We start from the raw sequence: 447,906 nt of genomic DNA on the forward strand, positions 1-447,906 counted from the left end.
GATGACATATCTGCAGCTTAAGTGTCCCTATCATTTCAGATATTTTCAGAGCCCTAAGATCTGGTTTCTCACAGGCATCTCTCTGCCAAGGCAAACAACTCCCTGCACTCTGCTTCCTGCCTTTAATTTCCTATTTCTTCCCTACTCGTGCCATCCAGCTGGAGTATTGCTGGCAGAGTTTGCAAGGAAAAGATCATTGCAGTGCCTATTAGCAGCTCAGATCATTAACCCAGTCCAGTGTGGAGTTTATACACCCTGTCATCTATTCCCATTCTGCACTGCAATAGCACACAAATATTAAGATTGAGGCCAAATCTTAACAAAACCTGCACCTATTTACTTACCTAAAAGTATGTTGTCTGCTGGAAGAGTTAGGCTTGAAATATTTGTATAATAGACTCACATAATATATAGTATATTTCTAGCATTAAAAGCACAGACAGAATACATTAAGCACTTGTGTATTTGCTGGAATCTTTGCACACCCACTCTTATCCCTAATATTACTCTTTAAATGTGTGGTTTTCATTCTACTTCACTGAATTTGTAGACCAAAGTGTTTTTATATACTGGACAGTATTAGGGTTCAGTTTCTTCTCACCAAAGTGTTTAAATTTGACTTGACAGTAGCAATTGCTTTTTAATCTAAGCAAACTGATCTGTCAAAGGTAATCAGTAAAGTGAAGTTATCCCCTGAGAATCCTAATAATCCAACAGCTGAACTCCTGGCATAGAATGTCACAAGCACTTAATGCAGTAAGTGTGTACAGCTGCACACTGTTCCTGCACACAAATTGCAGGTTCAGTTGTGTACCACTTTGTAGTTTCTGAACTCCTGATGAAAGAAGATCCCTATTTTTGGCTTCTATTTCTAATTATATTAGCATGAGATGATTCCTTACATTCTCAGGCACAAATAAGAACACACATTCAATGCTATGAAAATATTTATGATATAACTAAGCATCTAACCCTGTCCAGAAGGGGGAGCCAGCAGGGGCCAGCTCCAGCCTCCAGTCACCTCCCATTTCCTGCAGCTTGTCGGGGGGATAGTAAGATGCTGAGGGCTGGCCCTGGCTGCCAGCAGCCCCCACCACCCATATCTTACAGGATCTCTGTGTGGCCGGAAGGGGAAGGCAGACTCTGGAGGCTGCTCATGACCTGCAAGCTGTCTACAGACAGTACAGGCTCTGGGGGCTAGTCCCAGCCTCCAGTGTGTCGTCCCCCCCCCCCCATTGCCTGCAGACTCTCTGCATGGAGAGGGGCAGATTCTGGGGGCTGCACCAGCCTTCAAAGGCTCCGGTTCTAGCAGTCCGTCCAGGGGAAGAGGTTCTGAGGGCTAGCCACAGACTCCAATTCCTCCCTCCCTCCTGGGGCCTGTTGGGGGAGAGGGGACAAGCCATAGCCTCCAGCACCCTCCCCCACATTCCCTACAACCTGGCTAGATGAGACCTCCAGCATCCTACCCATGGCCTTCAGGCTGTGCGCAGGCAGGATAGGCAGTCCAGGCTTCCTATGGCCCCATATAATCAGTAAAGTGAAGTTATCCCTTGAGAATCCTAATAATCCAACATCTGAACTCTGGGGGCCAGTCCAGGCTTCATATGGCCCCATGTCCTGCAGTCTATCCAGGAGGAGGGCAGAAGAGGGACAACTGAAGCCAAGGGCCTGGAGGAGGAGCAAGTGTTTGGGGGCGGGGGCAGGGGAAGCTATTTCTGGTGTGCTGGCAGGCAAGATGGCAGAGTCCCAATCCCACTGGGCCACTCCCTTGGTGGTATGACTTGTGGTCTCACTGCCCTCAGTGGCCACTCTCATATTGCATCCCTCGAACCAGCTCCTCCCTTTGCATGTTATGGAAAACTGTCCTTTCCCCAAAGCTTCCTGTTCTTCTGGGAGAACCAAACCTGACCTTGCTTGACGTTAGGACAAAAGGAAGCTGCATACCAAATTGGGTGGCCCTACCTCTAACTGTTTAGGAGTTTCTGAACAAATGGACTCGTAGTCATAGACAGACAGACACACTCGAGGTAGGCTTACCTGATCTATATAATCTAATCTATTTTGGATCATAAATAGATGTGTTGAACTGAAGAAAATATTTATATTCCTACAGTCTCAGAACTGTTGAGAGAACAGAATTAATTTGGTTTGAAACTTTGGCTTCTAAAATAAATGCCGTTGAAAGTGGCTAATTTTGTTTTAATTGGACAAGTAACTCTGCAGGTTGGCACACTCAGAAGTTGGGAGGAGGAACCTGTAATTCAAAAACAAATTAAAAAAACGGTTCCTCCCAACCTAGAAGAAACTATCAAATTTAAAATGCTTTGCATTCTCTTTAATGTGTTTGTTTCATTTTGTAAACATAATTAAGACAACAGAAGAAGTTTGCTTGAAAAACCACAAAACAGACTTTTCCCTTGTGAAACTGTCTCCCCCATTTCCCCATTCCCCATAGTCTGTGCCATGTCCCAAGGGCCTCAGATTAATTTAAAACACGTAAGAAATGTGCTAGAGGCCACACACCTGTATAGCTTGGCACTGAGGCAACATTCCTTCTCACTCAGTTCTTAGTAGCTTGACTACTAACTTACCCCTCAAATACACAGCTGACTTTTTCAAACATTCTTCTGACACCTGAAGAAAGTTCTTTTTTAGACTATGTCATCTTCTCAGGAACAAGAAAGGGAAAATTCAGTACCGTATATTCCGGCGTACAAGACGACCTCTGATGTTAAAAAACATCCCCCAAAAATCGGGGGTCGTCTTGTACGCCGGGTATACATCCCAGGCGCGCCTGGGATGCCCCGCCACCGGAGCCCCTCCGCGGCTTTGAAAGCCTCGGGGGAAGCCGGCGGGGGGGCAGCCCAGGCGCGCCTGGGATGCCCCGCCGCCGGCTTCCCCCGAGGCTTTCAAAACTGCTGCGGCTTTGCTCCCGGTGCCTCTGGTCTGCTGGGGACCATCTCCAGCAGACCAGGGACACCGGGAGCAAAGGAGGCGGAGGGGCGCTGGGGTATAAGATGAAACCCTATCTTTTAATTAAAAAAATAGGGGGTCGTCTTATACGCCCAGTCGGCCTATACGCCGGAAAATACGGTACCTAATCACAGGAACAAAAGATTCCAAAACCAACAGCCAGTTGCAAAAGGACACATTAGGGCTGCAGATGCTTGGCCTTGGTAAATATAAAGAGCCTGCCAACAGAAAAGTTTGCTGGAGTAAAGGTTCCTATTGGAGAACAGTTCTGCAATATGTATTCATCTGAGAGCAGCCAGTGCCACATCCGTCAGAGGGAATTACCAGAACAGGGAAGTTGTCAAGTACCAGCTTCTCATGGTCAGTTGTTTAGGAACACCCAGACTATGGGTTGGACCTATTCTCCATGAACTTGTCTAATTATTTTACGAACCCAGTTATAGTCCTGACCTTTACAACATTGCCAGGCAATGACTTCCACAGGTTGACTGAGTGTTGTATGAAGAAACACTTTCCTTTATTTTTAAACTAAAGCCTATTAGTTTCATTGAAGTGACCCCTAATTCTTGTGTTTGTGTTAAGGTAAACAGCACTTCCTTATTCACTATCTCCACATCATTCATTATTTTAGAGACCTCTACTTTGTATTTTTTTAAACCGACATTGTTAGGTAAGTTCACCCCTATGTTCTTCCCATATAAACTTCTCTAAAGCTTTCAGCTGCTATAATACAGGTAGTCCCTGAGTTACGAATGCATCGATTTACAACCGTTTGTCCTTATGACCAACCTCCCATTAAGTGCGTGTCCCCCAGTTACGAACACACTATCCAAGCTTATGAACAGCGCGGTCACATGTAAATGAATGGGTCCGACTTACGAATGAGTTATGTTCCGAGCACTTGGTTGTAACTTGATCTGTTTGTAAGTCGGGGACTGTCTGTACATGGTCATAAAATGAATGTAGCATTAAATTACCAAAATAATTGAAGCTGGGGTGATTGTATTGTGTTATTTTGACAAATATACAACATTTTCCGTATTTTAAAATATTGTATGCAGAATTTTAATTTTTTATGCAAAATCACTGTAGGAGTAAAAGTTATTGTACTTAAATTGTCCTTCTATCTCAAGTATAATAAAACTTTGCAAATAAATAGCAGATTATTATAGACATTTAGCATTTCTAGACAAATATATTAGAACCAGCTCAAAACTCTAGTTAAACATGTGGATAGGTTTTAGTTCATATTCAAAAATAAATTAGATTAATTTTTCCTGTTATGAATAAGGCATATTTAACAGTTTCACTCAACTTAAAATTCAAAAACCCAAGAGAAATCTTGATTGTTTAGAGCGCTCGGGATCTCACTCTCAGGGTGCATCTAGACAGCGGCGCTATTTTGGGATACTTCCGGTATCCCGAAATAGCTATTCTGTGTCTTTTAAACGAGCCTGTTATTTCAAAATAACTTTCAAAATAACAGGCTCACTATTCCGATGTCCCTATAAACCTCATTCCATGAGGATAAAGGGACATTTTGGAATAGCACTGTATTTCGAAATTTCAAAATACACTCAAAATAAGCTATGTAGTTTGCATAGCTTATTTTGAGCTACTGGTGCAGAGTAGATTCACCCTCAGAGTGCAGAGTCAGCTGTGTGGTTTGAAGAGGCCCGTGGGTGCAAAGGAGGCAGGAAAAGAGCAGTTGCAGCCCAAGGGATTGGCTAAATGGACAGCAATCAAAGGTTATAGTTGCATAGTCACCAGAAGTACAAAAGGTCACCTATTGCTAAGAATAGGAAAATGCGAAACAGCAAAGATGCACAAGATTGAAATTTATGCTACTGCTAGAGGTTAAGGAATCTCTGAACTCTCAAATCCTCCAACTGATCCGTGTCACCCAACAGAACAAATGTATTCCAACTTTAATACTCAGGGTCACTCTTTCAAGTATTGTTTTTGCATAATGCACGTAGTGGGAATGGGATGGGGCAATGAACAGCAATTCACATTCTAATTTCGATTACATGTGAAGGGGAGTACAGGCAGTCCCCGGGTTACGTACAAGATAGGGACTGTAGGTTTGTTCTTAAGTTGAATTTGTATGTAAGTCGGAACTGGTACATATTGTAGGGGAAACTCTAGCCAAACATATTTTTTTAGTTTTGGATAGCATAGGGAAAGGTTAACTCCCCTCTAATGTTTGTTTTGCTGTCTGTTCCCCTGTTTAGAAGATTTCACATCTATTTCTGTCCCTGTGACAAACTCAGGACTAAAGGAGTAACTCATCAAATACCAAACAGCTCTGCACCATGCTTTGAGCTAATAGCTTTATTTCCACACACCACCCAGGGTTCTAGGAGGAGGGTCCTTTTTTTGCTAACACAATGAGGCCAGCACTTACTTTGTTTTGGTGGAGTCTTTGTTTGCCCAGGGAGCCCAGCATGTATAGGGGGAGGAGGGGCGGAGAGGCTGCTTTTGTCTGCTGTTCGGCAGCCTGTTGCTCAGGGGAGGGGGCAGCCTGTTGCTGGCAGGGGGGGAGGGGGGAGGCGTGCAGGATGCGAGGCTGCGGGGGGGGGGGGCAGCGGGGGTGGGGAGGCACTTTTCCTCTGCCCTGCAGCTCTGCGGGATCCCTGTCCCTGTGGCCAGCTGCTGCAGGCAGAGGCCAGTTGGAGCCGGCCGAAGAGGAGGAGGAGGAGGTGGATTCTAGGACCCAGGTGAGCGAGCCCCGGGGACGCTGCTGCGCTCCAGGAGCCCGGGGCATGTATAGAGGGGAGGAGGGGCAGAGAGGCTGCTTTTGTCTGTTCGGCAGCCTGTTGCTCAGGGGAGGGGGCAGCCTGTTGCTGGCAGGGGGGGGCAGCGGGCGTGGGGAGGCACTTTTCCTCTGCCCGGCAGCTCTGCGGGACCCCAGTCGGAGCCGGCCTGAGGAGGAGGAGGATCCTAGGACCCAGGTGAGCGAGCCCCGGGAATGCTGCTGCGCATGTGCGGGAGTTGCCTCACCCCGTTCGTATCTAGGGATCCGACGTAAGTCAGATCCACGTAAGTCGGGGACTGCCTGTATACCTATTTCATTCCATACTGAAAACACCACAGTTTAGAATAAATGAGCAGTTATTTTTGCCCATAAAGGTAGCAGAAGTAGAATGACAGGGTTATTACAAGCAAGGATTGAGCTTCAAGAGTTATACCAACCTATTAGATTTTGAAAATTGCCCAGTGTAAATACAGCCACACACAATTTTTTTAAACATGAATTGCCAGATTTCTGTTGGCATTAATCTTTTTAATACTATAATCTTGGAATCCTCAGAAGTTAGCCTACTGAAAATTTGGCTCAAAAGTTATTCCCTCCTTCTTCTACTTTTAGCCTATTTACTGTATATTCCATGTGAATTACAACCATCATAATCATTAGGTTACTTCTCACAGTTATGGTTTTAATGGTTTTTGCAACATTAGATGCATAACATTTTCAAGCATCAAAAACCAGGCTTTGCTATCTAACATTTTTTATAAAGATAGTAAAATTTAATGAGTGCTCATGATCTATGATGAGACAGGACATCTGTTCTTTTCTTTCTGAGCTAAAATACCCACCGTGTCTTGTTCTGGCACAGTGGGAGAGAACAAATAGGATCCAATTAATCATTCTAAACTATAAGCTATATTAAGTTATAGTTTCTCAATAGGTTTGTCACACTCCATTAACAGGGTGCAGGTGTTCTAAAATAGCCTTGGTAATATGTTTTCATCACATGAAAAGCTCCCACTAGTAATCCTGTTTATATATATTAAATACAAAAAATTATTAATGCACATTTAAGGCAGAGCTTCAAAACCTGCAGAAGCAAGGACAGGAGTAGTAGGTATCAAGGTAACAAAAGCTCTACTTCCTAACATACGTGTATTTTGATTATGGATGTAAAATCCCCGTTAATTAGTTAACTGGTTAAACATTAAGTTTAATCAGTTAACTAATTAAACAGGTACGGATGGAGGATGCCACTCCAGCCAGCTGGGCTGGAGCAACACTCCCCCCCACACACACTCTCCCGCCCCACCACTACTGGCAGGGGCTACCCCAGCCTGGCTGCTTCTGGCCCTGTGCAGGAGCCCAGAAGGGTTGGAGCAGTCCTCTGGCCATGCCTGGGTGGGGCTCTCCCAGGGTTCTGGTTAACCAGTTACCTGTTAACATCCCTAATTTTGATAGGTAATGAAAAACATTTCTCAGGGGAAAAAAACTTGGTGCCAACATACTAACAGGTAAATAGGCTACAAGTATGTGTGCAACAGTAGGCCCCTGTTGTCACCCCCTCCACACATTGCAATGATACCTGGTAAGGTATCATTTGAAAGCTCAATTTGCTGGAATCATCCTGATAAAATATGTATAGCAACTTACGATTTTACGTACAAAGCTTTCCCTGTATGATGGTGACATTCTCAACCCCACAACTTTGACTAAACAGAGGTTGATAAACCGGTCTGTCCTAAACAAAGGAAAATGTCTTCCGCTTAATTTGCATTTAAGCAGTAAACAGTCATTAAGCAGGAAAGGAAAACAACAAGCAAGCAAGAAAAAAGCAACAGGGAACATCCTTCCACATAGATATTTTGTTTCCCGGTTCCCTAGCTGGAAAAGCTTTTCAAGAGAGAAACAAACTATAAAAAGGGACAAACATTCCAAAACACCCCATTCTCCCTGCCCATTGTTGCTTCAGGAACACTGAATGCAATGGAAACAGCTATTAGATTTTAGGGGAGGAGTCCAAACCTATAATGTTTGATAAGCTGGCTGTGAAAGCATGAGAAATTTTGCTTTAATCTGATAGTCAGTTAAATTATATATTATTGAAAGTCTTCTTTTTTCTTAGTGATAGAAATGTAGCCGTGTTAGTCTGGTGTAGCTGAAACAAAATACAGGACTATGTAGCACTTTAAAGACTAACAAGATGGTTTATTAGATGATGAGCTTTCGTGGGCCAGACCCACTTCCTAAGATCAAATAGTGGAAAAAGATAGTCACAACCATATATACCAAAGGATACAATTAAAAAAATGAACACACATGAAAAGGACAAATCACATTTCACAACAGAAGGGGGATGTGGGGGGGGGGGGGGGGGGAGAGGAGAGGAAGGTAAATGTCTGTGAGTTAATGATATTAGAGGTGGGGAAAGGTAGATGTCTGTGAGCTAATGGTATTAGCTGGAAATGCCCTAGGACCCAACAGTCCGACATGATCTTTAACCACCCCTGGTAAAATAGGGTAAGACGGTCCCCAAAGGGCGGACAGATAGGCGCTACTGATACTCTGCTCTCTGGCGTACCTTCAAAATGAGGGCTTAGCTTGGTGACCGGGGGACGGCCCTGAGCTTCTCTCGGAGTCTGACCGAGGCCCCCTACGCCTGCCCCTGAAAAGGTGAGGGCGGCTATTGTTGCGGCCTCTCCTGCGACCCCTGTCGTTGTTCTGCCCCCTTCTAGGGTAGGGTCTAGCCTGGAAAGAGCGCCTCTGAGGCGCCGGGGTATGTATCCCTAGCGACTTCAGGGTTGCCCTTGAGTCTTTCAGGCTATGCAGCTTGGAATCAGTCTGCTCTGAAAATAAGGCCGGCCCCTCAAAGGGCAGGTCCTGGATAGTGGTCTGCACCTCGGGTGGGATGCCAGACACCTGCAGCCAGGCACTACGCCTCATCACCACCCCTGTGGCCATGGTGCGGGCTGCCGAATCGGCTGCGTCCAAGGCCGCCTGGAGAGAGGTACGTGCCACTGCCTGTCCCTCTTCCGTCAAGGCCCCGAACTCCTGGCGGGATTCGGGAGGAAGCTGGCTGGCAAATTTTTGCATAGACGCCCATGTATTAAAAGCATAACACCCCAGCATCAGTTGCTGGTTAGCTATACGTAGCTGGAGGCCCCCTGTGGCATAGGCCTTCCGGCCAAGCAGGTCCAATCTCCTAGGCTCCTTTGCCTTCGGAGTGGGGCCTGGAGGCCCTTGGCGCTCCTTCTGCCCAGCGGCCTGAACCACTATGGATCCCGGAGCCGGGTGGGTAAACGGATACTCATGCCCCTCCTGGGGTACAGAGTATCTTCTCTCGACCCCCTTCTGGGTCGGCACAATAGAGGCCGGCGTCTGCCACAGGGTTTTAGACAGCTTGTCCACCGTTTTATTCAGTGGGAGCGCCACCCGACCAGGGCCCACTGCCGCTATGATGTCCACCATCGGATCTAAGTCCTCGTGAACCTCCTCGTGCTGGACTGCAAGGTTGACCGCCAGCCTCCGGAGCAGCTCCTGGTGCGCCCTGGAGTCCATAGACAGGGGCTGAGGTGCGGGGTCGGCCAGGGCCTCGTCTGGCGAGGACGACGAGAAGTCCCTTGAGGGGATTTCCGCCTCGGTCAACTGTGCCCCCGGTTCCTCCTGACCAATAACCGGGGGTCTCGGCCCCGACGCCATAGGCGAGCCACTTCCAGGCGGGGGGCTGTCAAGGGGGTGGCAGATGGGGTGCTACTTCTTCGAGATGACTCCGCTGCCGGCCCCATAGGGGGAGGCCCCTGGGCCTGATGGTATGCCCAGGGCATCCAGAAAGCCCACCGGGGTTGCCCCTGTGGCTGCTGCTGGACCATCGGATCCCGGTGAGATGATCTGACCGACAAGCGGGACCTATGGCGGGGCCGCGACCTATATGAGGGCCCGGTCGAAGCCACTGACTCAGCCTCCAACTCCAAAGAGTACTCTGATGCTGACCAGGGAGGGGCCGATGAAGCCTGCACCCTACGTTGGTCTGCCATGGCCAATGGCTTGCCCCTGTGCACCACACGCGGTGCCGGTGGTGGCATGAGTGGAGGCCTTTGCTGCGGCGGTACCGCGCCCGGGTGCATCTGATAGACCGGTGCGTACCCCTTCGGTGCCGTCACGTGCATTGGTGCCGCGCTCTGCTGCTGTGCTCCCAAGGAGTAAGCAGAGATCGGTGCCGGGAGTGGCAACAGTGTCGGTGCCGTGCGGGGCGCCTGTTGCGGCACCGCAGGTGGCGCGTAATACGGTGCGGGGCCCTGCTGTTACCCACCACCTCTGTGATTCTTGGGGAACCAGAACATGGTCGCCTGTCAGCCTTGTGCTCTTGGGGAGTCAGGGAGTGACATTCATGGAAAACCATCCCCCCCCCCCCCCCCCTCAGGCCTCTGCTAGAATCAAAGACAAAGCAAAGAAAAGGCCGGGGAAGACACACCTAAACTGCTTCAGACAAGGGTGATACAATTAAGGAAACACCCCAGCCTCATTTACATTAAAGATGGAACAGAGGGACATCTCATTAGCATACAGAATGGAGAGCAGCTCTTCCAAGGCAGGAACCGCAGTGAACTATGGGACACCGAAAGCAGAGAAGCACTGCCTGATGGGAAATCCCTGCTCCAGATGCTAATGAACCTAGTCCTGCTCACACCCAAATTAGTCATTATCAGACCAATTCTAGTAACGATCCTATTGACATCTAAAATACTGAAACTGCCAAGTTGCATTGTGAGCTCGTTCAAGGAACATCACCCATAACCAGGGGTGATCAGTCTCTATTGTCTCTCCTCTTTCTCTTTGAACTATCTCTATAAAACTCCTATCCTTGCCCCAAGAAAACTGTTCTGATACCTGGACTTAAACTGCATCAGTTCCATTGAGACTTCTTCATCTCCTGTCTGATCGTACTGGGGGCTCTGTCCTGCTTTTCTCCTGCCCTCTGGACCCCCGGCTACCATCATCATCTGGGAACCCCGATCAGTGCAAGCTCCGTGGAGTGGTGAGGTCTCTCTCTCTCTCTCTTTCTCTCTCTCTCTCTCTCAACTATCTCTCTAAGCATAGCCTCCTGACCCTGCCCTGTGTAAACTGTTATATGGTTACCTAACATTTGTAAGCAGCTTCAATTTAGATTTAATATTGTAATTGTTAGATTTAATATTGTAACTGTTTGATATCTATTCACTACTCAGAAATAAATCACTTTCATTGTTAAGCTGGTTGCTTCTCTCTCTTTCTTTCTCTTTTGCTCACTCTTCCTTAAGGGGTGTGGTTTTGGCTTCCCCATTCGCTCTGCAACAACGCTTCTTGTACCCAAGCAAAAGATCCCTGTAGTGCCCAAAATCCTGTGGGGTTTGCTCATCGTGTGGTTTACCAGTGAATGACTGTGGTGTGAAAGTGGGGATAGGGGGTGCTGAACCTGGGGGCTTATGAGGATGGCAGCTTAAAGTGCTGTTTAATCCAGCCCACGGAGTCCAAAGGCACATGAGGGTTCAGTGTGGCATTGCTGTGAAACCCAGCCAGCTGAGTCCAGGGACATATGAGGGGGTCAGCTTGTGAGTGCTGAGTACCCAGTCCTCTCAGACGTGCTCTGACTAGTGTGTGTGAGTGTCTGTGTGTGTTGCTAAGGTGGGAAGAACCCCATCCTGAGGAACCTAGTTCCTGCAGGAGAGCTCCAGTGGGAGGGGGAATTGGCAGCAGGGAGAATTCAGCTCCATATGAGAGCCCAAGTAAGCACCAACAGCACACTGACAGAACTGTTAACCTTCCCCCAGTCCCATAAGGGTAACCCTGATAAATGAGCATACCCCAGAGTATTGGGCAAATCTGGTAACACTGCACCACCCAGGGAGCCGTCTGCGGCACCGGACCCTGCACCGGTGCAGTCGGCGTAGCGAGCCCACATGCTCCCGGAGTCGCTGCCGGTGCCGTCGGGAGCAGGACCAGGGTCGGTGCCGGTGTTCGTCCCGGCTCCGGTGCCGGTGTTCTCCCCGGCACCGGGGGAAACTGCTGCTGCTGGGCCGAGGCCTGCCCGTCGCCCAGAGGGTCCCACGGCCCAGCCCTGTCCTGCTGGGGGGCACTTGAGGCCTGTGCCGGCGCGGTCTGCTCCTGCGGTACCGGGCCCTCCCCTTCATCCACCGCCATGTGGATGAGGTCCCGGGCCGCCTCAAAAGTCTCTGGGGTGGAAGGCTGACGGACCTCTCCTAGCCCCACTGTCTGCCCAGGGCTCTTGCCTTTGTCCGGGCTGTGCCTCTTCCTAGAGGACTTAGAAGAAAGGTGCCCCTCCTTAGGGCGCACCTTCTGGGCACTCCTCTCTGCCGAGCGACCCCTCAAGCTCTTGGAGGCCCTCGGCACCGGTGACGGCGACCTGCGTCTTGGTGCCCTGCTGTCTGACGGTGCCGCCATCGGTGCGCTGCGGGCGGAGTGAGGCCGCTCCTCGCCCTGAGGCTGCAGTGCCGACTCCATTAGCAGGAGTTTCAGTCGGAAGTCCCTCTCCTTCTTAGTCCTGGGCTTAAAGCTCTTGCAGATAGAGCAGCTTTCAGCTCGATGAGCCTCGCCCAGACACTTAAGGCAGTCAGAATGAGGATCTCCGCAGGGCATAGGCTTGGAGCAGGAGGCACAGGGTTTGAAGCCCTGGGGTCCTGGCATGCCCTCCCCTTGCGGGAGGGTTCCACTGCTCCCTTATCTAAATAACTATTTACAATACTTAACTACTTAACTAGATAAGAAACTTCAACTGCGAACTATAATACAACGGATAAGAGATAAGCTGCTAAGAGATAGGCAATAGCCTGAAGCACGCTCCAGCTACTGTCACGGGCGGGCGGTAAGAAGGAACTGAGGGGTGGGAAGGCCAGCAGGGGTATATATGCACCGGTATACCGGCGCCACTCCAGGGGGCTCCCTGCTGGCCCTATGGATACTGCTAAGGGAAAAAAGCTCCGGAATCCGTGCACGCGGCGCTCGTACACCTAATCAGAATGGACATGAGCAAGCACTCGAAGAAGCAGCTCATCATCTAATAAACCATCTTGTTAGTCTTTAAAGTGCTACATAGTCCTGTATTTTGTTTCTTTTTTCTTGTAATCATGTGTCTTTCACCTCATTACTTGTACTCACTTTTAAATTTTAGTTCATAAACTTGTTTTACTAATTCAGTGTGCTTAAATGGAAGTGTCTGAATAACTATTTGACAATCTACTAGACTATTGCTCCCTAAATATTTAATTGTCCAGGAGAGGGATTGGCAATATAGGACATAAATTTGGGCAGGGGAACCTGAGACTGGGAGTGCATTGGGGTCACCCTGCACTACAACTTAGGCCTCACCTGATTCATGGCCACATGAAAAACACATCAGGGACTGTAAAATCTGGTTCCTGCCCCCACTAATTTGGTAATCTGTGTGCTTTTACTGTACACTGTATAGATTTTCACAGGGGAAAAAAAAAAATCAGTGTTTGTGAAATTGGGGGTCCTGACCCAAAATAGAGTTGCAGGTAGCTCACAGTACTGCCACTCTTATTTCCACTCTGCTTTCAGAGCTGAGCAGCTGAACAGTAGGGATTGCCAGCCAGGAGCCCAGCTGTGAAAGCAGCAGCTTGCCAGCAGCAGCACAGAAAAAGAGTGGCAATAGCATAACATACCATATCATTCTGACCTTTTGCATCTGCTGCAAGAGGCCACTCTGTCTTCCAAACTGGGCTCCCAGCTAGCAACTACTTCCTAGCTCTGAATGCAATGTCACTGCAAGCAGCAGTGCAGAAGTAAGGGTAGCAGCACCACGACCCAATATTCCCCTTTAATTTTTTTCAATCCAAGAGGAATGAATTCTCATGTGTACCAACATGGAGGTGATGTGTGACAACAAAATTCATGTGATGGAAGTGGAACCAAAGGATTCTGAGCATGCAAAGGTACTCAGGACTGGAGTGATAGGGCTCTGGCAGAGTGTGCAGCCTCTAGAGTAGGGTTAGGGTTAAGGGGCAAGGGCTCTGGCTGGGAGTGAAGGTGGAAGACTCCAGGTTTGTGGAAGGGCTCTGGGGTTGGTGTGTAGGAGGGGGTACAGGCTGTGGGCTGGGAGTGTGGGCTTTGGGGTGGGGCCCTGGATGAGGGCTTTGGGGTGCAGGAGGGTGCTCGGGGGGGAGGACTCAAGTTGGGGTAGGGCCGCAGGTATACCTAGGTGGCTAAGTGGTGTGCTGGCAAGGAAGGGCCCTTGCCCTTGGCAGCTCAGTGCTGAGGCATCCTGCTGCTGCCATTCCCAGCATCTTGAGGAGAGTTTTCTCTCCTGAGCCCCTGGATGGGGCTTAATGGGAAATTTCATGGCTGCACAGCTTAGTGGAAACTGAACCGCACCAGACTCCTTTTTGGGTCAGGATCACTACAATTACAAAACTGAAGTTTCAGATTTAAATAGCTGAAATATAGCATTTCAAAAATGCTATAACCCTGAAATTGACCAAAATGGACAGTGAATTTAGTAAGTACCTAAGTATAACCAAGGCTGATGAGAGCCAGAGTGTAACCCAAATGTATATGGAAGGCTGCAGTTATACACAGATATTCAGGGTGTGGCTCGCATGGTGGAAGTCTGTTTGGGATCAGTTGAGATAAAATGCCTTGCTGAAGTAGCTCCTAAGGCACGCAGGTTGCAGGGCACTTGTCATTATACCAGATATAATTAACCTGCTGTGACAGCCTGGATTAAGTGGAAGTATTGACTGCTGCCAGGAGACATGAAGTGTGAATAGTGAAATATTCTCTCACCATTTATCTGTTTCAGAAATGGTGTGATTGGGGACAGACTGTAGAGCACAACAGAAACTATAGTTTCCATATGCAGTTTATCATACATGAATGCCACCCTCCTAATATTTTCAGAGTATGTTTCTGAGAACAGCATTTATTCAACTAGCATTTACACTGTATATTTACCATGTATTTGTATGTAAACATCTGTGGCCTTTTATAATGGAAGGAGTCAGGGATGCCATCTGTGGAATTAGAATATAATAATCCAGCTCCAGTCTTTTTAAAGTGAGATATTTAAAAGAGAGTATCTTTCAACATAGGAGAAATATGGTAAAATATTCAAGTCCTTCTCTTTCTGTAGAATAAAACTGCAAAGTTTGCTTAGACACCTATAATTATATACAAATCTATGTACAAATCAGTTATTTTAAAATAGACTATGTTTACTATTTGTTATAATGCCAGTTGGCAGAATGCCTTTAAAACATTTGCCCTATGGTTTTTTTTTTTTTTTTGGTACAGGATGGTTAGTCCAATGAACCATAGTAGTTGATTTGATAAGAAATTGACCTTTTCAAATAGTCAATTACTTGTGTGAGTTTTGTCCCCCTTTTTCCCCACTTCAATTACTGTCCTTTTAACTTACTACTTGCTGTCCAAGATCATTAAGAATATGTAGGGATTTAAAAGACTCATTTGAAGATTTTTCAGATCTCCCTCCTTATACATGGTAATAATGCTGCATCAATGGACTATTGCAAATCCATTAATAGAGAAGTAAAAAGAAAATATAAATACAAGTTTGAAAATTGTGCATTCAGTCTTAAGACATCTGATGTTTAGTGTTTTAGATATTTCTTTTTAGGAGGCAGGATTTTATGCTCTTTACAAAAAACAGCTGTATACTACAATGAAACAGAAGATGTGAATGTTTGAGAGAAATTGCTTAATCATTACAAAACAAAAGCACTTGCAAGTTAAAACCCGACATAAGCAAAAAAAATCCCAGTAACTAAAAAAGCAAAAAGTATAATTTCCAATAGAGTAATGCTTACTTTACAGAAGGAAAAGTAGGCAGTAACACTATCAAAAAGCCTTGTGGTGTAAGACTTCATGTACAATCAGCAAAAAAACTTTTGCTATGATGAATGAACTGAGCCTATGTGTAGGTGGTTTGCCCTCTATACATGCATCTTTAGAAAAAATGTCAAGAATTTCTCCAAAAATTGCAAGGTTTTTTTTTTCCAATGTAATGTAAAATATTATTCAGGAGTGGTGTGTTTTTGTTTTTTGGCTAATTCACTATGAGATGTGGCATAGGATTCCTAATTATTGCAGTCTCCTTAACTAGCCTCTCAACACACTCAAGCTTTTTCTCTTACGCAATTTGAAAGTCTACTTAAAGTAACAGCCTTTGTCAACAAAACAAATGGTACATACTCGTGCAAATGATAACAACAATATGATTGTTTCAGATCATTAATATATTAATTTAGTCCAGAGAAAATAAACACTGGCCAGTCCCAGGTTCTGTTAAAGTATTAAAATTTAATTATGCCTTTTCCACATAGGACTATAACAAGGCATGAGAAAAGATATTTTTAAAATAAACAAATATACATTTAAAACAATATATAAGTTCTAAACTGCAAATTGACAATGAAGTCACAAATACTTAAATATTTAGTACAATATAGAGTAAATTTTCATATAGAATATAAATATCTTAATTCCATCAGATGTCACAGCGACACTGGTCTAAACTTTACATTATATACATTAAAATACTAAAAAGTTAAAAACCTTTTAATAGTTCCAATTCAACAAGTGGGAAAATACATTAGATTAAACTTTCTATACAGTGTTCTCTGCAAAAAATAAATGGCACTTTTACATGCAACAAGACACACAAGTGTGTTTTAATAGCATATCATGTCAGTGGGAGGGAAACTAAAAGTAATACTCATTCACCCACACAGTTGAGGATCAGAAATAAAATTGGAGAAAAATATTTTGACACACAGTCTTCATGTTACATTAATCCTAATGAAAGTAGACTGCTTTCAATTCTAATTTTATATTAGTAAACAAAGAGAATATACTATGAAATTTAAGTCATGTAACAGTATCACAGACATCCTTTATCTCTTTTTTTTTTTTTTTTTTTTTTAAAGTCAGCCCTGTCTGTAGGTCTCAGAATCTAGCCTGCTTTTGTGTTGACAGTTTTCAAAATTACTTCTGCCACTCTGAATTGCACATCACTAGTCAGATGAGTTTTCCAGACTTCATTATGCCATTGTGTAACCATAGCTTCCACAGTGTAATGCCACAAGAAGCCTGTTCTTAAGAATTTCTTTGCTTGGATATTCAGGTAACTTGAGCATGTTGATACTAAAAGAAAAACATCAACGTTAAATATGAAAGTAGAATTAAAAAAATTTGATTGTGTTGTACTAAGTAATTAACATGGAACTGTCCTGTCAAATATATATTTAAAATCCGAGAACCCTGAAGTTGTCATTTATAAAAACAAAAAACCACACTGCTGCATTGCAGTATCCTCAGTATTCAAATGCTCTGCAGGAAAATAAGGTTCTTGTCATTTAAAGTAAAAAGCAATACAGTAATTTAACTTGAAGTGTTCCTTAGTGAAATTGTACGGCCTTCCACTTACTACATGGGAGTAGTTAAGTTTTTTCCCTCAACAATGAGGAAGGAAAAATAACTCTCTCTAGCATAACAATCAACTTTATGTTGGATATGCTCCGAACTAACCAAAGGTTTTCCTTTTTCATTAGATTGTATAAGAGGGTTATACCTGAAGTGTTTAAAAAAAAAAAAAAACACAATGAAAGGATTTTGCTCAGTTTCTTAATGCATTTAAATGGAGCTATTTAACATACCATGTACTTGATGTTGGTAGCAAATTTGGAGTGTATGGCACAGCTGCAATTGTGAAATTCTGCAATCCACTGCCACCCATTATATGGGCAAAGCCACCATGAGGGACCCTGGAACTGAAAGTATCCACCAATTATTAAAACAAAAGGGTAATCAGGACTGATTCGATGGAATAATAAAGGATACATTTCCTAGTCAAGAATGTTCTCATGAGAAGGGTGCCTGAAGAGGGATAGGGAAGGAGGGTCAGTGGGAAAGGTACATGAATCAAATGTTAAGGAGTCCTGTGGCACCTTATAGACTAACAGAGGTATTGGAGCATAAGCTTTCGTGTGCAAAGACCCACTTCGTCAGATGCATGTAGTGGAAATTTCCAGGAGCAGGTATAAATATGCAGGCCAGAATAAGGCTAGAGATAATCAGATTAATTCAGTCAGGGAGAGTGAGGCCCACTTCTAGCAGCTGATGTGGAGGTGCTAGAAGTGGTCCTAACCCTCCCTGACTGAATTAACCTGGTTATCTCTAGCTTTATTCTGGCCTGCATATTTATACCTGCCTCTGGAAATTTCCACTGCATGCATCTGACGAAGTGGGTCTTTGCACACGACTACCCCTCTGAATCTATGACTCAAATGTTATAACTCTGCAAAATAATCCCCAGGACCCATCTATCAGAGGTGATACAAATGCTGTGAAACGGGGCCAAGCGACTTCTGAAGGGGCATGACAGGTATGTATATAGCAGTGGACATTGCAAGATAACACTAACTGTTTGGACCCTCAACCGCCCCTTAGAAAGTGCTTAGAACAGGTGGCTTGAGAGGTAGCAGACTGGAGTGCAGGCTGCTTCCCCTTTTAAGCCTTGTCCTCTCACTCTATGGCTCATAACAGTGCTGGGAAAGTGGGTATTGTGTGGGTGAGAGGTAAATCTTTTCTGCCCTATAGTGTAGATACCTAGGGATTGTAATGTGGTCCACTGGAAGTCTTCTGTAACAACCTGGCCAACCCAAAAATATGTTTAGTTGGTTTGATTTAGATTTTTTTAATTTTGTTGCTGTGGTCAACTTTGGTAGGATCTAGAATCACCTCATTAATTGATAGGCAGACCATGAGCAAGGGAGAGCACATGCACAGGCTCAACTGACACTGCTACCAAAAATCTCTGATTAGAGGCACACATACATCTACAGTGGAGAGCCCATAGGATCACTACTCAAAGAAGAATTAGCTATTGCAACATTGTGGAACACTCAAGAAAAAATTAACCAAAGAAACACTGTGAACTTGACTATAAATCCAATCGCACCTCGAATAACCTGACTCACATAGTGTGACTCTTTTAAATAGTAACTATACCATTGCAAAAGCTTCAGAGGGGTAGCTGAGTTAGTTTGTAGAGGATAAACTTAAACAGCAAATAGCCTGGTAGCACTTTAAAGATTAACAAAACATGTAGATGGTATCATGAGCTTTCGTAGGCACAGCCCACTTCTTCAGATGACCACATGATTCCACCTACATGTTTTGTTAGTCTTTAAAGTGCTACCAGACTATTTGTTGTTTAAGTTTATACCATTACAGGCCATCTTTAAAAGTTTGATACAAAAAGCCTGTTCAATGGTTTGTAGGCAGAAGTGTTTTATGTATAGTATGGTGTTCTCTCAGGAGATCTGATCCTCTCCGTGTTATTGAAAAAACCACACGCAACAACTAGATAGAGACATAATTCTAAAGGATCCCTCACACAAATTCTCAGTAATGAAAAGTCACAACTGTATAGTAGACAGCCCTGAGCAATACAGTAAGCTTCCGATAATCCGGCACATTTAGGACCCAAGGGGTACCGGATTACAAATATGCCAGAATATTGGAAGGGGGGGGCTATGAGGGCTCTGGGGTGGGGTGGGGGAGATGCCACCCCAGACCCCTCATAGCCCCCCCCTTCCGATAGTCCAGCTCTGCCCCAGGCATCCCTGATTCAGTCGCTGCTGGTCAGTTTCAGCAGAGGCTGAATCGGGGACGCCTGCAGCAGAGCAGCTGGAGTGCTGCCTGGTTGGTCCGGTAGCGCCGACCCTTGGCGCAGTGAGACCAACCCGGCAGCATCCCAGCTGCTCTTGGGGACGCCTGGGGCAGAGCAGCTGGGGAGCTGCCAGGTTGGTCCCCGCAGTGCTGAGGTGCGGCGCTGCGGGGGCCAACCCCGTAGCCCCCCAGCTGCTCTGCCCCAGGCATCCCCAAGTCAGCCGCTTCTGATACTGACCAGCGGCTGACTCCAGGAAGCCTGAGGCAGAGCTACTCTGCCCCGGGCTTCCTGGAGTCAGCCGCTGGTCAGTATCAGAAGCGGCTGACTTGGGGATGCCTGGGGCAGAGCAGCTGGGGGGCTACGGGGTTGGCCCCCGCAGCGCCGCACCTCAGCACTGCGGGGACTAACCCGGCAGCAACCCAGCTGCTCTGTCCCAGGTGTACCCAAGTCAGCTGCTGCTGAAACTGATCAGGGGCTGATTCCAGGAAGCCGGGGCAGAGGTGCTCTGCCTCAGGCTTCCTGGAGTCAGCCGCTTGTCAGTTTCAACAGCGGCTGAATCGGGGACAGCTGGGTTGCTGCCGGGTTGGTCCCGCAGCCCCGAGGGGCAGCTCTAAGGGACCTACCCAGCAGCACTCCAGCTGCTCTGCTTCCAGCTTCCCCGATTCAGCCGCTGGTCAGTTTTAGCAGCGGCCGAATCGGGCAGCTGGGGGCAGAGCAGCTCCAATGGTCTGGCTGCCCGGAGCACTTCCGGGTTCCTGATGGTGCCGGACCATCAGATGCCGAACCATCGGAGTTTTACTGTAGTTCTCAGTCCATGAACTGCTCCCATTAATTTTAATGGAATCCAAACTTAATGTTGGTATTCCTGTTACAATTAAACTTTAACTATTTACCTCCTAATGGTTAAGAAGAAATAATCAGCTACCAAACATATCCACAAACAATGAATGACCCTGGATCATACAGAGAAATTGTTGAGCTAAAATTCCTTTAAAACTTCTTCTCACCAAAAAATCACAAGGCTGAACACACAAATGGAAAGAAAAGGGAAGATGCATATCATCCTCAGCACTAAAAGATTAACTGACTCCTGATGCAAAACTGTTCTCTCCCATGACTTCCTCCTCAGATTACCTCTCACCTACAGCACTGCATTTCTGTTAGCATCACTCTAGACACAATAGAAAACTTAATATAAAAGCCACCAGTAAGTAACTCTGCTGTGATTCCATTGCTCCTTTTCATATTTAATTCAATTAATACTTCAGATTTGGGATTCACTTTAAAGCGGTCTCAGAAATTTCTAATTTGCATAACAAAAGCTTTAAAAAAAAAACAAAGGGCTTTCCCACAGAGTTTAGACCAAAACTACCCAAAATCAAAGGGTTACATATACAAAGGCTCACCTAATCACCTTTGGTTTAGTAAATGTCACCTGGAAATCTTTGCATAAACCATGATACTTAAGTGTACAGAATACATGAAGAATGGAGTATTATACTGGCAAAGTCTTTTATCTAAATTTATACTTTTTTTTACATCAAAAGCTGGTGTTCCATTACTTGTACGTGAAGGCAAAACTGCATGAGAAAAAAGATATTTAAAATATGCTTAAAGACTTTAATGAAAAAAAAATTAGGATAGTTACTAGAGCCACTGAATATATTTTATGGGCTCTGATTGAAAAAAAGAATATCTGATTTTTCACTTACATAGCACTAAACTTGTAATCAGACTGGAACGAAAGGCATGAAAAGATAATGCAAATTCATAAAGCAAAGTGCCAACCAGCTAATGCAGACTCTTAAAACAAGTTTCACATTCAGGAAATGCAAGATACTCAGATGAAAAAATGTAAGCTGTTTGCAAAGAGTTTGTTGATAGGTATACTTTACAAATACAAAATCAGAGCTCAGTACACTTGTTTTTATCATGCATATTATGGCTAGAATTTTGGCCAATGGACAACTCAAACTAACTTCCATTTATTCATCCCCAGAGACCCATACTTTCAGATATATCATCAGATTTGTGTGTGTGTCAGCAATGTGCAAATGTAAAAGTTTTTTAAAGCGTCCTCTAATGGAATACTGTCATCAGTTACTGCCTAGCCAAAACCTCTCACCATAAGCAGATACATCATAGCAGAAAAGTAATAGTAAACTAATTCATTTCTACCAAATTCCAGTCCTAAGCTTTAAAAGATACTGACAGCATGGTAAATGTTAAAAAAAAAAAAACAAGCTACAATGTCACAACAGCATATGACCTGTAAACAAAACAAACGGTGTTCCTACAAGCCTGGTATTAGTCCATGTCAGGGAATATGGGATGCAGAAACTCCATACAGGTAGTCCTCGGGTTACGTACAAGATAGGGACTGTAGGTTTGTTCTTAAGTTGAATTTGTAAGTAAGTCGGAATTGGTACATATTGTAGGGGAAACTCTAGCCAAACATTTCTCCAGAGCTCAGTTTTATTCTCTCACCTCACTTCCCTCAGTCCTTTATTCTCAAGCTGAGGTGTCTGCTGAGAAAAGCCGCTCCGCATCTCCCTGGTCTGCTGCGGGGGGGGGGGGGGGGGGGGGGGGGGGCGCTAGCTTCGCGTCTCCCTGGTCTGCTGGGGGGAAGCAGCTAGTGTGGGGTTGCCTCACCCCGTTTGTAAGTAGGGATCCGATGTAAGTCGGATCCATGTAACCTGGGGACTGCCTATAGTTTATTAACAAGGCTTTAGAACACAATGGATTCCACTTACAGCACGTGCCCCAAATGAGTGCTTTTCAAAATACCATTATGGATTTAGGAATAGCAAAACTGGACTAATGTACAAAAAAATCCCACGCCCCCACCCGAACAGATCTCTTTAATTAAAAAGGCCAGAAAATAGTGCAAGTGTGAATTGCAAGAATCAGTTCTGCGGGAAATGGAAGAACAGGTGAAGACTCTTATCCCCCTAAGCCAAGGGTTTTCAAAGATGGGTTGTGGGCCTGCCCAAATAAGCTGCCAGTGGGCTTCAAGACGCTTAGCATCCATTGACACGCAGCGTCACATCTCCCATTGGCTATGGATCACCATTTCCCGCCAAGGGGAGCTGCAGGAAACTGCGTGGGTCAGCTCCAAGAACTAGCTACTTTGAGCAGCGTGCAGGGGATCGGCAGGCAAGGAACTTACCCAGCGTAAGCACCTCCCAGGAGAAGCCTGCACCTGGCATCCCACATCTCCACCTCCCTGCCTCAGGTTACAAGCAAACCCTCTGCACCCCTGTGACCTTATCAGATTAAAATTTTAGGTTTCTGATTAAAACAGGGCACAAAATAAATTAACCAGCTCATAGGATGACAACCTAGAGTTGACCTTTAAAGACTTATTGGGAAGATACTAGATGGTAAGTGGACTGTTACATTAGGTAAGAATAGAACTCTGAAATGCAAACTTGCATTGTTATAGCAGTAGAATGGTGGGTGTTTGCTCAGGTCTTGTAATGTATACAAATAATCCTTGTCTGTTCTGATTCCTTCAGATCTTGAATCAAAGGTAATGTTAATATTTGTGATAAAACTTGTTCGAAGGAGTGTTATTGTTTATGTGTGTCTCTCAAATTTACCACAAACTATATATGAACTGTTTAATGGATAAATTTCTTTGTGTTAATTGCTTGTTAGGAAGAGAGAAGATTATGCCTACTATGGTCTCCCAGGCCAAGTACCCTTTGGACAGGATGCTTTTTATCTCATATCTGCTTGGATACTCATGGGGAAAGCTGCAAGCCATAAGAAAGGAGCCTAAGAAAGCTGGTGCCTCTTTAATGGACACTGACTTAGGGTCTTGGGTCTGCCTGAGGTTTCATATGGGGTAGGGGTGGGAAACCTAAGGCCTGGTGGCTGGATGTGGACTCCAGCTTGCCTGGATCTGGCCCTGAAGCTCAGGGCTCCCCTTCCAGTATTGGGGAGCCAGCACTGGTGCTACAACCCTCCTCCTATCACACACAAAATCTGCTAACCTGGGTCTCTTTTGGCTCTTACGCAAGTGAAACACGGGAAATGTCTCCTTCTCAGTCACTGAGGATGTTTTTGTGCTTTTTCTTTTTCTGTGCGTCAGTGGTCCCTGACCCAAAAAGGTTCCCCGATATAGGGGAAACCAAAACCATAAGAATTGTGACCCGAGTAATAGGCTGAAATCACCCTGGACATGGATTTTGGAATACAACCATGGACTAAACCTAAAAACTTTTGTGACTACAAGATCACCATCTGTTATGTAACCGAGCCTCGAGAACTAAAATCATGTCTGTATGCATATTGATCTTTTAACCAATACTTATTTTGATTTCTTTAGTAAACCATAGTTTAATTATTAAGAATTGTCTATAAGTGTGTATTTGGGATAAGGTCTGAAATATTAATTGACCTAGGTAGAATTTTATTTGGCTGGGGTGTCTGGATAGTTGCCTAAAGCTGACTTCTTTAAAGGGAACTGGGTGGTTTGGACTTCTGATTGACCTGTAAGGTAATACACAATCTGTTTTGTGCTGGGTTGGTGAATATAAATATTGCAACCACCACCAGCTTTGTGGATTGGCTGTCCCATTTCCTGCCATGAACCCTAACTGAGTGATCTTGGCTGACTACCCTAGACCTTACAGATCACAAACCCCTCCTTTACCCCTGCCACAGATTACAGCTCAAATCCTCTGACCTGTCCTCCCACCCCTGAAATCAAAATCCACTCCAGAACATTCTCCAAAGCCTGCATCCCCTCCTTCGCTCAAATTCCCTCCCATACCCCAACACCCCCTCCTATACTGTAGTCCCCTATCCTGAACTCCTTTATGCACCACGTCCATCCCAGGCCTTGCACCCCATCCATAGATAAGTGTGGCCTTTGACCATTTATCAAAATCTTGGGAGTGGCCATCCCCATCAAAAATTATTGCTCACCTCTGGGCTATGAGAGGTTCCAGTCTTCCACCATTGATGGTAATAAGAAACTGAGGGAGTAGAGGGTTGGCAAGGCTCTGTCAAATTCCATTGAGTCATAGCTCCAGGAAGTGCTCAGAGCCACATGACCGATACTATGGGAAAAATCTTCCAGCTATCATACACGTGCGCATGCACACACCTGATTGGAATAGACATGAACAAGCACCTGAAGAAGAACAGTGTGCTTCTAGCCACATCAACTGTAAGTGTGCTAAGTAACTGGAGCTAAAGACGGCAAGTTAACAATACAAGAGATAATGCCTAGGAATAAGAAACAACTGTAAGTAAAATAAATGTTGACAAATACTAATTTGTGCTTTTGTTGGTAACAAACAGTAAAACTGGTTCTTGGTTATGAAATGTGTCTTTCCATTTGTGGCCCAATTGACTCAAAGGTATAGTAATACTTTCAGACCAACAGAAATATTTCTCACCTGCCAGTCACAAACTGTAACAACAACACTCGCTCTTCCTGAGTTAGTTCTTCTACAACATCCCAGAACCACTAAACAAAAAAGAAGTTTAGTTTTCATTTCCCATTAAACACTTAAATTGAAAAAGGATGTGAACAAATAAGGACATGTTTACAAACTTTATGGTTTAAATTATGGAAATTAGCTGAGAGTCAGATTCATACCTCATTTTATTATGCTACATTCCCATCTTAAGAGATATACAAACACTTCTGGTTAATGTAAATTTTCATCCAAAAGTGGCAAAAACTTTGAAGGATTAAAATGCAATATTCTGCATTCATTCAGATAGGACTTTACCTGAATAACAGGGTCTTCTCTTTCATAGCCACTTGTGTATTCTGTATTTTTTATCCAATCACTCACATCAATTTCTGGCATACCAGACAGCAACAGCTCCTTCAGGGGGAAAAACAAATCTTGATTAGTCTTCTCGACAAACAATTAATTTTGAAAAATAGCGTTGACTTAATTAAAGAATCCTGAATGAAATCCAAGCCCCTTTTCTGTTGTGTTTCAGTTTGCTTTCTATACTGTATTCCTAATATTAAAAAAAAAAAAAAAAAAAAAAAAAAAAAAAAGCAAATCTTATAATACAAGATCCTTGAGATTCCTACACTAAGGGTGTGTCTAAACTACATGGCTCCATAGATGGAGCCATGTAGATTAGGCTGATCGGCAAAGGGAAATGAAGCCGCGATTTAAATACTTGCGGCTTCATTTAAATTTACGTGGCTGCTGCGCTGAGCCGACAAACAGCTAATCAGCTGTTTATCGGCTCAGCGCGCTAATCTGTACGCTCCCGCGCCGACCTGAAAGCCCTTTATTGACCTCCCCGTTATGCCTCGTAGTATGAAGTTTACCGGGGAGGTCGATAAAGGGCTTTCATGTCGGCAGTGGAGCGTCCAGACTTGCGCACTGAGCTGACAAACAGCTGATAAGCTGTTTGTTGGCTCAGCGCGGCAGCCATATAAATTTAAATGAAGCCGCAATTATTTAAATCGTGGCTTCATTTCCCTTTGCCGAACAAACAAATCTACATGGCTCCGTCGACGGAGCCATGTAGTTTAGACGTACCCTTAGTGTAGGAATCTCAAGGATCTTGTATTATAAAATTATAAAAGGACAGGCAAACCTTTGTGTATTATTTAATTCAAACTGTAAGTCGTAATAAAATTTCTAATTTTAATAAGCAAGTATAGTGAAAATAAGAAAGCTAGTACATTAAATGGTACCACAATTCCAACAGAGCCAAGCTATCCTCAGCATTAGTTCCTGCTACCACATCCACAGGCCAGGCGGATCTTTGCAGATCACCAGGCCTCCAATGCACAGAAATGGACTGGCAAAAAAAAATAAATAAATAAATAAAAAAAAAAAAAACACACAACACCACACCACAACCCACACAAACACACCTCTCCCCTTGACTGGGAAAGTCTAGTGCCACAGCTGGCCTTTTCTCCTGGCAAGAGGGAAGCATACTTTCATCCCTTTTGGCTGAGATAATCCAAAATCATATCTGATCTAATCTACTGTGAGACAGAAGAAAAACTGGCATCTTCCTAAACAGGTTGTTCTCAGTATAGGGATGCCAAAAATCCATTGAGTCAGAGGATCAACTTATGCTGAGACAATGAGAAAGGGTACCCTATCAACTCATTAGTTCCAAACTATGACAATTCAATATTTTAGATATGAAGGTACAAGTCAAAATATAGTGTCAAAGTAGATAAAAGCATTGTTGTATAGCCACCAGATTATCTTTTAATAAAATAGATTCTAAGTAAGGATGTTAAATATCGGACATGATTAACTGATTACGGGCCCCTGCTGCTCTGCAGTTTAAATGTAGTAGGAGTCGGCATGCAAGCATCTTGACCCCTACTACACTTGAATTGCAGAGCTGCATCGGGAGGTGGTCTGGGACGCTGCACATGCCGGGACTGTTTCCATTTCAGCTTGTGCCAGGTCATGTGCTGCACCTCTACCTCTCCTGCCCATCCTCTCCCCTGCCTCACTCCCCTTTTAAGCCAGAACCCCCCGCACCCGCTCAGCCTGATAGAAGCAGCAAGGATGGGAGAATGCTAGTAGTCAACTCGACTACCCAATAAACCTAGGGTTATTGGGCAGTCAACTATTGGGCTACTCTTTTACATCCCTAATTCTAAGGGGAATAATTTAATGCATGAGAGCTGCCAAGGAAGTCTACACTGAACTACACCACCAGAACTCAACCTTAATATAAAATGCAATATCTATCAGGAAAATGTTCACCCTAAAGCAGGAGTGGGCAATCATTTTTTTTTGGGGGGGGGGGGGGCGCACCACTCTAAGATTTAGGTAAGTGGTCAAGGGCCACACTTTTCTGTGGAGTGGGTGCAGGGTCTAGTATGGAGGCTGGGTACAGAAGGGTGCACAGGGTAAGGGACTGGGATGTAGGAGATGGTGTGGGGTCAGAGGGTATTGTGACCTGGGGCAAGGGGATGCAGAGGGCTTGGATGGGCGAGAGAGTTGGAGCATGGGAGGAGTAGAGGCAGGGGAGCCAGAGGCAGGCTCTGGCCAGGAGACACTTACCTAAGCTTCTTCCGGCCTGCAGCACCCCAAGACAAGCTGGACTCCCTGCCTCCTGCAACCCCAGACCGCTTGAAAATACAGTCTGTTCCCTCCATGTCGCTATCAGCTCCAGGTTGGGAAGAGGCGTGCCCTACCCCCATCTCCTGGCCAATCTCTGAGCTCTGATTGGCTGGCTGTTTCCAGCCAATAGGAACTGAGAAACTGGCTGAGATCAGTTCTTATTGGCCAGTTTCTGGCCAATAGGAGCTGAGCATTGGGCTGGGGGAGGGGGAGATTATCACACAAAGTTCCCCCCTTCCTGCAGAGCAGAGTAGCATAGGGACTGCACTTTAATCTGCAACAGCTGCATGCCTGAGGATCCTTGCAGGGTGCCCCATGGGCTGGATCTGGCACCCAGGCCATATTTTTCCCAGCCCTGCCCTGAAGTAATTAGAGTGAATGAGAACAGAAGATTCAGAGCAGATCTATAGACGTGAAAACCAAAAGCATGGATATCAATCCTCTTAAAAAAAAACCCACAACAACAGCTTTACTTCTACCTCTGCTGGAATGAAGTGCTGACTGCTGTCAGTTACAAATGTCGGCACTGCTGCTTACCAGTTCATATTCATCAAAAAGCTGTATAAGAGAAGGTGGTATGAACATATGAAATCCTTGCAAAAAAGCATTGATCTGAGGCTGAATGGCTCTTGTCATTCGAAGTTCAGTAACAAGTTGGACATACTCAGCCTGCAATGAAAGATATTCAGAACATTAAAAATGAGATCTTTTATGACAAAAATACTTAAACATACATATGCACAAATGTAGTCCTGCCTACATTAAAATCATAATTCAAAGTAAGTACTAGCTAACACTTTCAATGCATTCCTCACTCACCCAGCTTGCTAGAAACTGCAGCACACATGGCCACATTTTCAAAGGACCTCTAAAAAGACATCTACAAATTTGAACAAGCGCTCATTTCTTTTTTGCCCATACAAATATATAAACACCACCATATTTTATGGGGCATGTTTTTGGAGACTAGAGCTTGGATCCAGGCCAAAACTATTAATGAAATTGTACATTGCTTAACAAATACCACCTCGATATTCTTTGTATCAGTTTGGATGGAATTTCCTTTTCTTGTTTTTTTAACTAACAAGAGAAAAACAGAATGAGCCACAATATAAAAATCTTTACTTGGACACCACTGAAATGCTGTATTCCACCTGTTATGAGCAATCTGCAAATGGGATCCTCTCACTCTCCACCTTCCAAGATGCATACTAAATTGAAACAAAGCCTTGGCTCACTCCCTTTCTCTCATTCAAAACTGCTAGGCTACGTATAGACTGGCATGATTTTCCGCAAATGCTTTTAATGGAAAAGTTTTCCGTTAAAAGCATTTGCGGAAAAGAGCACCTAAATTGGCACAGACGCTTTTCCGCAAAAGCACTTTTTGCGGAAAAGCGTCCGTGCCGATGTAGACGTGCTTTTCCGCAAAAAAGCCCCGATCGCCATTTTCGCGATCGGGGCTTTTTTGCAGAAAACAAATCTGAGCTGTCTACACTGGCCCTTTTGCGCAAAAGGACTTTTGCCCGAATGGGAGCAGCACAGTATTTCCACAAGAACACTCACAATCTTACATGAGATCATCAGTGCTTTTGAGGAAATTCAAGCGGCCAGTGTGGACAGCTGGCAAGTTTTTCCGGAAAAGCGGCTGATGTTCTGGAAAAACTGGCCAGTCTAGACACAGCCCTACTAATATGGAAAGGGTCTTTCAAATAGGAGTAGAAAGACAGCCTCTTCCAGCTTTAAATTGCCTGGACCATGAACACAGCATCACGTGCTTGTGCAAAGCTTGCCAGTCCATTCCAGCTTATCTTGATGCATATCAGGTAAGTCTTTTAACACCTTCTCTTTACTGACTGAAGTCATTTTTCTACTTCAGAATTGAAACTTAAGCCACGATTTCTCAAAACAAAGTTAATCATCTTTGACTCCCAGTGATGTATGATTTCTAATTACTTTAAAAAATGCATTTCTAAGACCACATACCATGCAGATTAACTGAATTACTGTCTTTGAGGATTTAGGTAATCTATGTACATTTATAAATAAAAAGAGGTCATAAAAATTTCATCAGGGAATACTTCTGTGTGGATGTGGAATCCATCATGTGCTAACAGATTATAACACACATCCTTACCAGACCAGGGTAAATGGAGAGTCATTATTCATTACATGTGCCATCATCACAGAATCTAAATATTGGGTTCTTGAAGAATCAACTAACCTCTCTGCTTCCAGATCCCCATTTATACTAAGGAGATACAGTAGAAACTCAAAGTTATGAGCAACAGAGTTATAAACTGGTCAACTAAACACCTCATCTGGAACGGGAAATAAGCAATCAAGAAGCAGAAGACATGCAAAAAAATCAAATATATTTAATACAATAATGTACTGTAAGCTATTACAAATAAAGAGAAAGTTTTAAAAAGTTTGACAAGGTAAGGAAACTATTTTTGTGCTTGTTTCACTTCAGTTAAGATGGTTAACAGCACGGATGTTAAATTTTGATTAATCAGCTAATTGAGTAGTTGATGGGGAGGGCGCACTTGCTATCCTCACTGTGCCTCTACGTTTTAAATGTAATAAAAGCCAGCAGGGCTCTTGCTGCATTTAAAAGGCATAGGTGCAGCAGTCAGGACCGGTGCATGCGGGGACTGTTTCCCTGCTGTGCCTCTGCCTCCCCCTGCCCTGCCTCCCCGCAGAGTCAATGCTGGGGGAAACTGCCTCAGAGATAGCAAGGGGGAAGCAAGGGAAATGACTAGTCAAGTAGTGACTCAACTACACGATAAGCCTAGGCTTATTGGGTGGTCGACTAGTCACCTACATCCCTAGTTAAAAGCAGAATTTTTCTAAACTGAATTAACACAATGGTCCTTTGTGGTTCTTTCAAAAGTTCACAACAACATTTGTTCAGAGTTATAAACACCCATTCCCGAGTTGCTCAAAACTCTGGAGGTTCTACTATAAGTAGATATCAAAAGTGACATTTTTAAAATCTCTATTTTGAAAGTCTGCCTAATTTAAGAGAAATCCCTTATACTTTTTTCTGCAAGAACAGGTAGTCGCTTCAAAATTGAAAGAAATTCTCTTTTTAAACTAAAAGCGGTAGTAACATAAGAATGAGATGAGTAATTAGTTAAATATATCTTTAACCACGACTCCTCTCATCCTAGGGCACCACTGTCTGGTGGACTAAACCAAGTTGAGGAAACCCCTCTCTCTTGATGGGAATCGAGACACCTTTTGTAAGAAAAAAGTCTTATCTTCAACATGCCCGGGTCTGGAATGGTTTAAGAATACTTGTCTAGATGCCCAAAAGCCACAACCCCAAAGAAGAAAGCCATAATAGTTTTTTTTAAAAACAAACAAACCTGATTTAAGTAGTAAGTGAAGACAGCTATTTAAAAAAAAACATTTTGTGTTTCAAGAGGATGTTAAACAACAGCTAATAAAATTAGACATTTTAAAATCAGCAATTCCATACAACCTACATCCAAAGGTTTTAAAAGCTGGTGGAAGAGTTCTCTGGATTTGGTAATGATGATTTTCAGTAAGTTAACATACCAAGGAAGTTCTAGTAGGCTGAAAGACAGCTCATTATGTTTCAATATTTAAAAAGAAGCAAGATGATCTAGTAATAATAGGCCTATGTTCCGATGGAAGGGGTTAGCAAAAATGCCATAATATTGTCTAACTTCATTCTGTACAGATTACCACATCTGGTGGATCATCCATAAATGTTGTCATTCTGCAAGTAAAACAAAGGCTCCATTGTGGAGATATCGAACATGCACACTAATGGATAAATGGTAACTCATCAAGACTTGAGAGGCATATAGTATAAATTTCAAGGGAACTTACAAGAGGCAGCATTAATATAGTGACATCGGCAAAACAAAACTTGCAAAAGGCGGCTCCAGAAAGGATTCGAACAGAGGTCCCCATGTGTAAGCACCCTCCCCCCATAGAAGGGCAGAGAAACTTTGGGGAGGGGGGGCACTCACTCCTCCCTGCCTCCATTTCTGCTCCAGTCCCACTTCTATCACCTAACACTACACTTTGGCCCTGTTGTGAGCTTCTATGTGGCTTCACTCCTGGCCCCGTGCCAATCCCCAGCATTAACCACTAGACATGACTGCATTCCCTGGCCACAGGTATGATTGCTGATCCCCACTGCAGCCTATTTGCAGCTCTGCTCCCACCCCCAGCCTTAGCACTAATCTGGGGCCCAGACCAGCTCCCAGCCTCAACCCCCTTACCTCTGCCTGTGTTTCTCTCTCCCCCGCAAGACACATCCCTGCTCTCTTCTCCGGGGAAATGGGGGAGCATAACCATTGAAAGTCTGGGTAATCACTAAACTAGGAGGAGGTTAACCTTCTTTCAAAAACAGCAGAGGAAGAAAGGATGTAAGGCATTTATTTTGCCATTAGAAACAGCTTTCTGAAGTCACTGAAAGATTTACCTGTGGGAGACTAATATCAGAGCCGGAAGAAAGATAGTGAGGGTTGGAACAGTATAATAAAGACCAATGGAGTTGGAAAATGAACAGCGATGGTCTTCTACTTCAGCAAGTGTGCTGAGCTTGAGCTCTATTACCAACACAGTATTTAAGCAAACAGACAAATATGAAACCTCTTGGATGCATCTGAAATCAAAGCATTGGCACCTGAATGACTATCATTATATGACAAAGGGACACTAATATCACCGCAGCAATGGAAGAGGCAAACAGCTGGACTCACCACACAATGATCAGAGACATTTTTAAATTACACGCTGCTACCCCTTGGCTGAAGGCATTAAGTCTAAAATTGAATGTAGTAAAGCTGAGACATCCATTTCTTCATGAAAAACTAAAGGAAGACTTAGAGGAAAAGTTTGATAGCATTACAGCATCACGTAAAAGTGTATTCTAAAAGTGGAATATATTCAAATTGGCCATTCTTCAAGTCTCAGAAGAAACTCCAGTCCTAAATCAAAGACTACTGCAGGATCGGTTCAAAAAAGATTATCAAGCAAAAGAATGATGTGTTTGTGTCTTAGCAAAATGACAAAAAATCAACATCAAAGAAAGATAAATTCAAGTACCTGCAAGCCAAGGGTTAAAGACTGCATCGTTCTTACAGGAGAACTGGTGGGAAAAGAAAGCAGAAGAAACACCGTATTATGTCAATACTAAAACAACATTATTTTATGATTCCCTGAAAGCTATTTATGGCCCATCAAAATCTGAACCAGCTCCACTGAAGAATTCAGGTGGATCTACCTTAATGACAAATGAAGGATCTCTGAAAGGACGAGTACAGCACTCCAATAAGCCATTCAACCTCCTTTTACTGTCAACTAACAGGTGTTAAAGGAACTGAGCAAACGAAGTCAGGTAAATCACTTAGCAAAGACAACATACCAGATGACATCTTTAAAACTCGCAGGCCTAAATACTGTCAACTATCTACATCAGCGAGAGGCAATCTACGCTAGCAAGTGAGCTGCATGAGTGGCCTTCAATCTCGGGGACGCAAGATTGTTGTAACCAAGATGGTCTCCTGTGATAGGATAGGTTTGCTAACTGTGCTGGCGTACCTAGAATATGAAGGGTGTGCCAACTGAACCACAGTAGTGATTTGATTGGCTTCAGAGGGAACGCATGGCTCTCACAAGGTTATGTACAATCACTTCATATGCCCTTGCTTTATGAAGTGCATATCACTTTAGCAATAAAGGTAGAGTGAAAATTACATAAACACCAGCAGAATCTGGCAACTCTGTGCATGGGCAATGGTAAACAAAACATCTCATGGGCCACACAACACAATGAACTGTGCGCAGTCTTTAGGGGGTCTAAACAGAGCATTCAAAACTATGAGCAGAAATTGCCTCTGGAAAATTCTAGAAAAAGTATGCCTGCCGCACCAAATCTGCCAACATAATATATCAATTTCACGAAGACATGATTGACCTAGTTCTCTCAGCTAGTGACCTTTTAAACAAATTTCCATATATAATGGGGAAAAGCAAGACTGTGCTGGCACTGCCCTATTTTGGTTTCTTCTTTCCACCTGTTTTGAATTATGCAATGACCTCACAAAGGGCATCTAAGTAAGGTAGGGAACTGCTAGAAAACTTCAATTTCTAAAGTCTTATTGCAAAGATTAAAATTCTCTAGGAACTCTCCTGTGAAGCCTTTTTTTGGATGGTTGTGCACTACTTAGCCATAGTGAAAGTCATCTACAGCTTATGCTTTCAGGTAGGTTCTCCAATGCAACTAAATAGTTTTAACTCATTAGCAGTTTGGAAAAACAAGTCCTCTTCTAACCAACCAAATGTCATCACTAATTATTTAAACTAAGACTGTCAATATCTTTACATACCTGAGTAATACTATCTTAACTAGCTGGTTAAGAACATAAGTACAGCCAGACTGAGTCAGAACAAAGATCCATCTAGTCTGGTATCCTGTCTGACAGTGGCCAATGCCAGGTGCCCCAGAAGGAATTAACAGAACAGGTTATCATCAAGCAATCCATCCCATCACCCATTTCCAGCCCTAACAGAGGGTAGGGACACCATCCCTGCCCATCCCAGGCAAAAGTCACTGCTGGAGTTATCCTCCACAAAAGCTCAGGATACTATATATATATTTGTTAGTCTCTAAAGTGCCACAAGACTTCTTGTTTTTGAAGTTAAAGACTAACATGGCTACCCCTCTGAGACTATCCTCCATGAATATATCTACAGTTTTTGGTTTAGGGTTTGCTTTTTTCTTAACCCCTGTTAGTCTTGGCCTTCCCTGGATTAAGAAAGATCAGACAGAAAACTAAAGGGAACCCAGGCTTTCAGAAGACTTTGCAATATTGTCAATCAGCACACCATCCAACACTTAGCAAAACTGATACTATTACCTAACCCCCCCCGGTCCCTGCATAGCAGCAAAATTTTTTTTTTTTTTTGCGCTCAACAAAAGAAACTGACTGGTCTGAAAAACAAAAGTAACAGCAAAGCTTAGAGGTGGGGTATTGACGGGGGGAGGGGCGCCTGGGGTCACCTCACCTCCCCCCTGGAATTTCTTCACACCCCTCCAGGGGGGCATGCCGCCAGTTTGGGAACGCACAGGCTACAGAGTACTTAACTTTTAAATTATTCTAGACTGTAGACCAAAAAATCATTGCCCTCTAACTCAAAAAAAGTGGTTGCCCACCAGCGTTGGTACCTGGTGGGCTGCTGCTGCTATGTTTACTTGCACCTCTGCAGGTATCAGGCAATCATAGCTCTCATCTGCCACAAATCGCTGTTCAAGGGCAATGGGAATGATGGGGAGTAGCAGGAAGCAGCAGACAGGGACATCACTCCTGCTGTTCCCAGTCGCCACATATGGCGATCCCGAGACCAACCCTGGCGGACCGAATCCAGTCCGTGGGCCATTATTTGCCAACACCCACTCTAGGTTATAAACCAAATATACATAAAACTATTAGACTAAAATGTGTGTCATTTTTATAGGTTAAGTCAAACCAACTACTTTAAATCAAAAAAGGCTCCCCACCCCGATGTAAAGGCCAAGTTAGAAGCAAAACAAACCAAAACAAACCCCATCATTGATGTAGCCCCCCATCTGAGAAGCAGAGGGGAAAAAAGACATTCTCCTCACTCACACAACGTGGGACTACCCCCTAGGGCTGGATTAACTCTTCTGGGGCCTAGGGTGAGACAATTTTGCAGGGTCTCCCTAGGCTCTGGGGTGGGGCCAAAAATGAGAGGATCAGTGTGGAGAGCAGTCTACCGGGGAGCCAGGTAGCAGTATAGGGTCTGGAGAGGAGGTAAGTGCAGGAGCAGGCTGGAGATGGGGGAGGGGAAGCTGGGAGGGAGGCTGAATGCAGGAGGGAGCAGGGGACTGGGGCACTTACCTAGCAGGAGGTGGTGCCTGCAAGCACAGGGCAGTGTGGAGCCATAGACAGCTCTGCGCTGTCCAGTGCTTGCAGGGACCACTCCCTGCCATTCCCCTTGACCACTATTCCCAATCAATGGGAGTGATAGGATGGAGCCTGAAGGCAAGCTCAGGGACAGAGCTATCCTGCACTAGTTTCTCTGTGCTGCCATTCCTTCAGCCAGGCAGGAGAGGGAATGACAACCCACAGAGCCACCAGCTCTCCACACTTCAGCCACACAGGGGGCAAAGGGAGAGATGACCAATGCTTGGAAAACTCACTATAGTCCTCAGCTTGTCCTGATCTGGCCCAAATCCAGCACACAAATCATAGGTTCCTTGTCCCTGATTTAAATAGTATTAGATTAGGGATAGCATTATGTTAGCAAATTTCTAACTTCATTCAAATTGAAAAAAAGAGCATAGTAGACTGATCCACCTTATAATGGCAACACTAAAATGAAAGGATATATTACCCTAATTTAAAACAGGCTAGAAACATGCAACAGTGTAGTTGTTCCACTGACCCCATCTTTTACGTATAATATTGATAAAAGGGCAAAATCTCTACTAACTTGCAGTCTGTAGTCATTTACTCCCGTGCAAAGGGATGAAAAACCAATTCTGCACTGTACAAGACAATAGACAATCTGACTCATAATATGCATGTTAGCTGGCTCAATGTTATTTCTGCCCTAATCGAAAGGAAGATTATGCAAGGAAAGTTTTAAAATAAATGATGACACCATGTGGTCATCTGCTAATATAACAGCCTATCTTGTAACACAAAGCTGGATGAATGATACACTAGGGGGTGTGCTCCCCTGCTCACTTTGCTTGCCAACCCCCTTCTCTAGGGTTAGGCAGCCCCAGCTCTCCCTCTGGCCTTCAGGGAGGGCCAGGCCAAGGTGCGGCAGCCCTGGACTGCCTCCTCCCCCTCCCCCCCCCGCTCTCTCCCTCAGGCTGCCAGAGGGTTGGGCCGGGACTAGGCCACAGCTGGCCCAGCTCTCCCCCCCCCCCCCCAGCCACAAAGGGGGGAGGGCACTTGTCTCCTCCCTCCTCCCCCCCCCAAATGAAAGGGGCCTCATGGATCTACCACCACCCCCTGCCAGAGGAGAGGGCACATGGCTCTGGGCCCCACGCCCCCACCAGAGTACCTGGGAGGAGACAGAGACAAGGCGGCCGAGGCCAGAAGGAATAGCTGCAAAGTGACATGATTACCTCACTGTTATCCCACAGGAAAAGTTGAGAGATAGAGACAGGGAGAGGGAGAAATGCACAACTTTCTGAAGTCACAACCAGTGCAATGGTGATAGGATTGAAAGTTTTATCCTTTTTATATTTGTATTTTTAGGTTTAATAATGTAGCAATGTAAGGTAATATATTATTACATTTAAATGAAGCCCTTTAGAAAGATATATATTTTAAAGTTTAGTAAGTAAAGAGATAGAATCTCATATTGTGTCTATGTTAATGAGATTAGACATATTGAAGGCCCGGGCCTTCGATGTAATTGTTTTGATTTTGCCTTTGCTTAATATAAAAGAGTACTGTTTACTTTTGAAGGATTTTGTGAAAGACTGTTTGTGTGAATGAGATAATGTGTGAAGGTCATCATTAGAGCCAGATGGTCAAGAGAGAAGGGGGGCAATGCGGGTGAAGACAAACTGTAAGAGACAGTCTGCGAAAAAACATATTGGCGTCAGAAGAACTATCAGTGCATATCCACGGTCAAGAATTGATCCGATTGGCAGACTGACCGTTCTAAACATGAAGGCATCCCTAAAAACAACTGATTAACAATCCAGAACAGGATGAGCCTCTTGGAGATGTTTTGGGAATGATTAACATCAACAAGGTAACAGTAACTTGTCTCAGACTGCCACAGTGAAATCCACAGACTTCAACAGAGAATAGGATTATAAAAGCAGGGTGCCTTGCTATGAAACTTTGGGTTCATCTTGCCACCTACTCCAGAGGAGCATCGGATTGATCAACTGACAGAGCCCGGCTCCCCCTCTGTGATCAATCTGGGTGGCCACTAGATTGATACAGACTCTGGACTGGTAACTATAACATTATCTGGCGGGACAGCATGTGAGTGAAAATCATATGCAACTGTTGTATTTTCAATAAATGCAGCGTACTTCCTTTTCCCCTATAAAAGATCTCATGTACTTCATTTAAGCATAACAAAAGCAGTACAGAATTTACTGGAACAATTCCTGCTTCACTCTTCTAGTAACTGTTAAACACCAGCTGTATTGACATTTTTGTAAAATGCTGAAAAGTATTGTCTCTACTATGCTAGTCCCCAGATTGTCAAAGTCACAAATAAAACGGATATTCAAACTATTTTTATTTGTGTGTGTGTGTGTGTGTGTGTGTGTGTGTGTGTGTGTGTGTGTATATATACACACACACACACACACACTAAATTTATAGCTAGAAATGCTTCTCATGGGACCACTACATTGAATAAACTGAGTACATTTTTCCTTTAAAAATCTATTCATACACAGTCTGCCTACTAGTAAGCAGCAAGTGTGAACAGAACTACCACCACACAACCATTTAATACATATGAAAAGATTAATGAACACAAAGTTTCTGAAGCATCAGTGACATGAAGGCATATTACTAAATACTGATGAAAGATTTATGAAAAAAGATTAGCTATTGAATGATGGACAAAAGGTATGTTAGGGTACAGGCAGTCCCCAAGTTACGCGGATCCGACTTACGTCAGATCCGCAGTTACGAACGGAGCTTTTCTCGCCCTGGAGGACAGGAGCGGCAGGACGCCCAGATGAGCCGCGGTCCCGCCGCCCACGTTCTCCAGGGCTAGAAAAGCTGCTCCTCATCTCCCTGGTCTGCTGGTCAGACCAGGGAGACAGGGAGCAAAGCCTCGGAGGCCGCCCGCAGCTCCGCGTCTCCCTGGTCTGCTGGGGGGGGGGGGGAGAGGGGAAGGCACAGCTAGTGCCCCCTCCCCCCAGCAGACCAGGCTTTTCTGCCCACGATGCCTGGGGTAGAGCAGCTGGGGCGTTGCTGGGTTGGTCCCGCAGCACCGCTCCTCGGCGCTACTGGACCAACCCGGCAGCACCCCAGCTGCTCTGCCCCAGGCGTCCTGATTCAGCCGCTGCTGAAACTGACCAGCAGCGGCTGACTACAGGAAGCCCGAGGCAGAGTTAGAATCATAGAATCATAGAATAATAGGACTGGAAGGGACCTCGAGAGGTCATCGAGTCCAGCCCCCCGCCCTCAAGGCAGGATCAAGCTCCGTCTACACCATCCCTGACAGATGTCTATCTAACCTGTTCTTAAATATCTCCAGAGAGGGAGATTCCACCACCTCCCTTGGCAATTTATTCCAATATTTGACCACCCTGACAGTTAGGAATTTTTTCCTAATGTCCAATCTAAACCTCCCCTGCTGCACTTTGCTCTGCCCCCGGCTTCCTGGAATCAGCCGCTGATCAGTTTCAGCAGCAGCTGACTTGGGGGTTCTTAAGTTGAATCTGTATGTAAGTCAGAACTGGCATCCAGATTCAGCCGATGTTGAAACTGATCAGTTTCAGCAGCGGCTGAATCTGGACGCCAGTTCCGACTTACATACAGATTCAACTTAAGAACAAACCTACAGTCCCTATCTTGTACGTAACCCGGGGACTGCCTGTATATTTTACTCTTGTTATGGTAATTACAGACCACAGACTAATGATCCTCACTTTCTTCATGGAGACAGTACATGAAACAAATCACAACTAAAATTCAGAAATTTACATGTAAAAGCTGTGTTATCCAGCCCTGTAACAACTAGAAAGCTCTATAAATTTTCATTTTTAATCTTCATAGAAAGTCCAGTTGACCTAAGCCAACAAGCTCCCTGCCTGGCTCTACGTGGCTTCCTGAAAGCAGCAAGATATCCTTGCTGTTTCTAGGTGGAGGAATGGCCAAGACAGTTAGAGTGTAAAAGCTAGGTGGTGTGGGATGCAGGCTCTGGAAGGGAGTTTGGGTGTGTGTATGGGGTGGGAAGTGCACAGAGGGTTGGGGAATGCAAACAGTTTTGGGGTACTGGATCTGGAAGGCACTCAACTTGGGTGGCTCCCTGAAAGTGGCCACCTGTTCCTGCAAGGAATGTTAAAATGTGTTTACTTTGGTAAATGTGGGCCCACTGAAATTTTCAGTAGTACACGTTTACAAGCAGTGGGGATAGGGAGACAGGAGGTGGCTCCTAACTGTGTCCCTCTGCCACATGCTGCTGGCCTCTGATACAGAAGCAGTAGTGCAGGGGGCGGGGGACTGCGTGCAACTGTGAAGGTTAACCAACGAGCCTGGCCTCATCAGTTAATCCTTTATACTAGTCACATCCCTAGTTTCTGCTGATCCTAAGTAGAGGTGCAGCAGAGGCTTCCACTCACAGGTGCTGCCCCCATGGTTTCTACTGGATATGGTTACTTTTCCTTTCTATTTAGGGAATGAATTCACACCACATTTTGTTCAACACCACAGAGCACAATTCCTACTAACTTTTCAAATGGAATTTTGGGCGCTTTGCACTCCTCTGGTCCAACACATTTTAAAATACTTCACCAATTAGCCACCTGACCATCTTTAACAGTGAATTTTGCAACACTTAAGCAAGTGCTAGAATTGTATTTTTTGAAACATTCCACAAGTGCCCTTTGTTGATATTTCCCCTCTTACCTTCTTCCCACCTCATGAGCCTGACCATGAGCAATATAGGTATAATGTCACTTCTAAGTCATCTTTCATTTGAATTCTACATTGAAGTTTTTATAAACAAAAACATTCAAGAAAAACAAATTTCCAAGAGCTGTTTAAAGAACTTTCTGCAGAACAGTGGTCCAATTTACTGACATATACAAATGGGGACTATTTTGCCAGCTAAATGTAATTATACCCATCATATTAAAAGTAAGTACATAATTTATGCTTCTACTCGCTCTTAATTCAGTTCAATTATTCTCATCTAACTTCTGGATAAACCTGACCACTCACTTTGTTGTCTTGTGTAACAAGAATACTCGCACCCCCTGGTTTCAAAGGCACTTCTTCCATTGCTCCAAACACATCAGTCTCGACAGAGAAAGTCAGTTCTAGACCAAGATCACTGATATCATTATCTAAAATCCACTGCAAGTTCTTTGCATATTCTGGATCAATAGATGCCACGTCCTGATAATTTACAGGAATACCTGAGAAAACAAAATCAAAATCCACATATTCAGTTAGAACTATTTGCTAGCTTGCTTAATCTGTGGTAGAAGATTGCCCTCTAGAGAGAGATTAGAATAATGCATGAATTAAAAACAGATTTATAGTCTTGATACATAGCAGAATTTAAAACTTGCCATATCTTTTGTATTTTAGACACAGACCTAGAGAGTAACACATGTCCTTTGATATAGACTCTCCTGGTGAGCCAAAGTCTTGCATGAGAAGGCAGATCAACAGTTCCAAGCTCAAGTCTGGCCACTCCTTGTCTATCACACAGCCAAAGCAAGACCAAAGAAATTTCTTCCACATTTAGCTCCAGTTTTCCTCTCCTCCTGCATTGGAAAGAGGTTACTTACCACTAACTGCACAAGAGTGACCTCTGTGCAATTCATTGCAATGTGACTCACTTGTGTCAAGCTACTTTACAAAACTATGTCCATTGGCATGTGCACAAGGGTTAGGGATGTTAAATTTTGATTATTCAACTAATTGAGTAATTGGTAGAATTTACATCGACTACTCGATGTGTTGATAAGGGGAGTGCTTGCTATCCCACTGCGCCCACAGCTGCTCTTATACATTTCAAAGGAAGAGGTGCACTGATGGGGATGCCTCTGCCTCCCCTATCCCCCTCGGACTTGGTGCTGAGGGAGGAGTGGGGAACTGGCTTTTAAGCCAGTTCCCCCCCAGCACCGGCTTCTGATCTCTCCCCCTCCTCCTGCTTGCTGCCTCACTGATAGAGGTAGTGGGGGGGTGAGGAGGAGGGGAGGGAAATGACTAGTCAAGTGACTACTCAACTATCCAATAAGCTTCTGCTTTTCAGGTAGTTGACTCATCGCTTACATCACTACACAAAGTGTGTATGAGTGACATCACCCCTACTCTACATAAGGAACTGCCCCACTTCCTTCTTCTAAACTGCTGAATTCTGATGTTACACAGAACTCCAAGGAAAAAAGGAAAGAGGAACATTATCATGAATATAGAGCTATATTTACCACTAGTTACCAGCCTAAAAGCTTCTGATAGTGGGAGTTTAGAAAGCCTGGCTGAACCTCGTATATAATGGGTGGGGGGGTTCTTAAATAAATATGGAGCGCTGTCATACGGCAGTGAGGTGCAGGTCATGTAATAGCTTTTCAAATCAGGACTGTTTTCCTAGCTAAGATATTACTATGTTCCATACATCATATAATTCTGTGAGCACGTCTGGTAGTAGATTCTCCCTGGCATATTTTCCCCATACTACAAAAATTATTTGATTATTTAAAGGGCTTTCCCCCCCCCCCCCCCCTTCAGGTAAAGCAGAACATGCTCTTTATATCTGGTGCACGGAGACCTGCTTCCCCTGAGTGATGAGGTGGTAGATTTCCACATATCTATTTATTTTCTAAGACTACCTTAGGTATGCAGTTGGGATGTGGTCCTTTAGAAGTGCATGTTGGATGGAGTGGATATCCAAGCACTAAGCTCACTTGCTCATCTTCATACCAATAAACCTCTGCTATCAGGAAGACCATTCTGATTGAACATTTAATAATGCTCTTTAGGAACCTTGAAAGTGAAAGATGGGTTTGTCCTTAAGAAAACTTTTTGATAAGCAGGTATTGTTTCTATATGGACCTTCAGGAAGCGGCTAAAACTGCTAAGTATGAAACTAAGTATAGAAGATACTCAATGATTGCAGGAACTTTGGCTTGAGATACAGTGAGTCTTCCTCCAGCAGCCGAGACAAACAGTTGCCATTTTTATTTATAACATTTCAAAGTGAAGCCTTTGAGAGCAGGGACTATGCAAATTAGTCTTAGGTTATCTATCATCTAAGCTACTAAGAGGCGTGTGTCTGTGCCAAGATGAAAAATCTTTCCTTGCTGTAGACACAAGAATTCTGGGGACAAAGGTAGTTGATGAAGCATCTCCCTGGTTAGCAGCAGGATATCTGAATGCAAGTGCTAACAAGACCATGGTGCAGCTATTATGTTTGCTTTGTCCAACCTGATCTTCCTTCTGTGACCCTGAGAACCAGGAAAATGGAAAACATTGTTGAGGTCTGTGAGGTTCAGGAGGAACCTCAGACATCCACACTCCTTGGCAATCAGCAAACAGTGGGATTAAAATCCTTTTCTTCAGCATTCCTATAGAATCACCTTTATGGTTCCCTTCTTGAGGAGGGAATCTGTCTCTTCCAATAGGATTCTCATGAGATGGGAGAGATGGTGAAGAGGGCAATGAAGTCACCCTCATGCAAGACTTTGTGCACTGCCTAATGGGAATGCCTTGTCATGGCTATCCCGTAGCTTGATGCCAGTAACAACATATTCTGTAAGTGCACTGCCCAGAGATCCTTAAAGAAGAACAAATATGTTCTCTTTCCCCAGGGAAGAGTCAAAGATATCAGCAGTTCTTAATGGCCCCATTTCTAAAGGAGGAAGAGCACAATTACAGCATCTTTGTGGAGACTTGAACAGTGCCTGTTGCAAAGAATCAAAATCATAGAATTGAAAGGGACCTCAAGAGATCATTAAGTCCAGTCCTCTGTGCTCACAGCAGGATCAAGCCCCATCTAGATCAGAGGTTTGCAACCTATGGCTCTAGAGCCAAATATGGCTCTTTTGTCATTCCCAAAATACATACTACTGTTTAAAATGTAAAGTAAAAAGTTAATTCAAAATTTTAAAAATGCATAGTTACACATGGGAAGATGGTCTTTTTTAAATCTATTTCACCTTTAACTGTTCAATTTAACAATCATCAATCCTCTCCATACATTGGAGGTCCTGCATATTCTCTTTATTTAATTGGCTAAGAAATCTTTCCATCATCATAAGTAATAATGAACTCTGTGGCACCCTAATAGCAAAAATGCAAAGAGAAAGAAAGATGATGAGTACTGAAATTTTCAAAAGGAGCAGACAGACTTGAATGTATTTGTAGATAGGTCTGGATCTCCACACTATCTCATTTACAGTGTGAGACTGTCCTTTTAAAAAAATAATAATAATCAAATTTAGAGCAGCATTTCATGACAAAACATGCAGCACTTGCTACAATATACCCAGAGAGTAATGTGCAAAAAAAGCCTGCAAGGAGCTTCAGCAAAAAATGAACGTTCAGCAAAATAGCCTGCTGGCATGGTCAAAAAAGGGTGGGAACAAACTCCTCAAGTTTTGCAGGCTCATACAATATTATTCCAGTGAGGAAGCCTTTTATTGATAAATTTCACAACACAGACAAAAATCTTACAGAAAATTCAAGATAATGGCCTATCAGCAAAAATAGTTCATGACAGAGCTGTGAAAATGGCCCATCAAATCGACAAGGAACAAATGCAAAATTTGAGTACAGCTACTTATTTTTGTTTGCTTTGGACGAGACAACCGACATATGTAATGTTAATCTGTTATGTATACTGGGATGTTACATTTGTGGAAATGCTGTGCAAAGAAATGACAGATTATCAAAAAAGGGGTGAAGGCATTCTTAAAATTGTGATGAACTTTGTAAACAAGCAAGAAATACAGTTGGATAATCTTGTGTCTATTTGTACAGACAGTGCACCTAGCATGGTCAGCAAATACAGGAGTTTCCTTACTCTTCTGTCAGAATAGCTGAACTGCCCAATTTTGAACTTTATTGCATTGTACATCAAGAAGCACTTTGTGCACAATCTTGTGGAACTGAACTCAAAAATATAACAGGACTGGCTGTTCACATTGTCAATTGGATTCTTGCTCAAGCCCTTAATGACCATCAATTTTAGTCACTCCTTGAGGAAGGAGATTCCAAATACCCCCATCTAATAATGCACAGCAATGGTCACTGGTTATCTCATGGCAAAGTTGTGTCTCGCTTTGCCACCTGCATTAATGAGATTAATTTCTGGATATGAAGGGTGTCAAATACCCCAACCTTTCTGACTGACTGGCTGCTGAAGTTTTACTATCTCGTCAGCATTACCGGTCATTTGAATAAGTTGAACCTTAAAGCTACAAGAGCAAGGAAATACAGTCCTGACTCTGCAGCAGGTAGTGTATGAATTTCAGTCAAAACTGACCGTCTTCGTCAAAGATACCGAGATGGGCAGACTGCTACATTTTGAAAAATTATGAATGTTTTGTGATTCGTGTCAGAGACAGAATGCAAGTAACAGCCTTGATTTGCAGCAGCTTGCTGTGTTTATTTCTGAGCTCCTGATGGCATTAAAGTCTTGTTTTGTTGACTTTTGCAAACACAGAGCTCTGCTGTTAAGTTTATCCACATAAAGCATCTGTTGAAGAACTAGATTTGACAGTCATTCCAGTCAGCGATCTGGAAACAGAAATAGAAGATTTCAAGGAGTCCGATATCTGGGTGGAATAAATTTGTCAAGCTGAATTCTGATTTAGAATGCCTTGCTCGACAATGTGCAGAATTGGCAAAACTGCACAAATGGGCTGACGAAGAAATTGGAGCACGATGACAACGTGATTCTGCAATCTTGGAAAGAACTTCCTATCACATACAACACCATGCAGAATATCAGCTTGGCCTTACTTTCAATGTTTGGCTCCACCTGTGTGTGGGAGAGCAGGCTCTCTCATTTGAATCACATCAAAGGTAATTTGCACTCAAGACTGTCAGAAGAGAGCCTGAATGCATGCATGAAGCTGAATTTGACCAGTGATGATGTGAAAAGATGCAACAGAAGTCCCATTAAATAAAGTCGTTGAGTACAATGTTTCATTTATGCTATTAATCATTATGTCAATTATAAAGAAAGTTGTATATTTTCAGTCATGCAAATGGGCATTCTTATACTGGCTCACGTGTTGTGAATTTTGATGTAGTTTGGCTCTTCAGTTTGAAAAGGTTGCCAATGACCCCTGATCGAGATCATCCCTGACAGATCTAATCTGCTCTTAAATATCTCCAGTGATAGAGAGAGATTTTACAAAACTCTCTAGGCAACTTATTCCAGTGCTTAACCATCCTGACAGTTAGGAAGTTTTCCCTGATGTCCAACCTAAACCTTCCATGCTGCAATTTAAGCCCATTGCTTCTTGTTCTATCAGAGAATAATTTTTCCCCTCCTCCTTGTAACACCCTTTTAGGTTCAGGCAGTCCCCGAGTTACGCGGATCCGACTTACGTCAGATCCGCAGTTACGAACGGGGCTTTTCTCACCCCGGAGGACAGGAGCGGCGGGACGCCCAGATGAGCCGCGGTCCCGCCGCCCGCGTTCTCCGGGGCGAGAAAAGCTGCTCCCCGTCTCCCTGGTCCGCTGGTCAGACCAGGGAGACGCAGAGCAAAGCCGCGGAGGATGCCCGCAGCGGGACAGCCCAGGCGCGCCGCGGCTGTCCCACTGCGGGCGTCCTCCGAGGCTTTGCTCCGCGTCTCCCTGGTCTGCTGTGGGGGAGAGGGGTGGGTGCAGCTAGTGCCCCCTCCCACACCAGCAGACCAGGCTTTTCTGCCCACAGCGCCTGGGGTAGAGCAGCTGGGGCGCTGCTGGGTTGCTCCAGTAGCGCCGAGGAGCAGCACTACTGGAGCAACCCAGCAGCACCCCAGCTGCTCTGCCCCAGGCATCCCCAAGTCAGCCGCTGCTGAAACTGACCAGTGGCTGACTACAGGAAGCCCGAGGCAGAGCTGCTCTGCCCCCGGCTTCCTGGAATCAGCCGCTGATCAGTTTCAGCAGCAGCTGACTTGGGGACGCCCGGGGTTCTTAAGTTGAATCTGTATGTAAGTCAGAACTGGCATCCAGATTCAGCCGCTGCTGAAACTGATCAGTTCCAACAGCGGCTGAATCTGGACGCCAGTTCCGACTTACATACAGATTCAACTTAAGAACAAACCTACAGTCCCTATCTTGTACGTAACCCGGGGACTGCCTGTACTTGAAAGCTGTTATCATGTGGAGCAACTTTAAGACACTAGGTTTCTCCTACTGAAGAAAGACATGAGTTATTGCTGGATGTGGTGTGCTGAGGCATCTAAGGCAGCCATTAATCTCTTATGAAAAAATTCCCATCAGATTTATGGTGTATATGAAACTAAAAGGGTATACCAGAAATTGGAAAGAAATCCTTTGGAAACTTGAGCAAGAATAATTTCCTCTCTATTGGTGCTTTTAAACTATCTTCTTAAAATCTATGGAAAGGATACAACTAATCATCTAAATAATGATTCAAAGATAGTTCCAGTGGAAAGGACAAAAGGTAAAAAGGCTTCTGTAGCTGCACTAATAAACCACTACTGAGAAGTTGTGTGTCAGGGAAAGGAAAAGTTAATTTTGGTAATACAGGTTGAACCTCTCTAGCTGGACACCTTCAGGACCTGACTGGCACTGAACCAGAGAATTTGCTGAATCACAGGAGTTCGATATTGTCTAGCAACATTACCAACACCTCCACTGCTCACTGGGCTCTTTGAAGATATTAGGGGTAAATTAGAGCTAAACAACACAGAACTCTAAGAGCCAGCTATAAACTTTATGGGACTATGAGACACTTAGTCATACACATGGTAAGTGGACATCTGGTTAACTAGAATAATAAAATACTGGGACTGGAAGGGACCTCGAGAGGTCATCGAGTCCAGTCCCCTGCCCCCATGGCAGGACCAAATACTATCTAGACCATCCCTGATAGACATTTATCTAACCTACTCTTAAATATCTCCACAGATGGAGATTCCACAACCTCCCTGGGCAATTTACTCCAGTGTTTGACTACCCTGACAGTTAGGAACTTTTTCCTAATGTCCAACCTAAACCTCCCTTGCTGCAGTTTAAGCCCATTGCTTCTTGTTCTATCCTCAAAGGCCAAGATGAACAAGTTTTTTCCCTCCTCCTTATGACACCCTTTTAGATACCTGAAAACGGCTATCATGTCTCCCCCCTCCCCCAATCTTCTCTTTTCTAAACGAAACAAACCCAATTCCTTCAGCCTTCCTTCATAGGTCATGTTCTCTAGACCTTTAATCATTCTCATTGCTCTTCTCTGGACCCTCTCCAATTTCTCCACATCTTTCTTGAAATGCGGTGCCCAGAACTGGACACAATACTCCAACTGAAGCCTAACCAACGCAGAGTAGAGCGGAAGAATGACTTCTCGTGTCTTGCTCACAACACACCTGTTAATACATCCTAGAATCATGTTTGCTTTTTTTGCAACAGCACCACACTGTTGACTCATTTACATCTGACATCATGCCAGATCACAGATGTTGCCAGACCAGAGTGTGCTGTACTAGAAAGATTCAACCTGTAGTTAAAAAACCCCACAGCTTTAGTCTTATGCAATGTGATGAGAACCTGAGGGGGGGGGGGGGGGGGAGCGGAAGAGAGAGAGAACGACACCATTTATGAGTAGTAGTAGATTTTTCCTAGATGTAGCAAGTTTCCTTGATAAATTTGCAAAGCTGACTTAAGTAGATGGGAAGGAACTATTTTTGTTTACTGGAAAACTGTAGTCAAACTTCTCTAAAAATTATCAAACTAAACACCCTTTATTGAGGACCAAGGGACAGACTTAAGTCTAAACTCTAAGGCTACGGCTACACTTTGAACTTTTTCCGGACGAGGAAATTCAAATGGAGTCCTCATATGCATATCTCACTCATTTACATATTCTCTTCCAATCCTTTTTGCGGAAGAGGTTTTTGCGCAAACAAGTGCTGTGTAGACGGCACCTTTTGAGCAAAAACCCTGAGGAATATGGGTTCTTGCGCAAAAGGGAGTTTTGCGCAAAAAGGTACCATCTACACAGTGCTTTTTTGTCAAGAGGGTGCCATTACACGATAAAACCAATGAACTCGCTGGCTGTAATGCCATTGAAACAAAAAATAAAATTAACTAGACTACTTCTTGTCTCCGAAATAAGAATGATTCTTTAAAAAGATAATCACCCCTAAAATATGTATTTACACTTTAAAGATGTTATAGCAGTGTCACCATAATCTTTTAAGAAAAACCACAAGTGTTTTTAATATATTGGTTAATAAGAATGAACAACTAGCCACTTTCTCCACTTGGTGTATTGCAAAAGTTGCTAAGTTGCTCTCTACTAAAATACCTCCCTCAATTTAGCTAGCGTACTTCCATTTTCAACAACTTTATTTTCAAATCTAAGCCTTTCTTCAGAGAAGGCCAGTCATGCCACATTGTGCTATAATCCTGATGTACATAAAAATAAACGAAATAAAAAAAACTTACTTTAACATCCACCATTTTTCACTTTTGAACATGTCACCAAAGATGAAAGGCTAAAGCCCAAACAACCGTACCACCAAGCCACATCATTTATCTCATTTACTGAAATGAATTAGATCCCTAAAACAGGATGTTTAAATAGAACCATACCAAGAATATGCTTGTAGAATGACCTTGTGAAGTAGATGTTGACCAGCTGCCTGTGATTCAGAGCTAAACCCAGGATCTGTCCAGCAAATCGAAAGTAGTTCAAGTGATCGGGATTTACAGAAGAGTTGCTGTTTGGCTGGAAAGTTGTTCCTATAAAACAAAAGGTTCTATTATACTTATAGTTTTGACCGGTATCTTGCAACTCCTGCTTATATATATTTTTACTGTAATTTGAATCGGAAATATACTCAGCAGTTGAAATTTGTTTGTAGGATAAAAACAAAAATAAACGCCCACTCTATAACCTAATAGATTTTCTTGGTGTAGACAATAAGGCAGAGTATATATATAAAAAAAGAAAAAACAGGATACAACTTGTAATTACTTTTTGGCAACTTGTCAGTGTTTTAGTTTTAATATTTCACACAGCTTCATAACATTTCAAACAAAAAAGTTACACATTTTCCGAGACCACTCAATCTATTAAATTGGAGAAAAGTTTGAATTCCCTTCTTCAGAAATATTTACACTATTGATTGTTTGGAGTTAAAGTATAATTAAAGGCCATCCAGACAAATAATAAAACATGCTTAGCAAAAACATGGACAACTTACAATAGTAAAAATGAGACACTGTGAAAAAGTAGAAGGAAATATTTCTTCGTATAACTGAGATTTAAGCATGTAGTTTCAAGTTCTCAATATTTGTCTATGCAACAAAAAAATTGAAGCAAATTCTCCAGATTTTTACAATTAGCATACATTGTTCAACAGACTATAATTAGAGCCAAACAACTACTTTAAGTGTAATTATACCAGGGTGGCCAATACTTTTTAACGGGGGAGGGGGGGTAACTTCACACATTTTTTAAGTGGCCCCAGGCTGCCTCAGAAGGGGGGTGGGTCTCAGGTGGAAGGGGCGGAACCAAGACACTTGCGTGCTCCCCCACCCACACACCCTGATTGCCCCCAGTGCCTAGAGAGAGCTGCCAGCTGTTCTGAACAGCTGGCAGTTTCCCCTTAAGCATCATGCGCCCCTCACAGCGTGGGAGGAGACTTTGTACACTCCCCCAGCCCAATGCCAATCAGGGCCTTGGGGAGAGTGCGAAGTCCCTCAACCCCTACCCCAGCCCCTGTTCTGAACAACTGGAAGCTAACTTTAGGCACTATACGCTCTTGGAGAGAGGAGGAAACTTTGCACGCTCCCCTGTCCCTAAGGTTTTGATTGGCCTGGGAGTGCGGGAGCAGCAGGGCATCCATAGGCTGGATCAACCTACTTGGCAGGCCGGATCTGGTCTGCAGAGACTCTCTTGCCCACCCCTGAGCTATTTTCACCTGTAGTATACTTCAAAGCTATTTTTAGTCCTACACCCATGTAGTTAATCTATTTGTTTTGATTATATGAAACACTGAAGGGTATACATGATCGATAAATAAAAAAAAATTGTTATTGTTTTTTAAACACAATCTAATTCAGATTATAATTTCCATACTATTGTTCTGCTGAATGAAGTGATTTTGAAAAGAAAAATGGGTTGAATGGAATTTTAAAAAGACAATCGCAGGGACTTTTAAATATGCCTTCATTATAAAGTAATCATAGAATCATAGAATAATAGGACTGGAAGGGACCTCGAGAGGTCATCGAGTCCAGCCCCCCGCCCTCAAGGCAGGATCAAGCTCCGTCTACACCATCCCTGACAGATGTCTATCTAACCTGTTCTTAAATATCTCCAGAGAGGGAGATTCCACCACCTCCCTTGGCAATTTATTCCAATATTTTACCACCCTGACAGTTAGGAATTTTTTCCTAATGTCCAATCTAAACCTCCCCTGCTGCACTTTAAGCCCATTACTCCTTGTCCTGTCCTCAGAAACCAAGAGGAACAAATTTTCGCCTTCCTCCTTGTGACACCCTTTTAGATATTTGAAAACCGCTATCATGTCCCCCCTTAATCTTCTTTTTTCCAAACTAAACAAGCCCAGTTCATGAAGCCTGGCTTCATAGGTCATGTTCTCTAAACCTTTAATGAATAGGTCCCACCCCCTACAGTACTTATGTACGGGCATAACTTTACTTACATATGCAATTTCATGGCTATTCACATGGCTAAAACAGTAAACATACTTTAAGTGTTTGCAGGAGTAGAGTTTAACCATTTTTTTCCTCTATTTGAAGCATGGTGACAGGAAAGTTCAATCCCTTCCACACACCTTCCTAAAAAATGTTTTGCAGCTTTCAGGATTCAACATTAGCTGGCTGGGTTCTCTTTGCAGTTTCCTAGGAAGCTGATAGGAGTAAGTGAGGCAGGCCCCCTAGAAATGTTAAATTAAGATTAACTAATTGCATGGTTGGTTAGTTAACCTTTCTAGGAGGAGAAGACCCTATTTGGACAGACTGGCTAACCTAGGACTTTAAACCAGATTTGACAGGGACAGGTAAGCAAAGCCCACAGGTAAGTGGAGAACATGGAGACCTAGGAGATGGTTTGGAAATGAGAGGGAGCATGGGTTATAATGGCAGAGAGAAAGGAGGGTCAGGGTAAAACTGGGAGGCAAGGTCAAATCAGTATCTTAGATGCCTATATACAAATGCAAGAATTATGGGTAATAAGCAGGAAGAACTAGAAGTGTTAATAAATAAGTACAATTATGACATTGTTGGCATCACAGAAATTTGGTGGGATAATACACGATTGGAATGTTTGTATGGAAGGGTACAGCTTGCTCAGGAAGGATAGACAGGGAAAAAAGGGAAGAGGTGCTGCCTTATATATTAAAAATGAACACATTTGGAGTGAGGTGGAGATGGACATAGGAGACGGAAATGTTGAGAGTCTCTGGGTTAGGCTAAAAGGGGTTTAAAACAAGGGTGATGTCATGCTAGGAGTCTACTTCAGGCCACCTACCCAGCTGGAAGAAGTGGATGAGACTTTTTTTTTTTTTTAAACAACTAACAATATCATCCAAACCCCAAGATTTGGTGGTGATGGGGGATTTCAACTATCCAGATATATGCTGGGAAAATAACACAGCGGGGCACAGACTATCCAATAAATTCTTGGACTGCATCAGAGACAACTTTTTATTTCGGGAGTTTGAAAAAGCTACCGGAGGAGAGGGGGGGGACGGTTCTAGATTTGATCCTAACAAATAGGGAGGAATTGGTTGAGAATTTGAAAGTGGAAGGCATCTTGGGTGAAAGTGAACATGAAATCATAGAACACACAATTCTAAGGGAGGGTAGAAGGGAGAACAGCAAAATAAAGACAATGCATTTCGGGAAGGCGGATTTTGGTAAGCTCAGAAAGCTGATAGGTAAGGTCCAATGGGGATCAAGACTGAGGGGAAAAACAATTGAGGAGAGTTGGCACTTTTTCAAAGGGACATTGTTAAGGACCCAAAAGCAAGCTATTCTGCTGCATCGGAAAGATAGAAAATATGGCAAAAGACCGCCTTGGCTTAACTACAAGATCTTGAATGATCTAAAAATAAAAAAAGGAGTCCTATAAAAAATTGAAAGTAGGACAAATCAAAAAGGATGAATATAGGAAAACAACACAGGAATGCAGGGGTAAGTTTAGAAAGGCAAAGGTAAAAAATGAGCTCAAACTAGCTACAGGACTAGAAGGAAACAAGACAACTTTTTATAAATACATTAGAAGCAAGAGGAAGACCAAGGACAGGGTAGGCCCACTAGTCAGTGAGGAGGAAGAAACAGTAACAGGAAACTTGGAAATGGCAAAGATGCTTAATGACTTCTTTGTTCAGTCTTCACCGAGAAGTCTGAAGGAATGCCTAACATAATGAATGCTAGTGGGAAGAGGGTAGTTTTAGAAGGTAAAATAAAAAAAGAACAAGTTAAAAATCACCTAGAACAGTTAGATGCCTGCAAGTCACCAGGGCCTGGTGAAATGCATCCTAGAATACTCTATCAGCTCCGTGAGGAGGTATCTTTGGAAAAATCATGGGAGACAGGAGAGATTCCAGAGGACTGGAAAAGGGCTAATATAGTGCCCATCTATAAAAAGGGAAATAAGAACAACCCAGGAAACTACAGACCAGTTGGTTTAACTTCTGTGCCAGGGAAGATAATGGAGCAAGTAATTAAGGAAATCATCTGTAAACACTTGGAAGGTGGCAAGGTGATAGGGAACAGCCAGCATGGATTCGTAAAGAATACATCATGTCAAACCAATCTGATAGCTTTCTTTGATAGGATAACGAGTCTTGTGGATAAGGGAGAAGCGGTGGATGTGGTATATCTAGACTTTAGTAAGGCGTTTGATATGGTCTCGCATGATATTCTTAACAATAAACTAGACAAATACAACTTAGATGGGGCTACGATAAGGTGGGTGCATAACTGGCTGGAAAACTGTACTCAGAGAGTAGTTATTAATAGTTCACAATCCTGCTGGAAAGGTATAACAAGAGGGGTGCTGCAGGGGTCTGTTTTGGGACCGGCTCTCTTCAATATCTTCATCAACGATTTAGATATTGGCATAGAAAGTACGCTTATTAAGTTTGCAGATGATACCAAGCTGGGAGGGGTTGCCACTGTTCTGGAAGATAGAGTCGTAATTCAAAATGACCTGGACAAAAATGGAGAAATGGTCTGAGGTAAACAGGATGAAGTTTAATAAAGACAAATGCAAAGTGCTCCACTTAGGAAGGAACAATCAGTTTCACACATACAGAATGGGAAGCAACTGTCTAGGAAGGAATATAGTGAACATGATCTATGAAGGAAGGCTGAAGGAATTGGGTTTGTTTAGTTTAGAAAAGAAAAGACTGAGGGGGGACATGATAGCCATTTTCAGATATCTAAAAGGGTGTCATAAGGAGCAGGGAGAAAACTTCTTCATCTTGGCCTTTGAGGATAGAACAAGAAGCAATGGGCTTAAACTGCAGCAAGGGAGGTTTAGGTTGGACATTAGGAAAACTTTCCTAACTGTCAGGGTAGTCAAACACTGGAATAAATTGTCCAGGGAGGTTGTGGAATCTCCATCTGTGGAGATATTTAAGAGTAGGTTAGATAAATGTCTATCAGGGATGGTCTAGACAGTATTTGGTCCTGCCATGAGGGCAGGGGACTGGACTCTCGGGGTCCCTTCCAGTCCTAAGTATTCTATGATTGATGGGATATCCATCAACTATTTGATTTAGTCTATAAGGGCACCTCTGCCTTTGATCTGTAGCAAGAGCCCCACAGGGAACATGGGCCAGAGGGGGACTCTCCCACTGGCCCCAAACTCCCTGCGGCACCTCAGCCTTTAAAATGTACAAGAGCCTCAATGGGGTTCTTGTACACTTCAAAAGGGAATGCAGGACCAGCGGGGGACTGGCCCCACATTCCCTGTGGTGTTTGAGACTTTGAAATTTACAGGAGCCCCACTGGGACTCTGTACGTTTTAAAAGCAGAATTGCAGGAGCGGCGCAAGCAGAGACTACTTCAGTCCCCGCTCATACTGTTTCCGCTATGCCTTCATCTCTTCCTCCCCTCCGCCCCCGGAGAGACAGTGCTGGGGGAATAGGCTTTTAAGCCACCTCCCCCCAGCACCGGCTCCTGCTCCCCATCCCTTGCTGCCTCTGGGTATGTCTAGACTACATGGCTCCATCGACAGAACCATGTGAACTAGTTTACCCAGCATAGGCAAAGAAGCAGGGATTTCAATAATCCCCGCTTCATTAAACATGGCCTCCACACTGTGCTGACAATCAGCTGATCTGGCACAGTGCGGTAGTCTAGACACGGATCGGTCGGCTGGGGAAGCCTTTGACGACCGATTGATTCCTTATGCCTCATGAAACAAGGCTTGCAGAATTGGTCGGCAAAGGCTTCCCCATGTAGATTCTTTGCCTATGCCGGGTAAACTAGTTTACATGGCTCTGTCGACAGAGCCATATAGTCTAGACATACCCTCTGATGGGACCGCAAGAGGAGAGGAAGTGATTAGTCACATCACTAGTCAACTATCCAATAAACTTACGTATCTCGTATAGTGGAGTAGTCACTTACATCTCTATTCCCCACTGCTGAAGACAGTTTTGCAGCTAGATCTTTTGCAGAGGAGACAAGAATCCAGGCACAAGAGAGCAGTTCTGGGGAGACGAACTGCTATTTTTACTGTAGAAATCAGCTGTGCGACTGAGGTCAAGAAGTGATAAAAATCTCCCCAGGTCCTACCTGTACCAGCCCAGACATACAAGTAACTGTAAGGGGAAATACAGCACTCTCCTGCTTCTGCTGTGTGAGGTATGTCTTGCGATCAGGAGAAATAAAGGAAGATTAAACTGGGAACTCAAGAAGAGCCAAGATAAAATGTCTCTACCCATGCCAAAGAGCGAGCAATATTGGCGAGTCAGTCAGAAACACTTCAACCTACAAAAATTGCTTAGTTCTCAATTATAGTTAATGGATAGTGCACATTATTTCTTTATTAGGAAAAAATTTTCCATCCATTAAATCTTAACTGATAATGAACGAACATTATCAATCTCTTATCTGACCTTTTCTTTGGATTATTAAATTTTGCTTCAGCAAACATTCAGGTTAGAAGAACAAGATATACCAACATACCATCAGCTGACTGGGTGAACAATGCATAATCTGGATTAACTATCTCATTGGATAAGATATCAAACCATTCACGAACCACTCCTTGACCCTACATGTCAAAAGAATAAAGAGAGCATAAAAGAAATTTAATTTTACAAATGGTTTAACAAAATGAGTAACCAAAATGGAGTATTATTAACATTTCATGTAGATTCCAATTTTAGTTAGAATTAGTACAAATATTTTTATGTATATAAAGAAAAAATGCATATACCCACCATGCCTTCTTCACCATGGAAACGCACAGCAATCCCCTGCTTTAGTTTTGCACAATTTGCTTTAGACACAACTTCACAACTACTCCTAAAAATAGAATCTAAATACAAAACACTAATTAATTTTGTATCTTAAAAGAAAGAACCACAAAATATTATGCATTTTATATATGCACTCTTCTCCTTGCAAGATAATACCTCTATGTACCAACAGGATGTCATTTTCATTGACGGGTCTGTGCACCATATCAGAATCTGGTTGTCCAGAATGCAAATGTTCATAGAACCACTCACAGCGATCTTTGAAGGGCTACAAAACAAGTGAAACATGCCCAACATATTAGTCGATCATTTTCAAAACTGGTGGTCAAAGCATTGATAAAATCACTTTTAATATTAACTGCCACTGAAGGACTTCATTACAGAACAACAGACATTTCAACAAGATTTCACAAAGAGAATAAAAGTAAAATCAAGCACTAATCCTACTAAAAGAATACACATTTTTATAGCTTATTTCTGCATTTGGGAAAGACAACAATTAACAATTCATACGCTTATGTCCCTGGCACTCTGAACATTAAATTTGTAATTGAATACATTTGCAACCAATTAGTTCACTTTCAAATTCAATAATGAATTCTCATGAACTAGGTTTTTTTTGAAACTGTCCTTCACATTGTCTAGTTAGCATATACATATGCTTCCATCTTTATTCCTCATTTATCCTCCACGCTAATGAGGCTATAATCAATACTACCTGGCAATAATAAGTCTTCACTGAATAGGATGATGGAAGAGATCCTCTGTAAATAAGTAAACTAAGTATACTTATCTAAACCATCTACATGATTTGTTAGTCTTTAAAGTGCTACTAAACTATTTGTTGTTTTTAAAGTTTTTCCTGTTACAGACTAACTCGACTACCTCTGAACCTTTTAAACTAAGTATGTTTTTTAAGTGATTTACTATGAGATAAATTCAGTATGTCTGGTTTGGTTTTGACCCAAGTTAGGCCCTCATCATACAAGCACAACCATGTTTTTGAAACCAGTTCATCAAACATGAGACCCACTTCTGTGTTTGTCTCAGTACATCCTTTCCATTTCACAGCTACAGTTAAAATACAAAGTGTGCATGTGAACTTACTATGCTATCTGCATCAGTGTATTCTGGCAAATATGAACAGCTATCCCACACATCTCAGCAGGCACCAGAAAGCATAGAGAAAATGCCAGAAGCAGCATTGGAAGTTATATGCACAGGGAAGTAGGACTGGCCTCACCAATTACACCAGCAGGCTTAGACATCCTTTCCACACACAGCAGAAAAAGAATAAATGCAGAATGGATTACAGGAAGACAATCATATGGCAAACTAGGTTTCTGGAAGAATACCACACTGTTGGTTATCGAACGTGGCAGCTGAGTATGAACAAAGTTGTGGAGACAAATCATGTTTATGGCTAAGTGGTTACAAACTTATTCAAATGCAATAGCAAAGACAAGGCCTTAATCTGAAACTGCTCTAGTTTTCTGTTTCCTATAGCCAACCATTTAATAAGGGAAAAGTATCATGGACCCACCTCCACTCACAACACACAAACCCTGCATTGCTAGATTCTCAATGTTTTATTGTAGGGTCCATTAATCACTGATTTAGAAATTCAATATTTAAAACCTTATTCATCTGGTGTTTTATCTACCATTGCAGGTTTATCTTGGAACTAAAAAGCAGAAGCTATTGTAAGATAGAAACAAAAAACTAGTATAGCCCCCTTGATAAAAAAGTCATTGAGGTCAACAAAATGACAATAAAAGATATGATTTACAGTAATTAAAGTACTTTTGAGACCTCCAATTAAACAACAAAGACAACCTAAGGAAACAGAAACAGACAGGATTCCCTAGAAACCCATATAAAAGGACATCTTTTTCAGCAGATCTCACCAGGAATGTAGTTCCATCTTGTTTGACTTATGACATTAAAACAACTCTGAGCAATTGTTAGGGGATTCCGCTGAGACCGAGGTCTGAAAAAAGGATGTGCTCTCTCCTCTCTAATTATTTCTTAGCAGAAGTTTTAGTGGCTAGGATATGGGGGTTGGCTGAACAGAATATGGAATACAATTGAAAATCATCCAGGAACTCTCAATAGCATACCCCTCAAAACCTCTTCTGAAAAGTTAGTCATATTGTGATAGAAGTGGGTTGATAAAAATCTTTAATTTCTTAAAATAAACCTCTTGCTTTGTGAACTATGGAGGAGAGGGAAATCCTCTCCACACTAGGGATGTAAAGGCCTAGTCGACTATTCGATAAGCAAATGCTCTATCAGATAGAGACAGGAAGTGTGGGCACTTCAAAGAGGCAACACTGCTTATAGCCTGGGACCACACCTGGGGCTCCACATGGCACTGCTGCTTTAAAACGCCATGTGCACCCCAGACCCAGCTTGAGGTGTCCCCAGGCTGCACGTGGCATTTCAAAGCAGCAGCCCTATGTGGAGCCTGGGATCAGTTGAAGACTCCCCAGCTATCCTGGGCTCCATGAGGCACTGCCGCTTTGAAACACCATGGGGAGCCCAGCAACAGCAGCACACCCACTTTCTTGTCTTCCCTTCCTTCCCCATGCTCTGGGGAGGCTGTGTGTGTGGGTGCGGGTCCAGTGCTACCCAGAGATCCTCAACCCTGTCCTCTAGAGACACCAGCCAGCACCCTGCTCCTATACCCTATTTTCCACCCAGATTCTGCAACCCCATCCCTTTTCCCACTCACTGGCAACCCTGTTCCAAACACTGGATCCCTCATTTTTGGCCGCACCTCAGAGGATACAGGAGCCTACAAATTCCACTAACCCTGGAACTCAGAAGAGTTAATCTAACCTGAGGACTTGAACCTCAGTCCTACCTACCCCATCCCCTCTCCATGGGGCTGAAGTGCCAGGGGAGTGAAGTGCCTCAGTTGGGGCTACATCAGTGAGGCTTGGGGAGTTTTGAAGGGGTTGTGTTTTTGCATCTCACTTGGGTGGTCCCCGACTGATTTTTCTGAGGGTTAGTGGCCCGACACAAAACAGGTTCCCCGTCCCTCCCATAAATTAAGACAACACTGAAATGTTTTGTTACATAATAATTGTATTTTAAAAATGAAGCCTGGCCAACAAGCCTCCAACTGGAGTCAAGCCTCCATCTGGCTGCAGCACTCATAACACTCCTGCGCCCCCTCCACAGGCTCCAACCCTGAGCCTATCATACACCCCAAACCTCCTGCCCTGAGCCACTCACATCCCCAAACTCCTGTACCCCCCACATCCCCAGTCTTCTGCCACAACACTCTTCCACCATCCACACACTGCAAATCTGTGTCCTGAGACTATCATATTCCCAACACCCCCTGCCCTGAGCCCCTCATACACCTCAACCCAAACTTCTGCACCCTCACATCCATAAGCCTGGGACTTGCTCAGCACCCAAACCCTCCACCTGACCCCAACACTCTTCAGCCTGGAGCCTCCTCCCTGAACCAGCATCCCCTTCTCCACCTCCGCCTGCACCCAAATTCCCTCCCAGAGCTTGCACCTCTCACCCCTTCCCACACGCAAACCTCTCATTCCCACCCCAGAACCCGCACTTCCTGTCTCAACCCAGTAAGAGTGAGTAAGGGCAGGGGACAGCAAATGATGGAGAGGAGGGGAATGGAGTGGGTGAGGCTTCAATGAAGGGGTGGGGTCTTGGGGAAGGGATGGGGTAGATCTTGGCTTGCCCTGACATTTAAAAAGTGATCATGGGTGTAAAAGGTTGAAGACTATCTGCTAAAGAGAGCAAGGGAGTGTCCTGGCAACATATCTTACTGAAGTGTACAGCCTTAGTAGAGTTATAAGTTGAAGAGATAGATTAATTATTATACAGGTATGGGCCCCACAGCTGGTCAAAGTTGTCTCAAATGTAATTCAGTTATTTTTAAGTTAAAAAAAGTTCACCCTACCAAATATTACAACCTATTTGCTTAAGCTCAAATACCCAAGGCAGTTAACCTTCACTCTTTAGAGCCATACAGTATCTCATAAGTGTTCAAATGAAAGTGTTATAGTAAAGATGAAAATAAACTATGCTTAACATTTACCTGTGCTTTTATGATGTGCATGAATCTGGACATCAGTTCAGGGCACTCAAGAAGAAAATGAAAGTGGTCAAAAATTATTTTGGGGTTTCTGAAAGAAATATGTTTTAGATTGGAAGTTTACTATTTGCAAATGCACAGATTTAATCAAAGTCTTACAACAGAACTGACCATACCTAAAAAAGAATTTATAAGAGCTAACAAAAAATATGTATTGCAGCATATTTTCAAGAAACACTGCCACTGCATAAAGTGAATTTTTTGGATTCACTTTGTGAGAGGCTTGCATTACCTCATCCCTTGCCAATGTAGGTAAAAGAGACTGTCTAGAGAGGACATGGTGGTTGACTGCACAATCCTCAGAGGAACCTTGGGTGCAGCCAAGCATAAAGAGAAGACAAACTAGGTTGCAAGTTTCATTCAGCATTCCTTTTGGAGGGGTAAGTTTTGACCTGTCAGGTGTACTGTGTTTAGAATAGGGTAGGAAATAGCACCTACTCACAAACCAATAGTTCTAGTTACTTCCTAACAAGTTTTGGGATATGAAATAGAGAATGATTGTTTACATACTCATTTATTTAAGTCTCATTTCTGAAATTGTATGTGTACATATTACACCAATGCACAGGAGTACTTCCACAGAGTCCAGCAGGCCTACTCATGTGCATAAAGTTAGAGGTATCTGGAATACATGCTGAATCAGGACCGTACACACAGCAACATACACCTCTGAACCACAATTAAATATGAAAGTGTAACATTTTAATCAAATAAAAATATTAAAATTCTGAAGGCTTACCGGTTAACAAAGCACTTAAGAACATTGTCATGTTTGCAGACAAATTCTATAAAACGAGGTGATGTCATCCTGTAAAAACACACAAAATGTACTCCATTGTAAATTATGCATTCAAAAATCTAAAACTGTACAACAAACCTTAAAATTACAAGTAAAAAAAGGTCTATGTAATCCCTCTATCATATTGCAGCACAGGATTTTTCAGGTATACAATTAACTAGATACAAGATTAAAAAACACTACTGAAAATGCAATGTAAAGCAATCAAGGCAGCAAGTAGTATCAAAACCTGGCCATGCAGCCTGTCTGGTAACTGCTTTCCTGGATGTATGGTTTATGGTGCAGCCCAACTGCATGATCACATTTCTTCCTGCAGGACTTTTGCTTCTTTCACTAAGCAGATGGGAATGTATGCACTACATAATACTAGGAATATATTAGTGTAGTCGATTAACCAATTAACTGGTAAGCAAAAGCTTATAGCATTAACCTATGACTACATACATTTCCTCCCCTCCCCACTAGTAAATTTTTAGCAGGCTGGCCAGCAGCCTGACTCAGTGCTGGCTTGCAAGAGGTACAGGACCTAGCCCTCCGTGGCTCTGCATTTAAAGTGTAGCAGGAGCCAGGTGGACAGGCAGCCTGTCTCAGTTCCGGCTCATACTGGATCCGGGAACTCAGACTGCCCCTAAACGGGCTGCTGCCACCTCGCGTTGCTGCCCCCTTATCAGAGACAGAAGCATTGGGTGACAGGTAGCCAGTCCACAAAGGGTAACTGGCTTTTAAACAGGCTCCCCTCGTGGACCAGCTCCCATCTGGCACCCCTCGCTGCCACCTCAGAAACAGAGACAGAAGCAGGAAGTTGGGGCCCAAGTGCATTGGCTGTCGCCCCTGAGGACTGTAAAATAGTCGACTAACTGGTAAGAATTCATTAGATTGCTTGACTATTATATTAATCGATATTTAACATCCCTATATAATACAATTTATCATGTACCTTTCTATACATGTTGAACCACCACGGGACACACTGGTCCAGCAACATCTGTGGACCTGCCAGACTATGGATGTTGCTGGATTATAGATCCCCAATGGCAGAGGTTGCCAAGACTAGTGGGGTAAATAGGGCCACTGGAGCTCCAAGAGCAGCAAAGCTAGCAGGACCATGGGAGCTTGCAAGGTGATGGAGCCCAACAGGGCTACCGCCACCATGTGGCTGAGAAGAAGAGCCCATTGGGAAGGCTGGCAACCTCCACAGGCTTCCCCTGGTCTGAGACAGGTCAGGTCATGAGGGTACAATAGTACTGTAATATTAAGTACCACCTAATATCTTGATTTTAATATTTAAATATACAGATGATGTTAACATTGTGCTATGTTTTCTGGGAAGCTTTTAACTCTTTTACCTAGATCTCAAAAGGTATTAACATCTGAAGGTAAATAAAACATTTAATACAAAAACGAGTATCAAGAGTTTGTCAATACATACATCACTGCAGCTGCACCACTGCTCTGCATCACCAAGAGGCGATAGCTATGCTGATGGGAGAAGCCCTCCCGATAATATAGCATTCTCTACCTTGCATGTTAGTTCAGCATAACCGCATCATTCAAATACATGAATTTTTCAATTAAGGAGCAATGTAATTATGATGAAAGTCTGTAGTATAGACTGACCAAAGACATTAATATGATCATAATTTATTTTCCAAAACATACTCAATCTTTAGAAAGAGTGGGAGACTATAAAAGTTTGATTCTTTATTCAACAAACAAAGGATTTGTTGCCCAACATGTCAGAAAATCTGATCAGCCATCAATTAATTTTGCTCTGCTGGGGATATTCTCTGGATTAAAATCTAATCTTTTATAGTTAGACTAGAAGTTTTTTTATTACTCCTACTGGTGAAGTATATTTAGGAAAGCAACATAATTTTATTTGAAATTTGAGTTTGTGAAATAAGCATTGCCTGGAATATACAATCAAATTATCTAGCCTTAGAAAAACAGAGAGCAGCAGTAGAAGCTCTTACTAAGGAGCAACCTCTGCCTGTGGAGCACCCAAGGTCTGCTGCAGATAGCTGTGCTCTCCCCTCCATGTTACCAGTGAACCAGATATCCAGTTAATGTTTCACATCCCTAACTCTTACACTATCCCTCCAAAACAGTGTTCTGCTTCTAGGGCAAGAAGCATATTCTCAAGCCAAGTTCAATCCTTTATGCCCAATTAACAAGAAGAGTTCAATTATGATGGAGACACTTTTCTACTAACTAGGTGTTGAACTGAGACAACCAATCAATTCATATGGGCCATTAGAACAGATGTTTTATGGTAATAAATTTTTGGGGTCTGCTAACCTGGGACTGAATTCATAATGGGTGAGAGGAATTCTGCTCTGGTGCTTATTTTTGAATAAAATGACAATTTTTGCATGGGGGGAGGTTAACATGAAAATGATGTGAAACCCAATTTTCACATGTGGAATATAAAGGGGAAGTAATCAATTGCAGGAGATCATGTCTATCCACAAATATCATATGTAATAAGAACAAAAGAAGGCAAAAACTACTCAAGATACTCAAGGTGAGCAGAGTTGGATTGAGGGTTTTTATGAGGCAGCAGCATTAAGGAAGATATGCTGCGTTTTTTAGAAGTGTGGGGAAAATATTTTATTATTTGAACAAATAAAAGAAGCATTCAGCAATCTCTGATTGCTGATAACTAACACCATTCATATTTACACAAGAAAGCACAGAGTAATTTTAAAAAGTAAATTTTAGATAGCGAGCACAATCCTCCTTACCCCTGAGGCATCTGACAGGAGCAGCACATATAAAACGCTTGAATGACAGCACTCAGCCTGTTTGCTGTCACTGAGATAACATCCTGGCAATCCGCACAAGCTTCCTGCTTCTTGGCAACATCATATGCTTTAGAATCTCCTGTGTCAGTAGGCAGCTTTTCTCTCCTCTCAGTTCCTGCAGCATTAAAGGCAGGCTTAAGAGTAGCATCCTGCTGGTTTGGCCCTTTCTGCTTTAGTAAAATAGAAGTAATGTTGGCAGAGTCCTTTTTGTTTTTCATCAATTCTGTAGCTATTAGAACTAGCCATTCATCTAATGAGTGCCAGAGTAATTCCAGGGGCTGCAATGCACAAGGAAATGACAAAAATGTATTTGGACATATTTTTTAATATTAAAAATAAAATCATGGCATAGATAACGACAAATATAGCATGAGTTCCATGCAAATGAAGAAGCTACTAAATTAAATTCTAATAAAGCTCATCTCATAAATGGAGTCAAGTATTTTGTCCATGCAAAATCTTTTTATGTATCCATTCGAAAATCTAAAAAGATCATAAACAATTGACAAAAAAGAAGAGAAAAATCAAGTACCTATAATGAAGCAATATACAGTGAAAGCTTTGTTATTGGGCACTCAACCAGAAAACTGTGTTAACCGGCATTGCCCCCAGCCACAATACTGTCACATCTTCAGGTGCACAAGCCTGGTTTACCATGATTGGCTTAACAATTTTTTATTTAAGACATACTAATCATCTTTAACTCAAAATAGAAATGTGAGACCAACTGCCTCACACTACAAAACTACCAATATTAAAAATTTGAGTTTTACTCTGGCTGTCCATTGGTTCTTCCTAAGTTGATGATACCCTCAGAAAACTGGAATTTTTAGATAATCAAATGCCCTAATCCACGAGCATGACAGATATCCCAGGTTTTACTGTACAGCCAACTTGTGTTTTATGTCAGCTTAAACTTATAGCTCTCTCACACATGTTGGTCTAGCAGTTGCTATGTACAACACTACTGACCAGAGATATCATTATCCTAACTACTAGGCTCAGGCAATGAGACAGAGATGAAATTTAAGTACTAACAGTCCAGAGTGTACTATTCAAAATACTCAAAGTTTAAACAAGTGTGTTCTTTTTTTAATACCTAGATCAAGCAAGCTGCTCCAATCAGGTGGATCCCTGTACAATTACAGAGCCCCATTTAAGTCAATAGGGGTCTATGGAAACACTCTGGGTGCAACCCAGTTTGCCAGAGCAGGAACAAAAATAAATATTTTTATAGGTAGTTCTGCTAGTATCATGAATGTCTCAGAGTTCAAATTGTCAATATTAATGTTATTGACTAGAAAAAGTTTGTAAAAATTATGCAAGTTTCTCCACTGCCCTTTAAAAAAAATCTCAGTCACTATTCTGCAAAAACATCCTGAGAGCAGGGATTTTCTTCCAGGACAAGATATTTAGAATCTATTTAATTTCAAACTACAGTTCATTAGAGGTAATAACTGAAGAGTACGGATTAAAAAATGCAGCTATTATACACACACACACACACACACACACACACACACTCACTCACTCACTCACACCCACCATCTGTTCCTTCCTCATCTTAAGATTATTATTACTACAGAGGTAGAGTCGAACCCCATTCATCTGGTCTAACTGGAAGTAGGCCAGATCAGATAATCAAAATTCTGGAGAAACCAGATACTGTAATGGGAAAATGCAATGCTGCACCTCCACCTAGTGGCCACTGGAGAGATTGTCCACTTCTGACCCTAGAGTCCTAGGTGTCTGGTAGATGCAGAGAGCTTGTTAAGGGAGGGTCAAATAAACATGAGAAGTGGGATCTGAATTTTTCTCCTTATATCTTCAGTGCTCTGTTCCTGCCACTTACTGATGTCTGTTTTCTTTGCACTCATGCTGACCAAAAGGTAACTAGAAGACACTCCTTGGGAGTCATTTCAAACTGAGTTAATCAACAAAAGTGTCATCATTACTTCATTTACGTCTCATGAGATCAGAAGGTTGTCTTCCACTGAGGCTGTATGACTGACTTTGCCATAAACAATGTAAGACTTAAATATTCACATTAAAAAAAGATTTCCTTAAAAAAAAATCAGATTAAAAGTATTTGTATGTGTAACATACTCAGGAAGACAGAACTAGTTAGGCGGCATTTCCTGGATTAGCCATGCATACATGCTTATCCTGTCAGACACCCTACCTGACTACTAAGAACACCTGTTTTTAATTCTCAGCTCCATTATGCCTCTTACATTTATTTACATTAGGCGTTCTACACTAGGTGCCCTTCAAGTATTTCCTGGAGGCTTAACCCCAAATTCATTCAGGTTGTATTCAGAGTTGTCTAGAGAGTTTAACTTCCAGATTTCCTGTTTCAACACTGACTTACCCACCATCCCTTTCCCCATCCCCAAACTCTTTCAAAGCAGACCCCTACATTTTATGACAGCATTAAAATGACCATGCCTAAGCAGGTTGACTTGGTTGAAGTTGTCACCAAGAAACCAATTAATTTGCTTTTAAAAAATATAGCTCTTAATTTTATAATGGTAAGAATGAAATCAATCCTACTCTATGTCCAACATGAATCAGGAAAGACGTTAGGATACAGGAGGGGGATCTAGGCTTGGGCAGGAGATTGGGTGCAGGGTGGGGGCTTATGGGCTCCCACTACAGACACAGGCTCTGGAGTGGGGATAAAGTGTTTGGGGCAAAAAGGGGCTCCAGCCTGGAGCCAAGGGGTTTGTAGTACAGAAGGAGGTGCAAACTCGGGGAGGGAGTTTGGGTACAGGAGGGGACTCGGGGCTGGGGGTTAGGGCATAGGAAGGACTTTGAGGTGCTTGATCCAGGCAGCACTCACCTTGGGCTGCTCCCTGCAAGCAGCAACAACATATCCCTGCTGTTCCTATGCAGAAGCATGGCCAGGCAGTTTTGTGCACTGCCTTTCCCTACCAGTGCATCCCTACAGCTCCCATTGGCCATGGTTCCCAGCCAAGGGGAGCTGAAGATCCAGCAGAGCAAACTGAGCCCCCATGGCCATTCCTTCTACTTCCAGGGAACACACAAAACCAGATAGGAAGCCTGCCAGCCCCTACTGAACTATTAACTGACTTTCAATGAAGATCAGAAATGGCAGTTTATAGAGCTTTCCAGCTGATACAGGGTCAAATAACACAGCTGTCACTGTACTGATTTATATTTAGACTTGTGGCAGTAACTTTTGCTACCCACTGTAGCTACTTCAAAAGCTTGTATTTGACATGTATCAATCAATTTGGGCTCCACTGAAGTTAACAGTTTTGTCAGACTTCTGTAGGTCCAGAATGTCACTCAAAGTTTATAGATATTTTAAAATGTATTTAATCTGTATATAGTTGTGACGTAGTAGGGGTACCTGCTGGGCTGTGGTGACCTCTGCTGTCTGGAGCAAGACCCAGCAGGGAAAACCTTATTATGCAAAGGTGACTCCATACTGGTTAAACCAGCCAACCCCCGATGGGGAGAAACAAAGGGAGGTGGAATGCTGCCTGGATGGGGGCAGGGCTTGGAGAAGGGGAGTTAGTTCCTGGCTGGAAAGCAGGGGAGAAGGAACTGGGGAGGGGGCTGGGATTCCCCTATCTCAAGGGGGGCACGGAGGCCTCTTAGCCCCCAGTTCCTGTAACTAGATTACATCTGTGCTGTATCGTGGAGAAGCAATAAACCACCTGTATTCTACTGGCTGGTGAAGTCTGTTCGTGCCATTCCGGGGCTGCAGGAGACTGGGGAACCCCAAGGCACCGTCACAATAGTGTAATACAATTCATAGGACTGATTAATTTAAATTGATTTAAGACCCAAAATACCCAGACAAAAAAATTAGAAGCCAAGGAAGGATCCTTTCTTCAAATGTTAAAGTTTCTGAACACAGACAAATTTCACTAAAAAGCAAACAACACAAACTGAGACCCATCATGCAATTCTCACCATGTTAGTATAGTACAGATTGGACCTCTCTGGTCTGGCACCCAACACGTGACCAGTCCCAGATAAGGGATTTTGCCAGACCAAGAGCGGTCACATGTAGCTCAAACAATTGGCCTCCCAGCTGCTCTGCTGGTCTTCCCCTATTCTCCACTAAGCCAGGCAGCCCTGCATCAGCCCCATGCCCGGCAAGCCCAGTTGTGGTGAGACTGACCACCAGCCCTCCACCAGGACTCTGTGGTCCTAGAATATCTGTAATCCTTCCAGACCATGGATGTTGCTGGACCAGAGCATTCTGGTTTACTGAGGTTCAACCTGTATATAATTAAAATATACTAAGTTCATGTATTTGGAAACATACATTTGCTTTACAACATAAAAAAGCTATTCACAGCATATTTTGAGAAAGCAATATGATCATAGTAATAACAAACCTTCCTCAGAACGCACCACCATTAAATCTTTGCTGACATAAAGGGGGGGGGGGGGAGCACAGTCTGAGTAAAGTTTAGAGATGTTCAGCTACACATCAAGTTATTTAACTGTAATATTTCAGTTTTAGGAAAAAGCTTGAGTTAAATGAGCAATATTTCTTTGACAATTGATTTCACATTTCCCAGCAGAGTCCACTGAGAAAAAGGACTAATTCTTCATGGTAAAATAGTCTGAAACAGCGATTTTATAATTATACATTTTGTCCCCTCCTTCCAGTAGGTGACACTGTTCAACAAAATGAAAAATTACAACATTCAAATTCAAATACTCTATTGTGTATTGAGAGATGAATATATCGGTGGAATCAGACATGGCTCAGTGCTAACACAGGTTTCATATATGAAGAAAATGTACCAATTCATGTGTAATTACAGTGTTTTGAAAAGAAGGAATTTAGTGGAATTTAAACAGAGTGCTTTACAAAATAGCAAGTTACTACTTTAGGAAATTATGTATACACACATGACAAAAAAAACTCCCATACATTCAGAGATGAAATGTCTCATTAACTAGGGATGTTAAAATATGCTTATTTTGGTAAATGTGTACATGTGGGGAAACAGGCAGGAACCAGTGCTCATAAGGAGCCGGATTTTAAGCCAGGTCCTCCGTGCTGCTTCCTCTGATACAGAGGCAACAGCGCAGGGAGAGTTAAGGGGGAGTATAGGCAGCTCAGTTGGAGCCAGTACGTGCTGCATCAGAAGCAGTAGCGCAAGGGGGAAGGTTGCTCTGCAACAGCTGGGCTCACAGGAAGCAACAGCTGGGCTCACAGGGAGCACCATCTCCTTCCTGCTCCCCCAGCTCCAGAATACTGCCCCTGTCTCCGGGGGAGGGAGACCACGCATATAACCTCATGGTTACACACAAGGGTTAACGAATGAGCTCAGGCCCATCGGTTAACCATGTACACAGGTATACATTCACATCCTATCATTGGTCAGAGCTTTGTGCAGATGTTTCTAGATAGTAGAAACCTAATCAGCTTTAATAGTATTCAATAATAAAGTTATTGATTTAAAGTTCTTAAACAAGATTACCTCAGAAAGACTTGGTGATGAAAGCAAAAAAAATAGAGAGATTGTAAACTAAACTAATTTAACCCATTTTGAAAAGTCAGATAAAAGGAAAAGTGGCAAAAACTAATTATTATATTTTGGATTTACATTAATTCAATTTCATATTTCTTAATGTTATAATATTGAGATTACAAGCTACACTAGAAAATCTAAAAACTTACGGAAAACTAAGCTGAACCAAAATAAACACAGATTGATAATTAAAACATACATTTATATAGGACATGAGATTAAAAGTAGGAGAAATTAAATCAAAGAAAACGAAAAGGTAAGATTTAGGTCAGTTAAAAAAATATGTAAAAAATTGATTAACCAAAAAGTAAAGAGGTAGGCCTAACTTAAACACAGATATGGGTATCATCCAAACTTACTTCCTGTTCATGTGATGTCTGATTAATGAATGCATGCTTTGTGAAATTCATCTCTTTAACGTCTATCTTCCTAACAACGTCATATACTTTTCTGACCTTGAACACCTGACTTCTTGGGGTTTTATTTCCATTGTAGCCCATGTCATTTCCATTACTGGGAGAGGATGGGCCAATGCGAAAGACATGACAAAATATCCTCACGATCCTTAAGAGACTCTTCATTTGAGCTTCATAGTTACTTGACAAGCTGGGGGGAAAAAATTGATGTTTAAGTATTTTTCTGAAATTAAATGATTCAGTATATAAAGGAGTACACAGTCGAATGTTTGGGGATTTAAAGTTCTTCAACGCAGATGGCTAACAAATGATGGATCTTTTCCCAGACCAAATGGTCAAAGAACGTATGCTGTAATTTTTAGTGATTTGTAACCTTATTTATATTTCAACTATTTTGCAATAATAGCTAAAGAAAAATAGCAAATACAAACTTTTAGACTATGTTTTTAGCTTTTGTATATACCTACACCACTTCAGAATCATGGGTAAGAGATGCCATCTCTATTACAGTAAGGTCTTAGCACAACACTAATCATAAACCAAGATGACACAGAAGAAAATGTTCTCTCAATATGAAATTATCTTTCAGACCACCGTTAGAACTGTGCCAAAGAGGCACTGTGCTACAGTCCATTATTACCCAAGTATTATGCTGAATGTTTTAAATTAGACCCATCTGCCTTTATCAGCAAATGAACCAGGATGACAGAAATCACACTGCTTCCATTAAAACAAGCTAAGTGATGCACAACATGCTAGCTAGTACCTTGCCCAATTTAATATTGTAACAATGTAAACACCACATAATCATGCTTTCTGTTCATAAGCTTCCAGAATTTTTCAACCCTGCTAAAAAGGATGCTTGTCCTCTGATCTGAGAACACCCTAACATAGTATTAAACTTACCGGAATTCAACTCAGTATCTAACCAATATTAAAATACAGTATCAGAATGCCAACTCTGACTTATAAATACAATAAATCAGTGGTTCTCAACCAGGATTTTGGGATTCTCTAGGGGCTGCAAGCAGGTTCCAGAGACTGCTAACCAGGGCTAGGGCAGAAAGCCACATGGAGCTGAAACCCAGGGTCCCAAGCCCACCACTCAAGATGAAGCCAAAGCCTGAGCAACTTAACTTCGTAGGCTTCCCAAGCAATTTCCCTGCTTGCTGCCACCTAACACTGGCCCTGGCTTTTATGTACAGAAAAACAGTTGTGGCAGAACAGGTGGGCCATGGAATTTTTTTAGCATATTCAGAGGAACATCTCAGAAAGAGAAAGGTTGAGAATCCATGCAATAAATTATATTCTCTGATTTATGAGATGTGTAGTGACACGGCTAGAAGCAGCTCAACTAAGCCAGACGAAAGTACATGTAAAACAGGTTTAAGTCACAACTTGAAGGGAGGTGGGGGGGGGGGGGGGGTCGCAGTAACAAAGGTTGCTTAAACGCAGGGATTCTCAAAATCAGGCCAACAGGATAGGGAGCACTGTACTAGACAAAGAAACAGCATCTGTTCTGATTCGGTTAGAGGTCTGAATCAGTTCATTCTTTAAGAAAGAAGATGAAGCAGGCGAAACTTTCATTTTTTAAAGAATTACTATTAAATAAAAGGTATGACTAAATTATTTAAGGAGATTAACATTAACAGCTTTTTAGGAAAAGTGAAAGAGTTCACACCTTTCCTGCTGTTATTTGATCAGGTAGTTTTTAAAAAGCCAGGATTAAATTAAAAAAATAGCATTTATATTATAAAGGAAAAGGCTGCATTTACCCCAGTTAAAATTAAAAAATAAATAAATAAATTTACAGATTCAAAATTGTGGTCACCTAAGATCTTGGTCATAATTGTGCAAGTATCACTTGGGAGATTCTTATCTAGCCATCATTCTGAACATCATACATTTTCATTTAAATTATCTGAGACAAACTTCACCCATCCATGTAGATGAACCCAATGGTCTAGTGCCGTGGTCCCCAACACGGTGCCCGCAGGAGCCATGGCGCCCGTGGGGGCATTTGTCTGCGCCTGCCAAGTGCACGTGGCGCATGTGCGGTGGCGGAGCCGGCCCCGGGCACGTGGTGCACGGTGAGCGCCGGACCCAGGGGCGCCGCGGATTGACCCCCCGCGGCGCATGGGGGGGGGGGGGAGAGAGCGCCAGCGCCGGCCCCGGGCGCCCGGCGCTTGGGGAAGGGGGAGAAGGGGGGAGGGGGAGAGCACCAGCGCCGGCCCCGGGGCGCGCGATGCTTGGGAGAGAGCACCGGCCCCGGGAGCGCGGCGCTTGGGGGAGAGAGCGCCAGCGCCGGCCCCGGAAATGTGGCTATGGGGGGGGGGCCCCTGCTCGGGGGGCCCCTGCTCAGGGGGGCCCCTGCTCAGGGGGGCCCCCGCCCCCCGGGCGCCCGGCATCCCCAAATGGTTGGGGACCACTGGTCTAGTGACAATGCCTTCTATATTAGAATTTGGTACCCATATCTTACTTCCCTCACTGAGAATGTTTCAGAAACATACAACCAGACCAAAAGAAGAAATAAGCTAACATTTTCCTTGAGCTAATAGTTTTATCCAGTTCTCCTCTGCAAAAAGAATCTCTCTCCACATCTGCTATATATGTTGCAGAAAAGCTTTTCTAGACATGCTGCATATTAAAAAAAAAAAAAAAAACCTACTTGTATTGCTCCACCTGAAAAACTGGCTTCACTAAGTTTCAAAGTCAAACATATAAGCATCAGCACGTTCTGTCTACATACTCATCACCCCCAACACTAATAGCAGACTACCTCGATTTATTTGAAACTTCTGTGAGGTGGAGAAGTATTATCCCTGATTTACATAAGAATTCAGAGATTCAAGTTTGATTTGGCCAAATCACTTAAAATCTGTGATGGAGGACTGAACCCTATCTCTCTCAAGTATCATTTCTTCACTTGTATGATGCTGATAACAAAATAACCACTACAAAATCATGCTGAAGCATAGAGATGGTCTGTAATGTGGGAAAGGGAAATAACCAGAAATATTTGAAAATCTGAGAGCATTTTACCAAATTTTAATTACGAATTTTTCCAAACTACCTCACATTGTACATATAAAACCCTCACTTTATTTCTATTAAATGACTCCTGTAGGTGGTTTTCATGATTCTGCAGGATTCTGTGCTATTTGTGATACCATTATATTATATGGAGATACATTTGTTGGGACTCCATGAATTCATAGACTTAAAAATAAGGTACTGCATTTATGCATTTAATCTGGTGCTCAATTCAAAAGTCTACAAGCGTTTTAAAACAAGAACAGAACAAAATAGAAAAAAAATTGAGTTCAACTTTGTCTGGATACATAAAATTAAAATGGCATTACATCAATGCTCTTAAACAAAATTAAACTTGAAATGAACTAAGATTTGTTTAAACATATCTTTAACGTTTATCTAGTGAAGTAGAGACATATCAAAAAGAAGAAAGCAACAATGAGTTTGTGGAAGAATCTGAAGTTCCAGAACTACTGAGACGCTCCAACCTACTACCTACAAATTGGATTCATACTCAACAATGTTCGGAAAAAATTGTTTTTATCCTGGTTTGGAAGGGAACCAATTTGATCCCCTGCTGACTAAAAGGGCAAGATGCCAACTTCCCTCAAAAAGTTCATGAACATTGTCCTATAAATCCTTTCCTTTTTCTGATGAAGACAAGCTATCCAGTTAACACCCTAACTGTAAATTGTCCCTTCTGCGAAAGCTATCAAGAAATTTTGAATAAATAAGAGAAGGGAGGCAAAGGAAAAAAAATTGAAGGGGAGGAAGAAGAAAAAAAAAAAAAGGACAGTGAGTAGATAAGCTTCAGAGGGATAGCAGAGTAAGTCTGTAACAGGAAAGACTTTAAAAACAACTGTTAGTCTAGTACCGTGGTCACCAACAGGTCGATCGCAATTTACTGGTCGATCGCGAGGCCTCGACCAGTAGCTCGCGAGGCGTCCTGTCTGCCCTGTCCCCATTTCCCTCCCACCCTGAGAAGCCCCACTACTTACCTCAAGTGAAAAAACGGAGGTAGTGTCTGCTTCCCGGGGATGGACAGAAGTCCTGCAGCTTAGCGCCACTTCCGGCGATTCCAGAAGTGTGCTAGCTGCTCTGCCGGGTGTACTGCGGGAGGGAGCAGCAGCTCCCTACACTGCACAAGAGGGGTAAGTCAGCCCCGCGGGAGGCGCACAGGGGGTTAGCCCCGGGGCAGCCACGCGCGCGGGGCTTCCCTGTGTGGGGGGGGGTGTTGGTGCCGGGTTTCCCTGCACCAGGGAGTTGGCCTCCTGGGCAGGCGCGCGCTGATTTCCCTGGGGAGGGGAAAATCCTGGGAGGAGGGAGATGCAGGGGATTCTCTGCCTCCACTGGCACCCCACTCCCCACCCACAGAACGCTGACCCCACTCTCTTGTCCCCAGCCACAGAACTCTGTCCCCAGCTACAGAACGCTGTCCCCACTCCCCTAACTGTCCCCACTCCCCTGTCCCCTGCTGCAGAACCCTGTCCTCTGCCCCCCCAGCACCCTGTTCCCTCTCCTCTGCCCCCAGCCGCAGAACTCTGTCCCCACAAAATGTATAATTATAAATGCTTCATTTTAGATTTAAATAGCATGAATAAAAAAAACATTTATTTCATAACTATAAACATGTGATTTTAATTGTATGTATCGCATAATTTAAAAATAAACTGTTTATCAGAGTATGTAAGTAAGGACTGGGGATAGCAAGTGATGGACAGGAGGAGAATAGAGAGGGCGGGGCTTCAAGGAAGGGGCGAGGCTTCAAGGAAGGGGCGAGGTGGTAGATCTTCCCCTGTTCTAAGATTTAAAAAGTAATCTTGGGTGTAAAAAGGTTGGAGACCATTGGTCTAGTAGCATCTCAAAAACTAAATAGGTACAAGAGGCTGATAAGAACCATTAGTTAGCACTTGGAAAGGAAGATGACCAACACCAGATTTTACACAGACACCAAGAACCATTAGCACCTTCATTGTTTGGTTGGTTGATAATGTGCAACCAAGTTTACAGTGAGGCAATTCCACTCTGGGGTTATCTTATTTCAGTTAGTCCTTTCAGAGTGCCTCACTCACTTTTGTATCTATGCCATTCCATTAGTACTTATGGCTCTGAAATCTGGTAAACTTTCCTGTAAAAAGTAAGAAGTGTTTCATGCCAACAAGACTATTCAATGAAAAAGAAAACCAGTGCAAGACAGAATTAATAAGTAGCATAAAAAGTCTGAGGTAAAAGTTATATTCCACAACTCACCACAGTCCGCATACAGCAATGAAAGACGTAGAACACAAGAAAGATTGGACAGAGGTGGAAAAAGGGGTCAGAGAAGAGACTACCAATTGCAGGTGCTGCTTAAAGAACCAACCAACTTCTTCTGCATATCAGCAGACACATTTAGAGGCAAAAGCCTACCAGGACATTTTAGTAGGCATACAAAGACAAAATCTTCTTTGAATGGAGTTCTGTAATGTACAGGGAACCAGTGTAACAATCTGACATTAGAGAACTGAGCATACTTGTATTCAAGATGATGGACAACTACTTTCACACATGAATCTCAAGGGGAGGAACATAAGACACTTATAGGTGTGTTAAAGTAGTAAGAAGGAATGAGGGGATGGGTGAAGATTATAATAGGCCTGAAGTTGAGGCAGTGGCATAAATATCCATATAGGATCAAACATGAGGCCCAAGTAGGTCAGGAGCCAGTCTGAAATACCAGCTTGATTCAAATGCTTCAGAGGAATGCTTAAGACCGTGCTGTGAAACAGCAGAAGCCTGATTTGCAGAGGGGACAGATGTGAGAAGAGAATTCAACTTAAGAAAAATGCTAGTGTTAGATAGTAGAAGCAAAATGAGGCAACTGAGATGAGTAGGGAGATAGAGTATCCTCACATACCACTTGCTCCTATGTGCTTTTGTAAGGCAAAAGTGACAATTAACTGAAGGAACATGAAACAACAAGTTTTAGCAAAGCTGCGTAAAAATGGCAAGGATTAGATTTTAAAAGGTACAAATGAGATGGCTAGGAAATAAGTAGCAGAAGAGGGCCAGGAGTTAGTATATGGCTTTCACAACTTGGCTGACAGTGTAATCATTTACAGAGTCTGCTCTACAGTTAAATGTTGATGATCTTGACACACCAAATAAAATTAATTAGCCCATAATGAACCCATCCTAAAAACATACTTACATAAAAGCGCAAAAAATGACTATAAGCCAAGTGAAAAGAAGTGGCAGAAAACTCCACTAGAGCCTAGATCCAGCACCACAGAACCCCACAAATCATAAGGCCCACATGATCACCACTGGAAAAAAACTGCGCTGTTTCTTTTAAAGAACCTTTTTAAAAGATTTTTAAAATGCAAAATGAAAGACAACTAGCTTAATCTTTTTTCAAATGTTTCTACCAAGTATGATTAATTTACATTTGTCTTCATGCCAGTTGGACTACAAATTAAGTGAACGATAAACATTCTGTTCTTGATAATAAATACAACTAAGAGCCACTGGACTAAAGCGCCCCAGTAGCCAGTGGGCCACAGGATCAACAGCAGAACCTGATGGCCATGCGGGAAGAGCCTGCAGGCCAGCAGCAAAGGGACCAGAATTGACCTTCCCAATACAGTAAACTCTCTTGTTTGGGAGAGTCAGGACCTAACAGTGCCGGACCAGGGAGCTGCAACCTGTATCTTTAAACATATTTTTCACTACTGACCCACTTATATATTATTTTGATACTTACCTAAGTAGTTTGTGACCATTTGTTGTAGCAACTTCAGCAAGGCTTGTTAGGATCTTAAGATACTGACTTTCACTTTGCTGGGACAAATGTTCTAGAACTTGCCGCAACTAGATATGGTAAAATAAAAGTAGTTAACATGTGATTTTACTAAGTGTTCTATTACAGATTAATTGAACACAACATATGGCTAGGTGAGGTAGGAACCAAGGTTCTCTCTAAGCTGCATGGCAGCACAAGCCCTGCAGCTGCTCAATGAGACCCACTGAGAGGCTCAGGGCTGCCATGCATGGAGCTGCCTAGTTGGGGGAGGTGCATGTCTCCCTCAGCTATAGCAGCAACTCCCTGCTGAGGACAGAGCACAGAGTCTCTCCCAGCTGGTGGGGGGAGGGCACGATAGGACAGATGCCGGAGCAGCCTCTGTCCACAAGGAGCTTAGGGCCCTAGCAGACAGAGGCTGCTCCATGGAATGCCTAAGCAACCTTTGTCCACAGGGAGTTCAGGCCCCCGGTAGACAGGGGCTACTGCCACCCTGCACTACTGCCTCTGTATCAGGATGGCAGTCGTGAGCCAGTCTGCATGGGGAGCCAACGGAGGCAGCAAGAGGAGATGTCAGGGGCTCCCTGAGAGTGGGGCAGGGAACTGAGAATGCACTGGCTGTCGCCCTGCCCCAAGGGGGGAGCATTTTAGTAACTAAATACTAAAAAAAAATTGTAGCTACACAATTATTAAAAGACAAACAATATCTAACATCCCTACTCCTGAGCAGACTTATCTTGACAACATCCAGAATCTCTTCTCTACCTTCAGTTCCACCTTTTACCTTTCATCTGCACTCTTCACTGTCCAGGAGCTCAAAAGTTTTCCCAAGCACAAAAATCCTTTAACTTCTATCCATGCTCTTCACTACATCCTTGTATTCCTGCTGTCATCCTTTGTTACTTTTTTAATTCCTCTCCCTTCGAACATATTCTTGCATCACTCCTTCTTCCTGAAAAAGCTTTTCCCTCAAACTAACCTCTAGCTTCGATTCCTGAAATACTAGTTGGTAATGCCTAATCACATTAATTTCTCCTCCAACTAATTCCTTGCGTCTCTTCAATCCAATCCAACTTCCCACCATTACCACCCTAAGTCAACATCAATACTGAAGGAACAAAGCATTTTATTTTCAATTTGAATGACCAGTCTCTGTTCACACAATCGCTTGCTGCTCCTCAGCTTTGTCATCTTGGTTTCCACAATATTGCTTTCTGGGTTCACCTTTCTATGTGCTGAAATCTCTTATAGCATCTCATCTTTCTCTTCTCTGTTGCTTTTTCTTTAGAAATGTCATCCACTCCCATTATTTTACTTACTACTTCTATGAAGATCAGCAAGTCCCTAAAGCCTTGCTCGATCTACTTCTGTATCTTCCCATGCAACTTAAACATCTCAAACTTGATGACTCAAATTCAGTGAAGTTGCACCCACACATTGTCACATTACAATGTGTGCTCAAACCTGAAATTTTTGTTTGGTTATTTACTGAGGAGCTGAATCTGACAACTGTTCTAGAAATTCTGGTGCAGGGCCCATTAAACATGGGGGTGGTAAAATGTTTTTATGTATATAAACATCATGTTCTAATAAAGTAGTACTGGTTTAGTATGAAAATGTACAATGAAGTAGCCCAGTGACTGCTAATATGTACTGATTTCTATGATGGAACATTGGCTTTAAAGTCAGCTTAGACTACAACAATATGAGTTTGGACTCTTAGATCCCCTGTCATCATAACTCTGGCCGACTGGAAGTTTGACAAAATGTAGGTAGCCATCCTTTCCTCAACTTCATGATGAGATGGCAAGAACAGACATGAAAAAAGCAAGCAGTTAAAGAATAAACACAAATCAGACATCAGAAATGGTAACACACATAAACCTGTAGGGAAACATTTTAACCTGCCTGGTCATTTAATCATGGATTTAAAAGAATTTCTCTATCCAACTAGAGGGAGACACCGCAAAACCTGAATTCACCTACAAGTTTGACACTGTTACCCTGGGCTTGAATTAACTTGACATTAACTAGTTGGCATGTTACAAAGCCAATATCCCTGCCTTTAACATCCATATTTTCACATCAAGACTATATATGGAACACATCCATCCCACTTAATATTCCTTAACACAGGCCCTATAATTTCTTTTGCTGTTACATATGCCTTGGTTTCTGTTATTTCCATTCCAAACTCATCTGAAGTGGGCTTGATCCACAAAAACTCATGATCCTATATATTTTTGTTAGTCTCTAAGGTGCCACAGGATTTGTCATTTTTAAAGTAACACAGAGTGTTAGAGAAAGTAAGCAGATTGTATTTATTTCTACTGAAGATAATGTTCAAAGTATCAAACTTGTGTTTCTAATATCTGTATTAAAGCTCCAGAACAGATACCTCAAGTCTTGTGATTGGGATTATCTTCCTGAATTATCTCCTGATTGTTATAAGTGTGCAAATAAACTGAAAATGTGGGCTTAAATTGGAGTTTGTATACATTTTTTCTTTATACAGGAAGTCCCCGGGTTACTTCAATCCGACTTACGTCAGATCCCTAGTTACGAACGGGGGGAGGGGGAGTGGCAGCTAGTGCGGGGTGCCCGGAGGCCGCAGCCTGGCGCAGGGCCGGGTGTTTAACAGCAGAGGCAGATTCCCCTTTAAATCTCCCCGCCTGCCCCCCTCTCCTCCCAGGTCTTCCTCTTACCACAATGCACGGGGCGCGCCGGACTCCCTCAGTGCCACCTGAATGGAAATGCCGCCGCGGCGCAGCTGGTGCAGGGTGCCTCCCCCATTGTCGCCGCCTCCGGCGGCACGGGGGGCGCTTCCCCCCAGCAGACCAGGGAGACGTGGAGCGGCTTTTTTCGCCGCGGAGGATGCAGGCGGCGGGTCCAACCCGGCAGCGCCCCAGCTGCTCTGTCCCAGGCATCCAGATTCAGCTGCTGTTGAAACTGACCAGCAGCGGCTGAATCTGAGATACCTGGGACAGAGTAGCTGGGGCGCTGCCAGGTTGGTCCCACCGCCCGCGTCCTCCGTGGCGAGAAAACCCACTCCGCATCTCCCTGGTCTGCTGGGGGGAAGCGCCCCCCGCGCCGCCAGAGGCGGCGACAGTGGGGGAGGCGCCCCGCACCAGCTGCGCCCCGGCGGCGGCACTGAGGGAGTCCGGCGCGCCCGGTGCATTGGGGGGCAGGCGGGGAGATTTAAAGGGGAATCCGCTTCAGCCGTTAAACACCCGGCCCTGCGCCGGGCTGCGGCCTCCGGGTGCTGCAGCGGTCGGTCAGGGTGCACGGGGAGCGCTTGGCCCCAGCCCGAGACTGGCCGTGGAGGGGAGTGGGGGAAGGGGATGTGAAGTGCCGCCGGGGCCATTTTAAAAAACTCCCTGCGCCAAGGCCGACTTACATACAAATTCAACTTAAGAACAAACTTACAGCCCCAATTTTGTACGTAACCCGGGGAATTCCTATATAGCAATTAGCTTTCAGGAGCACTGGATCCAATTTCCAAGTTATTATCTGTCAAAAAAATTAGTTCTCCCAGATACCTAAGTAATCACGTTTACAAGTTTAAAGCCACAGCAGCAACACATACGTAAGCATGGCATACTCCATATACCATGCCACCCTTATTTCTACATTGCTTCTTACAGTGGCATTTCCTTCCAGAAGCCATTATCAAACCACTTAGCCAGTGTTTAATTTGTGCTGGGCCTGAGCTCTGGCACCTCTTTCAATACAAATTAAGGACCAGGGTCAGGGAGAGCAGTAGGGCATGGAAATTGTGCGGGGGGTGGGAAGCCTAGAAAGCCTGTGGAGACCAGAAGTGATGAGAGGGGAATACAAGTTCACCCAGGGCATTATTTTCCCTAGGGATGATCCTGTTTATACTAGTAAAGGGAGCAAGGTAGAGAATGACTAAAAGCAAAATGAGCTGGAAATTATTTCAAGACCCATAATCTTCTGTGATCAGGAAAGGACCCGGGTGCAGCTCGCTACATCATCATATTAAATGAAAATCTGGAAGAGGGGAACATAAACCCACCTCATAGTTATTCTCAGGGCTTGATGAACTGCGGCGAAAGCCTCTCGCCATCCCCATACTGCGCATGTGCAAGAGCCGCATTGCGCATACGCCGCTGCCGGTAAACAGGGCGCCGGGCTGAACTCTACTCACCCCGAGCAAGTAGATTCAATAGATTGTCAAGCTCTGGTTATTCTCAACCAGATAATTCAGGGAAATCATACTTACTCCCAGCCAATGGGATTGTGCTGGGGATGGGAGCAGCCCTGAGGCACTACATCCCTCTCCCTTGCCTGCTCACAGCCTATGTAAAACGAAGAGCCCCACAGTGGCTTTTCTTTATGGTGTGCAGGGGCAAGCAGAGGAGGCAGCCTGGGAGCTCCCTGCTGCTTCCATGGGCCTGATCCAGCCAGCAGAGGTGTTTTGCCCCAGCTTGCTACATCTCCAGTGCAGGCCACCTGCTTCCGGGGGAACCAAGTAGGGGCTGGGCTTGAGCTTCAAAAGAGCTATATCTGTTTCTCTCAGAAGCCATAGGATGCTGACCCCTGGACTATACGATTAGCCAGATAATCTCATTTTAAACATCCTTATGCTGTACCAAAGTTGGTTTGTTTGGGGGTTTTTTGCAAAGAACCCGCAAAAGGCCTCGTCTTCCAGCTCTTACTCTGATCAGTCTTCCAAAGTTATGACAGCATATTAACAGAGTTCTAGATAAAATCTAAACACTTTTACTTGTAGGCTACACCAAATTTCAAGCCAGCATGCCATGGTAGCAATCAGTACATATTAATCTCTCAGCTAACTCATTGTACATTTTCATGTTAAATCAGTATATTTTATAAGCACATGAAGTTCTGCACTAGAGAGACAGACAAATGAGTTCTCCATGTTTAATGGGCTTCTCATCAGAACTGCTGGACGTCTCCAATTATTGAAGTACACCATTGTAAGCAAAAAATTCATGTTTAAGTACACATTGTAAACATGATCATGTGTCAGTGTAATTTCACTGAATTTGAGTCAAGTTTGAAGTGTTTAATCTGTTGGGGAAGGTACAGAAGTAGAAAGAATGCATTAACAAGCTTGCAGACACACACACACACACACACACACACACACACACGTTTTATTACCATGTTTTCTCGAAGAACTTCATTCTGTGTCATTTGAATAATTGTCTGGAAGAGTCTAGGATGATGCTGTATTAAAACTTCACAAGTCTCTCCATATCCACCCTGTATAATAGCATTTTTAAAGCAAGCATTATAAAAACAATTTTTAAAACCATGTAGTTTATGCATGCCTACAGCCAGACAGTCCATTCTTAGGGAACAATACTAAAGAACAAATGCAGAAGACACAAAGACCAAATCTCAAAGTGAAGACTTGCATGTTAAATCAAAAGTTATGTTTCAGTGCTGAGTGGATTTTTTGTTAATAAAGATTGATGAACACATTCATAGGTTAAGCATTAGTCTCAGTTTCTCACTTTCTCTTCTCAAAGCAATTTCACCCTTCAGAAACTGCAGTAACTTTATATTCCAGCAGCCATTTTAACTGATAATTCTTAAGAACACAGGAAAAAAAGTTGTACACAAATCATAGTGGAATTAGCTCCTGCATTTACATTTGTTGCTATTCTAACTTGTTGCACTCAAAACTAATTTCCCAAAACACAGTTAATGTGCACAATTTTTTGAGCAAACTGATGCTGGCTGTGCAATAATTCCATAAACAATGTATAACTTAAGTTAAAATGTACAGGGCAAGAAAAATCAAAGTATTATGACTAGATCTTTGCCTGAGACACCAGATTTAGTAATGAACTTCCCAAAATCTGGAGTTCTGAATTGTATCACATCTCTACATTTTTTCTGCTAGTCAACAGAACTTATGCTTCACTTATATTTAAAATAATTACATATTAATATAGTTCTTTATAACCCTCATTTTCCTTAGCAGCCTAACCTGCTGCAGGAGGAGGAAGTGCTCTCCAGCGGTTGCGCACAGGAGGAGAGGTGAGGCTGAGCTCCTTCCCCCGCAGCACATGTGCCAGAGGTTAGGCACACCCGCTAGGAGGCAGGGCCCGGAACTGCCTCACAGACCGGATCAAAGCCCTAGGCGGGCCAGATCTTGCCTGCTGAGAGGTATTACATTCAGTACTGTCCAAGAGGCAGCAACATCCGTAATACTCCTTCCCATCTCTTCAATATCAATGTCTTATTTATCCACTTCCTAAGTTACACTGTGCAGGTTCCACCTACTGCTCTGGAAACTAACCTTTTAATACATTTAAAAGGCTGGTGCACAGTGCGGGGGAGGAGGGGCAGCAGAACCTTTTAATACATTTAAAAGGCAGAACTGCAGCAGGGCTGGCTGTGGCTCCCCTGCCCAAAAAAAAAAAAAAAAAAAAAAATCCACTGACTAGTCAATTAGTTGATTAAACTAAATTTAACATCCCTAGTATGTTACTAAGTTTTGGGTAGACTAGACAAATACTAGCAAGGATGTCAACTGACGGAAAGCAGTGTACTAGAGCTAAGGGAACTGACCCCAAAATGACAGTAATAAAAACAATTAGACCTATTAAATCCAAGGATTATACTAAAAGTGATATGAATTGAGGAAGACATTTTAGATTAATATATTAAACAAATCTTTCAGAATCATCCTTCTTTAAAATATTCCAGAAGCATGAATAGTAAAACTGCTGTCAAATGTTTACAGGTATTCTTTAATTGTAGGTGTTCAGGAGTGAATCTGTGTGTGCAGTCTTCAGAAGGTAGAAGGCAATAAAAGACCTACCTTAACTTTAAAAGAGGATTTGGAAATAGTGTATTTAATATCCGAAATATTAATCCTTTGTCTTGCCCAAAGAGACACATCACTGGACACTCATTATAGTATGTACATTCTATCAAACCTTGTAAACTGACAAAACTGGAGTTTTGTATGCCATTGAAAATGTGTAGGAACAGAAAGTCATAACATCCTCATCCTTTGTAGAATAGAGGCCTGGATGTGAAGATTGTAATACCTTCAAAAAACTGAAGGCTCAGCAACAAGATCTCCTTGATCACCTTGAAAAGTTAGTATTTGAAGAAATGAAGTTATTCTTACATAGAGGCCTTTGGCTCTTAGCTTTTTTACCATTTTACACATGACCATCTAAAATAGAATGTGTTTCCTTCAAGACAATGTGATTAATGGCTTGAACGTGACCTTTAAGAAGTGGCCAACAATGTCTGTCAGTTTACTTATTTTAACACCCTAATATTATGAACAGCTAGACGCATCAATCTTCTATATACCTAGCCTAATAAGGTAATCTTGGTGGATCTAGACCAAAGCAAGAATATACATTCTTTCTGATTATTCAGGAAATAAATATTTTCTAAGGGAATTAATAGAAAAAAAACCAGAATATGTTGTGCTATTCTAAACTAATCCAACAAGTCAAACCAGAAGAGTAAGGTGGAGCTGCTTCCCCAAAGTGCCTCAAAAGAGGTCTTTGACCTCTAGTAATGAAATCATTGCTTTCCAGAGAGCAGAAAGGAGAAAAAAAATCGTTCCACATCAATTGTATGCACAGCACTTGTTAATGTAAAGCAAATTTATACCTGTACACAGAGATCCAGTGGTGAAACTCCATTTTTGTCTGGTAAGTATTTGGCTCCTCTCATCAAAAGTATTTGTGCAGTGTCTCTTTGACCATGGCTATGGGAAACAAAGGAGAAGGTTTACCAAAAAATATTTAGCCCATGAGTACATGCGCTTCCATTAAATAGCTCATTAACTACGCAAAAGGTGTTCCTCCCAAACTTTTATTCCCAAACCAATACAAATTAGGAACCAAATGTGTAAAGTTACATTACAGAAATCCATAATTACAAGCCACACCATGGAATAGAACTTTATTCTGGTCCCTTTGACACACTGCTAAGTGCCTGTTCTCCAAACTACTGCAAAGGTCTATTACAAACAGTGATCTGAATGGAAGCTTTCTGCAATTCACATGCAGAAACACCCTGACCAGAATTAATCTCGAAGTCTATATGATGGCTCCTGAATTTAATACAGTGCACAAGAAAAATATATAGACATTTAAGGCTACTTTTAGATTGGAAAATTGTACTTAGAGAGAGAAGAGGAGATATTTTGATTGTTTCCAGATGTCTAGTAAGCTTTCATCCAACTAATTTTAAATAAAAGAATCACTTGTATAATTGATCTCTAACCCACCATGTTCTTACAACAGACTGTAAGGATAAGAAAACAGACTTTATCTACTGTATTTGACATGAATTTAAACAACAATGTTAAATATACTATTTTTGCATTAACAGAATTTGAAAGATAAAATAGACCTATTCTATTATCTAGTACATCAGCCTCACAATGCAATAATGTGGAGGGATAGCTTTTTTACAATAAGTTTTTAGTGCTTTGTCTAGTCTACATAAAAGTACTCAGAGTTATGGGTTTACTACTTCCCTTGGAAAACTATTTCACAATCTAATACATTTCACTGGCAATGCTTTGGATCAAGGAAACAATATAACTACTTTATGTAATGTATAATCAGTTATTTTATTGTTGCAGCCAGTGGTGACCCATTAAAGACCAAAAAAGCGGTAATTATGCCACAGATCCCATATGGCTGCACTTAAGAAAAAAAATTTTTTGAAGTAAATTTTTGAAGTAAATTTTAAAGAAAAAATGAAACAGTGCTTCTGTGGTCACCGGAATACTATAAGAGTTATAAATTGTTGTCAGACGTTACAAGTGCTTGCCTTTTAGGCATGTATCATCAATTACAGTAGTTTTTAAATTCAGAACGGGTGAAATTCAGCCCACCATGAAGACCTGGAACAAAGGCTTCAACACCAATCAAGTACTGTCTTCCCTCTGCAAATGAAGCAGTTGCACAGAAGAGGATTACTTCCACTACTACTCCAGCCACTACTACTCCAACTTTAGGCCAATGGTTGGCGACATGCAACTCACAGGCTGCATGAGGCCCATCAGAGTTCTACACGTGACCCTGATACATTTTGTTTACCATTGCCCATGCGCAGGGATGTCAGATTCCCTAATTTCCATCCATGTAGTTTTTTCTCCCCTACCTAAATTAACATCAACATAAAGAAAGGGCACAGGAAGTGAGGTACATGCTGATTGCAAACAACACTGACAGTGAAAGCCATGAGCTCCCTTTGCATACAATCAAAGCACTACTTTGGTTTAAAAATCAGCACACCCCGCAAATTCCATGTATGCAAGCACAGTTAACAAAACTACCTTCTCCTGGGAGACAGTCTTGGTTACGGCAATCTTGCAACCCACTGAAATGAAGGAGGGCAACTCATCTGGCCTACTCACTAGCCTAGGTTGCCCATCACTGCTCCAGACTGCATTCCAAACCACTAACCCTAGATTTGGTCAGCCCTTAAACGTCTCCTACAAAGCCCAAGTACCTTAGCTTTAAGTGTACAGGCAGTCCTCGACTTACGCAAATCCGACTTATGTCGGATCCGCACTTACGAACGGGGCTTTTCTCGCCCCGGAGCTCACGGGCGGCGGGTCGCCACCCGTGTCCTCTGGGGCGAGAAAAGCTTCTCCCCGTCTCCCTGGTCTGCTGGGGGGAGGAGGGGGTCCAGCAAAGCCGCTGGACACCCCCAGCAGACCAGGGACACCCGAGCAAAGCCGCCGCCTGGGCAGCTTTACGAGCAAAGCCGCCCAGGCGGCAGCTTTGCTCGGGTGTCCCTGGTCTGCTGGGGTGGGTCCAGCGGCTTTGCTGGACCCCCCCAGCAGACCAGGGACACAGGAGCAAAGGCGCACAGGCAGCATCCCGCCGCCTGTGCGGCTTTGCTCAGGGGCAAAGGAGCAAAGCCACACGGGTGGCGGAGTCCCTCCGCCTGTGCAGCTTTGCTTGGGTCTCCCTGGGGTGCTGGGGGAAGTCCCCCCCCCAGACAGGAGCAAAGCCGCACGGGCAGCAGGGTCCCTCCACCTGTGCGGCTTTGCTCGGGTCTCCCTGGGGTGCTGGGGGGGGGGGGCACAGCTAGTGCCCCCCCCCAGCAGACCAGGCTTTTGTTGTGGGACGCCTCGGGTAGAGCAGCTGGGGTGCTGCCGGGTTGGTCCTGTGGGAACCTACCGGGCAGCGCCCCAGGTGTTCTGTCTCAGGCTCCAGATTCAGCAGCTGTTGAAACTGATCAGGCTGATTCCAGGAAGCTGGGGGCAGAGCAACTCTGCCTCCGGCTTCCTGTAGTCAGCCCCTGGTCAGTTTCAGTGGCAGCAGCTGAATCTGGAGCCAGTTCCGGCTTACATACAAATTCAACTTAAGAACCAACCTATAGTCCCTATCTTGTACGTAACCCAGGGACTGCCTGTATTTAATTATTTTCAGAATGAAATTCATATGGCTTAACCTCTGTGTAACCTTCACTGCTAAATGTTTTCTCTGTTGAGATATACACAATATTAGTAAAACTAGCAATATGAAATTAGCATTTGAGAGGTCTCTCCTTGACTATGTGAATCAGACAATTTCTCAACTAAGGATTTTTCTTTTCTAGATGTCACCATTGCACCCACAAAACACTCCATTCTAGGGATGCTAGCATGTAGTCATTTACACATGTAAATTCAGTGGTGGAATGTTTGCAGAAAAAAAAACATTAGCCAACATCCCTACTTGATTCTTTTCTAAAGGGTTTTAAAGGCCTCTAATCTGGAGCTTCTTCTAATACTAATAACGGTCCCTAAACTGAGTGCCAGAAGGCATTCAAATAGACACTATTTAGTCTTTCCTTACCCTCTCTACAATAGTCAAGAGCTAGCATATATCTGAACTCTGGCAGACCACGTCTCCCACAATATAGCTCATAGCAGGCCATCAGGTCAACTCATTTCTGACTTTGCTTACAGTTACAATTTAATCACAGGTGAATTATTTAAAATGTAATCCAAGTACCAGGATTATAGAATGTAGATGTTCTAACAACTGAAAGGGTCCAATTAAAAAAAGAAGCTATTGGAAATAAAATTTAAAAGTTTAGAAAACAAAATTTCACTCCAGTACCAAGTCATTAGGACATATTATAAATGCATTTCCATTACTTCTTACACTGAAGTCTTAAACTTGATATGCATATCACCTTCCTGGAATGTCAGTACCTTTGGTTGTCTGAATTTTTATTTCCATAGTGTTGATTAAGAATTGTCTGAATTATATACCAATATATTGTGTACCTAGGACATAAGACGCAGCATGCAATACTGGTTGGCTACACCTAGACTGGCATGATTTTCTGGAAACGCTTTTAACGGAAAAGTTTTCCGTTAAAAGCATTTTCGGAACAGAGTGTCTAGATTGGCACAGACACTTTTCCGCAAAAGCACTTTGCGCGGAAAAGCGTCTGTGGCTAATCTAGACATGCTTTTGCGCAAAAAAGCCCCAATCGCCATTTTCACGATCGGGGCTTTTTTGCGGAAAACAAACCTCAGTTGTCTACACTGGCCCTTTTGCACAAAAGTTTTGCGCAAAAGGGACTTTTGCCCGAACGGGAGCAGCATAGTATTTCCGCAAAAAGCACTGATTTCTTACAGTAGGAAGTCAGTGATTTTGCGGAAATTCAAGCAGCCAGTGTAGACAGCTAGCAAGTTTTTCCGGAAAAGCGGCTGATTTTCCGGAAAAACTAGCCAGTCTAGACACAGCCGTTAAGTACTGGTTATTTTAATAGGTTCCTGATTTTAAATCTAAAATTGACTCATGAGTTTGAGATATACCCTGTACATGTACAGAAAGGTCCTTGGCCCACAATATTAACAGACGTGTATGTTATATACATGTGCATTTCTAAAACTGAAGATAAAATATTCAAATATTTTACCATATTCCAGCAACAAGCAGAGTTTAGTACTTTTTTTAGTTTTCATATTTCCTCATTTGAGTTTTGCTATATATTGAACAAAAGTAGTTTTTATGTATTTAAAAATTTAACTTTTACATTTTGTACAGTACTTCAAAGTCAAACATACCATACCTGCAAGCAAAATAGAGTGGAGTTGCTCCTGACACGTTTGGCCTGTTAATATCTGCACCACTGTCTAATAAACACTGTACTGTCTTTTGGGAACAGGAAAAAAAAAAAGTACCGTCAGAACTAGAAAAAAATTAACAAAAATATCACTTGGCTTGAAACGGGTTAGTTATGTATCTATCTTCAGTTAGATGAGCAGATTTAATTTCCAGTAATAAATCTCAAAAACAAGGTATCTGAACATTAGAAAAAGGACTATGACAGATATACTTTGAAGAGTATTCACACACACTAATCACGATGGCTACATCTACACTACGACTTCTCAGCAAAAAATATGCAAATGAGGGACTCATTTGCATGAGTCGCAATCTCATTTGCATATTTTTGCCAATCCATTTTTGCAAAAACAAGCAGTGTGGACATTTTCTTTTTGCGCAATAACCCCTTTTTCCATAGTGATGATAGCTGTTATTCCAAAATAATTATGCAAGCGTCTACACTATTTCAAGATTTTGAAACGACAGCTTATTCCGACTTTGGTAAACCTCATAATAGTCCCTATTTTGAAATAGCTATGTAGACACTCCACTTCTGTTATTTCGAAATAGCCCCTCACCAGGGCCATTATAAGTTATTCCTCCTGGGACTCTAATTCGAGATAGCACGTCTACATTAGGGAAGCCTGCCTTGGACTAATTTTGTGGCTTCCCTGCAGTGTTGACATGCTATTTCGGAATAAGCTATTTCGAAATAACTATGTAGTGTAGATGTACTCTATGTGTAGGACTTGGGTTTTTTAAATAAATATCCTTTATAGAACTTCGGACATTCTGTAAGACCACGGAAATCAGATCCCCAAACAATATTGAACTTAAAAAATACTATAGTTTTGAAAAATATATTTTAAGATGAAATGCTAAGTAAAAACAAACTGCAAAGTATGGAAATGCTGAGCTAGAGTACGTAAACAACCATAACTCTACTCCGTCCACATAAGGCAGATTTGTCTATAATTATGAGTCTGATGGCTAGCTGATGTCTTGAAACTTGTAATCAGACAGAATGCCTTGAGAAGATCTTCCTGATGATTTACAGACTAACTTTTTGGCATCGGCAGACTGGAGAACTGGATTGAGAAATAATCCAGAGACCATGTCTTACTCAAATTGTTCTATCATTGGGTAACAGAGTTACTATTCCATATGATCTTTCAATATTTTTAAAAGTCCAAATCCGCACACTTATTTTACACATATATGCTTAATCCTAATGCAAAAAAAAAAAAAAAAAAAAAATCAATCCCTAAGATAGAGTACAAACACTTAACTATATGTGATTAAAAGTAACCAAGTTGCCACGTATACTTACGTATACAGTGTCTCTCACAAACATGGCTCAAAATATTAAACAAAAATACAAAATGACTCATGAAAAAGTATTCAAACATTAATCAATACAGCAGTATCTGCAATCAATTATGCAATACTACATTAATCAACTGCAAGAACAGCTGGGAGGTATGCATCATTTAAATTCTTAAAGGAAAATAAACCACTTCATATGAGTGCAAGCAATTAAGAATTACTAAGGCAGGCATGTTAATAATTCTATCATTTATGCTTTATAAACATGCATGACTAGCCATAGTTTCTTTTAAAAAAATTGACAAGTATTACCAAGGTTTTACAATTAGAGTCGGTTCAAATTAATTTTCTGCACTTACCGTCTTGTGACCATTCTGGCAAGCCACGTGAAGTGCTGTCTGTCCCATTGCATCTTCAACATCTACATTATTGACATGCTGTACAAGATCATGAAGTAGCTCTGTTCGGCCATTGACAGCAAGCCAGTGAATCTATGTACAAAAATAATCCAATACTAATATTTTTAATAGTCAATACATGCATGCAGTTTATAACCAAAAGTTTTCAAAACGTAATGCTCTGTGGCCAAGATTTTCATAAATGGGATCCCAAAATTAGATTTCTAAAGGCATATCTAGGCAGTTAAATCTATGCCTGATTTCACAGCAGCTTCCTTTGAACATCAGTAGATTGAAAGAATGCACTTAAAGGATCCTCCACTGTACTTGCTGATGATTGTCATCAGTAAACTCCCTGAATATCTTACTGATAAGAGCTACAACAAGAGGAACCATTTAAATGTAAGACTGTTGGCACTCATAAGTGTTGTGTAAATCCTCCACCCAATCCAGTATAACGTGGATGTTATTCATGTAACTTTCAGTTCTTCTAAGTCACTTAAGTTTCAGTCATTGTGAGCTGCTTAACTTTACTGTAAGCCATGTATATTTCATGTAATGTTTCAAGTTCTGCAGCTTATTGCACGCATCGTAACTTCCAGCTATTGCTGTACAATTGTTAAGCTTGCGACATTCTATCCTGTGACAAGAGAGCTGGTGGGTGGGTGGGTGTGTGTGAAGAAGAGAGAGACTGGTGCCAACTAAGACAATCAAGAATGTGTGAAGGAGCCCTCTGCCTTGGTATCAGAAATCCACATTTATTGTTCAGGCCAGCAAAATTAGCAGTTACAAATACCATATGGTGCCACAACTTTACACTCATTAGTTTCAACTCAAAGCAGTATACTACCATATCAGCTTTTATGGAGAGAAATTGAAAAGTTAAAATCTAATAGAAAAAGAAAATTTGTTATGTTGCCTGGTCACTGAAGGAGGAGGTAGAAAAAACAAAAGCAAAAATAGCTATGACTCCTATGAGCATATAAAGCTGCATTTATTAACTTTCCGACTCAAAGCTTTTACTGTTTTAGAAATATTTTGATCACTTTTGTCACTGGTAAATTACAAGTTTTACAAGGTTTTACAATTCCATATCAACAGGAACCCTTCTGGTTTTAATTATTCCAAAGCTGGTCAAACACTTGGTTGGCATAAGCCACAGGCATTTTCAGCAAATTTAGAATATCAAAGGTTTATTAATTTCAAAAGAAGCACTTCAGTAACTTAACTAAAACAGATAGCACTTACTGCAGTCAGACCTTCATTATTACAAATGTTGACATCTGCACTATATTCTAAGAGCTTGCTCATACATTTCTTCTGCCTGTAAAGAAAAGAATATATTCCATTCTTATCAAGAAAACAGAAAGGAGATCTGCAGAAAGCACATATCATCCCCATGTCCCTGTCAGCATAATTTATCCTATGCATCAGCTGCAATATATGTTTTCTTCATAGAAGTGCACCATTAAACTGATATTTAAAGAAAAGCAAATAATCACTAATGCCATAGAAGACTCTGTCTCCCGTCTATAAACTAAAGCTCTTGACTGTGTGTGAGAGAATGATGGGTTATACAGCCAGGTTTGTTACAGATATCAGGTAGGTTGGAGATACCAGAATACTTAACTGTCCTCTTCTAACATTATTTCAAATTATATGATTACGTATTGCATCTTAGGGCTGATGAACCATATCATTCACTGGTGTCAACTGAAGAAGATCCACTGCAGTCAATGGAACAATATTAAATTATACCAACTCCCATTTGTAGTCACAATTGGGTTCATGTAATAATAAAAAAAGGTTTTAAATTTTAAATAATCTTTAATGCTATAAGTATTTTGTCCTTTAGAAATTAATCATACATTATTTTCCATTGAGTTTTGTTCCCATCATACCCCTGCTACTTGACCTTTTCCAGCACATGATTTCCTGCTACCTGGTCACTGTCACCCTGTATTTATTGCCTCTTTTCTTTGTGCTCTCCCACAGATGGCTGTCAAGTAACAGCATCTTGTTTCCTCTGCAGCAGTGGCCCCTACTAAGGTAGTTAGGCAATCTGTACCTCTGTTTCCAACCATTTTTAACAAACTTCCATTCCACAAAAAAGAAAGAAGAAAACTCAGTAATAACTAGCTATCTGTCAACAGATCTCAGTTTGAGAACTAATGAGGTAAATATTTTTAATGAAGACTGACTTAGTGATGTCAAGCCTTAGAAAAACATAAATATGCCACACCACCGTAAGATAATTTGCTGAATTAACTATTATAATGGAGTGGTTCCCACATTACGTAATAGGTAATTTCTCCTTCAGCAACTCTCTCTCTCTCACACCACTCTTAGAGGAGTCACATCCACTCTGATTTAATTAGCACTGATGTCACAGTCCCGTCTCAGCATCCCTTCCTTTTTTCCTTTCGTTTTCTCTTCAAGCATCTGGAGAAGTGAGCTGAATCTCACAAAAGCTTATGCCCTAATAAATCCGTCAATCTTTAAGTGCCTCTGACCTCCTTGCTATTTTTATGAGCATTCTCTTTCCTAGTCCCTTGAAGAGAGTGTTTGGCAGTCACACAATGGCTATTTCTAGACTACACCGAAGTTCCGAAACAGGATATACAAATTCTGTGGGAATTTGCATATCTTCTTCTGATCTCACTTTAGAAAGCAGAGCTTTTGAAAGTGAAAGTAGTCAGGATGTGTTTTTTGGGTAAACCCCCTCTTTCAAAAAGCCGCTCTTCCTCCAAAAATTAGGTTTACACAGCTTTTCGGAAAAGGAAGGAGTTGCAAAAACAACACCCACACCCACACAGCATCCCGACCGCTTTCATTTTCGAAAGCGAGATCAGAAGAAGATTTGCATATCCTCTTTTGGAACTTCGGCATAGTCTAAACGAGCCCAATAAGAAAAGCAGAGATTGAAGAGCCATTAGGCATGCACGTACACTGAAAAAAGGCTAAGATTGGAGGCAGTGAGTCAGAGCTTATCAACAGCGTTGCCCAAGATACCCAAAAACATCCCACACTCAACCAGACATCATAAGATGGCTAGAGAAAATCCACCACCAGATAAAAGGGAACACAGCCCTCTTGTTCTATGACTATCATACATGCGATATTAGGAGATGTCTATACTACAACGATAAGTCGACCTATGTTAGGTCACCTTATAGCTATCATATTAGATACTGTGGTGGTGAATGTCCATGCTACCCTCCTGTCGGCAATGCTCAAGCTCACAAAAAGTACTTCCACCAAATGAACGGGGGGCAGTGTGTGGGCCCAAAAGACAAAGTTTCTTGCCTCCATGGTCTCAACCAAGCTGCCCAACCAAGGTTTTTCACCTCTGGCAGGGAGATCCATGCCCAGAGTCCAGTCAGCTGCTGTGCTCCAATGTTCCCAGGTGGCAGACTGATTCGGAGTGGAGAGGCTCAAGAGCCAAGAACCTGCTTTACTGTCAATTTCACAGCAAGCAAATAACGGACATAAGGACTGCCCTGTCAGCACAGACACTGCATCATCCTAACTACACTGACATAACCCTCTTCTTGAGATGGTTTTCTTATGTCAGCACAGTAGGGAAGTTAAACTGGTAGGATGAACATTTCAGTATATACACCTCCACTGTTTACTCAACAAAAGCTAACTAAAACTGTATAGACAAGATCTGAGTTGTTTGTGTCTTGCAGAAGAACACAGTTGATTTCTTGACAGCTAACAGTGAAACCCTGTAAACTTCATCTTGCAGATCCTGAATAATCCAATCCACATTTCACTCTTTTAAAGTAATTACACTGTTTTGTCATGTGTTGCATTACATACGATGCAAATATTGCAATAAATTTTATTATTAGTACCCACTAAAAATCCCTTCAACTATCAAACTGGTAATTAGCAGAAAATGCTTAAATGGTCAGAAATTCATATTTATTTCTTCACTGTATTTAGATCTTCTAATATATTATAGAAATGTGCATCTGTCCATGAACTCCTCCTAAACAACTAGGACCACCAAATTTGGTATGCAGCTTCTTATCATAACTTAAAGCAAGGTCAGGATTGGTGGTTTAGGGACGTGAAAGGTTAATGGGTGATACTTACCAGCTCTGGTTAAGCCAGGGCTGGGCAAAATATGTCTTGAGGCCAAATCTGGCCTGCCAAGCCACTGGATCCGGCCCACAATCGCCCTGCCGGGACCCTCGGCACACAGCCGTTGCAGTTTAAAACTTAGTCCATGCGGCTCTCTGCTCTGCAGGGAGGGGGAAGCTTCATGTGATCTCCTGGCCCCCAGGCCAATCCTCAGCTCCTATAGGCTGGAAACAACCAGCCAATAGGAGCTAAGAGATTGGCCTGGGGGGTTGGGGCAGCACAAGCCTCTTTCCATTCCCTGAGCTGAGATCCATGTGGAGAGAACAAGCCTGCAGTTTAAAGTGATCTGGGACTGCAGCAGGCAGGGTGCCCAGCTTGCCTTGGCGGTGCTGCAGAGATGCGGACTTAGGTAAGCATCTCCCAGTCAGAGCCTGCCCCTCCCACAGCCCAACTCCCTCCTCCAGGTCACCATCCAAACTCTCTGCACTCCCTTCCTCAGATCACAACTCCCTCCCAGACCTTGTACCCCTCTAGGGTTACCAGGTGACTTCAAAAAAAATATTGGACACACTTGAGCTCAGATGCAGAGAGGAGGGAAGCGGGGCTGGCTGGGAGGATATGGGCGGGAGAGGGGGGAGACCGGCTGGCGGGAAGCAGGGCTGGCCGGGAGGGAGCCAGGTGGAGTTGAGCTGGCCAGGGAAGATCGGGAGGAGGGTGCAAACCGGCCGGCAGGAAGCAGGGCTAGTCGGGGGGAGCGGAGCTGGCCAGGAGGAAGTCTGGGGGAGGGAGGGGAGGAATCGGCCGACAGAGAGCAGGACTGACCCAGGCGCACGCAGATCCCGAAGCGCTGACCGTCCCGTGTACGGTCCCAGCGAAGCATGAGTGAGTCTGGCCCCAGGGATTCCCTCCCGCCCCAGCCCCTCCTCTCCACGTAGCTGCGTACTGCCTGGTTGGAAGACATATTCACGCAGCATGGTGTCTACCAGCCAGGCAGTTCACAACTAGGTACTGATACTCCTAATAATAATACTACATCTTATCTAATTAGAAAATACCAGACATTTTATATGTCTGGTATTTTCTTAATTTTTTCCCGGATAGAACCCTCACATACCCGACTGCCTGGTTCAAAACCGGACACCTGGCAACCATAACCTCATCCTTCACTCCTCCCTCAGGCCAGAATTCTCTCCTGCATCCATACTCCCTCCCTGATCCTACATCCTGAGACCCAGGTCACAACCCCTCCTTCACCCCAACTCCCTCTCAGACCTCACACCATCTCCTTCACCCCAGTCCCTTATCCCGTGTGCCCTTCTGCACCCAACCTCCACCCTAGACCCCGCATCCCCTCCACAGAAAATGGTGGTCCTTAACCACTTACCAAAGTCTTGGAGTGGCCCCCCACAAAAAGTCATTACCCACCCCTGGATTAACTGGCAGGGGCTGAGCAGCTCTTTACGCACAGCAGGCAGGAGGCTGTTCTAGATAGGGACTGCTCTAGGAAGGAAGCTGTTCTAGATAGGCGCTGGGAGCACTCCAGGCCAGTGACAGGTAGGAAGTTTGTCTGTGTGGTTTCTCTGTCTGTCTCCCAGTCAGGGGACATGTACCCATCCTCAGCTGCAGTAGCTATGGACAGGCACTTCTCACCTGGCCCCAAGTTGGTGTGATATGAAAGCTGGGATTGTCCTCTTTCCCTGAGTCAGCTTACACACTGAACTCCTCATCCCTAGCCTAACCTCAGAATAATGATTTAAATGAAGAAAAACAAAAATTAATTTAGTTAAGGACCAAGCAATGCCAGGTAAATCTTCTAGTTGATCAATATTCTACAATTTTTCAAAAAATTCATTATTCTATAAATTCATGGTATAGAACTACACATTCTGTAGTTTTACTTACACCTTTGAAAATGCAAATATATACAATTTAACCAGTATGCAAATCAAAATTATAGAACATTCTTAAAACAGGTCTATAATCTGTGTTAAACAAAGTTCGCATGCTTTCAAAATGCAACAGCTTTTTTCTTACCCATTTCTAGCTGCCAAATGAAGGGGTGTACATCCCGAAATATCCTGGTAGTTAGGATTTGCTCCCTTTTTTAACAACAGAACTAGACACTCGACAGATCCACAGCTACAAAACAAGCAAGCAAGATCAGTAAACTTTAAAAGTTAACCAATGGTGCAAATAAACAAAAATTCTTACCAGTATGGGAGAAGGGTGGGGGAGACTCACATGATCTTCCACGTGACTATCCCACTCCCAGCTCTTCCCCTCTAGATCCCTCATTACCTGGGAAGAGGGGCAAGGCATAGAGGGGCTGGAGATGGTCAGCAGGGTGTCCTTCCAGTATGCAGTACCAGCTAAAAATAACTTATCGACCCACTTGCATTACTGTCAGAGCAAAGACCTTAAAGAATCAAACTTTACACTGACTTAGGGCAGGTCTATGCTTATCAGATCAGCACTGTGGTGATAGATCACCTGGGGACAATTTAGCAGGTCTAGCTCAATCAACCGCTGATCATGCTCTCACCAACTCTAGTACTCCAAAGCAATGAGAAGCATAAAGGGAGTCGAGGGAGAAGTTTCTCCCCTCAACTCCCTGCAGTAGAAACCCCGTGGCATCCCAATCTAATATAATCAGCTCCAGCTACAAAACTGGAATTGTGTGCCTAAGGTCAACATTGTTCCATCATGCAGACCTGCCCTTGAGCTATCATTAACTTCCTAGGTTGACATCAGCACAAAAGTTGGCTTTAATGTCACTTGGGTTTATACAACCTGAAAGCTCAGGTTATTTTAAAAAGACATTCCACTAGAGTGAAACAGATTATTCAATATTTGTTTAACATTACAGGGAAAGAGTTACTAATCTTAGTTTAATGGTTTTACAAGACCAACTCGTTGTAGCAGGTACAAAGAACACTCAACGATAGATAATCATCCATCCTTGGCATTGTGTTTTATTTTTTTCCCCCTAACCATTTCATCCATTTGCAGCAATGGGCTGGCCAAACCTCTAGCATACATTAGTTACAATATTACTTGTTTTAAAGATAAAAATAAAATAGTTAAAAGGTGTCATTTTCAGAAGAGAGGTAGATACTAGGGATGCAAGCAATTAATTGACTATCCGATAAGCATTTGCTTATCGGATAGTCGACCAGTAACTCGACTAGTCGCTTCCCCCACCATTGCCATCTCTATCAGAGAGAGGGAGCAAAGAGGGGGGAGCAGGAGCTGGTGAGAACTGGCTCAACACCATCTCCATGGGAGCAGGGGAAGCAGAGGCTTAGTGGGGACCAGGCACGAGCCAGGATTCAGCTGATTCTCAGTGCGCCCCCAGTCCCCCTGCTGTGCTTGTTCTTTTTAACTGTATTAAAAGCCTTACATTTAAAGGCTAACACACAGCGGAAGGGACAGGACAAGAGCTGGGAATCAGCTGTCCCGGCTTGCGCCTGGTCCCTCCCCTTGCTGCACTTCAGTCTTTTAAATGTATCAAGCCTCTCAGCTTTTAATACACTTAAAAGGCAAAGCTGCAGCGGGGGTAGCTCCCTTGGCCAAGAACAAACCCCACTGCGGCTCCACAGTTTCCCCCACTTATTGACTAATCAATGGAAATTCCATCAACTAGTTGATTCAATGCAGTTTAACATCCCTAGTAGATACTCAAATATAAGCATAGCAAAAAAGAAATTAACTAAGTCTGTCATTAGTTTGTTTACAAAGGTGCTTTTTCTTTATTTTACGTTTGCAACCTTATTGGTCATATCAGGTATATGAACCATTATCATAACCTGCATTGAGAAAGTTTTAAATGGGCATGGGAAAGGGTAGTTAATTGATTTCCATTATAGCTTTGTCATAAGGAACATTACTTCAAAAATTGGTTACATATTTAATGTTTATTGTCACTGCCAGGTTCTGAGATTAGTTTTTCTATTGTGAAACCACGTAATACTTCCACAGAAGATGGAGCAGAGAGTTTACAGATAAAAATTAAGGTAGTCAGGAAGAGATGGAGGAGTTAAGTAAAGATATTACAGATGCACTTTAGGGATTCATCTTAATGAGTGACGCTTTTCAGTTTTGGTGAACCAATAGGGGCTGGAGCAGTTCCCTGCCAACCACAGGCAGGGGGCTGCTCCAGCCCTCCATAGACAGGGACTGTTCCAACTGGCCTGTCAGAGCAGCCCATCTATGGCAGGCCCAGCCTGGGCAGCAAGCCACAGGCAGAGGCTACTCCAGCTGGCTGGCCAGCAGGAGCAGCCCTTGTCCATGGCAGCGGGGGCTGCTCCAGCATGGCCATGGAGGGCAGGGACACTGCTGCAGCCCAGCTGGGCTGGAGCAGCTTCTCCACCCACTTCCCCTCTAATCAGTTAACCAATTAAACATAATATTTAACCGGTTAAACAATTAAACTGAATTTTACAACCCTAATTTACACTAGATAAAATAATGAACTTAAATTCTGTACACTGAAAGCAAAAAGCAGAATATAATCTTTTAAATGGATTCCTAACATAAGTTGTCTAAGAAACAATTAGGGATTTTTTTTAAAAAGCCTCTAAGAACAGTTAAAGCTTTTACTCTTGCATAAGATTTATGTAAGATGCATGTTTATTAAGTTAAATTTTCAAGGAAGATTTCAGAAATACACACTATTTTACTCAGAAGTACTCAAGACAGAGTGAAATGGAGGAAACCTATCAATGACCCATGCTCCACTCGGAGTACAAGGGTTTAAGATGACTCAAATACCTCCTATTACACAAAGTAAACAACGACAGCAGTCTTTCAAGGTTTTTAACTGAATTAATATGTTCTCAATAGGCTGAAATTACCCATATTATTCCAATTAAAATATGTGTTTATTCAATAGCTAATTCAATAGTGTGATTAACGTTTCATTTTCTGCAAGTTTATTCCAAGAGCCATGAACATTAAGTGCGGTAGTAAACTTATTTCTTAGGAATGTAAATTACAGGCAGTCCCCGACTTACGCGGATCCGACTTATGTCGGATCCGCACTTACGAACGGGGCTTTTCTCGCCCCGGAGCTCACGGGCGGCGGGTCGCCACCCGGTGTCCTCCGGGAGAAGCTTTTCTCGCCCCAGTCTCCCTGGTCTGCTGGGGGAGTCCAGCAAAGCCGCTGGACCCCCCCAGCAGACCAGGGACACCCGAGCAAAGCCGCCCAGGTGGCGGGACTCCCGCCGCCTGGGCGGCTTTGCTTCTGTTCCCCTGGTCTGCTGGGGGGGTCCAGCAAAGCCGCTGGACCACCCCAGCAGACCAGGGACACCCGAGCAAAGCCCCCAGGTGTCCCTGGTCTGCTGGGGGGGTGGTCCAGCGGCTTTGCTGGACCCCCCCAGCAGACCAGGGAGACCGGGAGAAGCTTTTCTCGCCCCGGAGGACACGGGTGGCGATCCGCCGCCCGTGAGCTCCAGGGCGAGAAAAGCCCCGTTCGTAAGCGCGGATCCGACGTAAGTCGGATCTGCGTAAGTCGGGGACTGCCTGTAGTTAATATTTCCTATATACAAGCTTGTTAGGATACAGAAAGCATCTGAAATCCTGAGTGTAAGTTGCACAGTTTTATGTTAAAAGTTATTCTTGAAAGCAAGTGTGCACACTGGTTATTAATCCAGGAAAGGTTAGGGAACAAATGTAGCAACAAATATGCACTAAAGGATTCTCCAGTTTAATGCTCTAGATTTCTGTGGTAATGTAATCCTTTAAATGTCATCTTCCAGACTACTCAAAGACTACTCAAAATGTGAAATCTTACTTTGCTGCAATATGAAGCAAGCTCCTCTTCACACGTCCAAATGCATAATTCACATCAAATTTTGAATTGGACAGTAGCTCTGAAACAGACCTTAAATAAATAAAACAGTGAGTTGGCAGAAAAAGTCTAGAGACAGTTTTACCCACTTTCAGATATGCATCGCAATATACCTTTTATGTAAATAATTGAATACTTGATCTGTTTACAACTATTTCAATTTACCATTTTTCCCTTACAGTATATTAACAGCTCTGTTAAAATATCCGAATAATAACCTGCAATGCCCTTGTTCTTCCACTACCTAGTTCAAACCGGCATTAACAAAATGTGTCAAATTATGTGGTTATTTTTGAATGTACATTAAATGTTGACTACGACAAGATGTTCAAACCTGTTTCTTTACTGTGACAAGTACTATACTGTCCTTGATTTGAGTAACTATAAATAAAGTTTATTTATACCAATACTTCTCCCCTAATCAACTACACGTACCCTGTCACAAGTTTGACATGTAAAATGTACAACCTTATAAACCTGGATGGATCACAGCATTAACAAAATACACATTTAAAATTAGGCTCAGTTGAAACAACGTAGTGACTTCCAGTTTCGTTTGTGATGCATAGGAGGCTACATAATTGAAACTAGCATATGAGTCAACATAAACCAGGGATGGGCAATAATTTTTGACAGGGGAGAGGGGGCCCACTCCAAGATTTTAGCAATTTTCAGAAGGCTGCACTTTTCCATTATATTAATGGAAGAAGTGCAGGATCTGGGATGGAGGCTGGGTACAAAAGGGAGTTTGGGGTAAGGGATTGAGGTGCAGGAGGGAGAGTGGGAGGGAGTTTGGGTGAAGGAGGCAGTTGTGACTTAGGGCAGGGGTGGATGGAACACAGGCTTTTGGAATGAGACCTGGGAAAGGGAACTGGGGTGCAAGAGTTTCGGCTGTAACCTAGAGTAGGAGGGAATTGTGATCTGGGGCAGGGAATTGGGGTGCCAGATCTGGGAGAAGGTATGGGTGCGGGGGGGGTAAAGGATTTGGGTATGCTGAATGGTGGAACAGAGGGCTGGGGGTGCCAGAATCAGGCTCTGGCTAAGAGACTTACCAGCCAGCTCCCCAACCAGCCTGCCTGCCTGAACTAAATGCTTGCAGAGCTTAAAGTTTCTCAGCCAGCCTGCGCAGGCTGCACAGCCATGTGCTTGTGTGAATAACTGAGCCTGAGGGGAGGGGAGCATGGTGCTTCGTGTGCTGCCTGTTATTTGAACAGGCAGCTCCCATTGGCCAGTTTCTGGCCAGAAGCCAATCAATAGGATTGTGCTGGGGGCAAGGGTTATGCCTGAAGCCTTCCTCCCCTCCCTGCTCACAGTTTTTAAAGAGAAATAATCCCACAGCTGCTTTTCTGAGCAGCATGCAGGGAAAGAAGGGGAGCCTGCCTGGGGCTCCCTGCTGCATCCGCGGGTCGGATACGGTGGCTCAGAGGGCCAGATCCAGTCTGCAGGTCAGGTCTGGGCAAAATATGGCAAGCCTATTGTGGAGAAGGACCAACATCTATGCTTCTTACTTGCCTACAAAAATTAAACAGAAACCGGGAAGTAGCAGCAAACTAGCTTTACGCATTCCTCAGAGTCCAACAGATGCCGCCCTTCCAAAATAGCTGTCAAGATAAGACAGTATGAGTTTCAATACCAACAGTACATAAACTCCTAGTGCAATATTTATTCACAAAGAAATTGCCATTGCTCTGTTCGCCCAGTACTCATTATATATGGTCTTTCTCCTCTCTCCTGACCCACTTCAAAGCCCTAGTCTCACACATAGGCATTTCCAGTATTGAGTCAACCAGAATTCTCAGTCTCAGAGGGGTAGCCATGTTAATCTGTATCTCAAAAACAATGAGGAGTCCTATGATAATGTAGACATGAACAGATTTCTTAGGACATAAGATTTCGTAGGTAAAACTCCCTTCATTACATTAATTGGAGTAGAGTTTACAGAGGCATGGGTATATACAAGAACAAAAGAAAAAGAGTAGTTGTGTAAATGAGGCTAATCAAGTCAGGATGGTACACAAGTAGCCTCTTTTGTTGTCCTTGTATATACACCCATGTCTCTCTAAACTCCAAGGTGCCACAGGATTCCTTAGATACATAAATTCTCAGATACATAAAGCATATACACAGTCATAAGGAATATAAGAATGATCATAGTTTGGGGTCAGACCAAAGGTTCATCTAGCCCAGTATTCTGTCTTCTGACAGTGGTCAATGCCAGGTGCCTTAGAGAGAATGAACAGAGCAGGTAATCATCAAGTGATCCAAGCCCTGTCGCCTCTGTCAATTTGCAGGCTTGAGCATTCAGTGGACTGAGATCCATCTATGCAAGATCTCTCTCATAGGCAGGTCGACACTAAAAAACTTGCATCAGCACAGCTACACCAATGCAAGTGTATTTCTGTACTGCTTCTGGAGTAAGGATGTTAAGAGGCAGGTAACTGACTAATCATGTAATTGATACAATTTGTATCAACTACACAATTAGTCAATAAGGGTTGGCACTCTGTCCCATCACTTACTACATTTAAAATGCAGAGCCAGTGCGGAGGTAGCTCCCAGACCCGGCGCAAGCTGGGACTGAGCCAGGCTTGCTCAGTCCCAGCTCACACCAGGTCCAAGAGCCCCTCTCCACAGGGCTGCTGTTAGAGTAGCTTGTGTACATAGCCAGCCTGGGCTGTCACAGACAGGAGCTGCTGCCACGAAGCAGCACCTGTCCACAGGGGTCCCAGATCCACCCTGGGACCCCCATGGCCAGTGGCTGCTCCACGAAGTAAGTAGCAGCCTCTGCTATCGGCAAGCTTGGGGCCGCCATGGGAAGAGGCTGCTTTACAGCACCCTCCCCTGCTCTGCCCCCCCGCCATGCTGATGCCTCTGATAGAAGCAACAGCATGGTAGGGGAGATGGCTCCACGGAGACAGTGTTGGGACAGAACTGGCTTTTAAGCTGCCCCCTCATCCAGCACCAGCTCCTGCTTCCCTCCCTGCTGCTTCGGATATAGAGGCAGCAAGGGAGAGAATGCGATTAGTCAAGTAGTTGACTCGACTAGTCGCTTACATCCCTATTCGGGAGAAAATTTTCTGAGCCAAAACACCTCCGCAAGAGGCAGTATCTGTGTCAGCCAAGGACAATATAATCACATTGACCAGGAACCTGAAAAATCCATACCACTGAACAGCGTAGTTATACCAAAGAAAGTATGTGGAATAGACCTAGATACTGAGACTCAATATGGCAGCTCAGCAACAGAAATCCTGTAATGATCAACACTACTGTAACAAATACAGCTCTACTAAAATATGCTGCTTTCCGTGCACTTAAAAGTATTGTAGACTTACTATGGAGGTTAATTACTGTTACTACCATTTACACAGATGTTACACAGACTAATTAGTTGCAACCTTAAAAATAAGGTAATTTAAAAAGTAGTAATTTACATACAAAGCTATAGGAGAAAATACTCACCTGTGCTGGTCAGCCATAACCATTGGCATTAGTGTGTAAACAGCAGTTTCATTATCTGTGTAGAAATCAGATAACTCTGTTACTATAAAATTGTATGTACAAGTTTATCCAATAGTTTGTTTTTAGAAATTACTGTAGGTGACTGAACTATTTGCTCTGTGTGATGATTGCACTGAAATAAATTTCTCAACAATTCTAAAGGAAAAGCTACATCTCAAAAGATTATTTTAGGCTCTAGTAATGACTTTACTGCAGGTGAAAGCAAACTGATTTTTCTATAAAAAACATATATTGCTATTTTTAATTTTTTGTCTATCCTTTTATCCTTTAGATTGCTATTAAATTTTCATACTGAATTGCCTCAGTATCAAGTTAATTTAAAAGTGAAGGAAGTCTCAGATTTTCCATATATGCATATTATTTCCATAGTTGCACTGCTGATGTTATTAAACATCTTATTATATATTTTAGAAATGTGCCAGCCTGTCCATCCATCCATAGACAAAGTCATAGAAAAGGTGGTTTAGGGTTTGTTTGGTGACATTTTGGGGAAAACTAGTCCTTAAGAAGTAGTAGTAAACAAAGTCCTATTTATCAAAGAATAGGTACAGCACAAAGAAAGAAAGAAATCTGCTATTTATCTAGCTAAATTGCAGCAAGGGATGTTTATTTTAATTACCTGGCAGCACTTAAATGAAGATTTGAGGAAAAAACACAGAAAAGGGTTTAAAAAAAAAAAATCACCAAAATTGTAACTTGCTTAATTTGAAACAAGAGTGTTAGTGATGACAGGACCCTTTTGTTAGAACAGTAGTTATTTTCAGGAATAGGTAGTAGTTTAATTCTGAAAATCCAGTAATGGGAGGCTCTAAAATGATGTAATGTATCCTTTCCCATTTAGCTACATCATCACAGGTCAGCTGAAGAATCCCAAAGGGATGAATAAGGATGATGCAATTGGGAGACAGGCCTGCATCATTTCTGGTGTTGCATCACTTCCAGAGGGGATTGATTCAGCAAAATCCTAGATACACACTGGAAGCCCAATTTATTCTGATGGGCTACAAACAGAAAGTACCTAGGAGTTACCCACAGGTCAGCTGGAGACATTTTAGAGATACACTGTAGCCCATAGGAATACAAGGGACCTAAGAAGGAGGATTAGAAGAGGAGCTATTAGTCACATGTAAATACCTGTGACAAGGCAAGACTTGGCACAGCAGCTGCAAAAGAAGCTGAACTCTGATTGACTGAGCCTGGCTGACCAAATCATATGTAAGGGTAACAGTCAGCAGGATAAACCTTGTAGGGGATTGGGGACCTTAAAGAAAGAAGCAGCTGCAGGACACTTAGAATAAGTCTAAACTACATGGCTCCGTCGACGAAGCCATGTAGATTTGTTGTTTTGGCAAAGGCAAATGAAGCCGCGATTTAAATGATCGCGGCTTCATTTAAATTTACATGGCTGCTGCGCTGAGCCGACAAACAGCTGATTAGCTGTTTGTCCGCTCAGCGCGCTAGTCTGGACGCTTCCCTGCCAACATCAAAGCCCTTTGTCGGCAGCCCCAGTAAACCTCATCCCACGAGGAATAACGGGGCTGCCGACAAAGGGCTTTGATGTCGGCAGGGGAGCGTCCAGACTAGCGCGCTGAGCGGACTGTTTGTCGGCTCAGCGCGGCAGCCGTGTAAGTTTAAATGAAGCCGCGATCATTTAAATCGCAGCTTCATTTGCCTTTGTCTATGTGTCTAATCTACATGCCTCTGATGACAGAGGCATGTAGTCTAGACACAGCCTTAGAAAGAAAGCTTATGGAACAGGCAACAGGATAAGCAGAACCCTGTTAACAGCAAACAGACAGCACTTCTCTCTCAGCAGCAGCACCACCATAAAGTTCTATAGTCACCACAGCAACCACTTTCGTGAATAGTACAGCTAATGTCATTTTTAACCCAGCAACAGCTACCAAACAAGCTTCTCTCTCACCTGAGGAGCTGCTTTACCTCATATCACTGCAGACAACAGCATCAGCAGACAACTAAATACATGAGCCAAAAAAGTCCTTGTTAGGTCTGCAAGTGACTAGTCAACTAATCACTCTCCCCTCCACCTTGCTGCCTCTATCAGAGAGAGGAAGCAAGGGGGAAGCAGAAGCCAGTGCTGGGGGGAGGGGCGGGGAGCCAGCTTAAAAGCAGTCTCTTGCTGGCCCCAAGCACGTGCAGAGAGTACAGGGCCAGCAAGGGACTCAAGCTGGCATCAGGCTCCTGTACATTTCAAAAGCAGGGAGCATTGGGCCAGCAGAGGACTGCTCCAGTCCCCTGCAGGCTGCATTCTCCCAGCAGGTGCTTTGCTTTTGAAATGTACAAGAGCCCCTTCCAGGACTCTTGCTACATTTCAGAGGTGGAGGAGCTCTTATCAGACTAATCAAATAGTTGATGCAATCTAAATTTAACATCCTTAGTCCTTTATACTTTGTCTTCCTTTTTACTCTTTATCCTCAAATGTGAGTTTTACCTTTAATAAAGCTAAAGTCATGTGGTTGAATGAAATTTTTCCCTACAAATTGAACAACTTACTGGATATGTTGTATTAGTGTGTAGTAATAATTTATATTTTATACATATTAAAGTATTGTTATATTATCATTCCATTGGTTATGTTTGCTGTGCCACTACTCCAATTATCATCACACTGCATCACCTTAATTTGCTATTCCACTCCATTCATTTAACTAAACAACAACAACAAAAGATCCAGCAGCACTTTATAGACTAACAAAACATGTAGATGGTAAACATCATCAACATGTTTACTGGTATCATCTACATGTTTTGTTAGTCTATGAAGTGCTGTCGGACCATTTGTGTTTTTTTTCCTATAACAGACAAACTCGGCTACCCCCTGAAGCTCCTAAACATGCAAGGCATTAATTTAACTGTTAACCTTCCATTGTTTTATATGTATTTCTATCTCTATTTTCTTCTTGTAACCACTCACTTCTAAATAAATATTACTATTTTCAAAGAGGTACTGCTTGCTTGCTTATTCTTGATCCCAAAACTCTATCCTACTCCTTTTACTGGAAAGCTAGCTAGCTGCAACTTTCCTTGGCAATTCCTTTAGGGTGGGCCACAACCTTGGTTACCCATTTAGATAAATCAATAATTAAGTCTTAAATTAAAAGCAGTGCTTTTAGGCAACATCACTGGCATAGAATAACTGAATCTCCTGGTTACAAAATAATGAAACTTACAATGCAACTCTTCCTTGTCCATCAAGCTAATCTTTTTATTCAGCCTTGTGCAGTGATATACACACTTGAAGACAAAGAATATGTGAACAATGAGTGAATGAGCTGGATTCTCTTCCATTCTGCATAACAGAACTTGTTTACTTTTGAAGATTGTGGGTATGTACTAGTATCATATGACTTTCCCTGAAGAACCATTATTACTAATTATGATGCTGGAAATGAAAGAACATAATTTGACTCAAAAGCAGGAGTTTGCAGCACTGTCAAAAACAAAGCACTGATTGACCTGTAAAGTGTGAATATTTTGTAACAAAATTAAGCAATGAAAAAGCCCCACAATGTCTGCTTTTTAATTAAGGAGTAACATAGAGTAAAAAGGCAAGTAAAGGCTTGCATTAAAACAGTGTTTACTTTAAAGAGACATTTGTCTCCTGTTTACTGATGAGTAGAGCACCATGCTGACACAAAATTTTGTATCTATATCTGAAAAAGTGAGAGGCAGATCCGTGGATTTGGATACCCACTGATATAAAATGGATATCTACAAATTTGCAGGGTTCTAGATACAAAATTTGTATCTGTGTCTGTATCCACAAAGATGAGTTGAGGATATCTTCAGATTCGCTGAACTCTACTGATGAGCTGAAGTCTTTTTCTGCCAAGTGAGGGAGCCCATTAGCTTCTGCAGAATTAAAGTTTTCATTTAAAAATGAAGTTATAGGAGATTACTACCTTCCAAATGCGAACAGATACTATCTTCCTAAGTCTGCACGCCTCTGCACAGATTTCCCAAACAGGTGAAGAATGAAAATAAGGCCTTACTTAAACACAGATATTGCATCAGTTTAATTTAACCTGGGATCAAACCAGCTAAGAAAACACTACATAGAACAAAGTGTACCACTGTATTGTCCAGTCAAAGTTGCACCCGTTTAGCAAACTGATGTAACTAAAGGTGTGATTTTTGTGTCAACTTCCTATTTAGAACAAGCCCATAAGGATTGCTCAGCTTTTAATACTGCCTTTCAGAAGCTGGAGGCCAACTCTTTCCCCTCAGTTCTGTTTATCTGTATTACCATAGTAACTAAAAACATGAGAGAGGATTAACACAGTAGCCAGGAGTCTTGGTGCAGGGCAAAGAAGAAAAAACAGAGGGGGGGGGGGGAAATCTTCGCCCTTTTCACTGGATTAGCCACTGCAGCTCTTGCAATGTAGACACTTGCGTGAGCAAGGAAAAGGGATTTTTTTTCCAACAGATGTAATAAATCCAACCCTTCCAGAGGTGCTAGCTAGGTCAAAAGAAGAATGTTTCTGTCCACTAAGTGGCGTCTGCCTCAGGGTTTATGTCAGTTTTAGCTAAACCTTTTTACAAGCCCCTGAGCAATGTGGCTAAATTAACCTGCACTTTAGGTGCAGCTCACATTTGAGAATCCCAGTGGCCTCCCATGCCCCAAAGCAGCCTTGTATGGACAGGAGGTCTCCCTGGACAGCTGCCCTGGCCCGACCTCGTCATCCCAAGCTACTTGTCCCTAGTAGCAGCAAATCCTAGATCTAAGATGGAAGTGGCACCTCTCCTCCCAAGTTTTGCAACAAGTTGGCAAAGGCTCCCCAGCCACCAGGCCCGCCCTTGCTGCTGGCAGTGCGCCAGGAGCCAACCCCTGGGGCGAGCGGAGCTCCGGCCTGGGGCGCTGCAGGGCAACGCCCGCGGGTGCCTGCCCGCCCACGCAGCAATGCAGGGCACTGCCGTGGGAGGGGCGGGGCGGTTTAGTTGTAAATGGCGGTACCCACAAGCGGGGCGAGGGGGGGGAACAGCGCGCCGAAGGGGGGGGGGGCGTGGAGAGCCACGGAATCCAACTGTGAACCCTGCATCTGATGGAAACCACTTCGTGCTGCCCCCCCCCGGGCCACTTGCGGCTGGGAGCCCCGGCAGGAGACACGCAACTCGGCTGCCGGGCAGGGCCGCCCCGCGAGGACGCCGGACACCCCCAACCGCTCCCCTCCTACCTTCGGGCAGCTCCACGGTGCGGGCGCGGCGCAGGGACCTGGTGAGGCGGTTGAGCTGCTCCATGGCTCTCTCCATCCTGGGGGGGGCCGCTCCGCTTCGCCCACTGCCGCGGACCCTCAGCCCATCGCGGCGGCGGTTGCGGCCACCTCTGCGCAGGCTCACACGCCTACCGGCCCCCAGAGCCCCGGCGCATGCGCGAGCCTCCTTGAAACGGCTGCCCTTCCACGCAGCGGCGCTCCGCCCGCCGCCTTGCTACTAGCGCTCCGGGGCGGGACTAGGAGCTCTGGGCGGGGCAAGACCAGCGAGCGAGCGGGGGTGGGAGCCGGACTAGTGCGCGTGGAGGGGTCACGAGAGAGCTCGGTGCTGAGGCCTCTGAGGAGGGGGCAGCTATTGCCCCTTGTCTGTGGAGGCCGGAGGAAGGGAGCAAGCGTCCCGTGCAGGGGCTTAGCACCTGCACCCGTTACATTCCCCTTTGCTACAACACTGCATGCAGCAAAGACCTCCTCTGCCCTCCTTCTGCTTGCTGATCATTTGTCACCTTTGGCAACCCTTCCACAAGCAAAGAAGAATTGCACAAACCATGCACAGTGATTTGGGGTGTTGTATTCCTCCCCTGAGCAAATGGTGCTGGCTTTGCGGAAACCATCAATTGCTGCTGCTGTAGGGTGACAAGGAGCGTGGTTAATCTATAGCATCTAAGGGTGTGTCTACACTGCACTCTAAACTGGACATAAAATACTGAATTTGTGCTACTCAAATTGTGTATCTTATTTGCACTCTATTTTGAAATAGTTTGGCACATCGACACAGCATCAAATTTTGAAATAACGCACTATTTTGAACCATCCCTTAACCCTCATGCAACGAGGTTTACTTGGATGGTGAAATAGGGGATAGAAATGGTGTCCCGGGCCTCTGTTTGTCAGAGTCTGGAGAAGGATGGCAGGAGACAAATTGCATGATCATTGTCTTCGGTCCACCCCCTCTGGGGCACCTGCTGCTGGCCACTGTCGGCAGACAGGTTACTGGGCTAGATGGACCTTTGGTCTGACCCAGTACGGCCGTTCTTATAAATAGGGCACCTGTTATTTCAAAAAAATATTTTTAAATAATGGGTGGTGTGTGCAGATGCAGGGTAGCTATTTTGGGGTACCTCTGGTATCCTGAAATAGCCATGCAGTGTAGACCTACCCTGAATCTTACCTCAGTTTTGCTTTAGCCAATTACTTGTTGTCACCTCTTGCTCATTTCTACCATGAATGGGGACAGACAGATAATGGGATGGTGTAAGTAACAGCATTGTCTGCATTACCTTTTTAAAGACAGTTGAGTGTCATAATTTGCTGCCCTAATAATGTAATGAATAGGTTAAATAAGGCCAGGTCTACTCTACAGTAGCTATAGCAGCAACAAAATTAAGTTGTAGGATAGAAGATTCAACACTTCTATTACTATTAATTTTTAAAGCTTTTTAAGTTGCAAATTCAAGTGATTGCTTCTCTCTTTTTATTCTGGATTTATGCTCAAAGCTTTTATGTATTCACCTTCAAAACACACAATAAAAGAAATAAAAAAAGCTTCATGACGGGCACAGATATTTAAGTTGCAGTATATCCTATAAAAGGTTAAATTTGTCACTGATTTTTTTTTTTCAATTTTAGGAATATATCAGAACACATTTTACATGAGTTTAGAACCTGAGACATTCATTTAACATGTGGAATGGATGATAACTTTGGTGATGCAAAGTCTTTAGCTAACATTTTTTCTAAAGCATAACTGGTCAGTGACCCCAGTCAGTCAGTCAGAAAGTTTGCTGAAGGTATAATTAGTGAACAGATAACAAAACGGTCTTTTCCCTTTTCCTTGTCTCCCAGGCACTACTGCATGTGACAGGGTTTTTTGCAGAAGAAAAGGAACTGTTTGGGATTTTGAATTTACAGGCAGTCCCCGACTTACACGGATCCGACTTACGTTGGATCCGCACTTACGAACGGGGCTTTCTCGCCCCGGAGCTCGCAGGCAGCGGTCCGCCACCTCGACCTCCGGGGCGAGAAAAGCTGCTCCCGGTGCCCCTGGTCTGCTGGGGACCGTCTCCAGCAGACCAGGGGCACCGGGAGCAAAGCCGCAGCCGCGGCGGGTTTGCTCGCGGTGTCCCTGGTCTGCTGGAGACGGTCCCCAGCAGACCAGGGGCACCGGGAGCAAAGCCACAGCCGCAGCAGGTCCCGCGCCAGAGCAAAGCCTCAGAGGCGAGGCACCCTGCCGCTGCGGCTTTGCTCCCCGTGTCCCTGGTCTGCTGGGGGGGGGGGGCGCAGCTAGTGTGTCCCCCCCCCCCAGCAGACCAGCTTTTGTTGTGGACCCTGGGGCAGAGCAGCTGGGGCGCTGCCAGTTGGTCCCGCAGCGCCGGTCTGGGCACTACTGGACCAACCCGGCAGCACCCCAGCTGCTCTGCCCCAGGCGTCCTGATTCAGCCGCTGCTGGTCAGTTTCAGCAGCGGCTGAATCAGGACACCTGGGGCAGAGCAGCTGGGGCACTGCCGGTTGGTCCCGCAGCGCCGGTCTGGGCACTACTGGACCAACCCAGCAGCACCCCAGCTGCTCTGCCCCAGGCATCCCCAAGTCAGCCGTTGCTGAAACTGACCAGCGCTGACTACAGGAAGCCCGAGGCAGAGTTGCTCTGCCCCAGGCTTCCTGGAATCAGCGGCTGATCAGTTTCAGCAGCAGCTGACTTGGGGTTCTTAAGTTGAATCTGTATGTAAGTCAGAACTGGCGGTCAGTTTCAGCAGCGGCTGAATCTGGACGCCAGTTCCAACTTACATACAGATTCAACTTAAGAACAAACCTACAGTCCCTATCTTGTATGTAACCCGGGGACTGCCTGTATTTGGCTTTTTGTAAAACATAAATCCGATATAATTTCCATGGATGCCCCTTCCTTTCATGTATGTATTTTGTTTAAGGAAAACAGTACAGCCAGGAAAGCCTCTGAAGATGAAATAGTATAAAAGCTATGCAGATTAAAATAAGAATATTGACAATTAAAGATTAATGGTATCTTTGAACTATTCATCTTTTGTTGCTTACACATTTCACTAAAACATTTGTACCTACCAACATCCTGTGTCAAAAAAATTTACTTTGTACAAAATCACATGCATTTAAATAAAAGAAAACTCCAAACTGCTAATTAATTAATTAATTGTCCATCCTGTCCAATATTTGCCCACAGCCATCAATTTTGCATCCCTCCTATACCAACTCTCCACTCCCTGCCCTCAATCAATACTGCACCTTCCAACTACAAGCCAATTAATTCTGTGCTTTCCCCAGCCCTCACCTCTGTTCCAGTTGTGTCATTTTTTCCCTCTTCCCAGGCATTAGAAGCAGTTCCAGACTTTTCACTCACTCCTCATTCCCTACACTACCTTTCAGGTGGAGGGGGGCAGTTTTATACCAGTACTACCACCACCACCATCTCCTCCCCCAAGCAGTTGTAACTTGAGTTGTAGGGTAGATAACAGCACAGTGAGAGGGATGGAGGGGAGCTGACCTCAAAGGCTACGTCTAGACTACAAGCCCCTTTCGAAAGACAGCATCTAAACTGCAACCACTTCTTTTGAAAAAGCCAGACGCTTTTTCAAAAAAGAGCACCCAGGCAGTCTGGATGCTCTCTTTTGAAAAAGCCCTGTTTGCATTCAAGAATGCCTTTTTTTGAAAGAGCAGTCTAGACACAGGAAGTTTTTTTGAAAAAAGACCACTTTTTTTGAAAAAACCCAGTAGTCTAAACACACCCAGGCTACGTCTACACTGCCCCCTTTTCCGGAAGGGGCATGTAAATTTCAGCAGTCGTCGTAGGGAAATCCGCGGGGGATTTAAATATCCCCCGCGGCATTTAAATAAAAATGTCCGCCGCTTTTTTCCGGCTTTTAAAAAAGCCGGAAAAGAGCGTCTAGACTGGCCCCGATCCTCCGGAAAAAGTGCCCTTTTCCGGAGGCTCTTATTCTTACTTCAAAGAAGTATACTTCAAAGAATAAGAGCCTCCGGAAAAGGGCACTTTTTCCGGAGGATCGGGGCCAGTCTAGACGCTCTTTTCCGGCTTTTTTAAAAGCCGGAAAAAAGCGGCGGACATTTTTATTTAAATGCCGCGGGGGATATTTAAATCCCCCGCGGATTTCCCTACGACGACTGCTGAAATTTACATGCCCCTTCCGGAAAAGGGGCCAGTGTAGACGTAGCCCCAAAGTGGGGAGAAGAAGAAAACACAGCTGCCCCTTTTGTGAAAATTGTATGAATTATAGAATACTAGAACTGGAAGGGTCATTAAGAGATTATCAAGCCCAGTCCTCTGTCCCCATGGCAGGACCAAGCACCATCTAGATGATCTCTGGTAGATGTCTAGCCAACCTACTCTTAAATATCTCCAGTGATGGAGATTTTACAACCTCTCTGGGCAATTTATTACAGTGTATAAGCACCCTGACAGTTAAGAAGTTTTTCTTAATGCCTAAGCTAACCTTCCCTTACTGCAGTTGAAGCCCACTGCTTCTTGTCCTATCATCAGAGGTTAAGGAAAACAATTTTTCTCCCTCCTCCTTGTAACACCCTTTTAGATATTTGAAATTCAGTCTTCTTTTTTTCTAAAGTAAACAAACACAATTCTTTCAGGGAATGTCTACACTACTGCGTTATTTCAAAATATCTAATTTCAAAATAACGCATCTATACACAAAATGGAGACACAGAGCAAAGCCGTGGAGGACGTGGGCGGTGGGACACCGGCGCGTCTCGGTGGTCCCGCCGCCCGCGTCTCCCTGGTCTGCTGGGGGGAGGCGCAGCTAGTGCGCCCCCACCCCAGCAGACCAGGCTTTTCTCGCCGACGCCTGGGGTAGAGCAGTTGGGGGGCTGCCGGGTTGGTCCCACAGTGCCGAGGTGCAGCGCTACTGGACCAACCCAGCAGCATCCCAGCTGCTCTGCCCCAGGTGTTCCCAAGTCAGCCGCTGTTGAAACTGATCAGCGGCTGATTCCAGGAAGCCCAGGGCAAAGCAGCTCTGCCTCGGGCTTCCTGTAGTCAGCCGCTGGTCAGTTACAGCAGCGGCTGACTTGGGAACACCTGGGGCAGAGCAGCTGGGGTGCTGCCGGGTTGGTCCAGTAGCGCCGAGGAGCGGTGCTGCGGGACCAACCCAGCAGCACCCCAGCTGCTCTGCCCCAGGCGCGTCCAATTCAGCCGCTGCTGGTCAGTTTCAACAGCAGCTGAATCTGGACGCCAGTTCCGACTTACATACAAATTCAACTTAAGAACAAACCTACAGTCCCTATCTTGTACGTAACCCGGGGACTGCCTGTATTAGAATTGTAGTGATCTTGGTAATATCAACATATTTTGATTAAATTATAGAAAGAGGAGAGAAAGATGGTTTTGACCATTTTGACTATACATATCCTTACACATAATTTGAAGTAAGCCTTGAATATAGAGCTGCTAACAGAGGTAAAAAATGGGTGTACCCTGGTGCGCCGCTCTGGCAAGAGCTGACTGTGCTCCAGGAAAAAGCCAGCAGAGAGCTATTTAAAGAGCTGGCAGGTACTGGGATTGCAATAGGATAGTACAGTACTTGCAAAACATTTTAAGTTACTTTCACCCCTGGCTAGTAGGGACTATGTTATGTGTCCATTTGCAGGTCAGAACCCAAAAGATATTGGCAGATATGACCTTCCAGAGCAGCTGACTGAGTTTTGGCAAGAAACCAAAAGGCCTTGAGCTATACTTGTGGGGCAGTCAAGTTCCTTTTTGTGTGCTTTGCAAGTCAGATTCCCAGTTTGTCACTCCTCTCCTTGAATTCTTCATAACTTCGCTCCTTCCTTTCATCTTGCCCATCTTGCTCATCTGCTTTCCTTTCACCCCTTTTCTTGTTTTTACATTTCTCACACTCTGAGGTTTGTGCCTTCTGTTATGTGCTATCTAGACTGAGAAAAATACATATCATCTTGTCTGCCTACTGGAGATCATGCTCTCTTTTTTAAAATCCTTCTTTAAACTCATTTCTATCAGGAACATTTCCTGTTCCTTTCTAACCTATAATACCCCATCCCCTCTGTAGCTTCACAGGGTTAAGGCACTGAATTCTGAAAAGGCATGCCTTTTTGTGTGTGTTGCTGCCACTGCAGTGAGAGCTCTTTTAGTGGTTGGTGAGACCTTAAAGAGGCCATGTCTAGAGGAGACCATATGACTTCTTTTGCTGTTATGTATATCTGAAAGCTCATGACCTAATTAATGTGTTAGTCTCTAAGGTGACACACAATTGCTCGTTGTTGTTGCCCAAGTAAGTCACTTGCATCCGATACCATAGAACAGCTCCTGCTGATTACTCAGGTCTGACAGAAGAGAAGGATCCTGGCCTGACCTGAATTCACTACCTCTGTTTTCCTGCTAATGTTTATCCTTTTGGAGAGAAGGCTTGAATGAAGCCCTTAAAGGCTTCCCAAATAAAGTTATTAGTATTTAATATGCACTTATTTGAGGAATAAGAAAGGGAAATAGAGCTCTTAATTACACCTTTATTGAGGCAGAGCACTTGAATATTAATTCAAACTCTTCTGTATTAAGAATTTATCAAAACAAAATATTGAATGGATCAGACTGCTTGCAGCGTCAATGGTGCAGGCTTTTGGAGAGTATAAATGACAATCATCAAGTGACAAATGTGCACATTTTATCAGCAATATTTCAGAGTTTCATAGATTTGCCAAGTGTCACAGGGAATGATTGCTGTGTCAATGAAAGGTAGGAAGTCACAGCTTATCAAAAGCTCCAAAGTCTCTTACTCAGTAAATGCAATCAGCAGTCTTCTCTTAAGCACAGACACAAAGCACATGTTAATATATCTCTCCAACCAAACAGGATCTCTGAAGATGTAATTATCCAAGTCTTAAAATGTTTGTTGAAATTTCTGCCTTTCATATTAAATGAAATCAAGCCAGTTGTTAGTCCTGTGAGAAATAGTATTCCTGGGTTTTATAATGAGTTCATTGTCTATGATGTTGAATATCCTAGAGAGAACAGAAAAGGTATTACATTCTTTTCAGAGACATAATAGCATCAGGACAATTAAATCAGGAGGAGGCTGCTCTTATTTTTTTTATCAGTCTTTATTTCTTAGAGATATAAAATTATATTATTTTAAGGAAAGTTGAAATAACAGATAAGCAGTACACATAATTGTGATCTGATTAGGAATGTTTTATTTATGTATTTTCAAAATACTCAGTTCTTTTAGCTTTCCTTCTTTCATTCCTCTCTTTCACACACACATATTCGCTTGCTTGCTCTCATTAGCAATTGGTTACCCAGTCAATGATGCTTACCAGGTATCGGTTAACTGTTACCTGGGAGCAGCCTCCCGCTCATGACCCACTGTAGGTGGAGAGCTGCTCTAGCCCCCTGCTCTAGCTTTCAGCTGGGCTGGGAGTTGGCAGCCTCACGCAGGACTGGAAGCAACAGCTGGATGGTGGGCTCAAAGCCAGAAGCCCAGCTCAGGCTGAAAGCAGGTGGACTGCAGCAGCCCCTTGCCTGCTCCCATTTAACCAGTTAAACTTAACATGTAACTATTTGACTAATTAAATGGTATTTTACATCCCTAGCTCAGATACTACCATGATGGAGGCTATGTGGTATGATGATTTGAATCAAATCTTTGTGACTTTTGTCCCCTCTGCAGTCAGAGATCGTATCTGCACAGTGCTTAGGACAATGGACAAACCATTATTTCTAAGTAAAGCCATTATTTCTAATTAACATAGTGCTACTATGTTATCAACAATAACAAATTTAATGTATTAGAAAGCTACAATGACCAACTGTCCCAATTTTATAGGGACAGCCCCAATATTTGGGGCTACGTCTAGACTGCATCCCTCTGTCGACAGAGGGATGCAAATCAAGCACATTGAAATGGCTAATGAAGCAGTGATTTAAATATCCTGCACCTCATTAGCATAAACATGTCCTCCGCTTTTTTTCGAAACAGAGGTTTTTTGAAAAAATGGTAGTCTAGATGCGGATCTGTCAAAAATAAAGCCTTTTTTGACTGATCTTGTAAACTTCATTTTTTGAGGAATACAGGATCTGTCGAAAAAGGCTTTATTTTTGACAGATCCGCAGCTAGACTGCTGGTGTTTTTTAGAAAAAACTCCGTTTAGAAAAAAAGCGGCAGCCATGTTTATGCTAATGAGGCACAGGATATTTAAATCCCTGCTTCATTAGCAATTTCGATATGCTTGATTTGCATCCCTCTGTCAACAGAAGGATGCAGTCTAGATGTAGCCTTGGGCTTTTTCTTATATAGGCACCTATGACCCACAACTTCTGTCCCAATTGTTCATACTTACTATCTGATCACCCTATGGAAAGCACATCTGACACTCTTTTAGCTATACTCTGATACTCTTCTATTTCCCAAGATCTTTTTAAAGACCAGTTGGAAAATCATTAAAACGGAAATAGGTAACTAATGAAGAAGTGTATGTATAAGAAAAGTTGCTAATAATAACATGGATTTGGTCATTTGGAAAAATTTTCCAAAATTTCAGATTCAGATCGTTGACATATGTTCAAGTACTGACAAGATCATAAGACACAATCACTTGAAAAGAAAATCAAGGTTCTCTGAATGAAAAAAATACCAGTAAGTGTTTCAAATTGAGTAAATTTGGAGATTTGGGTGAGTTTATTTTTTTTATTCCCGTTCATTCTGAGGGAAGGGATAATGTGGGTGCCAATATTTCATCAAGGTACAAATTTAAAACACTTAAAGTTTGACCTTTTATGGGACACTCTTGCTGCTAAATAAGGGGTCAGTTTGGCTCATTCAGGGTACATCAACACAGCAACATTATTTTGAAATAACTTGGTTCACGTCTACACCGCAGACATTCAAAATAATGTCGAAATACTATCAAGCTAGAGGACTTCTTAGTCTGACACCTCTAAACCCTCAGGCTACGTCTACACTGGCCCCTTTTCCGGAAGGGGCATGTAAATTTCACTAGTCGTCGTAGGGAAATCCGCGGGGGATTTAAATATCCCCCGCGGCATTTAAATAAAAATGTCCGCCGCTTTTTTCCGGCTTTTAAAAAAGCCGGAAAAGAGCGTCTACACTGGCCCCGATCCTCCGGAAAAAGTGCCCTTTTCCGGAGGCTCTTATTCTTACTTCGAAGTAAGAATAAGAGCCTCCGGAAAAGGGCACTTTTTCCGGAGGATCGGGGCCAGTGTAGACGCTCTTTTCCGGCTTTTTTAAAAGCCGGAAAAAAGCGGCGGACATTTTTATTTAAATGCCGCGGGGGATATTTAAATCCCCCGCGGATTTCCCTACGACGACTAGTGAAATTTACATGCCCCTTCCGGAAAAGGGGCCAGTGTAGACGTAGCCCCTTTGTATAAGAAGTAAAGGAAGTGGGAGGAAGAATGCTCTATTACAAAATAAGTGCTGTGTAGATGCTCCCAATTTCAAAATAAGCTATTTTGAAATAAGCTATGCCATCAACGTAGCTCAATTTATGTAGTTTATTTCAAGTTAAGCCTTGCTGCATAGACACCCCCTCACTCATCGGGAGAGCTGTAATATAAATTGTTTTCCAAATGTCTATTTTAAGAGAAGGATGTCTCCTTTCTATTAGTCAAACAAAATTATTTTATTGACAAAAAATGAAGCAAATCCACCAAAAGGAACTGTATTGTTCCCGTCTCTTTGGCATTTGGGTTATCATTTCTTGTATTATTTGATAGATTTTTTTTAAATAATTGAGGCAACTAGTTCAAATCATTCCAGAAAGGGAACAATTAATAGTTCTAGTGAAAAGAATAATGATAATCACATGTGTATAATCAGAAATTCTAACATTGTAACAGATTCATGTATATATACAATGCATATATTTATCTTGTCATATTCAGTGGGTCCAGCAATTTACAACTTTGCCAATGTTAGACATAGGGTAGCCCTCTCAGAGATTAGAACACTTCGTTGTAAGAGCTTGGTCAATTGATTTACATACATTATTCCTTGTTATTCCACATGTTTTTCATAGTGCTTCAAAATCTACCTTTAATCTTGCTATCAATAATATTGATAATATGAAAATGCAACATTCAGCTCTTTTGGTTTTCTTTGTTACTCTGACTAGGAATCAATTACTACTTTTATATATCCATCTTAAGTACAATCAATACAATCTTATGCTGTTCTCAGTGGGACCTTCTAATACAAATAACTATTAATACAGGCTGTATCCATATTGTGTTATATTAGTAATTGCAATTTGATCTAATCTGTTACACACTTAAGATCATATTCTCAGTATTTGTGATATAAAAGACACATAGCCACATTGTGCATTTCTCCTGCTGCCTAACATTTTTGTCAGCTATTGTACATCCATCTGTGCTCATGTTCTTGGGAGAATGATTATACCTGAAAAGTGTAATTTTCAAATTTCACCCAAATTTGATTTTAAGCTGATTTTAAAGTCCTTTGTTAATGAGCCTAGATGCTGAATTCGCATTAGATACCAGCTCATAGAAAAGTACAGTTGTTAGGATTTGATCATGTTTTGTGATTTAAGAAGGTTTCTTCCAGAGAAAGAGAAGTCCACCCAGCAGGCCTGGGACAAAGGGTACTCTGCAGTGCCCTGGAACTGCTATGACTCCTTCACACTGAGTGGCTGTGAATTGGCACACAAATTGCTCACCACTTTTATGCAGCAGAGACAGACTGTGTCAGTTTCGCATAGAGCAGTTCAGTGGAGTGTTTGGGGACTGGCAGGGAGAAGGTGTTGTTAGTCAGCAATTACACAAATCCTTCCAGGCTACAGAGCATCAGTGGCTGGGCAAAATACAGCCCACAGGTTTGACCCAGCCCTCCAAGCCACTGAATGCGGTGGCATGATCAATCCAGGGCTGGAACAGCAGTTGGCATTGAATGATAAATGACATAAAAGCTGCTCTACCAATTCCAGCCACAAGAGGTACACCTGTGGTACATGCATTCCCCCCTCCCCCTTACAAAGATTAACAAGATACACTTCAGGTCACAGCTGAAATCAATAATGAAATTAGCTTGTGCACAAAAGCTGAAACCAGGCATGATCCACGTGTTCATAACAGATGCCAAATGTGTGAGTTGCCCCATTCACATAAATAATTGAAGCCTGCTCTGTTTTCACAGATTTTTTTCTTTGGTATATTTGTACAACAGCAGGACTTTGCAACACCTTTGAATAGACCTGAGATTTTGTCCACAGGAAACCAAAAGACAGTGATCCATTTTGTTACTTGTGCTTGATCCCATGGTAAAACCACCTGAGACACAAAATCTATAAATGTTTATTTGGTTAGGAAGGTAATATTTGAATAATATTATTTCAAATTAAATAACAATGATAGGAAAATCTGGTCAGAACAGATGTCAGGTCGTGTTAATACTGAGCTTGATTAGTTTTCTAATAGGGCTGGTTGGTGATAATGATGTAGAGCAGGAGTGGGCAATAAGCCAGATGCAGTTTGGTACTGTTATCCCCAGGCGAGCTGCCAGGGCTATATTTACCTGCACATCTGCAGATACGGCTGCTTGCAGCTCCCATTGGCCACAGATTCCTGACCAACGGGAGCTGCACAGACCAAAACACCACTTCCCGAAGGTAACCATTGACCAAGAACAGTGATTTGTGGCCAATGGGAACTGCAATCAGCTATACCTGCAGGCAGGTGAACAAAGTGCCAGTGGCCTGTCGGGGCTAGCCCTGGCAAACAGGATCCAGCTCACAGGCCATTTATTGCCTACCCCTGATGTAGCATTACTTCATGACAATGGTATACTATCGTTACATACCGCCTTGCATGTTCTGTTGCCACCAATGTATTTACAGCTGCATCATGTTTATATCTTGCATTTTTATCTTTCTATATCCTTCTTAAGGGCCTAGTTTCTGCTCTCAGATTATAACCTCACAACAAGCAAAAATATAACTTAGTGGCAGAACTTTATACCTTATTCTAGTGCTCCTCACACTGTGAGGGCGGATGTGGATGAACACTTGCAGAAGTTCACAGCAGGACCCAGACCAGCCCCAGAGGATGCAGAGAGGGAATGAACCTTAGTCCAGCTGAGCCCTCAACCACAGCTCTCCCTGGCCTTGGCTACAGCCTGGCACCAGTCTGCTCCAGCCCAGATGCAACTTCATTCTGCCTCCAACTCAGCTCTACCTGGATTTCAATCCAGCTCTGCCTATCTCATCTCCAGTTCTGCCCCAAGCTACTGTGCTGAGGAAGACTTGGTTGAGCAATAATGGAATGTGGCTGGGCAAAGAGGACAGATTCCATTACTGGTAAGGAAGGGCATGATGGGAAAAGTCTGGATACTACTGCCTTACTTGTACAGGGGACTTTTGATGAGAGTAAGATGGCCCCAAGTTATTGTGAAGTAATTAGCTTGTTGATTTTAAAATTCTGCACCTCTAAAGCCCTCAACTGTACCTTGAACTAGAAGGATAACCTTATAAAGTCTGATCTAATCTCTGTAAATTTTTAGAACATGCTCAATACTGGAGTACCTAATCGCCGTCCAGTAGGTCATTGAGCAACTTGCCTACACATGTTCCAGAGAAGTAGCCTTGTTCATCTGTTTCAGCAAAAACAACAAGGAGCCCAGCGGCACTTTAAAGACTAACAAATTTATTAGGGTATTCCAGTGTAAGTTTTGTTAGCTACAACTCACTTCCTCAGATGCTGAAGAGAAAAAGAAGGAAACAAAAGGTATGTCTACACAGCAAGGCAAAGTTGGAATAAGCTACACAACTTCACTAAGTCAATTGCATAGCTTAAGTTGAAATAGTTTATTTCAGCTTTTGGTGCTGTCTACACAGCCGGAAGTCGAAAGAAGAGTATTCTTCCTCCAGCTCGACATTATGTTGAAATAAAGGCTAGTAGTGTAGACACGTTCTTTGTTATTTTGGAATAATGTCAGTTATTACAAAATAATGCTGCTATATAGATGTACCCAAAGACTGAAAATAAAATAAAAAAGATACAGAGATGGGAGTGTGACAAAAGTGCTAATTAAATTAATTAAATGAGCACTGTTGTCACGCTCTCATCTATGTATCTTTTTCTCAGGTTTTTCTAGTATGTCAGCATTTTCAGTTCTAAGACATACTCCATATTGAATGTAAGAAACACTACTCCTCCTTGTTTCTTCTATCTATATTTCCTCCACTCCTATACTAGTTCATTTTAATTAAGTTTTTAACTCCTGTTTACTTAATGTGATCTTTGTCAATTTTTTTTCATTTTACACCATATTTTGCTCCTTTGTCATCTTCATTTTCTGCTGTGATAGACAGGGATTTATGCTATTCCCATCTGTGCCAATTCTGTTACCAAATTGACAGAAATTAAATAATTAATGAAATCTGAATTCACATTTTGGCTTTCCAGTAGTGCTCACAATGAATTTGACAAGAGGAAAATGGAACTAAGTGGTATATCCAGTATAGTGCCAATATTACCCCTGGGCTACGTCTACACTGGCCCCTTTTCCGGAAGGGGCATGTTAATTTCAGCTATCGCAATAGGGAAATCCGCGGGGGATTTAAATATCCCCCGCGGCATTTAAATAAAAATGTCCGCCGCTTTTTTCCGGCTTTTAGAAAAGCCGGAAAAGAGCGTCTACACTGGCCCCGATCCTCCGGAAAAAGCGCCCTTTTCCGGAGGATCTTATTCCTATTCAAAGTATTCCTATTCAAAGTAGGAATAAGATCCTCCGGAAAAGGGCGCTTTTTCCGGAGGATCGGGGCCAGTGTAGACGCTCTTTTCCGGCTTTTCTAAAAGCCGGAAAAAAGCGGCGGACATTTTTATTTAAATGCCGCGGGGGATATTTAAATCCCCCGCGGATTTCCCTATTGCGATAGCTGAAATTAACATGCCCCTTCCGGAAAAGGGGCCAGTGTAGACGTAGCCCTGCTAGTTTAGCCATAATAATGACTACAAAATTAGATAGCCTAAGGGATTTCTTTATTCCAAGTGTTGGGATGCAAAACAGACTCCCAGTTTTCTCATCTTTCTCATCCATATATATCTGGCAATGTTTTCTCTATTTATCACACATATATTGATTTTAATATCTTTAGCTCTCCTTTTCCTCTTTTAAATACCTTGTAAAGTTCCACATTTCTAGGGACAGAAATGAGGTTTTGTTTCCCCTACAATGCATTTTTCCATGACTATATATGCTAATTTTTAGTTCTTTTTTTTTCTCTAAAGTGCCTTTGTCCATATTTTAATCCGATTCACATGAGGACTTTGAGGGGTTTTCCCATCCATGTTGCCCACTGAATTCCCAGCATTCTTCATATATTTGTTTAGTGTTTTCACCCTCTCTGTTTCCTATGACTCTTGCCAAAAGGTTAAATCCAATCATTTTATTCTAACATTAGAGGCATTTGATCAGCAGCTATCCGTGTTAAACACAAAATGGTTACAATAAAGGCTTCATATGTAATGTCTAGACTTAGACTGAGTCCAACACCCATCTGACCCACTTGCTGACTTTTATACTCAACTGACCATAGCTGATCAGTCACAGAGGGTATGTCTATGCACCACGATTATTTCAGAATAAGCTATTTTGGAAGAAATATTCCGAAATAGCTTATTTTGAAATAGCACATCTACACAGCAAATGCCCAATGACATATCACTGAGCTATTTCAAAATAGAGCGTCCACACTCATTGGACACTGAATCGCATTTAAGGCCACCCAAAACCACTTCAGGCAGGGCATCAGGATGCAGTTAGCCTCAGGGAGCAGCTCCTGAAAGTATCTGAGGCTTGAGCTTAAAGGGCCTCCCCCCCATACAGCCATTTCTTAGGTTCTTCACCTTTGCCTACCTCATTGAGGTAGAGCAAAGCCTTTCCTCTGACTGCTGTGGTTGCCCTTGCGGACACCTCAGCACTCCAGCCATGGAGCTGGAGCTACCTCTGGGCACTCGACATCCCTCATCTGTCATGCTGCAGTTTCTGCAACACTTTCTGCAGGCTGCCCTCCTCCCCCTGCAAGAACAGAACCCCCAGCTCATTGCGGGGAACTTTCTCCTCTCTCTGCAGGTACAGCTCATGCAGTATGACCTACCTGCCGTCCCCTGCACACCATGCACCACCACTTCTGGCATCTGGATACCAGTTCCAACTGGTGGGACTGGATCATCATGCAGCAGTGGCTCCAGAATTTCAGGATGAGGAAGGACACCTTTCCGGAGTTGTCAGTGTCTTGCCCCTGCCCTCAGGTGACAGGACACTCACACAAGACCCACCATCCCCCCCTCCAGAAATGGGTCACCATCACTATCTGGAATCTTGTCATACCAGACAGCTGCCAATCCATCAGGAACCAGTTCAGATCAGCCATAGGGGCCATGCTCATGCAGGTATGGCACTCTCGAGCTATTGTCCCAAGAGGGGGGAGAACTTATAGAATGGGATTCCCTAGAGAAGGGGGGGAGGAAACCCCTCCCAGGGAGATTTTTTCAGTCCTGCCTTCACAAAGCCCTGATGGCACCCACATCCCCATCTGGACCTCCAAACACCAGGCAGTCAAATACATCAGCCACAAGGGGTACTTTTCAATGGTCCTGCAGGCCAACATGGACCACTGTGGGCAGTTTACAGACATCTATGTCAGGTGGATGGAGAAGGCTCATGATGCCCACATCTTCTGCAACTCCAGCCTCTTCCAGAAGCTGTACACCAGCACTTTTTTCCCCAGTCGCACCATCAGGGCTGAGGACGTGAACATGACGGTCTGTATTGTAAGGGACACAAGACCCTCTGTTCCTCTGACTGACAAAGCCCTACAGAGGACTCCTGGACCAACACAAGGGACAGTTCAATGCCAGGCTCAGCAAGGCCCACATTATGGTGGAGGGTGCTTTCAGGCATCCTCAGCTGCCTGGATGTCAGAGAGCAGAACATCCCCCAAGTGGTAGCGGCATGTTGTGTCCTTAATAATATTTGTGAAAGCAGGGGGAGGCATTCCTCCTTGGGGTTGGGGGCAGAGGCTGAATGGATTGGCAGGGCCTTTGAGCATCTGTGTATGGCTGCCATCCAGCAGGTCCATCTGGGGCTGTGCACATCTGGGAGGCCCTGAGGGAGAGTTTCACACAAGCATGCCAGTGACACTCTCCCCTGGGCCTCCCCACAAGGGGTCTGAGAATTCTCCCTCTTTGCTTGTCTTCCCACACCCCTCCTTTCCCCCTTTCCCACCTTCCTTGCAGAGAAAATAAACTACACTGTTTTAAAAAAAAGTAAACTCTTTGTTTTTAATTGGTGTAAATGTAACTGGGGAGGAACTGAAGAAAGAACCGTGGAGGAGAGGGGAGAGAGTTGGAAGGGGGAAAAGGCGGAGGAGAGGCTCAAATATGGGAGTGGTTGGTTCTTTGGGACCGGGAGGATCTGTTCAGAGTAGGTGAGATCTGGTTCTATAGCCCTTCACCTATGTGTAGGCCCGGGGCTGATTGTGGCATAGGGAGAGCTGGGATGCCTGAGGGGTTTTACTCATGAGACTTCCTACTGGCCAGCTTGGCAGCTGAAGCATTTTGTGTGACTGGTTTGTGGCCTATTTGGGAAAGGTCTCCAGTCAAAGGCTGTAAGTAGCCCTGGTTTTGAGCAATTTGCCCTGAGTGGACGCCCTCAGCAGTACGCAGACCTGGCCCAGTCTGTCACAAGTCCTTATAGACATTATTGTCTGATTTCATTCAGAGAGGCAAGGGAAATAGTACTATTAGCACTACCTAATATTTGGAGGAGGTCAGTAGGGTCCTTGTTGAGGGGGAAAGACAATACTAGTCTCACCTTTCTTTAAAAATATAGAGATTGGTTTGTTCCTGCAGACACAAGGGCACAATCTATTCTTCCCCATTCCAACAAAGCCTTCATATAAGGAAAAACAAGTTGCAGTAGTGCTATTGCTGGGAAATGGAATCATCAGACTCTGACTGCGGATCCATAGGAAGCAATGATAACAAGTTGGTAGCTGTGCTCATTTACTTTTGAGATATTGACTTCCAGCTCCAATCAACCTATGATGGCAGCCTCCATCAACCACTTGTTAAATTTTTAAACAAGCACCTTGGTGTCTTTTCCCCTGCATTGGAAAGCACCCTTTAAACAAAACGATTACATTTTCTTCCTTCAAATCTCACCTTAAAAAAACTCCTTGTCCATTATGCCTACAAAATATTTTGATGGTTATTCTGCTGGTGTGCAGAGATCTCAGCCTACCATGCAGACTAAGAAGGTCTCATTGTTCCTTTCCCCGATCACCTGTATCCATCTGTTTTCTCTGGTCTTATACTTAGAGGCTGCGTCTAGACTGGCATGATTTTGCGGAAATACTTTTAATGGAAAATTTTTTCTGTTAAAAGTATTTCCTCAAAAGAGCGTCTAGATTGGTACGGATGCTTTTGCGTAAAATCATGCATTCCCAGTATAGATGTGCTTTTGCGCAAGAAAGCTCAGATGGCCATTTTAGCCATTGGGCTTTCTTGCGCAAAAAATTAAGGTGCCTTTCTACACTGGCCCTCTTGTGCAAGTATTCTTGCACAAGTGGGCTTATCCCTGAGCGGGAGCGTCAAAGTATTTGCGCAAGAAGCACTGAATTCTTACATTAGAACATCAGTGCTCTGGCGCAAATTCAAGCGGACAGTGTAGACAGCTGGCAAGTTTTTGTGCAAAAGCATTTGCTTTGCTCAAAATCTTGCCAGTCTAGACACACCCAGATTGTACTCTCTTTAGAGCCTTTTTGTCTAGTGGTTAATACAGGGGTGGGCAAGATATGGCCCATAGCCACATATGGCCCACCAAGCTGTTGATTTGGCCCAGCCCACTCCCCCCCGCCCCGCCCATAGGCCAATCAAGTCCGGGGACAGGGGAGCATGTGAAGTCTCCTCCCTCTGCCAGGAGCACGCAGCACCAGAGGAACCCACCAACTATTTAAAATGGCTGGCAGTTCCCCCTACATGTGCAAGGACAGGAGACTTTGTGTGCTCCCCTGCTTCCAAGTTCTGAATGACCTGGAGGCAGAGGAGTGCACGAAGTCTCCACCCCCACCAGGGGCGCACGGCACCAGAGGGAACCGCAGGCTGTTCAAAACATCTGGTGGTTCCCTCTAGGCACTGTGCACCTAGCTGGGCAAGAGTGGGAGACTTTGCACACTCTCCTGCCTCCAGGCTCTGATTTGCCTTGGCGTGAGGGAGCGTGCAATGTCTCCTCCCCCAACGAGGGGACAGAGGGACCTGCCAGCTTTTTAAAAATGGCCGGTGGCTCCCTCTAGGCATTGTATGCCCCAGCTGGGAGCACTCCCCCACACCCAGACCAATCAGGATCTGGGGGCAGGCCAGTGTCCAAAGTCTCCTCCCCCCACCAGGGGCACAGGACAAAAGAGCTGGCAGTTCCCTTTGGGCAGCAAATGCCCCTGGAAGGGTGGGGGCAAGAAACCTTGTGTGCTCCCCCGTCTCACAAGGGAGCACACAAAGTCTCCCCCCCATCAGGGATACGCCCCTTCAGTCCAAGGCCCTGCCCCTTCCAGAGCTGGCCTGCAACCACTACCGAAATTGGTGAAGTACCCTCCCCCCTAAAAATTATTGCCCACTCCTGGCCTCACACAATGAAGATATGGTCCATGATTGGGGCTCCTGGGCACCGTGGTAATACAAGCATTGCAAATAATAATAATAATAATGCATCTTCCAGGTGTCCTAACTCACCGATTCTGGGCCAGTTCTACTTACTTCATGAAATGTGCCCACAGGCTCTGGGTGTCCTAGAGAAACAAGGTTTGTGGAAGATTGGTGTGGCTACAGCCTGGGTTTCACCAGCAGAACTCAAAGGATGAATGGGGGCAAACGGACCTGAAAAGGAGCATCCTCAGCTCAGACCACAAATGGATGTCTCTTCTGTTTTGAATACACTGTGACTTGACCCTGGAGATGAGGGGCTAAAATTGTTTATCTTCTTCTTTCTTAGTTTTTGTCATTTCCTACTTCACAGTTTAAAGACTAATTAAACAAAGCAGAGAGGGGAAGGTCTCTTTTCTCTAGACTGCTAGCTGTGTTTAAAGCTCTCTTATTTTGATGTTCCTAGTTCTCACTTAGTAAAACAGGATGGTTCTGCAAAATTCTGTAGACTTGCCTCATCTTATTAGGGTCCAGAAATGGCAACAGTATTTAAATCAAATTAGATATAAATCACTGGAAAGAATTATGATGGATAGGAAGTGTCTGTTTATCTACTAGGGATTTATATAAAGCTCATCATTGAGGTATTTGATTATCTTGTTTCCATTGCATTGTCCTTTGAGAAAACCTACCATAAATTGTTAATGGGAACATGCACTCAGGCTAAGCATACAAACCCTAACCCTAATCTGCATGTGATAAATCTACAGATGAGAGTTCTCTCATCGACTCTGGTACTTCATCAAAATTAGAAGCGGAGTCAATGGAAGAACATCAGCAGTTGACTTACCACAGTGAAGATACTGCGGTAAACAGATCTAAACACATTGACATCAGCTATGTTATTCACATAGCTGAAGTTGTGTAACTTAGGTTGACGGCCACAGTAGTATAAATAAGGCCTCAAAATATTCTGGACATTAGAAGTCTAGATTTTCCACACCCTTGAGCAACAGAGTTACACTGACCCAACTCTCAGTGTAGACAGGTCTATGACAACTTCTCCCACCAACATAACTACAGCCTCTCAGGAATGTGGAATACCTACATAGATGTAGAAGCTCTGTCATTGTAGTGTCTTCACTAAGCACTACAGCGCTGTAACTATAAACAAGCCCTCAGCACAGACTTCATATATAAGCTTGAGTAAACTTTGGAAACTTTGAGATCCACTAATGAGCGCCCAGGCAAGTTAAAATGTTCCCCAACAGGTTTCTGTGTGTTACCTTTTTGACTGTCTAGTTTGGCCAATATACATTGCAGAGGGGCATTGCTGGCACTTGATGGCATCGCTCACAGTGGTGTATGTACAGTAATATGAGCCTTTCATGTGGTGGTTTATGTGGTTAGGTCCTGTGATGATGTCACTTGTATAGATGTGTAGACAGAGTTAGCACCAGAGTTGATTGCAGGGGTGGGTTCCTGAATGAGTATGATGTAGGCATGTTGCATGGTTACTGGAAATATTTTTTTTGTGATTAGGAGATTGTCTGTAGATAAGGATTGGCCCATCTCCCAAGGCCTATGAGAGTAAGGGGTCATTCTCCAGGATAGGTTGTAGATGGTTGATAATGTATAGGAGGGGTTAAGTTGTGGGCTGTAGGTGATGACAAGTGGAGTTCTGTTGTTTTCTTTGTAGTGCCTATGTTGAAGAAGCTGATGTCTACGTACTTGTCTGGCTCTCCAAGTTTCCATATTATTACTAACCAAATTCAAAAACCAGCTTGAAAGGGAAGCTGCAGAACTTAATTTTATTTACATGTTTGATACCTACAATAGAGGTTTAAACAAAGACTTTAATTGGAATACCTGCTACATTCCACATCTTAATTACTTAAAAGGCCAAACACCAAATACTTAAGAGCACTTAGAACCCTATCAGCTTCATTTAGCATGAAAACTCGAATTGACTATTCTTTCCCCATTTTTTCTCCTTTCCTTTTCCTCTCCTCCCCTCCCCTCCCCATCCCCTCTCTTTCTCCACTATTTATTTGGAACTTGGACCCCTTAAACTCCATTCATCTGAAGAAGTGGGTTTTGCCCTTGAAAGCTCATGATACCATCTTGTTTTGCCTTTATGCATTTTACACCAGTGTTTCACAAATGAACCCGGGGGTTCCGCAAAATGAAAATAGGGGTTCCATGAGAAAATTCCATTACAATAACATTTTATTATTAAAATAATAAATACTTAAGAATTTATGAATGTTATTGAAAACAATTGTTATTTGTGTTTGCCACGATACGTGTTCCTGTGTAATGCCAGCTTAGCCAGAGAGTTGGGACCATGATGTCACTACTCAGCAGTCAGTCAGTGGTAGGATCGCATGTTATATACCATATCTAAGACTGTTATTAGGGGTTCCGCAAAATTATTTCGAAGTGTTCTATGGCCAAATAAATTATTTAAAAGGGTTCCATGGTCAAATAAAATTGGGAAACACTGGTTTACACTACAGAGTTTTTGGATTTGATCAGTTATGCTATACACTTCAAAGAAATGCATGAAAAGATTCAGCAGCAGAGGTCCCATTACATAAAGTCTGAGTATGTTTATTTACGCTATTATTAATCATCACGTCAATTATCAATAATATTAAATTGTATATTTTCAGTCATGCAAATGAGCATTCTTATACGGCTCTTTGTTGACCAATTGTTGATGTAGTTTGGCTTTTGGTTTGAAAAGGTTGCCAATTCCTGTTGTAGTATATTGTTTCTTGTCAAAATAAGTATTTGCCTACCATCTTTCTTTAGCATGTTAGGTTGTACATTGGCCAATTTTAGTCTCCTTTTTTCACTGTTACATATCTTTACTTCTTTCTAGGATTCTTTTATTGATTCCCTAACCCACATAGTAATTCCATTCTTTCATAAGTAGAAAGCAGGCTTTAATAGTAATCAAATTATCCTCTTCTAAATTAACTACAATACACATATAATTAACAATGGAAGCAAAAGGTTTAGTAGACCAAAGGTCATGGTAATTGAAGCTGATTGCATTAGACAGTGTGGGTGTATAATTGTTCCCAATGTAAAAATCCATGTGTAAATCATAAGGCTAGAAGAGACCACAAGAGTCATCTACTCTAACCTAAAGATAATGCATTCCAAACTGGGCCACAGGAAATAATCACTTATTCATTAATTCTGGGTCACTTACTAATGTTAGCTTAATTGGGGTCAAACTGACTCAGCCAATAAATAGTATAAGAATTACATAAAAAGGTCATGTGCTTTTATTAAAATAACTCATTAAGGGCCAATTCAGTCCCCCTTACCCACTTAGTTGAAACTTTAGTTTACACCATGTGTGTCCTGCAAGGATGGGTGGAGAAATCTGATTCCATTTAGCTTGTATCTACCCCTTACAACCCCCGCCCCCCCAAAAATCCCCAGTAAAATATTTTGGAATTAAGAAATTTAGAGTCATGTGCTCATTGAAGGCACTGATTAATGAGAATTTAGTGTTATGAGGACATTATAGTTATTAATTCAAATGGTTTTTTTGTTTACCTTTGAGGCAGTTGGGCGGGTATAACCAAATGTACCCCATATTGATATCCTGCAGAGTAGCAACTGTCTTTGTACAAGTATAATTTGAAAACTAATAACTCTCTGGTCAATAATATCATGGGGTACAGCTAAACTGTGGTGTTGTTGTTGTTGTTTTGAAGAAGAAGATATGCAAATGGCATTTGCATATCTTCTTCTGGTTTTTTTTTCCATCTACATGGGGTCAAATGTCAGAAAAAACCCTCTTTCACAAGCCTCCTGAACACTTCTCTGTCACCTAAACAACTGAAGCAGCCATTTGACTTTGGAAGCTAGTCAGCCATGTTGCTGGGAATGTATGGTAAGGATTTTGACTTGAACAAAGTCTAGTGAAAATCAAGTCTTAGGTATTAAAAAGTGTTTTATCTTTCTCTTGTGATCATTTGGACTTTAATATCTTGTACTCACTTAAAATCTTTTTAATTAAATAAACTTGTTTTATCCTTTAATCGAAAATCAGTCTAGTGCTGTGTTTAAACTGAATTGTTTGTTAAGTCCCATTAGAGTAGCCAATTCTTGTACATGGACTGCTTACAAATGCAAAGGACCTATACATGCTGAACTGCTGAGGAGAGGTCTGGACATCACAGAACGTACATTTGGGGGAAAAAAATACAAGACTGGGAGTATGTTGGAGCACTGTGTTCCCTCTAAAATTTTCCATCCATGAACGGAGTAAGTTTTGTCTTGTACACCAATATTGAGATCATGTGCCCTTGTTCAGATGTGTGCCACCATGGCATCTAAATTATTTATGTGTATATATATATCTATCTATCTATATATATATATTTATTTATTTATTTATTTTATGGAAAGAATACTAAAGGAAGGAATACAGGCAGTCCCCGGGTTACATGGATCGGACTTACATCGGATCCCTACTTACAAACGGGGTAAGGCAACCCCGCACTAGCTGCTTCCCCCCAGCAGACCAAGGAGACGTGAAGCTAGCGCCCGCCCCAGCAGACCAGGGAGACGCGGAGCGGCTTTTCTCAGCAGACACCTCAGCTTGAGAATAAAGGACTGAGGGAAGTGAGGTGTGGGAGAATAAAACTGAGTTCTGGAGAAATGTTTGGCTAGAGTTTCCCCTACAATATGTACCAGTTTCGACTTACATACAAATTCAACTTAAGAACAAACCTACAGTCCCTATCTTGTACGTAACCCGGGGACTGCCTGTAATTAACAAGGTGCAAGACTTTAAATGCTTATTTAATATTGTAGCCAGACAGAACTCGCCCCTCCTCCCCCGACATCCCTAGAAGAGAGAATCCTTGAGAGTGAAACTCTGTCTTCAAAGGCTCCAGGGCTTCCATAGGTGCTGGAATAACAATGGCCCTGGACGCTCAACAGGAACCAGATAACAGCGACAATTGGGCCAGCAGGTGCACCCGTCAGCCTCCCTGGCTGCCTGCTATGAAGGGACTTTTGTCCTAGCAGTCGAAGTCTCGGGTGTAACAAGCTCTCTCTGCACCACTTTGGGGCACCTGTCAGCCTCCCCGGCTGCCCGCTGCAAAGGGACTTTGTCCTAGCAGTCAAAGACTTAGGTGTATATTTGGGGTGCCCGTCAGCCTCCCTGGCTGCCTGCTGTGAAGGGAGGCTTCAAATCATCTTTTCTTCCTTTAAAAAAAGGACATGTTTTATATTTCCTGTTTCAGCTTTGCTGACGTATTATAAAGATATTTTGTTCTTAATTGATTATTGAAAGGAATTTTGTTCCTATATTGGGGGGTTTAATAAAAATTGTTCTATAAAGGAGTTTTGTATTGAGGGTTTCTTTTTTTTAAATGAATTCTCACATCCTACATTTTAATCGTTTACAAAGCATTTCACACCCTTGGTTATCCATGTCTGTCTGGGACTTCCATAGTCCCATTTCTAAATTAAAGGGTTTTCTTGTATCACTTCAAAACAAGAAACCAGATTCATCCTTGATGACACAGACAAACTGTAACTCAATGTTCCAGCTCTATTTCTTTTGTTATCATCACTGTGGCTATGTCTACACTACAGAGTTTTTCCAAAAAAACTTCACTTATGTCCACACTGCAATCACATTCCTTCAAGAAAGAAAGAAAGAATGAACGGAGGGGTTTTTCCCAACATTGATAAACCTCTTTCTATGATGAGGCTGTAGGTGGGGACCAGTTGTGAGTGTTCTGTTATTTTCCTTGCTGGGCCTGTGTTGAAGTAGTTGACATCTGGGTACTTGTATTAATATTACCAATTAATAACACTTACCTACAACACAGGAGTCATAGGGAGGCTAATAAGTACTTTGAGTTCTCTGAAAAACAAGTTCAAAGTATCATATCATTTGTATGTGACTGTACACTCCGGCTACGTCTATACTGGCATGATTTTCCAAAAATGCTTTTAACGGAAAATTTTTCCGTTAAAAGCATTTTTGGAAAAGCACATCTAGATTGGCAGGATGCTTTTCCGCAAAAGCACTTTTTGCGGAAAAGCGTCCGTGACCAATGTAGACGCGGTTTTCCACAAAAAAGCCCCGATCGCCATTTTTGCGATCGGGGCTTTCTTGCGGAAAACAGTACTGTGCTGTCTACACTGGCCCTTTTGCGCAAAAGTCTTTTGGAAAAAGACTTTTGCCCGAACAGGAGCAGCATAGTATTTCCGGAAAAGCACTGACAATCTTACATGAGATAGTCAGTGCTTTTCTGGAAATTCAAACGGCCAGTGTAGACAGCTGGCAAGTTTTTCCGCAAAAGCAGATGATTTTGCGGAAAAACTTGCCAGTCTAGACACAGCCTCCATGTATTGGTGAGCAACCATAGGTCTATTAAACCAAATGTATTGCTAGAAGAGCATGCCGTCAGTTTATCACACACTGTTATAGTACCCTCCAGGCCTAGTTTAAACTTAATTTGACTGACTCGTTTTGTTACTCGAGGCTGTGAAAATTTTTTTTCCATCCTGTGCAATATGTAATGAGATAGGCCTATTCCATGATGTAGACACAGCTAGGTGAATGGAATAATTCCTCCCTCAACCAACTTCCACCTCTCAAAGATGAATTAACTATATTGTCAGAAACTCCCTTCCATCAGTATAGGAATTGGCTTTCTTACTGTGAAAGTAGAAAGAATTATACTGTAAGAGAAAGATGAATTATGCTGTAATAATTGAATAAGTTGAAGGAATACTGTTTGTCTCTGGACAGGAAGAAGAAAAGTATGTTAATGTTGTTTGTAGGTATGCAGATTCCAGAGTGCTAGCCAGAGTTAATAGGAAAAGGAACATTAGGTGTTAGGGAGAAAGCAATTGAGATAGCCAAGGAGATACGGACAGGAGATTGCTGTGTGCTTGATGTGGAAATGAAGATACTTGACTAGCCTCACACTAATTATGTGAAGTTTTGCCCCTCTTTTAATCCTGTTAATTTTGGCTTTCTTTTGACTATAAATCAAGGGGTTTGAACCTTGTATCGAACTCACATTTTCTGGGTGAAATTAGCAGAGCTTTGCTAACAAACAGAGCGGTCTGACAAATCTGTGAGTCCTGTCTGACTTTGACACTACAATGACAGAGCTGCAGCACTGTAGCTTTGCTGTTGTAGCAACTGTAATATAGACATACCCCACAAGTCTAGAAAAAAACAGTAACACCTCTTAATTTCCTGAGCCAGGAATCTACTTCCTTTGGTGGCTGGAAGAATTTATGTGTATGCCAAGAAACCCTTGAACAACCCAGTAATTCTGTTACAATGTTATACAGAGTTATTAGTAATATCCTACTTCAGAAAAAGAATCACAACCAAAATGATATATTCAACAATGAAAGCAAAAGACACTCCCAAATGAAAGGCTGTCATGGCTACTACAGTGCATAGATTTTCACTGCAACTTAAACAGCTGCTCCCCCTACACACACACACACACACACACACACACACACACACACACAGTGCATAGATTTTCACTGCAACTTAAACAGCTGCTCCCCCTACACACACACACACACACACACACACACACACACCTCTAACTCAGTGGTTCTCAAACTTTTTGGACTCCGGAGCCCTTTACATGCATAAACATTTATGAGGAGCCCCAGCGGTCCACTGATTGTATGTGTTGTACCTATCGATGTTTCCAGTTTGTCAACCTCGTGGAGCCCCTGGAGATGTCTCACGGAGCCCTAGGGCTCCGCGGAGCACAGATTGAGAAACACCGCTCTAGATGGTTCCCACATTAGGGTCAGTTTCCTGGACACCATAATCAGCTTCAAAACATGAATCCTACAAACAAGTTTAAGCAGGGGCTGAACTTCTGCTTGCTGTCAGCCAGCTAAAAGGAGGGGAGAGTGTGCCCACTACAATTGTTTAGCTCTGCAAGGTAATTAACTGTTAATTGTTGATATGTAAATACAGCTCAGGAGAGAATACGAGGTGTGGTTATGTAAATCCCATTCAGCCAGAGCTGATGAAGGATCAGTATTGGAATGGAATATGGAGAATTGTAAATAATTTGAGGCTGTTGTGGGGGTCACTAATCATGCTACCCCTAAATGTGGGAACTGTAAAACATGCTTGCAGGAGAGACACTGCCAACTGACACCTGCAGGTGACAGTTCCTCGCTTGGTCCTCCGCAAGCTTCTCCCGGCGAAGCTGCAGGTCCTCCAGCATCCAGGCAAGGATGGCGTGGTACAGGGCTTGCAGAACCCCCACGTGCTGGTCCCAGTACTCCTGCCACATGGTGGTGATCTGGAGCACGGCGCAGGTGTGGGAGCATGTCCCGGGAGGGGTGGTGCGCCCTGCACTAGCAGCTGGTGCAGCTGTAGAGAAAGAAGAGAAGTGGTCATTTCTCCCTGGGGACACAGTGGATGATGCCCAGGCCCCTTCCCCTGCCCCCCCCCCACGCCCACCTGCAATGTAAGGGCATCCATGCCCTGCATCGTCAGAGCTGCTGTGCTTGCATAGAGGCCATGGTCAGGATGCCTGGCTCTCCCCGGGACTGGGAGCTGCCCCAAGACTGCACCCATGCCACTGTGCCGTGTATAGTGCAGCCAAGGCGGGGGGAAGATATCCCCTACCTCTGTGTAGAGGGGGTGTGTGAAGGGAGAGCATCCTTCTGAGTCCCGCCCCGGGGTTGGGAACGAGTCTGGTCTCTTCACACACGCATGTGCCTATTGGGCCATGGCCCCTGGGTGTCATGCAGCTGGAGCCACCTGCCCAAGAGTGGCATGGAATGTGCTCGTACATGCACAGCTGGCTGCGTGATCAGTGGGAGGCATAGCCCACGCGCACGGTCCCTGGTCTCCCTCCCCACCTCCCCCTGGGCAGGGGACAGTGCTGGCACTTACCTGGTATTGCCTCCCTGGCTGACCCTGGTGCCGGAACACCTGGCGGTGGCCCCCCGATTCACCCGGATCAGGGCCCTCCAGTCCCAGCTCGCTACCTCCTGGGCTGGTGCAGACCGCCCCATCTCCCAGGAGTTGGTCAAGGGCAGGGAAGTAGGGGCAGGTGGCAGCCACTGCTGTGGCGCCGCCCCTGGTGGCCCTGGCGTACAACTGCCGCAGCTTTCAGGCGCACCTGCTCCTTGGTGCGCCTGTGTCCTTTTCGGGCCCATGGTGGCCGCTATGCAGCCATAGACGGCCGCGTTCCTCCTCCTAGTGCAGAGATCATGGATGTTGGGGGCCTGCCCCCAAACCTCAACGAGGTCCATGACCTCCGCACTAGACCAGGAGGGCACGCATCATCTACCGCCCCTGGCTGGCCCCTGGGTGCTGGGGGACTGAGCGGGGGACAGCTGGTTGTCACTGGCTGCCTGGCTTTCCTGGGACCACTGGGTCAAGGGCAGAGACTGCTGGCAGGGCTGGCTCTCGCAAGTGCCATCTACCCAGAGTCTACCCCTTTAAGGGCCCCGGGGCTGGGGGAGAGGAGAGGAGTTTTCCTGGTTTGGCCCAGAGTGGCCACCAGGGGGAACTTGGGAAGGGCTAGCCTCCAGCTAATTCGAATTAAGTGGCTACACAGACCTTAATTAGAACTACTTAATTCGAACTTGGCATTACTCCTCCTAGAATGAGGTTTACCAAGTTCGAATTAAGCGCTCCGCTATTTCGAATAAAATTCGTTTGCATGTATAGTTGCTATTAAAGTTAATTTGAACTAATGGCTGTTAGTTTGAATTAACTTTGTAGTGTAGACATAGCTTAATTTGGCTTGAACACTCTTAGGGTATTTCAACTTCAGCTACACAATTTGCGTAGCTGAAGTTGCGTAGCTTATTCTGACTTTAACCCTGCTGTGTAGATGTACCGTGAGAGAGCTTGGCAACTTATAGAAACAGCCCTCAAAACTCAAGATAATGTCCAAAAAGAAATCTTTAACATATACAGTGTAACAATGCGGGACTCAGTCAATTATATGCATATACACAATTAACAAAAAACACTAGTAGCATGAGCACAATTCTCTTGGATATAGTTAAGGACACGATTTTGTCATGGATTCTGTGTCTTTACCAGATCTCTATGTTGTTGGTGTCAGCTGTGTGCCCCTTCCATCACCCATGGCTTTGGCCAGTGCCGAGCTGGGGCTGTGTGTGCCCCCAGCTGCTTTGTCAGGGACAAGAGTCAGAACCTCTATTTTGTGCTCCTGCCCCATGGCTTTGGTCAGAGCTGACACCACAACTGTGTGTCTCCCCTGTAGCAGGGGGGGACTTGAGCTGTCAGTCCCCTTCCACCAATGGCTCCAGCTATCTTTCTCTTCCGTTCTCCCAGCCTTCTCTTCCTCCATTATTTTTAGTAAAAGTCATAGACAGGTCATGACTCACATGATTATTGTATATTGTCTGTGACCTGCCCATGACTTTTACTAAAAATAATCATGACAAAATCTTAACCTTACTCAGTCCACCTTTCCACTCTACAGAGGAGCAACACTCTGGCAATGGATCTTCCTGGGTTCAATTTAGGGGGTAGAGACCTGCTAAATTGAATGCTGAGGGGGAACCCCCATTGATGCCAAAACTCCTTGGTGTCACTGTCACGAGGAATAAGAAGAGTCACTGGGGAGTGTTTCTCCCATTGACCTCCCGCTGTGAGAACAAGCTCAGCTTAAGGTAAGTTGACTCCAGCTACATAAATCATGTAACTGGAGTTATGTATCTTAACCTGACCTTTCAAGTGTAGTGTAGGTCTGGCCTCATGGTCAATGATCCCAGGTCTGTGCCAAAGATCCTAGAAGTTCTCAATATATACAGTCCAAAAGGGCTTGTCTGCAGACAAAGCTGCAGTGATTTAACTAAGGGCTTCTCAACATAGGAATGTCACACTAGTCAACTTAAATCAAATTAGTTAAGCGGGTGCTTGTAGCCAGACAGGAACCCTCACCTGTAACATCCATCTTTGCTTGCCTCTCTGAGATGCCTGGAGCACACAGGGCACACACAGAGCAGTAAAATCAGCATAGTCTTTGAAGCCTTGACAGGAGCCCGGATATGCTAGCTCACAGTGACCCTGGATGGCTGTAAACAGAGATACGCCAATTGTTGACCTTGAGGCTGCGAGAACTGCCTTGGTTGGCACCTATATTGATACGAACACACAGCCATCCGCGGCGGGAGAAATCTCCCGCCCAGGAAAGAATGTCCAGTACTCACAATTTAGTTCTCTCTCTTGCAAGTGTAAATTAAGTTGAAACTCCCTTGTAAGAACTGGCGTCACAAAGATGGACCAACACAATTTGGCATCTTAGGTAAGAAAGAGGATACGGGCACCTATGGGTATAAAGATGGGTCCAGCAGCACACTCACTCTGAGTGTCAATCTACCATCTATCTGCTGGTCGGGTTAGGTGATTGGCCTCCCGAGGTTCCATGGGGACACCCACCTCATATTCGTCTTTCCTAGGAATTGAGGGACCGACCCTGGCTTGATACACTGGAGTCAAGAGGCACAGAAGGGGGTAAAAACTGTACCTGGATGTGTCCTTTGTCTTAAGTGTACACATAGACTTAGAGCTCTTTAAAGATTAAGCTGGTACCATTATTTCTATTTTCTATCTTTATTTTCTTTGTAACCATTTTTAAGATCTATATTTGCTAGCAGTTAAGAAATAGAGCAATAGCCATTGCAACCCTATGATTTATAAGCTTCTTTAATAAACCTGTAACTGTTTAAGCTTTAACCTGACTCCTTCAGTTGCTGTAATAGAACCAAGCACAATTTAAAAGAACTCCAGCGGTCATAGGGCAGACACAGATGCAGGCAGAGCTGGGCATTTGGATCGTGTCGCCTCCAGGGGGCAGATCCATAGGGGCATCCGTCAGCCTTCCATAGGCTGCCCGCTGCGAAGGGACCCCGGTCCTAGCAGCTAAAGACGCGGGTGTAATACGCTCTCCCTGCAAACTCTGGGGTGTCTGTCAGCCTGTTGGCTGCCTGCTGTGAAGGGACCCCAGTCCTAGCGGCTAAAGACACGGATGTAGAACTTCTTGGGGCACCTGTCAGCCTCCCCTAAGGCCGCCCGCTGCGACAGGACCTCGTGTTCTAGCCGTTGAAGACTCGGGTGTATAACACACACAGACCAAGCACTTCCCTGACCATCGGCTGACAGTGCTGACTGGACACTTGCTTTGGTTTAGCTGAAATTGACCATGAACAGGTTTAAGCTAATCTCTCATAAAACAAACTTAAATAGATGAATGAGTGCTCATGCAGGGGATTGGAAAATACCATGTAAATGGTCTCAAAGTATGCGTCTACACAGCAATTCTGTTATTTTGAAATAAATTCATAATAACGGATGGCTTATTCTGACTTCTGGAAACCTCATTCCATTAGGAATAACACCTCTTCTGAAATAGATATTTCGGAATAAGTTAGTGTGGACGCTCCATTGCTGCTATTTCAAAATAGCTCCTCCCCAGGGTCATTCAAAGTAATTACTCCCCAGTACCTCCCTGGGCTCTAAATCAAGGTAGCATGTCCACATTAGAGAAGCCTGCCTCGGACTAATTTTGAGACTTCCCTGTAGTGTAGATGTGCTATTTCAAAGTATCTCTTCTGGAATAGCTTATTTTGAAATATAACATACCCAAAGTTGTATATTTCCCTCCACTCTCAACTATGTAATCTTAACTTTAAATACTGATATAGTAACCTACTATACTATTTACTTTAGTACAGAGTGCAAAGGTCATGGAGAAAACAACCCTGTTAGTAAGTACAACTATAAAAGCATTGCATCTTGCAGTCCTTTTGATTTCTTATAGAGCTGTCTGCATAAAGGAATCTGCATTTACTAAGTCTCACAGGGGTAACCATATTAATCTGTATTTGCAAAAACAACTAAGAGTCCTATGGCACCTTAGAGACTCAGATTTAATAGGGCACATGCTTACCCACGAAAGCTTATGCCCTAATAAAATTGTTAGGGTACGTCTATACAGCAACATTATTTTGGAATAACTTAGTCTGTGTCTACACAGCAGGCAGTTATTTTGAAATAATGTCAAAATACTGTCAAGCTGGAGGACTTCTTATTCTGACTCTTGTAACTCTCATTGTACGAAGAGTAAGATAAATCAGAGGAAGAATGCTCTATTTCTAAATAAATGCTGTGTAGACACTCACAATTTTGAAATAAGCTATCTTGAAATATGCTACGCAATTGACATAGCTGTGTAGATCTGTGGCCAGACAGCCTGCCTCCATATCATCCATCTTATTTGCCTCTCTGAAGCATACAGGACAGAGAAGGAGCAATAATATCAGCATAGTCTATGCTGGCTCATCTGATCCTGAGAAGCTGAAACACAGATATGTGGATAGAGAGCAGCTAAGTCAATAAGCTGGCCTCGAGGCTGCGGCTGGCACCTATGTTGATTCGAACACACACAGTCCCAGGAAGAGGAATTTCCCACTGAGAAAACAATGTCCAGTACTTCAAAATTTAATCATCTCAAATCTCTCTTACAAGTGTAAATTAAGTTCACAACTCCCTTGTAAGAACTGGTCTCACAGCAGACAGACCAGCATCAATTGGCATTACAGATAAGAAAGAGAAATACGTGACCCCATGATTATAAAAGATGGGCCCAGCACACACTCACTTGGAGTGTCATTCTACCCTCTACCTGCTGGTCGGGTTAGGTGTTTGACCTCCCGAGGTTCTATGGGGACGCCCACCTCGTATTTTCGTCTTTCCTAGGAATTGAGGGACCGGCCCTGGCCTGACATGCTGGAGTCGAGAGGCACAGAAGGGGGTAAAAATGGTACCTGGATGTGGTCCTCTGTCTTAAGTGTACACATAGCAAGAGTAAGCTGTTACTTGGTACCATTATTTCTATTTTTCTATCTTTATCTTCTTTGTAACCATTTTAAGACCTATATTTTGCTAATAGTTAAGAAATAGAACAATAGCCATTGCAACCATATGATTTATAAGCTTCCTCAATAAACCTGTAACTGTTTAAGCTTTAACCTGCCTCCTTCAGTTGCTGTAACAGAACCAAGCACAATTTAAAAGAACTTCAGCTGGTCTAAAGGGACAGTTATAGGAAGAGCTTGGGCGTTTGGATCTGTGTCACTCCCAGGTGACAGGATCCACTGGGGCATCTTTCAGTCTTTCCTCAAGGCTGCCCGCTGCGAAGGAATTATGAAATTCTAGCAGCTGAAATCTAAGATGTAATAAGCTCTTCCTATATAACGGGGCGTCTGTTGGCCTGCTGGCCACCCTCTGCGATGGGACCCCGGTCCTAGCAGTAAAGGCACGGACGTTAAACCTTTTCTCGGAAACATACACACACACACTGCCCTGACCGTCGGCTGACAAGATCAGAGTTTCTTAAACTTTTTAAGACGAGAAACACCAAACAATTTTTTTTAAAATTAGAAACACCAAAGATTTTTTGTTGAGAAAAAAAAAGGGTCAGTGGAAAAAAGGGTCGGGGGGAAAGTTATTGAGCAAAAAAAAGTAGTCTGCCCCTTTAAGAGTGGCCATTTTGAATTACGCTGTTCTCCGCAGCACACCTCCGACTGCTTTGCGGCACACAGGTGTACCATGTAACACAGTTTAAGAAACACTGGTGTAGATGTGTCTAAGGTGCCCCAGGACTCCTTGTTTCTGCATTTGTAAAGTTAGGCCCTGTGTATAAATGACCAATGGTGACTAAATTTGGATGTGACCCAATCAAGTTATAACAGTTTGGCCATACTGAGGAAGCTAGAGCCAAGCCACATAGCAGATCCAGCTGTAAAGAGTCACACATCCAACAGTCCTGTCACGTACTCCTACAGCTCAGTTCAGCTGTCATACAGGAGGGTTGCAGATGTTTGGCTAGGAGATAATATTGCAGCACTTGCTGAGCAAGCAGCTTCTCTCTGTTCAATTTCCTAGACCAGGGTCTAAAACAGCAGCTAGAAGAGATGGTGACAAGGGCAGACAGCAGCACAATAAAATTCACAATACCTGTCCCAGGCTTCCTTCATCCTGAAGCCAGCTAAAGCAATCTACTTCTAGTTACCCAAACAGTATTTTCAACTCCCAAGAATCTAATCACAAGGAGCTTTAGCATCACCTTCCTCCCCAGGTGTTCCCTGCATCCTGGGGCCCCAAATCTACTATTAGTCCTCTAATAGTGCACATCTATGTCCTACTCCTGCCACTGCCTGGGGGTAAGGTGTGTTGACCATAACTCGTTTATGGTTATTTGTAAATTACTTCATTATGTAATTTGTAGATAATGTCACGCAAGAAGTAGAACAAAACTTGACAGCTGTGACCAATGCCATTCTCCACACCGAAATTACATCCCAGCACATAATCCTGCAATGACCCTGCATAGCTGGACCCCTCCACTTGTGCAGAGTCTTACTTACTCCTCTTTCACCATCATTTCTCTAATATTTATTCCGTGCAATCTCACTATGAATTTTAAATCAACTGGCATGAAATACTGTTGAAACAGTATTTTAAAGAAATTTTCCTTTATTGTACTACAGACTGAGGTTGCTGGCTTTCTTTTCCAGACCAAATCCTATTTTTGAGGTAATTTGTCTATCCACATCCCTTTCCCTTCCTGCAGACTTTGTTTTGGTTTGGTTTGGTTTGGTTAGGAAGGCTGTCTGCAAAAACTGATATAAATTATTTATAATTATTGTTTGTTTCCTAATTTACCAGATACCATTGCTTCTGTTAAAATTAGCTTTCTGTATAAAACAGTGTGACCATGGTCTCTAGAGGGGTCACACTGAGAATGCTTACTCAGGGCAAATTGCAAGAAATAAGGTAGACATTCCTCAAAACTGGTGATTTATTTTATAATTAAATTAATGAAGCCAGAAGCCAAAAAGCTTCTGTAATATCACACTAGTTACCAAAAATCCAAAATACCGTCTCCCTTAAGCAGTCCAGCGTTTGGCTCCCATCTGGACAGCCAAGTCTAATATAGTAAGAAATTACTGAAAACCTTATTTGTGGCACTTAAAGTTCTACCAATCACAAAAGACCAAACACATTGCCCACTAGGTCAATGAATATTTCAGATTACACACAAATTCATGTTTAAAGCCAATCCTTATTAACTAACTCTAAAATGTATTAATAAAAATTATTATATAGAGAGACCAATATACATAAAAATGTATGTAAAATCCATAGGTCGGTTTCATAGCAAAGATGGTGAGACTGCTGATTTGTAAAAGTGTTTCTGGAGTCCATTTAAAAGGTTGTAGTTCAATAGGCAGTTCAAGTGCAGAGTTTGTTCAAATCCTTCCATGAAAATTCCAGGCTGAATCTAGAGTAAACCTGGAGCCCTATCAAATTTCCCTATCAAAATGTAAGCAGATATGAGATAAAAAAATATTAGGTCTGAAGCTTTCTTTATAACTCTTTTGCAGGCGAATATACTCTTGACAGCAATTGTCACAGAAAGGCCTTCCTCATGAAGAATACATATTATATATTGCTGTTTTGGAGCTCTTCTTCTGTTTCCTATGCATACACAAGTAACTAGTATTTATTAACATATAACAATCATTCAAACTCTCAAGGCAGTATATTATGACAAACAACTAAGTTGAAGACAAATAACATTATTAATTCCTACAGTATCTTACATCTTTGGGTCAATAGAATACAGTAATGAATTAATAAAGGATAGGAACAGGATTTTAGCATCTATAAGCTAATTAGATCACATTGTTCAACTTCTAACATGATACAGGCAAACACAGACATAAGAACATAACATAAGAACGTCCATATGGGGTCAGATCAAAGGTTCATCTACCCCAGTATCCTGTATGTCGATACCACATGCCCCAGAGGGAGAGAACACAACAGGTAATCATTACGTGATCCCTCTACTGTCATCCATTTCCAGACAAATGAAGGTTAGGAACACCATTCCTACCCATCCTGGCTAATAGCCATTGATATACCTAACCTCCATGAATTTATTTTGCTCTTTTTTTAACCCTATTAAAGTCTGTGTCTTCACAACATCAAGGAGTTCCACAGGTTGACTGTGCTGCTTGAAGAAAAACATCCTTTTGTTTGCTTTAAGCCTGCTGCCTATTAATTTCATTTGGTGATGCCTGGTTCTTTTGAGAACAAGTAAATAACTTTTTCTTGTTCACTTTTTCCATACCGGTCATGATTTTATAGACCTCTATCATATCCCCCCTTAGTCTCTTCTTTTCTAAGATGAAAAGTCCTAGTCTTTTTAATCTCTCTTCATATGGTACCCATTCCAAACCCCTAATAATTTCTATTGCCCTTTTCTGAACCTTTTCCAATGCCAATATATCTTTTTTGAGATGAGGCAACCACATCTGTATGCAGTATTCAAGATGTGGGTGTACTATGGTTTTATATAGAGGCAATAAGATATTCTCTGTCTTACTCTCTATCCCTTTTTTAATTATTTTCCATCCATGAGCAGAGTGAGTTTTGTCTTGTGCACCACTATTGAGGTCGTGTGCACTTTTTTGGATCCTGTGCCACTGAGGCACTCAAGTTATTAACAAATACTTTTTTTTAATGTTATGGAAGAATGAATACTGAAAGGAGGGATAATTAACAAGGTTTATAAATAATGAATAAATGCTTATTCAATATGCAGTCGAATAAAAAGAAAAGTAATACTGCACATTTTTCAGTAGCCAAATTCCTCTGCTTATAGCCCTTGTAGGCAGAGGTTGGGGGTGGGATGTCTCAGGCTGGGCTAGGGCTGGCCAAGATACCATGGGAGGTCTCCCCTGCCCGTGACGAGTGGCAGCCCTGGAATGAGTGCCCATGGACTGGTTCTGAGACCTCAGCCCCTCCCAGCCCTAGAGCTAGAGACGTGCAATAGAGCCTTGTATCTCACCTTAGGCCGTCTCACCCCACAAGCAGGAAGCCCTCAAGCAGGGGCCAATGGGAACACCCAGCACCATGGCCAAGCCTCAGGTGGATCTTGCTGTTGCATCCCAAGCCCGGAAGCCACAAGCGTGGAGGGGGGGGGTCTCCAGCCTGTCTGGAGGGCTCATGGAGTCACAACAAATGTTGTAAGTAGGGTGGCCAGTTGGGCCCCCACCACGCAGTGACTTCCGCTCAAGGGACTGTTCATATTTCGGGCCGGGTCCAGCTTGGTCTCTATCTGAAGCACTTTTTGCAGCATGGGCTTGGCTAATGGCTGTGCTGACACCTGCCAAACTCATTTCATGTGGGCACCTTGAATTGTGCTTCATTGAGCCAGAGCCAAAAGGTCATGTCCCTGCCCCACCCCCCGAAGCATGACCCTGCCCCATCTGACTCCCAGTGACAGGAGCTGTGTGTGTAGGTCTGAAACTGAGGTCAGGGCTGTGTGGTGACTTCCTGGCTGCTCCGACCAAGTGGCTTGGGCCTTGGCCTCAGCCACCAGAGCAGCTGCCACCAGCTGGCAGCTCAGGGCCCAGCCGGGGCCACTGGAGCAGCTGCTGTCAGCAAGGTGGCTCGGGCCCTAGAAACTGCTGCTTGCTGCCCGCCACGCTGCTCCTCCTGCCTGTGCTGCTGGAGCAGCCACCTGTTTCCCACCACACTATTGCACAATTCTGCTTAGGAGGTGGGCAGGGTAGACATTTCATCTGCGCCCACGCGCACACGCAAGCAAACACCTTAGAAGGAACTGTGCCTATGACTAAATCATAGCATTAGTCATGAAAAACTGGATCCTAGTTCCTGTGAAACTAGCCAGTTCTGCAAGAGACTGTACTTTAGACAGCAAAGATAATGCTACCAGTACAAATCTAAGTTTTCATTTTATTCTTATGGTAACCATTTCTTTCTACCACTACCTCTTGTTTCTAGTTAGCCCTCCAGTCTTTCCTAAATACATTTACGTTTGTTTCATTATAAGTGCTCATAAGGGTTTAAGGTAAAAATAGTAAACAGGTCCTTTGGGGCAAAGGATCTGAGATTTCCGTAAGTAGCCAGTTTTAGGGGCTGGTTGTTACAGGGGAATGATTCAAAGGGGCATCCCTGTGGTGCCTCTATTGTTAACTTGCATGACAACGATAATGCTGTGACAGCCCAAAGGAAAGTGCTGGAGTGGCTGAAAGCCTGGTTTGCTAGGAGCACAACATAGAGGGACTATATATTGTTTCAAGTAGGATATTCATCTTCATTAGCTAAATGTGCTTTTGATGTTTATTATTATTATTCAAAATGTCAAACCTGCTCATTCTTTATCACCAGTCATAACAACTCATTAATTTTAGTGAAAATGTTATGTTCTGGGAAAATGCGTAAACTAAAACATGGGATTGCCTTGTTTGGTTTCTGAAGGCCACTCACTGCTGGGGACACCAGCAGAGACCTCGTGTTAGGTGATGAAAGCTTATGATGTAATTGCTAGGTGTTGTGTAGCTCCATGGGATGGAGGGAGGTACAGCCAGCGCCTGGGGTGAGGGATAAACTGGGGGGGAGGGGGGGAAAGCGGGTTGGATGCTCACAGTCAGAGGGAAGAAGCTAGGTGAAGGGCAAGGAGGCTCAGCCCCAGGGAAGTGGGAAATGGAGTCCAGCGCCAGCCATCCCTTCTGGAGTGGCGAGGAAGCAGAGCAGGGGCGGGGCACGGGCCGGGAGCGCCCCAGCTTCTGCAATAGGGGGCCAGCGGGTGGCGGCCTCAGCCGCAGCGCGGTCTCGCCTTTCAGGCTGGGGCCCTGCCTGCGAGGGACGGTGTCGGATCTGGGGAGGGGGGGAAGCGCCCGGCGCGGATCGGTCCCAAAGCCCGTGGCTGCAGGGGGTCGGGACGTCCCCCCACAGACTGAGTCCCCCCCGCCGGGCTCGCCAGCCTGCGGAAGGGGCTCGTGCTTGAGCCTGCCGCGCCCCCTAGTGCAGCCGGGCCGGGCCGGCAGGTGCACGCCTGCCGCGTCGTGACCCAGCGTTGCAGCGGTAACGGGCTGCTGCGTCCCTGCCCCGCCAGCCCCGTCCCAGAGGCAGCCAAGCGGCACCCGCCGCCCCCGGCCACCAGCCTCGCCCAGCGGCCATGGCGCCCGGGAGGTAAGCGAGCTCCTCCTCCGCAGTCCGCGCAGCGCCGGGGCCCGCCCCCGCGGAGACCTGGGCCCGCGCGCCCTGCCCAATGGCTGCTCGGGGCGGCGGGGGAGGGGAGGAGGCGCCCTGGTTTCCCCTGCAGGAAAAAGTTGCTTCCCGCCGCCCCTGTATTTCGCCCCGCCGGTGCCACTGAGATGCCGCCGCTGTGGCGGGTGCACTTCCGGGTTCGCACCCTCCCCGCCCGCCCGCGGGCTGCTGCGTGTTAGCCGGGATCGCAGCAGACGCCTCGGAGCTGCCGCTGCCCTTTGGGAGGTGGGGGGCCTGGTGGGAGGAGTGTCCTGCACGTGCGATCCCAGAACTCGTAGGAAACTAGAGAGACGCACGACCCGAGCCTCCTTGGCCCTGCAACCCTGGGGTGCGCGGGGAGCGCTGCCTGGTGCCTCTGCCCAGCCTCGGGCTGCTTCAGGTGCGGGCACAAAAGGGGATGCAGTCACTTGCTCCGGCCAAGTCCAGCGTGGGATGCCCGCCGGAGAACTCCCCCCGTTAGACGCCAGGGGGCGGCCGGGGCTCGTGGGCTCCCTCCGCTCCCCTGCCTTTGCCCCCTGGTAGCAAAGGGATCTTTGTATTCATAACCTACCAAGGCAACAACCTTGCACGGTCCGGGTGTTGGGGGAGACGAAGTGGCACAAGCAAACACATTAGAGCTTTGGAGGAGAATGAGCCTGGAGTTCAAGCTGTTGCCAAAGGAGAGGGAAGGAGGAAAGTAGATGGACAACTGCAGTGTGCGTAGCTTTAAACTGAATAGCGAGCAGAGGATGCAGCTGCCTTGCACGGATTTGTGCCCCAAAGGGACTGTTTTTTAATTGCACCTTGGTAATTATTCCTGCCCTTTAGTGCCTTTTTTTGGTGGGGGCGTGGGAGGGGAGGTTACTATTTGGTCTCATGCATAATTCCATGTCCTCTCTACGGGGGTTTTTAAATGTAAGTAATGGTAAAGCCGCCATTTTGAATTGTTTCATACACCAGAATGAAATCTTAGGTCGATCTCTGTTTCCTTGCATTTGTTTTCTGTAAATGGCTTCTAAGGGTGCTGTGTACTTAGGTGGGGTCTTTTTATAGTAAACTTTTTTTTTAAAGTAGTACTGGGCTTGTTCTTCTGTGAAGTTATGTTGATGGCATGTAATGTAAGGGAAAACAAATAAATGTCTTTAAACTGTGTAGTTTCTGCTTTCTGGTTTCAAACACTGATAGAAATCTGGCTATGTCAATTTGATTTATGAGTATAGACTAGAATGGCAGGCTTTAAAACTAGCTTCAGAAGTATATATTTTCCTTTTAGCAATTTAAAAGCCAAAGTATTCCATCCTGAGCAAGAAAATATTTTGTATTTAATTTCTTGTTTTAAATTGATATTTTAATTAAATACATGGTATTTTAGTAATCTGATTTAACACAAAGTCAGTCAATTCAAACCCCGTGTGTACATGAATAAAAGATCAGAAAACATACCACACACTTAATGCTGCTATTTAGTCCAAGCTCTTAAAAACACCAGTATATTTAAAATAGTGTAAATTCTAAACTACATTTTAGAGGAAGAGAGGTTTAATACTAGTTTGCATTATTTATTTTAATCTGTTAGACACATTACCTAGTAAAGATGTTAAGCATGTAATTGTTAATCTTTCCCTAGGTGTACTTAGTAGATATCTAACTAGTTTCATACTGTAGTACAAATGAATGAAATAGTAATACAGACTATCAGCTTTTGTTAAAGGATACAGGCATGTTACTTTTGTAACCAGCTTTACGTTAAAAAGCCATTCACTAATTTTCTAGTTATAGCCTCATATGGGACCTCACATTTAATGTACATACACTATCAATAACCACATCTATGGCAAATCATCATCAGTACCAGCTACTCTTTAAGAAAATTAGAATTGTAGCTATTATTTTATAATTGTCTAAATAGTTATCAACATTATGTTAATGGAATGAAGTATCCATCAAATAATTTAATTTATATTGAATTATGATAACCATTTATAAAAAGTTAGATTGATACTGAATTATACAGTAAACCATATAAGAAAAACACATTTCATTTTTAAACACACTATAAGGTAAATATGATCCATTATATGTTAAGGAAAATATTCTTTCATTCACTTATTTGAAAATTATTCACAGGATATACAGCTAAATTGTGGTCTTTTGAAAGAATGACTATATAGTAAGAAAACACTAAAATGTGGAATAAATATAACCTCAATTTAATTAATAAGTACACCAAAAAGCCAAGTTTTCTTTGTTCTCATTAAACAATTAACATAAAATAGCAGCGTAATTGTTTAGTACACATTTTAAAAGAAATATATAGAAAATGTAGTAAAAAATAAAGATTTTGTGAATCAAATAAAGATTTTGTGAGCCATCAAACTTGCATGTATATAAAATGAATGCTGCAAGGTAGACAATTAAATAAATCTTTCCAGAAATCAATAGAAAAGTCAATGTAGGAGACACATTAGCTGATATTATTTGAAACTTCAGGAGACAGGTCAGAAATAATGAAATTTGTGTGTGTCTAGGCCCAAATCTTTACTGTCTAAACCATTTCTAAGAAGCAGTGATAAGTCACAAGCAGTGTTTCACATCACATTCTCTAAGCAGAAGGATGACACTTATAAGGCTTAGGCAGTTAAAATGAAAAAGGAAGAATAAAATCTTTTAGGTTGCTTTATGTTTGCATCATAGTTAAACAATGTGACTATAAGGTGATCTTAGGGAGTGGGAGGGAGAGACCTACCAAATGATTCTTCTATTACAATATGTCTGCTAAAGAGTCCACTTTTCTTCCACAATGAGCCTAAAAACTCTACGTTGTGAGGCATAACTACTAACTTGTTAATCAGAATAATAAGATTCCAGTTCTTCAGTATAACTAACATTCACACTATTTATAGCTGGCAGATGTACTTTATAGAGCCAGATGTATTTTGAAAATGTGAGGGTACATGCCTTTATGGATTAGCTCCTCCTATGACATGATACTGTATGATGTCGCTGACCGGAGTGCTGAATCAAGACAGCCATGTTGATCACTACTAAATCCAACTGAAAAAACATATCCTGAAGTTCTGTGGAGGTTCAAATGCAAGAATAACTATAGTAAGTTTTTTCTTTATTTTATTTTTTCATCATTCATTCACTGAGTGAGTAGGCAGATACATGCTTTCCTAAAGAAGCTTTATCCAGTGAATTGTATGTATTACTTTGGCATTGAATGAGTAAAGGAAAATCAATTAGATCAGTATTATGGCACTCTATGGTAATAAAGGACCATTTTCAAAAGAAGAAAGGCATTTTAAGCCATCATACATAAAAATGAAGCTTACATTTAAAATAAGCAAACAAAAAAAAATCACATTTGAGTCAAAAAAAATTTAGACCTAAGTTTGCTATTACCCATTTTTAAATACAATTTCAGATTGCAAAAGGGTATTTTGAGAGCAAACATCAAAGCATGTGTGATTGGTGAATTAGAAAAAAAACCAATGATATGGATGAGGTCCATGTAATTGCATATACTCATTAACAACAAAAAAAAGAACATGAGAGTTTTGTAAAATATTGATGAGTGTTATATTTGGAGGAGTCAAGAAGTCTATAAGAGGCTCTCCTATACATTTGTGTTGTGTTCCAATATTTCTGATAGGAAAAGCTCTTTCTTATACTTATATAAAGTATTTTGTGGACCAGGTCATGGTGCATGTTATTTCAAAAACAGTTGTATAGAAAAAATATATATATGTATATTAATTTACTACTTAATACATACGAGGTAAAAATTTAAGCATAGGACTTTTTTGACATACTGCTTCCTAAAATAGAATGACTTGATATGCAGGAGCCTCAAATTAAAGGTCAAAGGTGACAAACCAGGACAAAGGTCATGTAGCTCATTTTCAAGCAATCAGTTTCTAGTTTTTTCATGGCTGAACAAAAGCTTAATTATGCAAGGGGGAAAAGAGGGACCTGTAATGTTAACTGATCAATTTTCACAAAGAAGGAGAAAGAGATTTAAACAATTTCCCAAATAATTTACATTCTCAATTATGGTTCTTTATACTGAATTGATGCTGATATTAATAGAAATGACACATTTCAGATTAAACACTAAAATGTCTTCCTTAATTTAGTATTTTACCACCTACAAATGGCCTAGATGCTAGTAGCATGTACAATTGGGAACCTGTAGGATGGAATGCAGTCATTTTTCTAAATAGTATATACTAAAGTTCTTAGGTTGCCAGAATGTTTTTATATATATATTTATGCTTTAAACACAATTCTAAAATTGAAAACCATGTGTTCTGACAATGGAATGTGTGTGTAGATGTGCACTGAATTAAAAATGACCCCCTCCCTCCTTTCCAAAAATCTATCCAGAATATATGCCTCTGTCTCTATGGAAATAGCTAGTTTCTACCAATTAAACTGTTTCTAAAACTGACAGTTTTATTTTGTTTGAAGAAACCGTATTATTTTATTACATCTAGTATTGTGTTCTACTACCCTCACTACCTTAAAGAAAGGGGTGTGTGTGGGGGCAGGCGGGGGGTTTCTTTGTTTTTTACTATGATTACATTTTAAAATGTTATTATTTCTCTGTGTGTTTGCATGTTATTTAGGCCAGCTATTTTTAATAATTTAACCCAGTTATATGCTTCTTATATCTATCATCTATATCTATGTTACTGAAAGTACTGCAATGTCTAGAAAATTTTTCAGTCCCAACACATATATGTAGACTATTAAACTGTTGAAAATATTTGTATATTGAGCATTATTTTTGTAATGCAATACTAAGATGAATTTGTTTAGTAATATTTTAGATATAGCATTATTGTACATACTTCATAATAACTTATTGCATATTTGCAATCATTTTTGTAAGAATAAAATAAAATTTGAGAATTCTCATCTCCAAGAATGTAATATCAGTGATATTCTTCTGTATTCTCATTTTAAATTAATAAAAGATTGCAGCTAAAACAGACAAGAACTACCATTGCATTATTTTGTTCAATAACTTCTTATAAATAGAGACTCAAAAGAGTTTATTATATGGAACTATTTTCTTTTACAAATAGGAACATTTCACATACTCTGCATTACCCACAATTATGTGAAAAAGAGACTGTCAATATTAGATTAATGTAAGTTCTGTAAGCACTGTTTTTTTGACAAACCACACATGATATTTTATTTTTCATATATTTTCTTTATCTTGGTTATTTTATTTCTGTTAAGTTCTTAATATTCACACCAAAAAGAAGATCTATTTAGGAGCTGAATTTAAGTTTGTGAATCTGTTAGATTCCTAAATAATTCACGAATACTGTAATAATTACAGAAAAACCTGCTGTTTTCAGAAGCTAAGTGTTAACTCCACGAATAGTAAATCTTAAAGTACAAATGAATTTAAAAATGTTTCTGTAGAATGTATAACCAATCATACTGAAGCTTTTACAGAACTAGGAGAGGTTTTTTTAGACATAGAATATTTTTCAAGTAAAAATTTAAAAAGTAGTGCAATGTATATAGAACAGCAACTTCATCCACTGAAGTAGTTTTTCCATGGTTAAGTTCATATGGGCAAAAAGTACTTTTACCACCTGCCTGCAAATTATAAATTATACAGCTTACCACTTCATTTTATTTATAGACCCATAAATCTTTTAGATTTTGGCTTAATAATTGCATTTAATTTGAGGCTTTGTTGAATTTAGGAAAAGGTTATAAACACAGATTCAAAATTTGATTCAGTGTGCTATTCATACCTCATTTATACTGGAGAGGATAAATCTAATGTAGTTTATGTGGAATGGAAAAGCTGTATATATATATTTTTTACAAGCTAAAACTTGAATGATTTTTTAATTTACAATATTGCCATAACAGCTCTTATTTGACTTGCCTTTTGATATACATATTTCCAACATTTATTAAGCATTATTTAATTTGTGAGCACATTCTTAGAAATGGTATTTCATATTAATATAAAATACATTTACATTTGATTAACTTTTAAATTACTTGAATACAAATTAAACAAGTGATCATAAATGGGCTTTACAGAGTTAATTTTTTTTTAATAACTAATGTTATAATAGTTATTTTTAAGCTTTTTCCACCCTATTCCGATCTGTTTACATTTTTCATATTTGCAGTAAACTATGGGGGTCTGAGAGAATTAATAACAGAGATGCTCAGATTCAAAATGTTAAAGCTGTATAATGGATTAAATGACATTCTGATAAGTTTAATACATTTTTTCTTAATGTGCCTATCTGTAGATTTTGATTTTCAGTAGACATACTTTTTCATTGTTTTGTATGTGTATAATAAAGAAATCACTATTGATATTTTACCAATAAAAATCTAACCCTTCCAAGCATAATAATAAACTATGCAAAATATCTAATACATTTGCATTTTTTTATTTGTTTCAGTCACAAGTATTCAAGTTCTTGTGAACAAAAGAACAATATTAGCTACTTCTGGAGACAGTCACTTTGAAACCTAGTTCAGTCCCATTAAAAGAAGATATATTTATGACTTCATTTGTGTGAGAAAATGCAAATTGCTCCAGTTTGGACAAACTGGCTTTAAATTACGATTTTACATGCTAGCTATAAATGTGAATAAAATGCAGAAAGTATGAACAAGTACATAAAAGATTAAATAGTTGTTTTTGAAAATATTTTACATTTAGACAATTTTCATTTCCTTGACAGGTAAAATTGGTTACAATTGTATGAAAATGTGGTCACTAGTCTGTCATAATTTTTTAAAATATTCAGAATATTTTCTACTTATGATTTTTATATGCTTCTAAATAGAGAATACAGAAAATAGATAATATGGATTAAGAACAATTAAACTCACTAAAAAAGAATGAAAAATAATTTTATTGAGTTGTATTTCTTTTATCGCTCTACTATTAAAAAAATGTAACTTAAGTGCATATTATTAAAATTTTAGCCTCTATGATCTTGGGGTCAAAGCACATAATTTAAAATAAACTAAACATTAAATTGAATGATAGTATTCAACTTTCAAGAGTCAAATGCTGGTCCTTTTTGAATCAGTGGCAGACATCACACCATTAAAGTCAAAGCAACTAGTTATCCACATTTACATTGCTTCACTAGAACAGTTTAGCATCTTGATATCAGTGGAAGCAAATTTTGTCCTTATGTACTCCTGATCCAAATGAACTTCAATCGAAGTCTAGTAACTTAATGTGAGTAGAACTAGACCTTCTGGTTATCAGAAATGCCTACATTATTGTGTACCAAATAGTCCACACCTTAACTCCTTTCATGTGTCAGCAAAGCATAAACTGATCATATCACAAAATTATTAAACACAAAATATTCAGAAGTTCGGCTCAATAAAGAAAGATTAACTTCTTTTTTCTGATAATTAAAAAGAAAAAACAAAACCAAAAAAATCTCAGTTTTGGGAATTTTATTAAAAAACCATTTCCAGATAAATTCTTGAATTTAGAAGATAAATAAAGGAATTACTTTTCCCATATATGCTATGTCACAACTCTTCCTAAAACATTTAGTGCAATGCTCACAGTATTGGGATGGGAAGAAAATTGTGAACACAGTTTTAGCAATGTATTTAATTACACAAGAAAATGAAATTAGTTATAGAATTTAAGAGAATAAATCAAAGGAATTAATTTTGTATGTTTAGCAAATTATACAATATTGAATAGCTAAGCCATTGACTTGAGGGTGGTGGGTAAACAGTTCTGGTGTTTTTCTATTTGTTTTATTTCCAAAATTTCCAGATGTTTTGAATATTACACAAATATTACATAATTTGGGTTTTTTTTAAATATCTTATTGAATCCTTTATTTTCTTTTGATATTTTGTTAATATATACCTTTAAAGACACAAGGTTTAAACCATCACTTTTCTTTTAAACTACAGATACTTCTAAAAATTCATAAACATTTTAGTATTTGTTACGTGTCAAGTAATTTGTTTAGCATTCCTCTGCAGATTTGTAACCAAGATAGTGGAGCAGGTTAGTTCACTCACTCACAATTTTAAAGTGGTTATAAGCAAACAAACAAACAAAAACTGATTAGTCTGTGTTACTGTCCAGCAGCTGAATGAAGTGCAAAAGATAAGTATACACTACATATAGTAAAATTGATTTTTTAAAAATGTACAGTTTTTAAACAAAATTAATATTGCTACAAGTTAGTTTTAAAAAGAGTACTTGGCATTTTCTCTTAAAGAAACAGCTTGTATAATATTTATGCATTCACAATAAAGCTATGACATGTGACCTGAAATCCTTAAAAATTCCACCCTAAAAAAAAAAAAGTTTTAAATAGAAAATTAAAAAAATCCTGTATTTCTTTGCTCCATATCAAATTTGCTAATTAGTGAGTAGTAATTTTATTCTTAGATATAATATCTTTGTGTTCTGACATTTTTATAATGGTGTTTTAAATAATATTTTTAATTAAGCATGGAATCCACTCTTGCTCTCAGTGAAATCTGTCTTAAATTTTTGTTCTAACTAATCTCTGAAATAGAGCAAATGATTTTATATATAAACAGAAAAACTATAAACACCTGATTTTCTATCCCTATTAAAAATAGCCATTTTTATGGCTATATAATTTTGTCGGTCAGTGAGAATTTTTGGGGACAAATACATTTATTATAGGCAAATTTTGAAAAATTATTAAAGCTAATGTTAAAACTATATAATACACAGGCTGAGACGACTCTACATCTGGGTGTTTAGGTTATCCACAATTGCAAAGTTTGTTTTAAAGTAGTAAGACACATATAGAGTATAATCTGTTCTTACCCAAATTTAAGTGAATTAATTTAAGAATATAATTTAGATATTTAGCATCCAGGTATTTGGGTACATTACACATGAGTCAAGAATAAAGATTATACAAGTAGTTCATGGTGGAAAGCAAAATACATACATGAGTGAAGAATTTTACTGTCTTTTAATATCTAATATGAATTAATTGCCAAAGAGACAGTTAGTGGCAAGAGAAAAACCTGAATTTTTTTAGCATGTTATCTGTAACAAAGGTAAAGCTTATCTCATACATGTAATTTATGACCTGATATAACTTTCACTCTCCTTGCAGTAGGTTTGATTTTCCGTTGTGTGATGATTGCATCCAATCTTCAAATTTATTCCTATGAGTAGTTTCTACTCAAGCAGGTTAGGATAAAATGGTTAAAATAATGATATACTTTTAAATCAAAGAATAATTTCTCCTCCAAAACTTCTTGGTAGGCTTAGTTAGTATATAAACCTTGATTACCATTTATTAATTATATTAGCAATTGTGTAGCATATTTAAATTTTTATATAAATTAATATTAATTGTACTAGCAGATCCCAATTTGCTTGAAATGTTTATATTTTAGAAGTGTACGAAAATACTAACCTATCATCACTTTTACCATTAGCTGCTTTAAGGCCCAAACCTGCTCTCATTTAAATGAGTGATTAAATTCCTATTGCCGTCAATATGATGTATAGGATATATGATAACCAGTTTTGTTTCAACTATTCAGTTTTAAGAATTTAATAGAATTAGGCTGTTCAGACTTTTGAAGTTAGTTTTATAAACTTGCATTTCTTACAATTACTGCTATGGTAAGACTTCTGTAGCTGATTAAGAAACATCATATCTTTTAGAACGGTTATACTTTCTGTATAATAACCTGTTCTGATGTTTATATGATATCCACATATTCATATACATAATGTTTACAAATACATTCAGGTGACAAAAACAAGTTTTCTTTAAAATCCTACCTAATTTTCCGGGGGTATCAATCTCTGTAGTTACTGTAGTTCTTAATACATTTCTTTTCCAAAGTACTTTATTTTTAATCCTCCCATAAACTAAAACACATCACCTGTCAAAGCCAGGGACGGATCTCTTACTCTGTTTGCATATTTTATTATGCTGCATGAATAATGTAGCTAAATCCAAGAGACAAAAGCCACACAGCTGCAGGTTGGCAGAAGAGCCAAGTAAAAACAGGGATTGAGCTGTAATAGCTGAAGGTATAAAAGTAGGGTTGGGTGGTAATATTAAAATTATAAACAACTCTACTGGAAAATATAACTTGTTATAGACGATCATAGAAGAAAAACTTGAGGGAAGGAAGGAAAAATTGCACTGCAATTAAAAACTGACTATCACCTTTTCTAGTTGCTAATGTTGTAAAGAGGTGGGGTTAACTAGAGGATAAGAAGTTAATATACAGAAATTTGATTCTCGCTTGTCTTTGGCTGTTCATACAGTGAGAAGGAAGGTGAAGTTTACACATTTGCAGGGAAAGGTCAGTCTCAGTCAGGACATTCTCTTCAGTTGCAAAAAAAAAAATCTCCATTTTCTTTAAAGGGAGAAGAGATTTAGATTCATATCCAAAGAGAACAATATGAAGTGGTTTATTTGCTTTGGATGGCTAGTTAGAGTATATACAAATCAGGTAGAGGGAGACAAAAAGGACATAGGCTTGTAGCAGGTGAGTTTGTGCATGTTCAAATATATTCATCTTCCTTGCTCTAAACAGTCTGCTCTGCCTGAGCAATAGTCGCTTTCCTTGAGTGCTATGTACTATGTTACTGCATGGCATTATCATGCTATGAAATCATACAGTTCCTGCTCAATGAGAAGTAGATCCTAAATACATCTAGCACCAACAAAGTTATATTGTGTGTTGGTTTCTGATCAAATATTTGTGTTAATGTATTGAGACTTTGTAAAGATTGGTTTAAAATGCAAATAATTGGGATTTTGCTGGTACCAAAGAGAAGGCATTTTCTTACTGATTTTGGTTGATATTATGACCTCTAGTATTGAGTACAATTTGACCAAAAATTTATATCAAGAGATTTCCTTTGAATGTCTTTCTGATTATATGTAAAGCCACAAACTGACTAATTTCTTTTATGAATTAAAGGTGTACAATTTAAGCATGGCAAAGTCAACAACCACTAGTACTTGAGTTACCTATTGTGATAAAATATTGATAAGTGAAAACAACACCTTGCAGTATTCAGCAAATCCGTGTATTTTGATTTTCTCATTAACTTTTATAAGAAGGCTATTAATGCAGCAATGTCTTTTAAAAAATGGAAAAGGTCCCACCCCATGTCCCCCCTTATTGTAACAGGCTGATTGTTACAGGTCTTGGTTATCTAATTGTGGTTGTGATGATCTAGGTAAGTCTCAAAACAGTTAAAAAGTTTACAGGTCACTTCACAGAGTCAAAGTCCTGGCATTTTATGGCCTTCTAATGAGCCGTTAAACTGGAGAAGGGCTAATTAAATACGGTGCTCTGGTACAATTTGCCAGCTAGTACTGACTTTAGCTCTCTGATTTTAGGTTCTTCAGAAGACGATGAGATCATTCAAGAAGGTCTCCTCAGGCTCAGGTCAGTCTTTTTTAATATATGCATATTACAGTCTTATATGGCTGACTTTTCATATATGCTTGGGTAATTGGTATTTGATAACTACTTCATGTCTCCAACTCCCACAACAATGAACTATAATGAATCTAATTCTTGTATGGAAAAGTGCAATTAGAAAGAAAAAAAATCATTTTCTCCAAATTTGATTTTGGAGTTCTTGATTGGTCTAACGGTTTGTAAATGAAGTTTGTTTTCTGGGCTGAAGCAGAAAGACACAATACAGTGTTTATTCTGAGGTGTCATTCGGTGAGCTTAAGTAATGAATTTATAAGTAATGTAATCTTTACATAGATTCCAGCAGGACACTTAGAGATGGCTATTTGACACACCGTAGTTCTTCTAACAGGGCGAGTTGTTAATGACAAACAACACATTAGTATAGCAAACATATGAGCGATGGGAAAAGGTAGATACCTATCTTTAGCGATATTAAGTTGGTTTTTAATGACTGTCAGCATGTCATTCTGCACCATCCTCACATTCAGATAGTTCTTGCCTATGTCTATTTTTCAGTCTGTGCTTTAGTTGCTAAACATTTTACCTGGCATCTGAAGCCGAACCCCCCCCCCCCCCCAAAAAAAAAAGTTCACTGCCTGGTCAGGTTTAATTAGGCAGTTTCCATTGATTTTATTCTCTGGAAGCTGCGCTAACAAATCCCGTATTTCACTTTGTAATTGGTCACCTGGGAAAACTCAGTCGAACTACACTCCCTACAGCAACACCCCCGCTGTTCCCATTTTGTTTCTCCATTTGCCCACTGCCTGCTGGGTGGCTCCTTAAAACACAATAGCCGTGCGGGTGGAAAAGGCGTGAGCATGGTTGCTTACCTTAATTTCTCAAGAGTTGACGTAGTAGCCTGCGTCCGTCCAGCCCTGCTCCGGCTCTGTAGCATAGGGCACTCCTGCCTGCTGCCCACTGAAGTTTCGTGGTTTTGGCTGTTTTCCAGTTGCTACTTTTTTGTGTTGGGCGCATGCCTGTTAGGAGGCGGTAAGGTGCGCCTGACGTCACGCAGCTAGCAAATAAAAGAGGGCGGAGGTGTTCTGGTGCTCTTTTATCCCCTTCCCTGGGGCACTGAACACCATACCGCTGCATGAGGCTAATGTAGCCCAGAGGCACAATAGACTGGGAATTCCGTACATGCTTCATCACGAGCCACGCCTTGTGTTTAAGGCGATGGCTTTGGTCAGCTGCAACCATTCCGAATATTTAAAGGGCAGCCAGCGTCCATAGCCTCTAGCCTCTCACCACAATGGAGAGCTACAAGTGTATTTATACATGCTACATAATGCAAACCCACCCTCTGATTATACCTCTGCCTAGGGCTTCAGGCTGCTGCTTTGGGAGTGGTGGTGGTGACTGCATATGGGAGCACAACTGATCCCACAATCTTTATAGTTAGCAATATATCGTAGTATGCGTTGTTACTAAAAATGGGTAACGGAGACGTGTCTACCTGCTCATTAGGGGCTGCCTTAAGTTCACATTCGCGCGCCGTAACCCAATGTGTGCTGTCACTGCTCTGAAGCTTGAAATCCGGATGAGACCAAACGGCTTTGGGGAGCAGCTGCAATCTTTATTTTCTAGGCTTGTCTTATACCTATGCAGTGTCGCATACAATGTCTCCTTATGTGCCATCTATTTTGAATACTTGTCAGTGTGATTAGAGGGATTTTACAAGAGGACGCTTCATTTAGGGCTGTTTTTCCTAATATAGCCACGTTTTCCGCAAGTTACGGTGGCGCCTCCTTAAATCTGACGATGGAAGCAATCCTTATCAGTTGCAAATCCGCAGTTGAAAAACTGCCTAATGTACATGAGGCCACAGCCGCAGTGAGCTCTAGAAGGGTCTCAGTGTCCTAATGCCCTTGGATTACGTCTAGGATTAGAATAGGTTCGGGTGTTTTAATAATGCCTCTCCAAACCATCTATTTTACAAGCAAAAATGCAGAGTGCATTGTTAGATGTTCCAGATTGTTAACAGTTTCACTTTCAGTATCAAAATGTGTTATATTGTTACCATAAACTATTTAAAATCGCCTACTTTAACCTTCCCTCCCCCAAACTCTTGTTTATTTATTAATATAGCACCGCCTATGAACGTGAAACACAAAATACATACTTTGATACAAAATATTTTAGCCAAGAATGAAGAGGAAATAGTGGCTGGCAAATATTACTTAACATATTCAAAGTTCAGACGTAAACATTGGATAGGTTCCAGTCGTTCACCTACGTGACACATTTTTTTAAAAACCATGCGATCAGCATCAAGTTGTTAAATACGTGTCACCATTTTCGACTGCACGATGACGTTAACTTTTTCTAACGTGATCAAAATGCAAATGGCTGGCTAACTGTCCATTTTTATGGTTGAATAAAATATTTAATAAATTCTGGAAAACAATTGACATTTAACAGATCATTACATGAATCGATAATTAACACTAAAATAATGTAAAGCATGTAAATAGCGAAGGTATTAGCATAACATGCCAGTAACTTAGTATTCAAACATACAAGTGCATATTAGATTTTTTTCATAGTTTTTAATTATGGAGAGAACAATTAATTCGGAACGAGGTTTATTTAATTTAAATTTTAAAATAAGCCTTAAGAAGCGTCTTCGGTCAAAAAGTATAAGATTTTCCCCTATATTATAAGAAATACTTAAGATGAGGAGTAAAGTCCTAAGTTCCTACAAAAAAAACCCCACACCACCTGATATTTAATTGTTAACTTTTATAGTCGGGACAACGGAGTCGTCGAAAAAGGTAAAGAAATCAACGTAAACAACAGTGAAATGGGGGAAAGAAGATAGGTTCCCGATTTTCTGTTGAATTCATTCGCTTTATCAGTGGTTCCCAAACTTTTAGGCATCACGCCCCCTTTTTGATTTTTGAGAAACCCTCACGCCTTCCCCCCCAAAATAGCAGCAAAACTTGAGGAAAAAAAGGAACTGACTGGGGCAGCAAAACTTGATGGGGGGATCGCCTCGCGCCCTCCCCCTCTGGAATTTCTTCACGCCCCCCAGTTTGGGAACCCATGCTTTATCTGGTTTAGGGCGTTGAATTTCCTCTCACTGTCTTTCTGTACACAGCCCAGGGATCTTGACATTAGGGCTAAGGAGGAATGTTCAAAGTTTAGGAATAGGTAACACTGGCAGACACTCAACAAAGCCAGCCCAGCGCCGGTGAATGATAGAAAGTGGTATGGTGGGGTGGGTCATAATGACATGAAAAGCAGTCATACCCACCAGACTGTCTTGCCTTCTCCCGCCTACTGCCTTCTAGCCGCTGCGATCAGTTTCATTCATTCCTCTGGTAGTTTGAGCGTGAAGACTATCGAGGGAGGGGAGAGTTCTCTGACCAGGGGATCATGACATGGACGGCTCAGGAGAATTCTTCAAAAACTAAAGGAAAGACAAGGTGCTGAACCCAGTGGTGCCAGAGGTGCTACCGCACCTCATTTGAAGTGCCTTCCATCATATATGGTCCAGTGGTTCTTAGCACCCCCGCCACACAGACACTATGCACATTTTTCCTCCCCCCTGCTAAAGGAACAGCTAAGCTACCTCGATCCTGCGGGACGGAGCGAGTGTGCACAGCAAAGAACAGCTTCTGGGTGTGGGGCTTTTTCCTTAAACTTGCAACTTTCAGGGCGGGGCATCCCTACAGGTAATAGCCTGGTGAAACTGATGCAGTGCAGCAAAACACCCGGTAACAGGTCGGGTCCGCCTAGGCGGCCACGCTGCGCTGCTCAGTTGGCGGGACCTTGGGGATCCCCTGCCGTGGGGCGGGGCAGAAAATTGGCTGCCTTGGTGGAGGCAGGCCCGGGTTGGCTGGAGGCAGGAGGTACCCGAAAGGCGGGAGTACGCCGCCGGCTCCCACGTGGGGCCAGGCTTGGAGAGTAGCAGCTTGTCTGGTGGGTGCCTAGGCAAAGCCAGGAGCGCCCGTCACCCGGCTCTGGAATCTGGTTCCAGGTGGGCGAGGGGAGATGGGTGGGTGACTTGACCAGCCAACGCGGCGCTGCCCCTCCCCCTCGTTTCCGAAAGAACCGCAGCGTCGGGTCTGGTTTTAATAGAGACCATCGCGCTAAACACCGGAGACTTCTGAGCTGCAGGAAAGTAAAGGAGCCCAAGCGCAGCGCGCCGGGGCTCTCTCTCCCCCACACTGGCACGTTTGAGAATGGGCCGTCGCTGGCTCTGGGAAGAGGATTTGGGGAATTCCAGCTCCGGGCGATGACACTAGTTCAAAAAGAAAATCCCTCCCCCCTCCCCACAAATCCCTTTCTAGGTGGTTCTCGCAGGGCAATGGCAGAGGCGCGCGCTCCTGCTTTTCTTGATTAGCCACCCGAGCCGAACTACAGAGTGTTTTTAAAACATGGGGCATGGAAGCTGTCTGAAGAGCTCGGTTTTCACAGTGTCAAACATGAGTTTTGATTCAGATACATGAGGTGGGAGGAGTGGAAGCGGCATTGAAAGAAATCGGAAATGAGAAAAAAATTAAAGCCAGAGAAGTTTTAGAAACACGACAAATTAGAAAACAGGCAGCAGAGCGCGGGGCGGGGAGGGGTGGGGGGAAGGTTGATGCCAAAGGAAACCCTGGAACGGCTTCATGAATCCGACTCTTTCTCCGTGTAATACTCTCAACGAAAAAGCTTGTTTTGTGTGAGGAGAACAAGTCGAGGTTAAAGACAGCGGCATCTCTCTAACGCGTGAAATATGACCGGGATCCTCGAATTTCCCCGACCCGGGTGTGCTAAAAAAAAGTGTTTGTTGCTGATTGTGAATGAATTTTGGAATGAGAGTTCCCAGCTGGCAACAGCTCTCTACCTTCCGCAAAACTTGAAAGGCTTATGTCCCTTGCAGGAAATGAATGAGCCGATAACATCTGACACCAGTGACCAGTCCAGTGACCCCAACCTTAATTCCACTAATACTGGAGGCCTGAAAAATCTCAGTGAAAACCACTTGTGAAGCTCCGTTCCCCCCTCCCCGAATAATTTACAAAATCAGCATTTATGTTGAAGCGAAGGAAATCCTTTCCACATTCACATTTCTTTTGCTGTGTTCACACTCCTCACGTTACTCTGATAAAAAGCATAAGATTTCAATGCTTTTTACAAAACTCAAACTATCTGGAAACAAAGGACAATTTCTGTATAAAATACAGGAAATCAATTCAATGTATTTGTTTCCAGGATGAGTAAAACCAATAGTCTAGTCTTTATAGTATTGTTTTCAGCCAAATGCCAAGAGAGGACCAATCTGAGAAAAATACACACTCTTATAAAAGATACTGTAAAAAAATCATGTATATAGATGCCTCCTGGTTTTTGTAGGCATATAAAATATTTGATATTTTCATATACATACTTTCAGTCTATTTCAGTCTCCTTGTAGAAAATACTTTAAATATGTATTCCCTGCAGCTGCCTTGCTCTTATTTTTCCACTAATTATATCAAAATTGAAATCATATATAGCAGATCTTATATAAAGGGGAAATATTTAGCTTTTAATTTTCAACCTACATAAAGTGAGTTGAATACTAATTTAACTTTGTAAACTAATTGCATTTATTAGGAAGAGGAAACGAAAGGGGGAATGGCTTATTGCATAAATGTGTAAGGCAGGTCAGTGTAGGAAGTCGACCTCCACTGTTGAAATAACCTATAGGAAATTTACGGTTGAAGACTGCAAAGGAATTTCAGGATTTAGAGCTTCTGCTCCACTTGCCAGATTGCTTGTATTTTTACACTTTTGCCTACCCCCACCTCTTTTTAACAAATGTTCAAGTGGGCACCTTATTATTTCAAACAGAAATTAAAGACAAAGGAGAGCGATTTACACTTTCCTTGAAAAGCAACAAAAAGAGTAAACAGGCCCAACAGAGCAAAGGGGTTTTGCTTAATTGGGCAGACTGCTTGACGCCATCTCTATAAACAGCAAGTGATTTGCAATTTTATAAAACAATTGTACAAAATCTGTGTGGGTCACAGTTTGTCGTTTTGACTTTTTATTTATTTCTGTTTATTGTGAATGCAATAAGGGGGTAGAGTGGCGGGGTAATGCCACTTCAATCAGAAAATAATTTAACCCCGTTTTCTCGGATTTTAACAAGGTACATAATCTATCTTTTAAATGTTACAGGGGCAGGAGAGTCACCAAATCTAAGTTTATGATTGTGCAGTGAATTGGATGTTTGCTCACATGAAAAGATGGGCATGGTTTTATGTTTTTCATAACTGCACGGTCATGTATTTTATCCATGTCCTTTTTTCTAGGAAGAAAACAAAGGAAATGGGCACTTTTGATTAATAAGTTTTTTATATATTTAGGAAAATATTATCTGAAACACGTTGTATACGAAGTACAATAGTAGAAATGATGTCTATGTTCTTTTCCTACTGTACCTGAGAATTCCAATGCTTAGTGAATAGTAAAACCCGTTAGGTAATTTTTTTTCTTTTGTATGTTTCACTCTCCCACACACTAGTACTGGAGACTTAAAACTGCAGTCTACAGCCCAGCATTATTCCTCTTCCTTTTGTCTTCTTCCTCCTTTTCTTTTTTTCGCCTTCCTCCTCCCTAGCAAATCCTCCTTTTCTCTTTCAGCCTTTCCTCATCCTCCTCCAGCACCATCACCACCATGCTCCTGGAGAACAATCGCTGCTGATTAAGGTTCACTCTAATGCTAGGCTTGGAAACTGGGCTCTTATTTAGGAAGTCATTAATCACATCCCCTCCCCCGGAAAGAGATGGCGGAGGAACCTGTGAAGTGCAATCCCTCACCCCATCCCCCTCCAAAAATGTTTTGAAACGCTAAACCTCAACACACTGTGAACCGTATTAAGGTGATATAGCGTTTCCGGTACGCGTTGCTTTTGACTATGAAATAGTCAATTTATATGCCGACACCAAGTGTGTTGTGTATGCTTTTGTATAGAGTACATAGGACGTTTTCCTGGGAACCTACGCTGTTGACGTTAAAATAAGGTGATCAGGCTGCTAAATTCCACGAAGCAGTCGATTTTTGGCTAGCGCGTCTACAGGAGAAAAAAAAGTCGCTGAAAGGCAAAAATGCAGTTATGATTCACATGTGTTGAAATACCACTTTTATTAAGGAAGTAGCAATGCCTGCAAATACGCAGATAATTTGTGTACACACAATGTGCGTAGTAAGGTGTGTATCTGCACAGAGTGCTTCTGTGGTTATGCATACACACAGAGCAAAGGTGATCATGTATACTTTGTGTGCCTGTTCACATATAAGATTGCCTCCCTGTGACTGACCACATATATAGTAATAAGTTCAGTTATACGTCTGGGGGCGCGGTGTAGCTCCATATGGAGCTGTACGTGTCTCTCTATATGTGTGCACACACGCGCACAGAAACCCCCACAATACGTCATCCCGGTTTACCGTAAAGTGTGCAAATTAGATGTAAGACAAGTTCGTATTTGAATTTTTCTTGTTCATTCATAAATTATTTTGGTGTGTCATCCTACGCTGAAATGGCGATTGGCTACTTCAGACTCCTGCCAACCCCTTAAGGATCCGATGTGAAATTAGTTGCAAGAAAGCATGTAATTGACAAAGTCACGTGTGCGCAGGGGGCCAGAAACTGAGGGAGAGAGAAGGGGAAAAATCAAAAGAGGGGAAGCACATTAGACCATGCGAGCTAAATTTGCGATCGTTCAAAATCAGGATGTTAGATTGATGCAGAAGACCACTTCGATCCAAAAGGAAAGTTTTCATCTCACGAGTTTGAAGCAGAGGGCCCGTGGGGCAACATGGCCGAAGGTTAATTTTCTTATTCTATTGTTTTTACTGTGATTTTCTCTCTCTCTCTTCCCCTCCCCCTCCTCTTTTTTTAACACCACTATGCGCTACTCTCTTTTTTTTTTATCAGATCGCGCAAGGGGGGCTTTCTACAAACCTATTGATACGGATTTCCAAAAATGTTCTGTACCGCCCACACCGATTCACAAACTTGAAAGGCTTTCAGGGGGCTATTGTTTGAATTGTTCCTGGGCGACTAAGCACGGTTTCAGGGGTGGGATGAGAAAACGCCTGTACACCTGTCCCCCCAACTTTAAGTGAGAGTTATTCCAAAAGGGGGAGGGATGGATGCACGTTGGAAAATAGCCCTAGATCCGCCGCTGCATGTGCAATAACAAGTTGTTGTGCAATCTGCCCCCTTTTGGGCTCATTCTCTCTCCACCCCCGTCGCGCTTTGCAAGAGGAGAACAATTTACCGAAGAATTTCTGTTGGAAAATGGGATCGGTCCTAAACCAGCAATATTCAAGTAAAGTTGCGTGTTCGGGGGCGTTGAGTGGCTGGAAGTTGTCGTGAAATGGAAAAATACGCGTAGATACAGGACGTGGGCTGTTCTGTGCGAAAGAGAGCGGGCATATGCGGGCTTTCCTCTCGGCTTGCCTGCGTGCTTTTTGGGCAGTGTGTGTATGTGTGTTTTTAAAGGTTTTGCGTGGAGGGATAGGAAACGGGCTGATATTATAGTAAGCGAGTGAGTTTCTCTGCCCGCTTAGTAACCCCTCTATACAATGGGATGGCAAATGATCTTTACCAGAATTTAACTCTCTGCTTTGCATCTTGTGTTTTTTTCCCCCTCCTCCTCAGCAGGGGCGAGTAAAGGTGGAGACGAGCCCGGAAAGTTGCCGGCGCAGGAAGAGGAGGAATCCCAGGTTTTACACGGAACAGGCCATTGCAAGTGGTTCAATGTGAGAATGGGATTCGGGTTCATCTCCATGATCAACCGGGAGGGAAACCCCTTGGAGTCTCCAGTTGATGTTTTTGTACACCAAGTAAGAGCAACTTTTGTCTCCCATCTTTTTCAATCCCTCCCCTTTTGGACTGAGTTCAATGGTGATCGAGTTACACTGGAAGGGAAACAATCTATCGTTTTAGATATTTAGATACATCTGTATCTATATTATATTTAAAAAAACTGCTGTAAGAATGGGTTGGTTATCTTTGCATCACCCTCTAAACTCAAATAAGATCGGTATCCATAGTTGGTGGATTTGGCAAAAGAATATTTTATCTCATAACAATGCTGTGCCGGGTACAAAGTTTCCCTTCTCAATTGTTTTAAATCTCACATCCTGTTTTTAATAAGATTTAAACTTTTTAGGTATGTCATTTGCTTAGGAGCGGATAGGTTCCTCTGTGCAAAGGTGTTTGTTTTTAAAAACAAACAAACAAACATGGAAAAGGGTAAATAAATAAATTTGGCATTTAGGTTGGATATGAACATATTTTTCTTGTAACACTCTTCCTATAAAATTAGACCATTTTTAAAAGTAATTCATCCCAGATTAATTTGGGGAAAGTAAATGTAATTTGTAGTTTGATTTTGTAGTAATACAGACATGAAAACATCCCTATGATAATATGTGACTCATCAGTCTCTGAATATGTGTGGGGGGGGGGTGGGGGGGGAGAGGGTTAAATCTCTTTTGGAAAATGTATCAAGTTGTAATTAAAACTAAGGACACTGTCTCTTTAAGCCTTAAGGGCACTGACCATAAAGACATGTGTCTATTATTTATATTTTTAACATACCTGGTTGGAGCCTTATTTTGTACATGGAAACTCTCAAGCAAATGTCTTCATGTAAAAAAGTTTCAGCTTCAAGAAATGATAATCAGGAATTTTTGAAAACTTCAAAGATTCTTGACGGGCTTTGTGAGAAACCAGTGTGCCTGTATCCCCCTCCATGCTGTATTAGTCCCAAATTGCAACAATGACATTTTGAATTCAATCAACCGTCTAAAAAATATTCAGATGATCAGGGGGAAAAAAAGAGATCAATATCTGCCAAGTAAAGAGACTATTTCAGCCTGGGTTATGGCCATGTCAGGAAAGCTAATGGCATCTTAACTTTTAAAATAGTTGTCCACTTTAAATGACGTTTGCAGTGGTTTGCGGGAGGTTTTGTTACATGATATTCTATTGTGATGCTCTTATTCCACATATTACTGTATGCTTGGGCTCATGTTCACTGTTCATGTTCAAGGAATTTATTTAGGATGAAGCTGATAGGAGGTAACTGCAACCTAAGAAACAGTGCCTGCTGGCATGTTGCTTTGCTTTGTGGTGATGTTTTGGTAGGGGAAGATTTCTGACCTATTGTGATAGGTCTTCTCGTCTCTAGGGCCTACTCACCAGTATTATTTGTTTTCACGTGGAATCAGGGATAACTGTGAAATGAAATATAGATTTTATTTTTAATGTAAGAGGAATTCTTATTTTTAAATTTTTGCACTTCCTGCTTTGCACTGTCAGGCATGGATGAAATAGCTCTTTTGCTGCCGCTTTTCGTGAGACTGAATTGCTGAAATCCACTGTCAAATCTGATTGCTATCAGTTTCCTTGCCTTCCTCCTCCTCCCCTTCCCCCCCCCCCCCCACCTCCACACCTTCTTTAGGTTAGTAATTGCTCTTTGCAATTGTATAAACATGCTTTTTAGAAAAAAATGAAAATAATGTCTTCTGTTTAATACCTTGGTATGTTTTGTTCTCATTGTTAAAGATATTAAAAACACACCAAATGTCTAAAGGACTGCAATTTTATTCATAAATGTATTGGGGAGCAGTATTATTAGAGCTATGTAACTGCAGAAAAATGTTAACTGTTCATATTATGTGTGGGATTTTGACACTGATACTTTAAAACACGTAATGTGTAATATGCTTACATAATGGAAAATATGCACAGCTAGTTAAAAGATAATGTCATACAATTGTAGGAAATGTTGAAGCCCGTTTATCTTTTGTGTCACATAGAAGATGTGGACATTTAATAAGCTAATATGTGAGTTATGCTGGTGTCTTCAGGAGGTAATAATTTCAAGTGTAAATGTTTGTAGATACTATACTAATCTACATGTCATAAATATTTGTATGGATTTAAAGATTTCTGGTAGTAAGCAATGCCATAAAAGATAGCATAGCAATTTGGGATTTTTCTCAAATATATGTCTTAATGAGCTAATTTATGGGTGGTTCATAATTAATTACTCCCATTATACCAAAGAAAGTATTTTAATATATCCCATTTTGTTTTTTTCTTGGTAAAATGTTAATTAAATACATGGCTTTTGGTGATATTGGTCTCTTCTTTCTCCCAAAGGTTTACTGTAAGGTGGGGGAGGGAGGAAGAAGGGAAGAAGTGATGCCTAACTCAGGTTGTGTCTGAATTTCATATACTTCATTATTATAGAATACATTGTTCCAGTTGAGTAGCTGATTTGGAAGTGACAGTAGTCACTAGTGGATGGATAGTAGCAATAATCAAAGTCCTTTTAAAATCTGAAATGTTATACAAAGAGATTACATGCTGTTAAAAGAGAGTCTGGAATCTGTATTTTCAGTGGACCCGATCCTCCAAAACTGTACTTATGCAATGAGTTCTTAATCATTCAACTACTGAAGTCAGAAGGATAGCTCATGTGAGAAAGGCTTTGCAGTCATATTATGAATTTATCAGGATAAATTGCTGTATACTATTTTAGAACTAGTGTGTCTTCTACTACAGCACGTATATAGGTACAGGAGCATAGCTTACATACAGCTTTTCCACAGCCTTTTTAGATACTATATCTCTGAGAATCCTACAAATTAAATATAGGAAAAACCCACTGCATAATTTAGTTGTCTATGCAGAATTGTTCCCTATAAATACACTTCTAGTGTTTTGTGTAGTATAGCTTTAAATATTCCAAATTATGGGATTTTCCATCCCATTCACTTGAGAAATTATTTAAAGCCTAACAGATCTTGCTGTTAGGAAGAATTTCTTTATAGTTAGTTCAAATTCCCTTTAATAATTTCATCCTACTATACCCACTTCTATTTACTTATAGTACTGTAAATAATTTATCTCCCTTGGTGTTTACACTGTCAGTTACATGTGGACTGTAATCATGTTTCCCATTTGTCATTGTTTAACTCAGCTGTGCATATTTAGATCTTTTTAGAGCCTATACTTCTTTAAGTCAGTGAAGGTTCAGTGCATGACACAGTTGCAGTATTGAACTTTATCTCTTCTTTTTAAGTTATTCCCTTCAGCACTCTGATTTTGATTGATCTTCTCTGAACTGTGGTCAGCTTGTCATTATCTTTCTGGTAATGAAGTACTTAGAGCTATACACATTATTTCAGATGGAAACATACCAGAGGTGTCTCTATATTTATATATTATAATTAAAGAAGAGTACATTTGTAAATATTTACACTCAGCTCCTTTTCTGTTTTGGTTTGCACATGCCTTTCTATGTATTCAGCATCTTCATGTCTTTGGTTTGAGCTGTTCATTATTTTCAGAAGGAAGTTATAGGTTAACTAGTTTGTTTGTTTCTGAATCACACCTTACTCAAATTGCATAAATGGGACCATCGTTTATTTATAAGAGTAAATATAAAGGACCATATTCTACATAGTGTAATTCTGTGGACTTCTACGGAATTGTACCATATCAAATTAGTATCACTTTGCACTTTACATTCCACATTAGCTGCATTATAATAGATCCTGTCTTTAGTGTGAGGTGTATGCATTTATCAGAGGGCAGAGTTGGGTATAGTGTGTGTGCGCAGTGACAGAAACCTCCTGTGATTTTTGTGTACAGCAGTTTAAAACTTCTACTGTTCTGTAATCTAAAAGGAATTATGTATGAGGGTGAAGCCCCAATATTACAGTGAAAGGATTGTTTCCTGAAGTTTGTTTAATGGCAAAGATGTTTATATATATATATATATATATATATATATATATATATATATATATATATATATTTTTAAAACCAGGAGTAGGGTGCGGTGGAGGGGTTGGCAGATGAACTCTGACTTAGGGTCTCTTTCAGCTCCAATTATTCTTTTACCCAGGGATGAAGGTTTAACTTTGAAAGTGCTTAATAAGATTGTTTATATGTTCACACAAAAAAGATCAGTTTTGTTGGTTTAAAATGTGTTACATGCTTTATACATGTTTTTATTACATGTGAGAGCTTCATTAACTTTATGCTCCATTTTTTGAATTTTAAAGTCTTTACCTAGATGGTCTTGTTTAGAACTGCAGCTAGTGGTGGTGTCCTATATGAGAGTCTGGTTCTGCTTTCCAAAATGATTGTATGAATGGGCTTGATTTTTGTGTAAGGATTTAGAAACCTAAAATAGTATAGTGGTAGAAATGTAGCCGTGTTAGTCTGGTGTAGCTGAAACAAAATACAGGTCTATGTAGCACTTTAAAGACTAACAAGATGGTTTATTAGATGATGAGCTTTCGTGGGCCAGACCTGAGGAAGTGGGTCTGGCCCACGAAAGCTCATCATCTAATAAACCATCTTGTTAGTCTTCAAAGTGCTACATAGACCTGTATTTTGTTTCTAAAATAGTATATTTTCTATATCTGTATTTAAAGGTCCAGAATTAGCCAAAACCTCACACTTCTATCTAAAACATTTTTAACTGCTATTGTTACACTTAAGACTACTGCAGCTGGAAGAAATCTGAGGAGTTTTGTTTCCTTTAGTTACTTTGTGCATTTGACCTCACTTTGTATATAGTAAATTGTATTGTTTTCCCTTTTTGTTTCAGTAGATCTTTCACATAACACTGTAAAGTGAGAAAGAAAAAATAATATGTAATTGTAAAAACATATAAATAAAACATATATTGACTGGGGAATTTAGGATCAGCTATGATGCTCGAAATAGAATCTGTTTTCAACATTTCTTTGGGTGCTAGGTTCTAAGATGATTGTCGCTTTAAGATTAAGTATCTGATCATTGTGTTTCTTTTGTATCCAGATCTGCTACTGATATCAGCTAAGTTTTAAGAGTAAAAGACATCCAGAACTAGGCATAAGGTAGCACATTTAATGTCCCTAATGTCAAGGTTTAGATCTTGTCTTTGTAGGGGGATACACTGAGGATGTGTCTACACTGCACCCTTAGCTCACAAATTGTATAGCTTATTTTGAGTCAATTTCAAAATAGGTTATTTAGAAATTTGGCACTGTCTACACAGCAGTTATTTCAAAATAAATTGCTATTCCAAAACATCCCTTACTCCTTGTGGAATGAGGTTTACAGGGATGTCAGAATAGCGAGCCCATTATATTTAGAAATAATGGGTGCATTCAAAAGATGCGGAATAGCTATTTTGGGATATCTATGGCATCTCGAAATAGCACTGCAGTGTAGACATAGCCTTAGTGATCCAGTACATCTCTTTCATATCATGACTACAGCTTAAAAAATTTGTAGAGAGCGATTAGAAGTTTTGATGAGCAAATGGGGTGAATGGAACAGAGCATTTTCCTTTGTTGCGTGAAACATAGCCATGTCCCTGAGGAGGATAGCAGTCTCTGAGTGAGGCTCCCTGAAGTGTTTTTTGCAGGTACAAAAACCCAACCCCCAAACTAAATATAAATGGTGGCAGGTACCTGAGGAGCCAGAGAGAGAGAAGAGCCTTTTAATGAGCAAGTGAGAAGCAAATGTGTGTCTGTTGGTATGAAGAGTATTAGAGGGAACAGGCTTGCACTCCAAAATTTCTGAGGCTTGCTGAATGGCCTGAGTCTAGTCATTGGGAATGTAGCTTATGACTTGTATGGGCAGTCTTGAGTCCAGGGCCATCATGGAATGTCATATGGGAGGATTCAGGAGAGGCTGAAAGAATGGACACCTGATGAAGGATTCCTGGGGAGCACAGTTGCTCCCTTCAAACCTGGTCAACAGTGCATAAATTAGATGTTTGGAAACAGTTTTAAATTGCTGGAAATGTCCCCTCTCATTTTTTCCGTCCATATGAAGAATTAATGTTATGTGCACCAATGTACTCTGACATATCTCTTCTGAGTGTCTGCAGGATCTGCCCTCACCTGTGTCATTCTAATGTATAAATTAAAGATATTTTGCTGTTGGTTTAAAAAAATAATATGGATTATTGTAACAGTGTGAGTTTTTAGATTATCCAGTATTAAAAAATAATACTTATGTTTTTCTTATTCTAGGTAAGTGGTAGTACAAGAAAGCTGTCACTAGATTAGCTGTGAAATATCTTAATTAGTATGGAGAATGTAACTCTTGAGTTAACGATCACATTTAGTTCTGTGATCATCTCATTTGACAGAAAGATTTATTTTAAAATGTCTCATTCTAATGAACAGTTTAAATTATGTCTCCCATAAATGTATGAATATTGAAGAACAGAATGTAGTAATTTTATGTGTTCATATATTTAATACTTTTACCAAAACTATATCAATATATTAACAGTATAGAGCTTGACGTGTATTTTTTTTATATTTTTCCTATTAAATATCAGTGTTTAAATCTGTTATAATTTAAAAAATAAGACTTTATGAAATGACAAGTTTATAATGTTTAGTATAGTCATTTCCTTTGAGTTGGTATAAACATTTTCCTTTGAACATATCCTGGTTTCGGTTGCTTGTTATAATATGTCTGAGCTATTATTTATGTTGAGGTGTTTCTGAAATCATTCTCTTTCAGGTGTTTGTTGCATTACAGTAGTCTGTGCTTTCTCATTAGATATATTTAATATGTTTCTGAAATGTATGTTTTTTATTGTTTAATTTGTAACAAAAAATAAACAAATCCATATCCCAATCAAAGAAAATATAGTTAGATAATGTATCCTTAAAATATTTTTGTAGTATACAAATATATGTTACATTAATTCATTGTTTTTGTTTTATTTGAAATATAAATATTTTCTGAATATTAAAACAATTTCAGCTACTTTGTTTTTTGTTTTCCTTTGTAAATCCTCTTTATTTTTTGTACAGATGAACTATGATACTTTACTCATATTAATAGTTCCTTTTTACTTTGTGTGCATATTTGCATGAATAAAATCATCAGGATGTAGGCCCTTATCAAATGTTACATAAAGTAAAGTGGCAATATTAAACATTTTATCAATTAATTAGGATATTTGGCTTTAAAGAGTCATTTGAAAAAAGATATAATTAGCATATGGAATTGGCTCAAAAAAAGGAATTCTCAGGTTCATTTGTTTTATGGAATTTGTATTTCTGTTATAACTTCCTGTTGTTCATGGTTATATCAAGTTACATGAAAAGTTACCCCTCAGTTGATTTAGTATAAAAGTATTATCCCATGTGTAAACAGACTAAAATAAATATGAATGTGCTTCCTTTTGAAGTATGGATGTGCCTAGTTCTCTGAATTAACCCTGTGTACAACCTTTTAAACTGCTTTGTTTTTAACAATTTGTAAGCTGTTACTCAAAAGTTTTGGTCTACTAAATAGGCTACTTTCAAAAATACAGTATTGGCTGAAATATCGGGTTTAAAAACATTTGCTGTGTGCACGCAGTAATGTCTCAAGAATGCTTATGGGGCTTTTGATATTTGGAATGTACAAATTCACATAAGGCCCGATATAAAACCTGCTGAAATCAATTGAATGACCCCATTGCCCACTGTAGATTTTGGATCAGGCCCATATGGATTTCTAGTATTTAATATTTTGACCTGTATTGATATTATATACCCTTAAAGTTATGTGATCTAAACCACACAATTTGGCCATTTGAAGAGTTAGTCATTGTTGATGTGAAACTAGAGAATAATGAGATAAATCAGTCATTAGCACATCTCCTCTTATTTCTGCATGGTTTCTTTTAAGCTGCCATAAACAATGAGGTCAAGAAATCACATAGATCTATGTCACTGGGACTGAGCTGATTCACAGACAGAATTTCAAGCTTAATATATATAAATCATTTACAATGTTTTTTCTTAGGTATTGCCACACAGAAGGGCTAAATTCTGCCTACCTGTCTTACCAGTCCTGTTGACTTTTCAAACCCCTTCAATGCCTATATCCAACATGGTGGATTAGGAATGGATTTTAAACTATGAATTTTCTTGCTGTTCTGCATTTAATTCAAACCCTTTGCCTTGGTTATCCAAAAAATCAACACCCTTGAATGGTGTAGTGAAGCAGACATAGCTCCTAGTGTGGACTAGACAGGGTTGAGTTGATGTAAGAATTCATCTGTCAATGTAGCTACCACCTGTTGGAGAGGTGGATTACTTATGCCAGTAGAAGAGCTTCTCCCATCAGTATAGGTGGGGTGCGTCTAGACTGGCAAGATTTTGTGCAGAAGCAGCTGCTTTTGTGCAAAAACTTGCCAGCTGTCTACACTGGCCACTTGAATTTGCGCAAGAGCACTGACTATGTAATGTACAAAATCAGTGCTTCATGCGCAAATACTTTCACGCTCCCGCTCAGGGAAAAAGCCCTCTTGCGCAAGACTACTTGCTCAAGAGGGCCAGTGTAGACAGGGAAGAATTGTTTTGCGCAAAAAAGCCCTGATGGCTAAAATGGCGATCGGGGCTTTCTTGCGCAAAATCGCGTCTAGACTGGCCATGGATGCTTTTGCGCAAAAGCATCCTTGTCAATCTAGACGCACTTTTGCAGAAATACTTTTAACGGCAAAATCATGCCAGTCTAGACACAGCCGTAGTGTTTACACTTAAGTGCTACCTCTGTGTTGCTGTAGCATTTCAAGTGTGGACAAACTCTTAACATAGTTTAATCATAGCTTTCTTGTGTTTTAAAGATAGTCAGCTGTATTTGTCCTGATTTAGTCCCTGTGAGATACATAAAGTATAAATCAGCACTGAGTTTGGTCCAGTGTCTTTAATTAAAATTTGCATAATGGTCCTTAAAATTATATAATTTAAGATGTTATAGATCACAAGTTCATGGACCAGACTTATATAACTTTTTACATCCTACTTACTATGTACTATTTTCTCGTACAATATACATGTGCTATTTGCAGTCCCATATGACTAACTTGTCAGTAGACCACTAATCTGCCAATCTGTTTTGATTCATTAAGATATGCAAAGCCTGGTGATAAGGCATTTTTCATTTTTTCTGTTGAAAAATTACCTAAACTCAGGTCATTCTTTCCCTCACGAAGGAAGGATGGCAGAAGAAATTTGTGCGATGATCCCCAAATGGACTGACACCCAGTATTCCCTGTAAAATGTGTACTTTTGCAGCCACTTGGGAGAAATTCAAACGCTGCCCAGCTGATTAGCAGAGCACTCACAGCTAGGTGTTTGGGGGTTTTTGGTTTCTATTTGTGGTAAACATTCATACAAACTTCTGTGCACATAAAAAAAGTATTCCACATACAGATGGAAAAAATCTTCACATGGATGGAAAAGATTAGAGGGAACATTGCTGACCTCCCCCTTCCCCCATCCTGTTGAGGGGTGGTGTTTGCCTCAAATGGGAAATGCCACAAGAATGGCCCCAAAATTGCAGGTCAAACCTGGGTGGGATTTCATGACCTGTGCTGCCACTACACTAGGACTCCAGCTTGCCTGTGCTGCTGTCCCAGTCTTCCAGGGCTCTCTAGATGCCACTGGCTTCGCTGCTGCTGGGGCCAGAGCGCCATAGCTGGGGCTTCCTGGCTGCTACTGGGGCTGGGGCTCCTGGGCCGCTGGAGACAGAGCAGGGCCAGGGCCAGAGCTCGGGCTGGAGCCGAGGTCCCTGGCTGTCTCTAGGGTTGTAGCTCCCTAGCCATCGCCAGAACTCCACGGCCACTGCCAGGCTGGAACTCCCCAGCTGCTGGGGTCAGGGAGCTCCGCTGGGGCCAGAACTCTCCCTCCCCCCCCCCCAATGGGATCCTGGTTGAGTCACCAGTGCTCCCTTCAGCGCTCCTGCACCACTACCAGACCTCCCTGTTCCTGGGCTCTGTGGTCCAGAAACATCCATGGTCCATGCCAGACCACGAAATCCCAGTTAATGGAGGTACAACCTGTACTCGGTAAATACTTGTTTACAAGGAGGTGGTGACCAGGCCTACTGATGGAGGGTGGGGGAACGAAAGGGGACAGTTGCCCCAGGGCCCAGCAATTCAAAAGGGCCCAGGGCTCCCGGCCACCACAGTTGCTACTGTGGCAGTGGCAACAGTCAGCGCTCTGGGCCCTTTCTGGCATAGGTATGGCATGCTCTCAGTGGTGCTGATGCTGCCAGGGTGAAGCTAGCCCCAGCACTGTCCCTTCCAGGGGCGGAGAGCTGCCCCCGCCTACCTTTTCCGGGCAGGTCTGTCAGCCTAACTGGTGGCGGCCATTTAATTATGCCAAGTAAAACTTTGAATGAAGTGTTGTTTTTATAATTCAAATTTTTGTTTCTCTTTAGAAGATATTATTCCAGCAGAAACATAAAGATTTCTGCATGGTTCTTGAGTGAATAATTTAGTTAGACTGTTTTGACTATGTACATCTCGACAATCAACATTTTCTTAAAATAGACTCTGCTTTCAAGGTGGTTGCTTTAGATATGAAACAAAGTACAGTTTGGAGGACATTGACAAGTAGCATGGTAATTAAAAGCTTGGTTAGACAAGCCCTTATATATCTCTATTGACTATAATGTAGTCATGTTATACTCACATGAGGAAAGGTTCGAGAGATGAATGTACTGTAGATGATATGAGGGCAGAGAACTTTAAAAGAAAAATATCAAGATGAAAATGTGTACACACTATAATTATAGGCAATACCTAGATTAAAGACAAATGCAAAGTACTCCGCTTAGGAAGGATCAATCCGTTTCTTACATACCGAATGGGAAGCTATTGTCTAGGAAGGAGTACTGCTGAAAGGGATTTAGGGATCACAGTGGATGACAAGTTAAACATGAGACAACAGTGTGACACTTGCAAAAAAAACCCAAACATGATTCTGGGATTCATTAACAGGAGTGTTGTGAACAAGACACGAGAAGCCATTCTTCCTCTCTACTCTGCGCTGATTAGGCCTCAGTTGGAGTATTGTGTCCAGTTCTAGGCACCACATTTCAAGAAAGATGTGAAAAAATTGGAGAAGATCCAGAGAAGAGCAGCAAAAATGATTAAAGGTCTAGAAAACATGACCTATGAGGGAAGACTGAAAAAATTGGTTGGGCTTGTTTAGTTTAGAAAAGAGAAGACTGAGAGGGGACATGATAGTACTTTTCAAGTATCTAAAAGGGTCACAGGGAGAAAAATTGTTCTCCTTAGCCTCTGAGGCTAGGACAAAAGCAATGGGCTTGCAGCAAGGGAGGTTTGGGTTGGACATTAGGAAAAATTTCCTAACTGTCAGGGTGGTTAAACACTGGAATAAATTGCCTAAGGGGTTGAAAAATCTCCATCACTGGAGATATTTAAGAGCAAGTTAGACAGACACCTGTCAGGGATGATCTACAGTGCTTGGTCCTGCCATGAGGGCAGGAGACTGGACTTGATGACCTCAAGTCACTTCCAGTTCTATGATTAACTAAAGTGGAATTTTTCTCTCTTTTTTCCTTCGTCAGTTTATTTGGTACTTCTGACAGTGCTTTGCATGAAGACAGTTTCAGTATATTTCCTGTATAGTAAGTGACACTTCATTTGTCCCTTGCTGAAAAGATCTTTATAAACATCTACATCAATAGGGTTTAAAAAGCCTCTCTTCCTTCCTCGCTCTTTTTAAAGGAATTTTAAAAAAACCCACCATAGGACATATTATTTAAAGTGAACTCTACGAGAAGATGGAATTTGAGTCAGTCTAAGGGTACGTCTAGACTACATGCCTCTGGCGACAGAGGCATGTAGATTAGGGTACCGGACATAGTAAAATGAAGCGGCGATTTAAATAATCGCCGCTTCATTTAAATTTACATGGCTGCTGCGCTGAGCCGACAAACAGCTGATCAGCTGTTTGTCGGCTCAGCGCGATAGTCTGGACGCTCCCCTGCCGACATCAAAGGTATTTGTCGACCACCCAGGTATGCCTCATCCCAGGAAGCATACCTGGGTGGTCGACAAATACCTTTGATGTTGGCAGGGGAGCGTCCAGACTATCGCGCTGAGCCGACAAACAGATGATCAGCTGTTTGTCGGCTCAGCGGGCAGGGGAGCGTCCAGACTATCGTGCTGAGCCGACAAGCAGATGATCAGCTGTTTGTCGGCTCAGCGCGGCAGCCATGTAAATTTAAATGAAGCGGCGATTATTTAAATCGCCGCTTCATTTTACTATGTCCGGTACCCTAATCTACATGCCTCTGGCGACAGAGGCATGTAGTCTAGATGTACCCTAATTCAGAATATTCAAGTTGACAGTATCCCTTCAAAGCTCAGATATCAATGCAGAATTTTCTGTGAGCATTGAAAACTATCAGAATACTGTGGTCAAAATAGTATGTCACTCTATTAATGGATATGTATTTTTATGAACATATATATGCATATCTGCACTGTTTTTTTTTAGTAAGTTTTTAAGTGCCATTTTAAAAATATTTCTTCAAATTGAACTTTAATGTGTAATAGAAAAGTTCATGGATGTTATTTTGTAATACTGTGAAGGTATTTTGAGCACAAAATCTTTTTCTTTTAAATAAACGGATTAGTACATTGTTTTTCACTGAGAATAAAACCGTTTAGGAAAAATCAGTCCTCCTGGACATGGTTTCCTCAAATAAATCTATACCTTTTGAAATAATATATCATTTTATAGGGAATGATTTATTTTTTGTATTACAGCTATTTAATTTCTAGTTGTAAATTTTAAAAAGTATGTAAAGAGGAGTGTTTAAATATTACTGTTGTTTGTTTTTAATGAAAACAGGCCATGCCATTCCATGCTTGTAATGCTTGTGTCTACAGGCTTAATCTTGCAGTCTCGAGTCACATGGGTAGCCCTGCTCATTTGGATAGACCCATTAAATTGAGGACTATTTCTTTGCATGAAGATTTTTCAGACCAGGCTCTAACATGGTAGCATTTTAAATAACAACCCTTTGAAAAAACAAAAGGAATTCTTATGGGAGTTTTTAATCTTAAGACTTTTTAAGAGTAAGTCTAGTAATTTAAAGTAAACTGATAAGTGTGTTCCTTTTTTAATATGCCTGTGTTTAGAATAATTCCATAGGTAGCAGTACTGAAGACAATCAATTAACAAAAAACTAGCTGTTTGTGTTCAAAATGATGTAATGCTTATGTATTTATATTTGTTTTTGCAGACTGTTTCACTTAGTAATGTTTGTTTAGTTCAATATAAGATGGATATATGCATCATTTTCAGTAGAAAAAAAAGTGAGAGCTAAGAAATATTGAGCTCATTAGTTCCATTGTGAAATTTAGCTATAATAAGTTATATTCTCTTGAGAAATATTGAACTAATCGACATGAAATTATTGCCTTCTGGTGTATCATGATGCCACTATTTTGTAGCAAGATTCATATTATCCATTTGTTAACAATTGTAAAATGTGAAATAATTTTCTAAAAGGAAAAAAAGGTTTAACTCACCTTTAATTAGATATTTTTCATTAAAACTAATCTATTGACAGTCCAGTACATTGTAGTTAGACTTTAAGAACCGCATATTGCTGAAATAAAAAAGGGTAAAATCCTAGATTCATTAAAATAGAGGCAAAAACACCAACTGGGTTTAATGGGGCCAGGATTTCACCCAAGGAGTTTTTGCAGTGAGGAAAATGAGGTATTTTAAACATGAGTTTCCTATCAAGTAAGCATTTAGCTTTTTTTAAAATCTGGGGGTGGGGGTATCATTACTCACTCTCTATATACCTCTGTCAATTTTCAGAGGGAGTTTAAGCAAGTGCTTCACAGCCTTTAAGTAGCAGAAGGGAACGGAAATTAATTCTATAGTCATTTCATTTGCATGAATATAAGTTTACATACATATATATGAGTACATTTAGCTGTGAATGTGCTTACAAGGTAGCATGTGACCCCCTTATGTTGTTTACATTTTCAGAGAAAGAATCTTACTAGTATTTTATTGTGAGATGAATATATTTACTATCTTTTTGTTTGTATAACTTTTTGTCATACATTGTGTATTTAATTGTAATATACAGCTCATTATTAGGCACTTAGATGAGGCACATTTGCATTACTGCCAAATTGTGGAAAATAGCAGAAAGATAGTTTGTTCTTTTAATCTGTGTAAAATAACATTATTAGGTAATTTTTATCGAGAACTATAGTTGAATTTGTTTGTTAGAAGATATTAAATATTAGATAACTGTAGTAAAAATATTTTTGACATATTTAAAAAAGAAAACATTTTCTTTGTCAATAACACTTGTTCAGTTGTTGAAATGTCTCATTTCTATAAAGCAATGGTGAGAAACTGTGGTTGGAAATCTATATGTAGCTTTCCAGCCACATTTATAGTATCAATTTTTACTTTAAAAATCAGAGTAGGATTGTATTTGTCAAAAGGTAGTTAAGTAAATCCAAATGATTGCCAAAAATGCTATAATAAATCACTTTAAACAGATCTGAATTGCTTAAACATTTAAATCTTATCATTTTTATATTGTTTTAAAGAGAATATTTTGCATCTTGCAAAAGTGAATGTGTAAGTGAATGTGTCTAACCATCTTTACTATTTGTAGTTTTTGATCTTGCAGTATGCTTTGTAAAGTAATTGAAGAGACCATACTTATTTTCATTGTTAGTCATTGCCCATTTATGACCACTGCATTCCCAAAGAAGTATAGTATCTTTTTGTCCCTTCCTGGTTGTAGATATTCTGTGCCTGAATCTCTACTTACACCAGTTTTACACCAGTTATATCACCAGTTTTACACCAGTTGATTGCAGTGGAGTATTATATGGATGAGTGTGGAGTATGAGACCTTTTGTTTTTCACCCTCTGACTTCTTACACAGATCTATGATTTCCTTGATCTAAATGTTTTATTTATTCTTCATACATTTTGTGATATTCATATTCAAGTAGTTGATGCTTCTTCAGCCTATATAAAAATGGCTTTATTTCCTACTGCCTTTATAATAACGGTGCTGCAATCTAAGGGGGTTAAATGCTGTTAGTAACTCTACTAGTTCAAAAGGATATTTGAATTGAATTACTTCAGGAATAGTTTTCACTTAAAGCATATTTTTCTCCAAACATGTCACTTTGAACTGTATGAATAATAGCTGATTATTACCAAAACCAGCATACTGAGCAGAACACCTGGAATCCTGTTTTTCAGATCTACAGTGTTTCCTTTAAAATATTGATTAAATGATATGATTGATTCAAAGACACAGTATGGTCAATCCTGCTCCTGTTCTAGTTAGTGGCAAAACTATTGACTGTAGAAGAAGCAGGAATTGGTCCTTAATTTGACTTTTAAAAGTGAATGATTTAAAAATAAAGACTAGTTTTGCATGAAACATGAGCCAGATTAAGGTTTTATTTAAAATGGGTTATATTACATATTGCAGTTTTCTAACAGATAATAATCTGGATGTTCAATAGAATAATTTCAGTATGATTATAGTATGTAAGAACAGAATAATTCAGAGGTTGAGTTGAAAGCACAGTCTGCATGCAGATGCATTTGGATGTGTTCTTCCTTAACAGTTTCCTCCCCCACTCCATTGAAGAATTCTGAATGGTGAGGAATTTGCACCCTTTTGGTTCAGGTTGCAGGCTCTCTTGATCAAACCCGGGAAGCCAGGGTCAGGGGCGGGCTATTCATTGCCTATCACTTCCTTGGGCCATTTATAACCCAGTCCTCTGCCTCTAGTTAAAAGTGATAGTGATTGATGTAGACAATTCAAAGATTCTTTTTATTAGTCTCTTAATATGGTTTAAAGTGTTTTAAAAGGTGAGCTAATTTAGCACATGATACAGTACTGAAAATACTTAATATCTGCAAGAATCCAAATAATAATATCTCACATACAGTGTAGTTCTGTGGATCTGACTTGTTTTAGAAGGCAGTCATTTTTTAAATTAAAATGCATCTGAGTTAAATTTGGTTAATTCAGAAAGTGAAATAGCTATATATTTTTCACCTTGATTTAGAGGGAAACATTATGCAAATATATTAGTTCAGTGAGAATGTAGGTTATCTTGTTTTGTTTTCCATTGTAAAGATCCAGTGTGACCAATTGCAAATTAATGAAAGATAGAAGAATGCTGTAAATCTGGCTTAGGGAATTAATAAATAAAATAAAGCAAATCAGGATCGATTCATTTATAGTCATTTTTTTCTTCAAAAGTTTGGTAATATTTATGCTGACACTTGAAACAATATTAGTATATGTTTATGTGAAGTACTGTTAATGATGGAACCACTTTTAAATTGAATCTAGGTTTAAACAAACACCCAACACTTTGTCCTTATCTTTGCATCCTAAATAAAGTATACAGCCTTTAGTTCAAGACGTTAGAGACCACCCAACAGCCTAGTCATCGGATACTCCTATTTATTCAAGAAGCTCCTGAAATGTAGATAGTGCTGGGAAGGGATGGTATTTTTTTAAAATAAAGATGGCAGCACTGTGAGAGATGATTCTCAAAAACAAAGAGGATCCATTGTTTCTCAGTGGTGAATGATGCCCCATCTTCCTGTTGCAGTTCTGCCCTATGTAAAATGCCTGATGTTTTCCTGTGAGTGCCGTTGCAGTAGACCTGGGGGGATTGAATACTGTTTTCCTGGGGAGGGGGGGGGCGGTTGATGCCTTCAAAAGGTTAAAGTGGGCCCCCATTAGATTAACCTCAGCTCATTACAGCTTTTTGGCATGCAGGCCCCACCCATGAATGGCCTTGGACAGCTAATACCAAGCTTTTGTTTCTCTGGCAGAAAGGTTTTGGGTGTTTTTTTTTCCTCCTTTCCTCCCCCAGAAAGGAAAGAAAACGGTTCTTTTTCTTTCACTGCTTTAGTCATGTGACTTCCCTTTTAGTGATCCAGAGATATGGTTTGAGGGTGAATCAGAGAATGAATCAGACATTAGAAATCCAATTTTAACATTTATAACAAATTTGGCTGAAATTGGTCATATGGAATTCAGGATGTATATTTACAATAATTGATGTTTATCTTGAAATGCTGCTCCTTATTTAGAACCACGCTTTTATTTCAGTAAGGTTTAGGATGTGTAACACAAGATAGTAAAGTAAAAAAAATACTAATCCTTTGTGTCTTTCTAAAGTTTTCATTGTAGAGTTGTGCTGAGCTTAGGAGGAAAATGTTTCCTATACTCTCTTATAGCTACCTTTGAGGTTACTGAATGTTACCATATTTTCTCAGAAGCACACAGTAACTGAGATGGGGGAGGGGTACCCACCCACCTAGCTTTTGTGTGGGGGTTGGGATTGCTTTTTATGTCAGAGAGAAATCTGATAAACACATTTTTAACAGCAGACCTGTGGTGCCTTATTTCTGTTTGTTTATGCTAGAAATATAAATCCTATTAAACAGGAAAAACTTTACAATTCTGTAATTATATGGTAAGATTACTTAATTTATTATTTTTGTTCTAACTAAAACAAGCATGCTTTTCTGTAGGTATATATGTTGTTAAGGGGAAAGATTAGAAATTCTCTGGCTTCCTCAGTCTTCAAAACAGTAACTAAATTTTTTCATAGTTATTAAGCAAAATATATGCTGCTGAAAAATGATTTATTAATACAGCATTTTAGAGCCTTAAGTTTTTTCCTGTAAATTTTATTCATAAACATAAACTTTCCATACACAACAAAATACCCATTATTTTTATCTTAATTAAATATTTCATTGTTCAAAAAGTTCTTAAGCTTCCATTTTGTCTAGTGCCCTAAATGATTCCTTAGTTTCTTTTAATGCTGTAACACAAACAGCAAGCCTTTGTCAAAGACTCCAAAACATTTTTTGCTGTTGTTTGATTTGCAGAAAAAAATGGTCTTCTCACAAGAGAGAGATTCAAATAGATTAATTATTGTAGGACTTAATCCTGCAAACATTTACTCTTTTGAGTAAGGACAACTCATGTAAACAGGGACTTTCTAGATTAGGTGTGTAAAGATAGGGCAGTTTTAGATCTAAATAATTATTAGACACAGGGTCCACTGCTGCAGTCTCTCCAGGCAAAATTCCTGTTGGAATTAATGTGAATTTGCTCTGTGTAAGGACCGTAATATCAGGCTTTAAATGCTCATGAATTAAATAAATAAGTGGAAGGGAGAGGACATCGTTGTTTGCACTTTTAAAAATGCTTTGTTCATCCACACTGAGAATTCTGATACAAGGGAAGCCTCACTGAAAATATTGTAAAATAGATCTTGACCTGCTGATTTTCATTGTGTATAGAGAAGCAGATCCTGATTCAGGACTTAGGTTGTTACTATTTTAATATTAAAGAATGAGCAAAGCTTTCTGAATTTCTTAGTAGAATAGACAAAATCTTTGTAGAACAGATAAATCTGTGTACATGAATGTATAGAATCATGCTGTTAGATGTCAAAAAGGCAATAATGAAAATGTAATCGTATAGGACAGGTTCCCACTTAGTGTAAATTAGTAGTTTCATGGACTTCAATGGGATTGTGTCAGTTTACACCAACTGAGGATCTAGCTCTCTGTACTCTCATCACAACCCTGATAATATATTTAACTGTCATTGGTTGTTCTAAAATATATGTATATATGTTTGAAGAGGTAGGCTTTAAAAAAAAAAAGTCAGTTTACATTAAGACAATATAACTGTGATATTATACCAAAGTACATAGTGTTGTGATTAAATATTATTGTATTTAACTCTTATGTTGTAGATGTTTCTCATGATATTTATCGTTTGTTTATTAGGTGGCAAACGTGTAAAATTATTTATAAATCAGAATGATTTAATATTGCAAATACAATTTACATTACTTCTGTGATTTTTCTCCAATTTTGATCAAGCATTTCATATGTATTATAGATGTTAATAGATAATGACGTAAATTAGACATAGGGAATGTGGTACTAGGTATTTTGGTTATTTTTTATTGTACCTATAAAGCTAATGGAATGCTTAGTTGATGTTTTCTTTAGGGTTGGCAGCTTTATGTTAAGTTCCAGTGTAAACTTTTATCTATGTTCTTTTTTTACATTTATATTTTATTACTTTTAAAATCCCCAAGTACTAATAATGCTTTTCAAAACATGTAATTATGTTGGAGCCTTTTAATTGTTCCATCCCTCTGAACCCTGTCTAATGACATTTTTGTTGACACACTCCAGTTGATACTATATTTGAGTAGGGGGAGTGATGGAGGTATGTTTGTTTGTTTAAGTCCAAGGGCCATAAGGCACTATCAGTTTTACAATAGATTTCCCCATTAATTTCAAAGAGGAATTTTGCAGGAATGGTGTGATCAGTCGCTGAGTTTTTAAACTCTGTCAGTCCAAATCCTCAGCTTGAGTAAATCGGCACTGTAGCAGGTGGGGATATGTTATTATGTGCTTTTAATAAGAGAAGTTAAACCCCCAATCCTGCAACTCTTGGGTCATTGTGCCTCTCACAAATACAGGGTCATCAGTAGGACATCCACCTGAGCAAGGATTACTTATTTGTGTAAAAAATTGCAGGACCAATGTCCTGTATTATAAACCACTTGTTGTTTACTAAAGTATATGTTAAAATTAGAGGTTAACAAGTTACTTTCATGTTTGTAATTTTTCCAAGTTTGTTAGGAAGAAACTGTCACATTCATTTATTTTTAAATAGGCAACTTTTATGAAATAAATCTGGTTTCTGATAGAGTATCCTTAAATATTATCTCCCAACATATCTTTTTTTAAAATTGCTTACATACAAATATGTTCGGAAAGTCTTTTGGTTCAGCACTAGCAAAACTCCAGTTTGAACATTCCCAAATATATAATTGACAGAGACAGCAGAGCTAGCCTCTTAACCTGGCATGTTCCATACTTTGCCAATGAGGAAATGACAAAGTAGAACTCCTTATGAAGATTTTCCACTGGTGCAAAATTTCTTAAAGGACCTTACTTCGGTGTTATAGAACTAATGGTGGAATTCAGCTGGTGCTGCATAAGTAACCCCAAAACAGAGCTTGGATGGGGGCAAAATTGATCTCTGCAGCTATAATTTACCACTCATGTAGTTCCATTATTGGGACCATAGCAGAGGTGGGCAATAATTTTCACAGAGGGGACATTTAATGAATTTTGGTACATGGTTATGGTCCGGATCCACATCCGGAAGGGGTGGGGCCTGGGGTAAAGGGGCAGAGCTGGAGACTAGCCTTCCTCCAGAGCATAGTTCCCGCTAAGGTGTGTGGCCTGTGTGGCTGCTCACATTTTTTTTTCCTCGCCCACCTCCCCTGGAGAGATGTGCAGCAGCACTCATGCAGCAGGTGGCTGCTCCGGTGGGTGGGGCCGGCTGAGATGGCATGGTGAGGGAGCTGCTGGGGTGGAGAGCTGGGACCTGCTGCGGATGCGTGGCGGGTTGGGGGGAGAGGCTTGCTCCAGTGGCCAGAGCTGCCACGTAGCGGGGGGGGGGGGGGGGAGGGGGGAGAGCCAGGGCTTGTTTTGGTGGCTGGGACCAGGAACAGGAGCTTCCGCATGAAGGGGCGGGGATGTCTGCTCCATTGCCCGGAATGGGACATGCCACATGGCTGGGCAGAGAGGGGGGTGGAGGAAAGGGTGGTGTCTGCTCCAGCAGCTGGGAACATGTGTGTGTTAATAAATTGGGTACCACGGTGGCACACATCCAAATCACTGCACATGACCTCGGTATTAGTGCACAAGCCAAAACTCACTCCACTTGTGGTTGGAAAATCTTAGAGGGAACACTACCCCAGAATTGTCTGGGGCTGAAGGATTTGAGTTAAAGATACAGCAAAGGGCTCACAGCTCTTGGCCCAGATACTACCACATTGCCAAGCAGTCACCAGAGATTGCTGTGGCTATTTAAGGGACTCACAGCTCTGGCCCCTAATGGGGTAGTGACCATGAGCTATTTAAATTGGATTCTGCTGTCTGAGCCACCACCTGGAAATTCAGTGGTATGGGCAGCAGGATATAAATTGAAAGAGACTCAATGCAGTCTATGGGCCAGATCAGGCCCCTGGGCTATATCTTGCCCAGCCCTGAACCATAGCCTTGTCTACACCTCAGGTTTCACCACTGTTACACTTCCTTAGGAGTTGAATGGATGGTGAACTATAGCATGTGTAACACCAATAGGCAGAACCAAACCTGGAACCTCTGGAGTTTAGTGCATGAGCTTCTATTGCTTCAGCTAAAAGCCAGCTGGCTCTCAGCTAAGGTTGTAGAGCAGGGGAGGGCAAAAAGGCCTCCGCGGGCCGGATCCAGCCCATCAAGCAAGTTGATCCGGCTCGCAGAGGCCCTGCCCCTCCCTCCAACCCCAGGCCAATCAGGGCCTGGGGGCAGAGGGAGCACATGAAGTCTCCTCTCACCCTGTCCCCGTCCTGCAAGGAGCATGTGGCACTTAGAAGCACTGCACTCCTCGCAGGGTGGGAGGGTTTGGGGATAGGGAGAGCATGTGAAGCCTCCTCCTGCCCTGCCAGGAGCGCACGGTGCCAGTCAGGGCCTGGAGACATGAAGTCTCCTCTCGCCCTCTGAGGGACATGGAAATTCTAAGCACCGCACACTAATTGCAGGACGGGGGCAAGGTGGGAGGAGACTGTAAGCACGGTGCTCCCTTGCAGGGTGGGGGCAAGTGTAGGGAGCGAGAGATTTCATGAACTCTCCCTCCCCAGGCCCTGACTCACTTGGCGGCATCAGGAGGGAGCATGCAAAGTCTCCTCCCACCACTAGGAGCACAGGTACCTAGAGGGAACCGCCAGCTGTTCAGAACAGCTGGCAGTTCTCTCTGGGGGACGGCAAAGTTTTTGCACGCTCCCCCAATCAGGGTCTGTGGGTGGGAAAGCACAGAAGTGTCCTGGCCCTGCTCCTTCTGCCTGAGATCCCACCCCTTCTGGGGAAGCCCGGGGCCACTTCAAAAAATTCTGAAGTGGTCCCCGGTCAAAAATTATTGCCCGCCCCTGCTGTAGAGGGAACTCATTGTCTCTCTCTCTCTCTAAGTGGTCTCAATGCCACTAGATGGGTCAGTGAACACACCCAAAAGTTGTGTAGGTTGTAAGAGAGCAGGAAAAAAACCTTACATTTTTAAAGTTTTTGTTTGTTTGTTTGTTTGTTTGTTTGTTTGTTTTAAATATCAGGAAGTTGTCTATTAAAAAGATGGTGTGCCAGAAAGCAGACAGTTAAAAACAAATTGAAAAATGTCTGTAATAGAGAAATATATCCTTAGTTACATAAACCGTACATATAATTATGTTATTACATATACTCTTAATCCAGCAAACACTCATAGATGAAATAGAATAGCCGTATTGAATTCAATGGATTTATATGAATAATGCCCTGACTTTGAAATAAGCTCTGCACAAGAGTCATATGTGGAATAGGGTCCTTAATTTCTCCACCAGAGTGTACACAGGGCCAAATTCTATCCTATCATGCAATGCTATTGCAAGGAAGGTGGATGCACAAGGAAAACCCAGGACAGAATTTGTCCCATAGGCTTTGTCTACACTACAAGCTTTGCCAGAAGAGGTAATGCAAATGAAGTGCAGATTAGCATTTTCTCGCATTTTATTTGCATATTTTCTTCCAATCCGTTTTTGCGCAAAAATCCCTTGCACAAAAACAGATCGGAAGAGAATATGCAAATGAAGCATGAAAAAATGCTAATCCTCACTTCGTTTGCATTGCCTCTTCCGGCAAAGCTTGTAGTGTAGCAGTAGCCATAGTATTTAAAATCTAGGGGCTCAGTCTTGCTTTGACTTTTAAGCACATATCTATACACTCTGTTTAAAAAGTATAGTACAATATGATCTTTGGATCCTACACTGCAGTGTGGTCCTGAGGCTTGTCTACACTGCACTTTCACCATTGCTGTCCTCATTTTGAGCTGCAGAAATGGTGACTTACAACTACCACATTTTGTTAGTGTAAATACAGCCATTGCTATTTTAAGGGGCTTTTCAACAAGAGGGGAAGCTGATTGCTTATATAGGGGAAACATGAAACTGTTTACATACAAAGTGCTATAAAACAAACTGAAAAGGATAGATTTGTTTTAATTAACGTACTCATCATATGTTATTTGTAACTATAGACGTTACAAAAGTTGCCGATTGAAAAGGTGATTTTTATATATATCTTGTTTATTCCTTGATCTTGCAAGCTATTTTGTATAGGCAGACTACCACAGCTGCATGGAGTTTCATTTGGAATCAATAAAGACAGTAGCTCTTTTGTGGTGCAGGATCAGGGTCTTAATGACAAAGTATTTTTTTTAATTGTGTAGGGTTTGACACTCCAGTGGTTTTTATTTTGTTTGTTTGTTTCCCCCCTATTTTGGAGGACAAACCAAATCTAAGCATATTATTAAAACTGTTTGTTGTTTGGTTGGTTGTTTACTGCAGTAATTTGGGATTTATTCCTGCACAGAATAAGATGCATGGTACATTTGTACGTGCAGGATCACAGCCTTAGGTGGTCCTTTGTTGTGTAAGGTTGAACAAGATGGACACAATTCTTTGTTTTTGAAACCATTTTTTTGCACACTAGGAATAGTACAAAATATTAATATATTTGGGATTTTCTCCTAACAGAGATTGTATTGTATGAATTATTCTACAAAGTGTCTTTATCAATGTTGCTTTTGCAGAGTGCTACTGATCCCAAAATTCCAATAAATAACCATGGTGCTATTAATGGTGATTTTTTTTTATCCTTATCAGTTGTACCCATCAATGTATTATGCAGAAAAAGAACATTCCCTTTGTTTGTCTTTCTTCTCATTCTTTTATAAACCCAAAAGCTAAATTCAAGCAAATATTTCAAAGGGAATGCTATTCCTAAAATTAATAGGAAGTTATAGATACATTTTTTCAATTTAAAGATTGTGTTGTATATTATACTATAGAAGATTGTATTTTTTTCTTCCAGAATGAAACCTTAGGATTTTGCATATGTCCTTTCTTAGGATAAAGGTAGGAGCGTATATTTAAAAACAATCTTCCTCCTATCAACTCAAATTATAGACCTCTGCATAGTGTGGATTATTATTTTAATACAGATTATTAGGTTATTTACTGATAGCATTTCTTTCAAGATGGCCCTTCATAAAGTTTTTTAGGTTGACCTAGGAAGATGTTTCATTAAATCCTTTTTTGTTCTTCAGTCATGATAAGGAAATGCTACTTCACCGGAGCTGAACAAAATATGCTGTAGGCATTTTTGCTGGTTTCCCTTCATCTTCTCAGAGTGCCCCCTCCTCCTAGCCCCTCCTCCATTTTGTTTTCCTTTTTCACAAGTCTTCTGGTCATGCTCTCTCTTGACCCCACTCTGTGAACCTTTTACCATACACGACACTGGTAAGGTCAGAGAATGCCACTGTTGGATTAAAACATGAATGCAGAAGTCAGAAAAAAAGAGTTCAAGGCCTAAGGGAGCAGGAAAATGAAGATCTGAGGGGTTTAAAAAATTGAGATGTCTAATGCTAGGATTTGAAAGGTTTTGTACATGTACTAAATATAGTAAGGTTATTTTAAAAAAGGCTCTAGAGTGAAATCAAATTTTCATAATATTTGTCTCCTGAAATTTTTAAAAACAAAACACTCAGCATTAGTACTGGGCATAGCAAGCAGACTCCAGGTACTGGTAGAGTTCAATGGTCTGTAATTCAAATAAACTTTGCTACTAAAAACCCTTGAAAAATACAGAATATGTTTAGTTTCTAAACTGTCCTTAAATGACTGTTTTATTAATTCCCAGCAAATGGCTCTCTTATCCATACACATTTTTTTTTTTAGCTAATTCAAAAAGTTCTCTTTTGATAAAAAGATCAGGTTAAAACATGCTGGCATGTGTGCATACTTCAGATGTTTTCTCCCTTCACTTTCCCCCTCCCTCCCCTCCGCACTCCATTAGTCCCAATGTGTAATACTGGCTTATATTTTTGGGGGAGGAGTCAGAGGCTGGTTTTAGTTTATATTTCTAATATTAAGATTAAAATAGATCATTTTAACTTACATTATCTTATTGGCTAGTATTTGGCATACTGTAAAATAGTGTATTTGTTTCAGATATGAATATAGAAATGTATTAATTGACAAGGAAGTCTCAAAGGGGCAGCCATGTTAATCTGTAACTTTAATAACAATGAGTAGTTCTGTGGCACTTTAACCCTGGTCTACACTAGGGAGTTATTTCGAAATAACAAGTAGAGCAACCATACTACCAAGCCCGTTATTTTGAAATAAGGGGCAGGTTATTTCAAAATAATAACTCCTGCTTTCCACAAGGAATATTGCTTATTTTGATATAGTTATTTCAAATAGCAGTAGTGTAGTTGCTCCACTGCTGCTATTTTGAAATACCTACTCCCCAAAGTCATTCAAAATAATTATTTCCCAGTACTTCCTGGTGCTCTTAAGTTGAGGTAGCACGTTCACATAAAGGGAGCTGCCTTGGACTAATTTTGAGTCTTCCCTGTAGTGTGAACACACTATTTTGAACTAGTTATTTTGGGAGTTATTATTTCAAAATAACTTATTTCTAAATAATTTTCATAGTGTAGACATGCCATTAGAGAATAACAAAAATATATAGAATACTGAGATTTCATGGGTAACTCATCTGATGAAGTAGATTTTCAACACAAATGCTCAGGATTCTATATATTTTTGTTAGTTTCTAAGGTGCCAAAGGACTACTCATCATTTTTAATTATGAGGAAAGAACTTTTGTGCCGAAAGAGCCTTCCTCTACATTACCTGAGTAAAGTGCAGAGGTAGGGGGTATATTTTGAACAGTACAAGCTCATTTTTCTCCTTTTTAACATAAGTAAAATCACATTTAACTTTCATTTCATAATGTTCAACACCTTTTGCATCTGTGTAAAGCATATGAGCCTAGATCTAAACTTAAAATAACATATTTTATTGACAATTTAAAATTCCTGTGCGCATCAGTTGGGATTCTGCTGATGGAATGAAGGTAGAATATAGTTTCATTTTACCGTCTTTCTGGCTCTGGTGCTGTACATATGTTTTTGCAGTTCCCAGAAGTACAGTTCAGTGTGTAATTGGCACATAAATAAACCCTATAAATAGAAGATGTGCTCTCTGCATTACCTTTTGACTGTATGCATGCCAAGGGTTGAAATTATTTTTAAACATATCTGACAGTGGATTCACTTTCTCAATTATTATGCTAAATGCCATTATGAGTTTTTGTTTGTTTATATTCCAGAAGTGGCTAGAGCAAAGTGGGGGGTACCTCTGTGCCCCCAGAAGGGCTTCCGGCAGAAGGGTGGACTGAGGGTTGGCCTGAACTGTGCCATCTGAGGCTCTGGCTTTGACTGAAAGGGTCCGGGGCTCTAGCCACCTTCATTGTCAAGGTATCAGTAGTGGCTGGGAGCCCTGAGCCCCTTTAAATCACCAGACCCCTGGGGGAGCTGCCCCTTTTGTCCCCTTTACTCCCCTCTTTGTTGGCAGCAGTAACCCTGGACTAGAGGCTCCCACTACAATCAGGGCCCATTGTGCTAGACAGCATATAAACACGGTGGCTATGTCTACACTACGAGTTTTCTCAGCAAAAAATATGCTAATAGACTCGTTTGCATGAGTCGCAATCTTATTTGCATATTTTCTGTCGATCCGTTTTTGCACTGGGGTTTTTGTGCAAAAACAAGCAGTGTGGACGTTTTCTTTTTGCACAAAAACCCCTTTTCCACAAGATCAGTATACTTACTTTTTTGGGGCATAAGGATCTTGTGTAAAAACCCCAGCGCAAAAATGGATTGGCAGAAAATATGTAAATGAGATCATGACTAATGCAAACGGGTCCCTTATTTGTATATTCTTGGCTGAGAAAACTTGTAGTGTAGATGTAGCCATAGTAAGAGACATTCCTCACCCGAATAAGTTTGCTATCTAAATAGGCATTGAAAATGAGAGACAGAGGATGCTGTGTAGGGTTGGGTAGTAGAGGCACAGTCAAGTGAAATTATTTACCCAAGATCATTCAGCAGGTGTGATCATTGTGGTGCGGAAATGTGATTTGCAATCCAGCACCCTGTCCACCCAATTCAGCAACCATAATGCCTTCCTCTGTTTACCAGTCTTCAGTGCTTCATAACTATATTTTCAATGGGAGCAAATATGATGTATGCAGTATTTCAAGGGTACTTGTAAATATAATGTATATGTGAAACAAGTCTTGCTTGTAATATCCTAGAATAAGCAGCTCCAACTGAACATTTATATACTGAAACAATTGTATTGGATAAAATTAAAATACGTTTTAGATTTCGTAGAATATACAAGGAAGGAACTAGGTTTCCTGGTAATAACTTCAAAGATCTTCAATAAAAAAAAAATCTTTTGTTAACACTTACTGAACACAAATGAGTCATATTTTGGAGAATAGAAAATTTTACTAAGAATTTAATTCCCTCAGCCCTTCAATGAAGGCATTAGGACTCACAATATACAGCCTCTAAGAGATCTAAGGCATTGTCTACATTGGTGGTGGCCGTACTTATAGTACATTTAACTACATGCTGCAGTAAAGAGCAGATTGTGTCCTACTGAGGTATGCAGCTGCACTTGGCAGTGCATGTCTCTAGCTCTGTGGAGGTAGAGGGGAAAGGCTTTGTTTGAGCATCGAGAGAGCCGTGTAGACGTACATTTCTTAATGCTCAGGCATATCTGTAATGTACTCAATTTAGCAGTGTATCTTTGCATTTCAACAGAGAAAGACACCAGTAGTGGGGGCATACACTGCTAAAATAGCAGGGTAGATGGAGGTAGTACTGCTTAGGTGTGCAGAGAGTGGTGTAAGCTAGGGATGTTAAATTTAGATAAATCGGCTACTTGAAAAGTCAATGCAATTTGCATCTACTAATTGATGAGTTGATAAGGGCGCCTCCGCCTTGTATAGCAACAGCCTCAGGGCTGTTGCTACACTTCAAAGGCGAAAGCGCTGCAGGAAGCACTGGGCTAGTAGGGGACTCAAACAGTCCCCCAATGACCCATGCTCCCTGCAGTGTTTCAAAGTGGCAGAGCCACATGAAGCTCTGGGTTAGTGCTTTGAAGCACCCCCCTCTTTCTGATAGAGGCAGCAAGGGGGTGAGGAAGCGACTAGTCAACTAATGTGTCAACTGTCCAATAAGCATTTTGTTTATTGGATAGTCGATTAGTCGTTCACATCCGTAGTGTAGGCTACATACCCTAAGATTCTGGCATGTGTGTACTCTAGTCACCTAAGCAATGCCTTATTGTGTACTCTACTGTTTATACTTATGTTAAGGGGACATGAAGTATATACTGCCTACATGCTTCTTGTCCTTCAGCAAAAGCAGAAGAGACCAGAACTGTCATTTCTGATATTTTTACGGTAAAAATCAAACACGAGGGAGGGGAAGGTCTGCTTCAAGCATATTAAAAGCTTGTAGACTCTACTGGAGCCAAGGGAAATTATGGGGTAACATCAAAAATTCATGAGATTTTTGCCAGGGGGAATTGTGGGAGTTATCCTTCCCTAATTCTCTTAAGTGATGTAAATACTACAGCAGGCCATTCAGAAATGATCCACAGTGTGCCATTGTTTGGAGTGAAGCACTAGAGTGAAAGTGAGAGGTAAAAGTGAATACACTTACTTAGCACTTGTGAAAATGGCTGCACTGACTCATTTTAACTACAGTTATGATCATTACATTGAGTTAAGAATGACTGGTTTAATTCTCTAGTGAAAAGGTGCCCCAACATTTAAGTTGGGTCTCTATTATGGTATTTTTGAAAAGTTTCCGTGCAGCTTGCAGAGATTTTACTTTTGTCGCTGTACTTTTTAATTTCTGTTTAACTAACCTCCCTCCTCATTTTTGTGTAGTTCTTCTTTATGAAATTAAATGTCACAGTTTTGGGCTGCAGAGGTTTTTTCCTACCACAGGGATGTAACATTATATTAGATTATGGTCACTAATTCCAAGCTGTACAGTTATATTTACCTCTTAGACCAGATCCTGCACTCCACTTAAGACTAAATCAAGAATTGTCTCTCTCCTTGTGGGTTCTAGAACCAGCTGCTCCAAGAAGAAGTCATTTTTAAGGTATCAAGAAATGTTATCTCTGCATCCTACCCTGAGGTGACATGTACTCAATCAATATGGGGATAGTTGAAATCCCTCATTATTATTAAGTTTTTTAAAATTTTGATAGCCTCTCTAATCTCCCTTAGCATTTCATAGTCACTATCACTATCGTGGTCAGGTGGTCGATAATATATCTCTACTACTATATTCTTATAATTGGAGCATGGAATGACTATCCATAGAGAGTCTATGGAACATTTTGATTAATTTAAGATGGTTGCTTCATTTGATTCTACATTTTCTTTCATATGCCACTCCCCCATCAGTGCACCCCATTCTGTCCTTCTGATATATTTTGTACCCTGGTATGACTGTGCCCCATTCATTGTCCTCATTCCACTAAGTTTCTATGATGCCTGTTATATTGACAAGGCCCTCTAGTTCACCTATCTTATTATTTAGACTTCCAGCGTTTGTGTATAAGAACTTTCAAAATTTGTCACTATTTGTTTGCCATTTCCTGATATATTAGACTCGTGGATGGATGGACTCATGGACATAGACAGAGATGCAAACATATATTGACCAGAACAATTAGGAGTGAAGGTTGCTACAGTACAAAACACAGATTAGAATATTTTGGCTTCTATAATATGTGTTTAACTTGTAGTACATGGTTTTCCCTAACAGTTCCCATTAAATACTAAAGATAAATGTAATTAAAAGATGAAGCATAACTAACTTTCATGTGATATTGTAACGATCCCGACCCCTTCTGCCGGGGTGAGGGGTCGTTATCTTTCCCCTGCTTTGTCTCTCGGGCGGTTCTCTGGTACCTGACCGGGGCGGAGGGGGACCTGGGCCCGCCTCCTCTCCAGGTCCCAGCCCAGGACCCTAAGGGAGTGCGTCTGAGACGCGCTGCCCGACCGGGGGGGGGCTATGGCCGCAACGCACCAGTCCCCAGGGTTCCTACCCCGTCCTGGGCTACTTCCTCCACCCTCTTAGGTCTGCCGGTCCTGGTCGGGTTCAGCGGGGCCTCGGGGTTAACTCACCCACGCAGGTCCCAGAAGGCTCGGACGGGGTCCGTGAGATGTCCTGCCATCCGGCGCGAGCCCCTGCGTCCTGCTTGCCAGGGCTCCGTCCCTTTTCTCCACTCCTCCTTTGGCACCCGGGCCGCCCGACTTTTAAACCCGGCGCCCCTGCTCAGGGACGCCTGCGCCCTGCGGGAGGGGGCGGACCCGTGCAGGGGCGGCCCCTCTGGGCCAAGACTACTGCGCCTGCCTGGGCCGCCGTCCCTGGGCCGGCGCGTTACAGCCGCTCGGGCTTCCCTGCGGCGCTTTCCCCCGGCGCCCCTGGCGTGGGGCCCTGGGTTGGGGCTTGTGGTCCCTGCCGCTCTGCACCCGCCCACGCCGGCGGCTACTGCCGAGCAAGCGGGGCAGAGCCACTCCGGCGCTTCGGCGCCTGTCTCCCCCGGCGCCCCAGTGCGGGGTGCGGGGTTGGGGCTCCCGATCCCCGCCGCCCCATCACAGATATATTGACAGCTCTAGAAGAGTTGCTCATTTTTCACTAATACTATGAACCCTTGGACTAGGTATACTTAATCCTGCCTCAGTGTGTGGGGAAGGACTAGATGGCCTCTTGAGGACTCTTTGCCCTGGTCTATGCTAGGGAGTTAATTCAAAATAATAGGCTGGTTATTTCAAAATAATAACTACTGCTTTCCATGAGGAATAATGCTTATTTTGAACTAGTTATTTCAAAATAGTGTGTGTGTGGATGCTCAGCTGCTATTTCGAAATAATTGGCCTCCAGAGGTCTCTAACAGCTGCACTTGTGGCCACTCTGGCCACACCTGACATCTCCAATTCTCCCCTTCTCCTGCAGAGCTTAATGAAGCAGGCTGAAGGAAAAGGGTTTGTGGCTCTTGTGGACCTTTCACAGCCCTGTGCCATACAGCACCTGTCCCAGGAGCTATTTTGGACCCCAGCGCTCTCTCTGAGCCTCCCATGGCTGCCAGCACTCCCTGCAGAACCCTTGGCTGCCCCTGGCTAGGGACGAGAGAGGGCACCAGCCTGGACTGGTGCAGAGATCCTGGACCTCATTGAGGTCTGGGGCGAGGAGACCAACGTCCAGGATCTCAACACCCGGATGAGAAAGGCAAATGTCTATGGCCAGATGTTTGCCAGCCTGGCTAAAAAAGGAGACATGCAGACCCTCGACCAGGTCCACATGAAAATAAAAGCACTCCAACAGGCCTACACCAAAGTCAGAGAGCATGCTCAGGGGCTGCTCCTCACCTGTGTTGCTACTTTGAGCAGCTGGATGCCAATCTGGAAGGGGGGCCGGTCACACCCGCCCCCCCGTCGTGGTTGGGTCCAGCCAGTACACATCCAGCGTCAGCCTCCATGAGGGCAGGGTTGCAGAGGAGGAGGAGAAAGAGCAGGCCAGCGAGGCCACTAAGTCCAGCAGTCAGGAGCTGCTCCTCATCCTAGAGCCAGTTCCCCCTCCCATTATGTCTTCCAGGCCTCGGACGATCCTGGAAAAGACACTGCAGGTGAGTTCTATAACTTTCCCTATATACAGTGGGAGGCAGCCGGGTTGTAAGGAGCTGCACACGCCTCACTTTGCCCACTTGGCCTAGGGGTTGCACAACAGCCTGTGCATATGGGTGCACATGGAGCACTAGTCCAGAGCAAACAGCCCTATGAGGCTGCCACACAGGAACCTGTCGCTCCTTCTGACAAGGCCTGCCTTACTCCTGCCTCTGAGGTGGGACACCTTCCCGTGACAAGCCACTAGTAAAGAGTCTGGAGTCATGGAAACACACAGCAGTGCTGCACATGGCACCGGCTCATGCCCACCCTTGGGTAGCATCTGCTTCCTGTCAAGTGCAGTGATGCAGAGGAGACCGATCCCCTGCATGGAATCCCACCAGGTGGAGAAAGCGGAAGGGAATCCAGTAGCACTCTCTCCAGTAAACGGCCTCTGCCACTTACAACACAGCTCCTCCAACATTCTCTTCCCCAGCAGGCAGGGATAGAAGTTCTCTGTTTGTGGAACGTCGCCAGTGCTAGACCCGGCAGGTGTGGGACACAGAAGGAAGCCGAGCCACCTCATCCCCCTCCTCTTATTCACATGCTCCTGGCCTGACTGGCACCTTCCCATGCCTGCTTGTCCCTGGGATGTGGCTATAGCAATGTTTCCCTGGGACATCCATGTCACTGCAGGAAAGTGCCCACTATCTAGGCAACAGATGTCTTTGTTTGAAGCACATCACCATATCTGAGCTGAGACCTTCGGTGTCAGCACAAAGATTAGGGCTAGGCTTCAGACACAGTGTCTTCTGGGATGACTGCTCTTGTAACTTTTCTTCACAGTTAGGCCATCTGCGAATGTGCCATGTCCACCACCTCCCACACCATCTACCAGACTCCATGGGATCTGCCGGGGGAAGTGAACCCGGGAAGACCAGCTGCAGGACCAGATGGCCTGTGTCCAGAACCTCATCTGGGGACTTGACAAGGAGTGCTGGGAGTGGTCCGCTGAGCAGGAAGAGCACTGGACTGACTGGGAGTAGTGGAAGACCATCTGAGACCAGCTGGTGTGCCAGCATGAGGCCATGTTCCCCTCCCTCCCCTCTGTGATGGAGTGCATGGCTGCGTGCATCAAGTAAGCCACCAGCCACCTCCTGTCCCCCTTCCACTTCCCCCCCAACCTCTTTGATTTCCCTTCCTAGCCCCCCCCCCAGGGACCGCTGGGGTCCCAGAACACATGGTGGTGGGACCTCTCAGGCAGCCAAAGTGTCGTTAGCTACCCGAGGCAAACACCAGTGCCAGCCCCATCCCAGAATTTCCCTTAACCCTCATCTCCCCTTCCCTATTCCAGGTTCTTTCCCCAGTATCTCCCCTATTGTATATACCCCCAATAAATAGTTGTCTTTTTCCAAAAAAAGAGGCTTCTTCAGTTGCTTTGCAGGGGTGGGAAGGTGGACAAGGAAAGAGAGGGGTGGGGAAGGAAAGGCACTCAGGGGCAATGAAGGGACCCCCTGTAGAGAGAGTTTTTGTTTGGGTGAAACTCTCCCTCAAGGCCACCCGGATGAGCACTGACTCATCAAATGGCACTGGTGTCTGGCTGCTTCTAAGCCCTGGCCAGTCATTCAGCTTCTGCCCCCCATCCTGACAGAAAAGTCTTCCCCTTGCTCTCACAGAGGTTGTTGAGCATACAGAGGGCCACCACTACATAGGGGTTGTGCTCGCTCATGTCCAGGCGGGTGAGGAGACTCCAAAACCTCCCCTTTAGGTGTCTGAAGGCACACTCCATGACCATGTGGCACCTACTCAGCCTGGCACTGAAATTCTCCTTGGTGAGATCCTGGCTGCCCATGTAGGGCTTCATAAGCCAGGGGATCAAGGAGTAGGCTGCGTCGTCTAGGATGCAGATTGGCATGTCCACGTCCCCGACCCTGATCCTTACCCTGACCCTGATAGTGAGGTTGGGAGGAAAAGTGCAGGTGTACATCTTCTGAGACAGGCTCGCGTTCCGGAATATGCGGGCATCATGTGCCTTCCCTGACTAGCCGACGTTAATGTCTGTGAATCATGCCTTGAGGTCCACTAGGGCCTGCAGCACCATAGAAAAGCACCCCTTTCTGTTGATATAGCCTGAGGCATGGTGGTCAGGGGCCAGGATGGGGACACGAGTGCCATGTATGCCCCCACCCCACAGTTGGGGAAGCCAATAGCAACAACGCCATCCACGATGGTGTCGACGTTCCCCAGAGAGACAACCCTCTGCAACAAGATGGTACTGATGGCTATGACTACCTGCAGGAGCATGGCCCCAACCGTGGATTTCCCCATGCCGAACTGATTCTTGATGGAACAGTAGCTGTCCAGTGTCACGAGCTTCTAGAGTGCGATGGTGACATGCTTCTGCGTGGGGATGGTGGGTCGCAGTCAGGTGTCCTGTTGCCTGAGAGCAGGGATGAGTTACTCATATTGCTCCAGGAAGGTGGCCTTCTGCATGTGAAAATTTTGAAGGCGCTGCTGGTTGTCCTATTACTGCAGGATGATAAGGTCCCACCAGTCGGTACTGGTCTCCCTTTGCCAGAAGTGCAGGGAATTGAGGATCATTTGCAGCAGTGTGCAGGGAATTGAGGATCATTTGCAGCAGCAGGAGTGCCAGGATTTGGGTGAAGAGGTCCTCTGGTTTGGGCTGCTCGCTATCATGTTGAAGCAGCTCATGGGCAGTGCAGATAAACTGCACCACGAGGCACAGCAAAAAGGCCTGTGAGCCTGGCACTGCTTTGCAGCAGCTCCGGCTCCATGTTGGAAGTGTTTTGGTATCCATAAGGGCAACCAGAGCACACAGCATAAGTTTGATGTCCTGCGAGAGCATAGACCAGTGTTTCCCAAATGGTGTTCCGGGGAACCCTGGGGTTCCGTGAAGTGAAAATAAGGGTTCCGCAAGAAAATTCCATTACAATAATGTTATAATAATAATTAATAATAAATATTAAGCATTTATGAATTTTATTGAAACCAATTTTCATTTGTGTTGATCTCATGACCTTGTTTAGCATTTGTTTATTATTATCCTTACTTATTTGTGCTCTACTTTTTCAGCTCCTTATATAAGACTGTTATTAGGGGTTCCACAAAATTCTTTTGCGTTTAAAAGGGTTCCATGGCCAAATAAAATTGGGAAACACTGGTGTAGACAGTAGGGATGTAAGCGACTGTTTGACTACCTGATAAGCATAGGCTTATCGGGTCAGAGTCAGCAAGGGGGGGGGGGGGGGAGCTGGAGCTGGTGCTAGGGGAAGCTGGTTTAAAAGTCAGCTCCTCCCCAGCACCATCTCTGCAGGATGGAGCAGGGGAGGCAGAGCGCAGCGGGGAAATGGCTGAGTGGGGACTGAAGCAGTTCCCGCTTGCACCAGCTGCCAATTGCTGTGCCTCTGCCTTTGAAATGTATCAGGTTCTTGCTACATTTCATAGGCAGAAACACCACAGTTGGGCTTCAGTTCCTACTGCGCCTCAGCCTCAAATGCAGAAGCACAGCCCGGATAGTGAATGCCCCACCTCCCCCTTATTGACTAATCAAGTAGTCAATGGAAATTTCTTTGACTAATTGATTAGCTGATTAATTGAAATTTAACATCCCTAGTAGTCAGTGGAGAAGTGGTGTGTGAGAGACGGCTGTAGAGAGGAGCCCCTGTGAGCACATGTCTCAGCTAGCCTCAGCAAGCAGCCACAGGAAGTGACTGCCCTCCTGATGCCCTCCTGATGCTTTAAATCTGATGCAGGCTCTAATCAGTGTAGACACGCTATTTTGAAATAAGTCTGAGCTAGTTCAGTGCTGCCCTGTCATGTGGACATGCTATTTCGAATTTTTATTTCAGAAGTTATTATTTCTAATTTAATTAATTTGAAATAATTTCCTAGTGTAGACATGCCCTTCCAATACTACAATGTCATGTTTTTTTCTATCTCTATGAGCAATAAATATCCTATACCAAATAGCCTTAATGTCTATGCAGCGTCACAAATTTGTGAAGAAAAAGGTATTATGAGATGCAAAATAGAGGCAACACATACATCTATAAAATATTTTTTAAATGTACCCTTATGTTATTTGTAATTTGTCAAATTCATTATTTTGTCAAATACTGAGTGAATTCCATAGGTGGCCAGTGACCTGTGTCACTCCATTGCTGCAGACCATTTGTGTAGAAAGGCGAGGCCCTGTTTGCATCAGTGGAGTATAACCTGAGTTCAAGCTGGGAGTACACCACTAATCCAAAGAGTAGCCATGCCAGTATCCTCAAGGGACTTGCACTGCATAGGTCACTTAACCATCCATGACTGTCCCTGGGGCAAATCTCTATTGGAGAAAAAGTGGCGGAGGAAGGTTGCAGCCCTGAAACGCTGACAATCTAAAAATGGAGAGAGGGAGATGCTAAGGACAGGGGAAAGGAATGTAGATATAAACTGGTGTGCCGGGAGACAACTCAGGCTCACTAGTCATTATTTTAAAATATATGTTTTAGTTTTATTACAAATACTTTGTTTTTGTGCTTTTTGGAGCGGGTGGAGGGACTCAGGTTTGGAGCAGAGGACCGGAAGGGTTTGTTGGACCCAGGCAAAACTGAAGTTGATGCTAATTTGAAAGGAGAAACACTCTGAAGAACTAGCTAAGACACTGTTTCTGCCTTCTGTTAAAGGCATGAACTCCCATTCATCAAGGCGGTTTGAAGCCCCAGGGTCATCTTTGACTTCTACGTAAACTTGGATGACCAAATAGTGTCGGTGTCTAAACATGCTTTCCTTCACCTCCAGATCAACTAGGAAGCTTTGTCCCTTCCTCCTGGACAACGACCTGGCCAGAGTGATCCAGGCATTGGTCAGGCTCCAGGTTGAGCTACTGTATCTCACTGTATCTAAAGCAGAATGGGGAGACAGTGCAGAGGCTTGAGCTGGTTCAGCATGTGTCTGCCTGCTTTCCCTGCTATGGCTCAAATGGCTGTGTGCCCATCAGGCCTGTTCTCAAGAGCCTCCATTGCTGCCTCTCTGTCAGCTTCCTATGCCAGTGTAATGTCTTGGTCCTAATTATCAAAGCACTTAATACATCAAGCCCCTGTTACATCAAGTATGGAATTTTGATCTGTGAACCACAGCAACAGCTGTGCTCCTCTGGGACCATGCAGAGCACAAAGACCAGGACGGAGCATGAGAGTTAGGGACAAAGCATTCTCTGTGGAGGGGATTCAGCTACAGAGCAATCTTGCAGAAGAAATCAGGGGAATCCATCATCTTTAGGAAACATTATAAAACCTTCCTGGGGGATGGAGGCGGGAAGAGGGAAAAAACACAATCCTTTCCACCGTAAGAAAGATAATCACAGCACAAAAAGCTCTAAACCTCTAAAACAACAGAAATTAATAAAATTTAAAAGATTTCAAACCCCACCATGAGCAAAATGTTTACCTCCAATAGGGATAAGTGACAGATATTACCGTTACTAGTTGAACTGCACCCCTGATCCTTTGTAGTCTGTCCAAACACACTGTCTCACAGGTTTCAGGCCACTAGCCAACATGTATGTCTTGGGATGGAACTGAGCAATTCTGCTACTCTCAGATCAGACCCTGGCTGGCTGCAGTCCTCTGTGTCTCAGCTGTGATTACCTCCGCACGTCTGACTTAGGCTATATCTAGACTGCTGAGAAAAGTTGGAAAAAGATACACAAATTGCGAACTGAAATTTGCATATCTTTTTCCGCTTTTTTCCGAAAGAGGCTTTTCTGAAATTTGGCCCGTCTCCTCTTTCAGAACATCTCTTATTCCTCTCACCGAGTGGAATACAGTGATGTCGAAAGATCATGTCTGCTTTTTTGGAAACTGTTCAGAAAAAGTGGATGCGTTCCTTGGATATGGCAGAGCTAAGTGTAGACATAGCCTTAGATTCAGACTTTGCATTTCTCTGACTTCGGGGATAATGACAATAGTTAATACTGTAACCTACAGCCTCTGTAAAGCAAAGTTTCATTTATAACAAAACCATTTTAGAGAAAACATCTTAAAACATTTTCTGTTTAAAAATTGTGGGCATTCTATTTCAAAGGCATCCAAAGATCTAGCCAAAGTCAGCATGTTGCTTATCTCTCCTATTGAAAGCAAACAAAAATCAACACTCAGACAAATATTTAGAAGCCATCTTTGTATAAACCAAAGAGGAATAGTATAGATCGCAAATAACCTTTGGGGATTTTTTTTAACTTGGCATTCAAGCGTTAGAGTAGTAGCTTTCATTAAGGTTAAGTAGATCCAGTTTACCAGACCATACAATCATATTGGCTCTAAGTAAAAAATAAGAGTCAAAAATAAAAAGATGGCATCATAAAAGGACTGTGGTTTTAATAAAGAAAATGAATAATTTTAAAGGGGAAAGAAATCTACTGAAAAAAGTGTCTCATAAAACAGAGAAGAAAGGGGCATTAAATAGATAAATGTTGTGTTCATGTTAGAGAAATACTGAACATGGATAAACGTCTTTGAGTTGTTGCTTAATTTTAAAAAGCACTGACAAACAGTTTGGTTTTTTGTTTTGTTTTGTTTTTCTGACTGAGTCTGATTGCTGTAGAGCCAGTGTCTCTGGTCTTTCATTATCCTGAACTAGAAAAGATATTTTTTTAAAATATTCATTCTTGCCTTTGGTATCTTCCCTCATTTTGTAGAATAACCTATAGTGAAAATTCTATCAATAGAAATGTATCTGTGACTGACTCTCCATGATGATATTTGAAATGTGGGTGTTTTGCATATCCATATGCCTTAAACCTACAAACACATGGAAATTCCGAGATAAGACTGACACTTCTCCATGTATGTTCTTTTCTCATCATTGTTAATGGGTGTTATGTGCATTCATTGGAAGGAGAATCTCTTTGTCCTTAAATAACCCTCTTGTGCCTTTGTATTGCAGATGATGTGGTCCTCTTTCAGGGGGCCTCAGAGCAATTGCAGTACTTAGAATTAGTGTGGTAAAATGTGGACAGAAAAATGGCACTCAACTCTGAAATCTCTTAATATTAAAGCCAACAATATTATTATTTTGATTACTGCATTGTATGTAACATATTCCAGTTCTACAATGGTTTCCTCAAGGAATATAATAATGGCTTCATGGTATTGTGTTATTATTTAGAAATAACATTGTGTAAACATTTCTGAATGTCCTTTGTATTATAATAAGTAATAAATCAGAGGAGATTTCTTTTATTTTTTACATTTAATTTAATTTTTCAGACTCTTATCCTTTGCAACCAAAAAAATCTCTTTATTTTCTTCCTGATCCTTAGCTCTTCTGCTCTCATTTACACCAGTTTAAATTCAGAGTAGCTTAATTCAAGTCAGTGGAGATACTTGGGAAATGCCTTTTGTAACAGAACAGAATGTCGTGATCCCCCAATATAGCCATTGTCTCCAGCTATTTTTGATGCACTATTTAAATATAGTACATTTTATATTAGTTACAAATGAAATAAACATATTACTTTTAAAAAAGAAGTACAATATTTTAGTCTATTTTTCTCAAAGTTCAAGTTAGGTAGATTCTAGAACTGAAAACTAGACAAACTTTTCTAATCGTCAGCATTGACTCTTACTACTGCATGGCCATGCATTTCAGTAATATAAAAAATAATTCCTATTCACCCACTCATTTCCTGTTATGTCCAGACAATGTTAGTCATTTATTACTAGTTTTGCTGTACTCTACTACCTATAGACTGTTACATATTTAGATGATCTGTCATTTCCATAAAACATTGACATGTGTCTAAAGTATAAAATTACTTTGTTCTCATTCATGTTTCAAGACATGGTATTTTTTGTATTAACTTATTTGAATTTCTGAATGAACCAATCAGTAATTTTAGGAAGATGGAACTGATGATGCTAGTGAACAAAAATATGTACTGAATTATGTATTTGTAATGTTTTTCTGAAATTGTTATGAATGTGAGGCTAGCCACATTTGTTAACCTTAATAAAAGAAGACTAGTTATGCTTTAGACAACAGATTCATGAGTCTGGAATTTTTAATGCAATATCAATGTTGTTTATATTTTTCTTGCATAGTAACCACTAGAGTATTTGGTTGTTATAGTGTAGAAAATGATGTGAAAGTACAGTAAATACATTGTTTTTCCTTTTCAAAAATAAAAACTAGCTATTAAGTCATTGTTTCATGGGCAATTATATTCTAATAATTTCCCCATGTAAAACAGGATTATCTCTTAGTGCCTTTATTCCCTGATATTATTTTAAGATAATTAAGTGCATTAAAAAGATTTCATAATTCTATTATAGTTTCTAAGTGTTGTGTTGGGTTTATGCAAACCTGAGAGAGCTAGGTTTTTGCAATATATTCAATCTTATGTCATAGGGGCTTTCAAAGGGGAACAGCTCCCCAGCTATTAACGTGTGCATTCACAGATGTGTCCATGTGTCTTGGACTCTTTTTTGGCGGGGGGTGGAGGGATATCTGGAATATGAAAGAGTATGACAGAGAATATGTGATATAGATGGGGGAAAGTATAGCCTGCAACATTATCTATGAGCCTTCTCAGCATTTGCAGAATTTAGGTGTCCAGGTGAGGACCATAAATTAAAGATTAGGGATTGATTTTAAAATATGCAGTATGAAGTATGTAATACACACCCTCAGTCCTTCTTGAATTATACATGCAGATAACTGGATAATCTTTTCTTGATTAGAGTCTTGATCTTGCTATCCTTACTAATTTGAATTGTCCTGTTAGTAGGATCTCAATTATTTTAGAGTAAATCTGAGTGAATGTAAAACTGATTCAACTGATATGTGAATCAGGCCAATGAGACTATTATATTTATTATGAAGGGCTGCAGGATTTGGGCCTAAATCTTGTAAAATTATAGGAAAAATAGATGCCTTAATAATGGAATGTGTGGTGCACACTGGGGTGTTAAGTACAGCTGGTGAGTTGGCTGTAGCTGCATGTTATATTTATGGGGCCTGTGTGACATATTTAGATTCTCCAGAATCTAAGATTTCATTTTCAGAAAAAATAACCTTCCTAGCACACATGTCTGCAGAGAGAACTTCCAAATGGGGACTGAGAGTATCCAGTGCATTGAGGTCTGCTTGAGTCTGCAGAAAGCCTCTATCCTCAGTTAGGCCCACTTGCTCTTACCTTGGTATAACTTACGTTATTCAGGAGTGTGAATAAGCCACCCCTACCTCCCTGAGTCACACAAATTACACCAACTTAAGCACCAAAGTAGACATGTCAGTGGGAGAGTTGCTACTGCTGACATAGTTACCTCCTCTCACAGAGGTGTGGATTTGTTATGCTGATGGGAGAACTCTTTCCTGTTGGCATCCTGCATCTTCACCAGACACAGCAGTGTTCCTGTTCTGATAGAGCACTTCAAGCATAGACTAACCCTAAACCTAGAGTGTCAGTGTTAAAGCCTGGTGATGATGATATGTCAGGGTCAACATTAACTTTTTAATTGTTGATAGTGTCCGTGGATGGAATGGAGGCCAGGAGCGGGTGTGAAGTGTGCTGGGTTGGAGTTGTGAGAAGGAAGGAAATGCAGAAAAAAGAACAGAGGATATTCACAAAGACAAGGAAGTGTGAGAGAAACAGAGAAAGAGTGATTGAGAAGAAAGAGAAACACAAGACAAACAATGGAGGCCTAGAAAGGAAGAGTGTTTTCCTACTGAGTGAGAATGTGACTAAAAAAGACTGAACAAATAATAAATAACTAAATGTTTAATTACTGCATAGGGGACATGGTCTTCCCTTCATCTCTATTTAACCCCCCAGTTCACATCAGTGGGTATTTCCTGGCCTATGGATGATACCTGAACACAGGATTCAACCCTCTGTAAAGGATTTGGTACCACTGATGAACACAATACATTATGTTGTAAGTTTTTGGAGGTAGGAGCCGTGAGTTGCAGTGTGTTTGTACCACACCTAGGACAATGGCCCTCTGGACATGACTGCATTGCAGATAAGCAATACTGAATGCATTAGCACAAAATACTTAGTGATCTCTGAGGTAGCTTCCTGTTTACAGGCCAATAATTTTATTCTTAGCTAGCTGAACTCTGAGACCAAAGGCTGAGTTGCTTCTTAGCTCAGGTTATGTTACTGTCAAGTTGGCAAGAAATACACTCAAGTCGCTGTTACATTAAAATGCTCACGTAACCCTGGTCTAAACTAGGGAGTTATTTTGAAATAACTTCCCTTATTGCAAACTAACAAGCAGAGCATCCATACTACCAAGCCCATTATTTCAAAATAAGGGGTTGGTTATTTCAAAATAATAACTCCTGCGTTCTCTGAGGAATAATGTTTATTTCAAAATACTTATTTCAAAATAGCGGTAGTGTGGCTGCTCCATTTCTGCTATTTTTAAATAACTACTCCCAGAGTCATTCAAAGTACTCCCCACTGCTTCCTAGGGCTCTAAGTCAAAGTACTGTGTCCACATTAAGGGTGTGTCTACACTGCAGGGCTTAACTCAAACTAAGCTACACAATTTGAGCTATGTTAATTGCGTAGCTTATTTTGAAATAGAGAGCGTCTACACAGCTCTTATTTCGAAATAGAGCACTCTTCCTCTGACTTCCCTTATAATGAGGGATACAGGAGTCTGAGTAAGAAGTCCTCCAGCTTGACAGTATTTTGACACTATTTCAAAATAACTGCTTGCTGTGTAGCTTCAGACTAAGTTATTTTGGAATAGTTTTGCAGTGTAGATGTACCCTAATGGAGCCTGCCTAGGACTAATTTCAAGGCTTCCCTGTAGTGTGAACACGCTATTTCAAAAAGGTTATTTCAGGAGTTATTATTTCAAAATAATTTCCTAATGTTGATACGCCCTTACTTCCTTGCACCTCTCTGGTAGGAGTTTGCAGACATCTCTTCTTCCCTTTCAAGCATGGAGGGGTTTTGCAGGAGCAGTCAGCTTAAGGTTATATTAACGTCAATAAGCATTTCCTCCAGGGTAGTGTAAATGTTCCTGGCTCCATTTCTGTCTGCTCACAGATCTTCAACCTCTTAGGAGGTTGTTTCCTAGGTCCACACTTGGGGGAGCAGCTGATCTCCCTTCATTCCCCCTGCCTGAATTATATATAGTTTATTGGAATGAAAGTTGATAATACCAGCGTGGAGAGGGGGTTAAGCTTTATAGCTAAACAAACAAAAATGTTATTGAAAGAAGAGCTAGTCTTTCATGAGCAAATCAAGGGGGTAGGAAAAATTGAGAGGAACAGGACTGATGGAGCTAAGCAGAGCTGCAAAACTGAGGTAACAGGGATGGTTTGAGCACATAGAAGGAGACTTCTGAAATGTTCACTAAATCCTCCTGTGGGGATCTGAATTTAATACATTTATTTATAAATAAGTTTACCACCGTGGGTCAGTGCCTGCACTCACTGACTGAGATAATTCTATTTCAACACTTGAAATAAGCAGCAAAGATCATAAATTGAGCCTTTTATAGTATTCCTGTGCTTCAGCATCTCCAGTGGAAAATATTTGTCTCTTGTACCATCTGCATTTACAGGACTATACAAGTTAATATTATTAATTATTGAAAATCAGCTGTTCTAAGATTTATTAGAAGGAAAGAGAAATCAGAGACAGCTAAGTGGATTGTTTAAAAAAAATAAATGAGTAAATCAGAGCCATATTGCAGTTCTCATCACCATCATTTCATGAGAAAGGTCCCAAAGAGAAGAAAAGCACAGTGAGATTCATATCAGAGAATTTGCTCCAAATGTACCTTTTGAAAAACAAGATCCTGCAGATCTCAGGAGATTTGCTGGAGACTGTGGCCATATATATTGAAGCCCTATGTCTTTCCATTAGCTCTGGGACCCTGAGCAAATTCTTCCCAACTCCCCAGTAATGGAGCTATGCTACAAGAACTACATCTGGTTCAGGTACATTGTAAAATGGAAGTTTTACTGAATTAAATGGCAAGCATACTACTACCAATGTAAAACTCCCTGTATTATTTAAGATTCTGCACTGAGAACCACATGGGCATGCCCAATTATGATCCCCATTTTCATTTTACCCCTACAGCCTTAATTGTCAATGTGCTTTGGAATTCATTTTTAAATGTCTGCTAGTGCGGACATTTAAAAATGGCGGCGCCCGGCAAGATGCAAATGAAGCCTGGGAAATTCAAATCCCAAGCTTCATTTGCAACTCCGGTTGCCTACATTACCACCCTAGTTCAAATAGGGTGGTAGTGTAGACATACCCTAAAGGACAAATGGGGCTTTCCATTCTTGGAGAGGTATTGGAGACAATTTGAGATTGTGGCATAATCACCTCACGCTGAAATCTCCCATCTGATTATTTGGCACAAAATGGTCTTAAAACTTGAAGATGGCCAGCTGAGATTTCCCCTAAGGAGAAAACTGCCTCTGCTGCAAGCTAAACCCACTCTGAACCCCTCCTCTAATATAAACAGATGAAGGAGTGAGGAGGGCGCGTGAGGAACCAGAACACCACTATGCATGATCCTCTAAAGCAGTGTAAAGTTCCTGAGTTACATAAGTTAGAGCTACTACTGTGCAGAATCACCTTCTACCAGAGTTGGGCAGCTGAACATAAGGGAGTTACAACCTGCCTCCTCCAACAGTCTCCTTCACTGTACTCAAGGAGCACTCCAAAAAGTGCAGAATATACCTCATTACTTGAGTATATTTGCTAAAATCATCCATAGAGAAAAGTAATGTTTATGTTTAGGCCCCAGTTCAGCAAACTCCTTAGGCATGTGCCTAACTTTAGTCATAAGTAACCCCACTGAAAATACTCCAGGCTTGTGTAACGCTGACAGGCCTGGAACCTCTGGTTCTTACTGCATTGAGCCGTTACAGCTTGAGTTAAAAGCCATCTGATTCTCAGCTAAGGCTGTAGAGCAAACTCATTCTCCTTCTGAAACAAAAGACAGAACTATGTAGCACTTTAAAGACTAACAAGATGGTATATTAGGTGATGAGCTTTCATGGGCCAGACCCATCACTTAATATACCATCTTGTTAGTCTTTAAAGTGCTACATAGTTCTGTCTTTTGTTTCAGCTAGACCAGACTAACACGGCTGCATCTCTATTACCATTCTCTCTGTGTAAGTGGTCTCAGTGCCACTACATGGGACAGTACACCACACCCAGTAGGTGGGAGGATTACTGAAGTAAGGCACATGCTGTTGGACATTGCTGAATAAGGCTCTGTTGAAGTCATCATTAGGTCCCAGAGTCAAAATAAAATTGACTAGAGGACAAAAGAATATCTCTAAAGAGTTGTTGCTTTAGGCTCCCTGCATACTCAGAAATACAAAATATATCAGTTCACACTCAGGTCATATTCAGAAGTTTATTTTTGTAACTGCAAGGGTTAAAAAATTGTTTAAATAGTCTTCATAAGTCTGTAGTAAGAGATACAGTGAGTACTGAATACCAAGACATCCAACAATACATGAGGTTCTAGTAGTAAAACAGCACAAAGGCCCCAATCCTGAAACACTTACAGCACATGCACACCTTTACTCCCATGGATGGTTCCATTGATTTCAGTGGGACTGTTCTCTGTAGTAAAATCAAATGTGTGTCAGATGCATAGAGTGGAAATTACAGAGGTAGGCATAAAGGATATATTTATGTCTACCTCTGTAATTTCCACTTCATGCATCCGATAAAGTGGGTTTTTGCTCGCAAAAGTTTATGCCCAAATGAATCCGTTAGCCTTTAAGATGCCACAGAACTCATTGGTTTTGCAGATACAGACTATCAGAACTACCACTCTGATATAAAGGTATAGTAATGGAAGCTGTTATAAAATATTAACTGTTGCTTTTTGTGCTTGTAATTTGACAATACAAAGTAAAAAAATATATACTTCAGCTAACATCTAAAACCAGATTAAAAACTACAGTACACTGGATACATAGACCTGATTTCAGGTACTTCATGTTTAAATGGCTGTTGTAATTTGCAATAGGGAGTTGCTCTTTCCAAAAGGATGCTAGCTGTAGTCAGTGAGGGTACGTCTACACTAGAGCGCTAATTCGAACTAACTTAGTTCGAACTAACTAAGCTAATTCGAACTAACGCATTGTCAAGAGGCCGCCCGTCCGGGCCGCCGCCTCTCCTGCTGCCCCTAGGCCGCGCTCAGGGTACCACTTGACTCTGGGTCACCGGGCGGAGTGGGGGGTCCGGGCCCGCCCTCTCTCCGGACCCCGACCCAGGGCCCTGACACTGAGAGGTGCCCTCTCAGTGGTAGCAGGGGGGGCCGGTACCCCAAAACGCCCCTGCTCTCGGGTTACACAGCCCGCCCTGGGTCTTGCTCCACTCCGCCGACCCTCACTGCTTTGGGTACCCGCCTGTCTCTGCGGGCTCCCCGCTGCCTTGGCTGCCTCCTTGCCTGGCTCCCGTGGCTCGTTCCTCCCTCGCTCGGGCCCCTCCTCCGGCTGGCTTGGCTGCCGCAGGTCTCACCCCCGCCGCCGCTGGCTCCTGCTCCGCCGCCGCTGGCTCCTGCTCCGCCGCCGCCGGCTCCTGCCCCGCCGCCGCCGGCTCCTGCCCAGTCGGGTCCGCTGGCCCCGCCGGTTCCGCGCCCCTTCCCCTGGCCTCCCCGGCTCCTTTTATCCCCCCTCCCCTTGCCGTCCCTGGCGTTGCTCTCCCGACGTCATCACCGGCGCGCCCCGGCGCCGCGTGATGACGTGTCCCTCCGCCCCCGCTCGGGCCTGCCGCGCTGATTGCCGGCTCCGCGGCGGCCCCGTCTGCCTCGCTCAAGTGGCGGGGTTGCTCCACCCCATCACACGCATCTAGACTAAAAAACTAGTTCGAATTAGCGTTTTGCTAATTCGAACTAGCATGTCCACATTAAGTGGACCCTGAACCGGGGTTAAGGATGGCCGGAAGCAGTGCCGGCAGGGCATCAGATGAGGACTTAGAGCGTGGAGCTGCTGTCTCAGGCTAGCCCAGGGCTGCGCTTAAAGGGACCCGACCCCCACCCCAGACAGACAGTTCTCAGGGGTTCCCCGCTTGCAAAGCAGTCCTGTCTTGGAGTGCCCTGAGTGCCCACACTGGGCACATCACAGCACTCGGCCATCAGACCGGCTGCACTTGCCGCAGGCTGCCATCCGGGGGGGGGGTCAATCGGGGGGCTGCAGGACAGCTTCCACCCCAAGGAGCCCGCAGAGCCAGCCCAGTCCTCCCCATCGGGGGCTCGTACCCCATTCCTCCCTCACCACCTTCCACTTACCCCTCCCTAGCCCCCCTTCCTGATGTACAAAATAAAGGACACGTGTGTTCAAAAATAGAAACTTTTTGTATTGAACAGAACTCGGGGAGACTGGGAAAAGGAGGTGGGAGAGGGGAAGAGAGAGGGTGGGAGAAGGGAGGGGGAAAACTGGGAGGAGGGAGCTAGAAAGGGGAAGCCAGGGAAAGGAGGGGGTGGGGAAACTCAAGGATCAGGGGTGGGGGTCTCGTCGGGCCAACTGCCTCCCAGCATGGCGAGGGAGGGGGCCTCGGCTTTCCGGGGGGGATGGGGTGGAGGGTACGGAGGTTGAGGTGGGGGGTGTGGACATTGAGGAAGAGGATGTGGGGGTTGAGGAGGAAGAAGTGGGAGGGGGGCAGGAGTGGGAGGAGGGACAGCAGTTGGGGGGGCAGCAGGCGCAGGACCAGCACGGGGCACCATGCTCTGCAGCAGGACCTACAGGTTTGTGCTCAGCCCTTGGACGTCAGCCAGCAGCTCATGGCGGAGCTGCAGGTCTGCGCGCATCCAGGCCTCCAGTGTGTGGTGCACGGCTCGCAAGGACCCCAGGTGTTGGTCCCAATACTCCTGCTTCGTGCTGGCGGTCCGGAGCAGGCCACGGGTGCGGGAGCATGTCCCAGGCGGGGTGGTGCGCCCTGCACGAGCAGCTGGTGCAGCTGTAGAGACAGAAGAGAAGTGGTCAGTTCTCCCTGGGGACGCAGAGGATGATGCCCAGCCCTCTCCTCCACCCCGCAACGTGAGGGTGACCATGTCCTGCACCATCAGAGCTGCTGTGCTTGTACAGAGGCCATGGTCAGGATTTCTGGCTCTCCCCCGGACTGGGAGCTGCCCCAAGACCGCACCTATGTCCCTGTGCCATGTATAGTGTGGCCGGGGCAGCGGGGGAGGAGATGTCCCCTGCCTCCGTGTAGAGGGGACATGTGAAGGGAAAGCACCCTGCTGGGTCCCGCCCCGGGGTCGGGAGCATGTCAGGTCTCTTCGCACAAGCATGTGCCTATTGGGCCATGGCCCCTGGGTGTCACACAGCTGGAGCCACCTGCCCAAGGGTGGCATGGTACGTGCTCGCACGTGCACAGGTGTCTGCGTGATCCGTGGAAGGCATGGCCCACACGCGTGGTCTCTGGTCTCCCTCCCGCCTCCTCCCTCCCGAACTACGTAATTAGAACTACTTACCCGGTACGGTCTCCCTGGACGCTGGGACATCCTGTGGTGGCTCCTCCGGTGTGCCCGGGTCAGGGCCCTCCGGTCCCGGCTCGCTGTCCCCCGGGCTGGCACGGACCGCCCCGCCCTCCAAGAGTCGGTCAAGGGCGGGGAAGTAGGGGCAAGTGGCAGCCCCTGCTGCGGCGCTGCCCCTGGTGGCCCTGGTGTACGCCTGCCGCAGCTGCTTTATTTTCAGGCGCACCTGCTCCTGGGTGTGCCTGTGGCCCTTTCTGGCCATGGTGGCTGCTATGCGGCCGTAGACAGCCACGTTCCTCCTCCTAGTGCAGAGATCATGGAGGTTGGGGGCCTGCCCCCAAACTTCAATGAGGTCCATGACCTCCGCACTAGTCCAGGAGGCCGCGCGCCATCTACGGCCCCTGGCTGGCCCCTTGGTGCTGGGGGACTGGGCAGGGGACGGCTCGCTGCCACTGGCTGCCTGGCTCATCATGCAGCCACTGGGTCAGGGGCAGAGACTGCTGGCAGGGCTGGCTGTCTCAAGTGCCGTCTGGCCACAGTCTACCCCTTTAAGGGCCCGGGGCAGGGGGAGAGGAGAGGAGTTTTCCTGGTTGTGCCCAGAGAGGCCACCAGGGGAAACCTGGGAAGGGCTAGCCTCCCACTAGTTCGAATTAAGGGCCTACACAGCCCTTAATTCGAACTAGTAAGTTCGAACTAGGCTTAGTCCTCGTGGAATGAGGTTTACCTAGTTCGAACTAAGCGCTCCGTTAGTTCGAATTAACTTTGTAGTGTAGACATACCCTGAGAATTCTGTACTAGATTGGGAGGGAAAAAAGGAGGAGTGCAAAACTCTGAGATGTTCTTTTTGATCTGGAGATTGTCACATGACGTACATTTAAATGAGGGCTTTAAAATATAAAGTTGCCTCTTCAAAACCCATTTTTTTAATTAAATCTTTCTACAACAGCTGGATTCTCACACCATCAGTGACAATTATAGAGAATTCTTTCATTTTGGGCCTTACTACTCTATCCTCTAATACTGCATGACACAATGGTCTAGACCAGTGTTTTTCAACCTTTTTCTATAAAGTACTCCCTTTTAAAATATATATATATATATGTACCCCCAGTACCTACAGTTTTCAGACACACCATTTTTTTTCTACAATTGCAACACATTTGTTTAAACAACTTAATCGTAGCCGGGCAGGCGATGAAATTTTTAGATGTAAAAAGTACAAAAACAATAAAATGCTCTAAAACTTATAACAAAAATTCAGTTTTCTCCAAATTTCAGTTGTGTTGACGTTACCCCCACTCCCCCCACAATTCTCTTGAGTACCTCTAAAGGCACTCATACCACTGGTTGAGAAACACTGGTCTAGACTAGAGATCACACCATTACCAGCACTAGTAGAGCTGCACTGGTGCTAGATCAGTGGAGGGAGAATGAATTTCAGAGAGGCTTCAGAATTTGCTTTGCTTTGTGCCTTGACTGGCTTATGAACACTTAGAACAGAGACTCAGATTTTTTCTTTGTAAAGTTGATCATTAGCATGAACAGTTTAAATAAAAACATTAAAAATACAGAAAACTATAAACTATCTGGGCAAGATTGCCCATCTGCTCTACAGAACATTTTTCAAAGAATTTCATGGCTCTGTCAGCAGGTGTTTAAGGCCTTGACTGAAAACCCACAGAAGAAAGGAAATTCTGAATTAAGTCTTGTTATGGGGGCCTATTCTCTCCTCCATATGCACATTAATAGGAGTTACACACAGATATCAAGAGGAGAATAGATCCCCATAATAAGCCTAAACTCAGAACTTCCTTCCTTTTGTGGGTTTAAGTGAGAGTCTTAAGCACCCACAGGCAATACTGGGGAAAGCATTCTTTGTAGGCACACTCCTATTTAGATGGTTTATGTTTGTTGTATTTTTCTTCTCCATTTTCCTACTGTGAGGGATGTTTTTCATGAAAACAAGTTTGTTTTTAACTCTTCCACCTGTTTTGTTAGTCACTTGAATTCCTATGCTTTCTGTGATAAGTTACTGCTTGGGTTGGAAAAGTCCTTTTTCCGGAAAAGCATCTGTGGCCAATGTAGACGCGCTTTTCCGGAAATGACGATCGGGGCTCTTTTCTGGAAAAGCGCGTCTACATTGGCCACAGATGCTATTCCAGAAAAAGGGCTTTTCTGGAAAAGCAGCCTGCCAATGTAGACGCTCCTTTTCTGGAAAAACTTAAAACGGAATAGTATTCCGTTTTAAGCAGTTCCGGAAATTCATGCCAGTGTAGACACAGCCAATTAGTTTAAAAACCCCTAACAAGCATAAAGAAATTCAGGAATCTTTAGGGTACATCTACATAGCAACATTATTTCAAAATAGCTAGCATTATTTTGAAATAACTTAGTCTGCGTCTACACAGCAGGCAGTTATTTTGAAATAATGTTGAAATATTGTCAAGCGGAAGGACTTCTTACTCTGACTCCTGTAACCCTCATTGTACGAGGAGTAATGGAAGTCAGAGAAAGAGCTCTCTCGATGCTCACAATTTCAATTTCAAAATAAGCTATGCAATTTACATAGCTCAATTTGTGTAGCTTATTTCAAGTTAAGCCCTGTTGTGTAGATGCACCCTTATATATCACCCTTCACTTTCCAGCTGTTTGCTTTCCAAATTAAAAGAAAAAAGGGTTTATAATCTAAACATTGGCACAGCTTTAGTTACAATAGCATAGATATACATATAACAAACAAAAAAGCAGCCCATACTATTGCTTATATCTCTGGGATATAAAGACACATGCATATCAGCTTGACTAATGCCCTTTGTGAGCAGCATATTTCTCTATTCCATGACTATCCTGTTTGGAACACTTACCTTATAGTTATGAGGACAAAATGTTGTTGTAGGACAAACATGCCTGCTAATGTTTCTCCATGTGACTGCTATAGCGCCAATAAGGTATTTCTTTATCTGAAGATACCTTTACACTGCCTGCGGCTTTCAATGCAAATTCAGTGAGAATTTGCATATCTTCTTCTGATCCCGTTTTCAAAAGAATTTTTTCGGGGGAAAAAAACAGTCTAGACACGGTTCTTTTGGAAAAAAAACTTTTTCAAAGGAACACTGTACACTTCATTATTTTAGGAAGAAGGTTTCTTTTGAAAAAAGTTTTTTTTTCCAAAAGAACCGTGTCTAGGCTGCTTTAAAAAAAAAAATCTTCCAAAAACAGGATCGGAAGTAGATCTTCTTTCAAAAGCCACAGGCAGTTCAGACGTGCCCTGAGTGAATTCAGGACCAGGCAAAATGGGATTATGATTATTTATTATCTGTATTATCATAGTACCTATGAACTCTTGTCATGGACCAGAACCCCACTGTGCTAGGCAGAACCTGCCACAAAGAGCTTATAATCAAAGTATAGGACAAGAGATAACAAATGGAGATAGATGGGAGAACACAAAGAAACTTTGTGATAATGTAAATCTGCATGGTAAGCAGTTCTCTCCACACACCCTCAGCCATTGTCCAGTTTTTTATAGGTATCACAGCAAAGGAGAGTTTTAAGGACAATGTTTACAGGGACCTCCTCACAAGAGTGAAGGACAGCACGAGAGAAAGCACAGATATGCTTATTTGTAAAGGCAGCAATAAGTTCAAATGCAAAGTACTCCACTTAGAAAGAAACAATCGGTTATGCATGTACAAAATAGGAAACGACTGTCTAGGAAGGAGTACTGCAGAAGAGAATCTGAGGGGCATAATGACTTACAAGCTAAATATGAGTCAACAGTGTAGTATTGTTGCAAAAAAAGCAAACATCTTTCTGGGATGTATTAGCAGGAGTGTTGTAAGCAAAACACGAGTAGTAACTCCACTCTACAGTACTCCACACTAATTAGACCTCAAATGCGGAATTGTGTCCAGTTCTAGGTACTACATTTAAGGAAAGATGTGGATAAATTCGAGGAAGTCCAAAGAAGAACAAGAAAAATGATTAAAGGTCTAGAAAACATTACCTATGAGTGAAGATTTAAAGAATTGGGTTTTGTTTAGTCTGGAAGAGAAGATAGAGAAGGGGCATACTAGTTTTCAAGTACTGTACCCAAAAGGCTATTACAAGGAGGAGGGAGAAAAATTGCTTTTGAGGGTAGGACAAGGAGCAATTGGTTTAAAGCAATTGGGTTAAACTGCAGCAAAGGCAGTTTAGGTTGTACAATAGGAAGAACTTTCCTACCTATCAGTTTCGTTAAGCACTGGAATAAATTGCCTAGAGACATTGTGGAATCTCTGTCCCTGTCAATTTTTAAGAGCAGGTTAGACAAACACGTGCCAGAGTGTAAACTGAACTGGGTGACCTCTTGAGGTTCCTTCCAGTTCTGATTCAGCGAAGTGGGCAGTGAAGGCCTGGATCATGAGCCAGTTGGAAGGAGTCCATTTTAATCAATGGCTGAATGTGTTCTCCCCTGCTCATATTATGAATTTACAATGGAGACTAGAAACCACACCCATGTGGCATGAGATTTCCTCAGTCTATACAGATATTTTAAAGCAGAGTGCTTTTTCCTGGATAGTTTTTGAAGATCACACAACCTAATATAATAAAATACAGTGTTCTAATTGTGTTTTTAGATAATCTTAGATCATATTGGTTCATTTTTACCAGCTCCTTTATCTTCTTTCTCAGCAACTGCCCAAAGCTTAAAACAGGGTAAAGATATATACAAACTCTTCCTTTCATGTCTTTTCCTTTTAAATAGTAGATACAGTAAAACTCCAGTGGTCCGGCACCATCTGGAACCCGGAAGTGCTCCAGGCAGCCGGACAATTGGAGCTGCTCTGCCCCCAGCTTCCCGGATTCAGCCGCTGCTGAAACTGACCAGCAGCTGACTCGGGGAAGCTGGGGGCAGAGCAGCTGGGGTGCTGCCGGGTTGGTCCCACAGCGCTGAGGGGCGCATCTCCCCCACTCCACCCCAGATCCCTCATAGCCCCCCTGGGTCCTAAAGGTGCCGGATTATCGGAAGTTTACTGTACTAAGCCCAACTATACTGCAGTTGGGAGTGTAGATGACCTAGTTCGAGCTGAATTACCCTAGCCAGGGAGACTCACTTGCCGTTGCAGTGTAGACATCACCCCTGTGATCTGGAGAGCCCAGTGTTTGCTTCACACTTGTCACAATAGCTTGATGCAACAGCTGCCTTCACCTGAGCCGCAGGATCATTCATGCCCAAGCACTTCTCATCCTCCTAACCAACAGGCCCATGAACCTTCTGTGTTTGTGGCTACAGAAGAGCCTGCAATTCTTTCCCTAAAGGCATCCAGATCTCTTTGTTGTCCTGTACTGATATTCTGCCTCCCAGTGCATTGGAATCCGCTAATACATTTCCTGTATTAATGTGAATGACTACTGCTCATTCTTTTCATTCATAGGCATCAGGTGAAAGACTAGCTGGGGAAGGCAAGTCTCCACCCCCTGCCATATGAGGCCACACCCACTCCCAGCCCGATCCTTCCACTGCTGTGCTGCAACCCTGGCCTGGCTCTCCCTGGTATCCGGGGGAAGCCGAGCTGTCAAGCTGTAGCTCCATCCCTCCCCAGTGGACAGGGAAAGGTGGGCTGCCACACACAGCAGGAGGGCGGGGAAAACTGGGCTGCCATACAGCGATGGGCAGGGCAAGCCAGACTGCCTTCCCAGGTGGTCAGAGCCATGCTGCTGCGTTGCAGTGCCAGCCTTCCCCGGCAGCAGTCCCAGCCCTAGGCAGTCGGTCATGTAGGCAATTTTGCGAAGGCTCTGCCTTCCCTTTCCTACATTACTGACCACCCATGTTTCCTCTGTGTGTGCATGTGTGTGTACTAACATAGTTTCTTCCAAATGAGGATTTCAGAGTCATTAGTGTAATCTCTCAGTACCCTGTGAGATAGGTAAGTATTTGATAATGTCTGCTTTACATACAGGCTACGTCTACACTGGCCCCTTCTTCGGAAGGGGCATGCTAATTTTGAACTTGGGAATAGGGAAATCCGTGGGGGATTTAAATATCCCCCGCGGGATTTAAATAAACATGGCTGCCGCTTTTTTTCCAGCTTGGGGAAAAGCCGGAAAAAAGCGTCTAGACTGGCGCGATCCTCCGGAATAAAGCCCTTTTCCGGAGGATCTTCAAAGTAGGAATAAGAGAAACCAAGGCATGGACAAATTAAGTTACTTAATTTGCCCAAGCCCACAGAGGAAGTCTGCAGAGATAGGAACAGGAGCCAAATCTTCCAGTTTCAGTATAGCTTCCATGCCTTAAGCACAAGGACATGGCGTCCTCCCAGAACTTCCCACAGAAGCTATTACAGTGGCGATGCCAAGCTCAATTGATGCATATGGGGGCTATTCCAGCAGACTAATATAGACTCACTGTATTACAATTGCCTTTGCGATGTTGGAACTACTTGCTCTCCATATGTAGTCATGAGCATCCCTTGGTGCTCTCAATCTGTATACTATGTGGTTGAATGGAGAAATGTTGACTATTGAGGGCTGTAGTGTCCTGCTGCCTTCTACATCGCTATAGCTCATCCTACCTCCACAATAAGCAATTTCCTACTTCCTTGTCTCTTCCTTGTCCCCACCTTCTATTCTATGTAGCTGATTCATTACTGTATAATTTGCTTACTTCTTCATTGTGTCCCTCTGTTATATAATGGTCATGCCAATTCACTTTCAGAATATGATCTGAAGAAGTGGGTCTGCCCCAGGAAAGCTCATTACCTAATAAACCATCTTGTTAGTCTTTAAAGTGCTACATGACTGTTTTTTGTTTTTTGTTTTTTTGTCCTACCTCCACAGTTAAGACTAAGGCTGTTAAGAGGCAAGTAATTGGCCAATTGTTTAATCAGTGCTCAGTCCGAGCTCAGTCTGGGTCCGGAACCTACCCCTGCTGCAGCTCTGCATTTTAAATGCCAGCCTAACTCTTCCTACATTAAAAGTACAGAGCCACAACAGGATAGCTCCCAGACCCAGCTCACAAGGGGTTCAGAAGCTCCTGTTCGTGGGGGTCCCAGCGGGGACCTGGAACCCTGGTGGGCAGAGGCTGCTGCAGGAGCAGACTGTGTTCATGGTCAGCCTATGTTCGCTGGAGGGCCCAAGCTGGCCATGAACACAGGCTGCTCTAGCAGCAGCCCCTGTCTGCTGGGGGTCCCGCCTCTCCACTAGGACCAGGGTCTTCTCTGTGGGATGCGAAGCAGCCTCTGCTCGCAGCCATCGCTGGCCTGCCATAGGCAGAGGCTTCTTCGTGGCAGCCTCCCCCACCGACGCTGCTGCTTCTGATAGAGTAGTCGAGTAGAGGCAGCAGCGTGGGGAGTGGGTGCAGGCAGCACCACTGAGACCCTGCTGAGGGAAACCCGCTTTTCAGCTGGTTCCCCCCAGCACTGGCTCCTGCTTCCCCTCCCCCTGGAAGGGGGGGAGAGAATGCAAGTAGTTGAGTAGTCAACTAGGCTACCTGATAATTCTAAAGTCTAGACTTATCAGGCAATCAACTACTCAACTACTCGCTTACATCTCTAGCTGAGACTACTCCCTTTGTTGCCTCTATGGTTTAGGCAAGAGAATACTAGCTGAGTAGCTTATACGAATCAGTCCAGATGTGATGTCTATTCTGAAGTATTAATAAACCAACAGCAAAAACAAAAAAGTGATCTTCTCTTTATTCCCTTTCTCTTTCATTTTATAACAAAAATGAAAGTCCTTTTTAAGTACTGGATATTTGATTCTGTAATACTCACTTTACATACTCACTAATCTTGTCTGTGTTAAATATAACATTTTGAATAAACATTTAATAAAACCAGAGTCTATTTTTGTCTCCTTTTTTACATTCCATTCTGTTTCACTTTTCTTGTTACCTATTTCATCCAGGTTTTTTTATTCAACAGATTTATCCTTGGATCTAGATTTAATATTATATAACATTCAGAGAATTTGAGAGGAGGATTGAAATCCTGGCCCCATTCAAGTCAATTTGCAAAACTCCCATTGACTTTATTGGGGCCAGGATTTCATGCTAGAAGTATACACCAAAAGATTACCAGTGTTACTGTTTTGTTTCTCTGACCCTGCTGATAATGATTTGCTTTTCTTGGATCAAAGAATAAATCCATACGCAGATCATACTAATAAGATAGGTTTTACCAGCAATGAATGCTAACTTAGCAGTTCACTTGGAATAAATGAATTACCTTTTGCAATTCATTTTGTTGGTAGCTCCTTTTTGCTCATAATTTTTTACTTCTGATGCTTTCAGAATTGATATGTCCTTTCTCCCCTTCCCCTTTTTCTTTTATAGGTTGCATTTTGATCAGCATCTAGAACTCAATATCTAGGTTCACTCAGAGAAGGAGCATTTCCTCTTTTTTTCTTACTTTTGTAAAAAAAAGGGGGGGATATTAGCATGAGCTTCTTTGATTCTATTAATGTGCCTTAAACTGCAGAAAGTTTCTACCAAGGTCTGTATGAGCATACAGCATTTTTAGATTTGTGCAGCCAAAACCCCACAAAATTCAGCGAAGAATTAAGGAAATTACTATTTCAGTTTTCTTCCTATCCAAAGAAAAGAGAACCTCATTATTTCTTAAGCTTGAAGAACGTTTTCCCCATGACCATAAGTGGTCCATCTTTAGTGGATCTTATTTAGGAAACCCAAATTTAACCTGTGTCTTGTAGGATAAGCATAACAGGAAAGTTAATATTGTCCTGTTATTATTATTATCAGCTTTGTTTTTAAGGCAATAGTAACCAAGAATATTTTTCCTATTTACAGAGCAAGCTTTACATGGAAGGATTTAGAAGCCTAAAAGAAGGAGAACCAGTGGAATTTACTTTTAAGAAATCTTCCAAAGGCCTTGAATCAATACGGGTAACAGGCCCTGGTGGGAGCCCCTGTTTAGGAAGTGAGAGACGACCCAAAGGGAAGACAGTACAGAAAAGAAAACCAAAGGGAGATAGGTAATTACTTTACTTTGTTACTTCACCCTTCCCCACTTACCTCCACCTTCTTTTTTGTGCATTTTTCTGAATATTGTATTTTCAGTACTCATTCCTATGTGACAGGAAGCCCTTCGGTGGAAGTTTGGTTTGTACAGGCAGTCTAGTACTTTGATTAGATAACCTGATCTGTATATGTAGATGTATACTTTGCTCACTTGATCTCTCCTTTTTAAAATCCTTGCATACTGAGTGGGGGAGAGCTTGTAAAGGAATGTTCAGGTTATATTGAAAATATTGTGATTAGACTAAAAAGAGAGGCCATAGTGAAGACAGGTGAAGAGATGTAATGCTCAATTGAAATAAGAGCATGCAAAAATGATTGCTGCATGCAGATTGCTTTGTTATGTGGATATCTTCAGTACTGTATACCTGAAGATTTATTTTGTGCAATTTCAGTTGAAAAGCGAACGTTAAGTTGTTATATAAGTTGATTAGTTACAGTTTCACTTAATTAACAAAGTTCTGGATGCTTCCAAATGCCTTAATTTCTAATAGTCTGCAGAATAGTTCTTTGGGGTTGTTTTTTAAGTAATTGTACAGATTCTAGGCAGTACTCCAGAGCTGCACTCATTCACACCAGTTCCTTCATCTGTTCATTCCCAGTTCAACTCTACAGCTTATGGCCTGAAGAAGTTTCACGATGCTCATGACTTTGCCACTGTAAAGGCTGTGCTGTATTCCAGGGGGTATTTTCCCCTCATAAGCTGCTGCATGATGTGAATTTCACTGGCAACTAAATCTCCATACTTTCCATAGCTTTGCAAAGCATGATAGCCATGGTGTTTAGGCTTGTGAAGCACTGATCATGCTTAGTGCATTCCTGAATGTCTAGACTTGAGAATCCCAACAGCCAACCTTTACCCTAAGGTATTCATCAAGGAAGAAAACTTACAGGGATAGCATGTCTCACAGATAATGTCTCTGTTGCTGAAACAAAGTACAGTTATAGGAGAAGAAAGAGTCCTTCCAAAAGGAAGAATGAGTTTCTTTATCCATCCTCTTATCTGTTCAGCCTACTGCAGTACTGCCTAGAGGGAATAACTAAGATTGGGATGCTTCTGTGCTCGGTGTTATGCATATATGCAGTGTGAGATGTTCCTTGTCTCAAAAGAGTTTAAAATCTAAATACAAGGCCTCCAGACCCAGCATGTGGATTCAGTAGTCTATCCCCCAGTCAGTCCTTGCTCTAAACTGCTTACCATGTAAGTGTAAGAAAAGACAGCAGATGGATAGAGGGGGACTACAAGAAAACAAAAAGACAGTATTAATCGGCATAATATTTAGGGGTCTCAGCACAACCATTGTACCTAGTATTCTTCCCTGGAAAGCCACAGAGCTCTATAACTTACATGCAATTTCAAAAAAAAAAAAAAAAAAAAGCATTTTCCTTTATTTTGTAATTTGTTTGATTCATGCTAGGAATGTATTAGTATAGTCGATTAACTGATTAACCAATAAACTTTTGCTTATAGGTTAATATTATAGACTACACACATTCACCCTTCCCCTTGCCAGTACATTTTTTAGCAGGCTGGCTAGCAGCCTGGCTCAGACCCTCACTGTGGCTCTGCATTTAAAGTGTGTAGGAGCCAAATGGGCAGGCAGCCTGGCTCAGTTTTGCCTCACACCAGGTCTGGGAGCTCACTTCGTTGCCCCTCCCAAACACACCCTTCTGTACAGGGGCTGCTGACACCCTGAACTGCTGCCTCTCTGTACCAGAGGCAAAAGCACAGGGTGACAGGCAGCTGGTCCACAAGGGGAGCTGGTTTTTGAACTGGCTCCCCTGGTGGACCAGCTCCTGCCTGGCACCCTGTGCTTCTGTCTCTGATACAGAGGCAGCAGCACAGAGTAGCAGGGGCTCTTTGGGAGTGAAGCTGGAGAGGACTGGCTGTCAGCTCCACCGCTGGGGACTATAAAATATGGGTATGGGACTATAAAAATATAAAATATGGGACTATAAAAATGAGTAACCAATAAGAATTCATGAAGTTAAACAACTATTCAAATAACCGATATTTAACATCCCTAATTTGTGTATTTAACAGCACTTTGCAGAGTCAGCATAGCTGTTTTGTTGAATGTGCACACCCTTCCAAGGGCTTTGCAAGATGGGGATTTTACCAGTAAGTGCAGCAATATAGCTTAAGCTGATGAAGTAGCAGTTTGGAGTTTGCAGAGGGAGAATACTGATGGAGGAGAAAAAGTGGACCTCAGCATTTTTTACTTTGGTGCTCTTGTTCTGCCTGCCCAAAAGACTCCTATTAACATCACTAGGGCCCCAATTCAGGAAAACATTTAATCTTGCCTTGCAGACCATGCCTGGTCAGAACCACACATAAGAACATGCTTTGTTTTAAACATTTGCTTAAGTTTTGTTGACTTCCGTGGGACGTAAGCATGTGGTTACAGGCTTGGCCTGAACAGGGAAACTCTCTTAAATCAGGGATTAGGGAGCAGAAAAACCCTTATAACACTGTAAAGATTTTTTTGTTTTGTTTTTAAATTCTGGATATCCTATTTAAAGGGAGCTTTGCTGAAACTTTTTTTAAAGCAGTTGCTTAAAGCAATGAAGTTGACAGTATTCCTTTAATGAAAAAACATGCAGAGCTTTGATTTCAAGCTATTGTAACTCACACACCTAGTGTGGTTCCCACTTGCATTGCTCAGTAACCACACGAGGTTTGTGGATTACACTATCTCCTACACCAGCAATACACTTGCTTCATTGTCATTTCATGTCAGTTTTTAACTGACAGTTCTGTCTGCGTAGTACTAACTCCTGGCTGTTCTAGAGAAAGCACTTGAGTGAAACACATATATACTGTTCTTTATATTCCTGATTTTATGTTTCCTAACCTCCTTGAGAAACTAGATAAAGTGAAAGCATTTAAGAGAGAGACTATTTATGCACAGTCCAGCAAAACCAATTTAGGGGCTCACTAGAGGTATTAATTAATTTAATAAATATTTTAATAAATAATTGGAAAATATTCATGTTCTGATAAACAATAGTATATAAGGGTACTTCTATACAACACGCTTATTCCAAAATAAGCTATTTTGGAATTTTTTCCTGAAATAGCTTATTTCAAAATAGCACGTCTATACTACAGGGAAGCCTCAAAATTAGTCCGAGGCAGGCTTCCCTAATGTGGACATGCTACCTCGATTTAGAGTCCCAGGAGGCCCTGGGGAGTAATTATTTTGAATGGCCCGGGAGAGGAGCTATTTTGAAATAGCAGCACTGGAGCATCCACACTACTGCTCTTCCAAATAAGCAGTAAATAGTTATTTCAGAATAAGTGTTATTCCTCATGTAATGAAGTTTACAGATTTTGAAACAATCCATCCATTATTTCAAAATTATTTCAAAATAACAGAATTGCTGTGTAGACGCTCAGATTGTTATTTCGAAATAATGTCAGTTATTTCAAAATAACTGTGCTGTGTAGATGCACCCTAAGAGTGAGTGCAGTTAAATGACAAAACACTTTGTTAATGTAGATCTAAGATTTCCCAGTGATAGATCACTGATGACCTTCCAGAACATCCAGTGCAGTAAAACTCAGACTTCATAAAAATAGGAAGGAGAGGGTATATCTACACAGTAATTAAATACCTGAGGGTGGCCCAAGTCAGCTGACTCAGACTTACAGGGCTTTGGCAATAAGGCTCTAAAACTGCAATGTGTTAGACAGGGATGTTGGATAGCATGTAATTGAATAATCGTGTAACAGCATCAAATTTTTGCGGTTACACAACTATTCAGTAGTCTTTGGGGGCGGACAGGGGAGCCCTGGTCACCCTGCACGGCTGCCTCTGATATAGAGGCAGCAGCATGGGGCAGCAGCAGGCCCTGTCCACAAGGGTCCTGAGCTCCCCGAGAACAGAGACTGCTCCGCAGTAGCCACTCCTGTCCACGGGAGAATCTGAGCTCCCTGTGGACAGGGCCTGCTGCCATGGTCATGGTGGGCCCCGGGTCGCTGCTGAGGCTGCTCCTTGGAATGCCACAGCAGCCTCTATCCGCAGGGAGCTTGGACACCCACCCCCTGAGGACGGGCTGCTGCTGTGGACCTGCCTCGGTCTGTAGCAGGCCCAGGCCCACTGCGGACAGAAGCTGCTTCGTGGTTGCCACCCCACCCCATGCTGCTGCCTCTGATGTAGAGCCAGTGCTAGGGGAAGCCAGCTTTTAAACCTGTTCCCCCTAGCACCAGCTCCTGTCTGCCCCTCCTTGCTGCCTTCCCCTCACCCCTTAAGCTGCTGCTTCTCTATCAGAGGTAGCAGCATGGAGGGGGGGGGAGGGGCAAGTCAGCTCCCCACAGGCACTAGCTCATGCCTCCTCCTTGCTGCCTCTGATACATAGGCAGCAAGGAGGGGTGATGCATGTAGTTGGCTGGATTAACCAATAAGCCCAGGTTTATTGGTTAATCATGTATTTGTCTACACGTTGACATCCCTAGTGTTACACATTCAGCCTCAGGCTTGAGCTGAGGCTTTGGGGTCCTTCCCTTTTGCAAGGGCCAGACAGTGGTATTCAGCTGCTGTGTAGACATACCCACAGACCACAGAGTTACGATAAACTCCCACACAACTTTAACGCTGCCACGCTGGAGCTAGCAACAGCCACTGGGAATTATCTACATGAACTGCAGCTGCAGTCAGTGTGAGAGTTGTAGCTGTGCTCAGTGGTTTTATCTGGTGGAGACAGGAAGGGAAGACACGTGTTTGTGATCTGAGGAGATGAGAATTAATTTGAGGAGCCTCACAGAGCTGTAATTGTGGTGTGAGGAGATCAGTGTTTGGCAAAGCACTCCTATATTTGCAAATAAAGGAAAGACATATACCTTTTAGGAGCTAATCTGCCTCCTTTTATTGCAAAATTGTGGCAGTTGTCTCAATAGCAAGGCTCTGGGGATGTGCATCTTGCTTCCGGAATTGTAAGTGGTGAACTGGGACATGAGAGCAGTCGGGGGGTATAATGGTGGTAGGTGGTATCTTGTGAATAAGTATGAAGGGCTTGTCAAATTTCACAAGTGCGTATTCTGCTAGGACAGGAGGCTCAGTATGGGTGCATCTACACTGCAGGGCTTAACTCGAAATAAGCTTTGCAAATTGAGCTACATCAATTGTGTAGCTTATTTCAAAATAGCTTATTTTGAAATTGGGAGCATATACACAGCACTTATTTTGAATTAGAGCGCTCTTCCTCTTACTCCTCGTACAATGAGGATTACAGGAGCTGGAGTAAGAAGTCCTTCAGCTTGACAGCATTTCGACATTATTTCAGAATAACTGCCTGCTGTGTAGACGCGGACTAACTTATTTCAAAATAATGTTGCTATGTAGACATACCTTATATGAGTGTACGACAGATTATTTTCCTTCATAGTGAAAAGGTAGCATGCAAATATGGGTATTTTGGATTATTGCTAAAAAAGGACAGAGTTAAGATTACATTGGCATTTACATTAACTCTGTATTTCCTGGCTTACTGAGGTTTGAGTTTTGCTAAATTCTGTGTTCTGGAAGGGTGTCACCAGCTGTCACTGGAAAACCTGAACAGTGGTTAAATATGAGTAACTGAAAAATGTGAGATTATTCCAAAATATGATTATGCCAAGGAGCACAGCAGCTTTTTATAGAATAATCCAATAGAAGTAGTCATTATTTTTTCCGTTATAGTACTACCCACCTTTGCTAAGCACTTTCTAAACATACAGAATCATTGAATCATAGAACCATAGAGCTGGAAGAGACCTCAGAAGGTCATCAAGTCCAGCCCCCTGCTGTAGACAGGACCAATCCCAACTCAATCAACCTGGCCAGGGCTTTGTCAAGCCGAGACTTAAACACCTCTAGGGATGGAGACTTCACTACTTCCCTAGGTAACCCATTCCAGTGCTTCACTACCCTCCTAGTGAAATAGTTTTTCCTAATATCCAACCTGGACCACTCCCACCACAACTTGAGACCATTGCTCCTTGTTCTGCCTTCTGTCACTACTGAGAACAGCCTTTCTCCATCCCCTTCAGGAAGTTGAAGGCTGCTATCATACAGCAGCCCCCTCACTCTTTGCTTCTGCAGATTAAACAGACCCAACTCCCTCAGCCTCTCCTCATAGGTCATATGCTCAGGCCCCCTAATCATTTTGGTCGCTCTCCGCTGGACCCTCTCCAATGCGTCCACATCCTTTTTGTAGTAGGGGTCCCAGAACTGGACACAATACTCCAGATGTGGCCTCACCAGAGCCGAATAAAGGGGAATAATGACATCTCTGGATCTGCTGGCAATGCTCCTCATAATGCAACCTAATATGTCATTAGCCTTCTACAGGAAGCCACACAGCCTCTTTCTCAAAAGGCTCACAATCTATGTGTGCATCTGCATTAGGAAATTTTGTAGATTTTTCTCAGGACATGATTCTAAGCAGCAGTGTACTCTTAGTATAGACGTGATTTAAGAGTTTCACCATCTACCAATTGTAGCAAGGCTGAAAATGATAAGCTAATGGAGGTAGGATCTAAGAAGGCAAACCACAGACAAATAGAATCATAGAAATGTAGTGCTGGAAGGGACCTCAAAAGATCACCCGGTCTATGCACTCTGCTGAGGCAGGACCAGCTATACCAGACCATCCCTGACAGGTATTTGTCCAACCTGTTCTTAAAAATTCCCAGGGCTCGTCTACACTGGCCCCTTTTCCGGAAGGGGCATGGTAATTTTTGAGATCGTAATAGGGAAATCCGCGGGGGATATTTAAATAAAAATGTCCGCCGCTTTTTTCCGGCTTTTAGAAAAGCCGGAGGATCTTATTCCTACTTCAAAGGGCGCTTTTTCCGGAGGATCGGGGCCAGTGTAGACGCTCTTTTCCGGCTTTTCTAAAAGCCGGAAAAAAGCGGCGGACATTTTTATTTAAATGCCGCGGGGGATATTTAAATCCCCCGCGGATTTCCCTATTACGATCTGTGAAATTAACATGCCCCTTCCGGAAAAGGGGCCAATGTAGACGTAGCCCCAGTGAATGTGATTCTACAACCACCTGATAGCCTATTTCAGAGTTTAACTGTCCTTATAGTTAGAAAGCTTTTTCGAATGGCTAACTAAATCACCTTTGCTGAAGATCAATAGTGCCACATGCATCAGTGTCTATCACAACAGCCCCAAACCTGACTCAGTTTAGTAGGAGCTACCATATTATAAATATTTAAAAAATAATTATAAGCAGTGCATGTAACGATGTATATAGTTAATTTGCTCAGTGCATTCCTGGATAAAATTACTAGTTTTATTTGCATCCTCATCTATGTACCAGCATACATGCAAGTATAAAACTTTATTATTTCTATTTTAATCTGAGGAAGTGGGTCTGGCCAACGAAAGCTCATCACCTAATAAGCCATCTTGTTAGTCTTTAAAGTGCTGCATAGTCCTGTCTTTTGTTTCAACTAGACCAGACTAACACGGCTACATCTCTATTACTATTTTAATTGTCCTTTCTGTTAGAATAATATGGTATCTTTCGAGAGAGGGATGCAAATGAAGACATTCAAAATTGCAAATGAAGCCGGGATTTAAATATCCCACGCTTCATTTGTGTACTTGCGTTATGGCGCTATTTTGAAATAACAAACGCTGTTAAGACAGTTATTTCGAGAGAAAATCCTTCTCTTGAAATAACCCTCATTCCTCATACAATGAGGTTTACCAGTTATTTCGAGAGAAGGGTTTTCTATTGAAATAACCGTGTCTTAACAGCATCTTCTATTTCGAAATAGCGCTATTTTGAAATAGCGCCATAATGCGAATATGCAAATGAAGTGTGGAATGTTTAAATTCCGGCTTCATTTGCAATTTTGAATGTCTTCATTTGCATCCCTGTCGGGTGCAAGTGTAGACATACCCATACATTTTTGGTAATGCTATGGGTCCTCTTAAACTTGACATAGTTCATGGCCTCAGCATGTCTTAATCTGGTCCTGAAGAGGGAATAGAAACCTGAGTATAGAGAGGTTTGGGAGCAGAAGCCAGGAAGAGAGAAGAGCAGGAGCAAGAAAGGCTGGGGGTACAGGAGAAGGACACTTTGTGACATTGTTTTTGTTGAAACAAACTAATAAAGCTACTCCTGAAACTTCATAATATAATGAAAAGTCTCAGGGGGTAGCTGTGTTAGTCTGTAACTGTAAAAACAACAAGCAGTCCTGTGGCACCTTAGCGACTTGGGGAAACTGTACAGACCTTGGGAGACAGGCCAGTCCTCACCTATAGACAGCCCCCTATTCTGAATCAAATACTGGCAGCCACACACTGCACCCCAGAAATGCTCAACCGGGAACCTATCCCTACAACAAACCCTATAGCCAACTCTGTCCACATATCTATACATGTGACACCATCACTGGGCCTAACCATGTAAGACACAACATCAGGGGCTCATACACCTCACACCCACTAGTGTGATATATGTCATCAAGTCCTGGCCTGACATGGATGATTTAGTTGGGGTTGGTTCTGCTTTTAGCAGGGGATTGAACTTGATGGCCTCCTGAGGTAACTTCCAACCCTATGATTCTAAGTGCCAGTAATGCCTCTCTCCTATGTATGTTGGCCAAAGTAAACAATCTCTGTGACAAAGGATAAATGGACACAAATCAGACATCAGGAATAGTAACACACATAAACTTCTAGGGCAGTGTTTTCCAAAGTGTGGTCTGCAGCCCAGGACCAGTCCTTAGAAAAAAAAATACTGGCCCTTAGAAAAATTATTGCGCACGATCCTATTAATTTGTATGACAGGGTAGCAGCACCCCACACTGCCAAGCGCAGCGGCGCAGCCCTCTTGGGAGAGAGCCCACCACCGCGACGTCTCTTCAGGATATGCTGCCGGGGCTAGATCTGGCAGGCGCTAGGACCCAGAGAGAAGGCCGGGTACTGTGCCCACAGAATGCCCAGCGCCAGATGCAGCCGGGGGAGCCGGTGCTGGCCAATAAAACGGCTGGGATTGGGGCCAGAAAGGGGGGACAGAACAACCCACTGGACAGATAGGGTCAGCGACACAATTTATTTGCATATTAATCATCTGCTTAATAAATATGCAAATAAATCCTCCAAAAGCTTGTGAATGGGTTTACTGGTCCCCAGTATCAAAAAGATTGGGAACTACTGCTGTAAGGGAACATTTTAACCTCTCTGGCTATTCAATAATGGATTTGAAAGTAGCCATCCTTCTACAAAAGAATTTTTTCATCTAATTACAGAGGGAGACAGCTGACCTGAAGTTCATTTACAAGTTCAGTACTATCAGCTTGGGCTTGAATAAAGATATTAACTGGTTAATGCACTACGAAGGCAATTTCTCTGCTTTTGATATTTGCATCTCCACATGAAATGTTGTGAATGAGACACATCCACTCTGACTTTATTAGCTTCATTAACACTGGTCCTGAAGTTGACAGCTAACTTCCTTTGCTGTTATCTACACCAGGGATTCTCTAATTCCTACTCCAGTTCATCTGACAAAGTGGGTTTTACCCACAAAAGCTCATGACTGAATAAATTTGTTAGTCTCTAAAGTGCCAGAGGACTGCTTGTTATAATATAGTGAGTACATTAAAAAATCAGGACCTGGGTTTTTCAAATTGGGCACCAAAATTATGGACTTTTTTTGTATCACTTTGTGGTTCAGTTTCTTGTATGTACAATGGGGATAATAATGCTACCTAGACTGAGGTACATTGTGAAAATGAAAACTAATGTTTGTAAAGCATTAGGATACCATGGCTCACCATAGAAAAAGCCTATGAGAAAATTCATAATTTTTTATTCCATGCAGGGTTTGGATGATTTAAAATAAATAATGCATGGGGCCACATATTGAATAAGGAAAGTAATCATAATCCAACTTTTGCACTTGGTGGGGCAGAAATAAAGTATTGGAAGAAATAACATGTGATCAATGTAATTTAAGAGCATCACAATGGCCAGGGCTCAACAATTAATGTAATCTACTCATCCGTGGCGAGTAGATTACAAGCTGGCACAGCCGCGCAGCGCGGTCAGCACATGCGCAGCACAGTCTGCGCATGCTCACGGTTTGGCGAGTCCTGATAATGTCTATACATAAAGGCATCAAATTAGAGTTGCACAGGCAGCCTTACTTCTGCATTTCCTAATTTGTGCTTGACTTTACAACCCTAATATTCTTTTAATGTTGTTTTGTGTGTATACGATATACAAATTATCCCCAACTCCTTTGCATAACTGGTTAGTTGCCTAATATCTCAGGGTATGTCTACACAGCAGCATTATTTGGGAATAACTGGTGTTATTTTGAAATAACGAAATGTGCGCCTACACGGCAAGCCATTATTTTGAAATAATGTCGAGCTGGAGGACTTCTTACTCCAACCCCTGTAACTCTTATTTCATGAGGAATAAGGAAAGTCAAAGGAAGAGTGTTCTTCCCTCGACTTCCTGCTGGGTAGACAGCATCAAAAGCTGAATTAAGCTATTTCAATTTCAGCTATGCAATTGACGTACCTATAGTTGCATATCTTAATTCGACTTTTGCCCGGCTGTGTAGACATACTGTTGTAGACATCACAATAGAAGAAAGTCTTGAAAAGGGATGGGAGATGTTAGTTTTATGAGCTAGCCTAAGAAGGAGGACAGTGTGGAAGAAAGTGCAAAGATGACCGTGCTAAAAGCAAAAAAAATAATAAAAAATTAAAGCTGGCATTGTGATTGGAGAGGAGGAGGTTGACTAATCATGAAAAAAGACCAATAGATAAGTAAGGAGGCAAGAGTTGTGAAGTGTCACTGTGAAATATAGGAATGAACCAAAATTAAGTTTCTTTGATCTCCATTATTTGTAATTTTACTGGTATAGCACTAGATCTTTCCATTCTTGAGTGTATAGTGGGAAAGGTGATATTAAATTATACCAGTTTTACAGTGATTGGCTTTCCTTGGCTTAGAAGTGAATAGAACTGGTATTAACTCTAGCTTTTGGAAGGTACAAATTCTGGCATCTACTTTAGTTCAGACAGCATTGAAACTATAGCTAATCACAGACTACTCTCATTTTCATTGTTTGCAGTTAATGTTACATCAGCCTTTGCCTCAAAGTTTAACCAGACTGCTTTGATTTCCTGTGATATATGACTATATTTTGACTAAAATATGATTGTTAAATTATAGAATTACTGCATTAATTTAATTAATACTTCTTTCTTTTTAGTTGTCTTTACTCTTAATTGTATAAAACGAGTCTAGAGTGACATACGTGTGTGTGTGAGAAGGCTAGAGAGAACCAGAATGGTTAGTCTCATTAAACACTGATTTGTTTAGGAATCATTTTGTTTCTAAATGTTGGTAATCAGTATTATGGAAAATAAGTAGATTGTGTTTTTTATTAAGAGCACTCCTTAAACATGGTTTGTTTCCCTATAAAGTTTAAAGCATTGTGGAAATAATATCTCCATCCGTTTACACTAATTTTAGTAATAACTGGAAGAGTTTTCTCTCCCATTTAGTTTTCTGGCCATAATTAGCTATGCAGCAGCTCTATTCTTTATCGTTCGGCACAAGATAATGGCTCTTTCTTCAAAATATTGCATACAGCCCTTAAGTAGGAAGGACAGTCTTATGAAACCACGAGTTAGAAATGCAGGGATGGAAAGCCTTGTTATATATATAATTTCTAACTCCAAGTGATTCATAAACATGCAAACACTAAAAGTCAGGAGAAAGACACTGTCCTTTACTAAATACGACATTGTTTCATATTTCATAAAGTAGTTTCCTGGTAGACTATTTAAAGGCAAATAAAGTGATGTACAGATTAAATTACTTTAATTTTTCTAATATAAAAAGTGATAAATATATTAAAATAAATGAATAAATACAAACATTAGGTATATTTTTTAAATATTGATCACTCAGGGTATGTCTACACTACAGCACTAATTCGAACTAACTTAATTTGAATTAGTTAATTCGAACTAAGCTAATTCGAACTAGTGCATCTAGACCTAAAAACTAGTTTGAATTAGCATTTTGCTAATTCGAACTAGCATGTCCACATTGAGTGAACCCTGAATCGAGGTTAAGGATGGCCGGAAGCAGTGCTGGCAGGGCACCAGATTAGGACTTAGAGCATGGAGCTGCTGTCTCAGGCTAGCCGAGGGCTGTGCTTAAAGGGACCCGACCCCCACCCTGGACAGACAGTTCTCAGGGGTTCCCCGCTTGCAAGCAATCCTGGCTTGGAGTGCCCTGAGTGCCCACACTCGGCACATCACAGCACTTGGCCATCAGCCCGGCTGCACTTGCCGCAGGCTGCCATCCGGGGGAGTCAATTGGGGGGCTGCAGGAGAGCTTCCACCCTGAGGAGCCATTCCAGTCCTCCCCATCGGGGGCTCGTACCCCATTCTTCCCTCACCTCCTTCCACTTACCCCTCCCTAGCCCCCCCTTCCTGATGTACAAAATAAAGGACACGTGTGTTCAAAAATAGAAACTCTCTTTATTGAACAAAACTCAGGGAGACTGGGAAAAGAAGGTGGGAGAGGGGAGGGCAACTAAAATGATCAGGGGTTTGGAACAGGTCCCATATGAAGAGAGGCTAAAGAGTCTGGGACTTTTCAGCTTAGAGGAGACTGAGGGGGGATATGATAGAGGTCTATAAAAGCATGAGTGGTATAGAGAGGGTGCATAAAGAAAAGTTCCTCATTAGTTCCCATAATAGAAGGACTAGATGACACCAAATGAAATGACTGGGTAGCAGGCTTCAAACTAATAACAGAAAGTTCTTCTTCACAAAGCAAATAGACAACCTGTGGAACTCCTTGCTGCAGGAGGCTGTGAAAGCTAGAACTAGAACAGAGTTTAAAGAGAAGTTAGATAAAGTCATGGAGGTTGGGTCCATGGAGTGCTATTAGCCAGGGGGTAGAAATGGTGTCCCTGGCCTCTGTTTGTGGAAGGCTGGAGAGGGATGGCACGAGACAAATGGCTTGGTCATTGTCTTCGGTCCATCCCCTCCAGGGTATCTAGCGTTGGCCGCTGTCGGTAGACAGGCTACTGGGCTAGATGGACCTTTGGTCTGACCCAGTACGGCCATTCTTAGCTCAGGGCTCAGGGTCGGAGGTCTCAGTGGACCACCCTGATTTTCATGCAAACCTGCTCCTGGGTGGCCAGGCTGGCAGCTATCCTGCCCTAGATGGCCACTTTCCTGTGCCTAGTGCGTAGGTCGTGGATGAGGTCCACAATCTCTGCACTAGACCAGGTGGGCGCCCGCCTCTTGTGGACCTGGGCAGGCTCCCGGGAGCCGCCAGCCTGGTCCCGGGAAGAGGCAGAGGGCTGGGTGGCAGCGGGTGGCTGGCTTGTGCCGTGCCAGGTGCAGGGTCTGCTGGCTGGGTGCTGGCAGGCTTGCACTTGGCACAGGCACCGTAGCCAGACCGGCTCCGGAGCCAGGAGGAGGACAGAAGAGTTTCCCTGGTGGTGCCCAGAGTGGCCACCAGGGAAAGCTGGGGAGGGCTAGCTTCCTACTAGTTCGAATTAAGTGGCTACACAGCCCTTAATTCGAACTACTTAATTCGAACTAGGTGTTAGTCCTCGTAGTCCTCGTAGAATTAAGTTCGAACTAGCTGTTTGCCTGTGTAGTGCCTATCAAAGATAATTCGAACTAATGTCTGTTAGTTCGAATTAACTTTGTAGTGTAGACATACCCTCAAGGAGTTAAGTATTTTTCCTAATATGTATCCCAAGTTAAAAAACCTCAATATTTATGACTAACTCAGTATCACTCAAATAACCTCAAATATTTATTATTGTATGCATAACAGTCAATACATATTTTAATATGCTCAAGTAAGCAATGTTAATTTATGCAGAATTATAAATATTTAAAGGTCCATCAATAGGATTTCTTTACATTCCAGGTATATGAATTTGAGTTGATTATCAGAAACAAAGACAATTCCTGCCTCCCAATGTAAATAATAGACAAGAAAACTATTCTTTTTCATGGTTAAGGCAGCTGGTTCCAAACTCTTTGTCCAATAGAAATATAAAAATAAAAGAAGTTATACAGTCCTTCTAAAGGGCTTAATTGTAACATATCACCAAGTTTCAGTAAATGCAACAGGTTTGTGCTTTATAAGACTTGTGTAGTCAGATTTTGGAATTTGCTTTTTAGTGGTTTCTTTTGTGAAAGAGAAATCTTTCAGGCATGAATTGATAGTCCAGATCTTTTGAGGTCTGTCTGTTCTAACCTATGACCTCTGTTCTTACAGGGTCAACATCTGAGGGCAGGAGATTAAGGCAGTTTAAAGCCTGCAATGGGAACTGGAATGGAAAAATTAGCTAGCACATTTTGGGTGCAAAACATCAAAGTCATCAAACAATTTGCTTATTTTAAATCCGGTTTAAAAGTAACACGCTAATTGTACTGTGCTTGTTGAAGTAAACAGTCTTCTTAGATATTACAAATTAACATGGAAGAAATTTATTTTTGATGAATAATGTCCTGTATATAATATAATAATTTTATATATACAACCTACTAACTACTTTGGCCAGTATTTTATAATGTAACAACTTTGGATTTGATTGTACAATCTTCATTTATTCAATTATCCCCTACTCTCTTGAGAAATAGTACTGTCATTAACAGAACTAATGGCATAAATAAGAAATACTTGCCTTGAGTAAGAGTTGTAGGATCTGGCCCAATCCCGCTAACTGCCAAGTACCCACAACTACCATTGACTTTCCAGGATCAGGTCCTCTTATCATGTTGAAATAGTTGTTCTTATGTAAAATGTTCCCATGCTAATGATTAAACCAATATGTGAGAATCTTTTTTTGTTATGGCAATTTAAAGTTGAACTCATTCTGCCCATATTTGTCATCAGAGAGTATCTTTTCATAAATTACAAAGTGAAGGATTAATTTTCATGAAAAGAGAACCGACCATATATGTGATAGTTCAAGATCCGTTGCGGAATATATTTAAAGGAGAATGATTGAGCCTCCACCCACACAATCATTTTTAAAGATATTTGGTATATATTATTTCATTCACAAAACAAAGTGATATAAGTGTGAACATTTTATAATGTAAGCCATTAGTTTTTTTAAAAAACCTACAAATGGAAGAAAAGTAATTTCAGTATCAACATGTAAAAGAAAGATTTTGTGTCTTAATGTACAGACTCTTTTAACAAAAACGTGCCTTGTCTCCCACAGTTCAGAATCTGACTCACATCTTTATAGATTCCAGTACTTCTCGTGTGGCTATGTCACACTAAATGCATTAGAGTACCGTAAATCATCGTTAGAAAATAAAGCACCAGGGCTTCCATCTGGTTGCCTGTTTGAGTATATATAGCACATTCTTATGTCTCTCCTGATAGTAAATGATACACAGACACTTTCATTCTAACTCCTCTTTCACAAGCTCCAAAATATTCTCTCCTTAATTTCTTTTGTAGCTACAGTTCTGAGGTAAATTTTTGGGGAAACCCAGCTGAGTGGCTTCTACCTTTCTGCCCCAAATAGAGGGGAAAGGAGAATATGCAGCAGGACCTAGTGCAGACTCCTGCGGATGGACAGCCCATGAAGGCACCTGCCTGTCTCTTCCAGGAGCACCAGATGAACATCTACCATCCTATTTGGGGGTTGATGGCAGGAGAAGCTGGCACAGATGCAAAGGACTGGGCTATCTCTGCAGAATTAAGAGTCTAAATTCCACCTAGAGCTATGGGATTTAGACTCAAGTGCCTACACTCCTTTTGACAGTCAGACTTAGGCTTCAAAATCAGTTAGGCATTACACTGAGTGGAGCAGTCCCTACAGTCCTTTAAAAATCTGGGTCCTTGACTAAAATTAATGTTTTCTCTGATAGGCCATATGTGATTCTTCCTTGCTACTAGGGATGTGAAACCAGTTTTGGTTAACCATTAATCATTGGGGGCTGGAGCAGCTCTCTACCTGCTGGTGTCCAGAGCCCAGGTGCCCCAAGGCAGGCACTGCTCTGTCCAGGCTTCAATAGCCCCTGCCAGCAGTGGGGAGGGACACTCTAGCTTAGCGTTGGCAGGCAGAGGTGCCACTCCAGTCTAGCAGAGCTGGAGATATCCCTCCACCCACACCCCCTCTAATCAGTTAACCAGTTACCCATAGGGTGCATCTAGACTGGCAAGATTTTGCACAAAAGCAGCCACCTTTGCGCAAAAACTTGTCAGCTGTCTACACTGGCCACTTGAATTTGCGCAAGAGCACTGACTTTGTAATGTACAAAATCAGTGCTTCTTGCACAAATACTTTCATGCTCCCACTCAGGAAAAAGCCCTCCTGTGCAAGAATACTTGTGCAAGAGGGCCAGTGTAGACAGGGAAGAACTGTTTAGCGCAAAAAAGTCCCGATGGCTAAAATGGCGATCGGGGCTTTCTTTCGCAAAATCGCGTCTATACTGGCCATGGATGCTTTTGCGCAAGAGCACTTTTTGCGCAAAAGCATCCTTGCCAATCTAGACGCGCTTTTGCAGAAATACTTTTAACAGAAAAACTTTTCCGTTAAAAGTATTTCCGCAAAATCATGCCAATCTAGACGTAGCCATAATGTTTAACCGGTTAACAATTAAATGGGATTTTACATCCCTACTCACTACACCTAGCCCTGTCTCTGATATGGGCCAGGCAAAGTGGAAGGAGAGCTCACTCTATTTACCCAGATGATTGGGGGCAGAAGAGGTGAGAGGGGGGATGTGGAGTTTGGGGTGCCAGGACTCATTGCAAGAGGGGAAGGGAAGAGGCAAGTGGAAGAAACTAATAAGAACTAATAAGAGATGTGCACTGTCTGGCATAACTTTAGGTAGTTTGTTTTCCTTTGTCTGTTTAGACACTAAACAGGCAGTTGCATGGCTATAATTTCAATGCCAATAATTAGCCTAATGGTTTTGGCCTTTTGAGCTATTAAAGAGTGAAATTGTGTGCATTTGAGGTCATTCCTTTACTCACTAGTAATGCAAAAACTGCTGAGAAATCCCTTTGGTTGCAGCCTGCCACGATTCTCGGGACTGCCAAAGTTCCACGGCCCAGTGGGACTCTTGGGCAACCCTACACGCCACTCAAAGCTGCCTGATGTTGGAGCCATGTGCAGCTGGCTGCTTTGAGCAGCGTGTGGGGCTGTGGCAGAGTCCTGCTGGGTTGCTGGCTAGGAGCCACCTACCATGGTAAATCTTCTAGGCCAGAGCCTGCACCTGGCACCACACCCTTTTCTCCCCTGAACTTCATACTCCAGGTCACAACCCAAACCCTCTGCACCCTCTCCTGCAACTCTTCAGCTCACAACCCTTGAATCCCAATCCCTTACCCCCAGCTACTGTACCCAACCTCCATCCCAGACCCTGCACCTCCTCCATTAATGTGAGTGTGCCCTTGACCACTTACCAAATTTTTGGAGTGTTCAGTCCTCCATCAAAACTTTTTGCCACCCTGTAATAGATTGTCATGAGAGGCAGGTTTTTTTTTAACTGAGCTCGTAGGCAGGGTTGGTCTCAAACCTGATTCTGACCCTAGGCTTACACTGCAATGTAGATGCACCTTAGCACTCTGACTGAAATCCCACAACACTCCTAAAATTAGTGTTCCTCATCAGATTCTTTGATTTGTTTGTACTGTATCATTTAATACTAATAAGCTGTCAATAAGTATGTTTCAAATGCCCTCCTTTTTTAAAAACAATAACTCAGCAGAAAGGATTTTAATAATGTAATCTAGATAGAGGCTCTGCATCTGTGGACTATTGGTGGTCTTTGGAGAGCTGTTTGATCACATGGTTTTTGCTCTCATCCTCTGTTTCTAGCTGCTTAATTGCACAAAAAAGTCAACTACGTATACGTGAAATTTTCTGTGTAAGCAGTTTTCATAGGTTGGCACAATGCTATGTAACCTGGAATGGGAGGGCAGGGCATCTATGAGATACTAAGTTGTGGTTCATACTGAAAACGTTTGATAATACCCTGGTCTAGGTTATTATCTCATTCTTCTGAGTGACCAGCATCAGTTGCTTAGCTTATATGTAAAACATAAACCAACAATGCTGAGCTAGTAAGAGAAACTTGGATGCTTTTAACAGTGTGGTGGGACAGTAATTTCCTTATATTGATTTATATGTAACTTTACTGCATCAATATAGGTTTTGATACATTGTATAGAAGCTTGACTTTTCTGATTGGAAACAAAATGTCAAAGCTATTGTACACAGAAGGTATCTATTAGAAGGTTTTCTTTAGACTGCATTTGGAGAAAGGTCAAAGAGCAGATGATTTAATCAGGGGTCATGTTGATCCCATACCAGTTTGTACATTGTACCAGCATATCTCTGGCAACCTCGTTAGTTTCTGCAATACGTAAACCTTCCTTTAAAAAAAAAAGCCTCTATTTTAGGGTTGCAAAGCAAACCTGACGTGAACTGATTTGGTGCAATCCTCTCAGAATATTGAAAGGTAGATGTCCTGTGTATACTAGGACTTTTAACCAAGTTTGTTATGATACATGGTTAGTAAGTGTGACTGCTTGTGGTATATTGTAACTTCACATGATTGGCTTCTTGGAACTGATTCTGCACCTGTGTTTTGCACTGTCTACAGTATATCCTTCCTCACCCCCCTCCCCAAGCCATGTCTGTATAACTAGGTTGGTCAGTACGTCTCCTTCCACATTTTCTCTATATTAGTGCATCTCAGAGTGCATTGTCCTAGTTACTGTTTGGTATTTCTCATTGTGCATATTTTCTGGTACTATGTGGTCTTCTGAAGCTCTATGGGATTGTGGCCACGATTTTCCCAGAACACATGCAATAAAAACATGGTTTGGCAGTGCTGATAGATATGGGGATACAAACAGTTGATATGTGGTAGATAGACATATTTCAGCATTTGCTGTAACCAGATCTACTAAGAGTGTCACAGACTTTCTACAAAAAACACAGGTGCACTTAGAGCATGGATGGGGTCTGAAACAATAGCTTGGAGAGGTGTAAAATGCACCTTTTCCTCTAAGTGTGGGATTAATTCTGGATCTTAAATATGGCAGCATTAGCAAGTGTTACTGTTAATCACATAGATCACGGTCACAGAAACACCTATCAGCTACGGCATGCCTTGTGGTGTTTGAGTAAAATACCGCCACATTTCCACCGTAAATTTGCTTAATCCTAATATTCTGTTTTACTTTTACTGTAGACGGACTGCTGTTTCTGTACGGTATATAAATCTATTTTGATTTGACTTCAGACTGTTTCTTTGAAGGGCAGATTCTCATTTATAAAAGCAAATATTCCACAGAGACTGTTTCATGTCAGTTCTCCGTGAGTGTAGATTTAAGACAAATCTGTTCCAAAAATTTCATGTTCAGTTTAATAAATACCAAGCATAAGAAGAGGATAGTTCAAACTTGTCAGTGAAAAATCCTTCCTTCCTAAATGCATCCAGCTGTGAGTGCTAAAGTGACATTGATATATGTCAGTATTTAAAAGCTGCATGTGATACAAGCGGATGATGTGGGGAGAAGGTATGGGAGGAAGGGAGTATGTTGAAAAGAGGAGCTGTGGAGGAGACAATGGCGAAAGAGTTTCTGTGCATTGGCTGGATTAAATAACGGATGCACAGAGCTGGAGGGGAGCTGCAGGGGACATTTAAAGATGGGAGGTGGGGGAGCATGTGGTAGCTCTAAAGAGAGGCAGAGATGTTTCTGTTGAGAATCTTAAGACTTTGTTGATTTAGATGTCTCTGAGATTCTTGTCTTTAACTCATTTCTTCTGGGAGAGTCAATGAGAGTCCTTCCCTTTCAATCTTTCTAGGACTATGTCTACATTAAAACTTTTGTCAGAATAACTCATGTTGCTCAGGGATGTGGAAAAAACACACACACACACCCCGAGTGACATAAGCTACACCTTGAGAAGCGCTATTGTGGACAGACAGCACTGTATCAGCGGGAGAGAGTCTCATGCTGACGGAGCTACTATCACTCCTTAAGAGTCGTGATTTAATTGTGTCCAAAGTGACTACACAGGAGAGCTTACCTCAATTCAGCTACATCAGTATAGCTGTGCTGTTGTAAGGGCTGTAGCATAGACATAGCCTAGTTCTTTTCTCAGGACAAGATGGTATAAAATGCTTCTTCATTTCTCAACCTGGTGTGACTTCAGGTATCACCGTAATCAAGACAAAGGTGAAAAAAAGAAACCTGAAAATGCTAATAAGTATTACTGATGGTATTATCTGGATGTCAAGGACTTATGATTCTACCTGTCAAGAACCAAGGATTTTCAGACTTCCAGCCAATTATTTACCATATGAGAGGAGCCTAAGAAAGGTGCTGAGACTCTGAAGGTAGATTTAGGCCAATTGTAATCTAAGGGCCTGTTTGGCAGAAGAGTTTCTTAATGGCCGGACCAGTACCATTCATACTCTGTCCAGTGTCTCTAGGCAGAGAGTAGGGAAGCCTGAACAGAGTAATGTTATAGCTCTGCACTCTGGTCAGCTGAGTATTTCACACTACTAGACTAACATGTACTCCTCAGCAGACACTGAGACCATACAGTGATTCTTCCCCCTTGCATATTCTCCTGTAAAAGGACTGCTAGGCAGATTGCAACAGATTGCTGGTTTGTACTTTACAAATTATCATTTCAATATTTAATGGCTGGAATATGTAAATGTACAGTAATCAAATAAACTCATTTGGGTTATTACTGATGCAAATTTTGATTAGCTAGAGATTTTTTTGGTTTCATTTTTATGTGTTTATGACCTAGCTATTCAGCAGAGCTGATGAATGGACATCCAGGGGTTGGTTCTGTACTTTATGTAGTAATTATCCAGGCCTGGGAATTTTTTTCCCCTTTGGATCATCAAATGCTTCCCACAATTATAGTTTCTAGCAGACGTAGAACTCGTGTCAATTTGAAGCTCTAATTCAGGAGAGGCATAAGTGTCAAAGACAATTATTCCAGTGTTGCCCAGTCAAAGACTCATACATTGTGTCTCACAAGACAGATTAATTACTCTGGTTGATAAATTGTCTGTTTAAAATATTTTTTGCCTTTTGAAGGGACATCACAGCCTTAAATACCAGTTTTTAAAAGGGAAATTATAGTAGTTTCAGATATTAAACATACATATTTTTGTGGTTTTATGGTCATTATGTACCTATTTTAAAATATTTTGCTATCCTCTAGTGCTCTTTGAAAGACCCATGTAAACAGGAGAAATAGATTGAGTAGGCAGATGACTCAGTAAACCTGAGTATAAGAAAAATGCTGTAAAATGCATAAAGAATCAATAAAAAGAAAACTGTTTTTTCTAAGTTGATGGTGTTTCTTCAAAATGTATGGTACCTTTAATTCTGCATGTTTATTTTCTTTAATTTTGATGAAAAGTGGTTAGGGAAGGGATTATGTATGACTGTTTGGCAAATGGTGCTGAAATCAAGTTCTGCTTCACATTCTAATAATGACAGAGGACTTCTATCCTTCTGTCACCTTTACTAGTAGCCAGATATCTTTGGATGTCATTGTAGGAAGACCGATGCTAAGAACCCAGCTCTGTTCAAGTTCAAGGAAATGCCATGCAAAACCCGGAGTCAGATGGGGAGTCCCCAGATGACCCCAGGCTCCTCTGAAGTTGCAAGGAGCGCGGGATCAGTTGGGGAGTTCCAGCAGACCCCAGTTCCGTGCAGCATTTCCCCAGAACCTGGGGTCAGCTGGGAACCCAGGGTTAGCTGGGGGAGTCCCCAGCTGACCCCAGGCTCCATGCTTCGGTATTCCTCGGCTCAGTTGTGCGGTGCTGCCACTTCGAAGTCCCCCTTCCCTCCTCCCTTAGCTGCCCCTATCTCATAGAGGCATCGGGAAGGGGAGGGGGAAATCAGTTCATAGACAGACTATCCGACAAGCAAAAGCTTATCGGATAGTCGACTAGTCCAGAGTTTCTCAACCTTTTTTATAAAGTAACCCTTTTTCAAAAAAAAAAAAATTATAAATATCCCCAGTACCTACAGTTTACAGACACACACATTTTTTAAACAACTTTTTAAAACATTTGTTTAAATAATTTAATCATGGCCGGGTGGGCAATGACATTTTTAGGTGTAAAAAATACAAAAACAATCAAGCGTTGTAAAACATAGAACAAAAATTCAGTTTTCTCCAAATTTCAGTTGTGTTGATGTATCCCCCAGACTTCTCTCAGGTACCCCAAGGGTACTCATACCACTGATTGAGAAACACTGGACTAGTCGAATAGTCCTTAACATCCCTAGTCAGGGTGCCCTTCTCCCCACCCTGTACCCCATCTCCACAGAGCAGATGGGGGGCAGGGATGGAGGGACTTTCCTGGCTGCTTTTGGGAGTGGTGCAGAGTCAATATAGGGGTGAGCCTGCCTTAGCCCCCTGCACCATCACCCAAAAGCCACCTGTGGTAAGCGATGCCCAGCTGGAACCCACATTCCAACCCTAGTCCCAGTCCTGAAACCTTTCTGTACCCCAAACCCCTGCCCTAGCCCTGAGTCCCCTTGCATCCAAACTCCCTCCCAGAGCCTGCACCCTCCTGCACTTCACCTCCCTGCCCTAGGCTTAGCTCAGAACCCCTCCCATGCTCCAAATCCTTTAGCCCAAGGTCAGCATCCACATTACCCTCTCCTGCATCCCAGCCCTCTGCCCCCAGCCTAATAACAGTGAATGAGAATGGGGAAGGAAGAAAGGATAGAGTGAGCAGGGGCAAGGCCTCGGAGAAGGGGTGGGAAGAAGGCAGGACAAGGGTGTTTGGGATTGAGGAAGATCCTGGTTTGCACTTCAATTCAAAAAGTGATCTCATGCTTAAAAAGGTTAGAGACCACTGTTTTACATACACACTAGTTTCCTAAAGTATTTGGCAATTAAGTATTGCTCCTTTGAGCAAGGCAGTAACCTTCAGCTACAGAGAGGGAAGTGAGAATAATCTTGCTTTCATGCTAGCCCCAAGGGAAAACACAAGCTTGGCTCCACTTGCACCTAAGGAGCACTTACAGAAGGATGGCACTAGGGTTGCCGCGTGTCCAGTATTGACCCGGACAGTTCGGTATTTTCGCCTCCTGTCTGGTAAAAACATTCAGAAAATACTGGACTCCTAAAATGTCTAGAATTTTCTGATTTTTTCCCTGCCAGAGGCGAAAATACCGGACACCTGGCAACCCTACAACACACTCAGCAACCAGGCCCAGCCCCAGGTCTCCCCAGACATCCCCATTTCCCTCCCTCCCCCTGCCCCACTTACCTGGTTCCATGGGGGTTTGTCTTGTTGCTGGAACAGAAAAACAAAATGGCCACTGGCAAAAAAATCCTCTTCTTAAAGGGGCAGTGCTGATTTTTGTTTTTTCTCTCAACAACTTTGGTCCCCCCCCCCCCTTTTTTTTTCTCAACAATATTTTTCTTGGTGTTTTTTTGGGGGGTGGGGTGGGGTGATGTTCGGTATTTTTGGTTAAACCATTTGGCAACCCTAATGGTGACATCCTCCCGGACACATCACTCATAGAAGCTAGGGAGAGGGGGCAAGGAGAAGAAGCCAAGGGACCATATGCCAACTGGGATGGAAGGGGTATAACTCCCTCTGAAACTTTTATTCTAGCTAGTGACTGGTCTCCTTCTGTGCCTTCTGCACTGGGAGTTATGCCTGAGATGAGCATGGGACTTGTGCATGCTTTGCATCCCATTTGCATCACCTGTGCTGTGCAAAGCAAGACCAGTTATCCCACCCCAAATAATTGTTTATGGCCTCTTGAGCTTTCAGAATTAATGTGTTCAGCCCCCAGGTTGAAAAGGCTGAACCCCTATAATACAACCCCTTGAACTCATGTAGAGCGTAGTGAAATATATTATACTGATTTCATTAGTTTCAGAGGGGTAGCCAAGTTAGTCTGTAACAGGAAAAACTTAAAAAACAACAAATAGTCTGGCAGCACTTTACAGACTAACAAAACATGTAGATGGTATCACGAGCTTTTGTGAGCACAGCCCACTTCTTCAGATGACCGGCCATGTGAAGAAGTGGGCTGTACTCACAAAAGTTCATGATACCATCTACATGTTTTGTTAGTTTTTAAAGTGCTGCCAGACTATTTGTTGTTTTTATCATGGACCAATTTGTCTTTATTTTAACATAACTGTTTCTCTTCTCGCTAAAAATGTTTTAATGATCTGGAGCCCAATAGGCACAACTACCCACTCCTTTGTGCTGTGCTGTGCCGTTTGCTTGTCTGCTGATGGGAAGGCATGGAGCCATGACCATACCGTCCTTATTAGTTTTAGGCCATGATGTATCCCTGATGTGAGTAATGACGAAGTAGCCTTGTGCTACTCTGTACAGAAGCTGCAATACTGCCTACCCCTTGTTTGGGTTTCCTTATACCCTTGCCAGCCACCAAGGTGGCATCTAGCCCTGTGTGAGCACCCATTCCCTGTGCATCATTTTTTAAAAACCAACAGTACAACCATCCTGGTGTGCAGTCTGATTTTGTTATTTCCCTTTTAAGAACTTTAAATAAATAAACCAAATGAAGTTCCTTTGCTGCATGAAAAGCACCACCAAATTCACTACAAACTTAAATTTCATGAAGACAAGTGACTTGTTTATAGCGCATGATATAGTGTCTCAACCGGGGGAGGGTCACGATTTATTTTATAATTCTAGGGTAAAAATGAGAAATTTAGCAATTTTTTAGTAAGATCATGCTGTGACACTTTTATTTTTATTTGTTAGCAAGTAGTTTTTGAGTGAGGTGAACCTTGGGGGTGCTCAAAACAAATCAGCCTCGTGAAAGGAGTACAGTTGTCTGGAAAGGTTGAGAATCCGTGTTCTACAATGTCCGCAGGAGTCCTTCCCATCCTCCCCAAATGTCCTTACCAATTTGAAGCAGGGACATTTCACTGTGCAGTTTATTTAGCAGTGTATGCCTGCACCACAAATCCTTCCTCTGTCATGCAGTACCCAAGCTTGGGGGCCAGAGTGAGGAAGGGGGAAGTACTGTAGGCTCTGAATGTTCATTATTTTTTCTCTGAAGACCTACAATGTGATCAAATCAAAACCAATTTCCCCTGTAGCAGGCAAAACCTTCTCTGTCATTGGGTCTCAGGCCTTTCTAAAGCTTTCATCATTATAGTGTTTAAGGCCTCAATTCAGCAATGCACTTAAACATGTGTTTTAATGTTCAGCTTGTTCTTGAGCCTGTCCCTATTTAGCAGAATGCTTTGCTTTGCTCACCAAACCAGATTCGGTTGAACACTTTTACTCAGTTTAGCAAGGAGTGAGGGGAAAGAAATACAATTGACTGAGCATGAAAAAAAGACAATGGTACAAAGAAATGAAGGTACCGTATGATGTGATTGACAGGACAGAGTTAAGGCTTCTTTTGACATGAAGCCTGATAGATCAGTATTCGCTAGGGTGAAAAAAACCCTGCTGCTTACACCATTTAAAAAAATAAAAAGCCAGCTGCTCTTTGAGCAGCGCTTGATCCTTTCAGTGCCTTTAACATCACAGCATATATTCAGAGGAGGGGAATTCATGAGGCCCTATGGACCTACACCATGGCATTACACAAAAATGCAAAACAGAACAATGGGTGGCCGCAGAGGTTCCATCTGGCTCCCCATTAACAAGGTTAAAGTAAAGTGGGTTTCCTTGGTTGTGACATACCATTTGTACTTCAGATCCTTTACATTTAAAGCAGGGCCGGGGAGAGCTCAATTGTAAATGTGCATGACAATAACATTTGGCTTTAGGTAAACAGTCAGTGTTGATATATTTTAAAATATATTTAATATAAATTTAAGATAATTTATAAGCATGCTTTAGTGGCTTTGTAACTTTGCTACTTTGTAAAACTGTGAAAAACCAGCTCATTAAAACTCTGGTGAAACCATGTTTTTATTTGGGAACATTCACATTTTAGTGGTTCAGCTAACTTGTGGAACTGTTAGGTAAGGGCTTAAGACATTCAGAACACCCCACAATTTTCATGGGGTGAGTACTTAGATTTGGAGCATGGTTTCAGGCTATAGGAATTAAGGTAGATGGGGTTTTACTATACATAAAGCGCTGACTATATAGACCCTCCCTCCCAACAAATATTTAGCCCTTTAGATTGTTAGTCATCATAAATACTGATCTTGCAAAAACTGCCAAAAATGTATACATAAATACATAAAATATGTACTATTTTAAATAAATATTAAAACAAAATAGTTATTCAAAGAATTGTATCAGCATTACCTAATTAAACTTCACACCGTGCTGTGAGTTTAATATATTGCCATCCTTTCACAGAGAGGGACACTGAGAAAGAGAGCTCGTGAGTATCTAGAATTATGCTATGTTGGTGAAATTTCTTAAGCATAGCCATGCATTATTTTGTGAAATACGTCCTTTTTTTCTCAGTATTGATAGAGAAAAGTTAGCTTTCCTCTCACATTCCATTTTTCATTTGACTCATTAAAAATTGTTTTCAGGTGCCCTTTCATATAATTCTGAATCTTTGGACTACAATTATGTGGATGGTTTGTGACTGTATTTGTAAAGTTTAACAAATGTTACTCAAGACATTGAAATGGTTTCTAACAGTTCTGTATTGATCCTAAAATATCATTTTGATGTGACACTAATTTATTTCAGAGTTGAGGTCATAACTTATTCCAATTTTTGTGCTGGGTTAATTTAGTTAATAAAGCCTGGAACACCTTTCTCTACAACTCCAGTTGAACATCTATCCAAAGTCTGGCAGGAAATACTCAGCTCGCTGTCTTGCTAATTTTCATGCACTTTAGCACAACCAACTATATGGATTACTGGCATCTTCCAGGAATTGTGCTGTTTGCCTCTCAGTTTTAACATTTTTAACAGAATCCTAGCTATTATTAATATTGCACTCCTTGACAGACCCTTTGAGTGTGTCTAAACTACATGGCTCCATCGATGGAGCCATGTAGATTAGGCCGATCGGCAAAGGGAAATGAAGCCGCGATTTAAATAATTGCGGCTTCATTTAAATTTAAATGGCTGCCGCGCTGAGCCGACAAACAGCTGATCAGCTGTTGTCGGCTCAGTGCTCTAGTCTGGATGCTCCTGCGCCGACCTGAAAGCCCTTTATCGACCTCCCCATTATGCCTTGTAGGATGAGGTTTACCGGGGAGGTTGATAAAGGGCTTTCATGTCGGCAGGGGAGTGTCCAGACTAGCGCGCTGAGCCGACAAACAGCTGATTAGCTGTTTGTCGGCTCAGCGTGGCAGCCATTTAAATTTAAATGAAGCCACGATTATTTAAATTGCGGCTTCATTTCCCTTTGCCAAACAAACAAATCTACATGGCTCCGTCGACGGAGCCATGTAGTTTAGACGTACCCTTTCTGTCCCAAATGATTTTAATAATGTGATAACAAAGATACTTCACATTTTCACTCTAGTTAAAACTCATTGAAATGGCATATCTTTGAAGAAATTAGGTTGTAATTAAGCTAAATTGTTAAAAATAGTAACTAAGTGTTATGATCATAGACTATATTCAGGTCAACAGCTTATGTGAATCAAAGGTGAGAACTATTCATGACCCTTTCCCCCCACTAATTTGTATGCTAAACATCAAAGTGACTGTATATGTGTCAAGAGTTCCCATTGGTAGATTACTTGACCCCAGATGTCACTGTTCTTTAACGATTCTCTGGTTGCTTGCTGGCTCCTATACTTTGCCAGAAGGGAGTCGCACTCCAATAGCAAGGATCAGACACACTGAAGCAAATCTTCAGCTGGGCAAGATGAACACCTCTGCACATTGCCTCAATTATTATGCATATATCAGAGTTATGAGTGGGAAGTGTGATTATGGATGGACCCCATATAGCTCTACGGCTACCTCCTGTTCCTCTGTTCTCTTCTCCACATACTCCCTTTGGCAGGGGCGGACTGACCCAGCGGGATACCGGGAATTTCCCGGTGGGCTGTCATCCGAATGGACCATAATATCCACCATAAAGCTTCTAATACCGTGGTCACCAACCCATCGATTGCGATCGACTGGTTGATCGCAAGGGCTCAACCAGTCAATTGCAAGGCATTCAGAGTCCCCCCTCCAATTTCCCCTACCCCCAAGAAGCCCCACTACCTACCTCCAGCGACAATGGAGGTAGAGGTGGCTTCCTGCAGGGTGGACGGAAGTCCTGCAGCTGCGTGCCTCTTTCAGGGGTTCTGGAAGTGCAGTGGCTGCTCCCCTCTCCCAGGTCTGTGGTGTGCCGGGGTCTGGAATGGTGGGGTGGTAGGAAGTCCCCAGAGGAGGCACACACCGGTGCTTTCCCTCCTCTGTGGGGGGGAGTCATCCGTGGAGGAGGCATGTGCCGGGGCTTTCCCGACTCGACAGAGGGAGGGGGAAGTCGTCCGCGGAGGAAGCATGCGCTGGGGCTTTCACTCTTCTGCGGGAGTGGAAGAGGAGTTGTCCGTGGAGGAGGCGTGCACCAGCGCTTTCCCTCCTCTGTGGTGGGAGAGGGAGGGGAGAGTAGTCCTGGGAGGAGGTAGGTGTGGGAGACTCCCTGCCCCCACTGGCATCCTGTCCCCTGCTGCAGAACCCTGCCCCCATCCCACATCCTATCCCCTGCTCCCTGCTCCCTTTGTTCTCCTCTGGTACCCTGTCCCCCACCGACACCCTGTCCCTTGCCCCCACTGGCATGCTGTCCCCTGCCCCAGCACCCACTAGCACCCTTCCCTAGTACTATGCCTCCTGCTTCCACCAGCACAGTTAGGGCCACATTAGTGAGGCTTGGGAGGGATTTGGAGGACTTTTTTTTTATCTCACTTGTGTGGCCCCAACTGACTTTTCTGTGGGTCAATGATCCCTGACTCAAAAGAGGTTCCCTCTCCTTCTCATAAAAAAGACAATGCAGAAACTTTTTGTGTTTGACATAGTATTTTATTTAAAAATGAAGCCTGGCCAACAAACCCCCAATTGGGGCCAAGCCCCCATCTGGTCACAGCATCATAACACTCCTGCACACACACACACACACACACACACACTAGATCTGAACCTATCATACACTGGAACCCTGTGTCCTGAGCCCTTCACATACCCCAACCCAAATTCCTACACCCTCACAACCACAAGCCTGTGGCTTACTTAATACCACAACCCTCCATCTGACCTCAACACTTCCCAGCCCAGAGCCCCCTCCCTGAGCCAGCATCCCCTTCTCCACCTCTTCCTGCATCCAAATTTCCTCCCAGAGCTTGCACTTCTCACCTCTTCCCACACCCAAATCCCTCATTCCCATCCCATAGACCACATATCCTGTCTCAAGCCAGTGAGGGTACGGTTAGACTGCAGGAGTTTTTCCAGGATTCCAGAGATAGTCCGGAAAAACTCGATGGATGCATTTGTTCTTCCACTTTTTTTAGTGGAAGAGTAAACATGCTCTTTTGGCAAGCCCTGTATTTCTCGAAGGGGGCTTCCAAAAGAAGGGGTTTTTCTGACATTTGGTCCCATCCAGATAGGCCAAATGTTGGAAAAATCTCTTCCTATAGAAGACTCGAAAAAAAAGCGTCAGTGAAAAAAAGTGTATAAGGGCTGGGAATAGCAAGTGATGGAGATGAGGAGAATAGAGAGGGCAGGGCTCCAAGGAAGGGGTAGGGTCTTGGGGGAAGGATGAGGTGGTAGATCTTGGCTTGTTCTGACATTTAAAAAGTGATCTTGGGTGTAAAAAGACCATTGTTCTAATACCAAAAAAACTATAATACCAAAATTAAAAATATTTCTGAATAAATCCGAGGTGGCCGAGGCCGTGTGTGTATGTGCATGTGGTCGGGCGTGGTCAGCTGCACGGGCTCGGCCTTGGTTTCTTTGGTGCCCAAGTGAATGACATCACATTACGGTTGAAATCAACGGAACGGACATGCAATGTGCAATGACAGCAATGCGTAGGCCTGCTTTGTGCAATGGTGGAATTGGTGATGGAGTCGCTCGAGTCTTGATCAGCGAGTAGAGAGTACGCAGTGGTTGGATGAGTTCTGTTATTGTCTGTCATTGTGGGTGTGTGGTTTTCCATAACTGACAATAAATAACAGCGTGAGTACGGTGTAAACGAACAAAGATAGTGTGCGTGAAAAAGTGAAAAAGTTGGCCATTCTCAACCCATTTCCCGAGCCTATTTTGATTGCCAGTCCGCCCCTGTCCATTGTCCTCTCCATACTGCCCCAGTCAGGGTAGGAAAATCTTTAAAATCTCAGGGTATGTCTACACTACCCCGCTAGTGCGAACTAGCGGGGTAATGTATGCATACCGAACGTGCAAATGAAGCCCGGGATTTGAATTTCCCGGGCTTTATTTGCATAAGCTGGCCGGCGCCATTTTTAAATGCTGGCTTGTTCGAACCCCGGCCGGCTTATGCAAATAAAGCCCGGGAAATTCAAATCCCGGGCTTCATTTGCACGTTCGGTATGCATACATTACCCCGCTAGTTCGCACTAGCGGGGTAGTGTAGACATACCCTTAGTGACATGTAGTCCGAGACCAGACACACCAAAACGTCCTAATGTGGGGCCTCTAAGGATAGAGTCAAGGTTGCTTAGGGATCTTAACTGTGCATTTACATACCTTATGCATGGTTGTCAGGCAAGCTGCCTGCCTATTGCTGCTCAACTGGGGCAGAGAGAACTAGTCAGAGTGGATGGAGCTGAATAGGCATCTGGTGCCTGACTGGGCACAGGCCAGTGTTCCTGACCCTCACTTCAAGCCACTCCTCCTCCTCCTATGAGCAGCATGCTACAGCGGTTTATAAAGCCCCCAGCACCACAGCACACTCCCGTACCGAGGATACTCCCTTTCACAACCCCCAGCCTGCTGAGCCCTGAAAGAGCAGGGGCTCCTTCTCTTTCCTTTTTCTGCCCTGATTGTCACAGAGACTCAAAGCACTAGGGAGGCAGCAGAGTAAACTTCAAGGATGGTAGAGGAAAAACAGGAGTGAAGGGAATTAGGAAGAGCAAAATTCCCAAAGAGAGCAGGGAGAAGCGATCCAAGGAATGAAGTGACAATCGTGTGTATAGAGTGTATGCCCAATTGGGGTGAGTGGATGTGAGGTGGGCAGTGGAGGGAGAAAAGTGGAAAAATATACCCCAAAAAAGTAGATGAAGGTTAGGTGTGAGAGTGACTGGTCATATGTAGAATAGTAATAGAGATGTAGCCGTGTGAGTCTGAAACAAAAGACAGGACTGTGCAGCACTTTAAAGCCTAACAAGATGGTTTATTAGGTGATGAGCTTTCGTGGCATGACCATTTTCTTCCGTGGCATGATCTGAGGAAGTGGGTCTGGCCCACAAAAGCTCATCACCTAATAAATAGTGATAGAAATGTAGCCGTGTTAGTCTGGTGTAGCTGAAACAAAATACAGGACTATGTAGCACTTTAAAGACTAACAAGATGGTTTATTAGATGATGAGCTTTCGTGGGCCAGACCCACTTCCTCAGATCAAATAGTGGAAGAAAATAGTCACAACCAAATATAATTGTATCCTTTGGTATATATGGTTGTGACTATTTTCTTCCACTATTTGATCTGAGGAAGTGGGTCTGGCCCACGAAAGCTCATCATCTAATAAACCATCTTGTTAGTCTTTAAAGTGCTACATAGTCCTGTATTTTGTTTGAACCCACAAAGTGCTTGTTCCCAATGCAGTTTCACAGTATTCCTCATGCCTACAGTAGGAAACCAAGCAGGCAGTGCTTTCACCAGCCTCATCCACTAGCTGCTCAGCAGGCCCTGAAGGTACAGCTACATTACAATGAAACACCTATAGCTGTCCTGTGTCAGCTGACTTGGGCTTCAGCTGCAGGGCTATACAATTGTAGTGTAGCTTATGGCCTCAGGCTGGAGCTGAGGCTCTGGAAATCCATGAGGGAGAAGGGACTGACAGCCCAAGCCCAGACATCTACATTGCATTTTGTAGCCCCATAGCTCATGCTCTATGAGCCCAACCCAACAGATACAAGGAAGCCATTGATTTTTTTATTACAGTAAACACACACCATGAGAAAATAAAAAACAGAGCTGCAGTCAATCCCTTGAATCCATTCAATCCTGCCTTCTTGGATTCATTCATTCCTTTGCTGCTGCCTTGATGTTTATTTCTCCCCTATTATTTTTGTTAATCCTTGGGAATCCTCTACAGTGAAACACTGTTTGATTAATTATTTGTAAATTACAAATTAAGCTATTTTCCTCTTTCTAACTTTGCTTAAGGAGTTTCTCTTTCTCTCTTTTTCTAAATCCCTCCATATTGTATCAAAGAGGTTGGGTGCAAAGGGAGAAGGAGGCAGGGGATGCAAATAATGTTCACTGAGTAACATTTTCAAAACTGTCTCAGTGACTAAGGAGACTTAAGTTCAGTTGACTTTCTGTGAGGCTCAAGCTTCTAAGAGGCTGTCACTTTTGGAAATAGGATTTAGGCTCCCAACCTGGGGGCTTTATAAACAGCTGCAACCTGCTCAGAGGAGGAGGAGGAGGAGGTGGACTGAAGCAACGGTCAAGGACACTGGCCTATGCTCAGTCAGAAACTCAAAAAAAGTTTGCCCATTGTCACTGCAAGAAGGTCTAATAAGGGAGTGAGTAGCTACATTCTTATTTTCAGTACTCTTCACAGTGGCCTTTTGTTGTTACTTGGAGGTGGCCAACCTGAGCTTGAGAAGGAGCCAGAATTTACCAATGTGCATTGCCAAAAGAGCCACAATAATGTCAGCAGGCCCCTATCAGCTCTGCCTTTCCCCCCACATTTTCCTCCCACTGCCACAGTCTGCTGTATTGCGGCATGCAGGAACTGGACGGGGAGCAAGGGTGCAGCAGGCTCGGGGGAGGGAGCAGAAATGGGTTGCAGCTTCAGAGGAAAAGGGAGAGTGGGGGCAATGCCTGGGGCAGAACACTCCTGCTCCTCCCCCACGCACATTGGGAAATTGGCACCTGTAACTTTAACCGTTGAGTCAGCACCTATTCAAGGAACCTCATATTAATTTCTGAAGAGTCACATGAGGCTCCACCTCTGTTGTAATTACTTTAGAAGCTGCTAAATGAGTGAAATGGAAATAGGGTTCCAGTTCACCACATTCCATTTCTAATGTCTCATGGAAATTATTTTCTCTGTAATAAAACCCCTTCAAATCTCATGCAAATAAAACTAAGTTTAGAACAAACACAGCAGATGTGTCTGTGTGGAGAGGGGGGGAATCTGTGAGAGTGATGACAAAAATAAAAAACTTTTCTGTACAGAATGCTAGTACTAAAGTTCTAAGCCTGTATCATGTGCTTGTAAAAATGATTACATTTATACTCATTAAGATTGTAGTCCTTTCTGAATATTTTGCTATTGAAGATTGACTCAAAGTTTTCATTTTCTTCAGCTTTGTTTATTTCAACTGATTTTTTTTTAAAAATACAGAAAACCTATTTCATATCCATATGCCCTTAAAATTCTCTGCTATGAAAAATATTCCTACTGAGACAAGAATATTTTTGTCATTATCACATTGCATGACAAAGATGGAAGAATAAGCAAAGGCTGGAAATGAAAGATAATCTGCAGTTTAGTAAAAATAAATTCCATTTCTATATCTTAAAACAATTCATAATGTATGCCAAAAATAATTGACTATCATCTGAAGTTTCTTTTCGGGTTTCCAGACCTCAGCACTAAACTTCCCACCAAACAGTGTTTAATTAAAAATGAAAACACAGACCTTTTTTTGTTTAATAATTTAAAGAAAAAACTAATTTCTTGCAGAACAAGAACTGGATTCAAATGTTGAAATCCAAATCCCCAGTATATTCTTGATTTCTGAATATTTATATAATCTTGTGATTCTTTATTTTCCTGTAAATATCTTTTCTTGGATTTATTGTGGGTTTCTGTTACACTAAGAATGTTATAAGTCTTGATAAATGCAAGCTAAAAGAGGCTTGTTATTTATTTGTATATTTAGTTGTGTTGTCTCTAGGGTGTTGACGTCTTCAGATTTTTAGTAGGACTTGAATTTGTTATTAAAAAGTATATCTTACATGTGATTTTGTTCAGCTCCTGCTTTTTTTTTTTTTTTTTTAAATATCTAGGGGGCTGTACCCCCTGTTCACTATGGCTACATCTATGCTGCGGCATTTTTTCGGAAGAGGAAATGCAAATGAAGCGCTCATTTGCAAATCTTGCACTCTCATTTGCATATTCTCTTCTGATCCTTTTTGCGGAAGAGGTTTTTGCGGTTAAAAGACTTGTGTAGACAGGGCCATTTGTCAGAAAAACTGTTTTATGCAAGGTCCCATAAACCTCATTTTTTGAGGAATAAGGGCTTTTGCACAAAACGGGGGTTTTCTGACAAATGGCCCATCTACACAGTGCTTTTTATTGCAAAAACCTCTTCTGCAAAAAAGGATCAGAAGAGAATAGTGCGAGATTTGCAAATGAGCGCTCCATTTGCATTTCCTCTTCCAAAAAACTGCCACAGTGTAGATGTAGCCTCTGCTTGCCAACCACCCTCTCTCTGGTTGCTTTCATGGCCAGAGAGCGTAAGATCTACACTCGCCAACCCCCTTCTCTCTGGGGGTAGGTGTCTGGCTAGGGGGAGGGGCAGGAGCAGGCTGGGGGTAGGTGTTTAGATCAAGGGGGAGGGGGCAGGAGTGAGATGGAGTTGCAGGGTCTCAGCAGAGTGGTGAGTGAAGAGGCTAGGGTACGGGGTCTCAGTGAAGGGGTGCCTGAGAGTGCAGGGTATCAGCAGGGTGGTGAGTGAGGGGGTTGAAGGTGCGGGGTCGTGGCAGGGCTGTGAGTGAGAGGACTGGGGGGCTGGGGTCTCTGGAATGGGTGTGAGGGGGCTGGGGATGTGGGATCTTATGTGTACTAAGTGGAACATCTTGAACAGGAGAGACTGAGAGAGGCTGACCTCAAAATATCCTACAGATCAGTGCTTAGTGCACTCACCACTGTTTTTCCTGAAAAAGCAGACCTGGTTTAGATGCCTCAGTGTAGGAGAAGGTCCAGGGCTGTGAATCCCAAGCAGTGACAGGTGCCTACCTCTCTTTGTAGGGTGAGGCTTAGCTCACACACTTATCTTTGGCATTTCCTACTGGCTAGTTTAGGCAACTTCCCATTCAGCTTGCTGGCTTTTGTAAATTTCATTCTTAGGCTACAAAGGCTTGCCAAGCATTGTAGAAAAGCCTGGGCACTTAACACTCAGTTGTGGATTTCATGAGGCAGTGGGGTGCCTAAAAGTTGCCTTGCCAACCTAGCCCAAAATGTTCAATGTTTGAGAGGGAACTAGCATTGAGAACTAACCAGAGTAACCTGCTGCTGGCCTTAAGGGTACTCTGGCTGAGGCTGCTACAAGATAAAGGATGATAGAGACTGCGCTTAAGTCTTCTAGTTTTCATTTTTCATGCTTCCCTTCCATTTCTAGTTGAAGGGAAGAGGAAAGGAAAAGAAAATAAATTAGTTTTTTGGGGAGAGGCGTTTAAAGGATAAAAAAACAAACCTAACAGAAGAATCTTACCAAGCATTAAAAAAATAAAAAAACTACCTGTGAGAGACTCCCCCTTACATACACATTACTTTGGACTAACACTAGCTGCAGCTCTGCCACTGTCATGTATTGTAGACACTATGATGATGGGAGGGATTTTTCTGTCACTGTAGTAAATCCATCTCCTTGAGAGGTGGTAATTAGGTTGATGGAAGAATTTTTCTGCCAGCCTAATAATGTCTGTACTTGGGTTTAGTGAGCTTAACTATTCCTCTGAGGTATGTGAATTGTGAATGTGAGCGACGTAGCTAGATCGACATAAATGCTAGGTGTACACCAGGACCTAGCCCTGTAAAATGGAGTCAATCTGCCATCTGTCTGAGACTCACAATCTTGTGTTCAGCTAGTTGCTAGGTGGTCATAGCAAGGAGCTTGCCTCTGAATAGAAGATGTGTTATCCTTTCTCCAACCCAGCATGTGCTCCATGCACATGTATCTCTCTTTGTCTTGTGTACAACAGAAATGAGGACTGTGTATCTGAGCTCTTCATGATTTTAGATGTATTTATCTTCACATCATCCCCAGGAGGTAGGGAAGTACTATTATTCTCCTTTCATAGACAGGAAACAAAGGTACATGGAGACTAAAGGTGAGATTCACAAAGGAGCTTAGCCCCCCCCCCCTCCCCTCAACTCAACATTGACGTTCACAAAACCAGAGCTTAGCTGCCACTTAACTTTATGGATGTCTAAATCCCCCAGCATGAGAAAGGTGGGATTTCAATGAAAGAATAGTACTTTAACACCTTTGTGAATCCTACTGCCTAAGTTTCTGTTGGTTGGACATGTGCAAAACCACCTGAATCCCAGTGCTTGGATTTTCCTCATCCCTAAGCCTCATACCTCATCCATGCTATTTCCAAAGTAGGCTATCTTGTCTGTGGAGACCAATTTGGTATTTGTGCTCAGAGCATCTCTATCTCATGAAAAATAAAGCCCAAGGACAGGTCAGGAATTTTAGAGCTGGCTGGTGAATGTATTCCCTGGAATACTCAGTAATCCAGTGATTAGGCATTTACCTGAGATGTCAGAGACCCAGGTTTGAATTGCAACAACTCTGCCTGATTTGGAGCCAGAACTACAACCCAGGTCTTCAGGGTCCTAGATGAATGCTCTATCCGCTGGGTTCTTGGCTTTAATTGGGGTAGGGTCTTTCACCAGAAAAACTGTCTGGGTTAGGCGCATAACTTCAGGAGAGGATCCACAACTGAGAATCCCAAGTTTAGGCACCTAAAGCCCTGATCAGTGGAAGGTAAGTGCCCAAATGCCTTTGTGAGTCTCAGCCCAAAGCCTTGCTCCTTTCCTCTATATTTTTTTCCGGCTAGCTTAGAGAGCTCCCTGCTCAGCTTTCTAGCTTCTGAGAATCCCTTTCATAGGTACCTAAATCTCCATGTATAATGCAGGGGGTGCCTAACGTAGGACTGTGAATTCCTGGGTGCCTACAAGCCTGGGCATTTCAGCACGTAAGTCCGCTTTATTAAGCCCTAAGTGACGTGCCCAAGGTCATACAGCAAGTCTGTGACAGGGCAGAGACTTACACAGGGTTATACTAGGTTAGTGTCCTAGCCATTGGACCATATTTCTCCATCCTGCGTCTTTTGGCTGGATTACTGAGGGCATTCCCTATCAACATAGTGAAACCTCTTTCGTATTCTGTGAGCCTGCTAACTGCATTATCACTACAGAGGAACCTCTGACCATGGTTTCCCGCTGCTTTCACTTTAAACACCCAGAAATTAACCCTCACTAGCATCTGTTTTTCAGGTCTAGTTCTGTGACAGTACACCATGTTCTCTCCTCACCCTAATCAGCACCTCTGTTGCCACCTTTCAGCCTACCATGAACCATAAAACAGTTTCCCTTAAAGTTAAGTTCCTGTCTTTTCATCCATCCTCCACTTCCCATCCAACTGCACTTGGCCCAGGTCCATAGGGTGGGAAAGATAAGACTTCCCCTAAGGGAAATTCGGGGATTCTCTGGGCTCTCTTACAGGAGTTGGAGCCTGAGGGCAATCTTTCTCCATTCTCTGGCTATCTGGAATCAATTATTTTCAGGTGTCTCATTTGTTTAGGGGTAGAATTACCTAAGGAGGAGGATCAAAGGCACATACTTCGACAAGCCTCGGATCAAGGCTTTCAGCCTCTGCCCATGTACAAAGCCTTCCTGCCTGTGAAGAACAAGGCCAGTTTATTACACATTCAACATGTCAGACTCCCACTTAGCGACCAGCAAAGTATTCAGCATCTTCCAGTGAGACAAAACACATATGTTGTTCCAGTCCCAGTGATGAATGCCTGATAGCATAACTCTTAAATCAAAAACCACCTTCCTGACAGATTTGAATGGAGGCCCCTTTTAAACAGTACAACACTGCTTGCTAAAATTTCCCTCCTTAGAGTACATGAAGATGTTGGCCATGGATAAAATAAAGCACCTACGTAACCCCTTAGCCTAAAGTCACATTTTTCAGAAGTGGCTTAGGGACAGGTTTTACACACACACACAGACATGACAAGAGTTAGGCTCTTAAAGATGGAATTTTCACAGGGGTCACCTAAGCTAGCCAGGAGAGAGATGAGGAGAAGAGAGAAGAGGAGCGTAGATATTTAAGCAACTGACTTATTGCTTCTGGCTCATGGGCCAGGGACAGGTGCCTCCACTCAGGATCCTCCGTCACAAACCTCTCCTTGTAGTTAGACCAAGCCAAGTCTCCTTAAATAGCCCATGCTCGGGCAGCCAAATGTTTCTCACTCTCTCCTGCTCACACTAAAGTTAAGTCTACACTGGCGTTTTAGTATGCTGCAACTTTTATGACTCAGGTGTGAAGAAACACCCAAGCACAGCAAGTTACATTATGGTAATGTGCCAGTGTAAACAGTCTTCTTGAGCTGTTAGCTACTCCCTTCATAGAGATGGTTTACCTAAAGTGCTGAGAAAGCTCTCTCCCAGCACCCCTTCTGTGGCCACACTGCTATGACTGCACTTTATTCTTTTAAGTGTAGACAAAATGTTAATAGTTCTCATGAGCCCCCTACATTTCCTTTTGCCCCCAACTGTGTTTTGTGCAGGGGCTTTGCTATCCCTTCACCTGTCCATGGTTTATACCTAGCCCCCCCGGCTAAAAGGTGTTAGGCATGACAGAGCATGCTGTTGAGAGAGGCACTCTCCCTCCTGAATTGAGAGTCCCTCTCAGGGCCTCCAGTGCTTCAGCTTTAGCTAAGGCTCTGAACAATTTGGGGCAGTGTCAGTGCCTCTGTGGCTTTGCAACCAGCAGGTGGCATGGGCAGCAGCTTACTGGGGGTTTTGAAAATGCCACTGGTGCCTAAATGATGGAGTTAGACATTTAACAAGGCAGATGGGTTCCTTTGAGGATTTGGGCCTTAGAAGCCTAAGTGCTATTAACTTTCAATGGGTCTTAGGCTCCTAAAATTTTACCCCAGGCTTCTTATGATTAGCCTAATAGGTTACGAATATGCTTTTGCATCATGGTCAGATTGGTGAAGATAGGCCTGAACCAGTTCTCTGTACTCATCTTCTCAAACCTAGGTTAAAGGCACAAGGCAAGAATAAGCAGGAGCTTGCTGACAGCTGTAAGTTCGTGCCTCGAGACCAAAATGATGAGGACGCATAGAGTCACAGTCAGCCATAGAGACTAAGCTAAAATCAGAACTCCTACCAAAATATTTGAGCATTACAACAAGCTGAGTATTGTAAACAATGTTAAGTCAAATCTGGCGGAAGTCTATCCCTTCTTGGGAGTCTTGTTAATACTGTAGGTATTCCTGTTCAGAAGCCAGGGCTGGGAATAGATTCTTCTGATGACTGATGCCTTCTCTCTCCAGAAAATTATCATCAGAATTCCAGCTATTATGTCACTGTAAAATCTGCTGTGGTGGTTTGCATCTCGGCTGTGTCTAGATTACACCCCTTTTCCGTAAAAGGGATGCAAATTAGACACAGCGCAATTGCAAATGAAGCGGGGATTTAAATCTTCCCCGCTTCATTTGCATAAACATGAAATAAGGGATCTTTCGGAAAAGGCTTTATTTTCCGAAAGATCCCCATCTAGACTGGCGCTTTTTGCTGGCAAAGCCCCGAGCCGGAAAAAAGTGGCAGCCATGTTTGTGCAAATGAAGCAGGGAAGATTTAAATCCCCGCTTCATTTGCAATTGCGCTGTGTCTAATTTGCACCCCTTTTACGGAAAAGGGGTGCAATCTAGACACAGCCCCCATCTACAGCATCACCAAGAGGGCGATTCTGTGAGTCAGCAGAGGTAGCTGTGATCTGATGCCCCAATGTGTACCTATATCAATAGGCATTGAGTGTTTCTTTTCCTTGGTACACTCCACCCCTCCCCTGCCCAGAGGCCCTGCCTCCACTCTGCCCCCACTTTCTGCCCATCCCCCAAGGGCCCACCCTTGCTCTGTCTCTTCCTGTCCCCACTCAGCCCACTCCCTGAAGCCCCTGGCCAATCTCATCTCCCCCCACTCCTCCTCTAAACCCAAACAACTGTTTGGCAGTGTCTCCAATCAGCACTCTGACAGCGTGGCTAATCAGGGCACTGACAAATAGCTGGTTGTGGATGTCACCAAGCACATTTTTTCTGTGATTCTCTTTTCAGTAGGTATCTATGCCTGTATCCGTTACATATTGCTACGTAGCTGGAAATGAAAATCGGAGTATAGAATTGTTGATTCCCAGAACTTGTACACATGATGGCCTCTTTTGAGTAAGTTCTATTGTACTTCTTCATGGCAGAAAAAAGGCATCAAGCAAGGAGTCATTTACACGGTTAATATTTCCATCTGTCCAGTTGCTTATATGGCCCTCATCAGCAGACTGCCTAAGCATCTTGCATATTAATGTTTTTTTCCTGATATCATCTTTGGCAGGTAGGGAAGTATTGCATAATGCCACTGCCTTCTTCGCATATACGTACTTAAACATGCACACTGCACATGCGCGCGCACGCACACACATACACAGAATCACAGTCTGAGTCAAATTCATCACGAGCAGCTTCAGAGTTTACACCAAGGATGCATTTGGTCGCTAGAGCTTTAAAATTCCACCTATCCCACACAGGGCAGCCTACCCTGCAGAATGAATACTACTGAACAACACTGTTCCAGTTACAAGCAGTCCCCGGGTTACGTACAAGATAGGGACTGTAGGTTTGTTCTTAAGTTGAATCTGTATGTAAGTCGGAACTGGCGTCCAGATTCAGACACTGCTGAAACTGACCGCCAGTTCTGACTTACATACAGAATCAACTTAAGAACCCCAAGTCAGCTGCTGCTGAAACTGATCAGCAGCTGATTCCAGGAAGCCCGGGGCAGAGCAACTCTGCCTGGGGCTTCCTGTAGTCAGCGCTGGTCAGTTTCAGCAGAAGCTGACTTGGGGACGCCTGGGGCAGAGCAGCTGGGGTGCTACTGGACCAACCCAGCAGCACCCCATCTGCTCTGCCCCAGACGTCCTGATTCAGCCGCTGCTGAAACTGACCAGCAGCGGCTGAATCAGGACCTGGGGCAGAGCAGCTGGGGTGCTGCCGGGTTGGTCCAGTAGTGCCCACGGGCGCTGCAGGACCAATCGGCAGCGCCCCAGCTGCTCTGCCCCAGAGTCCAAAACAAAAGCCTGGTCTGCTGGGGAGGGGAGCACACTAGTTGCGCCCCCCCCCCCCCAGCAGACCAGGGACACGGGGAGCAGAGCCGCAGCGGCAGCGGGGTGCCGCGCCTCTGAGGCTTTGCTCTGGCAAAGCCTCAGAGGCGAGGGACCCCGCCACGGCTGCGGCTTCAGTCTGGGTGCCTGTGGTCTGCTGGGGACGGTCCCCAGCAGACCACAGGCACCCGGACTGAAGCCGCAGCCGCGGGGGGTCCCGCGCCTCTGAGGCTTTGCCAGAGCAAAGCCTCAGAGGCGCGGGGAACCGCCGCTGCTGCCGCTCCAGTCTGGGTGCCTGTGGTCTGCTGGGGACGGTCCCCAGCAGACCACAGGCACCGGGTCTCAAGGGGCAGCAGCAGCGGTTCCCGCGCTTCTGAGGCTTTGCTCTGGCAAAGCCTCAGAAGCGCGGGAACCCGCCCGGTGCCCCTGGTCTGCTGGAGACGGTCTCCAGCAGACCAGGGGCACCGGAGCAGCTTACGAACGGGGCTTTCTCGCCCCGACTTCCGGGGCGAGAAAGCTCCGTTCGTAAGTGCGGATCCGACGTAAGTCGGATCCGCGTAAGTTGGGGACTGCCTGTATTGTTAGGAATTTTAGCAAGGGCCACCTGGTTGGTTGGCTGTCATTTATAGACCCTCTCTTCCCTGCAGCTTATCTGGGATGTTAAGGTTCCAGGAGTTCAGTCACTAACTACTTTATTGTGCTTTGAGACCATTTTCAAAATATTTGGCTTAGGACTTGTAAATAAGAGAATTGAAGCCTGAAAAATTGATTGTTTGTGCACTACATATATAGCCAGATAGATGCTGCTTATTGTAGTTTGCAAGCCAAACACTTCGTTAACATCTAAGACTTAATCCAGAGGACATTCACTTTGATTACAATGGGATACCCTTATATGTATCTTTCCTGGCTTCCAAACATCTCATATAAATCTATGGCTGATATCTTATCTAGATCTTCTGATGCACAGTTCATCAGTCATGCCAGGAAAATTGATCTTTGGCCCATAATCTTACTTTCTGACTCTCCGGTGCTGTTTGTTTCTTCCTTACTTCCTTGTCAATCCTAAAGGCTGAACCCGTGCTGTGAAACAGAACTAAACACTTTGATCCTATTCTTGGCACTTTTTCTTCCTAATTTAAAATTCATGCTGCACTTGTGTTACATCAATTAGTGTAATATGCTTTAAAAGCATTATTTAGGATGGGCCTAATTCTGCTCTTTTATCTTAATAGTGTACATGCAGATGAGCCCCTCTGTAGTGCAGCCAGTGGAGTTACTCTGGATCTACAGTTGTCTAACTAAGCACAGAATTTCGATTTGTAAGCAGCATTTTTCCTGAATTATTCAATAGTTTCCAAAAGCATTTTCTTTTATTTGTATTTTGCTGCCATTTCACTGCTGGGAGAACAAAAAGTATTACTTATAGCCTCGCAAGTGCAGTCATAATTAACATGTGCTAGAACATTTTCTTTCATAGCATCTCACACATTTGTTTTAGTAACTGTTCATAATGAAAGGCACATCTACACAGCAGGGCTAAAGCCAAATTAAGCTACGCAACTTGAGCTATGTCAATTGCGTAGTTTAAGTTGAGATAACTTATTTTGGCTTTTGGCGCTGTCTACAAAGCAGGAAGGGCATGTCTAGACTACATCCCTCTTTTGAAAGAGGGATGTTAATTAGACCTGTGGTCCCCAACACGGTGCCCGCGGGCGCCATGGCACCTGCGGGGGCATTTCCATGCGCCCGCCAGGTGCTCGGGGCTGGCCTGTCACCGGGCGCATGGCGGGGGGAGCGCCGGCCCCGGGCGCGCGGCGCTGGGCGGGGGGAGCTCCGGCCCCGGGCATGCAGCTATGGGGGGGCTGCCCCCGGGCCGCAAGTGTCCCCGCCCCTGGCGCCCGGCGGGTGAACGGCCACGCCCCCTGGCGCCCGACAACCTTGAAAGGTTGGGGGCCACTGAATTAGACAGATTGAAATTGCAAATGAAGCTGGGATTTGAATTTCCCGTGCTTCATTTGCATAATGGCGGCCGCGTGTTCTTTCGAAAACGGGTATTTCAAAAGTAACTGCAGTCTAGATGTGGTTCTTTAAAAAAAAAAACCTTTTTTGAAAGATCCTGTAAACCTCATTTTTTGAGGAATACAGGATCTTTCGAAAAAGGGTTTATTTTTTTTTCGAAAGAACCACATCTAGACAATGGTTTTACTTTCAAAATACCCATTTTCGAAAGAACACGTAGCCGCCATTATGCAAATGAAGCATGGGAAATTCAAATTCCAGCTTCATTTGCAATTTTGATCTGTCTAATTTACATCCCTCTTTCGAAAGAGGGATGTAGTCTAGACATAGCCAAAGTCTGAAGTAGAGCACTCTTCCTCTGACTTCCCTTACTCCTCGTTAAAATTAGGGTTACGGGAGTTGGAGTGAGAAATCCTCCAGGCATTATTTTGACATTTTGTTGAAATAACTGCTTGCTATGTAGACGTGGACTATGTTATTGCAGAATGATGTTGGTTATTCCAAAATAACACTGCTGCATAGACATTGCCTAAGAATAATTTTAACTCACACATAGTATCAACAGAATTCAGAGAAAGATATATGAAATCCATATCTGTGTGAAATCCATACTTATCTGTTTCCCAGGAGATAAGTAATCTTATGGCCAAGCTAGAAAAAAAATACAAAAAACAAAAATACCTTACTTCAGTAATTGCAAGTAGCAATTACTTGGCTATAAAATTGTGCCCAGTTGTTAAAGTTGCCATTTTGGTGTAGTCAGTTCAAAGGGGAGAGGTGGAGGCATATGAGTTTAGTTGGGGAGGGGGACTGCCTAGATGTCAAATTGGCAGTGGTGTCCTTTACCCTGCAGCTGGGGTTGAACATGCCCACCCCTGGCAATCCCCAAGATGAGGTTGGCCCATGCCCTAAAGTGGGCCCCAGCACAGAGACTCCTGATGGTCCTGTATGGGTCTCACACCGGCAGGGCTCCTCTTTCTCAGCCAGGGGCCCTGTGGGAGGAACAAGTCCCAACCCCTTTTCTTTCTCATCAGCATTCATGGAAGATAAAGTCCTTGAAGTTGTGCAGGAGATGCTGCTGCTCAGTGAGCCTGGCCTATGCTGCCTGGTGGAGGTGGAATTGCGCATGGGCAAAGTGCAAAGCCAGTGCCAGTAGCATCAAATGCAAGTGGTGGCATTTGGCAGGGAGCCAGGTTAGTGAACTGGGCAAGCCCACTGGAGAGCCTGGCCTCAACCCATAGGCAGAGCTGGTGCCATCCTTCACCTTGTCTGCATCCGCTGTCACCTGCACTACATGCCCTGAATTGCTATGCCACTTCGCTGAAATGTGGCTTGGCCTTCCTTCTGTCATGACAGAGCAGCACCAGGCCAAAGTTGTGTGAGTGGTTTTACTAAAGAGTTGCAGTGAGCATGGGAAGTTGGTAAGCGTGAGAAATTGAGGTTTTGGCCTGCAATTTTCTTACAACCTTGCATATCTCCATCTGTACAGAGCATCCATGTGACTAGATCAGCGCTCTCATACAGATTGGAGGTCGATAGCCAGAACTTTGAGTTAAGCACATGGAGGCCAACATCTTCACAATTTGGTGCCTCAGACTTTGAATGCCCTGTGAGGTTTCCATAGCCAGGTAGATTTTGAAAATTAATGAAAAGTGTGTATCTTAGGCTGTGTCTACACTACAAAGAAAAGTCGGAAAAAGATATGCAAATTGCAAACTGCAATGTGCATATCTTTTTCCGCTTTTCTTTCAGAAGAGGCTTTTCAGAAATTTGGCGTGTCTATATGGAGCCAAATTTTGGAAAAACCTCCTCTTTCGGCACATCCCTTCTTCCTCGTACAATGAGGTTTACAGGGATGGTGAAAAAATGTGTATGCTTTTCTGAAATTTTTTTCAGAAAAGCAGATGCATTTCTTGGATCTGGCATAGCTTTTCCGGGATACTGCCTAGCTGGTTTTAAAAATCTTTCTATGTGGCCTGATTTCCAGAGATGCTAAGCGCCCACAATTCCTACTGACGTAAGCCTTTTCTGCATACAGAGATCCATCTTATCAGAGTACCCAGGACAAAAAAAAAAACTCGCGGGGCTAAAACTCATTAAGATAAACAGCTGAAGTTACTCACTTCACCCCATCACCAGCTAGACAGATCACAGCAAGTTTGGATTAGCAAGAAGGCCCCCAGAAAGGAGGAACCAATTTAGCATTTAGGGCCCAATTGTGCTCTCTCACCCCCTCCCCCAATTACCATATAACATACCCTCCTGATGCCCTAAATGTTGTCGTTTCTGTATTTTGATATAAAATTCTGGAAATCTTCAAGATTCAAATTTTTGCTAGAAGTGTCAAAAACTTCAGAAAAAAGTCACTAAATATTTTTTTCATCATTTTTCAATACCACACTATGAATTTATGGAACAGCTAGTCCATTGAGGACTGTTAAGGAGTACAAGTCTGTAGAACGGCATTAAGAGTAGACTTTTTTGCTTTTTAGTAAACAGGTATGAATGATGCAGATTTTCATTACTGGTAAAGTGTGGCTACTGCATGTCAGAGCTCTTAGGCAATAAGATTACTGAAACACATAAGCTCACAGATATTATTTCAAGGAAGACCAACCACCATATTTATTGGCTTTTTGATATCCAGCAGCAAAAGGAAGTGCTACATGTACGTCACATGACATGATTTATTTGATCAATTCCAGGAGCTATGGAATGAACCCCCTATAGAGTCAACCACATAATGCTGAATGTGCCAAGCTATCACAGTTCCTGCATTTTTTAAGAATGAAATTAAACTATAAATTATTAGCCAATCCTGCAACCCTTAGCCGCATGTGTTGCCTATACTTACACAAATCCCATTCACTGAATGCAGTAAGACCGTTTGTCTGAGTGTTGCAAGATCAGGCGCTATTTATGCAATGGTCCCATTACCAAGCAGTCACAGTAATTTTGGGTGTCAAATTCATATGAGATATTATGAAGGCAGATGAGCTTATAGTGGGTTTTTAAAATAAGTGTGAGGGTTTCTCCTACACTTTTATACACCATCACACTATGTATTTCATTCATATGTATGTATAGATGTTTGTTTTAGAACAGTAGTTAGGGCAGGTGCAATCCAGCTTTCTTCCCACTTACTACCACTGTGGATGCTTTAGCAGCTCCCAGGTATTCCCAGTACATTGTGGACTAGATCATAAATTGGAATGTTCTTGTCCATTTCTGACTGTGGCATGCTGCCGAAACTTTGACAACAAAAGTTGCAGGAGGGAAATGGCAATTTTTAACAGTTTATAGCTCAGCTAAATCTGAAAGGAATTTCATGGGATAAGCAAAAGGCACGTGTCTAGCCTGAGGGGTTTTAGCTTGTTTAATTTCAGAGGTCTACTGCAAACAAAGTAGGTATGAGAGCTACCAGCTCCGCCTACGACAAATGGAGTGAGTTTCATAGTATGGTGTGCCTTACAATGTACCTCAATTCACTGAGCACTCAGTTTTAGATGTTATTCTAGGGCCTTCTAAAGAGACCTGGTACCAGAGGTTCAATCCTCTTGCAATTCTGTAGGACAATTTCTGTATAGTAGTGTAATTGACAGGCTGCATGTAAATTTGTCAGAAAATAGATGTAATTGCTAAGCTAGCATCTGTGACATAAACAGGTTTCTGGTTCTGAATTGGCATTCCGTGGGTGTGCAAGTGAGTGAAATTATATGTCAGGAGGTGTTATATTTTACTTATGTCCTCTTTTTTTTTCTTTTCTTTTTTTGCAATTCCTTCCTTGCTCTCTTTCTCTTGGCTTGATCAGCTTACATGAGGTATGTGTGTTACACCATCCTGTAGGCCACTGCAGAATTTGGTTCTATGTAACTAATACCTGATCTACACTACAAATTTGGGTAAACATAAGTCACTTTGCCTCAGCCTAGTTGTGCACTCACAATTGTTTTCTGCCGATGTAAATACCACCACCATCTCCCTAAATGGCACTTACCCATGCTCAACCATGTGGTCAATACAGTACAGCATAGATACCACATGATCTATGTCAATCCTAATGGTCCTCCAGCAGCTGTTCCACAATGCCTCATACTGACCCCTCTGGTCAAAATTGGGAACTTTACTGCCCAAAGGAGACTGAAATCAACCCTCCATTTAAAAAAACAACATGTATTGGCCAGCTTGGTAAGCTGTTCTTTCAATGCCCTTAGGACGAAGATACCAGCTAAAATTACCACCACTTGTGGAACATAGTGCCAATGCTCCATGCCATTACCCTGTGCTCATCGATGGCAATGTTAGTCATCCTGGGAAACAGAGAATGAAATGTTATTAATTCTAGGGATGTGAAAGGTTAACAATGTTTAACCAGTTAACTGATTCACTGGGATTTTACATCCCTAATTCATTCCTTCTTGATTTCCCCCACCTTGCCCTTCTGTGCCATACTTGCCTTGGAGAGTGCTGGAGAGTGGTACTGTACGCAGAAGATCCAGGGCTGTAGTATTTATAAGCAAGTCTGGTTTAAAAAGTGTTCTGAAATCTAACTCTCTTTCCATTAAAAAACAACAAATGGTCTGGTAGCACTTTATAGACTAACAAAACATGTAGATGGTATCATGAGCTTTCGTGAGCACAGCCCACTTCTTCAGATGACCAGAGTGTTAGATGTCCAGAACTGAAATAAATGGGGGAGAAGGGAGAGGAGGAGGCAGGGGGAGTGAGAGAAGAAAAAAAGGTGGGGGGAGAAGCGGTGGTGGGTATAAAAATGTCAAGGGGAAAGCCAAGCTGGAATGTAACAGGAAAAACAAATAGTCTATAAATACCTAAAGACTGGATAGTCAAGAGAGGCAGATAAGAAGCATTAGTAGGCAATAGAGAAGAAGAGTATTAACACCAGATACTATACAGACAAAGAATCATTGGCACCTTCATTGTGTGGTAGGTTGATAATGTCTCACCATCCAGTATCTTTATTTAATCCATTAGCATGAGTATCAAACTTGTGAATGAATTGTAGTTCCAGTCCTTCCCTGTGTATTTGGCTTGTGGAATTGGTCGGTAACAAAACATTTCCATTGTGGCTGTAAGGACAATGGTACCTCTGCCTGTGATTTGTCTGTACTGCCCCCATTTCTGCTGTAGTACATCTGAGCATGATAAGGAGGAGACAGAAGAGGAGGCAGGAGGTTATATTCAGTGAGATCCTCTGCAAGCCAGTGCTGTATTAGACCATGAATAGAAGGGCTTGGTGGGTGAATGTTGCAGAAGGCAGCAACAGCAGACAGGAGAAAGGACCAGAAGTCCCAGCAGATGCCGTAGTCTTTTGTGGACTCACAGGATCAGCAGTCATGGTGTTGCTGTGGGGATGGCCGGCCCCAGCCCAGGTGCCCCCGATGCTCTGAGTACTGGTGGGAGCTGCAGTGGCAGTAGCCCCAGCCTGGGTGTCCAGGCCCCAGCAAATACCGTTTGGGACAGAAGCCCAGATCCCAGAGCTGGGGGGGCTGCTGCAGCACAAAGTGATGGAGGTGAGGCTGATCTCCCTCCAATAATAGCCATACCGGAGAAGGACAAGTCCTGTCCCTCCACAGCCCAGCTGATTTTGGGGAGATCAGATTTCATGGGGAGGGCTTATTTCATGTTTTCAAAGCTGTGAAATTGGTAGGGCTCTAGCTAGAGGTATTGAGGAACCACTGAAAAATCACTATCTAGGGCTGTGTCTCGACTACATGCCTCTGTCGTCAGAGGCATGTAGATTAGACACATAGGCAAAGTCAAATGAAGCTGCGATTTAAATGATCGCGGCTTCATTTAAATTTACATGGCTGCCGCGCTGAGCCGACAAACAGCTGATGAGCTGTTTGTCCGCTCAGCGCGCTAGTCTGGACGCTCCCCTGCTGACATCAAAGCCCTTTGTCGGCAGCCCCGTTATTCCTCGTGGGATGAGGTTTACGGGGCTGCCGACAAAGGGCTTTGATGTCAGCAGGGGAGCGTCCAGACTAGCGCGCTGAGCGGGCAAACAGCTGATCAGCTGTTTGTCAGCTCAGCGCGGAAGCCATGTAAATTTAAATGAAGCCGCGATCATTTAAATCGCGGCTTCATTTGACTTTGCCAAAACAACAAATCTACATGGCTCCGTCGGCGGAGCCATGTAGTTTAGACGTACCGTAGATGCCTAAATGTGGATTAAGATGCTTAATTGGATGCTCCTCTTTTTTAAACAATTCCATGTTAATCTCTACAACTCCTGAACAAAGGTAAGATTGTTCCATTTTGATTTTTCTGGCATTTGGTGGTAGAAACCAGGTGTCAGATTTTTGAGATGAACAGCACAGGCAGTGCACCCTGCTGAGAGGAGAGGTCAAAGTGGCTTCGGTCACTAAGAGCAGTGGTTCTCAATTAGGGGCACATGTATCTCTGGGGATACACTGAAGTCTTCCAGGGGGTACAGTAACTCATCTAAATAGTTGTGTATTTATTTTATAATTATATAGTACTAAAAGATTTATCCAGCATTGCTTGAGTACTTAATTCATTTTTGTTTTTCTTCATTTAAATCATTGCTCTGGGGTGGGGACTAGAAATGAGCAGTTCAGTATACAGGCTGCCCTGAGAAGAAAGGATCACAGCATCTTGGGGCCAGGTGGGATGTGCCTCTCCATGGGTGCTGCAGCTTCAGCGGATACAGCCGGGGGAGGGGTACATGTCCCCCAAATGGGACAGATCTAGGTTCATCTGCCCCCTGCACTCCTCAGCCAGAGTGAGGAATGGAGCAAACTGCATTTTCCCCTTGCTCCCTGATGAAGAACAGATAGCAATGTGCTTATACAAATTAGGGAAGGGGACCAGCTGCAGCTTCCCTGCCCTTCCTAAAGGGTGCCTGGTGTGGGAGGCTCAGGGCTGGGACAGTCCCAGATTGGGGGTATCCCTAGCTAGCCCTTAGCTAGCCTGCTTGGTGATTCTGTCTCTTTTCTGTATGGTTTTATGTGTTTCCCAACCCTGTGCCACAAAACCAAATTCCTACCTTGCTTTAAGTTGTGATAAAAGGACGCTGCATACCAAATTTAGTGGTCCTAGCTCTTACAATTTAGAAGGAGTTCTTGGACAGACAGAGAGACTCGCTCACTCACAGAGACACAAACTCAGATATAGAGTAAAAAAATGAGAAAGTGAGCAATTTTTCATGAATAGTGTGCTGTGGCACTTTCTGATTTTGTAAGTATGTTGTTTCAAAGTGAAGTGATATTTGGGTATGCAAGACAAATCAGTCTCCTGGAAGGGGTACAGCAACCGAGAAAAATTACAAGCACTGACTTAGGCTACGTCGACACTGCAGAGTTTTTCCAGGATACCTCCAGTATCCCAAAAAAACTCTGCTGCATCCAGGGAATGCGTCTGCCCTTCCAAAAAAAATTTCAGAAGAGCAGACGCGCTTTTTCAACATCCCAGTAAACCTTGTTTTATGAGGAAGAAGGGATGTTCTGAAAAAGGGTTTTTTTCCTACATTTGACCCAGTGTAGATGGGCCAAATGTCAGAAAAGCCTCGTCTGAAAAAAGAAGCGGAAAAAGCTACACAAATTGCAGTTCACAATTTGCATAGCTTTTTCTGGAAGAGCGGTGCAGTGTAAACATATCCAATAGTGTTGAGGCTCCTCTCATGCCAATAGGAGAAAAGAGGGTATTTGCCCTAGAGCCCTAAGGGGTGGGTTGGAGAGCCTAGTTCCCAGCCCTGCTCCCTTCCACCTGAGGTCCTGCCCCTTCTGGGGAGTCCAGAGCTGAGCCCTCCTCCCCCACCACCACTACACACACATACCTTGTCCAGGGCCCGGCGAAGTCAGTCACCAGCCCTGATCTTATGGATACATATCGGGGCTAGAGGTGTAGACTCTGGCTTATGTCAGGTCTACATGATCTTCTGTGGCTCTTTACGGTCCCTTTTGCTATCAGAAGGACATGAAAAAAGTTAGGGCAAGAGCTAGTTTTGGTTCCCTACCTTATGATGTTGGATAAATAGTTCTGAGTGGGAAGGAGTTAATTAATTTAAATGGAAGCTGATAACTTTTTAACCATAGGCTGCTAAGAGCTCCCTTGTGGAAATGAGCTATTTTCTCCATAGTTCCAGTTAAGATTTAGTTGCAGGAGGATGTAAGATTCAAACACAGGAGGAATTGTTCATAAGGCACTTGGAAATCCGTTCTAATGAAAAAAGTCATTTATTTTTCTATAGCAGAACAATGTCCCAATTTAGAGCCTATAATGTTGACTGCTAGGGAAGGATTAGGTTTAGATAAATGTGTGTGACATAGGCATTATTCTGTGTTTCCTTTGCCTTGTCAGTAGCTGCGTCTGTCTACCTGCAATGTGCTATGCACAATATTTAAAAATTCTTCTTTTTAAAAATAGTTTAATGTGTACCCAGTAAAATTAATGTATTGTTAGGTAATAGTCATTTTTGTATGTTTAACGTTCATATTTTGGGGCATCTAACTTACCTGTTAGATCAGAGAAAACTAAAAAAGTCACTATATATTGTGGTACACTGGCTCATTCTGAAAGGATATTTTCTGTATAAAATGGGTTAGTAAAATGTTTCTACGCCGATGTTTTGCATGCTAAATTTGAGAGAGGATTTTGGTGATCAGTTTCTGAACGCCTGAAAAATTAATTCACAGTTCACTAACCTGACTGAGGGAGGGGCACTCAGACTCTGGACTTCCCCCAGTGGAAGTGGGGTAAGCCGACCGTTGGGTTGGGTGTCAGCTCAGAGATTTGACATGGAGCACGAGCACTGGCTCACCCTGCTATAGGTGAAAGTCCCAAGTCTCATCATGGGGAAGGACAGATTAACTCTTTTGGGGGACCAGGGCTATTAGATTTTGGGGGACCCCCATAGGTTCCAGAGTGCAGCCAGAAATGAGGGTTTCAGTGGTGGGAGAGGGTTTTGGGTTGAGGCAGAAGGATGGGTGCAGGAGGGGAGGAGGTCTTCAACTGGGTTCTTGGGTGGGGTTGTGGATGAGGCATTTAGGGTGCAGGAGGGGCTTCAGGCTGAAGGTAAGGGGAGTGGACTCAGGGCAGAAGGTTGGGCTTGAAGTGCAGAGTCTGGGAGGAAGTTAGGATGCAATGGGGGCTTAGGGGTGTGGGGTCTGGGAGGGACTCAGGGGTCTGGGAAGGAGTTTGGGAGTTAGAGTGCAGGAGGGGGCCCAGGGCTGGGGCAGGAAGTTAGACTGTGAGGCACTTACCTGGAGCAACTCCTGTTTAGTGGCTGGAGGAGGGAGCGGTGGCTCTGTGTGGCCCCGTGCTTCCTGGACAATGGGAACTGCAGGGGTGAGAGGGATGGAATTTTCCCCAGAGCTGGCGACAACTCAGCTCCAGCCCAGGTCTGGGCCATGCCACTTCCCGCAGCTCCCTTTCACAGGAAACAGTGAACCAGACCCAATGGGAGCTGTGAGGCTCTGTGGCTATGGACCCTTTAGGAGTTTAGATGAACACTTGGACCACTTTGAGAAATACTGATTTGTCTGACTGTTTTCAACCTGATGTATTTAAGTGGTCACTGAATTTGAAACTGCTCTATCATGTAATGAGAACTGAGTCCATTTTTAAAATATTCCTTTTCATTCCATGCTGTGTTAGTGCTGGGGACTGATACATATTTTCTCTTTTAAAATCTGACATAAATATTGTATTCTTGTATCAAGATTGCACATTGTAAAATTGTTTCTCAGAAATTCTTAACTCTCACTAGAGAGAAAACAATTGTGTTCATGTACTGTTTAATTGCTACAAATCAAAGTACAGCCAAAGCATTTTTCCTTCAGGAGACATATTCATACCTATTTATATGTGATTGTGTGAAAATAATTTCCCTTCTTGTCTGCAAACTAGACTGAGTGGACAGTGTAGATAAGATTGCATGGAAAGGAAAGGAATTGTCAGAGAAGTTATTTTCAAGAACTAATATCTGTGTCATCATGTCCATTTTTAGAATAATAATAAAATGGCTGAATTCTATATGGGTCAGTATGGTTAAACCACCATCTTACTTTTTTATCCTGGTTGCTTCATATAAGAAGGTTTTAGTAAACCATAGTTCCTCATTGTAAACCAATTAATTTCACACCAAACTTAAACTGATTGCCTGATTTTTCAGACAAATGCTCTGTCTGATTCTTTAGTTCCTTTCTTGGGAAAAAAAATCAACAACAAAAGAATATAACCAATTGATATTACTCCTAAAATACACTAGGGAGAACAGATTGTGATAGAAATAACCACATGAAAGTATTCAATCTGATGAGTTTACATTTAGGCATTTCATTTTTTGTAATGAGTGCATTCATCAACAATAATCGATACAGTGCTACTAGAAACCATGCAGAAAGTATCTTTGTGATGTTGTTGGGGTTATCTAAATGTGAGGCAAAGGAAGACTTTGGAGAAGAGAGAGGCTTTTAAATAGCTTCTATAGAAATTTAACATCTTAGATCTTACTTGATATCCTTGTAGTATATGATTTTTTTTATTGGGGGGGATATAAAGGTGAGTATTTTTTAAGCAGATTAGCTTTTCATTCATCTCACAAACCTAGTAAAATTGTGGATTTTCAAATGGAATTTCATCCTAAAAGCTCCAGGTCTTCAATCAACTTCCCCAGCATGGACCCCCCACTATAGGCCCCCACTGCAGCTAACAGGGCCCCTCCTGCATGGGTACAAGGGCCAAATTAGCAGATATAGTTTCAGGGTCAGGAATTTGATCCTAAGGTACCATGGTGTAAAATTCCAGCTGAGTTAATTTAAATTGTTTTCTGGTATGTTTTATTAAAACTATAGGAGCATAATTTACAAATATATCTAAACATTTTAATAGATAAGTAAATAAGATTGTTTTGTAAGCACCTATCTGCTTTAATTGAAGGGTAATAAAGTAATGTGACATTAAATACATTCAGTGTGTCAGACAGAGTAGTTTCTGGAAAAATCTTAAAACTCAGCCAGTCTTTTTCATTGCTTAGAATGAGCGGAGTATGCTTCTGGGTCTGTCTCATTTTTGTTACATGTCTCATGTTGTTGTTTTTTCCTTCAAGAAAGCCTGATCATGATGCCCTCCTTTCTAAATTAATTTACACACCAGTGCATTGGAATTGCAAAGAATACACCACAATATAAAATATGTCCTGATGAGTTGTGAATCAGCGCTGTGAAATGCTGCACAACCATATGAATATAATTCCTATAAAATGAGCAGTACTTATGCCATTATAACACAAGTGAGCCATACCATTGCTTTGTTATTTCTAGGATTTATGGAATTTTTAAATGATTAAGAAAATAATCCAAATAAACCTTTAAAAAACAAATAAACCTTCATTTATAAGAATTGGGATGAAGACATTAAATGGGTAGCAGGCTCCATAGAATCTAGAGCTGACCTGAAATCCTACCCACCCTTCCCCCCCTCTTTTTGCTTTAATGTAAAGTTCTTGACTATTCACACAGAACTTGTTTCTTTTGTGTCTGTAACAGCTGACAAAAATATCCCTCCCATTCCATGACAGTTGCTATCTGTTTTCAAGTTGCTGTGATTTTGACTTCATATTCAGCTTCTCTGTCTCTTACTGCTCACAATATCTGGAAAGAAAGACATCAGATATGTGCCTACTATTTATATTCTTAGCAATACAAGGATGATGTCCTGTTTAAAATAAAAGTAGGTTAAAGTGACTTCCTAGCACTCAATCAGGTTGACATTTTGACTGTTGATTTCTGTACAAAAAATTAACAAATGAAAGTTCTCTGACAAGTTAGCCTTCAGTGGCAGTGTTTCACCTTTACATAATGCAAACATATTAAAAGCTTCTGTTTAGCTTCAGGAAATTAAATGTGATGCTCTCTGCTTTTAGAATGCTTACTGGGAAAGGTTTAATATCCAGTCTTGGGTTATTGGAATCTTTAAATCATCCATAAAAATATTATTGATTCCCATGAAAAATGGGCTCCTATATTAGCTGACAGTCTGAAGCATCTTTAATGCTGTAGTAGCATTTATAACTTCAGCTGCTGCATTGCACTGACTGAAGTGAATGATACAATGTAACATGGGGCAGACTGTTTTGTTATTGTTACTCTGATCATATATGTTCTGCCTGTAATTGTTCAAGGGCTCAGCAAGAGAAGTTCTGGGTGTTCCTATCTCCTTCTCGGCCCCCAAATCCCACCACCTTGTTCTTGAGACTGAAATCACTGAAGCCCTTGAATATGGAACAATTATGTTCAATGGTAATCTTCTTGTTATTTCATGGATAGTTTAACACCTCTAGCATCAGAATAGGGATAATTAGAGAAAACTGCCCTGTGTTCTGCTTGCAAGAATTCTTATTTCCTCAAGTAAGTTGTGGAGCTAATGACTAAAGAAAAAATTATTTATAAACTTAAATCTGTTAAACATTTAGGCTTAAATGTCATGTGTTGTAAAACCTCTCATTTGCACATGCTATAAAAAAGCATACCATCTTTCTAAGCATTTAAACTACCAACCTCAGCACTGTCTTAGAAACCATTCACTGTTTACAGTGCACCAAAAATGCAGTTTTTATTACTGATTAGTATTTAAGGGTGGAGGGAATTAGCCAGGGAACATTTAAACGAGTTAAACACTCCTCTTTCTCCTCTACCCTTTAATTAGATGTAAAAAAAATCATGTAAGTAAAACCAGTAAGTAATGTAAAGTTTTTTTCTGACAACAGATAATACCACAGAGCTGCACGATTAATTGTCATATATATTGGATTATTATTGTCCAAATCATATTATAGGTCAGGATGAAGACACATACAATTGTCCTGGCCTTCCTTGTTGCTTAGGTCAGCCAAGCTGTAACATGTCCAACTGTTTGCAAGATAGTGCTCGTGTCACTATAAATTCTTCATAAGTATCAACATGAAAACATGAGTTTAAATTAAGAAAAGCTAAATGACAGGTATGTTTTACTTTGCATTTATGCTTCCGAAGGCATGTGTGATTTTTAAATTAATTCCCGTCACCAGACTGGTTACAATTAATATTGCATCTTTTACATTTACATCCTTTTTCATTCCTATTCACTTAATGTTTCCCTTCTACTTTGTAAAACTCTCAGCTTAATTATGAATTTGGGGTGAACTAGTGTTTAGAAGATAAAATATTTCTAAACTTCCTAGTGTGGTGGTCTTTTATATTTCCTTTCTTGGTTGTAGATTTCAATAGACTTGTTTTCTTGAGGTTGATTTTAAAGTATGTTGAGGATGTTATCATATGGTGCTAGACAGATTTCCTGAGGCTTTCATTGCATGACATTTTTCATTCCTTGTGTTTTAGAAGCAATCCTAATCTACCTCCCGTACTCAGCTAACTGTAGGATAATTGTCATCTCTTTATCTGCACTTCATGTTGTGTTAGGTTTTGAGTATGCAGTCACCTAATAAATTATGGGAGCCTATTAAGACTATGAAGGGATGCTTCTTTTATAGCAAATCTTTTCCAAGAAATAGAATCAGGAGTTACTCATATTGATGTTAGCTGAACATTAGACATTGCATTGTCCTACACATCACAAGATGTAAAGTAGTGTAGTTTATTTTATTGTGACTTTCATTTTAAGATGCTGAAATAAATCATGTTTAAGTGGTATTTTTATTTTGGATAATCATTTATCCCAATGTTATTGGTTTGGATTATATGTACGCATTCAAATGCATACTTGCTTAATTTTCCTTCATATGAGCTCACCTGTATATTGTTTTATATATTTATGTATTCAAATCGTACATGAGAATATATAAATCCAGACATAGGCCAGCCTGTGCATGTATATCATAATGTATTGGGTTGCATTTCATTGTGGTGTAATGTAAGATTATATAGCTGACACATTAGCAATTACAAACAGTTTGTGTTTTGAATGGTCAGCTAGAACAAAAGGGTTAATAGCACATTTTCATGTCCATGTGGTATCATTTGTGTGCTCCGAGGTGGCTGACCATTTCCATTTTGGTGTCAGTCTCATGAGAATGAAAGCATTTCAGAATGGGGTGTGATCTGTCCTGCTAGTAAGCGTGATTGACAAGGAATGAATACATAGTCAGAAGAAGTGAATAAATCCCACCCTACTGTTTAAGCCCAGGCGCACACGAACAGGCACATATGTAATTTAATGCAACACTTCAGCCAGCAGGCTGACTTTCCTGTGACAAAAGCATGCCTGAAAAAGCCAAATTACAGTTTAATTATAACGGTGTCTCTTAAAGCAAGGGCAACAAAAACCACTATCACAAATTTAAGTAAACTGGGGGAATCAAACTATTTTGAAAGCAGATTTAATGATAAATATATATGCAAAAGCTGATTGAGGCCCCTGAGTGGAAGTGGAGGCCCTGACAGCAGGTTCTTGGTCAATTGGTGAGGCGAAATGGTTCACTGAATTGGATAACACAGTGCATACCATAGTGACTGATTAAATTGATTTGTCCATGGCTGCAGCCTACTCTATTACTGAGGCCCTTTAACCTATTTTCGAACTCTTTTGAGAGAGAGAGAGAGAGAGAGAAAGAGAGAGAGAGCGCTCTGGATGAATGTTATCCCAAAGGAAGGAAGTGAATTTAAGTTAAATTTACAGCAATAAAATTCTCTCCAGAATTAAAATCTGATGTATCATTTCCAAAGTGGAGTACAATCCTTATCAACATATAGATGGGAAATCACAGAATAAATATACTATATAGAGATCAGGAGGAAATTGAGAAAATACCATTCTTTAATATCAATTTAAATCATGACACACATCCCTTATACTTTAGTATTTTTCTAAAACTTTTTGAGGAGGGTGGAAGAGATTACTGTGGTTATATTTCAGTTGCAACACTTATTGTTTTATCTAGTGGTTTTACAGAAAGCTTATCTGACAGACAATATACCAGTAAGAGATCTTCATAATGGCTTTGGTTTGGACATTTGTTTTGAAAAACTATGTAACTGAGGGAAAGAAACCAATGTATAATGTTTAATATAGTAAACATTTTTACCAAACTTAGGAAATAGCTAGCATTCTGGTCTTAGAGAATAGGGTGCTTGTAGAGTATCTAAACATTTATTTAATCTTGCTGAAATCGAGAAAATAAATGCTAGATGACTGTGGTTTGTAAAACCGTGCCTCCTTTCTTTCTTTCTTTCTTTCTTTCTTTCTTTCTTTCTTTCTTTCTTTCTTTCTTTCTTTCTTTCTTTCTTTCTTTCTTTCTTTCTTTCTTTCTTTCTTTCTTTCTTCCTTTCTTTCTACTGCTTAGCATAATTAAGGTTGCTGGGTCAGTTTACAATACATGCAAACAGACTCAATTTGAGAAAGAGTTCTTCAACCCTACTGCCCCGTTGCACAAAGAAGAGATGTATACTGAATATTTTAAAATGTTAGCAGCTCATCTGAAGCCACTTAAAGACTAATTTTAGGGTTTTGTTGTTGTTGTTGTTGTTGTTACACTTCTGAAAACTGGACACAATGATGCCATTACAACATCCTCTACAAGAATTGTAAAAATATTATGGAATTCTATGTGTCATTTGACTTCTCCGAGTTATAAATTGTCCTTTGTAAATTCAGGTTGGCCAGGGCAAGGACATTTTTGGATCATAATGGGTGAGCAAGAATTGCAAGAGAGAGCAATGTTTCCTTGCCAAAATATTCATGGCAATTTTGCAAGGGCTGATATAAACTATATACTGTTTTTGGCAATTTCTCTTCCAAAAGTTAAATCTATTTCATAAGCTAAGGCAAACACAGCCATATGCTTAAATTTGGGCATCTGAGTAGCTAAACACAATGGTTACAAAAATGCATATAAGTGTTTGAGGCTAAAACTTCATTTTCTAGTGATCTGGAATTTTAAATTATCTCACTATAGATTAGATCCAAAGCCCATTGAAGTCCCTGAAAAAGTTCATCCCTTGTTTACAGAATTTGGATTTAAGCATGACAATCACGTCATATGATTTGATGTTTTTTAAATTAATTAAATTTATGCATATATAAGATTTATAATGCGGGTTATAGAAACACAGCAAATACCTGCATAAAACTCTTGGTGAATGTAACAGGATGGTCTAATTATATCAAAGAAATTATCATCATAAAGCTGCACTTTATGCATGACAATAGCTTGTGCAATTATTTTCTTTTTAACATATAATACAAGAATGTATATATACTGTTTTAAGAAATCATAAATGTAGCCTGTCTTATGAATAAGGATCATTCAGTTAGGTATTTACTTGAGGACTGCCGGACTGAGCCCTTAGTTAACAAGATTACCAGTAAAGTATTTTACATTCTGGTTGTATGTTTAATCACTGGCATGGTTGTTTTAAAGAATAAAGTTGTGTAATGGTTGTACATTCTGAAGTTTGCTTGTTTTTCGAAGACTTCACTTTAATTGTGCTGAGTTATGGATTTCCAGGGAAGAAAACAATGAACCCATTTGTATCACTACTACTTTTTTAAAACAGAAACTGTTAATGTCCCCTCAGTACACTATGTTGCAACCACTTAGCAATAAGTATTGTAAAACGCATCCACCTAGCCTCCATCCCCCTCTTACCATGCCCTTTCCACTTATGCAGCTGGGTCCCTGACACCATTCCCCTTCATCCCCTTGTAGCAGTGTCGGGCTCTGATAGATGAATTGGGGGTGGGGACACGTCATTCCCCTTCCTGCAGTTATTACTGAGAAGAGTAACAGAACAAGGGATTTATGACTGTTCCTACAGAACCTCTTCCATGGAATGAGGGAACATCCCTTTAAGGGAAGTCCAGTGGCTGCCTGGCCCAGGGGAGTTCATTGAAATCATGCCAACAGCTGGCAACCCAGCTCCTGATCTACCTCCAGCTTGGCCTCATACAAAAACTCCTAGATCATGGTCCTGGGAGGTTGAACTCCACTTTTCTGTGAAGCCGGGAAGAACTCCCCCTCACAGGGACCCTTGCAGAGATTTCCTTTCCCTTGCCTGGGGGGGAAATGATTCTAGCCCATTGTCATCATAATGGCCTCTTCACTCTTTTGGAGCTGACTAATTTGGATGCTATACAGTTTTTCAGGAGGTTTGCTCCTCTGGAAGGGTTGGGTAAACTATGAGACTGTTTATCAAAGAACATTGAATTTATTTAATTTCACCATTATTCAACTGTTAACAGAGGGCGAGTGCTGTGCCTTCTCTACCTATTAGCTAATATGGAACAACCATGATTAATTAGTAAAGATGAACTTGTAGGCTATCATACCCTGGGTTTATTTTTGCAACAACACTTTTAGTCATTAACCTAAATTAAACACACTAGCACTCCAACAGCTTATTGCTAAAATATTTAAGTGAAGAAGATATTTAATCTATATTACATGAGCTACAGACTTTTTTGTGGGCACATTTGACTATTTGGTGCCCTCTAGTGGATCATTCTAATGTTATCAGTCCAAGCACATTCTCTGAGATTATTATAGAGAAATACCCCGGGTACTTTTGATAGAGTCCACACATCTATTTTTACAGAGTAATAAACTATTTTAACTTTTGTTGCCACTGAAAGGTATAGAAAATTATTATTTTTCCTTTAATATTTTTCTAATATTTTGCACACTGCATTGAGGACTATTGGGTCTTGCACAAAAGTACCCTTACAACTTCACGCTTATGTATGTAGGCCAGATTTTTAAAGCTAATTAAATGCATCCTTAGGACTCTAAATACATTTGAAAATCTGGCCTGAGGATTTGATCTATTAAGTCATGTCTACACTAGAAAATTATTTTGAAAAAACTAAATTCAACTTAATAACTCCTGATTTTACAAAATTGAAACAGCGATTCCCCACTACGGCGAAGTCTCGAAATTAGTCCGATGCAGACTGCATTAATGTGGATGCTCTACCTTGACGTACAGCCCCAGGAAACACTGGGGAGTAATTAGGTCTAGGGCTGGACTGAGGCATGGGCAAGCCAGGCAGCTGCCCAGGGCACCAACAGATGGGGGGTGCCTGATGGCAGCTGTAAGGGGTGTGTGGTGTCCCTTACAGCTGCCATCAGGCACCACGCACCCGGCTCCCACAGCGCCCTTCCCCCCATGGCTGCGGAGCTCTGCATGGCCCAGCGCGCGCGCTAGCAGCGCTGACTGGGCCGGGCCGGGCAGCACATGTGCCATGCGTCCTGGGTGTGGGCCCCAGGCTGCGCACCAGTGGCCATGGGCGGCCCGCTTATGCACCATGCACCCTGGGGGCGGGCGCGCGCATGCACCGTGCGCCTGGGGGCGGTGCCGCATGCCCAGGCCCAGTGCGCCAAAAGGGCTCGGGCCAGCCCTGATTAGGTCGAATTACTCTGGCGAGCAGTTATTTCAAAATAGCAGCAGTGGAGCAGCCACACTAACACTATTTCGAAGTAATGATTTTGAAATTAGCATTACTTCTCAAGGAAAGGAGTACAGATTTCAGAATAACACCCTAATGTACACCGGGGCTTACAGTCAGTAAATAGACTCCCACTGTCTTCAGTGAGCTTTGGCTCAGACTCTAATTGAGGGCCAGATTCTGTGACAGTGATACTAAAGTGCTCGTGAAGGGATATATGAATGAAGGTGGTAGAATCTCGCCTAAATGAAGGTGAGATTTTTTTAGTAGCTGAGGGTATGTCTACACTACCCCGCTAGTTCGAACTAGCGGGGTAATGTAGGCATACCGCACTTGCAAATGAAGCCCGGGATATGAATTTCCCGGGCTTCATTTGCATAAGCGGGGAGCCGCCATTTTTAAATCCCCGCTTGTTCGAACCCCGGGTAGCGCGGCTACACGGGGCTTGAACTAGGTAGTTCGGACTAGGCTTCCTATTCCGAACTGCCGGTACACCTCGTGGAACTAGTTCGAACTAGGAGGGTAATGTAGGCATACCGCACTTGCAAATGAAGCCCGGGATATGAATTTCCGAACTACCGGTACACCTCGTGGAACTAGTTCGAACTAGGAGGGTAATGTAGGCCGAGGAACGAGGTGTACCGGTAGTTCGGAATAGGAATCCTAGTCCGAACTACCTAGTTCGAGCCCCGTGTAGCCGCGCTACACGGGGTTCGAACAAGCGGGGATTTAAAAATGGCGGCTCCCCGCTTATGCAAATGAAGCCCGGGAAATTCAAATCCCGGGCTTCATTTGCAAGTGCGGTATGCATACATTACCCCACTAGTTCGAACTAGGAGGGTAGTGTAGACATACCCTAAATGATTGAGGAGTACAAGTCCTAACCACTTTCAATGGAACTTGTGCAGCTAAATCACTCAGAAACTTCTGAAAAAAAATCTTACTTTAAATCCTTGCAATCAGGAAATAAATGCTATAAAATATTGAGTGGAAGGAAACCCACTGTTTTACAAATGTGTTGTGTTTTTCCATGTTAAATTAAAAAATGGTTACACATCTCTTTCTTTCTTTCTTTCTTTCTTTCTTTCTTTCTTTCTTTCTTTCTTTCTTTCTTTCTTTCTTTCTTTCTTTCAGAACATTTCTATTGATGTATTTTATAACAAACTCTCTTTTTCATTTGTAGATGCTACAATTGTGGTGGCCTTGATCATCATGCTAAAGAATGTAGTCTACCTCCACAGCCAAAGAAGTGCCATTACTGTCAGAGCATCATGCACATGGTGGCTAACTGCCCTCATAAAACTGTTACACAACAGCCCACTAGTTCTCAGGGAAGATATGAAGCAGAACCACAGCCTTCCACTTCCGCTTTCCTGAGAGAAGGGGGAGGGGCTTATGGCCATTCATCTCCATCCTATTCTCAGGAGGGAAGGTCAGAAATCTTAGAACGTTCAGGCAGGTCTCCGCAAGAAGCCTCCTCCAGTAAGTTATCTGCATCACCTGAAGAACAAAGCAAAAAGGGGCCTTCTGTTCAAAAAAGGAAAAAAACTTAAAACTTTGTCATAACCTTTCAATTTTCTTTACCCTCTTGGAATGTCTACCTCATGCAAGTACAGGGGAAATAATTTCACTATCAGTAGCTGACCTGAAATTTTAACTACTGTTGAGAACTGTGAATTTATGTTTTTTAATAGACAAATCACTCCAAGCAAATTACAGTTGAGCAGGGTGTCTTGTGTTTTACCTCCTGTGTGTGTGGATGTGCATGAGTGCATGTGTCTCTGTAATGTCTTTCTGTCTGTCTGTATACAGATCTATAATTGCTATCTCTGTATATGTAGGCATACACACACCAGCAGAACAGTTTCCATTTCCCAGGATACATCATCAATTGTGAAGCAGTAGTCATAGTTCAGAATGCTTTTAGATTCTCGTTCCTGGAAGCAACCTTGAAACATGCTTTAAAAACCATTTAAGAGCACGACTGTTACTTCTCTACAGACCAAAGGATACTTTGCCTCCCAAAGCTGCCAATGATATGGTACCAAGGTGCTGGAACAATAGGTGTAGTGAGGGTGCTGAGAGCCATTGAACCAAACTGAAAACCTTGTATATAATGGAAACCACTTCTAGTCAGTATGTGCTGCAGCACCCCAACATCTCCAGTTCCAGCACCTCTGTGGACGGTACTAAGAATATTAAGACATTCCCCTAACCCTTTATTCTGGGTAGATATTTTGTTCTTGATCCCCAATGTGTAGTAATGTTTTGTTTGTTTGGGAGTTTTTTCCTCCACACCTGTAAAGGGCATGCCTTGATTAAGTTGCCACAATCTTTGTTTTGGAGTTAAGGCTCCAGAAAAGACAATGAATGTGTAGTTTCTGTGCTGAGATTGCAAATGTTGTGTTAAATGAATATGGTTGAATTTTAAGTTAGATCACTGTTGTATGATGGGAGAATGTGTAAGTTGGTAGGAACTATTGTTTGAGTAGTACCAAGCTATCACACCTTGTTTTCCCCTTTGCGCTTGTGAAAATCTTGGGGGGGAGGGGTGGCGTAGGCAGCTGCTTCGCTTAGTCCCAATTTGTCCCCCTGTGTCAGTGGACAGATCAAGGGGATTACCCCCTTGTTTACTACTGAAAGTCCTGGTGAGAACTCCCTAGGGTTTTTTTAAGTTAAAGGAAAATAAATACAAAGTTAATGAAATATTGGGGTACAGCCCTTATGGAGAATAAAAATGAATGGGCACTTACAATTGATCAAACTCCCCTGCTAGGCATGTAGTACAGGTACAGTTCTGAGGGTGTGTCTACACTGCAAGGCTTACCTCGAAATAAGCTATGCAAATTGAACCATGTCAATTACATATCTTATTTTGAAATAGCTTATTTCGAAATAGGGAGCGTCTACACAGCACTTATTTCGCAATAGAGCACGCTTCCTCCGACTTCCCTTATTCCTTGTACAATGAGGTTTACAGGAGTTGGAGTAAGAAATCCTCCAGCTTGACAATATTTTGACACTATTTTGAAATAACTGCCTGCTGTGTAGACATGGACTAAGTTATTTTGGAATAGCGCTAGTTATTTTGAAATAGTGTTGCAGTGTAGACATACCCTGAGTGAACAACATACAGATCTGATGCAGAGTGTCCTTAGAGCAGGGACATGCGAACATTGGCACATTTGCCAGAAGCCCTAAGACTCCATCTGCTGTCCATGAAATGGAGAAGACTGCAGACGAGCCTTGGCTCAATACATGCCATGACCACTCCTCTGTACTAAAGATGAACATGTCTGCAAGCCCCATCATATAACTTGCTGGGCTGCACTTTAACCAACCCATGGGCTGCACTTTGGCCATCCTAACATGGTCCATTTGTAATTGGCAGATTAATAAACCATGCCTAAGAAAATATCCTTCTAGCCATCCCACTGCACGTGTAATTTCTTTGGGGAAACCTGTATAATCCTTAGCATTGGCAATAAACAATAGGCTGTTACAAAAACTGAGATGGGAAGGTAGGTTTAAGCTCAGATAATCAAAAAAGAAACATAATGTAGGAAAAGGCAATACTGGGCCAAATTCATATCTGTTGTAATGCCATGCCATTAGCTGCAGTGGCCTTACACCAGCAGTGCATCAGCCCATTAGTTGGCAAGGCCTCCCTCCTCAAATTGTCTTGTCATATGAAACTTCTATTGTAGCTGCTGCTGCTACAGTAAATAGATAAGGATCAGCTGCCTCAGTAAAGGGTGTGAGTCCTGTAGATGAACTTTGACTGAATTCCATGACAGTGTTTGTGAGAATCTCAATGGTTTGTACTGATGTTCTCAGTATGCCGTGATGCAAAGCTTACCTTTGACGATATTGAATGTGATGTATCTATAGAGAAGTACTTCCTTGCCTTATGTGAGGATTGTAAACTTATTTAAATTATGTAGACAAATCAAAGTGGCATTGCTTAACCTTCTAGCAGGTGTAATAACCAGGTGAAATAGCAAAGATGCAAAACTTAGGTCACTTTGAAAATCTAAACCAAAGTTCCTTATAGAAATAGGCAATTGTGGATTTGAACATTGGTCATTCCCTGTTTACATATAAAAAGTTCAGAGCTGAGATCATTAGGAAGTAAGTAATTCTGATATATAGACCTTACTGGTGCTGTTTGAAATAGTTTTGTGCACCAAAACCAGACTGAACTGCTAAGAGCACATACCAAACCTATCTTATTATTGAAAGCGTAGGTTTTATTTTTGTATATTAGAATGTTATCACTATTACATAACTACTCAGGACAAAGAACTTAGCTCAGGGAATATACCATATAATGTTTTTCTTTCTTTACAGAATAGCCTACAGGCCTGCTTACTCAGAAAAAAACCAAATAGACTTTGACCTTTATATCTCAATATAAGTATTATATACTGATAATAATAACTACCTCTGAGTTGACATACCTACGTTTCTTATCATCAGATATCAACTTTTTTGTATTATGATTTCCTGTGAAAATAAGTGATAAAGCAGTATTCCTATACTGGTTGCTTATGTGAATATTTGTGATTTTACATTCATAGGGTCTGATTTTCAGATATGCTAAGCAGTTGCAGCTCCCATTGAATTCCAGTGGCAGTTATACGTGCTCAGGCCTTCTGAAAAAAAAGTATCATGCCCACTTCGTTTACATAGATAACAATAAAATTATTATTCTGTTTACAGCAAAAGGCTACCTCATACTTACTGCATAAACACACATTTGTGCTGCTCTGGCCTTAAAGGCGGCTGTTGATCTATGGTACATACTTTTTTATCTGTACTATATATGTAAATTGGTAATTCACCACTGCATACTTTAGGGCAAACACTTGTTTAAAATGAAGCATCCATTTGAAATTGTGTAAAGTTTCCAAACATTTCTTTACAGCTTTTTTTTTTCATCAAAAAGATTGTGGGCACTGTTCACAAAAAACAAAAACAAAACACAGAAACTAAAGCTAACTACAGAACTACAGAGCTGTGATAAGTAACTGATTGATTAGCACTGGATTGCAATAGAAAGTCTAGGTTTCATCCCCAATTTCTCAGATTAAATAAGCTACCTGAAAAGACTCTTGGCTTGTCTCCACTTACTGGGAGATTGATGCTGCGGAGATCAATCTCTCGGGCTTAGTTTTAGCATGTATAGTAAGGATCTGCTAAATCAATTCCTGATAGTGCTTGCCATCATCTCTGATACTCCACTGGGACACGAGGAGTAAGGGAAGTCAACGGGATAGTTTCTCCTGTCAATCTCCCACAGTGGGGATGTCACGGAAACTAAGCTATTCACGTAGCTGGAGTTGTGTATCTTAAGTCGACTTTCTCCCTTAGTGTAGACCTGGCCTAAGAGAAGGATCTTGGCAGGTCCTTAAGAATTCTATACATTTATGGGGATGATCCATGTTTTGGGGTCCTCCCATAGTTTTGTCACTTTTGATGATGAAATGAAGAGTATTCTCCATTTTGGAACCAACTATAAGAGAAGCTTGATTCCCATATTCCTGACTAAATGTGCACTAACACCTCACATTAGAACCAGTCTACACAGTTGCATTAAAATAGTTTCTGAAAGAGATATACTTCTCACTTTCCCACACTACTGGAGATGAAATTTAAAGCATGGGGAATTTCTTTCCTTATGCATCTATCCCTTCCCAGTTCCCCCAAAAAGATACTGGATTCGATCTCCTCTCAGACTACATTGTGGGATGATTTCTCCCCTTCCCATAAAAACTTAAAACAAGGTTCACTCATGCTTACTGAAAAGATGAAACCATTTATTTTAATTTAAAAAAAAGCCTATTTTGGGAGAAAAGTGTTTTTGGTTGTAGTTGATGAATTTGGCATCTTTAGCCTCTAAAACATTTCTGCTTTTAATCAGCTTTTGGGGACTGCCAAAAGTAGTATGTTTTGATCCTAGCTCCTCTCCCTTTTATGGCTCAATTTTATTTTGCACCAGTGCTATTTCAGAGTTACTTCTTTGTTATATACTTAGTTTTGTGAATAGAGCCCCATAAAAGTGTTTATAGATCTTGTAACATTCTTTGTAAGAAGAATTATAAAAGCATGAGAAATCTCATTAAGTCTTAAAATTAATTTAAATTAATTTATCTGTAAGAAAACGTGTATCATAAAAATATATATGTGTATTCCCCTGTGCTGGATTTAAAAGTAATTGGGAAAGATATGTACCTGTGCAGATGCACTAATTTTAATTTTCTAATTATCTTAATGAGATTTGATTATTTGTTTTAGATACAAGCAAAGCCTTGTTAAATGCACCAGACCGTATTTTGGTTACTATCAACAGCCTCTTTAAGATATGTTGGTTGTGTTGCCTCTGTCATAATTGTAGACTGGTGAGGTTGATCTATACTTTTATACTTAAACAGGGCTGCAATTCAATGACTCTGGTAGAATTTTTATGAGAATATTGGAAAGTACCAAACTATTTACTGCCACTGTCAGTAAACCAAATGTCAGAGTAACTAGCTTTTGAAAGGATGATGGTCTTGACTACCTCTTGAATTATTATTTAAGCAACAACTGGTTGACAAACCTCACCAGACTGTGTTTAACTAGTATGTGTTGCTCATGGTAATAATAACAATAAGCATACTAGAGACCAAAGTGAACACTGATTTCTAAATGTCTTTAATACTGTGTCTTATCTAGTGGTTTTAAATTATCCTTTGTAGTATAGATTACCTCATTGTCCGTTTTGACTTGTATGTTGTTTACAAGGTGAAATAAAAATCACTTGAATTGTATTGTTTTTAAAGACAGTGAGTTGAAGTTTTGAAAGTCATTTCACCTGTTTACTATCTTCTGAATGGACTAAAAGCACTGATTGCCTTTCTACATATCATGTATTTTATATTCTCATTTCATTGCCTAATGTCTTTTTATTTCTATCAATCATGGATATTGTGAGGTTTAAATGAATTACGTGATAAAAAAATAAAACATATAACGTTGACATTTACAGTGGGCTTTGGAGATTTTCTTTGAGTGGAATGGTTGACGGGTAAATAATGATGCCCCTACACAAACTATTCATACATAAGCACAGATAATACTTTTCAGTATATCATCATCAGAAAAGATCATTTTAGTTGTGTAAATTTATGCTTATTCAGAACTAAATCTTGTAAATGGATAATTGTACCTCTCTGCCATATCAGCAAGGCTGCATAAGTTACCCCAAAATATATGTCCTGCTCTCAAAAATTATCATTGGTTTACCATATGCAGCCTATAGCCATTAAGAATGGTTATAAATCCCAGTCATTCAGATACTCAAACAAACCGGCTAAGTATCTTTTGATATTTAATTCCCATGCCATCTTCATCACCTCATCCTTTTCACAGGAACTGAAAATTTGAAATGTACAATTTTTAATTAAATAGTATCATTTGTATATCATCCAGCACTAATTGAAAACTTCACATGCCAAATCTAAATTTAGCATAATGTTATGCAAATTTGTGAAATCCTGGTGCTACTGAATTTGATTATGTTAAATTCCAAATGCAGCCCCTTATATTTAGGCACTTACATAATGGTTTTAATTTTCAGTACATAATTTAGAAAGAAGAATGATTTTATACGTTTGTATGATTACACAACAGTAATTCATTCCTGGTTTTCATCATGGATTACTTTTTTCAAATAACTTTTTATTGACACACTATGTTCATTTTCAACTATCAAGAGTAATTTTAATCTAGTTTCTGGTTTCTTGCAGAAAATGTTGTCTGAGATTTAAAGGCAAACATGCCAAGTCTCCTTGACCTCTTAACTATAATAGTTGTAAAATTACAAAGATACAACTGGTTTCAGTTTGGGACTATATAGTGTTTCTGCTGTTGCTAGTAATGCTCAATTTAAGAGGGCCTCTATCAATATCTGTATATTTTATTCAAATAAATTTAAGATAACACCACATATTATGTGTTCTGTAATTTCAACAAGAGTAGCATTACTGAGTACATATTAATGATCTTTAGTCCAAGCACTACAGCAGCTCTTAATGATTATTGGAATGGAAGTCCGTTGAAACTAAAGCAACTTTTTCAGAATAGGAGCAATCTTGAGGTTTCCTACAACTCGATGAAAATTAAAAATGATGCTATTGATTCAGAACCAATAAGACTAGCAAAACTCCTGATATTCATTAATCAATAGAAGAAATGTTGACTAACATTTTAATTATTACTGATCCACATAACATGAGTCATAGAAGTGATGCCCTCAAAACTCCACACAGAGAAATTAAAACACTACCTTTCAGAAGCATTACTCAGCAGCTACATGCATCTGACGAAGTGGGTCTTTGCCCACGAAAGCTTATGCTCCTACACTTCAGTTAGTCTATAAGGTGCCACAGGACTCCTTGTCGCTTTTGCAGACTAACACGGCTACCCCTCTGATACTCAGCAGCTAGAATGTTGTTTCTGAGGAATGCTTCTGAAAGGCAGAGTTTTGCTAGAATCACTGAAGGCATTAAGCAGCAGCAACAGCAGAGCTTGGCTGTGATTTGGCAACTTGAGCTGAAGCTAGATAAGAGACCTACTCTCCTTCTGTGGACAAACCACCAGTCTTGCCATTGAGATACTGAGGATGCCCCATTCACATGTGCACTATTGTGGAAGGGTAGAACTAGCTATTTGGGCGGGTGGGAGAGAGAGATCCCAACCTGGTACGTAGATAACAGATTGAGCCAATTTAAATGATCAGTTGTATTGCCTATCCTCAAAGGTTCAAATATTGTGAGTCAGACCTTAAAAAAAACTTCAAGGGATTTTAAAGTTGTTATAAGTTTTACATTCTTCTCAGTTGACTTTGAGTTGTATGCCTTTTAAGCTTCACATTTTCAGGCTTTTCTCTGTAACTTTGAAGGTTAGAAACTTTAATTTAAAAATAAAACTTAAACACCTCTTCGAATCACAACTCCAAAACCACCGAATAATGTGAATGTCAACAATGCTGTAAAAAATACTGCTCCCTGTTTTTATGGTTAAGTTTGTGTAACCTCCTCCCAAAGTAATAATAAAGAGATCCGCAAAACCAACTCATTTCACACCTATTACGTGAAATTCTCTTCAACTGCTCTTCTACCTTTCATTCATCCTATAAACCAGGGGCTGGCAAAATACAGTCCTTGGGTTGGATCTGGCCCACCAAGCTACCTAATCTAGCCCATCACCTTTCCACAGCCCAGCAGGAGCCTCGGGCAGGTTCTGTGCCTGCTGCACCCCCCAAATGCCACTCAAAACAGCTGGCTGTGGGGGCTCTGTGCATCTCTGCATGCTGTACCATGGCAGGAAGGGTTCCATGTGCTACCCTCACCACAATCTTGCAGTTTCCATTGGCCAGAAATCGGGCAATGGCAGCTGCAAGATTGGGCTGGAGGCAGGAATAACACATGGAGCCCCTGGCCCAAGGGGCATGTGGTGCAAAGAGACACATATGGCCCCCGCTCTGCAACTGGCCACTTTGAGAAGGGGGGGGGGGGGAGATGCAGCAGGCAAGGAGCCTGCCCAAGGTTCCTGCTGGGCTGCTTGCTGGGAGCTGCCTAAGGTCTGCACTTCCTCACCTGCACCTAGCATCCTTCCTTCATCCCCACAACCCTCTGGACCTCTGCATCTGCACCTATCCTCACTCCCAGACCGTGCACAATAATCCCCAGGTCACAACCTCCTCCCAGATCCTGCAATCCCTCCTGCACCCCAACCCCCTATCCTCAGCTCTCTTCTGCACCAAACCTCCATTCCAAATGCCGTACTTCCTCCATTAATATCATCATGGAAGAAGAGTACAGCCCCTGACCACTTACCAAATTCTTGGAATGACCCCCTGTGATGGAGAGGAGGAGTGCTGGACAACACTTGGTTACTAAAAGGTTAAACTTAGGTAGCTAAGGGGGTTGGCAGGGACTCAGAAGAACCAATGGGATATAGGATTGAAATGTGAATTGTATATAGATAACTCTGGTCAACTGAAGAAGTGGGCTGTGCCCACGAAAGCTCATGATACCACCTACATGTTTTGTTAGTCTATAAAGTGCTACCAGATCTTTTGTTGTTTTTTTAGTTTATCCTGTACAGACTAACTCGGTTACCCCCTGAAGATTCTGCTCTTCCTTTGTGAGAATTACCAGTTAGTAGCTGGAGAAACACGATGAAATAATCACACAGACTTACCAAGCCTACAAGTCATATTGGCATGGGACTGGACTGGGCCTTGAAGTATGGATCAGTATGGATTGTGAGTAAAGGGAAAATGTAGATTTAGTCACGAACAAGTTATTTTTCTTTATTCTGCTGTTTGGTAAAACTTATTTGTGTGAAATCCATGTGCCTTTCCTTCCCCCATTCACTGTACCCCAAGCTGCTTCCAAAGATAATGTTTTTTTCCGTTGTGTTTTAATCTGCTCTTTTCATAGTTTCTCTGTTACACCTAGCAAACCAAGTATGCTTTATCAACTACATCTTTTGTTTCGTAAATAAAAACACCTTTTTTAAGGTGATGATTGGATTCTCCTGGCCTGGAAGGTAACAGGTCTGTGTGTGTGTGTCCCATCCCTCTCCCCCACCAGCCTAAGAGGTCAGCTAGCAGAGACACAATTTGTTTTCAGTATTTTTTTTTCTTTTTTTAAGCTCTCTTGTGGCAAAAGAGCTGGGGTACCCCTGGGAGAAATTCAAGTCTTTCTTCCTGTTTTTTCAGGGTTTAAATCACTTAATGGTGGCAGCCTATTTGCCTGAGCCAGTGCATCTGTGACTCTGGGGAGGTTTTTTTTTGTAAGCAGTGCCTATAGAGGCAAGATATTTAAGGTCTTTTGGAGACCCCCACCTTCTGCACTCAGAATGCCAGAGTGGGGAACAGTCCTGACACTCCCCATTAAAAATTATTGCCCACCCCTGCTATGAACACTTAAGTAGAAAATTGAAGGGAGAGTGAAGAGGATTCACTATGCAAGTTTTATGCCATTCCAAGGTTATTTCATTTGCAGATCAGAAAGCAGATCAGGTGAGCAGACCATAAAGATAAACATCCCTGGACAATTACAAATGTATGTCCTTTTTATTTCAGCTGGATACTTCAGAATTGTTAAAATCTGAAAATGCAGCTAATCCTTCTGTGTTTTTCTAGGTTTCTTATCACTATAGTTGAGGTTAAGACTTTGTCAGTTAGTTTTAATAAAAGTCACAGGCAGGTCATAGGCAATGAATAAAAATTCACAGAGCCTGTGACAGGTCAGTGATTTTTATTAAAAATAATCATACAAGTTGCTGGGAAGGGCTGCACAGATGCGGCTGCAGGCCCCAGTGGAAGCCATGAGGCAAGAGAACACAGCCTCAGTTGCAGCCCCAGCAGAAGCTGGGGGCAGGAGAGGTGCATGCAGGACTGAATTAAGAAAGGGGATTTAGGGATTGCAGCCCCAGGAAAAGGGATTCCTGCAAAAAGATCTCTAGACCATCAAAAGCACAGATCTTATAGTGGGGCCCTGGGCTGCAGCTACTAAAGCCCCTGTGTTCAATTGTGCTTAGCTGGAGGAAGAGGAGGTAGTTCTATGCCCTACCCACTCCTCTCATCTAGGGAAGAGCCAAGCCCCCCGCAAGTCTGTGGTACCTGTGACGCCGAAGGGGAGCTGCCCCAGGTAAATTCTCCAATACCATGCCCCAGCCCAGTCCCCTCTTGCAACTTAACTCCCAGACCCCCACCCCCACCTCCTGCCCTGAGCCCCCTCCCACACGCCAAACCTCTTGGCCCCAGATATGCCCCTTCACTCCAGCCCCCTCTTGCACTCCAAATTCCTAGGGGCCCCCACAAACTCTAATAACCCTGGGCCCCAGAAAAGTGAATACAGTTCTGACTGGAGCCCCAGCTGTGGGGCAGAGGAATATAACCCCGGCTCTACAGCCATGGTGCTAGCCACAGCTTCAGTTGCTGACAGCTGAAGCCAAATATGTCGCCGAGGTCTGGTAAAGTCATGGAATCCGTGACTGTCATGACTAAATCATAGCCTTAACTGCAGCATCTGCATTCTTCATGAAGACTAATTTACTATCACAAACCTCCTGCAGGAAGGAAGGGAATTTTCCCCATTTTTTGCAGGTAGGAGCTCAGACAAAGAAATTAAGATAAATTACCATTGATATGACATGCCAAGTTTGAGACCCCCTGAATACTTTTGTAGGGTTTAAGGCCAGAAGGGACCATTCAGTCTGAGTTCCCTCTACTGATCCTAACAATGTTTGGCTAAAGCAATACTCCCAGAAAAGCATCCAGAGTTGATCTGACGACGTCGAGAAAGGGAATCCATCACTTCCCACGGTCATTTATTCTAATGCTTAAATCTCCTTCACTGTGCCTTATTTCTAATGTGATTAATTTCAAATTCTTCAATTCTTCAACTTCCAGATGTCAGTTACTGCTATGCCTTTCTTGACTAGATTAAAGACCACTGTGATACCTGGTATTTTCTCCCTGGAAGGGACTGTCATCAAGGCCCCTCTCCATCAACTTTTTGAAAATTAAACAAATTGAGCTCTTCAGGTCTTGCATGGTAAGGAATTGGCTGCAGCCTGCCTATCTTCACACTATAGTACATCACCATCCATTTTAAAATGTGACCATAAGAAACAGATGCATTGTTCCACCATTGGTCTCATCAATGATATAGAGGGAAAATCACCTCCCAACTTCCACTCACTACTCCCCTGTTCAATAGCAAAGATCACTGATTAGACCTTTTTGCAAATCATCACACTTGAAGTTCATGTTGTGTTGTTTGTCCACTATAATCCTCAAAGTCTCTGCTTTCCAGAATATAGTCCCACATTCTGTGGCCTGCACTCCTTGCCCTTTATAATGCTTAGCCCTTTATGTATTCAGGTACAGCTCTAGCTGACTTCAGTTATAGATAGGAGAACTTAGCACTTCTTCAAATCAGGTCCCAGGGTTTCAAGTTGGGCAACCAGAAAATGAGGAATACACAATTTAAGTGACTTGCTCAGCATTACATAGGAATTCTATGGGAGAGGCAAGAATAGACTCCAGGATGGCATTCATCTTCCTTAATTATTAAATCCTCCTTTCTTTCTCTGAAATCCTCTGCTATATTTACAATGCATCTTTGAATTTATGCAACAAATGAGGGTACATCTACACAACAGGGAAAAACTCAAATTAAGCTACACAACTTGAGCTATGTCAGTTGTGTATCTGAAGTCAAGTAGCTTAATTTGGCTTTTGGCACTGTCTACACATCAGGAAGTCGGAAGAACACCACTCTTCTACCTGACTCCCCAGTCCTTGGGATATAAGGGTTACAGGAGTCAGAGTAAGAAGTCCTTCAGCTCAACAGCCTTCTAAGCTACGTAATCCTGATTCCTCCCCAGTGCAGCAGTCAATCCTGTTCACCGAACGAGGCAGAGATACGGTGGGAAAGGTAGCATGTGATCACGTAATTGAAGACTATCATAATGCATACCCACAAGATGAGTCATCTGAGGTTGTACAGGCAACAGCATTTCTGGCATTTCCAACTTTTGAGCGCTTGGTTTTACAACTTTAAATTCTAAGTTGTATGCATGTGCATGAGAGAGAGCGAGCAAGAGAGAGAGAGATATTTCCTAGACTTTTTCTCTGGCATTTTATAAAGCTGAAATGTCATTATGTGGCATCATATTGACACCCACATGTTTCAGTAGCACAGATCCCTATGGCAGTGCTTATACTCCAGGGCTACATCTAGACTGGCAAGTTTTCCTGCAAAAGCACCTGCTTTTGCGCAAAAACTTGCCAGCTGTCTACACTGGCCACTTGATTTTGCACAAAAGCACTGACGTTCTACTGTCCGAAATCAGTGCTTCTTGCGCAAATGCTTTGACATTCCCGTTCGGGCAAAAGCCCTTTTCCGGAAATGTTTTTACGCAAGAGGGCCAGTGTAGACAGCTAAAAACTGTTTTGTGCAAAAAAGCCCTGATGGCGAAAATGGTGATTGGGTTTTTCTAGCGCAAAACCACGTCTAGACTGGCCACGGATGCTTTTGCGCAAAAGCACTTTTTGCGCAAAAGCATCCTTGCCAATCTAGATGCTCTTTTGTAGAAATACTTTTAACGGAAAAACTTATCCGTTAAAAGTATTTCCGCAAAATCATGCCAGTCTAGACGTAGCCCAGGAGGGGAGGGGTGCCTGGGAAGTGGGGAAACTGGCTGGGGTTTGCTATTTGTACTTGGATGTCTTAGGTAAAGCCAGGGTTGTCCCAACGGGCAACTCTGTCCCTGACCCCCCCGCATCACCATTCCGCACCTTTCCTTAAGCCCTCACCCTACCTCTTCCCACCTCTGCTTCCCGCCACTGCAGTTGGTGGCAGAGAGGAGCAGGCTGCTGTATTGCTCTGCTTCATACAGCTCCTGTCATCAGTGAGTGTGGGGGGAAAGGGGGGAGGAACAATCCCACTGCTCTCACCCAGTGCCAGGCCTCCCAGATAATCCCTGAGGCTGCCCTGGGCTTTACGGGCTATATGAGGGACTGTCCCATCCATAGGACAGCTGGGACATCTGCCTCAGGACACCCCACCACCACGAAAGCACAGGCACCAAGGCAGTCACCCCAAACTGTCCTATGGACAGGATGGCTCTGGGTAAAGCACTCACAGATAGCTCAGTTTGGATGTGTGGCACCACCTGCTATTCTGGGGGATAACGTTCTGGTTAGGGCGCTTGCGTGTCTGAGCAATGAAAGAGTGTGAGCAAGGTTTAGGGGTTTCTTATGGCTCGCAAACTGCACCCCAGGAGTGCACCCATCATCGCATGATTCAGTGTTTGAAAGCTGCAGCTAGAAAAATTCTGGCTAAAAATACAGTGCAAATTTGTATAGGGGCTATTTACCTAGGGATGTGAGGGACTCGCAATCACCTGAGGGCTTTACATAAGATCATAAAACCATGAAAATGGCCATACTGGGACAGATCAAAGATCCATGTAGCCCAGTATCCTGTCTTCTGACAGTGGCCAATGACAGGTGCCCCAGAGGGAATGAACAGAACAGGTAATCAAGTGATCCATCTCCTATCTCCCATTCCCAGCCTCTGACAGAGGCTAGGGACACCTTTCCTATCTATGTTGGCTAATAGTCATTGATGGACTTATCCTCCATGCATTTATCTAGTTCTTTTTTGAACCATGTTAAAGTCCTGGTTTCCACAACGTCCTCTGGCAAGGAGTTCCACAGATTGACTATACATTGTGTGAGGAAATGCTTCTTTTTGTTTATTTTAAACCCACTACCTTTTAATTTCATTTGGTGCCTCCCTAGTTCTTGTGTTATGGAAAGAAGTAAATAACTTTTCCTTATTTACTTTCTTCACAGTAGTCATGAGTTTAAAATTCTCTATCATATTCCCCTTTAGTCTCCTTTTTTCTACACATCAAAGTTAATTTGAAATAACAGCTGTTATTTCAAATTAACTTTTCTAGCATCTATGGCTGGATAGCTGCCACCATGGCCACAAAAGGGCACATGCGCCCCCAGGAGCAGGTGCACATGAACATAAGAAATTTATGGCAGGCATATGCCAGGGCCACACGGGGCAGCTCCCCAACAGGGGCAGACACCTGCCCCTATTTTGGTGATTTAGACCGCATCCTGGGAGTCAGGATAGTCCAGGCCACCCCGGGAGGGAGGGCGGGGGGGCACCGATCCAGGAGCAGAGGGCCCTGACCAGGGCATAGAGGAGGAGCCGCAGAAGCCGAGACGGAGGGTGCCACGCCACCAGGACCCCCGAGTTGTCCCAGCAGCAGAGTCACCAGGGTCTTTCGGGGAGGCCACAACATGTGAGTGCCATCTCTGTCCCCTTACGGGGGGGGGGGGGCAGGGAGGGAGACCAGGGACCACGCGTGTGAGCCTTGCTTACCACGGATCACGCAGCAACCTGTGCATGTGTGAGCATGTGCCGTGCCACCCTTGGACAGGGGTCTCCAGCTGGCTGTCACACAGGGGCCTTGGCCTAATAGCCACACGCATGTGAGAAGAGACATGACACGCTCCTGGCCCCAGGGCAGGACACAGCAGGCAGGGGTGGCCTGTGAGCCTAGGCAAGCTGTCTAGGACACCACTGGCCCGGGCACCTGATGATGACAACACCACAGGGTGCCGGGGCGCCCCCGATGAAGTCACGGCCATTGACAGCTGTGCAGGCAGGGGCGCCAATTGAGCCACCCCGCCTAGGGCGCCAGCTGCTGCAGCCGGCTTCGGGCCGCTTCTGACAGCAGGATGCCCTCCCTTCACAAGTCCCCTCTACACTGAGGCAGGGGACAGCTCCTCCCCACCTCAGCCGCACTATACACAGCACAGGGGCATGGGTGCAGTCTCAGGGCAGCTCCCACTCCCAGGGATAGCCGGACATGCCGACTATGGCCTTTGTGCAAGCACAGCGGCTCTGACGGTGCAGGGCACGGTCATCCTCACCTTGCAGAGTAGGGCTGGGCTTCCCCCACTGTCCCCCCAGGGAGAACTGACCACTTCTCTTCTTTCTCTACAGTCTCACCACCTGTGTGTGCAGGGTGCACCACCCCACCCGGTACATGCTCCTGCATCCGAGGGCTCCGCAGGATCACCTGAACACTGCAGGGGTACCAACAGCAGCACCTGGGGGCCCTGTGAGCCCTGCACCGCACCGTGGAGCACTGGATACAAGAAGATAGGGAGTTATGCAGGAGCTGCTTGCCATCTGCCAATATCTGCAGACCCTGGTGCAGAGCATGCTGCCTCCTGCCGCTCCAGCGCCTGCTGCCTCCCCAGCTTCCGCTCCTTCTCCCCCTCCTGCCACACCCTCCTCACCCTCCATCCCCTCCCCATCCCCCTGGGGACACCAAGGCTCCCGCACCCGCTGTGCTGGGAGACAGTTGGCCCGACGAGACCCCCCACCCCTGAGCCCTGAGCTTCCCCTCCCCCTTCTTTCCCTTGCTTCCCCCTTCTAGCTCCCTCCTCCCAGGTTTCTCCCTCCCCTCTCCCACCCTCTCTTCTCCCTTTTCCTGCCTCCTTTCCCTAGTCTCACCAGAGTTTCTCCCCCCCCCCAGTTTTGTTAAATAAAGAGAGTTTGTATTTATGAAAAAACGTGTTTTTGATTTGACATGAGGAAGGGAGGGCTGGGGGGAGGGTAAGTGGAAGGACATGAGGGAGGAATGAGGCACAAGTCCTCAGTGGGGCAGACCAGGGAGGCTCTAAGTGCTCCTCAGGGTGGAAGCTCCCACACAGTAAGTCCTGACCTGATGCCCTGCCTGACCTGGTTCCGGCCGGCCTTAAATGTGAATCAGTGTCCACTCCATGTGGACGCACAATTTCAAAATAGCAAAACGCTATTTCGAACTGCAGTTTGTGTGTAGACGCGTTATTTCAAAATATCTTATTTCGAAATAACGCTGTAGTGTAGACATACCCTAAGGATTATTTGTTGTTTTTTTAAGTTTTGACAAAGTCACAGCAGAAGTGAGGATCTATACAGCAGGAGCTGTGCACAATCTCTGAGCTAGCTTGGATCCGGCTAATACAGGTAACTTAGCAATGAGAAGAGCTCAATGTGGGCAGCATAAACCTAGCCTGGATCCTGGCTATGTACTTGGTTTGCTAGCCTGCAGTGCGCAGCCTTGTTACTGTTACCTGTGCCAGCTGGATTCAAGCCAGCTCTGGCAGGCACAGCATTTGCTGCGAGGACATATGCATAATCTTGTGGTTAGCATACAGACTGGGAGTCCCTGCTTTGCCTTGGTCTCCATCTGTGAGTGCAAGTTATTCAAACTCTCTCTTTTCAATTTTCCCATGTGTGAAATGGGACTGATAATACAGATCTCCCATAGACGTGACGAGGCTTAAATCATGTTTATAACACGCACGCACACACGTTTCATTCATATCCACAGAAAAGGAAATGGAAACAAGGGGGGAAAATGTCAAGGGCTCTCAGGCAGTAACCAGTAATGCTATTATGTGCAAGTGTGTGGTCATCACAAAATGCTGCATTTCCCCACCCCCAGGCCTCTTCAGAACGGAAGGGAGAGGGAGAGGCACTGACTAGTGCAGGCCTTGAAGTGTGAGCCTTTAAGTCAAGTCAGATATTTCTGAGCTATTACTCTGCAGTTCAACAGTCACGAGCAATTACCGGAGCAACTTCCACATCCCATGAGTCACACAGACCCTCACTACATTCATTAAAACAAAATAATAAATGAACTGGGCTATTTCCTCAAATAGTGCCATCCAAAGCGACTAAAATAGAAAGCTGAGTGGCAGGGTGGCGGAAAGGGGGGAGGAGATGAGTGAGGAAGGTTGTAAACAAGATTTCTTTCAGTAGCTAGCTTCATTAAGAAGCCAAATGAAAGTCTGCAGACAGATTCTGCTTTCACTTATGCTGGCTCAAACCTAAATAGCTCCACCAAAGTTTCCCAGGCTTACACCAGTGAGACAGGGATCTGGGTCTTGCCCTTTTCTCCACCCAGGATTCTCACTCAGCCACCACCCAAAATACAGCTTACTGTAAGAACATCATATTGGATCAGACCAAAGGTCCATCTAGCCCAGTATCCTGTCTGCTGACAGTGGCCAATACCAGATGCCCCAGAGGGAGTGAACAGAACAGGTAGCCATCACATAATCCCTCCCTGGGTTGCTAGTAGGCCAAGGGCTAAGCCTTCCCTGGCACAGCCACTGCCACCACACCACTGGACACTAGGGCTGTGGTGGGCCTGCTCCTTCCCTGAAGTCTCCAGTGCCTACTGCTGCTTGATTGCCTGCACCCCCACCTCCCACATCCCCCTACTCCCTGTGTCGTTCCTTCTTGGGAACAGGAGAGTGAGGAGGGATATCAGGTGCTGGCAGGGGAGCACTGATGTTCCTTTCCAAAGGCCTGTCTTGCCACCTCCTCAGCACAAGCATTTTTTTCCTTCACAGATTTTAGTTTAATCATCCTATCTGGGTACAACGGGCTGGCTTTGTCACATAGACAAATGTCTAAGGGTATGCTTATGCTACAGCGTTATTTTGAAATATCTAATTTCGAAATAACGCATCTAGACACAAAATGCATTTAGAAATAGCTTTTTGCTAGTTTGAAATAGCGCGTCCACAGTGATTGGACGCTGAATCGCATTTAAGGCCAGCCAGAACTGGTTCCAGCAGGACATCAGGTCAGAAGTTACCTTGTGGCCAGGGCACCATGGGAAGGGTTGGATGCCCCCTATTTTGAAATAAGCGTCTACACAGTGCTTATTTCAAAATAGTAATTTCAAATTTGGTGCTATTCCTTATGGAATGAGGTTTACCAATTTCAAAATAAGCCCTCTGCTATTTTGAATTAATTTCAAAATAGCAGTTGGCTTGCGTAGATGCTAGGAAAGTTATTTCAAAATATCGGCTGTGTAGACGTACCCTAAGAGTGGAGAAGTTTAAAGCAATATAGTCAAAACTGATGGGTCTATAATTTAACCCACCATTACAAATATATGTATTTTTAAAAAGAGTGCAGTGTCATATTCTTGAAAATTAATATGTTTCCACAATGAAAGTGCTGATAGAAATCACACAGTGTACCCTGACAACAAATATAATGACCCAGGAGTAGGATTATATGCACTGTCGCTTGTCTGCCCTCTTCAGATTTTCTATGTTTTCAAATATATGATTTCAGTTACAGCACAGAATACAAAGTATATACCGTGCTCACCTTCTATTGATGCCAAATATTTGCAGTGTAATAATGATAAACAAAAGAAATAGTATTTTTGAATTCACTTTGTACAAGTACTGTAGTGCAATCATTTTATTGTGAAAATGCAATTCAGATTTTTGTTGTTGTTACACAACTGCACTCCAAAACAAAACAATGTAAAACTTTAGAGTCCATGTAGTGGGCAAGTTCAGTGTTCAGACAATTTCTAAGACAAAGAAAAGTTTGTTTACATTTATGGAAGATAATGCTGCCTACTTCTTATTACAATGTCACCTGAAAATGAGAACAAGCATTCGTATGGAACTTTCATAGCTGATGTAGCAAAGTATTTACATGCCAGATATCCTAAATATTCATATACCCCTTCATGCTTCAGTCACCATTCCAGAGGACATGCTACCATGCTGATGATGCTTGTTTAAAAAAATAATGTGTTAATTAAATTTGTGACTGAACTCCATGGGTAAGAATTATATGTCACCTGCCCTGTTTTACCCATGTTCTGGCAGTTTCAGTTGATGACCCAGTGCATGTTGTTTTTCTTTTAAGAAAAACCACCACAGCTGTGACAAAATGCAAAGCGTGGAGATTCTTAAAAATAGCTAAAGCACTCCATCAACGGTTTAAGGCTCTGAAGTGCCCTCCAAAATCTTAGAAGGGGCGAAGTGTGGAAATAGCTTTCAGATGTCTTAAAAGTGCAGCTCTCCAGTGCAGAAACTACAGAACCAGAACTGCCAAAAAAGAAAATTTGTCTTCTGCTAGTGGCATCTGACTCAGATAACGAAAATGAACATACATCAGTCCACACTGCTTTAGATTGTTATCAAGCAGAACTGCTCATCTGCATGGTTGCATGTCCTCTGCAATGGTGGTTGAAACATGAATGGACATACGAATCTTTACCTCATCTAGCATGTAAATATCTTGCGACAACAGCTACAACAGTGCCACCTGAATGCTCATTCTCAGTTTCAGCTGACATTGTAAATTAAAAAGCAGGCAGCATTATCTCCTGAAAATTGCAACAAGCTTGTCTGAGTGATTGGCTGAACAAGAATTAGAATTGAATGGACTTGTAGGCTTTAATGTTTTACATTGCTTTGAAGTGCGGTTATTTTTTGTACAGAATTCTACATTTGTAAATTCAACTTTCAAAATAAATGTTATTCCATTATTAACACTGTGATTAATCTCAATATAATTTTTAGTCATGTGACAGCCCTAATCAAAATCCCACTAGCATGAAAGGAAATACTCTCAATGACTTTAATGGGTAGCTCATCAGTTCACCTATGAGGAGCATAATTTTGAAACATGCAAGAATTCTGCGGTCTAAAATGGTTGGAGATACCTGGGTGTGTTAATATCCTGCCTTTGCACAAGAAAAGATTAGAGTGGCAGAGAAAAAGAATGGCATGATGCATGTGCTTGCTGGAACTAGAACAGCTGGTAGATCTAAAATTAGGTCAATCAGTTTTGAGGGCATTATTTTCACTTATGATTTAAGCTCAGTACAGTAGAGAAGTGAAAGGAGAGCACAGCAGCTTGGTGAATTAGTTGAGTACATGAATATATATATATGTTCTTTTAGGATTTTACAGTGTCTAGTGTTCATTTAGAGCACAAACTATTTAGATATGTGCTTCAAAGTTTGTAAGGAATGCCACAAAAATAAGAAATTGTCTAACTTGTGCAATCGAGGCAAACAGAATTTTAGCACTAAATGCTTGTGTGTGTAAGCTTCATGGGCCTTTATGTGCTGCTCAGTACACATTCATATAGATTGTTTATGACCATGACTTAGACCTGAAGATGTGCCTAAAAAATTTAAATACTAAATACTTGATGACTTCTCACTATGTCCCATCTACACCTCATGTATTTTTCAATTCCAACTAAAAAAGTGTCAGATTTATATCAAAATAAAGACCACCTCCCAATTATTATTTTGAAAGCTTTTGTGACTTTTGGGGGCCTGGTTTTTGAATGCTTGATGCTGGCAATACTGCTACATATTGATTCTCTATTTTACCCCTAACTCCCTCCGGGTTCTTTTTCTTGAAGATTAGAACAAAAGAAATTCAGATGCCTCTTCTTTGATTTCCCTGCAACCTAATGCTGTTACCACATTTTCCTTCCATCCTTTCTCTTGTCCATCAAAGCCACTACCCATCATCAATCTCATCTCTGCTGAAAATAAGTAGCTTCTACTTGGGCCCCTTCCTAACTTCATGACTAGCTGCTACTTATTTACCACCAGCACTAAACATTCCCTCTGTGTGGGGATTCTCTTCCAATGAAATTCAATACAGGGCTTCAGTAAGTGTTGGCAGTGCAGATAGCTTGTGCTATCCCTCCAAACAGGGATGGATTTAGTTGCCATCTTTGCTTACTGCAATTTTAGCTTTTTTCCTCAGCAAAGTTCTGAAGAAAATGGCAGACATACCTACCCCCACGCCACTGCCTCCTTTGCTTTTAGTTTAGCTTTTGAGCCTTTTGTGTGCTGAATCTGCTTTTCTCAGGGTGGTTAATTCCTACTTCCTGCCTCTAGTCCCAGAGCTCTTTCATTCTTCTCATAGTGCTTGATTACTGTGCAGATTTTCAATATTATTGATCATGCTGTCCTGCTTCAGCACCTCGAGCATGTCCATCAAATCTTCAAAGGGTAAGCAGTGGTAGATTCCTTGTCAAGTAGAAAACAAGTTCACATTACTCAGCCGGTAGTTTATTGTGACCATTTGCAAATGCATCAGACAAAAGAAGTCTATGTTTCAGCTTTTCTTAAGGTGGAGGCCTGTCCATAGTGTTGTACTAGAAAACATTACATATTATATGTAGAGAGAGAGAGAGAGAGAGAGAGGCTATGTCTACACTGCAGGTATTTGTCAGCAAATTTGTCAGATAATTAAGCACTCATTAGCATTTTTCATGCTGTCATTTGCACATTCTCTGCCAATGCTTTTCGTGCCAGAGGTTTTTGCACAAAAACAAGCAGTGTAGACGAGGCCATTTTGCACAAAAAACCCTTTTGTGCAAGATCCCGTATGCCTCAAAAAAGGAGGTATACAGGATCTTGAGCAACAGGGGAGTTTTGTGCAAAACGGACCCATCAACACTGCTTTTTTTTTTTTGCACAAAAACCTCTTACGCAAAAAGCATCAGCAGAGAATATGCAAATGACAATGCGACAAATGCTAATGAGCGCTTCATTAGCATACTCTCTGCCGACAAATACCTGCAGTGTAGACATAGCCAGAGAGAGAGAAAGCGAAAGCTAGGGAACTTTTCTCTTCAATTCACAAGCAGCAGGACAAGATTTCTTTCTAGTGCACAAAGAAGAACTGCGGAAAAAGGCAGCTAACACATTGCGTTCCACATTATACTGTTAAGGAAATGTGGTTTAGAGGGGCCTACCCATCTTATTCAGATACACTGGCAGCATCCACTCTGGAGTGTGAGCCCTCAGTCCTCTCTGAAAGCACTTTTCCATGATTATAGGATTTCTGGAGGAGAGGACATGTCAGATAGCATTTTTGCTCCAGTTTACTGCATTGGCCAGAGCAAGAATAGCCATTAGTTGGTTAAGAAGCAATGACAGCAATTCATTAATAAGCCCGTGCAGCAAGTATTTCTTAAGTATTTTTGAAATTTTTGGTCAAAAGCTGGAAAATGTCAAAAGAAATGGAAATTTTCACTAAAAATTGTCTAACAAAATAATTTCTGCTGTTACAAATGAAAGTTTGCAGTTGCATTGATTTCCATGTAGTCCCACTTGCAAACAAGAGTCTGATTAGTTCAGGCTTTTTGGTGTTTCTGAAAATACATTGGATAGCATACTGGGATGTAATTTAGCTGAAAGATGCTGGAACCAGTATGGGTAGGTCTTTCAAAATATCCACTCAATGTGTAGAAACAGCCAAAAAAGCTAAAGGGGGTGTTAAGCCAGAAAATATAAAACCGCTACATAAATCCATTGTACATTCATACCTTGAATACTGTTTGCAGTCAGGTCACCCCACCTCCACAAAATATATTGGAATTGGAAAAGGTACAGAGAAAGATTAAAATAGAAGGGAGGGGGAAAATAACAGATTTTTCATCTTGGAAAGGAGATAACTAAGCAGGGATATGATAGAAGTCTGTAAAATCTTGAGTTCTGTGAAGAAAGGGTATGTCTACACTACAGTGATATTTCAAAATAGCTTATTTTATTTCAAAATAATGCATCTACACACAAAATGCATTCCGAAATAGCATTTTGCTATTTCGAAATAGCATGTCCACACTGAGTGGTCTCTGAATCGCATTTAAGGCTGGCTGGAACCAGTTTCTGCAGGGCACCAGGTCAGGACTTACTGTGTGGGGCTGCTGCCTGAGGCTATCTGAGGTCTGTGCTTAAAGGGACTCCCCACCCCCAGAAAGCCAGTTCTCAGGTTTCCCTGCTTGCTTGTCTACCTCAATGAGGGACAGCAAAGCATGTTGTCTCTGAGTGCCCTGGTTGCCCTCACTTGGGACACCACAGCACTCTGCAACATGGAGCCAGAGCTGCCCCTGGGCACTCTGGTGCTTCTCTTGGACGCGTTGCTGCGAGCCTGGCTGCACTTTCTACAGGCTGCCATCCAGGAGGTCCATCGGGGGGCTGTCAGTATCCAGGAGGTCCTGCAAGACAGCTTCCACCCTGAGGAGCACGAAGAGCCTCTCTGGTCTGCCCCCTGGGAAATTGAAATCCCGGGCTTCATTTGCAACTCCGGTTGCCTACATTACCACCCTAGTTCGAACTAGGGTGGTAGTGTAGACATACCCTGAGAGATCTACTGCTGGACATTCTCAATGTGTCTCGTACCTTGTTACTGAAAGCTACTAAAGGCTGGCATCTGAAAAAGGAGAGGGGGCAGTAAAGGAGAGCAATGGCTGTGGGGGAGGACTAGTGATTGTAAGTTGCTTGGCTTGCTAGTGGTGCACTTTTAAAATTGTGCTGGTACTCTTATAGGTTGTTAGTTTTTATGTATTTTTTTCAATTATGTTAGAGGTACATGGGGTACCAACCAATAGGCACTTTTTTAGCATTGTACAAATAATGAATAAAGGGACAATTTCCTTCCTTCCCTTCTTGCTCTAAATATTTTCTAGCTTTACTCAAATGCTTTGAATTGGTTATGTTAAAGCTGCCTTTTTAGGCCACAGTCCTGAAAAGATTTACACGGGCATTAATCTTTGTAGAAGCAGGGTCTTTGTTAATCATTTAATTTTCTATGGTCCAACAAATATAAATGGTGTTGTAGTCTTAATATTTTCAGAAGAGGGTGTATGTATGTGGATTTTATCCCCAGTAGAGGTTGCTGTTTCCCTGTCTTACTGCTGCCTTGTAACTACAGACAATAATTATAGTTATATACTCCTAGAACTTACATACACCACATCTACAGGCTCATCTACCCTGTAACTGTAACCATGTCTACTTAATATCCCCATCTGACTGAACCATCTTATATCCATACAGCAGCTTTTCCCCCTGGGCGCAGCAGTGCCTCTATGTCCAAACCCACAAAACTGTACTGATGCAACCTTGGGCTCACTCCACAAACATTTAGGCATAGATTTAAAGGCAAAGCACTTCAGGATTTAAATTCTAGCTTACTCCATTCATTTAGTTGATAAGCTATATCAGACCTAGACTTTTTTCATTTTCCTCATGTCAGACACAATGCAGAGCACATATGGTATTTGCTAGCAGCAACCAAAGAATTAGCTGTCCAGCGATTTTGTTATTTGGAGAGTGCATGTAGATACAGGTTGAACCTCTCTGGTCCAGGACTCTTTGGTCCAGTAACATCCATGGTCTGGCAGGACCACGGATGTTGCTGGACCAGATAGCTCCTGGATTAGAGAGCCAGATGGGAACAGGGCCAGCTGGGAATTCTGTGGCAGAGGGAACAGAGCCCATCTGTAGCCTGGCAGCCAGGAGTGGAACTAGGCAGGTGGCTGGCAGCCATGAGTCTGGCTGGAACTGGTAGTGGAGCTGGTCAGGCAGACAGTAGGAGAGCCCAGCCAGGAGGCTGGTAACCCTCCAGGAGAGTCTGGAGACCAGCAGCAGAAGGGCTGGAATTGACCCCCCCCCCCCCGATCCCCGCAAAATCTCTCTTTTGGGATTGGTCAGATCCCAAGGATGCTGGACCAGAGAGATCCAACCTGCAACAAACTAGTCTCCAAAGTAATCATTCTTCTGAAATTATTGTGATGGAGTGATAGGAAGTTTAAAAATAGTTCTCCTCACCCATTAAGACTAAAAGCCAAAATAAAACATAACAACATACCTTTATATTGTAAGCAGTTTATAGGCAAATTCTAACTAGTTCCATTTAAGTGCAGTAGATGTGAACCACAGAAAATCATGAAACCAGCAAACTATTGAAAGCAAACAGAAATTAACGTATTTAATGAAGTAACTGAAATTTACACATTTTCTGTGAAAGAAATTTAACTAGATCATTAATCCTCCGCTTTAAACCACTATAGACATCAAATCTAGGACTAACTATCCCAAGCATGAAATCCTGAGTCAAGTCCCAAAAAATCAAGAGATTTTAAAAGATTAACTTCTGGGTCTTTTTATTTGCCTGTTTTATTTAGAGTCTCTGGGCTTCACATAGGTGTGCTGTTCTGTGCAAACAGGAAGGTTACAAACTCCCTTTCTTTTTAAATAGCAGTTGAGACATATGACTTCACAAGCTGGTCTTAAGAAAAACACAGAATAATTTCCTGGGAGTATCATGAGAGTTTGCAATTCTGAAAAGCCAGTTTTTCTAAGATCAACTGGAATGAAGGAAGAGTTTCTTAACTATCATATAAATATAGAAGGGAGGCAAGCGGAGGTCCTGACCGGGCAAGTGGCTCTATGTAAAGACCACTCATCCAGTTGCAAGACTGAGGTCTCAACCTGCAACTATTTGCTCCCGAATTCCATGTCCATTATTATCCCTTTTCTCATAAAGGAAAGTATGCCATATCAAGGCATATCTGCCATAAGCTTAAGAAATACCCTTATCAGCTCATTAATATGATGCAAATTTTGATATGTTGACAAAATGTGATACAATAATTGAAAATTTAACACGCCTCATAAGAGAGACAAATTAATGACTTTGGGATTAAAAGGAATAGCACACAAATCAAAGTAGATTACCTACCAAAATAAACAAAAATGCAAACTAAGCTTACTATACTACATAGGATTTAAATCAAGGAGTAGTAATTAGTAACAGCAATTCATAGATGTTCTATACATAATCAGAAATCCTTTCTTCCAGAATGGAATCAGCACTTCCCCAAGGTGCTGATTTATTCCTAAATTACTGGAATTCCTAAGGTGTTTCCAGGTGTTGAATTACAGAGAGAATGAGGCCCCCTGGTGATGTCACTTTCCCCTTTTAAGTTTCTTCCACAAGCCAAGTTCCCCAGCCCAGTTTCTGGAAAAATACAGATAACAAAATGAAGTTCAGTATCATGTGGTCTGAGTCATAGCAGCCATTATCCATAGGCTATCTGAAGCATTTCCTGTTGAGAACAAATATGGCCAATATTTTCCACTGATGGGCTATTAGCACTGCCTAGCTTCTTCACTGTTGTTCCTGAAAGGCTAGTTTGGATGTTACCCAGAGCAAGTACATTTGAAATACATATCCATGGTCAATATTTATAACTTCAGATTAAAAAAAAAAAAGATATATGCTTATAAAAAGGATTCAGCAAATCATAACTTTTCTGTTGACATTTTATATGACACTTTGTACCGCAGGCATCATAATTATGTCATAATCGTGTTCTCATCATCATATTTTTATTATCAGTATGGGGGAAGAGTGTCACAGAGACTATGGGAAGGAAACACATTTGCCTAAATTTTCCACAAAAAAACATGTTAACATTTTTCATCCAGTGCTATCAAGTGGATATCTAAGCAACCGTCTCATGCAGAAATCTGTGGGAAGATTGGTAAATCCATCTTCCAGAAAGGATGTGGAAGTTGGAAACCCTGCACTTAGTGACAGCATAGTACTTATTTTTCCTCAGCTTATTTTACTGACTACAATTACCCACCGACTTTAGGAGGTTATAGGAGTCTACTCTAAGCATGTTGTAACTTCTAGCAGAGAGGTATTTTAATCTCAGGGTATTGACTGAGGTGATGTAACCATTGTATGTTGCACAGGCAGGAGGAGAAAGGTTTTTTATAACAGGATGACCAACTTTAAACATATTTTCATCATTTAAAATTAAAATCACAATATTTGCAAAGCCTGTTTAAAAGAACAAAATGCAAATGCCCAGATTAATTAATGAACTTGCAACATACAGATCCTTGTTCAGTGCAAGGCTGTTAAACGAGAAGGCTCATCTGTATTCCAGTTCTAGCTGGCACCATGAGGGCAACCCTCACAGGTATCCCCCATCCATGTTGGATAGAAAACAATAACAATAAATAACTTTTTTATTTTCAAGCAGCACTTTGGGGGGACATTTTGACAGGGTTGGTTAAAAAAATTGTTTTCCAAAAACTGAACATTTCCTACTCAGCCCCCTAGTATATTTGAACCCAAAACCTAAAGGGGGTTTTTAAATTATTTTTAAACCAAAGAATTAGAATATTTACAGGAAAAATATTTTCTGGGTTTGCCATTGAAAAGTCTCCCAGAAAATTGATCATAATTAAAGTTTTTCATAATATTTTTAATTTTTATCAATATTTTTATCACAAAAATAGTTTCAAAGAAAACTTTCTGGCTAGATCCACCTTAGGAGGTTCTGTACTGGAGTTGGCCACCTGAGAAAGGAACTGACTCAGTACTCCTCCCCTGGCCCTACCCACTCTTGGCCTCATGCTTTGAGGCTTGCTATTGCCAGCTACAGGGGTTCTCAAATGGGATTTGCAAGCAACCTGTACCATCAAATTTCCTGAGCAGGTGAATAAGGATCCCTGTCTTTGTGCTCACTGCCCAGCTACTGATTCCCTTGTGATGCAGAGGAAAAAATTGTGATGATATACCCAGAACCATTGGGATGTGCTCCTTCCCTTTCCTCCTAGTTCTGCACTTGAGAGAGGCAGAGCTTGATTGACAAAAGAGGTGGTCTGATTTAAACTGGGGAGGACACCACAAAGGTAGGAAAGGGTAATGTTGTTGTACATACTGGCTGGACTAATGAAGGTAAAGAGTGAGACATGATAGTTGAGGGAAAGAAAGGTGTGAAAGAAACCAGGACCAATGGTGGTGGGGGTCACAAGCGAAGAGAAACATTGAAGGTAACAAAAGAAATAGACTAGACAGGTAATAATAAAATACATGGAGATATACCTTTCTCATGGAACTAGAAGGCAACTTAAGAGGTCATCAAGTCCAATCCCCTCCCCTCACAGCAAGACCAAGTACCACCCATGAGATTTGCCCCATATCCCTAAATGGCCCCTCAAGGATTGAACTCACAACTCTGGGTTTAAGCAGGCCACTGCTCAAATCACTGAACTCTCCCGCCCCCAATACAGTAGACTACAGATAAAGAAACCTGGGTAAAAGCCTGCCACCTGAAGGCAAGGAACAAGCTTCCAGTGGCCTGACCAGTGTCCAGCTTTCACTTCAGACCTCTATTCCTGACTCAGTACATAAGAAATAATATATTGATGAATATAATGCTTATTAAACAGGGGGAGGCAGGCTGAACTGGAGAAAGTTCTATCATTTGTGAAAACTGATACCTGTAAACTGACATCTGGCAGAGGTATGGAGGTGGTATAGAGGCCAGGTCTGCCTGCCTGCCTGCCTTTCTCATTTATTTTTTAAACCAATGAAACCTTGTTATGATAATTAACAGAATGAGAGATTTTGCTCTGTGCAATGAAGAGGTCCCAGCCTTCACTGCTGCAGTCTGTGGATAGCCATGACATTAAGAAGGCTTCAATAGGTTATAAGTATCTGACTTTGAACTATCAGGGTCCAGTTAATACCAAATCTGGTAAAAAATGTGGGGATTATTTTAGTTTAGCAAAACCACAAGCTTTGTTAATTCTGACACCAGTCCCATTTTATCCAACACCTCTCCCTCCTACATTTGGGAAGGGGGAAAGCTGGAGAATGGTCTATGTTTTGTTCCAGCTGTAGTTAGAGACCTCCTGATCTTAAAAAATTCTTCTGTTTGAAAATGTTTTACTTACCATTGTTAGAAGTTCTAGACGTCTATTTTTATTTTTTTTAATTTGCTTGCTTTGTGCTTTTGCAAGTAGATTGTCTACAATCAATTGTTTGTTTTCTTATGTAATCATTTCCGCTAATGTTTATACAAGTCTTTACACAACAACTGCAGTGGAATGGGGAGGAATGTTTTAAAAAATAAAAAGGCAAAAATACTTTAAAATTCAATTAGCCTTGAAGATTTTTTTTATCCTGTTATAGTACTTATGGCAGACAATTTACTACTGTATTATTAGATTCCTTAGTTTTCTGAAATAAAACACAGCACAGGGAATAAAGGATGGTGACACAATAGTTTGTAAGTGGAAAAATTTCACAAAGCTTTTGATCATTCTTTTTCCTATAAAGGATGATGGGGAATTCTTCTCCCTAAAGTACTTTGCTCGGGAATTCAGGATATGGCCTTAATAGATATTAATCTCTAAGGAGGAAGTTAAGGAGCAGCTTGAGAAAATTCAAGTGTTGTAATTACAGTAACCGGAAGGTATTCATCTGAAGGATCTGATAGCAAAGTTATCTGAGGATATACAACACAGGTAGCATTCACCCAAGTGCAGAGATAAGGTCCTATTTACCCATAAGCCTTTCATCTGGGGTTTAAGATGTGGGAAGGGCTTTGTGCTGGTCTGTACTAAGAAGAATGTCAACTAAGTCTTACAATGAACTGACCTGAATATTGAGGAGTCACTATTGTGCTGTCTTTAAAAAAAAAAAACAAGCCCAGAACTATCTTGAGAACTACAGTCAGGCAAGCTTCTCCTCAATTTAATTGAATGTCTCCGGATGGAATAACTAGTGTGTGCTGCCTGATCAAATCTTCTCAGGAGCCTTCTGTAAAAGAAAATGACCACTTTATAAGCTCTTAGAGCTAAATCCACAATGAGATGTCAGTGCTTAAATTGAAAATTTAGGTCTTTTCTACCCCCATCCAGCTGCTGACTAGCTCTGCAAGCACTTAGATTCCTTAGCTGCTGAAGTTTCCCCTGGTAAATTTCCCAGGCACATACATTTCTGCTGTTGGGTATGCACACAGCAGCTTCAGTCCTGCTCCCAAGTACATAACTCATGCTTTAGCCAAGCACAATCCTTGACATAGGATCAGGCCCTGTTTCACCTGCACAGCCTGATCCAGTGAACATGTTCCAGACTAAGTTTTGTACAAAACACAGTTGGTGTTACCTTCCTACTAAAACCCAGGGGTTAGAGCATTGGAACAGATCATCTAGGTTCAAATCTTACCCCTCTGTTTTATATAGTGAAGGGATCTGAAGGATGGTGAGTCTCCTACTCACAATGAGTGCAATAATTATTGGGCTTTAGAGTCACATATGCTTATGGGAGGGAGTATGGGCTATAATATCATAGATAAAGGAGGGACAAGGCAGAACGGGGGGACAAAATCAAATCAGAATCTTAGATGTTTGTATATAAATGCAAGCGGTATGGGGAATAAGCAGGAAGAACTAGACGTGCTAGTAAATAAACAGAACTATGACAATAACAGAGACTTGGATAATACACACGATTGGAATATTGGTACAGTAGGGTACAACTAGCTCAGAAAGGACAGGCAAGAAAAAGGGAGGAAATGTTGCCTTATATATTAAAATGAATACAATTGGACTGAGGTGAAGATGGACATAGGAGAGACTTTGTTGAGAGTCTCTGGGATAGGTTAAAAGGGGTAAAAATAAAAGGGTGATGTCATGCTAGGGGTCTACTACAGACCACCTATCCAGGCAGAGGAGGTTGATAAGGCTTTTTTTAAACAACTAACAATCATCCAAAACACAGAATTTGGTGGTGATGGGGGATTTCAGCTATCCAGACATCTGCTGGGAAACTAACACAGTGGAGCACAGGCTATCCAATACATTCTTGGACTGCATTGAAGACAACTTTTTATTCAGAAGGTTGAAAAAGCTACTGGAGTGAAGCTGTTTTAAATTTGATTTTAACAAACAGGGAACTGGTTGAGAATTTGAAAGCGGAAGGCAGCTTGGGTGAAAGTGATCATGAAATCACCGAGTTCATGATTCTAAGGAATGATAGAAGGGAGAACAGCAAAACAAAGACAATGGATTTCAGGAAGGCAGATTTTAAGAAACTCAGAGAGCAGGGTAGGTAAAGTCCTATAGAAAGCAAGACTAAGAGGAAAAGCAACTGAAGACAGTTGGCAGGTTTTCAAAGTGACCAGCTAGTCCACTGCGTAGGAAATATATTATGGCAAGGGACGACTTTGGCTTAACCAGGAGATCTTGCATGATCTAAAAATAAAAAAGGAATCATATAAAAAATGGAAACTAGGTCAAATTACAAAGGATGAATATAAGCAAATAACACAAGTATCCAGGGATAGGATTAGAAAGGCAAATGCACAAAACAAGCTCAATCTAGCTAGAGCCATAAAGGGTAAAAAGAAAACATTCTACAAATATATTAGAAGCAAGAGGAAGACCAAGGACAGGGTAGGCCCACTGCTCAATTAAGAGGGAAAAACATTAACAGGAAACTTGGAAATGCTATAGGTGCTTAATGACTTCTTTGTTTCAGTTTTCACCAGGAAGACTGATGGTGACTGGATGCCTAACACAGTGAATGTTAGTGGAAATGGGGTAGATTTAGAAGTTAAAATTATAAAGAGAACAAGTTAAAAAATTAGTTAGAAATGTTAGATGTCTGCAAGTCACCAGGTCCTGATGGAATGCATCCTAGAATACTCAAGAAGCTGATAGAGGAAGTATCTGAGCCATTAGCTATCATCTTTGAAAAAAGTCATGGAAGTTGGGAAAGATTCCAGAAGACTAGAAAAGGGCAAACATAGTGTTCATCTATAAAAATGGAAATAAGAACAACCCAGGAAATTACAGACAGCTTAACTGCTGTGACAGGAAAGATAATGGAGCAAATAATTAAGGAATTTCATCTGCAAACATCTGGAAGATAAGGTGATAGGTAACAGGCAGCATGAATTTGTAAAGAACAAATCATGTCAAACTAATTTGATAGCTTTCTTTGATAGGATAACAAGTCATGTGGATAAGGGGCAAGTGGTGGACGTGGTATACCTCAACTTCAGTAAAGCATTTGATATGGTGTTGCATAACCTTCTTATCAATAAACTAGGGAAACACAATATACCTGGGAATAACTGTTCTCAGAGTTATTCGCAATTTAGCGAATATAACCTATGGGTTATATTCGTTTTTACAAACCCCGCACCCCCCCGTGGGGTACACATTTTTTTTTACTCACCTGGTGGTGAGCGCTCCCTCACCCCTTCCCCCGCTGCACAACCGCCAGCCTCCGGGCGGGGGAGCGCTTATCTCCCGGTTCCTGCATGGGAACCGGGAGATGAGTGCTCCTCATGCCTCTTCCTGCGGCTGCACAGGAACAGGGGATAAGCGCTCCCCCACCTGGAGGCTGGAGGCTGCACAGCCACAGGAAGGGGCAGGGAGCACTCTCATTCCCCCACCTTGAGGTTGTGTGGCCACACGGGAACCAGGCGGGGTGAGTGCTCCCCTGCCTGGAAGGTGGCTAATTCCCGTAGAAGCTCCCTTCCCCCGCACAGTTTGAAACAAAATCTTGTATACCCTGTGGGCTCGTCTACACTGGCCCCTTTTCCGGAAGGGGCATGTTAATTTCACCTATCGTAGTAGGGAAATCCGCGGGGGATTTAAATATCCCCCGCGGCATTTAAATAAAAATGTCCGCCGCTTTTTTCTGGCTTTTAAAAAAGCCGGAAAAGAGCGTCTACACTGGCCCCGATCCTCCGGAAAAAGTGCCCTACTTCAAAGTAGGAATAAGAGCCTCCGGAAAAGGGCACTTTTTCCGGAGGATCGGGGCCAGCGTAGACGCTCTTTTCCGGCTTTTTTAAAAGCCGGAAAAAAGCGGCGGACATTTTTATTTAAATGCCGCGGGGGATATTTAAATCCCCCGCGGATTTCCCTACTACGATAGGTGAAATTAACATGCCCCTTCCGGAAAAGGGGCCAGTGTAGACGTAGCCTATGGGTTATACTCATGCATGGGGTATACAAGATATTTTTTACTCAAACTGCAAAAACCACAGCATATATTCGGGTGTGGGGTATATTTGCTAAATTATGGTAGTTATTAATGGTTCACAGTCATGCTGGAAAGGCATAACAGGTGGGGTTACGCAGGAGTCAATTTTGAGACCAGTCATGTTCAATAACTTCATCAATGATTTAGATATTGGCACAGAGAGTACGCTTATTAAATTTGCAGATGATACCAAACTGAGAGGGGTTGCAAGTGCTTTGGAGGATAGGGTCATAATTCAAAATGATCTTGGCAAACTGGAAAAATGGTCTGAGGTAAATAGGATTAAGTTTAATAAGGACAAATGTAAAGTACTCCACTTAGGAAGGAACAATCAGATTCACACATACAGAATGGGAAGTGACTATCTAGGAAGTATTGCAGAAAGGAATCTAGGAGTCACAGTCTAAACATGAGTCAACAATGTGAGACTGTTGCAAAAAAAGCAAACACGATTCTGGGATGTATTAACAGAAGTGTTGTAAGCAAGACGCGAGAAGTAATTCTTCTGCTCTACTCTGCATTGATCGGGCCTCGATTGGAGTATCGTGTCCAGTTATGAGCACCATAGTTCAAGAAATGTGGAGAAATTGGAGAAGGTCCAACGAAGTGCAACAAAAATTATTAAAAGTCTAGAAAATATGACCTATGAGGGAAGACTAAAAGGACTGGGTTTGTTTAGTTTAGAAAAGAGAAAACTGAGAGGGGACATGATATCTGTTTTCAAGTATCTATCAGGGTATCTATAAGTATCTCTTTGCAAGGAAGAGGGAGAAAAATTGTTCTCCTTGGCTTCTGATGATAGGACAAGCAGCAATGGACTTAAATTGCAGCAAAGGAAGTTTAAGTTGGACATTAAGAAAAACTTCTTAACTGTTAGGATGGTTAAATACTGGTATAACTTGCCTAGGGAGGTTGGACTCTGTATTACTAGAGTTATTTAAGAGCTTGTTAGACAGACATCTATCAGGGATGATCTTGATAATGCTTGGTCGTGCTATGAGGGCAGAGGACTGGACTTCATGATCTCACAAGATCCCTTCCATTTCAAATAATCTATGATTTTATGCTTGCTCACTTTATAAGTTACTGAATATGTAATTTTACACAGTGGAATAGTTTCAATAGGAGAGAGTAAGAGACACCCACCTAAGAATACCCCATAGCACAGGAGTTAGGGCATTCAAGTCTGGTATCCCAGAGCCCGGGTAAGTGTGGTTATTCAGGGGAAGGGCTGAAGGTGGCATGTTATTATATTTTGAAGAAGAGCTTAAGCACCTAACTCCAGGAAAGGGCTTGTGGCTGGGAATCCCAAGCAGAGAGGTATTTCCCTCCAAACCATAGGTACCTACGCCCTTCCTTAGCATTTCCCACTGGCTACCTTAGGCAGCTCCCTGCTCAGCGTACTCACGTTCAGGGATTCCATTCTTAGGTGCCAAACTCTCCCTAGGCATTGTCTAGGGAAGCCAGGTGCCTAACTCACTGCTGGGGACCTAGATGCAAGCGTTGCAACACTTAACATCTGTGCTCCTTCTGCGGAGCTAGCTCAGGGGGTCTCAAACTCACAGTGCTGGACCATCTATGGGCCAGAGCCGGGCCGGAGCGTATTCCCAATCTGATTCAGGAGACCTAGTGGCCTGGGGCAGAGGGGGGCATGACTGTCCTCCAAATCCCACCCCTTCCCACCACCACCCTGCCCTCTTTCCCCCACTGCACCACTTCCCCTGAGGGATGTGGTTTCAGGGATTACTGGGAGGTGAAGTGGCTGTCATGGAGCAGCAGCAGAGGTCATGCTCCCATACATCCCCCATGGTGGTAAGAGCCACTGGGAAGCAGAATAAGTGTGCATGTCCTCTCTCTCTGGTTGCTGGAGCTCCCAGGCTGGATTGCAAATATGCTCCAGCCCATAGGAGTTTGAGACCTCTGACTATCTCTTAGCTATGTTTACACTGCAAGGCTTTTGTGCAAAAACTGGCAGAGCGTCCACACCTCAAGCACATTTTTGCGCAAAACAAAAAATACAGTAAATCAACAGGACAGAGGGCTTTTGTCGGTACAGTTATTCCTCTCCGCACGAGGAATAACTCCTTTTTGAGCTAAAGCTCTTGTGCAAAAAGGCATGTGTGGACACTCCTCAGGAGTTTCTTGTGCAAAGAGAGCCTATCAGAAAAAGCACAGGTGCTCTGATGGCCATCAGAGCTTTCTTGCGCAAGAGCATCTATGCAGTGTAGATGCTCTTGTGCTCAAAAGCACATCGCTTCTGTGATGCACTTTTGAGGAGTGGACACACTTTTACATGAGACGTTTTTGCACAGGATCTCTTCTGCAAAAAGCTTCTTGAGCAAAAACCCTACAGTGTAGACAAAGCCTTAGAGTTCTTTAGGTAATGTGTGTATAGGCACAGCTGTGTTTGCAGGATAGGAACATTTTGACTTGGATTTTTCAAAAGAGTTTAAGAAATAAGTTAAAATCTTGTGTTTTAAAATGTGGTTAATGTGTAGGCCACCGATTTACCCTACATATGTTTTAGAATTGAGTTTCTAGCATCCAAAGATTATAATCATACCATTTGAAAATACATTGGTTTAAAGCTAGGAGCCAAAGAATTGTGCCATTTCTCCAAACCATTGTATAATTGTATTCTTTAGTTGTTAGGCCTATGGACTTTATCCCATCAATACTAAATATTCAGATAACTGTTTGCTTTGGCATTGCCTCTCTCAAATCTCTAATGATTCTCAGATTATCATACGCTCAGGAAGTTTAAATGTCAGGACTAATTAATGAAGACAGTTTGTCTTCCCTTATTCATCCCTTAAGTACTAAGAACCCATTCCTTTTTAATCAGAAACAGCTGTGACTAGCCTTGCGTGAGGGAGGAAAGATATTTTACTCAGTCCAAGAGACATTTCCGATGACTACCACATTTCTGAACCAATAATTGGAATAACTGTTTTTGTTCTCTCTAGTAATAACATAAAAGCGTGTCACTAAAATTTCCTTCTGAGGTTCTATGAAAATGATTTATGAATGTGTAGTGTGAAGATCCATCCATAACATTGCTTGTGAAATTGCCATCTGTCATGCATGGAAAGAGAGACATCCTGAATCTCTGTTCTACAACAGATTCTTTGTGGAAGCAAGGATGTGCCTGCAAAATACTTAACGGAAGGAGCCATTTCTTAATATTTTACTGTGTCAGAATTTTAGTACTGAATTTCCTCTTTAATTTGGTAGCTGCTATGCTGCCTGTAACATGGTCACTTTACACTGTTATGAGAGTACTGACTTTTCTCTGCAGACATTAGCATTTTGTTACAGTTCCCTCTCCCTGGGTAGGTGATGTATAATAATGTCTTAGAAAAAAACAAGACTACAGATTTCACACTATATTTCACCATGATTTTACGTAGTTTTTAGTATTGAACTACAATGGATCCGTTTCTATGAACACCAATTTTAATAAAAACAGCCTTATCTGAACTACATTCATTTTGCTGAAATTGTTCTGACTGCTGAATTTCCTCATTCTGAACTTCTTTAATTAACATTCTGCCATCACTGAACCAAATACACACATTTACGTCCAAACTTTAGGCACCTGAAGAGCCTGTTGAGCAGCCATAACTCACTGACTTCGGTGAAAGTTCTCAATGTTTCACAGCTTCAAAAAAAAGTAGGCCACTTACTTGAATGTGGATTGATTATAGTGCCTAACTTTGTAAATACTAGCCTAGGATACCATAGAATAGTACTACCTACCATGCCCTGTATGGTATGTAGCACCTGTGATTTTTTTCCAATTCTATTTTAGAGAACATATATAACACATATTTGCATATTAAGGGTCCAAACCTGCACACTGGTAAGTCACATTAGAAGTCACAGAAAATATGGATCAACTCCTCATATTCGTTGAGATACATCTAAACACTGCACTCTGGTGTTAGCTAACACAATACAACAGCAAAAGAGATTGCTGAAGGCCAAGGAAAATTTTCATTCTAGGTGACTCACAAGCAGTATTCCTGGAGGTGGGTTTGGAGTTCATGCAGCCTGCAGCACTGATCTACAAAAGGCAGCATCACCATGGGCTTGCTGTGTAAGCATGTAGCGAGATGTGAACATGTGAATGGATGACCAGTTCATGGCTCGGCAGATAACTGGAATTGGCATATGGGCCAAGAAGGCTGCCAGTGAGGCCTGTGCACCAGTCAAATGGGCAGTTACAATGATCAGTGGGTCATAGCAAAACTTTAGCTGGATCATAGCAAAACCAGATGCAGGCGATGATCCATGATGAAATTCTCTGGGTGGTCACTGATCAACCTTTCACGCTATCCGCCGCTGCAACAAACAGCTGTGTCAACTTATGGACTAGTTCAGTCCTTTTGATGGTGGCATTCAGGGAGTGCAACCTGTACTCTTCCTCAGGCTTGAAGATTTGGGAAAAAGACTGGCAAGATTATATCCTGGCTCATTTGAAATTGTATAAAAACCCTGGGCAGGAAAGCTGAACCTTGTCCTTGAAAACACCACAGAAGTTGGCTCTGACAGCAGAGACCCCTTTGGACAGACGTCATGGCCCCAAGGAATGGCACTTTCCTGGAGAGCAGAAGGGAACAGAAAGCAAAGGGCTCAAAGGGCACTCTTATGAGCTGTACGAGCACTAGATTCAGGTCCCATGGAGGGACAAGTTCTCAGTCATGGAGAGAGAGTTGCAGACCTTTAAAAAACTGAACTGTCATGTCATAAACAAAGACTGGAATGGGATATGGGGAGGTTATAGGCTGATATGGTGGCCAAGTGGCCCATAAATCGAGGAGAGGAACAAATCTCGGAGTTTGAGATGCAGAAGGTAGTCCTAGATTAATTGCCCCACAGCCTGTTCAGGTCTAACTCCTTGGGTCAAGGGCCAGCACATGAACCATTTCCATTTGGCCAGATCTGTGGAATCTACCAGAGCAACCTAAGTACCTGCCGAATATGGGCTGAGCACTCCTTCTCTTTGGCATTCAACTATGCAGCCAGCCAACAAGCTGTCAAGTGCAACGCTGCTATATTCGGGTGCAGGAGGCTGCCAGGGTTCTGGGATAGGAGCATAGGTGTGCTCAGGGGTGTGCCCAGGCACACCCTAATGTCTCAACAAAAAAGTGGCTTTGCATTTTAATTTAATCGCATGATACGCTCTTTTAAGTAAAGTTTAGTTGTTAATTTAAAAAAAATTAAGTTTAGTTAAGTTTTAGTTTCTTTAGTTTGTTTGATGAATAAAAATAACATCCTTTATGAATGAGTATTCAATAAATGTTTGCCTTTAAAAAAAAATCCCCTGGGTGCACACCCTAATGTAATGTGCTGCGCACGCCTCTAGATAGGACATCCAACCATCACCAACAGGCCCTGTTCTGCTTGATCTTTATGAGGACACTGTGGATCAATGGCAATGGGGGGGAAGGCATATGTTAGAGCGCCTGACTATGGGAGTAAGAAGGCATCTGACAAGGAGGCACTTAGGTCCCCGTGAACATCTGGCGTTTCCTGTTCTTTTGAGTTACAACCAAGTCCATTTAGGGAGATCCCTGCTTTGGAAGATGATGTTGACCGCCTTCATGTGGAGTGACGAGAAGGCTTACGGCAAGATGAACATGTTCTGCTGAGGTGATCTACTAAAACGTACCTGGCTTCATGGAGCTGCACTGCCATGAATGAATGGCATCTCAAACACAGCAGTTCCAAAGCTAGAGAGCCTCCTAGCAAAGGGCTGACCCTAGGAAGTTAGCCAGTTCCCAGGTCATGTTCATATGAGGATCTGACAGTTTTCTAATGGTTAAAGCAATTTTTATGGTGGATGGGAAAGGGCTCTCCCCTTTCAGCCCTGCCACTCAAAGTTCTATATGGCCTGAGATCCTTTGTCTAGCTGAGGAGAGCTGGAGATATTTTTATTAATAGAGGTCACTTAAATGTGAGAAAGTGTTCCTGGCCCACAAGCAAGCTTGGCATCTGCTAAAGTGACCATATTTCCCAAAGTGAAAACAAGACACTGTGCAGGGCTTGCCCAAGTCCCCCCTTGCAGGCCTCACCTGAGCCACTCACCCGAGCCCTCCTCCCCACATGGAGGGGACGAAGGGAGCAAGTAGGGCTTGGACAAGCAGTGATGCACATACTACATCAGATGACCATATTTTCCAAAGGCTGGAGCTGGCATCACTGCTTGTATGTGCCCTGCCAGACCACTGCCTCCCTCCCACGTGGGCTTGTCATTGCTGCTCACCCCCCTCCCTGCAAGTTCCTTTCAAAAAAGTGGGCACTGCTCTTGCTAACTGATCAAGTTGGCAAAAGCATGGGACAAATGCCCACTTTTGCCAAAAGCCTCAGGATAGCTAAGGCAGGGCTTTAAAAAGAGGGCTTTCCCCATCAAAATGGAACATATCGTCACCCTACTTCTGAATCCCGCTCCTTTGCTCCCTCATCAGTTGATTGCATGGCTGCTAGACAACTTAACTGACTGAAACAATTCTCAAAAATGTACAGAGAAAAAGGGTGGATGAAATATTTGTGTTATTTTAAGCTAAGAACGTCAAAGTTCTGGATTTAATTTTCACAGTATACCACCATATTCCTGGGATTATCCATATTAACCCAGCCCACCATCCCTACTGTAACAAAAGAGTCTCTCACAGCATTTCCACTCAAACTTTTCTCTTAAAACTTCCTATAAAAGTTCATTCTAGACATTTTTTTTTAGTAAACTCTACACATCAACCCCTCACCCAAAGTCTCCTTAGTATAAGTGCAAAAATGTAGACATTACACATTTCAACTGCTCCTTTAAATCACACATTTTTATTGTTTAGACTTGTCCCCAAAATATATACTAATCCCCACGCTATCCACAGTATTTTTTTTCCAAAAAAAGTAATGTTGTCCAGTTATTAACAGTTGATAATCAGCTACTATAAATGTGGCATAAGCTTTTACATGTCTTTAGATTTGTCTTAAATGCTGATAATGTGGGCACCAAAAACCACTCAGTAATCTTATACCTAGCCACAGTGATTTTTATCAGAGCTGTATCTTTAAAACTTGTTTAAGGACTTACACAATGGCTCTAAAAGGAGCCCTGATTGTCTACAAAGTAAATACAGGTTTTTACAAAATTCAAACAGTGAATTTATATGATAAATTATGTTAGTTCCACAAGGAGCCAGTGTGGTCTACTGCATACATGACGTTGAGATATAAAAAGCATTTAACATATATTTGCATCAACTGACAACTATGCCTCAATGACAATTTTTAATATGCAAAGAACAAAAACCACAATACACACTGAAGTAACATTAAATATTGAATTTAAAACCATAAAAACAATAGCATTCAGTATGAAGGTAAAACTATGTCCACCATCAAGTGCGATGCTTTGGTATTGCAAGCGCTTCAGAACAGAGCAAAACCAGACTATATTCCATAGGCACAGGCTGATTCAAGGACACGGTTAGGCTTAACTTCACTGCCAATACTAGGATAATCACCCCGGTTTAAAAAAAAAAAAAAAAAAAAGTCTCAGACTGAGTTTCAACCAGACTCTGATGGTTATCCAGAATCTCATTCTCTCTCACATTCTACTCTCCATGTTCTGTTAAATTGTTACACAGACTGCTGTGTCTACCATTATGCCCTCTACCAGTAAATAGTTTATTATTGAGTAACAAACACATTGATTTTACTCAAGCGTATGCACACACTATAGATCAGGGATGGGCAAGATCCAGCCTGCGGGCCAGATTCAGCTCATCAAGCCTTTGGATACGGCCTGTGGCCTGCCCTGCCAGGCCCAGAACCCTCAGGGAAGCTCAAAGCAGCTGGCTGCTCCATGTGCCTCTCTGCACTGTGTGCTGGAGCTGGAGGTTCCGGGGGAAGGGGGGAGATTTTGAGCACTACTCTCACCCCCAGCAGAATCACTGAAGTTCCCATTGGCCAAAAGTGCCTTAGTAAAAGCCTCCCAGCCATAGCCTGCTTCTGACCCACTAACCCCTCATACATCCCAACACCCTACCCCAGGTCATCAATCCCTCCCTGTCCCAGGTCACCACTCAAACCCTCTGCACCCCTCCCTCCCCTAGGTCACAACACTTAGCCAGGCCCTGCAAGCCCTCTTAAATTTTTTCCCCAGGTCTGAACCCTCTCCTGCATCCATACCCCCTCCGCAACCCTGCATCCCAATCTCCTGCTCCATATTACAATCCCCTCCTTTACCCAAACTCCCTCAGACCCCACACATGCTCCAGTCCCCTATCCTGAATGCCCTTCTATACCCAAGCTCCATCCCAGACCCTGCATCCCCTCCATAGAAAAGTGAGACCCTTGACCACTTACCAAAATCTTCGAGTGGCCCCCTCCATCAAAAATTATTGCTCATCCCTGCTAGAGAGAGAGCAGGCAGTGGCTGCCCAATATTTCCCTTTATGAGAAACCCTTTTTTCAGCTACTTAGAAATTTGCCAAACTGTAACTGTTTGGGCTGAAATTTCACATACTGGATTTTTCCCACAGGTGAATGCCTTTGAAAATTTTTAGCTGAAATGGTGTAGCTGTTTCCAAGAACAAAACAAGGGAAAAATACATTATTTTGCCAAAGTTTAAAAATTCTGGTGATTTTTTTAAGATACTATAGAACTCCTATGCAGTGGAACAGAGACCTGAAATTCAGCAGAAGGATGGCTTTTGTGTCATATATATACACATGTTGGCAAATTTATGTCAAAAATAGATTGTGATTATGTAATTAAAAACTGCATCATAATGCATGCACATAATGCACTGGTGGCATGGCAAACTTAATACTGGCTTTTCCTAACTTTTGAGTGCTTGACTTTGTCACTTTCACGTTCTTCTAAAATTGTTTTTGTGCATAAAACTAACACATTACATTCATGCATACACAGAAAACTGTGTGTATTAACTTCATTTGGAGACTGCTATACCGATGACTAAGGTGCTAGGTACAAATGATACTGAATCAAATTTTCAAACATTGCCATTCACTTTCACAGGGACTTAGGCTATGTCTACATTTGCAGAGTTTTTTCATGAACAGCTTCGTCAGTGATAGAAAAGCACCAATAGAAAAGCTCTCATTTGTGTTCACATTGTTTTCCACAGGCATCAGAGAGCACTTACATATTCAGCACTTGCATCACTAATGAGAAGCATGCACTGTGGTAGACATCCCACTATGCACTGCTCTGGGACACAAAGCAAATCATTATTGTGGCAGAAATGGGTGGTGTGTGTGTGTGTGAAAAAGAAAAAGAAAAAGAAAAAGAAAAAGAAAAAGAAAAAGAAAAAGAAAGAAAGAAAGAAAGAAGCAACCAATCCTGAGTCACGGGAGCAGGAAAATCCCAACCTCCCTCCCACCTCGCTCCGTGACTCTGCACAGCATATTCTCTCTGCCTGCTTCTGTTCACTTTGTGGGAGGCAGCAGGAACATTCTACAATAATTATTTGTTGTGTGCCCAGGAGCAGTGACAGCACCCAATGTGAGAACAGATTTAAAGGGGAGGGGCACATATCTGCAGAGAGGACAGCTGAATTTCAAAGAGCAGCCACTCCCATTCTCAATGGTGGGATAGCTCTAGAGGGCAATTAGAGTAGTAAAAGCAATCAAGAGTCTTCACTGGCACATCAGTGCAAAACGACTCTCACTGGGGTGGTTTAATTTTTGCGCTGAAACTCAGCAGTGTCAGTACAAAATGTGCATTTTCAGCGACACCACTAGCAAGGTATTTGTGCGAAAACCTGAATTTTTATGCTAAGATGGGCAAGCATAGACATAGCTTTAGGCTCCTACATGGCTTAGAAAACTGGGAGTTGGGTGATTTTGAAAATGGTAGCTAATAAGTATATGAAGTTTCAGACTAATTTGTTGCTTAAAGCTGAATTTAACTCAGCAGAGAGCCAAAATAAAAATACCACCATTGAGGAAAATCATGGCCAATCAGTAAAAATATAATCTATGCCTTTTTATTTTTTAAAGGAGAATAAATAAAATCTGGTATCTTTACTTAAAAGCCACTAACAGGTATATTGTAATACATTTCTATGAAAGTAAAGGGTGCTGATAGTTTCCAAAATCCCATGTAAATAGCCTCTTGCTTTTGCTCTAGCCACAAAGTCCCTGGATGTTCTACACCATGTCAATTCAAGGCAGTCACTGAACTTCAAACTTAACAGCAGATGGTAGCTCAAAGACATCATCTTCACCACTTTCTTCTATTGGTTTCATTTTTCCCGAAGTTCTCATATAGGGAGATGTCCGGCCTGCCACAATTTCAAAGAGAAGAAAGTGTTACATTGAAGAGTGCACCCTCATTATATAGACTCATTTGTGATAAGTACATAGCAAATCTGATGATCCTCCCAAATGTGAAACATGTACATCTTCCAGGTGAAAGTCAATTAATTTGATACCTGTACTATAGCATCTGGAAATCATAATGCTGGGTATCAAAAGAGGTAGGACTCATAATCTTTTAGGGCCAAATTCTACTGTTCATACTTAGGAAAACTCCTTTTGATGTCAATGGGAGTTTTCTGCATTTCCTACTCCGGGAACTGTGTTGCTGATGATAGGCATTTTTCTTATTGCTGCATTCAACCAAAAGTTGGCCTGAAGAAGTAGCAGCCAGGCTGGATGACTTAAGCACAAAAGGTGTCTTTGAGTACTTGCCTCAGGACACAAAGTCATGACAAAAAACTTAGGTTTACTTGGGCAGATCTCAGGCAGAGTAACTGATCATAGCTTCACGGCTGGCCTCATAAACAACAAAACGGGATAACACATATGGAGTGGTCAGCGTTAACTTCCACTGCCTGAACAACTGAAATGAAAAACAAGTATTTTACGTTATTAACAAACGTAGGGCTAAATAATATGCATCATGTGGCCAGTGACTGAAAATGTTTCACTCTTCTAACAGTAGCTGGTAGCCTGCAGGCAAGGCAACAATGAATAGAACCTTCTAAGGCAGAGCACACAAAAGCCCACACTCAGTTGCAAGTTAATGGACATTTTGCCTGAGGATGGACTTCAAGATTTTATTCTAAATGAGTACATGTAGCGGAGGGGATTTAGTCTCATAACTTTAAACCAGGGGCAGGGAACCTCAGGCCCAGAGGCTGGATGTGGCCCCTGGCTTGACTGGATCTAGCCCCCGATGCTCAGGGCCCCCCCAGCATTGGGGAGCCAGTGCTGGTGCACAAGCCCCCCCTCCTACCACACTGCAAGATTTACGCACACAGCATCTACTAGGTTGGGACCCATAGGCTCTGATGTGGGAAGGGAATGTAGGGAGCGTCTTTCTGTCTTTGTCCTTCTAAGTTGGACCACATCAGTGAGGTTTGTTTTATGTTTTGGGGTTTTTTGGTTTTTTTTTGTTTCTCACTTGTGTGTGGCCCCTGACTGATTTTTCTGTGGGTCAGTGGCCCCAAGCCCTGCTTTAAACACTAATCTGACAGGCAAATCCAGGGATGATGAGTAGTGATGGGATAAGGAGTCAAATCCCCCCCACCAACCACTGTTTGCAGGAGGGGTTGGCCAGCAGCCGGCGAGCGTCTAGTAGAGGTGAGAAACCCTGGCACCCACAGCAGAGGTCCAGCTCTCCCATCGCCCCTGCACTCATCAGCAGTGGCTGGGGAAGTGGAACAAGGCGGCCCCAGCTCGCTCTGCTCTCCTCGCTTGCTGTTCCCTGCACTCACTGGTGGGAAGCAGAGCAATGCGCCAGGGGTGCAGGGTGAACTAGGGCTGCATTGTTCCAATTCCCCTGCCGCTGCCAGTGAGTGCAGAGAGCAGCTAAGCCTCCGCTGCTGGACCACCCAGCCCTGCTAGTCCATGGGTCACCTTGGTTGGGGAAAGAGGTGGGGGGGGGGGGGAGAGGAGAGAAAAAGGGTGAAGTAAGGGCAGGGACGGAGCAGGGGCAGGGAGAGGCAGGGATTGGAGCAGAGAGAGAGTGGCCCTGGCCCTTCTGCAGGCTGGGCATGATGGGTCACATCGCTGGTGACTCCCCCTCCCCCAGCTCCTCCTCCACTAGTTGCCTTTGAGTAAATCTCTGTCTATCCATCTAAAAATTGTATTTAAATCCATTTTCTCTCAGTTCCCTAAGAGTGCAGCAGTTCTGCATTCACAACTGGTGCAGCCTTTGAAAGTTTATAATCCGCCTGCATACGATGACTGAAAACAGTATGAACATTGTTTAAATGTTAAATTATCCTAGAAGAAAAACAGTAGCAGACAGTCATGCCAGCCAGATGCTATCTCTGTATATGCAGATAAGAAAAACATTTCCCTTCAAGAATCTCTGCAGTCATAACATATGGTTAATATATTGAGGTTCCTATTACACAAACTACTTAGACTTAAAACCATCATCTATGCAATAATTAATGTTTTATAACACCTGAGCCCTAGTCATAGACCAGGATCACATGATGCTTGGTGCTGTACAAACACAGAACAGAAATATGGTCTCTGCCCAGGGGAGCTTACAATTCAAGTATGTGTTTTGTATTACTATGGTCAGATTTAAAAATTACACTAAAGCATACACTGGATGGTGCTAGTGCTTTGGGAACACCACATGTAGTAAATGTACTTAATTTTTTCCCTAGCATGAACAAACTGCTTAAATTACTCAGCTAGCTTTACACAGAGATTATCTACTATAAATTTAGGGAGTTTGCCTGTCTTTCTGACAGTCTGTTCATGAACTCCTCCTAAACGTTAAGAACTAGAACCACCAAATTTGGTATACAGCTTTCTCTTATTATAACTTAAAGCAAGGTCAGGGTTTGGTTGTGCCAGGACAATGGGATGTGTCTGGAATGGGACTACTGCTCATAAAATAGAAAGGAAGGGCTCTGTTATATAATGACCACAATATATAGCATATAGGCTATGTCTACAGAGAGACATTATTTCGAAATAACTAGCTTTACCTGCATCTATGTAGCTGGCACTTATTTCAACATAATGTCAAACTACTGTGAAGCTGCAGCAGCAAGGGGCCAAAGATGGGGATTGGGACAGCAGTAACCCCATTAGGGCAGCAGGGGGCAGGAGTGGAGAAAGGAACAGCTATCTGAGAGAGTTTGTCTGTTTGTCTGTCCCCCCAGACAGGAGGCATGTTCCCCTCCCCCAGCTGTGACCACTGCAGCTGCAGCAGCCAAAGACAAGCGCTTCCCTGAGCGGCTATGGTTAGAGAGGGCTGTTGTAGTCCTCTTTCTCTCCTGGAGCAGCCTGCATACTGAACCCCTCATCCCCAGTCCCACCCCAGAGCAATGACTTAAAAAAAATTAATTGAGTTAAGGACCCAAGCAATGCTTCTAGGTATGTAAATTAAACACAAGGATTACAAAGGCCTTGTTTTCAGATGCAATTTTTACTTGCAAAAATGAGTAAGTGCAGGTTGGCCACTTAGCATATGGCTATACTGCAATGACAATCCCACAGCGGTGATTCCTATGCCCGGGTTAACTGATATGGACTTACACTATGGGCCCAAAAATGGCCATAGAGACATTATTCCTCAGGCTGCAGCCCAGGCTCTGAAACCCTCCCTCCTTGCTGGGCTTCAGAGTCCGGGCTCCAGCCCAAGTGAGAACATCTTCACAGCTGTTCTGAATCAGTTGGCCCGGGCTCATAGACTCGCTGCTATGTTTTAGGTTACGTTGGAAGTTTAGGCATACCCAGAGAGGTCTAAATCTGAGATGAGTGGGTCAAGTTATGGATTCAGATATCTAAGTGATCTAAACAGAGGGCACAAAATACACCCATTAAAATAGAAGCCTGAAAATTTAGGCCTAAGGTTTCCATTTCTTTTTTAAGATGTCAATTTTGTGGGTGATATGAACAAAGCTTATTTTCCTTTTTTCAGAAGAGCTTGTGTCTCTCCATAGTTATCAGAAGCACCGTGGCACAAGCCTGCTGGACAGAATTGGCAGTCTTGACACTACGCCTCCAATAGTTGTCTATTGCACGGTCTCCTGTTTCTAAGCTGAAATGCTTATTAAAAAAGGTGTTTCCTGTGAAACCCAATTCCACTCTTAACCACAAATTGGATATAACATACTGAATATACTGAGGTAACACCAATGAAAGCATTACCGAAAAGAAATCCTCATATTACCTTTCTCCTTAGCTTAGACCAGTGGCGTTCAAACTTATGATAGATATGGGGATATGATAGAGGTCTATAAAATCATGACAGATGTGTAAAAAGTGAATAAGAAAAACTTATTTACTTATTCCCATAATACAAGAACTAGGGGTTATCAAAAGAAATTTGGAACTCCTTGCCAGGGGATATGGTGAAGACTAGGACTTTAACAAGGTTAAAAAAAGAGCTAGATCATGGGTTCCCAAAGTGGGGGTGTGTGCCCCCCTCAGGGTGTGTGAAGAACTTCCAGGGGGGCGTGAGGCGACCCAGCCCCACACAACCCGTCAATCCCACCCCAAGTTTTACTGCTATTTTTGGGGGGGCGGGCATGAGGGTTTCTCAAAAATCAAAAAGGGGCCGTGATGCCAAAAAGTTTGGGAACCACCGAGCTAGATAGATTCATGGAGGTTGGGTCCATCAATGGCTATTAGCTAGGATGGGTAGGAATGGTGGTGTCCCTAGCCTCTGTTTGTCTGGAAATGGGTGGTGACAGGAGAGGGATCACATGAAGATTATCTGTTGTGTTCCCTCCCTCTGGGGCATCTGGTATTGGCCACTGTCAGCAAACAGGATACTGGGCTAGATGAATCTTTGGTCTGACCCAGTATGGCCATTCTTACGTTCATAACTTTTGTACTGGTGACCCTTGTACTGGTGAGCCTCTGAGGTATGATCCTTCTTATACATTAAAAACATTTTCAAGTATATTTAACATCATTATATAAGCTGGGGGCAAAGCGGAGTTTGGGATGGAGGTTGACAGCTTGCAATCCCCCATATAGTAACCTCGCAATCCTCTGAGGGGTCTTGACTCCCAGTTTGAGAACCCCTGGCTTAGACCTCAAAGGGCTGCAAAGAAAATTTGTAGAGATCAGCAACACTTCTGAGCTAAATCAGATACTACTGTTTTAAAAAGAAGCCTACATAACCCTGCATATTAATAATTACTGTTAATCATTAGGGTTATTTTGTAGCAATAACATGGACACACCATAAAAGATAAAATTATTGTAATTGAAATTATTCTTGTGCTCCAACTCTTTTTTTGCACTTACACAATGCATCTGTGTACAACTTATTAGTAAATGAAACTGCAAAGCAACTTTTGCAAAAAATGTATTTCACACCTCATCCAACTTGGCATAAACAAACTTCATTTTAATACCTTTTTGAGGATGTTGGGTTAGTGTGTGATGTTATCAACAGAAAACATCATGCTGCAAACGACCCACTCCATAAGTATTATAGAACTCTTGTTGGTTATTTCCTTAATATAAAAGCAGACAGTTAGTTGTATTGTTTTTAGTTAATTAAACTTAAAACAAAACATAGTTTTGTAAGTATATGAGCAGAATGGTTCTATTAGCAAGAATATTTTCCCTCTTTCTTTTATAAAACTTTATAGAGAATTTGTATTAGAGAATTTGTATTTTTGGAGCACATCAGCAAAGTCACAACCTAAAAATTGCTTCAATGCATTCAAAAAATAAAATTCAGTTTTTACAAGTATATTCCAGTAAGTACACAAAACTTAGCCGAGTACAGATTTTCCACGCTCTAGTAGTCAAAAATCAGATTTTTATATTCAGAAGCTTTTGCCTATATTTGAAATGGTCACATCCCAGATAAGCTCTCTTTTACTGCTTTCTCCTAGGGCAGAAGATACTTGCTTTTCACTTGTTGCCCTTTTCTAATCTGTTGTGATTTGTTGTTTGTTTTTATTGTCCGCCCCCCCCACCCAAATAAAAGGAACATTGATTTATGCTCTCTGCTACAGCTGAAAGGAAAACTCAGTATTGGTACAGACAAGTATGCCACAATTGGAGCATGCTACTCCACTAATGTGTTCCAATTTGAAAAGCAGTTATTGACTAGGATGCACATATGAGTGCTATTACAGGTCTATCTGAAATATAAAAGTGGAAAGTTAAATGGCCTCCTTCTGTTCTGATTCTCTTTTGGGACCTAAAGGAGAGAGCGCCATGGCTAAATCTTTAGCTCAATACCTATATTCAGGCAATGCTAAATTTGTGTCCTATAGACAGTGTGATGTAGAAGTACCAGACAGCCCAGCTGTCTAGGCAAAGAATTTAATTCCAAGGAAGCATTGCATATCAGAGAGACAGCTAATCCTCTTCTATCAGTTTGGGGAGCTCAGACACTTTATTAACTAACACATAAAGATATGTTGTTGAGAGAAAACAAAGAGGCGGACTAGCAGGAATACAATAGAGAAGAGGACTTTACCAAATATTTGTAAGCTCAGGTTTATCTTAAACGGGGATTAATATTATCTCTGAAAATTGCAAGCCTTTAGATTAGTTTCTCCGAACACTGAAATACTGGAGTAAACCCTCTGCAGCTGTTTGCAATAGGACCTCATTTCTAGCTAACTGCCCATGACCTCCTCTCAATTGCACAAATATAATCATGAAGTTTCCAAAATAGAAACGAAAGGAAGCGGTATGCTGGAGACCTCAGGCATTAATATTGTCAATGCCCCTCAAAACCAGGTCTTTTTGGAAGAAAGATCACAGGGAAAGTTAAGAAGAAAATCAAATCTGAAATACCACTAACCTCCCAAAACTACATCCCATCAGTAACCCTCTTGTAACAAGGATGAAACACTCCTAGGACTTGAGCTCCCATCTAACATGACACTATATAAATATATAATTGGTAAAAAGTAGAAAAAAGGGACTCTTCTAATCTGGAATCAGAAGTGTAAGGGAGACAATGGTGAAGAATGAGTAATTAAGGTGGTGCCTTAAAGTCAAATAAAAATTACTAAGTGATATTTTTCATATTAGAAAGAGATAAATTTAGTAGTGGTGGACCACTGATAAGTTCTTATTTATTAAACAGCCTAAAAACTAAACAGTGAGCTCATAACAGCTGCAGCAGCGAATCTGGTATGACCCAGTTAAATTAAAGCCTTTGCCAGCTGGGTAAGGCACATTCAGTTTTTTCAAACTCTGATTTCAGGTTAAAACTATTACTTTAAATAAACTTTAGTAAGTGGGAGCCAAAAGGAAAGTACTGAAATGAACACATGCATGACCAAGTACACTTGATAAACTATTGTGGGACTGTAAACGTTGCAGTATGAGAAGCCTATTTTTCTAATCAAAATTCGTTAGAATGCATATGCTAAAACACTACTGGCATGTCTAAACTACATTCCTCTTTTAAAAGAGGGATGTAAATTAGGCAGATCAAAAGTGCAACTGAAGCGAGGATTTAAATATCCCGCACTTTATTTGTATAATCGCATTACAGTGTTCTTTCGAAAAAGGGTATTTCGAAAGTGAAACTGCTGTCTAGACGCGGTTCTTTCGGAAAAAAACTCCAAATACAGGATCTTTTTTAAAAGGATTTTTTTTCCTGAAAGAACCGCATCTAGACAGTAGTTTCACTTTTGAAATACCCTTTTTCAAAAGAATGCTGTGACGCGATTATGCAAATGAAGCGCGGGATATTTAAATCCCCGCTTCATTTTCATTTTTGATCTGCCTAATTTACATCTCTTTCGAAAGAAGGATGTAGTTTAGACATGCCTGTAGTGTTTTATGGACATGGAACCTGAGGATAAAAAGAAATTGCTTCTATTAAAAATACCCGAATCAGTGCATATTTGGGAAAACAGCAAAGAAATTCCTGATTTGTGTGTGTGCCTGAGAAGGTGCCCATCTAGTTTGGTGCCCACATAACTGGGATATGGGTGTTCACATGATTCCCATGATAGTGAACGTGAAAGCAATCACACACTTGTGAGCAGATCAGCATAACATAGTAAGAATTTGTCTTTAAAACAGCTCCAGTAAACCTCATATAGTTCTACATGCAACAGAGAGAAAAAAGCTAAACTAAATTGAGTTATTTAAAAGATTTCGATAGGATTCTGATATAAAGCTGCATTGCCCAATCCTGGCTTTCTCTATTCCACCTACTTTGTGCTGCTCTAAGGGTATGGAGTAGGTGGAGCAAGTTTAACTGGCTACGTAGAGATTTCCAGGTGGCACAGAGCTAACAAAGTATCTGGCAATAAGGACGTGTCAGTAGGAAAGAGCATGGCCAGAGTGCTGCTGTGGTCTGGCCATTGCTGGAGAGAAGGATTATTAGTAGGATTTAAGTGCCTTAGGATATGTCAACAAAACCAAACCAAACCCCAGAAGTGAGTGTCAGAGCCTGGGTCAAATGACACAGGCTTGCACAGTGAAGTTAAAATAATAAAATAGTAATAATAAATAATAATAATAATAATAATAATAAAGCAGTGTAAATATTCATGCTCAGGGTGAAGCCTGAAACCCAAGATCTTTCCCGCTTGGTTTCAAAACCCAGACTCCAGTGGTCTACACTGCTATTTTTAGCCCCACAGCGTGAGTCTGAGTCAATTGATCTGGGCTCAGAGGCTCAGCACCTTGCGTCTCTTTTGCTGTGGACAAACCCTAGGAGGCCCTCCTATGGGCCAAGGCTCTCTTGGACAAAACAGAGAACAAAATGATGGTCCTGACTGAAAGGAAAGACTCTTCATAGGCTATTACCAGCCACCACAACTTAGGGCAGCCTCCAGCCAAACCAGCCCCAGCATCAAAGAGCTTGTAAAGGTAAGATAAAACCACCATAGCCCCTCCTTAGATATACTTAAAGCCTGTCACCACCATGTACACGTACATGTATTATTTATACTGAGTTACTGAAAATTTCAGTGTTATTTACATGTGATGTGCCTCCTTTCTCAAATATTATATCTGTTTGATATAAAGATCAGACATTATTATATGGCTCATTATTTCTAGTATTAATACAAATCCCTAAGTTTTAAAAGAAGTAAATCCTGCTGCCATCCAAAGCCACTAATACAATGTCTCAACAGCTTAGTACAGAGATTTGTTTCACTGTCGGGGAGAAAGTAGAACAAATCTTGCTCCCACAAAAATCAATAAAAGTTTTGCAATTGTCCTTAATGGTCTGCAGGGCTGAGCCCAAGATTTTCTTCACTATTTTTGAGGACTCACGAAGAGAGGAGGCGGTGGAAGTTCCTCGAAGGAACTGCTGCAAGCCGTCTTCACTGTCACTGGAACTAGCCATGCTGTTTCTCATCTGCATCACAGAGAGCTGTGAGCAAAGGCTGGGCTGCCGATCAATTTTTTTGGAAGTCTGAAATAAAAAGGTTTTACTATATTACAGCTACTTTTTAAAGTGGGAATCAAAAGCAAATCTTCCTCCATTGTAAACTCTTTGAGCTAAATTAAAGCCAGAAGTGAGCTGGGGCAACGGGTTTCTGAAGTGTACCTCCTATGTGTTAGTAACAGCAGCCATTCCATGGGACTGAGGAAAGCAATGATTCTCCAGTGAGAGAAGTGAACTTGATTCATTGCTCCAAAGGCAAAGTGGGGACTGAGCGTGGAAAAGACACTTACTACACTTTTAAAAATCATGGAAAAAAGATGTCAATGAGAAAAGTATCCTTCATTCAATCATATTGCCCATGCTGCCACTCTAAATAACACTCTCCAACACTTAAGATTTTAGTCCCACCTCTAACAGGTAACAAAACAGCAGTTAACTACCGCAAAAGTATTCAACTTCCACTCCAACACAAAATCTTAACAGCAACATCATACACAGTATTTGGATAGATAAGCACATCTGTCAAACACTGCAAGTATTTGGAAAGAAGGTCCACTCTGCCCCACAGTGCCACTGTGAGACTTCTGAGAAATTCAAGAGAGATTAATACATGCTGCATTTTTAAATCTTTATGTGTATTAATACTATTTGTGGTCACTAGTGATGTGAACCTGTGTGAAGGAAGGACAAACAAATCTCCGGGTTTCTCATTATTATCAGATGACACTAGAGAGTGGAATTTTTATGTAAGCAACCCTAAATGTGTATATGAATACTTTTAAATATTTGGGGGGTTTCTGTAAAACAGAACGGTTAGCTGGAATTTCCTGGCTGACATTTGCCTTTGAGTATACTCAAAGTCTTCTCACATCTTCCCATGCCCCTACCTTTTGGCAGATAAAAATGATACATCCATTCAACCTTACCTTCAGGTTAATGAGCTGTTGTGCCTGGGAATATATTCTACATATGTTACAATCTGACTTTGGGGTTTATTGAATAAAGATGAAGTGTACAATCCCAGGACCTTCACTTGCTTTGAGTACCCTTCTTAAGAAGGCTGGGGACTATAAAGTTTACATGAAATAATCCATTCTGTCCTCTTTTAAGTACGTCAGAATGATATATTAAGTGCGTGTGAGAGGTGGCAATTGATGACAAAGATGTAATCTGTTCTATTGTACTATATGTATGATTTAGCAATATGCTCATAAAAAAGGCTAGTGCATCATCTTTTTCTGACAAATAACACAGGCACCTTTGAAGGAGAATGAGAATTTATAAATGTACATTTGGCAGTGACTCCCATCTGGACTGACACACCTGTAGCTGTGTGGCTCATGGAAATGAAGGCAAACTACTGGATTAATAATTTGTTTTACAGCCCTCAGAATGGTTTGCCTTCAAGATATCTAACTTTGAAGAATTAAAAGATTTTTTAAATTCCAAAAAACATACATTTGACTTTATTTTTAGTACAGCTGATTCAAATATGAATTACATTGGCAGCAAAAAGTTACATTAGTAGCAGCAGTTATCAAAGAAACCCCTACTATATTTCACTATCAAAAAGACAATGAACAAAATTATACATACATTTATATTATTTAAAATTTCCCTTTCTTTGACAAGCAATAAAACCTAATTCATATACTCAATTAGATTCTAATCTTCTGAAGTGACCTGGAAAAGAGTTATTAAATAAGCATCCACTGTATTAAATTGAAGGAAGGAAAATATAATACACACACAGAGTGAATGGTTACTAACCAAAACACAACTTATACTAATCTTTTCCATTCATACTAAATGCATTTGTATTTAAACATGGGCGTATTTTAACTAAGCAATGCTTGTTTACCATTTTCAGTGCATCAGGTATAGGAGCAGGACTGGAAAAAAAAAAATCACACATCGATCTAGCCCTGCCTATGGTGTTGTCAGTCCAGTCAGCACTTCATTCCCATCAATTGCAAGGAGCATTTCAACAGGCACTACAGTGTAGTAACAGTGATGAAGCTGAAAGCCTGGGGGGAGGGAGAGGAGATGGAGAGCTCATAACTTCAAATTATCCTAAAGGAAATATTGGATTATATGCATTTTTATTATTATTAAGGTGATGTAAAAAAGAGCAGAAAGGATGGGAGGAGGAAGTGAAATGGGAAGGAAGAGCAGAGAGAATGGGAAAGATGGCCAAGATGAAAGACAAAAAGGAGAGGAGGAAAATGAAAAGGGTGGAAGAGAAAGGATAATCAAGACAAGAAAAATCCACGCTACAAGAAATGTTATGGTCAAGATTTTTCAAAGTGCCTAGTGGCTTGGGGTACTAAGTTTTTGTATATCTGATATCTTAGAGGTCTGTTTTTAAGAAGGCATCTGCTCTGCAATTTTTCAAAAGTCGGTTTTGAAAACTGTCCAAAGTCACAAACAGGAAGCAGTATTCTGTCCCACATAGAACAGATTCAAGCAGCGAGAAGTATCAGAAGTAATAAGCACTCACTTAAATGAATGAAGTTACAAAAAGATGAAGAAAGGAAATAAGTAACAAAGAGCAAGAATAGATTTTTTTAACATGTAAATGCCTTTGGATTGTGTCTCAATTTAAGATTTTCTAGGGGATGGCCTGAACCTCAGATGAAAAGCTCATGATACCATCTACATGTTTTGTTAGTCTATAAAGTGCTACCAGACTATTTGTTGTTTTTCAGTTTACTCACATTTTCAGTAAATCCAATTTCCCCCCTCTGATTACTCCTGTAATTTGCAAATCCCATACAATGCAATTCCAGTTATAGCTTCCTGTCAGATGTGTATAGCTGGACTTCATTAGAACCTAAGTATCCAGGCTAGAATAACCACTTCTTTGCACATCTGTTTAAATATCCCAAAGGGGAGAGTAAGAGCCACTCCTTGGCTTCCAGACACTCAGCTACACAACTTGGAACAATGGACAAGTATTCAATTTAACATTCTACTCTGAAGAATCACTGATACCTTGATCCTACATATCCTTGCATGAAGTGCTAGTGAGAGACACACACTAGACACAGTACCCTACACTGAACAGAAGTCAGTGTTAAGTTCCTGCCTTTTACGCTCTGAAGAGTACACAATAGAAAATGGGTTTTCCTGAGGGTACTCAGCAAGCAAATGAAATGCTTAGCTATATGTCCCCCTCTTTGGTCACCGGGCAAAAATCACTTACTGACCATGCAACACCATCCTCATTATTGCAATACAGAGTTCCCCTATGTGCTCCCTGTCCTGCTCCTCACTTTTTTGACCATGCTCTTATATGCTGTCAGATGTATCCTTAAAGGTCTCGGAGAGGTAGCCGTGTTAGTCTGTAACTGAAAACAAAAAAACAAACAAAACCCACTGATGGTCCTGCAGCACCTTAGAGACTAACAAAAAAATGTAGATAGTATCATGAGCTTTCATGGACTTTTTTGGTCCACAAAAGCTACTCATACCATCTACATTTTTTTGTTAATCTCTAAGGTGCTGCAGGACCTTTCATTGTTCTTAAAGGGTCAGACTTCTATTCTAGCTCACTTTTAGTGGCAGGAAGAGTTTATAATCATGTATTTATTGACCAGCTATATACATCAACTATCTATCTATCTATATGTTAGCTATATACATTGTTTGCAAGTCTATTTTAAAGCCTCAAAACTATTCTTGCAAGTCAGTCTGGAGACAAAGAAACTCAGTAGAATTACTGATGCTGTATTTCAGGAATGCTTTTGGATTAAAGTCTGTTGATGACCTATTTAGGGGATTTTTGAGGAATAACCTGATGAGAAAGAATTTTGGGTTGACAAATCAGAAAGGTTTACAATCATGAAGCCAGAGTTAAAGCGAAGCTTCTGTTTAACCTAAAAGTAGTTGGCAGTTGTATAAGTGGTGCAGAAGAAGTCCATTACTGGAATAAATGTTTATCAAAACTCTGAAGCCATGACATAAACAACAAGAACCATAAGCACAACATAGTTGCTCTATCCAAGCAATGCAAAGCCAGGAGGCCATGTAAGGAGCTATAATGAAAGTAACACAAGGTTAAGTATATATTTGTTCTCACATAATACTTGAATCTACACAGTGCAAGCTAAAAATCCATGAAGGCATATCTCTAAAATGTCTAATAGTTGAAGTCAGAGATGGTGAAGTTCCCTTAGTCACTTAGTCCATCCCTTCCTAATCTCCCAATTGAAAGATATTTTAAAGCAAAACGGCATATGTTATTTTGTCAGTATCATTCCATCAGAGGTGATTGCTGGTTTCTTTATAGTAAATAAATGAAAAAAATCTAAAGAAATAACTAATCTTAATTGTAGATGTTCTGGAAAAAAAAACAAGATTGAACACAAGGTTAAGGACAAAGAACAGTATGTATTTAGCTTTCACAGTGCACTAGGTACCTTAAAGACAAGGCTCCTGATCTGAAGAGTTTATAGAATAAACAGAAAAATAAAAAGGTACCAATGAAATAAAAAGGGTGCAACAAAAAGCCATGTGGACACCAATGAGAAGGCTTGGTTGTTCCATGATCTTTTTAAAAGAGTTTTGGTTTGAGGTGTGTTTTTTTAATCTCTCTTTTTGGCACTTTGCTGAGGGGAAGACTGGGGTAAATACATCCTTTCGGAAAAATGTGCTTTAAGGAAGGACTACTTAGAGCTGGCTAGAGGCAGGATGGAGTGGCTCAGTCCCCTTTAGATCCTACCCTGTGACTTCATTTGGTGATTTCAGTCCTTTTTTATCCAACAGGTGTTCACATGACTAACTCCTCACCCTCACAGCAGGCATTCCTTGGTGCCACGGTCTGCATTATCAGACACCAACGTTAAATGAAAGGGAGAGATTACATTGTCTTCTCTTTCCTGGAGGTTTCCCTTACCAGCAGGAGGCACATTGGCTGCGTAAAACAAAGAACTTTCACTGCCTGTGTTGAGTTTATGCCCCTAATCATTCCTGCCTTAGCATTCGCATCCTACATTGCTGACAATCATATATTCCTCCTTAGTACCAACAGCAAACAGTGGCTTGACACCCAGCAGGAGATATCTTCTCTGAACATTTGCAGATTCTTTTCATTGAAGCATCTGCTAGCCTGTTGAGAGCAGCAGCTATAGCTATGTCGGTATTTGCAGAGCTTTTTGCTGACAGTGACAGATAGCAAAGTGCTGAAAGCAAAGCTCTGGTTTGTGTTCATATTGTTTTCCACAGGCATCAAAGGGCATTTACATAGGCACCACTTGCATCCTAGATGAGAGAAGCGCACTATCCCACTATGCACTGCTTCTGGAAACAAAGCAAATCATTCTTGTGGCAGGGTAGAGATGCATATGAGACAACTGCTGGAAGCAACCAGTCCTGAGGCAGCAGGCGGGGAAACCCCGACCTCCACCCCCATCTCCCTCCTTGTCTCTGGACAGTATATTCTGTCTGCTTGCCTCTGTTCACATTTTAGGAGGCAGCAGGAGCATTCCACAGTAATTATTTGTTGCGTGTCCAGGAGCAGTGACAGCATTAGCTGTCAAAACATAGCTAAAGGGGAGAGGGCATATCTGCAGGGAGGACAGCTCGTTTTCAAAGAACAGCCACTCCTGTTCTGCAAAGTGGGACAGCTCCAGAGGGCAATTAGACTGGTAAGAGCAACCAAGAGTCTTCACCTACACATCACTGCAAAAAGCCTCTCAGAATGGTTTTATTTTTGCACCGAAACTCAGTAGTTTCAGCACAAAACATGAATTTCCATTTATGACACGAGCATGGTTTTTGCACAAAAATCTTGACTTTTGTGTTAAAACAGGCAAGTGTAAATGTAGTCGAAGAGAGCAAGGAGGGTTCTGGTCTCTTAGTGGTATTACACTCATATATCTCCACCGTCTTCAATGGAGCAACTCCTGATTTACGCTGGTGTAACTGAGATAAGAGTCAATCCCATATCTAACATTTAATCTTTGAAAGAAAAACAATATCCACAATATGAGAGTTCCCTTCTGCTATGGAGATGACAATCAATTTACAAAAATAATCACTTCCTGACATACCTATTACTTGGCTAGAAATATTTACATCAGTCATGGGTTCAGATGCTAAGGCCCGATCCAAACGACAAAGTTAGGTCAAAGTAACTCAGGTTGACCTAATTGTGCATGTTTCTACACTTTATCTTTATCTCAAACCAATGTAAATGCTCTCCTATAGTGATATAGCTCCTTGAGGGTATTGGAACGAGGCCAACGCAATACATGTGTAAACACTACTTTACTTATGCCAACTCTAAAAGTCTTCTAGCAGCTGTCCCACATTACCAGACACAGACCACTCTGGTCACCATTTTGAATTCCACTACCTCAGGCCATGGAAGAGCAATAAGATCCTGCAAGCCAGTGCTGCATCAGTCTGTGAGCAATGGGCCTAGGAGGTGAACATTGCAAACAGCGTGAAGAACGAAAGAGTGGACAGAAGAAAGGCCAACTGGGAAAAAAAGGGAGACGTCAGGGGTTCTCTGGCAGCAAGCAAATGCCTTGGATTCCTGTGGTCTTACAAATTTGCCTCCCTTTGCAGAACTCCACTACAGCACCTCCCTTTACCCCAACACTCCACATGGCATCAGAGGCTCCATCCCTTCTTTTACATTGCAGCCCAGGGGACAGTAAGGAAAACTATTGCTTCATATACAGCAGCCATAGCTTTCACAGTTAGCATGCATAAGTAAAATAGCCATAAATGTTCTTTCACCTGGTGAAACTGTTCATTTATTAAATTTTTAATGCATTTGCTTTTGAATTTAACAGATTTTTCTTTGCACTGGTTGTGTTAATGAATAAAATTGTATTATTTGGAAAATAATTCATCTTTATTAGCTCACAACTTATGCTGCAGCGTGCCTAGCAGTTCTGACAGCACCCACTAACTTGTTACAGTATATAGCCGGACCTCGAGTTGCAAACGGTCGACTTATGACCATTCACAGTTACGACCGAAGCTGTCGTAAATGGTGGACCCTGAATTACGAACACAATCCGCGCTTACGAACAGTGCGGTCGCGTGTGTCTCTGTGGTGTCTGACTTACGAACAAACCGAATTACGACCAATTGCTTGTCCGTAATCGGTTGGTAAGTCGGGAAGAGGCTGTAGTGTGACAATTCATAAGATCAGTGACAGTGTCATGATCGTAAATGTACACCAAGCACCACAAAATTAACAGGTGCACTGATAGTGTTATATGCTTAGGTGTGAATCAACACCACACAATTCCCAACAGGCCCAAAAGAGCAAGGCCAGGCTGACCACAGTATACCACAATGCATCACTGTGGTTCACTTTGAAGAGTGTTCTTCAAAGCCTCCCTGAGCCATATAGCGCCATGCTGAACTCTTTTACTAAAACTTTTGTCTGTTCAAACTCAGCAGACTTAATTCCACCTCTGCCCTCCATTCCAGAGTGACAGCGCTTTCTTCACACCCTCTGCTTCACAGATACAATGCATGACATAGTAGGCAGCTGTAACCATTGAGACTCCCCCTTCCCTCTCCCCACACAGACACAGATCCAATCTTGTGAGCAGACACTGCCAGTATCCCTTCAGTCTACCAAAATCAAATCCAATTGTCAATCTACACATGCAGAGACAGTAGCTGAATCTTTCCTTGGTTCTGTTGAGGTGGCCAGTGAATAGCTTCATGAGCCAGGGGTACAAGGGTTAGGCTGGGTCTTCCAGGATTACTTCTGGCATTTCAACATCACCAATGGTAATCTTCCAGTTGTGAAAGGAAGTCCTGGCTCGTAGCTGTCTGAATAGTCCTGTGTTCTTAAAGATAAGAGTGTTATGAACCTTCCCTTTCCAGCCAGCACTGATGTCGATGAAGCATCCTTGGTGACCAATCAGCACTTGCATAGCTATAGAAAAGTAGCCCGTTTTGTTGATGTATTCTGTGGCAATATGGTCTGGTATCAAAAAAGAGATATGCGCAGTATTCCCTGTAAGCTGAGAGGCTGGGTGGCTACCCAGGAGAGATTCAAATGCCGCCCGGCTGATTAGCAGAGCACCCACAGCCGACAGCATGTTTTTCTGTTGGTGGTGCAAACCTACACATGCCTGGTGCATATGATAAAATTTATTCTGCACATGGATGTAAAAAAATCAGAGAGACCATTGGATTTGGGTGCTGTCTATTTTTCCACCGAAGTTTGGGAAATCCATTGCTACAAAGTCATTCACTATGTGCTGCACATTGCTAAGAGTTACAGTGCTGCATAGCAGGACATGATTAATGGTACCGCATACTTACATGACAAAGGCTCCCACTGTGGATTTCCCAAATCCAAAATGATTTCCCACTGGATGGAAGCAATATGGTATTGAAAGTGTGCAAAATACTATAGACACTTGCAGCTTCTACCCTAGTACTGGACGGCTGGGGTGAGCTTGGCATACAAACTGAGGAATGTGGCCTTAAGCATTCAAAAGTTCTGCAGCCAGTGCTTGTCATCTCAAGCCTCCATTACAATGCAATTCTATCTGTCAGCACTGGTTTCTTGGGCCCAGAAGTGGCGTTTATCATCTGCGGCAGCTCCACGAATATCACCAACAACCTTGAACTGGGTCTCACTATGGTCCACACCTTTTGGTCCTCTAAAAAATAGCCCTGTTCCACAAGTCAGCAGGTTTTTCTTACAGCTCTACAAGTACCAGAGGATCGTGAAACCTGTGCTGGCAACACTTACAACAAAAGTGCAGAGTTGTGTAGGCTCCAGGCTTCTGCCAGAGACAGCTGAGGGCTGTGCAGTTTTGTGAGATTTTTAAATATGTCATGAAAATTATGGGCTAGAGACAGCTGCATGCACAGTCACCCTGCATTATTTGTTTCTGCCCCACCATACATTGCCAAAGTTTCCAAAAGACTGCATTGGACAGTGGCAGATTGAATGCTGGGATCCCAGCTCATGGTGCACCTCACTGTGCATCAACACAAGCACTCCTGCTGAGCATGCACAGCCAAAGATTCACATAAGCAATATACTAACCGCATCAGCTTTATGCCAATGTAAGTTGTGTTGGTGAAAGTTTGTAGTGTTAACATGGGCCTTAACTATGCTTCTTTTCTCTCGAGCTCAGGCCCAACATTAAATTAGCATCTTTACTACTCCACAAATCCAAATATTCTGTATCCAGCGCATTTTTGATACACAAATAACAATTCTGTCTTTGGATATGTGTGAATTTAATGGAATATGCAAGCAGAATTAAGAGGATAAAATTAACCTGTCTTTATAGCATTAAATGACATTGTACAGGCAGGAGAACCCTTCCCCACAACTCACCTTATCATTTAGTGTTGGATCATTCAATGAGTAGAGTTTGTTTGTAATATCTTTACCAATAAGATATCGAAATATTTCATAAAGAAATGGTTCAGATTCCAAAAAAAAAGTCAGTCGTTCCCTGGACCAGCACAGAAACTTACAGTTGTCATCTGCAGTAATGGTGACCTAAGAAAACATATGCACAAAATTAACACCGCTTTATTGTTTGAAATTAGATCACACCAGATTTTAATTTGGGGATGCAGCAAAAATAATTAATGCAGTCATGACTCAATGGTTGTATATTCCGTAAGGTAAACACCACCTACAAGTTTAAAGGCTTCTTATTGTATTTTTTAAAATTACTTCATTTATAAGTGCAGTAAAATGTTTTAAGCTGAGATTTTTTCATTTGTTTAATAGACAGGTGGATGCATATGCCATGAGGATCTTGCCCTTGCCAGAGAAGAGTTGTCTCTGTAAGTACAGTTAAGATAAGCATTTGTAATGCAGACATATATTTGGGAAGGAATTAAACAAGAACACACCTTTTATTCTATTGAATTCATTAGACATAAAACAATCAAAATAAATCCAGTGACTTTAGTGCAATTCAAGTCAACAAAGTTGCATCTAAGTACATGAAAGCTAAATTTGTCCTAGAAAGATTTATGGAAGGATGGCATGTAAAAATCTCTTTACTCATGTGAATAATCCCACTGATGCCATAAAACTACTTATGTAAGTAAAATTACTCATAGTTATGTGTTGGCATAGTTGGTATATTAGAAAGAGATTCATGAGTGATACTTTAAATGTTTCAAAATCTCATACAAATTGTTACTTTGCCAAAACAGAATTCATGACCTTCTCCTAAAGGCAAGCCTTTGACACTTGTTCTGAACAATGAAATCAATTAATCATCAGTAGTACTGCCATGGAAGTTACAAAGTGGTTTACATCCCCTTTTCAGGAAAACAATTACAAACGCTTGAACAGATCTCTCATTCTAGCCAGAAGAGGGCAGTGGCACACAAAAACCATTATATTACAATTCAATACTGCTATAACCATATATAAATAACTGATTTTACAAATGTAAGTAAACAATTAAACGTAGGAATCACATAGCTATTTCTTTCCTAAGTCTTTTGCGCTCTTTTAACCTTCTTAAAACAAATAAAAAGGTATAAGTCTCAGAAGATGAGAACACACTTTTGTATACTCTATATAGGTTTAAGTTATATATTTTACTCTCCATTTTTGTAAGAGTTCTTAAAAGTACAGGATTGGGAAGAGTATTTGTTCATCAGCATAGCAAACAAATGGAAAGATTATATATAGTATTTATATAAAAGTTCTGTATGAACATTTTTATGTATTTATTTATTTTACTGTTTAAAAACAAAATAAAAACATAGTAAATGAAGGAAATAGATACCACACTAGATTTTAATAATTTTAGAGCAGGTCACATTTGCTAAGCCGTTTCCTTTCAATAGCATTAATTGGTGGCTGACCATCTTCTACAGGAGAGATTGTATCAAGAGAACGGTTAGTGCACAGGATTCCTTTCTTCTATGGAAGTGAATGTATCTTGACAACCTCCTCTCCTTGGCCTTATGCCGAGTCCTTGACTGGAACATATTATCTAACTCACTGAGCCAGATGCCATACCAACACTGCCTCCCTTCCTGGCATGATGAGAGTCATAGTCCAGTAACTACTGCACAATCAGAATTAGGAATAGAAACATGTTAAGGAACTAGCAACAGATCTGGTGCTGATTCATTCTGGGGTAGAAAATATTCCCTCCTTAATATCTTGTTATCTACTGCACGCCGGTGCATGATATTTTCAGCCATCATTTCATCTTCCTTAGCTTTTAGAGTAGGGATGTTAGCATGTAGTCAACTAGATGACTAACCAATAAGCAGGTGCTTATCGATTAGCACTATCAACAAGTTGCTTCCTCCCAGCTGCAGTTCTGCACTGGAAAGTCCAAGGAAGCTGGGGCACGAAGGCGCTAGCATGGCCCCTGCTCTGCGGGTCTCTTTTCATTCAGCAGACCTCATGCACAGGAACTCCCAGCTGCCACTCTGCATTAAACAGCCCAAGATCTCACAGCAGACCTCACACTGTGTGTGTGTGAGGTCTGCTGAATGAAAAGTGACCGGCAGAACAGGGTCCGAGCTAGCGCCTTTGCGCGCCGGCTTCGCTGTGCTTTACAATGCAGTGCCGCAACTGGGGAGGTTTTGCTGTGAATCAGCAAGAGCCAGACTGAGCGCCACAAGTGCCTACCCATGGCAACTAATCGAATAGTCAACAGAAAAATCTTTCGACTATTTGATTAGGGAAGCAATCGCATTTTAACATTTCTATTCTAGAGCAATAAAACAAAAGCTAAACCAACAAAAAACCATGGTTATTCTGAATATGAGTGTCTGTCTACATAGGGAATTACATCAGTAAAACCACAGTGGTATAATTATGCTGGTATGGCAATTCTGGGAAATTTCTCATTGTAAACAAGACCTTAGAAACCACGATCATTGCCCACAGCATGCAGATAGAAAGAGAGGAAATTTCTGAGACAGCAGAATTGCTCTATAACAAACAGGAAGGGCTTGATCCAACTCCTTACCGAATTAATGAGTGTTTTTCCATTGACTGTACTGGGAATCAGATCAAGCAACAGGATCAAGCCCTAAGAGATGTTAAAGCCATACATTTTCCTTTAGAGGACAAGGTCATCAACTGTCATTCACATTAACTCTCTTTTGGCGCCAACACCAATGTAATGAGATCAGACTGTAAATTCTTCAGCGCAGTCTTTGTGTTTTGCATGTGTACAGCATCTAGAACAATGAGCTCCTGGCCCATAATTAGGATGAGAATGATACAATGCAAATAATAAATAAATATAGTGTGGCTCTATGTTATAGTATCAGGCAGGCTAACCCTAAAAATAAGAACCGCTAAGATCACTCCTGGTCTCCTGTGTGTGTGGCATTCTATGGCATGATGCACTGGCACCAAAGCTTGCAGCCCTCACTCATGTGACACTCCTGGTGAAGTCACTGGGACTTTTTGTCTGAATATAGACGGTAAGTTTTGCTACTAAACATAAGGATGACTTTTGCATCAGAAAGGCTCCGTTAAGGCTCCTTAAAAACAACATCCCATGTAATAAGTCAGTTGTTACATGTTAGGGAACACAACAGGAAAAATGTATAAAATGACTCCAGTATAAGCAATTGCTGCTGAATGACAACTGTAGTACACACACCCCAGTTTTTTCCTCAGAGAGAACATTTAAAAGGACACTAACTTCATAATTGTAATAGTTGTATCTGTTGTTGTTTTTTTAAACCTAATACCTAAGATCACTTAGGCTTGAACACAGATCTTAACTGGTTAACACACTACAATGGGAATTTCCCTACCTTTGATATTCACACATACCTGGAATTTTTCACCCCGGTTCATCTGAGTTGACCGAAATTCAGGAGAATCTATAAAGGCACAGGGGTAAATATTATGCAGAAAATGCCCTCGATAGGAGACCTTCATTCTGATGATAAAAATATTTGTTAAAACATTTGATAACCATACAATAAAACAGCACTCTAAATTTGAATGTGGGTTATTGACAATGGTAAAACAAAATTCAGAGAACTCGCTGAAACATCCATGTCTTGTGAAAACGAAGGCAGAATTTGGTCCCAATAAGACATTTCACAATATCAGATTCAGAAAATGAAGGTTAATAGAAGGCTACAGATTATAGTATATTGCGAACAGTATTTTTAAATGACCTTCCTTTCAATTTGTTTTTCATCCCACCATCACACAATACACAAGAGTTTCCCAAACTTTATGCAGCACATACTTTCCCTTCAGCAGGATACTTAATCGATCATCAACTGATGTTTTGTCCTCTGCAGCATATGCTTGACCTGTTTTTAAAGTCTGAATGTTGCAGAATTGTCCAGTTAACCTCTTGAACAGTTCTGGAGGTACATGGAGTGGTTCGAACATTCTCTTGTACAAACTACTGAACTCCTTCTCTATCTTGATCTGGAATGCAACAAAAGACATCATAAAGGAGAACAAATCAGTGAAGACACAGAAGTGCAAAATTATTTCTCAGTGCCACAGGTTACTATAAAAATTCACCATTTGCCAAAACAGTTGTAGCTACAATACCTCAGGTTTTGTCTGCATGTAGGGCAGAAAATAACTGGCAGCTGTCACAAATATTGTCTCTTAGATGGTGACCATAACACTTGTTTATTATGCAGAGCTAAAATTAGGTCAAGATGGTATGCTGGCACTTTAAGCATCTTTTACATGCCAGTAGAATTTGAATTGATCTAAATAGTTACTCTGGATTTATACTCCATAAGAGCAAATAGAGTTTGGCCCAGAAAGATATCCAGAACATCAGGACCCTGTGCCTTTTATTATACATCCCTGACTCATGACAGAATGAAGGAGCACCTTTGATCCCTCAAGTTCATGGCTTGCATGCAGAAGAAGAGCAGGGCTGTGAGCACTGAAAACAGCCAGCATGCAGGAACCCACCATAAGCACACGTAATGAGGAAGAAGCCACTGCCAGATGAACATCCCACTCTTGGGAGCTTACCCAACCTTAGGATGCAGAGAAGAGGGAGAGGAAGCTGGCTGAAATCCTAACCCTGAAAAATATTTCCTGAACAAAGGCAACTGAGAAGACGATGGTTGCTAGTGCTTTGAGTCCTTGCCTATCCTTATACATGGGAAAGCCTGAACAGAGGCGTGCTTGGTGGCAGAGCAGGACACACAGATGAAGGGTATGGAGCATCAGAAAATAAAAAGGGAAGTAAACCCCATCCAAGCTCTAGCCCTTCTCTGAGTCCCTGACCCTGCTCATTCAACGCCCTTTCCTTCTGTTGCCTGCTTTTCCTTCTCTCCCTTATTTCCACTGTCCTAGTGCAGATAGGGTTTCCAGATGGTTTAACCAAAAATACCAAACACACACCTCCCCAGCACCCCCCCCCCAAAAAAACACCACTGGGCAAAAAATTCTGTTGAGGAAAAGAAAAGGGGTCAGACCAAAGTTGTTGAGGCCAAAGTTGTCTGCTCAAAATTCTGTTGAGCAAAAAAAAAAAAAACAAAAAAAAAAAACCGAAAAATACAAAAAAAAAAAAAACAGCATTAAAACAGCATGCATGGCTCCTTTAAGAAAAGTCTTAGGATTTTTGCTGGTGGCCATCTTGTTTTCTTGATCAGAGCCAGAAGGCAGCTTCCCTGTGGAACCAGTTAAGCAGGAGAGGGAGGCCGGGGAGAGGGGATCCACGGGGCCAAGGGGGGGGGGGGGTGGTGTGGAAGCTGGGCCCAGTTGCTGAATGTGTGGTAGGGTTGCCAGGTGTCTGGTATTTTCGTCTCCTAGCAGGGGGGGAAAAAAAATCAGAAAATACTGGACATTTTAGGTGTCCGGTATTTTCTGATTTTTTTTTTAACCGGACAGGAGGCGAACATACCAGACTGTCTGGGTCAATACTGGACACCTGGCAATCCTAAGTGCAGAGGGTTGGGGGAATATATGGGAAGAAGGTTCTGGCTAGTGGTGCAGTATCTATGGTGGGGCTGAGGCGTTTGGGGAGCAGGAGGTGGCTCCTTCAAGGGGCTGAGGGGATTGGACTGCAGGCCACTGTTCCCTCTGTTTTTTTCATCCCTGTGTATGTTTCTTCCATCCATGTGTGGAATAATCTTTATGTGCACGGAGGCACGTGTGAATGTGTACAACCAGTAGAAACAGCTGCAAGACCTTTGTCAATCTGCTGGGCAGCATTTGAACCCCTCCTGAGGGGACTGTTGCAGGTGAGGGTGCTGGGCTGGGTTAGGGTGCAGCAGGATGAGAACTCTGACTGGAGTTGGGGCCAGAGATTGAGGTTAGGAGGTTAGGAGGAGGGGTTGTGAGGACTCCAGATGGGTGTTGGCTCTGGGGTGGGGCTAAGGATGAGGAGTTTGGGATGTAGGAGGGGGCTCCAGGCTGGGACAGGAAGCTGGTGTATGGGAAGAGATGCAGGGTCCTGCCGGTGCTCACCACAGCTCTCAGAAAGTGGCTGCCAAGTTCCCGAGGCGTTTTAGCTCCTTGTCAGGACCAGGGAGATGCTACACGCTGCCCCCTCTCCTGCAGGCAGTGCCCCGACAGCTCCCATTGGTTGTGGTTCCCAGCAAATGCGGGCTATGGAGCTGGCACTCAGGGGATGGGGCTAGTGCACAGAGTCTCTTAGTCCCTGGCTGTCCAAGAATGAGATTAAAGAAAATAATATTTTTATTTTTCAATGTTAAAAATATTCTGGTGACCTTTTCTTTGGAAAGGCTCCTATCCTTTGGAATAGGGAATTTAAATTTGGCAGAGAGGTGTCCTGTGTGTCAGGGATGGACTCTGCCATCACTGTGAAAATCCATGGCCAATTTAGAATTATGATAGTCACATTTGCACATGTTCAGTTGAGATTTGACTCAGCTTAACAGCTAGAAACCTTGAAAGATTCTACCCTTGCTGAACCTACACTTGTGCCAGCCCCAGAGAACAACTGAGCATGTTCTACTCCAGGCTTTCACTGTAATGGCTGCTCCCAGCTCAGGTGAGTCAGGACATTGGCATAGGAGAACAGTGATCTCTTATGTGCTCTTAGTGACCTCTCCACTCCACCCCCCACGCCCCTCCCACACACTCTATTGGCACCCAGCAATACAGTGGAGGGAATCATCCAATTTAAATCCAGAGGACAAGAGCAAGACATAGGACATTGCAAGTGAGAAGAGTAGGACATGGAACTGGAAGGTGGAGATTGGGACTGGCTGGACAAGGAGCCTGAGACAAGGAACTGGGGGAGGTGAGGACAGTGAAAATGGATGAGAAACCTGGGGAGGGAGACTGGGCCTAGGGGAACTGGTTCCTACAAAGGCATGGGGAACACGGGCAGGGGAGTACAGGGAAAGACTGGGGTGGGGTAGAAAACTAGGTCTGGATGGGCAAGAAGACTGGTAGTAGGAAAAGGGGAAGCCTGAGACTGGGACCAGAAGCCTCTCAGAAGCAGAGACTGACATTAACTAGATGAGAAGAAAGAAACTAGGATACAAAAGGTAGAGGCAGAGACAGGGGCAGAAAGAGTCACAGAGGTGATGAGACACAAGGGGGTCAGGCTTCGGGAAAATAAGCAACAGGGTCTGTGTCCACTGCAGCACACACTGATCCAGAGCAGGGGTGGGCAAAAGGGTCTCAATGGGCTGGATCTGGCACATCAAACAAGTTGATATAACTCGTGGAGGCCCTGCTGCTCCTTCCGCCCCCAGGCCAATCAGGACCTGGGGGCGGGGGAAAGTGCGCAGTCTTCTCCTCCCCTGCAAGGAGTGCAGAGTGCTTAAAAGCACCACATGTTCCTGGCAGAGTGGGAGACTGATTGGCCTGGGAGTGGGGAGAAGTGCATGAAGTCTCCTCCTGCCCTGCAAGGGATGCGGTGCTTCTAAGCACCACGTGCTCCTTGCAGGACAGATGCAGGGTGAGAGGAGACTTCATGCGCTCCCCCTCTCCCCCAAGCCCTGATTGGACTGGGGTGGAGGGAGGGAGGACCATGCAAAGTTTCCTCCCACCCTGCAAGGGACTCAGCACTTAAAGTCAATCACCAGCTCCTGCTTCAAACATTTCTGAAGTGGCCCCCGGTCAAAAATTATTGCCCACCCCTGCCCCAGAGTCTGGAAGGGAACCCAAAATCCTCAAGTCTTCAAGTATCTTTGAAGCTCACTAGGAAGGTGAAGGACTAGTCAACTATCCGATAAGCAAATGCTTATCAGAGAGTCAATAGGCTTGTTGATTAGTTACTTCCCTTCCCACATCCCACTTGCTGCCTCTATCAGAAAGAGGCAGCAAAGTGTGGGGGGAAGAAGTGGGGGTACTTCAAAGCAGCAGCTCTATATGGAGCCAGCTCCATGCAGCACTGCCACTTTGAAATGCCACATACAGCCCTTGGTGTCCCCAGGCTGCACACAGCATTTCAAAGCGGCAGTGCTGTGTGGAGCCTGGGATCAGCTGGGGACTCCCCCAGCTGACCCCGGGCTCTGTGCAGCACTGCCGCTTTGAAACACCACATGGAGCCTGGGGAGGGGCTCCCCATGGCATTTCAAAGTAGCAGTACCATATGGAGCCCAGAGTCAGAGGCGAAGTGCCCAGCTGACCCCGGGCTCCACATGGTGCTTTGGCCTTTACAGTTTAGCAACATCCCTAGAGCTGTGTCTACACTTCAAAGGCAGAGGTGCTTTATCGACTAAATAAATAGTTGATGCAAAATGCATTACCTATTTGATTAGTCAATTATTCACAATTTAACATTCCTAAAATTCACTAGCAAAGTCTCCCATCCCCCTTCTACTGCTAGTCGCTATAGGGGATAACAATCTAGTCCTGTTAACAGTTATTCTGTTAGATCCACCACCCAAAATTCTGCTACTTGAGCTATCAGTTCCAAACCTGCTAATGATCCATGTGGGTGGCAATATACTACCACATGAAAGAACTTCTACTTTTCAATTTGCTTTTTAGAAATATCTAGAAAATTATACACAAAAACCACATTAAAAGATGTACAGTAAAGCACTCAAAACTTAGGAAAGGCCAGAATTAATGTTGTCTGTGCATAATCATAATGGGCCATCAATCACAGAATTCCCAAGCGTTGCTAATAACTGGATATAGGTTCTCTGCAAGGTTATATGGACTGATTGAAATGAACATATCTTCTCCAGGCAGTCCCTCCTTTGTGTCAGCAATTCTCAACTTAATGCTGAGCATCTCCCTGAACGCGATCTTACCAGTTCACAGATAGGGTCAAATTTTATTCTTAGATGTGTGTTTACAGCCACCATAGACTGACCTAGGAATTACACAAATCTAGACTCTTTGTGCCTATGCATTAAAATACACCCTCTAATAACCTGATGAGGGGTGTTGGAATGTAAAGACTCAGGAAAGATTAACAATAAAGTTGTTAGCATTCAATCTACAGTAACTGTGTGTGTATGAGTCTGAGGTTTTGAATTCCCCGGGCCCTTCTACATATTGTAGTTCTTAACTAAAAAGGGCTTATGTGCAGACATTGCAACATTTCAATTTAAAAATACATGGGAAGGAGAAGTATGCTAAGGATCATAATGGGTCATCAATCACAGAATTCCCAAGCGCTACTAATATCTGCATAGACATTCCATGCAAGGTTAGATGGACTGATTGAAACTGACATATCTTCTCCAGGCAGTCCCTCCTTTGTGTCAGCAATTCTCAACTTAATGCTGAGCGTCTCCCTGAATGTGATCTTACCAGGTCACAGATAGGGTCAAATTTTATTCTTAGATGTGTGTATACAGCCGCCCTGGACTGACCTGGGAATGACACAAATTGAAGGCAAAATTGGCTGAAAGAAAAGAAAAAAGTGTAAAGATTTTGTGATCTAAAATATGTAGATGTCTTTAAGAAGAAAGCAGACATAACTGAAGTGCTGCCTTTAAAATGAATGATAGGGTGGCAGTTATTATTCTGCTTTCTATTCTCCCTCTCAAAGCAGTGTTCACCCTAACCTAAGTAAGCTGTGTTGTTGACTGCTTCTGCTGTTGTCATTGCGGGCCATTTTCCAAAAGAGACATATGGGGAGGTGTAAGACTGCAAGTTTTGCTCGGTGATAGATGAAGAGTCCTGGAGCACGGCCAGAGCCTCAAGCCAGAGTGCTGCAGAAGCTAAGAATCTTTTAGCCTCTGAATTAGGGCAAAGCTCTAAAAAGAACCACAGCAGTAAAACCCTAGTAAGCCAGAACCACAGAATTCATATTTTGGTCAGGAAAGAACCCATTGCTTTTGCCACACCCTGCATATAATGAAATAAAATATTTAACTGAAAAGATCTATCAATTATTCATTCTGCAAGATTGCTGGATTTTTAATTGTTTTTCCATCCTTTCTAGGTTATGTGATTTGTGAGGCTGAGTAAATAAAAATGACTGAGCAGCGGTCAATACTTGCAGAGAGTAGAAAAAGTTTTTTGAATGAGATTCTCTCTCTTCTTTGCTACCTTTGCACATTATGTTTAAAAACCACCAATTTTCAAATTCATAGGAAAAACAAAATTACATTCATAGCAACTAGAAAGAGAGGAGTAAGTAGCAGATGTTGCATATACAAGAAGGGTTGTGCTCATCATGTATACTGATGCATATACATTGTCTGGCATGCATCTTCTTGTTTCCATTTAATTGTATAATATTTTTAAAATGCATGTGATGGATGTGTTTATGATGTTGCAAGGTAGACCGAGTCTGGTTTTCAGAAGCGCTGAGCAATCACAGCCCCCACTGACTTCAACTGCAGCTAGTGGCAGTGATCCCTGTGCATCTGTGTGGATGATCAGGACAGATTCCAATGCTGTCCAGTTGATTAGCAGAGAGCCCTCGGTTAGGCTTGTGTTTCTCCTGGTGGTGCATATTTGCATGTCTTAGTGCACATAACAAAATTTATTCCACACATGCACAGAAGAGAGTAGAGGGAACATTGGTTAGTGGTACACAACATTTGTGGGGAAAAAAAATCAGAGCCTTAAGGTTCAATTCTTCATTGTGCATTGCCCCTTTTCACTCACCAGGCTAGCAAAAAGGGGCAAGTAAGTTCATTCTGGAGGAAATTACTCTTTCTACTTGGGGCTCCTTATGTAAGGCGCAGAGTCAACTCCATCAGCTTTGTACCACCTCTTTGGCAGCTCTAAGGACAGGTGAAGCAGATGGGGCCTGGCAAGTGTGGATCCCCCAGAGGGATCACCACAGCGCAGGCATCACTTAAGTATTATGGACAGCTGCCTCCACCACACCATGCCCTACAATCCCTTTGACCCACTACCAGTACAGCAGTGCATTTACCCCACTATTAGCAAATATGCCCCAAGGAGAAAAATACATTTTACTCCAGATTCACTCCTGATTTAATTATACTGATTTCCATGGAGTTGGACCAAAGGTGAATTTGACTCCATGTATTCTATTCTCTCTTGTTTCCCCCCCCCCCCCATCTCGCTCTTCCCTCCCCATTTTTGCCATTTCCAGAAATACAAAAAACAAACAATGCTGCAAAAACAAAATATGTAGATATTAAAAAGATATTTGTAATGTTTTCTATAGGCTCCTATACCATTAGAGCACTAGGTCCCATATGTTTTTCAATATGACTTCGGTGTTTTGGGAAGTTTAGCCCATTAGATTGAGACATCAGAGTCCACATAAAATGCTAGTGTGACTATGGGCTCTCCCTACAAAGTGACAGCAACCATCCATAGCTGCTGTTTAGGACTCTTCAAAGTTTGCTCTTGCCAGGTTGCAACTCAACCCTGCATGCTCCCTACCAAGATCCTACTCATGGGCAGCAGGTATCAGAAGTAATGGGAGACTGAGCCTTCCAAAAAGCCTGGCGTGGCCACACCCATGTTCCACCCCCAAACTCCCTGCTGACTGCTTCCAATCCCACTTTTCCAATGGGGCTGTGGACAGGACTCAGGAAGGCTGGGACCATGCTGCCTGCCTACCACTGGGGCCAGAGGTTGCAGGTGCTACAATATTAAGGCGAGCAATTGGCTAATTGTGTAGTCGCTAACATTTGTATTGACTACATGATTAGTCAGTAAGAGAAGCATAAGTCCCGACTAGTGCTGGGTCCAGGAGCTACCCCCACTGCAGCTCTGCAGTTTAAATGTAGTAAATGTCTCTTACCTCATTTAAAATGCAGACCCACAGTGGTGCCGGACCCAGTGCAAGCCAGGACTGTTCAGTCTCAGCTCATGCCGGGTCCGGGAGCTACTCACATCTGGCTCTTACTACATTTAAAATGCAGAGCTGCAGAGGAGTAGCTCCTGGACCCAGAGCAAGCTGCTTGTGCCAGGTCCAGTAGCCCCTGCTTCCCATCTGGCTGTCTCTGATAGAGGCAGCAGCACAAGAGGTGGGGAAGGATACAGGATTTTAAGCTGGCTCCCCCCAGCACTGGCTCCTGCTTCCCCCACCCCTCCCCCATCCCCACTCCACTGCCTCTGATATAGAGGCGGGGGGCAGGAATGCGAGTATTTGACTACTCGTCTAGTCACTTATATCCCTATGCAATACCTATCTAGGACTGGGAGCAGAGATCAGAAGCCGTGGTGGATATTCTTTAAGCTATTCTAGCAAGGGAGGGGCAGATAGGGTAGGGCTTCAAGCAGAAGGGGAAGACCCAGGGGCTAGCTTTCCCACACTCTGCCCACAGTCCTGCTGAATTATACATTCAGACACTGTTTTTGAATTAAATTATGAAAGTTAAAGTTTTTACTGCTATTTCAACCCTAGCTCTTTGCATACATAGGGTTAGGGTTATGGTTAGGCAAAAAGGTCTTTTGTTACTTTATCATATACTACAGTGGTTCTCCATGTTTTCAATATCAGGATCTATCACCCTCCCCCAAATACCCTCACTGATCTAACAGAGGAAGAGCAAGAGGGTCATGATGTGTTGGTGACAATTCTGGGTGTCATGACATCCATGTTGGGAACTTATAACATAATACATATGAAAAATATTTTGTATAGCTGCATAGAAATGGTGATGGGTGTAGCGTAGCAGACAGCTTTGTACCACCTTTTTGGCAGCTCTAAGGATAGGTGAAGCAGACAGGGCTTTATAGCCAGAGATGCAGTTTCATCACAGTATATCATATGATATCATATCATATAATCATATCATATCATATCATATATCATATCATGAAGACCATGTATGTACAGAACAATAAAGAAAAATAATAGTGTAAGCCTCTCAGGCAGAACAATAAGAAACTATTTGCCCACTCCCTTTTAATTGAAAGATTTTAAAAGGCAATGGGCAATTTGCAAATTATTGACAGGTCCCAAACTTATTGAAGGCAAGAATTAGGTCACTGAACATGGCTCTTCTGCCACTCTGTCCCCCTTTTCTTGCTCAGTCCCAGGCCTCCTATATATCTGATAGAGAAGGGAGTAATATTTCAGTGATCGCTTTTTCCCCATCTGCAGGGTTTTCTTTGTGGATTTCCTATCCATGCAAGGCAGGGCGAGAGAAGTCACATGGACCAAAAGGTTATTTGTTATGAGAAGATCGCAAGAAGAACATTTAAGTCGTTTTCATATGGACACCTATAAAATGTCCATGTTTATAAAGAGCCAAAATGTACTATCAACATCCTCCATACTAGCACACGAGATACTTCTGGACAGCATTTTCCTTAGGAATTGAAATGGAGGGGTGGGTGGGTGTTCAAATTTATAGACGTGGTATCAGAGCCAATGAGGGTTAAGACGGTGAAGGCGATGGTGGGCTGTATGATAAATGCAAATTAGAGAACACTGGAAAATAGGTCTCTACTAGACAGACAAAATGTTGAGGTCTGAATTAGCTGTTATGACTTAAGAAAGATGTTGGAGTCATTATGAATGTTTTTCTGAAAATAGCCACTCAATGAGCAGTAGCAGTCAAAAAAGCTAATGGGATGTTAAGAACCATTAGGAAAGGGATAGGTAAGACAGAAAGCATCATAAAGCTGCAATATAAATACCATGGCATGCTCATATCTTGAATAGTGTTTGCAGTCAGGTCACCCCATCACCCGAAAATATATTTTAAATTAGAAAAGGTACAGAGAAGGGCTATTAAAATGATTAGGGGTCTGAAACAGGAGGCGAGATTAAAATGACTGGGATTTTTCAGCTTGGAAAAGAAGCAACTAAGCAGGGATATGATAGAGGTCTATAAAATCTTGATTGGTATGAAGAAAGTGAAGAAGGAAAGGTTACTTAAACCTTGTGTTATGTGAAGAACTAGGGGTCAGCCAATAAAAGTAATAAGCAGCAGATTAAATACAAGGAAGTATTTTTTACACAGCATGAAGTCAGCCCATTGAACTCTTTGGGGATACCGTGAATGCCAAAACTATAAAACAAGGTTTTAAAAAAATGAAACTGGATCCGTTCCTGCAGAACTTGGTTTCATTAACAAGTCTGACACCTTTAATCAAAATTTAAACAAAGACCTGATCTGAATGTGCCACTACATACCACACCCTAATGACATAAAAAGCAAAACACCGGGTACTTATAGTCCACTCTGTTAGCCTCATTTGGCACACTCTAATTGACAATATTTTTTCCTATTTTTTCCTTATCTTTCCCTCCCCATCCCCTCTTTCTCTGCTATTTATTTGTACCCTAGACCCCTTACTCCATTCATCTGAAGTGGGTTGTGCCCATATAAGCTCATACCACCATCTACATTTTTTGTTAGTCTCTAAGGTGCCGCAGAACTGTTTGTTGTTTTTTCAGCTACAGACTAACACGGCTACCCCTCTGAGACTTTTAGGTCCATCAATGGTTATTAGCAGGGCTCGACAAATTATACAATCTACTCACCCGTGGTGAGTAGATTGTAACCCGGAAGAGCCGGGTTTGGGCGATCCGCGCATGCGCAGTTTGCCGGACAGCATGGCTGGCAAGCAGGGCTTGCCGCGGTTCGGCGAGCCCTGGTTATTAGCCAGGATGGGCAGGTATGCAACACCATGCTCTGAGTGAACCCGCTTCTGACCAATAGAGGCTAGAGACTAGATGATAGGGGATGGATCACTTGATCATTGCCTGTTCATTCCCTTTCCCTCTGAAGCACCTGGAACTGACCTCTGTCCGAAGACACGATACAGAGCTATGTGGATCTTTAGTCTGATTACTCTGATGTAAAATTATAACAAAAATGTTCATCTTGGGAGAGTTTCTGTAGTCAGAACCTCTCAAGATAACAACGATGTGAGACAACAATCTTGTCAAACAATGTATTTTAGAAATCTTGGTCTACTAGGACACATGTATTTATATAAAGTTTCCCAGTCACAAATCTAGCATCCTGGAGCAAAGTCACTAAAACACAATCCAAAGAAATGTTCCTTTAGCATGCCCCTCACTTTTCCCTCCACCACATCCCACTGTTGTTCTCAGTCAATAGAAACTCAGGGTACATCTACACTGCACATTTATTTCAAAATAAGCTATTCTGGAATAGATATTTTGAAATAGCTTATTTTGAAATAGCACGTCTACACTGCAGGGAAGACTCAAAATTAATCAAGGCAGGCTTCCCTAATGTAGACATGTTATCTCGATTTAGAGCTCCAGGTGACACTGGGGAGGAATAACTTAGCCCCTCACCAGGGCCGTTCTATTTCGAAATAGCAGCAGTGGAGGATCTCCACATGCCTTCTTTTGATATAGCTATTTTGCAATAAGTGTTATTCCTCGTAGAATGAGCTTTACAGATTTCGGAATAAGCCGCCCGTTATTTCAAAATAACGGAATGACAGTGTAGACGTTCGTACAGTTATTTCAAAATAATGCTAGTTATCTCTAAATAACAGTGCAGTATAGACGCACCCTCAGAGTTCATAGGTGCTTTTGCATGAATTCACCTCCCAGAAGGTGTCAGAGGGGAAGGCAACTTGCTTGTTTCTCTAGCCGCTCACCACTTGCTCTGCCCACTGTTATTATTTGTGCCATTGTTCACTTCACTCTGTTCACATAGGGATGTAAAAATCACGTTTAGCTAGTTAATCGATGAAATGTTAAGTTTACCTCTGTTTAATCGGTTAACTGGTTAAACTGGTGGGGAGGTGAAGCTTACTGGTTAGCTATTAACATCCCTAGTTGCCGATGTCCCCACACCATAACTTTCTGCTCCCACTTGCCTCTGTGACCTTTGAAAATTAGTCTCTTGAGGTTTTAGCTCTCAGTGAAGAAACCTCATAGACTACCTCATAGGTAGTCACTCCTTCACCGAGACTACCAGTGATTTCAGCTCTAGCAGTAACTTAAAAACAAAACACTTTTAATTCTGACTTTAAACAGTGGAGAGGGGCAGGTCAAATAGTACTTGTGATTCTTAGACAAACTCAAGTAGAACACCTGTTTCCACCCTTTTTCCCCACTGGAGTCTGATCTCAGAATCTCCTGTCCCCACTGAGGTTTGACATCAAAATGCTCTACTCAAACAGTGCAGCCTGTCTCAATTGAAAGAGACAGTCTCAATAAGGACAGACTCAATAGAGTTCTGCTGCCCTTTACTCATACAATAAAGATAAAATGTTATCCTGACATTCAAATGTTTTGTAAACCAACACAAGCCAAAACGGATCACTTATGCAATGCAGCAGTGGAGCTAGTTGACAACTAGGGAGGTATTGGGGAAATTCAAGGGTGCACAACCCCCAAGGTGAGGTCTGGCAAACTCCCTGCTTCTGGGTCTTGGCTTAACTTTCCAAGAGCGCTTAGTTATGAAGGTCCAACTTGAGATAAGTTGACCTGATTTTCAGAAGTCTGGAGCATCTATCTCCTGAAAAATCCCCTTTGAAATGCTCTAATTGTGCATCCAAAAAGCCAGTAGTGGCTTTTGACATTTAAGTCCTTTTCATGTAGTTAAAATAAGCTGATGCCCAACCGAAAACAAGTTTAAAATGGAAGCACTATATCAGACAAAAATGGACAAACTATCAGGCTAAAATCATGCTATTGGTAGCTGGTACCTGCTGGAGCTGATACCTGACTCACTCCAATAGAACAGAATTCAATGGGATGCTCGTCCAAGCACAGCACAGGACTAGTCTGTTCCTTGTACCCTACTGGACTCGGTAGCGATTATACTCTTTACATACCGGTCTTCTCTTGTACAGCAGATATATAAAATGCAAGAAGTTGACAACTAAGAACACTGAATTCCAGATCATTATATCCATGGCACAACGGTAGAATGTAGCCCAGACGATGAAAAGTACACATCCTGTCAAAAATAAAATGGTAAGTGAAATAATGCTGATCAATAATGTATAAAATATTTCTGCCAGATTATATATACTCTGCATTCTTTTGCTATAAATAATAGAGCCCTATGTTAGATTTCAGTAATTACATTCAGAAGTGATGCATTTCACAAGTTTCAATAGTTCGGTACTATAGATTTAGGTAAGCGTTAAGTATAACAGAGTTTACAAGAAGCATTTTAACTAAGAAACAACAGCTACTTAATATAGATGGCATTCCACTGATTTGAGACAAAAAATGATAGGCTTTCATTTCTAGGTCTGCAGCCTGACAAACAAAATATAAATATGCACGCACTATTTACCTGGAGTGCTCTAAATTCCATTCACAGATATTTTGAGTTTTAAAAGAAACATCATAACATCTTATGGCAGAAAAGGAAATGAATCTGCCTCTCTGCTGTGAGTTATGGTATTGTTTAAGATATAATTTGTTAGTAAAATAAAACAACTGATGAGTATCTAGTACATATTTTCCCAAATACTAATTCCTCTACTCTGATTAGTGAGAACTGCTACACAAGATAAGATTCTAAATTATGCAGCTCTTACAGTATTACTCTTTCAAGTTACGCCATCTCATCTTGAAATATTCATACTTCGTACATATTTGCCAGTTCAAAACTAAAACCCAAATCAGTGAACATGCAGAACACCTGTTGATTTCACTGATAAAAGGTCTTGAAAGATTGAAATTCCTTGCCATTAGAGAAGCTCATTTTGGTAAAATAGCTTTTTGTAAGTTTGAAGAGATATGGAACAATTACTGTAAAATCTTTAATACGCTCAACATAAAGATCTGGTAAATAAATAGATTCTTTCAAACACTGAACATGGGTCTATTTTTACAATAAGGTATTTCTTAAAAACACAGAGTCATGACTTTTCACAACATTTCCTCAGGGTTATGAAGACTTTGGTTCTACATACATTGCAATGGCATAGAAATAGTTCAGGAACCCTGTGAGGGTATGTCTACACTAGCCCTGTAGTTCGAACTAGGGTGGCTAATGTAGGCGTTCAAACTTGCAAATGAAGCCTGGGATTTAAATACCCCGGGCTTCATTTGCATGTTCCTGGGCGGGCGCCATTTTTAAATCCCCTTAGTTCGAACTGACTGCCCGCGGCTACACGCGGCAGTCAGAAATTAATTCGAACTAAGTCCTTAGTTCGGATTAACTGTTACTCCTCCTGCAGTGAGGTGTAACACTTAATCTGAACTAAGGATTTAGTTCGGATTAACTTCTGACTGCTGCGTGTAGCCGCGGGCAGTCAGTTCGAACTAAGGGGATTTAAAAATGGCGCCGGCCCGGGAACATGCAAATGAAGCCCGGGATATTTAAATCCCAGGCTTCATTTGCAAGTTCGAATGCCTACATTAGCCACCCTAGTTCAAACTACGGGGCTAGTGTAGACATACCCTAAGTGATTTAGGTTCTAAGACAAGGGTGGGGAACCTTTTTTGGGTCAGAGGCCATTGAACCACGGAAAAATCAGTCAGGGGCTGCACATGAGCGAGAAACAAAACACCTACCCCTCACCAGCATAGTCTCCTCAATGCTGGGGGGAGCTCAGAGCCACAGGGCTGGATCCAGGCAAGGTGGGGGCTGAATCCAGCCTCCATGACTTAGGTTCCCCACCGCTGTTATAAGACCTTAAAAATATATGAGTATGAGGCTTTGTGCCCCACCAGATTGGAAGGAGCTTCCTCGGAACATCTGCAAAATTAACTCATTATCCTTCTTCTAATTACTCCTTAAAATTCATATTTTTTCATGAAGACTGCAAAACACATGATAACTATTAGCATCTGGTATGCTAAAACTGCTGCCTATCAAGCTGGCTAATATTGTTTCATTCTTTCCTTGCATTCCCTTGTTTGTCTCCACCTGGTTTGAAATTTTTACAAGTGCACAACTGAGTATTACTCTGAGTAATTACACAGAGTGAACACTTCAGTAGCAAATGAAAGATGACAGGCAGGCTTAGGTTAGCTGGGAAGGGTCTTGAAAGTGACACATGGATTATGTTTGATGCAACAGAGAAGAAAAAGTATGGTCAAAGCAATGGACTGTGAAAATTATTTTTGCAGTATCATTTTGAATTGATATGAGTGGAGCAAGACTGTACTTGTCAAGTATCGAGAAGCAAGATAATAGCCTGGATGAGCATTTCAGATATGTGGATGGACAAGAAAGCCCATATCTTAGAAATGTTATGCAAAAGGAATCTGCAAGATTTAGGTACAGCCTGGAGGCAAAGACCTAGAGAGAGATCAAAGTTGGAGAGGATACCAACATTACAGGCCACAGGGACAGCCAGGATGGTTGTGTGATCTACAATGACCAAGTAACGGTGTGAGGGACAGAGAGATTAAGATTAAGAGATCTGTTTTAACAGTGTTCAATTTGAGCTGACAACTAGACGTCCACAAGAAAACACGTGCAATAATACATGTTCACACTTTGCTCCCATCGTGTATGATGTCATCTCAGAGGTCATATTTTAAGAAAAGCTGGGGCCAGTCACTATGTGAAGCTCTCCAAGGAAACCTTAGGAAAGATCAGTTATACCTGTAATATCTATTATATCAGTGATCTGTGGGTGCAAGAAAGTTATACTGTGGTAGGGTATAAATCTATCTGCTGTAATTGAGCTCTGCTTTTTTCATTTTCTCAAATTTTGGGGTTACTTTTTTTAATCCATACTTTGTTCAAGCATGGATTTCCTTTTCTGAAGAGTTAGGAGAGAGTGCAGAAAAAAAAACAGATAAAGAAAGGGAAAACAAAATACAATAAAGCCCACACTACACAAACAAACCCTATTCCTCCACACGTAATCATTTGTTTCAGCAATTGCACAGGTGCTCAAAATTCTCTAAACAGTTGTTGTAGGGCTAAGAAACTGGGTCAGTATAACCTGCAATGTCAAAATGTTTGACTGAGCCCCAAATCATGCTAAAGCACCTCCAACAAAATAAAGCAACTAAATATGATGGAATACCACCCACCACCAGAAAACAAACAAGCCTAGGACAATTATTTCTATTGGTCAGTAAATGGAATTTCAGCCACATTAAAGTTGTAACAAGTAAATTTTGTTTGGCTTACCTATAGTAAGCAAACCTCGCAGGAAAATCATATGGAAATTCAGAGTGGTTGGAATAACCAATCCAATTGCAAAACAAATATTTGCCACATGAAAAACCAGATGATGAATCTCTTTCCAGTTTTCACACGCAGTCTCATTGACAGGTGGAAGGGTGGCATTTTTTAAATCTGGTATAAAACCTAATGGGGTCATGGTGAATGAAAGTATTTCTGTGGTATTCATCTTGCAGAACACTATAAAAAATCCAAAAGAGGCATTAAGAGTAACAAGCAGCAATACAACAGAAAAGCAATGATTTGTGCCATGAGATTAAAGGGAATATGCCAGTGTTTCTTAAACTGAGGCAGTTGGAGGCGTGGCGCGGAGAACAGAATTCAAAATGGCCACTCTTAAAGGGGCAGGTAATTTTTTTTCCTCAATAACTTTTCCCCCAACCCTCCCCTTCCAAAAAAAAACTTTGTTTTGTTTTGCTCAACAAAAAATCCTTGATGTTCCTCATAAAAAAAAAATTATTGTTTGGTGTTCCTTAGCCTCAAAAACTTTAAGAAACACTGGTATATGCTCTCCTTCATGTGCATACATATTTTTAATATTAATATTAACATAAAATTCTATACACACTTCAAAAGTTAAACTAAGTCCAAACGCATGAAAACATTTTATGGTCACATTAGGTGAAGACTAAATGCTCAAAGAACGGATAAAGGTCAATGTTTTGACAGACAGTATATTATAAAATACAGGCCCAGTGACTTTCATAAGACTGAGAGGGTACAGGGGTCCACCCATGCTGAGCAACTTGCAAGAACTGCTCCATAATGGTATCTTCTGCTGCTTGTTAACTGATCCTTATGACCATTCATGCATACTACTTCTGCATCAGAGGATACATGTGCATACCAAGATCAATGTATTGCTTTGGTACCTGTACAATAGCAAAGCTAAATATAAATTCAGAGGAATCTGATATCATAAGCTGTTATTAAAGAAAACTTGCAACAACAATAAAGATTTAGGTCTTTTAATTCTTTTTCACAATGTATAAGGTTGCTCTTTCTTTCTTTCTTTCTTTCTTTCTTTCTTTCTTTCTTTCTTTCTTTCTTTCTTTCTTTCTTTCTTTCTTTCAAAGGAGTAAAGAGAAATTATTTGTACGGTAAAAAACAAAACAAGAAACCCCACATATCTGATTTTTCCCAGTTTTGAGACTGATCTCCAGGGAATCCTAGTATGTATGTTGTAAACTCTGTCACTCCATACGAGTGTTGGGAGTAGGGGGAACCAACTCTTTCCCTTCTCAGTTGATCAGGTTTCACTTGCTTGGCATCTCTGATAACATAAATAATCTAGCTCTCCAGTCATCCATGGATTTTTTTTTTTTAGGAAAAATGAGGCAGAAAGAACTTTCTAACATAAAACAGATTCATAGATTCCAAGGCCAGAACAGACCCTGTAATCTTACCTCCTGTATTACACAAGTCACAGACCTTTCCAAAACAAATTATTAGAACATATAGTTTAGAGAAAACAACCAATTTTGATTTTAAAATTGCCAGTGAAGGAGAATGTACCATGAACCTTGGCAAATTCTTCTTGCAATTAATAACCCTCATAGTTTCCTTTAGGCCTTTTTCATACAACAAAAAGAAGCAATAGTTTGTTTCCTCAGCCAATATCAATCCAAAACTGTAAAATAAATCAGGTTAAATAGGTAAATAAAAAGGAAATTGGGAGTTTTCAAGATACTACCTTCAAAACCTATTGCAGACAGTCTTTCTTCATCAAGCCTGGAATGTCAGAGTAATTGGATATACAATCCTAAGAACAAAGACTAATTTTCCAGTTGAAGGAACTTATTTATTTCATATTAAACGAAAGTAAAGTAATCTTGTTTTCAGCTAAGTATTTAGGACCTTGACAGGTTTCAATATAAAAGGTTGTGTTTGATTCCCATTAATGAACTACATGTTTGTATCAGTGACTGAACATTCTTTTCATGTTACACATTATGGAGTATTCACTGTAACAAATCATGTACAGACATTCCTTCTCTCTTTCACAGAGTAAGGAATGTATCAATAGTGGGGAGAGTGTAACACTTTGGTTATTTTTATCAAAAAATACCATGTGCGCTATTTTATAAAATGTATGTTGTATTTACCTATTTTGGAGGTGTGTTAGTTTGATTCAGCATTGTTCAGTCTCTCATATTTTATTTACACTTCCAATTGATACTCTTAGAATTGCTCCAATAATATATAACAGATTTCTCTAGCATTAAAAAAGTAATTTAAGCAATTTAAAAAAAAACCCTGTTTCTGACGAGTTACATTAAAACCTTTTTTTGCAGTTCCAAACTTCCATTTAAATACCTTGATCCTGCTATCCTGACCTAGATAAACTTGCTATTTAGCTCAAAGGACAGACACATGAATACAGACTGTAGGATCATTCCCTTGTGTGGGGAAAAAATATAGTATTAGATAAAAGGCATATTCTTTGAACACGACATATTTACTTAAAAGGTTATATTATTCTCTAATTGAATAAACACAGATCTGGGACTTTTTTTTTTTTATTATGGAATTTCTCCCCCACTATCACCACCCCAAGTTACATACTTTAATAAAAAAAGATGAACTAAAACATCTGTCAATCAATAAATTCATATTATAAACATTATTAAATATTTTATTATATATTAGTGCCCAGAGGACTCTACTGAGATCATTAACACATTGCGCTTCAGTCTTGCCAACATTTATGCATATGCTTAATTAAACTCACATGAGTAGACTCACTGAAGTCAATGAGCCTGCTCACATAAAGTATGTTTGCAGCACTGGAGCCATAAACATTTTTTATATATAAACAATGTTAGTGAATTGCCAGGGATGCATAATTCTCAGTCTTGTCCCAGGACAGATATAATGAGCAGTGACAGCATAAGCTTCCCCATGTTGCCCGCTTAGTGTCCCACAAACCTCTTTCTGAACGGGTCATTTATAAAAGCCATTTAAAAAGAGTACTAAGCAGTGTTTCCTGTAAGCTGAGCCATTTGGGAGGCCAACCAGGAGAGAGTCAAATGCCATTCAGGCAATCAGCAGAGTGCACCACCCAGCAGCATGTATTTCTGCTGGTAGTGCACATCTGCATGTGCCTCGGTGCACATAAAATTTATTCTGCAGATGAATGGGAAATTCAGGGGGAACATTGGCACTAAATCTCCTTAAAAAACAACAAATAGTCTGTACAGGAAAAAACAACAAATGGTCTGGTAGCACTTTATAGACTAACAAAACATGTAGATACTATCTACATGTTTCTTTAGTCTATAAAGTACTACCAGACTATTTGTTGTTTTTTCCTGTACAGACTAACTCGGCTACCCCCGGAGCTTCTAAATCTCCTTAGACAGTCATTTATTGGCTTCTTGCGAAGACTGCTGCTAACCAGAGTACTAATTAATGCAGTAAATAGCTATTTTTTTTAGCAAGTAACTGATCTGAGACAATTAAATTCACATATTGAGCTAGTTAGATACCTATATAATTTTGGTATCATGAGCTTTTGTGGGCACAGCCCACTTCTTCAGATGACTAGACGAAAGTTCATGATACCATCTACATGTTTTGTTAGTATATAAAGTGCTACCAGACCATTTGTTGTTTTTTAAGTTTATCCTGTATAGACTAACTCGGCTACCCCCTGAAGCTGCTATATAATTTTGATCATGATCCAGCTGGGTCAAAATTGGAAAAGTTACCTTATTTGTATTCCATTACCTGTCCATTGGGCCTTCCAGCTCCTAGGTTTGTTTGATTTTTGAAATAGAATAAGTGTTTTTATATAGTTTTGTTGGGAAGAAAACTTTATCTTACTCTTTTTAAACTTCTTGCTCCAAAAGATCTGCAGCCTTATTAGCCTACTCTGCTATATGGAATATGCCAATCTCACTGCTCAGAGGATAGAGACAGCATAAAGTCAGATCCCACCAAAGTCTAGCTGTCATTATGGAGACAAAGTGACTGACACGTTACATCAACAGCTGAAAACTCAGTGGCCTCAAGGGCATCTGCTCATTCCTCAACACTTGAAAATCCAGTTTATGTATTAAGGTGCTATGATGGGGTGTCCATTAAGGATGTTAAGAAATAGGTAACTGGCTAATTGTATAGTTGGTGATACAAACTGTATCAACTGCATGATTAAGGGTAGATGCTCTGTCCTGGCTTGAGGAGCTACTCCGCTGTGGTCGTGCAGTTTAAATGTAGTAGTTGACTACTCAACTAGTCACTTAAATCCCCTACATCCATCTCATACAACTCCTGAGCCGGTTAAGATGGCCCAGGAAGAGGGATTAATTAATCTCAGATGTTGCACCTTGAGGGAAACCAGGAATTAATAAAGCCTAATGGCAAGTGATAGGGTTGCCGGATGGTTTCAACAAAAATACTGGACACACTTGACATTTTATCACGATCTACATTACATCTTATTTAGAAAATACCAGACATTTATATTTTCTCAATCTGTTTCCCGAACAGAAAGCTCAAATACTGGACTGTCTGGTTCAAAACCGGACACCTGGCAACCCTACAACTGAAACATAACTGGGATAGAATTATAAAGCCATGAAATGGAAGCAGGAAGGCTACAGTCACACACTTCCTAGAGGGAAAGGGAGTGGGATGGGAACAAAAAGGAAATCCAAGAAAAGGAATAAGCCCTGGCTTCTTGCTGTGGACTAGGGAGTTTTACAAGAGGACTAGAGAGGTAAAGTAGCTACAGGAGGACTGGCAGATACTCCAGCAGTAAACACATAGGCTATGTCTACACTGCAGGGTTTTTGCGCTGTTTTTGCACAAAAACCCACAGAGCGTCCATACCTCCAGTGCGTTTTTGCACAAGAAAATCTACAGTCAATGAACAGAACAAAGGTCTTTTTGCAGTGTAGGTATACCTCCTTCTATGAGGCATAACTCCTTTTTGCGCAAGGGTTCTGTGAATGGCCATCAGAGCTTTCTTGTGCAAGAGTATCTATGCAGTGTGGATGCTCCCTTGCGCAAAAGCACATTGCTTTTGTGATGTGCTTTTGCGGTGTGGATGCGCTTTTGCACAAGAAGTTTTTGCGGAAGATCACTTCCACAAAAAACTTCTTGCACAAAAACCCTGCAGTGTAGACAAAGCCATAGACAGACATGGAGACAAAGTAGGAAAAAGCCCAGGGAAACAGCTAATGAGGCTAAGCAGACATGGTCAGGTAGTCAGAAGGTCACTATAATGGAATCCAGAGCAACAGGTGGACCCAAATCTCTCTACCAGCATGCACTGGCAAAGTGGCACGCAGAAACAGAAGATTGCCAGAGATGACACATGGACAGCTTCTCTGATGGGACTTTGTTACACTGGAAGGGGAAAGACTATAAAGTGACTGAGGTGGAGGGCCAAGTCATGAAAAGACAGCATCCTGGGTTGTAAGATTTTTGGGAGAAATGCAAAGGGTGATAACTGATAGCAAAGGGCATGAGCTGACCTGATAGCTAAATCCCAGATCTAGAGAGGTACACATATGGTCCCTGCAACACCTTCACAGGTGCCAAAATATGGATTGAGGAACTTAGCTGTCAGTCCAATTTTCCTTTTAAACTATTGCTCCCTAATTCTCTTAGTTTCAAGTTGACTTTATTACTGGCAAGCAAATGAGTGCTACTGACATGCTGGAAAGTAGATAACAGAAGGCTGCAAAACTTTTCTGATAAGCAGACTTCTAAATGACTCTAAAATAGATTTACCTATCTACAAAGTGACAGATTGTGTTCCTTGAACTTAAGCAAGAGTGCCCAATTTCAACTGAAGATATTAAACCTAGGTATGCAATCTGGTCCAGGATATTTGTTTACAGTTAGTGATAGGAAAGAAATTGTTAGACATTTTAAAACGTATGTCTGTCTTCTGGTCCTGGTTCAGATCCTTCACTCCTAACTTGTTTATAATACAAACATGAAACATTCTATTCAAAGCATACATATGTAATTGTGTAATTATTTTCTCACCTTCAGTATTTCAAAATACAAAAATACAGAGTAAGTGGGAAGGTAAGGAGTACAGGACCAAACTTCCAGTACTTCTATTTCTAGCAAGGATGGGATCTTAGAAATCTCTTTGCCAAGGAAAAAGGCTAATTTTGCTGCTTCTTTTTTTTTAAAATAAAACAGAGATGGGGATTATGCTGTCAGTCCAAGGGCAGCAGGGTACAGGCTATCAGATTTCATTTAATTATAGAAAAATGTGGATTTATGTTTAAGAGAATTGTGGTGGGTTTATCACGGAGAATTAGGATCCCTGTTTATAAGAAAGATTACTACAAAAGATTACTGAAATAGTGTAACGTGAAATGGAACACACTGCATCAACAAAATGTAATAAAAGATGTATTCTTTACAAAAGTCTCTCTAAAATTGATCTTGAAATAGAAGTTACAAAATCTGTTCTGAATGTGATATTTTGTATCTGGAAAAAATGACTAAACATTGTCAACTGAAATCTGACTCAAAGTTTAAATTTTGTACATGATGCACTGCTTGATACTTTTAAAAATTCCAGTAAACAATTTGAATTCGGTATTGTCTGAAAAGTGATCAGAATATCAATATGACTATTAAACCAACAAGAGTGAAGATACTTTGAACTGAAACATATAATCAACATTTATTCTAGGATTATTTTACTAATATAACAGGAAGTTTCACAAACACATTAAGGGATACAACTTTAAAGCTATTTAGGCAACTAGATATGTGGCCCCTAACTGTCTCTATATGGAAATATTTGTTAACTTTGCACTGTGTAGTGTTCTAGATACATAGTATGTAAAAGGATATGGAAACGAGCAATTTTTTTGTAAACATATAATCTCTGAAAAATTCAGCAGTTACACATTTACATGTGTTACGGGGGGGAGGCGGTGGCTCCTACAAAGCTACCTCACCCCCACCCTCTGCTGCCTCTATACCAGAGGCAGAATGGGGGAGGAAGGCAGGTGGTTCTGTGTGGGGAGCCAGTCAGTTAACCATTTAAAGGTGTACACCAGGGGTGGCCCGTGACTATAGGTGGATTCGGCTGCCGCCTTCAACGGGGCGCCCGATGATGATGTCACGGGGCACCTGGAGTGCCCGATGATGACGTCAGTCCATTAACGGCCCTGCAGGCAGAGGCGCCAATAGCGTGTTCCGCCTGAGGTGCCAGCTGCTGCAGCCCACCTCGGGCCGCTCCTGGTGTTCACTAACACACCCCTACTATTTACTAGGGATGTAAGCGACTAGTCGACTATCCGATAAGCAAAAGCTTATCGGATGGTTGATATGCTAGTTGACTAGTCACTCCCCCCTCCCCCCCCAGCTTTTACTGCCTCTATCAGAAAGAGGCAGCAAGGGGCGGGTAGAGAAAAGGGGATGCTGGGGGAGCCAGCTTAAATGCCAGTTCTTCCCTTCCCTTCCCTTCTCTCCTTCCCACCCCAGCTTCCCAGTCCCTGCTGGAGCTCTTGTACATTTCAAAGTGGGAGTGCTGTATGGAGCCTGGGGCCAACAGGGGAGGGGATTCCCACTCTGGCCCAAGGATCCAGGCAGTGTTTCAGTCTTTGAAACATACAAGAGTCCCTGCTGGGACTCTTCTACATTTCAAAGCAGAAGTGCTGCATGAACCCTGCTGGAGCTGTTGTACATTTCAAAGGTGGAATCCCACAAAGCACTCCCACCTTTGAAATGTAGCAACAGCCGGGAGGGGTCTTGCTACATTTCAAAGCAGAAGCGCCCTTATCGACTAATTGAATACTTGATGGAAATTCCATCAACTATTCAATTAGTTGATTAATCTAATTTTAACATTCCTAGTATGTATTATGAAAATGCATCAATATTAAGTGAAATATTCTTATTAAGTGTTCATAGTATCATTCGTAATAGTAATGATGTATGCTGGGAATGGTGTTAACTGCAGATATTAATTTGTGTTATGGTTACACAACACACACATGCATGGAAAAGTTCTCCTAGGGGAAACAGCTACAAAAATAACAGAATCTGAATTTTAACTTACAATATGGAAAAAATATTTTTTTAAATCAGAGCAATTAACATTTGCATTTATAATAATGCAGTAATAAAATAATGTTATTTGTGAAGCACCCATCCTATGAAGGTACTCAGGATGCTGCTCAAAAGTTGTGCTCATGCACACTCCTCCCCTCTGGCATAACACTTTAAGACTAGGCATATTTAAAAGGGAAAAAAGCGGGGGGGAGGGGAGGGGGGAAGAGGAGGAGAAAATAGTATTTTCTTTACTGCTTATTCAAGCCTTTATGTTTAGGAGGGAACTATTAAAGTTGTTTAAAAGTGAGAAGAGATGAAGGGACTCAGGTTTCAAGGATGAGTGTGTTCTGCAACCTTAGGACCACTACAACAAAGGCATTGTTTTAGACTGACAAGCAATCCTACGGTGGAATCCCTCAAAGATGAGGTGTCCAAACATACTAAGGATTAGAAAGACCATAAGAACGGCCATCCTGGGTCAGACCAAAGACCCATCTAGCTCAGTATGCTGTCTGCCGACAGTGGCCAATACCAGATGCCCCCAGAAGGAGGGATCACAACAGGTAAACCTCATGTGATCCCTCCCCTGTCACCCACTTCCAGAGAAACAGAGTGTAGGGACACCATTCCTACTCATCCTGGCTAATAGCCATTGATGGATTATTCTGACTTTTCCTGTGAGGCTTAGCATACTAAGTTTTAATGGCTCTTTTACAAGAATGGCAACCCTCTGAAACACAAAAATACCCATGCAACTGTAAGAAATGTGGTCATACTACACAAAGGTCTTGAGTACCTCTATTTAAAACAGCCCTTCATCAGACGAATTGAAATAAGATTCTATTGCGAAGATAAAACGTGTGACATAAGGTGAGTGAGGTTCCATTTGAGTACTGCTATCTTGCTTGCCTTTCAGTACAATTCATTCTGAAGCCGTTTCAGTAAGAGCTGACTTACCAAGAACTGCAACTTGCCCTCAGAAAAACATTTCAAAGTTTCTGAATCCTTGTTACGTGCAATTAACTATTTTTCTTTTTTGCCTTAAAAAAAAATCACCAGCTCGCTCAATTTAACGATCATTTAAGATCCGTGCATGAAGACAGCCGCGGGGGGAGACTGCACTGAAGTTTGCTGGTTAGAGCCGAGAAGGAGCACGACCTCCTGCGTTTTAAAGCTCTTCACCTTGCGCGGGGCATTTTCTCGACACTGCGCCTCAGGAGCGACGTTTCTCACGCTAGCACCGTAACTTCGTGGGTGCTTGTCAACGAGGAGAGAGCAAAAAAAGGCAGCTCGCTCGGGCTCCCGCTCCGCTGCTTCGGGCCCGGGACGACGCTCCGCGCGGGGTGGGTGCCGGGGGCGCAGCCCGCCCGGCCAGTGGAACCCGGCGGGAAGCGCAGCGCCCGGCTCTCCCTGCAGCGGGCGGGCACCCCGGGGACCGCGTCCGCCCCAGGCTCAGCACCTCCCGCCATTCTGACCCCCCTCCCAGGGCGGGGCTGCACCCAGTGGGACTGGCCCGGGCGCGTCTCCCCGGACACTTGCCCCGGGTGACTCCGGGGAAGCGGCGCCTCCAGCTCCGATTTCAGCCGCTGCCCCCGCAGGCAGCTGCCCCGCTCCCTTACCTGGCCCCTAGCAGGGTGCCCCGGCCGCTGTCGCTGAGAAACGGCGGCTGCTGCTGCCACCCCCGGCCGCTTGGACTGAACTAGGCAGGAGCCGACGGGGGCAGGCAGCGAGCGGACGCAGGGCGCAGGCGCTTCCCACGGGCACCAGCCGCTGCCCGGCGGCGGAGCAGCACTGAGCAGCGGCGGCGGGGTAAGACGGGCGGGTGGCAGGCGGGGTAAGACGGACGGGTGGCAGGCGGGCCGCCAGGGGGCGGTGTCGCGGGACTGCTCCGCACGGCTCGCTTCGGCGCGCCGGGGGCTGAGAACGGTCCCGGCTCAGCCACGCCTGAGGTGCGGGAACAGGGGTACCGGGGGGTGGTGCGGCACCCGGCTTGCTTTGATTTCCACTGCCTTGGCATTCAGCACCTCCCCTCTACAAATTCTTCCTACGCCCCTGCCCCAGACCAGCCTCCCCCCCAACCATCTCCGCGCTCCTTTTGAATGACTCCTGTGCGGTAACGTCAATGCTTATTTTTAAGCATTTTTTCTAATTGTTATTTATTTTAATTTTACCGCCGGGAGAAAGTGTGAGAGGGGTCAAGCAATGGAGGGCGAGACAGACAGTAACTGTTTAATAACAAGATGTTGAGACTGTAAACGTTGAAGCTTTATAAGCATCAAAACAAATGGTCAGCCTCATCCCCCCGCCCCCCCCCCCGCACAAATTGAATTAATAAATCAAATGCTAAGAAGTTCTCAAGCTGCATTTTTCTCACTTTGCCTATCTTGTAAATTGCAAGTATCACAAGATAGGCAAAGTGAGAAAAATGCAGCTTGAAAACTTCTCAGAAATATTTTTCGGTGGGTTGTGTGTGTGTCCAGTGAAATTAGAGAGACTAAGTGGGTGAGGTCATATCTTTTATTAGATGAGAAAGCTGGTCTCTCTCACCAACAGAAGTTGGTCCAATAAAAGAGATGACCTCATTTACCTTGTTTGTCTAATATTCTAACAGTGTTTCCAACCTTTTTTATAAAGTACTACTTTTTCAACAACAAAAAAGTATCCCCAGTACTTACATTTTTCAGACACACAATTTTTGTCTACCCTTGCAACACATCTGTTTAAACTGAATCATAAAAAGAGTGTAAGAGTACAAAAATAATAAAGCACTGTAAAACAAAAATTCTGTTTTCTCCAAATTTCAGTTGTTGATGTACCACCCCTCCCCCCAGACTCCTCTCAAGTACCCCCAAGGGTACTCATACCACTGGTTGAGAAACACTTATTCTAGGACCAGCTGGGCTACAATACAGCATACAGTGAAATTGACATTCATCAATAAAACCTGGTCCTTCCAAGTCTATATCAGTGGAGTAGGCTGACTCCTGGTGGGCCCTGGTTTTGGTGGGTGGACAATGACAGGAGGGTGGGGCAGAGCCATCAGGGCCACCTCTCCCCACTTCCAGCACTCTGGTGAAGAAGAGTGCACCCCCATCTATGCTGTCCCACCACTCAGCACTGCCACTGTAAAGTGGGATTGGGAGCTTGTCCCAATCTGCTCATTACTCCTTCCGGGGAGTAGGGTTTGGGTATGGGCCTTGTCTAGCTCCACCAGGGAAGAGAGGGTCAGGCCACTGGGGCTTGCACCGCTCTGCTCACCCAGTGCATCTGCTGAGGAATGGGGTCAAGGCATGGGGACTTGGACCACTTTGCCTGGCTGGCTCTCCTGCAAGCCCACATGACCCAATCCCGATACCCCACAAGACACCAGTAGGGCAGAGTGGGCAAATCCCCATGGCCGAACCCCCTCTTGCCAGCTGGAGCTGGGCAAGCCCCTGCACCCAACCCTGCTCTCTGGCAAGAGCACCAGACCAGTTGAGCAGGATAGGAGCAAAGCTCAGGTGTGTGGGCCTGGATAAGTGATTGGATAAGCTCAGGCCCACTCATGGCTACACCACTGATATATATAAAAATGTCTATTAGCTATACTGTACAGACAGCTGTTTCCCCAGCTAACTAGAGAGTGTTGTCTAAAACTGGTTTCCTTTAGTCTAGGAAAGTGCACCAGTTTAACTAAATTGGTTTAAAACCCACTACATAAACCAATGTAAAGCCTTACTATAGGCACATTTAAATTGATTTAACCCTAGTTTATGTTCATTAAAAATTATCGCCAGTGCAAGCTAAACTGATATAGGCACAGGAATTAATTTAGTTGAATTCATGCACTTTTCTAGTACAGAGAGCCTTTGGCTGTGTCTACATTGGCACGATCTTGCACAAAAGTGGCCGCTTTTGCACAAAAACATGTTGCCTGACTACACTGGCGGGGAGTTCTTGTGCAAGAACACTGACGTTCTAATGTGTGAAATCAGTGCTTCTTGCGCAAGAACTATGATGCTCCGGCTCAGGATAAGCCCTCTTGTGCAACTGTTCTTGCACAAGAGGCCAGTGTAGACAGGCAACATGAATTTCTTGCACAAGAAAGCCCGATGGTTAAAATGGCCATCGGAGCTTTCTTGCACAACAGAGCGTCTACACTGGCATGGATGCTCTTGCACAAAAGCACATGCCAGTGTAGATGCTCTCTTGCGCAAATACTTTAACACAAGAACTCTTGTGTTAGAGTATTTGCGCAAGATCATGCTAATGTAGACGAAGACTAAGAGTCTGTACCACTGCCTACTGATGAAACTTCTCTTGCATATCTCTTTAGCTATAAAAAAATGTGGAGCTCTCTAGCAAATAGTTTCTTCATTTCTAAAGCTAGTGGTCTGTGATAGAAAATGTGACCCCATAGTTAAAACAATTGATTTGGCTCTTTTTTTAAAACCTTTGCTGACCTGCTTTGTCATCTTTGATGGAGTCACGTAAGGCCATAGGATTTCCTTATATGTGTGTACCAATTCTTCCATAATAAAAAAAACCCCAAATATTCTTACACTCTTCATTAAAGAGGAAAACAATCTTAACAGTAAAACTTTAAAAAACAATGAATAGTTCTGCAGCACCTCAGAGACAAACAGAAAATGTAGATGGTATCATGAGCTTTTGTGGGCACAACCCACTTTTTCAGATGAAGAAACAAGGATTGTGTTCAGAAGTTTCATCTGAAGAAGTGGGTTGTGCCCACAAAAGCTCATGATTCCATCTACATTTTCTGTTAGTCTCTGAGGTGCTGCAGAACTATTCATTGTTTTTTAAAGTTTTTACTATTAAGATTGTTTTCCGCTTTAAGAGTGTAAGAATGTTGGGCGTTTTTTTGTATTATGGAAGAATTTGTAATAGCACTAGTTTAATTTTAGAATATTTTATATTAGATCTGTTTTTTACAAAAGCAACAATGCAATCCTTGCTTGCATGAAGCAACTATAGACCAATTGTTTTTTAAGTTTTTCCTGTTACAGACTCACTCGGCTATCCCTCTGAAGCGTATCTACCCACTGTCTTTTTTTCTTCCTCCCTTTCAATTTTTTCCCTTCTTCCCCCCTCCCCTCCCTTCTTTATTCTTGGATCTGGACTTCCAACACTCTGGTCATCTGAAGAAGTGGATTGTGCCCAGGAAAGCTCATGATGCCATCTACATGTTTTGTTAGTCTTGAAAGTGCTACTAGACTGTGTTATTTTTTTAAGTTTATCCTGTTACAGACTAACTCTTTACCCCTCTGAAGCTATATAACTTTTGTTTGTGTGAATAAAGAATGAGGAATGTGTATTAGCAGATAAGTGTGAAGGCAATCACCAGACAAGATGTTCTAGGGAGAAGCCAAGTACAAATGTAAAGGTGCCAGGAGATAGCTGTATACCCGTATTGAGATGTGGATGAAGGGTAGATTGACAACTAACAGATAAGGCAAGCAACTATTAACTAGGACAAGATAGCTGTAATATGAGATAGTCAACTACTCCCTAACATGGCTAACCCATAAGCCTAAGTATCAGAGGCTGCAAGGGGGGGAGGCAGCTTAAAACTGGTTCCCCCAGCTCCATCTCTGTGGGGCTGCCTGCTTCCCTCCCTCTGCACTGCTGCCTCTATCAGCAGCTCTGGCAGCAGCCCCTGTGGGGGGTAGGGGCAGCTGCGTGGGAAGTCCCAGAGGCTGCTTTGGCCAGGCAGGCAGCCCAGCTCAGTCCTGGTTCGCGCCAGGTCTGGGAGCTACCCCTGCTGCAGCTCTGCAATTTAAATGTACTAAGAGCTGGGCTGCCTCCTTTCTTGCATTCAGCCTAACTGGCCACTAGGGGTGTGTCTAAACTACACCCCTCTGCCGACAGAGGGATGCAGATTAGGCACTTTCAAAGTGCAAATGAGCCCGGGATTTAAATATCCCAAGCTTCATTTGCATACTCACATTCGGGCGCTGTGCTGATCACGCGCCCTTTCGAAACTGTCGGCAAAGCCACGGCTAGACTTTACTTTCACTTTCGAAAGAGCGTGTGATCGGCACAGCACCCAAATGTGAGTATGCAAATGAAGCTCAGGATATTTAAATCCCGGGCTCATTTGCACTTTCGAAGTGTTTGATTTGCATCCCTCTGTAGGCAGAGGGCTGCAGTTTAGAGGTAGCCTAGGGTGATGCAAACAAGGGTGCATCTACACTGCACCCTCGCCTCGAAATAAGCTACACAATTTGCACTATGCAAATTGCATAGCTTATTTCGAGCTAATTCTGAAATAGCTTATTTTGAAACGTCCCTTAACCCTCATGGAACAAGAGTTACAGGGACGCTGGAATAGCTCGCCCATTTTTCAAAATAAGGGGCTGCTTTAAAGATGCGATACTTCTAGTATCCCGAAGTACCTCCGCAATATAGACGTAACCCAAAAGACTGGTAGCTATAACATCAATAGGACGTGTGTGTGTGTGTGTGTGTGTGTGTGTGAGAGAGAGAGAGAGAGAGAGAGAGAGAGAATAGATGCATATGCTTATTATTTTATATTCTCAATAAACACGATGCATAACCTTTTCCCTTAAAAAGATCCCAAGTGCTTCTTATAACAGCTGCCAAGGTTTAATGGGCCCACTAGCTGTGATAATCGTATGATTAGTGGATAGACAGGGATAGATATGAAGGGTGCACAGTCATGGGACTACAAGTGCAAAAGAAGGTTGTTTGGTATTAGAGTTGTGCAAACTAGTAATAGCTAACAACTTATTCATTTAACTATGTTCCTTTTTCTGTTCATGAATCCTCCATGGTCTGATTTTGTACAGATTTTTTCATTATTTGAAACTTTTCAAGGAATGATCTATGTGAACATTTTCTAGCCTATGGATTGATTATAAATGAATTTCTGCAACTGTTACTTCAAATTTTTGCTATTTGTTCTCTAGATTGGCCACTTAAATCACATGGTTGCAAGACTAGCTGAAGAAAACTAGAACTTTATTAAAAGCTATGGAAGCCAACAAGGCCAGGATTCAGCGTGCAGTCCTCACTGCCATGCTAGCATGGTGGTAAGGGTGAGGAAACAATTGTGAATATGTCCAGAGTTTGTATACATGTGTAGTCCCCTTACTAAAGGCGCCTCTGCTTATTTTCTGGGAAGACCCTGTGTTCTGCAATCCAGCCTCACAGACTGCAATTCCCATGAACCCTTGGGAAAAACAGGAAGGAAGTGACTCTTGTGTGGGCTGGAGTCTCCCAGCTGCATGGCTCAGTGCAGGGCTGGAGCCCTGTGGCAGCCTCCTGCCTTTAGGCTCCCAGGTTCTCTGGTCCAGGAGCATCCATGGTCCTGCTGGATGATGGACATTGCTGGACCAGAGTGTGCCAGTTTTTGGAGGTACAACCTGTACTGTTAGATTTATTTTAATTCTGAGTTTCCATGCTTTCTAATGTTTTTTGGGAAGTGTAATTTTAGTTTTGAATTTCCTGGCCTCTAGATGTTTGTGTCTTTTCAAATTAGAATATTCTATTAAGGATTCTCTCCCTTTTCTCCCATAATTATTTTTTTCTATGAGAGGAGGCAAAAGTGATATTAGGTAGGAGATGTTTAGAGCAAAAAGGTACTAAAAAAGAAAAATGTAAGAAAATGTCAGACTATTTAAGTGATAACTGGAGAAAGAAACTGATAGCGAAGGAAGAAAAAAGGCAGAATTTGGGAGGTGATTCTGTAAAATCATTTAGCTATATGACAATAAAAGAAAATAGGAGTGAAGGGTAAAAAAGATGAGACCTAAAAAGGAGTATATAGGGAGAAGGCCAGATGACAAGAAAGATCAGCTGGAAGCGCCGCGGGTCCGGCCAGGTCCTCCGCGGCTTTGCTCCCCGTCTCCCTGGTCTGCAGACCAGGGAGACGCTGAGCAAAGCGGCGGAGGACCCCGGCTGGACCCGCGGCCGCTTCCAGATCAGCTGGAAGCGCCGCGGGTCTGGCCGGGTCCTCCGCCGCTTTGCTCTGCGTCTCCCTGGTCTGCTGGGGAGGGACGCAGCTAGTGCCCCCCCCCCAGGAGACCAGGGAGACGTGGAGCAAAGCCCGGGGCCTGTGGTAGAGCAGGTGGGGCGCTGCCGGTTGGTCCCGCAGCACCGCTCCTTGGCACTATTGGACCAACCCGGCAGCACCCCAGCTGCTCTGCCCCAGGAGTCCTGATTCAGCCGCTGCTGATCAGTTTCAGCAGTGGCTGAATCAGGACGCCTGGGGCAGAGCAGCTGGGGTGCTGCTGGGTTGGTCCAGTAGCGCCAAGGAGCGAGGAGCGGCCGCACTACTGGACCAACCCAGCAGCACCCCAGCTGCTCTGCCCCAGGCGTCCCCAAGTCAGCCGCTGCTGAAACTGACCAGCGCTGACTACAGGAAGCCCGAGGCAGAGTTGCTCTGCCCCGGGCTTCCTGGAATCAGCCGCTGATCAGTTTCAGCAGCAGCTGACTTGGGGACTCCTGGGGTTCTTAAGCTGAATCTGTATGTAAGTCAGAACTGGTGTCCAGATTCAGCCGCTGTTGAAACTGATCAGTTTCAGCAGCGGCTGAATCTGGATGCCAGTTCCGACTTACATACAGATTCAACTTAAGAACAAACCTACAGTCCCTATCTTGTATGTAACCCGGGGACTGCCTGTACTTCAAAGCGGCAGCTCAGGTGTGCAGCACTCTGTCACTTTAAAACACCGTCTCAGCATTTCAAAGGGGCAGTGCCGTGGAGCCTGGGGTCAGCTGGGGACTCCCCAACTGATCGGCATTTCAGCAGAACCAGGATCAGCTGGGGACTCCCCTACTGACTCCAGGCTCCATGAGGGCACTGTGCCTTTTGATATGCCCAAGAGCCCCCGCTGGCCCCGGGCTGCAGGTGATGTTCCGCATTCCTCCATTTCAAAAGAGGAATGTGGAAGTGCCTGTCGACTAGTCAAGTAGTTGATGGAAATTCCATCGACTACTCGACTAGTCAATTAACTGCAATTTAACATCTTTAGTCAGGGGCTGCTGATCCACAGAAAATCAGTTGAGGGCTGCACGCAAGTGAAAAGCACTGAGGCAGCCCCCGACTGAGGAGAAAGACATTCTCCACATTCCCCTCACAAACCAGAGCCTTGGGGGGCCCAGGCTAATAGATTTTGTGTGCTTCAGCCCTGCAGGGTGGTGACAGTCCCTGCTTGAAATGTCAGGATAAAGTATTCCTGCAATAACAGGAATGATCTTTCACAATACAAGACAAATGAGGACACTTAAAATCTTTCCCCCAAAGTTCATTGAACACAGCTAAAGACCAGTCTGATGAATGGCATTTATTATAGCTCTTTGCTCTCTAAAGTAAACCTATTATATTGAGAGCAGACATTGCAATGGTACATACTCACATTTGCGGTATGTCTATTGTTTTGACAACTAATGCTATTGCTCAGTAAATCCATACAGCATTGTGTATACAGTGTTGTTCTGACTAAAATATCTATTAAAATAACCATGGTGAAGAACAAAATACACTGGCTAGTAAAATCATAGAACAGCATAACATTTTATATTCCACATCTGACTTCAGGTCCTCAGTATTTATATAGTGCTATGTTCTTATTATTGTAGTGAATCTCCAAATTGTTTTATATATGTCAAATGCCATCTAAATGTATTGAAAACGTATAACTGAGTTGGGATCTGAAAATGGAGACACAGCAAAAGACAGTAAGAGCTGTATTCTGGTATTGATTTTAAGCATAACTCCCCACTGATTTCACTAGGGAGTTCTGCTTAAAGACATTGGATGAGATTTATAGAAATTAAATAAGATAGCTATGAAGTTTGATATATATTTGAAAAAAAATGTCTCTCAGATCTCTCAGCAAAATATAATACAAGTCATGTCAAAATTAGATATATAGGTATCATAAAAACATGTTAAAGGAGCATTCAAGTTACAGAATTAAATAAATACTTAAAAATTAGGAAATGCCAGAATTAAAGTTGCCTCTTCAACATCAGTTCAGCTTCCTTCTATACATGCTATTCAGTGAGGAAATTCTTCACCAAAAATTAAAATAAAAAATTCTCTGCCAAAAAAATTTAAACAATTCTGCATATTTTGTCAAAACACAATTTAATCACTTCAGTTTTAATTATTTTGGTATTTATTTCAAAACACACTTCAGCAAGTATATTTAACAATATAGTCACCAAAAAAGATTCAGGAAATGTTTTTGGACAAATAGATTCCTTACAGAACTCTGAGTAAGGATTCATTTATACTGCAATACAGAACTCTATTTGCCACACCCCTCAGAAACAGTGCAAAGGTTTGAGGTAGTCAGGTGCAATGGAGGAGCTGAGGGAGAGGGAAGTAATTGGTGGAAAGGATCCTGAAAATGAACCTGGATGGGTGTTAGATGTGGATTGAAATGTTACAGGGTGTTTGGGAGGGGGAGCGGGATATGGAAAGAGGGATTGTTAGTAAGTTGGAGAGCTTCCCTCATACAGCCCCTGACTGACCTCAGTCTTTTTCAATCACTCAGATACATCTCCCCCTCCCCCATGTGTTCCTGTGCCCTCCTGTCCCCCCAGGGCCATGTGTCTACCACCATTCAGCACACCCTTCCATGTTCCTCCTACCCATCTGGACCCAACTCAGTCCTCCTATGCCCTGTTCCCATGAAGCTTTGCATCCCCACTCATCCCCCATTCCTAGGTGCCCCTACTCCCTCCTGCCCCACATTGCCATGTGTCCCTGCACCTCAGTTCAGACATCCATCCCCATATATCCCTGACAACCCCACTCCCACTGAGTCCCTGGTGCAGATTGTTCCTCCCTCTAGCCTTTGTGAACCCCAGTCTGTGTGACCACCCTAGCAGTCCCATGTGCCCAGCCCTGTCTGACCCCATCACGTATCCCTTGTTTCCTTACCTGGTCCTGCAAGCAGGGCACAGTGAGGAATGAGCCTCTGCTCTCCCTCTATTGGCTGCTGACTACTAGGGCTGGTGAGTGGTGCACTGGCTACTGTGTTCTGGTACCCTATCAGCCCCTGGTAAGCAAGAGGCAGAAGTGCAGAGCCTGTCTGACCGGCTGCGTCAAGACTGGCAAGTTTTTCCGCAAAAGCAGAAAAACTTGCCAGCTGTCTACACTGGCCGCTTGAATTTCCGCAAGAACACTGACTTCCTACTGTCTGAAATCAGTGCTTCTTGCGGAAATACTATGCTGCTTCCGTTCGGGCAAAAGTCCTTTTGCGTAAAGCTTTTGAGCAAAAGGACCAGTGTAGACAGCTCAGATTTGTTTTGTGCAAAAAAGCCCCAATCGCGAAAATGGCGATCGGGGCTTTTTTGCGCAAAAGCGCGTCTAGATTGGCACAGACACTTTTCCGCAAAAAGTGCTTTTGCGGAAAAGTGTCCATGCCAATCTAGATGCTCTTTTCCGCAAATGCTGTTAACGAAAAACTTTTCCGTTAAAAGCATTTGCGGATAATCATGCCAGTCTATACGTAACCACCATGTATTTTTTTGCAGTAGGAAAACATCTGCAGGGCACATGAGTTCTGTCTGTTTTGACACAAAAACTGTTGCACTCCCTCTTGAAATCAATGGGAGTTAGGTACCTAAATATCTTTGAGGATCTGGGTCTGACTGATCAATATCAAAGGAGTGTTTTGAAGATTGCTTCACAGATATTAGATTGCCGCCATCATCTGAGGACAGGAATTCAACATCTTTAGACGTTGGACTATGTTTTGCTTCCTTCATGAGTAGTGTTTCAACTTTTGCAACAAATAAAACAGGGCTCCTACAAACAACAATATCATTCTCCATACAGTCCAGAAACACAAACACACAGCTGTGGAATAAAGATTTCATGACCAAGAACTGGGAATTGCTGTTTTACTTGTCAAGTTATTGAGTTGTGCAAGTTATTCCAAATACATTTAATGAAACTTTACACCATACAATCTTATTACATATATGCCCTACACCCTGTGGGCGGGGAGGGGAAACTATTGTAGGAATGCTTTAGAGAATATTTTAAATGAGATTTTCTTTTGTATTTCCCTACCTGTAAAATCAGGAGCCTTATATTGGTCTATTCTTGGCACTTTTAGCCAGAAGCTGGTGCTAGTCCCAACTGTTGGCAAGAAAAGCCATGATTTCAGGCAGCAGTAAACTCAACCAATGTAAATTGAAGTTTTCCTTTAACTTTGGGGTTTTTGTTAGTACTGTTACACTGGCAATTAGGCCCTTGTGTCTGAATATCAATTCAACTCTTCATTGACCAGGCCCCACACCCTGCAGGGAAAGAATTTTGCAACTATCAAAAATAATTTGTGCGTATAAAAAAGTCTTATGATTTTGAGGTTTGGCATCTGAAGATCTTCCAGGACTAGAAGTGAATGCCAGAACTGAGAGCCACAAACATTGACTATTTTTTCGGTCACAACAGACTATGGCACTTACATGGCTCATATCACTAATTTCTAAGCACATCACAATCTCTGATGTACTGATTCTGGTAACACTCTTGTAATTAGTCCCACTGAAGTCACAGCTGTTGGTTAAGCCTCCAGGAGCAGCTGGATAGCTCACATGCGTCAATTGTGCCGATTTTCTCCTACACATTTGTATTTATGAAGCTCCACCTACACTCTTTGATTCACCAGGATGATGTGGCTTTATTTACATATTACATTACCCATTTAGTTTGCATGTTAAGTTTCATTAATTCCTTCGGTTCACCTTGAGATGTGGATATGCATAAAACATAACTGAAGACTGGGAAAATTAAAATAAAAAAAATGGGTTGTGAATAGCAAACCTTCTTGAGCACCTTTGGGATGGATTATTAACACTACAAAATTCAGACATCTGTGTTTGTTTAGTTTGTGAATGGTGTACTGCAACAATCTGTCCAAAACATGCACGGCCTATTATAGCTTTTACTACCTCAACACTAGACAGAAAATTAACCAGAAACTGCCTCCCCCCAAAAAAACTCTACAAAAAGAAACACATTAGTATGAATTATGCAGAGGGAAAATGGATGTACTTCCTCTGGAAATATGAACCTATTATTTTTACACCCCTCAGTTCAGTGTACTTTTTTCCTTCATGTTATGCACTTAAATAATTGAGAATGGTTTTTAAACAGTCTTTTAAGACCAATTCATACCAGTGGCAAAATACCATAATTATTTAATTTAAGTAGAGAATATATAATGGTATGCCATGCATTGACGCAATTTCATACCAATCTTTTCTTTAGAAAGTGGTATTAACATAATGTCATCATTGCAAGATTACATAGGTTGTTAGAGCTGCAAGTCCCTACATCATTATTCATATTGGTTTGACATTTTTCTTCAAAACAGGCTGAATCTTGATGGTTATGTACCCCAATCTACTCCATGTTCAAGACTTTGATCAGATCGAGCCTCCATTTCTATTTTGGTCCAAGGCAAATAATTTGTGATTAGAAGTTGCACCATATATTGTTGAACAAATTAAGCTAAGTACTCTCCCTGGTTGTCATCCCAGACAAGTGGGACATAATGTAACCCTTGCTTTTGTTACATAAGCTAAATCCTACCACCCATACTCACGTTGCAAGCATTCTCATTAAAATCAAACAACTGTGGCAGGGTCAGTGTCCCTTCTGAGACCCTGACTACTGTTCTGTCCCCTGTCCCACACTTTGAGGGCTGCAGCAAGGCCCTCATCTGCAGAGTTTTCGTCCCTGGGCCTTCCTGGCCCTTAGCATAAAGGAGGGTGTATATTGGGCTGAAGCCCTAGGCCAGTCACAGCTGACCAGGAAGCCCTCTTGCCCCAAGGGAGGGGGGGGAGGTAAGAGAGCCCTCCAACACTCCCGGCTCAACTCCTCACCTCCCCCTGTAGCCTTTAGCAGGGCTGGTGGTTCCTCCTACTCCACCACTCTGGCTGTGTCCAGACTCGAGGGTTTTTTCGAAAAAAGTAGCCTTTTTTAAAAAAAAACTTCTCCTGCATCTAGACTTCAGCTGCATTCTTTCAAAATTAAATCGAAAGAACGCAGCTTTTCTTTCGACAGCGGAAAACCTAATTTCACGAGGAAGAATGCCTTTTTTCAAAAGTGCTCTTTTGAAAAAAGACGTTCTTGAATGCAAACAGGGCTTTTTCGAAAGAGAGCGTCCAGACTGCCTGGGTGCTCTCTTTCAAAAAAGCGGCTTGCTTTTTCGAAAGTACTGCTTGCAGTCTAGACGCTCTTTTTCGAAAGTATCTTTCGAAAAAGCTTCTTTCGAAAGAGGCTTGCAGTCTAGACGTAGCCTTTGAGTCACCTTAACGCTGGATTGTTTCCTCCTCTCCACACTCCCACTCCCACTCCCCCCTGCTCTCTCGCTCAGGGAGGGTTTTTAAAGAGGCCGTGTGGCAACCCCAATCAGCTTCACCTGGCTCTTAACTGTGTTGCAGCATCTGTCTCAGCTGCCCCTAATTAGCCAGGATTGCTGCTGTTCCCTCTGCCAGAGCAGCCTCTCTCTCCTTCCCCCAAGTCCTTTAACCAGCTCTGTCACACAATGTAAAAGATGCTTTACAGAAGAGTGGCTGTTAGGTCCCTAGCTTCACAGGCTGGATTATGCAGTGTGTTATTCTGTCAAAAGACTATAGCCAGTCAGGCCTCAGAAGTTGGTAGCTCTAGTTGTGGACAGCTCAGAGCAAAGGTACAAGGAGGATACATTGGCTTGGGTCATCAACCCAGGTCAGTGGTCTCCAACCTTTTTAACCACAAGATCACTTTTTAAATTTAAGTGCAATGTAAGATCTACCTGAAGCCCAAATATCCTTGCCCCGCTTCCTTCCTGCCCCTTCTTTGAGGCCTTGCCCGTGCTCCACCCCTTCTCCGAGGCCTCCCCCTGCTCATTCCATCCCCCTTCCTCACTCGCTTTCACCAGGATGGGGTATTAGGTTGGGGTGCAGGCTCTTGTCTTGCGCCAAGGAGTTTGGAGTGTGTGAGGGGCCCAGGGTGAGGTATTGGCGTCCAGGAGAGGTTTCAGGTGCAAATTCTGGGAAGGTGGGACTTATTCTGGGTGCAGGGGGACTTCTGTCTGGGGCAGGAAGTTGGGTATAGGAAGAGGGTCAAAGCTGGGACAGGGGTTCAGGAAGGAGACTCTAGCTAGACACTGTTTAATTGAAATGGCTTCCAGGTGGTGGAGCAGGGGGATTAAGGCAGGCTTACTCCTGCCCTAGCCCTGCACCACTCCTGAAAGCAGCTGGCATTTATAGCAATAGCTCCATGGTGTCACGTGCTGCACCTCATCTACAGGCATTGAGCCCACAGTTTCTCCTGGCCACGGTTCCCTGTTATTGATCAATGGGAGTTGCAGAAGGGCGTCTGCAAGCAAAGATAGCATGTGGCGAGCTCCTGCTCTGCCTTTCTCAGAGGCCAGCCACTTCCAGAAGCATCAGTTACCACAGGGATAATTACTCCAGCCACAACAGGTTAGGCATTTTAGAACGTACTACTCAACTAATTAAATTTAAGAGTAAGAGAGAAATGAAAATTATGAAATGCACAGACCAGTCAAAACCAAAAATAATGCACTTTGAAAGCAGTAAAAGTAGTAACAACAACCCCCATACATTGTTGGGTTGGGAGATGAGAGTGAAGGACTGTGTGTTTGTGAGAATGACACACACACACACACACACACACACACACACACACACACACTTTGTCTAAACTCGCAAGTTTTTCCGCAAAAGCATTTGACTTGCCAGCTGTCTACACTGGCCACTTGAATTTCTGCAAGAACACTGACGATCTCATGTAAGATTGTCAGTGTTCTTGCGGAAATACTATGCTGCTCCCATTCGGGCAAAAGCCCTCTTGAGCAAATGCTTTTGCACAAGAGGGCCAGTGTAGACAGCACAGTACTGTTTTGCGCAAAAAAGCCCCGATGGCTAAAATGGTGATCAGGGCTTTCTTGCACAAAACCGCGTCTAGATTGGCATGGACGCTTTTGCGCAAAAGCATCCGTGCCAATCTAGACGCTCTTTTCCGCAAATGCTTTTAATGGAAAAACTTTCCATTAAAAGCATTTGCGGAAAATCATGCCAGTCTAGATGTAGCCACTGTGTGTGACAGAGATTTGCATTGCCAAGCTCCCTCCATCCCCTTCTCTGTGTTGAGATGGATACAGAAGTGGGGGGAGATGGAACACCCTGACATCAGCACCTCCTCTTCTCCCAACCACACCCTGCAGAGCAAGCAGGAGGCTCTGGGGGTCAGCTCCAAGGCAGAGGGCAGAAGCAGCATGACAGTAGGTGGAGAAGCAACTGAAGTGCCAGTGCTTGATAGCTTCCTGGCCAAACCCGTCAGGATCACCTGTCAGAGGCTCCAAGATCTACTGAAAGATCCCAATTTACTGGTTGTTGACCACTGCTCTAGGCAGATGCTGCTAGTGAGCCTTGTATGGAGTCATAACCCCATATTTAAAAACTAACTGGACTTACCCAGCGTTGCTTGGGAAACCGGAGGAACAAAATTTAGAAAATTTAGGAAAGGAGGGGACCCTGAGCCAGGGGACCCCCAGAGCCACAGACCCTGGGAGCTGATGACTCCTGGCCCGCACCTGACCCTCTGAGAGCAGCAGGATCCTCCTCCCCCCCCAGGACCGAGGAGCCAGCCCCCAGGAGAATAATACACAGACATGCAGCCAGTAGCAAGGGGACTTCTCTTTGCTTGCCAAGGCAGGGATCTACCTGCCCTGCCTTGGCAAGCAAAAGCTCAGAGCTCACATCTAACCCCGATGCCTGGATCCAGACACAGAAGAGCCCCATTCACAGTACGAACAGCAACCAACTGGCTTCACAGCAGTGTAACACATCGAGGGTTTAACCCGGCCCCTCCGCCCTGCGCTGCAGCAGGCACACAGATTCCTTCTGCTCAGATAAGCCCAGCAAGCTGAGCAGAAAGGCTGGCCAGCTTTGGTTTCCAGAGGGGCGGGGGTAGCAGGTGGAGAGGAAGTTACACACAGAAGGGGATCCCCAGCTCGCGCCCAGAGCTGCAGGTGCCGCGGGGGGCAGGGCAGCTGCCTGAGGAGGGTGGGGGCACATGGAGGGTGGGGGCACTCCATGCTGGTGGGGGGGAAGAGGGTCAGTTATGTAACCTCACGGGCAGGAGAGGGGTGAGTCCTGGGAGGCTACACATGGGAGGGGCGCCCCAGCTCGTGTCTGGGGCTGTAGGGGGCAGTGCAGGACCCCAATCAGGTCCAAAAGTACCTTAAAACCTTCTCCTGGATGAAAGGTTCTCCAATGCAAAGTTTGGTTGCGGTAGAGCTCTTGTAGTGTCCAAATTATTAGCACACAAACATACAAACATTCTCCTTTATATATATTAGATTTAAGGTCTGGAAAATGTGTAAGAGAGACTGAAGAAGCTCTATCTTGTTTATCCACAAGAATGTTAAGAATGACATTGGACCAAATTTCGGAAAAGCCTCCTCTTTTGGCAGAGCTCTTCTTCCTCGTAGGAGGAGGAAGACAAGGCTTCCGAAAGAGCGCGTCTGCTCTTCCACAAAAAAAAGAGCAGACGCGTTCCTCGGACGCAGCAGACGTAGCCTGATGGTAAATGGCTCTTAAATCTGGCAGATAAAGGTATAAGATCTATGGTTTGGAAGATGAAACTAGAAACATTCAGATGAGAAATAAGGATATTAATAAACATTATTTAAAGAGCAAAGGAAGTTAACCACTGGAACAATTTACATAGTAATGTGATGGATTCTCCATGACTCCAAGTCTTTTATTTCAAGACTGGATATCTTTTAAAAAGGTATGCTATAGCTCTAACAGCAGTTATGGGCTCCATACAGAAATTACTGGGTGAGATTTTTTGGACCTCTGTTATGCAAGTCATCTTAGGTGAGCATATGAATCCATGAAACTCTGATTCTACTGCCAAAAATGGAAATTTTGTCATTGACTTCAAAGCAGGACCAGGATTTTACCCAATACATCTGACAGTACATGCAAGGTAAATTCATACTAGTATGTTTTGCAAAACCCTTTATTTAAAATTAGCACTCTCTTTGAAAAAAGAATCAGGGTATCTTGACTTTAACGTCTAGCAGAGGAATAAGTCAATGCTTTATTACTCCAAACCTAGAATACTAGCTTTCAAATAGAATTTCTAGTCCTAGGGAGTTCATAACATATTGTAAAGCCTCTTATTGGTCCAAAACTAATTTACAGGGTATATGGCAAAGAATATGTTCTACATCAGTTTTGGGAAGGAAACATTTTTGTGGTACCTTTAAAGAACATGCTGAAAGTTCATCTGAAGTATGGCATATTTGATAGTTGTGGCAAAGATGGATGAGTTGGCAGAACATAAGTGAACAGAACAATAAGAGAACCCAATCATGTGAGGTGTAAGCTACCTCCTGCAAAATGCTATTCAGCATCAGCTCCAAAATTAGTTCAGGGACTCAGCACCTTGTAGCATCAGTTAATTAAATGACTGAAAGTATTGCCACAGGATTACAGAAACAAAGTTGTTTTATGGACACGGTGACGTGATATAACATAGGGAATGCATAAAAGTTTTTTCATTAGTATGTATTTGGGATTACCTCATTATACTTAAGTAGCTCTGCATCATCTCATGACACCACAACGTATCTATTTCACTAGAAAATGGACAAAGCTAAAAGCAGAATGTGTTCTTGCATTGCACAATACTACTTTTATTTGTACTGAGTGATGTACAATAAATATGTTTTTTCACCAGTTCTAAATAATAACTTTGTTAAAATACATTCCTTTATTTGGTTTGTTTTATAAAGCCACTCTTACTGAATACCACAGACTCAGACTCCAGGATGAATGTGTTTTTGAAAGAGTTTCTCTTACATGGTAAGATTACCTTCCAGAAAGAAATTATGGCAACTGCTTTAAATCTCAATCAATGACTCACAAGCTCTAGTTTAAAAAAAAAAAAAAAAAAAAAAAGGACAGTAACTTTTTCTACCAAATCCTAGAGCAATTTTTAAGTTTTAAATATTAAAAAGGCAATCTACCTTGATATGTATCAAGCATTATTATTGTCTCATAAAATAATAATGGTTCTCCCTTTTTGATTACAGGCATGCATCAAACATGGAGCAAGGTAGTAAGTTAGGAAAGACATTCAAACACCTCTTCCCTGAAGGCACAATGACCTCAAGATCAATTGGAAAAGGTATAAAACTAGCTGTCTCAAATCAAATGTTGATCTTGATTCCCCATAAACTATTAAAGACACCCACACACACTAGGGAGAAGATGTATTTAAAATTAAAAAGTTTATAGGCACAGAAAAGTGACTTTGCAAGCTAAATAGGAGAACTTCACTACTAAGAATAGTTTGCTGTTTTGTGTTGGTAGCTCCAGGTATTTACCAATTTGTGTCTCTTTATGACAAACCTGACAAAGAGTTTCTGTAAAATATGGAATTAAATGTTATTGATTATTTTCAGTATTGTACATGTTATGATTGGCACTTACACCTTTGAAGTCTAGTTACTGTAGCATCACATTCTATTAAAAGCACTACACAACGTTTTTCCTATTATGCACTTTGCAGCAATTACACTGATTGCTTTACTTTTTTTTTTAATGTCGGCAGTTACACAGTTTTGTCTGTGTAATGCCCCTTTCTTACAGCCTGAGAGAAATCAACCATTCATAGACTGAAAGGGAAAAAGTTGTTCTACTGTGCATTTCACATTCTGTCATTTCCCCTTTTTTTAAAAAGGAAAAGAAAACAAACACAACCTGAGCTCATGACTTAAAGTAATCTTCTATAAGATTCTGATGGTTTTAAAAATAAAAAAAACAAGTTCACATATTCTAATGATGAATGTAACAAGCAACTCAAAATAAGATAACTTGCTTGTTGCTTTTCACTATGATGAAACAGATTCCATAATTCATTATGACAAGTAGTTAGAATAAATAAAATCAAGAGCACTATGCAAATATCTTATTTAAAAAACAGAAGGCACCACAATTACAATAAAGCTTCATCCCATCATGATTCATTTTCCCCCTAAAAAGTAAAGACCAATAAAAGACATTAATTATAATGCATAAACAATTAGTCAAGATTACAAACTAACTATCTGGCTCTACAGGGAGAAGAGGGATGCAAGCTACTTTAAAGTAAATGGCACTTTCAATCAAATTTGGCTTTACTAGTATTGTTCAGATTGATTTTCCTGTTATCAACTTCCTATTTAATTTTGGAAATGATGAAGATAACATTTGCTGTTATTTTTTAGAAGAGTCACAATTTGCAGTGTTAGAGAGTTTTTGTCTTGAATTGCTCACAAGTTGTTCTGCAGGTTGCACTTTGGGTGTTCCTGGAACTGCCACTTGGTAGAAGCTTGGTAACCGGATGTCGTATCGAACTCCTTTTCCTAGATGCACTCTGTCATTCAAGGCATATAATTTATCAGCAATGTCACTCCCAATTAAAATTGAAAACAGACGCGAGATGAAACGGTGTTTAGCAAAGAGCAAATACAGTTTCTTTCTCCTCCAAGCCACATATCGACAGTCCGTCTCTGCTGTAAGAGTTACCTGTAAAATGAGATTTAAAAAAGCTAAATTCTGGTGTACTGATGTTGACTATATAATTTGTAAGTAGGGCTCAGGCCTGTTTTTATTCAGAAGAAACTCCCAGGGGCTTCAATGGGAAAGCCGCACAAATAAAAACGGCATAATCAGGTTTTTATCAGAAATGACCACTGAAATCCTACAAATAGAAATAGTCCTCTGAAAGTGCCACTAGTTCTTCTTGGATTGCTCGCTATGATATGCATGTGCCTTATTCTTTCTGTTCTACTTATGCAACAGATGAAGTTAACTGAGCTATGCTAATTTAAGCCACCTGAGACTATGACCCTGGGTTCATTGCAGATAGTAGTGGGGAAGATGACCAAGAATTTCTAGTTTCCTTGAATCCAGATGTTCTCTAGATGTGTCAATCCAGATGAAATGTAAAAATACCCCATTACATAATATACAGTCTAATTCTGAAATACGTAACAGGATAATTTTTTCTAAGCATCAGATTTTGCAGGAACAATATAAAATTAAATAGAAAGGATATACAAGCAATATACAGAATCAGTCAATTGAGTAACCAAACCTCCCTCCCTTATATACTGAAAATTCCAAACTTGAGTGTAACAAAAATACATTATTTTCTAATGCAATTAACTGCTCAACAGCCCCCCAAAAGCCTCATGTTTTACCTGGAAAATACCCTCTTCTGTCGGTCTTAGGGAATCCCATTCCGGAGAATCCAGAAATTGAAGGGGAAAAATATAATGCAGAAACTCTCCATCAACTGTCACTCTGATCCTACCAAAATACAGTGGAAATGTGAATACTGCACACATAAAAGTAGATAGAATAGTAAGCTACTTCTAATACTAAACAGCACTCAAATGTAAGAAACTTTAATTTCAGCATAGGGAGTTGAGGTCAATTAGGTCTATGTTTATTTGTTCATGCTGTTTATCATTCCATAGGCGACTGGATTGTGGAAGGGCTGAATATGCAGTGTGTCCTGACATAGCTGATGTACCTAGAGATTGTGAAAAAGCCTGATCCACCTTCTTCTGAGCCAGAGAACCCCCTTATCTATTTTCTGACTCTACCTTTCAGAGAGATGAGGTGAGATACATGGCAAACCACTTTGGTGACATCCCTCATGCAATAATTTTCCCATGCAAGACAATGCTGTTTCAGGATCTGTGATTAAGGCCATGGTAAAATCCCAAAGACACTGGGCCTTTGAATAGCACAGCCTTCTACAGACCAACATTTTCCATGAGTTAAAAATACTCTAGGACACAACTGCACCAGGTTGCTATTCTGAGGGCTATTGAGCATAGGGCTTAATGCCTCTCATCTCATCTCCCATATGCGCAGAGATGCAAGTCTTTCCTCGCACCCTATGAAGGAGCACTTCCTTACATAGGTGACCAGTATGGAGGGATGGACACTACTCCTGCAGCACAGCTAGCACTCATGCAGACACTAGCAGAGATTGTGGCTGTGCCCAGCTGTCATTGGGGAAAGGCTGTTTGTTTCTTATGCCTTTTCCACTCTTTGGACACTCAGGTTCTGCCTAGAATATAATATAGTGATACTCTAGCATTCACTGCTATACAGTGTAGCACAATATTGTTTCTCCCGCTAGTCTGGTTATACTAATAGAGAAAATATTTTTATATGATCAAAACAATAACTGAATAACAAATATAGTGTAAACATTGATGAATGTACTCCCTTTATTTGAATTACTTAAGAAAAATGGAAGTGGTATAATAAAATGGTATGAAAAGAGTTATTACTCTTGTTCATTAAGCTGTTATGGCTTTTGTGTTCAATGTGCTATCATCTTGGAGACTTCCTGGACATATCTGAAGTTTTGTGTCCGACTATTTAATCTCCATTACTTGAATAAAATGTGAACCAACAATATATAAAGACATTACTGTTTATTTCTGTATTTTGAAGGCTGAAACCTTCCTTCCCCCATAAATACATTAGAACAAACTGATACAAACCTTCCAGACACTAGCATAGACAGTTTATCAATAGGTGTTTTGCCTTGCATAGCATAACAATGCTCCTTCTCCAAGGTAACCACTTCTGCATCACAGCACAAGACAATCTTCCTGAAAACAGTCAAGGAGATTCCCAGAGGCTGAAAAAGAGAACTGTAGAGTTCCTGGAATTCTTTTTCAAAAGAAACACTCCGAATTTGGTAGGTAACATAAATAAATTGTATGAAGCATATCACAAACAGGACAAAGTTCCAGGAGAATATATCAGCAGCACAGACATCCAGCCAAGCCCATATAGAGGAGCAGAGAAAACCCAATCCAAGCAAACTGAAAACATACATCAGCCCAAAGAATCCACTTCCTCCCATGAAGCCAACAATAAACAGAATACTAGCTAGATGGTAGATAGCTCCCTCTGCCTCTTGCTTCCAGGCTACACAAGTAGGATGTGCATATATTAAGCTCTCCCAAAAACTTTCATTTTCTCCCATGGCTGGACTAATTATTTGGTTCAGTTTAAAGTCTCTGACTTATTAAACTTTATTTATATAGGTACAAGTAGAAAGTTCCATTGCTTTTCCATCTTTGTAGCCACTGCTAACTGATCACCATAATGCCAGGCTCTTCTATTTTAAGCATCTAGAACGTTAGGGTTCTCAGAAGTCCATGTTCTTTCACATCGGCCCATGTATCCTTCCAATTTTGGTTGGATCCATAACATGATCTGGTCTGGCCTAGTGAAGAAAAGAGAGGAACATTTATACAAACAGTTGCATAAATTAGCTCTGATAAGCTTTTATGGTTGTATGCTAGTATGACTTCTTGCATAATACAGGTCACAGAATTTCACCAAGTGGCTCCAGCATCAAGCTGATAACTTCTGTTTTAAAGACTTCAGGTGATGGGGAAACACCCTCTAGATGTGTTTTTCTAATGGTTAATTATTCTTACTATTAAAAATTTGCACACCTTATTTCTAGGCAAACAAAAAAAAACAATCTTTCCTTGTCTTGGATATCTTTCTTAATACCATACTGTCATATATTCTGCAATAGTCCTTTTAGGACATTGAAGGAATTTGGCATGAAAGATGAGATTGAATTAATTCCTTACTCAACCTGCTAACAGATTATGGTAGAGGTTATTTTATAGCTATGTCAATAATCTTACAAGCCATATGCTAAGATAAAAACTCTGCTGTTTATTAATATTTTGAATTATGCACCATGTACAGTATAAACAAAAAAGTCAAGACTTAATATTGTAATAATGATATAAGTGAAATACAAGTCATTTAATAACAAAGCAGGAGGAAGTACCAAAATATTCTTGTTAATATTTTAATATAATAATCCGTTGGGGTGGAATTTCAAGTAATATTTCCAAGTGAATTCTATGTATCTATGGCCCGCCATCATGATGTACTGGTGATCCTTCCAAGCATTTTCAAACAGAAATAAAAACAAAGCTTCTCTAAGTTTGTTTAAGCAATAGCTCGTTTAATTTGTACTTTGGGGGATTTTGCGTACAGATTATGAAAGGTGAATTTATTGAGAGAAAGCTGAGAAAAATGCAAAAGTTTTGCATTTGACAGAGAGATCTGGGGTCACTTATCTTCTGCAGGCATGGGTCCCTTAGAGTATGTCCAGTTCCTGTGAAAATAGTCTCCTGCTTTCATGAATCTCCCTCTGTTGACTGGCAGTTTCATTGTTCCAGCTGACTATAGCAGCACTGGAAAGTCATGGTTGCTGAGTGAGAGCCAGGGCCTGTTCTATGGAGGCCTTTAAAGATTAGGGCAAAGAACTAAACAGGACAGTTTTCTATGGGAAGCCAATTGAAAGAGTAGAGCACTATAGTGATGTGTTCATTTTTAAGAAGATAAAAGCCAATAATCCACAATGATGTTAAACAAGCTTTACCTTAGGTGCACTGTTTCTGTAGTTAATTTGCCTTAATTTCCTTTGGTGTTTCCATGTAAACATGGCCTGATTATGCCACAATGTAAACATCGCTTCACCACGCAACACTAACTTTACATTATACATAAACATATAAAGTATCTTGACGACACATGCATTGTTCACGGGGAAAAGCACCCAAACCCCAGAACTAGTATCTTTTAATTATATGGCCAACAGAAATGCATTCTATGACCCAAGACATCTGAAAGGGCACATTATGTAAAATGCATCATAGTAAGTAAATGTGATTCATAAAATGTAGTTGAAAATAGATATTAGGGCTTGCCTTAGTCACACTGGTATCAATTAATAAATAGTGCTACTATTTCTACTATTATTCCATCAAAAGCAGAGTATTGATGATGCAGTTTGACATGGAGGTACAGTTTGACCTGACAAATGTTTTACATGAAGGATACAAATACCAAAATAAAGAAGCTACTAGTTGGCAAGGCCTTCCTGTAAACACCATGTTTTGTGTCAGAGTGCTGAAAATGAAACTTGGGCAGGAGGGAATGTCTTCTGGCAGCTAAGTGAGTAGATCCAAGGAACATGGTAGATGGCATGATTCTCAGGCGTAGGAAGTTCAGCTCTGACATCATGCCACCCAGGTAAATGCTGGTTCATGCCTGAATAATCTGCAGAGAAGATCTGAATTTGAAGCTAGAGGGGTGCCTAATCCAAAGCCCTCTGAAGTAAATGGAAAGACTCTCATTGGCTTCAGTGAGCTCTGGATCATGCCCATAGTAAGAGAAACAATAGCAGCATAAGAACTGCTGCTGCAAGGTATGTGGAGCTTTCCAGTCACATGCAAAGTTTTCAAGTATGGTCAAGGGTCTCCAGTTTTTCTCATGGATCCCCACTGTATTTTTATATTGTAGGGCCTATTGCTAACCATCATATCCAGCTCAATGAGCAAGTGAACCTGCGTAGACACCCAAAGTATACTAGAAAGGGCATGATGTAGCTTTTTGTTTGCACTGCAACCCCAGCTCCAGCTCTCACAGCCGCCACGTAGCCTACCCCGGGAGCAGCCAGGCAAACACCACGTGGCTCTGGCCACAGCCTCAGCCTTGGAAAAAGGCTGGAGCTGGGGCTGTGGGTATTCAAAATTTGGAAGAGTGCTGGATCTTTAGAAGATTTTTTTATTTATTTTAAGAAAAAATATTGGATTTTGGTTCATTTTTTGCTATTAATCACCTTATAATAGGATACATTTTAGTGCTAAGCACATTGTTTAATGGAGAACAAACATACATAAAATCTTGTCCATCAAGTGGTACACTTCCCAATTATATTTTATTCTACAACCAAAAAGATCTGATTTGTAGCAGCAGAACAATGCAAAGACAGGACTTGCACCATATCTTCTCCTTAGCATTTATGATTGCTTGCATCAGTTGGCTCCCCAATCAGCATACTGGATTTTTTAAATCCCATTTTGAGGCACTTAACTCTTTCCAGGCACAGTGTAGGAATCCTGGGTGTCTAACTCAGGCTCATGAACAGCTGTGGGTGGACATACAGTATTTATTTCCTTCAACAGCTACATTTTTACCTCCACAGCTGTTAAAACCTTTGCCCTAAATAGGACTTTTCTGATTTTGACAGAAGCCAGGCAAATACAGAGTAAAAAGTTTTCAAAAGCTATAAACTTTTCACAGAAGTGAAATTCAATATCCCAGGCAGCTCTAGTAAAAGCACTCTTGTATCAGAGGCAGCAGTACTGAGGGAGCGGGTAGGGGGTGGCGGGATCCGGCTCCTTCCTGTTCCCCCTGCCTCCAATACAGCGTGTGTTCCTTGATAGTTCCTTACTTAACAGTTTCTTTAGGTACAGGACATATAGCTGTAAAGGCTACACAATGGCCATTACAGTGACATCATCAATTTATCCTAAAGATGTTAAATTGTGGTTAATTGACTACTTGACAGGCACTTCCTCATTCCTTCTGGGGCTCTTGTACATTTCAAAGAAGGAATGCAGAACACTGGGTGCAGTCAATAGCAAAACTTCCACAGAAGTCTTCAATAGAAGCAGATCAGGTACTCAAGAGTCAACATATCTGACATAAGAGATGTGATCATCACATAGTACTACAGTATTTTTTTTTAAAAACAACCAATAATATTTCTTCAGGTACTGAACTGGCTTTGTGGAAGTGATCTGAAGAGGGATTCAAGAAATAATTAAAACCAGAGGAAAAACTATTTACTAATTTTAATAAGAATGGCAATATTCCACTAATCCTCCCAACAAGGAAAGAAAGAGGAGCCAGAACTTGCACCAGCTGGGAACTGAACCCAAACCAACTGCTTGGAAGGCAGCCATTCTAACCACATCAGCAATGCTATGCCTAAATTTTGATCCAAGCTATTTGAATATCCTCTTCTATCACCATTTAATATGATAAAATGTAAATTATATTAGAAACAACCATACACAGAAGAGTGTATGCGTTTAGGGAGAGGGGATGTTTTTTGTACATTTCAGAATCTATAAAGAACATTTATTATGTAAATTACATTTTTGATAACACTACAGTAACACTATTGTATCAGCATATATTGGTCACTGAACACTACAGGTTAATTATTCACCTGCAATGAATGCTGAGAACACTAATTTCTGAAAAACTTAAGATGTGATCTGTTCGCTTCTCTAATACTTCAGTCCTTTTAATTAAGTCAATGCTTACTATGCTTACTCAGGCTTCAAGCAAATTGCCCAATAGTTGGAATGTATTAAGTAGAAAAGATCTCCGAGTTTCTGCACTATTTCAAACTGCATGGGATGGCTGGATTTAGCTCTCTCATTCTTAAGTTTACGTTTTCCATTTCTTTCAGTTTGAACAAATCAATGAAGTCAGCTTTGCTTTTGTTTATGGTCAGTTTAACTTTCAGATCCTTAGTGCACTTAAGTTTGTGTATTAAACACTGCTTATTTGCTCTCTCACAAATGTTTTCACTGGATTTTAAATTGCTGTGGAAACACTTCCATTAGTGATAAGCTTTATAAAAAGATTGTTTTTACAAATATTAACATGTTTTGAGTTTAAGTTGCCCTTTTCTGTGTATGCAGGTCAATTTTTCTGAGGAAAAAAAACCCGATAGCCCTGAATGTCAGAAGTGAACGAAATAGTGGATAGTCATACAAGTTCCTAAATAAACATGTGAGTATTTATGTATACTCTGGCTCTGGCTTTTTTATTCACTGGATGTGTATATGCAACAAAATCAGAGATATTTTAATTGCATCATTCCTTTTCTAACTTAACTGAATGAAAAAGAAATGTATATAGAATAATTTAAGGTTATCAAAAGTGTCATGTACAGTGAAAGATTTTGCTATTATAAATGTTTTGTCAAGATTTTAACTATTTACTTTATTGTAATTTACCTAAAAAATTTAGGTAATTCCTTTTTTAGTACTTTAAACATTACAAGACAATAGCCCACAATGGAGATACCTAAATTCTAAATAACATTTTATTTTAAAAACATTATCATTTCTTTTCCAATTTGGATGGGGACTGACAACCCACAGAAAGTACATAATACTCCAGGAGAAATCTGAGTTAGACAGGCAATGCTATCCAAATTAAATGGGCTAGGTAGCATCTTTTCTTTAGTTCTTTCAGATCAGGCATATACTGTTCACGAAGCACACTGGCAGACTGAAACAATCCAGATCTTTTATTTTTCTAAGTATGGTGCATTACTAGTACTGGAGGAAGCCTGAATAAAATTCTCATATGTTAAACATGATTAATACTGCACTGGCCAAATAATATAGTGATCTAGATTTATTGTATTTTGTAATTAAAACAATAATGTGAAATCAAACTTCATTCCTGTTTAGCTTTTAAACAGTTTTAAAGAAATTTACTATGCAGCAACAGTGCTAATTTTACAGCTGTGTTAATGAACTACACTTGAACCTTGCAAACACAGTTCAGCTTAAAATTAATTAGTTTGTATTTTGAATAACCATATGAGCTGCCCCTGGCAATCCTACAATTCGTACATCAACAAATTAAGTGCATGCAGCATGGTTGGTTATTTCCAAACCAAGTACACACTGAGATTTGGTTCATCATAATGCAGCAATATGAAAGCCAGACTACAAAAGAGGAAAATAATTAGTTACTAGTTCAAATAGATAAAATGATAAAACATGGGATATCAACTTACCTATCCCATGGGTTCCAAAATGCATTCCAATAAGGTAACAAGGATGCTTAAGTGATTGCTAAAATAGTTTAACTTGACTTCGGCACTAAGGTTTGAAAATATACCTCTAATGTGTGCCTAATTGAGATAGGGGTTTAAAACAATTTTGAAACAAGACTCACAGACGAATATAAAAACAACTGCCATACGAAAGTATGCACATCTATAGAGAGAGATCATTTAGCATCACTTTCAAATTACATTAATGGATTTATTTTTGCCTACCATTGTCGGAAGAGACTTATAAATTCTTTATCCTAATATAATCAAACTACCACAATACTATTTTTTTTTTGTGGTAGCTTCTACAAACCTACTGTCCTAGTCGCTGTATACAAATTATTAAAAAGTGGTTTCTACTCAAAGATCTTACAATCTAAATAAAAAATGGGTTTTAGCTAACAATCCTTCTACTTCAATAAACTTCCCACTGATCATATTTTATCTTAAAGACATTTTCCTACAACAAAAATTTGAAAAAGAAAGAAAAACTTGCCTTCTCCCTCAAAATTAAGTATGTTATGCTTCCTTCTTTAATAGCATCTATTCCCTTTACGATACGCACATACAACTCAAGCGATATTGCACGTGTCACTGACATACTTCATGAAGTACCTGCCTGAAGATTTTCTAAACTACTTTAAGATCTTCCATTGTACTGTATATAGTATTGTGTCATGGCTAGATAGCAACAACTCTACAAATGGGAAAGCCTTTTCTTACGGTCACAAAAGCAATTTTTCTTTGGGTATATTCAGTCAAACTCATTAATCCACACATGGAAAGAAAACTAAATTCTGGAAGCCAGATTTAATCAATGACAACTTTATGACATTACCAGGTGGTTCTATGATTCAATATTATAAGAGAGCAAATAAATAAAATGTTTGCCCATAAAGTGATTGGCAGGTTAAATGTACACAAAGCTTTAAAGAACAGCTGGTGACTTGTGGAAAATTTTGTAAATTATTCTATTTAGAAAAAAAAAAATCTCATGTTGCCTGTTACTCTCCATTTGTTTCTCTGCCAATATTATATAAACAAACAAAACATATTAAGAGTTGAATTGCTCTTGCTGTTTCTTATATGGTTAAGGTATAATTCTTGGTGGTGGCAATGGAGAGCCAAATCCCTGAAGTAAGTGGGATTACTTACCTGAGTAAAGAGAGAAGGATTTGCCCCACACTTGATTTTGTGGGAAAAAACAAAACAATACACAGAAAACCTACTCCTCTGTGTGCTCCTTGGAAAAGGAGTTTTACATATGGAAAACTTGCGGGATCAGATACAAAGATTAGGACTCCAGCTGGGAAAACATACTCCCAATTCTTACCAAATTTTTGTTTGTTTGTATGTATATCTTTACTAATCAAGGAAGGAAGAAAGAATATTGCTTGCATGGCACCTAACTAAATAGAACTTTGTATGAGGCAGCACACAACTCTTCAACCGTTAAGTAAGCTGAAAAACATTCACTCAGAATTACTGCATTTCACTACTGCACTACTTTTAAAGTGAAGCCTATTAAAGAGGTATGTAGTACCCATGTGGAAAGCCCCTTTCAATGAAAATCCGTTATTTCAACGATCAATAAGGGCTGTTTACAGTTGTTCTTAGATCCTAACGAAGCCTTTCCCCTTTCTTCCCCCGATATTAAACATTTGTGCTACCACAAGTCGATTTCCCCAGTCAGGTTTCGTGTATCCCAGCCAATGCTGCCAAGTTACTTTGTATCACACCTAAAGAAAGCCACAAACCTAACCCGAGCGCTGCCTGTTCTGCTGCCCAAAGGAGCCGGGCTACAGCTGCCCTTGCTCCCTCTGCACCCCATCTTCCCGCTCGTAGCACGGGGGCTGCCGCGAGCACTAGGAGCTCCGCTCCGCGCGGGGCCCGCCCGGCCAGTGGAACCCAGCGGGGAGCGCAGCGCCCGGCTCAGCCCAGCTCTCCCCTCAGGGGGCGGGCGGGGACCCCGGCGTCCGCTCCTGACTCAGCACCTCCCGCTATTCTGCCCCCCGCCCCCGGTCTGGCTCCGGGCCGGGGGCTCTAGGGCGGGGCTGCACCCAGCTGGGACTGGCCCGAGCCGCCGCCGCCGCCGCTCTGGGAACTTGCTCCGGAGAAGCGGCGCCTCCAGCTCCGATTTCAGCCGCTGCCCGGAGACACCCCCCAAGCACCTGCCCCGGCGCGTGTCTTTGCTGCCCCGCGAGCTTCAACGCCCCCCGCCGCTTACCTGGCGCTTTGCCCCCTGCCGGGCGCCTGCAGAAAAGTTTCCCGGCTCCAAGGCGGAGGCGCCGGGCCCCGCCAGGCAGCGAGCGGCCGCTCGGGCTGAGATAGGCAGGGAGCCGCCAGGGGCTGCGGGCGGCGCCAGCTCCGGGGCAGGCAGCGCGCAGGCGCTTCCCTCGGGCCCCACCAGCAGCTGCCCGGCGGCGGAGACCGCGCGAGGAGCAGCCCGGGCGGCGGCGGGCTCGGGGCACGTGCCGCTCTGCGCGTCCGGCCCCGGGGGCTGAGCTGGCTGTTGGGTTGGGTTGGGCTGCAGGCTCGCGGGGAGGCTGAGGCGGGGAGGGCTTCCAAAGGAGGGGAAATGCGCCGTCTGCCCTAGGAAACGCGTGCAGCTCTTCACTGCTGCGAGCCAGCCAGAAGGGACTATTTGGTGCCTGGCCCCAGCGGTGCTCCCTGAACAGCGACTTTGTTTGCATTTGTCTTCTGCCGTGGACCAGCACCCCTGCCCTTGCAGAGAAGAAATGTCCAACTTCTGGGATCAGACCAGGTTAGCTTAGGCTGGGTGCATGATCCCTACCTGGCATGCACCCATTGCTGTCACTGCATTAATGGAGAATAAGCAACATTCTTTATAAAATAAACGTGATTGTATTTTTGTAAACATGAACAGGCGCTTGTACCCCTTTCTCGCATGGAACAGAACCAACAGGAAACAGAGTTCTTTGTAGAGCAAGCTATTACTGCACATGTAGGACAGAACCTGCCCTGAAATCACTATGTGAATACATTGGGGATACACCATCAGTATTGGCTCCCTTCCCCCCGGCTTTCTGTACTCATGAGCTGGGCCCTAAGAAAATAGTCTAAAATATTTCAACATATTTCGGGTTCTTCTGATTTGCTTTCTGCTGGGGTTCACATTTTCAAGCTTTGGTAGGCATTCATAAGGGGTTTTTTTAAAAGCAAAGTTTAACTTCTAAGATCATGATTCCTGCAGATGAGGCTTTAAGGGAAAAAGCAAGTATCACAAGATACAATTGTGAAAGTCAACAACAGTGCCTCACAGTGGCTGAGATCATATGATTAAAACTATGACAATACACATTGACTACCATTTGTTAACTATATTCTATTTCCTGCTCCTCTTTATGGTACTTATTAAGAGAAGAAAAGAACTGTAATAGTAAGTCATGCTTATCACATGGTGTGAGGTTCATTGGTTTGCATCACTTCTTCTGTGGCACTGTTGTGGGGAGAAGACAGTAGCCTCCCATGGGGACAGAGTCCAATTTCTTTTGAGAGCATCAGCAAGGAATTGCCCTTAATTAACAATCAAAACCACAGTTCAGAGTACATAAAAGAATTTAACTTTTATTGCCAAAATACAGAAAAAGAAAAGAAAAGAAAGTCTGTCTTTCGAAAATATATTCCTGCTATGGATTTGGGGCATCCAGGCCCAATGTGAAAAGCACTTATAAACTACCCTGTAGTGGAAGAGCCAGAAAATTTACAGATTTTACTATGGTCCTAGCATTTCAGAACTCCCATGTTTTTTCAGGCCCTGACATAGGGACAGCACCAGCAGTTGTGATAGAGCTTGTCATGCACAGCCTACTTAGTCAAAGAGCTCACTTTCTAAAAGCCTTCTCTACCTTAAAGGTAATGTAAAGTGTCATCTCTTTATCTTGTTATTGGACAGTCTAGGTACTTGTAAGCACATCCTATTACCAAGTGCCTCTCAGGCGAATGCCTGAAAAACAGAAACAACAATAGAACCAACCAGAATTACATCTTCATTTAAACTATTGCCTTAAAATGAATATTTCTAGAAGACATATAGCCTAAGTAAACAACAATATCCTTCTTTTTTCTAGTTACCCAGCATAATGCTATTTCCTTTTAAAAGTCTATGAAAATTATATTTCTTCATTACATGATTGTAATGCTTCCATTTGTACCCTGTCTTCAGTTGCCTTGTCTGAATGTATCCCATAAAATATAACTGAAAGTGTTAATCCTGCTTGTTGATGCGTATCTCTTTTAAAATGTTAACTGCAAATTCTTTCTAGTGGCTGTTTTTGGGAAATATCTTTTAGGGATTGATATAGACAGTCTTATCATTTCAAGTTAAATAATACATAAAAATTGCAGAATATAAAATGCATAGTTCCAATAGTTACAGAAGCCAACTCTCAGAAGTAATCAATTTTTTTCAAGTTCCATATTTCTTGGTCAATGTATAGTCAAGGTCCAGGCTCCAGAGAAAATAAGTAAATAAAAGGATTTCACAGTCCACTCAAATGTGTCTGGCAGTCCAGATTTGGCCCAAGGTCTACCTATTGACTACCCCTCAAGTAGTGTTTAAGCTATGCCCATTTTTTAAACATTATGTGCAGGGAGCATCAGTTGTGATTTCTAGTGATATATTATATTGGGCTAGCTGTGAGGATTCAGGCCCAATTCTGCAAATTAAAATATGCAGTCAAACTGCTGTGCCCACATGGCATCCTGGTGAAAGAAAAGAAGTGGGTGCAGCAATCTACCTAGGCAGTTTAAAATCGCAGAACTGGGCTCTACTTCAACAACTTTCATGGTAGGAAGGTATAGCTAAACAGTACTCAAGTTTAACTATATAAACTAGAGTCCAAGAAGGAGACCAGCAAGAAAGGAAAAGAATAGAAAGAAGGAAAGACCTGGGAGAACTCACCTCCAAGATACAGCCTAAGATCAGAGCCACCAAGAATCCTCTGCATGAGCATGACATGCAGCAACCAGAATCCAGATGAGATTGACCTTGCTAAGCCAACTGGGGAAGTTCGCCTGCCTTGATCAGGATTGGTGTGCATAGCATGTGTATTCTGCTGGCTTGGTAATTATTAAATAGACAGTAAGGATATTACCACATAGGCCTTTTTCACTGGTAAAATTCCTGCACAGCTTCAGGAAGTTATGCCCTGAACCAAAGGAATTGGGCAAAGTTGGATATTTAAATTAACACCTTGAGTCCTAGGAAGTGGGTCAAACTGTGCACCCCTGAAATGTGAAAGTGACAGAATTTCGTGTAGGTAACAGCATGAAGTAAGATTCACTAGTTTTTTTCTCAAACATGATTTTATATATTAGGTCATGTAAAATTCTTAATTTTAGCAACACCATCCATTTGAGATTTCAACATTACTAAATAAATGGTTATGGAGGTTTATATTTTTCCATGGTTATTTTTGTTGTACCTTCCACTGTAGTGATATTTGTCTGAAAATTCAACTACAAGGATAGATTCAGAGGTTTCTGATCACTGGTTCACAGTCATTCCCAGTTGCTGTAAGAATGTACCTGATCCATTATTTTTATTTTTCATTGAGCTAATAAAAGATAGAGACAAATAGAGAAGGGAAGAGAAATTCTGAAGTTTCTGTTTTTGCCTCATTAAAGTATCTATAAAGATCCAATCATTCATATGAATCAGAATAACTGATGCAAGGAACTGACTTTGGGAAACGACATAAATATATTGGTTGATGAATTCTTACTGGCAAATCTTAGTGGTTAGTGGTTTACTCATTAATTTAAAATGCTTTTTTTACAGGAGAAACAAAAAATTCACATGCATTTGGTAACTTATCTGCGAGAAACTTCCAGTTCTTAGTTTCAAGCAATGACCAAGAAACCTAAATTTTCCCATATCATGGATCATCCAGGCCCAGTTCTCTCTCTCTCTCTCTCTCTCTCTCTCTCTCTGTATATAAAAGTTTTTCCTGACACACAACAGATGTCAAGCATCAGAATGATGTCATCAGTGTCAACAGGCTCTTTCAGTGAAGCAAAAGTGGCCAGAGAGAGGGGGATAGGCGAGTGTAGTGAGCAGAGGGCACAACCCCCTACTTATACTTGTCAGCCGATGGTCAGGGCAGTGTGTGCGTGTGTTACACCCAAGTCTTCAACTGCTGAGACGCAAGGTCTCGTCGCACTGGGCAGCCTAGGAGGCTGGAGGGCGCCCCGAATAAAAAAAAGTTTAACGTCTGTGACTTTACTGCTAGGACCGGGGTCCCGTCGCAGAGGGCAGCCAACGGGCTCTCAGACGCCCCGAGTTTATAGGAAGAGTTATTACACCTCAGATTTTAGCTACTAGGATACAAGATCCCTTCGCAGCGGGCAGTCTAGGAAAGACTGAGAGATGCCCCAATGGATCTGTCACCTGGGAGTGACACAATCCAAAACGCCCAAGCTCTTCCTATACCTGTCCCTTTGACCGGCTGAAGTTCTTTTGTTTGTGTTCGGTTCGGGTACAGCAGCACGGGTTCAAGTCAGAAGCTTGACACGCACTGGCTTATTTGTAGGAGAAAGAAAAGAGAAAATAAAATAAAAGAAACTTGGTTCAATATATATATTTATAAGTGAATGAGGGCACCCACTTATTCCCAAAGTTTATAGCTAAATCACCTTACCAAAGGCAGTTTACAATAGAAATGAAGCAGTTTGACTTAAGAAACTATAATAAAGTAACTAAACTTACAACAGAGTGACAATTAAAGTGTACACATAAAGAAAACACATTGCAGGTACAATTCTCACCCCTGCGTTCCAGACTTGGCGTGGCCAGCGTCTTTCTATCAATCCCTCGGGAAGAAGTAGGGCGCGGTTGGGCGTCCCACAGACCTCGGGAGACAATCAATACCTGCCAGCAGGTGTAGGTGATTGGGGCTCAAATGGGGTGGGCTATTAAACCCCTCTTTATACCCCTTGGGTCACGTAGGCTTCTTCCTGGTCTCAAGTGGCCAATTAGGAAAAATGGCTTTGAATGCCAAGTTTCCCACGAAGGGTGCAAAGCATAATTCACACCTGGGAAAATGCAGACAATGGGCACCTCTGGTATGTGATGGGCGAAGATTCCTCTCCTGGGACAGTGCAGGCGTGTCAATTACTGATACTAGCCATCAGGGCAACGGGAGGCCTCCCAGTCGTCAGCTAGCCCATTTACTGTCTGGTTTCTGTTTATGGTAGAGTCAGGGACAGGCAGCACACCTGCATTCCCAGGGCATCAAAGGCTGACTGCCTTTCTCTTGCTCTCTGCGGGGGGGGAGGGGGGGGGGAACAAGATGGGGTTCATGTCTGGCTACAATATTGGGACCGAGGTTGCAAATATCCTTCTAAATTTAGTCTCAGTATAGTACACTGGGCTGCATGTACTGTTGTAGTAAACTGCAAAAGAGTGCACATTTGATTAAATTAGTGGGGAAAAACTCTTAAGTTGGTTAACTAACAAAAGCATCACTGGTTTCAAATGATTTATTAGGGAATCACAAAATAGATAGAAAAGAAAAGAAATCTAGTGACTTGTCATTTTGGGGTATTAATTTTGAGTCCCTAACAGTGACACCTAGTTTTCAGAATGTATTGGGCATTTATCCACTGAAATTCACGTCCTTATGAACTGTCCCAAGCTCAAAAATTTGTGGACCTGAAAATTACATTTGAAAATCTTCACTTTAAATCCCATCTTGCTGTAGGACAATTTCTTTCATGACTGATGCATATTAAAAGTGTGTAATGAAAGGATGAGTGGAAAATAATAGAATGGATATAAAATTGCATAAGAAGGATATACTTACATTGCCTATCATGCTTTGAGTCAGCCAGCTAAGTAATTAGTCTTCTCTTGGATTCATTTCAAAAGCCTTGTAGTTTTTATCTGCCTAAAATGATTCATTTTGAAATCAAATGAAATACAAAAGCAAATTACAACAGTCATTGTCCCATGCAACCGTTATACAAAATATAAATTATACATTTTTTACTGTAAAAATTTAATTCACTTGTAAGAAAGTGTACAAAGGAAAGACAGATGAATGATTTCAAGGGTCTAATTGTTGGTTCCAAACTGCTGTTTTTGCACAGTTCTGGCAGCATAAAGCAGCAGTAATGCTGACAGCCATCTACCAAGGAATTCCCACAGTGTAGAGGGATTCCTTAGATTGGCCTGGAGCCCATGCAACAGCTGCCTTTTATCCTCTCACTTCCCAGCTGCTGGTGTAATGGGATGACCCTGTGTGTTGGTTATTCCCAGCTGCAGGAACAAGCCCTTGGCAGCTAGGAGTAAGTTAGAACTCAGTGGTATCAAAGACTGCTGTTAGAGCTAACAGAATCAGCATGGACATATGAAAGTGAGGATTAGCATCAACCCACAAGCCAGAGCCACTCTACCACAGTGATGGGCAAAGTAAAAGAAATACAGGCTGGAGACCGACTGGCTAAGCAGTAGTTCGGCAGAAAAGGACCTGGGGATTAAAGTGAATGCGAAGTTAGATATGTGTCAAGTGTACCATTGTAGCCAAGATGGCTAATGGCATCTTACGCTGCATTAGGAGGAGCATTGCCAGTCGATCTAGGGAAGTGATTATTCATCACTTTATTCATCACTGGTGAGACCACAGCTGGAGTACTGCATCCAGTTGTGGGCCCCCCATTACAGAAAGGATGTGGATGCATTGGAGAAAGTCCAGCAGAGGGCAACAAAAATGATTAGGGGGCTTGAGCACATGACTTATGAGGAGAGGCTGAGGGATTTGGGCTTGTGTAGTTTACAGAAGAGAACAGTGGGGAGGGATTTAATAGCAGCCTTTAACTACCTGAAGGGGGGTTCCAAAGAGGATGGAGAGAGGCTGTTTTCAGTAGTGATGGATGGCAGAACAAGGAGCAATGGTCTCAAGTTACAATGGGAAGATCTAGGTTGGATATTGGAAAAAACTATTTTACTAGGACAGTGGTAAAGTAATGGAATGGTGGTGGAATCTCCATCTCTGGAGGTTTTTTAATTCTGGCTTGACAGAAACCAGGCTGGGATGATTTAGTTGGGATTGGTCCTGCTTTGGGCAGAGGGTTGGACTCAATCATCTCTTGAGGTCTCTTCCAACCCTATGATTCTAAGGTCTCCTGCCCGTACAAGGTTCTTTATTGCATTAATTGCATTCACCATTATTGTTGCCCTTCCTATCCATTGCAGAGACACCCAGGCTGTGTCTACATTGGCAAGATTTTGCGCAAAAGCAGTTGCTTTTGCGCAAAATCTTGCCACCTGTCTACACTGGCCGCGAGTATTTGCTCAAGAACACTGACTTTGTGATGTACAAAATCAGTGGTTCTTGCGCAAATTCTCTGATGCTCCCATTCAGGGATAAGCCCTCTTGTGCAAGTATTCTTGCGCAAGAGGGCCAGTGTAGACAGCAACGTTAATTTCTTGCGCAAGAGAGCGTCTACACTGGCACGGATGCTTTTGCGCAAAAGCAAATTTTTACGCAAAGGCACATGCCAGTATAGACGATCTCTTGCGCAAATACTTTTAATGGAAAAACTTTTCCTTTAAAAGTATTTGCGCAAAATCATGCCAGTGTAGACGCAACCCCAGTGTTTCTACCACTACTGCAGGAAGCTGGGACATTAGTTTATATTTAATTCAAAAGGTGTAAAAATAGAAATGCATCTATTTGAGTGTCTTCAATTTATTATGCTGCTAATGAATTATAAAATGTGTATCAAAATAAATATTCTGGAAACTACTTCTTAATGAATCACTTAGACAGTGTGCCTATTCAGTTGTGTCGCTGATTAATTATATTTTTTGCTTCCTTTCTGGAATACAAATGCTTTTTATTAAAAGTAATCCAAAAGCAATATGTAAGGCAAACTCATTGTTACAAGTCTTTCATTCAGCTGTGAAAAGGGATAGAATGTCCCTTTCATCATTTCTGGAGGATATTTGAATGGCTGCAAGTGGCTATGATACAAATGAAAGTTGATGTTACCTTAAGTACAACTAGATGGAAGATATTCTGTTCATACAGTTTCAGATTTATCAGAGCAGAGTCATTAAATACTAATATTGTTGGGAGCACTGTGAGAAATGCACAGCAAACCATGCCAGCTACAGGGATCCTTTTTATTAAATTCTGGTGCAGGTAGGTGCATTAGTCGAGCATGTTAACACATTAGTTTTGATCTCTAAGAGATAGCTTTAAAAATGGTCAGCATAATATTAAAAACAATGGCTAGTTTAAGTGATTACGAAGTAATAATTATAAAGTTCAGGAACTGCCACTTTTAGAAGATTCATATGCAATTTTTCTGTGAAGGATGCCATTTTTTTTGCAAGTCTCAATGGCAGTCATTTATTTGCACAGCATTCTTGGAAGGGCAGCAGAGGTGATGAAAGACTATACATATGGAGTATGTTTAAAAAACAACAAATAGTCTAGTAGCACCTTAAAGACTAACAAAACATGTTAGTCTTTAAGGTGCTACTAGACTATTTGTTGTTTAAGTTTTTCCTGTTACAGACTAACTCAGCTACCCCTTTGAAGAAGCGAGAGAGTGCTGCTGGCCAGAATTTAAAGACATGGCCAATGATAAATCCAAATTTTTGGCACCAAGAAAAGCAGTTTGTGGCTTAAGTTAATTCAGATATTTAAAGTTCAATATTTAAAGTTTTATGATCCCAATTGCTTTGTTAATTTTAGAGCCATGGAATACTTTAATTTAGTATTGTTTAGTAAATTTCCTTCAGATTCAAAGAAAGGATCATTTTCAGAGCAAGTGACGATAGTTACTGGATGGCTTCCAATACTCTTAAATTTCAAAAGTTGTTCCTTACCTGCCAAGAAATACTCAGATGATTAGTTTTAGTATATTCCAGCTCTCAAAGCCATGCCGAAGATCAATTTAAGGGCAGCAGCCACAACAATAAAAGAAGTTCTAGACGAATAGAAAGATCTGAAACTTTCCAGCAATTTAGATGCCAACCCCTAATGAGTGTAGGATTTAGTAGAAGTGGATGCAATATGGTTTAAAAAAACCCCAAAATATACATGATAGCACTAGTTTCCACCACGAAGCACAACCAGCATTATTAAAAATATTATAATGAATATTCAGTAAAAAGGAATATAAAAAGGCATCCTGTCTGAAGAGTGAGATATGGCTAAAATAACAAAAATTTAGTTATGTTTGTTTAATGGGCATTAAGAGCTATGCCTGTTTTAGCAAGTGACGGAAAGAAAACACCAAAACTCCCCCTAAAGTAAATAGTAGTTTTGGATGACAAAGAAATTCACAAAGGGTTTGATCCAAAGTCCACTGATTCCAATGGGAGTTTTATGCCATTGAAATTTGATGTTTGCAAGGAAAAGAGAAGATGACACCTGGGAAATAGGAAGGAAAAGAAACCTTTTATAGACAAGGACATTTTCTTTGCCCCTCTTTCTGAGCCATATCCAGTCACCTTCACAGAGGCATATCTTCTCCAGAACTAGATCAGCAATGCACTTCTGTGTGGCCCAATTCAAAGCCCATGGAAGTCAATTGACAGAGTCCCACAGACTTCAGTTGACTTTGGATCAGGCCTTCCCTGACGGGAGAATCAGAGTTGCTGTTATCACAACTCTAATTCTCCCGTTGCTGTTATTTCTGAAAATATATTTGTCTATTAACTTTCTTCCTCACCGTTCACTTCTTATTTTGTAGGTGAAGTGGGTGGGGGTAATTTGTTTCAACCTTGTATGTAAAGGACTCCATTGCAGATTTTAACAGCGGCTAATCTTCAAGTCATAGTTGCTTTGTGAATGAATGCTGGCAATTTGCTGGCACTCACATTCAAGTGAATATGAAAGCAAAAGATATTCTTTATTCTTAGCTAGAGAACTGCTGATGTTGTGACACAGTGGCTGCTATTTTACCTCTGAAATGCCACTGTGTGGCTTTCCTAGAAATTATGCTTCAGAATGTACCTCATTTCTGAAAATTCCAGAAGGGATTCTCTCCAGCTTCTATATGCCCTTCATTCTACTTCCACCTGCAGCCTAATGCTTTCTGCCCTACTTGATACTTGGCTTCGCTAAATCAGTGTTTCTCAAATGAGTCTGCGAGGGTTCTGCAGAGGGTCTGAAGGCCCCACTGATCAACTCCTTCCCTTCCCTGACTCAACTTCGTCCTCTCCCTCCCAGTGCTTCCTGCACACCAGGGAACAGCTGTTCAGAAGCATGCAGAAGGCACTGGGGAAGGAAGGAGAGGAGCCAGGCTGGAGCAAGGGTGAGAAGAGAACTATTTAGAAAAGTTGGACATACACAGATCCATGGAGCTGGATCTAATGCATCCAAGGATGCTGAGGGAGTTGGATGATGTGATTGCACAGTCAATGGCCGTTATCTTTGAAAACTCTTGGTGATCCAGGGAGGTCCCAGACAACTGGAAAAAGGCAAATGTTGTGCCCATCTTTTAAAAAGGGAAGAAGGACAATCCATGGAACTACAGATCAATCAGCCTTACCTCAGTCCCTGGAAAAATCATGGAGGAGATCCTCAAGGAATCCATTTTACAGCACTTGGAAGAGGAGAAAGTGATCAAGAATAGTCAACGTGAATTCACCAAGGGCAAGTTATGCCTGACCAAACTAATTTCCTTCTATGACTAGGTAACTGGCTCTGTGGACACAGGGAAGGTGCTGGACTTTATATACCTTGACTTTAGAAAAGCTTTTGATACAGTCTCCCACAGTGTTCTTTCCAGCAAGTTAAGGAAATATAGACTGGATAAATGGTAAGGTGGATGGAACGGGTAGTGATCAATGGCTCAATGTCTGGTTGGAGGTTGGTATCAAGCAGAGTGCACCAAGGGTCAGTTCTAGGGCTGGTTTTGTTCAACATCTTTATTAATGAATTAATCAAATTTATTAATCTTTAATGGATGAGGGGATGGATTGCTCCCTCAGCAAGTTTGCAGATGATAAGCTAGGGGGAGAGGTAGATATGTTGGAAGGCAGGGTTAGGGTCCAGAGTGACCTAGACAAATTGGAGGATTGGACCAAAAGAAATCTCATGAGGTTCAGAAAGGACAAGTGCAGAGTCCTGCATTGGGACCGAAGAATCCCAAGCATTGTTACAGGGTGGGGACCAACTGGTTAAGTACCAGTTCTGCAGAAAAGGACCTGGGTGTTACAGTGGATGAGAAGCTGGAAATAAGTAAACAGTGTGCCCTTGCAGCCAAGAAGCTTAATGGCATATTGGGGTTCATTAGGAAGAACATTGCCAGCAGATCTAAGGAAGTGATTATTCCCCTTTATTCTGCACTGGTGAAGCCATATCTGGAGTATTGTGTCCAGTTCTGGGCCCCCCACTACAGAAAGGATGTGGACACATTGGAGAAAGTCCAGCAGAGGGCAACAAAAATGATTAGAGGGCTAGAGCACATGACCTATGAGGAGAGGCTTAGGGATTTGGGCTTGTTTAGTCTACAGTTTGTGAGGGGGGGATTTGATAGCAACCTTTCTCTACCTGAAGGGAGTTTCCAAAGAGGATGGAGAGAGGCTGTTCTCAGTAGTGAGAGATGGCAGAATGAGGAGAATGGTCTCAAGTTACAGTGGGGGGAGGTCTAGGTTGGATATTAGAAGAAACTATTTCTCTAGGAGGGTGGTGAAGCAGTGGAATGGGTTACCTAGGGAGGTGGAGGAATCTCCATCTCTGGAGGTTTATAAGTCCCGTCTTAACAAAGTCCAGGCTGGGATGATTTAGTTGGGATTGATTCTGCTTTGGGCAAGGGGTTGGACCCAATGACCTCCTGAGGTTTCTTCCAGCCCTATGATTCTATGAAAAGGTGGGGCAAGGGCTGAGGCAGAAACTTGGGCGGGGGGTATCTGTGAAAATGTTTAAATCAAAATGGGAGGCTTTGAGTTGCTAACATTTGAGACCCACTGCACTAAGTAAAAGGAAATAATGCACAATTGGATTGGTTATGCCCCTGCTTATATTTAGGGAATCAGAGTCTTTTATCATGAAAAGCAGCATGAAGTTATAAACTCAACATAAAGAAAAACAGAACTTTTAAACTTCCAGCTGTCAGAACAGTGAATCTTTAAAAAAAGATACATCTAACTTGCTGATTCCCATTTCATTGTGCTACTCATCGCAAATGCCTCTGATGAACTATTGTTTCAGAACAGTATGTACATAAGCAACTTTTCTAGTACCTATAAAATAACCAATTCATTCAATGGGGTGGGGGAGAGGTCAACAGAATAAGCCATAATAACCTTTATATAAAGAATCAGCTAACAAGGATAGTGGATGTTTGATGTCCCAGATACCTTAGGTTTGTCATGATAATGGATCCATAGTTCAACTGTAAAAAGTGAGTGTGAGTTCATAAGATGTCACAGTAACCTACAACAAATGTTGATGGGAAAAGGACCGAAAGGGAGACAAAGACTGAATTAGTTCAGACAAAAAATACTGAACTAACTCAAAAGCTATGTTAAGATCATACCTGGTCAACAAGAAATGTGTTTAACCAAAAATCAGTGAACTTACATTGTTGTGTCAGAAACTAGCCCAACTGGCGGACAAAATAATAAGATGGGCTATTTCCACCCATCAGTCCCTTTGTGGGATTTTGAAGAAAGAGACTCTGGGAAGAAATATAAACTACTGGACTGAGCTTCACAGTACTGGCTGCCACCCCCACCATCTCCTGGGATCCTTTGTCGGCTTGGTTCCTGGCCCCAGAATCCTAAGAGGGATCCAGATGACACTGTTGCTTCCACTGACCCTAGCTAAATCATTGGCACCTTGCACGAAACAGGAGTGGACATAAACAGCAGCAGCAACAGCCTTAGCCCATCTCAACTTTCCCCATTCTCCAAAAGCTAATTATAATCTTTGATGTGTTCTACAAGTGCCACACAGGGGGGTGTCCTTCCAAAATGCCCTCCAGCTAATTGGAAAGGCAAGGAAGCTGTTAAAATATAAGCCTTATTTATTACTTTGCATTTCAAATGCTTTAACTGTTTCCCCTTCTTTAAGATTAAAAAGGATTGTTAATGGTATATTTGTCATGGTTCAAAGTAGGCTGAGGTCTCTATGTACTGAACTGATTTTGTTAAACACTGTTTAATTTTGGACAGAATCATGTTAACTCCCATATATTCTGTCTAAATTAATTTTACAGGTTATACACACACGCACGCACGCTTTGAGAGTGATGAACAATAAACGATACCAAAAATTAGTGGGACATCAAGAACATAGTTATCCTGCCTGGTTCATTCCTTTTGACAAGTTAATTCATGTTAACATACTCCTTTCCTTTGTTCTTGGATTGACAAGGAGATTATCTTTCAGCAGAGCTGATTTTTTCCCACACACATTTCATTGCTTATTTAAAATAAAAAGATGAAATATTACTTTTAAGATGTTTTTCTGAGTTTGCTGCACTGACTTGTAGACTCAGAGGAGCAAAAGGAGTTACTCTAAGGTACATTGATAGAGCAGAAGCTGGCTTGAGGTCTTTAGAAACTAACAAACTAACTTTTATTTGTAAGGTTGCAAAATTGTTGAGTGAAGAACTGCCAGCTGCATGCCTCTATGGGGCCTAGCAAGTAGGTGCTATTGTAATTCAAATAATAAATAACAAGAAGCTTGTAACTAGGCTCGGCTTCTTCCCATCTTCCTGAGGGACTCATTGCCACATCCCAAAGTCTCTTTTACGTGGTTTTAGTTCTCAAACATAAGCAACAAACAATTCTTCAACTCACCCTAGCCTACTATCACCAGGGTATTTTCCTCCTTTTCCCTCTTCAGGTCTCACTGCCGCCCCTCCCAGGGCACTTTGGCAGTCCTCCTGCTCTTCAGCTGTGACTCACCAAGGCCATCCTCTTCCTCCTCAGGAGCCCTCTTTTAAAGCCTCATCTGGGGCAGCTGATCTGGCATAGGCATGCTGTCCTTGCTTCCTCTTAAAGTGCCAGGGTCAGCACTGTTAAAAATCACTCTACTTTTGAGTGAATTGAATTAACAGAACATTATAAGCAATATATTCAAACATGATGTAGGTGATCAAGTACCATGGTGATAATCACAATATAAGAAGAGAATAGCTTATAATAAAATTCTTCCCAACTTATATCGTAAGTATTAGATGCCTCTTAAAGTTACACCTGGAATGGTTTTGGATATTTATGTTTTAAACAAGTAACATACAATCTAGTACTATGCACAGAGTTCTATTTTTCGGTTTCTATCTTCAGTTGATACAAAATGTTTCTCAGGAACATGTTTTCAGATTACATATTCTAAGGCAGAGAATTGTTTTAAGAATAAAGAAATAATAGTGAAGAAAACAGAAACCTTTATATCTGTGGAGTAACACTATTTCTCAATCTTGTGTCACATTCTGTGGAAGAATGAAGAAGCCAGCCGACATCTAGAAATCCACTTCTGGCTGAGACAGATGAAATACGCTGATTCTAAAGGGACATTTTGTTCATAAAGAAGGATGCAAACAAGGGAAGTATTGGACTTGATTCACCTGTGTGTTACATCAGTTTAAAGCTAATTCAATGAAGTCAGAGTTAGAGTGGCTATATATATATATATATATATATATATGGGAACGCAGAGGAAGCTCTGTGGAGGGGACCTCTCTTAGGGTACGTCTAGACTACATGCCTCTGTCGCCAGAGGCATGTAGATTAGGCTACCAGACATAGTAAAATGAAGCAGCGATTTAAATAATCGCCGCTTCATTTAAATTTACATGGCTGCAGCGCTGAGCCGACAAACAGTTGATCAGCTGTTTGTCGGCTCAGCGCGATAGTCTGGACGCGCGGGTGTCGACATCAAAGGTATTTGTCGACCACCCAGGTAAGCCTCCACTGCTCCCCAGGACCAGGCTGGTGGCTCCCAGGAGTCTGCCAGGGGCCGCAAAAGGTGGGCGCCTTCCCGGTCTAGTGCGGAGATCATGGACCTCATTGAGGTTTGGTGGGAGGCCTCCAACGTCCATGATCTCCGCACTAGGAGCAGGAATGCGGCCATCTATAGTCGCATGGCTGCCAACCTGGCCACCAGATGCCACATGTGCAGCCAGGAGCAGGTGCGGAGCAAGATCAAAGAGCTGCGGCAGGCCTATGCCAGGGCCTCCCAACCAGGGGCTGACCTGGAGGCCTGCCCACAGTTGGAGGCCCTGGACCGCATCCTGGGGGGGTCAAACGGTCCGTGCCCCCCTGGTCGTCATCGACCCCGGGACAGAGGGCCCTACCCCTGACACGGGAAGAGGAGAAGGACAGCAGCCAGGAGCCTGCAAGGAGCGTGCTCTGCACCCAGGACCCCCGAGTCAAACCGGAGAGCCCTTCTGCAGCCTCATCTGAGGCTGGGGAGGCCTCCACATGTGAGTGCCATCACGGTCCCCTTATGCGGGGGGGAGGGGGAGCCCAGGGACAGTGCGCGTGGGCCTTGCCGACCATGGAGCAGGCGGCAACCTGTGCCTCTGCTGTGCCATCCAGGACATGTGGCCCCAGCTGGGTGCCATGCAGGGGCCCTGGCCTGTTCCCCACATGTGTCTAAGTGTGAAGGCACATGACAGGCTCCTGACCCTGGGGAGAGACACTGCACACTGCCCTCTCTCCAGACGCCCTCTCCACACAGAGGCAGGGCATATCTCCCCTCCCCCCACCCACACACCACACTATAGGCAGCACAGGGGCTGGGGTACAGTCCTGGGCCAGCTCACACTCCCAGGGATAGCAGGTGCAAAGACCTGCAGTCCTTGCCTTGCAGAGGGGGGCTAGGTTTCACCCACTGTGTCCCCAGGGAGAACTGACCACTGCTCTTGTTTCACCACAGCCACAGCACCTGTGAGTGCAGGACTCACCACCCCGCCTGGACCATCCACCCACACCCGGGCCAGCAGGCGCACCCACAACCTGGAGGAGTTCCAGAGGCAGCAGCTGTGCTTACAGGGATGGCAGGTCCACAGCCAGGAGCAGTGGGTGCAAGAGGACCTGCAGCTGCGGTGGGAGAGCTTGTGGGAGCCTGTAGGAGCAGGGCCCTGCCCTCCGCGAGCACCTGCAGGCCCTGGCAGACTGATTGCTGCCTCCTACAGCTCCAGCACCTGCGGCCGCCCCAACTATCGCTCCTCCTCCCACCTCTGCTCCCCCTCCCACTTCTTCTGCACCCCCTGTCACTCCTGCCCCACCCTCCACACCCACTCCCACTCCCCCCCCCCCCCCCGGGAACGCTGAGGCTTCCACACCTGCAGTGCTGCGAGATGGGAGGGCTGGCAAGACCCCCAACCCTGAACTTCCCCTCCCCCTTCCCTTCCTTATTCCCCCCTTATTCCTCCCACCCCAGTTATGTTAAATAAAGAGTTTTTATTGTATATCAGGGAGGGGGAAGGAGGTGGGGGTGGAATGCCAGGCACAAGGCCCCAGTGGGGCACGCCAGGGGCAATTCAGTCCTCATCCACCTGGAAGCTCTCCCGAAGGGCCTCCTGGCTGGCAGCCATGCAGGGCTATGCATACTGGCCCACCAGGCGGGCAGCCTCTGCCATCCAGGCTGGCAGGAAAGCCTCCCCCTTTCTATTGCATAAATTGTGGAGCACAAAGCACGCTGCCATCACGTGCGGAATGTCGTGCTGGGAGAGGTCGAGGTGGGTGAGTAGGCATCTAAATCGTGCTTTCAGATAGCCAAAGGCCCCCTCGACCACAATGCGGGCCCTGCTGAGCCTGGCATTGAAGGCCTGCCGGGAGGGGCTGAGGTGTCCCGTGTAGGGCTTCAGTAGGCTGCATCTCCCAGCAGACACACTGGCATGTCCACATCCCCAACCCTGATGTGTCGGTTGGGGAAGAAAGTCCTGGAGTGCAGCCTCTGGCACACAGAGGAGTTGTGGTACACCCGTGTGTCGTGTCCCTTGCCGGACCAGCCCACACTGATGTCCATGAACTGGCCCTGGTGGTCAGACACGGCCTGCAGGATCATGGAGAAGTACCCCTTTCTGTTTATGTAGAGGGAGGCCTAGTGGTCAGGGCACGGATGGGGATGTGTGTCCCGTCGATTGCCCCCCGGCAGCTAGGGAAGCCCAGGGCGCCGAACCCCTGGCTGACTGCATCCAGGTCGGTGAGGACGACGACTCTGTGGAGCAGCACCCTGTTGATGGCCTTCACCACCTGCAGAGAGAGACACAAAATCGAGGATCACTGGGGTGCCCAAGTGTCTGGGAGTGTTCGTTCCCTGCCACTGCCCCACGTCCCACTCCCAGGAGCAACTCCCGCTGCAATCCTGGCCACCGTGGGCAGTCTGTAAACATTTTAACATCTTTTAATCAAGTGCATTTTCCTAGTGCACATATTTCTTTGTTCAGACCAGATTTACTGGGAAATAAGTGGGACATATTCAGAACCCTTCACTAGTATAGACAAGACTATTGAGCTTCCTGCACTCTCTGTCCTTCTCATGAGGACAGAGTTATCTGAAGAAGTGGGTTGTGCCCATGAAAGCTCATGATACCATTTAAGGCTATGTTTACACTGGCAGCTTCTTGCAGAAGAACAGATGTTCTTCTGCAAAAACTTGCCAGCTGTCTACACTGCACGAGCGTTCTTACAGAAGTAAATTTACAGTATAGCGTTGTAAAACAGGGCTTCTTCTGGAAGAATTATTCCTCTCCCCATGAGGAATAAGCCCTCTTGTGCAAGAACTCTTCCAGAAGAGGGCAGTGTAGACAGGCAACATGAATTTCTTGCGCAAGAAGCCCCTATGGTTAAAATGGCCATCAGAGCTTTCTTGCAGAAGAGAGCATCTACACTGTCATGGATGCAGGGCCGGACGGAGGCATGGGTGAGCCGGGCAGCTGCCCAGGGTGCCAACCGCTTGGGGTGCCTGATGGCAGCTGTAAAGGGCGTGCGGCATCCCTTACAGCTGCCGCAGCGCCGGCCCACCCGCATCCCTGTGGCGCTGGCCAGCAACGCCCTTTCCCCCACGGCCGCGGGGCCTTACACAGCCTGGCGCGTGCGCCAGCAGCAACAGCCAACGAACTGGGCTGCGCTCACGCCATGCGCCCTGGGGGCAGGCCCCAGGCTGCACACCAGCGGCCGTAGCTGGGCTGCCCATGCTCCACGTGACCCGGGGACAGGCCTGCACACCTTAGGGGGGCGGGCCCGCTCCCCATGGGCGGGCCCGCGCATGCACCGTGCGCCCAGGGGAAGCGCTGCACGCCCGTGCCTGGGGCGCCAAAATGCCTCGGGCTGGCTCTGCATGGATGCTCTTGTGCAAAAGCACATGGCAGTGCAGACGCTGTCTTGTGGAAGGAGTTCTTGTGCAAGAAGCTGCCGGTGTAGACGTAGCCATTATATGTTTTGTTAGTCTTCAAAGATGCTACTAGATGATTAGTTTTTTAAGTTTTTCCTGTTACAGACTAACTCGGCTACCCTTCTGAAGCTTCTCATGAAGGTTTTTCTAAAGAAAGGGACAGCATAACTCGCGGTCTTTAATATCTTACATACATTATTCCATATTCATGTTCTACACAATTAGAGCTATATTTCTGATTGAACCTCTCTAGTTCAGCACTCGGGTCCGGCAACATCTGTGGTCCAGCATGATTTTAGTTAGCTGGATGTCCACTTACCATGCATGTGGCCAGGTTTCCCGCAGTCCTATAAAGTTTGTCTACAGCCATCAGTCCTAGCTCTCAGTGTTCTGTGCTGGAATTTAGCTCTAATTTATCGCTGTCTTCTAAGAGCTCAGTAAGCAATGGAAGTGTTAGTAATGCTGCTAGACAATATTGGCCTCAAGTGGTTAGGCAAATTCTCTAGTTCAGCACTGGTCAGGTCCTGAGGATGCCAGGCTAGGGACTCTCAACCTGTACTCTCTTTTTGACATAATGAGCATCAGTGAAAGTGTGATGTCACAAAAAGGATGATAAACTTCCAAATTATGACAAGCAAGAGCAGATGAACTCAAAGCAGAATATACTATTTCCACAAGACAGCAGATGCTCTTTACAATAATTATTAAATATAGCTGTCACTACTTCTGCAAGTACAATCTGTCAGAAAATTAAAGTGTGTGTGTGTGTGGGGGGGGGGGGCAGGATGGCCAGGGGCTCCTCTAAATCCTTGTAAGCATTTGGTTTAATTATATTGTATCTTAACTTGAATGAAATAGCGGTAGTATAGTTGTGTGTGTGACTGGAGGCGTGAGTGCAAGAGAATTTTAAACTAGATCTATGATGAAAAATGTGGTACTGCTGCACCTGAAAGACAAATATCTTGGCATGTTGATGTTTGTGAAAAAGACAGATGCAGATAACTACAGACAGATTCCATAGCAAGATTGCCAAGAGACTTTGTGAATTCCTTAAGAAATTCAAAATAAATGTTCTGAATCAAAAAGTGGGTTAAAAAATAGCACGCTCCAAAAACAAAGGGACAGCTTCTCAAGAGATTAATTACTCTTCAGATCTCCAAAGTAACTCTGAAGCCACCATCAATTCCACGCTTACAATACTAAGCAAAGAGCTTTGCATAATAAAGCTTCTGCCACTAGAGATTTTTTTTAAATCAATTTGGCCTATAGTCTCCTTCATTATAATCCAAGGACACGAAACATTTGAGATGAATGAAATGCCATATGATCACAATGGTATTTTTATTTATTGTTGCAGGAAAGGCTGTCTTTTGGAAATCAAAGGAGTGTCTCATGCTAATGTCTAGATTCTATACATAGCCAGAGCAGTAGTGTAGTGTTCAAGCATACTTAATTATATGAATATTGAATTAGCTCCAGCTATCATGAATGCTATGCAGCAGACCTTTAGCAGAGAATAACCTCCTAATTCCTCATCCAATGCAGTCAATGCTCTGCATTGTGGGAGAAACAAAACAATCACTATGCTTTTGAATGAATTCACATAGGAAAATGGTCAGAGACAAATCATACCACACCATCTGTGGGTGAACACTTTATATCTGATCTATCAGTTCTCATCCTCAACACTTTCAAAAGATGAGCCTGAGAGCTTAAATTAATGATTCTGCTAGACACTAAAATATCATGATCTTAATAAAAACGTTGGGGCTGCGTCTAGATTGGCAAGTTTTTCAGCAAAAGCAGCTGCTTTTGCGGAAAAACTTGCCAGCTGTCTACACTGGCCACTTGAATTTCCGCAAGAACACTGACGATCTCATGTAAGATTGTCAGTGTTCTTGCGGAAATACTATGCTGCTCCCGTTCGGGCAAAAGCCCTCTTGCGCAAATGCTTTTGCGCAAGAGGGCCAGTGTAGACAAGTGACAACCGTTTTGCGCAAAAAAGCCCCAATCGCGAAAATGGTGATCGGGGCTTTCTTGCGCAAAACTGTGTCTAGAGTGGCACGGACGCTTTTCCGCAAAAAGTGCTTTTGCGGAAAAGCGTCCGTGCCAATCTAGATGCTCTTTTCCGTTAAAAGCATTTGCGGAAAATCATGCCAGTCTTGATGTAGCCTGGCTGTATGGCTTATACAACAATCTAAAGCCATGCCTACATACCTAGCCCTGCACAAATGCAGTTGCCCCATGTCTATTCAAGATTCCCGAAACCCATTGGAGAGTGCTTTCCGTTGCATAAAAAAACCACCTCTGTGAGGAGCAGCAGCAGCAATGCCCACAATGGCACTTACACTGGTGTAACTTATGTCGCTCAGTGTATGTATGAGTGTGCGTGTAGCTTATTCATACTCCTGAGCAATATAAATTATGCCGCCATAAGCTGTAGTGTAGGCATAGTCTAACTCAGGTCTATGCAACTTTGGAAGGTCCGGGAGCCACAATGATGCTCATAGCACACACCAAGGGCCACAACTTAAGTGTGGTTGCATATATATGCAAATAGCTTCTTTCACACTGACAGGCATGAATACAAAGATTAAGGCAAGACTACACTACACGGAGACCCCATTTAAGTCAGTTCTGCTGATATTAATAAAATGCAGTATTTACCTGATTTCCACCCATATGACAGCACTTTTAATGAGCAATGACAGTCCAGGAATTTAACTACTAATACGCATATCAACAGAAGACCATTATTGTGACTACTTTTTTGTTTTGGCTCCCACCTGCAAGGCCACATGTCGAGCCCCACGTTTTCCTGAGAAATGCTCAGTACTAGTGCTGTACACTACAGAAAACCCAATGCCAGATCAGAATCTGGCCCTTACAAAAGTTATATAGCCTAGATATGTCTATTTCAGATTGTAATCACTGATTAGCCTAATAAATACTTCTTCAATTATGAGCAGTCCTGTGTCACCTTGGATACTAACGAAGGGTATAACTACAGTGTTATTTTGAAATATCTTATTTCAAAATAGTTATTTCGAAATAGCTTATTTCGAAATAACACGTCTACACGCAAAATGCATTTCAAAATAACATTTTTCTCTTTCGAAATAGTGCGTCCACATTGAGTGTAAAACTGGACATATGGAGTGCTTTATCGTTTTTAAATGTGTGAATGAAAGCCATCACAGGGGTTACCTTCAATGTCTTGATGACTAATTGTTAAGCAATCTCTTCTGTCCTGTAAGTCTACATTGTGAAGTCCCTTGCTGACGTATTATGTCTGCTCTTCCCTTCTTTGGTTATACGAAGCTGTGTGTATTATATATTAAGTCTTAGCAGTGATTGGTCTGGGAAGGTCACAAGTCCACCCCAACTGGCCAGGTGACTTCCCGTGCAAAAAAGGACTCTAAAAACAATAGGGCTACGTCTACACTGTAGGCTTCTTGTGCAAGAATTGTTTTGCGCAAGAGTTCTTGCGAAAAACATCTTACACAAGGGTGCATCCACACTGACATGTGCTTTTGTGCAAGAGCGTCCATGGCAGTGTGGACGTTCTCTTGCGCAAGAAAGCTCTGATGGCCATTTTAGCCATAGGGCTTTCTTGCGCAAGAAACCCCTGTTGCCTGTCTACACTGTCTTCTTGTGGAAGAGCTCTTATGCAAGAGGGCTTATTCTTGGTGGGGAGAGGAATAACTCTTGTGCAAGAAGCCCTGTTTTCCGATGCTTTACTGTAAATTTACTTGCACAAGAACGCGCGTGCAGTGTAGATACTCTGCAAGTTTTTGTGCGAGAATGGCTGTTCTTGCGCAAAAAGTCTGCAGTGTAGACGTAGCCTAGGAGTCTTTTGTCTTTGGCTGGCCAGTACATCCTGGAGAGGGAACCACAGACCCCAGGGGAAGTGGAGATTTCCCTAGTTTGAAGGTGCAGCAAGAACAGAAAGAATTTTAGGGTGAGTTTGTTCAGAGTTTGTGCACTGAGATTTCAGTATTAGAGTATCTATGCGTTTTCTATTATTTTGAGTTTGTAATCTACTTTGCTCTTTCTGTTCTCACTTATGACCACTTAAATCCTTCTGCTTGTACTTAATAAAATCACTTTTATTTACTATCAAGCTCAGTGTAAATAATTGTTACCTGGGGGAGAAATCAGTGTGTACATTCCCCCTTCCATTGTGAAAGGGGGTTCACCTATATAATTCATTAGGGGTTTTGATCCCATTTGATCCCATAAGAGGTTCAGTGTCTGTACTGCTTCTCGGGGGGTGGGGGAGGTGGAGATCTCAGCTTGGTGCCTTGGTTGGGGGAAGACCAGCAGATCTGGCTCAGCAGGACCAGGCAGTGAGAAGCCCCAGAGAGCGGGAAGGCAAGTGGCAGTGGCTGTGTCAGCACTCCAAGAGGCACCCCAATGGGTCTTCTGTGACCTTCACCCCGGCACAGCCAGCACACAGAGATCAGATGATGTGCATAAACTGAAGTGCACATGTGGAGTAGCAAGAGGCTGGCAGCTTGTGCCAGACCATCACGTTAAAGCTCCTGCCACTTGTACCCCTACATTTTTAGTTGAGGTTATCTGAAAAAGTCATGAGAGAGGCCGAGAAGCAGACGTCATTTCTCACAGGTCTCTGAAACTAGCCTTGAACTGGGGGCGTAGGGTTTCCAGATGTCCAGTTTTGAACTGGTCAGGCCAGTGTTTGAGCTTTCTGTCTGGGAAACAAATTGAAAAAATACCAGACATATAAATGTATTTTCTAATTAAGTAAGTTTTATCATCAGGAATATCAGTACATAGTTGTGTACTGCCTGGCTGGTAGACACGCTTACGCTGTGTGAGCATGTCTACCAGCCAGGTAGTACGCAGCTACTCAGTAGAGAGAAGAGGGATCGGGATGGGGCCAGAGCTGGGGCGGGATAGAATCCCTGGGGCCAGAGTCAGTCGTGCACCCCACCAGGACCGTGAGCAGAACCCCGGGATCCGCATGCACACGGGTCAGCCCCACTTCTCGCTGGCTGGTTCCTCCCCAGCCAGCCCCGCTCCCCCTATTCCCCTCTCGGCCAGCCCTGCTTACCACCAGCTGGTTCTCCCCCGGCCAGCCCTGCTCCCCCTGACTCCCTCCTGGCCAGCCCTGCTTCCCACTGGCCAGTTCCTTTTCCCGATCTCCCCTGGCCAGACCCGCTCCTCCCGACCCGCCCTGCTTCCCTCCCAGCTGGTCCCGCCCCCACCTCCCGTCCTGAGATCAAGTGTGTCCAGTATTTTTTTGAAACCTATCTGGTAACCCTATCGGGGCCCCAAGTGAAAGGTGAGCAGTTCAGTACCCTGACACTACCCAGACTGCACAGAAGTAATTGGATGAGGTATTTGAAACCAGATATCAGGTCACTTTTCATATGAAGCAAGAGGATTTGCGTAGTTAAGTCAGACTGAAGAATCAAAGCAGATTTTAGTGAGGATAAGAAGGTAAGCACACCCTGTTGGAAACCCAAAGAGAACTGTCAGGAAATCCTGTCTCTCCTAGGAAACTGTCACCACTCTGAAGGGCACAGTTAGGATTTACGAGATGATGATGAATTTTTAGATATGGGATTTCATAACCTTTCAGAAACACACTAATGAAATATTTTTAAAACAAATTTTAAACTCAGGTTCTTTATACTAACACAGTACATTCAGAAACTGACAGTATAGACCTTGGGTTGGCAAATGCCTACTAAGTCCCTTCATCCCCACTTGGATGGCTCTTTCACAGGTTCAGTGTTCTGCTAATAAGTCTGGCAGGTTTTTTCACTTTTAGGTTAACTAGGTCCTCTTAGGAGGAAGCAGAGCCACAGAAAAGGACTAGGAAGAGGTAGGTGGGTGGACATTAAGACCCAGTGGTGCCCCAAATTTTCAGGTGCCCCGCACAACTGTGTATTCTGCAGATGGGTAAAAATGGCTCTGACCACACTTAAAATTGTAAATATGTGGTCATTGATTATGAATGAGGTTAGAAAAGCACTCTTCCAGCTCCTACAAAGACAATATCAGGAGACTTAGGAATGGTACTGATTGAAGATATGTCTACACAAGCACTTTCATTGGTGAAACTTCTGTCATCAGAGGCATGAAAAAAAAACACCCCGCCCCGAGTAACACAAGTTACACCGACAGAAGCATTGGACAGTGCTGCATGGTCTCTAGCACAGACATGGCTGAAGGATGTAGATTAGTAATTCCCACATCGATCTGAAGTCTCAGAGTGTTTTCAGTAAAATGAAAATGGAGCCATATCAGAAGTCCCACCTTCCCTGCCCCACTTCTCCCAAAGCTTTGTGGAGCTTTTGAATTGAACATTCTAGCTCTGTGTTAACTTATGTAACTACAAAGAAGCGAATGCAGTAAAATCAGTTAAGTGGCTGCTATTACAAGAGGTGTTCCATGGACTCATGCTTTGTTTCACTTCTTCCATCAAGAAGGGCTTCCAAGCAGCATTGCTGGTTGGCTGATGAGGGGACATACAAATGATGTCAATGGCTAGGTGTAGTCTGGGGCAGATCTTAGCAAAAGATTGATAAAAATTTTGGAACCAAGGCACAGATCTTCAAAAGGTGTATTGGCCCCCCAGCTCTTAACAATGGGAGTTAGGCATCTAAATATTTTGAGGCTCTGCGTCTAAGCTGATTGCTGAAGTTTTGCCAGTTCTAGACATCTGTTTTAGAGGAAAGGCCAGTCTCTTGCTAGATTTCTGCTAGGACTGCTGACCTTGCAAATTCTTTTTGCTCTTTAGAAGGTTTACAGTACCTTCGTATGACTGTGAATTAATTTCTGGGATTTGAAGAGCATAAGAGAAGAGATGGTATACTACAGAGAGAGCTATTTATCACAGGAAATAAGTTTGTCCTTTAAATAAGTTTCGGTTGTCTTCCAGGAGAAAGAGCTGCAATTCTTCTTTCAGGTGGAACAGAAACAGAGGGCCCAAGTCAATGGTGTAAACAGGAGTAATTACAGACCGAAAAGAATTGATAGGTAATTTAGGCTTGGCCTACATAACAGTTAGGGCAACATAAGGCAGCTTCCATTGACCTAACTCTCTAAGGGTATGTCTATACTGCACAGCTATTTTAGGATACTGGGGGTATTGCAAAATAGCTACCCCGCATCTACACAAGCCGCCTGTTATTGAATTTTTTTTTAAATAACGGGGGTGCTATTTTGGCATCCTGGTAAACTTCGTTGCATGAGGGATATGGGATGGCTCAAAATAGTGCGTTATTTTGAAATTTGGTGCTGTGTAGATGCACCAAATTTCAAAATAAGCTCTTTTGAAATAGATTTGAAATAAGAAACACAATTTGCATAGTGCAAATTGCATATCTTATTTCGAGTTTAGGGTGCTACATAGATGCACTTTGTCTACATTATGTGTTTTTGCTGGAAGAGGCAATGCAAAGGAAGCACTGATTAGCATATTGTCACACTTCATTTGCATGATCTACTGCAATGCCTTTTGCACAAGAGGTTTTTGCACAAAAACAGGACTTGTCGGTTTTGTGCAAAAAACCCTTTTTGCTCAAGATCCTTATCCCTCTCCAGTGGGATATAAACACATATAATGATCATATATAAGAAAGAGAATCTGAAGAATTGGAGTACTTGTTATAGAGTAATGACCATGAGATGAAAAATTCATAAGCATGGACTATAAAGCTTAAGGCAAAACTCCAGATGATACCCTATAATATATATTTGTCTAAATATTATATGGCACCAGTTACCCTCTGCTACAGCTTAAGCTTGGTTCAAATGGAGCACCAGCAGTATGAGAGACAGGCAACTTGAATAATGGAGTGAAGTATTTCCTCTATTTCTACACTATATCTCACACTGAATTCCCCCCTTCTCCAACACACACCAATATTCCCTCTAACCTTTTCCATCCATGTGCAGAATAAATGTTTGTATGTGCAGCAAGGCAAGTGCACTTCCAGCAGAAACACAAATGTAGCTGTGGGTGCTCTGCTAATCAGCTGGGTGGCATTTGAATCCCTCCTGAGTGGTCACACAAATGCACCGTTTACAGGGAATACTGCCGCCCATCCCACATTCTGAATGTTCTTGGCTACCCTCTCTGGACCTGGAAGAGCTCAAAGCTCAGGTCTACTCTGAAAAGTAACTATCAGTGCAATAGATCTGCTCCCCCTTTGCATCTAGTGAAGATTTTGATTACGGTAGTAAGAAGTAAATTTTCTGCTTTTTGTCTCAGCACAGCCAAACATACAAGAGTGCAATCTAAAGCTTCTTTTCCATCATCAACACAACTGGTTTCTAAATTCCAGTGATTACACCACAGTAAGGCAAATGAAGCCTTTAAATGTTTTCATTATCCATGCAAATGTCCTATCAATGTTTTTAAGAACATGCCAAGCACTCAACCTCAGCATCGTGTGATAATGAGTTCCATACTTAATTATGTGTTGTATTAAACTAATTTCCCTTTATCTGTTCTAAAATTGTTGCCTTTTAACTTCACTGGGCGACACTCCTAGTATTATGAGACAGCAGAGAATAATACATGATTTACCTTCTGTAGAGCATTTATCACTATGTCTCCCATTCATCTGTCCTCAGAATACAGTACTCTTATTAATCTTAGCATGCTCTCTCTCTCCTCATATGAAAATCTTTACATGCATCCAATCATGTTTGTTGCCTGTTTTAGGCCTTTCCATTTCTGTTACATCTTCTTTGATATTTGATGTACAGAACTGGTGATAGCATTCTGGAGAATGGTTTATCACAGATTTATATATTGACAATAGTTTTAGAATTTTCTTTCAATTCTTACATATCTTTTTTTTCTCTTTTCCAATACCACCACCACTGTGAATTGAGTGGAGATTTTACATAGCTGCCATTTTTTCTCCTCCAAGTGTTGATGGAGAACCCAACAATGTGATATTTAGTTCACCTTTTAAGGTGAATTATCTTTCATTCGCTTATTCTCAGGGCTTGTCTACACTGGTAAGTTTTGTCACCAAAAAACAAAGAGCGTTCACTTTGCAACAAGTGTCACAACAAACACCCAGTTTTATCAACAAAAAACTTCCACCTCCATGAAGGACTTTTCTCTCTCCCTCCTCCCTTTACTGTCAACAATCAGGCAGTGTGTGATACAGTAGGCTGCCAAGTTTATTGAAATGCCTGATTAGCCACTCTGGTCAGCACTTTGAACTCTGCTGCTTTGCACCCATGTAAACAGGTAAACAGATGCACCTTTTCCATCTGCAAAGCCTGGGAACTTTAAAATCCATCTCCTGCTGTCTGGCTCATTGTGTAGCTCCTCATGGTATCTTCTCAGGGAAACAGGGGGTGGCTATCATTCAAGACACTCTCCTGCTTGGAGCATCCTAGAGCTGTTGGGTCCTCTCAGCGTGTGGGGAGAAGAACCAATGCAATCACAGCTGTGAGTAATCCGGACATGTATGGTCACATTTCTAGAGCCCTTTGTGCAAGGGGGTGTGAGCAAGACACCCTACAACGCAGAGTCAAGATGAAGGAACTCCACAGGCATACCAGAAGGTGAAGGAGGCAAACAGCTGGCCTGGTGTTGCACCCGCAACATGCCATTTTTATAAAGAGTCGAATGCAATCCTGGATGGGGACTCCACATCCACAGGCAAAAAGACTGTGGATACTTCCCATAGCCCAGAGTCAGAAACAGCAACCCCAACACACAGAAATGCCAGCACCCCTCATTGTTGAAGTGGTTTCTCAGAGCCTCTCTGAAGCTGATGGCCACTCTATGTGCTCCTCAAACAGCACAAGTGTCTGGCAGTTCAAACTGTGCGCCCAGGCGCTATGCCTCCCTACTCCACCCGCAGGCAAACACTTCACCTTTACTCCCACACAAATTATGTAGGCTACAGCATGTGGCCACCACTGTGGGGACATGATCCTCCAAAAGGTCCAGCCTGCCATAGGAGCACCTCCATCTCTCTTTCAATCTGCCAAAGGCACAATCAACAATCATATGGCATCCTCTTAGCCTGTTTAATCGTTCCTTACTGCTTCTCAGGTGTCCCGAGTAAGGCTTCATCAGCTAGGGCTGTAAGGAGTAAGCTGGGTCACCTAGAATCATTTTGGGCATTTCCACTTCCCCCACCATAATTTTCTGATCTGGAAAATATCAGCCTGAAGCTTTCTGTACAGGCCACTGTTCCTGAAGAGGTGTGTACCATGCACCTTTTCACAGACATAAATGTGGGGTAATCTGGAGTCCCTGGTGATCCACAAGCACCTGGAGAAGTCCCCCTTCTGACTGAAATTCTTTGAGGCAGGGTGGAATGGTGCTATAATGGGAATGTGTACGCCATCGATTGCCCCTCCAGTTTGGAAATTCCATGTCAGCAAAGCCAGCCACTAGGCCATCCACATTTTGCAGAGTCACAATCCTATGCAGCAAAATGCAATTTATTGCCCTGCACACTTGCACAAGCGCTGCCCCCATGGTAGACTTCCCCACTCCAAACGAACTTGCAACTGAACAGTAGCAATCAGGAGTCGCCAGCTTCCACAAGGCAATGGCAACACACTTCTCTATTGATTCATCAGCTCTCATTCGGGTGTCCTTGCGTGACAGGTCAGGGGCCAGCTCAGCACACAGCACCAGGAAGGTTTCTTTATGCATCCAGAAGTTCTGTAGCCACAGGTCTTCCTCCACACTTGCATGACAAGCTGATCCCACCACTCAGTGCTGGTTTCCCTACTCTCAAAGTGATGCTCTACTCTGCATAGCTGCTCTGTGACAGCCCACTGCAGTGTCGCTTCTCTGCTGTCCCTGTCACTCACATAATGGTCCACATCCAAGTCTTCTACTAAGTGCGTATGTAGCTCTGCTGCAATGCATGATGTCCTCAGCACATTGAACACGGCATGGGAGAAAAGTCTGGGATCCAGGATTTCTCACAGCAGATGCTGTAGTGCGCAACAAGGACTGTCAGTCTGAAATAGCGCAAAAGTAAATCGGAAGTCCCGGGAGGGGTGGGAAGCAAAGAGGTGGTTGATGGTGCCTATCACTACGTTGTGTGTTCCCACAATGCCTAGCTACTGAAGGTGACGTCAGGCAACATGGGATGCATAGCGACATTGCTTTGCTCTGTCTATTGACAGGGCAGCTAACAGTGTGGTCATGATATGTCGACAGAGTGGCAGCGTAAACGTCATTTGGCAACTTTCTTTTGGGTGACGTATGAATGTTGACAGTATTTTTGTTGCCAAATCTTTCCAGTGTACATATAGCCTCAGTTTTATGTGCCAGATTGCAGAGATTTGCAACGCTGTTAAGATCTCTAGTTTTGAAGAAACTTAATATCCTTCTTATTGCTGTATCTTGTGAAAACACCATCTCCTCACTGTTCACTCCTTTTCTAGATAGGTAATGACTATATTTAGTACTAACATTCTGATGATTACCCCACTATGCTGTATTGATAATTGTCCATTAATTCCTATGGTTAGCCAGCAGTTTCTTAACCAGTTTATAATTTATAGGAGACTGCTTCCTCTCATCACTGCTTACTTTCCTTAATAGCTTCTTGAGGTGGACTTTGAAAGCTCAGGCATGCTGTATCAGTGATTCTCCCTAAGCTACTATTTTGTTGACAATGCTAAAGAATGCTAGTGGAGTGGAGGGGCAAAATTTCCTGTACAGAAGCTAAATAAGTTATATGCACCTGTTCATCCAGTTGATTGAAAATTCTTTATCAAAAAGTTTGTTTGGAATGATAATTAATGAATGAACTAAAGCTCACTGGTCCATACTTCCCAGGATATTGTATTGCTCGGGCAAAGAAAGAATGAGATGAAGCAGCAACTGGAGAGCTATTGTGAAAGTCTCAATACAGGGTCCTTTTGCCCTGCCCATTCTGCAGCACCAGAATGACCGTGCTGAAGTTTCTCAGTTAGGATCCGTCACAGGGTTCACTGCTTACTGTTGTGGCCACATCTGGGGATTGACTCTCAGCCAGTTTGAGACTCCCCACTTCGGTTGCTCACTCCAAGGTCTCTCTCTCTCTGGACTCAATTGCTTCCTCTCTGTGGCTTGCTCCTCTGGAAGAGTCACTGCAGTTTTCCCCTTCCTGGGTGTCAAAGTCCCACTGGGCGATCTGTCCCCTCAGGCAGGCCTCCACTCCACTATGCAGACTGTGCCACTTCCCAAGTGGTTAATAGGGGAACCCAGACTCACCCACTACTCAAGGCTCCAGCCCAGGGACCCTATGCCTAGCATAGAGTCATACGGTTGGAAGAGACCTTAAAAGGTCGAGTCCAACCCCCTGCTAAAAGCAGGACCAGTCCCAACTAAATTATCCCAGCCAGGGACTTGTGGGACCCTTACTGAATGGGGAAGGTAACCTAGTGACCGATGATGTGGGAAAAGCTGAAGTACTCATTGCTTTTTTGGCCTCTGCCTTGGGCAGCACTGCATGGGGAGGAGGTGGGCAGCCCTCGGTGGAGAAAGAACAGGTAAGGAACTATTTAGAAAGCCTGGACATACACAAATCCATGGATCTGGATCGAATGCATCCGAGAGTACTGAGGGAGCTGGCTTATGTGATTGCAGAGCCATTAGCTATTATCCTTGAAAACTCTTGGTGATCCGGGGAGAGCTCAGACAACTGGAAAGAGGCAAATGTGGTGCCCATCTTTTAAAAAGGAAAGAAGGAGAATCCAGAGAACTAGAAACCAGTCAGCCTTATCTCAGTCCCTGGAAAAATCTGATACTGTTGCTGTTTCCTCAACCTCCTTCCTACTTTTCCAATTTTTGGCCCCCACATTTGGGTTGCCACTAAAGCTTCCTCTACTCCCTGTGATTACTTCACCCTCTCACAGGTTCTTACCAGAGTCTGTAATCCCAGGCAGGGTCCCAAGGCTTACTCCTCACTAGCGCTCCTCCTTATCTCTTGCCAACTGCCCTCCTCTCTAGAAAGTGACTACAGAGCTCCTTTCTGCAGCCTCTCTTGTTTGCTATTTCCTGATTTTATACTTGTTCAGTCTGCCCCTGTTGAGCTGGCCCAAATCATCAATCCAGTCAGAGCTTATCAACCCTGACTCATCTCCAGGGGCAGCCTGTCACAGGGTTAATTGGCCCTTTTTACCTCATCATGCTTTGTGTGGGGTAGATATCCAATCACTGAGTCTCATCCATAGCTCACTGAAGAGGCATACTGACTTCAATAGGGTTTGAATAAAGCACTTAGAGAGTATGTCTACACAGGCGGGTTATTGCGCAAGTATGGCCATTCTTGCGCAAGAATCTGCAGAGCGTCTATACTGCCCACCCGCTCTTGTGCAAAGAAATGTACAGTACGGTGTGGTAAGAGACAGCTCCTTGCACAAGAGCTATGCTCTTTTCCAACAGCTGTAAGCCCTCTTGCGCTGGAGCTCTTGCGCAACAGGGCAGTGTGGACGCTCAGCAGGGATTTCTTGTGCAAGAAAGCCCTGTGGCTAAAATGGCCATCAGAGCTTTCTTGCACAGGAGAGCATCCACACTGCCATGGGCGCTCTTGCGCAAAAGCACATCTCGCACATGCAGTGTGGAAGTTTTCTTGCGCAAGACTTCTTGCACAAGAACCCTTGCGCAAGATGTTCTTGCGCAGTAAGCCGCCAGTGTAGACAAAGCCAGAGAGTCAAGTTATCCTGTTTCAACAGTTGCCTGTTACCAACACCCCAAACTACTGTCTAGTTAGAACATTTTTAGCTCACAAGCGACGAGGAGTCCTGTGGCACCTTATAGACTAACTGAAGTGTAGGAGCATAAGTTTTCGTGGGCAAAGACCCACTTCGTCAGATGCACGAAGTGGGTCTTTGCCCACGAAAGCTTATGCTCCTACACTTCAGTTAGTCTATAAGGTGCCTCCTCGTCGCTTTTGCAGATTCAGACTAACACGGCTACCCCTCTGATATTTAGCTCACATGACTATCAATTAATTGGATTATATTTGACTATTACCAGTAAACCTAATTAGCTATACACACTTTAAATGTGAAGAGAGAAATGTAAAGTCAATCAAATTAATTCTCTTTGCAGCTACAGAGAGTGTGATCATAAAAACAACAGAAAATTTGTAGTAGGAGGACAGAAAAGTGGTCTATAGAGCTTTATACATTCGAAACAATTACAATGACTAGTAACAGTTGTAAAGACTAAATCTGTTAGTTCAGATGCTGTTACTCCTATATCTTTTAAGCACACAAAGGAAAAAGTAAAGTCATAGGAAGTGACTTTGTTTGCAGCTGCAATTAATATGATGATAAAGGAGTAGACAGGACAGGCAAGTAAAGTAGTCAGTACGGATGGCTTACACAAGGGGTGAGGATTACAGTCGGGGGCTGGGGGCTGCAGGGAAGCTGGAGTGCTAGTGCAGGCTCCCCAATGCTAGTGGAGGCCCTTAGCCTTGCAGGCCAGAACCAGGCAACCCGGGGCTGCATCTAGTGCCCGGGCCGAAGGTTCCCCACCCCTGGCCTACACTGATGAAATAATGACAAAAAAAGCCCTAGTAATGCAAGTTGAATCACAGCTAGTGCCAATTAGAAGAGGTAATTGAACATCCTTACCCATTTAAAGAAGCAAAATGTGGATATCCGGCAGTGCTGAATAATAAACATGAGCATGGAATAGTAGCTGCATTTCTGAAGAGGAGACCTATCAAACTTATGAAAGGCCTTAGTTGGGAAAGTCTCCCCTTAAGATGACTGATAAAGTTAGTATCAAAGAGCTGATAACACAGGATAAGAACAGATGGAAAAAGAGGAACTGTCACACTAGTGCCAGGCATTCTCAATGAAAGAAATTCATCTCTGTGATGATGGCTAGTACAAGTCTGGGCATCACATAACTCAGAAACAGGACTCAAATGAAGCACAATCCTTCATCCAAGTGAACTGCTGTCCTTGCAGTGATTGCTATTACATTTTTAAGATGTCATCTGCAATCCAGCAGAGAGAATACTGTGCATGATACAGGTTTCCTTTCACTTGGGGGGTCGTATAAAAGCCTGGCATGAAAGCATCAGATCCTACAAAGTGTAGGCAAGGTTAAAACACCAAAAGAGCTAAAGGATGAACAATGAACAGAGGTAAGGTTAGTATGACAAATGAGGAGTAGTAAACAAGGGCACTTTGAGGAGCTAAAGAAAATGGGATGCAGTTGTTATGGTTAATACAAGGAGAAAGAACCGTGCTGCAGAAAGAGCAATGAGTTAAGGCTAATGAGAGCATGAAAGATAGTCTCAGGTGAGGGCAGGGAAACACAAACAACCTGACAGATGAAGGAGCTGGGCTGTAAAACAGCTTTGGGGAAGGAAAATCTCTTGAAAAGAGCTATACAAATAGAGAGAGAATCTTCTGAGTTGTTTTGGGGTCCACAGATCTGTTGAGAGAACAGTCTGTGCAAATTTGGAACATTACATTGCTCACTGTGGGGCATTGTCACAAAGAGACATCTTTAGAGGTTCATCTTCCTCCTCTCCTTTTTTCCTCTCATTCTTTTGAATAATGCCATGGCCAACATAAAAACCAAATTAACTCTTTCTTGACTGAACAGTGCTGCATTGGGTATTTTTTGCAGATTTATAAGTAAGATTGTTTTCCCTTCCACTGACTGTTTCTGTCACAGTAAAAGAGCTTTTCATGATGAATGTATGCAACATTTTCAACACATTTCCTGCTAGAAATATAGAGGACATGACCTCACAACAAGCTTGTGCAGATGTCTAAAACTTGAAAAATTACATTTGAACATGAGATATCAGAATTTACTCACACAACTCTTTTTTGTCATCTTGTGGTTGGTCAGAGGTTGGTCTATAGGAATCTCATCCCAATTGGGGTGTGGGTCCTGAGGTGCCAGTAGGTTCCCAGCAGAAGCCTGCAACACAAATCTGCTCTCAGTGGTGGGCAGCTGAGACTGATCTGAGCTACTCTCTTATATCTCTGGTTCCAGTTGGAGCATGCCTAGGAGGGGTGAGGGGACATGCTTTCCTGTGCCCACATCATGCAATTAATCCCCTGCTAACCAGTGCAGGGTCAAGTACATGAGGCTTCTGGGCTATTTTCAGTTACCCTCATTTGATTAAGTGGAGTATATATATAGAAAAAGGACATACATGTGTGTACATGTATGTATGTGCAGGGTCATGTCTACACATTCTTTTGTGTTAGGAAATCTCAGTTAACCTTCCCAGATGGATCAGCAGAGACAAATGTCTCTTGGCCAAAATTTGCTATCAGCTACACCCCTGCAATCCCACTGACTTTAGCCATTAACTGTGGGCGTAATTTGGCACTTTGAATTTAAAGCCTTATATAAATTCTGTCAGAATAATATCCTAGCAGGGGACCTTTTAAATGATCCACTTCATCACCTCTCTCCTCCAGTCATCTGTTTTTATCCTAAGCTCCCAAACCAAACAGCACAGCAACATACAGAGCATTCTAAGTTATGAGGTTCAAAGCCAATAGTTAAGCTAGCACAATGGCTGGCTGGTTTGGGCACTTGGGATCAGCTACAATTGACTGGCTAGAATATAGATCAGCTTATGTAACAGTAGCCTCAGATGGCTAGGGAACAATTCTTTAAGTTTGTCACAGGTTGAGGTCTGTGTTTCTGGTCAGAGAGGCTCAAATCTCTACTGCCCATTCCCTCCCGCTTGATCTTACATGCTTATGTTTGCCCAGTGATTAGATTTTATGCAGGTATATGTCCATATACTGTCACAAATGGATGTCTCATTCAGGTGCCAAATATTCATTTTATGGACCAAACAGGATTATGCTTTTCTCTTCAGTTAAATTTATGACACAAGCCCCCTTGAAATGATCTAATCTAACTTGATAAATAAGGCAAAATATATTAATGTTGGTATTAAACACAAGCTTATTCAAAACATGTTCCCCCCCACCCCCAGAATCTCTCTACATGTGATGTGAACCATATAACTATAGAACAATTCCTCTGTTCTCTCTACCCTAGCAGAGCTGTGCCTAGCATGCAAAAGAACAGGCTGCCTAAAACCTAATGAAAGAAGGAACAAGTATCAAAATTAACAAATACTGACAAAAAGTTTAAAGAACTGGTTTCATCCTGAATAAATTTCTCATTCATTAGCTAGCAGCAACTTTGCTCAGTTTGAAACAGAAAATTCTTAATTTTACTAAGACCCCCTCCCCCGTCTCCCCCAATCTGTTTTCTTTAGCAAATGCTAGAAAGGCTCAAGAAGGTTGGAAAGCTCTACCATACAGGAAGACTGGGCAGCAGGCCTAGGGCAGCAAACTGTTTAATGGCTGGGTTGTTGTGCAAATGACGGTCATCTGTGAGAGGAGGAGGTTTTCCAGTTTGTCCTTGGCTGCCAAAGCTTTAGAAGTCACCTCTGCAGGATAATCACACTGCAAATAAAAACCAGTTCTCAAACCAGTGTCGTCAGGTGTTTTAAGAGATGGAGCAGAGCATAATTTAGATCTGAACTCTAATGCTCAAGGAGGTTTGAATCTCTTTAAATTATTACATCTATTTTAATTCTCCCTAAAAGTAAGCAGGTTGTATAAAAGTAACAAGCATTTCCCAGATATCACACTGATGAAACAGACACTTATTTACACTAGCTGAGATTGTGACCCATATCAGCATCTGCAAAGCTACAAATTCGTGCCTGTTGCATTTTCATGATTCTAGATTGTTGCCTTCTCTATAGAGAAGAATTAAACCACACTGTGTTCTGCAGGATATATTTTACAAAAATTGCAAGGTGCATTTCATTTTTCAGTGTAACTCAGAAAAATGTGTTGGCCAGGCTGTAGACACATCTGGTGTTTTATCATTGACTGACTAATCTGGTCTTCATTTCTCAATATATATAATCCTGAATGCAGTCAATACTTGAACAGATTTTTCTGTTTGAGGATGTAGCTCTATACTGGATGCCAGTACTTGGTAAGCATTCCCAAGTTTTGGGGTAACAGCACCTGTGGCCCTCTCTATGGTCTGCTCAAGAAATGCCCTCTCAGGTCAGGCTTCTAGCTATCACTTCTCTTTCAAAAGAGACATGTGCCCATGCAGTTGTCTGTAGTTGCACTATGATTATCTAAGGAAGATCTGACTTAGTATCAGTCCCTGTACATTTTCTTCTCTCCAAAGGCCATGATGAGGGAATGCCAGAAGTTACGAAAGACCACACAGCTCTTCCAAAGCAGAGAACATTTATTTAAGGACAAAATTATACAGAGAAAACAAACAGTAACAAGATCTACATGTTTCAGAGGGGAAGCCGAGTTAGTCTGGTAGCACTTTAAAGACTATTTGTTGCTTTTTAAGTTTTTCTTGTTACAGACTAACAAAACATGTAGATGGCATCATGGCTGTGCGCACAAAAGCTCATGATACCATCTACATGTTAGTCTATAAAGTGCTACCAGTCTATAAAGTGCTACCAGACTATTGTTTTTCATGAGCTACATGTTTAACCAGTAGCCACCAGTTCTACAGACAACTGGGCAAGTTCCTTTGGAACATTTTCATGTAATTCTGGCTAGCATGTATAGAGTTCATTGATTCCAAAACTACGCAGGCTGTCATCCACATCGCTCGCACTGGAGGTACTCTGGTGTTCAGAAGCTATATAGTCTTTCCAACCCTTCTGCAGGTTTGGGACCTTCCTTGGTCAAAAAGTCATATCCATTTGTTCAATTGGTCAGTTCAAGCATGACGTTTTTAGACACCACGTTTTTGTGTTGTCTCCTGCCTCTCTTAAAAACCTAACCTGAACAAGTATATTGTCTAAACAACCCCAGACACTGCTGTACAGTCCCAAGGATTGCAGTAATTACTCCTCACTGTAACTCCCCAAAGTTATTCCTGCAGGGGCTGTAATAACCCTCCCTCATGGAGTTGAATATAATCCTAATACATATAAGCCATAACAATACAATTATCCCCCAAAATACTGCACCTAGTTGCATTATCTGTCATAAGCATCAGATTCTGGTAAGAGAATTATGCATTGAAAGAGGCAGGGGATGTTTTCTCTTCTCTAAACTCCAGGGGATTCTAACTAGTAAAATAACTGTACTCTTTATTAAACTTTACAAGAAGCAAAAAGAAAGCCAGCCCACACCACTGCACTTTGTCATCTGCTGTCAAAATAACAGGCTTCTGCCTCATGCTGGGAAGTAGCCTAAAAACTTAATGAAGCAGAGAAATTCTTCTTCTATTAAGTATTCCCATGCGAATTTCTGAAAAATTGCATCGATGTGTGTTAAACTAAGGGATAAATTGCAAAATTATTTTAATATACTCACCATTGTTCCATGACTGCTGGGTGCCAAAACTAGCAAATATTTTTGGATACTCTCTGCAGTCCTGTGACACTTTCAGATTCCTGCAGGACTAGGGTTAGTTTCGGATGTTATAAGAGTTGAATGAAAATAGCATGGCATCATTGAGATGCAGTGTATCCTGATAAAATGAGTTGTCTGTTTCAGTAGTGAGGAGATATTGTAGGTAAGGCAGAGTGCTTCAGAGAAAAAAGAAAAGCAGATTTGTGCATACATGAGATCATGTCACAAAATAAAAAACAATCACTCATAACCTTTTTGTCTTTGTGTTGGAGTGAGAAGATATTTCACTCAACTCAGTGTGCAGGGTTTATAGTATTATTATAAGTATTTCCCACTTTATAAAATTAAGAAAACTCCCATGGTTTCCTTTGGGAGGGCTGGGGCTGGATAGGTTGTTCATTTTAGGTCCTTGTGACTGTGCATCTTGTACCCTAAAATATTGAAGAGGTTAGATAAGAGCCGTGAATGATGAGGTTAAACATAGTTCAGAAAACTTTTCATTGTTATCCTTTTAATAATTTCCCCATCCTGTGGTTGGAATACAGAGTTGAGATATAATGTAGTTTCAGATGATATTTTGATTTCCAAAATGTGAATGTAGTGTTGTTACAGTTACACAATGATGCTTGGGTTTAGTACTTCAGGTAGTATTGTCTGTGGCTACAGAACTATAGACATTTAAAGGATCTTTTTCTTTGTATGCATTATTTTAAAATACAGCAACAGCAAAAAAGGAAGAGTCCAACGTCTTAAGAATGGTGTCCTCTTGGGGCACCGAAGGCCTGAGAAGCAGTGAAAGTGGTGCATTTGGGATCAGGCAGGATGAGCAGGATCCAGGCAGGGTGTCCACGGACTTTTGGTGCTTCCAAGGAGTGCTTTTCAGGGTTTCCTGCTATGAGCCTGCGACTGTATGGAAGTATTAGCTAAACTTCTCAATGGAGCACCACCTGTAGAAGTTAGTATAGCCCTTAAGTTGTAAAAGTGGCCAGGGAGCTGCTTTTTTTGGGCCAATAAGTAGCTTTAGAAATATCCTTACTGAAAAATGTTAATTTGTTAGATTTTGTTTTATTTTAGAGATGTAGGGTTGTTTGTACTGTGAATATCTGCTTTACAGACAGAGAGACTGAAACAAAGAGCAAGATGATGAAGCAAGTTCTGTGTGACTTAGATGCTTTTACTGCTCATAGCAGTGTCAAAGACTTGTTGAAGATAGGAAGACCCCCTGGAGAAGTTCTCTCCCCCCTTTGAGAACCTTTGGCTGTGCTTAACACAATTTTTTAAAATTCAGCATTGCAGTTTACCCCTAACTTTCACATGGACAGCAAGAAAGAATGAGAAATATGTCTTTAGGTACCATCTCACCCCAGTGGATGGCTCATTTATCTGACTAATACTCCTCTGCTACAGTAGAACCTCAGGGCTCGTCTAGACTATGGGGAAGATTTGAAAGTGGAGCTTTCAGCAAGTGAAAATAATCTAGATGCGTTTTTTCCGGCAAACCCTACCCCCGTTTTCGAAAAGCCATTTTTTCCTCAAAAAATGTGG

At 42.4% G+C, this 447,906-nt stretch overlaps 4 protein-coding genes and 2 long non-coding RNA genes across 15 annotated transcripts; 2 read left to right on the forward strand and 4 right to left on the reverse strand.

The window, feature by feature from the left end:
* The first annotated feature begins 5,790 nt into the window (after window positions 1-5,790).
* On the forward strand, window positions 5,791-23,695 carry LOC102453238 (uncharacterized). The gene is made up of 3 exons (XR_012902612.2): window positions 5,791-5,927; window positions 18,072-18,140; window positions 23,091-23,695. It is a non-coding gene; the product is annotated as an uncharacterized LOC102453238 (long non-coding RNA).
* Window positions 16,649-109,086, reverse strand: HACE1 (HECT domain and ankyrin repeat containing E3 ubiquitin protein ligase 1). Of its 3 annotated transcripts, none has more exons than XM_075923937.2 (24): window positions 108,865-109,083; window positions 103,610-103,664; window positions 100,091-100,180; window positions 96,334-96,438; window positions 91,456-91,531; window positions 90,169-90,300; window positions 88,446-88,528; window positions 84,021-84,117; window positions 81,534-81,635; window positions 76,350-76,456; window positions 69,614-69,764; window positions 63,574-63,911; window positions 60,770-60,838; window positions 59,974-60,061; window positions 56,052-56,163; window positions 55,857-55,954; window positions 55,600-55,687; window positions 49,018-49,167; window positions 40,465-40,661; window positions 28,055-28,186; window positions 25,181-25,279; window positions 24,842-24,912; window positions 17,413-17,526; window positions 16,649-16,900 (listed from the first exon to the last, which is right to left on the reverse strand). In XM_075923937.2, exons 1-24 carry the CDS (start codon window positions 108,938-108,940, stop codon window positions 16,798-16,800), a joined length of 2,733 nt encoding a protein of 910 aa, XP_075780052.1. In that variant the 5' UTR covers window positions 108,941-109,083; the 3' UTR covers window positions 16,649-16,797. The 3 variants fall into 3 exon arrangements, with proteins under 3 accessions (XP_075780052.1, XP_075780051.1, XP_075780054.1); XM_075923936.2 differs by having other exon boundaries at window positions 69,518-69,764; window positions 108,865-109,082; XM_075923939.2 differs by lacking the exons at window positions 16,649-16,900; window positions 17,413-17,526; window positions 24,842-24,912; window positions 25,181-25,279 and adding an exon at window positions 32,606-32,648 and having other exon boundaries at window positions 28,054-28,186; window positions 69,518-69,764; window positions 108,865-109,086.
* A 24,653-nt stretch (window positions 109,087-133,739) lies between these two features.
* LOC142827842 (uncharacterized) lies at window positions 133,740-160,792 on the reverse strand. Its single transcript, XR_012902614.2, has 3 exons — window positions 160,070-160,792; window positions 138,558-138,691; window positions 133,740-135,998 (listed from the first exon to the last, which is right to left on the reverse strand). It is a non-coding gene; the product is annotated as an uncharacterized LOC142827842 (long non-coding RNA).
* Window positions 158,397-293,704, forward strand: LIN28B (lin-28 RNA binding posttranscriptional regulator B). 5 transcript variants are annotated; one of them, XM_089777201.1, is made up of 4 exons: window positions 158,397-159,203; window positions 167,885-168,069; window positions 225,049-225,233; window positions 288,177-293,704. In XM_089777201.1, the coding sequence occupies exons 1-4, from the start codon at window positions 159,170-159,172 to the stop codon at window positions 288,544-288,546; spliced, it is 774 nt and encodes a 257-aa protein (XP_089633327.1). In that variant the 5' UTR covers window positions 158,397-159,169; the 3' UTR covers window positions 288,547-293,704. The 5 variants fall into 5 exon arrangements, with proteins under 5 accessions (XP_089633327.1, XP_006118510.1, XP_006118509.1 ...); XM_006118448.5 differs by lacking the exon at window positions 158,397-159,203 and adding an exon at window positions 166,647-167,046 and having other exon boundaries at window positions 167,888-168,069; XM_006118447.5 differs by lacking the exon at window positions 158,397-159,203 and adding an exon at window positions 166,651-167,046.
* A 20,396-nt stretch (window positions 293,705-314,100) lies between these two features.
* Window positions 314,101-379,636, reverse strand: POPDC1 (popeye domain cAMP effector 1). 4 transcript variants are annotated; one of them, XM_075923945.2, is made up of 9 exons: window positions 379,497-379,636; window positions 369,790-370,023; window positions 366,515-366,639; window positions 353,634-353,821; window positions 353,207-353,315; window positions 349,760-349,927; window positions 340,311-340,452; window positions 336,455-336,556; window positions 327,352-331,396 (listed from the first exon to the last, which is right to left on the reverse strand). In XM_075923945.2, the coding sequence occupies exons 2-8, from the start codon at window positions 370,010-370,012 to the stop codon at window positions 336,489-336,491; spliced, it is 1,023 nt and encodes a 340-aa protein (XP_075780060.1). In that variant the 5' UTR covers window positions 370,013-370,023; window positions 379,497-379,636; the 3' UTR covers window positions 327,352-331,396; window positions 336,455-336,488. The 4 variants fall into 4 exon arrangements, with proteins under 4 accessions (XP_075780056.1, XP_075780057.1, XP_075780060.1 ...); XM_075923941.2 differs by lacking the exons at window positions 327,352-331,396; window positions 336,455-336,556 and adding an exon at window positions 314,101-314,237; XM_075923942.2 differs by lacking the exons at window positions 327,352-331,396; window positions 336,455-336,556; window positions 379,497-379,636 and adding exons at window positions 314,101-314,237; window positions 378,835-379,416.
* An 18,211-nt stretch (window positions 379,637-397,847) lies between these two features.
* Window positions 397,848-409,154, reverse strand: POPDC3 (popeye domain cAMP effector 3). The gene is made up of 4 exons (XM_075923946.2): window positions 408,879-409,154; window positions 400,461-401,194; window positions 399,138-399,246; window positions 397,848-398,460 (listed from the first exon to the last, which is right to left on the reverse strand). The coding sequence occupies exons 2-4, from the start codon at window positions 400,949-400,951 to the stop codon at window positions 398,149-398,151; spliced, it is 912 nt and encodes a 303-aa protein (XP_075780061.1). The 5' UTR covers window positions 400,952-401,194; window positions 408,879-409,154; the 3' UTR covers window positions 397,848-398,148.
* Window positions 409,155-447,906: the final 38,752 nt, after the last annotated feature.

This window comes from Pelodiscus sinensis, chromosome 3 (genome assembly GCF_052426305.1).
Source record: "Pelodiscus sinensis isolate ZL-2025 chromosome 3, ASM5242630v1, whole genome shotgun sequence".
NCBI classification, from domain to species: Eukaryota; Metazoa; Chordata; order Testudines; family Trionychidae; genus Pelodiscus; species Pelodiscus sinensis.

Excerpts from the sequence above, each read along its gene's own strand:
- HACE1 (XM_075923936.2), bottom strand. The coding sequence starts at position 108,940 with ATGGAGAGAGCCATGGAGCAGCTCAACCGCCTCACCAGGTCCCTGCGC. Across the intron at positions 100,181-103,609 it reads GTTATGGCTGACCAGCACAG|GTCTGTTTCAGAGCTACTGT; the intron begins GTGAGTATTTTC and ends TATTTATTTAAG. Across the intron at positions 63,912-69,517 it reads AGACATCACATGAACAGGAA|CCCCTGGAATTACTCTGGCA; the intron begins GTAAGTTTGGAT and ends TGTGCATTGCAG.
- LIN28B (XM_089777201.1), top strand. The coding sequence starts at position 159,170 with ATGAGATCATTCAAGAAGGTCTCCTCAGGCTCAG. Across the intron at positions 159,204-167,884 it reads GAAGGTCTCCTCAGGCTCAG|CAGGGGCGAGTAAAGGTGGA; the intron begins GTCAGTCTTTTT and ends CCTCCTCCTCAG. Across the intron at positions 168,070-225,048 it reads TTGATGTTTTTGTACACCAA|AGCAAGCTTTACATGGAAGG; the intron begins GTAAGAGCAACT and ends TCCTATTTACAG.
- POPDC1 (XM_075923941.2), bottom strand. The coding sequence starts at position 370,012 with ATGAATACCACAGAAATACTTTCATTCACCATGACCCCATTAGGTTTT. Across the intron at positions 353,822-366,514 it reads TGCTGTACAAGAGAAGACCG|ATCAAGATAGAGAAGGAGTT; the intron begins GTATGTAAAGAG and ends GTTGCATTCCAG. Across the intron at positions 340,453-349,759 it reads ATCCAACACTAAATGATAAG|ACTTCCAAAAAAATTGATCG; the intron begins GTGAGTTGTGGG and ends TTTTTATTTCAG.
- POPDC3 (XM_075923946.2), bottom strand. The coding sequence starts at position 400,951 with ATGGGAGAAAATGAAAGTTTTTGGGAGAGCTTAATATATGCACATCCT. Across the intron at positions 399,247-400,460 it reads TCTATGCTAGTGTCTGGAAG|GATCAGAGTGACAGTTGATG; the intron begins GTTTGTATCAGT and ends GTATTTTGGTAG. Across the intron at positions 398,461-399,137 it reads CAGAAGAGGGTATTTTCCAG|GTAACTCTTACAGCAGAGAC; the intron begins GTAAAACATGAG and ends CTCATTTTACAG.